Raw genomic sequence first — 576,716 nt, forward strand, 5'->3', positions numbered from 1 at the left:
CCGATCTTGACTAGTGCTTGCCTACCTGAGGGCAAAAGGAGCGTCTGAGGTTCCGTGTGAGACGGAACGACACTTTTTGAGTGGTGACGAATATGGATGAGTTTGGTGTCTACGAACCGCAAATGACGAGTATAGTGGGTGTACGCAGTTTCGCTACGCAACCACGTATGGTTCGTCTCATTTTTGGGTTTGTTCATCCGAACCCTCGGGTTCCATTTTTAGATACGACATCCATTTTGTTTCTTGCCCTCAAGTAGCCAGCGAACGGACGTTGCCCGCTTCGTGACCCTGGGACTCCCAAGCTTACATGAGGGACATGTGTTTCTTTGAGGGTGACTTTTACGATAAGGGAAATGACACGGCGAAAGCAGATGGCCCCGCTCGGGACTCATCTTGCCGTGCTAGCCTATTGTTTCAGTCATGCATGCATTGGACACGAGGTCTTTGATCCTGTCATCAAGTTTCTTTTATTACTCCCGACACTCTTCTTTAACCTGTTGTGCATCCTTGTCCTTTCTTTGCATCTGTTCTTGTTCTCTCTCCTAATGTGTTTACGGTCAGAATGGAATGTGTTTTATTACGGGGTAGATATGTTTTTACAGTTGGGAACCGGCAATGCTGCTGTAATTATGTTCCGGCCTCCTGAAACATGAACACGACTCTTTTGAAGTTTATTGTGGGAACTGAGTTGTAACCTTTTGTTCGCCATACTGTGCAATGGCAAAAACGTGTATAAAAGGAGCGATCCACTTTTGCAATTTGAAGCAGTCTCCGAGAACCTACACGTTGTGTACTTGTTGTGATCTCTGTATCCCTGCAGTAAATAAACGCTGATCTCTGACGTCGCTGGAAGTGTCCCGTGTCTCTGTGTTTTGTACGCCAGAACAGGTAACCCACGAAGGTTTCAGGTGTTGTCCCCTGGCACCGCTGGGTCTTAGAATAACCCAGTCCTTCAGCGCTTAGTCAGTTTCAAGTCCTAGCACGGGATTTCAGGGTTCCATTAGCCCCAGAAAAAACAGCTGGGCCCAGCTGCAGTCTGACTTTCCTAGGTATTGAGTTGGGTTCGGTCGTTTGGATGGCCCGGCTACCTGAGTAGAAGGTGGCGGACATGCAGGCTTTCCTGCTGCACGTTATCGGGGAGAAAAGATTGATCTGCGGTCGGTACAACGACTCCTGGGGTTTCTAAATTTTGCGTGCCGGGTGGTGCGGGCCAGGAGGACTTTCTGCAGACGTCTCGGCATGGTCATGTCTGGGGCGGTGCTCGCTCATCAGAGTCTGGATCTCGATGGGGGTCAGGGCAGACCTTCAGGTGTGGCTGAGGTTCCTGTTTTACTTCAATGGTGTGTCGCTGGATTTTGTGGATGACAAGATGGTTTGGCATGTGCAACTTTCTCTGCTGCTGCAGGGGCTTCCGGTTTTGGGGTCTTCTGGGACGGGAGGTGGTGTGTGGAACAGTGGCCAGAACATTGGTTGAAACAAGGCAGGAGCATTGCGTTCTTAGAATTCTCCCCACTGCTGGTGGCTCTGGAGGTGTGGGGCCTGAGGTTCCAGAACACGTCAGTATTGTTCAATGTAGAGAATAGGACAGTGGTGGACTTGGTGAACAATCAGGAAGCAAGAGACCTGCATGTGCTGCGCTTGTTGCGAAGTTTAATGTCGCAATGCCTGCGTTTAAATGTGCTGTTTCGCACACAACATGTCCCAGGTGCAAGAAATGACATTGCGGATGCATTGTCTTGTTCGCAGTGGCAGCGTTTCAGAAGTCTGGCGCCGGGAGCGGAGGCTTGCAAGACCAAGGTGCCGGACGGCAGTTGGGCCTGGGGGGAGTGAGAATAGTGGGCCTGATTGAAAAATCCATAGCTGACTCTACGAGGCGCTCTTACAGGTTGGCGTGGTCTGAACTTGGCGCATTTCTGGGATGGACCAGTGAGACATGGCACATGTCCAGACAAGGATGTGAACAGGAAGTCATTCGTTTTGTTTTGGACTGCATTGATAAAGGGTTGTCTCAGACTACGATTGCAGAAAAGTTGGTGGGGATTTCTTTTTATAGCGCGTTGTACATGGGTTTTGATCCTGCAAAAAGCGAGTTATTGAGTAGAATGTTGAAAGGTTGGGGGCATGAACGGGGTGAGGGAGGAGGGGAGGTGCCTAGGGAGGCGATTACTTTTGACTTGTTGCAAGGCCTGTTGGCAGAGTTATCGCGTTGTTGTTCTGAAGAGTATGAGGTGGCAGTGTTTCGTTTGTGTATGATTTGTATGTTTTTTGGGGCTTTTCGGGATTCCGAACTGGTGGGGGCAAGGGCAAAGCTGGTAGAGTGCGTGAGGAGGTGTGCCTAGCTGGGTCGTGTCTGGGTATTTGGTTGGGGCATTCTAAGACGGACCAGGTGGGGAGGGGCAAGTGGGTGTGGCTGGGCGAAAGCGGATGCGTGGAGGCATGCCCGGTGCGGGAGTGGCGAGAGTTTGGTTGCAGGATGCAGAAGGTAGCTGGGGAAATTTTTTGTCATGCTTCTCAGAAGCGGGTGATGGCTTTTCAGTTACTGGCGTTGTTGCGAATGGCATTGAAGCGCCTGGGCAAGGACCCTGCTAGGTACGGGACGCATTCATTTTGCATTGGCGCAGCGACGGCAGCAGCACGCTTGGGTTGGTCCTGGGACAGGATCAAACGAATTGGGCGATTGAGGTCACACTGCTGCTAACGCTATGTGCCCAAATGAGTCAGGGTAGACCTTGGGGTTGGCTGTTGGGGTGCCGGAAGGGTCATTGTGGGTTGGTTCAGTTGTATTAATACTTGTTTCTCTTCGTAGGTTGCGTTGGGGGTCTGGGAGCCTGGATTGTCGGACACTCGTTTGTGCATTGGGCATCAAAATACGTGGACAGGCAGGTGCACTGCAGTAGCCTGGCCCTGCGGAGCAACCACCATGAGGTACAGTGGTGGGGTAAGAGTGGGATGCGCTGGGGAGCATTGCTGCCCTGGCTGATGAAAAAGGTGGCTCACAGAGGCTGCCCGGACATGCTGGTTATCCACCGGGGGGGAAATTACTTAATCAAGCAATCTGGCATGTCCTTGCTACATTTGATGCAACGGGATCTGGAGGTCATGAGGAGCAATCTGCCAGGCGCCTGTGTTGTATGGACTGAGTTTGTACCAAGACGGATTTGGCGGGGGCTCTGAAGCCCGCTGCAGTTCAGAAAGCGCGGTGGAAATTGAATCGCGAAATTAGAGTCTTTTGTGGGAACAACGGTATTAAAGTGATTGCTCATGGGGGATTGCGGCTTGAAGAGCCACTGCTTTTTCGTGATGATGGAGTGCACCTCTCGCACATGGGTAATGCATACTACATGATGGAAATGAGGGATGTCATCAGTAAGTTGTGGAACGAGTATATTTGGTGCCGACGGATTTGAGGGCGAAAGGTGCACTTGAGCTGTGTGGGGCAGGTAAGCGCCCTCCGGGGATTTCCTGGTTGGCAGTACTTGGAGGGGGTGGGGGGAGTCCATGACGGGCATACTCACCCTTCCGGGGAGGGGGATACAGGTGCAAGGTGGGGGTGCGGCATGCAGGAGTGCGATGGATGGAGATGCTGGAGGAGGGTGAAAGATAAGTGAGGAAGCGAATGGTATAAGGGAAGAGGTCGCTGAGTGAATCGGGAGAGAGTCACTGGAGTGTGGAAATGGATGATGGAGGAAAGACCTAAGGTTGGGGATTGATGTTTATTGATGTTCTGTTTTGAATATGGTTGTCAACCCTGTCCTAATAAATGGCCTTTTACGCTAACACACAGCGTGGAGTTGTTATTGCGCGATGCAGCCCCCGGGGGAAGTGAGGTCGGCAGACCAGTCTTCCCCTGGGGTGTTCGCGCGATGGTTAGGATAGGGTGTTGAGGTAGAGGTTAAGGTGTGGGCTTAGGGGTGGGGTCAAGGTAGGATTTATAGGGGGCAGGAAAGGAAGTTCATCCTCAGCGCCATTAGGGAAGGGTCAAGAAAGTTTGACCACCCTCCCACCCTACATGTTCTTGGGAGTGGGAAAAGGGTACTTGCCCTGAATAAGCGTGCCAGTTTAGGACATGTTAAGAGTGGTGCTAGCAGTACTTTGGAGGGGGTGGGGAGTCTATGACCGGCATACTCACCTTTCCGGGGAGGGGGATACAGGTGCGTGATGGGGGTGCAGCATGCAGGAGTGCGATGGCTCTAGATGCTGGAGGGGGTTGAAGGATAAGTGAGGAAGCGAATGGTATAAGGGAAGAGTTCGCTGAGTGGATCGGGAGAGAGTCACTGGAGTGTGGAAATGGATGATGGAGGAAAGACCTGGGGTTGGAGATTGATGTTTATTGATGTTCTGTTTTGAATATGGTTGTCAACCCAGTCCTAATAAATGGCCTTTTACGCTAACATACAGCGTGGAGTTGTTATTGCGCGAACATTCCCGAGGATGCGGAGGCGGTGGCGAGTGAAAGGGGAGGGGTCTGTTCCTATGTCAAGTCCATCACATGAGGAAAATAATGGCTACTCTTCGTGCAGCTAAGTGGGGGCACCTCACAGACACTTAAAAGGCTACCGATTCACTCTTCCTGCAATCAACAGAAAGCGACATTCTAAAACAAAATCCTCGGTGGTCACGTACCTAACACATTGTTGGTAAAGTGCACCGTAGCGCTCTCCTGAAGCCCCAGGCGATGGGGTTTTATGTTGCACGCTTTAGACATCGACTCCCATTCTGGTTTCCTTTACTGTTTTTAGGTCTTTCTTCAAATAGCTTTAGGTATTTATGTATGGGCTCTTCTGATAACAATACTTTAACAAGCATTTGCAATGCAATCGGTCTCGCATTTACGCAAGTTTAAGCTATTGGCATTATAAATGACAATGTGTTTTATTTCTGCTTCAAAAACCCAAACATAAATAAAAGGCATTGTTATTTGCAATGTCAATAGCTCAAACTCGCGCAAAAGCGAGACCTGTTGCATCACAAATGCTTGTTCTGCATATCTGTCTCTGTTAGAGTGGCTGTCTCTGTGAGAGTGTCTGTCTCTGTGAGAGTGGTTGACCTGAGGTGGGTATTCCATCCGCGGGGTCTCCTTCGCAGTAGATTTTCAGGGTGTTCAGAGGGGACGAGCCCCACCCAGGGAGGTGTCCTCCGGTTCTGTATAATATCTGTCTCTGTGAGAGTGGCTGTCTCTGTGAGAGTGGTTCACCTGAGGTGCACATTCCATCCTCGGGGTCTCCTTCGCAGTAGATTTTCAGGGTGTTCAGAGGAGACGAGCCCCACCCAGGGAGGTGTCCTCCGGTTCTGTATAATATCTGTCTCTGTTAGAGTGTCTGTCTCTGTGAGAGTGTCTGTCTCTGTTAGAGTGTCTGTCTCTGTGAGAGTGGCTGTCTCTGTGAGAGTGTCTGTCTCTGTGAGAGTGGTTGAGCTGAGGTGAACATTCCATTCTCGGGGTCTCCTTCGCAGTAGATTTTCAGGGTGTTCAGAGGGGGAGAGCCCCACCCAGGGAGGTGTCCTTGGTTCTGTATAATATCTGTCTCTGTTAGAGTGTCTGTCTCTGTGAGAGCGTCTGTCTCTGTGAGAGTGTCTGTCTCTGTTAGAGTGGCTGTCTCTGTGAGAGTGTCTGTCTCTGTGAGAGTGGTTGACCTGAGGTGAACATTCCATCCTCGGGGTCTCCTTCGCATTAGATTTTCAGGGTGTTCAGAGGGGGAGAGCCCCACCCAGGGAGGTGTCCTCGGTTCTTTATAATATCTCTCTCTGTTAGAGTGTCTGTCTCTGTGAGAGTGTCTGTCTCTGTGAGAGTGTCTGTCTCTGTGAGAGTGGTTGACCTGAGGTGAACATTCCATCCGCAGGGTCTCCTTCGCAGTAGATTTTCAGGGTGTTCAGAGGGGGAGAGCCCCACCCAGGGAGGTGTCCTTGGTTCTGTATAATATCTGTCTCTGTGAGAGTGGCTGTCTCTGTGAGAGTGGTTGACCTGAGGTGAACATTCCATCCTCGGGGTCTCCTTCGCAGTAGATTTTCAGGGTGTTCAGAGGGGACGAGCCCCACCCAGGGAGGTGTCCTTGGTTCTGTATAATATCTGTCTCTGTTAGAGTGTCTGTCTCTGTTAGAGTGTCTGTCTCTGTGAGAGTGTCTGTCTCTGTGAGAGTGGCTGTCTCTGTGAGAGTGGTTGACCTGAGGTGAACATTCCATCCGCAGGGTCTCCTTCACAGTAGATTTTCAGGGTGTTCAGAGGGGGAGAGCCCCACCCAGGGAGGTGTCCTCGGTTCTGTAAGGGTAGCTCAGCGGGTTTGTTCTGATGCAAGAGAGCGCGGCCAGTTCTGACCTCTCTGTAACTCTACGCGGCCTCGCAGTCTTCCAGAAGAGCCAGTGCCCTGACACTCCCTCGTCTGTGGACTGTCAGGGAAGCGGGAAGCACTTCAGAGTCCACACTCGGGCCCAGCTCTGCTCCATGGCACGCAGACCCCACCCCGCCCCAGATACAGACACTCCCTCTTGTTCACCTTCTGGACTGTCAGGGAAGCTGGAAGCACTTCAAAGTCCAGCTTCAGCGCCGGAGGAGGCCCACACCCGTCGCTCGCTCTGGTCATGGCGGCAGCTGCGAGGCTCCAGAGCGTCCGAGACGAGGTCTGTTGCTCCATCTGCCTGGAGCTGTACACGGACCCGGTGTCCATCGAGTGTGGACACAGCTTCTGCCGCTCCTGCATCACTCAGTGCTGGGAGGGGCCGGTCTCGGACCGCTCCTGCCCCCTGTGCAAGACGGTATCCCGAGAGGCTGCCCTGCGGCCGAACAGGGAGCTGAGAAACATCGTGGAAATGTCCGGACTGAATTCACCACCCGAGAAACCCGAAGACGAGCATCTGTGCCCCAAACACCAGCAGAGGCTGCAGCTGCTCTGCGAAGAGGATGACACCCTCCTGTGTGTGGTCTGCCGAGAGTCCAGAGAGCACCGGGCTCATGCAGTGTGTCCCATAGAGGAGGCTGCCGAGGAGCACAAGGTGAGTGTGTCATAACTACAGTCCATATGCCGCACAGGCCGCTCACATTATTTCAAGTATTTCTTGTCACTTGCATCAAATAGGTGCAGAGGACGCAGTGAGAGCAGAGTGAGTCTTTCCAGCCTCCAAGTTAGGGAAGAGTTGAAGATGCACCTGACCTCCTCTTCATCTCACTAGGCCCATTCCTTACTAACCTCTCTGAGTAATCTGGCAGCATTATTGGCCCGTTCACCTACCAGCAGCCTTCATTATCCTATGTCTGTATTCTCACAGTCATACCTATGAGGATCCCACCTCACTCACAGGAGCAAACCCAGGCCATGGGAGTGGACATGGCATCAGCCCACCCTCCAAGAGCCGTCTAAGTCACGACCAGGCCCACGCCTCTTCCTGAGGTTCAAGGTTGTCTTCTGAGGCTGGCAGCCCCCGGGAGCGAGGGCCTTCCACACCTCTTCTGAGCTCCAAGGTTGTCTTCTGAGGCCAGCAGCCCTGGGAACGAGAGCCTTCCACACCCCACCCTGAGCTCCAAGGTTGTCTTCTGAGGCCAGCAGCCCCGGGAGCGAGGGCCTTCCACACCTCTTCTGAGCTCCAAGGTTATCTTCTGAGGCCAGCAGCCCCGGGAGCGAGGGCCTTCCACACCCCACCCTGAGCTCCAAGGTTATCTTCTGGGGCCAGCAGCCCCCGGGAGCGAGGGCCTTCCACACCCCACCCTGAGCTCCAAGGTTGTCTTCTGAGGCCAGCAGCCCCGGGAGCGAGGGCCTTCCACACCTCTTCTGAGCTCCAAGGTTGTCTTCTGGGGCCAGCAGCCCCCGGGAGCGAGGGCCTTCCACACCTCATCCTGAGCTCCAAGGTTGCCTTCTGAGGCCAGCAGCCCCGGGAGCGAGGGCCTTCCACACCCCACCCTGAGCTCCAAGGTTGTCTTCTGAGGCCAGCAGCCCCGGGAGCGAGGGCCTTCCACACCTCATCCTGAGCTCCAAGGTTGCCTTCTGAGGCCAGCAGCCCCGGGAGCGAGGGCCTTCCACACCCCACCCTGAGCTCCAAGGTTGTCTTCTGGGGCCAGCAGCCCCGGGAGCGAGGGCCTTCCACACCTCATCCTGAACTCCAAGGTTGTCTTCTGGGGCCAGCAGCCCCCGGGAGCGAGGGCCTTCCACACCTCATCCTGAGCTCCAAGGTTGTCTTGTGAGGCCAGCCGCCCCGGGAGCGAGGGCCTTCCACACCTCATCCTGAGCTCCAAGGTTGTCTTCTGGGGCCAGCTGCCCCCGGGAGCGAGGGCCTTCCACACCTCTTCTGAGCTCCAAGGTTATCTTCTGAGGCCAGCAGCCCCCGGGAGCGAGGGCCTTCTACACTGACTGTGATGTAAGTAACCGGGGCATTATCACCAAGTCCTAACGTCCTCATCCCAGTCATTTACTTATGAGGACCCCCAACGATGAACCACACAAGCCACTATTACTGCCATAAACTCAACTATTAATAGTGAAAAACAAGGTAATAGTGAATCCTACTCTAAGAATGCAAGCTGCAAAACCTTCTGACCAAACTTATGCTCCCCCAGCCCCACTCCCTGAAGTTTGTAATGTTTCTGCAAGCTGTTAGGAGGGGCCCAGGTACCTGCTTGACAGATCTCTGACAAAGAAACCCCTTTAAGGTCAGCCGTGGAGGCCGCTACACCTCTTGGGTCTGCCCTTGATATTCAAGGATGGAGTAACATCGGAAGCCTCATAAACTGTTGAAATCGTTCTCTCTCCACCTGTCGGTAGTGATGCCAGCAGCTTCACATCCCTGGGTGACACTTCTGAAGGTGAATATCAGTCCATCCGTTTTCCTGAAGCTCTTGGTACAACTTAAGTATATCACGACCACCCTCCTTATTTCATCATGAGAAGAGGGATTAGGAAAAAAGAAGGCAGGAGAATTCCTAGTGCCGATGGCCCAAAGAGGACACCTCTGTTAGGAGACCCGGGTCAGTTCTCGAAATGATGCCATCTTTTAAAACCCTCAAACCTGGAGGTTTACACCACAACGCACCTCATTCACCATTCCTCCTGTGTAATGATAAGGGGATCAAAAATACAACCTCTAGTGTGAGCCATAGATAAAGGCTCCAAAGGTGAACTTTGAATGACTTTAAAGACCAAAGGTAAATCCCAGGAGGAACAAGTGGGAGAATCACATTTCTAGAGATGGAGAAACTTCTCCGCAGCTAAAGAACTAAAGTCCTGATTGAGAGTTTGCACAACAGGAATTTGCTCTGCTGGGGCGACGGAATAAAGGACACCCTGAGGGTGTACCTGCATGCCAAATTTTGAGATGTCTGCCATCCCAGCAAACATTTCTTTCACTTACAAGAAACGCAGTGGTGTCAATAAATGCTTTGAAAGTTTGGCAGACGGTCATGTCAGCATGGTGGAGTTGTACCTCAAACTTTCAATTTTATTTTGGTTTTCGAATAGAGCAGGACTCAACATGCCCTCTGACAAACTTAGTATAATCATCAAACACAAACTAAATATTGTGCCAATCTCACAATCAATTTGGAGAGCTTTGTTTTTTTTTAAACAGCAGTTTTAGAAATTCTTCCATTGCATATAACATGATGACTGTTAGAAATGGAGGCCTCTAGTTGGCAATGGCTAGCCACTGTCCAAGTAGGGACCCTTCTTCCTAAGTCAGAGTAAGCAGCCTACACCCTTTGATAACCCCTGCTCAACCCTGTGGTAACGTAGCACGAGCAGACAGGCCTATCTCAGAGGCAGTGTGTGAAGCATTTATGACCCTACACAACAACGCAGTGGAGACACTACAAAGGGACACCACAAGCAGTTATAGAAAAATAGTTATGTTTATATAGACTGAACACGAGGCTTAAAAGCGCTCAAGGAGCCACAATCCAAATAATTACAGATTCCCTTCAAAAGCAATAGAGGCACTCAGAAAGCGTGTGGAACGAACTTAGTTCGAGGCCAGGGTCCACACGACCCGGTGGTGCACAATGTACCTGAGATTTAAAGGGGCACGGCACGCAGCCTCACAAGGAAGACGCGTTGATGACAGGAGGACTCGCAGCGGCCACAGTTCCCAGCTGTAGCGGTCCGCGGCGTGCACTCATGATAATCCTGGGACGGGGCTTAAAGGCGGGCACCCAGCGGCACATGCAGGTCCTAACAAGATCCTCAAAGTGGGGACTAGTGCAGGCACTTAGCGGCACAGCTCCTCAGCTGCAGCGGCCCGCAATAGCGATTGCGATGACTCTCGTAGGACAGCAAATGCGGGCACTCACCGGCACAGCTTCTCAGCTGCAGCGGCCCACAGTAGCGATAGCGATAGCGATGATTCTCGCAGGACGGCAAATGCGGGCATTCAGCGGCACAGCTCCTCAGCTGCAGCTGACCACAATAGCAATAGCGATGATTCTCGTAGGACGGCAAATGCAGGCACTCAGCGGCACAGCTCCTCAGCTGGAGCGGGCCACAATAGCAATAGCGATGATTCTCGTAGGACGGCAAATGCGGGCACTCAGCGGCACAGCTCCTCAGCTGCAGCGGGCCACGATAGCGAGGGAAACATCGTTTACCCCGCGAGGATTACATCGCGATGCCATTACATCGCGGTTTTTACAACGCAAGTCGTTACAACGACTTGTGCTAGATGGCGCTCTAGGACAAGGAATAGTATAATTTACTATCCAACACCTTCCCTACTGTACGTAGACTGGAGTTGGAATAGTAAATTATACTACTCCTAAGTCCAGCGCCCTCCAACGCAAGTCGTTGTAATGACTTGCGTTGTCAAAACCGCGATGTAATGTACCGCGATGTAAATGTATGCGTTGTAACGTCATACATCCCGATAGCGATGACTTTGGTAACACAGGCAAATGCGGGCTCTCAGCGGCAACAGCTCCTCAGCTGCGGCGGCCCACAATAGCTATAACGATGACTTTGGTAACACAGGCAAATGCGGGCTCTCAGCGGCAACAGCTCCTCAGCTGCGGCGGCCCACAATAGCGATGCGATGACTTTGGTAACACAGGCAAATGCGTTCTCTCAGCGGCAACAGCTCCTCAGCTGCGGTGGCCCACAATAGCGATACGATGACTTTGGTAACACAGGCAAATGCAGGTTCTCAGTGGCAACAGCTCCTCAGCTGCGTCTGCCCGCTAGCGATGTGATGACTTCCAGCCCGGGTTCCCCGCAGTAGAAACAGAGGCTCTGGAATTCTCAACAGAGGCCTCACCTGCGAGTAGAATCCCTCTCAAATAGGAATCCAGACGGCTGATGGGTGAAGTCTAATGTCCCTGAGACTTCAGCAGGAGGCAAGTTCAAATCAGGCCCTTGGGTAGTCGCTTCAGCAAGATGGATGAAAGTTTCAAAGTCCTTTCCCTCTAGTTACACGGACAGAGTTTTGTCTTGACATCCAGAAGTAACACACCATGTAGGGGTTTTAGCACAGATCTTTATACCCCAAAAGTCTTTGTTCTCAAAAAGTCACAAATCACTGAACCCAGCCAGAACCAGCTTGGTGTCGTCCTGGAGCACTTTGTTTACAAGGCTGCATCCTGCCTTTCAGGAAGAGGGGGTCTGCCATCAGAGGCACAGTGGGAGGTGGAGCCAGCATTCACCTTGCCAGGCATAACCCTGCCCAGATCAAAGGGTCACACCTCCCCATACTCCACTGCAGATCTCTCTATTCAATCCAGGTCGGGCTCAGCCTGCCCTGACCCTCCAAAACCAGACAGCCAATACACATAACAGCAGAGCACACTGGAAGGTTTAGGCAAGAAAATATCTGCTTCCTAAAAATGGTATTTTTAATCCTAGAATATACAAATAATCGTCACTAAAAGATGCACTTTAATATTCGGAGCTCAGGCATACTACATTCGACTTTCCTATCATGTTCCTTGGGTGAATTAGGATTATACCTATTCATACAGTCAATTTACAATAAGGAGCATTCACGCTGTGGCACTGAATGGCAGTGGCACAACGCCCAGAGCATCTAACACCAGCAAACACAGAGGAGACAAAAGCGAAAAATGGAAGGGAGACCCACGCCAATGGTGCCAGGTCTAACAGTGACAATGTGGAAGGCGGTCTAGACTCTTGGATTACTGAGAGTAGATGATAGGGAGCTCCTCTCCTCTTCATCACCACAGATTTCATTCTCCAAATCAATAGAGATAAGTGAGCTTGTAGAAGGGATTCCTGGTTCACTAGAAAAGAAGGAGAAAATGAAACTCTCCAATGAGGACCTAGAGATATCGAGAGAAGCAGAGAGAGCGAGGACCACCTTGGCCAGAATGGGACCACCAACACCACTTCTGCCTTTTGTCTTTGAAATCTCAGGAACAACTTGTGAATGTGGGAAGAAAGGCATAAAGGAGTTGGCAGGGCCAATATGTTAGAATATCCCCCCCATGCACCCGTAGTTGGAATCGGAATGAAAAATGTTGTTGAGAGGATGCAAAAAGCTCCTAGAATGGTTCCACAAATCTTCAATATATCTCCTTGAATATCTCTCTGAAAGGCACAGGTCCTGGTAGGATGCAAACTGTTGACCATTGTCTCCCCCCTTGATATATCTGACTGTCAGGGATAGAAGACATTACTATGTCCAAATCCGGTATTGCACCACTACCAGATTAAAGGAGGATGGATTTGACCCACCTGTCTGTTCATGTACCACATGGCCACTCAAATGTCTGTTGTTAGAACCAGTAGCTGGTTTCGGTTGAAAATGCTGTGGAAGGTTTTCAAGGCTTCCTAGGTTGTTGAAAATTCTCTCCAATTTGAGGAATGTTGCTTCTGTTCCCGAGCCCATCTTTCTTGCACTTTGCGAGCTCCCAGTGTGGCTCTCCAAACTGCCAGACTGGCATCTGTCATTAGAATGAGAGGGGATTTGGGTTCAATTGAAACCCTTTGTTCAAAGAGATCTGCCCCCATCACATGAGCTACAACAAGACTTGTCTCTCAACAGAAATCCTTGTCTCGAAGTTCAATGATGCTGGTCTCCAGAATTTGAGCAGATGTGGCAGTAGAGGTATTCTATTCTCGGCCAAGGAATTAGGAAGACATATGAGGTCGTCTAACCTCGCTGAGGCTTCGTTCTATTTTGCGTAAGGTCTGTCTCAACCTCTACTCTCTGTCCTGAAGGTGATGGACATACCATCAAGAGTATTGTTTAAAGTTGGCACTTTGCATAATTGAGGATGAGGCCATGTGATTTTAGACAGCCCTCCATGAGCTCGGCTTCCTCTACAGTTTTTTGTTCTATTCTGGCCACCAGCAGCCAATCATCCAGATACGGAAAATGAGCGGATTTTGCAGATGGATCCATAATTTTTCTTGCAGGGGAGCCATCATTTTAGCGAATACTCTCAGGGCAGATTTGATCCCCAGGGCAACACCTGGAACTGATAGTGGATGTTAAAAACACAGCACCTTAAAAACGTTTAGTGTTTGACTGCTATGGGAATGTGGAAATATGCGCCCACTCAGTCTGTAGTTACCATGTTACGTTTTGAGGGAACCATAGGCGTTATCATCTGAACTGTTTCAATTTTGAAGTGTGCATTCTTTATCCATCTGTTTACTTTCTTGGGATCTATCACTAGGCAATAGCCCCCCTCACTTTTGGAACCAGAAGTATCCTCAAATTGGTCTCTTTCTCTTGCTGATGATCAGGAACCTGAATTATGGTTTTCTTCTTGAATAAAGTTTGAATTGATGTTTTTAGTGATTCCAACTTTTCCGTATTCAATGGATTTCAAGTATGAATGTTGTCCCTGTTTGGTGGCGTGGAAATGAATTCTCGCCTGTAACATTTCTTCACTATTCGGAGGACCCAAGAGTCTGGTATTGATTGTTTCCTTGCTTTAGGAAATAAGGCCACTATGCAAACTAGGCCACTTTCACCATAGTCAGTACCTGGGCCTCTTATTTCCTTAAGGTGGCCTGCCCTTGTTATCAATTTGAGGTTTAAGGGATTTATTTCCCTTTATGTCTATGTGAACTCTGATTATATAGATACCATGAAGGTTGTCTAAGAAATTTATTCGATTTGAAACCAGTACCTGAAGATAGAGACTGGCTGAATGAAATTGCAGTTTCTCGTCCAACTCAGGACCAAACAGTTTAATACCCTCAAACCTAATGGCATCCTATCATAGAATCATATTATCCTCTGCCATTGACTTGTGCCAAACGAAATTGTTCAACAAGGAATCAGCTGACACTGATTGAGGAAACCTTTTATCTATATAAACAAGAAAATGGGGGGGGGGGACCAGGAGCTAGTTATGGTCCAGTGTCTGTGCTCCGTATGTCGTCTGTATCAATCAAAAAAGGAGACACTGTTCCAAAAAACAAGGGAAGGAAATGAAAGAAGACTCAAAAAAGGTTGAGAAGAGAGGGTCCTAGGGTTAATAAGACCCAAATATTGGAGGGGGAAGCAGAGCTTCATTTCTCTTGTTGCACTCACACACCCCGAGAGGTGTCATGCTTCTTCATCATCGGGCGTTTTGCTCCTCGTCGGGCCGGTGCTGCAATGCCCCACGGGTCCCCCGAAGGGTCACTTTAGCGGAGATCTTTTTAAGAGAAAATGCCGTTAGGTGCATGCGGGTGTGTGGTTTGGGTCCTAAAAATAGGGGGGGGGCAGTGGTGCAGATGTGTTTGTGATGTGATAAATTAAAAATGTCTAAGGGTTGCTTGAAAATGTTGTTTAATAAAGACAAGGAATAGCACCCTTGACATACTAAAAAACCCGTAGGTTAGGTGTTACCCTAATGGGGTTAATGTCCCACGAGATTACTAAAATGTGGTCAATGTGGTCGACATGTTTCGCGCCCCTGCGGTCCAACCGGATCCGTGGCGTTTCCTCAGGACCAAATATGAAGTGCAATAAGTGATCTGGGGGATAATACCCACAGTATATATCCGGGCGTCCAGGGACTCCATGGCCCTGCTATCTGTTGTGTCAGATTGAAAGTCACTCCTGGATATGAGCCTAGGGGAACAAAAACGACAAGAGAAATGAGAAGGGAAAAACAATATGACAAAGTTTTCCACATCTGTCCATAAATTGGACGCAAAGAGAAAAAGACTGAGTACATGGTTACGATGTTAAAGGGAACACAAAAAACCCACTCATGAGTGATCGGAAAGCAATGGGGTCTCGACGATAAGTAAAAGTATGGCCAGACCCAGGATATATATCCTGGTATGTGGGGGGCCTCCCATCACCGATCGGAGTCACCCAATGGTTCCATACACCTACCGTGGAGGGTCTGGTGAACTACAGCGTTAATGTGCAAGTAATTATTCAGTGCGGGGTCGTAACAGCTCATCCACCGGAAGTGTCTGAGCCAGTGAGTAGACACCCCTACATTATATCACACAACATTCACCTAAATATGAGGAGAAGGGTGCTCCATAGACTAGGGGACGAGCGTTCACACCTTCTTGTGCTAAAAAGAAACACAGAGGATCTCCCAGTAAGTAATGGCATGTAAATACGTATTGACCCTGTGGTCAAAATCGGGGTAAAGTCTGCCACTAGTACCCCAGGTGCGCCCTAGGTGTTTACTTACAATTTAGCTCCGGTGTGGCCTCTTACGAACCTACCCCAACCGTCCTCCTGTCTGGAAAGGACCGCCACACAATGAGGGTTCCATTTGTAGTCCTGGCAAGTTTCGTTGAGGCGGTGCCTGCATCCGGTCACAAGTTGTAACAGGTGTGTGTTGGGGTGTCTGTAAGTTCATGCGCGTGCGTGAAGACCAGACATGCGGTCCTTGCGCATGCGTGGTAGATATAATAATCCTGTGGCAGGAAAACCGCTGAGTAGGTCATTCCTCAGTAGTCACACTCCTAGGGGTAATTATATTCAGAAGGAAGATCTTTAGTACATAAGTACACATTACATTACATATTTATCCTCAAATCTCCATTTACCTGTCGAGGATGATTAGCCTGGTACCAGCTCTGGCTGATTAAGAGAGTTTCACAGACCACTTATTCACAGAATTCCTATCATACCTGCGGTTATGAACCTTTTAAAAGGAGAGTGGAGGACCCTGATAGGGTCTCGGTACCAAGATTCATGGGGAGATTCTACACCTACACTGAACTTCCGCAGGCTTTGACTGTTGATCCTCTAATGTCTGGTATCACAGGGAAGCCAAGCCGTCTCTTCTTTCTAAGGAGGTGTCATTACCAGACCCTGATAAGAAGGTAGAAAGTTCCATAAAGAGATATGTTGGTCTTAGTTTAGCAATATGACACAGATGTTCTATTCTACATATATTTTCTACTATTCTTGAAGGGCAAAATTTCTCACAGCTGTCCAGCAGAATGGAAATTCAAGCCAGATAATTATCAGACTTGATATTCAACACATAATTGCTTTGAGCAATGGCTTCTGCCGGATAGGACACTTTACCCCGCACACTTTTACTCCGCTTGCCATTGCCCCGCAGTTTTTACTCCGTAAAACCTTTTACAATGCAGCGCTTTACACCGCAAACTATTACAATGCATTCCCCTTTACAACGCAATTTACTATTCTAACTCCACCGTGGGGTAAATCTGGGGACTGTGTTGTAATAGTTTGCGGTGTAAATCCCTGCGTTGTAAAAGCTTTTGCAGAGTAAAAACTGCAGTGTAATGGCACTGCGGAGTAATGCATGCAGGGTAAAGGACGTTTCCCCTTCGGCTAGTGCAGTGGCTGCTAGATGACACCTCCATCTCTAAAGTTGGAAGGCCGAAATTGCTCAAAAGGCCTATTTGTTGAGAATGCCCTATTCTGGCAATAGAATATTTGTTGAGGAGTTAGAAGATGTGCTTCATAAATATTTTAAATCTCAAATACGCTCTCAAACCTTCCGCTCAAAGCAAAAGTCTTCTAAATGTGGGAAGAGATGATATGACAAAGGAAGAGGGGATCTGATTTGAACCAGAACAATTCAAAGTTTCAGCAATGAGGTGTCCACTCTAACTCTTCTTCATGTCAATCTGGAGGAAGGGATTTACAAAAATAATAAGGTTCCTGACTAGTCCCAGGAATAAGTCATCCCGTTTGGGTGTCGACTCCTTTATTTCTAGGGAGGGACTGAATTTCAGACAGTTGGGTCCTTCGGATCATTTCACAGGGATATTCTATCGAAGTTTCCCCACTCTTTCTGGATCCTTATTTACTATACACAGCATGGCCCTCAGAGACGGACTTAAAGTAGTTTCTGTGTGAGAGTATTTCCACTTTTTTCACGAAGTAGGGCATTATACTCGCTTCCAATTCTCAGAGATGGGAAAGATGGTACTCTAATATATTTCTGGAGAAGAAGCCCTCTGGGAATTACAGAATGATCATGGAACTCCGATTCCTCAAAATCTTCATTGCCAGAATGTAATTCGAAATTCACAAATTACAAGTGATTCCTTTACTCTGGGGAATTTCCAACTAAAAAAGATCTCCAGGACACTCTCTTAAAGTTATTCCAGTTACTTCTTTCCAGAGGTATCACATATTTGCCGTGGGTCTTCAGCTCTAGCAGTTTCAGGTCCTGCCCTTCAGCCCCAATATCTCTCCAAGGTGTTTACAAAGGACCTGGCTATTGTTTCTGAGGATACTACATTCTCAGGGGTTCATAGTCCATCCTTACTTAGATGATCTGCTGATTCAAGCCTCATCCTGGGAACAGGCTCTGAAGGACACTCAAACAACAGTTCAGAATTTTGGATCTATCATCAATTGGGGAAAGTCCCACCTAATCCTGTGTCAGAACCTGTAGTATGTAGGAGCAGTCTTCAACACCACCAGAGTCCATGAAGAGTCCATGTTCATCTAACAGAGCTGTTGACCAGAGTGGGGATGCCAGCAAGACAATGGTTGCAAGATACAGACAGACATGGTAAATGTAATCTTTTTCTCTGACACTGCTCCACAGGGTTCATAGTATGTCTACACTTCCAAGATTAAAGTACATTTTTCAATTTGTTCTTTACTTTAGGCAGCAAGCTGTTGTTCCTTGGTCACACCTACATCTAAGGGACTTTGTTCTCAACCTCCTGACTCATTGGGTCCCCCAAGAGGACAGCTACCTGCACATGATTCCAGTGATGAACAGAATTTGAAATCTGGCAGCTTGGTGGATGGATCCGATGTCCTCAAATAGGGAAACAATGTTCGCTTATCCCAGTCCCATTGTTATCACAGCTGATTCAAGCACTATGGACCAGGGGCAGTCTTACACAGCCTTCCCACACAGGGGTGCCAATTCCGATCCGGTAAAAAAATTCCCCGTCCGACTCGTATCCGGATTTTTTTCCGTCCGAATCGTCAAAGTAGCGTACAAACTGCCAAGTACGATTCGAACGGAAAAAAGTCCATACGAATCGCATTGGGAAGATTTCCCCACACGTCCTCGGGTCGGGAAAAGTCACCGACACGTCCCCGGGCGAGAAACCCACCGTGCGGAAAAATAAAGTCCGACTGCGCAAGTACGATCCCTCCCGTCCTCCCCATTTCACAACCGTACGCAAAAAACACCGTCCGAACCGAACTCCCATAGCAACCATGGAGACATGTGCCCGCATACGCGCCGAACACCCCACCACCCCCCGCCCGCGTATGTACGCCCCGAACCCCCACCCGTGTATGTACGCACCAAACACCCACCCGTGTATGTACGCCCCCGAACCCCCCCCAGCCGTGTATGTACGCACCGAACCACCAGCCGTGTATGTACGCCCCCGAACCCCCCCCAGCCGTGTATGTACGCACCGAACCACCAGCCGTGTATGTACGCACCTAACACCCACCCCAGCCGTGTATGTACGCACCGAACCACCAGCCGTGTATGTACGGACTGTACACGCGCTTGTACGGTCCGTACTACTGTGGCGTACGCATACGCCAGCGCCCATATTGTGATCCGGACCGTACAAGCGCGTGTACAGTCCGTACATACACGGGTGGTGGTTCGGTGCGTACATACACGGCTGGGGGGGGGTTCGGGGGCGTACATACACGGGTGGTGGTTTGGTGCGTACATACACGGCTGGGGTGGGGGTTCGGTCCGTACATACACGGCTGGGGTGGGGGTTCGGTCCGTACATACACGGGTGGGGGTTCGGGGCGTACATACCAGGGTGGGGTGGGGGTTCGGGGCGTACATACACGGGTGGGGGTTCGGGGCGTACATACCAGGGTGGGGTGGGGGTTCGGGGCGTACATACACGGGTGGCGCTTGGGTGCGTACATACACGAGTGGGGGTTCGGGGCGTACATGCACGGGTGGGGGTACGGGCCGTACTTCCACGGGTGGGGGTACGGTCCGTACATACCCCTGCCCACGCTCTGCGTGCCTGGGTACGGGCCGTACCCATGCCTTTGGTGTGTGGGTACGGTGCGTCCCACCATTGTTGCGGGCCGTGGGGTCCGCACCGTACACAGGCCTTGGGGGCGTGGCTACGGGTCGTACCACGCGTACCCCTACATGACCCCAGCAATGCTGGTACGAGCTGTACCAAGGCCTTTCTGACGTGGGTACGGGCCGTACCGCTATTGTTGGAGTGACGTAGGGGGACGCGTGGTACGTTCCGTACCCACGCTCTTGCGGCCTGGGTAGGGTACGTACCGGTTCGCGTGACCATCCACTTCCGTTGTGGCGGACGCTTGCGTTGCTGGCCTTGCCCCCACCCCCTGGAAGTGACCAGGCCCTGATGGTCAGGTATGTCCAGGCCATGTGTGATTTGGTACCATGTGTTGGTGTTGTGTGTCCTGCCCCTGCCCCCCCCTTTGCCCCTGGTTGTTGTGCTGACCTTCTGCGGCGTCTGCGTCGGTTCCTGTACGCCAGGTGGACTGCTAGGAGGGCAGGGATGGCACGTAGGTTCGGGTCCATGTCTGTTCGTCGCGTCCAGCTGCTCCTTGCGTGTGTCGTCCTGATTTCCCGGCAGTTTTTGGCAGCCGGTAAATATTTTCCGTGCGGGATGACGTCGGTTCGAATCGTACTTCCTGGTTCGTGAAACGTAGGCTGGATGCGTACCGACGTCACGTCGGCTCCTTTCAGGATCGGAATTGTGTTTAGTTTCTGTTCGGTCGGTGTTTTGTTCGAATCGTACGGAAATGGTGTTTCCGTATGATTCGTACTTGCATTTTCGGATGGATTTCGCACCGGGTACGAGTCGGACGGAGAAAAGGCTCCGTCCGACGGTTCGTACCCGGTTTTTACCGGATCGGAATTGGCACCAGAGTGTGTGGGGAATTAGGAAAAGAAAATGATCGTTCAACTGGAGGGAGTTAATGGTGATCTGTATGGCATTTCAGACATTCTCTCATCTCTTTCTAGACACATCTGTACTCATTGGAACAGACAACAGGGTAGCCATGTCTTATTTAAAAACACCAAATTGGGAATGGTTCCCACTCTCTCAGTCATATGACCAGAAAGATCTGATAATGGGATAAGCATGATATATTGAGCTTGAGAACTGTATATGTCAATGGAGTTCTGTTTTGACAGGCCTAAGCAGAGTTTTCCATTTCCCCAGGGATTTGTGTTAAATCCTGTCATGTTCCACAGGTCAGTTGCCCTGCAGATGGATCTCTTTATGAGCCTGAACAACACTCATCTTCCAAGATACCTGTCAAGGTTTCGGGATCTTCTGGCCTATTGAGTCAATGACCGACAGGCCTTCTCTATTCATTCCCTCCAGTCCCTCTGATTCCAAGGCCCTTGCAAGGCTTGTGAGGGAGAGGGTACAATTGGTGTTTGTCATTCCATGCTAGACAAGGAGACCTTGGTTCAGGGGCGTAACAAACGCCCCCGCAGCCCCCGCGGTGCGGGGGGGGCCCCCAGTCTTCGGTTAGGTGAAGGGGGCCCCCTCAGCTCTTCGGTAAAGAGCTTGGGAGAGAAATGCTTGCTCTAGAAAGCAGGTGCACTCTGCAGCCTGCTCAGAGCTCCTCCCGCTGACCCAGGGCAGGACTGAAGAGAAACAAAGTAACAAGTTACATTGTTTCTCTTCAGTCAGAGCCCGGCCGGAAAAGGGAGGGGGCCCCGCACTCTTCAGAAACACCGGGGCTTTCAGGGAGAGAGGTTAGACTTGTAAAGAGCAGGACAGATAACATTCTGCAGCGTTGTCGGTAAGTCTAGCAGTTTAAATTGTGAGTTTTCATTGTGAGCTCCTTCAAAAAACATGCTATGTTGTGGGTTGATAACAAATGCCTGATATGTTTTAAAATGCAGCATTTACATTTCTACAGATAGGTTATCTGGGACTTTAATTAGTCCCAGCTGTAAATATCCTCCTGTCCCTGACCCTTTTCTTTGTCTCACACCACTAACAAGTGCAGGATATGTTACCTCCTGCCAGGCCCGGTTCTAGAGGGTGGGGTGGGCCGGGTGGGCCAGGCCCACCCAAACATGAGCCTGGCCCACCCAAACATGAGCCATGGCCCTCCCAGTGAATCTGCCACCGATGTACAACTACAATAAAAACTGTGCAGATAACTGGTGATTTACGATCCTGCTGCAGAGTAACCATTTGTCTGTTGGTAGCTTTTAAGTGCTGATAAACTGAATTTTATGGGAATAGCTCAGTGGGTTACTACCTCTGTCACAGATATCCTTGTGTTACTTGCAGTTCAGAAGTTACTATCCTAACATAGGACAGTGACCTATGAACTGTCTTTAAAGAGCTGCATACAAACTTCGCTTTTTTGTATTGTGATATAGTTAGAACTTCTCCATTCCTTCATTATTCTAATGTTGTCAAAAAGAGTTTGTTTGGGCAGTTATACATTGTAATCAGTAAAGCTGACCCCCAACCACTGGAGTACTCTTTAAATCCTGAGTTTGTGCTTCTCCAGTCCAAACCCCCGTAAAATATATTGCCCACCAGTATGGATGACGTGATTTCTACACCTTGTAATCCTCATTGGCTTATGTGACATTCCCCATAGACTGATCTATTGTCTCTGTATAATGCGTGCTGTTATGTAAAGTACTGTGACACCCTACACTCATATGAGTAGCGCTGTACAACAAATGGAATGGATATGAGAGAGGGGCAACGGAGAGATGAGGGGCACTAGTGGAGGGTGGCATTGAGGGAAAACGAGGAAGAGGTCATGGGGTGGGGAGCTACGGAGAGATGAGGGGCGCTGGTGGAGGGTGGCAGTGAGGGAATCAGAGGAGGAGGTCAACGGAGTGGGTGGAACTACAGAGAGATGAGGGGCACTAGTGGAGAGTGGCAGTGAGGGAAGCCGAGGAGGAGGTCCTGGAGTGGGGGTGGAGCTGCGGAAAGATGAGGGGCACTAGTGGAGGGTGGCATTGAGGGAAAACGAGGAAGAGGTAATGGGGTAGGGAGCTACAGTGAGATGAGGAGCACTGGTGGAGGGTGGCAGTGAGGGAGTCAGAGGAGGTGGTCACGGGGTGGGGGGAACAGCAGAGAGATGAGGGGCACTAGTGGAGGGTGGCAGTGAGGGAATCCGAGGAGGAGGTCACAGGGTGGAGGGGAACTACAGAGAGATGAGGGGTACTGGTGGAGGGCGGCAGTGAAGAAATCTGAGGAGGAGGTCATGGGGTGGGGGGGCTATGTAGAAATGAGGGGCACTAGTGGAGGTTGGCAGTGAGGGAAGCGGAGGAGGAGGTCATGAGGTGGGGGAACTACAGAGAGCTGAGGGGCACTAGTGGGGGGTGGCAGTGAAGGAATCCAAAGAGGTCACGGGTGGGGGGATCTACGGAGAGATGAGGGTTGCTGGTGGAGGGTGGCAGTGAAGGAATCTGAGGAGGAGGTTATGGGGGTGGGGGGAATTATGGAGAAATGAGGGGCACTGGTGGAGGGTGGCAGTGAGGGAATCTGAGAAGGAGGTCAGGGGTGGGGGGGAACTACAGAGAGATGAGGGGCACTGGTGGAGGGTGGCAGTGAGGTAATGCGAGGAGGAGGTCATGGGGCTCGGGGGGAATTACAGAGAGATGAGGGGCGCTGGTTGAGGGAGCAGTGAGGGAATCTGAGGAGGAGGTCATGGGGTGGGGGGGCTACAGAGAAATGAGAGGCACTAGTGAAGGATGGCAGTGAGGGAAGCCAAGGAGGAGGTCACGGGGTGGGGGAACTATAGAGAGATGAGGGGCACTAGTGGAGGGTGGCAGTGAAGGAATCTGATGAGGGGGTCATGGGGGGGGGGAACTACAGAGAGATGAGGGGCACTGGTGGAGGGTGGCAGGGAATCCGAGGAGGAGGTCATGGAGTGGGGGGAAATACGAAGCTATGAGGGGCGCTGGTGGAGGGTGGCAGTGAGGGAATCTGAGGAGGAGGTCATGGGGTGTGGGGGAGCTACAGAAAGATGGGGGACACTGGTGGAGGGTGGTAGTTAGGCTATCTACAGAGAAAAAGGTCAAAAAAGAGGTCAAAAAGACGTTTGCACCAGCAATAAAGCCGCCCTGTCATGGCCTTTCTGTTTTCATTTATTTAATTAACAGTCAGGTGATTAGGACAACTGTGGAGCATACTTTATCATGCATGCTAATTATTTTTACTGCTATATTCAATGTTTCAAGTTTGAAGGTGATTTTACTATTGTTTTTTACTGGGAATAGTGAAAGTGGAACTGAATGGTGGCTGATATGGGGCTAGGGCCCAAGGTCAGGTGTGAGATAAGGTGTGATGGAGAAGGGTGGTAGAAAAGTGGATAATCAAGCCTGTAAGAGAGTGCGCTGCAGAGTCAGAGGTCAGGTGGAGGTAGTAATGAAGAGGGTTTCTCCCTGAAGGCTCGCACAGAGGAAGCCCGGGTAGTGTCACTTGCTTGATACTCCCACCTTAGAAACTTCCTCTTCCCATCAAAGGGACATTGCATGGAAGAAAAGCACTTTTTGAGAGTGATAACATTTAGAAAGAGACTTTGAAAAGAGTGCGTTTTACTGTGCCTTGTAAGAGTAAGGAGAGATAAAGGAGGGCCCAGAAGCAGGCCTGGCTAGATATATAAGCGATAAATTGGGCCAGCAGTGGCCCACCCGAATGTACCCTTGGCCCACCCAAATAAAAATTCCTGGAGCCGGGCCTGCCTCCTGCCCCCAATTTTACCATTCCCCGTCCCACCCTTCGTGTTAGTTGGCACTAGCTTGGTTTTATTTTACCTTTGCCAATGCTTGATTACTTGCTTCACAAGCATTGGCTGCCGCTGCATGGCTCCCACGTGCTGGCCTCACACTTCGGAGCTGAGGAGACCCGTCCCCTGTTGCTGTAGACGCCTCGGTGCTGTTGCTCCACCCTGGTGTAGGCTGCCAGCTCCTCACCCTGCTCCTAAACCTCTTACTCATCAGCTCACAGCCTCACATCTACCGGGGCACATGAGCTGAGCTACCGGGAGCCGTTTGTGTTGGTCTTGGCGCTGTTCTGTGGTATTGCTTGCTGTGCTGGAAGGAGAGAGGGCTCCTTCCTGTCCACCTCTAAACAGGTGCCGGGGACTACAGAGAAAGGGGGCCGGGATTGACAACCCTTGTTGCATGTGACAATAAATGACCTAGTATTACATTCTCTCTATAATGGTGAGTTCAAATCAGAACATGCCAAATGTGGCCCTCGGGGTAAACGCACTGCTACTGGGCGCCAGAGACACACAAAAATCACTATTCGGCTCCCGGGCATCGGCTAAGCTTTATCCAAACAGTTCTGAAGTGCTGCTCACGTGGTATTAAGAAGTCTTTTCTTGCACTTTTTCGTCGAACAGCACTTCACAGAGACCGGTCTGTGTGCAACCCATTAATAAAACAAATTGCACCTCTGCCAGTGGCATAGTGTTAACTTTTGTTGAAATAGTGCCAAGAAACACGCTTATGCTGTTTGTGAGCGCTATAAAACACATAAATTGTACCTATTTCAGCTGCACGCAAGTTACCAACTGAAGCGTGTTACAATAACGCTTAATGGAAGGTCCTTGCTCTTCATCTGATGTGTACATAAAATGAAAAGCATGTCATGCTTTGTTAGCACTGGAGTCATAGAAGAATATGGAAGGATTTGCTGTCTTCGTCTTTCTTTTCTCATCTTGGTCTCTTTCAATCTTACTTTCATTAATCCTGCACTTAATTTACTAACTTTTCCTACTTATGCCTACTGCTGATTTTTGTTTCTACTCATATGTTGCATACTTCCTCTTACTGTGCTACGTAACCTCTTAATTTTACCTTTCTCTTACACCTCATATTTGTTCCCACTCTTACGTTTTATTATTCCAACATACTCTTGCTTCCACTTACAATTTATTACGCCTATTTCCTCCTGCTCTTACTCATTTCTCCTCTTACTCCTATCACGTCTTCTAACTGCTATTCTTACTTTTGCTACCGTATTTACCAATGCCCTTATTACCATTAACTTAGTCCTACCTACTCCTACTTGCACTCTTACTCCTGCATACTCCTACTTTAACCTACCTTCCACTACTTTTACATCTAAATACTTCAGCTCTTCTGCTTAGCCCTTCTTACGCCTATTCTTACTCATACTTGGGAGAGGAGTTGGCCTAACGGATAGGGCGGTCGACCTCGAATCTGGGGAACTGGGTTCGAGTTTCAACAATGACGCTGAACATCCTGTGATTCTGGGCAAATCACTTAATCTACCTGTGCCTAACAAATATGAATGTGTCCTCATGTAACGCAACTGGTGCTCATGTGAAGCGCTATGATACCCGATACGGGTCAAGTTCGAGCTATATAAAACTCCATAAAATAAATAAAAATAAAAAAAATGAACAGGATCTGCTCGGTCACATTGGAAGGTAAACAAGCATTTGCAATGCAATTGGTCTTGCATTTGTGAGAGTTAGAGCTATTGACATTGTAAAGGACAGTGTATTTTACCTATGTGTTTTCTGATTGGAGTGGAGTGAATGTGTGTGGTGTCAAGTGGACATATGTGGTTTGGATTGGAATTGTTAGTTGTGGAATTGTATTGTGTGGATTGGATCTGTGTAGCGAAATAATGTAATTATGTGGATAGTAATTGTGTGGTATTGAGTGTACTGGAATTATGTGGAGTGGGATTGTGTGTCATGGAGTGGGATTGTGCGTCTTGGAATGAGATTATCTGGAATGGTATTTTGCGTTGTGGAGTAGTATGTAGTGGAGTTTACTTATGTGGTGTGCTGTTAAATATTATAGCATGATGTGGAATTTTGTGGTGTAGATTGGATGTATGTGGTGTGTTATGTAATTCTGTTGTTGGTTTGAATTATGTAGTTTGTTGTTGAATTATGTGGTGTGGAATGGAAATGTGTAGAGTTGAAATGTGTGACGTGGAAGTGTTCGCTGCTGGGTGAAAATTATGTTGAGTGGTATTATGAGGCATGGTGTGAAGTGTAGTTATGTGGAATGTTGCTACGTGACAGACTGGATTTATGTGGAGTGTATTTATGCAATATGGATGAGAGCATAATTATGTGGAGGTTAATTATGTGGTGCTGAGTGGTATTATGTGGAGTAATTATGTGTGATGAATTGTGTGGGGATGAATTGTGGAATTGACGTGTGGAATTATGTGGCATGGTGTGGTGTATAATTGTGCGGAGTGGAATTATGTAGCATTTTGCAGAGTTGTATTTTGTGGAGGGTAATTCTGTGTTTTGGAGTTGCGTGTAAATATGTTGTGTGACGTATAATTATATAGGTTGAAGTGGAATTATGTGTACTTGAATTGTGTAGTGTGGAGTGTAATTATGTGGTTTGGAGTGCTATTAAGTTGTGTGGAATGTTATTATGTGATGTGGAATTATGAGGTATGGAGTGAAGTAGAAATATATGTTTTTTCATATTTAGGATTGTAATTATGTGGTATGGAATGTAGGGTTAAATTATTTATAGTTGAATAGTGTGGCATGGAATTATGAGAGGTTCAAATGTGCTGAGTTTGGTAGAATTAGGTAGCGTGGATTTGAGCAAGCTGTGCACGCTAAGGCTTTTATGTCATGGGGTATAAAGTTGACGATTGTCTATTTTTCTTTGTAAAAATAATTTGGGCTGTTTCTTTACCTTCCGGTACATTTCTGAACAATTTGTTAAGCTAAATTGTGATGTTTCTTTTTGTGCGTATGCAGGAAAGAACGAGTGTATGTGGAATGTTGCTACGTGGCATAGACTAGATTTATGTGGAGTGTATTTATGCAATATGGATGAGAGCATAATTATGTGAAGGTTAATTATGTGGTGCTGAGTGGTATTATGTGGAGTAATTATGTGTGATGAATTGTGTGGGGATGAATTGTGGAATTGTGAGACATGTGGAATTATGTGGCTTGGTGTGGTGTATAATTGTGCGGAGTGGAATTATGTAGCATGTTGCAGAGTTGTATTTTGTGGAGGGTAATTCTGTGTTTTAAAGTTGAGTGTAAATATGTTGTGTGACGTATAATTATATAGGTTGAAGTGGAATTATGTATACTTAAATTTTGTTGTGTGGAGTGCAATTATGTGGTTTGGAGTGCTATTAAGTTGTGTGGAATGTTATTATGTGATGTGGACTTATGTGGTATGGAGTGAAGTAGAAATATATGTTTTTTCATTTTTAGGATTGTAATTATGTGGTATGGAATGTAGGGTTAAATTATTTATAGTTGAATTGTGTGGCATGGAATTATGAGATGTTCAAATGTGCTGAGTTTGGTAGAATTAGGTAGCGTGGATTTGAGCAAGCTGTGCACGCTAAGGCTTTTATGTCATGGGGTATAAAGTTGACGATTGTCTATTTTTCTTTGTAAACATTATTTGGGCTGTTTCTTTACCTTCCGGTACATTTCTGAACAATTTGTTTAGCTAAATTGTAATGTTGCTTTGTGTGCGCATGCAGGGAAGAACGAGTGTATGCAAAAAATCATCCTATGTCTCAGTATTAACTTCCACACCTCTAAACAATAATCCCAATCCTAGAATGAGTTATCCGTTTGCTTTACAACAGTTAGTAAAACAAGGAAGTGCTTTGCGAGTCTGTAAGTAGCAAAGGTTTTAAAGGGACTGGTTTTTGTGCAAAGTATTGCTTTTCCCAGTTCAAGGAAGGGATAAAAAAATATCTTCAGATAATAATAGGGGTGACAGGATGGTGCGATAGCAGAATATTGATTTGGGTGGATCTGGCGAGGACTGTGGGCAGCAAGTTCTTGATACGCTATTTGCATAAGAAAATACTATATTTTTTTTTCGTTATCCTCCATTAGTTATTAGTAAGGAAGGGGGAAGAGAAGCGTTCACCGACAGCATTCGGTTAGTCTTAGGGACACAAAGAATGCTGTGGTCTGTGGTAGATGGCGCCCAGAAGGCATACGTATATGTATCAGGAGCTGCCAAAGAAAGGAAGTGGAAATGCGCTTTAGACGTTGCTGGTATTGATGGCTACTGTGCGGTTGCAGACTTTGCTGGGCTGACAGTTGGTGGGGAAATGCTACGTTGTCATTGTAGGTTTAATTCATGAATCGCTCATTCTCTCTGGTGTTTGTCCTTGGGGTACTTGTTGACTGGTGCTACATATGGGATCTGGTTTGCCTTTGACAGCAGGTATGGTTTAGTGGGGTACATAGTGTAAATTGATGTTGGCGTGAGGAAACAAAAATCTGACCCTTTGTACATTTGATATTATTGTGTGCATCATGCAGAGGATGAAAAGTAGCAGGAACGGCTTTGATGCCGTATAGGCTAGCAGGAAGAAATGTTTTGAGGTGGTCAGTTGCAGAGATTGTTCAACATTTTTAAAACTTCCATAGTGGCATTGGGGAGGCCAGCAGCTGAAAGGCTCTGTCTTTACTGGTAGGCAGTGGTTAGATGGTGACCGGTCATCAGTCTTTCTGTGGGTGATGGACAGGGGAGCAGTAGGCGGCGGTCACAGGTTTGCAGTGACATCCGAGGGGTGGTTTTAAAGGCGGGCAGAAAAGCATAATTGCGGGTTTCATAGGGGTGAGGGTAGAGTGTAATGGATGAGTTAGTGGCAGGCACGACGGAAGTGATCTGAGTTTGGAGGTGGTTAACTGAGAGGGCTTCGCTTGAAGGTGGCTCATCAAGTAGGAGGATGTGTTTGGTGGGCTGGCTGGAGGCAGTGTTATGTAACTTTGCTGGAGGGCGCAGCAGCATTTACTGATGTATGTAAATCGCTCGATGAGAGGGCGGATGTGACCAATAGAGGAACCAGAATCCTTTTTTTATGGCTGGGGTGAGCCCCTGCAGTATGGCGGGTCGCTGGCCTGAGGGCTCTTGACTGGCGAGGAGAATGGGGTGCCCCCTCCATGTACTTTGCAGGGGGGCCCCCTCAAGTTTCGTTACGCCACTGCCTCGGTTTCCCTTACCACATCAGTTGGCAACAGAACAGCGATGAGTACCGCCATTAGCTCCCTCTCCCCTTAGCCATTATCCCTTTTCAATGGAGACTTTCTCCAGTTTTCGTCTCTCGGTATGGAGATTGAAAGGGACCATTTTCTCAAAAGGTATATTTCATGCACAGACACTGTGCCATGCAAGCCTCGGGGAGAAGTTCTACTAAAAAGCCCTATAATCACCCGTAGGAAGCTGTCTCTGTACATGATATTGCCAATAGAAGGTAATACCGTGGAAGGAGTACAGCGGTTCCCCAAACGCTTCCGTCTATTTGTGAGTTGAAAAAGTCACACAAATAGCGACCTCCGCTAAAAATCACTTTTTGCATACGCAAATTACGTGTGCTGCAGAAACAGGCCACAATTGCACTCGCACATTGCAAGTTTGAAAAAATGCATGGATAACACTTCCTGATTGAGCTGAAGGACCCCAAAACAGGGAATGGTGTCCAAGGATACTCCTGAGCAAAATCCTAAGCTCATGTTCAGATGCAGCAGTACAGTGAAACACTGCTGTGTGAGCATGACTGACAGCATGAGCAGCAAGGCCAGCAAGAAGGGTGCCGAAGAGATGCTGAGGAAGCTGAAGTTTGCAGAAAAGGAGCTAGACATCCTAACTGAGGAATACTGCAACCACCATGATGAGATATTTGGGAGTGCCTCACACCGTGTGCCAGAGTCAGACAACTGAAAAACCGTGTCGTATGCAGCAGCGCATCAATGCCCTTGGAGTGGCACACAGGTCCATTGATGACAGTAAGAAGTGCTGGCACGATCTGCTCTCCATGGCCAAGGAGAGGGTGGCAGCACGTCTGCGGGAGGCACAAGGGACCGGAGGTGGGCCATACACTGCATCAGAACCTTCATCTGCTGAGGCCATGGTGGAAAGTACCCTAGAGAGGGTGGCTGTTGTAGGCATAGGGAGCCTTGACAGATCACAGCCAGCAACAAATCCTGGTAAGTGAGAAATGTGTTTGTGAAGTGTGAATACCCACTGAAGCCTGTTCTGCGTATGCATACTAATCATCCACAACCAAACATTCATTTCCACCTAAGAAGCAACACTGCCTTGGGTGGCACAGATAGTGAGGTGTCAAGCCGCAGTAGCGTCTCTGCTACGGAAACACCTGTGATGCTCTGTAGCAGCAGCCAGTACCTTGGATAGGGAAGTGGCAGCTCTGGCCAGGCTTGGCAGAGGGGCAAAAAATTATCTTTGTAGGGTTACTGCACAATGTTTTGGCCACATATCCTTTCTATGTTGTGGTGACGTAACCACAATGGAGTTACTTTGTAGTTCCATCCTACATTTTCTGATGAACAGCTTGTCCTTAGTTTGTTTGTAGATGCTTGCACAATAAAGCACCATTTGATAGTCAAAATTTGTTCTGGCTTATGTACAGGTGAGTGGGTAAATAATGTGTACGTACCTTTAAAATTAGTTGGCAATCTGGTCCCTGTGCCTTCTCCCCTCTGCTGCAGCGCTAGCATGCCTTTGATGTAGGGCAGGTGGTCCTGGGTCCTCATCCTCTGAATCTATGTCAGACACATCCATGGGCAATCCACCCCTGCATGCCATGTTGTGCAGCATTTTACAGACTGTCTCTGGTGCATACTGCAGAACTCCGCCACTCTTGTGTAGGCACCTGAAGCGCGATTTCATGATCCCAAAAGTGCGCTCAATCACAGTCCTGGTGCGCCTGTGTGCCCTGTTGTACCGCCTTTCATGTATATTGTTGGGAGAAAGGTATAGCGTGAGGATCCATGGCCAAAGGGCATGCGCAATGTCACCTGTTGTGAGATATATAATGGTGAGATGACATGCTTACAGACATACAAGTGCAAAAACATTTTTCTGGTGACTGGTGATATCATTACCTAGGTGGTATCATTCATCAAAGTCAACTCTTTCTAACCTTTGGTATATTCCACTGTGTCTGAAAATGTATGCATCATGGGTGCTTCCCTAAAAATGTTGCTACCAGGTCTGTGATGATGTTTTTGGCATCACAGACAACGTGGATGTTGAGGGAATGAGTGCTTTTCCTATTACGGAAGATGTATTCTATGCGGGATGGGGGACATATGGGCACGTGGGTCCTATCTATGCACCCTATGACCTGTGGGAACCTTGCTAATCTGTAAAAATCAAGTTTTGTTTGATCTAGTTCCTCATCATCCCTGGGCATGTATATGTGTTGATGGATGTGGTATAGCATGGCCTCAAGGAAATTATGGGAAAACATGAAAGCGCACTCTGAGACACACCACCAGTCACTGCAATGACATCCTGGTAGCTACCAGTGGCCAAGAGGTGGCGGGAGCACAAGACCTGCACATGTGTGGGCATTGCATTGCTGTGCAGGGTTCTGCTCTCAAGTTGAGGCTTCAAGGTGTCTATGAGGTCTAGAATGACAGTGCTACTAAGCCTGTACTGGTAATAAATCTCGTCCTCTGTCTTATCCATCAATGTTAGCCTGACTCTGAATATCCTTCCCTGTCTCCTCCTCCTCTGCTGGGCAGCCATTATCCGTCTCCTCCTCGCTATCAAGTACAGGGCAGCCATTGTGGAAAGGTTTCTGATGTATTCTGGTGCTGTTTTTATAGGTTGGGCCTGGTTACCACCCGTTTCAGGTTAGTGGTAAATTGCATGCACAAATGGGCCTATTTGTGCATAGTCGCAATTTGCGACTGCTCCACACATTTAATTTTGTGAGTCGCAATTTGCGAATCACTATTGTGGGAACGCAAAAAGCGATTGCTTTTTTTGCATGTCGGTATTCTATCGCAGTGCAAATTTGTCGTTTGCGAGTGGCTTTCAAACATTGCATACAGCCATTTTTGCATGTGCAACTCATTTTGCGACCGATTTTGCGCATGCAAAATGGTCATACATCTGGACCAAAGTGCTCTAGTTGTGGCAGTGTGGTCAAACAGCATTAGGCCTAACACAGAGGACTGTAAGATATTTATTGCCCAACAGTGATCAATAATGGACATACGACTCAAGAAGGAGAATCAGACCAATTTGAGATAATTATACTTATATTTTATTCTTAAGACCAAGTCTTCACATTACAGTAAGTACGGTTCTCATTTAGAATACTTTTCATGTTTCAGAAGTTTGACAGAGCAAATTTCATAGCAGTTTAATATTCACGCGTGGAGGAAAACAATTGTGTGGTGTTGCTCCAGCGTGGAATGCAAAATCCCTCCCTCCGTCACAGACCAAAGATCTCATAAGCACACACATTCAATACTTTCACTGGTGGGGCCCATAACACCAACATTCACTCACCATTGATCTGTATTTTTCCGGGAGATGATTATCTTCCAAACGCTGATATGAAAGGAAATGCCTCTTTGCCCTAATGAGAAACACATCTACAGTACCTTCCGTAACTCATTAGGCCCTTAATTCCACCTTTAGCTTTCCTCTCATAATTTTGGCGGTGGATCTGCTAGTTGCTGGTTTAAATGTATTTCTAATTCTTAATCATTTCAATATAATACATTTTCTACAAATAAACAACCCAACTCCTTTGGTGATTAATCAATTCAATCTTTATCTAATTAATGTAAGTTAGACCATTCATTTATTCAAATCACCAATCGTCATATTTACCTAATCTGGCTAATTGTCGTCTTCTAAGTCAAAATTTTGGTCATTAGTTCAGTCTGTCAAAGATTCAGGGAAACAGCTGTCCTGCAGTGTCACCGTCCTCTCCGTCAGCATAACGTCAGGAAATGGAAAACGAAGATAGAAGAGCGATGATTCAACCTCTCTATTCTAGCATAATTTATAGTGAAATCAATGTAACAAGTATCAAAGTTTGGCATCCAAGTTCGCTGATTTGACAATCAGGGTTCATCCTTTTAGTTTCTCACGAAAGTGTCTTCTGGGTTATGACCTTTGTCAGTTCCGGTTCACATAACAGTCTTTGTTCGAATATGTGGCTGATTGCCCAGACTGTCCTTGAAGGGTACATGTTCTTCTGGGGTCAGGTCCAGGCCACAATTGCTAGCGGTGACACATGCGCACTTCACCCAAAGCCTCTTGTAATGGAGTTGTTTTCGTCAGATACAGAAGTCAGCCATTTTGTGGCTACTCCAAATGGTCAACTTAAGCAAAGAAACACAAAAACGTAATTAATACATAGAAATGGCTATTTTAATGTTATTCCCTCACTAATACCCATATGTGTGTGTATTTATCTAGCAAAAGCAACACTCAATGCGGTTTATACTTACTAAATAAAGCACAAATCACAATTACACCACTTAAAGCAACATATAACATGCAATATTCTAATTGTCTATCATTAATTAGTTCACGTATAAATTAAGCCATGCAAATGCAATTCCCGCGTGTAATTCTCTGTTAATATAGTTGATGAGTTATCACTTCAAACAAATTAGTACTATTACAATTAATTTATTATTCTGATTAATATAAACATGCAGAATGAGGGGGTATACAACATTTTTTGCATTTCCCGCTCCAGCATTCCCCCCTTGGTGATTTTATCACCATAAAACCGAAATTTTTGTCATTTCTTTTACGGAATTTCAAATGTTTTCTTGCTCTTATTCATTATTCAGTATCACCTTCATCTTCTCTTTTTGCTGATTCATACATACTCTCCTTCGTTTCTTCCAATTCTATCACCCCAAATTCTCTTTCTTGTTTCTTGTCTTTTCTTCTTAACCTTTCTCTTTTTAGTCTTTTCTTGTTTTTATTATATCTACAACAAATACATCCTAATCTTATTACTAATATTAAGAAAATCACACATGTTAATGGAAACAATATTTTACCTATAAATGTACTACCTATTTTAACTAAGAAATTTTTAATAGCAGCTATTTTCTTACCAATCTTTTCCCAAACACCTTCAACCTCCAATGGTACAATTTCGTCATGCAATTCTGTAATATTCTTAATATAAATTTTCAGATCTTTACTTTCGTCAGGAATGTAAGTACAACAATGTTGAACTTTCAGCATTCCACAGACTCCACCCTCTTTTGCCAATAATATATCAAGGGCAAGTCGATTTTGCATTACCATAGCACGCATGGCAACCATTTCAGTATCTACTAATAAAAATCCTCCAGCGGTGCTTGTTGACAAGCAATCCACTACTGTTGATAATTTTCTAATTTTATTTGCATTCAAAGATATTCACACTGCTGGTATCAATGCTCCAAAAATATCACCTATAATCTCTGTCCAGGATTCTCTTTTACTACGTACTAAATGATTACTTAAACTATATACACCATCTTCACCTCTACCCATATGAAAGATTTTTGGAAAGACCAGGCCAACATAACATGTGCCATACCAATGGTCTGGCAAACGATAACATGCCCTGTTCCCACAAATAAAATATAATCCAGGAAAGACTGGATCTTTTCCGCCTTTAAATCCCCATCCACCCATGATTCGGTATGTATCATGGCACTCACTGTTACCTACAAAATAACTATCATACACAGTTTGATTCCTTCTAATGCATAATTTTCCTTTCTGAGGCAAATCTAAAGCTATACTTGGACTAGCTTCGCCTTTCAAATGTTTTTCCCTTTCTATATCCCAGACTGTTTTCTCCACTTTTCCTTCTGCTACCTTTCTTAGCATTTTCAGTCTCCTTTCTTCAACCATGTCTAAGAATGTCTTTTCTTCTTTCTTTAAACTGCAAGTCAAATTGTTTCTAAAAATATATTCTAATTTTAGTTCTTTAGTTTCTAAGAAAAATTCACCTAATATCTTAGCAGGCTTTACCTTGTTTAGCTTGTTAATGGAAGGCACTTCTGCAAAAATATTATCTACATCTGAAAAATAATACTCTAATTTACCTGTCTGATAAAATAAGCTAGCTATTACACAACATGTTATTCCATAAGTTGCTGGAAGGTGATGATGAGTCACTCCTTCTGAAACAGAGGCAGGTAACTGCATGCATACGTAGCAGTCCCTTACATCCATTGTCTTTACATATTCATACAATAACTTCGAAAACACAGTATTAGAAAAATCATTAATAGACCTATCTTTATGTAAATGATTGTCATCTATTCTAGTCGGAACTACCTTTTGAGTTTTCCCTATATTAGTCATGTTTTCAGTATGTCCTTCTAGTGTATCTATAGTAACCTTAAAAGAAATCAGAAGAGCAAGTATGCTCCCCAGAAGCATTAATAATCCTGTACAACAACAACACATTTTACACCAGCTTTTCATGAATGTATATCTACTTTTACTACTATCTGTGTTAGCCATCTTGTTAAAATTGGACCGTGTCTTTTGACTTAGCCTCTTCCACTTCACAACTAGTCTTCTAACCTTAAGGCTCTAAGCACCTACATGGTTCTACCAGTATCTATCTTTTGACTTAATTTTTATTCCTTCATCAATGGCTTCTAAATTCTCTCAGTTTGGCATCTCATTGTTTTTCACTTTCTTCTGGTCATCCAAATACAGAACTTCCTGAACTTCCGTTTCTTCTTCTCCGATGTCGGACAAGATAACTCTCAGGATTTCTGATTCTTCTTCTTCTTCAACCACTTTCAGTACAGTCTCCTCTGGATTTCCTTGACTATCTGCCTCTTCTCCGTTTTCAGGCAGAGCCACGTACGTCCATTCCGGTGACTTATACTTCTGGTTAGGTTTCCTTGTTCTTTTTCTTTCTTTGGTCTCGCTTGTTTCTTCTTCTTTTGATTTTTCTTGACTTGTCACTTCCTTCACCTGTTCAGCCCTTGGTTAATTCACTCGTGTCAGTCGATATCTTAATTTCTTTATTTTATTTGGCCAAACTTCGTCTTTTGCAGTTCTCTTTAGTTTACCTCCTTTGTCGTTCTTCTCATTTCTCCAAGCTCTCTTTCTCAGAACTCGACCTTCAGGTATTTCATTTTCGCTTCCTTCAGACTCTGTCTCAACTTGCTTTTTCTCTTTAACAGTTTCTTTTTCAACCACCTGTTTTGTTTTCCCTACTTCTGTCCCTCCTCGGGTCTCCGACACGCAATCTTCCTGCTGGCTACTTGTCCCTTCACCTAACTGGATGTTGCAGTTCCCTACACCTCCTCGGGGGTCTTCCGCAGAAATCTGTCCCTCTCTCTCTGTACCTGTCCCTTGTTCACTTAAATTTGTTGTTTCAGGTGGAATTTCTCGCAGTCTTTCATCTGATACTTCTTTTTCACTAGTTTCTTTTATTGTTTCTTTATTATCTTTTTCTCTTTCTTTTCTGTGTTCTTTTCTGGAACCCTGTGTCTCTTGTTCGTTTCCAGAATCACTAGATTCCGAAATCTGCAATCTTCTTCTCAGAGAAATACTTCAGGGGACTAATGTTAATTTTGGTTCTGTTTCCCCCCTTTAAGAGTTTTCTTGTGTTTTTGGCTCTTCGTCATCTGACTCAGTACTTGATTCTGACTCATCATAATATTCCTTTTCCGTGCTGTCCACTGGATTTGGAATCCTCAATGTGTGACTTGCATGGACCCAGCTTTTCAGTCCTGCACACTTCACAGCTGTTGTTGTAGTCAGAATGACTTGTCTTGATTTTCCCCACCTTGGAACCAAACAATTTCTTCTTCTGTGGACCTTTATCCTCACCCAGTCCCCTGGGCTCAGATCATGGACTGGCTTCTTTTCAAGAGTGGTGGCATCCGCTCCAACCTGATGAAACACAGAATGAACTGCGTCAGCCAGGCCTTTACAGTATTCCAATACCATGTCATCAGTTATAGTCATCAACTTGTTGGCTGGTATAAATACGTGTCTCATGGCCCGTCCCATGATTATTTTGTGTGGACTCAACCCTGTAGTTCTGTCTGGAATTGATCTAATAGTCATGAGTACTAGAGGCAAGACATCAGGCCATTTCATACCTGTGGCCAAACACATTTTCCCTATTCTGTTTTTGATAGTACCATTCATTTGTTCAACCACACCAGAAGCCTCTGGTCGGTAGGCACAATGTAGTTTCTGTTGTACATTCAATGCTTCACAAATCAGTTTTATGATCTCATTATGAAAATGTCCTCCTCGGTCTGATTCAATTGTCACTGGGAACCCAAACCTAGGAATGAACTCTCTCAACAATAGCTTTGCTACCGTCATCCCATCATTTCTTCTTGTTGGAAATGATTCCACCCATCTTGAGAATAGGCAGACCATAACCAAAACATACCTCAGTCTGTTACAGGGAGGCATCTCAATGAAATCTACTTGCATTCTGGTAAAAGGCCCTCCTTCTCGGCCTATTGTTCCTAGACTCACTACTGTCTTTTTCCCAGGATCGTATTGCTGACATATTAGGCATCTTTGTCAAAGACTTTCTGCTACAAGTCTGAACTTTGCATTGTACGAGGTTTGCTTAAATGACCTGATCATGGCATCTCTGCCTACATGTCCCTGGCCATGATACATCCGTGCCATGGTAGACATCATGCTATCAGGCATAACTGGTCTTCCATCTCGATAGACCCATACATGATCCTTCTCTCTTGGTGCACATCCTGCTTTTACACATTGTTTTATTTCTTCATCTCCTGCCCCTTCTTGCAACTGTCTCACTTCCTCCCATGTTCCCACAATGTTAGTAAACATCAATGAGCTAGAAGACATTTCTCTTTCCTTAGCCCAATTGACCGAATTCTGATTTCGTGCACAATACTGTGCCATGTCGTTAGCGTATCGATTTCCTGTGGCGATGTAATCACCACCTTGACTATGAGCAGTACATTTTACAACAGCCAATTGTCTAGGCAGCTGTATCGCCTCAAGCAATTTTCCAACCACTTCAGCATTCTTTATTGGAGTTCCACTTGAGGTTAGGAAACCTCTTTGTAGCCATAGTTGGCCAAAGTCATGGACAACTCCGAAGCCATACTGGCTGTCAGTTATCACAGTCACTCTCACACTTTTCCCAATTTTGCATGCTCTAGTCAAAGCCACCAGTTCTGCTACTTGGGCGGATTTTACTCCTTTCAGATAGGATGCGTCCAATACTGCTGCGACTGTACACACTGCGTATGCTGCACTCAGCACTCCTTCATCTGTTCTCAAACATGACCCATCAACAAACATCACATAATCACTTTCTGGCAAAGGTAGATCTTTTATATCTGGTCTTGGCTTGGTACAAAAATCAAGTACATCCAAACGATCATGATCTGCTTCATCTCTTACTTCCACATTTTCAGCATCAGGCAACAATGTTGCAGGATTCACATTCAGACATCTTGCAAGACTCACATTAGTTGCACCCAAAATGACCTTTTCATACTTAGTCAGCCGAGTGTGGGTCATATACTGAGTATGACTCCTTGTTAAAAGGCTCGCCACATCATGAGGTACAAACACTTTTAATGGGTATCCCATCACAATTCCTTCACTCTGCTCCAAACTTTGGCATGTTGCAGCTACCGCTTTCAAACATCCAGGTAAAGCTACAGCTACAGGATCAAGCATTGATGAAAAATAGGCAATTGGTCTCCTCAGTTTTCCATGCTTCTGTATTAACACAGAAAGTGCACATCCATTTCTTTCACTGCAATACAACTCAAACTCTTTCTCATAGTCAGGCATACCTAATGCAGGTGCTTCACACAAACCATCTTTCAATCGCTTGAATGCTGCTAATTCTTCCTTGTTCAACTCAAGGGGATCTTTCACATCACTTCTCGTCAGTCGTACCAAAGGTTTTGCAATCAGGGAAAAGTTACTTATCCACTGACGACAGTATCCAACCATTCCCAAAAACATTCTCACCTCTCTTTGAGTCATGGGATCTCTCATTCCTTTTATGATTCTGATTCTGTCAATCGTTATTTTCCTTAGTCCTTTCTCAATGTTATGCCCTAAATACTGTACTTCTTTCTTACAAAATTGTAATTTCGCTGGTGAGACCTTAAGTCCTCCATTTGCCAAATGATTCAGTAAGGCTATTGTGTCTACCTCACAAGCTTCGCGTGTTTTTGACGCTACCAGTAGGTCATCGATGTATTGGACTAATACAGAACTTTCGGGCATTACTAGACTCTCCAATTACTTTTTCAATAGCTGATGAAATATTGAGGGGCTTTCTGTATACCCCTGTGGGATTCGGCACCATGCCAAAATACGCTTGCCGAAACGAAACGCAAAAATTTGCTGACTATCGTGGTGCAATGGAATAGAAAAGAAAGCATGGCATAGATCGATCACTGTATACCATGCTGCATCATGAGGAATCTGATACAAAATCACTGATGGATTTTGTACAATGGGACAACATGATACCACAATTTTGTTCACCTTTCTCAAATCTTGCACTATTCTGAATTTTCCATTAGGCTTTTTCAGTCCCATTATTGGTGAATTACATGGACTACTCATTATTTCTCTCGAGATTCCTTGCTTGATCATTTTCTCTATTACAGGAGTTACTCCTTCAATTATTTCTGGGTTCAATTTATACTGTGGGATGTTTGGATAGGTTACTCCTTCTTTTACAGTTATTTTTACTGGATCTATATTTCTCATTAATCCTACATCTTCTCCAGTGAAATCCCAAACTTCCGCTTTTACAGACTGTTTCAATTCCTTAGGTAATTCATCAGGGTTAAATACAGCATATGTCTCTGTAACCTCATTTTATCTGTTAGCTATGGTCATTTTATATAGTACATCATCGTCTGGTGTTTCAAATGCTATTCCATCTGGAGTACAGAATATAGTGCAATTCATTTTGCACAACAGGTCCCTACCTAATAAATTCACAGGACTGGTGTCGCACACAACAAAGCGGTGCATCTCTGAAAATTTCCCTATGCTAACTTTCACTGGTTCTGTAAGGTAAGTTTTAATCTGTCTGTTGGATACACCAACTACTTGGATCGTTTCATCCGAGAGAGGAAGATTCTTAACATCAGCTGACCTAACAGTTGATCGAGTAGCTCCAGTGTCGACTAAGAAAGTAATATTTTCATTATTAACCTTCCCATCCACAAATGGTCCTGTCTGGTCTACTTCTAGAGTTGAGCCACCGTCAATAGCTTTCTTCTCAGTCACTCTCATCGCGTTGCAGCCAATACTGAGAAACAGCGCTTGCGCGTGGCAGCTTATTTACCTGTTCTTAATTGTAGAATCCAGATTCATTACTATACTTCTGTGTGTTTCTGCTCTGTGGAAAAGGCAGTTTGGGCACCTGATTCTGTGGGGTAACAACCTGCTGCTGTTGCTGCAGTTGACCACTCACCTCATGCTGCACCTGTTGGTTCAATGATGGATTTTCATTGTTAGTACTTGGAGGAAATTTACACTCGGATTTCCAATGCCCTATCCTACCGCAATTGTGGCATGGGAACTTCTTTTTAGCTTCTTCTATATTACCCTTTCCTTTCCCAGGCCCAAATCTTTGTCTTGTCCCTGTGTTATTCGCTTGTTCCACTAATTGAGCTTCTTGTCTTTCTGCTACCTTTACCTGTGCCCACTTAGCCTTTTCTTTCAATTTTAGCTGTTTTGCCTCAATCTCATCACTAAAGTATTTAGCATGTCTCAGAACTTCATCTATTTTCTTGTTTTGCCAATCAACAGTGTGCTGTTTAATCATATCACCAATTTCTGGACGTAAACCATATACAAATCTGTATACAAAATGACTCAAATCCTTTTCACTCAGATTCTCATCTCCGCTAAACTGCTTAAAAGCTATTATTAGCCTCTCGTAATAGGCATGTACTGACTCTTTACCTTCTTGATGTGTTCGGTCAATTTTTACCCAATCTGTCTCTTTAGGGGGTACCTTATTTTTCAAGAATACCATAACTTGTTCATATTTCTTCATTACCTCAGGGTCTGGTGCTCCTGTTTTAGGATCCCTAGGGTATTCTTGAGTTGGCCAGTTTATCATGACTTTGCACTCTGTCCATAAATCTGCTGGTACTATCATGTCAAATAAGCTATTCAAGTCAATCCATAATACTTTAGACAATTTTACAAATCTATCTACTTGCCTGTACCACTCGACGGGCTTCTCCCGTAGTCGAGGGAAATCATTAGTGAAAGACCAAATGTCCTGTCTCGTCCATGGGACATGTACGTATCCTCCTCCAGGAATCTCTCTCATAGGGCATTCTGTCACTACCTTTTCCTTTTCTCTTACAGGAAACGCTGTAACTGTCTTGTCTGAGGCATCATCTCGTTTTCGATACCACCTACTTCTCCATTTATCCACGTCTCCCCATTTTCTCAATAAAATGATTATGTCCTTAATCTGACCTATCCGTTCTGTGGTATTCATGTTTTCAATATCTTTTTCGATGAAATCTACTCGATAGGGTTTCTGTAAGGCTTTTACCTTGTCAATATTTATACCCATCTCATTTGCCACTTCTTCTAACCTCTCATGTAGGTTTTTCGCTCTCCATGTCACACTTTTGCACAAAAATAGTAATTCCTCATCCTGATAATTTTTCAATTTCTCTATGGGGATAGTCCCTACGATTAATTCTTCCAATACCATCCGTAACTTGGCTACATCAATTGATTGGGGTTCTCTATCTTCTTTCTGCAAGCTTCTTAACCATTCACTTAATTCTTCCACAGAAGGTCCAACTGATTTCTCTACATTACCTTGTTCGGGTAATTTTTGTGGTTCTAATAATGATTCCACTGTCATTCTACTCCTTTCAGGAGAATTCTGACTTATGAATGGGTTATTTGAAACACTTGGTTCGATCATGCTTATCGTCTGTCTCCATGGATTCTCATCTTGTCTCAATTGTGGCTGTTCAACCTGTCTATAATTCGTATAAGGAACCGTTAAACAATGTTCGCTTTCTTTTTGTCTTTGGAAAATGGGCATTACTGGACCTATTGTCACTGGAACTGTTACAGCTTCAAAATTTTTAGCCAATTCCCTTATTTTCTCTGTTAATTCTAATGTGGTTTAGGCCAAATCTACTGAATTTTCACTATTTATTTTATTTTCTGATTTCCTTTCTACTTCTCTAATGGAATTACTTTTCTCTAACTCTTGCGACATTTGTTCTGTCTTTATAATTTGTCATGTTTCTCTCATTGGGGCACTTGGTGTTAATGTTTCAGGTTCTGATCAATACGGTGGTGGATTTTTATAAAACATGTCATCGAGAACATCATCTTCCGATTCATTCACTCCGTAGCCTCTCGATTCCACATTATGTCTTTTTTCTACACACTTTCTGCCTTCATTCTCTCCTGTAGTTCTTACAGGGAACAGACCCTCAGTCATACTCACTTCCCGCCATCTTCTCATTCGATCATTATGATTTTCTTGACCATACTGTCGACCAAACATTTACCTATATCTTCCGTCACTTCTCTGTCTCTCACGTTCATGCATTTCATCTTCCCATTCTGTCAATGCCTCAAACTGCGTCGGTCTAGGTCGTGGTTCTAAATTCATCATTTTCTCTCTCAGGTTTCTCAAAATTGCCAAATTAAATGAACCATGTTCTGGAAAAGCTAGGACTCCATCGTCCTTCGTATATTTTATCCAATTATCTAACCAAATACAAGTATGATATCCATATTTTGCCACCATGAAGGATGCGGGCGTTTTTTCGATGGAGGAAGTAACTGTCCTTCCCTTGTCACAATTGGTTTGTCTTTCTTGAACCATCCTTTAATTTTAATAAATAAGGAGTTTTTCTTCTTTTCTGTTGAATGGTAATACATTTTCTTGTCTTCTGTGTATCGCTAATCTCTCTTACAATGGTACTGTTATTCTGTCCAATTGCAGCGTGACTCACACTAACGCACCAATCCGGAGCGCCTTACGTCACCCTGTATTTTCTCCAATCCTAGCGCGGCATACACTAACGCACCAATCCGGAGCGTTTTACAGTTCTGACCGTCTGTCCAATCTCAGCGCGGTCGTTCTGACGTCAGCAGCCGCTGCGGCCGCTCCTGCTCCTGTCTACCCCTCCTTCACAAAACCACTCGGTAGGTTGTTGTTTCAATTTCTACAGTTCTGTTAGTAACAACATAGAAACATCTCCATTGTCCGCTGTGCTAACCAAAGAATAGCAATAGACCTTTCTCACGAGAATTCCGTCTTTCCCGAGAGCGGCGCTTACCTCTGCCATACTACGGAATCGTTACTTCCGTTGATAAAGTAGCAAATCCCTCTACTTCACCCTTCTAACAAGCATCAACTAACCGCTTATCTAGAATTAAGACACCTGGTTGGAGACCCAATGCCCCTGAGAAATAAAACCAGAGTTTCACAATTAATCGAAATGCCTTATCATACACACACTGTCATACAGAAAAATTTAGTACATTCACACAGAATCCTGTCTTTCCCGAGGACAGCGAACAGTCCGTCCTGCTACAGAATTATAACACTCGTTAACAAAGCAGCGCCTACCTCTCCTTTGTCCTTCTAACAAGCTCAGAGAGTACCTATTACCTTTCCAGTGATGAGCGTTATCAGAATGCCAGTTGGATCCCTGGTACCTAAGACCAGAATTTCACAGGTAACCTTCGCTATCATGCACACTTCTTTTAAACAGAAAATTTCTCTAATGGCAACACACGACGATGCTACCGAATCGAACCCAAACAATGCGCTGTGCAACTTCAATTGTTACACGTTTCCCCTGTGTACCTACAGGGCAACAACAATTCCGTCTTTCCCGAGAGCAGCGCTTACCTCTGCTCTACTATGGAACCGTTACAAACTTCCGACTTCCTACATCCCAGAAGCCGTGCCAACAACATTAAACTCAACACAACTCAACATAGAGTGTTAGTACATAAACCAATACAAATCAATAATCAATAAGCTACATACAAGCAATATTCATCAAACCAAAACAATAGCAAACCATCATTCTGCTACCAGAAAAACTGCTCCAGCGTGGAATGCAAAATCCCTCCATCCGTCACAGACCAAGGATCTCATAAGCACACACATTCAATACTTCGCTGGTGGGGCCCATAACACCAACATTCACTCACCATTGATCTGTATTTTTCCGGGAGATGATTATCTTCCAAACGCTGATATGAAAGGAAATGCCTCTTGGCCTAATGAGAAACACATCTACAGTACCTTCCGTAACTCATTAGGCCCTTAATTCCACCTTTAGCATTCCTCTCATAATTTTGGCGGTGGATCTGCTAGTTGCTGGTTTAAATGTATTTCTAATTCTTAATCATTTCAATATAATACATTTTCTACAAATAAACAACCCAACTCCTTTGGTGATTAATCAATTCAATCTTTATCTAATTAATGTAAGTTAGACCATTCATTTATTCAAATCACCAATCGTCATATTTACCTAGTCTGGCTAATTGTCGTCTTCTAAGTCAAAATTTTGGTCATCAGTTCAGTCTGTCAAAGATTCAGGGAAACAGCTGTCCTGCAGTGTCACCGTCCTTTCCGTCAGCATAATGTCAGGAAATGGAAAACGAAGATAGAAGAGCGATGATTCATCCTCTCTATTCTAGCATAATTTATAGTAAAATCAATGTTACAAGTATCAAAGTTTGGGCATCCGAGTTCGCTGATTGGACAATCAGGGTTCATCCTTTTAGTTTCTCACGAAAGTGTCTTTTGGGTTATGACCTTTGTCAGTTCCGGTTCACATAACAGTCTTTGTTCGATTATGTGGCTGATTGCCCAGACTGTCCTTGAAGGGTACATGTTCTTCTGGGGTCAGGTCCAGGCCACAGCTGCTAGCGGTGACGCATGCGCACTTCACCCAAAGCCTCTTGTAATGGAGTCGTTTTCGTCAGATACAGAAGTCAGCCATTTTGTGGCTACTCCAAATGGTCAACTTAAGCAAAGAAGCAAAAAAAACGTAATTAATACATAGAAATGGCTATTTTAATGTTATTCCCTCACTAATACCCATATGTGTGTGTATTTATCTAGCAAAAGCAACACTCATTGCGGTTTATACTTACTAAATAAAGCACAAATCACAATTACACCACTTAAAGCAACATATAACATGCAATATTCTAATTGTCTATCATTAATATACGTATAGAGTTTAGTTCACGTATAAATTAGGCCATGCAAATGCAATTCCCGCATGTTATTCTCTGTTAATATAGTTGATGAGTTATCACTTCAAACAAATTAGTACTATTACAATTAATTGATTATTCTGATTAATATAAACATGCAGAATGAGGGGGTATACAAAAATGTTTGCATTTCCCGCTCCAGCAGTGTCACAGGTACGTATAACACTTACAGTTCCAGTACAGTCTTCCGGGGTCTCAGGCCAACACTGCGGGCAGTACCATTTGTGAGAGACTGGGGGTCTTCCAAAGGTGCGATATCCAGTATCTGCACCAAGGCGGTGTATACCGGCGATGATATTTACCCTCGTGGTCCGCAGAGAGTAATGTAGTGGGTTGTTTTTTTAGAAGAGCGCCAACACGGTTACCATTGAGGTCGCCGGCGGCAGGTTGCTGTAGCTCGGATGGATGAGTTCTGCCATTGTCGGACCATCACGGGGAGGTTGCGGTTGGGCGGCAGTGCCAGAGGGGCAGGAAGAGGCTGACAGAGACACTTGCAGGAGGGTATGGGATCTCGGGCAAAGGGCTGGGCACACCTCAGGTCACGGGCCGAGAGGATTCCTCGAGGTCATGGAGGCTATCCGGCTGTGAGATGTTCTTCTGGCCGGGTAGAATTGCGTCGATACAAGTGCCCGTTCTCTACCACTGCGGTCATGGAGTTCTTTGGTAGCAGTGAGTTGCGCCGACACAAGGGTCGGCCCTCACCACTGGTTCTAATAGCGGCAGGTGCTGGGGACTAGAGACTCTAGTCTGAAGGGAGGTTCTTGGTTCTTTGGTGAAGGTTGGAAGGTCTGCAGGGTTTCCTGGAGGCTTTGCAGAGTTTCTGGATGAACAGCAGGTCCAGTGGTCGAACTGGTTGTAGGTGGCGGGGATTTGCCGGGGTTTGTCTGCAGCGGTTCAGTTCCTGGTCCAGCAGCGGTCGTCTGACATCTTCTTCTTTGGTCTGTCGAATCTGAAGGTCAGGTCTGGAGGAGCCACCGAAATACTAAATTTAGGAGGCATTTTAGGGCAGTAGCAGCTAGGGCCAATGGGCACATTACCTGGGGTGACTACACTCTCAATTTTGCCACCCTCCTGTGGGAGGGGGCATAGACCTAGTTTACTTATTGAAGGGGTCCCGCTATCTTCAAGATGGCGAGGACTGAAAGTTGTGCTTCACCTCGCTTTCCCCATCTTAGGGGTGGAGGTGGCAGAGTTTGACACACCTCCTATCTTTTTGAATTTTCCTGCAGGTTGTCCTGCAGGAATTTTCCTGCAGGTGTGCTCAAATAGAGCACTTTGGTCCTGCACTTTTTCCTGCAGGGGTGTAAACCAAGGGCTGCCATCTGCTACTAGTAGCAGAGGCTAGGTGTTGCATCACAAAGGCCGAAGGCCTTTGATGCTCCCCTCTTATCTACTGGCTCATCCTGGGGGGAAGGCATGACACCCCTACCCAGCATTTACATTGTTTCTAGCCTCAGAGAGCAGGGGCTCTCTACCGAGGGGTTCAGAAACATGTCTGGTGGTGGCTTGCTGCCTACAGCTGGTCAGAGACCAAATCAGGGTTGTCAGGGATTCAGGGGACACCTCTGACGTGCCCTCTGGGTACATGGTACAATAAATCCTACACTGGCATCACATTATATGTAATATAAATTCATATATGTGAGGAGAAGACTTATGTAAAATAAAAAATTTCCAAGCATAACAGACAATTTCGGCAGAAGACTAAGGGCCTAATTATGACTTTCGCGCTTTTGGAGCGGGCTGCCACACCTGCGCCCTGCTACAATACCACGAAAGCCCTCCACCAACCGACCCGCCGCCGGATTGCAAGTTGTAATCCTGGCAGTCGATCCTCTGCGGTGGTCCCACGGCGGTGCCATCAAAGGCTCCTATGTGAGCCTTTGAAAGGCAGCACCATGGGACTGCCACAGCACGTTCCAGCACGGTATGGACTCTGAAGTTCATGCCGTGCTGTAACTGGGGGTGCATGCAAACAGTGGGCACACCATGTGCCCCCCCCACATGCATTCCCTGGCCTTGAGGCAGCAGGAGGCCACATAGGAGCCCCCTTAGTTTCCTCACTACCACAGTTTTCATGGTGGGTTTACCGCCATGAAAACCAAGGCGGTGAGATAACTCTTAATAGGCTTGGCGGTGTTGCAGCGGCACCGACAAGCATCGTGCGGGTGTCAGACTGTTGCACCACCACCCAGGATCAAGGATCCCGAGTGGTTTCAGTGACCCTATGGTGATCTGACCGCCAAACTCCGAATATTGCGGTCGGACAGCCGGTGAGGCCACCAAACTCATAATTAGGCCCTAAGCGATTTACAAATCATGGCATGCTTAGTTAATATCCTAGGACAGATGAAAAAAGTCTATTTTATGACCACTAAAAAGAGAGAGACTCTGACAGGATTGGCATCGCTTCCTCAGACTGGTAATAACATCATGCTCCTTCCTTGGGTTTTTTTCTATCAACATTTCTTTGTCAAGATCCGGAGATACCCTCTACCTGACCATATGGCCAGTAGCCTGTTATCCACCTGTTATTCCATTGGCTAATAGGTACCAATGTTTGGGCACCCTGCAGGAGAACAATTGACTGTGTATTACCAATGATGCTTTTATTGCTAATAACGTGGGTTGCGGGTTTAACGTAGTTGATATTCTGCATACAGGGCTTCCAAACATTGGTATTAGGTGCTTATCTAATCCTGTGGTCCTTATTTCTATTCAATACCATAAATCAATCACGTCTATTAGTTTAGAAGTTTTAATCACTGTGGCTCATCAGTGGTACCAAACGGTTATGAAAACAGGGGGGAGCATCACTTTGCTACCCAGAATGTGTGTGGGCTTAAGCTAGCTGATTTCCCAAGATTGGCACTGTATTACTTTAGAATCTGACGTGATCTGTACAGAGGAGAACTAGTGCATGGAACCAATACATTTTGAAGGGTTTACATCTTTCTTCTTGGGAACTACTCTGTCCCCTGTAGGGCAGGATAAAGGGGGTTTGCAGATTCTGGTATCTAATTTGCTATTTGATAACCAGGAGGGTGGTAACTGTTTCATCTTATGCAAAACTCCTCTGGTTATCATCGAGAGGTGGGTCTGATTTGGTTGTGATACATTTTTACAATAATGTTTTAGACTCATCCTGTAGCTCCGTTGTGCATGCACTTGATGCAGGACTGGAGGAGTTCTTGCAGATTCCTTCCGAGTACTTCATTCTTTTGTTAGGTGATTTCAATATTCAGAAATGCCCCCTACTGGCATAATTAACGCAGAGGCGGCTTGAGTCACTCACTTTTACCATAATGACTATGGGAAAGCTTTGAATTCTTTGATTTTTAAGTATGGTTTTATACTTTTAGGAAGAAGCTGTGCAGATACTAGCAATCTGATTCCCTCATTTATTGGTAGAGATGCACACACTGTCATTGATCAGCCCCTGATCTCTACTACAGCTAGGGATATGGTTTGTTCTCTTAATATCACCCAACAGTGGTGAGTGACCACAATGCTATAATTATCTCACTGACAAAACAGGTGCATGATACCTCAAGCAACGCATATATTACGAATGTTACCTCAGTTAGGCCCAATGGCATCCAGATTGAATTTGCAGGGATTGATCCAAGAACCATATTACAAGGACTACTAATTCTGAACCAAGAAAAATGTAGTTGTTGTCTAGAGAGGGATATGGACCACAATGGGATACTGATTGCCTTTGCACAGATTACCGGATCACTTTGCTCGCTACTTACAAGACCTTTAAACCGGGTAGTTCAGGAAAACAGGGGTGGTTTGATCATTCAGGCATCAAAACTCTCAAAGGAGACCCATCATGGGTCTCCTAGGGATTTATCCGCTATCAAGTATCTGCGCAAAAATTACAAGCAGGCACTTGCAGCCAGGAAGAGGGTATTACGAGAGGAGACCTGGTCAAATTTGGCTCAGACATGAGACAGAGGATTCTGCTCTATTTTAGCATACTGCGAATGCCCCTTTTTTTGTTTCATCATTTTTTATTGAAACATTTAAAGATATATAAATACATAAATACACAAATAAATAAATACATACATAAATATATAAACAAGCAAATAAACTACAAGCATTGTGGGTTCATAAAAGATTACCATCAATAAAAATGTCACTTTGTCAAACGGGGGAAAGAATTATATAGAGTAAACAAAAATATGAGTAAAGAAATTGGTCACGTAAAGGAGATCAAATAGATAATGGAGGAGAGAGGAATAATATATGGTATTTATGTTAATTCATAACTCCTTTGAGATATACATAATCATAGAAGAATTGTAACAGAATGGAATGTAAATTTGAATATAAATATTGAGAGAGGAGTATAATTTTGTCTATAAAGCATTGAAAGTATAAGTAAGCATTGATGATGATGATGATGGATCCTATTAAGAGGTCATAAATTTAGGAATATACAAAATTACATAGAAGATAAGCAGAAAAAAGTAGATAAATAAATACATATATATTACCTACTGGTGGTCGCTAGTAGGTAGTTATAGTTAGAACCGAGTTTCCATAGGAAAAGCATTTTTTGATTTGCTAATAACTTTGTCGTCGTTTGATGAATCTTCCTGAAATTCTCCCCCAAAAAAGTCTATCCAGGTCAGCTCCTATCCTGAAAGATTGGGGGTGATTTGTCAAGCGGGGGCTGAGAAAAAAGGGGGGTCCTAAAATGCGTTTTCTCCATGTTAATTTCCATAGTAAAGGTTCCGAGGAGCTACAACCCGAACTGCTGAACAGAATTTCCTCAAATTTGGCAAAACGGTAGAGCTTGGTTCTGAAAGCGACCTTTTTTTTAAATGGTGTAAATCCGTTCAGTAGTTTTTGATAAATTCAAAAAATAAGAGTCAAAAAAATAAATTTCCTATAGGAAACTTTGTGAAAGGCTACAGCCGAAATTACTGAACGAATTACCCCAAATTTGGCAGAAAGGTAGTGCTTGGATCAGAAAGCAAAAAGAACTATTGATGGACAGAATGCAGAACAATTCCATACATTCACCCCGGTACAGAGATCTGGGCCTACATCCATCGTTTTTTTGCTCACCATGCCATTCCAGTTTGGACCCAGCCATATGCAAATCAGTCTTGACCCTGTGCCTAATGGGAACAGTCCAGCCCGAACTGCCAGGCCAGGTCCTCCCTGGACTGGAAACAAGCATCCTGGGACCGGTTTCGGGGTTTCACCCCTCTTCAGCCAGCATAGCTTGATTCCAGTGGCATGGAGAGCACGGGACTCACGTCTGAGCATACCCGTCCCACTCGGGGTGACAAATGCAAAAAGAACTATTGATGGACAGAATGCAGAACAATGTCATACATTCACCCCAGTACAGAGATCTGGGCCTACATCCATCGTTTTTTTGCTCACCATGCCATTCCAGTTTGGACCCAGCCATATGCAAATCAGTCTTGACCCTGTGCCTAATGGGAACAGTCCAGCCCGAACTGCCAGGCCAGGTCCTCCCTGGACTGGAAACAAGCATCCTGGGACCGGTTTCGGGGTTTCACCCCTCTTCAGCCAGCATAGCTTGATTCCAGTGGCATGGAGAGCACGGGACTCACGTCTGAGCATACCCGTCCCACTCGGGGTGACAAATGCAAAAAGAACTATTGATGGACAGAATGCAGAACAATGTCATACATTCACCCCAGTACAGAGATCTGGGCCTAAATCCATCGTTTTTTTGCTCACCATGCCATTCCAGTTTGGACCCAGCCATATGCAAATCAGTCTTGACCTTGTGCCCAATGGGAACAGTCCAGCCCGAACTGCCAGGTCCTCCCTGGACTGGAAACAAGCATCCTAGGACCGGTTTCAGGGTTTCATCCCTCTTCAGCCAGGATAGCTTACTTCCAGTGGCATGGAGAGCACGGGACTCATGTCTGAGCATACCCGTTCCACTCGGGGTGACAAATGCAAAAAGAACTATTGATGGACAGAATGCAGAACAATGTCATACATTCAACCCAGTACAGAGATCTGGGCCTAAATCCATAGTTTTTTTGCTCACCATGCCATTCCAGTTTGGACCCAGTCATATGCAAATCAGTCTTGACCCTGTGCCCAATGTGAACAGTCCAGCCTGAAATGCCAGGCCAGGTCCTCCCTTGACTGGAAACAAGCCGGTTCCTTGCTCTCTTGACTCCCAGGTGAACCCCTCCGTTTGCTTCCATGGCCGTCGACACTTCTGTTTCCAATTCAGTGGTTGTTCCTAATCAAGGGCTCTCTGTAAAAAGCCTCCTAGCCCTCTCATTGTGAAGAATGTGATTTCGCTGGGGAATCATCTGACACACATCATGACCTCAGTCGATCAAGTTACACTAAAAAATACACCTTTTAATCGAGAAATCTTTTAAAACGTGAGTCACCTGGTCCCGTAGGTGTTAAAACTGTTAACATGAGAAGGTGCAAACTAATCAGATTGGAACTTAGTCAAGACAAATAACATCTTGACATCTGCCGTTGACTGCCTGGCTTGATACCCACTAAATACAGGGAGCAATTCCTGCCAAACCTGCCTCCTTCCTCAGATCTATGCCACAAGTTGGTTAGGAACACTGACCCACACCCTTCACCAGAGGCTCAAATAGACCCAACTTGCCAGGGTGGGGTGAAATGTAACACTTCGAACACTGAAGGCCGAGAAAGATTAGAACCGCTGGTTTACTGCTGCATTAAAAACCGATAAACAACAATGTCGGGCCGCAGAACGCCAATGGAGGAAATCCAAAACCGACGAACACCGCAGGAAATATACAAACCTCCACTCAATCTATATGAACAATATCAAATCTGCAAAAAGGGTCTACCTTACCCAGCGCATTACTAATGCAGCTCACTCGAGTAAAGAGCTGTATAAAATACTGAAGGAATTTACTGCTCCCCAGGTCGAGCAATCTTCTTTTGCGCCCACCCAAGAATGGGTTGACTCCATTGCTCTGTTCTTTGACAATAAAATCAAAACAATATATGCCTCATTCCCCTCTCAGGCAGATGATCATGGCTGTCATAATACTAACGTGAGTGAATTCAGTCCTCCGTTAGAATTAAATAATGCCCCCTTATTAACAGTGTTTGACCCTATAACAAAAACTGAAGTCAGCGAAAGTTTAGGAAGGATCAAGTCTGGCTCCCCAGCCGATCCCTTTCCCCCACGTTCCTGTGCCAAAATTTTACCACTATTTGTGGATATCCTAACCACTGTTTTTAATTTGTCATTTAATCAAGCCACGTTCCCGCGAAGGTGGATATCAGCACAGGTTAAGCCTATCCTTAAAAAGCCCCTTGCCGACCCCAGCGTGCCTGCAAATTACCGCCCTGTTTCTTTGCTTCCCTATTTTGGGAAGGTATTGGAGTTTTTAGTCAACAAACGTCTCACGGCCCACCTTGAAACCCATAAGCTCCTCGATCCCTCCCAATCCGGCTTTCGTGCGGCCCATAGCACGGAGACCGCAGTCATTGAAGTAATGGACAACATCAGGCTAGCCCTGGACCGTCGAGAATCTGCAATCCTGGACCTTTTGGATCTGTCTGCAGCATTTGACACCATCTCCCACAGTATTCTCAAACATCGTCTGTGGGAGATTGGTGTCAGAGGGAGGGCCCTGGACTGGTTCGAGAGTTATCTGGCAGACCGTTTCACTACGGTTTCCGTGGACGGGATCGTCTCCTGCTCATACCCAGTAACAGTGGGGGTCCCGCAGGGCTCTATTCTCAGCCCTATGCTGTTTAACGTTTATTTAACACCTCTAGCCGATATCATCAGGTCCTATGGTTTTGACACACTATCGTATGCCGATGATACCCAGCTGCTAGTGACCTGTGACCCTGACCAGTCTGACGTTCAAACTCGTTTTAAGAGCTGCCTGATTCGTATCAATGACTGGATGAATCTAAATAGGCTTCAATTGAACGGTGGGAAGACGGAGGTTATTCTGTTTGGGAAAGCCGAACAGCTCTGGACCTGTGCCTGGTGGCCATCAGAGCTGGGCACCTGTCCCTCTCCCAAGCTAGCAGTCCGCAATCTGGGACTCTTTGTCCTTGAAGACCCATATAAATCAAGTGCTTGGGACTTGTTTTGGGATTATGCGTATGCTACGTAAGATCTTTAAATGGCTACCCATAGAAGCAAGGAAACCCTTGGTCCAGGGTCTTATTATTAGTCGCCTGGACTATGGTAATGCCCTGTTCACTGCACTCAACCAGGATTTACTCTCCAAACTTCAAATCCTCCAGAATACGGCCGCCAGACTTGTTCTGAATCTCCCCTCCCGCTCTCCTTCTGCCCCCACCCTAAAATCCTTGCACTGGCTTTCGATTCGCCAAAAAGGGCGTTTTAAAATCTTAAGTCTCACGCATAAGATAATGCATGGCACTGGTCCATTATACCTGGCTAAAAAACTTCAATGGTATGTTCCTGGACACTTTTTGCGGTCCAGCTCCAGACTCTTTCTTGTCCAACCTCGCATTCGGACAGCCCGTAATGGAGGTCGATCCTTTTCATACTTAGCTCCTTTGCTATGGAATAAACTTCCATTGGATCTGCTCTCTATAACGGACCATCTACTCTTTCGTAGAAAGTTGAAGACCTGGCTTTTTTCTTAATAAATGTTGATACATGAGCATTTTCAGTCACTCCCCGGTTTCTTTGTCTTGGTTGCTAGCGCCCTGAGACCTTTGGTGATTTGTGCGCTTTACAAAAATTTTTGACATTGACATTGTTGTAGTACAGTGCATGATCCGAGGAGTCCTTCTCTGAGCAATATGTGGTCAAAGATGCATTTTAAAGCATGACAGACTACTAACATGTTTGTTAGTTAAAGCAACTTTTACAAGATATTTAGGAATCTTCTCGAAATGAATGTTTCTAAAAATCAGTAGCACATGGTGCAGATTAAGTTTATTTATTAATGTATTATTTTGTTAAAATTGCATTTTCCCGCACACACTACTTGCACAACGTTTGCAGGGTAGAAAGTTAGTACAGGAGACTATTATCTTGCTGTTAGGAGGAAAAATCCTTCATGCCCATCCATGCTCCATTACACGTAGAAGTTAAAGCTGTTCTCTATGGCACGACCCGAAAAACCCTGACTTCAATGTCCCATCATATATTCGTAACCTGAAATTGTGACAGAGTAATTATTTAAGACTTCTTGAGGGCAGAGAGAGAATGCTTAGTAGTAACATAATAAACTATTTCCAGAAAGATTGGTACATACATTAGACTGGCTTCTAACAGGAGTCACGGGGCTACAATAGAAACATTTAATGTTTTTTTGCTAAATTGGTGTATTTATAGGTGTGAAAAAGGCTGAGTTGCTGACTTACTAGTGCATTCTGAGTTGCAGCAAACAGGAAATTGATTTCATCAATGGGTCTTGCAAATGTAATCCCACCGCTGTTTGATTTTCAGATGTAGAGTACTGTATTTACTAACCTGGAAGCGGTTACTTCAAGACAGCAAACACCTCTACTTAGAATTGTCTGTATCAAGCCCTGCCTCTCATGCTAACCTAACTCTTTCCCCCTAAACTGCCATTAAAATTCTGACATCCGTAACCCTGTTGGTGTTGGTCCTCTCAGAAGCCATGCTCTCTCTTCAATCCTGCCCATTTGGCGCTGAGCACACAGCTAAATATAATTGCTGTAGGAAGGCTCCTGAAAGGCCTGACTTGAGTCCTTCTGCAGTGGCCTGGTGATCTACCTCCATGGAGCTCTCTCTAACCTGCCTGAGTAGGTCTTGAGCCATGATTTGTACTCTCTCTCAACCCATGATTCTTTTCAGTGTCATCTCAATCATGACAACAGCTTTCTTTCCAAAGCCATGAGAATTGCCCCTCATTTCTCTTTCCTTCCCTCTCTACCTTTTGGTTAGATGCCTAAAGCTAGTTACATATAAAGCAGTGTTCTTCTTCCCAGTGAGATACTAATATCTTAGATCATACCCACTCTCTGGAACTGCTCCTTCCTTATTTCCTCTGCCTTGTGTCCTGCACTCTTTGTTACATCTTCCTCTTTTCTATTTCCTACTCCTTCAGCATTTTCATATGTTCTTAAGAGGGCTTAGAGAGCTATCTGAATATGCAACATGACGTCCTACTCTGATGACATGCAATTTAATCTTCAGATGAATTGATCAAGAAAAAGTATAAACATCATATCCCGGACACTTGCTGGAGGGGATGTGGGATGGTGGGTACGCTTTCGCATATCCTGTGGGACTGCCCTCTCCTGGGCACCTATTGGAAGGAGGTGATAGACGACATAGATTCCCATTTTGATATTGAGCTGCCGCGCCTGCCGGTCTATATTTTGCTAGGCCTCCCGAACAAGCTGATGTATCCCTTAAAATCCCGCAGAGGGAGACAGATAGCCATTGCATTGGGGTCAGCTATCCAGAATATCCTGGTACACTGGCGCACCGCCACACCTCCAATGGTTACGGGCTGGCTCCATATATTGTGGCATGTACTGGGAATGGAGAAGATGTCGTTGGCAGTGGCGGGCGAGATGGAACGGTTCACGGACATATGGCAGCCGTTCCAGGCTTTACTGGTCACGGAATTCAGAGAACTGACCTGCCCACGATATCTTCGACTTCTGCGGCTTACCGTGCAGGGGGAGGAAGCCTCTTGACCGCATTTGCCACGCAACACCTGAAAGGGACTATTAGAGATTCCTAGGAATGTTAGACGACACGCACCGGATGACGAGGAGGGGGGGTTTGGGGGTAGGGGGAATTTAGGGGTTGGGGTTACTGGAGGGGGGGGAGTTTTTGGGGATAGATTGAGTTTTCCTTTTTCTTTGTTTTCTTGAAGTATCGAGGCGGGTGACGCCCTAACGGGTAGATCATGGACGCAGAGCCTTATGCCTAGAACGGAGTCTTAGCCTCTATAGGGGAGCTCCCCTCCCTGGCATGCACCTTGCGGATTTGCTCCTCTTTGGTCCGGTTCTGCCGGGCTGCATGTAGTGGAGAATGGTCAGCACTGCCCTTCAGAGAACCCGGGGGTCCTCCTGTTCCCTTCCGTTTAAGACGCGGCCGGCCCCACGGGGTTGTAGGCGACATGCTGTGTTTAAGGGGGATCCAATCACGGGGAGCTAGTTGAGGCCTTGATGGACTGACCTACAAGCGCAGTGATCCGCCAGCCCGCAGGGTTGTAGGCGACAGCTGCTGATGCCGTTCCGATACTTTGTTTTCTCTAATAAAAAACAGATTTAAACCTAAACATCATATCCCTGCAAGATTTCTGTCTGGCGAGGAAATAGTGCACTGAATTTGAACACAGGCAAAATAGAGGTTATTCTTTTGGGTTCCCTAGGTGCTTATATCTGTACTCGCTCTGAAAATGCCAACTATATTAGGAGATCCCATCTAACTTAAAGACAGCATCAAAAACATATGTTTTGTTTGGAACTTGTACTGAATCTGATCCCTGTGCCAACAGTAGATTTTTCACGTTCACCCTAAGAGCATGGGGTGCATGTATGATAGTGCCTAGTATTGGTTACAGTAATGTCCTTTATAGAGGTCTCAAATACAATAACTATAACCTATTCAAAACTCTGTTGCTTGACTGAGTTTTGCACTGAAAGAGGGGGAAATCTCAATGGATTAAAGCAAAGGAGGTCAATCAGGAGACTAGATGGTACACAGTAAAAGTGCTAAAGACAGTCATGGCCCAGAAGCATCAGGATTCAGAGGGCGCAAAAAGACTGGAGAAGAAAAACTCAATGTCGAAATCTGAGCACAGAGGAGGGTTCACAAACCCTCCCGAGCACCAGCTTCATTCTAATTGGTTGTCAACACTCCAAACCACCTCAGGACACAAGTGAGCTTCATCGTCTGACCAACAGTGCGCCAGAAGCTGTGTTTGCAGCGTGGTGTAAAAAGGGGCGAGACCTCGGAACACCTCTCTGCAACGTAGCTCTGTTGCGCTTACTGGAGGTACCTGGTGGGCTAGTTGGCCCCCAGGGACCCTCAGGATTCAAGGGGACTTGATCTCCCAATTTACAACAGATCAGGGGGTGCGCTTGCACAGTGATGCAGGGAGGAGGCGGGCCTGATATAAGAAGTTAGTAATCTTTCTGTGTGGGACTTACTGGAGGTCATAAAAGGGGTAGTTGGCCCCCAAGGTGGACGTTGGGGGCTAACTACCCCTCCTGTTACCTCCAGTAAATCCCACACAGTGGGATTGCTCAAAGGTGTTTGGAGGCCACGCTCACCTTTCTCCACCACTCTGAAAACGCGACTGCAATGTTATAGTTAGAAATTAGCATTTTAAAAATCTTTGAAATTCACTGAAAAAACCATAGGTTTCAGGGATGTTATAGTTAGAAATTAGCATTTAAAAAACCTTTGAAATTCACTGAAAAAAACATAGGTTTCAGGTACTTTATAGTTAGAAATTAGCATTTAAAAAACCTTAGAAATTCACTGAAAAAACCAAAGTTTTCAGGGACGTTAGAGTTAGTTGGACATTTCACTTGTACAAAATCAGAGAAATTTGTCCGTTATAGTGAGTTCAGCATGACTGACTAGGTGTGTAAGTAGACATACACTCTGAGGTTTACACACACACGCACGCACACACACAATAAATAATGAGGCTTGAAACACGTACATCACACACAAACACATGCGCCCCCACACACACAAACACACAGAATGAATATTGAGGTTTGTAACACACACACACATACACATCACACAAAAACACACAGGCACCCACACACACAAACATACAGACAACGCAAGGTTGCACAGAAACACCCCATTAGGTAAGTGACATTTCGAGGAAAGCAGAAACATATTAGTTTCACAAAATATTTACCAAGATATATTTTAAAAAATCGAAATTTGAAGTGCAGTGTAATAATGAACACGGGCCACTGTTTCACAGGACCAACCCAAACAGAAGCTATTGGCATTGTAAATGACAATGCCTTTTATTTATGTTTTAAAAACCAACACGTAAATAAAAGACATTGGCATTTAAAATGCCAATAGCTCAAACTCTCACAACTGCGAGACCTATTGCATTGCAAATGCTTGTTGTAGAAAGGGCCTCTAGACAAACCAAATCAAGACACACCCTCCTCCGATAAAGAAGGCTTTAAAGGAGAGCGCAATTTGTCTCTGTCTGCGCTATATCTCCCAGGGAGCGGATAATTCCATCTTGATTTCGTCCTCTGCTTTGAGACCGACCAGGGTTACGTCGGGGGTCAACTGAGGGTAATATAGAGTTCACAGATTGTATTTGGGTTCCAGGTTCTGGTAAAGATGTAATACATTCCATATTTTGAGGAGAAAGGCTGTCCAAGAAATGTCATAGGTCTTCCGGATGAAAGAATTCTTTAGACATCCCATCTTTGGTGATTCGCAAACGTGCAGGTTCAAAAAGGCCATATTTGATATCAAGCTGCTGTAGCCAAGGTCTCAAGGAGAGGAAAGCTTTATGACGTTCATTGGTTTCTTTAAAAAAATCCGCAAACATTCTAATTTCTTGGCCTTCAACAGCATACAGGCCATGCGTCCGGGCCGCAGTAATCAATTGACGGGCCTGTTCATAACGAAGGAAGCAGACAATGAGTGGTCGCGGCCTTGCATTCTTCCCTGTGTTGGGTGGTCCTATACGATGAGCTCTCTGCATCTCCAATGGTGGGACAAATGTAAGACCAGTGAGCTTTGGGAGAGTTTCTATAAGAAAGGATTTGGCGTCTAAACCTTCTATCTTTTCAGGAAAGCCAAAGAGATGGGCGTTGTCTCGGCAACTTCTATCTTCCAAATACACAATCTTACACCTAAGAAAGAGAAGCTCTTGGTCTCGGTCTTGTATATCATCAAGACGGTTCTCTACGGCAATCATTTGTGTTGTTCGACCATCAATCTGGTTCTGAAATGCAGCAATATCTGTACGAATAGATTTAGTCTCCAACGCGAGGGTAGATATAGAAGACCACATACCCTCTAATCTTCGGCCCACAGCAGAGATTTCCTGAAGGATCCTTTTCATGGCAGTGTCCGACGAGGTGGCCATCGTAAAAATGGACGACTCCTGAGTCAGAGAAACAGTTCTCCTTGTGTCTGCAGTAGGACAGCCCTGGCTCCAAGCCTCTGAAAAGAGAAGTTGTCTAGCAGGTTTACCAGACGCTTTGCCAGAAGACATCACCAGATCCTTCACACAGTTCTTAAATGTGCAAGTGTGGTTGCAGAAGGTGGAATATATGGCAAGAAATGGACATTGATACGTGTAAATATAGGGTACCTCAGTATAAATAAGTTGATACTTCAGATAATGGACTAATGGCATTTTTAAAATGAAATAGTTATCACCTATAAAGCATTGTTAAAGGTAAATTCTAACAAGAGGATCTCTTTTAAGCCTCCTGGTAAATGTAGAGGTTGATATTTATTAAAAAATAGGTAATTTTCGGTATTACTAGATCCTGTTTTTGATACAGTCTAGATTGACAGTATATTTGAAATTGATATGGCTATACGAGTACAGACTTTCCCTTCAAAAGAGATTTTTCTTTGACAACTAAAACCTTACTTTGCGTATCTTTTACTGTCAATGAAGCCTTTGAACAAAAGACTCCTAAAATAAATTAGGTAAGATTTAAGTATTGGTTCGGACCTGTAAAGGAAGAATAGGTTAGTAAGCTGTATTTGAAATGTGCTAGCAGTTTGTTTACTCTAAACAAACAATAATCTAATTCTAGAAGTTTAAATTCTGTCCGGGACCTGCAAAGAAATAGTAGGTCAGCATAAACAGGAAATCAAATGTACTAGGTTTTAAACCTATAACGATCAATTCCAGTAGATGGTGCTGTGTAACAAAAAATGTTGAGGTGACTGCAAAAATATTCTCTTTGGAATTCACATCTGGGAGCCTATCGGAGCTTCTTCGATGGGAATTGGCGGAGGAAAAAACGTACCAAACAACTGACAACCTACACACTTGTCAGAAAGAGAACTTTTCTCTCCATATATCTTCAAAAGTGAGTTTCCATCCATGAGGCCGCTCACTTCCCTCCCATTAGGGAATGAACGGAAGGGCGCTCTCGAAATGCCTGCACTTTCCCATTCAAGAACTGTACCGAGCCATGTCGCAGAAAGACAGTTCCTCTCACTATTATATCACTGGACTAGGGTGACCAAACGCCCGTAAATGTCACGGACTGCCCGTAATTTGAGCCTCTTGTCCGCAAGGGTTTCTTCCACGGACGTCTTTTGTCCGTAATTTCAGGCATTGGCACGAGCGGGCCCCTGCAAGCGGCCTGAGAGTTCTGTAACTCTCACTGAAGGAGCCAGCTCGGCTCCTGCTGTGATCAATGGCCTGCAGCAGCCCCTCCCCGACATGGCACAGACTGCTATCAGACCCATTATCATCTGGACATTGGAGCGAGCTGGCCCTGCAAGCAGCCTGAGAGTTCTGTAACTCTCACTGCAGGGGCCAGCTCGGCTCCTGCTGCGATCAATGGCCTGCAGCAGCCCCTCCCCGACATGGCATAGGCTGCTATCAGACCCATTATCATCTGGACATTGGAGCGAGCTGGCCCCTGCAAGCAGCCTGAGAGTTCTGTAACTCTCACTGCAGGGGCCAGCTCGGCTCCTGCTGTGATCAATGGCCTGCAGCAGCCCCTCCCCGACATGGCACGGGCTGCTGTCAGACCCATTATCATCTGGACATTGGAGCGAGCTGGCCCCTGCAAGCGGCCTGAGAGTTCTGTAACTCTCACTGCAGGGGCCAGCTCGGCTCCTGCTGTGATCAATTGCCTGCAGCAGCCCCTCCCCGACATGGCACAGACTGCTATCAGACCCATTATCATCTGGACATTGGAGCGAGCTGGCCCTGCAAGCAGCCTGAGAGTTCTGTAACTCTCACTGCAGGGGCCAGCTCGGCTCCTGCTGCGATCAATGGCCTGCAGCAGCCCCTCCCCGACATGGCACGGGCTGCTGTCAGACCCATTATCATCTGGACATTGGAGCGAGCTGGCCCCTGCAAGCAGCCTGAGAGTTCTGTAACTCTCACTGCAGGGGCCAGCTCGGCTCCTGCTGTGATCAATGGCCTGCAGCAGCCCCTTCCCGACATGGCACAGGCTGCTATCAGACCCATTATCATCTGGACATTGGAGCGAGCTGGCCCTGCAAGCAGCCTGAGAGTTCTGTAACTCTCACTGAAGGGGCCAGCTCGGCTCCTGCTGCGATCAATGGCCTGCAGCAGCCCCTCCCCGACATGGCACGGGCTGCTGTCAGACCCATTATCATCTGGACATTGGAGCGAGCTGGCCCCTGCAAGCAGCCTGAGAGTTCTGTAACTCTCACTGCAGGGGCCAGCTCGGCTCCTGCTGTGATCAATGGCCTGCAGCAGCCCCTCCCCGACATGGCACAGACTGCTATCAGACCCATTATCATCTGGACATTGGAGCGAGCTGGCCCCTGCAAGCAGCCTGAGAGTTCTGTAACTCTCACTGAAGGAGCCAGCTCGGCTCCTGCTGTGATCAATGGCCTGCAGCAGCCCCTCCCCGACATGGCACAGGCTGCTATCAGACCCATTATCATCTGGACATTGGAGCGAGCTGGCCCCTGCAAGCAGCCTGAGAGTTCTGTAACTCTCACTGCAGGGGCCAGCTCGGCTCCTGCTGCGATCAATGGCCTGCAGCAGCCCCTCCCCGACATGGCACGGGCTGCTGTCAGACCCATTATCATCTGGACATTGGCACGAGCTGGCCCCTGCAAGCAGCCTGAGAGTTCTGTAACTCTCACTGAGGGGGCCAGCTCGGCTCCTGCTGCGATCAATGGCCTGCAGCAGCCCCTCCCCGACATGGCACAGGCTGCTATCAGACCCATTATCATCTGGACATTGGAGCGAGCGGGCCCTGCAAGCAGCCTGAGAGTTCTGTAACTCTCACTGCAGGGGCCAGCTCATCTCCTGCTGTGATCAATGGCCTGCAGCAGCCCCTCCCCGAAATGGTGCAGGCTGCTATCAGACCCATTATCATCTGGACATTGGAGCGAGCTGGCCCCTGCAAGCAGCCTGAGAGTTCTGTAACTCTCACTGCAGGGGCCAGCTCGGCTCCTGCTGTGATCAATGGCCTGCAGCAGCCCCTCCCCGACATGGCATAGGCTGCTATCAGACCCATTATCATCTGGATATTGGAGCGAGCTGGCCCCTGCAAGCAGCCTGAGAGTTCTGTAACTCTCACTGCAGGGGCCAGCTCGGCTCCTGCTGCGATCAATGGCCTGCAGCAGCCCCTCCCCGACATGGCATAGGCTGCTATCAGGCCCATTATCATCTGGACATTGGAGCGAGCTGCCCCTGCAAGCAGCCTGAGAGTTCTGTAACTCTCACTGCAGGGGCCAGCTCGGCTCCTGCTGTGATCAATGGCCTGCAGCAGCCCCTCCCCGACATGGCACGGGCTGCTATCGACCCATTATCATCTGGACATTGGAGCGAGCTGGCCCTGCAAGCAGCCTGAGAGTTCTGTAACTCTCACTGCAGGGGCCAGCTCGGCTCCTGCTGCGATCAATGGCCTGCAGCAGCCCCTCCCCGACATGGCACGGGCTGCTGTCAGACCCATTATCATCTGGACATTGGCACGAGCTGGCCCCTGCAAGCAGCCTGAGAGTTCTGTAACTCTCACTGAAGGGGCCAGCTCGGCTCCTGCTGCGATCAATGGCCTGCAGCAGCCCCTCCCCGACATGGTGCAGGCTGCTATCAGACCCATTATCATCTGGACATTGGAGCGAGCTGGCCCCTGCAAGCAGCCTGAGAGTTCTGTAACTCTCACTGCAGGGGCCAGCTCGGCTCCTGCTGTGATCAATGGCCTGCAGCAGCCCCTCCCCGACATGGCATAGGCTGCTATCAGACCCATTATCATCTGGATATTGGAGCGAGCTGGCCCCTGCAAGCAGCCTGAGAGTTCTGTAACTCTCACTGCAGGGGCCAGCTCGGCTCCTGCTGCGATCAATGGCCTGCAGCAGCCCCTCCCCGACATGGCACAGGCTGCTATCAGACCCATTATCATCTGGACATTGGAGCGAGCTGGCCCTGCAAGCAGCCTGAGAGTTCTGTAACTCTCACTGCAGGGGCCAGCTCGGCTCCTGCTGTGATCAATGGCCTGCAGCAGCCCCTCCCTGACATGGCATAGGCTGCTATCAGGCTCATTATCATCTGGATATTGGAGCGAGCTGGCCCCTGCAAGCAGCCTGAGAGTTCTGTAACTCTCACTGAAGGGGCCAGCTCAGCTCCTGCTGTGATCAATGGCCTGCAGCAGCCCCTCCCCGACATGGCATAGGCTGCTATCAGGCCCATTATCATCTGGATATTGGAGCGAGCTGGCCCCTGCAAGCAGCCTGAGAGTTCTGTAACTCTCACTGAAGGGGCCAGCTCGGCTCCTGCTGTGGTCAATGGCCTGCAGCAGCCCCTCCCCGACATGGCACAGGCTGCTATCAGGCCCATTATCATCTGGACATTGGAGCGAGCTGGCCCCTGAAAGCAGCCTGAGAGTTCTGTAACTCTCACTGCAGGGGCCAGCTCGGCTCCTGCTGTGATCAATGGCCTGCAGCAGCCCCTCCCCAACATGGCATAGGCTGCTATCAGGCCCATTATCATCTGGACATTGGAGCGAGCTGGCCCCTGCAAGCAGCCTAAGAGTTCTGTAACTCTCACTGAAGGAGCCAGCTCGGCTCCTGCTGTGATCAATGGCCTGCAGCAGCCCCTCCCCGACATGGCACGGGCTGCTATCGACCCATTATCATCTGGACATTGGAGCGAGCGGGCCCTGCAAGCAGCCTGAGAGTTCTGTAACTCTCACTGCAGGGGCCAGCTCGGCTCCTGCTGTGATCAATGGCCTGCAGCAGCCCCTCCCCGACATGGTGCAGGCTGCTATCAGACCCATTATCATCTGGACATTGGAGCGAGCTGCCCCTGCAAGCAGCCTGAGAGTTCTGTAACTCTCACTGCAGGGGCCAGCTCGGCTCCTGCTGTGATCAATGGCCTGCAGCAGCCCCTCCCCGACATGGCACGGGCTGCTATCAGACCCATTATCATCTGGACATTGGAGCGAGCTGGCCCTGCAAGCAGCCTGAGAGTTCTGTAGCTCTCACTGAAGGGGCCAGCTCAGCTCCTGCTGTGATCAATGGCCTGCAGCAGCCCCTCCCCGACATGGCATAGGCTGCTATCAGACCCATTATCATCTGGACATTGGAGCGAGCTGGCCCCTGCAAGCAGCCTGAGAGTTCTGTAACTCTCACTGCAGGGGCCAGCTCGGCTCCTGCTGCGATCAATGGCCTGCAGCAGCCCCTCCCCGACATGGCACAGGCTGCTATCAGACCCATTATCATCTGGACATTGGAGCGAGCTGGCCCTGCAAGCAGCCTGAGAGTTCTGTAACTCTCACTGCAGGGGCCAGCTCGGCTCCTGCTGTGATCAATGGCCTGCAGCAGCCCCTCCCTGACATGGCATAGGCTGCTATCAGGCTCATTATCATCTGGATATTGGAGCGAGCTGGCCCCTGCAAGCAGCCTGAGAGTTCTGTAACTCTCACTGAAGGGGCCAGCTCAGCTCCTGCTGTGATCAATGGCCTGCAGCAGCCCCTCCCCGACATGGCATAGGCTGCTATCAGGCCCATTATCATCTGGATATTGGAGCGAGCTGGCCCCTGCAAGCAGCCTGAGAGTTCTCTAACTCTCACTGAAGGGGCCAGCTCGGCTCCTGCTGTGGTCAATGGCCTGCAGCAGCCCCTCCCCGACATGGCACAGGCTGCTATCAGGCCCATTATCATCTGGACATTGGAGCGAGCTGGCCCCTGCAAGCAGCCTGAGAGTTCTGTAACTCTCACTGCAGGGGCCAGCTCGGCTCCTGCTGTGATCAATGGCCTGCAGCAGCCCCTCCCCAACATGGCATAGGCTGCTATCAGGCCCATTATCATCTGGACATTGGAGCGAGCTGGCCCCTGCAAGCAGCCTAAGAGTTCTGTAACTCTCACTGAAGGAGCCAGCTCGGCTCCTGCTGTGATCAATGGCCTGCAGCAGCCCCTCCCCAACATGGCACGGGCTGCTATCGACCCATTATCATCTGGACATTGGAGCGAGCGGGCCCTGCAAGCAGCCTGAGAGTTCTGTAACTCTCACTGCAGGGGCCAGCTCGGCTCCTGCTGTGATCAATGGCCTGCAGCAGCCCCTCCCCGACATGGTGCAGGCTGCTATCAGACCCATTATCATCTGGACATTGGAGCGAGCTGCCCCTGCAAGCAGCCTGAGAGTTCTGTAACTCTCACTGCAGGGGCCAGCTCGGCTCCTGCTGTGATCAATGGCCTGCAGCAGCCCCTCCCCGACATGGCATAGGCTGCTATCAGGCCCATTATCATCTGGACATTGGAGCGAGCTGCCCCTGCAAGCAGCCTGAGAGTTCTGTAACTCTCACTGCAGGGGCCAGCTCGGCTCCTGCTGTGATCAATGGCCTGCAGCAGCCCCTCCCCGACATGGCACGGGCTGCTATCGACCCATTATCATCTGGACATTGGAGCGAGCTGCCCCTGCAAGCAGCCTGAGAGTTCTGTAACTCTCACTGCAGGGGCCAGCTCGGCTCCTGCTGCGATCAATGGCCTGCAGCAGCCCCTCCCCGACATGGCACGGGCTGCTGTCAGACCCATTATCATCTGGACATTGGCACGAGCTGGCCCCTGCAAGCAGCCTGAGAGTTCTGTAACTCTCACTGAAGGGGCCAGCTCGGCTCCTGCTGCGATCAATGGCCTGCAGCAGCCCCTCCCCGACATGGTGCAGGCTGCTATCAGACCCATTATCATCTGGACATTGGAGCGAGCTGGCCCTTGCAAGCAGCCTGAGAGTTCTGTAACCCTCACTGCAGGGGCCAGCTCGGCTCCTGCTGTGATCAATGGCCTGCAGCAGCCCCTCCCCGACATGGCATAGGCTGCTATCAGACCCATTATCATCTGGATATTGGAGCGAGCTGGCCCCTGCAAGCAGCCTGAGAGTTCTGTAACTCTCACTGCAGGGGCCAGCTCGGCTCCTGCTGCGATCAATGGCCTGCAGCAGCCCCTCCCCGACATGGCACAGGCTGCTATCAGACCCATTATCATCTGGACATTGGAGCGAGCTGGCCCTGCAAGCAGCCTGAGAGTTCTGTAACTCTCACTGCAGGGGCCAGCTCGGCTCCTGCTGTGATCAATGGCCTGCAGCAGCCCCTCCCCGACATGGCATAGGCTGCTATCAGGCCCATTATCATCTGGATATTGGAGCGAGCTGGCCCCTGCAAGCAGCCTGAGAGTTTTGTAACTCTCACTGAAGGGGCCAGCTCAGCTCCTGCTGTGATCAATGGCCTGCAGCAGCCCCTCCCCGACATGGCATAGGCTGCTATCAGGCCCATTATCATCTGGATATTGGAGCGAGCTGGCCCCTGCAAGCAGCCTGAGAGTTCTGTAACTCTCACTGAAGGGGCCAGCTCGGCTCCTGCTGTGGTCAATGTCCTGCAGCAGCCCCTCCCCGACATGGCACAGGCTGCTATCAGGCCCATTATCATCTGGACATCGGAGCGAGCTGGCCCCTGCAAGCAGCCTGAGAGTTCTGTAACTCTCACTGCAGGGGCCAGCTCGGCTCCTGCTGTGATCAATGGCCTGCAGCAGCCCCTCCCCGACATGGCATAGGCTGCTATCAGGCCCATTATCATCTGGACATTGGAGCGAGCTGCCCCTGCAAGCAGCCTGAGAGTTCTGTAACTCTCACTGCAGGGGCCAGCTCGGCTCCTGCTGTGATCAATGGCCTGCAGCAGCCCCTCCCCGACATGGCATAGGCTGCTATCAGGCCCATTATCATCTGGTCATTGGAGCGAGCTGGCCCCTGCAAGCAGCCTGAGAGTTCTGTAACTCTCACTGAAGGGGCCAGCTCAGCTCCTGCTGTGATCAATGGCCTGCAGCAGCCCCTTCCCGACATGGCATAGGCTGCTATCAGGCCCATTATCATCTGGACATTGGAGCGAGCTGCCCCTGCAAGCAGCCTGAGAGTTCTGTAACTCTCACTGCAGAGGCCAGCTCGGCTCCTGCTGTGATCAATGGCCTGCAGCAGCCCCTCCCCGACATGGCATAGGCTGCTATCAGACCCATTATCATTCTGTATGTCGGCCTAATTATCACACACAGAATGACAATGGGCCTCCACACATAGACAGTATTTGCTGGGCCTGCTCCTGCCAGAGCCCAGGGCATGGCAAACTGCTTTTTAGGTCTCGCCTACGCAGCACGCATGCGTTGCATAGGAGGGCCTTTAGCTGTCGCTCTTCACTTTGTCGAGCACTGCACTCGTGTTTGTGGCAGCATACACCTTGCGGGAGCGCGCAGCGACGCGCCACAATCACGAGTGCAGTGCTTGAAAAAGTGAAGCCTGCTCTCCCAAGCGTGCGCGTGCGTGCCTACTGCTGCAGCCTGCGCACCTTTTTAAAAAAAAACTTTCGGCGCGAGGCGCGCGCTTGTTAATTAGTGTGGCCGTGTGCGCTTGTTGACATTTCTTGTTGACATTAGCCTGCTCGAGCTCGCTTTCACTTTACTGCCGGTTCTTCACTTGTCTTCCGCTATTCTTTTCCTTTACCCTACAATATGCAGATGATGTAATGTTTCTTAATCAGACCGGCGTCTGCAGAGAATTTTTAAACATTTTAAACAAATATTGTAAAGAGAATCATATGTTAGTAAACTTTGATAAAAAAAACATTTTCATTTTTGGCTAAATGTTGGACAACAAAGGAGCCTGGCAGCTGCGAGACGCCAATCAAAAGGCACAAGAGTTACAAGTACCAAGGTGTGTGGCTGCAGGATCGCGGCTTGCATCTCTTACAAATGAATCCATTGAAAAAAACCTAATCTGTGCTTTCTGAGTGCTTAATCCTAAATTATCTAGCCCGTCACTAATTCCTGTACTGCGGGTTGTCAAGGCAAAACTAATCCCAACACAATCTGTTTGTTCCTTAGCATTTATTGACAAACTAGGGGCCTTTTTAAAAATTTCTCCAGAGCAAAGTTTATCGCCTTTATTTCACCTTCTGAATAATGCAGCACAAGCCCAGGTTAGGCTGGAGTTTGGGCTTATCAACCAACAGCTGGACCCGAAGGTGTCCTTATTCAGGTATTTATTTTCACTGAGATATGCGGATGTGGGCACATTCAAAGCATACATTTGGAAGGAGATGCAGATGGGTGCAAACCAGAACCATGGAGCCCAGCTCTGATTTCTGCCTTTAGAGTTCTTCAGGCGAAAAGCTAATGGGAGCAAAATCTCTCAAACAATAGTTTAAAATCAGTGCTGAATCAGCGAGTGAAAGTGGCTCTCTTTCATGGGAGACAAAGAAAAAATCAGTAAACCAGGCCACATCTAGATGCTGATCAACTCTTGCAAGTGGCTGCAGTACCAAGGCAATGTGACTGAATGCTATAGTACACGCTACTTTAAATTAAGGCTCTTGCAACTGCGCTATGGAACATGCTCCTTGTGAGATTTACTCCCAAAAATGGTGGTCTCAGTACCTCATAGCACGTGCAGGCGGTGCCTGCTTCATCAAGAGACACTACCCACCTTCTCTGCATTTGTCCGAGGCCTCTACCTGAACGCAGATACTGGTTATGAACGTTATTGATTCAATTCGGCATCAGAGCTTGCAGCCAAGCAGTTGTTTTTTGCTTGAGGGGTGACTTCCCTATGGTGACAGTCCGCTTCATTAAATTCATGGACATGAGAGGGCGTCCTTTCTGGCAGCAAACCATTATTGGCAGTATAGGAGATTCAGCTGGGTGAGCTTTTTAACCCCTGAATACACTATAGAATTGCTGGGCTCTGCCTAAATGTTATAATATATTTTAGTCTGTTTCATAGATTAACTTCAAAGCCTCTGTCTGCACTAAGCTCTTTAGTAAACTAGCTCTTAAATGGCTGTGACAAGCTTTAAAGGAGAGGTAACCTTGGCATGGAACGCATTATATAATGGCTGCAGCACTACTCATTGCCTTATCTGCACTTCTATCTTATTAATGTTTTATTCCACTAGTTTAGAGGATTAATCTAAAAAAAGTTCAAAAGATTTGATAGATTTCTTCACATGTAGGTTTTTAATCGCACTAGCACTTTAGACTCATGTGCATTAAATAAGTCACTTCAAATGCATGTTATTGGCACGTTGCACCTCAACGATCCATAAGGTGACATAAATGCTTATAACACTTGTTAGAAATGAGGGGGCTCCGGTTGACGCAGGTGTGAACCCACAACAAGCAGGGACCCCTTACTTCTTGTCAGGGCGAAGGATGACTCCCCAGAATAACCCCTGCTCACCCTCTAGGTGCGTGGCGCGAGCAGTCTAGGCTAAGTCTCAGGCGTACACGGTTAAGCAAATGCAATTACACATACAGTAAACCCCTTGCATGCACCACAAACGGACACCAATCATGAAGTATATAAAAATAAGCTTTTATGTAGATTCAGCAGATTCAAATACAAGGCCCAGTAACGTTGAACTGATGGGGCCACAATTCTTGAAAATACGGTCAAGTTCTCTTTGTTTTACGGAAAGTTCTTTAGGCGGGCACAAGGTCACTGTAGGCCTCAGCGCACTTCGTGCTGAGGCAGCGCCCAGGGAGCACACAGCAGATGACAGGGAAATAAGAAGGTTGCGGACCCTGGATCCGATGCGAGCTCGCAGTCGAGTTCGTAGTTACAGTACCTTGTTTCTTGACGCAAAGGCGGCTGCGGGATTTCAGCGACTCTTCGACAGAAGAGCGAGGCGGCGTCCGGGGCTCCCACACTTCACGAGGGTGTCTGATCTTCAGGCTCACGACAAGAGCGGGGTGTTGCAGGTGGCATGTGAACAAAGCGGGGCAGCCGGGCACGCAGATACGTCCGGGCCGTCGAGGCTTGGAGATGCTCACAAACGCCGATTCCGGCGGGAGGGTGAAGGTGCACAGCGAGCCTCCAACGAGCGAGGTGACGGGGCAGCCCAGCACAGCGTAGGGGGAGCGGCTCCGATCGAGCGAGGCTCTTCCCAAGGCGGGGGCGGCTAAGCAGTCCTGGTCACGGCTCAAGGAGGGACTGGGGCACGAGGGTCACAGCTCCGGCGAGGGAAAGGACACCACAGTCCAGCAGCAGGCGAGTGAAGATCAGGTAGAGCCCAATGGTCCTGGGGCTCAGTTCAGGGGGCAAGCTCAGTTCCAAGCCCTTGGAGATCGTTTTGGCAAAAGCACAAGTCTTGAAAGTAAAAGTAAAGTAAAGTCTTCAGCAACAGGTTCTCTTCTCCCCTTTGGCAGCAAGGTCACCACTGCAGGCCAATCCCCCAGGATAGGGACAGTCTTCCTCCTACAGCTTTCCCGTGCCTCCTCCTCAGGCAGAGATTCTTCTTGGTCAAAAGCGGATCTAGTTTCTCAGGAGCAGGGCTCCTCCATTTATACAGCAAATCTTTTGTTCTCCCAGGCCAGGGGGGCCCTTGCCTAGTTCAGTCCGGTTTCTGAGCACTTTGTTTGCGTGATGCAGGCTTCTTCTTTCAGAGTGCAGGGCAGAGTCATCAGACGCTCCACAGGGGGTGGAGCCGGCATTGAGGTAGCGGAGCACTGTCCTATTCAGAGCCTAGGAGCACTCCTCCCACCCATCTACCTGTCGATCGTCCTATTCATACCAGGCTACCTAGCCCTGCCCATCTGGGTTCCCCCAGCCCTGTCACTCACACCAGCCAGACATCAGATACACATCATGCAGAGGCGGCTGAAATGTTTAGGCAAGCAAAGGCCAGCTTTCTAAAAGTGACATTTGCAAACCCGGAATATTAAAACAAACCTTGCGAAAAGATGTACCTTATTATTCCGAGTTCAGGCATACTAAACTCGATCTCCTACCATGTTCCCTGGGTCGGTTAGGATCATAGGGTGTAATAATCCAGGCCGCCCATACTGGCCTATGAGAACAGGGTAGCCTTGCAGTAGTGAACAACAAGATGGCGGTAATTCACTACTAGGACATGCCACGCATCCGGGCTTGTCCTACCTTAGGCTTACAACGCACCCTGCCCGTGAGCCTACCAGAGGGGTGACTAACATGCAGCTAAGGGAAGGTTTTAGGGACTGGCAAGTGTGGGCACTTGTCGGTCGGCGTGTCAGTACCAGACTGCACGCAGGTTCTGCGATGGCAGACCTTAGACGTATTTTACCGGCCGCTTCTGTGGGTGGCACAACCCGTGCTGCAAGCCCACCAGCGGTGTTCGTATTTACATGCCCTGGCGCCCCTGGCGCACTTTACTGGGGTCTGATAGTAAACCAAGCAATCCAATCATGGAATCCAACCAACATATACAATTTACATAGGGAGCACTCGCACCGCGACACTGGTTGGCAGTGGCACAGCGCGCTGAGCGGCCAACACCATAAAAACACATGAGGCACAGTGACAAAAAGAGGGAGGGAGACTCACGCCAAGGTGCCAGGTCTAACACGTGTCCCCTCCAGCTGAAAAGTGGGGAGAACTACCCTACCCCAGGGAGTTCCTCATCACTAAGGCGGAAAAATCTGGACAGACCGTCAGCATTGGCGTGATCTGTACCAGGGCGATGTTCCACCGTGAAATCCATACCCTGTAGGGAAATGGACCACCTCAACAGCTTTGGATTCTCACCCCTCATATGCATCAACCATCTGAGGGGCCTGTGGTCCGTCTGAACCCGGAAGTGAGACCCAAACAAGTAGGGTCTTAGCTTCTTCAGCGCCCAGACCACAGCAAATGCCTCACGCTCAATAGCACTCCACCTTTGTTCCCGTGGAAGTAACCTCCTGCTAAGAAAGGCTACGGGTTGATCTAGGCCCTCCTCATTAATCTGTGAAAGAACAGCCCCCACACCATGCTCTGAAGCGTCTGTCTGAACGATAAACTCTTTGGAGAAGTTGGGAGCCAAGAGCACGGGCGCCGTGCACATAGCAGTTTTCAAGGCCTCAAAAGCTTTCTGACAGGTGTCAGTCCAGATCACTTTCCTGGGCTGCTTCTTCGAAGTCAGCGCTGTCAAGGGGGCAACCATGTTGCCATACCCCTTGACAAACCTCCTGTAGTACCCGGTGAGACCTAGGAAGGCTCTCACCTCCGTCTGGGTTTTGGGCGCCTCCCAATTCAGGATGGTTTCTATCTTGGGCTGAAGGGGTGCCACCTGGCCACTCCCAACTTGGTGTCCCAAGTACACCACGGAACCCTGCCCGATCTGGCACTTACTCGCCTTGATCGTGAGGCCTGCCTTGCGCAGCGCCATCAACACTTCCCAGAGGTGACGCAAGTGTTCCTCCCAAGTGGAGCTGAACACTGCGATGTCATCCAGGTAGGCTGCACTGAACGAATCCAGCCCAGCCAACACCTGGTTGACCAATCTCTGGAAGGTGGCAGGGGCATTCTTCATCCCAAATGGCATAACCCGGAACTGGTAGTGCCCATCTGGGGTGGAAAATGCTGACCTCTCTTTGGCCCCCTCGGTCAAGGCGATCTGCCAATACCCAGATGTTAAATCAAACGTGCTGAGATAGTTGGCAGCCCCTAGCCGATCGATGAGCTCATCAGCTCTGGGGATGGGGTGTGCGTCGGTCCTAGTGACCGAATTGAGTCCTCTGTAGTCCACACAGAACCGGAGTTCGGGTGTGGCTCCCGGCGCTGCAGCCTTTGGGACCAAGACCACGGGGCTGGCCCAAGGACTGCTAGAAGACTCAATTACCCCGAGTGCAAACATCTTAGAGACCTCCTCCTTGATGCATGTCCTCACCCTGTCAGTCACCCTGTAGGCCTTGTGCCGCACAGGTGGACTATCCCCAGTGTCCACATCATGGACGCACCAATCAGTGACACCAGGGACCAGGGAAAACAGGTCAGAAAACTGTCCCAGCAACTGGCGACAGTCATTCTGTTGCTCAGGGGTCAGGGTGGAAGAGAGGATGACACCATCCACTGACCCATCTTGCTCCTTGGCTGACAGGAGGTCAGGAAGAGGTTCTGTCTCCTCTTCCATTCCAGCATCTGTTGCCAAGAGCATGCCCACTTGGGACCTCTCCAAGTGGGGCTTGAGGCGGTTGACATGTAGGACCCTTAAGGGGTTCCTAGGAGACTTCAGGTCCACCACGTAGGTAACAGGACTCTTGCGCTCCACCACCTCAAAGGGACCGGTCCACTTATCCTGGAGCGCACACGGCTCCACGGGGGCCAAGACCCATACTTTCTGTCCAGGCTGAAGCTCTACCAGAGTGGCATTCTGGTCGTACCACCGCTTCATCTCCTCCTGGCTGGCTTCCAGATTTGCCTCAGCAAGTTGCCTGAATCGCCTAGTCTGATTCCTGAAGGCCAGCATGTAACTATATACATTCTGGGGAGGCTTCCTGGGAGATTGCTCCCAGCCTTCTTTGACCAGACTTAGAGGTCCTCTGACTGGGTGACTGTTAGACCTGGCACCTTGGCGTGAGTCTCCCTTCCTCTTTTTGTCGCTGTGCCTCATGTGTTTTTATGGTGTTGGCCGCTCAGCGCGCTGTGCCACTGCCAACCAGTGTCACGGTGCGAGTGCTCCCTATGTAAATTGTATATGTTGGTTGGATTCCATGATTGGATTGTTTGATTTACTGTCAGACCCCAGTAAAGTGCGCCGGGGGCGCCAGGGCATGTAAATGCGAACCCCGCTGGTGGGCTTGCAGCACTGGTTGTGCCACCCACAGAAGCGGCCGGTAAAATATATCTAAGGTCTGCCATCGCAGAACCTGCGTGCAGTCTGGTACTGACACGCCGACCGACAAGTGCCCACACTTGCCGGTCCCTGAAACCTTCCCTTAGCTGCATGTTAGTCACCCCTCTGGTAGGCCCACGGGCAGGGTGCATTGTACGCCTAAGGTAGGACACGCCTGGATGCGTGGCATGTCCTAGTAGTGAATTACCGCCATCTTGTTGTTCACTACTGCAAGGCTACCCCGTTCTCATAGGCCAGTATGGGCGGCCTGGATTATTACACCTTATGATCCTAACCGACCCAGGGAACATGGTAGGAGATCGAGTTTAGTATGCCTGAACTCGGAATAATAAGGTACATCTTTTCGCAAGGTTTATTTTAATATTCCGGGTTTGCAAATGCCGCTTTTAGAAAGTTGGCCTTTGCTTGCCTAAACCTTTCAGCCGCCTCTGCGTGTTGTGTATCTGATGTCTGGCTGGTGTGAGTGACAGGGCTGGGGGAACCCAGATGGGCAGGGCTAGGCAGCCTGGTATGAATAGGACGATCGACAGGTAGATGGGTGGGAGGAGTGCTCCTAGGTTCTGAATAGGACAGTGCTCCGCTACCTCGATGCCGGCTCCACCCCCTGTGGAGCGTCTGATGACTCTGCCCTGCACTCTGAAAGGAGAAGCCTGCATCACGTAAACAAAGTGCTCAGAAACCGGACTGAACTAGGCAAGGGCCCCCCTGGCCTGGGAGAACAAAAGATTTGTGGTATAAATGGAGGAGCCCTGCTCCTAAGAAACTAGATCCGCTTTTGACCATGAAGAATCTCTGCCTGAGGAGGAGGCACCGGGAAAGCTGTAGGAGGAAGACTGTCCCTATCCTGGGGGATTGGCCTGCAGTGGTGACCTTGCTGCCAAAGGAGAGAAGAGAAACTGTTGCTGAAGACTTTTACTTTACTTTTACTTTCAAGACTTGTGCTTTTCCAAAAACGATCTCCAAGGGCTTGGAACTGAGCTTGCCCCCTGAACTGAGCCCCAGGACCATTGGGCTCTACCTGATCTTCACTCGCCTGCTGCTGGACTGTGGTGTCCTTTCCCTCGCCGGAGCTGTGACCCTCGTGCCCAGTCCCTCCCTGAGCCGTGACCAGGACTGCTTAGCCGCCCCCGCCTTGGGAAGAGCCTCGCTCGATCGGAGCCGCTCCCCCTACGCTGTGCTGGGCTGCCCCGTCACCTCGCTCGTGGAGGCTCGCTGCGCACCTTCACCCTCCCGCCGGAATCGGCGTTTGTGAGCATCTCCAAGCCTCGGACGGCCCGGACGCATCGGCGTGCCCGGCTGCCCCGCTTTGTTCACCCGCCACCTGCAACACCCCGCTCCTGTCGTGAGCCTGAAGATCAGACCCCCCCATCGTGAAGTGTGGGAGCCCCGGACGCCGCCTCGCTCTTCTGTCGAAGAGCCGCTGAAATCCCGCACCCGCCTTTGCATCAAGAAACAAGGTACTGTACTTACGAACTCGACCGCGAGCTCGCATCGGATCCAGGGTCCGCAACGTTCTTATTTCCCTGTCATCTGCTGTGTGCTCCCCGGGCGCTGCCTCAGCACGAAGTGCGCTGAGGCCTACAGTTACCTTGTGCCCGCCTAAAGAACTTTCCGTAAAACCAAGAGAACTTGACCGTATTTCCAAGAATTGTGGCCCCATCAGTTCAACGTTACTGGGCCTTGTATTTGAATCTGCTGAAACTACATAAAAGCTTATTTTTATATACCTCCTGATTGGTGTCCGTTTGTGGTGCATGCAAGGGGTTTACTGTACGTGTAATTGCATTTGCTTAACTGTGTACGCCTGAGACTTAGCCTAGACTGCTCGCGCCACGCACCTAGAGGGTGAGCAGGGGTTATTCTGGGGAGTCATCCTTCGCCCTGACAAGAAGTAAAGGGTCCCTGCTTGTTGTGGGTTCACACCTGCGTCAACCAGAGCCCCCTCATTTCTAACAGTGACCATACAGAAGCTCAAAGGGACTGAACCCCAGAGACTTCTGTGGCACCTCACGGTAAGCGAAGAGAAGGCATGGTAAGAGGACGTCCCACTTACGCCTCATGGCTCCTTCTAGGCCCATTATCATGCCTTTGAGGGTTCGGTTGAATCTCTCAACCAACCCGTTTCCTTGGGGGTGGTAAGGGGTGGTGAACTTGTAGGTTACACCACACTCTTGCCAAAGAGATTTCATGTACTTGGACATGAAATTGGTACCTCGGTCAGACACCATTTCTAGAGGGAATCCCACTCGGGAGAAAATTCCCATCAGTGCCCGTCCCACCACGGGGGCCGTCACTGTCCTTAGAGGAATGGCTTCCGGGTACCGGGTGGCATGGTCCACCAGGACCAGGATGAACCTATTGCCCATCGCTGTCCTGGGGTCCAGTGGCCCTACAATGTCAATCCCCACTCGCTGGAATGGGGTTCCGACCACAGGGAATGGCTGGAGTGGAGCCTTCTGCTTCCTTCCACTCTTTCCACTTGCCTGGCAAGTCTGGCATGTCCTGCAGTGAGTATCTGAACTCCTGCGCATTTGAGGCCAATAAAAGTGGGTGACAAGCCTTTCAAAGGTCTTGTCCTGCCCCAAATGCCCTGCCAATGGCACATCGTGAGCCAGCCCCAGTAGGAAGGCTCTGAAGTCCTGGGGTACCACCAGCGCACGGGCTGACCCAGGCTCAGCAACCTTAGGCTCTGTATATAGGAGGTCGTTCTCCCAGTAAACGAAATGCGATCCTGACTGATCACCTGCGGCCTGGTCTGCAGCCTGCTGCCGCATACCCACGAGAGAAGGGCACTCCTTCTGGGCCTTGCAAAAGTCCTCCCTGGTGGGACCCCCTTCCTGCTGCCAATGGGTCAGCTCCGGCAGGTCTCCCAGTTCAGCTATCTGCTCCCCTGTAGGCTCCAGGGCATCCCCCTCAAGGTCTGCTTCCTCCTGGACCGTGGGAACTTCAGGGGCCGGCTTCCCGCGCCCCTTGCTCCTTCTCTCTGAGGCCGGTTCCTGGGCCTCCCTCTCAGGCTCCAGGACCTCTTGAGTACCTCTACTGACTGCCATGGACCGTGTGGTGACACACGCCCAATCCGGCATACCCAACATCTCCAGGTGAGCACTCCGCTCCACCTTAGCCCAAGGTGAGCTCTCCAAATCGTTCCCTAACAAACAGTCTACAGGCATGGCGGGCCTCACAGCTACCTGAAGAGTACCAGAGACCCCCCCCCCACTCAAAGGGAACCTGAGCCACCTTGCAGTGTCTCTCTGTGTCGTCAGCGGCAACAACGGGATAGAATGCATTGGGGACCACCTGCTCCTGAGACACCAGGTGACACCTGACAGCTGTCACACTGGCTCCTGTATCTCTAAGAGCTTCCACTCTATGGCCATTTATGGTCACCCACTGCCTGTACTTCTTAGTGTTCTCAGGCAGCTGGGTTGGAGGGACCACTTCACGGTCTCCTAGCGAGACCAGGGACATCTCTGCGGGACCCCACCCACCTTGGACATCCCTCTCCTCCCCCAAGGCTACACTAGTCACCTGCCGGGATGGAGCACCAGTGGGTGCTGGTTTACCAAACAATGGACACTTTACATCAGAGGCAAAATGCCCCAAATTGTTACACCTGTAACATCTTACGGGCCCCTTTTGAACAGGAGGACCTGTCGGGGCCCCGGTGGGTTTCTGGGGTGGGGGAGGCTGAGAACCCTTCCCTTGGTTCCCTTGGGGACTATTTTGGGGCCCTTTTTGGAACTGCTTCTGTTTACCCCTGTCCCCCCCACTCTTCTGCTGGGGACCCTGCCCACCTTTGGCGGAATCTCCCACGGTACCCTTGTGGACCCTGGTACTGACCCAGCGGTCCGCCTCCTCAGCAAGCTTCCTAGGGTTAGTCAGCCTACTATCGATCAGGTGCTGGCGTAGCTCAGGAAAACAATTACTGGACAAGTGCTCCCATGCCATTAAATCAAGAAGCCCTTGATAATCATTTACCTTACTACCCTTTACCCAACCATCCAGCGCTCTGCAAAAGAAAGTCACATACTCCACATACGTACTATTGGGAATCTTAGTGCAACCCCTAAACCTCTGTCTATATAACTCAGGGGTCAACCCATACCTAGCCATCAATGCTTCCTTCATATGGGCATAAGAATTATGAACATCAGCAGGTAAATCTAACAGTGTGTCCCGCCCTTCACTCAGGAACCGTCCCCACAACCACGCTCCCCAATCTTTCTCAGGGACCCGGTGGGAAGACATGGCTACCTCGTAGGCTCTGAACCACTGCCCGATGTCGTCATTCTTGAAGAACTCCTTCACTACATCTTTGGGAATATAAACTCTTGGTTCCGCCGGTACTGGCGGTGTGCTGCCACCAGAGGGATTAAGCTCCAAACTTTTTGCTTTCAGCTCCAGCTCCCTCAGCTTCATGTCATGCTCTAATTGCAGTTTCTTTTCTTCCATGGCTAATCTTTGTTTTTCCATATCCATCTGCCCATGAAGTTTTGCCATCTCCACCTCGTGTGCCCGGGTTGCTGCCCTGTCCGCCAACTCTTCTGGCGACAGGCATCTGCCAAACTCATGGACACTTTCTGGTGGAACCACTTCCACCTGATTCTCTGGTGCCTTTGACTCATACCAGGCCCACAGCGCCTTCACAAATTGTTCCTTCTTTTTCAATCCAGTTTGGGCAATCCTGAACTTGGAGCAAAGACCTTTCAAGTCTTCATTGGTACGATTCTGAAGTGCGTCTTCGTCCCAATCTACGTCTTCAAATCCAGAGATTATGGAAGCCGCCCTTCCGGCGGAAAGTGAACCAGGCATGGCTCTAACAATGGAGATTCTTGGCAAAACAAAAACAAATGCTAGCCTTGTGGCTGTGTTACTGGTCTGCTCTCACTACGTGGTGATCAGTGATTCACTATACGCAAACCACAAATGCAAATCCGTAAATCCTCACCGCTGCCACCAATGTTAGAAATGAGGGGGCTCCGGTTGACGCAGGTGTGAACCCACAACAAGCAGGGACCCCTTACTTCTTGTCAGGGCGAAGGATGACTCCCCAGAATAACCCCTGCTCACCCTCTAGGTGCGTGGCGCGAGCAGTCTAGGCTAAGTCTCAGGCGTACACGGTTAAGCAAATGCAATTACACATACAGTAAACCCCTTGCATGCACCACAAACGGACACCAATCAGGAAGTATATAAAAATAAGCTTTTATGTAGATTCAGCAGATTCAAATACAAGGCCCAGTAACGTTGAACTGATGGGGCCACAATTCTTGAAAATATGGTCAAGTTCTCTTTGTTTTACGGAAAGTTCTTTAGGCGGGCACAAGGTCACTGTAGGCCTCAGCGCACTTCGTGCTGAGGCAGCGCCCAGGAAGCACACAGCAGATGACAGGGAAATAAGAACGTTGCGGACCCTGGATCCGATGCGAGCTCGCAGTCGAGTTCGTAGTTACAGTACCTTGTTTCTTGACGCAAAGGCGGGTGCGGGATTTCAGCGACTCTTCGACAGAAGAGCGAGGCGGCGTCCGGGGCTCCCACACTTCACGAGGGTGTCTGATCTTCAGGCTCACGACAAGAGCGGGGTGTTGCAGGTGGCATGTGAACAAAGCGGGGCAGCCGGGCACGCAGATACGTCCGGGCCGTCCGAGGCTTGGAGATGCTCACAAACGCCGATTCCGGCGGGAGGGTGAAGGTGCACAGCGAGCCTCCAACGAGCGAGGTGACGGGGCAGCCCAGCACAGCGTAGGGGGAGCGGCTCCGATCGAGCGAGGCTCTTCCCAAGGCGGGGGCGGCTAAGCAGTCCTGGTCACGGCTCAAGGAGGGACTGGGGCACGAGGGTCACAGCTCCGGCGAGGGAAAGGACACCACAGTCCAGCAGCAGGCGAGTGAAGATCAGGTAGAGCCCAATGGTCCTGGGGCTCAGTTCAGGGGGCAAGCTCAGTTCCAAGCCCTTGGAGATCGTTTTGGCAAAAGCACAAGTCTTGAAAGTAAAAGTAAAGTAAAGTCTTCAGCAACAGGTTCTCTTCTCCCCTTTGGCAGCAAGGTCACCACTGCAGACCAATCCCACAGGAGAGGGACAGTCTTCCTCCTACAGCTTTCCCGGTGCCTCCTCCTCAGGCAGAGATTCTTCTTGGTCAAAAGCGGATCTAGTTTCTCAGGAGCAGGGCTCCTCCATTTATACAGCAAATCTTTTGTTCTCCCAGGCCAGGGGGGCCCTTGCCTAGTTCAGTCCGGTTTCTGAGCACTTTGTTTGCATGATGCAGGCTTCTTCTTTCAGAGTGCAGGGCAGAGTCATCAGACGCTCCACAGGGGGTGGAGCCGGCATCGAGGTAGCAGAGCACTGTCCTATTCAGAGCCTAGGAGCACTCCTCCCACCCATCTACCTGTCGATCGTCCTATTCATACCAGGCTACCTAGCCCTGCCCATCTGGGTTCCCCCAGCCCTGTCACTCACACCAGCCAGACATCAGATACACATCATGCAGAGGCGGCTGAAATGTTTAGGCAAGCAAAGGCCGACTTTCTAAAAGTGACATTTGCAAACCCGGAATATTAAAACAAACCTTGCGAAAAGATGTACCTTATTATTCCGAGTTCAGGCATACTAAACTCGATCTCCTACCATGTTCCCTGGGTCGGTTAGGATCATAGGGTGTAATAATCCAGGCCGCCCATACTGGCCTATGAGAACAGGGTAGCCTTGCAGTAGTGAACAACAAGATGGCGGTAATTCACTACTAGGACATGCCACGCATCCGGGCTTGTCCTACCTTAGGCTTACAACGCACCCTGCCCGTGGGCCTACCAGAGGGGTGACTAACATGCAGCTAAGGGAAGGTTTTAGGGACTGGCAAGTGTGGGCACTTGTCGGTCGGCGTGTCAGTACCAGACTGCACGCAGGTTCTGCGATGGCAGACCTTAGACGTATTTTACCGGCCGCTTCTGTGGGTGGCACAACCCGTGCTGCAAGCCCACCAGCGGTGTTCGTATTTACATGCCCTGGCGCCCCTGGCGCACTTTACTGGGGTCTGATAGTAAACCAAGCAATCCAATCATGGAATCCAACCAACATATACAATTTACATAGGGAGCACTCGCACCGCGACACTGGTTGGCAGTGGCACAGCGCGCTGAGCGGCCAACACCATAAAAACACATGAGGCACAGTGACAAAAAGAGGGAGGGAGACTCACGCCAAGGTGCCAGGTCTAACAACACTTTATTATAACTTTTCAACATGCTACGCAGAAGCCGTACTGCTCCCCAACATAGCTTAAAGTCATTGGTAAAGCCAATAGCTCTGGCAAAACACTTAGAAAGTCCCAAAGGCGAGACCTATTGGCTATGCCAATGCTTGTTGTTTATGACCCCTTAGCGTTTACTAATCACATCCCCTTGGGATGATTGATCAGATAAGGTGTTTTTTTCAGTGGGGGAGAGGGGGAATGTAAGATCTGAGCCTACAACTCTCCCTAACATACCATCATCACAGATTTTTGACTCGGATGCCCTGGGGCCCCTTTTTAGGTCTCGCCTATGCAGCGCACATGCGTTGCATAGGAGAGACCTCTTGGAACTGATTCTCTTTTTAGGCCAAAAACAAGCACGCATTGCATTGCTTTCAATGGCAACGAGTGCACGTTTGACGATTGCCTTGCAGGAGCGAGCTTTGAAACCCTCTGTTTGTAATTAACTTTCAAACAGATGGTTTCAAAGTTCGCTCCCGCAAAGGAAACAGGTGCAGGCCTGCTCCTCTCTTCCCTCCCCCTGCTGCCTCCTCCTCTCCTCATCTCGTTAAGTTGGTTTCTGTCCGTCTTATTTTTAAAGTGGTTATTATAACACACCACCATGCACAGCTATTTTTGAGTTATACTTTTTATTTGATTTTGAAACCAAAAACAAGAATCACTACAAAAACTTTTGACTAAATATACATTGAAACAATCAACGCTGGAGGAAACCATCTCACCTTGCAATGCCTGCCGTCTCCTTGTGCCGACGTCATAGAAGACCCGCCTATTCAGAGTCTACGTTTCACACCGATGCGTGTTATGAAAGTTCATCCCTGACTTTGCTGGACTAAACCACTGTCTGCAAACCAAGCATATCTACGCGTGCATATCTCCGGGAATGTGCATTCTGTAGAGGGTACAGCGAGGCTGGCGACTCTGGTTTGTTTGCCACTATCGCCTCTCTCTCTGCCCTGCATGAAGTGGACTCGACGGGTCTTGTGAGTTGGGCACTTGCGCGACCGCGTGCAGTCAGAGTGGACGTTGGGAGGAGGACGAGCATTTGGAGAGGGAAATATGGTGTCTACCGGTAAGTAAGGGAAGGGCTCCCTTGGCCTGTTTTTGTGCTTTCTAACGTGCACCTATGCACCACTCCCTCGGTTGTGCTTCTGCCGGCTTGAGCCGCTCCAAAAGTATCATTCTCTGTACTATTATCCAGGCGTGTTTCCCCAGAAGATGGTGCTCTACCAATCTGCTTTTTAGGCCCCAGTGGCTGATTTCTGGCAGTGGGTACAGGCGTGTTTCCGCCGTACAAGGGATTGGGGTGACATCCCCTTGCCTGTCGATTTTGGTATGATGATTAGTAAATCCGTGTCATCACCCCTGCGATATCCAGCAGGAACTCCTTCCCTCACCACCTCGATGGAATATACATATAGTTTCCAACTCCCAGACACCTACGTATTAAAATAGTTTTGAAGGTTGGCGGTGCTGCTTACATCAACATCACAAATACAATATCCTAGTATTGTTGTGGATCGGTGACGCGTAACTCAATTGTGTGTCTTTTGTGTAACTCAATGTAGCATTTTCTTAAGGGGTGTAATCAGGTTAGGTGCTACCTCCTTCTCTTGAGCAGTGAACAAGGAAGTAACTGAAAAACCAACAAGAAACATGTTTCTTAGAGGCTAAATTTACAGCAGAAGAGAAATTATTTTAAACTCGTCCAACACTAACAGCACGTTTTTGGCGACGTGGTGTGATTGACCCGCTGGCCTTCAGCTTACGATTCACTCGAGTCCTCACAAATCAAGCCTGGGTCAGATTTTACGACAGTCTTTACCTCTCATTTTCCAGCAGTGTGGCAGTTTATGACATTCGTCCGACTCTGCCTGTCTTCCGGCAGCGTGACAGTCCTAGCAGGCTCAGCTGACGCACTGTTGGTTTCTGTGTCTCGTGGCCTTAAACCATACCTTTTTCAGTTCCCGAGGGATCCTGATTTCACCATGAATGTGTATGACCTGTTTAGGGGCTTCTTCGGAGTCCCGGGAAGGAGGTAAGAGGCAATACACCCCCCCCCACCATACAACACTACTAATGGCGAATGACGCGCACTTGTCCAGTGCTCCTGCTTTTAACGTTCACACCTGACCTTCCCACGTACAAAGCTGTGTGCTTAACTTGTAACCGACTAGAGACTTTGGAAGGAGCAGTGCTTGCCACACCAGAGCCACATGTAAGGGGTTCCACCCCCAAACACACCAATAGAGGCAGTAACAGCTGACGCAGAGTCTCTCGCACAGACTGCATCGTCTCAAAGGTTTGAACTGGCAAAGAATGACTTCTGAAGTGAGAGGGAACTGCTCCACATGAGGGTGGGAGAAGCCATTGTTCACCCACCTACAATAGCTAGAACGACCTCCTCTTCTCGCACAGAGGGAGTCGTTAACTGCCACTCTACGAGTTGTTGTGCTGGGGGCGGTGGTAACTGATAAAAGGTCTGACTTGTGTATTTCAAGGGCCTCTCCTGTGTGGTAATGAAGAACAAGCATTGGCACAGCCAATAGGCCTCGCCTTTGGGACCTTATAAGTGTTTGGTTATCCAGCACAATATCCTTGGTGCAACAACATCAACTGTTGCATGGCTTAACACTTATAAGGTCCCAAAGGTGAGACCTATTGGCTATGCCAATGCTTGTTTGGTTCGAATTTGTGAACCTTTCTAAAGGCTTGTTACTGTGCGGCTGAGGGCTCCTACACAGGCCCGGTTCTAGAGGGTGGGCCGGGCAGGCCAGGCCCACCCAAGTGAGCCCCTGGCCCTCCCAAGGTCTGTACTCAAGCAAATAGTGTCCATTTTTTTTCCCGAGTGTATGTGTGCCCTTACACTTTGTTTAATCACCTCACTTGTATGATGTTTGTTGGACCCGGCCCTTCTGGCAGGTTCACCCCGAAACTTTTTGCTTTTTATTTGGTGACCTGGTGTGGTGATTTTTGGTTTCTGCGCACTTTACCGCTGTGTCCCAGGGTAAAGTGCGTGCGTGTTGTGAGGTTGGCCTGCCCTCCCATAGGAATGCATGGGGTAATGTATGTGTCCTGGTAGTTCCTGATGCGTGGGGTGTGCAGGCCCGAGTTTGGTATGTGCGGACTCGTGTGGTTGAATGCTGCGCGATGATGTGTGCAGCGTGCATGTACCTAGTGTGGAAGTGCCACTTCTAGAAGTGGGCACTTCAGTGTGCAGTATGAAATGTGTGGCTTGTCTGGCGATTGGCTGGTGGAGGTCATGTGACGGACTAGGGAAATCCCCAGAGTCAGGAGGAGTCACCCAGTGGTGAATGGGAGTTAGCATACTGATGGCTGGGGAGGAGTATACCTGGGTCCTGAATAGGACAGGGCTTCCCCCACACAATGCTGGCGCCGGCCCCTGTGGTGCGTCTGATGACCCTAGCCCTGCCAGTGAATAGGGAGAGGGGCTGAGCAAAACAAAGTGCTCAGGAACCAGATGTAACTGGTTCGCCCCTTCAGACAAAGACTTTTACTGTATAAAAAGGGGCTGTGTCCCCTTACATTTGTTGTTCTCTTGCAGGATCAGCTTGAGGGGGGCCTGCTGCTGCTGGGCGCCAGGAGAGACCGCCAGTGGGGACTGCCTCCCTGCTGGAGGGCCCTGTGAGCTGGCTCTGGGCCCAGTCTTTGCCCCCCTGCTCTTGGAGGACTTTTTACTGGACTTGCTATTTCTAAGCGCCTAGGGAGCGCTTTTATGGGCTTTATAGCGCTGTGAGCGCTGTCTGACTTTATAGCGCTAGGAGCGCTGTGATTCTGATAGCGGGTGCCCACCCCGCGATTCTGCCGTGTGTTGACAAGTTCGGCGGGTGCCCACCCCGCCGGTGTGCTCGTTACGAGGGAGCCTACCCCTCATTGCCGCCGGATTGAAGTCACTGCCGCGGCCGGGCGGAACAGGAAGCCAGGCAGCTGTAGAGAAGACGTGGGCGGGACTTAGAAGCAGGAAGCGATGGGAGCCTACCCCGCGCTCCTGCACTGGCCGCAAGGAGTCCGCGTCAGGATCGAGCGAAGACCCAGGCGGGAGCCTACCCCGCGCTGGGCCGGACCGGAAGAGAAGAGCCCCGTGTCACCTGCGGTGTCTGACCCGACGGAGTCCGGAGGTGAGTGGGGGCCGCAGGAGGGCGATCCTGGTCTGTGAGCCCCGTGGGGCTCCAAGTGCTCTACGGAGTTGCTCAGAGCGCTCAGAGCGCTCCAACGTCGGGGGCATTTCTTTTGCACCCAGAGCGGCCCCGGAAGGCAGCGGGCCGCTCCCACGACTGGGGGCATTTCGATAGAGCCTGTGAGGCTCCAACACGTGGGCACATTGTTTGCGTGAGCCTGCGAGGCTCACGAGTCCCCCGCGTGGGACTCCAACGAAGGGGAGCATTATTGTTAGAGCCCCGTGAGGCTCCAATGTAGAGGGGCATCCTGGGCTGTGATAATCAGAGAGGCCCTGGAAGGCAGCGGGCCGCTCCAACGTTGCGGGGGCAGTGCTCACGAGCCCCGTAAGGGTCTAGGGGGCATTTTGTATGGACAGAGCCCGAGAGAGGGCTCCAGAGGCACGCCGGTGCCTGAGTTCATTCCACAGCTGCCCAGCACTTAGTGGGCAGCTGCCACGTTTAGGTTGGGGATATTTACGTTTTGGCCTGCGCAGCTGGCGCAGCTTGACTGGGACAGGCTGTCCTAGCCCCGACAAGGCCAGTTGGCCTAGGGACTGCCACAGGTGGTGGCTCACGAGAGTTTCTCGCTAATGTTCTTTCCTAGCACCTCTGAACGTTTTATGCATCATGTGTTTTCTTTTATGACACCGCTGAATGAAGTTTCTGCATCAGTGGCGCTAGGTGGCGCTGGACCGTCATGGCCGCGCTTTCGTGAGGCTCTCGCCAGCCGGGCGTCCATAAACCCTGCAAAGACATCCTACAGGCCAGTAACCCGCACTTAATCGACGCCGATGGACAGCTGAAGGTCCCCGGTCCACTCGGCGCAAGTTTCGAGCCGGTGGGTGCACTGACGGCGACGATACTGCCCAGCATTGACGAGACGGCGAGTGGGGCGGTCCCTCGGAGCGGAGGCGTCTCACAACGCGAGACCGGGGATTAATCGGGCCCTGCGGGCCGCGAGGAACTTCTGCACTCAGGCTGGCACAAACGACACTCTACCAGACTACCGCAGGGTGCCAGGAGTCCACTTCGCTTCCTCACGATTGCCGATGCTCATCTGCGGTACCGGACGTGTTCCTGCTGCATCGAGGCTACTGCTCCCACGTATGCAGGTACTCTGCTTATACTACCGTACCGCGCTGCAGCGGAGGAGCGCGATCCTTGCCCTGTGTGCTGTGGAGGTGTCGTGGCAGGAGGCATTGAGTGGGGGGTCGCCGTCGGCGCACCTCCACTGGAGTTGAGGAGCAGCATCGGCCCGTGTCCCTCGGACGTCTCTCATCGTCTGCCCGCGGGGCGGAGGCACGCGACCCTATACCTGCGTGGGATTGCGGGGGTGCTGTGGCGGCACGAAGCGCCTTGAATCCAGTCTGACCTGCGAGTCCCCGACATCTGGAGGGGTCCGCTCCTCTGGCGAGCTGGTGCTGGCGCTGCGGAGTGTGGTGGGCGCCTCGACTCGGAGCTCCTGGGAGCGCCTACTATATAAGACCTACCTGGCGGCCTGTCTATCCTGATCCTCGTTCGCCGCGGCCATGGGCAAAGCGGACGCAAAACAGGCGACTCTACAATTTAACCCCCCCAAAAAGAAAACGCGTGCCCTGCCTGCGGAGAGTGGCGAGTTGGGGCCCAGCGAGGAGGAGGAGGTGGATTGGAAGGCTATCCTTCTCGGCCTGCAGACGAGCCTAACGACCATTGACACCAAAATTGACAATATGAACGCCCGTCTGGAAGCCGTGGTACATCGACTGGACCAACATGGGGAGCGCCTGAAGGAGGCGGAGGGGCGAATATCGGAGTTGGAGGATGGCGCGGTGGCTGGTGCTGCCAAGCTGACGCAGATGGACAGGCTACTCAAGGTCATTGCCGACAAAAATGAGGATTTGGAGGCCCGCTCCCGCCGAAACATCGTTCGCCTGATTGGCCTTGCGGAATCCAGCGGTGGGGGTCGCATGGAAGACTTCATTGAGCGGCTGCTGATCGATAAATTTGGACGGGAATCCTTCTCGCCACAGCTGGTGGTGGAGCGTGCCCACCGCTCCTTGGGGCCTCGCCCAGTTCCTGGGGCCCCGCCACGTCCGGTTATCATCAAATTTCTAAATTACAGAGACCGTGACACCGTACTGCGTCTAGCCAGGGAGAAACAACCGATCCTACATGAAAACGTCACCATCTCATTCTACCCGGATTTTACGCAAGCAGTGCAAGATGCCCGTCGGAAATTTACAGGAGTAAAAAAGAAACTAAAGAAAAGAGACATTCCTTATTCCATGCAATATCCAGCCAAGCTCAAGGTCACACATCATGGCAAGCCCTTCTTCTTTGGTAATCCGCAACAGGTGGAGGACTTTTTGAAGGAACAATCTTCGGCGGCCCCTCGACGACGCGGTTCCGGAACGGGATCGGGATCCAGCTCTCCGACGACTGCTCCTGACTGATGAGTACCGCTGGTATGATTCATGTTTACTCTCTTTACCCCTTCGTGTCTCTCTCCTTCTTCATTGGCGTTGGCTGCTCCCACATTGCTCTTGACTCCACTCTTTAAGTAACCAGTACTCTGACTCTGGACTTTGGGAGGATTATGCTTCTTGGGAGGGACCGTGTCCATCGCCCATTGTGGGACTACATTAGCCCTTCGCCTCCTCGATAAAATGTACGGGATGAACAATCATTCCGGTTTGGGGCCCTGTATATGCTGTCGCCTATTGTTTACAAGGTACTGGTCTGGCCTTTGGCTACTGGATTTCGCCCTGGCACTCCCTCCCTGTCCCACCCGAACTCCTCCCCCTATGGGGTGATGGTATGGTGGGTGAAATAAAGGGTTGGGACGGACAGGTCCGGCGCACTGGCGAGTCCCCTATAGGGCATACCCCATTTTTTTGCAGTTATGTTTGTTGCAGGGATTGGGAGGGGGTCTACATTCCGGCAGGATTGGGCTGCAGTGGTGGGAGGGGGTGGGATGGGGCTTGGGGATGATCGACATAATTGGGATGTTGAAGTTGGTAAGGGGGGGGGGGTTCTGGGGACTGTTTTAAGATTGTTGTTTGTTTTCAGCATGAACACTCTGCATACATTTGTGGAAATAGCACACTGTGCCACCCTTTTTCGGCCATTACACTTGTGGCCCTGCTGCCAGTTGCACTTCTTCACCTATGAGTCCTCTCTCGACACGTATGACCCGCAACACGTGCACTGAGTTAGGAGGGGAGGCCCTGCTCACTGCTGTCACCTGGAATGTTCGGGGCCTGGGGGATCCCAGGAAACGCAGGCAAATCCTGGGTGCCTTAGACAGATTACATGCTCAAGTGGTATTCCTTCAGGAGACTCACATGGACCCTCTTCGCAATGCCACCTTTGCTGCCAGATGGGCTACACATTCTCTTCATGCCCCTTACTCGTCATATGCACGAGGTGTTACTATCCTGATTAAGAGGGGAGTTCCCTACGTTCCCATAGGCACCGCCACTGATCGCGAGGGTCGTTACTGCATAACATGGGGTAGGATAGGGGTCGAGACAATCACCCTTGCATGCTCTTACGGCCCCAACTGCGATAATCCGAGCAGTTTCATTGCCCTCTGGAACAAGGTCAGGGAGGTGGGATCCACCCACCTTATATGGGGGGGAGATTTTAATGCTGTCTTAAACCCCGCGATGGATAGATCCAACCCCTCCATGCACCACTACACTACCACACACAGATATCTGAGGGACATATGCGACACCCATGGGATCGTGGATACCTGGCGACACTTACACCCGACTTCTATGGAAGGCACACACTGGAATCATGCACATGCGACTTGGGCCAGGCTAGATTACATTATGGTTGATCAGACCCTAGCCCCCTCCTTGGTGGGGGTGCGACATTTGAGTCGCACATACTCCGATCACTCTCCAGTTTTGGCCGAGTTCCGGCTACCTGACATCATGGGCAGACCTCAGACTTGGAGACTACAACCCACCATCTTACTAGACGAACTGTTTAGAATAGAACTGGGTCAAGAATTAGAAGACTTCCTATCCCGTAACAAGGGGACGGTGGATCGGGTGGCCACTCTCTGGGAGGCGCTAAAGGTAACGATACGGGGCTTCTGCATTTCAAAGAGCTCCGGGGTACTCCGGACCTTGAGAGGTACACTACGCAAATTAGAAACTACACTCCACACTCTAGAACATAGCCCGGACTATACCACCAATGCGGATGCGCAGGCAAAGTACCGCGAAACACTATCGGACTACATGTCCACTGCCGAACGGGAGGTGAAATTCCGAGGCCAATACTTCGAAGCTCGCACGTACGGGGAGGGGGAACGACCCGGTAAATCTTTAGCGGGAGCGATCCGACCACCACGGGGCTCTAACTTTGTGCTGGAGCTGGAGGGGGAGGAGGGGACTCCTTTGCGGGACACGCGCTCGATTCTGGCGGCCTTTACTACTCATTACTCAACATTATACTCCACAACCAGGGTCGGTGCGCTGGACATTGACGACTACCTTCGGGAGCTCACACTGGGATGGCTCTCTGACCGTCACCGGGAGTTCCTGGCGGAGCCAGTGGGCCTGGAGGAGGTTACAGATGCGATCAAACAGATGGCTCCGGGAAAGGCCCCCGGCCTGGACGGGCTACCTATGGACTTCTACAAGGCGTATATGGACACCCTTGCTCCAGTGCTTCGTGAGGTGTTCATGGAGGCTCATGAGTCTGGCGCACTTCCTCCGTCAATGCAAGAGGCACTGATTACCTCCTTGTTGAAACCTGGGAAGCCGCCTCAATACTGCGACTCGTATCGCCCGCTCTCGCTCATTAACTGTGACGCAAAAATCCTGACAAAAATACTGGCTAACCGTCTGCAGTTGTTACTGGGAGGCCTGGTGTTATCTGACCAGGCGGGCTTCGTCCCGGGTAGGGCCACCTCCAATAATCTCCGGACGCTCTTCTCCATCATGCATAATGTAGCTCCGGATTTGCCTTTGGTGGCTGTCTTTCTAGACGCCACCAAAGCCTTCGACTCCCTGGAGTGGGACTATCTCCACTGTATCCTGCGCAATATGGGCATGCCGTTGGGGTTCACGCGCTGGATCGAGCTTTTGTATGACCGACCGGTCGCTAGGGTGGGGCTGAATGGGCGCACTTCGGACGCCTTTGCGGTGTCGCGCGGTACCCGACAGGGTTGCCCACTGTCTCCGCTGCTGTTCGCGATAGCGATGGAACCTCTGGCGGCTCGGCTCCGCCAACATCACCGGGACAAGGCTCTGCGCTGTCTTCAGCGAGAGGTCCTCATCTCCCTCTACGCGGATGACATCACACTCTACATACGTGACCCCGCTGCCAACCTCAACCCTGTTCTCCGAGAGTTTATTCGCTTTGCGGGGCTATCTGGTGTCCATATCAATTGGGGGAAGTCCACTATATTTCCACTGACTGCGTCCGCCCAGCCCTTTCCTCTGGACTACCCTCTACGGTGGGAAATGGAGGAAGTCCGTTACCTGGGCATACTCCTCTCCCATGACCGAGAAGAGCTAATGCGGATGAACTATGGCCGCACGTTTGAGTGTATCCAGGCATATGTGTCTAGATGGATCACACTGCCCCTCTCCTTTGCGGGCCGCGCCTCCTTAATCAAAATGGTTATTCTTCCAAAACTCCTGTACTTGTTCATGAACATCCCATATTACCCTGGCAAGTCCTTCTTCCGTCTTTTGAGGTCTGAACTCATTCGATTGGTCTGGGGGGGGAGGAAGCCGCGTCTTCGCTGGGAGGTGTTGACTCGTCCATTTGTGCACGGAGGGCTAGACCTACCGGACTTCGAGCTGTATTATCACAGCGCGCAGGCCCACTACATTCATCACTGGATTCGCCCCACGCCCTTCCTGCCGCAGACGGCTGTAGAACACTGGCTGGCTGCGCCTATTCCACTTGAGGGGGCGATACTCAGTACACCAGAGACACGTACAGCGTACCGCACCACGATCTCGAGCTCCATTCTAGCGTGGCGCTACCTTGCTAAGGTGGCAGGCGCACCGCTCATCTATTCTCCACTGCTTCCTCTGGCATACCATCCCCGATTGCCCCTTTTACAGGAACAACTGTTTAAAAAGTTTATGGCCAAATTCCACATTACAACATGGGGGGACCTCTATCATGATGGACAATTCCGCTCCCAATCTCAGATGTTCACTCACTCTACACCCACTTTCATGGACACTTTCCTCTACACCAGGCTTCGTAGTGGTATTCGTGCACTGACGGGGGACTTTCCTTGTGAGCCACCCATGCTAGAACCCCTACAACGCTTACTTAAGGCTACCACTCCGGCTCATGCTGTTTCTACTCTATACCATTCGCTACGCACCACTCTAAACTTCTCGCCCTGCACGGCACGTACAAAGTGGGAGGAAGACCTAGGACTGCCCATAGATGACGACCTCTGGAGCTACTGTTGTTTACAAACCGAACAGATCTCCTCCAGTAGTAGGTTTAGGGTGATTCATTACCGGTTCTTACATAGGCTCTACTGTACTCCAGCACACATGCATAGGATAGGCCTTCGAGAAGATGATCTATGCTGGCGCTGTCGCGCTCCGGGGGCAGACTTCCTGCACCTGGCGTGGGGCTGCCGGGAGATTGTCGAATATTGGCAACAAGTTTTTTCTGGCCTTTCCGAAATGATCGATGTCTCACTAACACCCTCTCCAATACAGGCACTCCTGGGCTACACCAGTACTATACGAAAACCTGTCCGTAGATTCGCCACTATCGCCTTTCTCATGGCGAAACGCCTGATAGCCTGTAGGTGGGGGCGGGGCAGAACTCCCAGGTTTAAGGACTGGATCGCTGATATGGTACACTGCCAGGATACTTTACTCCGCTATGCTGAACTCCTGCCTTCCGCTTCGAGGCCGGCTGACATCTGGGGTCCCCTGCAGGCATATCTGTTATCACACCCACAGACATAGTGGACCTTCTTCCCGCTCTCCCCTCAACCTTCCTAGACACCGCTCCGGCGAGGGTGGCTCGGCTCCTGCCCCTTAGCCACGCGGCAACCGAGGATCGGAGTTGAGACGATCACGGGTCGCAGTGGACAGGCGCCTTTATACCACCACAACACGTTAATATGGGTCGACGATTTCCATGTCACAGTTTTTGGGGGAGATGATTCCTCGCACTGGCACGTTATTTATCTTGCTTCTTATGCCGCGGCCGGCCCCTGGAGGGTTGTAGGCAGACCGCTGTGTTTACTCTTCTCTCTCCTTCTTGTACCACGCTGCCGGCCACATGTTGGTTGTAGGCATGGGGCTGTGTATTTCTTGTTCATGCTGAATAAAGGTTTTGGAAAATTTAAAAAAAAAAAAAAAAAAAAAAAAAAAGTTTCTGCATCATGTGTTTTCTTTCAGAACACCGCTGAATGTTTTATGCATCATGTGTTTACCTGCCCGGCACCTCTGAATGAGTTTATGCGTCATGTGCCATGTTCTGCACCTCTGAATGTTTTATGCATCATGTGTAATGTGTGTTTTCCCCTACAGGTATTGTGATACTTAGGTGGTTGTGTTCCCCTGGTACCGGTGGTACTAGGGAGGTTCTGAGTCCCTGCGTGATAGTCTCCTAAGGTGGTTAGGGTTGCGTAGGTGGTACTTTCTTGTTAACAGTAGTTACTGGTTGTGTGCTATATATGTTATTTTTGTGCTACAGTAATTTTATATTTGGTGCTAAGTGCTAAATATCTAAAAGTGCCAATTCCTGACAGTGGTCCATGTGGCCCTGTCCCCTGTACATATAATCCCTTGTAAATTCTGCCCGTGCCTGTTGGCACCTTGTAAAGTGTGTGTTTTTATCTGATGTGTTTTATTATAATACAAAGGCTATTTTTATAGAATACCTTGTGTGGAGTTTCCTTTGTGGTGGGCCTTGGGTGTTGTTGCTGGGTGCGCGCGCAAACGCTTTACACATCGCCTCAGAGATAAGCCTGACTGCTCGTGACAAGCTACCCAGGGGGTGAGCAGGGGTTATCTTTGGCGTGTAACTTCCTTGCCCTGACTAGAGTGGTGGTTTCTGCCTGGCTTTGGCGCAAGCCTTAGCCAACCAGAAATCGCCAGTTCTAACATTGGTGATCAGCGGTGGGATTTGGACGTGCGTTTGCGCTGTACCGCAGCAGCGACTGGCTACACCACAAAACTCTGCATTAGATAATCACATTTTAGGGATTATTGTTTTTGAGTTCCATTATTTCCTCTCCTAAAGGTGTCCTTTGTGAATTATGTACTCCTGTGTTAGCTCAGACACTCAGGTTCCTTGTGTTAAACTCTTCTCGAGAACGTCCGCCAAAATGGAGCCTGCTTTTAATTTCTGTGGTCTGTTTAGATACAGTAGGTTGGAGTTGGTAAGGTTCTGTGAGGAGAGGGACATAGAGGTGGGTGAGTCAGATACCCAGTCCAAACTGAGGGACAACCTGATCCTATGGCAAAAGGATGAGTGGGAGCGAGAGCGCAGCGAGGAAGATAGGGCCCGGGCCGCACGCCGAGAGGGTAGTGGGTCTGTGGGGAGCCCTGAAGATTCTGAGGAGGAGGAAGATTACCTGACAGGGACGCCAGTAGACAGTGAAGACCCCATAGATAGGGAGTCCCTTGCTGGGTCCAGTGTCAGGAGCAGCACCCCATCCCTTTCCCTGTCCCCAGAGGAGTGGAGAGATAGGAGGGAAGAGAGGGAGCATCAGCTGGCCATGGAGAAGCTCAGGTTAGAGCATGCCAAGGCGATGGCGCAGCTGGGGGTGGAGAAGAAAAAGTGTGAGACCGAGAGGGTCTTAGCGGAGGAGAGGATGGCGGAGGCTGAGAGGGCTTTCGCCAGGGAGAGATTAGCTCTGGAGAGTAAGTTGTCCCCAGAGCACAGTTGTGGTTTTCTGGATTCACCAGTGAGGGTAGATTCCAGTGGTGGCAGCGATAGAGCCCAGTGCAGAGAGTCCCATTCCCCATTCCCAGAGTATGGTACCTGTTTTCCAAGAGGAGGAATGTAGGTTGAAGTTCAGGGGCAGTAAGAAACTGCCTCACCAGTCTTGGGGAACGTTTGTGGGTGAATGTGAGGATGCACTGGATGATTGGTTAAGGGTACACACGGAACGGGCTTTTGACGGACTGTATGCTCTGGTTATCAAGGAGCAGCTGCTTGGTAGTTGTTATCCCGGGTTGCGCCAACACCTGTTGGGGTATGGTTCTTTTTGCCCATGGGAGCTTGCAGAGGAAGCAGACCGTTGGGAGGGTGCCCAAGGTTCTGATGAGGTATGGGAGAGTGCTTCCAATAGCAGTGGCTCAGGGATCTTCCCGTCTTGGATGGGGGTAGAGGTTCAGAGTAGCCCAGCTAGGTCCCAGAGTAGTGGGAGAGGTGTAGGGGCTCACGGCCTATCTCAGTGGAGTAGGAGTGAGCGGGTGACTTTGAGTCCCCAGAGGCCCGAAACCCAGTCTCAGAACCTGGATGGTTTCTTCAGGGAACACCAGGTTGGGGGCCTAGGCTGTCCTGTTAGGCCACTTGAGGAGGATCGCCCAGAGTATGGAGAACCTGGAGTCTCTGTAAGTAGAGCTCCAGTGGTTCTGGTGTCAGGCAGTACCCCTCCAGTAGGGAGGGTACAGAAGTCCAGTGAGAGGAGTGGCATGGGGCTGTGTTCCCCGGTGGAGGAGCCAGTGGGTCAGGGACCAGCCGGTAGGGCTGAGTCTCCTAGAAGTGACCATAGCGACCACACGTCTGTCCTGGGGGATCTTCGCGCACTGTCAGGTGGACAGGGGACGGGAGATCTGCACCAGGCAGACTGTCATGCAACATATGAGGCATATGTTACTCTTGGGGGGATACTGTGTGAGTCCCCAGAAGTCCTGGAGTGCCAGGCAAGTATTCCACCAAAGGTTCTAGACCAGAGGTTGGGAGACCAGTTCTCAGGGAGAGGTCCTGAGCTGGTGGGAAAGTTGATTTCTGAGGGTGCCTCTCAGAGGAGGAGAGGACGGAACCCTAGAAGGAGAGGTAGGGGGAGGAGAGCCTCGCCCGTGACTGTTGGTCAGCTTGAGGGTTCGGACCCTGGGCTGGAAGATCAGTGGATGTTTAGAACCGCCCTGATGAGAGGAAGAGTGGAAAACGGTCACTACGTGCCAGGGGTTACTACCCCCCACTCTGGTTAGGCAAGGACCAGTGGCGCCTAGATGGCCTAGGGCCTGGTCCTGGCCGCGGACAGCTGAGGAGTACCAGTGGGGTAGCCCAGTTGGTCCGCCGAGTTCTTTTAGAAGGAATTCCATGGGTTTAGAGTGGCGTAAAACCGGAGAGTGTCCCTGCCGTTGCGGGCCTGCGTCCGTGTTTTGTCGCCCAAAGCAGGGAAGACCTTCACGGTGGTGATTGGTCTACCCTGCGTTTTGGCTGGAAGGGGGTTGTGTTGCACCCGGCCCTTCTGGCAGGTTCACCCCGAAACTTTTTGCTTTTTTTTTGGTGACCTGGTGTGGTGATTTTTGGTTTCTGCCCACTTTACCGCTGTGTCCCAGGGTAAAGTGCGTGCGTGTTGTGAGGTTGGCCTGCCCTCCCATAGGAATGCATGGGGGAATGTATGTGTCCTGGTAGTTCCTGATGCGTGGGGTGTGCAGGCCCGAGTTTGGTATGTGCGGACTCGTGTGGTTGAATGCTGCGCGATGATGTGTGCGGCGTGCATGTACCTAGTGTGGAAGTGCCACTTCTAGAAGTGGGCACTTCAGTGTGCAGTATGAAATGTGTGGCTTGTCTGGCGATTGGCTGGTGGAGGTCATATGACGGACTAGGGAAATCCCCAGAGTCAGGAGGAGTCACCCAGTGGTGAATGGGGAGTTAGCATACTGATGGCTGGGGAGGAGTATACCTGGGTCCTGAATAGGACAGGGCTTCCCCCACACAATGCTGGCGCCGGCCCCTGTGGTGCGTCTGATGACCCTAGCCCTGCCAGTGAATAGGGAGAGGGGCTGAGCAAAACAAAGTGCTCAGGAACCAGATGTAACTGGTTCGCCCCTTCCCTGCACCTTCAGACAAAGACTTTTACTGTATAAAAAGGGGCTGTGTCCCCTTACATTTGTTGTTCTCTTGCAGGATCAGCTTGAGGGGGGCCTGCTGCTGCTGGGCGCCAGGAGAGACCGCCACTGGGGACTGCCTCCCTGCTGGAGGGCCCTGTGAGCTGGCTCTGGGCCCAGTCTTTGCCCCCCTGCTCTTGGAGGACTTTTTACTGGACTTGCTATTTCTAAGCGCCTAGGGAGCGCTTTTATGGGCTTTATAGCGCTGTCTGACTTTATAGCGCTAGGAGCGCTGTGATTCTGATAGCGGGTGCCCACCCCGCGATTCTGCCGTGTGTTGACAAGTTCGGCGGGTGCCCACCCCGCCGGTGTGCTCGTTACGAGGGAGCCTACCCCTCATTGCCGCCGGATTGAAGTCACCGCCGCGGCCGGGCGGAACAGGAAGCCAGGCAGCTGTAGAGAAGACGTGGGCGGGACTTAGAAGCAGGAAGCGACGGGAGCCTACCCCGCGCTCCTGCACTGGCCGCAAGGAGTCCGCGTCAGGATCGAGCGAAGACCCAGGCGGGAGCCTACCCCGCGCTGGGCCGGACCGGAAGAGAAGAGCCCCGTGTCACCTGCGGTGTCTGACCCGACGGAGTCCGGAGGTGAGTGGGGGCCGCAGGAGGGCGATCCAGGTCTGTGAGCCCCGTGGGGCTCCAAGTGCTCTACGGAGTTGCTCAGAGCGCTCGGAGCGCTCCAACGTCGGGGGCATTTCTTTTGCACCCAGAGCGGCCCCGGAAGGCAGCGGGCCGCTCCCACGACCGGGGGCATTTCGATAGAGCCTGTGAGGCTCCAACACGTGGGCACATTGTTTGCGTGAGCCTGCGAGGCTCACGAGTCCCCCGCGTGGGACTCCAACGAAGGGGAGCATTATTGTTAGAGCCCCGTGAGGCTCCAATGTAGAGGGGCATCCTGGGCTGTGATAATCAGAGCGGCCCCGGAAGGCAGCGGGCCGCTCCAACGTTGCGGGGGCAGTGCTCACGAGCCCCGTAAGGCTCTAGGGGGCATTTTGTATGGACAGAGCCCGAGAGAGGGCTCCAGAGGCACGCCGGTGCCTGAGTTCATTCCACAGCTGCCCAGCACTTAGTGGGCAGCTGCCACGTTTAGGTTGGGGATATTTACGTTTTGGCCTGCGCAGCTGGCGCAGCTTGACTGGGACAGGGTGTCCTAGCCCCGACAAGGCCAGTTGGCCTAGGGACTGCCACAGGTGGTGGCTCACGGGAGTTTCTCGCTAATGTTCTTTCCTAGCACCTCTGAATGTTTTATGCATCATGTGTTTTCTTTTATGACACCGCTGAATGTAGTTTCTGCATCATGTGTTTTCTTTCAGAACACCGCTGAATGTTTTATGCATCATGTGTTTACCTGCCCGGCACCTCTGAATGAGTTTATGCGTCATGTGCCATGTTCTGCACCTCTGAATGTTTTATGCATCATGTGTAATGTGTGTTTTCCCCTACAGGTATTGTGATACTTAGGTGGTTGTGTTTCCCTGGTACCGGTGGTACTAGGGAGGTTTTGAGTCCCTGCGTGATAGTCTCCTAAGTAGGTGGTACTTTCTTGTTACCAGTAGTTACTGGTTGTATGCTATATATGTTATTTTTGTGCTACAGTAATTTTATATTTGGTGCTAAGTGCTAAATATCTAAAAGTGCCAATTCCTGACAGTGGTCCAGGTGGCCCTGTCCCCTGTACATATAATCCCTTGTAAATTCTGCCCGTGCCTGTTGGCACCTTGTAAAGTGTGTGTTTTTATCTGATGTGTTTTATTATAATACAAAGGCTATTTTTATAGAATACCTTGTGTGGAGTTTCCTTTGTGGTGGGCCTTGGGTGTTGTTGCTGGGTACGCGCGCAAACGCTTTACACATCGCCTCAGAGATAAGCCTGACTGCTCGTGCCAAGCTACCCAGGGGGTGAGCAGGGGTTATCTTTGGCGTGTAACTTCCTTGCCCTGACTAGAGTGGTGGTTTCTGCCTGGCTTTGGCGCAAGCCTTAGCCAACCAGAAATCGCCAGTTCTAACAATGTTGAGTTAGGCTCCTAAAAGTATCTGCATGTGTAGGTGTGAAAGTCAGCAGGCATGGATGTTGATGTCTCCCACACACAAAAGAACACCAGGGTGTCTGACACTCCCACTGCAGCAACATACAGTGATTGCAAGCGCCCATACCCTCTCTCTCAGGGAGAACACTTAGAGAATATATATTTTAGTAGTGGTTTGTTTTCTTTTCTTTCTACAGTAGGGCCTTTCCTAAATGAGAAAAATGTTGCGTTGTGACAGTTACTAAAAGAACATTTTATGGACCATTCCGCTTAGTTCACATAATATGCGTGTGAATTTAGATACTTATAAGTGCAGTTTTGTGTACTAAATCACATGACTGAAGATTTTTTTTTTAAAACATCGTAGTATTAACACCTACTGTAACTATTTGTGAATATTGCAGGAAGTCTTGTCTTATTGATGAGTAATTCTGTATATCACTGTGTGTTTTTTTGTCAAGATACAATTTATGTATGCCAATTCCTTTGAGGTGCATTTTTGTGTTGCAGCCTGCACATATTTCACCCTGAACTCCCGTTAAAAACTATGTATTCGATTATCTCAGTGACCAAGGCCCTTGTAAGGAGTTGACCGTGAACACTGTGCCTGATCTTGGTAATCCGAGTAGGATGGTAATACCGCAGTCCAGCCTGAACAATACAGTTCCTTACTTTCGCCTTTGAAAAACAGAATTGGGCAGTCATTTTTAGGTCGAGCCTAGACAGCGCATGCGCTGTCGCAAGACCTATAGTAAATACAATATTGAGGGTAATTTCTCCTGCCGCTTGCCATTGGTTAAATATGGCATTGCTTTTCTTATCTCGCTTATGGTTGGCTGGCGATCCTATATGTCACTTCCGTTTTTGGAGGAATCAGCACCGACCAACTACAGTATAGTTAGGCTGTAGGTCGGTATCTCTTTCTTTTTGGGACTACTTAATTTCCTCAGTGTCACCGGCCTCGTAAACAAATTCATGCAGTGTCCGAGAGAAAACATCCTTCGGTTTCTTTGTTCCCGAGGGACACTCAGGCTGAAGCAGCACCAGAGGGAGTACACGGCAGTCAGTTTCACCTCTCCAAAGCATCTGACAGAACCTGTGGGCTCACAGGGGGCTGGCATCCTCACCCCACGGGTCACCTCGCCAGCCTGGGGCCCAGTGATTTGCCTTACTTAGCGGGCGGGCGAGTGTTTAGAAGTTACATTTGGTAACGCCTGCAATTGGCAAATGACTTGACTAGAATGAATTGAGCGACATACACTTTATGCACAGCACACCCTTTTTTTTTGGCACCATTTATATTTGAAATCCTACTTATTAAACTCAGCCAAGAACACAGTGGTTGTTTGTTTCAATTCTTTCACGGTCTCACAGGCCGGAAGTGTGACTAGGCCGGGTTCATTTCGCAACAGTCTCGTGATTCACGGGTGATTAACTCATCGGCGTATCTGATTGCCTTGCTCTCTTCCGCACAGGTCAGCAGCGGGGCCAACGTGGTGTAGGCACAGAACAAGGATTTATGGAAAGTCTGCTAACGTCAAACAACGATGATTGGTGATGGACAGATGAGACGCCACCTGTTAGCCACAATTTATTTCTGTGCGTTTTGTGACCGCGCATATATTTGTACCTTGTATAATTGTGCATTTGTAAAGCGCATGTGCAGTCACTGGGCATCTTGGCGCCGAATAACTGATGAACCCAACTCGGTAGTACTCACTTTATCGACCTTAGAATGATGAAAGGCAGACTGCCAAACCCACATTTAGGAATGGATCGATTGGTTTCAAGCCACAAAACCCAAGTGGGATTGGTTGCAGCATTTTGTTATAACATTTGTATCTTGCACATTTTACCTTTGCGCTAAAAATCTTTTAAGTGGTCTTGGAAATACCGGTCACCCCGAACAGCTGCTATTAACCACTGAGGATAATTATAATAAATTATCAGAAAGACGTATTGACTAATTGCCGAACATGCTAAAAAAAATGTTTGAACACAAACATTAACAGTGTTCTCTTCTACACCGGGTCTTATTATCGACCCGGAATTCCGTGCAGTGTTCAAACCTCTGAAATACATTTGTATATGTGTCGTTATGCCTGGGAACAATATGTTTATTAATTACTATGCAATCAGATCTGAACCTCGGCGGCAGACACACGCAGAAATTAAATGTGCTTTGCTGAAAGGCGCCATGGAGACCTCTGTGGAGATGCTAGAATTAACAGGCCTGCCAAGTATCACGCAACGGACGTGACTCTAACGCATTTCAGTGTGGTGTTCCGCATCACCGCACTGAAATGCCTCATGTCCTCATGTGGAGGGAAGTGAGGTTGGATTGGTAGGACATAAGCGGGGACTCGACTGGAGATTGGATTGCCACGCGCCGGGGGCAGACGGAGTCACTGTCCTGTCCGCGTCCCGGCGCATGAATGAACTCACTCAGTGTGCGGTGCTGCGCATATTTTACCGGTGTTGGACGCGGGCTGCATCACTCAGCAGCATGACGTTACCCGTCCGCAGGCGCGGAGCTGCATCTCGTGCAGGTGTATGAATCCATGCGTGAACTCTTTTCTCCTCTCTCCCGGCTGTGAGCGTCTCTCAGCTCTCCAGTTTCAGGACGCTCAGTCTCTGTCCTTCCTTGGGTTTATTTTGCATTTATCGAACTTCAGGAGACTTTTGAAGAAATAAAGGTAAATACGGATAAAAACACAAATTCGAGTATTGTGATGCAGTATCTCTGACTGAAACACTATACTGTCATGGATGTATATTCACCAGAATGCCAGGAGTACGTCACTCACACCCGATGACATCACAAGGTTGACCCTTTGTGTCACCTTTCGCCTGCAATGGCTCTTTGGTTGGGGGCTCTGTCTCACACTGCCCTGGGGTTCATTCTGCGGCCTGGCACACTATGCTTGCGCTGTGCTCTTGCTGCTTAGGAGGGGTGGAGACAGGCGTTAGGGGATCATTGTGGTACTGCAGAGCCTGGGGTGGAGAGTGCTGATTGTTTAGAAATTAAATAATAGCTTTAAAAGCACCTGCTGCAGAGTTCGACATCTTTGTTGCTCAAATGCGGTTAATTTCGGTATTTGTCAATTTCCATTGACTCCATTCCATGATTTTGGTCGCAAGAAACAGCCACTCTATGTGTTAAATGTTTAGTCGTTGCCTGACTCTCTTAAATCCACTGAATCTATGAAAATGTCACACATAATCAATCTGAAACATTAGCAGCTATACTCAAATGGCTGTACTTTCCGTTATTTTCTGGATTCCCTCGTCTTCATTGCTTGAGTTTGCTAGCGAGAAAGTGTCACTCATAGTCGTTGAAATGTCACTCATAATTACAGTGAAATTATGAAAATGTCACACATAGCAATCTGAAACCTTGGCAGCTATGAATTAGATATAAATGGCATGGGAACTTTTATGAGGTCACTGCATGGGGGCCCTATTTGTGGCTGTCCTGAGACAAGGCAAGGAGAGGGGGCTGCTCTCCATGAGATCAAAGTGGCAGCGCGCAAAGGACCTGTAGCTAAAAGGGCCATTCATCATCCGTGTCAGGGGGGCCTCAAATTATACGCAGCCTCTGTGACTGGTCCAGTAAGGGGCTGTAAATAGTTCTGCTGTGAATAACAAACATTCTTTAACGCAACCTCGGCTTGTTTATAAAAGTCGCTCTTCGTTGGATTTGCTGGTTGTGTAAGTCAGTCGCATGCAACTGATTACCGTCTGAGCTAAATCAGCAAGTCATGCCCGCCCACAGAGACAAATCATTTGTGATTAGTACCAGGGGCACAACGCCCATTGGGGTCAAAGGGCTTCAGGCCCCCCCACACCCACCCTCCATCGTGTCTGTGTGCCCGGGCTGAGGCAGCTTCCCGGGCACACACACAGCCACACCTGAGTACTTCACAAGTCTTTAAAAGACCATTTACTTCCTAACAAGGCTCTGTTGTTTTTCCACCCCTTCTTAGAGCCCCTGCATCTCCACTCTGACTATTGCTGGAAGAATTAGCCCCCTCCAAAATATGGCTCTAGTTGCGCTTCTGTTTAGTAATAAATATATGGAACATATGTGTGTAGGAATGTTCAGCATTGGCAGTGCTTAACCTGATCAATGAATACTGGGAACATGTGAGTAAACAAACTACTTACTCCATGCTACATCTGCTATTATGAAATTAGGAAGGATTGTGACCGGTTTACCGGCCTGTCTGTGGCCCTTACAGGCTAGCCAGTCTGTGTGTGAGGCTTCTGTTGACATCTCATACACACCCCTCCTGTATGGAGGAGCTGGTGATAATTGTCTGACAATCAATCTGCACCAGAGCCTTGTTGGGCATTTCAACGGGACAACAAATCACACACCACCACTCAGACTGACCCCTTCTGGCAAGAACCAGAAACACAAAACATGCAGGCTGAAGGTGATGGTAGCGCTGGCTGTGCTCGAGCTAATCTGTGAATACTATGAGAAATGTCAGTAAACAGACAGTTTCACACATGATGGACTAGGCAAGAGAAAGATTGCAGCAGGGTTGCCGCTCAGTGTGTGACGCTTGTGTTGACATCTAATATAACAAGCATTTGCAATGCAATAGGTCTCGCATTTGCAAGAGTTTGAGCTATTGGCATTGTAAATGACAATGCCTTTCATTTATATGTTTGTTTTTCAAGCATAAAAGACCCATTGCAAATGCTTGTTATCCTTGCTAATAGCATGAGGTACAGGCTTGGAATTATCCCTGTTGACAGTATCAGCTGCTAAATCTTAAATCCTGATTGCCTGAGTCAAATCAATGTATAATCAATCCCAATAGTACGGCTGATAATGAACCAGGCAGAGGTTTCCAGCTGGACGAGAGGAATGCTATCAGAGGAGGTGGAGAGGTGTGGCTCACTAGTTAGAGGCGGCAGACCCGTAAGCAGAGAATCGGCCAGGGACCAGGGTTCAATTCCCAACGCAGCAGGGTTGTGAACCAGGGTCAAAACGGACTTGATAATTCTCGCCTCGTTACCTACTCTAACCAGGAACACACTCGGCAACTCTGGGCATTAAGCTTGCCTCATCTCTACAACGGCCCCCCACAGACGCCGGGGATGCCTGGTTTCACCTTGGAGATACCCAGAAAGGGACCATCTCACAGGGATAGCCAGGACGGGTTCCCCAGCAGTCTACAGCGCCGGGACACCCCGTTGCTGGGGCAGCTGTGCGCTTTACAAGTCTACAACAACATTCCATTCCAGTAGAGTTCTCTATAGTAATTCACTCCATCGAGGGGGTGGAGCCTCCTGTGCAAATGCACTGTTTTCACCTTTATAACTGTGAGGAGAGAATGTTTCTCATTGAGAAAGCTATTCCTCAACACCCATGACAAATCTGGGGGTGATCTGTTTCCTATCTTTTCCTGGAAGTAGAGTTGCTCCCAATATCTCCAGAGTGGAAAGGCTACCATGAAGAATTTGAGGGTGCCCACAAATGTATATGCTTGTGGCTGTACCTAAAAAGTACTAAGGTGACTCACACCTTCCGACACTCAATTCTCACACCTTAAGTGGGATTTACTACAGGGAATTTATCTGCACTCTGGGTGGAGAAATAATCCACGGTAATCAATGCATAGCCACCTGTCAGGAGTTCCTTTATGAATTCCTTGCAGGTGTAACAAAGGTACCTTTAGTCATAAACATATGTTTATGACAGAATTTATTTTTTGAGAAGACGGCCCTATAAGTTTATATACAGAGGATAAATACTCGACAGTGAGGTATTATGGTTCCATAAAGGGATCCATAGAGTTGGAAATCTCAGTCCTTTGCATATATGTTTTTTAAACCTCTCGAGATGTGTGATGTATGAAGCTGACAAAGCATTTCAAAATGATCCCTTCGTTGTACGGGGCGGTAATCCCATCATTAGGCGACCCTATCCAACTGGTTCTGATGAGAGGCTTACTTGCCTTTCTCCAGTACTGGTGGCCCAGGGCAGGCCTCGCCGTGCAGTGGGAGTCAAGGCGAGAGATGCTATTCACCTCCCTGCTGGCTCTCAGCTCTTAATGGCCACAGGAAGTGCTGTGTCGCGATGTACATTTACCTTTTTGGACCTGGCTGCGTCCAGTCCCCGCCTCCGCTTGGAACGTTCGGGTCTGAGTGTTCTGCGAGCGTCAGTTGGTGTCTGGCTGGCGCGAATACACGACGCTCGCTCGTTGTTCTAACGGTTTTGTTTATCTTGCAATAAACGGCGGGTACTGACTAAAGGTACAGTGTCCGGTGTCTTCACTACAGTTTCCGGCGACGAGCGCCAGCCGGCTGTAGTGACACGGGAGCAACGGGAGCGCGCTGAAGGAATCCTCTGAGAGGAGGTGTCGAGTGACGGGGAACTGTCAGCGGAGAACTCGGCGCGAAGTGATTGAGGTGAGCAATGGAAAGGAATGTCAGCTGGTGAGGAGGTGGCAATCCGGAGGGGGAGAGTGTTAACGGCCTCGTTACAAGTAAGCTGCGAATGACAGAGACGTTTGACCGCCTGTTAAAAGAAACATAACGTGATTACTGACGTAAAGGAGCATTATATAAACCGACAGTACTTCAAAAGTAGAAGTGTGATTCACGTGGAGGTACTGCCAGGACAGAGCGAGGTCGAGTATGACAGCTCTTATGTAGTCTGCCGCCTGCCTGGTGATGATGATGCATTAAGAGCGCTGTGAGGAGGATTCAAAAGAAGAAACGCGTGTCGACTTTACCGCGTGTGAGGTGACAGCTTTGAAGAGAGGCGCCTCACAGGCAGCACGGAGACCCGGATTCAAGCGGCCATCCCTTCTCGCGGCCAGACCACGCCCCCAAATGCCCCTTTTTTAAAAGATGAGAAATGGCGTGCACTTTGGTCTCATGCGATGCATTGGTGACCGATTTCATGTGTATGTTTGACTCTTATGGTAGAAAAACCATTAGCAATGGCTAAGGGAGCCCCAGACTCCACTCTACATTGCTCTAGAGAAGGCCCTTGCTATAAACACGAGTGCAAGAGGGAAGATGCCAGGCCCAGATGGGATATTGGTGGATGAGATGAAGCTGTGGGGGAACTATGGGGCCCCATTTTGACTAAGGTACTGAATGCAGCTGTTGCGGGTTCGTTCGCTTTCCTCATGAGCCATTTTGATCATAGTCCCCATCTTTTAAAAAGGGAATAAGTCGGATCCGAAATGTTATCGCCCTATTTCTCTCCTAGAGTCCTCAGCCAAACTGATTGAAACGGTTCTTCTACAGAGAATGGAGGATTGAGCTGAGAGTAATTCCACCGTATCAGAGGTACAATTCGTGTTTAGGAGATGTCGGGAACTGTAGAGCAGAGTGTAAAGCTTGAACTGCTTATAGGGACATACACCAGGGCTAAGACTGGGTCTCTTTGCCTATGTTTCCGACCTAAGTAGAGCCTTTGACTTGTTCGACCATTCGATACTCTGATCTACCTTGGCTTCCCAGGGCGCCCGAGGAATATAATTAGCTTTCTAGCACGCCTATATGAAAACCTGTTGGCCAAGGTGCAGTACGGCCCTAATGGGGAATGTTCCCCTCCATTTAGGATCAAGAGGGGAGTCAGACAAGGATGTGTATTGGCAGCATTCCTGTTCTCAGTCTTCATTAATTGGGTGAATGGTACGCTCCAGACTTTTCGGGCTGATACACCTATCTTTGATGGCTGCCTGGCCCCAATGCCATCGTAGGCCGATGATTCTGTCCTGTTATCAAGGACACCAGTCAGCCTACAAAAGTTAATGGCTATCTTTTTGGAAATGTATGGCATCCAAAAAAGAGAGAATCAACAAAGCAAAAACATTTACGATAGTCTGTTGGAAAAGCTGCAGAAGTGAGGGTTCACCGATTGCTAGTGTTAACACTTTTTGCTACCTAGGGATTTTATTTTCTAACAACGGATCCTGGGCACAAGAAGTTTCAAATACTCAGGGTCAGGAGGGGTGATGGTGGATGCTTCCCGCACGTGTCGCCGTTGGTGCACTCACCCTTGGCCACGCCCCGGAAGTTGCTGGCTTGCAGCCGTCCAAGGACCCAGTGTTCTGGATGGTTTCCTCACTTCAGGTGGAGTAATAGAACAGTGTTTTGTGGTTGCATACTGAGCTGCTGAAGGTCTCGCGGGGCAGCTGAGTCTTGAGCTGCTGGGAGAAGCAGCGGGCTGACGGATGGGTATCTCTGGAAATCCAGGCCGCGAAATAGAATCTGGGTGGTGAGACGGGGGCTTCACGAGGTGCAGGTGAGAACCTGCATATACAGGGGGCTGTGCTGAGTTGGATCTTACCACCTCTACTGGCCCCTCAAAATTTCACAATAAGAGAGAATATTCATGTTTTTCAGATAAATATAAAACAACCGCAAGATTAGATTATTTTCTTACTTCACGTAATCTAAAATTAATGAATTGCACATATATTAAAAATTGATTTTCCGATTGCGCGCTGGTAAAGTTAGAAGTAGCAGGGCTTAGGGCACGTAAGCTATCATCAAAATGGTCCTTTGGCAAAGTTCATCTGGTGGATGAAGACTGGTGCACTGAAATCCAGAATGAAATAAAAAGCTTCTTTCAATTGAATACAAGTACAGCTAGGGTAGAAAATGTTTGAGAGGCTTTTAAAGCTACTATTCGAGGATTTATAACTACTAAAGATATCGCAGGTAGACATCTCCGAAACACACATAGAGCACAAATAGAATTAGAAATCAGACAAGCAAATTAACAATATGTAAGGGATAAAAACATTACAAATAAATCAACATTAGTGCAAGCATGAAAAACTATGCAAGATTATTATTACACCAAAGGGTATTTGGCTAATTCTCCAAACAAACTGTAGGAGGAGAGTGAGTTCTCTGGTAAATTTGTAGATTGGCAAACAAGAGTGAGACAGGTATACAATATAATTACTGCTCTGGTAGACAAGGATAACATAATTCATATTACAAATGAAGTACAGATACAGGAGAAGTTCTTAACACATTATGAAACAATCTACTTGTTAGGCAAGAGGTTGATATGTAAAAACTGAAGGATTTTCCTAGCAAACTCTCCATTCCAAAACTACAGGCAAGTCAAACTGGCAATATGTTGGCAGATGTTACATTAAAAGAAATAGAAGATGTAGGCCAATCTCTGGCTAACAGAAAAGCATGTGGTGGAGATGAGTTGCCTGCGGAACTAAATAAAATATGCAATTCAACATTAAGGTGCCGATTCCGATCCGTTAAAAATTTTCCCCGTACGAATCGTATCCGGATTTTTTTCCGTACGAATCGTACAAGTCCCGTACAAACTGGCAAGTACGATTCGTATGTGAAAAAGCCCATACGAATCGCATTGGGTAAATTCCCCGACACGTCCTCGAGTCGGGAAAAGTGTCCGACACGTCCCCAGACAGTTTTTACGTACGAATCGGAAAACTGAAGTCCGACCACGCAAGTCCGATCCGTCCCGTCCGTCCGAATGTACAACCGTATGGAAAAAAGACCGTCCGGAGTGAACGTCAATGGCAACCATGGAGACGTCCAAACATGTGCCCGCATACGCGCCGAACACCCCTCCAGCCCCCACCCCTGTATATACGTGCCGTACCCCCAGCCCCCCCACAGATGGACGTGCCGTACCCCGAGCCCCCCACGGATGGACACGCCGTACCCCAGCCCCCCCACGGATGGACGCGCCATATCCCCAGCCCCCCACGGATGGACATGCCATACCCCCACCCGTGTATGTACGGAGCGTACCCCCACCCATGTATGTATGGAGCGTACCCCCACCCGTGTATGTACGGAGCGTACCCCCACCCGTGTATGTACGGTGCGGACCCCCACCCGTGTATGTACGGAGCATACCCACATACACGGGTGGGGGTACGTTCCGTACATACAAGGGTGGGGGTACGCTCCATACATACACGGGTGGGGGTACGCTCCGTACATACACAGGTGGGGGTACGCTCCGTACATACACGGGTGGGGCTATGCTCCATACATACACGGGTGGGGGTACGCTCCATACACACACGGGTGGGGGTACGCTCCGTACATACACGGGTGGGGGTACGCTGTATACATACACGGGTGGGGGTACGCTCCGTACATACACGGGTGGGGGTACGCTCCGTACATACACGGGTGGGGGTATGCTCCATACATACACGGGTGGGGGTACGCTCCATACATACACGGGTGGGGGTATGCTCCATACATACATGGATGGGGGTATGCTCCGTACATACACGGGTGGGGGTACGCTCCGTACATACACGGGTGGGGGTATGCTCCATACATACACGGGTGGGGGTACGCTCCGTACATACACGGGTGGGGGTACGCTCCGTACATACACGGGTGGGGGTACACTCCATACATACACGGGTGGGGGTATGCTCCGTACATACACGGGTGGGGGTACGCTCCATACATACACGGGTGGGGGTACGCTCCGTACATACACGGGTGGGGGTACGCTCCCTACATACATGGGTGGGGGTACGCTCCCTACATACACGGGTGGGGGTACACTCCGTACATACACGGGTGGGGGTACGCTCCGTACATACATGGGTGGGGGTCCGCACCGTACATACACGGGTGGGGGTACGCTCCGTACATACACGGGTGGGGGTACGCTCCGTACATACACGGGTGGGGGTACGCTCCGTACATACACGGGTGGGGGTACGCTCCGTACATACACGGGTGGGGGTACGCTCCGTACATACACGGGTGGGGGTACGCTCCATACATACATGGGTGGGGGTACGCTCCGTACATACACGGGTGGGGGTACGCTCCATACATACACGGGTAGGGCTACGCTCCGTACATACATGGGTGGGGGTACGCCCCGTACATACACGGGTGGGGGTACGCTCCATACATAAACGGGTGGGGGTACGCTCCATACATACACGGGTGGGTGTACGCTCCGTACATACACGGGTGGGGGTACGCTCCATACATACACGGGTGGGGGTACGCTCCATACATACATGGGTGGGGGTATGCTCCGTACATACACCGGTGGGGGTACGCTCCATACATACACGGGTGGGGGTACGCTCCATACATACATGGGTGGGGGTACGCTCCATACATACACGGGTGGGGGTACGGCACGTCCATCCGTGGGGGGGCTGGGGGTACGGCGCGTACATACGAGGCTGGGGGGTTGTTCGGCGCGTACCGGGCCCCCTTTTCCTCACGCTTCGCGGCGTCCTTAGCTTTTCCGGCACTTTTTGGGTGCCGTAAAAATATTGTCGTCCGGAGTGCTGTCGGTACGAATCGTACTTGCTGGTACGTAAAAAGCTGCCTAACTCCGTACGAATGTCGCGTATGCGCTGTCCTGGATCACATTCGTATGTATTTTTCAGTCGGTCGGTGTTTTTTCCGATTCGTCCGGAAATGGTGTTTCCGTACGAATCGTACTTGCATGTTTGTACGGTCTTTTTCCCGGGTACGAGTCGGACGGAGAAAACGCTCCGTCCGACGATTCGTACAGGGTTTTTCCAGGATCGGAATCGGCACCTAAATCCTGAATTAGTTACGCTAGCCAATTATAATCTGAAGGGAAGCGAGATACCATCTTCTTTCTGTATGGCAGTAGTAGTTAGTTTTCTAAAAAAGAACGAAGGATGACGTTGATTCTTAAATTACCGGCAAACAAAATTAATAAATGCATGGGGTCAGTTATATATTTAGACCAGTGCGGATTTGTGTCAGGGAGATAATTATCTTTTAATACCAATTTTTTAGTTGAAGATATAGATTATTTTAGTCAAAAATGGCACAGATTATGTTATTAGATGCCGAGAAGGCTTTTGATTTTGTCTGCTGGGAGGTCCTTTTTTATATCTTAACTGAGTTTAGATTTCCTGATGCATTTATTAATATGATATCTGAGTACTATAAAGGGGCTTCAGCACAAATAATTATTAATTCTGGCAAGACTGCCGTTTGTAAAGTTAACAGAGGGACAAGACAAGGGTGTCCTCTGCCACCACTACTTTTTGCTCTTTTCATAGAGCCGTTAGCCATAGCCATTCAGTCAAATAGCAATTCCATATCTCTGATTCTGGGAATGACAATCATAAAGCTCTATGCTGATGATATAGCTTTGTTTCTTAGACCAGATTTAGAAGGATAAAATATATATTTTGAATCTTCCTGGAATACCAGCTAATTGGAGGGCATAAAGTAAATTCATTAAAGACGGAGATTCTGCTTTGCAATACGGCACCTGACACTTTATTACCAGAACTTTGGTTTACTGGTCAATACTAGACCTAAGAGGTACCTTGGTATATACGTCTCCGAAAATGTAAAAGACCTGAATGTTTTAAACTATGTCCCTTTACCTAATAAGATAAAAGGGGTGTTTTCAAACTGGAATAATGTGTCTCTTTCAATATTGGGTCGGGTTGCACTGATCCTTACGTCGATTCTACCTTTAAGCAACGTTTTATTCTTAGCCATCTCTAAGGCAATACAAATGGCATTTTTTAAAGAAGTGCAAGATATGTTTCTACTTTTTTATGGGCAAACAAATCACCTAGATTAGCTTTGGATGCACTTTATAGACCAGTAAACGAAGGAGCTTTAGGCCTCCCTAATTTGAAAGAATATTATTTTGCAAACTTTGCACACACCACATATAGATCATCCAAGTCTTTAAATATTAATAGATATGATAATTTTTTTTAGATCTAATTTATATAGACTATGATATTTCACATTGCATCCTTGCTGGACCAAGCTGGAAACACATGCAGGATGCTTTTCCAAATCTTAAAGGACTTCACCAATCCGAAAGCTTGTGAGACCGGTGACATTTCTTCTCAAACCTTATGTGAAAATATTTCTTCTTTCTTTACTCAGAAAGTTGAAAATATCTACCAGAAAATCATTTCAGCAAATTCGCCTCTTTCCTTTCCTATCGTAGATCAATCTAACTACACAAATGTACATTCTCAATTACTTATCTTCCCTACTGTTGCTGTTACATAAGTCCTATCCCTTTTGAAATGTACCAAATCTGGTTCTCCTCTCGATATTATTCCTGCCAAAGTCTCATCCAAATTCTCGGCTCAACTTGCATTACCTATTTGTACCATTATCAACAGCTCCCTGAGCTCTGGGAGTCTTCCGTCAGAATGGAAACATGCCCAAATTATTCCCATTTGTAAAAATTTAAAAATCCACCCTTCTGAGTTGACCAACTATCGCCCTATTTCTCTGCTTCCCTTGCAGTGTAAGCGTATAGAAAAGCATATTAATAAACATCTATCGGCGTTTGTCGAGTCAACCCATTCCCTCGATGCTTCTCGATCGGGCTTTCGGGCTAAACATAGCACGGAGACTGCCCTAGTAGAGGTGACTGACAATATCAGGATGGCTCTGGATAATGGTCAGGCAGCACTTCTGGTGCTGCTTGACCTTTCAGCAGCATTCAATACTGTCTCTCACCAGATTCTATTGATGAGACTACAGGGGCTCAGAATTAAGGGACTTGCTTTGAAATGGTTGACGGATTTTTTTAACGAACAGAACACAGGCAGTCACCCTGGGCTCCTTTAAATCTGCCCCTTCCCGGGTTACCAAGGGGTCCCTCGGGGCTCTTGTTTGAGCCCAACTCTTTTCAACATCTATGTCACCCCTTTGGCGAAACTCATGAGAAGTCTGGGTTTCAACCCCATTTCTTACGCAGATGATACCCAACTCCTCCTTACCTTTGATAAAAATAGATCAGATATTCAACATATCTTCTCCCAGGGTATGATGGCTGTTGCCTCTTGGATGCAAAGTAATTTCCTCCAATTAAACTCTGAAAAATCTGAGATTATGTTGTTTGGAGGTGCCGCCATCTGTTGGTCTCCCACTTGGTGGCCTGAGGAGTTGGGCAAAGCCCCTATTCCTAAAGAAGAGATAAAAAATCTTGGCATCGAGATCAATCAAAAGCTCACATTAGATGCTCATGTCAATTCAACGATTGGCACTTGTTACCATGTTCTGGGCCTACTCAGAAGAATTTTTCCCTTGCTTCCTCCTGTGACCAGGAAAACATTGATACTGGCCCTGATTATGAGCAGAATCGATTATTGAAACGCTTTGCTTTTTTCGACCCATGAAGCCTCCCTAGATAAACTGCAGGTTGTACAGAACACGGCGACCCGTCTAGTGATGGGAGTTCCGCCCAGGACTCCCTCCATGCCCCTGTTAGCTAAGCTCCACTGGCTCCCAGTGAGAAAAAGAGGGAAATTCAAGATAGGATGCATGGTCTTTAAGGCCTTAAACAGTCTTAGTCCGTCCTATCTTGCTAGTAAATTAACTATCTACACCCCTCTACGCTCTCTTCGATCTGGATCTAAAAGTCTACTTTCTACTCCCAGAATTAAGAAGTTGCGTACTGGTGGCAAAGCCTTTTCTTACCTGACCCCGATCTTCTGGAATGAACTTCCATAATATCTCCGTGCCGATATGACCATCTCTCAGTTTAGAAAACTTCTCAAAACCCATCTCTTTTAATGAGCTTGCCGAGGCAGTAGGATTGTTACAAGCGCAGAGATACCCCTCGGGGTGAATCAGCGCTATATAAAATAAAATAAATAAATAAATAAATATTATTGATTTTATCAATAATAACAAAAAACCCCTAAAAGTCAGATATAAGACGCTACAGTGGAACTTCACACATAAGCAACAACTGTTTCGGCACTATGAGATTTCCATAGTTAATGGAGTAACAGTGCTATCAGATATATACATAGGGGAGGATCCCTTGACAGATAGGAATGCAATGTCTAAATGGAAAAGCAATGACTATGGAAAAATAGGGGACTTTTTATAGGGTATTGGAAAAACTGGAACAAAATAGAGCCCAGTATTAGATACTGTAAATAAATGATGCAATGGTCCTATATTAAAATTAGGTATTTTTATGTGAATTAAATCCCTTACACACAATTGCAACTATGAAACTTGTTGAGGGGCTGATAGAATCTAAAACCCGCAAGACAATTAGTAGCTGGGCTTTTGCTCCTACGCAGCCAGGGGGCTGATAAACTCCATGGGAAAGTCCAAAGACATGGCAGTTAAAAAAAGGCCTCCAGATATCTATCGCAATTTGGGATCAGATTAACGAGTTTAATTTCTCCGTACTGAAAGGGGCCAAACTACGATGCATGTAATTTTATACTGTATGGTTCATATATAGAACCCCTGACTTTCTCCGTAAAATAAATCTGCAGATTTCCGCAAATTGTTTTCGCTGTAATATGGAAGGTGGAGGGGATTGAACACATACTATATGGGGCTACCCAAGGTTGAGTAAATTTTGGGATGAAATTAACTGGTATTGCACTAATAAATTGAAAATTCAACCAACGTTGGATGCGCAGTCATCAGTCTTTGGATACTCACCTGACTTAAAAGCTGACCTGCTGCAAAAAAACGATTATACATTTTGGTCTTATTAGCTAGGTTCTTAATACTACAAAGGTGGGCATCCGATGATATTGTGACTTTTCAACACCCACAGTGTACACTTAACAGGAATAAGGAGATGGAAAAAAAATACACATTAAGATCTGGGTCGTATAGGAATTTTTTTAATTTATGGGAGATTCTGGGCTTAGCGGCTTCTCTTTATGTGACATCATAAAAATAAATTATACAAAAGTTTTTTTAAATATATTTGGTGGATTGTTTTATAACAATCATATGTTTCCAATGTTTTTCTATGCTCTTATGTAAGTATGTATTTATGGATATGATGAACTATTCCAATAAAAAAATAAATTCAAATACTCAGCTGAAATTGAGCGGAACATGTGAGGGACCATTTAGGTTCTCCCACAAAATTAGCAGTCAACCGGTTAAGGAACTGGTTGGAATATAAAAAGCAAGAAGTTTATCGACTGCTACTTTTGAGAGAGGTTTATGGGGTTATACGCTAACCCTGGGCGTAGTTCGCGAAGTAGCGCATCGCGTAGGTACGCAAAGTGCACTTCGCACTAAGCGAGCTACGCGTAGCGCTTCGCGAACTGCGTAGTACCCTGTTCGCACTGTGCAAGATGTCGTTTTCAATGATTGCACAGTACGGACAAGCAACCGGCACTGTGCAATCATTGAAAACGGCATCTTGCACAGTGCGAGCTGTAGTTTTCTGCTGCTCGAGTAGATTTTTACTCGAGCGGCAGCTTTCTCAGCGCGAACTGGTAGTTTCTCATCGCAAGCGGTCGCGATCATACGCGACCACTCGCAATGAGAAACCTGACCTCCTCGCGTTGGGAATCTCGCCGGGAGGTTTATTTTCCATGCTCGCGATCGCCAACTTGATGTTGCAGATCGCGAACAAGGAAAAAGTCTCGCCGGGATGTCATTTTGCTTGCTCGTGGTCGCCAACTTGACGTTGAGGACCGCGAGCAAGCAAAAATGACCGCTGCACTACGCAACACTACGCTACACGTGTTTGCACTGTGCTACGTGCAATTCGCGTAGTGCGAAGTAGCGCAAACTTCGCAAACTACGCGAGAGTAGCATAGTGCTTTGCCCAGGCTTATTATACATCCAGTAAACCCTTCCAGGCAGAGGAGACCTGCTTCCTCAAATGTCTGTTGTGTGTTCCGGGATCTAAATCATCTTTTATAGTCCATAAGGAAACTGGACTGCACTTTCTGGAGGACACATTAGCTCTAAAACCCTTACTGCATTGGCAGGCTATTTTTATTTAAAACAAACGTTTCTTGCACAAACTATCAGGGGCTACAAAGCTGCTTCTTGCTATATATTTAGACTTGAAAAATATCCTTTTGTATGTTTTAATACTGCCCTCTATAGATGAAGTGGCATACATTTTAGGAAAAGCATTGTATTGTAGTGTAATCCAACAGAGGGTGACATAATTGTTTTTTATCCTTTTATTGCAGTTGTTTTTAAGGTTTTATATTTATTGATGATGTGTTTTATAAACTTTTAAGGCCATTGTAACGACGCCAAATAAAGATTTTGATGACTGAATGACTGGATTACTTATCAGTAATCTTCATTAATCTGAATCTTTCTCGCTGGTCTCGGTACTTACAACCTCCCCTCCTCCCTACTTCCTCATCATCCTGATGCTGTTACATTTCTCAGATAAATAAGGGATGGGACACTTGAGAAAGAATTAAAGTCATCAAAATTGGCAGTAAATAATCCGACCACTATATCCCAATGCATGAACAGTCAATTAATCAATCAATCAATCAATCACTCAAGCTTTATTCGGTTCATAAAAGCAAACCATAAAACCACATACATATTAGATACCATAAAAGAAATTGTACATGTAATATAAATTCGAATTTGTGAAGAAAAACTCATGGAAGATACAAATGTTTCAAGTATAACAGACAATTTCAGCAGCAGACTAAGCGATTAACAAATCATGGCATGCTTAGGTAATATCCCTTTTAAAACAGAACAAGCAGTGCAGGTAAAGGTTCCTTTCAGAAAGCAAAGAGGAAAGAATGGAGAACGGTGAAGGGGGAATTATAAGGATCATTTCTTGATGCCCTCACACATCCCTGGGGATGTCATGCTTCATTATTGGATGTGCTCCTCACAGGGCCAGCACTAACCCTGGGCGTAATTTACAAAGTGGAGCTACGCTACGCGATGTGCACTTCGTTCGCAGTTCGCAAGCTTCGCATAGCTACGGGAAATTGCTGTTCCCAATGATTGCACAGTGCCGGATGCTTGTCCGCACTGTGCAATCATTGCAAACGGCATTTTGCGCAGTGCAAGCAGTCGTTTTCTGCCGCTTGAGTAGATTTGTACTCGAGCGGCAGCTTTGTCAACGCGGACCGGTAGTTTCTCATCGCAAGCGGTTGCGAGCATACGCGACCACTTGCAATGAGAAACCTGACCTCCCCGCTTTGAGAATCTCGGAGGAGGTTTTTTATCCACTCTCGCGATCGGCAACTATATGTTGCCAATCGTGAACAAGGAAAAAGTCTCGCCAGGATGTTGATTTTGCTCGCTCGCCAACTTGAAGCTGAAGACTGCGAGCAAGCAAAAAATGCCCTCTACGCTACGCGTTTTTGCACTGTCCTACGTGCAATTCACATAGTGCGAAGTAGCCCAAACTACGCACACTTCGCAAGCATAGCGTAGTACTACGCCCAGGCCTAGCCGGCACTGCAATGCCCTACGGCCCCCACAAAGGATTGCTTTAGTGGAGATTATTCGTTTTTTTGCCATTTGATGAGAGGTCTCCGTGGGACCTTTAAATAAGTTGAGACACTACTCTGAAACCATATTGGACATTGGAGACAATATGATTGCCAGTAACCTATGACATGATTGTGTTGAAGATGGCCCTGCCAAAAACTTTCACAGAGGAGTCGAGTATGGAGATAGACCTATAAATACAGGGAGATGCCCTGTTACCTTTTTAAAAAAAGTGAACAATGGTGGCTGAATGCCACGACTCAGGCAGGCCAGTCTTACTGGCTGTACTTGTATAAATTCATGGGTACCCCATCGGGCTCCAAGCTTTTATGCATGAGCCTTTAGCAGACAGCTTCAGCTACTTCTTCCACACTAAACTCGATATCCAACAGAAAAGCAGGCATACTAGAACAGGATTGCTCACTGACTATGTCGGACGAATGGTACACTTGTCTAAAGTGTTCCACCCAGGCATCTGCACTAATATTAGCACAAATCAAGTTTGCATCAGTGTTTGAAGAGTCTGTTGTTATTGACAGTGTGCCAAAATAAACCAGTATTTCTAAATTTACAAGAGGTAACTAGAGTGGTCCATACTTGCTCCCTAAGTTCCGCCTTCTTTCTGCTGATGGCCAATTTATATGGCCTTCTTTAGGAAGTGACAGCCAACACATCCCTTGGAGTAGCCCTTAAGTTGCCATGCAAGGTTGTTGACCTCTCTGCTTGACTGATCAAACAAGGAGTGGGCGGTCATCTTAGTGCTTACTGGGGGCTTCAACAGCTATGTTTTAATTTTATGATGTAGGGAAACCAAAATATCCACACTACATGTAGAATCATTAATCAGACTGAGACAGGCTTAGAGAATATTCAGATGATCTGCACAAAGCTGGTATAGGACATCATTCAAGTTGGCAGTCTTCCAAACTATCGTAGGTCCATCACTCCTCGGAATGACATTCACGCCCCCCACTGAAGTGTAACGGAAGCGAAGCTTCGGGCATGCCAGAGTAATAGAGAGAGAGAATGGTTGTGGTCACTATAGGAGCTAGGAATAACTTCACCATGCACAATATGTTCACGAAAGTTCCTACTGGCAATATTACTGTAGATTATGTATGTTCCTTACCTCCGAAGAAAGTGGAGGTCGAAAAGTACTGTGGCTCTACCATAGAGATCAAATTTAACCAAGTGGGAGAAGAACATCGACCCTCTAAAATCCCTGGAACCAGCGGGGATTACCAATGAAAAGGTTTTGAAAATGTTAGACCTTCCACTTCAAAGCCAAGTATCACATTGAAGTCCCCAACAAGGACAATATTCACCCCATAGTCTGGGTGGGTAAAACTATCTTCCAGGTCTTCAGTAAAATCAAACAGAGAAGCAACATTTGGGGTGTGATTGGTGATAAAATGATCATTATGGAATTTGTTGAGGACAATTGACTTGGAACACCTGGATTCACCTACTATTGGTTGGGATGGTAGTGATGATGTAATCAAGGCTGTGGTTTTAAACTAAACGGCCAAGCCAGGAAGGGCCCTTCTCATCCCAGAGGATGTAGCAGAAATAGAAAAACAGATAAATCCATCACAGAATAAGTCCAGAGGGGCAAACGTCTCCTGTAAGATGACAATGTCAAATGATAAAGTAAAATACTTTCTTTATTTGGAGTTTGGTGCAAAGCCCAACTATGTTCCAACTCAACAGATGAACCCTTTTACTGGGGTGATATAATACCAACGGGACTTGATGGTGGAACTATTGATATCTTCAATGATCAAGTCAGTAGCCAGCAGCGTGGTGGACACTCCATCGTTAACCTCAATGTTACAAACGGAATTACGCAGCGGTGAAGGGCCTTTCAATCAGTCTAGGCTACATTCCCCAAATAGAACAGAAAATCGATTATTTGTGGGCACAGAATAGAGTATGCTCAGTGGCAACTAGGGAACATTCTTTTCCCTAAGGACACCACCTCTCAGTACCAGGTCTCTGTAGAAATACCCCGAAGGCAAGACCTTTCCATCACTTTGCCGAACAAACCCTGGTAGGATGAACAAATTGATTCTCCTGATACAGATAGATTGGCAAAATGACAATGATACAATCCCCCTCAAATTCCTTAACCAGGGAGCCCACCCAAGCCACAGGCAAACAGAGAAACTGGAAACAAGCTGACTTTACAAAGAAGATGAGAATGTAGCCAAATAAGGGGCTTTGTTTTTTAACTGTTTGGTGCTGCCATTCTACTGTGCTTTGATTCTTGGTATGTTGGCTAAGACCATAATGTAGGGCAGGCAGCAAGGGATTGGTGAAACACCAGTGAGCTGCCCCTGAGAATGACTGAGGCTAGCAAAGTATGGCAGGCAGCCAAAGAAACCAGATGTTGGAGGGACTCTGGAGGTGGTGAGTTGAAGGTGCCTCAGAGGGAGGTTCAAATAGTGTTTGGTGAGAAGAGATACGGGAATGGGATTGGATCTTATTTGTGCCTGTATGGACTGCAGATTGTGTAGGCACAGTTTAAGAGGTGGAGTTGGATTTCTCCCTACAGCGTGCTCCATCTCCAGACCATGACCCCAGACAGCAACATTTTGATGGCATACAAGCAAGCAGGCATTGGTGAAAGGCTGGAGGACAAAATCAATTTGAAGGAGTAGACAATGGGGTAAAGAGATCATTAATGTCAAGGTCCATTGGAAGAGCAAGAAGAGTCACAAGAATGCAAAATCAGTGCCTCAGCCATGATGACTCTTCATCTATGTTGTTTACCTCGCTTCTTTTGCTTTGCAGTGGGTGAGCTGGCAGCAAGAGGCAATATCATCATCAGTGATGGAAAGGGGGCTTGGGGAGTTTGGCTGTTAGTTATAAAGCCTCCTAAACCACAGCTTTGGGCCCTTCCATTAAGAACAGGTGGTTCCGTCTGGGTACTAAGTGAGGGCAAGTCAAGACTGTCAGCCGCTGCTCTGTACGATAATTTCTTTATCAATGACTCCCATCGCCCGCTCAATTAACCCATCCAGAGTGGAGTTTTTAGTTTTAACAGGATTAGGTACCCCCAGCTTGCGTTTACCCATGTTGCACTTCAGATCACTTTTCCACAATGGACCAGAAAAAAAACATAATGTGCAAACCCAAGTAGGTTATCGCAACGCTTGACCGAGATAAATCAAACGAAACAGTCAATGGGCCTTGAAATATAAGTCCCACTAGGAAGCAAATCTCACCTTATACCTACACCTCGCACAGTGAAAGAGCAACCTGACTCAGGCTTAAGGTTGGGTAACAAAACCACTAGGTGGGGCCCAGCCCGGGCTCTGACGAGCATAGATGGGCCTACTTTTGGCGCGGACTTAGCAAAGGCATGCATGTCTCGCAAACATGTAAGAGCATTTTGAATTGTTACAACCCCTTTTCCTGGACTCAATGGTATTTGCTGGGATGTGGACTCACCCACCAGCAGCAGGGGAAGCGTGGTCAGGGTGCCACGGTTCTCCCAAGTACTTAATAGCACGTTAAATCATTGGAGCCCCTCCTCCACGGCTCAAGGGTGGCAGCTGGAGGATACAGTCTCTCACCAGCAGCAGCGGGAGCATGGTTAGGGTGCTGCGGGTCTCCCAAGCACTTAAGAGCACGTTGACTCATGGGAGACCCTCCTCTTTGACTCAGTGGTGGCTGCTGGGGAATGGAGTCCCTCACCAGCAGCAGTGGGAGCATGGGCCACATGAGTAGTCCACAAACCACCTACCTCTCTTACCTCTTGTTGACTTTATGCCTCTCTTGGACCCTGTACAGCGCTCTTCTGGCTTTTGGCTTTTCGCACTATAAGTAATACATAAATACATTGCTTGTGTCTTCTGTTATGTTATGTTAGATAGTTTTTTCAAAAGCACACGTTCACCAACAGGTCTCTTGGCGCTATGATTTGAGTAGAGAGGATTCAAGCCGTAAGCAATCTAGTTATGGGCTAAAGTAAACAGCCAGGTCTTAAGCTGTATTTTCAACCGCACATAATCTTCTTCACGTCTCAAAGAAGGCGGCAGAGAATTCCAGAATTTCGGGCCCAATATAGAGAACCGAGCACCCCCAGTGCATTTGCGTCTGAATCTTGGCACTACCAATAGATTCAGATGCATAGATCTCAGGGTGTGCTGGGGGGAGTACTTTCTAATTTTTGAAGAGATGAAGCTGGGACCTTTTCCCCAAATAGCTCTGAAAAGAATGCAACCAGTTTTGAACATAGCTCGCTGGTCCACCGGGAGCCAGTGGAGATCTTTCAGTAGCGGACTAATGTGGCATCGTCTATCTTTTTTATAGATAATTCCGGTTGCTTGAGTCTGAATCATCTGAAGACGATGCTTCTAATTTTGTGGGAGGCCAAGATATAGTGCATTTCCATAGTCAATTTTGGAAAGGATCAAGGCGATAATAATTTGAATGCTGGCCTCTCTGCCAAAGAATCTTCTGATGTTACGCAGCTTTCGGAGTTGAACGAAACAGGCAGAGATAACCGAGCCAATCTGAGACCTCATAGAGAGTTCTGAGGCAATTTGTATGACCAAACTCTTAGTCACCGGCTTAGGGAGTGGTGCCGCACCCAGCTACAGAGGCCAATGTGTGGGTGTCCAATGCATACGTTTGTTTTTGGGTGCAATTATTTCAGGTTTTTGATGAACAACATGGAATTCCTAACAAATTCCTCAGAGTTGGTTGAGTCTTCAATGGTAAATATTAGCTGTATGTCATCAGCATATTTGTATATCGTAATCTCCATCTGCCGTAGACTGGAAATGATCGAGCGTATATACACATTAAAAAGAACCAGTGAAAGAGAGGAACCTTGCAGGACTCCACATCTCATATCTACAGTGTTGGATTTGTAAGGAGAGAGCCACACTGATTGCTTGCGGCCCTCTAGAAAAGATCTGAAGCAATCCAAGGCTGAGGCCCCAAGACCCGCTGTGGCAATGCGATCCAACAGTTTTTCGTGGTTCACGGTATCAACTACCGCAGAACGGTCTAGGAGAATCAGTCCACATCCGCCTGACCTTTAAGGTCATCTATAACAGATAGAATAACGGATTCAGTGGAGTGCGATGGATGAAAACCTGCCTGATGGGTATCCAAGAAGTTGGTGGCTTCTAAAAAAGAGCTAAGATAGCTGGCTATGTGAGTCTCCAATAATTTAGTTGGAAAGGAATGAGAGATATTGGTCTGTAGTTCTCCAGCTTGTCAGGGTCCAAGCCTTGTTTTTTTGCAGTGGAATAACCACTGCTTCCTTAAAGACTGGGGGCACTGTACCTTATGAAAGAGAGAGATTTAAGAGCTCAAGAATAGTATCTGGAAAAGCCACATAGATGGCTTTTAGTATGTGAGGAGGACAAACCTCTTTAGGGGAGCCTGATTTTACCTTCTTTATAAGATCAGAGGGGAGTTTCCAGTCTAGACAAGGGAGAATAGTCAGAGAGGAAGTGTTGGGAGGAACCAAAGGTTCATCTGAGCTACTATGACTGGAATCGATTGAATCTTGAATTTGTAAAACGATTTCCACAAAGAAGGAGTTCAAATCGTTGCAAAGATTCTGGGTAGCAGTGATGGGAGGAGTCACATGACTAGGATTAGATAACTCATTCACAATCATAAAAATGTCTTTTGACCTATTGTCAGAATTGAGTACCGTGTTAGTGAAGAAGACTCTCTTAGCCTCCAGAATGGCACTTTTGTAAGTAATTAAGCTTACAGTATATTGCTTTTTATCCTCTACTCAATAAGTTTTACGTCATTTCCTTTCAGGTTGACGTACTTTGAGTTTTAGAATTTTTTTCTGCTTCACAGTTGCACCCTTTTTGGCTACCTTGCAGTTCCTGAGAAAATGGGTGGTACCTCAGTGCTCCAGGCATTTGCGCCTGGTTTAGGCAGAAACTGGGACACTACACCCTTCCATCATAAATAAAAAGATGGATACAAAAGAACTGATGGAAGAGGCACCTAAATCAATGCAGTCCAGAATGCAGTTCTCAGTTGGTGTCATAGATTGATTCATGTATTAAATCCTAAATTCTGTGGAAAACCAATACATGTTTTATGATGCATTGTCGTAGAGCAGGAGCTCGTATTGCCATTGTAATGTAATGTGATCATAATAACATATAAGTTGAACTAACCATGTTGCCAATCCAAAATTCATAGAACATTTATACAAAATGAGCAAAATAAAGGTGACAATACAAAAATACAATGAAAAGTAAGAATAATGATACAGTCAGAGACATACATGCCAACATTTTTAAATAAGGAATTGGGAGATTATGAAAAATACAAGGGCCTTCATTTAACGTATTGACATACAATGAAGAAAAGGCAATTTTAAGTGGAAGACAGCTAAAATAAGGCCATTCTAGACTTAAAAATTCAGGAGTTTCCTGCCTGAATCAATATATTGGCATGTATGCAATAATACCAACAGAATTGTTATATGAAAAACTGAAGGTGGAGAGAAGTCATGTGACAATTATTTAAATTGAATTCCAACAAGAAAATATAACAACAAGAAAATGTAATGGTAAGTGAAAAATTCTCTAAGAACTGATGTGTAAGAGGGAATTCTTCAGGCGGTATGAGACTTGCATCCCAGTGCAATAAAGGAATCGAACACTGGGCACATGTGAAAGGCACACATTGAGCAACAGGGTGCTGTGCTCATATTTTGTGGAAGAGGCCATTGCAACGTGAAAGGGAAAATGCAGAATGCAAGTGTAATCTGGGGCATAGAAACACAGTCGGTCAGCTTAGATAACTACAATAGCTACAAAAAGAAGGAAGGGCTGCTAGTGTCATAAAGTCTATCTATAGACTTGCTCCTCACTGCATCATAAAGTAGATCTTGGTTGAGGAGGACAAAATTAAAGGTGCATTCATATTAGGTAAAGTTCACCTAGAGATTTTTTAGAGAATTGTTAGAAATTGGGTTGACTGGGATTTGAACCAGGGTCAAACAGCAACCACAATCCTAGTCAGAGTCAGGCAAACCCTAAATTAACTTAAGCTTGGCACAGAGCAGTCAAGCTTAACTTAGAGGCAGTGTGCAAAGTATTTGCGCAAAAGTACAAACAGTAAAACAGTGTGTTAGAAATTGGGTCTCTATTTGACAGTGATATACACCCTGTCAAAGTAGGGACCCTCTCTCTAATCAGGGTAAGTTACACAGCTAAGAACCCCTGCTAACGCCCTTGGTAATGTGGCTCAAGCAGTCAGGCTTATCTCAGAGGCAAAGTGCAAAGTACTTGTGTACACACACACACAGACACACATGCACTCTCACACAGTAATACAGTGAACACACTGCAAAAAGACTCCACAAGTTAGTAAATATAGCCAATGTTTATCTAAATAAAACAAAACCATAACGACAAAAATCCAACATACACAAGTCAAGATACCACTTTTAAAAGATTAAGCCACTTTAGTCCATATAAATTAATGGATGCGTTTGTTTAGTAAAAAGTACAGTAGATGCATCAAAAATCAAAGATGAGAACAGGCGCAGACAAGGTGAGTGGCCGGTCAAGAATACGATGCGTTGGTTCCGTAGTGGCAGTGATGCCTGAGTTCCTTACCGGCAGGGTAGGTAATACACCGGTTTGCAGACACACGGCCTCAGTTCCTTACTGCGGTGCAGTGTTGATGAATAATTTGGTGCCCAGAGATAAAGCGTCACAATTCCAGATGTGCTACGTCGATTCACAGGGGCGAAGCAGGCGCTGCGTCGGTTCTAGAGCAGTGATGCTGGGACTGCGTCAAATCTTTACAGCAATGTGTTGATCTACACTGGCGAAAACTGTGCTGTATTGATTCAACTGCAGCGAAGCAGGCCCTGTGTCGGATCTTTCCAGTGATGCGTCGATTGGGACAGATGCTGGGATTCAATTTTCTCCTTTAGATTACCAGGATTCACTTTCTAGGGCCTAGGAACTGGGTTTGGCACCACTTGGCAAGTCAGAACTCTCAGAAAGAGAGCCCAGGTGCTAGCTCATCTTTGACAGCCCTGATACTTCCTAACAGGAGGCAAGCTCAACTCAAGCCCTTGGAGAACCTCTGAAGCAGGATGTACAAAGCAAGTCCTTTCCCTCCTAGGACAGAAGCAGCAAGCAGCAGACCAACATAGCCAAGCAAATAGCAAGGCAGAAGTTCATCCTGACAGCTTATCCAGCTCTTTTTCCAGAAAGAATGTCCTCAACCCAAATGTGTTCTGAGGGGATCACTGACAAAATATCGAGAAGGAGAATATCGACCTACAAAAATATAGAGGAAAAAATATAGAATGCCAAAATATCGAAGCCCTATCTCCAAACAGGTAAGTACAAAAATATAAAATCCAAAATATCGTTGTAAAAAATATAGTTAGTCAAAATATCGAATTTTTTAAATGTCTTAAAATTAATGTAAAATTTATGAAATAATACATATAATTAACATACTTAAAAATACTTAAATACCTTTAAAATTAATAAATAATTAATGTAAGTAAAAAAAAATAATTAATACATATATATTAACGTAATATTAATAAAATATATTCAATATTTTTTGAGTAGGATAGCGGGCGGGTAAAAATGACTATTCCCACTCCAGTAAGTGCAACAGTAGGGAAAGCGTTGGATAGCGGGAGGGTAAAATTTACTATTCCCTCTCCAGTGAGTGCAACAGTAGGGAAAATGTTGGATAGCGTAGGGGTAAAAATTACTATTCCCACTCCAAAGACTGCAACAGTAGGGAAAGCATTGGATAGGGTAGGGCTAAAAATTACTATTCCCACTCCAGAGAGTGCAACAGTAGGGAAAGCGTTGGATAGCGTAGGGGTAAAAAATACTATTCCCACTCCAGAGAGTGCAACAGTAGGGAAAGCGTTGGATAGCGTAGGGGTAAAAATTACTATTCCCACTCCAGAGAGTGCAACAGTAGGGAAAGCGTTGGATAGCGGGAGGGCAAAATTTACTATTCCCACTCCAGTGAGTGCAACAGTAGGGAAAACGTCAGATGGCGTAGGGGTAAAAATTACTATTCCCACTCCAAAGAGTGCAACAGTAGGGAAAGCGTTGGATAGCGTAGGGGTAAAAATTACTATTCCCACTCCAGAGAGTGCAACAGTAGGGAAAGCGTTGGATAGCGGGAGGGTAAAATTTACTATTCCCACTCCAGTGAGTGCAACTGTAGGGAAAGCGTTGGATAGCATAGGGGTAAAGATTAATATTCCCACTCCAAAGAGTGCAACAGTAGGGAAAGCGTTGGATAGCGTAGGGGTAAAAATTATTATTGCCACTCCAGTGAGTGCAATAGTAGGGAAAGCGTTGGATAGCGTAGGGGTCAAAATTACTATTCCCACTCCAGTGAGTGCAATAGTAGTGAAAATAATAATTTAATATTTTAATAAAAATAAATAAATTAGGGGGCGTGGCCTGCAGCCGACATTAATGGCCACAGCCTAGGAGAGCTCCGTGTGCAGCCCGTAAATCCTGGCATAAATCCGCTACCACGGGCAAAAAGAAATATAGAGCCTGTCATCGGAAAGTCTTGGCTGCCATCGATAATCGTCTGGGGGCCATCACAGCCTCGGAGGGGATCGCGTCGGCGGGACCGGTGAAGCGGCCTACTTCCAAGGGCCGAGACCGGGGACTCAAGTAGCTCCGCGGCGCGGGCGGAAGAGATCGTATGAAGGGAACATTACAGCGGTAGCGCCTGAAAGACGAAAACGGCCGGGCTCCGGCCCAGTGACGCGAGGCAGGCGACCCCCCCCCTTCCGGGCGCCGCCTAAGAGAACTACATCTGGACCTCGATGCGACGTGATCGCCCTGGAAGACACCAGGCAGTGGAACAAGGTACAAAGGGTGAAAGAAGAAGGGAACGACTGATTCGGACGTGTTGGGCTGCAGAAATAAATTGGAGAATAAGGAGCATACAAGCTTAGAACCCCTTGGGACGCTGGGGACGGTGTGCTCGTGGGGGGGGCAGGCCCTGTGGACCGGACCTTGGAACAGTCACACGGGATCCCTGCTTGCCCCGGGGCTCGGGCCTGTCCGGCGCAGACTGAGACACCGGTGGTGTCTTGATGCCGCCCTGTAACACCCCGACAAATACAACATCAGCAGAATAGCGTGGCGGAGCAAAGAGAACGGTCGGAGGTGACGCATACCGAGGGGTGGCATAGGGGCTGCAGAAGCGGGCTGGTTTTCATGCGGAGCCCCCCCCCCCTGACGACCTATCTGTACATAGAGGGAAATAGACCACGGGGTCACACCGCAGTAGTTCTGGATTGCCTAGGTGCTACGCAATACGGAAATAAGACACTGGATCTGGTGGGGGCATACCGTGGACAGAACACCCGGCACGGAGGGCGGCGGTGGGAGGAGGGAAAACCGAAAGGCCGAGCGCGGAAACTCCCTGCGCAGTCTGGCAGCTGCGACTACCGAACTCCCTACCGTTTACCCAATACAGTGACCGGCGGGACGGGCCGCCATGGGGGGAAGAGGCCAACGTGGAACACAAGCAGCTAAATTAGAAAAATATGCCTACCGTGGAGATAGACCTCGGACCCCGGAGACCCACAGGAAAAGTGACGATGAGGCGCGCTCAGGCCAGCCCAAAGAAATAACTCTGCACGATGTAATGCGCACATTGACGCAAATGCAAACATCGATAGGAACCATATCCACGGACATCACACTGCTACGGGCAGATGTGTCTAAAACCAACGACAGGTTGAAAGAGGTGGAGGACACGACGACGGCATTAACCACGAGACAAAGACACTGCAGAATAGAGTAAGATCTCTGGAAAGACAACAGCAACAATTAGAGGCGAAGCTCGAGGACCAAGAAGGGCGCTCACTACGCAATAATATACGCCTAGTGGGAGTGCCGGAGACTGTACGCGGCCCGGCGCTAGACTTATTTTATGGAAAACCTCGTCAAAAACAAGCTCCAACCTCGAGGATTGTCCAGTTTTTTCTTGGTGGCACGTGCGCACAGAGTGCCGGGCGGGATGCCCAAACCGGGAGCCCTGCCGAGGCCTATATTGGCACGTATCTTTAACTTCCGCGATCGAGATGCGATCCTGCAAACGGCGCATGTTGCTCCCCCACTCCAAGTTGAGAATAGTAAAGTAGAAATATATCCGGACTACACAGCCCATGAGACAGATGGGAGAGAAGTCTACAGCCGTGGACATAACGTATTTCTGAGGGGGAGACTAGGACTGGTCACCAATGGCATCTCCCCCACTTGCACCAAGTACAAAGTTATGGGCATTAAGCACTCTGCTCAGTTGGGGTGGTGGGTAGTTTTGAATCCGCCGGGCAGGGACGCAGGGAGGTGGGTGGGGGATGAGGGGTGTTTACAGGGGTTGTTGTTTCAATTGGTTCAACTGCATACAACACAGCAAGTAATTACTTATACCGACCTAACTCATTACATTCACCGTGCAGCCTCCATGCAAGACAGTCATGCAACTCAGGCCAAGTGTATAACAGTCACTAATGGCAGCTGATAACCCCCATAACATAGAAGATACTAATAACACCAAGCACCTTACGGTGCTGTCTTGGAATGTAAACGGACTGGGGGACAAGATAAAGAGGGGGCTAGTGCTACAATACATTAAAAGGAAAGGACCAGCGGTGACATTGATACAGGAATCGCACTTGGTGGGTTCCGCGTGTAAAGCACTGGACAGATGGGGCTATAAAATGGCAGTCCATTCAGATTTTACCGCTGGATCTAGGGGGGTGGGAGTCTTGATCCAGAAGCAATGCCCACTGATCGTGCAAAATACCTGGTCAGACAACCACGGCAGGTTTGCAGCGGTAACATGCAAATGGGAAGGGAGGCGATATAACTTGGTCTCGGTGTATATTCCGCCTGCTCTACATAGTTCCGCACTCCCAGACCTTGGCACGTTCCTGCTTTCGCTCCTGCAAGGAGCAACGATTATAGGGGGTGATTTCAATGCGGTCATCGATGCATCCATAGACAGGCGACCCCCTAGAGGACCCAGCAGCTCAAGTGTATACTATTGGGCCTCCCACCTGGCGGTTATAAATCAATGGCTTCACGCTGATCAGCTAGATCCGGCATATAGAATGGACAGATATCTGCTGGGAACAGATGGTATCATGGGAGAGCTCTACAACAGGAATAAAACTAAAAACCTTACAGGCCCTACAGCGCATACAATTAAGGTCTGGCATGAAGTGCAGAGGGACATGAGATGGGAGGAAGTCCTGACGCAGGCAATACCACTCTGGGATACAAAAAAACTAGGTAAGCTACGAAACTCGAAGGGATTCAGACAATGGGATAACATAGGCATCTCGAAGGTGGGAGACCTATGGAAAAAGGGGAAGATGGTCCCATTTACGCAACTGCAACAAAGCTTTGGTTTGGCAGATACAGAGACATACAGATACCTGCAAATTAGGCATGCACTGACGGCACTAATCCCGCAAGGTACGAAGTTACCAGAATCTTCACCCCTAGAGGACAGAATACTCACGGATCATATGATGGAAAAAGCCATCTCACTTACCTACAAAAAAAAATCATGACAGGCAAGCCCCGACACTACGAAAATGGTGTAATGGTATGGACGAATTAATGGTAACGGAAAAATCAGTATATGTACACAGGAGATGCCCCAAGAAATGGTCTCGGATTTTGGGGAAGTGGAACGAATACCGGGGTAATATTTGCGATCCCCCACAGGAAATAACGCTGTCAGGCAACCCCGATTATAGACAAGATGTACACAGATGAACCTAAGAATCAGTAGTTTCATGTGGGTAAAGTGTTGATCACGACATGTACAGACATTTGTGCACATATTTTTGATGTATGGGAAAATAGCTTGGACCTTGACGATGTGATATATGTAATGAAGGAATTATATGGTACTGCAGAATTTGTTGAAATTTGAAAATGTTAGTAAAAAAGATTTAAAAAATAAATAAATAAATTTTTAAAAAAAATTATATTAATACCAAAAAACAGTCTTAAAATTAATTACCAATCACACAATATTTAATAATGAATTAAATATAAATACCAATATTGTAATTTTATTAATGACCTATTAATAAATAATTAACACACAATTTATTTTCAATACCAAAAATTAATAAATCAAATTAATACCAATGAATAATTAATTAATAATAAATTAATTAGCAATATACAAAAATTATTTCAATAATTAATTATTTACAAATAAATTAATTCCCACTATATTCCCCTATAAACCCACAACCCGCTACAAATAATAAATTAATACAATTAACATAACTATCAATTAAACAATTAATACAAATTAATTACCAATTAATACAAATTATTTACCAATTAATAATTAATCAACAACCAATTAATTTTCAATACCAATTAATAATTACCTAATAACAATTAAATTACTTCCCACCCTATCCCCCTATAAACCCACAACCCTCTACAGAAGTAAAACGCAAAATTACATAAAAAATAATTAATAATTCCAACAAAATATTATTTAGGTGCCGATTCCGATCCTGTAAAACCCGGGTACAAATGGTCATACGGAGCGTTTTCTCTGTACGACTCGTACCCGGGAATTCCACCGTACAAACCAGCAAGTACGATTCGTACAGAAATACCATTTCCGTACGAACCGTAAACAACACCGTACGGCTAAAAAATACATACAATTCGGATCCTGGACAGCGCGTACGCGATGTCCGCACGGAATCAGGCAGCCTTTTACGGACCAGCAAGTACGATTCGTACCCACAGCACTCCGCACGCCAATATTTTTACGGGAGCCAAAAAGTGCCAGAAAAGCGAAGTATGCTGCGATGCATGAGGAAAAGGGGGTCCGCTACGCGACGTACACGCCATCACCCACATCGTACGTGTCATCATGTACGGTGCGTACCCCAACATAGCATATGTATGGCGCGTACCCCCACCCGAGTATGTATGGCGCGTACCCCCCACCCGTACCCCCACCTGCATATGTACGGCGTGTACCCCCACCCGCGTATGTACGGCACGTACCCCCCACCCGTACCCCCACCTGCGTATGTATGGCACGTACCCCCACCCATACCCCCCACTCGTGTATGTACAGTACGTACCCCCCACCCGCATATGTACGCACCGTACCCCAGGCGTACCCCAATCCTCGCGATTGTATGCACCGTACCCCAGGCGTACCCCAATCCTCGCGTATGTACGGACCGTACATACGCGAGGATTGGGGTACGCCTGGGGTACGGTGCGTACATACGCGGGTGGGGGTACGGGTGGGGGTATGTGGCATACATACGCGGGTGGGGGGTACGGGTGGGGGGTACGTGCCGTACTTAGGTGGGTGGGGGTACGGGTGGGGGGTACGTGCCGTACATACGCGGCTGGGGGGTACGCGCCGTTCGTACGCGGGTGGGGGTACGCGCTGTACATACGCGGGTGGGGGGTACGTGCCATACATACGCGGGTGGGGGGTATGCGCCGTACATACGTGGGAGGGGTGGGAGGCTGGGAGGGGGCCGTACAACTCGTACCGGGCACATGTGTACTCGGGGTAGGGCTCGTACAAAGTTCGCTCCGTACGGAGCATTTTCCATGCGCTTGTGTTTTCGGACGGGCGGTACGGATCGTACTTGCGTGCTCGGACTTCAGTCTTACGATTTGTAAGTAAAACTGTCCGGGGACGTCTCGTAGACTTTTCCCGAGGTGATTCGTATGTATTTTCCACGTACGAATCATACTTTGCCATTTGTACGGGACTTGTACAATTCATACGGAAAAAAATACGGATACGAGTCGTACAGGAAAAAAATTACCAGGATCGGAATCGACCCCTTAATGTACTATAATTAAATTACTTCCCACCCTAATCCCCTATAAACCCACAACCCGCTACGGAATTAAATTACACAAAAATTAAATAATATAAAATTCATTACTTTAAAAATATTCAAACATACATTCCAAAATTAATACATACTTTTAACACATATACTAACACTTAAAACACTATAAAAAAATCGATATTTTTAACAACTATATTATGACTGTCGATATTACTTACTTCTATATTATTTAACTCGATATTTCTTACCTGATTTTCAATATTCTTCACCACTATATTTTGGCAATTTGATATTCTGTCCATTCTATATTAAAAACTCGATATTATGTCCTGTCAATATTTTTTATTCGCTATTATGTCTGTTTACCGTTCTGAGCATATGGTATCAGATGTCCAGTACTTATACCAATTTCAGCCTTTGAAGTAGGCAAACTTCAAAGGAAAGTATTTTTAGTGCACAAGACCCTGCTTTTCCCTGCCCTGGTTCCAAAGAAACTACAGAAGGGGTGGAGACAGCTTTGTGTAAGGACAGGCACAGTCTTATTCAGGTGTCAGTGTCAACTCCTACCACCACTCTAGCTGAGAAAGGCCCATTAGCTTGGTGATGGGCCATCAGGATATGCAGGTCACACCTCAGCTCCCTTTGTATAACTGACTAGAGTGAATGCACAAATAGCCCAACTGTAATCCTGACCCAGACGTGTATTCAACAGACAGGAAGAGGCACCGAATAGTTAGGCAAGACTATGACCGCTTTCTAAAAGTGGCATTTTCAGACAAGCAATTTAAAAACCAACTTTACCAAATGATGTATTCCAGAGACCCTAAACTCCAAATCTCTATCTGCTCCCAATGGAAAATTACACTTAAAATATATTCCAAGGCAATCCCCATGTTAACCTATGGGAAAGATAGTCCTTGCTGTAGTGAAACATGAAATTAGAAGTATTTCACTACCAGGGCATGTAAAACACAACTGTACACACCCTACCATGCCTTTTAAATACACTGCACCTTGCCCAGTAGGCTACCTATGCTTGCATTAGGGGTGCCTTACGTGTAATAAAATGGAAGATTTGGGCCTGGCCAGTGGGTGCCCTTGCTAGGTCAAAATAGCAGTTTAAACGTTTCACACAGATACTGCATTGGCTGGTCTGAGACATGTTTGAAGGACTACTCAGGTGGGTGGCACAATCAGTGCTGCAGGCCCACTGATAGCATTTGATTTACAGGCCCTGGGCACACAGAGTGCACTTTAATCGGGACTTACTAGTAAATCAAATATGCCAATCGTGGATAAACCTATCAGCAGTGCATTTGAGGCAGAGAGAAATTGAGGCTGGTTAGCAGTGCTAAAGTACCCAGAGTCCTAAAACCTGCAAAAACTAAATCAAAACATAGGAGGAAGAAGGCAAAAAGAGTGAGGAGAACCCTGCAAAAAGGGCCAGGAAACCACCACACAAAAAATACCACACCAGGTTAGAAACATAGCCCTTAATTTAATAAATAAAGCAAGAACAAATGACAAAAATCCAATAAGTAGAAGTTGATATATCAATTTTTAAAGAATAAACTGTAAAATAGCACGTAGAAACAATAAGGGCTTACTTGGGAGATCTGGTCGAGCTGGACCAGGGCAACGTCAAAAGTTCAGGTCAACAGCGATGAAGCAGGGGCTGGATACAGGAACCCAGTGAGGCCCGCTGAACAAAAGTACCTCGATCCTGGCTGCATTGAGTTCGAGGACAAGGGGTGCAGCCTGAGGGATGCATCAGTGCTAATCCAGGCAGCAGTAGTGATGAGCCGATCCTGATCTGCACAGCACCAGCAATGCGTCAGCTCCCATGAGCGCTGTGATGTGAAAACTCATTGTTGAGGATGCCAACGATGGAGATGCTAAGACCTTGCACCGAGAAGAGCGTCTTGCAGTGGTGTTTCCGAAGGCGATGCATCGGGCCGATCCACACAGTAGAAGCGATGTTCCAGTTATGCGACAGGAGCGATGTGTCGGTTCCAATCCATGCAATAGGAGGGGTGCACCAGTTTGATAAGGATGCATGGGTTTTGCTTGAGAAAGCACCCGAGGTCCACTTCCAAGGGCCCATGACTGGGGTGCTACCACTTGGCAGGGCCGACTCCAGATAGCAGAGTCTAGGTGCATAAGCTGGTAGGTTGCAAGTCTTTTATGACCCTGAACATCAGATCAGGAGTCCAGCCAGCTAGCCGTTGGAGTTAATCTGGGTTCAAGTATTGCAGGCTCAGTTCTTCACACACATGGAGGGGTACAGCAGGCAGCATATCAGCAGCAGGGCAGAAGTCCAGCTAAGAAGTAGTCCAGCAGAGTGGCCGTCATTCATCAGCACAGTATTCCTTCTTCCTGGCAGAGTCCAGAAGTGTACTGAAGTGGTCGTGTCAGAGGTCCAGTGCTTATGCTCAGCTATGCATTTGAAGTGGGGGAGACTTCATAGACGTGCCATCGAAGTGCATAGAGCCCCTGCCCTTCCTTCCCGGGCTCCAGACTCACTACAGGGGGCTATGCATCACTTTGTGCGTGGACAGGATACAACCTATTCATGTGAAATTGAGAATGGCCGAGCTCCTCCCTCCCATCCTCCCAGGATGGCCCATCAACTCACACCTAAGCTCCCATTGTGTGTGGCTGTCTAGGAGGAGTACACAAAGCCCAACTGTCACACACCCCAGACATGTGATCAGAGACAGGCAGGAGGCATCGAATGACTAAAGTATAAAAATACCAACTTTCTAAAAGTTGCATTTTCATAATTGCAATTTAAAATCCGACTTCACCATAAGTTGTGATTTTAATTGTGATTCTAGAGCAGATGTCTTCAAACTTTTGTAGGTTGAGCCCCCCCAGCTGAATTTTTTTAGATGTCGGGCCCCCCCACCACGTGACAGAAATTTTTGGAATCTGGTACACTACATAATCGACCGCCACCCGCATATCCCAGGCCATATCCGGCAAATAATGTTCAACACAATAAGAGTGTTTAGTACACTGCAGGTTTGTGAGTGGGTGTGGTTAAATGACAAGAGCTTTTTACACAGCTCAAAAATAATAAAGATAAAATGTGCACAAATTATTTTTACTAGGATGCTTTATTTTACACAAGTCATAGATTGATAATAACACCACCAACATTAATGTGACAGGTGTGCCTATTTTTCGCCACAGAGATAGCCAATCTGTGGATGGATTTTGCTACTGCCATCCTCAGGCTGTGCTCCACATCCACTGATTTGACAGCGTAAAATATCTGTGAAATGCTCTAATTTCTCACATGTATGGGCCCGTTTTGATCTAAAAAATCGTTATGGTTGTTGCATGAAACAAATGCATTTCTCTGCAAATAGTAATAGACTTTCCCACATCAACCACATTCAAAAGAAATGAAAAAAAACGGTATTCACAAGAATCTGTTTAGGAATTATTCCAGGCCATCAGGGCAAAAACAGAGCTGTCTCTATCAAGGGCCCCCCTGAAAGGCTGGATTGCAGTGCATGTAAATGTGTACTTTTGTACTTTAGGACGAAAACGTGATGGGGCATGACATGCTCATACTTATTTACAGGGGCGCAACTAGACCCGGACTTCGGGGGATGGGGGGGCTAACACTCCCAGCCAGGGCTGGCCAAAGCACTGGTCGCACACAGTGCAACAGTATTTTTGGCTCCCCCCTCCCCCATTTCCTCCTTCTCCATGAATTCCCTCACTAGCACCTTTCTGACAAACATTTCATTTTTTTATAGCACTACTCATAGTTTACTCACACTCAGTTCTTTGATCCGCATGGAACACGTTCTTTGTAGCAGGCACATTATCCCTCTGCGGTGTGTGGGTAGCTGGAGTGCCCATGTGAGTGCACAGTGAGCGATGCATCAGTGTGAGAGTGAGGTGAGAGGAGTGACCAGGTGAGCGCACAGTGAGCGATGCATCAGTGTGAGAGTGAGGTGAGAGGAGTGACAAGGTGAGTGAGGTGACCATATGAATTTGGGTGTGGATGTAAGTGCAGAGTGGGACGGATGAATGTATGGTTAGTGATGGGCTTATTTGAGTGAGATTGCAGATTGAGCAGTGAGGGGGACAGGTGAGCGAAGTGTCACATGAGTGCAGGTTGAGCAGTGTGCTCGTGTGACTTCAGGGTGAGGTACAGGGCGAACAGCGCAAGTGTATTGTGAGTGCAGAGCGATCACTGTGAGTGCAGGTTGAGCTGGTGAATGCTGTGAGTGCATGGGGATCAGTGTGAGGGCACTGTGATCTCTGTGAGTGCAGGGTGAGCATGAAAGTGAAGGGCGAGAATGAGGAGAGTTGTCTGAATGCAGGGTGCATTCCCAGACACTCGAGGTAACTCAGCATGTTATTGATAGCGGCGTGGGGTTTCAGATATGTTAAACTATTGCTATTATGGCATTAACCAGGGATTGAGGGGGAGGAAATACATAATGTGCTGGTCTTGCAACAAACTTCCAGCTTTATTATTAGGGTTGGCAGCTCATTATTTTGATGTCCCATGCGGTACACAAATAAGCAGTCACCTAAAGCTGTATTCTCAGTACTTATCTGTGCGTACTTTGAACAGCAAATTTTGTTCTAGGGCTGCCTGAATGATCCTTGACTGATATCTAAAGGGAACAACGACAGAAAAGTCACATTACAAATGAATACAAACTTCTTTATTTATAACCTGTATTTAGTGTCAAGACAATCAATTTGCAGGCTCTTTAAACCACACTTGGCTGGCATTTTCTTTTGGCAATTTGAAGCCATTTTAGCCATGTGGACGTTGTGCACCTGCCTGTGTAATTTTAAAAGAAACGTGGTCTCCTTTCTGGGATGAGGAGGGGGTTCAATTCCTACGGCTGAAATTATTCAGTTGCAGTGGGAGGCAAGGAGTCTCCTCTGCTATGAAACCAAACGCAAAGGAACAGACAGTCCACAGTGGACTGTCTGTTTGTTTGCTTTTGGTTTTAGCAGAGGAGACTCCTTGCCTCCCACTGCAGCTAAAGTATTTCAACTGTAGGAATTAACCAGCTGATTGGAAAAGAGATTGTTAGGGCAGTTTTAGCAAGGGCTCTGTTCTTGAAGTTCATTTCTCCTTCTGTGACTTTGATACTTTTATCAGAACCAAGGTTTACTGTGCTTAGAGAACAACAGAGGCACCTCCTGCGATTGTCTTTTTTTATGAATTTGTAAAATTGTTCTGCTGTGCTCAGCCAGTGATAAGTTGTTGCTGCTTTTATATATTCTCCAGACAAAAACATCTCTAAAGCTTGTGTCTCATTGCAGATTAATATGCAGAGGCAATATACAGGACTGTATATCAGTTACACATATCTGGTGTTTGAAATTACTTATGGGTGTACATTCAGTGCCATGATTGCATTTGTGGTGCCCCCATGTTTTGAAGTTTTACAACGTTACTTTGTTAGTCTGAGTGATAAGATCTGAAACGGTTAGCTCGTGAAATCAAAAAGAATGAGCACGTCGTGCCCCATCGATTTCCCCTCCCTCCCCCTCCCTCCAACCTTCTGTTTCTGCCGAACACCGGCCAATTCCTCCCCAACCCGCCCCCCACCCCCTTCGAAAAAGCTCTCTTACCTTTTGTAGTTTTCATTTCAGCAAAGTCCTTCATAACCAGGCGACGGGAAAACCCAGGAAACAAAGAAGAAAGGGCAGCAAGCAGTGGAATGCTGGAAATTTATGCACGCAAATTTCGCGGCACTTCCTGCAATCTCTGCTGCTGTCCCATCATTGGAGGAATGTCAGTGGTGACGTTCCTACCTGCTGATTAGCTGCTGCTGCTCCGGAGTTCTCCTATCAAAAATCCCCATTTTAAATGGTTGACAACTTGCGATCCGATCGTAGCACAGTACAAGTTAAACAAAGGAAAGCTTTTGCAGTGCGCGCCCCCCCTGGGATGGTGGAGCGCCCCCCCTGGGGGGCGCGCCCCACAGATTGAAGAACTCTGTTCTAGAGATACCAGACTTGAAGATCTCATCTCTTCCCAATTGGAAATTACACTTATAAAATGTAATAAGGTAATTCCAATGTTATCCTATGGGAGAGATAGACTTGCTGTACTGAAAGGGTACTATGAGAGATTTTCACTACCAGGACAAGTAAAACTTAAAAGTAATTGTCCTGACTTTTAAATACATTGGGCCCGATTCACAGAACTAACTTAAGAAAAAATCCTAAACTTACTACCATTTTGGTATTCACAGAAGGCACTTACTCATTTCGGTATTCACAGAAGTTAGGAGTCCTAACTTTAGGTTGTGTGAGACGTTTGGTGGCAAACGTTTGGTAGCAAATATGCCTGGTGGTCCTTCATGTGCCAGGATGACCTCATGCCTCTGTAGATATTGGGGGTAACTATATGGGTGCACCTCAGAATTAGTTTAGTGAGTTTCTTGTTATTTATGGACATATCTAAAAACCTTGAGCTCTGATGATTTAACTTTGACTGTAAAGCTTGTGGATCTGTTCCAGGTTTCTACATCTGTGTGTTTCTATAAGGCTTGAGACTGCTTGTAATGATGCATCATCTCTGTGTGCTTGTTTGGTTATCTTCTTTTTGATTGAATATGGATATGTCTGCTTATCAACATTTCGCTGCATTCTTCTGCAGCAAATGGTGTGGCATCACACAAGTCAAACGGAAATCCGAACACAAAAACAGTAGAGTTCTTGTTCTTGTGCTTACCCAGACTGTGGACAATGTTAAACTATTAAACTTGTAGATGGAGGCGCCGATCCTTCGAGGCATCATTATTTTTGGGTTAAAAAATGGAAATTAGGCTTGATGATCAGTGATGGGGGTTAAATGCCTATCGTAAACAAATAGATGGAAGTGCTTGTAGTACCACATGACTTGCATCATTCAGTGGATTTCTTTGTTTATAATGTCCTGAATGCATGGTGCCATGTGTATATCTCATTGAATTTCAAGATTCTGGTGGTGCCTGTTGAAACAGATTCAGATTTTTCTCCCTCCATTTTGTTTAGGGATAGGCATAAGGACACCCCAAGTTCCACGGTGTCCTGCTTTTGCAGGTTTTCAAGTTCTTATTCAACTTGTTTTTGGAACCTGAATGGTATTCATCTGAAGTACTAAGCCACGTACGGCAGTATTTCATCTATGTGTAGATGAAAATATCCCATTAATTCATCCATGTGTAGATGCAAATATCCATCTATGGTTCTTCCAGTACCCTGAAAGTCCTCAGGGAACATTCAGCCGACATCTGTGTCTGACACCTTGACAACCAATTAACGTATGACCTAATGAAGGTATATTCTGACTGCATATCTAAGGCTGAGAGGCATCTAATACCAGCAAGAGCCTCTACTTCATAGATATCTGTTTCAATGTAGTGAGAAGTATGGGAGAGTTTTGTATGCAGCTGGCCTAGATATGTGAGGGGTTTGCATGTGCCGTCAAATTAAAATACCTTTACGGAGGGTTTGGAGCATATCCATCAAGAATATGTTGGGAAATTAATAGATAACAGTGTGTTTTAAACATTTTAGGGCTGCAACACAGGTGAACACCAAATAGAAACTAAATGTCATTTTACTGGGAAAGTTGGGAAGGTCCCACAATTACTTTTACTATAAGGTTACATTTGAACTAAAGCACCAGCCAACACTGCATGAACATAAAACAGGTGCTGACAGTGGCATACACCCCATATAGTTACATGTAGGTTGTGCAAAATGTGTTGTGGAAAAGGAGATCTTCATTAGACATTACCAAGCAACCTTCTTAGAACAAAACCCTGAAATCTTGTTTCTGGACCCCTCCTTCAACACTAAGAATGGCGCTATAATCAATAACCTAATATTCTTCACAAGAAGAATAGCCAAATGGCAGTCTGCCTTCTCTAAGCTACTTACCATCCATGTCCATAAAAATATCCTCTACGGAACGAGGATAACAACAACACCCGCACCAAACCTCAGAGCCACCCTGAACATAACATCCTACAAAAATGGCACTGTTCTTCTTCAAGCAGCTAACAAGGACCTAGAACTATTCAATATATACTTTCTCGCCCTAAAAACCCACACCATCTCCCCACCCAACACACCACAGGACCTATCCACACCCTCCATCCCCTCATCTTATGAAAATTAGAGTCCCCCACCCCTACCCAGAACCTATGAAAGAGGCAACAACTACTCCCCTCCTTTAGAACTTGTATCACCTACACCCTCAAATGGAATCATCTTTAAAACCAACAACAATGCCCCTCCTGTTATGTCCAATCTCTGACCTTCACATCTCCACCCTCTGCCACCTCCCCTATCCCCACTACTCTCACTCTCCTCCTCAACCCTCTACCGACCGCTGATGACACCCATCATGACACGGGCACTCTATTGAGTCAGATTAAAGCCCACAGCCAGCACATACCCCTATTATTACCTACCACCCTGCTCCCACTCCCAGCTACATACCCACCACACTGACAACACAGACGTCAAACCCCTCAGCAACACTCCTCCCAGCCCTCCCTGCCCGCCGATCCTGTCTCCTCCTCCCAATGACCCTTCTGAACAAGACCCACTCATAGCCCAGTCCTACCTCACATCTAGGAAACTACAAAACGTTATATTAGATATAAAAAGCATCCTACTACTTGCTGAAAACTCTCTTTCCAAACTTACCCATCATCAACACTCTCTAGCGGCAGTCAACAATGTGATAAAAACTATCCCCCTGCCTCTGACTAATCGACACCTACGCACTTGCAAACTCCCCAACTACCTAACAGACCTGGAAATCCATACCCTTTTACTACTATACAAAACTCCTACGAGCCCCATCACACCTGAAGCAGATCTCAACTACCTAACGGACCTGGAAATCCAAACCCTTCTACTGTCATACGAATCCTCCGCTTTCCACATCACTAATGAGGAAGAATTCTCTATTCTCCCAGTCCCCATCAACCCAAACAGAACATCCCATCCAAAACAACAGAAACCTCCAATCCATAACCCCCAACCCCGAAATTCACAAACCGAACGTAAAGAATTCCTCAAAACCGATCTCCTGCCTTCTCCTAAACTGCAGTTCAGCCTTAAAACGCGCCTCGGACATCGCCAACCTCACCCTGAACATGAAAACGGGCATAACCATCCTCACGGAAACTTGACTCAATGAATCATCCTCCCCATGCCTAGACCTTCTAGTCCCCCCAGACTACAACATTATTAGACTAGACAGGGCTCTCAAAAAGGGCGGAGGACTAGCCTGCATTAATCGATCCAACATTACCATCTCTAATTTTCACTCCGAACCCATGGACCCCTGTGAATACCTTGGGATCTCTGTCAAATCAGATAACCACTCCCACAAACTACATATCTTCTACCATCCCCCAGGTAAGAATGTCACCTATCCAGGACAACAAGTGTCACTGTTGTAAAGATCTGATTGAGGATATTTGTCATCTGCTGTTCGTATGTCCTCTGTACACTAGCTCCCGACGTAAGTGGTTAAAACCAGTGTGCACAAATATGGGGACACGTAGTTGTAAAGAGGCCTTAAGAATACTCGAATCAGACTGTACACCTTGTATGGCAATTGCTGTCGCAAAATGTTTAGGGTGGGCCTGGATTATACGCTATCGCACTTTAAAGCCTTCAGAACCTATCAATGAACCTCTGACACCTATTAATGTATAATGATACATTTTAAGAATCATGTTTATATCTGAAATGTTCTAATTTATTGTTGTTGATAGTTTTAACTTTGTAATCGACAGCATCATGGTTTAATGAGTTTTTAACAATAATGATTTTTATCTAGTAGTATTTATGGCATGGGTTAGGATGTTTACATGCTTTTATGACTTGCTGTCGAATAAAGCTTTGAAATTTGAATTTGAATGTAGTATTTACAGACCAACTTATGGAAATCATTACTACAAACTCTACCCCTCTTTCCAACGACATATTCCTCTGCGACTTCAATCTCCACTGGGAAAACCCCCTTGACAAACAGGTCAATGTGTAGGAGAGTAGGATCTGCTTCACATGGGTACCCCCACTTTTTGCTGGTGTTTCACTGTTTTTCAACCTTAGTCTGGCTGTGGCCCTGCTAATCAGGACCCCAGCCTAGCTGCTTCCTCTCTAAAATGGTTTCCATGTACATTAGGTACATTAACAATTGGATTCTGGAGTGCCTTATAAGCCCCTAGTATATGGTATACTATGTACCTATGGCATAGGTACCTCAGAGGCCTACCAGGGGCTGCAGCATATATTATGCCACCCCTGGGAAGCACTCCAAACTGGCACCACAGGTCTGCGACTGCAGCCTGGGTAAGGGTGTGCTTGCACCCCTTACTGTGGTATAGGCTACCTATATTACTACCCTATACAGACACATATAAACCTATAAGCCACTCCTATGGCAGGCCTTGACAATCCTGAAGGCAGAGTGCTTGGTCTTATGTGAGAGGGTGCCCAAGCATGAGCTGAGCCCCTCTGCAGCTTTCAGAAATACTTCCTTATGGCTGTTCTGTGATACAGCCATACCATATACTCTTAAGTGCATTATAACCTCGTGGTAAGTGCTACCTTTGGGATGGCTGCATCAAAACATGTTGTGTTTGGTGTCAAACACTTTGCAATACTACCCCCCCGCCAGTTCTGGCGGCGGGCGTAACATTCCACCCTTCTAGAGGGAGAGACGTGTTCACACTGGCTAAACCCGATAGGACTTTCCTGAGCCCTGGCATCACAAAATGGATGCCTCTGCCACAGACAAGGGTCTGGCCTCCTGCTGCTGACTGAAACTCCGGCAGGGGAGGCCTGGACAATAGGTTTCCTGTCGAGGGGAGGTGTCCCCACCTCCCCAGACAGGCTGATGTGTATTGGGGCTGGGCGGGAGCACTCTCTGGTGCTTTGAAGCCCTGCACTGGGGGCACACTTGGTGTCCCTGTGCATACTCCAGTTCAAACTGGTTGCAGGGGCTACCTGCCCCTGCTCTGGTGTGAAACTGGACAAAGGAAATGGGTGTAACCACCCCTCTTTCCTGGCCCACCCATAGGTGGGGCCTTAGAGTTAGTCCATCCCCTAAATTTACTATAAGTATAGGAATCCAGTCCCTAGGACTTTAGATTGCCCTGGATGAAACTCTGCAACATACATACCGGACCTTCGACGTTCTATCCTGACTAGAAGGCTGAAGAGATCTCCCTTGGGATCAAGGAGTGACTCCCCTGCTTGGCAGGCACCAAAGAAGCAACTGACCGGTCTGCAATTCTGAAGCTCCCACCGGACGCCGATGTCTCTGCATCCCCAGAGGTGAATTTCCAGACTTCCCTGAGGCTACCCTGAGTCCACAGCAAAGCTGAGGCCCGTGGCTATCGTGGGTGACGTGGAATCTTGACCCCTGGACACCGTGAACTTTTGCATCAACACTATCTTCCTGGTCCTCCTCGAAGTTGTGCTTTGGGCTCCGAGTAGCCCCAGCCTTGAGCACCTCCTGCACTGAAGATTGTTGGCCTCCATTCCGCGAGTGACCCGTGGGCCAGCTTCAAGTGCGACCGCTCAAGGCTCCTTTGGATCACTAGCCCATTGGCTAGCAGGTCTCCACGAAGGCGACTCCTTTTCTGATTGGGCTTACCTGGTTGCTCCATATGTGCCCCGACTTACCCTTGCTGGGTGAGTCCCTCAGACCTTGCTGGTCTGCACCGCAGTCCTTTCTCTGAATTCCAGTGACTTGCAGTTGCCAAGGCTTGTTGGGTCCATTCTGGTCGCCGACACCGCAGCACTCGACAGACTTTGTGGAACAGCTCGAATCCGGCTCATGGACTTCATCGAAGCCTCCTCGACCTCGTGGCTGAAGAGTCAAAACACCCATCAACTCACCTGAAGCACCCGACATCTGTGGGCATTGGTCTTCCTGCCCTAGGTCACTGGCAAGTGACCCAGACTCTGTCCCCTCTGCTTTCAGGTTCCTAACATGCTAGATCCAGGCTTGGATCTCTCCAGACACTTCTCCTCTTCACGGCAGCAGCAGTTCTTTGCAGGCTTCCATTGAAATTGACGACGCGACCCGACACCAAAAGACACCTATGCACCCGGCTTCCCTGGGTGAGGTAACTCGAATACTCCGGTGCTCTCGTGGGTGCTAGCCCTAAGTCCAAAAGGGTTTGGTCCTGACTCGATTAGAAGTGTCCCTAATCTTTAAAATTCCAACCGCGACATTGCCCATAGAAGATAATAGGAACCCGCAGTTGTGTTTACACACTGCATACAGTCCCCGTGGGGCCCCTGTGTCACTACCTTGGGTGGTTCCTTGGGGTCCCAGCGTTTCTAGAGGCAGTAGGTCTAGTGCCTATTCCAGTTGTGGTTCTTATACCACTTGTTTGGTATATGGTTTGGTACGCCCCTAGGGCCCAAACGTGTATTTGTGCTTTCACTGATGCTTGCTCACTTGTAAACTAAGTACTTCGAACTCCAGTCTCATAAAGAGACTAGAGGGGTGTGTTCTATCTTAGATACATATATTTTGAATATATACCTGGTGTGGTTGTCTTTTCATTTGATCATTCAAGAGATTATAGACTGGTAAAACAAGCTGCTTTACATTCCTTCAAGACTTAGCACCAAGGCTGCTCTCCATAGCTACCACTAGGATAGCTTTCATATAAGGTTGTCTTTAACTATTCACCATAAGGGATTGTTTGGACTGATACAAGGTGCCCACTAGAACTAGTGGACAGCATATATCAGGCCACCTTCTCACACAATGCCCTAAAAAACCTTCCTAGCAGACCATTCCTTGATCCAAGCTATCTCAAAGCCCACTTACTCATAGGGTGCTACTCTTGACTGGCTCATCTCTAAACAAAATACGATTGAATCTATCTTGATCACCCCTTCACATCATCACCATCCATATTTCCTCCGCTACCAAGAAAACTTTCCTGCAACAAAACAAGCCCAAACAATGGATAAGAAACACAAATAACCTTGTCTGGCACAACCTAGCCTCCCACTATGAGAAAGTCCTCATCCCCCCCAACAACATGTCTGACATCAGTGACCTCACCGATCACTATAACTCCCCAATGACCAAGGTCTTTGAACAAGCTGCTCCACCTAAACTCAAACGAATTCCAGTCAAAGACAAAAACCCATGGTTTAATGGAGCCCTGAATACAGTAGGACGTAAACCTAGATCATCAGAACGGAAATGGAGACAACATCCCTCCCCTCTCCATCTTAAACTACTTCAGAAAGCTAGAAACGTCTGTAACAAAAGTATTCTACTATCTAAAAAAGACTTCTTTAGATCAGAACTAGACAATGCCAAGAACAGACCAAAGAAACTCTTTGAAATTCTAAAACAACAATCTAATAAATTGGCCAAATCCTCTCTCCTGACCTTGAAATCACAGCTTAGCAGCGAAGAATTTTCTTCATTCTTCACAGCAAAAACGAACTCTCTCCAACTCGAGCTTAACACAGCAGCAACTAACTCAACCACCCCAAAGAACCTTCAAGCTGAAAACCCTGAACAACCCGAGTCATTTTTGCCAAAAAATAACTCTCACTGGCCCGCTTTCCAACTTTACTATCCTAATGACTACACCAAAACTTTAGCAACCATTAAACTTAACAACCCCTTCAAATTGCCTTCCCCACATCTACCAAGTCAACTCCCCTCTCTGGACCAAAATCATCAACGCCTCGCTAGCACAAGGGCACATACCGGACTGCCTAAAAACGGGCCAAGTCACCTCTATACTAAAGAAACAGACAGCAAACCCCTCCGACCCCAACAATTTCTGACCCATAACCAACATTCCCATGCTAGCCAAGGTCCTGGAAAGATGTGGTCAACAGCAACTGAACCAACACATCATGGACTTCAACCTTCTGAACATCCACCAATCGGGTTTCAGAACAGGCCATAGCACAGAAACAGCCATTCTGCATATAGTGGACGACGCCCTTCTTGCTCTTGACCGCAATGAAACCTGTCTATTAGTCCTGCTCGACCTCTCCTCAGCCTTCGACACGGTCAATCACGAAAAAATTCTAAGAACACTAGAAAATAGGATGGGTTTATCTGGCACAGTCCTTCAATGTTTCAAAACCTTTCTGGAAAACAGAACGCAATTGTTCATAGTGAATAAAAATCTTTCTCCCTCCTCACTGAACCCTCTAGGAGTGCCACAAGGCTCTACTCTATCTCCCACCCTATTCAACCTATATGTCGAACCTCTAACCGAACTAGTGCAGCAGGCAAACATAGCCTACCACATGTACGCGGATGACACTCAATTTAACATCAAGATCGCCTCCATTGAAGACATAAAGACGATGAACTTGGCACTCGAAAAGACCATCCTTTGGCTAACGACCAACTTCCTCAAGCTAAACTTGCAAAAAACAGAATTTCTTCTTATTTCCCCCCTAATAACTCCCAGTAGACAAAGGAATGGACCAAGTTGATCACTGCACTGAACTGCACGCCAACTCTTGTGGACTTCACTAATTCAGTTGGAATTACAATAGATAAGAACCTTAATATGCAAACACACATCAACCAGTTAGCTAAAAACGCACACTTTCACCTCAGCTATCTTAGGAAAATGAAACCTTTCATTGAGAACCTGGACCTCAAAACTGCAGTTCAGTCGTTAGTCATCTCAAGGCTGGAGTACGGATGCACCACCCTCGCAGGGCTTCCCAAAATCTCAACCGCCCCTTTAAATCTCAACACCGCGGCATGACTCCTAACAGGATCTAGGAAAGTTGACCACATATCGCCACACCTGCGAGCACTCAACTGGCTACCTTATGAAGCTCGAATCCACCTAAAAATGGTATGCATCACTTACAAAGCGCTTCACCACAATACTCTCCAGTACCTATCCCAAAAACGTACCTTATCTAGAGGAATCAGACATTCTAGGAGCGTTGATAACTTACTCCCGAAACCATCTCGTTTCAACAAGAAAAAAACCTGACAGAGCATTCTCCGGAGCAGCACCAAGAATATGGAATTCTCTTCCTCCCTACATCAGAAAAATCTCCTCTACTCCTCTGTTAAAAAAAGAAGCAAAATCATTCCTTATGTGCAAATTCCTCCCATAAACTATCACACGGACCATTCCTGGTCTACACCCTTAAACTTGCCTCTTCTATCCCTCTAAGGACACCCTCGCTGCTCATGACCTATTGCTCAGAAATACTCTCACGCCTACGACCCTCCGAACTTTGTAAAATTTGCTGATCTTATGTATGCTATATCTTGCTAATTGTTTTATTCGAACTGTGCCCTCATTGTAAAGCGCTCTGATACCCTTCCCTGGGTCTGGTCCGTGCTGTAGAAAACTCTAAAAAATAAAAAATAAAAATAAAAGACAGGCTTGGTGAAGGATAGGTGATTGTATGAGCCCGGGATGTGTCCATGTGAGGCCTGTGGCCTGGCTGAGGACACCAGTTCCACCTTCAGTTAGAGGTGTCGTAGATGAGCAGACAGCAGCAGAGCCTCTAAAGCTCTGACTGGTGGTTTCACAATTTGCATCTAGGATACTGGTCTGATGCAGTCTCAGGGTCTGACATTAGGATGTTGATCAGCTGTCACCCCTGTCTTGGAGATGCCAAATTTAGTGTTTCAGTTCCTGTTGTTTCCAAAGTAATCCCCGACCATTATGCTAGTGCCAACTGGTGCGAGGTCTAGTGCAATATATTTCCTTTATTTCCTTGGTCAAAGGCGATACCAAATAGGTTGAGCCACCTATATCTAATGTTGTTCTCGCCCAATTGGTCTGTGACTGTTATGAATTTTTGCCATTTTAGAAGTGTTGCTCAGGCAAAATCCTGGAAAAGCGTGCAGGAATAGCCCTTGTGCTGGATTTCATTCATGGACCAGTCTGCTTCCAGGACATGTACTTTCCTCTTGAATTTATGAAATTTGGCAAACACATCCCATGGTTTCTAGTCGATCCATCCTACCAATGTGGGCCCACACAATGCACTCTGTCTAGTATAATCAAGGTGGGATCAGTACTTTTCAACTGTGAAAAAACTTCCTGAAAAAGCGCTGAAGATCTGAACCCTCCACCCCTTCTCAAAACCACCTAATGCATATGTTCTCTCTCCTAGATCAATTTTTGAGGTGTTCCACCTTTCTTGTGAGGGCCTCATTTTGAGTATGAAGAGATGTGCAAGTGCCCAGAGCTTGAGGCTCTTATTCTTCAATGCCTCTTGGTCACTTTCTGCCTTTAATAATCCTAGTTCCTACCATCTCCACATCTGACCGCAGCATGGCGATCTTTTCACCAAGTTTGGAACGGAGATGGTTGAGCTCGTCTGTGATGTCCACCACAGGCTCATTCCGCAGCTCCACCTTAAAGCGCCATACTAATCTCCCTTCGAGCAGTACTCTCCTCTCTGGGCTCAGCTACTACTTTCCCTTAGCAAGTGCTTGAACCCACAAATTGGGTAACTTTCCTCTGTGTTTGTTTTTTGGGAGGCATAGGTGGAATTAGGTGGTGGGGGATTCATGCACTGAGATTCCAGGCACATCCTCTAATAGAGTGTGTGTAGGGGCCCCAATGGATATTCTAGAGGATGTGAATCTGTTGTAATGTAGGTACATACTGGCGATCTTGTCCCACCAAATGTTACTACAGGGACCATTATCTTGTCAATCCTATCTACCAAAGTTATAAAAGCCTGTTCAGCATTTATTGCATTATTGCTCCACAAAAGCTGGGATCTCAAGGCAGTTTGCACATTCCCCTGTTGCTGCATGGTCATTGATGTGGGAGGACTATAATCAATAACGTCTCTTGCTCAGGCGGAGATTATGGCCCAGAGGGTGGGGCCAGCCCACAGGTCCGCTAAGCAGCTACAGTCTTCTGGGCCTAACCAACGTTGCCCTCTCTATCCGCCCCGGCCCTCTCAGCTGCCCCCACCAGGCTCAGCGGCGGGTCCTACATGGGCTGAGTCCAGAAGTCCAGCTTTAATTAGGGTGCTTCCCTTGGATTCCCTGCACTCCCTGAGACCCCACACTCACCCACAGCCAGGGAGACTCTGCTGCCAGGTGCCCAATATGTCACTAGGTCGTCCCACACAGGCTCACTGACCCACGCATTGCTTTCACGCAGATCTGCCCAGATCCTATGGGCGACTGCTCTGACTGCGCCTCCAAGGCCTTCTAGCCGTACCCGTTCTCAGGTTCCATTGTGCAGGGCGGCCCGTGGTCCCTTAAGCAGTTGTCGTTGTTCTGCCGCTCCTCCACTGCCATTCCTACAGCCATGAAGTAACCAACCAAGAATCGACCTCCTGTGACCACCTCACAAGATCGCCACCTCTGTAAATTTCAGGAGCGAGGGTTACAAGCCAAATGTGGTATCTATGATCATGGAACACGATCAAGGAGCAGCCATCGTAATCCATGCTGAAGCTCCACCTCCACTACTGTAGTACTGCTTTATTGACACCATCTTATTTTGTGGTATTCTATCTGGTATGGGTGGGGAAGGTTATGATTATGGGGGCCATTAACTACAAGGGGTCAAATGTCATTTCAGAATGTCACCAAATGTATTTCCACCTACCTGATGTACATATTTCTAATTTAATGTGTAGTATCCATCATTAGTGTGTGTAATAAATGTATTTTTCCTTTTTCAATGAGTTATTGAGTATTATAATTGCATGCCAGTGATTACCAGCCCACACCACTTGCCCTGAGTAGGCCTTGGACTGCTCTCCTACCCTGATAAACACAATAGCTGTAATGGGGCGCTTGGTTCCCAGTAAGGAAACACTTGTGGACCTATTACTTGCACAGAATTCACATCCTGCACAACTGATAATAACCCAATCTCTATATAGATAGATAGACAGTCTCCTTGCTCAAGTGAATAAATCCCTTTTAATGCTGGTACATTGTGGACATCGCCCTACAAACCCCTGCTCATCTGTTTTCTTCATTGTTGATTTATTTTAGAAAACATTCAGCATGCACAAGAATAAACTGAGTGAGGGAATGGAAGAACTGCAGTTGTGGACAGCTGAGGAAAGCAGTAAAGCATCAGCGCTGAAGGTGAGAGTAATTTCAGATCCGGTATATGCGAAGGGTATTGGGGCAGATCGAAGAGAGCTATGAAGGTTTCAAAAAGTACAGTTAGAATTAATGTGACTGGTGCTGTGATATTTGCAGACAATCAGAATAGAGAGGTGAGAGACTTTGGCTATCCCTGAGAATCAAATATAGCATAGTTAGAGGTTAGACACATTAGATACTTCTGAGAATCATAGGAAGCAACAACGGTTGCAAGACACAAGTTGATCAGTGGAGAGTTACACAAAGGGAAGAGTAGGTTACACTTATGAGGCATCCCTCAGTGTTATAAAATGAAGAGATGAGTTAAGAATTAGAACTGGGAAGAACAAGTAATCCCATAAGCGTCACACTACGGAGAGACATACAGCAGACACAAGTATGATTCAGTGAAATTTAGAACGAGGTATGTCATAGCCAGAGACACATGAAAGCCCTGAGAGTTACAAGAAGCAGAGATCAAATTCAGAAAAATGAGTCTCCCAGGAGTTTCACGGGAAGCAAATCTGGAGGTCATAGACATGGAAGATGCCCTGTGAGCCATGTGAAGCAGAGTTGGGGGACAGAGACTTGAAGGGTGACAAGAGAGACTCAGGAATCTGTGCTGAGGGTTACAGAAATGGAAGCACCTCTTGCCCAGTCACCACAATATCTGAGGGTCAGAGAAATATACAAAGTAGAACAGAAGCTGAAGAAGCAGGAATCAGAGGAATTGATTTGAGTTTGCAAAGTAACATTCTTGATTTAGTGGGCAAATATTTTTGTGTCTTCCCCCCATGTGAAGCTGTTTCATGAGCCGCGGCTTCCATTACATTGTCACACTAGGTCAAGGTCCCTAAAAGGTCAGAGCACTTCTACCTTTTGAGGCCCCTATCATACTACATAATGACTTTCAGGCTGAAAGTTAACAAGTATCATATTGTTTGCCCCATTTGAGCTTGAATCCCTGGTTTATACCCCTCCAGCTCTCCCCTTGGATCACTGGCGCAATATTGAACACAGCATGTGGAGATACAGAAATATTGTGTCAAAAATATCAATTACAAAACTATTGTTTCCCTATGCTTATAATGGTACAAAACTATCGAAAAAAATATTGTTTCACACTATAAATAAAATACAACGATATTGTATATTATTTATATATACATATAATATGGATGTATGATGATAAAACGTGATCATTTATATCGCAGTACATTACATCACTGTTTTTACAATGTAAGTCGTTACAACGACTTGCGCTGGAGGGCGCTGTACTTTAGAATAGTATGATTTGCTATTCCAACTCCAGCCTACGTAACAGTAGGGAAGGTGTTGGAATAGTAAATGACACTATTCCTTAGTCTAGAGCGCCATCCAGCGCAGGCCTTGTAACGACTTGCGTTGTAAAAGCAGCGATGTAAATGTATTGCGGTTTTTTGACCGAGTTGTAAAGGTCGTTTTTAATATTGTTGTATTTTTTTCCATGATTTTAAAAACATGAAAAACAAGGATTGTATGACTACTATATAGGACCAGTACCGTACATTATAATAATACTATCCTATATATTCTTAAATAAGTATGTGATTTGTTTGCGGAACAGTGTGCTACCTCTGAGCACTACGACAGAATGTTCCTCAATTCTACAGAATACAAATTTGAAAAATGATGATGCATACATTTGTATCCAATATGAAGTAATTTCTGTTTAACAGTTTTTTACTTGTTCTTCTGACCTCAGATAATGTAGTGCGGGAGTGTTTGTTGTAGCACTTCTATTCTACTTTATCTACAAGTAACTGATGTCCTCTTATATTATCAAGAATATGGGCCAACACTTTTACAAACTATTGCAGAAAAAAGGAGGGTGTGGCCACGCTTAACTGATATTTTATGAAATTCCATTTTTATTTGTCACCTCTTTGATATATACATCGTCAGTTTCCGAAGAAAGTTCATTTGTAATTGCTAAATAAAATCAGTTTGAAACCTAGACTGAAATTTTTGCTACGCAAGCATACCTCCCCGTCAGAAAGGTAAACACCACATTATAAGTAAATAGTGCTCCTGGGAAGTATCCCACCCGCAAACTTGACAAAAAGAAGACCGCAAGACACTCTTATTTTTCCACCATGATTTGCACACCGCACAGCATTTATATAAATGGTCCTTAAAATATATAAAAAACTATTTTTACCTTCACAATCCCTGTCCACCACCTTGTGACCACTGTACAGAGTTAATAGTGTTCCTACCCTCCCCTCTACTACTTTGTTTTCCCGTACTCCTTTAGAAATGCATCACAAAATGGCTGACAACAGTGAACCGTTCCCACCCAATAAGGAGCAATCTTGTACTCTAAACACTTTAGCCAATAAAATGTCCATGTTGTTCCGCAGAGGAGAAGGGAATGGCTGCCAACACTTCTACTTTTAATGCTTCACAGCCAATGAACATTAATCTTGGGAAAGTCCTCCTTGGAACACGTCAGCCAATCAGATGTCCCTCCTACTCCGCGGAGGGGAAGTGAATGGCTGGCAACACTTCTACTTTCAATAGTTCGCAACCAACCAACATGAATCTCTGGAAGCTCCTCCTTAGAACACGTTAGCCAATCAGATGTCCCTCCTACTCTGCGGAGGAGAAGGGAATACCTAGCAACACTTCTACTTTCAATAGTTCGCAACCAATCAACATTAAGCCATGGGAGGTCCTCCTTACAACATGTGAGCCAATTAGATGTCCTTGCTACTCTGTGGAGGGGAAGTAAATTGCAGGAAACACTTCTACGTTCGACGGTTCGCAGCCAATAAACATTAAGCTTGTTGTTGGAACACCTCAGCCAATTAAACGTTAATTTTGTTCCGCGCACACATACAGAACACGCCCTCCCACATATTAATTCATTTCCTGTAACAAAGTGACTCTATCCGTGATAAGAGTGAACACTGCATAATAAGTAAACATTATTCTGCATTATATTAAAGGAAGGCCGCAATACGGCGCATTGTTGATTTCCCGATATAATTTCCACAGCCTACTGCACCCTCCTCCGAACATGAGTAAAGCCCCGGGGCTGCGGGGGCCCCAGCAGGCCCCCGCTATTATTTTTTAAGAAATGCCCCCGGGATAGAGAACACTCCCTACCACATATTACTACATTTCCTATACCAAAGTGACTCTATCCGTGATGACAGTGAACACTGCATAATAAGTAAACATTATTCCGCATTATATGAAAGGAAGGCCGCAATATAGCGCATTGTTGTTTTCCTGATATCATTTTCACAGCCTACTGAACCCTCCTCCCAACATAAGTGAAGCCCCGGGACTGCGGGGGCCCCAGCCAGCCCCTGTTATTATTTTTTTAAGAAATACCCCCGGTACCTAGACCACCAAGGGGCCTCATTAAAATAAAACACGGGAACCCGCGACCCCATCGCCAATTGCGATGATTAAAAAAAAAAAGTCTTTTTTGGGCCCTGGGGGTCCTTCTGGGACCCCCTTAGCAGGCCTAGGGGTCAGGGTGTTTCTTTGTTTTTCAGTTTTCTGGTGACTCGCTTCTAACGAGTCACAAGATGGCTGCCAACTCTTCCTGGTTTGGAGTGTTTGCAGCCAATCACAGTGAAGCTCGTGCACGGGACTTAGGCTCCGCCCAGATATCAAAACTTTTATTTTTCAATTTTCTCAGCAAATACTGAACGGATTTACACCATTTTAAAAAAAGGTCGCTTTCTGAACCAAGCTCTACATTTTTACCACATTTGAGGTAATTCTGTTCAGCAGTTTGGGCTGTAGCTTGTTGCAAAATTTCCTATGGAAATTAACAGGGAGAAAACGCATTTTGGGACCCCCCTTTTTTCTCAGCCCCCACTTTATGAATCACCCCTAAACTTTCAGGATAGGAGCTGACCTGGATACACTTTTTTTGGGAGAATTTCAGGAAGATTCGTCAAATGACGCCAAAGTTATTAGCAAATCAAAAAATGCTTTACCTATGGAAACTAGGTTCTAACTATAACTACCTACTGGCGACTGCCAGTAGGTAATATATATATATATATATATATATTCACTGAAAAAACCATAGGTTTCACACACGTTATAGTTAGGAATTAGCATTTAAAAAACCTTGCAAATTCACTTAAAAAACCATAGGTTTCACACAAGTTATAGTTAGCTGTACATTTCACTCGTAAAAAAACAATGAAATTCCACGTTATAGTTAGATCAGGTAACTATAACTTGCGCGCCCACAATAAACTGCTGATGACGTCACATATTACATCACTTATGACATGGTCAGTGACATCACTCATGACATCAATGATGACATCTGAAATGACACATTGTGCATTGCGGTCGCGCAAGTTATAGTTACCTGATCTAACTATAACGTGGAATTTCATTGGTTTTTTACGAGTGAAATGTACAGCTAACTATAACTTGTGTGAAACCTATGGTTTTTTAAGTGAATTTGCAAGGTTTTTTAAATGCTAATTCCTAACTATAACGTGTGTGAAACCTATGGTTTTTTCAGTGAATTTGTATGGTTTTTAAAATGCTAAGTTATGTATTTATTTTTAATTTTTGCGCGCACGGTGCGGTTCGCGCTCCGTGCGCGCGCTGTGGGCACTCTGTGCGCTTCGCGCACCGAGCGCCCACATTGCGCATTTCGTACCGTGCACGCCTCGCCATTTTTTACAAAATATCAATTGTTTTTTTCTCCCTTGGGGGTCCTTAGATTTATATATTAAATGTGATTGTTAATTCATTTTTTTTTTTTTTTTTTTTTTACCGTACGCGTACGGTAAGCTTACCGTACGCGCACTCCGCGATTTTTTTTTAAAATTATTAAATTTATTTTTCATACTTTTTGGTCCTTCGTGAACCCCCTGACGAACGCTAGGGGGTCTGCAACTCTCTTCGTTGCCCCCTTTTCATGTTATCAACCTTTGTTTTTCAGTGCGAGAGACAGAAAATGGCGGCCGATACTTTCTGTTTTTGACCGATTGGAATGTTTGAAGTCATGTAACCACCAATCAGAATTGAGCTCGCGCACGGCACCGTACGCGTACGGTAAGCTTACCGTAAGCGCACGGAGCGCGCTTACCGATATATATATTGATTTAAATGCTATTTTCTCAGGACCTACTAAACAGATTTACACCAGACCTGCAAAAGGCACATCCCTGACCTGAGGACTACCTCTCTGCCCAATTTCAAGTAATTCTGTTCAGCCGTTCGGGCTGTAGCTCGGACTAAAGGTCCTATGGGAAAATGCATGGGGAAAACGCGTTTTGGGACCCCCCTTTTTTCTCAGCCCCCGCTTGACGAATCCCCCCGAGACTTTCAGGGTAGGAGCGGAGCGTAGCGCCCCATTAGTTTTGAAACATTCGCGAGGATTCGTCAACCGGCGCCAAAGTTATTCCAAATAGAATGTTGCGGATTTCCTATGGAAACACGGTCCTAACTATAACTATCTACTGGCGACCGCCAGTAGATAATATTCACTGAAAAAACCATAGGTTTCACACACGTTATAGTTAGGAATTAGCATTTAAAAAACCTTGCAAATTCACTTAAAAAACCATAGGTTTCACACATGTTATAGTTAGCTGTACATTTCACTCGTAAAAAATCAATGAAATTCCACGTTATAGTTAGATCAGGTAACTATAACTTGCGCGCCCACAATAAACTGCTGATGACGTCACATATTACATCACTCATGACATGGTCAGTGACATCACTCATCACATCAATGATGACATCTGAAATGACACATTGTGGATTGCGGTCGCGCAAGTTATAGTTACCTGATCTAACTATAACGTGGAATTTCATTGGTTTTTTACGAGTGAAATGTACAGCTAACTATAACATGTGTGAAACCTATGGTTTTTTAAGTGAATTTGCAAGGTTTTTTAAATGCTAATTCCTAACTATAACGTGTGTGAAACCTATGGTTTTTTCAGTGAATTTGTACGGTTTTTTAAATGCTAAGTTATGTATTTATTTTTTATTGCCATGTCGAGACTGCAGGAATACTCCTTACGTTTACGAACATCGGACGCGGACCTCAAGTAGGTGCAAATTTAAGTTATTTTATTTTGAAGTAAACAGCCACACATACACATATATATATGTATATACACACACACATATATATATATATGTGTATATATATATATATATATATATCTCCAAAACATAGGTCCACCAGCCGTTGCACCTCAACGCCACGGGTGCTTGCTCAGCGCACGGGGAATTGCGCATTTAAATTCCACAAAACAGGTTCTCTAATGCATAGAGCCTTTTCAACAGAGCGCACTCATGAGCCATCTGCATTTACCAAGCAAAATCCAATTTATTTTGGTCCTTTACTGCATCAAAGTTAACAAACGCGTTTCGGCGTTACCGCCTTCGTCAGGACATTGTAGTAGTAGATGGTGATAAATTAATCTGCTCACGACCTTTCTCTAGGGTGATGGCTCAGTTTAGTAGACATTAACAACTGACTAACCTCTCTGCTCACTCATTTTTCCAGGATGAAGAATAATTCTACTGGTGGTGTGTGACACAGTGGTCTGTCCGTTGAGACTTTTCTACTGGTTGTATGCTGTAGTAGTTTGTGTATATCTGACATTTGCACTAAAAATTCTTGCAGGTCCACCAATGGTGGTTTGCAATAAACAGACCCACATTGCTATACTGTTCACCAACTGGGCCGTCCCCTGTTCAGACTCTATCTGTGTTGGGTGTTCCCATTCATTTATGATCTCCTTCTATAGGTTGGCTATGGGGCGTCTGCATACTCCAGGGGCCTCTTCCCTTGCAAGTTCATACACATGAGCCTTCAAATGTGTGTTGGCAGTGGTCTTCAGCAAGGGTGCTACCAGGGCCCTCCTTGTCGAGTCTGGAAGCCTCCCCAACTTGCACGCCTCCTTAGAGGACATCTAGGTTTGTAGCCCCTATCTTAATGTAGGCCACATAGATCTCAAGAGGGAGGCCATCAGGCCCTTTGTCATGCCTGCCGCCCTCTGTATGGTTGACCGATCTCGGTGGGGGTGAAGCCTGCTGCATATATCTGCGACATTGACGAGCAGGAGGCTGCTTGTCATTCTAGTTGTTAGGGAACTGCAGCCTCCTTGCCCTTGCATGACTTGCCTTCCTGTTTCCAGGAGCTCCATGCCGTTTGTGGCGTCCTCCATGGGCTCCTCTCGTCACGCGGGTTCTCGTCTGAGTTCGTCGGGGATCTCCGTCTTCTGGATTGCTGAAGTTTCTACACCACTCCTGAAAAGAGAAAATAAGAAACAAAGCATCAGCACAAACAAGCCTTTAGGACCTTATATGTATTTAGCTATGTAGCACCAAACTGCATGACATGCCAGGTATGGGAACACATGCGGAGAAATATTGCCTTTCAGCGGTAAATTGTATAGTACAAAGCTCTGTTTTTAATATAAAAGCAGGGCCTTCGGTGGTCATATCACTGAAAATACAAGATTTGAAACAAATATTATTCTCTACAGGTGCTTGTGGAAGACAATTTCTATGGACTGGACACTAGAGAATGCTAAAGTGATTCTGGTGTTTTACTGGCCTCTGTTGGTCATTTTCTATCAAGAAAGTTAAATAGAGGCAGTTGCCAGACAAATAAAAAAAAGAAAGTCCCTCAGCAGAAAGCAATTCTGATAATTTACTGACCTCTGCTGATCGTTTTCTATCAAGACAGTTAAATAGAGGCAGTTGAACAGAAAAAAGTCCCTAAGCGGAAGCAGACAAGTCCTAGGGCTGATCTCCAGAGCCCACAAAGTACACACACATATAAATATATACTAAAGTATATATAATAAAGTATACACAAGAGGTCTCGAATGCTCAACCTAAAAACTGACCCGCTAGCGCACTGATTATGAACTTGTTTTCTGCTGCATAAATAGGAGACACTTATGTGACTTGGTAGCATTCTGGTTCTGCCTTTGATGCCCCTGGAACTTCCTTGCTTTTTTCTCCTAAAAGAGAAAAGAAGAAACAAACGTTGTAATGCTTTTGACAAACTGCACATATACCACTGTGAAGACACTTTCTCTAGCACACTTGATTTTTGCTTAAAGTCTTATTTTTGTTTCATTGTTTTGTTCTGGGTAATATGGGTGACATATAGGTTGCATGAAGTCATGCACTATATACATGTTAAGTTATGTTGTTCCTTTTTTTGCATTTCCCAGACTTACCAAAAAAGCCTACTTTAGAGTGCTTGTTACACGCTTGAGGTATGATGAGTGACTGTGCGTGGGATAGGTCTGAATGCGCCAATAGTAATGTCTAAACTCCTACACACATCTTTCTCTCTCTTTCTTATTAGATAAGTGGTATTGCCTGTTGACCTCATTATCACTATCTTAGATAGAAGAGGGGATACATACTGCACAGTCCGAAGTCCCTGCAGCCCCGGAAGTGGATTTCCTGACTTATCGACAGCCATTGTGAGTCCCCAGCAGAGCTGAGGCAAGTGGACCCCACGAATAACAAGGAACAGCAATACCCGGGTACCGTGCACTATTGTCGAGTGCAACCCCTTCACGACGTTCTACAAACTTGTGCTTTGGATCACTTGTGGCCCAAGCCTCCAGCAGGTTTTGCAGCAAAAATCAGAGGCCTACCCCGTCCCTTGCCTACACCTTTGTGATCCCTTGCCTGTTGGCTTGTGGGTCTCCCAAAGACTTTCTTATTGACTAAAAGGGCTCGCCTGGCTGCTCCAGGCCTGCCCTCACTTACCCTCGCTGGGTGAGTCCCTCAGACCTTGCTGGTCTGCACCATTGACTAAATTTACTTTCCATGAGAATTGCGGTTGCCATGGCTTGTTGGCTCCAATCCGGTTGCTAACACCGTCATCAGCTGCAGACGTTGTGGGACACTCTGAATCCAGCTGCTGGTCATCGTCGATCTCTCCTGGACCTCGTGAGCAAAGAGTCAAAACACCCTTGATCACCTGAAATCACCCGACATCCGTGGGCATCCATCTTCCTTGGCCCGGGTCACTGGCAAGTGACTGTGAACACTGTCCCTTCAATTTTCAGGTCTTCTACATCTTGAATCCAGCCTCGGATTCCACCGGACACTTCTTCAGTCTTCGCAAGCAGCAAATCTTCTTTGGTCTCCATAGAAAACAGCGACGCGATCCGACACCAAAAGACACCTATGCACCCGGCTTCCCTGGGTGAGGTAACTCGTGCACTCTGGTGCCCTAGTGTGTGCTGGCCCTCGAATTACTTACCTTGTAAGTGGCTTGTTTGTAGACTTCCCCAAAGTACCCTAAAACTTTAAAAATCAAACCGCGACTTGCTCCATTGTAATCAATAGGGAACCCGCGGCTGTGTTCACACACTTCATGCGTCTCCCGTGGGTCTATTACTTACCTGCTTTCACTGCAGTAGTGAAGACCCAGCGATTCTACAGGCCCTAGGCCTTGTCATTCTGCAAGTCGACTTTCCTAAACCTCTTTTTTAGTATACGGTCTGGTACGCCCCTAGGGCCCCAGTCATAGTTGTGCTTAACTTATTGTGAAACGTTGATATTTGAATGTGTTCCTGGCTTCTAATCTCATAAAGAGATTAGTAGAGTGTGTCTAGAAATAAATGCATATATATTTGATATATATACCTGTGTGGTGTCCTTTCATTTGGTAATTCAAGAGATTATAAGGTAAAACAAGCTGCTTTACATTCCTCTGAGACTTAGCCTGAAGGCTTGCTCTCCACAGCTACCACTAGGATAGCTTTCTTTAAAAGGTTGTCTTAAACTTATCTACCATAAGAGTCGAATTGGACTGGTGCAAGGTGGCCACTATAACTAGTGACCAGCATATGCCAGGCCAACTTCTCACATTGGTGGGCAGCGTGTGGGATTCCAGCTTGCCATTGTTTTACCAGAAAATCTCTATTTGAATTACTAACTGAAAACCACTTAAGGTACTCAAGGTACATATAAAGTCAAGCTTAGTATCAATAAGTTGTACTGAACTTAAAGTTGTTTGTGAATGGATAGCACACCCTTGCTACAGCTCAAGCTGGGATCAGTAGGCCACAAACTAGTGTAGATAGTACAACACTGCATAACACTAGAATGTCCTCATGGGATGGACCCAGTGGATCCACCCAACCTCAGTATAAGGACATGACCTTCTTTGACCTGAAGGCCATGTGTGTTGCAAGACACCTGGGGTTAGGACATAGTCCCTCCACACAACACCTGATGAATCTACTTATAGCAGATGATCTTAGGCTGGCTCTAGGAGCTGGTGGATCTGGATCAGGGGGTGGGTCAGCCATAGTCTGGGTCTGATGATGAAAATCAAGATGACCTGTAGTCTGTGATTGAAGGACCAGACCCAGAAAGGTCTGAACAGGACAGAGGAATGCTCCCTAAGAGAGTTGACAGAGTGGAAGAGAGGCCTACATCCCTTTCAAGGGAATCTAACCACTCATATCACTCTGACAACAATTCTGTCCATCAGAGGAACTCCTATTTCCATAGGGAGACCTCCTCTGAAAGAAGGTACAAGATGCTCCAGTATGAGGAAGCTAGGCTTGCCCTTAGAACCAAGCAATTGGCCTTAGATAGAAAAGCCTTTGAACTCCCGAGAGATTCTAGAAAAGAGGGGTTATATACCCCTGCTGGCATCAACAGTGTCCCTAGAGGCAGAGATTACATTCCAGACCATAGGAACCTGTCCAAGGTTGTTCCTCCCTACCAGAGTGGGGATGATATCCACAAATGGATAACTGCTATGGAGAGGGCCTGTAAAGTTCCCAGAAACAGTGGGCAGAAATCTTGTGGCTCTCCTTTTCTGATAAAGGTAGAGACAAGCCCCTCACAGTTAGAGAAGAGGATGCTAATGACTATGAAGCCCTGAAGAGTGCTTTGATAGATGGGTTTGGCTTAACCACTGAACAATACAGGTTGATGTTCAGAGATACCCAGAAAGCACAGCCTCAGGATTGGACTGACTTTGTTGATTGTGCAACCAAGGCTCTAGAAGGTTGGCTGGTTGGTAGTAGAGTTACTGATTTTAAGGGATTGTACAATCTTATCATGAGAGAACAGATCCTTAATAATTGCCAAAACCAGCTGTTGCATCAGTACCTGGTGGACTCTGATCTGACCTCTCCCCAAGAATTGGGAAAGAAGGCAGACAAATGGGTCAGAACCACGGTGAGGCAGAACACCCAGGACCAAGGTGGTGACTCTAAGAAGCAAGATCCTAAAAGCTCAGATAAAGGGGATAAGGCAAAAGACCAGAAGTCTTTACAAGGGCCCCAAAAATCTGCATCTGGTGGGGATTCACAGTCTACAAAGGGAAAAGGCCCAAAGAAGCCCTGGTGCAAATTCTGTAAACAGAAAGAGCACTTGGCTTCTGATTGTACCAAGTCCAAAGACCAAACCACCACCACTCCAGCCCCTAAGGCAGCTGTTTCCCCTAGTGCAGTTATTGGTGGAGGTGGTAACCAGAATAAGGGTGTAGTAGGGTTGACCCTGGGTTCTGATGTGGACTCTGGCCTAGTCAGAGTACCAACACAGGCATTGCTAGTTTGTGAGGGAGACCTTGATATGTCCTTCCTAGTGAGCCCCAGTAATCTGGGCAAGTACAAACAGCAGCCTATAATAAATGCCAAACAGGCTTTGGCATTCCGGGGCCCAGGTGCTAGTGTCACCATGGTGGCAGAGGATCTAGTGGACCCTGCACAGATCATCCTGGGTGAAATGTACCAGGTAACCAATGCAAGCAATGTCAGGACCAACCATAGACTGGCAGTTGTGAATTTTTCCTGGGGAGGGGTAACTGGCCTTAAGAAAGTAGTAGTCAGTGCAGACCTCCCTGTCGAATGTTTGTTGGGCAATGATCTGGAGACTTCGGCCTGGTCTGAAGTGGAGTTATGGACTCATGCTGAGATGTTGGGCATACCTGCAGAGGTGTTTGCTGTGACCAGGTCACAGGCCAAAATGCATAAAGCTGAACCAGCTCTGGATCCTGAAACTATGGACCAGATGCTACCCAAAAGGAGGAGCAGTAGGGTTAAGACAGTGCCTTCCCCTCTGTCTCAGATCTCAGATTCCCCTCCTGAGGGAGGCGAAGCAGATCCTGAAGAAGGAACTGCCCCAGAGAGACTTGAGCCTGATCAGGTTGAGTTCTTGGGGGCAGGGGGACCTTCCAGGGAAGATCTGAGTAAGGAGCAACAGTGCTGCCCCTCTCTTGAACCCCTCAGACAGCAAGCTGCTGCTGAGGCTGCTGGGAGTGCTAGTGGGTCCCATAACGCTTATTGGGATGACGGACTCCTATATTCTGAGGCTAGAGATGCTACCCCTGGAGCCACCAGGAGGTTGGTAATACCTCAGAAGTTTAGGGGGTTCCTCTTGACCCTAGCACATGATATCCCATTGGCAGAATACTTGGGCCAGAACAAAACCTGGGATAGGCTTGTTCCACATTTTCATTGGCCACACATGTCAGAGGACACAAAGGAGTTTTGTCGCTCCTGTGTCACTTGCCAAGCCAGTGACAAGTCAGGTGGTACAACAAAGGCCCCCCTGATACCACTACCTGTGGTGGGGGTTCCCTTTGAAAGGGTAGGGATTGACATTGTTGGTCCCCTTGACCCTCCAACTGCATCTGGGCACAGGTTTATCCTGGTGGTAGTGGATCATGCCACCAGGTACCCAGAAGCAATTCCCCTCAGGACCACCACAGCCCCTGTGGTGGCAAGAGCCCTCATTGGAGTTTTCTCCAGAGTGGGTTTCCCTAAGGCGGTTATATCTGACAGAGAGATACAAACTTCATGTGAGGGTATCTAAAAGCAATGTGGAAGTAGTGTGGTGTAAACTACAAGTTCACTACTCCATATCACCCACAATGCAAAGGGTTAGTTGAAAGGTTCAACAAAACCCTAAAGGGAATGATTAAAGGCCTCCCAGAAAAGCTAAGGCGAAAATGGGACCTTTTACTTCCCTGCCTTCTGTTTGCATACAGGGAGGTCCCACAAAAGGGGGTTGGCTACAGCCCTTTTGAACTTCTGTTTGGGCACCCTGTCAGAGGCCCATTATGTTTGGTGAAGGAGGGCTGGGAGTTACCTCTCAAACCTCCCAAACAGGATGTGATGGACTATGTACTTGGTCTCCGCTCCCGGATGGCAGAGTACATGAAGAAGGCAACCAAAAACCTTGAGGCTAGCCAAGAATATCAAAAAGCTTGGCATGGCCAAAAGGCTGTCCTGACTGTTTATTAGACAGGCCAGAAAGTGTGGGTGTTGGAGCCTGTGGCCCCAGCAGCTCTCCAAGAAAAATGGAGTGGCCCCCATACAATTGTTGAGAAAAAGGAAGGAGTCACCTACTTGGTGGATCTTGGAACTCCCAGGAGCCCCCTTAGGGTGCTGCATGTCAACAGATTAAAGCCATATGTGGACAGGGCTGACATGGGCTTGCTCATGGCAACTGATGAGGACCAGGAGGAGGAGAGTGACCCTCTCCCTGACCTGCTCTCACAGAACCCTGATGATGGGTCAGTTGATGGTGTTGCTTTGGCAAGCAGCCTCACTGACCATCAGCAAACTGAATGCAGACAAGTTCTGCAGCAGTTCAGACATATGTTTATCCTGACCCCTAGTCAGACTTCCTGGTGCACCCATGAGGTGGACACTGGAGACAGTCTGCCTGTCAAGAGTAAAATCTACAGGCAACCTGACCATGTTAGGGACTGTATCAGGACTGAAGTCCAGAAAATGTTGGAATTAGGTGTGATTGTGACTTCAGATAGCCCTTGGGCTAGTCCAGTAGTCCTTGTGCCTAAACCTCATACCCAGGGTGGTAAAAAAGAAATGAGGTTTTGTTTTGACTACTGAGGCCTCAATGCAGTCACCAGGACTGATGCCTATCCAATCCCCAGGGCACATGAACTGATAGATACTTTGGCCTCAGCCAAGTACCTCAGTACATTTGACCTAACAGCTGGCTACTGGCAAATCAAGTTAGCTGATGATGCCAAGGCCAAAACAGCATTTTCAACCCCTGGTGGGCACTATCACTTTGTGGTGATGCCCTTTGGTTTGAAAAATGCACCTGCCACTTTTCAGAGGTTGGTGAATAAAGTTCTGACTGGTATGGAAACTTATTGCTCAGCTTATCTAGATGAGATTGCTGTCTTTAGTTCCACCTGGCAGGATCACCTGGTCCACCTCAGAAATGTATTGGAGGCCCTGCAAAAAGCAGGCCTCACTATCAAGGCCACTAAGTGCCAGATAGGGCAGAGTCAGGTTGTGTACCTGGGCCACCTTGTAGGTGGAGTCCAGGTTCAACCATTGCAGAGCAAAATCCAGACCATAATGGAATGGGTAGCTCTAACCACCCAGACACAGGTTAGAGCCTTTTTAGGCCTGACTGGGTACTATAGGAGGTTTGTTAAGGGATATGGATCTATAGTGACCCCCTTAAATGATCTTACCTCTAAGAAAATGCCCAAAAAGTTTCAGTGGACAGCTAGCTGTCAAAAGGCATTTGAGGACTTAAAGCAGGCAATGTGCACTGCCCCCATCTTGCAGAGTCCAGACTACAAAAAAGAAGTTCATTGTCCAAACAGATGCTTCAGAGTTGGGTGTGGGAGCTGTACTGTCTCAACTAAATGATGAAGGTCAAGACCAGCCAGTAGCTTCTATAAGCAGAAGGCTGACCCCTAGAGAGAAACGTTGGTCAGCTATAGAGAGGGAGGCCTTTGCTGTGGTGTGGGCCCTGAAGAAGCTGAGGCCATACTTGTTTGGCACTCACTTTATAGTTCAGACTGACCACAAGCCCCTCCTATGGCTCAAACAGATGAAAGCTTAAAGTCCTACACTGCTCAGGTGGTCCATTTCCCTACAGGGGATGGACTAAACAGTGGAACATAGACCTGGGACCCAACATGCCAATGCAGATGGACTTTCAAGGTATTTCCACTTAGAACATGAAGACTCAACTGGTCAAGGTTAGTTTAATGTCCCTGCGTTTGGGTGGGGGGGGGGGGGTTGTGTAGGAGAGTAGGATCTGCACTTATGTTGCCCCCACTTTTTTTCTGATGTATACACTGGTTTCTGGCTATAGTCTGGCTGGGTCCCTGCTAATCAGGGCCCCAGTCTCTCTGTTCTCTCTAAACAACTTTGAGTGCATACGAGATGCACTAGTGATTGGATACTGGGGTACCTTATGAGCCCCTAGTATATGGTACCCTAGGTACCAAGGGCATAGGCACTTCACAGGCCTACCAGGGGCTGAAGCATGTATTATGCCACCCCTGGGAAGCAGACTAAATCTGACACCACAGGCCTGCTACTTTCGCCTGGGTGAGGTAGAGTTAGCACTCCTCACAGAGGTATAGGTTCCTGTATCTCACCATACACACACATATAAACCTATCAGTCACCCCTAATGCAGGCCCTATCAATCCTGAGGGCATGGTGCTTGGTTTACAATGTGAGGGGGTGCCTCTGCCTGAGCAGTGCCCCTCTGCAGCTGGCAGGGTCTATTCCCTGTGGCTGTTTGTGGATGCGGTTAAACCAGATACTCTTAAGTGCATTATACCCGCCCGGTTAATGCTAACTTTGCAATTACTGCATCAAAACATGTCGTGTTTGGTGTCAAACAACTTGGAATCATACCCCCACACCAGTAACTGGTGTGGGAGTATGATCCCACCCTTCTAGAGGGGACGACATGTACCTACTGTGGTAACACGGTAGAAATCTGAAAGAGCCCTGGCATCCCAAAATGGATGCCACCAGCACAGACACTGGGCTGCCCTCCTGCTGCTGACTGAAACTCGCAGTGGAGGAGGCCCAACAATAGGCATCCTGTCACAGGGAGGTATCACCACCTTCCAGACAGGATTTAGTGTATTGGAGCTGGGTGGGTGCACTCCTAGAGTGCTTTGAAGTCCTGCACTGGGGGAGCAGTAGACTCCTCTGTGCATATGCCAGGTCAAACCGGTACAGGGGCTACCTGTCCCTGCTCTGGCGTGAAACTGGACAAAGGGAAGTGGGTGTAACCACCCCTTACCCTGACCCTCCCAGAGGAGTGGTCATAGAGCTGGTCCCTCCCCTATCTTCAGTATAAGATAGGATACCTTGCCATTGCAAAGTAGATAACCCCTGGACGACGCTTTACAAGAAGAATCCTGCCCCTTCGACGTTCCACTACCTTTGGAAGACAGAAGAATCTCCCTTGGAGTCAAGGAGTGACTCCCCTGCTTGGCAGGCACCAAAAACTTGAATCAACGGTCGCAAAATTTCCCGCTCCCGCCGGAGTCCGAAGTCCCTGCAGCCCCGGAAGTGGATTTCCTGACTTCTTGACGGCCATTATGAGTCCCCAGCAGAGCTGAGGCGAGTGAACCCCACGAGTGACAAGCAACAGTAATACCCGGGTACCGTGCACTATTGTCAAGTGCAACCCCTTAACGACGTTCTACGAACTTGTGCTTTAGACCACTTGTGGCCCAAGCCTCCAGCAGGTTTTGCAGCAAAAATCAGAAGCCTACCCCGTCCCGAGTGACCGTGGGCTCCTGTGAAGCATTTCCTCAAGAGGCGCCTTCGCGATCCCTTGCCCGTTGGCTTGTGGGTCCCCCGAAGACTTTCTTATCAACTAAAAGGGCTCCCCTGGTTGCTCCAGGCCTGCCCTCACTCACCCTTGCTGGGTGAGTCCCTCAGACCTTGCTTGTTTGCACCATTGACTAAATTCACTTTCCATGAGAATTGCGGTTGCCAAGGCTTGTTGGCTCCAATCCGGTTGCTGACACCGCCATCAGCTGCAGACGTTGTGGGACACTCTGAATCCAGCTGCTGGTCATCATCGATCTCTCCTGAACCTCGTGAGCGAAGAGTCAAAACATCCTTGATCACCTGAAATCACCCGACATACGTGGGCATCCATCTTCCTGCCCCGGGTCACTGGCAAGTGACTGTGAACACTATCCCTTCAATTTTCAGGTCTTCTACATCTTGAATCCAGCCTCGGATTCCACCGGACACTTCTTCAGTCTTCGCAAGCAGCAAATCTTCTTTGGTCTCCATAGAAAACAGCGACACGACCCGACACCAAAAGACACCTATGCACCCGGCTTCCCTGGGTGAGGTAACTCGTGCACTCCGGTGCCCTAGTGTGTAGGCCCTCTAATTACTTACTTTGTAAGTGGCTTGCTTGTAGACTTCCCCGAAGTACCCTAAAACTTTAAAAATCAAACCGCGACTTGCTCCATTTTAATCAATAGGGAACCCGCAGCTGTGTTCACACACTGCATGCGTCTCCCGTGGGTCTGTTACTTTCCTGCTTTCACTGCAGTAGTGAAGCCCCAGCGATTCTACAGGCCCTAGGCCTTATCATTCTGCAAGTCGACTTTCCTAAATCGCTCTTTTAGTATATGGTCTGGTACTCCCCTCGGGCCCCAGCCATATTTGTGCTTAACTTATTGTGAAACGTTGATATTTGAATGGCTTCTAATCTCGTAAAGAGATTAGTAGAGTGTGTCTAGAAATAAATACATATATATTTGATATATATACCTGTGTGGTGTCCTTTCATTTGGTAATTCAAGAGATTTTAAGGTAAAACAAGCTGCTTTACATTCCTCTGAGACTTAGCCTGAAGGCCTTAAACCTATCTACCACAACAGTCGAAATGGACTGGTGCAAGGTGGCCACTATAACTAGTGACCAGCATATGCCAGGACAACTTTTCACAGTCTCCTAAGATACATGGGCCCGATATATATAGGGCACCATGAGCAATAGTAAGAGCCTTAAACAGAACACGCTGACCCTCCGGGAGCCAGTGCAGATCCCTAAGAAGTTGCTTGGTGCTAGTCCTCCCAAAAATGCCTAAAAGTGCTCTGGTGGTCGCATTCTGGATGGTCTGAAGCTTTTTAAGCTGGTAGTCGGGGAGACCAATGCATAATCGAGACACAAAAGAATGAGAGCACGGGTCACCATTTCCTTAGTAGCCTTAGGCAGCAATGGTAGAAATTTCTTGAGTTGTTTTAGTGTGCCAAAGCACACTCCAGCCAATTTTTTTATCTGAGGTAGGAAGCCGAGGTCCTCGCTGAACCAAATCCCCAAGTTTTTTACAGGACACCCCATTGACTTGGGCAAGGGGTAACCCCCGGGCCAAATTGCATCCCTAAAATGTGACGGGAAAGACCCATAGAGAAAAACCTCGGACTTATCCGCGTTGCATTTTAGTTGCGCCTGCGCTACCCATTTAAAGACTTCAGCAAGACAATTTTTAGCTAGATCAGGAGATAGGTCGTTTTTCTTCCACGTAAAGAGAAGCTGGGTATCATCAGCATACGCGATGATCTTAGCACCCAGCTCCTCTGCCCGATAGATAAGCGGCGTCACATAAACATTAAAAAGAAGAGGGCTCAGGGTGGAGCCCTGAGGGACTCCCGGGTTATACTTCTCGGTGTGGAAGAGAAGGAAGGCAGCCACACTTGTTGTGTACTGTTCTCCAAGAAAGATTTAATCCAATCCCACACCAGGCCGGTGATTCCGATATTAGACAAGCGGGCCAAAAGTTGGCGATGTGGTACCGAATCAAACACGGCAGAGAGGTCCAGTAAAATCAGGACCGCTCTGCTGCCGGAATCTAGGCACTCTCTGATAGCCTCCGCCATATCAACCAGAGCCGTCTCTGTACTATAAGAGGCCCTGAAGCCCGACTGGGCTGGGTATAAAGCACCAGAAGTCTCAACAAACTCGGATAGCTTTTTGTGGGCTGCTTTCTCGCACACCTTCGACACAGCCAGGAGAAGTGAGATCGGTCGATAGCTAGCCGGAGTGGCAGGGTTTAATGAGGGTTTTTTTAGCAGGGGTAGAAGTTTGGCCTTTTTCCACTCAGATGGAACCATGGCGGTTAGAAGCGAGAGATTGATAATTGTATTCACTTCAGGGTTAACTACCTCTGCCGCTGCCGCCAGCTGCCTTGCTAGACAGGGATCAGCTGGGGAGCCTGTTTTAAGGGATTTAAGAATAGCCAAGGTATTCGACAGAGGAATGGGAGTAAACGCTGACAGAACGGTGCGGGCAGGGTCAGGAATTACAGCCAGCCGACGCGAAGGTTCCACCTGCACCTGAGGAGCAGGCCCGAAACTATCCTGGATTATTTGGATTTTTTCTATAAAAAAGTAAGTTAACTGCTCACACCAGGAATTAGAGGCGGGAAGGGCCATACATTCTGCGCGTGGCTTCAGGAGACCCTGGACAATTGCGAAAATGTCCTCGGATTTATTTTTAGATTGAGCGATGCGCTCCACATAAAAGAGGCCTTTGGCTACAGTAGTAGCTATTCTGAGACTTCCTGAGTGCTATTTTGGCCAACGGGCAGTACGCCTGTCTCCAACTACGTTCAAGTTTTTTGCATGATTTTTTTAGCTCTAAGTTCATTGGAAAACCAGGGTTTAGACGGAGTATTTCTAGCTCTCTTGTGTGCCGGGGGTGCAGAGAAATGATCCACTGCTCTTAAAATCCAGTTATTAAAACCCCCTACAGTCTCCAACAGAACTTCAGATACAACCGGGCGAGTCTTGAAACATTATTTAAAGTTGCACAGGAGACACACATAGTACTGATAATCATAACCATTTTAACTCTCCATTCTTAATCTTCTTTTTCAGAATTTTCTTCTCATTGCCACTCTCTTAATTATTTAAACATTTTATCAATTCACGTAAGATTTATTTTTGAATATCATATTTATGGAATCGTGAAAACAAAATTGAAGAGCAGCCCTCTATGTTCCGCACTTCATTTGATTGAATGATCTTTGGAGCACTGAAAAAGTGCAGGAAAAAGAATGAGAGAACCACAACACTATTATATATTTGTTTAACATACAAAACCTCTGAGTAGATTACATCCATCCTTGGTTACGTTGCTTTATCTAGTATGTGTAAATAAAATGCTTCTAAAATGGTTTAAAAAAAATGTTAGGATACGTACAGTACCTGTTTAACTATCTCACACAGACATACCTGGCAATCCCGACTTGTCCTACTGCGACCTTATGTATTTGGTGAGGGACAGTGCAGGTTAGTAAAATGATTCTTTGGGGAGAAAGTTTCATGTAGAATACACTACATGTATTATTTACTATATGATGTGTTTGAGAGGGAAGCATTCTCTTAAGACAGACCTTTCCTTAAGCAAAAAACTGCATTGTTTGCTTGAGAGCATTTTGGATTACGAGCACCCAGATCGGATGATTCTTCACTGTTGTTACAATAAGCCTGATAGAATCACAGGGGTTGAACTTGAAATCCACAAAGGAGACATTGGCACAGTTGATGGTACTCTTTCTGCAACTGTCTTTATTAATTCCAACATATGTCAAAGACAGCCTTTGCAATGGTCACCTCAGTTTTGTCCATATATTGAGAAATGTAGGACACATGTCAATAAAACAGTTTCAGCAAAACATTTAAGTTATTTTTATAAAGTATTTTGTTTCTCATGCATGTCTGCAGGAGTGTTAACGTATGTGTGTGCCTCGGTGTGTGAGCCTGTGGGGGGTTGTATGGTTCTGTGTGTGTGACTGTGTTAGATAGTATATTGTGTGTTTGAGTGTGTTACTGTGTGTTTGTGTTGTGAGGATAAGTCTCTGTGTGTAGGGGTGGTTGTGTGGATGAATATGTGTATATATGGAATTGTGTACATGTAGCTGTCTGTCTGTCAATATGTGGGGTTATGTGTGTGTGTGACTGTATATCATATGGGATTTTGAGGGTGGGTATGAATGTGTGATAGATGATAGTGTGCTTTTGGAGTGGTAGTGAGTATGAGTGTGCAATTTTGTTCTGTGGGTGTGGCATTGTGTGGTTGTATGTGTGTGTGCGTGTTCTGTGTTATTCTGCCTGTGAGTGTCTGTGAGTGTTGTTTAGCTATCTCTGTGTGTGTCTGTTAGACCTGTCAGCCCTTTGGGTGGTCCCTCCTCATCATTATTTATTTTGTCCCACTTTTGCCTCAAGCCCTGTTAGTATTTTTCCTTTTTGGGAACCACCAGACTTTTTAGTATTGATGCAGATTCAGGGAGCCATTTTATCTACCCCTGGAACTTCTGTCTGAGGGCCTGGAGCACAAAATGGTGGCCACCTGTTACATCATCAGAACCCACTGGAACCTACTAGAACCTTCTGCAACATTCTGGAGCCCTGTGACAGTTGGAGGCGGTTTAGAATGTTGGGAAGCTAAGACAGAGAGTTGGCAGTTGGAGCTGGCAGTTGGCACCTGACTGGTGAAGGGAGAGCAGCAGAAACCTGAAGGAGGAAGGAGTGAGGCAGCAGGGGTGGAAACTTGTGCCTGGAGTGGGGTCCATAAACCCACCCTTGATACTAGTCCCTACTGACTGAGCCCAGCCTGGAGCCCTGTGTGGGAAGAAGCAAGAAAAACCATCTTAAGGACCTGGACAGCAGGAACAGGCCTTAGAAGCAAAGAACAGCAAAGTCCTGACCTGATTATTGGTTTTCCTGGAGACCGACGTCGAGGAGCCTAGAGACCCGGAGCCCGAGGTGGAGAAGCGGCGCTGACTGGAAAAGCAGACGTCGTACCCGGAGCCGCCAGAGGTCGAGAGAGGGCGCCGACGGAGGTCGTAGAGAGTACCAGAGGTCGAGGAGGAAGTCACCCGAGGTCGAGTGAGCGGCGTCGACGGGGGAGTGAAGTCCGCCCTCCGGAGTCGCCGGAGACCGAGGTGAAGCGTGCCGGAAGTCGGGAGTGGAGATCGCACTCCGGAGTCGCCGGAACCTGAGGAGAGGAGCACCGGAGGTCGGGAGTGGAGGTCGCACTCCGTAGTCGCCGGAACCTGAGGAGAGGAGCACCGGAGGTCGGGAGTGGGGATCGCACTCCGGAGCCGCCGGAAGTCGACATCGAGCCAAGGCCGGCCGACGTCATCGAACCTGAGGTCACCATCGGACCGGAGCCGCCCGAAGTCGACATCGAGCCAAGACTGCCCGACGTCATCGAACCGGAGGTCGACATCGAGCCGAGGCCGCCGACATCGAACCGGAACCGCCTACCGGCGTAGTCAAGAACTGACATTGTGCCGAGGCCGCCGACATCGAACCGGAACCGCCTCACGGCGTCGACACGACTCCAGCGGCGTCGGAGCTTCAGAAAAAGGGCAGTAAGTGGAATAGAGGGCGCCTAAGGCCCTGTGGAATCCTAAGAGACTACTCTAGGGGCTAGAGAGGTGCTGGAACCAGCTTGATTGTGCCAGGGGTGAGCTGAGACTAATTCAGAGGGGTTGTGTAGAGTGAGGGAGCCAGGTCTCTAGTATTCCCCCCTTGATCTACCTCAGTTTAGGCCTCAGCCTTGTCCAAGCCAGGGAGTAGACACCCTCAAGCCATCCATCTAACCACAAGCTGTGCCTGGGCCAAATCAGCCCATAGTAATCTCAAATGTGATCTGATTCTATAAGTGTCACTGTCAGCTTTTAATTATTTATTGAGAGCACGGTATTTATTGTATTTAACCTATTTATTGCTTCACTGTATTTATTGTTCCACAGTATTTATTGTCGCACAATATTTATTGGTTTGCAGTATTTATTGCCTCAGAATATTTAATTGCCTGTATGTAATGCACTTATATTTATGCCTTTATTATTTATGATCACCCCTATTTATTGAATCCTTAAGCCAGTATTTATTTGACCTGCACTATTTAAAAAGCCTTGTATATTGTGATTGTGTTATTATTTATTTAATCAGCAACTAAGAGAAAAAGAAGATAAACAGAGATATTTTCATAATTTTTACGGTGTAGAGTCGTTTTTGGAACGGATGCACGCATGGTTATTGTATGGGTATGACGTATGCTTAGCACGGTGCCTGATTCCTGACCACTCGAGCCAAGCTACCACTGTGTATGTCTGGAGAGACCCCGTTACCACCACCCTTTCCGGTGTGGGAGTGGAGTATTTCCAACATAATTGGTGTTCAGCGGTGGGATAGAGCTGTGCCTACGTATACTCAACAATAACTGTGGGTAGTCCATAGGCCTACACCGGGAGTTTTCTCAAAGCGGCCTTCCTAATTGTGAGTTTTTGTTTTTCCAAATTTACTCTGGTGGTGGGAGGAGGTATTATATAAGGTACTCCCCTGCATAGTGACTGCAAATAACTGTCCTCTGACCTGAGTGGGCAAGATGGAGTTTGTACTGGAGAATTTAGAAACGTACACTGTGGCCCAACTCAGGGAGTTTTGTCAGCGGGAGGGGGTGTATTGTCCCCCAGGAGCAAAGAAGGGTGCACTCCAAACCAGCTTAAGGGCTTGGGGGGAGGCACGCCGAGAAAGCAAGGCTGAGGAGGAGGACAGGGATAGAGAGCCCGACAGTGAGGGAGCTGGTTTGTACCAACCTGAGGTGGGGAACCTGTTAGCGGGGCCCAGGACACTTTCCAGGAAGGGCAGCAGTGCCTCTAGCGGTGGCTTGTCTGAAGTGGAGTTAACAGACCGGAGGGAGAAAAGACAGCTCACATGGGACTTAGCAAGGCTGGAGAAAGAGAAGGAGGAACAGAGGATGGCTCATGAGATAAGGCTGAAAGAGATAGATCTTCAGATCCTGAGAATCGGGGCACACCCTGTACCTAACGGTGGCAGCGAAGAACGAGAGTACACCAGGGAACCCAAACCCTACCTGCCAAAGGACATAGTAGCTAGCTATGGGGCGGGTGACGATATCGCCAAGTGGCTAGCGGCCTATGAGGTCTCGTTAAGGGCCCATGGGGTTCCAGAGAAGTACTGGGGAGCGGGATTGTACAAGTACATGCCTCCAGCTGGTAGGGATGCTTTATTGGCCTTAGAGGAGGATGAGCAGACCCACTACCCCACAATGAAACTGGCGCTCATAAGAAAGTTTGGACTAACACCCGAAAAGTACAGACAGAAGTTCAGGGGTAGTCACAAACTGGGCACACAGAATTGGGTGGACTTCCTGGACTATGCAAAGAAGGCACTGGAGGGTTGGATTCAGGGCAGTGAAGTGAGGAACTGCGAGGGGTTGTTTGATCTAGTACTGAAGGAACACCTGCTCGAAAAATGTTTCCCTGAACTGCGTCAACACCTGGTGGATAGCAAGCTGACCAGTCCCCGGAAGCTTGCTGAGGAGGCGGACATTTGGGCTAGTACCCGGGTGTCCACAAGGGGGACTGGAGGGGATACTCAAAAGGCCGGACAGGGCGCCCCCCAGAAGAAAGAGGGAGGGGAAAAGAAAAAGGAGTTCTCCAAAGGCCCCCAAAATAACTTCCAAGGGAAGGGAACAGGATTCACCCCTAGGGCTAACCCACCCAGAAACCCTAATCCTGGCCAGAGTCAGCAGCCAAGGGTTGTCCATTGCTACGAGTGCGGTGGCGTTGGACACTACAAGGGAGACGCGAAGTGCCCGAAACGACCACCCCCTCCCATGGGAGGAAAGACCCCCGGAGTAGCTAGTGCAGTGCTCGGGGAGGAGATGCCCTTAACTAAGGGAAGGGAGTGGGCGGGTGTCACTTTAGTGTCCCTGGGAGAACGGGAGATGGTTCCTAAGATCCAGGTGCCCGCAAATACCGTAAAGTATGGGCAGTGGGTCACCATCAACGGCCAAAGAGGGGAGGCTCTGAGAGACACAGGAGCCAGTATGACTATGGTGCGTAGCCAACTGGTGTCTCCAGAGCAGGTAATTCCCGATGTACTCCACCCAGCCGCGATGGCTGACGGCAGAACAGGCCACTATCCAGTGGCCGAGGTTCCCTTTGAATGGGAGGGGGTTGCAGGTTCACTTCGAGTTGCCGTAAGCCCTGCCGTGCCAGTTGATTGTCTGCTGGGGAATGACATGGAGCACAATGCTCGGAAGGAGGTGGAATACCGGACTCATACTGAGATGCTGGGTACACCTGACTGGGCCTGTGTGAGCACAAGGTCCGCGACTACCCGGAGAGGGAGTTCGTTTCGGCTGGAGCCTGGAACAAAGGCCCAGCCAGCTGCCAGTCAAGGGAAGAACCGAGGACAGGAGGATCCTGCCTCGGCGTCCACACCCCGTAGGACGGATAGGCCACCGGAGGTGGTGGACCAGGAGTCTGCGGTGGGGGACGTTACCAAACTGGAGGACCTACCCATCCCGGCCGAGTGGCACGTGGAGGGAGGCCCGTCCAGGGAGGAATTCTGCCAGGGCCAGAGGGAGTGCCCTACCCTTGAGGGGCTAAGGCGTCAGGCCCAAGCCCAGGCAGCAGGGAACGTTGAAGGGAACTACAGTGTTTACTGGGAGGATGGCCTCCTCTACAGTGAACCCAAGGCACCCCTACACGGATCGTCACGAGCCTTGGTAGTCCCTCAACGTTATCGAGCCTTCCTTCTGGAGTTGGCTCACGAGATCCCATTGGCAGGACACCTGGGGCAAGACAAGACCTTCGCCCGTCTTGTCCCACACTTTTATTGGCCTCAGATGAAAGTGTCGTCCGATACCTACTGCCGGACATGTGTGTCTTGCCAAGCCAGTGGGAAAACAGGGGTGAAGCTGAAAGCTCCCCTGGAACCACTTCCTGTCGTTAGCACCCCCTTTGAAAGGGTGGGCATCGACATTGTGGGTCCGTTAGATCCACCTACTACAGCTGGTCACAGGTTTATCCTGGTTCTGGTGGATCATGCCACACGGTACCCAGAGGCGATACCTCTGAGGACCATAACGGCACCTGTTGTGGCTAGGGCCCTGATGGGAATCTTTACCCGAGTGGGTTTTCCCAAGGAAGTTGTGTCCGACAGGGGGACCAACTTCATGTCAGCGTACATGCGGGCGATGTGGAAGGAGTGTGGAGTGACATACCGGTTCACCACTCCTTACCACCCCCAGACCAATGGTCTGGTGGAGAGGTTTAACAAAACCTTGAAAGGCATGATCAGAAGTCTGCCTGAAAGCCTGCGGAGGAAATGGGACGTCCTCCTACCCTGTTTATTGTTCTCTTACAGGGAAGTGCCACAGAAGGGAGTGGGCTTCAGCCCCTTCGAGCTTTTGTATGGGCACCCTGTACGTGGACCTCTCAACCTGGTGAGAGACGGATGGGAAAGAACTCCCAGAAAGCTTCCCCAGGATGTGGTGAGCTACATGCTGGCCTTCCGGAGCCAAATGGCTAAGTTGTGGAAGCAAGCTTCTGACAACTTGGAAGCCAGCCAAGCAGTAATGAAGGCGTGGTATGACCACAACGCTCACCCGGTGGAGTTGGAGCCTGGCCAGAAGGTGTGGGTGATCGAACCAGGAGAGCTTAGCGCCCTCCAGGATCGCTGGTCAGGACCCTTTGAGGTGTTGGAGAAGAAGGGTAAGGCTACCTACTTGGTGGACCTTAAAACCCCTCGTCAGCCCCTACGGGTGCTGCATGCCAACCGCCTCAAACCCCACCACGAGAGGCCCGAAGTCATCTTGATGATGGTGACTGACGGAGCAGAGGACGTGGAAAGCGAGCCTCTCCCCGATTTGTTTGCGTCTCAAGAAAAGGATGGGTCGGTGGAGGGAGTGATTCTCTCCCCATCTCTAACTCCTGAACAGCAGGAGGACTGCCGCCAGGTCCTGGGGCAGTACTCTTCGTTGTTCTCCCTTGTGCCGGGTAGGACTCACCTGTGCGTCCATGACGTGGACACAGGAGACAGCCCACCTGTGAAGTCCAAGATCTACCGGATGTCAGACAAGGTGAAGGCCAGCATTAACAGTGAAGTCACTAAGATGCTGGAGCTAGGAGTGATCGAACCTTCTAGCAGCCCCTGGTCCAGTCCGGTGGTGTTAGTACCAAAAGCTGCACCACCGGGTGCCCAACCGGAACTGAGGTTCTGTGTGGACTACCGGGGACTGAATTCAGTAACCAAAACTGATGCTCATCCGATCCCTAGGGCGGATGAATTGATTGACCGGCTGGGAGCTGCCCAATATCTGAGTACCTTTGACCTTACTTCTGGGTACTGGCAGATCTCTTTGACTGATGGAGCAAGGGAAAGGTCAGCCTTCTCCACGCCCAATGACCACTACCAGTTCTGTGTGATGCCCTTTGGGCTCAAGAACGCACCTGCCACGTTTCAGCGCCTGGTAAACCAGATCCTCACCGGAATGGAGAGTTTCTCTGCTGCTTATCTGGATGACATAGCCGTCTTCAGTAACAGCTGGGAGGATCACTTGCGTCACCTGCAAGCTGTTCTCCAGGCCCTGAGACAAGCTGGATTGACGATCAAGGCCAGCAAATGCCAGATCGGGCAGGGGTCGGTAGTGTACCTTGGACACTTGGTGGGTAGGGGAGCGGTGCAACCCCTCCAGGCGAAGATCGAGGCCATCATGGCCTGGGAACCCCCCAAGACACAGACTGAGGTCCGAGCTTTTCTGGGCCTCACGGGATATTACCGCCGCTTCGTGAAGGGGTACGGTACCATTGTAGCCCCCCTCACGGAGCTCACGTCCAAGAAACAACCTCGACGGGTAGTCTGGACGGAGGCTTGTCAGCAGGCCTTTGTGAGACTGAAGAAAGCCATGTGCGAGGCCCCGGTCTTAAGGGCCCCAGACTTTTCCAAGGAGTTCATTGTCCAGACGGATGCATCAGAACATGGCATTGGGGCAGTGTTATCGCAACTCAATGAAGAGGGTCTGGATCAACCCGTGGTCTTCCTATCCCGGAGACTACTTCCCAGGGAACAGAAGTGGAGTGCAATAGAGCGTGAAGCCTTTGCAGTGGTATGGGCTCTGAAGAAGTTGCGGCCATACCTGTTTGGCTCGCACTTCCTGGTTCAGACCGACCACAGACCCCTTCGTTGGCTGATGCAGATGAAGGGGGAGAATCCCAAGTTGTTGAGGTGGTCTATTTCCCTACAGGGAATGGACTTTCAGGTGGAACATCGGCCTGGAGTGGACCACGCCAATGCAGACGGTCTCTCAAGGTATTTCCGCCTTAGTGATGAGAACTCCCAAGGGGTTGGGTAGCTCTCCCCACTTTCAGCTGGGGGGGACGCGTGTTAGACCTGTCAGCCCTTTGGGTGGTCCCTCCTCATCATTATTTATTTTGTCCCACTTTTGCCTCAAGCCCTGTTAGTATTTTTCCTTTTTGGGAACCACCAGACTTTTTAGTATTGATGCAGATTCAGGGAGCCATTTTATCTACCCCTGGAACTTCTGTCTGAGGGCCTGGAGCACAAAATGGTGGCCACCTGTGACATCATCAGAACCCACTGGAACCTACTAGAACCTTCTGCAACATTCTGGAGCCCTGTGACAGTTGGAGGCGGTTTAGAATGTTGGGAAGCTAAGACAGAGAGTTGGCAGTTGGAGCTGGCAGTTGGCACCTGACTGGTGAAGGGAGAACAGCAGAAACCTGAAGGAGGAAGGAGTGAGGCAGCAGGGGTGGAAACTTGTGCCTGGAGTGGGGTCCATAAACCCACCCTTGATACTAGTCCCTACTGACTGAGCCCAGCCTGGAGCCCTGTGTGGGAAGAAGCAAGAAAAACCATCTTAAGGACCTGGACAGCAGGAACATGCCTTAGAAGCAAAGAACAGCAAAGTCCTGACCTGATTATTGGTTTTCCTGGAGACCGACGTCGAGGAGCCTAGAGACCCGGAGCCCTAGGTGGAGAAGCGGCGCTGACTGGAAAAGCAGACGTCGTACCCGGAGCCGCCAGAGGTCGAGAGAGGGCGCCGACGGAGATCGTAGAGAGTACCAGAGGTCGAGGAGGAAGTCACCCGAGGTCGAGTGAGCGGCGTCGACGGGGGAGTGAAGTCCGCCCTCCGGAGTCGCCGGAGACCGAGGTGAAGCGTGCCGGAAGTCGGGAGTGGAGATCGCACTCCGGAGTCGCCGGAACCTGAGGAGAGGAGCACCGGAGGTCGGGAGTGGAGGTCGCACTCCGGAGTCGCCGGAACCTGAGGAGAGGAGCACCGGAGGTCGGGAGTGGGGATCGCACTCCGGAGCCGCCGGAAGTCGACATCGAGCCAAGGCCGGCCGACGTCATCGAACCTGAGGTCGCCATCTGACCGGAGCCGCCCGAAGTCGACATCGAGCCAAGACTGCCCGACGTCATCGAACTGGAGGTCGACATCGAGCCGAGGCCGCCGACATCGAACCGGAATCGCCTACCGGCGTCGTCAAGAACTGACATTGTGCCGAGGCCGCCGACATCGAACCGGAACCGCCTCACGGCGTCGACACGACTCCAACGGCGTCGGAGCTTCAGAAAAAGGGCAGTAAGTGGAATAGAGGGCGCCTAAGGCCCTGTGGAATCCTAAGAGACTACTCTAGGGGCTAGAGAGGTGCTGGAACCAGCTTGATTGTGCCAGGGGTGAGCTGAGACTAATTCAGAGGGGTTGTGTAGAGTGAGGGAGCCAGGTCTCTAGTATTCCCCCCTTGATCTACCTCAGTTTAGGCCTCAGCCTTGTCCAAGCCAGGGAGTAGACACCCTCAAGCCATCCATCTAACCACAAGCTGTGCCTGGGCCAAATCAGCCCATAGTAATCTCAAATGTGATCTGATTCTATAAGTGTCACTGTCAGCTTTTAATTATTTATTGAGAGCACGGTATTTATTGTATTTAACCTATTTATTGCTTCACTGTATTTATTGTTCCACAGTATTTATTGTCGCACAATATTTATTGGTTTGCAGTATTTATTGCCTCAGAATATTTAATTGCCTGTATGTAATGCACTTATATTTATGCCTTTATTATTTATGATCACCCCTATTTATTGAATCCTTAAGCCAGTATTTATTTGACCTGCACTATTTAAAAAGCCTTGTATATTGTGATTGTGTTATTATTTATTTAATCAGCAACTAAGAGAAAAAGAAGATAAACAGAGATATTTTCATAATTTTTACGGTGTAGAGGTGTTTTTGGAACGGATGCACGCATGGTTATTGTATGGGTATGACGTATGCGTAGCACGGTGCCTGATTCCTGACCACTCGAGCCAAGCTACCACTGTGTATGTCTGGAGAGACCCCGTTACCACCACCCTTTCCGGTGTGGGAGTGGAGTATTTCCAACAGTGTCATTGTGTGGATGTGTGGGTGAGTTTGTGTGAGGATTGCGTGAGTATGTATGTTTGTGTGACTATATTTTGGATTGTGTGGATGTGTGACTGTCTGTGTGTGTATCATTTTTAAAAAAATGGGCCAACATGTGTGTGTGTGTGTGTGTTTGATAGAGGAAGAGTGTGTGTGTGTACTTGTGTCTGTGTGTATGTGAGTGTATGAGGTTGTGAGGGTATAAGTGTGACTCTGTATTAGATTGTGAGGGTGGTTGCATCTCTGTGTGTGGGGGTTTGCGTATCTGAGTGTATGGGGGTTTTATATATGTGGGTGTGAGATTGTGAGGGTGTATGGGTTTGTATGGTTGTGAGGGATTGTCTCTGTGAGTATCTGGGGGGTGGTAATCAATCAGTCAATCAATCAGGGGAACTTGTAAAGCGTGCTACTTACCCATGAGGGTCTCAAGGCGCTGGGGGTAGGGGGGGTTCCGCTACTGCTCGAAGAGCCAGGTCTTGTGGAGTCTTCTGAAGGCGAGTAGGTCTTGGGTCTGTCGTAGGTGGGTTGGGAGGGTGTTCCAGATTTTGGCGGCGAGGTAGGAGAAGGATCTGCCGCCGGCGGTCGTTCGTTGGATGCGGGGGACGTCTGCGAGGGCGAGACTGGCGGAGCGGAGCTGGCGGGTGGGGGTGTAGAAGCTGAGTCTGCTGTTCAGGTAGGCTGGTCCGGCGTTGTGGAGTGCTTTGTGTGCGTGGGTGAGGAGCTTGAAGGTGATCCTCTTGACGATGGGGAGCCAGTGCAGGTCTCTCAGGAGGGGGGTGATGTGGCTGCGGCGGGGGGGCGTTGATGATCAGTCGCGCGTAGGCGTTTTGGATGCGTTGTAGCCGCCGTTGGTGTTTGGCTGGGATACCTGCGTAGAGTGCGTTGCCGTAGTCCAGTCTGCTGCTGACGAGGGCCTGTGTCACTGTTCTTCTTGTTTCGGTCGGGATCCATTTGTAGATCCGGCGGAGCATGCATAGGGTGTTGTAGCAGGAGGAGGAGATGGCGTTGACTTGCTTGGACATGGAGAGGGAGGGGTTGAGGATGAAACCTAGGTTGCGTGCGTGGTCGGTTGGTGTCGGTGCTGTCCCCAGAGCGGTCGGCCACCAGGAGTCGTCCCAGGCTGAGGGTGTGGGTCCGAGGATGAGGACCTCCGTCTTGTCCGCGTTCAGTTTCAGGCGGCTGCTCCTCATCCAGTCGGCGATGGCCTTCATGCCCTCGTGAATGTTGGTTTTGGCGGTGTGAGGGTCCTTGGTGAGGGAGAGGATGAGCTGGGTGTCGTCGGCGTAGGAGATGATGTTGAGGTTGTGGTGGCGGGCCACTTGTGCAAGGGGGGCCATGTAGATGTTGAACAGTGTCGGGCTGAGGGATGAGCCCTGGGGGACTCCGCAGATGATGTCGGTGGCTTCTGACCGGAAAGGTGGGAGGCGGACGCTCTGGGTTCTGCCAGAGAGGAAGGACGTGGTCCAGTCAAGGGCCTTCTCTTGGATTCCGGCTTCTTGGAGGCATGTCTTTAGGGTGCGGTGGCAGACTGTGTCGAATGCGGTTGACAGGTCCAGGAGGATGAGGGCTGATGTCTTGCCGTTGTCCAGTTGGCGTCTGATGTCATCTGTGGCGGCGATGAGGGCTGTCTCGGTGCTGTGGTTTCGTCTGAATCCGGATTGGGACGGGTCCAGGATGTTGTTGTCTTCGAGGTGGCGGGTCAGTTGAATGTTGACGATTTTCTCGATGACCTTTGCCGGGAACGGGAGCAGGGAGATGGGTCGGAAGTTCTTGAGGTTCTTGGGGTCCGCCTTGGGCTTTTTGAGGAGGGCGTTGATTTCGGCGTGCTTCCAGCTTTCCGGAAATGTCGCTTTTTCGAAGGAGATGTTGATGACCTTCCGTAGTTGGGGTGCGATGGCCGCGTCTGCTTTGTTGAATACGTGGTGTGGGCATGGGGCTGACAGAGATCCTGAGTGGATGGAGTTCATGATCTTGCATGTCTCGTCGTCATTGGTGTTGGCCCAGGAGGTCAGGCGGTTGGCGCTGTTGGTGATCGCGGAGTGGGTGGAGTCGTGCATCATTGGTGTGGTCGTGGAGTTGAAGCTGTCGTGGATGTCAGCGATCTTGCGGTGGAAGAAGATGGCCAGTGAGTCGCACAGTTCTTGTGAGGGCGGGTAAAGGTATCTGTGTATGTCATTGTTTGGATGAATGTGTGTATATGTATGTGTGTGAGGATGTGTGGTTGATTATGTGTATGAGGGCTTGTATACATGTCTTTCTGTGTGTGTGACTACATTAACTATAACTCCTGCCTTTTCTATGCACTGTTTATACCCTTGCATATTAGATCACTTACAGCATGTGAAATCATAGCATTCATGACAACACATAACTTCTCTTCCAGGGGATCCTCATCAATAGTCATAAGCACTGAATATTCCCGCCCATGTGCGGGGACCCCGGAAATAATAAAATTATATATGTAAAAAACACATATATACAGCTCTGTATATGTATAAACATATATCATTTTTTCCAAGCAAATGCAGCTCCCATAAAAAGGCTAGGCAATGTAAATGTACACATCCAATAACACATATATACTTATATATATATATATAAAGGTATAACAATACACCTAAATCTCTTTTTTTTTTTTTTTTTTTTTAATGAGGTAAACACTCATGAGAAAGCAAAAAATAAAGAGAATAAACTGTGGAAAAACACAGATGTACAACACATTGCCAGCCTGCAGGCTGCATTGCAATATAATACCATAGAGACTAAAAAGCCCTGTACAGGTAAAAACTGGCACCGTGCCTTTAAGGCAGCCCTGACTTCTATATCCCATCATGCCTCAGGGGTGACAGTTAGGTCAGTTGTTCTTTCCGGCTCCTTCAGTCAGGACCCTGGAATTCAGCTCTCTTCTTTTTTGACTCTTTAGTCAAGAATTATTACAACTTTAAGATTTTTTTTGGACTTCTTCTTACAACATCTGTGAGGAAGTTAGTATCCTGTGTTTTTCTGACTTTTTTGCTGTTTTGTCAGAAAAATGCCTTCTTTATTTGTTCCATGTCCATCTTGTGGAAAAAAGAAGGCTGCTTCAGACACACATGAGGTGTGTATTATCTGTCTGCCGGACTCTCACTCTCCAGCAACATGCCATCATTGTGAAGACCTTTCCAAAAGGACTTTAAAGGAGAGGGAGAGGATTAGGCTGTATGGCCTAGCAGAACGGTCGACGTCGAAGCAGTTGGTCCCTGTTTGCTCCCCATCGACGTCGGGCTCGGCGTCGAAGACTCCAGCGGCGGGATCGTCGCTGAGAGGTGAGGAGTCAAGGGGAAGTCATGCTGCAAAGAGAAAATCGTCGTCGACTTTAGATTCAGCGTCGAAGCGGATGCGTTCGACGTCGACGGCGTCTAAAAGCTCGGCGTCGAGGACTCGGCGCCACAGTTCAACGTCGAAGAAGCATCTGTCGACGTCAAGAGAAGATCGATCGACGTCTGCACAGAGATATCGTTCGTCGTCGAAAGAAAGACATCGTTCGACGTCGAGGTCGGCGAGACATCATTCGACGTCGCAAGAGGTACGTAGGCGATCTCCACAGTCGACGTCGACGTCGAGACCAAGATCGCCGTCAAGATCAAGATCGCCGTCGAGGAAACATCGTTCGACGGCGAAGAGGCTTTCGACGTCGTCGGAGCATTCGACGTCGAGACAGAAGTCTCCGTCAGGAGTGACGTCGAGGCAGACGCCTCCGTCAGGGCCGACGTCGAGGCAGGAGCCTCCGTCGGAGTCGACGTCGAGGCAGAGGCCTCCGTCGGAGTCGACGTCGAGGCAAAGGCCTCCGTCGGAGTCGACGTCGAGGCAGGTGCCTCCGTCGGAGTCGACGTCGAGGCAGGTGCCTCCGTCCTCACAGGTCTCCAAAGCTTTGGTGAGGTACATGAAGCCTCCGTCGAAGATAATCTCGACGTCGAGACAAGAAGCTCGGAGCCTCGAAGATTCGAGTCAAAGATCTCCGGTGATAGGCCTATCACCGTCGAGGCAGCCCTCTGTTGAGGGTACGCAGGAGGTGTCGCATGTTCGCCTCACGATTCGACCAGTCTCAAGGCGAAAATCTCCTCATAGACTGATATATACAACTCCTGAGTCACCGCGTCTCATATCTATCTCGCCTTCAGGATCAGAAGGCTCAGGTTCAAGATCAGAATCACCAGAGCTTGTGCATCAATCTCCAGTACCTGCAAGAGAAAGTTCGCAGGAGGAGGACAATGCGGTACCTCAAAGTCCCGTAAGGGAGATGCCTCAGGACCATGCTGTGCCAGACGCGATAAAGGCAACGCTAACAAGAATAAGGGGCGTGGTATTCCCAGCGACACCTATCAGACCAAGATCTCGAGAAAGAGAATCCCGAAGTCACTCTCGAGCACCAAGAAGGCGATCCAGGTCTTCTTCCCGCAGAAGGGAGTCGACCAGATCGGAGAGAAGGCGCCGTAGAACCCCTTCTACCTCCCCCTCTTCCAGGTCATCCAAAAGGGATTATTCACCGACACTCTCGGAGACGCCACCCTCTCGGGTATCTCCGGTAGATGATATTTCTACGTTTCAAGAAGTGTTGTGTAGAGGAGCTACAAAGTTAAATATCCCTATGCCGGTTCAGGAGACCACTTCATCCATAATTTTTGAAACGCTTCATGAACGCACAGTGTCACGCCCGTTATTGCCGTTAGTCCCCGGTTTGCTACAACCGGTAATGGATGTTTTTCTCACACCAGCAACCACCAAAACGGCGCCGGCGAGAATTCTAAAAAAGTACCGTCCAGCACCGGAGGATCCTCTATTCCTTAAATCAGATCCTCCACCGGACTCTGTCATCACCGCCGCTGCCAGGAAGACACATGCAGTAGCTGGATCTTCAACGGTACCACCAGATAAGGACAGTAAGACACAAGACTCCTGGGGGAGGAAAGTTTGCGGCTCAGCATCCTCAAGCTTAAAGGTGGCGAGTGCCTCGGCGCTTCTGGGGCGCTATGATAGGTCATTATGGGACTCTCTGCAGAGGTTCATTGGCAAAGTTCCACAAGAGGACAGACGGGACTTTGAAGAGATTTTGCATGAGGGGAGTCTGGTTTCTAACCAGATCATAAGTGCAGCGGCGGATGGGGCAACACTGGCAGCGCATGAATATGCACATGGAGTCACAGCCAGAAGATCATCCTGGCTTAGATTGACGGCCTTGAAACCGGAAGCGCAGGCAAGAATTTTAAATCTGCCTTTCTCCGGTACTTCTCTTTTTGGGTCCCATGCAGACGAAGAAATGGCCCGTATGAAAGCAGAGCTGGAGACCATGAAAGCTGTCGGGCTTGAAAAGAGAAAAGAGTTTCGACGCCGCAAGGGAAATGACAGGCGCAGTTACCAACAGAGGGTTCAAACCCCTCATTGGCAAAAGAACCAGGACCAGCAAGGTCAAAAGAAACAACAATACCAGTCCCGCAAGCCATCCAGGGGACGAGGTAACAACAGGCAGTCTAATGCTGGAAACAAAGCTCCGGGGAAGCAATGAGAAACCGCTTCCTCCGATGCTGTCCACCGCTCCGGTGGGAGGAAGTGTTGCACATCATCTTCCAGAGTGGCAGTCCATCACAAAGGACAAGTGGGTACTGAATATACTGCGTCATGGGTACTCGCTTCGTTTCAGAAGTCACCCCCCATCGATTCCTCCTGTCAATTCATCCCAGCATCTAAGGCAGCTCAGAGAAGAGGTAGCGACGCTTCTACTCAAATCTGCAATAGAGAAAGTGCCCATAAACCAAAGAGGAAAGGGAGTTTACTCCAGATACTTTCTCATCCAAAAGAGGAGTGTGAAGGTAGAGTTCAGACCCATTTTAGACCTACGGATACTGAACAAACACATAAGAAAGGAAAAATTTTGCATGCTGGCGCTCCACCAAATATATCCTCTTCTCCGGATGGGCGATTGGATGTGTTCACTGGACCTTCAGGATGCATATTTCCATATTCCCATCCTAAGGAATCATCGAAAATTTCTCAGGTTTGTGGTAGGCAACTCTCACTATCAGTTCAAAGTCCTCCCATTTGGCCTGAAGTCAGCTCCTCGAGTATTCACAAAATGCGTGGCAGTAGTAGCGGCTGCTCTGAGGCGCGCAGGAGTCTTCGTCTATCCCTACCTAGACGACTGGCTAATAAAGGGCTCATCGCCACAGAATGTGCGGTCACAGCTGTCGCTATGCCTGAACTTATGTCGCAAGTTGGGTCTCAGAGTGAATGTCAAAAAGTCAAATTTTTCACCAACGCAGAGGATCCACTACCTGGGTGCAACTATAGACTCCGTAGTAGGAAAAGTGTTTCCTTCGGAGGAAAGACAGTCATCCATTATGCTAAAAGGCAGACAGATTATAACCAGCGATCTGTCGTCGGCAAGGCAAATCTCATCTCTGCTAGGGGCCATGGCATCCTGCATCTTCCTAGTGCCCAATGCCAGGCTAAGGATGCGTCCTCTCCAGCAAGATCTCGAGGACAAATGGGATCAAAGGAACTCCCTGTGGGAAGAAAAGGTTTGCCTCTCCTCTGCAGCCAAACAGTCAGTCAAGTGGTGGCTGAAGCCAAGGAATCTACAAGTGGGGATCCCCTTCCATCAAGAGCCCCCAACTCAGACCTTAATCACCGACGCATCCCTTCAGGGATGGGGTGCGCATTTTGGGACTCTGCAAACTCAGGGACAGTGGTCCAGCAGCGAGCAGTTGTACCACATCAACATGCTGGAGCTCAGGGCAGTCCACCTAGCCCTCAAAGCGTTCCTGCCTGCGATCACGACGAGTACCATTCTAGTGCAGACGGACAATACCACCACAATGTACTACCTGAACAAGCAGGGGGGTACTCGATCCAGAACGCTCTCGCTGGAAGCTCAGTCCCTGTGGCACTGGATCCTAGCAAGGAACATCTCATTGAAAGCGGTGCACCTACCAGGAGAGCTCAACGTGCAAGCGGACTTGCTCAGTCGGCATTTTCAAGAGCCAGAGGACTGGGTAATCAACGACGAGGTGTTAGAAGACATCTTCGGGGAAGGGGGGCGTCCGCAAGTGGACCTCTTCGCGGACGAGCAAAACACAAAATGCCGAGGCTTCGCCTCAAGATACCATCGACCAGGATCCCTAGGGAATGCCCTTTTGATCAATTGGTCAATGACATTTGTGTACGCTTTTCCGCCTCTCCCACTAATTCCCAAGGTGGTGACCAAGCTACAGAATTCATCTGCCAAGATGATCCTCATAGCACCGGACTGGCCGAGGCAGTGGTGGTACACGGATCTCCTGCACATGTCGATCCGACCCCACAAGCGGCTGCCATGCAGGCCGGACTTGTTATCCAAGATGCAGGGGAAGATTTACCATCCCAGCCTTCCCTCGCTGAGCTTAACAGCATGGCTCCTGAAGTCCTCCAGTATGGCCATCTGAACCTCCCTCAAGAGTGTATGTCCATACTGAAGGAAGCCAGGAGGCCTTCGACAAGACACTCCTACTTCTGTAAGTGGAAAAGATTTTATATATGGTGTGCTCAGCATCATTATGATCCCACTAAATGCCAGGAGGATGTAATTTTGCCCTATCTTCTACATTTAGCAAGGGCAGGGTTGAAATTTTCATCCATAAAGGTTCACCTAGCAGCCATAACAGCATACAGGCGTTCGCCTTCACAGCAGTCATTTTTTAAAGTGCAGGTAGTGAAGGATTTCTTGCAAGGACTCAAGAAAGTCTATCCCCCTGTTAGACCTCCCTCTCCTTCCTGGGAGCTAAACTTGGTTCTGTCGAAGCTCATGGGTGCGCCTTTTGAGCCTATTCATAAGGCTACCCTACAGCACCTCACATGGAAGACAGCATTTTTAATAGCCATCACTTCAGCACGGAGGGTCAGTGAGATACAGGCCCTCTGTTCTAAAGAACCCTACACTATTTTTCATCTAAATAGGGTGGTGATGAGAACTCATCCTTCGTTCCTACCCAAGGTGGTATCGGATTTTCATGTAAACCAAGCCATATCCTTACCAACCTTTTTTCCCAACCCCTCCTCTCCAGCAGAGAGGGCGTTGCATTCTCTAGATATCAAGAGGGTCCTAAAATTCTACCTAGATAGGACTAAGAATGTCAGGAAATCTGATCAATTGTTTGTGAACTATGGGGTTGTACGTATGGGTTTTGCTGCATCCAAACGTTCCATTGCTAGGTGGATTGTTTCAAGTATTACATTGGCCTACCAACTGGCTCAGAAACCATTGGGGGCGCGCCCTAAAGCGCATTCGACAAGAGGAAAAGCGGCTACCGCGGCTTTTCTCAATAATGTCCCACTCTCCGAGATCTGCAAGGCAGCCACTTGGAGATCTGTCCACACTTTTACCAGGCATTATTGTCTGGATTCGGACACCAGAGCAGACACTCAAGTAGGACAAGCCTCCTTGAGGAATCTGTTCCATGCATAATCATTTTCATGATTCGCTTTCTCCATGGGTGATACAACCTTAGTTTCATTTGCCTGCTGGTGGAAGGGGAGCTTGCTACTCTATTCAGTGCTTATGACTATTGATGAGGATCCCCTGGAAGAGAAGGGTAAGTTACTTACCTGTAATCCTAGTTCTCTTCCAGGGGTATCCTCATCAAAGTCATAAGCAACCCACCCACCTCCCCAGGCAAATGAGAAGAAGTGTATTATTCATTATGGAAAGGATATATCTTTGTGTTTAGGACTACGGTCCCGCAAAGAACAACTGACCTAACTGTCACCCCTGAGGCATGATGGGATATGGAAGTCAGGGCTGCCTTAAAGGCACGGTGCCAGTTTTTACCTGTACAGGGCTTTTTAGTCTCTATGGTATTATATTGCAATGCAGCCTGCAGGCTGGCAATGTGTTGTACATCTGTGTTTTTCCACAGTTTATTCTCTTTATTTTTTGCTTTCTCATGAGTGTTTACCTCATTAAAAAAAAAAAAAAAAAAAAAAGAGATTTAGGTGTATTGTTATACCTTTATATATATATATATAAGTATATATGTGTTATTGGATGTGTACATTTACATTGCCTAGCCTTTTTATGGGAGCTGCATTTGCTTGGAAAAAATGATATATGTTTATACATATACAGAGCTGTATATATGTGTTTTTTACATATATAATTTTATTATTTCCGGGGTCCCCGCACATGGGCGGGAATATTCAGTGCTTATGACTTTGATGAGGATACCCCTGGAAGAGAACTAGGATTACAGGTAAGTAACTTACCCTTCTCAAACTACATTATTTCTCTCAAATCAGTGCTTGGTAGACTGGCAAGTTATAGTTAGTGTTGTGTGGTTGTTGAGTTGAAAAGAATGTGTAAGAAGGTCAGCGACTTACAATTATTTAAAGGTGGTGGATAAATTGTAAATGAACGTTATAACTATAACTTCAGAATGTTTCAAGTTTGTGTCGTTTAAACTTGGTTTGTATAGGAAAAATACATTTTCCTAACTATAACTAAGCTTTAACCTTTGGTTTTGCTATTGAATTTCAATGTTAAAAAAAAAGTGTTTTAAATCATAGAGTCCAGTGTCAAAAGTGGAGAGTTGTCATCTGGAGTGTCTCACAGTATAGTGAAGGAGAGTGTTGTAAATGCTTCTGTTATAGACCGGAGTATTGCAGATTGGAATCAAGTGGAGTCGAGTGTTGTGGCATACCGTACAGTGTAATAAAGTTGTATGTAGTGTAGTGGCATGGTGTCTCATTTAGTGGAGTCAAGTATTGTAGACTGGAGCACTAATTTAACATGTCACTCATTACATCTTTCAAAAGGTCTATAATTTTGGGTATAGATCAGCGTTACATGCTAAATATGGGAAATATAATCGAATGTTGCTGTAGGATAATAATAATATGTAAATATATGTCCTTTGTTTAATTGTTAAAATTGTTTCAATCAAGGAAAACTACAAGAACCAGACAGAGAAGATCATTAGTACATTTGAGCTGCTGAAGGAGTTTCTGGACAAAGAGATGCAACAACTTCTCAACAAACTGGAAAAGGAACATGAGGAGAATATGAAGAAGACGCATGAGAAACTGACTGAACTGGAGGAATCACAATCTACCCACGAGAGCCTCATCGCAGAGTTAGAGGAGAAGTGTCAGCAGCAAGATGTGGACATGCTGAAGGTAAGAGCCGGTGTCTGATGCCTGTGAATGTTCAAAGCAAGTTTGCTCGCAGTGATGAACAGACCTTTTTTTTTTATATATATTTTTATTGAGAGTTCATAGACACAGAAAGAACATTTCAAGGCTCATCAGCCGTAAGGTTTAACATCAAAAATTAGGAATGCGATGGATATGCATACGTACATTATAAGCAATTCATTGTAGCATAGAAAACTATATAAATACGACATAAGCAATACATTAAACATTAGCAGCCATTTTAGTGAATAAAGTGCATAGTGAGATAAGTGAATAGAGAAACACAGATAACATTTTTAGAGAATGTATAGAGAAACACAAATATTCTAAAAAAATAAATAAAAAAAAAAGGATTCTGCTGTGGGTTTCACCTCTTATAAAACCTGTCTGAACATATGGTATGCAAAATGCCATTCTCATAACAGAAAATGTCAATCCATCTAGCTATCGAACACGCTCCAATGCTTATGGTAATTCCTAAGGGCTCCTGCTCTTAATGCATATTTTCTTTCTCTACCCTGGATCCGAAGTAGTTTTGCCTTCCATGCTTGAAAAGTTGGAGCTTTCTCTGATTTCCAAAATTGTAGGATTAGAGATCTAGCTATTAAAGATGCTTTAAACAAGGCCTCATCGTATGGAGTAGGGCTCGGAGAGCAGCCTAACACTGCTATTGATGTATCAATCAGGATATTGGCTTTGATCGTAATACAGAGATAGTTTCCTATTTCTTCCCAAAATTCCGTTATTTTTGGACATTCCCAAATGATGTGACTCCAGGTACCCTTCTCTACGCATCGGAAGCACTTATCTTCAACCAGGGGATAGTCATTGTGGAGAAATGAGGGAGTTCTATAAATAAGCCATTTACTATAAAATTGCATACATTGAAGATTTTTTTATTAAATTTATTAATTTTATGCCATGTCGGTTTGCTAATTTCAATGTCTTCCCTCTTTTTTCCACCTATCTCTGGCCTTAGTAAATGCCTCGATTGCATTATCCTCTTTTAATAATTTAATCCACATACTAATTTTCTTTAATAAGGGCTTGTTTAATGCTGTTGATACATCTCTTTTGTAAAATAAATTAGCTATATCGCATTGTCTAAGCTCTGCATGTAGCATACAAAAAGACCATTGCAAGATTGTGCTAGAGTGATGGATTTGTCTAAAAACTTCTTCCCACGTTTTCCATCTATTTCCCACAAGAAAGTCCTCTATTATCTCGAAGCCATTCTCACTCCAAAGTCTCGCTGTGTTAATATCCAAGCAGCCCCCATCGCCGAAACTAAAATTAGTTAACACAGTTGAGCTGCTTAAGTTAAAAATACCATAAAATGTCAGGAGCTGGGTTTTAATTTTAAATAGCCATTGGGGCAACTAATAGCGGACTTTCTTTGGATATTTCGTAATTCTGACAGGGTGCGTTATTTTAGATTCCAGCAGCATCCTCTTCATAAAAAAATTATCTGCCACATAGTCATTTAGAAAAAAAAATCTGAAGCTGCGGAATGCAAAAGTAGCAAAATAATAATCTCTAATATTTGGGAGGGACAGTCCTCCTTGCATTGTTGGAAGATATAAAGTGCTAAGCGCTAATCTTGGAATTTTTTTAGTCTAAAGAAAAGAGGAAAACAAAGCATCTGCTTTTTTAAAAAAAGAAACCTGGATTGGGCAAGGGGCAGCGCTAAAAAGAAAATTAAAAAGAGGTAAAATTGACATACGTATTAAAGCAACCCGGCCCATTATGGAAAGTGGCAGTAGATTCCAACGATCAAGGTGGGACCCAACCTTTTTTAACAGAGGTATATAATTTAATGAATATAGATCTTCCAAGTTATCCGAGATAAGTATTCCCAGGTATCTCTTTGGGCATAAGTTATAATTCTGCCTAAATTCCGGCAATAAAGTGTCTACAGTGCAATTAACTAAAATTATTTCCGTCTTATTAACATTTATCTTATAACCTCCCAATTTTTGAAAATCAGAAAAGATTTTAAAACTTTTCACTTGACTTGCAGGCTTTGAATCTAAAAAAAGGGCAATGTCATCGGCATAAAGTTTAATATTTGTCATTCCGACTACTGGTACTGTATCGGACATTATGCCCCTAATTGCAATGGCTAGAGGTTCAATAAAAAGAGCAAATAAAATTGGCGACAGAGGACACCCTTGCCGTGTACCTCTGCTAACATGACATGTCCCGACATTGCAATTATTGATAATGATATGTGCCCTAGAATTAATATAGAGTTGTTTTAAGAGAAAGATAAAAGCCTGCGGAAAATCGAAACTGTGCAAAATAGCAAAATGACAGTCCCAAGACACCAGGTTGAAAGCTTTTTCAGCATCAAGGAACCAAATTTGTGCTTTCACCTTATTAATGTTTAAATAATCCAGTGCCTCAAGTAAAAATCTTGTATTTGTATGGAGGTGTCTTCCTGTTATAAAACCACACTGATCCGGGCCTATAAGAGGCCCTATTATTTTATTCAGCCGGTTCATTAAAAGTTTTGTAAACATTTTATAATCTGTATTTAAAAGACTTATGGGCCTATACGAATTTGAATTTTCCTTGTCCTTTCCTTTTTTTAAAATACTGACCACCACCGCTGAATGAAAACTTTCTGTGGGGGACCCCCCTTGTATTAAATAATTAGCCAAAAGGAGGAGTTCTTTACGCAAAGTCCCCTCAAATCTTTTTAAAAATCGGCGGGGAGTCCATCATCCCCATTTGCCTTACCATTGGGTAGGGAAGAAATTACCTCATCTAGTTCTGACATTGTAAAGTCCTTGATCAAAATTTTGTTATCCTCGTGGGCTAACTTAGGTATTGCGAGTGACTCTAAAAACGCAGAAATAGTTTAGCGTGCAGCCGGTTCAGTAGCTTGATACACTTCCTTATAGTGGTTTAAAAAAATCTCACCAATGGAAGCTGTGGTTTTTACCGAACATTAGTGGCAGGGCTCCTTAATCTCTCAATCCTATTGCGTACTTGATTTTCTTTGGCTTGCCAGGCTAAAAGTTTACCTGTATATTCGCTCTCCTCATATATCTTCTGGGCATGAAGATTGCTGTTAACATTACCCAGGTCGTAATAATAATCTTTCATTTTATTCTTTGCCTCAAGGAGTTTTTGCCCAGAGTGTAAGGATCTTGCCCTATAATGTTCTTGAGTTGCCTGCATCAGATTTACTTGTAGGTTTAACTTAACCTCCCTTCTTGCCTTCTGCTTTGGGATTTCTTTAGATGTAATTATTCCACGCAAGGTGGCCTTAAAGGCATCCCAGGTCGCGTTAAGTGGAGCTGTACCTCTATTCCTTACAAAAAACTCACAGATCTCTTCCTCAATATCTGCACACCATTGTGTATCCAATAAGTTATGCTTATTAAAATACCATCTCATAAGTGGTTTAAATTCTTGTCTTCCTACATTTAACTCCATGAAAATTGCTGCATGGTCGGAGAATGCGTTTATTAAATGAGCATATTTGTGTACCTCTAACCCGTGTGATGTTAAAAAAAAGTCTAACCTGGACGCCTAATTATATTTTGCCGAGTAACAAGAATAATCACGTCCAAGCGTATTACATGATCGCCAGTAGTCAACAACATCAAGATCTAACTTACAACTCTGTAAAGCGATGGCCACTTGGGGTCTATTCTGGCACCTATCTTTTTTTGAGGAATCAACTAAAGGGTTCTGTAAAAAATTGAAATCCCCACCCCATATTATTTGCCCAGGTAGTCCTGTTAGTGCTTGCTTCAATTGTAAAATTGGAAGAGGGTCGTCTATAACTGGAGCATAAATTGTAGCTAAGATTATATTTACATGGTTAAATTTACCATGTAGAAGTGCCCATCTGCCACTAGGGTCGGAAAGTGTACCTTCCAAAATTAAGCTTACATGCCTTCCTATTAGAATACAAACCCCTCTCTGCGCCAGTCCAGCCACAGAGGAGATTTTATGGCCAGCCCAGCCCTTAAAAATGTTATCAAATTCAGTCTGGGTTCTATGATGAGTTTCTTGTAAGAAAATTACATCTGGGTTCAGGCTCTTTAGCCAACACTCAATAGCGATTTTTTTACGGGGGTTATTCAGACCGTTTGCATTAAAAGAGACAAACTTCAATGTATTACTCATCCCTCAATAATTGTGCAAATACGCGAAAAACAGTACTTCAATAATTCAATAATATCAATTAATTTAGGAAAAAACATCAGTTCTCCAGTATTTGGGGTGTCTTTCATAGATTCACATGCTTGAATATTCCCCGTCGTCGAAGTGGGAGTCCCACGGTATATATAAAAAGCAATAAGTATCATGTATATATATATATACACATACATAACCACATAAGAGTATATACATACCCAAATAAACTTATATATATATAGTTCAAATAACATATCAAGTTAAAATACCATAGGATAGCATTGAGACATAGGAAAGCATTGAGAAAAAGAATCACTTTACTGACATATCACTGTCATTTTATAGTCCAAACTCCAGCCAATCAGGCGCTAGCACCCTCTAGAACCTTCTCCTCAGAGGCTCAGACCCTCATATTTTCTACCGCACGTCGTGTGAAGGGAGTCTCCCTGAGCTCTGCTCAGTTCTTGATCTGGTTTGAGGTTTTTTGTCTCTCATCATGTCTGCAAGTAAGAAATCTCTTTTCCGTCCTTGTTCATCTTGCAGAAAGTCAAGACTTTTCTCTGAGGATCCCCATGAGAAATGTATTTATTGTCTGTATCCTGATCATAAGGTGGCCAACTGTAAGATCTGCAGAACTTTCTCTCACAAAACTTTGAAAGATAGAGAAGGTCGCCTTTTAATATGGCTTCAAAAACTAAAGGATACAGATAACCCCCTTTCTGAGGTGGAAAGTGTAGCCTCTGTCAAAACAGGAGTTTCTTCAAAGCGTGGAAGTGTCCAGGACTTGCCATCTCCTTTTCTAAAAAAGAAGAGACTTCACCTTGAGGAAGTGTCTACAGGCAAAGTCTCTGTTACCACGTCGGCGCCCCCGAGACGTAGCTCTCAGGCGTCTCTGACTCCGTCAGTACATGTTTCCAGTCAGAAACATTCAAAACCGTCGACGGGCCCGTCGACGGCTCCTCCGTCGACGAGATCGGCTACTTCATCAGCCTCGTCGACGACGGTATCGAGCAGGTATCCTTCGTCGACGACACTGACTTCGTCGACGTCTTCTCCGTCGACGGTAGTATGTGTGTCTCTTAGAACTATCTCGTCGACGATACCACTCACCTCTTCGTCGACGACTGGGAAGCTGGCGCTTCCGTCGACGTCTGCAACTCCGTCGACGATGGATAAAAAGAAGAAGAGGAAATCTTCATCGTCGACGACAGCCCCGTTGACGACAGCCTCGTCGACGACAGCCTCGTCGACGGCAGCCACACCGTCGACGGCAGCCACCTCGTCGACGGCAGCCACCCCGTCGACGGCAGCCACCCCGTCGACGGCAGCCTCCTCGTCGACGGCAGCCTCCTCGTCGACGGCAGCTCCGTCGTCGACTACTTCGTCGACGGTCGCCTCGACGACAGTGGGGTCAAATTTTGCGACAATGCCATTGGTGCCAATGTCAACGCCAGCACCGGGGTCTGTGGACAGCTCCTTAATGCTACGTCGTAAGGCCATACTAGACCCAGTTATGTTACCACCTGGACCACGGCCACCTCGTCAACTATTTCCCTCAGGGGATGAGGACGATTCGGATGAGGACGATCAGTCTCCTTTTCGGGATGCTCATAGTCCTTCTGAGCTCCATATAAAGTGCCAAGACTTTGAGGAGGATGAATACTACGAACAGGAAGAGCAAAATTCCGCTGCTCCGGTTCCTATGGTGCAGCTTCCTGTGCGGCTTATTTCCAACCTCCAATATATGTTGGAAGATTATAATCGTCGCTTTCCAGCATCCTCTCAAAATTCTCCACGTGAAGCGCCATCTGAGGTTCCACCTCATCCTATATTGCCAACGATACCTACGCCCTCAACACCTGCACTGCCTTCCAATGCAGAGGATGATAATATGGGTAATCTGGATACGGAAGAGGGTGAGCTTCCGGAGGACGACTCTATGGCGGACTGGGATGACTACCAAATTAATTCGCCCGCATCACCGCCAAGGTCACCAGTCAACTTGCCACCTGTAAACATATCAGGGTTCCATCAGCTGATGGAGAGAGCAGCGCAACGCTTTCACCTTCCCATGGTGGTTAGGGAAGAGGACTGTTTCTTGTACGATTTCAAGTCCCAGCCTCAGAAACAAGTACGAGCTGTGCCAATTATAGACTTCATATGGAATGAAGGCATAAAGTTAATGAAGACACCTAATTCTATTCCGGCGGTGCTCCCACGCCTGGAGAAAAAATACAAAGCTCCGGATTCTTCCCCAGCCTGCTTGGTGTCTCACCGTAAGCCGGACTCAGTGATCACACAAGCGGCACAGCGCCGCTCCAAGAATCCATCATCTCCAATGTCGGCACCTCCGGATCGCGACGGCCGTCGCCTGGATGCCATAGGCAAGAAGTTTTCAACCATGGCGTCCACAACGGTCCGGGCTGCGAATTCTTTGGCAATCCTCGGCCGTTACGATAGACAGATGTGGTCGGACATGGCTGCACTGGTCAAGCTTATACCGGAGGATTCTAGAGCGGAAGCTCAAAAGATCCTGCAAGAGGGTGAGAGGGCGTCATCCGAGATCATTGACTGCTCTGTTGACATCGCATCCACCGGTTTCCGTCAATTGGCGGGAGCAGCCGTCCTCAGAAGACAGGGCTGGCTTCGATCAACCTCATTTCGGCAAGAGGTCCAGGCTAAGATTTTGGACATGCCATATGACGGAGAGTCATTATTCGGCCAGCATGTGGAGGATGCCTTGCAAACCATAAAAAAAGGACACGGATACGGCTCGTTCCCTCGGCACTCTACAATTTAGGAAGCAGCCCTTTCGAGGTGCGCGCGGCCGCGGCACCTCCTCATCATCATCCTTTCGTGGGTCCTCTTCCCAATACCGCTCGTACAACCAAGGGCAACAACGGTACTTTTCACAACCGCAGCAGTCCTACAGACAGCAAGCTAGCAAGTCATATAGAGGGAAGTCGAATTACAGAGGGAATTCAACCAAAAAACAGTGACTGTGTACGGAAAAAACTTCCTTTTCCCAGTTGTCCTCTAGTTCCTGTTGGAGGAAAAATCTCCCAGTACTTTTCAACTTGGTCCTCAATCACTTCGGACCGCTGGGTTCTGGATATTATTTCAAGGGGCCACGCCCTAGAGTTTGTGAAGGTTCCTCCACGCACCCCTCCATCCGGACCTCCTCCCGCCCATCTCAAAGAACTTTTCAATCAGATCCAAATAATGTTAAACAAGGGTGCCATCGAAGTGGTTCCGAAATATCAAAGAGGGTTGGGATTCTATTCCCGTTTTTTCCTCATACTAAAGAAATCAGGGGAATGGCGTTCCATCCTCGATCTAAGATTGCTCAACAAATTTCTCAAGACTCAGTCCTTTCGGATGCTCACATTGAAGGACATCCTCCAATTCTTTTCTCAGGAGGATTACATGACAACGATCGATCTGCAGGACGCATATTTCCATGTGCCCATTCTGCCACGCCACAGGAAATACCTACGATTTCGAGTGGGCCACAAGGATTACCAATTCAAAGTCCTACCCTTCGGACTCTGCTCAGCCCCGCGGGTCTTTACAAAATTCCTGGCCCCGGTGGTGGCTCACTTACGACAAGAGGGTATTCAGATATACCCCTACCTGGACGATTGCCTCATCAAATCTCAATCCTCCCACCAGGCGGCCCTCGATACCCAGCGCTGTCTCGATCTGTTCCAGTCCCTGGGTTTGTCGATCAATGTGCAAAAATCTCAACTCACGCCGACTACGTGCAAGACCTTTCTCGGCGCTTGTATCAATACGAGCACAGCCATGGCTTTCGCTTCAGCAGAGCGCCAAGAACGGATTCAACAGCTTGCGAGCTCCATCGCAGCAAAGCAGTCAGTTTCAGTCCGCATATTGAAATCCTTTCTGGGAATGGCGTCCTCATGCATCGCTTTGATCCCTCTCTGCAGACTAAAGAGTCGTATCATCCAAGAGGAGTTAGACAAGCAGTGGCGCCAGGTTTCCGGTTCCTTCAACGATCAGATCGTGGTGTCACCCCGCATGGCTCAAGCGCTGCATTGGTGGACCCGTCCTGCCAACATCGCAGCAGGAACATCTTTTCTGTCGACAACCCCAGAACTCGTCCTTACCACGGACGCATCCATGGAGGGTTGGGGCGCACATTTTCAAGATCTATCCGTCAAGGGCCAATGGTCAGCGGCTCAGCGTTGCTGGCACATCAACAGACTGGAACTGATGGCCATTTTCTTGGCGTTGAAATCCTTCCGCCTGCAGTTCCAAGGGAAGTCAGTCCTCATTCAGACGGACAACACCACGTGCATGCACTACCTGAACAAACAGGGCGGGACAAGATCTCCACTGCTCTCCCGTCTGGCGCAGAGGATTTGGAGTTGGGCCATACTCCATCAGATGACGTTACAAGCAATTCATCTGCCCGGCATTTCCAATACTCTGGCGGATGCACTCAGTCGGTCAGCATCATCAACCCACGAGTGGGAGTTACATCAACCGACTCTGGAATTTGTCTTCAACCTTTGGGGTCACCCGACAATCGACCTCTTCGCAACCCCGCAGAATACAAAATGCCGGTCCTACGCAAGCTGGTTTCCCCACCAAGGGTCGTGCGGAAATGCCCTTTCGATCAATTGGTACGGGATATTTGCATACGCTTTTCCGCCGATTCCTCTGATTCCGCGAGTGTTGCGGAAGATGAGACCACAACCGTGCCATGTACTCCTAATAGCTCCACGGTGGCCTCGGCAAGCATGGTTTTCGGAGTTGCTTCTCCTATCCCAACGCGAGCCCATCCTTCTTCCCCTGAAGCCGGATCTGCTGACAATGAACGATGGTCGGATATGCCATCCGAATCCCAGCTCTCTCAGCTTGTCGGCTTGGAACCTGAGCACCTTGAATTTGCTCATTTGAACATTCCTCCAGCCTGCAGGGAGGTGTTAGCTAAGGCAAGAGCTCCATCCACAGTGAAAACGTATAAGCTTAAATGGAAGCGATTTTGTCTTTGGTGTGCTTCCGCCCACATTCATCCTGTGCACGCTCCTCCAGAACACATTCTGCCGTTCTTCCTACAACTAGCGCAGTCTGGATTATCGCACTCTACCTTAAAGGTCTTTCTAGCGGCAATATCTCGCTTCCGACAAGATGGCTCGTCCTCTCTCTATTCATCCAGAGTCATACAACAATTTTTCAAGGGTCTCTTCCGCATGTTCCCGCCCATTCGGCGTCCTCCACCCACGTGGCGCCTGAACATCGTGCTGGCTCAGCTTATGAAGGCGCCCTTCGAACCTATCCACTCAGCGGATGTCAAATTTTTAACTTGGAAAGTGGCCCTCCTCCTTGCTCTGACCTCTTCCCGCAGAGTCAGTGACATTCACGCTTTTACAATAAAGCCTCCGTTCCTTCAATTCAGATCGGACTGTGTCATCCTCCGCACTAATCCGGTTTTTATACCTAAAGTACCATCCGATTTCCATCTTAACGAACCGGTGCTTTTAAAGACTTTTTCCCGCATCCACAAACCCCGGCGGAGCAAAGCTTACACTCTCTGGACTTGAAGAGATGTCTTAAATTCTACATTAGCAGAACTCAATCCTTTCGCAAATCTGACCAGTTGTTTGTGGCCTACGGGCGTACTTGCAAAGGACAATCGGTCACCAAACCTACGATTGCCCGTTGGGTTTCATCAGCAATCTCTTTTTGCCATCAAAAGGCTGGTAAGCCTCTGTCTTCGGGAGTGAGAGCCCATTCAACGAGGGCTATGTCATCCTCCACTGCCCTGTTCGCTGGTGTGCCCATCCATCAGATATGCCGGGCAGCTACGTGGTCCAGCAGGCACACGTTTACGAAGCACTACTGTCTGGAATCCATTAACGAAGCAGACACGGCTGTGGGACAGGCAGTTCTACGAAATCTGTTTAAATAAGGTGAGCCTCTGCTACTTCCCTCCTCCTGGGGTATTATTAATTGCGTTTTAAATACATTGTCATTGTATTACATGCAATATCAATACGGCTTGGTCAGCCGAATACTGTTTACTGCTTACTATTCTATTCAAGCATGTGAATCTATGAAAGACACCCCAAATACTGGAGAAGAACAAATGTTACTTACCTGTAAACTGTGGTTCTCCAGTATTGGTGTCTTTCATAGATTCACATGCGACCCACCCTCCTCCCCTCAGAGGCTCTCTTCTCCTCTTTCGGCTCTATGGTCACTCTCGTGCTCGAAAATCTGAGGGTCTGAGCCTCTGAGGAGAAGGTTCTAGAGGGTGCTAGCGCCTGATTGGCTGGAGTTTGGACTATAAAATGACAGTGATATGTCAGTAAAGTGATTCTTTTTCTCAATGCTTTCCTATGTCTCAATGCTATCCTATGGTATTTTAACTTGATATGTTATTTGAACTATATATATATAAGTTTATTTGGGTATGTATATACTCTTATGTGGTTATGTATGTGTATATATATATATACATGATACTTATTGCTTTTTATATATACCGTGGGACTCCCACTTCGACGACGGGGAATATTCAAGCATGTGAATCTATGAAAGACACCAATACTGGAGAACCACAGTTTACAGGTAAGTAACATTTGTTCTTAATCTGTTAAACATAGCAGTTAAAATAAAGATGAAAAACAGACTTAAATGTATTACTCATCCTTCATTAGTTGTACAAATATGCAAAAAACAGTACTTCGAAAATTCAAGTAGCAGCAAATAGTCAGTTAATCCGAGCAATTGTGCAAACATAGCAGTTAGAATAAAGAGGAAAGAACACCTTATGTGCAAACACGCAATTTTCATAGTTCGTTAGACTTAGTACTATAATATTAAAGTGAAAATTTTGCCAAAGCATAAAGAGAAAAAAAGAAAAAAAAAACACCACCTGGCAGACCACTACTGCTAACTATTCCTAGATGCTCCATTCCATTCTGTAACACTAATTGGTCAAACAATTCCCTAATATATGAACTCTCTTTTTCTCCCCTGCAACACCACCGTGTGCCCCCCCAACCCCCCTCTCCCCCCCTAAAGAGGATGGTAACCCCCCTTGGCCCACTTCCGTCCCTCTTTGTGTCTTATCCTTCTGTGTGGATGCCATCTTGTTGCATCCTTGTGTGCTTCCTGTCCCTACTATAGCCCGAAAAGAAGAGAGAAGAAAAAAAACAATTTTGCTTACTTCTCATTCTCGCCACCTCTCCCCCCTCCCTCTTTTGTTTGCCTAGAGATTATCTACCAAGACCCTCGAGGAACAACTGGGCTTCTTGTAAATCCACAAAGATAAAGACTCTCCCCTTAGCGAACACCTTCAATTTAGACTGGTGCACAATCATAGCCTGAGCTCCTTTGGCTTTAAAAGAATCAATCATCTTAACAAAGTCCTTGCGCCTGTGAGCAGACGCCGCTGACATATCCGAGAAAATATTGTGCGAGGGAATTTCAGATTATTAGGTTTATATGCAGGGACTCTGTGCGCCCTGGTGATTGTTAAATCGCCCTGAAGATCGGGTATAGCCTTTTTGAAGAGAGACTCTGACCATTTTACCACATCTCTGTCTTCCAGACCCTCAGAAATACCTACTAAGCGTAAAAGTGATGAACAGACCTTGTTGGGTTGGGATGGAAAGCCCTTTGTAGCTCTGGACTGCATGTTCCCCTGCCCTAAGTCATTTCTCCAGGGGTGCTCACTGCAGACCTTGACTGTTACATGGGTTGGATTGGGAGACTAGAGTGGTGTTGTGGAAGTGGGCACACTAAGAGACCCCTCTTTAGGAAAGTGGATAATAGGGTGTCTACACAGGCTTTGTGGGGCTGGCAATAGTGGCAGCTTTACCTGTCTTAAACACTTTGCCAGTCGATTTTTTTATTTTCATCTGTGTGGTTCATAGGTGAGAAGGATATTATTTCTATCTGCATTGTTGATGTGAGTGGGAATGTGAGGATCAGTGTGCATGGCTGACAGGTGTGTCCAGCAGCCTTTGATGTTGGACAATTTTTGGCTTTTGTGGAAAGCCCCCCAGACCTTTGTTAACTGGAAAACCTGCATCTTTGACATTCCTTCCCTTTCCCTAGTGTCCTTTTATTGACAGAGTGTTCAGTGATAATATTTTGTTTTCCTCCAGAGCCCCAGAACAATCCTAGCTCTGTCCCATCTTCTTTCCTCATCTGTTTCACAAATTATTTGACCTGGATTTTAGGGACGAATAAACATCTATACCAGAGCTTACAGAAACAAGCTCAGGAAAGGCACCTGAGATCAAACAGCATTTGGAGAACACTCCTCATTTTCAAACTGTATAGAAGAGCTGATTGTTGGGCTCTGGGGATAAAAGCTGACCAGCCAGAACATACCTTGCTCCAGGATCATTTAAGCTCAAGGGCAGGGGCAGGGCTGTAACCCAGTACCATCGAGCAATGCCTTTGACCCAGCACCTGAATCTGCTGATTTCTGACCTCTATTTAGCAGGCTGGAGATGAGGGACCTAGAGGGTAATTCTGAGTTTAGTGGACCATACATTGGTGGTCCTCCCACATCATACGTTGTGGTAACCCGTCTCTTTTTACAGCAAGGGGAAGTGCTTGATTAATACTGCAGAACCGTGACTGCCTCTATTGGAATACCCCTTCAACCGGCTGCCCTCTCTGCCACAGGACTGCCAGGTCATACTGCGCGATGCAGCTTTATTAGGCGCTCCCACAACATTTGCCTGTATGCGACCCCTGTGAGTCATAGCAATCGCGGACAGGAACATTGCTCCTTTGTCCCCTTATGAGGAGAAAAAAAATTCCCTGCATTTAGGCATCATAGAGTTTTTGTTTTTTGAGAAGAACTCCTGCTTTGGGAATGTATACCTGAAAAACATTCTGCAGAGTGGGCACATCAAGCACAGCTCCCATAAAGTTACTCTGTTTTCACAGCAACCACTGCAGCATCTAAATATCTGTGCAGTCTTCTGCAAAGGGAGCAGAGGCCATACCCTTCTCTGGCTTTCAGACTGGTGGCCTGCCACCATACTCTTAATCTGACCCTTGGTTAGGGTTCCTTCTGAATGCTGTGCTGGACTGTCTGGAGAAAAGACATGCCCTGCCTACTGGGCAGAGGATTGCTGGATTCCGTCCTACAGAGAACAGCCTTCCATGGAAGAAGTTCATCAGCTCAACTCCTGGAGATCATTGCGGTTGCGCCTCCGCTGTGCAGGAACGGTTGCTGACTGCAGAGTGCTGGTGTCTGCCTTTAGCTGTCCTCACAAGAGTGCAAGGACCACATCGGTGTCTTCTCCGGGAGTGGCGGTAGTAAGAGTGGTAGCTAGGTGAGGCCATGCTGCTCTTTTCACTGCAATCCACGTGTAGATCCATTGTCCGGTTGTGGAGTTGTGTCCAGGACTCATGGCCAGCCAAGCATCGATATATTTTAACTGTGAAGTGCCGTGGGCAGCTTTTGAGATTTTAAAGGTATCTGATTTCAGCAGGAAGCTCTGAAACATTTAATGCCCTAAGATCATGGTTTTAATTTGATTATCCATGAGGCCGGGATTTGTCTTCCTGGTTGCTCTCTTTGTGTGGATGGACTCATTAGTGTTACTAATTCTGAGTGGGTTCAATCTAGGGTTCTTCAATTTGGTTGGTTGTCTTTGTTTTGGGTCTGGCGGTTTCTGTGTGCAAGTGCAGAAAACTTGCTGTGTTTGTCGTGCTGCACATCGGCCTGCTCCATAATATACACCGATATATCACTCCTTTCAAGCATACTGACTGAAGAGTGTGACGCTGAACTGTATCTAGTGGTAACTGAGTTTAAGTGGTGGCCTCACTGATGGAATTGTTGTTTGCTGAGTTATGAGTCTAGCCCACACCACTTGCTTGGGTAAGTCTGGGACTGCTTGGTCTTCCTAGTCTGTGATAGTCAGGTGCTAAAGAGAAGTACTTGCAATCCAGCTTGGGATTTGGTTGTATGGTGCCCCCTGGACACCAATGCTAAATGGCTACATGTGTCTCTATTGGAGCATGGTAAACCCTGATTGCCATGAAACCTCCCACACTAGATCTAACATTATATTTAATAATGAAGACATTGTTTAAATTCCATGTTCAGCATCTAGAAGAAATAACATGAACACACATTTAATAAAATGGAAAGGTACTGTTAAGTATATCCTATGATTTCAAGTGACTGCTGCTGTTAGGTCATTGCAGATGATTACAGTCGATATAGGTAGGCATTGGAGTAAATTATTTTAAGTGTATCTCACTTCTGGAAATTCAGTAGCATATCACATCTAGGCAGTGTATCATTTGTAAAAAAAATTAAAATAAAAAGTAAGTATTAGGGCTCTACTCAAGAGGCCGGTGCAATGCACCACCTATTTTTCCTACCAGCTCTGTCAGTACCAGCACAACTACTAATGTTCACACAAGTGTGACAATTCTAACTATTTTACCTCAAAACTATCAGAATGACCCGGATGGGAGGTATTATTAATTTTTATGTATATTCAATCATTAAACACATTTGCTGTGTTCACCTCAAATTTAGACAAACAGTGACCCCATGTGGTGGAATGTCCTTTGTGCTGGTGTTGAGAATTAAGTGGCAGTGCAGAGTGCCTGCTCAAATTAAGCAGTGCATCTAGGTCAGATGTAGGACACAACTTTACCACTAAAAAACTTAGTAAATGGGAACTTTGTATCTGCTTTTGTCAAACCTCACTCCTGTACCAAATACTTTGATGTGCTTGTTTTTTATGCTAATTCGTCCTCCACTCTGTCTGATCTGTTTAGCTCTTTCCTATTCTAATTGTAGAACCTAGGAACACATAGAAAAAGTGGAAAAAAACACTTTAATTAACCCATATTGCTTTATTTTTCAGACTGAGGGAAAGGTGTCGCAAAGTGTCTGAATACAATATTGCAACTCTATTGTGAGTAAAGAGAGAGCAGCAGCACCCCTTCATCATAGCTAAGGTCCACCCGCTGTCCCTTCATGGACCACAGTACCTTCATGTATCGATTTTATATTCAACCCCTACAGATTTTAAGCCCATTTATGAATGTGCGACCTCCCCTGCAATCCAGTGGGAACTCGAGAATTTTGACATCAGCAGAGGGTGAAATTCTGCTCCAAATTGGCAGAAGCAGTCAGAAGAAGAAAGCGAGACTGACTTCCTCCATGAAGAGTCAGTTCTTCTATGAGAACTTCTGGAGCATTTTAATGCATAATCTCTACATAAATTGGTAAAAAAACATCGAGAGGTTGTGAAGTGTTATTAATGAAATACAATACGTGTAGGGCATGCCATTTAAGGTTTAGTCTCCTCGGGGGGTGCGGGGGGGGGGGGGCGGTGTTGATGGTCCGCCGTCAACATAAAACCTGTAAAACAATTGTGGCAAGCCTGGGCATTATCCAGCACAACTTCTAGGCCTGTAGAAAATTGCAGAATTCGTTTTGTGACATTTCACAAAAGAATATTCAAAATCAGGTGAAAATGTCTGATACATAATTTAGCAATATCTCACCTGAAAATTCAATATGAAGGCATAGCATGCGTTCAAAAGCAATGCGAGATTCCAGGAAGAGAACTCATTCAAGGAGAAAATGTCTTCTGCAATAGATTTTCTGCTTGAATCATTCTGCTTCTGTTGAAGAAATTTTGCAAACTTTCACTTAATGGGGAATTCATGGAAACTTGACTTAATGGGGAATTCATGGAAATGTATGTTTGAGACTTTTGCAAAGTTCGAGACCACAATTAAAATTTCACAAAGGCCTAGGAGTGGCCTTAAAAATGTCAACCGAATTCTGGGAGTTAGAGATAGTTCTAATAGTGCATTGTCCTATAATAGGACTCCGGTCAATGATAGCCGGGATGTGGTGTCAGATGGGGATGTATTCATCAAATTCTCCTCCTGATATGCAAGGCAGGATCCGTAACACATACCCAAAGAATGTATACCAAAAACTGCCCAGCTTCACCATTGATTTAGTGAAATATTCTGAATGCTATGTGGCTGTCCTAGAGAATCAGTGATGATTAATTCATATATTAGGGCTGGAAAATGAGCAGACAGTTTATATTAAGTGGCACTTGCAGAATTTAGGGGTGCGTACTTGTGAGGAGGCTGTCGTTTTTATAAAGGAGGGGAGGCCAAGCAGATTACAGGAGGAACTGTCAAATATAGGTCTGTAGAATTAGCACTATTGCCGTCTGTAAGATAATAATAATGTTGTTGGGATTAACCTTAGGGTGGTTTCGAACTGTGGATTTTTATTTTCCTTATTTTGTATTGCTTCATTGATCACTGTCAACACACACACGGTCTCACACACACACACACACACACACTTCTGTGTGTGGTCCTGTGTGTTTTTGTGTATACATAAAGCACTTTTGCCCTTCTACTGCCAGAAGAGTGATCGGTCTGGTCATCTGCTCTCTCGCGCCTTTCTTTTCCCTACCACTAGTGCAGGTGTGGTGCCATCCTAAACACCTGGCGGGTTGTTCACCTTTGATCCACTTCATTCCGTCTGCCTCGGTCTTCCATCCTGTCCAATGGATGTCCTGTGACACCTCATCGTGTTTGGTGTGGCCGCCTTGTTCTCCTCTCCATTCTGTCTCCGCGATGCACTCCTACAGTCTATTGTGAGTGCCCTTGCCTGACATTGATTCATTCTGTCTGCCTCGGTCTTCCGTCCTGTCCATTGGATGTACTGTGACACCTCATCGTGTTTGGTGTGGCCGCCTTGTTCTCCTCTCCATTCTGTCTCCGCGATGCACTCATACAGTCTATTGTGAGTGCCCTTGCCTGACATTGATTCATTCTGTCTGGCTCGGTCTTCCATCCTGTCCATTGGATGCACTGTGACACCTCATCGTGTTTGGTGTGGCCGCCTTGTTCTCCACTTCATTTTGTCTCCGCGATGCACTGACAGTCTATTGTGAGTGCCCTTGCCTGACATTGATTCATTCTGTCTGCTTCGGTCTTCCATCTAGTCCTTTGGATGTACTGTGACACCTCATCGTGTTTGGTGTGGCCGCCTTGTTCTCCTCTCCATTCTGTCTCCGCGATGCACTGACAGTTTATTGTGAGTGCCCTTGCCTGACATTGATTCATTCTGTCTGCCTCGGTCTTCCATCCTGTCCATTGGATGCACTGTGACACCTCATCGTGTTTGGTGTGGCCCCCTTGTTCTCCTCTCCATTCTGTCTCCGCGATGCACTCATAGTCTATTGTGAGTGCCCTTGCCTGACATTGATTCATTCCGTCTGCCTCGGTCTTCCATCCTGTCCATTGGATGCACTGTGACACCTCTTTGTGTTTGGTGTGGCCGCCTTGTTCTCCTCTCCATTCTGTCTCCGTGATGCACTGACAGTCTATTGTGAGTGCCCTTGCCTGACATTGATTCATTCTGTCTGCCTCGGTCTTCCATCCTGTCCATTGGATGTACTGTGACACCTCATCGTGTTTGGTGTGGCCGCCTTGTTCTCCTCTCCATTCTGTCTCTGCGATGCACTCGTAGTCTATTGTGAGTGCCCTTGCCTGACATTGATTCATTCCGTCTGCCTCGGTCTTCCATCCTGTCCATTGGATGTACTGTGACACCTCATCGTGTTTGGTGTGGCCGCCTTGTTCTCCTCTCCATTCTGTCTCTGCGATGCACTGACAGTCTATTGTGAGTGCCCTTGCCTGACATTGATTAATTCCGTCTGCCTCGGTCTTCCATCCTGTCCATTGGATGTACTGTGACACCTCTTCGTGTTTGGTGTGGCCGCCTTGTTCTCCTCTCCATTCTGTCTCAGCGATGCACTCATACAGTCTATTGTGAGTGCCCTTGCCTGACATTGATTCATTCTGTCTGCCTCGGTCTTCCATCATGTCCAGTGGATGCACTGTGACACCTCTTCGTGTTTGGTGTGGCCGCCTTGTTCTCCTCTCCATTCTGTCTCCGCGATGCACTGACAGTCTATTGTGAGTGCCCTTGCCTGACATTGATTCATTCCGTCTGCCTCGGTCTTCCATCCTGTCCATTGGATGTACTGTGACACCTCTTCGTGTTTGGTGTGGCCGCCTTGTTCTCTCCATTCTGTCTCCGCAATGCACTCATACAGTCTATTGTGAGTGCCCTTCACTGACATTGATTCATTCCTCTGCCTCGGTCTTCCATCCTGTCCATTGGATGTACTGTGACACCTCATCGTGTTTGGTGTGGCCGCCTTGTTCTCCTCTCCATTCTGTCTCTGCAATGCACTGACAGTCTATTGTGAGTGCCCTTGCCTGACATTGATTCATTCCGTCTGCCTCGGTCTTCCATCCTGTCCATTGGATGCACTGTGACACCTCATCGTGTTTGGTGTGGCCGCCTTGTTCTCCTCTCCATTCTGTCTCCGTGATGCACTCATACAGTTTATTGTGAGTGCCCTTGCCTGACATTGATTCATACTGTCTGCCTCGGTCTTCCATCCTGTCTGTCAGGAACTCGATTGCTTGCACACTTACCCCTCTGCTCCTAGAAAGACTATGGTGGTTCGGCACGTTAAGCTTAGAAGGCTGCATCCCCATCTGTGGTATCTGTTTAACAAATTGCTCCTGTTGATTGCGCAAACCAGCTTGAATCCCATCCAAGATGGCGGCTGCCATTCATTCAATATGACTCGCTCTAGTCTTCAGGAGAAAGGCTCGAGCTCAAGCCAATCTGCCGCGCGAGCGCCCAGTGAGCCGCGCACTTCAACTGAGGAATCCGGCGTCGACAGCTGTGTCTCTCAGCTGTTCCTGTGAAAAGACTTAATTCTAGTCAGAGTTCCCCCTCCTAATTTTTTCCGTTAGAATATATAGGGTGTGCACACCGGGAACTTGTTCCCCAGGATAGAGTTCACTAGTTTTTGTGTTTCCTTACGCTCTAGTGAGGCATTCGTCTAAAAGTTTCCGTCAGAGTTCCAGAGAGAGAATTTCAAGTAACGAGTCTTCGTCGAGTTCAGAAGGCAGTTTTTCCGTTTCCAGTCAGAGTTCATGGCCGTGAGTCCAGAGAGCATTCAAGCACACAGCGAGACCAAGTAAGGCAGAGACATCTTGTATTGGTACAGGAGCCTGAAGAGATATATGTATATAAATGACTTTTCAGAAGGCAAGTGCTTCACCTATCTTGTGACTATATTGAAGCACAGAAGACTTTTAGAAGAGCGCAGCAGTTCTTTAACATTCCCAGAGAGTTAGGCCTAGTACAGCAACTCAGGTATAGGAACCAGTATCCTTTGGGAGGGAGAGTTGGGTTAAGGTTTAGATAAGGCTTAGTTCAATGACATAATTATTCCCTTCTCGCTCTAGGTGTAAACATAAGTCGCAACACTTCAGGAACACCATTTACACTACAGACAAGAAAGAGGCAAGACTGTGACAACTTCAGGTAGATTATGTTCGAACATGGAGAGATAGAGGAATCCCAGGTAATAGGGAGGATAGAATTATAAGGTTTTTCTTCTCCCCCTCTCTGCAGATTCGCCAGATCTGTCCAGAATCTAGAAGGAACAAGGAGAAAATTAATATAGAAGATTCTGAATAGAGAAGGCGGCAGCTCCTGAGATCACAGGCAGTCTCTCTTTCTTTTCCCATTCCCCTTTCCCCCCTGTGGGTGTCGAGATAGAGTTATTCTGTCTCGGCAACAGCGCTGGGGATTTGGGACTTGTCATCTGCTTCTGTGGAAGAAATTCTGGCACCAAGGTAAGAATCCTGACAGATTGAAGTGCCATTTATTTCCACCCAAGCAGGATGGCAGAAGGGCTTGATCTTAACGCCTTAGCAATCCTAGTTCAAAACATGCAGGGCCAACTAACGCTTGCTATGGAGGAGAATAAAGAATTAAAAGAGAGTATGAAAAGATCCCGAGTAGAGAACCAACAACTAATACAGAAATGAAACGCCCTGACCTCGAGTCCCTCCTTCCAGGCAAGAGGACCAGAAAGAAAGGAATTCCCTAGTTCAAATTCAGAAATAACTACACAGGTAGTACACTATATTTCCCCAGTAATTCCTTTAGCACATCCTGAACGCTTCAATGGGGACCCTCAAAAGGCGCATATAATTCTGACCCAATGTTCGTTGCATTTTCTTTGTAGGCCGGTTATCTTTGCCGATGACCAGTCTAAAACAGCGTTTGTATTGTCTTACTTGAGTGGTGATGCAGCATCCTAGTCATTGCCTATTGTCTCTCGCAATGACCCAGTGTTATATAACTTTGAGGATTTTAAAAAAGAATTTCTCCATATTTTTGACCGTCGAGCTATTTCACAAGCCACGGATAATGAGCTGCTAGACTTGAAACAGGGAAATCGAGATTTAATTTCTTACCTGGCCCAATTCAATAAGCTAATAGTTGAAACGGAGTGGCCGGAAGAAAAAAAAGCTGCAATCTTCTACAGGGGTCTAAGACACTAATTGAAGGACGCACTAGCGCAAATTCCCGATAGACCTACAGAAGTTTCAAGGTTGATCGATTAAGTATTGCAAATAGACCAAAGGTTTTACGAGAGAAAATCAGAACGGAGGCGAGAGTTCAAACCATTTCCTCCCCGGTTCGATCGGAGTAAATCAGAAACCACCAAGAACCTAGATGTGCGAACTGCAGAAGAACCTATGCAAATAGGTAGTGTACGAGGGCCTCTTTCCAAGGAGGAAAAGAGAAAAGAAGATCAGGGAATTTATGTTTGTATTGTGGACAATCTGGGCATTTTGTAAGGGAATGTCCTAAAAAACCCAAGACAAATTATCCGTTAAAAGAGAAGTCCCATCAGTGAAGGGAGTTGCCCTGATGGTAGACCCACCCAAGTCGACTCTTGAACCCCTACTTTTGGCGAATACCTTACAGTCCGCATCCCCACATCTTACAGTATCATTTAACCTAAAATTTGGAATAAAGGAGTTTAAGGATGTACTGGGGATGATCAATTCTGAAGCGACCGGAAATTCCTGTGACATACAATATGCCAAAAGATTAGGAATACGTTTTGTTCGAAAGAAGTTTGCAGAACCAGTCCGTGCTGTTGATGGTACTAATTTGACCTCCGGACCAATCACAGATGAAACCGAAATTGTAGAGTTAGAACATGGTCAAGGACATCTCGAACATATCTCTTTCAACCTCAATTCCAGCTAATCTTAGGCTTACCATGGCTCACGGAACACAACCCAGAGATAAATTGGGAATTTAGGACTGTTAAACTTAATTCTAATTACTGTCAAAGACACTGTTACGACTCTTCGACTGAGCGTGGTGGCAAAGTCTTTAGCCGATAAACCAGTTGTAATTGGAGCAATAGAAACAGTGTCCTTTCCTCAGGAGTATGAAGATTTGAAGGCAGTATTCGATAAGGCTAAGGCAGAAGAACTTCCTCCACACAGGCCTTACGATTGTAAGATAGAACTGGAGCCGGGAGCAAATCTGCCCTGTAGCAGGATCTACGCGCTTACAGAAAAGGAAAATCAGTTCTTGAAGGAATACCTGGACCAATATTTGGCCAATGGATTCATCCGTCCTTCCCAATCACCAGTTTCTTCTCCTTTGTTCTTCGTCCCTAAGAAGAAGAAGGAGGAGTTAAGAACGTGTATAGACTATAGGGCATTGAATCAGCTCACGGTCAAGAATAGGTACCCCCTCCCACTCATTTCTGTGCTTCTTGATCAAGTGAAGGAGGCCAGGATTTTCACTAAATTGGATCTTCGTGGAGCGTACCACTTGATTCGAGTTGCAGAGGGAGATGAGTGGAAGACTGCCTTCCGGACCAGATTTGGATTATTCGAATACCAAGTGATGCCGTACGGCTTATGCAATGCACCAGCCGCGTTTCAACACTTTGTTAATGACGTGTTAAGGGAATTCCTTGATCACACTGCTGTGGTCTACATCGATGACATCTTAATCTTCTCCAAGAATCCTCAAGAACATGTGCAACATGTAAAAGGAATTTTTCAACGACTCTTGGAAAATAACTTATACGTGAAACTTGAGAAATGCGCCTTCCATGTAAACAAGGTTGAATTCTTAGGATTTGTTCTGTCAGAAGAAGGAATTTCCATGGACACCGCTAAGATTCAAGCAATTTTGGACTGGCCATCCCCTAAGAATGTAAAGGAAGTACAAAGCTTCCTTGGCTTTGCCAACTTTTATCGACGCTTCATCAAAGAATTCTCTAAACAAGTGACCCCCATTACCAAACTTTTGAAAAAAGGGGTGATCGTCCAATGGTCCAGTGAAGCTGAGGCAGCCTTCAAATTTCTTAAGGATTCCTTTACTTCTGCACCCATTCTTCTTCACCCTGATACTGGAGAACCTTTCTATGTCGAAGCAGACGCCTCGGAAATGGCCATAGGAGGCATATTATCTCAAAGACACAACTTCACCCAGTGGCGTTTAGATCTAGAAAGTTGACACCTCCTGAAATAAATTGTTCCATCACAGTTAAGGAGCTGCTTGCTGTGAGGGATGCCTTTTTGGAATGGCGGCATTATCTGCTGGGAGCTCGTCACGTGGTCACCGTGTTCACTGACCATAAAAACCTACAATTTCTTAAGTCAGCCAAGACCCTAACAGCCAGACAATTGAGATGGTCACTCTTTTTCGCTGATTATAATTTCATGATCACATATCGTCCTGGATCGGCGAATGGGAAGGCAGATGCATTGTCTAGATTGGGAACAATTCCAAAACTCAAGGAGCCCAAGGATGAAGCGATAATACCAGCAGAAAAATTCATATGTGCCTTGCAATTCTCGGAAATCAAAGAAAAGATTCGGAAATCGATGTCTAAGGAAGAAATGCAGAGGTGGGCTCTGGAAGATGATGAGAGAGCAGTTATTGATGATCTCCCTTATGTCAAGGAAACCTTATATCTACCCACTGAGGAAATGCGAGAGTCAGCACTACAAGCCTGCCATGACGATCTTTTAGCGGGGCACAAAGGAGTCTTGAAAACTACAGAATTGTTGAAGAGATATTTTTGGTGGCCAGCTATGGCCCCTCAAGTGAGACAATACATCCGCTCTTGTGAGAAATGCATTAGGGGGAAAAGCAATAGACAGGCCCCAGAGGGAGAACTACAGCCCCTCCCCACGGCACCATATCCATGGCACACAGTCACCATGGACCTAATTGTGGAGTTGCCAAGCAGTCAAGGTTTTGATACCATTTTGGTTTTCGTGGATACGTTTTCCAAAATGAGTCACTTTATTCCATTAAAAAGAATCCCCACGGCCCAATAAATGGCACAGTTGTTCACTCAACACATAGTTAGAGCTCATGGGATCCCAGTAGTTGTGATTTCCGATCGAGATCCTCAGTTTCTTTCTCGGTTTTGGAGAGCCTTTTTGCAGCGGTTGGGAACCGATTCACGACTCTCCACAGGCTATCACCCAGAAACAGATGGCCAGACGGAAAGGGTAAATCAAGAAATTGAACAATTCCTCCGTCTGTACCTTCTAGATCAAGATGGGGAATGGCCAGAACTTATCTGGGCAGCGAAATTTGCATACAACAATGCGGTTCATGCTTCCACAGGTTTTTCTCCATTCTACTTGAATGCAGGCAGGCATCCAAACATAATTTTAGGACGATCTAATGACAAGGTACCAGCCGTGAAAGATTTCAGTGAGAGAATACTAGCGACATACCAGTCAGCCAGAAAACACTTGGCACAAGCTAAAGATTCTTATAAAAAGTACGCAGATCTAAAGAGAAGGTCAAACCCAAAATATTCAAGAGGAGTTTTAGTCTGGCTCTCCACTAAACACTTACGTTTTAAAGGAAACAAAAAATTTCAACCTAGATTTCTGGGCCCCTTCAAAGTAAATAAAATTGTTAATCCTGTAACTGTGAAACTCTCCCTTCCCTCCCAAATGAAGATCCATCCTGTTTTCCATGTGTCATTGCTAAAAAAGGGGCCAGCAAATGTAAGAGTAACCTCTCCACCGAATCCAGTTACCATAGATTCTCAGTCCGAATATGAAGTCAAAAGAATTCTGGACTCGAAGATCAAGAGAGGGAAACTATGTTATTTAATTGACTGGAAGGGTTATGGCCCAGAAGAAAGATCTTGGGAGCCCTCTGGAAATGTGCACGCTTCCAGATTAGTGAACCAATTTCATGACACCTTTCCTAACAAACCAAAACTGGTAGGGCGATCCTTGGAGGGAGGTACTGTCAGGAACTCGATTGCTTGCACACTTACCCCTTCTGCTCCCAGAAAGACTATGATGTTTCGGCACGTTAAGCTTAGAAGGCTTGAACCCCATCCAAGATGGCGGCTGCCATTCATTCAATATGATTCGCTCTAGTCTTCAGGAGAAAGGCTCGAGCTCAAGCCAATCTGCCGCGCGAGCGCCCAGTGAACCGCGCACTTCAACTGAGGAATCCGGCGTCGACAACTGTGTCTCTCAGCTTTTCCTGTGAAAAGACTTAATTCTAGTCAGAGTTCCCCCTCCTAATTTTTTCCGTTAGAATTGAGGTTCTGTAATTCTCGAGACTGACTCCATTTTATTGTGCCACCATTTTGTGTTGCCCTCACGTAGGCCTGTGAAGGTAGCCTGGTGAACAAAGTGGCCTGGCCTTCTTAGTCCATGTATACATTAACTAGGTTTCTTTCTGACTGTGGAATGAACTGTAAGAAACTGACCTCTTCATCTGAAACTGACCTCGCAAAGCCAATTTCCCTGATCAATCTTTGTCTGAGATTTACAATCAAGATACTGTCCATGTAATCAGCGTTTCTCCCATACTCTGTACTGTAACATGTAAAACAACCTTTTTTCTGTCTCTCTGAGCAAGTACACTCTAAGACCCGGCTTGAAGCAACTAATTCCCGAGATAACCATCTATTGACCCTTGGTGACCGTTCTCGGCCCCTACAGCTGTTTTACGAATCACCCTCTTCAACACACAAACGCGCCCTGTTGTAAATTAATTTGACCAAGGAATGGCTATGCCACCTGACCTATAGGGTCGGGTAGAGAACACGACCTTAGGGAAGGAATTTCTATTAGTCATTATCCGGTATCTTGTACAAAGAATGTGTTCTTGTGGATGATTTGTATTTTTATTGCACATGAAGGGGGTTGTTGCTTTAGGGGATTCCAGCGCTACAAAAGACTGTGAGCCACGGATTTAAGTGGCAGTCTCCTGAGAACCTACTTACGATGTACTTCTGGGACAACTGTACCTAGCTGCAGCTAAATAAATTGAAGTTTCCATGCTAACAGAGTGTCCGTGTCTCTGTAATTTGGAAGGCGAACTCAGAAGATTTCAGGCGTACCCTGCGCCGCCGGGCCTGACAAAGCCTGGTTCTTCAAATGGTGCCCTCTGTGAGGCGGCTTCAGAGGACGTGGTTCCAGCCCGAGGATCGTGAGGAGCCCCGCCAGGAAAATCCGGAGGACGCGCACCACGTGATCGACCCCTGCATGTCGTAAGTGGACCGAAGTTTTTTACAGCGTGGCTTCTCCCTTCTAACGGCTGCGAAGACCTGCTGCCCTGACTGCCGCCACGCTTTGGCCCTCTTGGTTTTGGTATGGCGAGACATTAGAACGGACCTCTGTTGGCGTGGGACTCATCTGGTTAAGTTAAGTATAGTGGCCACTCCGTTGTCTTTGTTTTGTTTTGTTCGACTTTTGCAAAAGCCGAAACCGAGGGGTGAGTGCAGTTTGTGTACCATAAAGTGACTAATTAATCCCCTTGAAGTTTGTAAAGAAAGAAACTAACAATGCCTGGTTTCAATAAGTTTGGTAATTGGTTTGGTTTGGTTTGGTTTTGATAGGGAGCTCCGGCTGGAGGACTCTTGTCCAATTCCTACGGTTGGAACTATGTGAATTAAATTAGCCGGCTCCCCTAGAGGGAATACCTAAATAGGTTTAGGTATAAAAATATATTTCTTCCTTGGTGATTCTGTATCCCCAGGGAATTAAAATATGGACATAATACATACAAGGATCCTTTGTTCTGCGCAATCTTATGAATGGAGATATGCAGAGCGATTTTTGGTGTTCTGCCAGCCAAAGTTAGTGAATTGAGTGTATCTTGGCTTCTTGGAAATAAAGGTCTGTGGGGCTGTTTTTGCAGTATTTTGGAACACTATTGAGAAGCGCTTCTTGTAAATATGACTTACTACTAGTATTTACAAATGGTTTGGTTTAAGTACAGTGTGTGGGCTGTCCTTTGTTTCTGTCTTGAGTATTGATCTGTGGGTTAAATTGTGTGTTTAAATGTCTATGTGGGTTTCCCATTAGTGCAACTTCTGTAAGTAAATAGCGATGGCGCTATTTATGAAATAAATGACTAAAGCTCGCTGTATTGTGTGTCCTGAGTGTTTGACCCCTTTCTGTTTATGTCTGAAATGAGCTCAATGTGTGTTTGTGGTTTTTCTTGATGTTTTTCAGTCTGTTAAGCAAAATATCAGTTAATTAATTAAGTAGAAATTAAATAAAAATCCGGAAATGAACCATGTGATATGCTACAACAGCTATATATTGCTATTTAATTTATAGAGTAAGCAGTTATGCATATGTATAAACTGTTAAATGCTTAAAAGATAAAATTAAAATTCACATTCACTAGGAATAAAAAGGCATCAAAAACGAAATTGTGTGTTTTGACAGGCAAAAACTTCAGCTGAAGTAAACTTCGCCCTCAGTTAAACACGGGTGGAACTTTGCATTTCAGGCTGTTGTTTTAAAAAAAAGAGGTTCCAAAACTACGGTTCATTACTTTGTATTACAAGAAGACATTTCAATTAAGGGTTTCCTCTCTTTAAGCATTTTTATAAGCATATTCTTGGTTCTAATGTTAGAATAATTGTTCTTAAAAAAAAAAAAAAAAAAGTGGCGCAAGAATTTGTCATGTTTCAAGTTAAGCCTCTGTGTTTGGGCTTATAAATAAATGCGTGTAATCAGGGAGGGGGGACACGAGAGCTGGATATTTAAAGAGGTCCTGTTCTAATGCTCCCAGGAGTCTACGTAGGGAAAGACAGATAAGAGCAGTTCCTCTAATTGGCCAATTTGGAAAAAATAGTAGTAATTACTATGATCTGAGAAGGGAAAGTTCAAATTCAGATCTTGTTGCCCTCACACACCTGTTAGGGTGTCATGCTTCATCATTGGGCGTGCTCCTCGTCGGACCGGCGCTGCAATGTCCGACGGGCCTGGTGGCATCTTTATCGGAGATCTTTTGATCTGAGTACGCCGTTTTGTATGAAGACCATGTGAATGATTGTGGAGGGTAATAGCTCCTAAGAATGTGGGGAATCAAGAAAAATTAAAATAGGCCCTGGCCCCTCGATAGTTTTAATAAGGTTAGGTAGGGCTGGGACTAAGTAAAACCAGGGAGGCTACTTATGTGATGCAAGGTATCAGGGTAGCCTATAGTTGACAGGGGTCAACATGTTTCGTGTCGCAGTGCTCAAGGTCGAGCGACACTTCTTCAGGACCGTGGGACCTGTAATGAATTCGTATACCTCAGTTTCTTATAACGGGGTATTGCAGGTCAACCACATAACCTCTGGACCTAAGTATGGTACAGAATAAAAGGCTCCGCCTAAACAGAAGGAGACAAAAAATATATATAGAGGACAAGCATAAGCCACTCATTCGTAGCTAAATCAAAAGTGAAGGGTCCAGAAGTCATAATGAGGTGTCTCTCAACTCCTTCAAGGGACCATCATTTCTACTCAACAGTAACGAACTCGTTAGAGAGAGGACAATAAAAGAAGTTGTGACTAGTACATAAAAAAACACAACCAAGTGAACTCAAGCAGTGATACAAAACTCTATTCTCCTTAGAATTTACCAATATAATGGAACAACCAATATTCGGAATATAAATCTTACCTCAGAATGAGGGGTTCAAAGCTTCATAGGTAAAGGAGTAGCAACCGGACCACTGGAACGGTCCCACTAAGGTAAAGATATAAGCATCGCAAAATATCATGCTATACAACATGTAAGTGAAATACTCTATTTCTATCAAGAGCGTGAGATGTGTTTGCTCAAGGTGGTCGGTAAGCTACTTTGTGTCAATAGGCTCTCTCCTCATAAAGGGCTGTCATGTGAAGTGCTGTGGGTTGGTACGTCTAGTACACTGTGATAGCGGTTGGTGACCAGAGATGGCGGTGATAGGCATGGAAATCCATGGCTGTGAAATAGCACCATGTGGCAAGGACTGCCGCGGTGGGATGGTCCATACTTGAGCAGAGTTTTTTTAAAAGTTAATATATACTCAAGATCGCAACTCAATCTGATATCTCTCGTGTAATCCTAACGCAATGCACGATGTTGATAGGAGGCGTGTTTAATGTTGTGGTACGTCTCCGTCTATTAGTGCATAATAATATACTCCGTCTATTAGTGCGTAATAATATATTACATAGTGAATAGTTGTTCCTTAAGGGTAGCGTGTAGTAGACAAGTCGACCCCTAAGGCGAGTTCGTAGTGCTCGTATCACCCGCTGTTAGAGTTCTAGTAAAGACTCAGTGGTCAAACTGACCTAAACGTCGAGTGCATGGTGCTCATATCACCCACCGTTAGAGTTCCGGTGAGGAATCAGTGGCGAACAAGTTGCAAGCAGATAGCGTAATCAATCACTTACCCAAACGTTGGCGGGGGGGCAGGCCAAAACAGGACGTGTCTGCTCCTCACCTGGATATTACCGGTGTTGGATTCACTTCCTGTATATACCCTCAAGTCGATGGCGTGATCTCGCGAGGTTGCGGAGGGCGCCATTTTGTCACAAGAGGGTTGCCTGACCTTGGATATCGAACGCTATAACAAGCTGATCGATGTGGGACACGGGAGATACATATGTTGAAAGACAACGTTATGTATTGGTAGACTATTAAAACAGGAAGCAAGCAATCGATGCACGTGGATCTAGATATTCAGACTGGTATATAATACCGCTAGGAAAATAGGTTACTAGATGTTATTAGTAACTATATAGTCAGCAGTGAGCCCAGATGGAGCTAGAGACTGGTATATTAAACCTTATAGGGAAATGGGTTTTTTTGGTAACTGTATAATCAACAGTAAACCCGCATGGATCGTGTATAATCAGGAGATGTTACATAACAATCCAGAGCGGGAAATGTAAATAGTTTAAAACATAATTTATGTGTAATTAACACAAGATGTGGTGTTGTGATGACAATCAGGGCGTATGAACATATTGGTGTATATGTTAGTTCAATAAACATATAGAGACATGGGTGGTGTGGTACCAATGGAGTCCATGCATCATAGTCTTGGTAGTGGAGGTGTGGTGCTTGCAGAACCCTGTAGGTGGAAATATTATCACATAAGTTCTGTCCATGGAATTTCGTCGTTAAGACCCCTTTCCTGTGTTGATAAGCGAAAAATCCATCTCTGTTCAGTTTCAAAGAGTTTTTCCTGAGACCATGAGGGATTACTTTCAATCACGGTCCAGTATAGATCATTGTGTCCGTGCGGATGAGTGAGATAGTGTGTACTCAATTTTGTCGTGGATCTCCCACACCGTATATTGCCGCGGTGTTCCATAATTCTTGTCTTTACTGGGCGTGTTGTCATGCCGACGTATCTTAGTTTACAAGGGCAAGTAATTAAATAGACGCAATTATGGGAATTGCAGTTAGTATGATTTTTCTGAGTCCAGACTTTGCCTGTCTCAAGAGTGAGTTCTTTAGTTGTCTTTGTAAGATTACACACTCCACACTGTCCGCAGGGGAAGTGTCCACGTACGGGATCCATGTCCCACAAGGTCCTCTGTTTAGTTTGTCTTCCTATCTTAGGACGAGTGTGCACTATGATGTCACGTAGGTTACTAGTGCGTTTGTTCGCAAATCTTGGAGGGGTTATAGCCACTTTTCCCGTAGTTAGGATCTTCCAGTTCTTTTTTATAATCTTCTGGATCGTGTTAGATTCTGGTGTGAACGTAGTCACGCATATCAGTGACTCGTCGGTTGATTTGATTCTAGGTTCCAACAGAGATTCTCGGTTATTGTTTAGTGCTCGCTTGTTTGATCTTTTTACAATAGATGTAGGGTAATCGCGAGTCTTAAGTTGGTGACCGAGAACAGCTGCTTCCTTTTTGTACTCGCTGGTTTTTTCGCAGTTTCTGCGGAGACGGAGGAACTGTCCAAAGGGAAGGTTATCCCTTAAGGCTTTTGGATGATAGCTTCCATATAATAGTAAGCTATTACGATCTGTTGGTTTTTTAAAAGTCTTAGTTGACAACCCACCATCTTGTAAGGTTATGGTCAGGTCTAGGAAGTGGATCTCTGTGGGTGAAACAGACCGAGTGAACTTTAAATATGGGTCCAAGGAATTCACCCATGTGAAGAATCTGTCACACGTCTCACTATCGCCTTTCCATAGGATCAGGATGTCGTCTATGTAGCGTCTCCACAATACTATGTTGTCACAGAAGATGTTATCTGTCATGTGAAGATGTTCGAAATTGGCTACATAGAGACAGGCCAGACTTGGAGCAAAGGTGCTGCCCATACAAGTACCTTGGGTTTGGTGGAAGAACTGGTCTTTGAATTGGAAGTAGTTTTCACACATAGCTATTGTTGCGCACTCCATAATGAACGACACTGGTGTAGTAGAGGTCCAGTCTTCATTAAGAAGCAGGTCTTCAATCACTCTAAGGGTTTCAGTTTGAGGGATATTAGTATAGAGTGCCTCTACGTCCAATGTCATTAGAAGATCCACTTGATTGTTAGTATTGAACTCGGATATTAGATTCAGAACATCCCTGGTGTCCTGTAGGTACGATGGTATACGCTTCACCAGCGGACGAAGAAAATGATCACAAAATTTGCTGAGAGGTTCTAATACTGAGCCGATCCCTGATACTATAGGTCGTCCAGGGGGTGGGTTCTGGCCTTTGTGAATCTTGGGAAGCGTGTAGAACGCTGGTATGCGTTGTTGTGAGTTCACAAGGAAGGCTGCCTCGTTTTTAGAAATCCAGCCTTGAGTCTCTGCAGATTCCACGATAGATTTTATCCTCGTCATCAGTTTCTCTGTTGGGTCCGCCGTTATTCTCTTGTAGTATTTCTCTTGTGAGAGTTGGCGTAGGCACTCGTTGTCGTAATCTATGGTGTTCATTAAGACAATCGCACCACCTTTGTCTGCTGGTTTTATTGTAATGGTGAGGTCTTCATTGAGGGTCTTCATGGCCTCTCTCTCGGCTTTAGGGAAGTTGTCATAGTGTGACCTTGTGGGAATGTTATTCATCTCCTTCAACACTGCTTGTTCAAAGGTTAACACCTCAGGTGGAACCATCCCATCATGTGGTGTAAAAGTTGATGGTGGACGCAGGCCTGAATCCATGGATTCCTGGGGGTTCTTGTCTTGAAAGAAGGCCCTTAGGCGTATCTTCCTAAAGAAGTTGTGGAGTTCTTTGTGTTGGAGAAAGTGGTCCACACGCGGAGTGGGTACAAACCCTAGCCCCCTGTTAAGAACTTTCACTTCAGTAGGTGTTAGGTTTTTGTCTGATAAATTGACCACTAGGTTTTGTTGTTCTTCCTGCTCCTCAACTCCATTCGTTCTTGTTGTTGGGGAACGGGTTGGTCCTGCCATTGGACTTGTTTCGATTGACCGTCTCGTCTTCTGCCTCTTCCCCTGCCCCGGCCTCTTCCTAAAAAAGGCTGTTGGTTCTGATTGAAGTGATACATGGGTGCAGGCATGTGGTACATAGGGTTCCATGGTGGTTGTTGACCATAGAAGGGATTCATTGGGTATCCATACATCGGTGGTGGTGGTTGTCCCCAGTTCTTCTTCAAGCTGGAACGGCTTTCATTGCTTGATGTACTGCTATTAGAGTTGTAGCGTGGTCTGCTCTCTACTGAACTGCCATCAGAGGAGTCTTCGCCAGTGGGCGCTTGGTAATCTTCCTTTATATAGGGGTACACTTTCTCCTTGTCGAATCTCTTTATATCTTTCTGCAGTTTTGTGATTTTCTGTCTCATCAGGTGATTCTTGTGATCATCTATTTCAGCATTAATTTCTGATAGTCTACTCTTGTAAGCGGTGATGTTAATGGAAGCTTTTAAGTTGTTTTCCGCGATGGTGATTTCAATAAGTAGTTTGTCAGCTAGACGTTTTGCAGTGTTAATAATCAGGATCAACCAGTCCCTGGTGCACTTCCAAGCCACCAGGGACCATTCTTTCCTGAACCCAATGTCTTCCAGAAAGATCCTAGGGGCGTTGGTGACCAGTAGGCCATTCGGGGCGATGTTTGCCCTTAGGTATTCTGTCATCATTGCACCGTGAAGTGCAATCTTGGTCTGTAATTTCTTCTGATTTGTGATTGAATTCCAATCTTCGGTAGTGCTGCAGGAAGGCGTGCTGCTGTCAGTTTGTAGTAGGGAGGGAGCCCGTAGGATTTCCGACACCATATCGTCAGAAAAGCTTAGCCCATGGTTATCCATGGTAAGGTGTTGGAGGATTAGCAACGTTGGGAATCAGGAGTATGTATATACTTGAGACTTAGAGTGAATGATAGTACAGAGTCAAATGTGGGAATAATTCAATAGTATGAATAATTATGTCCCTCGGCAATGAAGCCGTGCATACGCGTGTAATCAGGGAGGGGGGACACGAGAGCTGGATATTTAAAGAGGTCCTGTTCTAATGCTCCCAGGAGTCTACGTAGGGAAAGACAGATAAGAGCAGTTCCTCTAATTGGCCAATTTGGACAAAATAGTAGTAATTACTATGATCTGAGAAGGGAAAGTTCAAATTCAGATCTTGTTGCCCTCACACACCTGTTAGGGTGTCATGCTTCATCATTGGGCGTGCTCCTCGTCGGACCGGCGCTGCAATGTCCGACGGGCCTGGTGGCATCTTTATCGGAGATCTTTTGATCTGAGTACGCCGTTTTGTATGAAGACCATGTGAATGATTGTGGAGGGTAATAGCTCCTAAGAATGTGGGGATTCAAGAAAAATTAAAATAGGCCCTGGCCCCTCGATAGTTTTAATAAGGTTAGGTAGGGCTGGGACTAAGTAAAACCAGGGAGGCTACTTATGTGATGCAAGGTATCAGGGTAGCCTATAGTTGACAGGGGTCAACATGTTTCGTGTCACAGTGCTCAAGGTCGAGCGACACTTCTTCAGGACCGTGGGACCTGTAATGAATTCGTATACCTCAGTTTCTTATAACGGGGTATTGCAGGTCAACCACATAACCTCTGGACCTAAGTATGGTACAGAATAAAAGGCTCCGCCTAAACAGAAGGAGACAAAAAATATATATAGAGGACAAGCATAAGCCACTCATTCGTAGCTAAATCAAAAGTGAAGGGTCCAGAAGTCATAATGAGGTGTCTCTCAACTCCTTCAAGGGACCATCATTTCTACTCAAAAGTAACAAACTCGTTAGAGAGAGGACAATAAAAGAAGTTGTGACTAGTACATAAAAAAACACAACCAAGTGAACTCAAGCAGTGATACAAAACTCTATTCTCCTTAGAATTTACCAATATAATGGAACAACCAATATTCGGAATATAAATCTTACCTCAGAATGAGGGGTTCAAAGCTTCATAGGTAAAGGAGTAGCAACCGGACCACTGGAACGGTCCCACTAAGGTAAAGATATAAGCATCGCAAAATATCATGCTATACAACATGTAAGTGAAATACTCTATTTCTATCAAGAGCGTGAGATGTGTTTGCTCAAGGTGGTCGGTAAGCTACTTTGTGTCAATAGGCTCTCTCCTCATAAAGGGCTGTCATGTGAAGTGCTGTGGGTTGGTACGTCTAGTACACTGTGATAGCGGTTGGTGACCAGAGATGGCGGTGATAGGCATGGAAATCCATGGCTGTGAAATAGCACCATGTGGCAAGGACTGCCGCGGTGGGATGGTCCATACTTGAGCAGAGTTTTTTTAAAAGTTAATATATACTCAAGATCGCAACTCAATCTGATATCTCTCGTGTAATCCTAACGCAATGCACGATGTTGATAGGAGGCGTGTTTAATGTTGTGGTACGTCTCCGTCTATTAGTGCATAATAATATACTCCGTCTATTAGTGCGTAATAATATATTACATAGTGAATAGTTGTTCCTTAAGGGTAGCGTGTAGTAGACAAGTCGACCCCTAAGGCGAGTTCGTAGTGCTCGTATCACCCGCTGTTAGAGTTCTAGTAAAGACTCAGTGGTCAAACTGACCTAAACGTCGAGTGCATGGTGCTCATATCACCCACCGTTAGAGTTCCGGTGAGGAATCAGTGGCGAACAAGTTGCAAGCAGATAGCGTAATCAATCACTTACCCAAACGTTGGCGGGGGGGCAGGCCAAAACAGGACGTGTCTGCTCCTCACCTGGATATTACCGGTGTTGGATTCACTTCCTGTATATACCCTCAAGTCGATGGCGTGATCTCGCGAGGTTGCGGAGGGCGCCATTTTGTCACAAGAGGGTTGCCTGACCTTGGATATCGAACGCTATAACAAGCTGATCGATGTGGGACACGGGAGATACATATGTTGAAAGACAACGTTATGTATTGGTAGACTATTAAAACGGGAAGCAAGCAATCGATGCAATCGATCTTGTGACAAAATGGCGCCCTCCGCAACCTCGCGAGATCACGCCATCGACTTGAGGGTATATACAGGAAGTGAACGGCTTCATTGCCGAGGGACATAATTATTCATACTATTGAATTATTCCCACATTTGACTCTGTACTATCATTCACTCTAAGTCTCAAGTATATACATACTCCTGATTCCCAACGTTGCTAATCCTCCAACACCTTACCATGGATAACCATGGGCTAAGCTTTTCTGACGATATGGTGTCGGAAATCCTACGGGCTCCCTCCCTACTACAAACTGACAGCAGCACGCCTTCCTGCAGCACTACCGAAGATTGGAATTCAATCACAAATCAGAAGAAATTACAGACCAAGATTGCACTTCACGGTGCAATGATGACAGAATACCTAAGGGCAAACATCGCCCTGAATGGCCTACTGGTCACCAACGCCCCTAGGATCTTTCTGGAAGACATTGGGTTCAGGAAAGAATGGTCCCTGGTGGCTTGATCCTGATTATTAACACTGCAAAACGTCTAGCTGACAAACTACTTATTGAAATCACCATCGCGGAAAACAACTTAAAAGCTTCCATTAACATCACCGCTTACAAGAGTAGACTATCAGAAATTAATGCTGAAATAGATGATCACAAGAATCACCTGATGAGACAGAAAATCACAAAACTGCAGAAAGATATAAAGAGATTCGACAAGGAGAAAGTGTACCCCTATATAAAGGAAGATTACCAAGCGCCCACTGGCGAAGACTCCTCTGATGGCAGTTCAGTAGAGAGCAGACCACGCTACAACTCTAATAGCAGTACATCAAGCAATGAAAGCCGTTCCAGCTTGAAGAAGAACTGGGGACAACCACCACCACCGATGTATGGATACCCAATGAATCCCTTCTATGGTCAACAACCACCATGGAACCCTATGTACCACATGCCTGCACCCATGTATCACTTCAATCAGAACCAACAGCCTTTTTTAGGAAGAGGCCGGGGCAGGGGAAGAGGCAGAAGACGAGACGGTCAATCGAAACAAGTCCAATGGCAGGACCAACCCGTTCCCCAACAACAAGAACGAATGGAGTTGAGGAGCAGGAAGAACAACAAAACCTAGTGGTCAATTTATCAGACAAAAACCTAACACCTACTGAAGTGAAAGTTCTTAACAGGGGGCTAGGGTTTGTACCCACTCCGCGTGTGGACCACTTTCTCCAACACAAAGAACTCCACAACTTCTTTAGGAAGATACGCCTAAGGGCCTTCTTTCAAGACAAGAACCCCCAGGAATCCATGGATTCAGGCCTGCGTCCACCATCAACTTTTACACCACATGATGGGATGGTTCCACCTGAGGTGTTAACCTTTGAACAAGCAGTGTTGAAGGAGATGAATAACATTCCCACAAGGTCACACTATGACAACTTCCCTAAAGCCGAGAGAGAGGCCATGAAGACCCTCAATGAAGACCTCACCATTACAATAAAACCAGCAGACAAAGGTGGTGCGATTGTCTTAATGAACACCATAGATTACGACAACGAGTGCCTATGCCAACTCTCACAAGAGAAATACTACAAGAGAATAACGGCGGACCCAACAGAGAAACTGATGACGAGGATAAAATCTATCGTGGAATCTGCAGAGACTCAAGGCTGGATTTCTAAAAACGAGGCAGCCTTCCTTGTGAACTCACAACAACGCATACCAGCGTTCTACACGCTTCCCAAGATTCACAAAGGCCAGAACCCACCCCCTGGACGACCTATAGTATCAGGGATCGGCTCAGTATTAGAACCTCTCAGCAAATTTTGTGATCATTTTCTTCGTCCGCTGGTGAAGCGTATACCATCGTACCTACAGGACACCAGGGATGTTCTGAATCTAATATCCGAGTTCAATACTAACAATCAAGTGGATCTTCTAATGACATTGGACGTAGAGGCACTCTATACTAATATCCCTCAAACTGAAACCCTTAGAGTGATTGAAGACCTGCTTCTTAATGAAGACTGGACCTCTACTACACCAGTGTCGTTCATTATGGAGTGCGCAACAATAGCTATGTGTGAAAACTACTTCCAATTCAAAGACCAGTTCTTCCACCAAACCCAAGGTACTTGTATGGGCAGCACCTTTGCTCCAAGTCTGGCCTGTCTCTATGTAGCCAATTTCGAACATCTTCACATGACAGATAACATCTTCTGTGACAACATAGTATTGTGGAGACACTACATAGACGACATCCTGATCCTATGGAAAGGCGATAGTGAGACGTGTGACAGATTCTTCACATGGGTGAATTCCTTGGACCCATATTTAAAGTTCACTCGGTCTGTTTCACCCACAGAGATCCACTTCCTAGACCTGACCATAACCTTACAAGATGGTGGGTTGTCAACTAAGACTTTTAAAAAACCAACAGATCGTAATAGCTTACTATTATATGGAAGCTATCATCCAAAAGCCTTAAGGGATAACCTTCCCTTTGGACAGTTCCTCCGTCTCCGCAGAAACTGCGAAAAAACCAGCGAGTACAAAAAGGAAGCAGCTGTTCTCGGTCACCAACTTAAGACTCGCGATTACCCTACATCTATTGTAAAAAGATCAAACAAGCGAGCACTAAACAATAACCGAGAATCTCTGTTGGAACCTAGAATCAAATCAACCGACGAGTCACTGATATGCGTGACTACGTTCACACCAGAATCTAACACGATCCAGAAGATTATAAAAAAGAACTGGAAGATCCTAACTACGGGAAAAGTGGCTATAACCCCTCCAAGATTTGCGAACAAACGCACTAGTAACCTACGTGACATCATAGTGCACACTCGTCCTAAGATAGGAAGACAAACTAAACAGAGGACCTTGTGGGACATGGATCCCGTACGTGGACACTTCCCCTGCGGACAGTGTGGAGTGTGTAATCTTACAAAGACAACTAAAGAACTCACTCTTGAGACAGGCAAAGTCTGGACTCAGAAAAATCATACTAACTGCAATTCCCATAATTGCGTCTATTTAATTACTTGCCCTTGTAAACTAAGATACGTCGGCATGACAACACGCCCAGTAAAGACAAGAATTATGGAACACCGCAGCAATATACGGTGTGGGAGATCCACGACAAAATTGAGTACACACTATCTCACTCATCCGCACGGACACAATGATCTATACTGGACCGTGATTGAAAGTAATCCCTCATGGTCTCAGGAAAAACTCTTTGAAACTGAACAGAGATGGATTTTTCGCTTATCAACACAGGAAAGGGGTCTTAACGACGAAATTCCATGGACAGAACTTATGTGATAATATTTCCACCTACAGGGTTCTGCAAGCACCACACCTCCACTACCAAGACTATGATGCATGGACTCCATTGGTACCACACCACCCATGTCTCTATATGTTTATTGAACTAACATATACACCAATATGTTCATACGCCCTGATTGTCATCACAACACCACATCTTGTGTTAATTACACATAAATTATGTTTTAAACTATTTACATTTCCCGCTCTGGATTGTTATGTAACATCTCCTGATTATACACGATCCATGCGGGTTTACTGTTGATTATACAGTTACCAAAAAAACCCATTTCCCTATAAGGTTTAATATACCAGTCTCTAGCTCCATCTGGGCTCACTGCTGACTATATAGTTACTAATAACATCTAGTAACCTATTTTCCTAGCGGTATTATATACCAGTCTGAATATCTAGATCCACGTGCATCGATTGCTTGCTTCCCGTTTTAATAGTCTACCAATACATAACGTTGTCTTTCAACATATGTATCTCCCGTGTCCCACATCGATCAGCTTGTTATAGCGTTCGATATCCAAGGTCAGGCAACCCTCTTGTGACAAAATGGCGCCCTCCGCAACCTCGCGAGATCACGCCATCGACTTGAGGGTATATACAGGAAGTGAATCCAACACCGGTAATATCCAGGTGAGGAGCAGACACGTCCTGTTTTGGCCTGCCCCCCCGCCAACGTTTGGGTAAGTGATTGATTACGCTATCTGCTTGCAACTTGTTCGCCACTGATTCCTCACCGGAACTCTAACGGTGGGTGATATGAGCACCATGCACTCGACGTTTAGGTCAGTTTGACCACTGAGTCTTTACTAGAACTCTAACAGCGGGTGATACGAGCACTACGAACTCGCCTTAGGGGTCGACTTGTCTACTACACGCTACCCTTAAGGAACAACTATTCACTATGTAATATATTATTACGCACGAATAGACGGAGTATATTATTATGCACTAATAGACGGAGACGTACCACAACATTAAACACGCCTCCTATCAACATCGTGCATTGCGTTAGGATTACACGAGAGATATCAGATTGAGTTGCGATCTTGAGTATATATTAACTTTTAAAAAAACTCTGCTCAAGTATGGACCATCCCACCGCGGCAGTCCTTGCCACATGGTGCTATTTCACAGCCATGGATTTCCATGCCTATCACCGCCATCTCTGGTCACCAACCGCTATCACAGTGTACTAGACGTACCAACCCACAGCACTTCACATGACAGCCCTTTATGAGGAGAGAGCCTATTGACACAAAGTAGCTTACAGACCACCTTGAGCAAACACATCTCACGCTCTTGATAGAAATAGAGTATTTCACTTACATGTTGTATAGCATGATATTTTGCGATGCTTATATCTTTACCTTAGTGGGACCGTTCCAGTGGTCCGGTTGCTACTCCTTTACCTATGAAGCTTTGAACCCCTCATTCTGAGGTAAGATTTATATTCCGAATATTGGTTGTTCCATTATATTGGTAAATTCTAAGGAGAATAGAGTTTTGTATCACTGCTTGAGTTCACTTGGTTGTGTTTTTTTATGTACTAGTCACAACTTCTTTTATTGTCCTCTCTCTAACGAGTTCGTTACTGTTGAGTAGAAATGATGGTCCCTTGAAGGAGTTAAGAGACACCTCATTATGACTTCTGGACCCTTCACTTTTGATTTAGCTACGAATGAGTGGCTTATGCTTGTCCTCTATATATATTTTTTGTCTCCTTCTGTTTAGGCGGAGCCTTTTATTCTGTACCATACTTAGGTCCAGAGGTTATGTGGTTGACCTGCAATACCCCGTTATAAGAAACTGAGGTATACGAATTCATTACAGGTCCCACGGTCCTGAAGAAGTGTCGCTCGACCTTGAGCACTGTGACACGAAACATGTTGACCCCGGTCAACTATAGGCTACCCTGATACCTTGCATCACATAAGTAGCCTCCCTGGTTTTACTTAGTCCCAGCCCTACCTAACCTTATTAAAACTATCGAGGGGCCAGGGCCTATTTTAATTTTTCTTGAATCCCCACATTCTTAGGAGCTATTACCCTCCACAATCATTCACATGGTCTTCATACAAAACGGCGTACTCAGATCAAAAGATCTCCGATAAAGATGCCACCAGGCCCGTCGGACATTGCAGCGCCGGTCCGACGAGGAGCACGCCCAATGATGAAGCATGACACCCTAACAGGTGTGTGAGGGCAACAAGATCTGAATTTGAACTTTCCCTTCTCAGATCATAGTAATTACTACTATTTTTTCCAAATTGGCCAATTAGAGGAACTGCTCTTATTTATAAATAAATGCGTCTAAAATGATAGGCTAGGGATGCAGCTTGCTTTTATATATGGACCTATCAAAAATGATTGAGTTTATTAAAAATAATTATTAATTATGAAAAAGAATTATTAAAAATAAGTGCTTCTAAATTCGTTTTTTAATATTTATAAAGCTTAATACTCATACTGTGACCTCCTAGCATTAAAATTTAATTTAAGTTGTGTTGAACCGCAAAAATGAGAACATTTGCATATGGAATTTCACTTGGCGCAGGCGTAAAAAACTCATTTTTCTAAGGATTTACATGAGATATGTCTAATGTCCAATCTCTGCAATTTGTAAAGAACATTCTGAGGATGATTAATATGTAGCACAATTATAGGATATTTATTTTTAAGTGCCCCAGGTGTCAAAGTCAAAATTGGGTCAGGGCACTATTTAGGCAGCATTTTTCTTCATTTAGAGTAGCTTTTAAAGTGCCTTAGGCTCCAGTAAATGCATACATTTAGGTATAATACAAATTTGCAGGTTGTTCTCATTTGGGGTTGTTTTTAATGGCTCAGTGAGCCAATGTGCCCTGTGCAGAGGTTTGAATTTAATATCAGGGTTGAAGGTTTTAACTCTAGCTGGACCTACTGAGATGTTCATCCATTTAAGGTCGATGAAATGAGTACCATTGCATAGGGTGGTAACAAACTTCTCCAGTATTGGGGTGTCTTTCATAGATTCACATGCTTGAATATTCCCCGTCGTCGGAGTGGGAGTCCCACGGTAAATAATATAGCAATATATACAGCCATAATATATATATATATATACATAAGTAATCATATAAAACAGAGATATAAGTAAGTAATAACATCAAGAATGTCCCTATATGAAATTTCCATAGAGATACATGGAAAGAGAAAAAAAGACATTCGTAGTCTATCTCTGTCATTATGTTAGTCCGAACTCCGGCCAATCAGGCGCCAGCTCCTCTCTAGAACCTTCTCCTCAGAGCTCCTCACCTCAGATTTTCTACCGCACGTCGTGTGAAAGGGAGTCTCCCTGAGCTCTGCTCAGTTTTTTCTCTTCAGGATGACTTCAAGTAAGAAGTCTTTGTTTAGACCTTGTTCTTTTGTGGAAAGCTACGTTATTCTCAGAAGATCCACACAGTAAGTGTATTTACTGTCTTTACCCTACCATGAAGTGGGTGAATATAAATTCTGTAGAATTTTTTCTACAAAAACTCTGAAAGACAGGGAAGGCCGTCTCTTGTTGTGGCTCCAGAGACTTAAGGATAAATATGAAGTAATTTTCTGAGGTAGAAAACTTTACTTCTGGCCGTTCCCACACAGCCTCAAAACGCAGTAGTGTACAGGAGTTACCTACTCCTTCCTTAAAAGAAGAAAATGTCTCTGACTATGACATCTGCCACTTCTTCTTCTTTGAATACTGCTGTGTCGCCCACGAGACATAGTTCTCAGGCTAGTGAGGTTTTCAACTTTCCAGTTTTTTCAAAGATGGCTTCATCGTCTACGATGGCTCCGTCTACGATGGCTCCGTCTACGATGGCTCCGTCTACGATGGCTCCGTCTACGAGGGCTCCGTCTACGAGGGCTCCGTCTACGAGGGCTCCGTCTACGATGGCTCCGTCTACGAGGGCTCCGTCTACGAGGGCTCCGTCTACGAGGGCTCCGTCTACGAGGGCTCCGTCTACGAGGGCTCCGTCTACGAGGGCTCCGTCTACGAGGGCTCCGTCGACGGGGGCTCCGTCGACGGGGGCTCCGTCTACGAGGGCTCCGTCGACGGTGGTTCCGTCTACGGTGGTTCCGTCGACGATGGCTCCGTCGACGATGGCTCCGTCGACGATGGCTCCGTCGACGATGGCTCCGTCGACGATGGCTCCGTCGACGATGGCTCCGTCGACGATGGCTCCGTCGACGGTGGCTCCGTCTACGATGATTCCGTCTACGATGATTCCGTCTACGGTGATTCCGTCTACGGTGATTCCGTCTACGGTGGTTCCGTCTACGGTGGTTCCGTCTACGGTGGTTCCGTCTACGGTGGTTCCGTCTACGGTGGTTCCGTCTACGGTGATTCCGTCTACGGTGATTCCGTCGACGATGGTTCCGTCGACTATGGTTCCATCGGCAATGAATCTTTCGATGGTGGTTTCCGTCGACGATGGTTCCGTAGACGATTCCGTCTACAAAGATCTCTTCAATAGCCTTCTATGCCTCAGAGCCCGTTGACTGCAGTCTCATCGGTAAAAATAAGGGTTTAAAAAAGACGACTTCTGCACAGAGGTCATTAAAAATCCAAATCTCTTCGACATATACAGCGACTACTTCGTCCTTTGCTGCTGTTCCTTTATTACCATTACCACCGAGTACTTGACAAAGGTCGGGTGAAGTTATATCGGTGGAGGATTCCCGCCTTCCTTAACCATTGTTTTACCACTGACTCAGATCAAGATTCAGAAGAAGGTTTAGCTGAATCGGTTGTGACAACTATAATCGGCGGTTTTTTCCTTTATCACCACAAGTGTCTGTGGTTCCGCTTACTCCAGTGGTGCCAACAACTATATCGGAACCGGTACCGGCTCCAATACTTTCTGTGGTAATACCTACAGTACCGCTGAGACATTCTTCAACTCGGACAGTACCTCCTCATGATACTGAAGAAGAAGAAGAAATTCCTCAGGACAGGGAGGATGGTGAGATTCTCGATGATGGTGGCGATGCTGATGATGATGATGATGGTATGGCGGAGTGGGATAACTATCATGCCCAAACACCATCTCCCTCTCCGGTGCTACCTGGTGACTCACCACCTGTTGATATGCAAGTTCCACCAGTTAAGGGATAGGACAGCACTAACGTTCAAATTAACGAAGGATTATTTCCTGTACGATTTCAAAGATCAGCCTGTTAAACAAACACATACAATCCCTATAATCGAATTTATTGGGGAGGAAGGCAAAAAGATTATGGAGGCCTCATAGTCTTCCAGCACGGGTGCCTTGATTGGAGAAAAAGGTACAAATCACCATTAGGAGCACCAGCGTGCCTCACTGGTCAAGCGAAGCCAGATTCTGTAGTCACACAGGCAGAGCAACGCCGGGCTAGAAACCCTGCATCTACGATCACTGCACCACCTGATCGTGGTCGACGTCGTTTGGATGCCATAGGGTGAAAATTCTCTTCGATGGCTTCCACCATGGTGAGAGCGGCTAATGCTTTGGCCATCCTGGGTCGTTAGGACCGTCAAGTATGGGCGGATATGTCAACACTAGTTGAGCAACTGCCGGAACCGTCAAAGACCATGGCATATGACGAAGAAGAGGTTTTATTCGGAGATCAGGTGGATGAAGCTCTCCAATCGATAAAGAAAGATACAGATACTGCTCGCTCTCTGGGCACATTGCAATTTTGATAACAACCCTTTCGGGGTGCACGCGGACGCGGCACCTCTATTTTCGAAGAGGAATCAATCAATATCGACCTTATAACCAGGGTTCAAACCGATATTCCTCTAACCAACAGCAAACTTCTCGACAGCAGTCTTCCAAGACTTACAGAGGAAAATCCTCTTACAAGGGTTACACTCCTAAGAGACATGACTTCCATCAGTCCCAGAAAATTGGAGATCGAATCTATCGGTACTATTTTCAATGGTCCTCCATACAAGGAACCGTTGGGTTTTGGAAATTATAGCAAGAGGTCACACTTTGGAGTTCATCGAATTCCCTCCACCCACACCACCTACCGGACTGCCACCGGCTCATATCAAAGAACTGTTACAAGTTCAATTTCTATAACACAAGGGAGCCATAGGAGTAGTACCAAGATTTCAAAAGAGGGAAAGGATTTATTCCCGATTCTTCCTTATCACCAAAAGGAAGGGGGAATGGAAGCCCATTCTAGATCGGAGGGCTCTCAGCAGGTATCTAAAGAAACATTCTTTTCGTAGGCGAACGCATGTAGAGATCTTGCGATTATTTTCACAAGGAGATTTCATGGAAACAATCAACCTCCAAGATGCATATTTACATATCTCCATACTACGACAACATCGGAAATTTCTTCGTTTTCGAGTGGGTCGAGGGGATTTTCCAGTTCAAAGTTTACCATTCGGACTGCGCTCGGCCCCTCGAGGGTTTACAAGGGTGCTAGCCCCTGTGGTAGCGTCCTACGTTCCAGGGTGTTCAGATCTTTCCATTTCTGGACGACTATCTCCTAAAATCACAATCGAAAGTTCAACTTCTACAACACACACATCTTTGACAGGCGGTGGTTTCGCGCCTTAGGGCTCTCCATAAATACCACAAAGTCCCATCTACTGCCTTCTCATCGCACGGATTTTCTGGGAGCAACTTTAGACACAGTGTCAGCAAGGGCACTTCTCTCCCAAGACCGTCTTCAAAAAATTCTCCGACTGGTAACCCTTATCAGATCAAAAAGACCCGTTTCTGTAAGAATATTGAAGTCCTTTCTGAAAATGGCGTCATCATGCATTGCATTGATCCCTCATTACAGATTACAGACACGCCCCATCCAAGGAGTACTGGATGTCCAAGAACGCCAGGTTACAGGTTCTTTGAACGATGTTGTAAACGTCACAGATCGGATGAAGTTGGCGCAAAGGTGGTGGACGCAACTGTTAAATCTAACGGAAGGCATTTCTCTTCTGACAATGGTACCAGACATGACAATAACAGACGCCTCTCTGGAAGGATGGGGTGCTCATTTGGAGGTTTTTATCAATAAAAGGAAAATGGTCAATATGTCAAAAAAAAAAAAAAAAAAAAAAACCTGGCACTTCTACAGGTTGGATCTCATGGCTATATATTGCTGGCTCTCAAAGCTTTTCATCCTTTAATCCAAGGAGAATCAGTCCTGATACAGACAGACTATACAACCTGCATGCACTATATAAACAAGCAGGGCAGGATAAAATCTCCGAAACTGTCTCGACTAGCTCAGTCGATTTGGGATTGGTCTATCAACCATCGCATCACGATATGCAGCAGTTAATCGACCGGGGGTATCCAATATCCTGGCGGATTCCCTGAGCGGGTCCTCCTCATCGACCCATGAATGGGAGTTGCATCAACCAACTCTAGAGAGGATATTTCAACGATGGGGTCGCCCACAGCTGGATCTCTTTGCCACACTAGAGAACCGGAAATGCCGTGATTACGCAAGCTGGCTTCCCCACAAAAGATCTCTGGGCAATGCCTTTTGATGGACTGGTACGATCTGTTTGACTACGTTTTTTCTTTCCCCAATCCCACTCGTACCTCGAGTTTCTGTGGTAGATGCGGAGGCAACCTTGCCATCTACTTCTATAGCCCCCCGTTGGCCTCGGCAGGCATGGTTCTCAGAACTACTCCTATTGTCTCAATCCGAACCAATCATTCTACAGCCTCGTGCAGATCTACTCACGATGGACAAGGGGAAAATTGGTCATCCGAATCCCTCCTCACTGAGCTTATCAGCTTGGAACCTGAGCACTGTGAATTTGCCCATTTGGATACTCCACAGGACTGTAGAGACATTTTAGCTCAGGCGAGGGCTCCTTCTACGGTGAAAACGTACAAATTAAAGTGGAAAAGTGTTCCCCACTGGTGTGCATCTAATGGGGTGCACCCGTTTTCACTCCACACCAGAACAATTTTTACCGTTCTTCTTGCATTTAGCTAACTCCGGGTTTCTCTCATGCAACCTTTAGGGGTTTTTTCTGGCGGCAATTTTCCGTTTCCGTCAGGATGGTTCAACTTCCCTTTTGTTTCTTCAAGGATTATCCATCAATTCGTCTAGGGGTTATTTTGTAAATCTCCTCCATTGTGGCATCTGAACATCGTATTGGCTCAACTAATGAGACCACCGTACGAACCGATTCACAAGGTCGAGTTGTAGTATCTAACATGGAAGGTGGCTTTTCTTCGGGCGCTAACGTCTTCACGTCGCGTCCGTGACATTCATGCATTTACAATAAATCCACCTTTTTCCTACAGTTCAAACCAGATTCTGTAGTAGTGCGTACAGATCCAAATTTCTTGCTGAAGGTGCCTTCAGACGTTCATATTAACGAACCAGTGATTTTAAGAACTTTCTTTGCTATCCGCAAACTCCTACGGAGCAGAGATTACATTCCCTGGATGTGAAACTAGGTTTAACATTCTACATCAGCAGAACGGCTGCTTTACGAAGGATTGATCAACTATTCATAGTTTATGGACGCTTTCACAAAGGTCGTCCAGTGACGAAACCAACTATTGCACGTTAAGTTTCAGCTGCCATCGTCTTCTGCCATCAAAAGGCAAACAAGCCATTGCAGTCACCAGTGAGGGCTCACTCCACCAGAGCAATGTCTTCCTCAACTGCTTTATTTGCTGGAGTGCCTTTGCATCAGAGCTGCAGAGCAGCTACGTGGTCGAGCAGACACACGTTTACAAGACACTATTGCTTGACAACTTTAAACGAGGAGGATGCTGCAGTTGGGCAGGCAGTGCTTCGCAATCTTTTTAAATAAGATGAGCCTCTTCCTTCCCTCCTCCATATTGTTTCCATTTATAATTGACATAATGATGCATTTATACTGTTACAGTTATTCAGTACTGTCATATGCATAAGAAGATTGATTGTCATTACAATTTCGAAGCTGTGTGATCATGGAAACAATGATATTGTTACTGCTAGCTATTCTATATTCAAGCATGTGAATCTATGAAAGACACCCCAATACTGGAGAAGAACAATTGTTACTTACCTGTAAACAGGTGGTTCTCCAGTATTGGTGTCTTTCATAGATTCACATGCGACCCTCCCTCCTCCCTTCAGAGGCTCTCTTCTCCTCATACACTCTGAGTCACTATGGTGCTACGAAAATCTGAGGTGAGGAGCTCTGAGGAGAAGGTTCTAGAGAGGAGCTGGCGCCTGATTGGCCGGAGTTCGGACTAACATAATGACAGAGATAGACTACGAATGTCTTTTTTTCTCTTTCCATGTATCTCTATGGAAATTTCATATAGGGACATTCTTGATGTTATTACTTACTTATATCTCTGTTTTATATGATTACTTATGTATATATATATATATATTATGGCTGTATATATTGCTATATTATTTACCGTGGGACTCCCACTCCGACGACGGGGAATATTCAAGCATGTGAATCTATGAAAGACACCAATACTGGAGAACCACCTGTTTACAGGTAAGTAACAATTGTTCATTTGTTCTAAAGCTGGTATGTTGTGTTGTTGTGTTCTGTGAATTATTCACAGTAGATGTTTTTGAGTCTGGGTATATCAGTGGATTGTGGCCCTTACAGGGAGTAATATATACATGATATGTGGTTTTGGATAGGGTTGGTTATTGCAAGTTAGAAAGAGTTAGGAAGGTTTTTTGTCTTTGACAGCGTCAGGGTGAAGAGAGAGAGGGCTGAGGAGAGGCAGATTTTGACCTAGAGGTCAGTAAGGTGGGAGTTAGAAGTGAGTGTAAACAGATGGAGAAACCATTGCTTGGAAAAGCTTCTCTGACAAGAAGACATTTATGCTTGCACACTATAGGAACCTTGAAAAGTGGTGGGGGCCAGGAGTGGTCGCAGTGGCTGGTTCTGCGCTGAGGTGCTATTTTTAGCTTTTCTGATAAGATAGGACTGCCGAGAATCGTTATGGAGCCCTGTCTGTTCCCATATTGTTCAAGAACAAATGTGGCATTAGCCTCAGAAAAAAAGTAAGATGAAGCTTTGTTAGAATTCTGTGGGCTACATGCCTAGGTAAAAACGATCAGTAAATTAAGATTCATTTTTCACAGGAGGAATTGTGGCGCAAGGGAACACAGAGTGTCTGTGAAAATGTTTTCCTTTTAGACAGTTAAAATTAAGGTGGCTTAACGTGCTTACATGTTTTAGTCATTGCAAAGTTGACAAGATGGTTACAGTTAAGTACCACTAGGTTTGTATTTTTTGTCAGTTGTGAAGGAAAAATGGTGAAATGAGCGCCCTGAATGGCTATAGGCAGGAAATCAGGGTGAGAGAAGACTAGAAAGGACTGAGAATGTTACAGTAGGTGAAGAGGGGTAGTGAAAAAGCAGGGGTTAACAGCCAACGAAACAGCGATGGTCCATATCATGAGGTGGTGGAACGAGCGTTCCATATGTCCCTGTGGGACCTAATCAATGTGCAAATTGCAAAAAGGAGGGTGCTGTCAGCTGTGTGTTGAAACAGATGTGTTGATTCATAACTTCTTTGGAAAGAAATGTTTGTGTTTATTTTTGTGCATTTTGTCATTCTATGAATTGTTCTTGCTGGTCCTGTGTGTCAGAAGCGACACAGTAAGTTGTATTTGACAGCTGATCACCACTAACTGGTGACCAGTTGTCAAAAGGAGGGTGAGGAAAGTAAAAGAAAGTGTACTTTTAATTTTAAAGCCTGACAAATTAAGCAGGCCCGAATATTGGGTTTTGGGCTGCATGAAGTGCGTGCGTCACCCCTCATTTACATGTGCTATTGTAATTTGTCTATGCTTTTTGATGGCTTTGGTATACAGCAAGTATACCTGATGGCTTGGCATGTGTGTTTTTATTTTATGCACGTTTTTTTAATTTTTGCGTTGTGTTTACGCTTTCGCTTTAAATACTGTTACAAGCTCCCCTGTGTTGTGAGGGGATGGTCATGACGATGCCCATCGCTACGCAACAGTTGGTTGGACTTGTTTTGGTTACTAAATTTCACAGATATGATATTTCATGCTGTGAATATGACAGACAACACTTCACCAGTGCATGTCTATTTGGCTATAATGGTATTGAAAAAAAAAAAAATATATATATATATATATATATATATATATATATATATATATATATATATATATATATATATATATATATATATATATATATATATATAAAAACAAAAGAGATATACAGGATTAAAAGTGTGTCACCTGCAGTTAGTCATGTTACTGCTCCTTCCTTTAAGGGACGAGCAGCCTAGATTGATGTTCCCTGATTAGACCCTGAGGATGAACTATAAATCTGTGGCTCTTGCTAAAGGTGACCTAACTTTCCTTGTGATATTGCACTTCTACATGTAGTGATAAGAGAAACCAAGAGTTTCTTATTTGCTGTCCTGAGTAGCAGGATTGTGATTTTAAGTGGGTATAGTGCCCCCTCCGGACAGGTGGGAAAGGAAAAATTGTAGATCAGACACCAGAGACCTAAGAATTATTAGACTAGGGTGACAGGTATTCTCAGTGATCATGAGGAGATGTTGTGTAGCCTGTGTATTGCATGGTGCACTTGCTGCACAAATTATTAAAGGGAGGTATCTGCATGCCCCTGATAATTTGTATCATGCGTTTCCCCTTTTGAGGTGTTCTAGATAAGGAATGTAGGAACACACAGATGTAGTAATTTAAGAGATGTTTATCCCATTAGAAAATGATGAAATGAATATTTGTAAATCCATAAGGGACTGGCCTATCTGTAAAACTGGTGCCACTATGAACCACGTCCAGTTTTACTAATGATACCAGAATGTTTAATTGATTGGTTATTGAATTTGCCTTTTGGATTCCCCTCCTTTATATCTGTCCTACCTCATGAGCACTTTCCTTTTTCACACTCCCCTTGGAGCAACCTCTTTCTCCATTAGGAGCATTTAATATGGTGATCTGTTCTAAAAGTCTCTTAGTTTTCTCTGGTCTGTATCATTATCTGTCCTCCTCAGGTTTTGAGCTGATCATGCATCTAAACTGACACATTTTCACTCCGACTCCTGCAGTACCACATTTTGGTGGGTCAGCACTGATTACAGCTCAGGCCACTGCTGCCATACCTTTTTGATGGTGCGCTGTTCACACACATGTTGTGACTGATAAAGGAGAGACTGCAACATGGTCAATCTCCTTATGGCTTAATTATATTGAGATTGGATACAGACTGTCATGTAGCTGATCCTATAGGCTGGCACACTGTGTGTTTGAGTATTAGTATGAGTTACTGTGATACGTTTGGCTGGCTGTCACTCTTAGGGTCTTGAGATGATCAGTGCTGCCTTCTTTAATAGGCACCTACTCTGAAATTGATTCTGGGCTTAACTTCACCTCAGAGAGCTACTTTGAAGGTACTGGCAAGCTACCAGTGGCTCCCGAGTTACTCGTTGGAGACCCCTGGACTAGAAGTACTGCCTTTGACTTTGCATCTTATGAGAGTGACAGTGCATTCTAAACCAGAGTTGTCCCATGGCTTCTGGCCACTCCCTTGAAGATTGAAGGCCACCTGCCAGCAGTACTATTGTTAGATACAATGATCTATTTTTTATGCTAAACTGAAGGAAACTAACAACTGTGTCACATTTCCTACGTCACTAGATTCTGCGGGAATTAAGTAATAATAACCTGCAGAACATTGATTTAAGCCAAATTCCCATCAGTGACAGCTACAGATGAAAGGCGGACGTCTTGGCCCTACAGTCTCAGCACCCAGAAAGTAGCAAGGCTGGACAGCGATCGCCAGCGTGCCATCAATGGTATCTCCAAAGCATCGTACTTGCTCCATCAGACGGCGTTGGACATCACAAAACCAGAGTTTCAGTGTAAAAGAGCGAAAGAGAAGGATCCCTGTTGTTGACGGCAGGGCTGGTTTGAGGCTTCAGTTTTTTTTTACCTGTCATGTGCTGGTAACCTCTGAGAGTGTGCAGTCCCTTGAGCCCCTTGGCCTGAGTTTTGGCCACCACCCCTCTCTTTTCTTTGCTCCAACGGAAGGGCGGTGCACCGGAGGATCTAAGGCACTACATGATGAAAGGAAAATTAAATGAAAGAGCAGCCCAATCATCCTCTGACACTGAATAGCGAGTGTTGGAGCCTGAAAGTGTTGCTGAGCGTGAAAGTATGTTGCTCTTTCCGATTAATAGTACTTGGGTCTGCACGAGATGATCTGTGCCCATGACCAACGAAGAGCACAATATCTGTGGTGCCTGCCGCAGAGGAAATATATTGGTGCACTGCTTTGAGACTTTCGAGTGAGCTGTGAGTGTTTGCCAGGAGGGCACTCCAACGGATACTGAGAAGCACTATTTTCATGGAAGGCCTGAACGAAGAGGCCCAATGCGGAAGAAAACAACAGAAGCTGATTTGATGGATGATAGAAGCCTACCAGAGAGGTTTAGAACGGACTTTGGCATAGTTATGGTTGCACAAGCGGTTCCCGTGCAATTGCATAGAATGGGTGTTAGGAGACTGATTCTTATTGTTTTGCTGGCATTGTTTTAGAGTAGTATTCTGTTTAGTAAAAGCAGAATGAAGTCTATCCTCTGTTGAAGAGTATCTCCATTTCACCTGAGAGCATTGATAAGGATCGCCACTGTTTCACCTGAGTATACAAATAGTCACTGAAACGCATAGGAGCCCTGAAAAGGTTAGCTAAATAATTTTAGGATTTGCTTTTGCCAAGGGTTGTGAAAAAATAATAATCCTGTTTGTAATAATGGTCATTACTTTCTTCTGCTATCTGAATGTTAATTATGACTCGATGCTTTGTTCTCTTTGTATCCCTGTTGATTGGCTTACATATACCTGCTTAAATGAAATGTGTAGAATGGAAGATGCTCACCTAGCAATAAATTAGGTTATTGCCTACGTAATGGCAAAAGGAGGGTCTGAGGTTCTGTAATTCTCAAGACTGACTCCATTTTATTTTGCCACCATTTTGTGTTGCCCTCACGTAGGCCTGTGAAGGTAGCCTGGCGAACAAAGTGGCCTGGCCTTCTTAGTCCATGTATACATTAACTAGGTTTCTTTCTGACTGTGGAATGAACTGTAAGAAACTGACCTCTTCATCTGAAACTGACCTCGCAAAGCCAATTTCCCTGATCAATCTTTGTCTGAGATTGCCAATCAAGATACTGTACATGTAATCAGCGTTTCTCCCATACTCTGTACTGTAACATGTAAAACAACCTTTTTTCTGTCTCTCTGAGCAAGTACACTCTGAGACCCGGCTCGAAGCAACTAATTCCAGAGATAACCATCTATTGACCCTTGGTGACCGTTCTCTGCCCCTACAGCTGTTTTACGAATCACCCTCTTCAACACACAAACGCGCCCTGTTGTAAATTAATTTGACCAAGGAATGGCTATGCCACCTGACCTATAGGGTCGGGTAGAGAACACGACCTTAGGGAAGGAATTTCTATTAGTCATTATCCGGTATCTTGTACAAAGAATGCACTTCTGGGACAACTGTACCTAGCTGCAGCTAAATAAATTGAAGTTTCCATGCTAACAGAGTGCCCGTGTCTCTGTAATTTGGAAGGCGAACTCAGAAGATTTCAGGCGTACCCTGCATCACCGGGCCTGACAAAGCCTGGTTCTTCAAATATATAGGGTGTGCACACCGGGAACTCGTTCCCCAGGATAGACTTCACTAGTTTTTGTGTTTCCTTACGCTCTAGTGAGGCATTCGTCTAAAAGTTTCCGTCAGAGTTCCAGAGAGAGAATTTCAAGTAACGAGTCTTCGTCGAGTTCAGAAGGCAGTTTTTCCGTTTCCAGTCAGAGTTCATGGCCGTGAGTCCAGAGAGCATTCAAGCACACAGCGAGACCAAGTAAGGCAGAGACATCTTGTATTGGTACAGGAGACTGAAGAGATATATGTATATAAATGACTTTTCAGAAGGCAAGTGCTTCACCTATCTTGTGACTATATTGAAGCACAGAAGACTTTTAGAAGAGCGCAGCAGTTCTTCAACATTCCCAGAGAGTTAGGCCTAGTACAGCAACTCAGGTATAGGAACCAGTATCCTTTGGGAGAGAGAGTTGGGTTAAGGCTTAGATAAGGCTTAGTTCAATGACATAATTATTCCCTTCTCGCTCTAGGTGTAAACATAAGTTGCAACACTTCAGGAACACCATTTACACTACCGACAAGAGAGAGGCAAGACTGTGACAACTTCAGGTAGATTACGTTCGAACATGGAGAGAGAGAGGTATCCCAGGTAATAGGGAGGATAGAATTGTAAGGTTGTTCTTCTCCCCTCTTCTGCAGGTTCGCCAGATCTGTCCAGAATCTAGAAGGAACAAGGAGAAAATTAATATAGAAGATTCTGAATAGAGAAGGTGGCAGCTCCTGGGATCACAGGCAGTCTCTCTTTCTTTTCCCATTCCCCTTTCCCCCCCCGTGGGTGTCGAGATAGAGTTATGTTATGTTATGTTATGTTATGTTAAAGTTTGGTAGAGCGCAAATCAGCTGCCCCAGCAAAGGGGCGTCCCGGCGCTAAAGAACCACAGAACCTTCACAAGAGACAGAAAAACCAGAAGTCAAAAGCCTAAAAGGGGGGAAATAGATGAGTTTTAACAGCTCTCCGGAAAGCGGACAGACTCTCCATTGAGCGGATATTCACCGGCAGATTGTTCCAAAGTTTAGCTCCTAGTACTCTAAAGGAGCGCCCACCTATGCGAGCTAACTTTGTATGGGGAACTGTCAATAAATGTTGTCCAAGAGAGCGCAGATTACGCTGTGGCACGTAAGGTATAAGGAGAGGGCGGAGAATTTGTGGGCGACCAATTTTGAGAATTTTAAAGATCATAACGAGAGCTTTAAACTGGATACGGGACTCAATCGGCAGCCAGTGCAGTTTTCGTATAGTGGCTCTAGCCGAGCACCTACGAGGAAGTCCGACCAAGGTTCTTGCTGCGGTGTTCTGTACCCGCTGTAGATGCGCAATCTCAGCTTTGTTAGCGCCCAAAAGTAGGACGTTAGCGTGGTCTAGGCGGGACAGAATTGTGGCTTGTATAATCGTTTGGCGAACCTTGGAGTCAAAGAAGCCAAGTATGGGATTAAGGCTTCTCATCAGGCCCACACAAGTGGCCGCTACTCTTTTCGTATGGGACTGGAAATTGAGTGCTAAGTCCATCCAAACGCCCAAGTTTTTGACCAGGGACTTAGGGGGAGGGATGGTGCCTAATGACGGAGGCCACCAGTGTTGGTTCCAGTAACTGGTGTTCTTTCCAAGAAGCAGTACCTCCGTCTTGCCTGCATTGAGCTGCAGGCAATTATCCGTCATCCATTGGGCTACGGCAGCCAGCCCATCCCTGAACCTCGCTGCAGACATGGAGGGACCCTCAGTAAGAGTGATAGCTAGCTGCGTGTCATCAGCGTATGACACCAGCGAGAGGTCCCATTCTCTAGCTACAGTCGCAAGCGGCTGTACATATAGGTTAAAAAGGGATGGGCTGAGTGCGGAGCCCTGAGGTACTCCCTGTCCGATGGAGTGGGACTGGGAGAGGAATGGAGGGGCTGACACCCGAAAGGACCTAGCCTCCAAAAAAGAACGGAACCAGTCCAATGCACGGTCCGAAATACCTGCCATGTTCAGACGATCCAGTAGAAAGTTATGTGATACTGTATCAAAGGCCGCGCTGAGATCTAATAAAATCAGCGCAGCACTTTGGCCGGCATCAAGTATCGTCCGAAGATGATCAGACGTGGCTAGGAGGGCAGACTCAGTGCTATGGTGTGGCCTAAACCCATTTTGGGATGGATCTAAGATGTTGTGTAGATCCATGTGTTTGGTCAGGATGATGTTGACGTGAGCTTCTGCGAGTTTGGAAATCCATGGAAGCAACGAAATAGGTCTATAGTTCTCCAGTTTGGAGGGATCGAGGGTCGATTTTTTAATGATGGGAGAGACCCAAGCTTGCTTCCAAACAGTCGGGACAGTGGCCGAGGAGAAGGACAAATTTAATATGAATGCTAAAGAGGGTAAAAAGAAGTCCAAGGATTCTACGAAGTGGGCCGGTCTCATGGGGTCTGCAGGGGAACCGGATTTAACCTTCCTGCAAAGTACAGCTAGGTCTTCACAGGAGATTTCAGGTATAAACTCCATCTTAGTACATTTAATAATGGGATGAGGAGAGCTAGGGGTTATAGCAGAGTGGCGTGGAAAGGATTTGTAGATGTTTTGTACTTTGTTCACAAAGAAAGAGGCAAGATCCTCACATTGTTGTGCAGACATAGCATTGGAGGAAGGAGATCTATTTTGCTGCAGCTCATCTACTAGTTTAAATATAATTTTGGAAGGATTGGTACTGGAGGTAATTTCTTCCGCATAGAAAGTAGCCCTAGCAGAACAGATAGCTTTATGATAAAGCTTTTGTTTAAGACGATAGGCAGATTTCTCTTTGATACTGTATTCTCGTCTCCATATTCTTTCGGCTGTCTTGCAGTCCTTACGCATGGCTTTCAAGGTATTGTTATACCAAGGGTGAGAGGGAGAGCTGCGTCCTTTAATCCATTTAAGAGGTACAAGAGTATCCAGTCCCTGATTAATCCAATCATAGAAAGCAGCATATGTGGTGTTTATGTTTGTATGTGCTTCTTGATGGAATTCTCCTAAGGTGGTATGTAGGTCGTTAGCTGAGAGTTTGTGCCATGCTCTTTTGAGATGACGGATAGGTTCCGCTTTATTAAACACTTCCTTAATCAGAATCGTAAATTTGACTAAGTAGTGATCCGACCAATCTATAGGTTTGGGCGTCTCAATTATAGTCTCCTGAAGGTTAGTAAAAACAGGGTCAAGGATATGACCAGCCGAGTGGGTGGCGTCCTGAATCAGGGGGCAAAGTTGTAGGGCTGATAGGTCGGCTAGGAGGTTTTTAATAGTGGGATCTTGAGTTCTATCAAAATGGAGATTCAAGTCTCCCAGTATCGTAAAATTGGCCGAGTTCACCACCAGAGAATTCGCCGTTTCAAGGAGGGCTTCTATAAATTTAGATGAAGGACCGGGAGGCCGATAAATATAGAGGCCAGATAAAGAGAAATGGGGGCCCGCTATGATCTTGAAGCGAGCACTTTCACAGTTCGAAATAGATTCTTTAGTGAAGGAGCACAGAAATTGCTTTCTATAAATGACAGCAATGCCACCTCCTCTGGTATTTCTATTTATCGACTTCATGTGATAGCTTTCTGGCAGCGCAAGATTGGTAATACTGGTCATATCATCATATAGCCAGGTTTCACAAATAAAAAGGATATCAGGGTTTTCTTCAAAGAGAAGGGTGTTGATCTCTTGAAGGTTTTTTGTCTTTGACAGCGTCAGGGTGAAGAGAGAGAGGGCTGAGGAGAGGCAGATTTTGACCTAGAGGTCAGTAAGGTGGGAGTTAGAAGTGAGTGTAAACAGATGGAGAAACCATTGCTTGGAAAAGCTTCTCTGACAAGAAGACATTTATGCTTGCACACTATAGGAACCTTGAAAAGTGGTGGGGGCCAGGAGTGGTCGCAGTGGCTGGTTCTGGGCTGAGGTGCTATTTTTAGCTTTTCTGATAAGATAGGACTGCCGAGAATCGTTATGGAGCCCTGTCTGTTCCCATATTGTTCAAGAACAAATGTGGCATTAGCCTCAGAAAAAAAGTAAGATGAAGCTTTGTTAGAATTCTGTGGGCTACATGCCTAGGTAAAAACGATCAGTAAATTAAGATTCATTTTTCACAGGAGGAATTGTGGCGCAAGGGAACACAGAGTGTCTGTGAAAATGTTTTCCTTTTAGACAGTTAAAATTAAGGTGGCTTAACGTGCTTACATGTTTTAGTCATTGCAAAGTTGACAAGATGGTTACAGTTAAGTACCACTAGGTTTGTATTTTTTGTCAGTTGTGAAGGAAAAATGGTGAAATGAGCGCCCTGAATGGCTATAGGCAGGAAATCAGGGTGAGAGAAGACTAGAAAGGACTGAGAATGTTACAGTAGGTGAAGAGGGGTAGTGAAAAAGCAGGGGTTAACAGCCAACGAAACAGCGATGGTCCATATCATGAGGTGGTGGAACGAGCGTTCCATGACGGAACGGTTCCGTCATGAGCCACGGTTGAGCTGTGCTCATGACGAAACCGTTCCGTCATGACCACGCCCGCGCAAGAAACCGTCAGCACAGCGGCGGAATTTGCGCAGCATGGAAGGGGTTAAATACTGTTACAAGCTCCCCTGTGTTGTGAGGGGATGGTCATGACGATGCCCATCGCTACGCAACAGTTGGTTGGACTTGTTTTGGTTACTAAATTTCACAGATATGATATTTCATGCTGTGAATATGACAGACAACACTTCACCAGTGCATGTCTATTTGGCTATAATGGTATTGAAAAAAAAAATATATATATATATATATAAAAACAAAAGAGATATACAGGATTAAAAGTGTGTCACCTGCAGTTAGTCATGTTACTGCTCCTTCCTTTAAGGGACGAGCAGCCTAGATTGATGTTCCCTGATTGGACCCTGAGGATGAACTATAAATCTGTGGCTCTTGCTAAAGGTGACCTAACTTTCCTTGTGATATTGCACTTCTACATGTAGTGATAAGAGAAACCAAGAGTTTCTTATTTGCTGTCCTGAGTAGCAGGATTGTGATTTTAAGTGGGTATAGTGCCCCCTCCGGACAGGTGGGAAAGGAAAAATTGTAGATCAGACACCAGAGACCTAAGATTCTCCAGTATTTGGGGTGTCTTTCATAGATTCACATGCTTGAATATTCCCCGTCGTCGAAGTGGGAGTCCCACGGTATATATAAAAAGCAATAAGTATCATGTATATATACATATACACATACATAATCACATAAGAGTATATACATACCCAAATAAACATATATATATAGTTCAAATAACATATCAAGTTAAAAATACCATAGGATAGCATTGAGACATAGGAAAGCATTGAGAAAAAGAATCACTTTGCTAACATATCACTGTCACTTTATAGTCCAAACTCCAGCCAATCAGGCGCTAGCACCCTCTAGAACCTTCTCCTCAGAGGCTCAGGCCCTCAGATTTTCTACCGCACGTCGTGTGAAGGGAGTCTCCCTGAGCTCTGCTCAGTTCTTTATCTGGTTTGAGGTTTTTTATCTCTCATCATGTCTGCAAGTAAGAAATCTCTTTTCCGTCCTTGTTCATCTTGCGGAAAGTCAAGACTTTTCTCTGAGGATCCCCATGAGAAATGTATTTATTGTCTGTATCCTGATCATAAGGTGGCTAATTGTAAGATCTGCAGAACTTTCTCTCACAAAACTTTGAAGGATAGAGAAGGTCGCCTTTTAATATGGCTTCAAAAACTAAAGGACACAGACAACCCACTTTCTGAGGTGGAAAGTGTAGCCTCTGTCAAAACAGGAGTCTCCTCAAAGCATGGAAGTGTCCAGGACTTGCTATCTCCTTTTCTGAAAAAGAAGAGACTTCACCTTGAGGAAGTGTCTACAGGCAAAGTCTCTGTCTCCACGTCTGCGCCCCCGAGACGTAGCTCTCAGGCGTCTGTGACTCCGTCAGCACATGTTTCCAGTCAGAAACTTTCAAAACCGTCGACGGGCCCGTCGACGGCCCCTCCGTCGACGAGATCGGCTACTTCATCAGCCTCGTCGACGACGGTGACGACGGTATCGAGTAGATATCCTTCGTCGACGACACTGACTTCGTCGACGTCTTCTCCGTCGACGATAGTATGTGTGTCTCTTAGAACTGTCTCGTCGACGATACCACTCACTTCTTCGTCGACGTCCACAACTCCGTCGACGATGGGTAAAAAGAAGAAGAGGAAATCTTCCTCGTCGACGACAGCCTCGTCGACGACAGCCTCGTCGACGACAGCCACACCGTCGACGACAGCCACACCGTCGACGACAGCCACACCGTCGACGACAGCCACACCGTCGACGACAGCCACCCCGTCGACGACAGTCCCGTCGACGGCAGCAACCTCGTCGACGGCAGCTCCGTCGACGATTGCTTCGTCGACGGTCGCCTCGACGACGGTAGGGTCAAATTTTGCGACAATGCCATTGGTGCCAATGTCAACACCAGCACCGGGGTCTGTGGACAGCTCCTTAATGCTTCGTCGTAAGGCCGTGCTAGACCCAGTTATGTTACCACCTGGACCACGGCCACCTCGTCAACTATTTCCCTCAGGGGATGAGGACGATTCGGATGAAGGCGATCAGTCTCTTTTTCGGGATGCTCATAGTCCTTCGGAGCTCCATATAAAATGCCAAGAGTCTGAGGAGGATGAATTTTATGAACAGGAAGAAGAGCAAAATACCTCTGCTCCGGTTCCTATGATGCAGCTTCCTGTGCAGCTTGTTTCCAACCTCCAATATATGTTGGAAGACTATAATCGTCGTTTTCCAGCATCCCCTCAAAATACTCCACGTGAAGCGCCATCTGAGGTTCCACCTCCTATATTGCCAACGAATGGCGTCCGATCCTCGATCTCAGATTGCTCAACAAATTTCTCAAGACTCAGTCCTTTCGGATGCTCACATTGAAGGACATCCTCCAATTCTTTTCTCAGGAGGATTACATGACAACGATCGATCTGCAGGACGCATATTTCCATGTGCCCATTCTACCACGCCACAGGAAATACCTACGGTTTCGAGTGGGCCACAGGGACTACCAATTCAAAGTCCTACCCTTCGGACTTTGCTCAGCCCCGCGGGTCTTTACAAAATTCCTAGCCCCGGTGGTGGCTCACTTACGACAAGAGGGTATTCAGATATACCCCTACCTGGACGATTGCCTCATCAAAGCTCAATCCTCCCACCGGGCGGCCCTCGATACCCAGCGCTGTCTCGATCTGTTTCAGTCCCTGGGGTTGTCGATCAATGTACAAAAATCTCAACTCACGCCGACTACGTGCAAGACTTTTCTCGGCGCTTGTATCAATACGAGCACAACCATGGCCTTCGCTTCAGCAGAGCGTCAGGAACGGATTCAACAGCTTGCGAGCTCCATCGCAGCAAAGCAGTCAGTTTCAGTCCGCATATTAAAATCCTTTCTGGGAATGGCGTCCTCATGCATCGCTTTGATCCCTCTCTGCAGACTAAAAAGTCGCATCATCCAAGAGGAGTTAGACAAGCAGTGGCGCCAGGTTTCCGGTTCCTTCAACGATCAGGTCGTGGTGTCACCCCGCATGGCTCAAGCGCTGCATTGGTGGACTTGTCCTGCCAACATCGCAGCAGGAACATCCTTTCTGTCGTCCACCCCAGAACTCGTCCTTACCACGGACGCATCCATGGAGGGTTGGGGCGCACATTTTCAAGATCTATCCGTCAAGGGCCTATGGTCAGCGGCTCAGCGTTGCTGGCACATCAACAGACTGGAACTGATGGCCATTTTCTTGGCGTTGAAATCCTTCCGCCTGCAGTTCCAAGGGAAGTCAGTCCTCATTCAGACGGACAACACCACGTGCATGCACTACCTGAACAAACAGGGCGGGACAAGATCTCCACTGCTCTCCCGTCTGGCGCAGAGGATTTGGAGTTGGGCCATACTCCATCAGATGACGTTACAAGCAATTCATCTGCCCGGCATTTCCAATACTCTGGCGGATGCACTCAGTCGGTCAGCATCATCAACCCACGAGTGGGAGTTACATCAACCGACGCTGGAATTCGTCTTCAACCTTTGGGGTCACCCGACAATCGACCTCTTCGCAACCCCGCAGAATGCAAAATGCCAGTCCTACGCAAGCTGGTTTCCCCACGAAGGGTCGTGCGGAAATGCCCTTTCGATCAATTGGTACTGGATATTTGCGTACGCTTTTCCGCCGATTCCGTTGATTCCACGAGTGCTGCGGAAGATGAGACAACAACCGTGCCATGTACTTCTAATAGCTCCACGGTGGCCTCGGCAGGCATGGTTTTCGGAGTTGCTTCTCCTATCCCAACGCGAGCCCATCCTTCTCCACCTGAAGCCGGATCTGCTCACAATGAACGATGGTCGGATATGCCATCCGAATCCCATATCTCTCAGCTTGTCGGCTTGGAACCTGAGCACCTTGAATTTGCTCATTTGAACATTCCTCCAGCCTGCAGGGAGGTGTTAGCTAAGGCAAGAGCTCCATCCACAGTGAAAACGTATAAGCTCAAATGGAAGCGATTTTGTCATTGGTGTGCTTCTGCCCACATTCATCCTGTGCACGCTCCTCCAGAACACATTCTGCCGTTCTTCCTACAACTAGCGCAGTCTGGATTATCGCACTCTACCTTAAAGGTCTTTCTAGCGGCAATATCTCGCTTCCGACAAGATGGCTCGTCCTCTCTCTATTCTTCTAGAGTCATACAACAATTTTTCAAGGGTCTCTTCCGCATGTTCCCGCCCATTCGGCGTCCTCCACCCACGTGGCGCCTGAACATCGTGCTGGCTCAGCTTATGAAGGCGCCCTTCGAACCTATCCACTCAGCGGATGTCAAATTTTTAACTTGGAAAGTGGCCCTCCTCCTTGCTCTGACCTCTTCCCGCAGAGTCAGTGACATTCACGCTTTTACAATAAAGCCTCCGTTCCTTCAATTCAGATCGGATTGTGTCATCCTCCGCACTAATCCGGTTTTTATACCTAAAGTGCCATCCGATTTCCATCTTAACGAACCAGTGCTCTTAAAGACTTTTTTCCCGCATCCACAAACCCCGGCGGAGCAAAGCTTACACTCTCTGGACTTGAAGAGATGTCTAAAATTCTACATTAGCAGGACTCAATCCTTTCGCAAATCTGACCAGTTGTTTGTGGCCTACGGGCGTGCTTGCAAAGGACAATCTGTCACCAAACCTACTATTGCCCGTTGGGTTTCATCAGCAATCTCTTTTTGCCATCAAAAGGCTGGTAAGCCTCTGTCTTCGGGAGTGAGAGCCCATTCAACGAGGGCTATGTCATCTTCCACTGCCCTGTTCGCTGGTGTGCCCATCCATCAAATATGCCGGGCAGCTACGTGGTCCAGCAGGCACACGTTTACGAAGCACTACTGTCTGGAATCCATTAACGAAGCAGACACGGCTGTGGGACAGGCAGTTCTACGAAATCTGTTTAAATAAGGTGAGCCTCTGCTACTTCCCTCCTCCTGGGGTATTATTATTATTATTGCGCTTTAAATACATTGTTTGTATTACATGCAATATCAATACGGCTTGGTCAGCCGAATACTGTTTACTGCTTACTATTCTATTCAAGCATGTGAATCTATGAAAGACACCCCAAGTACTGGAGAAGAACAAATGTTACTTACCTGTAAACTGTGGTTCTCCAGTATTGGTGTCTTTCATAGATTCACATGCGACCCACCCTCCTCCCCTCAGAGGCTCTCTTCTCCTCTTTCGGCTCTATGGTCACTCTCGTGCTCGAAAATCTGAGGGCCTGAGCCTCTGAGGAGAAGGTTCTAGAGGGTGCTAGCGCCTGATTGGCTGGAGTTTGGACTATAAAGTGACAGTGATATGTTAGCAAAGTGATTCTTTTTCTCAATGCTTTCCTATGTCTCAATGCTATCCTATGGTATTTTTAACTTGATATGTTATTTGAACTATATATATATGTTTATTTGGGTATGTATATACTCTTATGTGATTATGTATGTGTATATGTATATATACATGATACTTATTGCTTTTTATATATACCGTGGGACTCCCACTTCGACGACGGGGAATATTCAAGCATGTGAATCTATGAAAGACACCAATACTGGAGAACCACAGTTTACAGGTAAGTAACATTTGTTCATTATTAGACTAGGGTGACAGGTATTCTCAGTGATCATGAGGAGATGTTGTTTAGCCTGTGTATTGCATGGTGCACTTGCTGCACAAATTATTAATGTGAGGTATCTGCATGCCCCTGATAATTTGTATCATGCGTTTCCCCTTTTGAGGTGTTCTAGATAAGGAATGTAGGAACACACAGATGTAGTAATTTAAGAGATGTTTATCCCATTAGAAAATGATGAAATGAATATTTGTAAATCCATAAGGGACTGGCCTATCTGTAAAACTGGTGCCACTATGAACCACGTCCAGTTTTACTAATGATACCAGAATGTTTAATTGATTGGTTATTGAATTTGCCTTTTGGATTCCCCTCCTTTATATCTGTCCTACCTCATGAGCACTTTCCTTTTTCACACTCCCCTTGGAGCAACCTCTTTCTCCATTAGGAGCATTTAATATGGTGATCTGTTCTAAAAGTCTCTTAGTTTTCTCTGGTCTGTATCATTATCTGTCCTCCTCAGGTTTTGAGCTGATCATGCATCTAAACTGACACATTTTCACTCCGACTCCTGCAGTACCACATTTTGGTGGGTCAGCACTGATTACAGCTCAGGCCACTGCTGCCATACCTTTTTGATGGTGCACTGTTCACACACATGTTGTGACTGATAAAGGAGAGACTGCAACATGGTCAATCTCCTTATGGCTTAATTATATTGAGATTGGATACAGACTGTCATGTAGCTGATCCTATAGGCTGGCACACTGTGTGTTTGAGTATTAGTATGAGTTACTGTGATACGTTTGGCTGGCTGTCACTCTTAGGGTCTTGAGATGATCAGTGCTGCCTTCTTTAATAGGCACCTACTCTGAAATTGATTCTGGGCTTAACTTCACCTCAGAGAGCTACTTTGAAGGTACTGGCAAGCTACCAGTGGCTCCCGAGTTACTCGTTGGAGACCCCTGGACTAGAAGTACTGCCTTTGACTTTGCATCTTATGAGAGTGACAGTGCATTCTAAACCAGAGTTGTCCCATGGCTTCTGGCCACTCCCTTGAAGATTGAAGGCCACCTGCCAGCAGTACTATTGTTAGATACAATGATCTATTTTTTATGCTAAACTGAAGGAAACTAACAACTGTGTCACATTTCCTACGTCACTAGATTCTGCGGGAATTAAGTAATAATAACCTGCAGAACATTGATTTAAGCCAAATTCCCATCAGTGACAGCTACAGATGAAAGGCGGACGTCTTGGCCCTACAGTCTCAGCACCCAGAAAGTAGCAAGGCTGGACAGCGATCGCCAGCGTGCCATCAATGGTATCTCCAAAGCATCGTACTTGCTCCATCAGACGGCGTTGGACATCACAAAACCAGAGTTTCAGTGTAAAAGAGCGAAAGAGAAGGATCCCTGTTGTTGACGGCAGGGCTGGTTTGAGGCTTCAGTTTTTTTTTACCTGTCATGTGCTGGTAACCTCTGAGAGTGTGCAGTCCCTTGAGCCCCTTGGCCTGAGTTTTGGCCACCACCCCTCTCTTTTCTTTGCTCCAACGGAAGGGCAGTGCACCGGAGGATCTAAGGCACTACATGATGAAAGGAAAATTAAATGAAAGAGCAGCCCAATCATCCTCTGACACTGAATAGCGAGTGTTGGAGCCTGAAAGTGTTGCTGAGCGTGAAAGTATGTTGCTCTTTCCGATTAATAGTACTTGGGTCTGCACGAGATGATCTGTGCCCATGACCAACGAAGAGCACAATATCTGTGGTGCCTGCCGCAGAGGAAATATATTGGTGCACTGCTTTGAGACTTTCGAGTGAGCTGTGAGTGTTTGCCAGGAGGGCACTCCAACGGATACTGAGAAGCACTATTTTCATGGAAGGCCTGAACGAAGAGGCCCAATGCGGAAGAAAACAACAGAAGCTGATTTGATGGATGATAGAAGCCTACCAGAGAGGTTTAGAACGGACTTTGGCATAGTTATGGTTGCACAAGCGGTTCCCGTGCAATTGCATAGAATGGGTGTTAGGAGACTGATTCTTATTGTTTTGCTGGCATTGTTTTAGAGTAGTATTCTGTTTAGTAAAAGCAGAATGAAGTCTATCCTCTGTTGAAGAGTATCTCCATTTCACCTGAGAGCATTGATAAGGATCGCCACTGTTTCACCTGAGTATACAAATAGTCACTGAAACGCATAGGAGCCCTGAAAAGGTTAGCTAAATAATTTTAGGATTTGCTTTTGCCAAGGGTTGTGAAAAAATAATAATCCTGTTTGTAATAATGGTCATTACTTTCTTCTGCTATCTGAATGTTAATTATGACTCGATGCTTTGTTCTCTTTGTATCCCTGTTGATTGGCTTACATATACCTGCTTAAATGAAATGTGTAGAATGGAAGATGCTCACCTAGCAATAAATTAGGTTATTGCCTACGTAATGGCAACAGGAGGGTCTGAGGTTCTGTAATTCTCAAGACTGACTCCATTTTATTTTGCCACCATTTTGTGTTGCCCTCACGTAGGCCTGTGAAGGTAGCCTGGCGAACAAAGTGGCCTGGCCTTCTTAGTCCATGTATACATTAACTAGGTTTCTTTCTGACTGTGGAATGAACTGTAAGAAACTGACCTCTTCATCTGAAACTGACCTCGCAAAGCCAATTTCCCTGATCAATCTTTGTCTGAGATTGCCAATCAAGATACTGTACATGTAATCAGCGTTTCTCCCATACTCTGTACTGTAACATGTAAAACAACCTTTTTTCTGTCTCTCTGAGCAAGTACACTCTGAGACCCGGCTCGAAGCAACTAATTCCAGAGATAACCATCTATTGACCCTTGGTGACCGTTCTCTGCCCCTACAGCTGTTTTACGAATCACCCTCTTCAACACACAAACGCGCCCTGTTGTAAATTAATTTGACCAAGGAATGGCTATGCCACCTGACCTATAGGGTCGGGTAGAGAACACGACCTTAGGGAAGGAATTTCTATTAGTCATTATCCGGTATCTTGTACAAAGAATGCACTTCTGGGACAACTGTACCTAGCTGCAGCTAAATAAATTGAAGTTTCCATGCTAACAGAGTGCCCGTGTCTCTGTAATTTGGAAGGCGAACTCAGAAGATTTCAGGCGTACCCTGCATCACCGGGCCTGACAAAGCCTGGTTCTTCAAATATATAGGGTGTGCACACCGGGAACTCGTTCCCCAGGATAGACTTCACTAGTTTTTGTGTTTCCTTACGCTCTAGTGAGGCATTCGTCTAAAAGTTTCCGTCAGAGTTCCAGAGAGAGAATTTCAAGTAACGAGTCTTCGTCGAGTTCAGAAGGCAGTTTTTCCGTTTCCAGTCAGAGTTCATGGCCGTGAGTCCAGAGAGCATTCAAGCACACAGCGAGACCAAGTAAGGCAGAGACATCTTGTATTGGTACAGGAGACTGAAGAGATATATGTATATAAATGACTTTTCAGAAGGCAAGTGCTTCACCTATCTTGTGACTATATTGAAGCACAGAAGACTTTTAGAAGAGCGCAGCAGTTCTTCAACATTCCCAGAGAGTTAGGCCTAGTACAGCAACTCAGGTATAGGAACCAGTATCCTTTGGGAGAGAGAGTTGGGTTAAGGCTTAGATAAGGCTTAGTTCAATGACATAATTATTCCCTTCTCGCTCTAGGTGTAAACATAAGTTGCAACACTTCAGGAACACCATTTACACTACCGACAAGAGAGAGGCAAGACTGTGACAACTTCAGGTAGATTACGTTCGAACATGGCGAGAGAGAGGTATCCCAGGTAATAGGGAGGATAGAATTGTAAGGTTGTTCTTCTCCCCTCTTCTGCAGGTTCGCCAGATCTGTCCAGAATCTAGAAGGAACAAGGAGAAAATTAATATAGAAGATTCTGAATAGAGAAGGTGGCAGCTCCTGGGATCACAGGCAGTCTCTCTTTCTTTTCCCATTCCCCTTTCCCCCCCCGTGGGTGTCGAGATAGAGTTATGTTATGTTATGTTATGTTATGTTAAAGTTTGGTAGAGCGCAAATCAGCTGCCCCAGCAAAGGGGCGTCCCGGCGCTAAAGAACCACAGAACCTTCACAAGAGACAGAAAAACCAGAAGTCAAAAGCCTAAAAGGGGGGAAATAGATGAGTTTTAACAGCTCTCCGGAAAGCGGACAGACTCTCCATTGAGCGGATATTCACCGGCAGATTGTTCCAAAGTTTAGCTCCTAGTACTCTAAAGGAGCGCCCACCTATGCGAGCTAACTTTGTATGGGGAACTGTCAATAAATGTTGTCCAAGAGAGCGCAGATTACGCTGTGGCACGTAAGGTATAAGGAGAGGGCGGAGAATTTGTGGGCGACCAATTTTGAGAATTTTAAAGATCATAACGAGAGCTTTAAACTGGATACGGGACTCAATCGGCAGCCAGTGCAGTTTTCGTATAGTGGCTCTAGCCGAGCACCTACGAGGAAGTCCGACCAAGGTTCTTGCTGCGGTGTTCTGTACCCGCTGTAGATGCGCAATCTCAGCTTTGTTAGCGCCCAAAAGTAGGACGTTAGCGTGGTCTAGGCGGGACAGAATTGTGGCTTGTATAATCGTTTGGCGAACCTTGGAGTCAAAGAAGCCAAGTATGGGATTAAGGCTTCTCATCAGGCCCACACAAGTGGCCGCTACTCTTTTCGTGTGGGACTGGAAATTGAGTGCTAAGTCCATCCAAACGCCCAAGTTTTTGACCAGGGACTTAGGGGGAGGGATGGTGCCTAATGACGGAGGCCACCAGTGTTGGTTCCAGTAACTGGTGTTCTTTCCAAGAAGCAGTACCTCCGTCTTGCCTGCATTGAGCTGCAGGCAATTATCCGTCATCCATTGGGCTACGGCAGCCAGCCCATCCCTGAACCTCGCTGCAGACATGGAGGGACCCTCAGTAAGAGTGATAGCTAGCTGCGTGTCATCAGCGTATGACACCAGCGAGAGGTCCCATTCTCTAGCTACAGTCGCAAGCGGCTGTACATATAGGTTAAAAAGGGATGGGCTGAGTGCGGAGCCCTGAGGTACTCCCTGTCCGATGGAGTGGGACTGGGAGAGGAATGGAGGGGCTGACACCCGAAAGGACCTAGCCTCCAAAAAAGAACGGAACCAGTCCAATGCACGGTCCGAAATACCTGCCATGTTCAGACGATCCAGTAGAAAGTTATGTGATACTGTATCAAAGGCCGCGCTGAGATCTAGTAAAATCAGCGCAGCACTTTGGCCGGCATCAAGTATCGTCCGAAGATGATCAGACGTGGCTAGGAGGGCAGACTCAGTGCTATGGTGTGGCCTAAACCCATTTTGGGATGGATCTAAGATGTTGTGTAGATCCATGTGTTTGGTCAGGATGATGTTGACGTGAGCTTCTGCGAGTTTGGAAATCCATGGAAGCAACGAAATAGGTCTATAGTTCTCCAGTTTGGAGGGATCGAGGGTCGATTTTTTAATGATGGGAGAGACCCAAGCTTGCTTCCAAACAGTCGGGACAGTGGCCGAGGAGAAGGACAAATTTAATATGAATGCTAAAGAGGGTAAAAAGAAGTCCAAGGATTCTACGAAGTGGGCCGGTCTCATGGGGTCTGCAGGGGAACCGGATTTAACCTTCCTGCAAAGTACAGCTAGGTCTTCACAGGAGATTTCAGGTATAAACTCCATCTTAGTACATTTAATAATGGGATGAGGAGAGCTAGGGGTTATAGCAGAGTGGCGTGGAAAGGATTTGTAGATGTTTTGTACTTTGTTCACAAAGAAAGAGGCAAGATCCTCACATTGTTGTGCAGACATAGCATTGGAGGAAGGAGATCTATTTTTCTGCAGCTCATCTACTAGTTTAAATATAATTTTGGAAGGATTGGTACTGGAGGTAATTTCTTCCGCATAGAAAGTAGCCCTAGCAGAACAGATAGCTTTATGATAAAGCTTTTGTTTAAGACGATAGGCAGATTTCTCTTTGATACTGTATTCTCGTCTCCATATTCTTTCGGCTGTCTTGCAGTCCTTACGCATGGCTTTCAAGGTATTGTTATACCAAGGGTGAGAGGGAGAGCTGCGTCCTTTAATCCATTTAAGAGGTACAAGAGTATCCAGTCCCTGATTAATCCAATCATAGAAAGCAGCATATGTGGTGTTTATGTTTGTATGTGCTTCTTGATGGAATTCTCCTAAGGTGGTATGTAGGTCGTTAGCTGAGAGTTTGTGCCATGCTCTTTTGAGATGACGGATAGGTTCCGCTTTATTAAACACTTCCTTAATCAGAATCGTAAATTTGACTAAGTAGTGATCCGACCAATCTATAGGTTTGGGCGTCTCAATTATAGTCTCCTGAAGGTTAGTAAAAACAGGGTCAAGGATATGACCAGCCGAGTGGGTGGCGTCCTGAATCAGGGGGCAAAGTTGTAGGGCTGATAGGTCGGCTAGGAGGTTTTTAATAGTGGGATCTTGAGTTCTATCAAAATGGAGATTCAAGTCTCCCAGTATCGTAAAATTGGCCGAGTTCACCACCAGAGAATTCGCCGTTTCAAGGAGGGCTTCTATAAATTTAGATGAAGGACCGGGAGGCCGATAAATATAGAGGCCAGATAAAGAGAAATGGGGGCCCGCTATAATCTTGAAGCGAGCACTTTCACAGTTCGAAATAGATTCTTTAGTGAAGGAGCACAGAAATTGCTTTCTATAAATGACAGCAATGCCACCTCCTCTGGTATTTCTATTTATCGACTTCATGTGATAGCTTTCTGGCAGCGCAAGATTGGTAATACTGGTCATATCATCATATAGCCAGGTTTCACAAATAAAAAGGATATCAGGGTTTTCTTCAAAGAGAAGGGTGTTGATCTCTTGATGGTGCTTACATAGTGATCTCACATTAAGTTGTAAAATGGTGAGAGGGGTGAGAGGGGTAAGTTTATACGCAGCTGAGAGGCGCTTTGAAGAGCAAGGGTTAGGTGTAGAGAAGTGGCACGACTTACAGTATAGGTATGTCTGTCCAACATTTCCCGATATCTTCTCACAGTTTTTTCCCGGATTTAAAGCGAGAAGGCAGTCTCTATCATAGCGATGAGCTTCCCGGGTGGCTTGACCAGGGGGACAGGCGAGAGGCGATGTCTTGGCGATGACGGGCGCAGACGGGCTTGCCTTAGGCGCGCCTTCGGCGCGCAAACGGCGCGCCCGCTGCGCCCGTCCGCTGCGCGTACGGTGAAAGCACATAATGATTAAGGAGTGGGGAGGCGGTGGGCGTGGCCTCAGAGTGGGCGTGGCCTAGCAGCTCGCCAGCGATGGCGGCGGGAAAGTTTGTTGGTTTGAGGGCGCTACCAGCCTTCACTCGGCTGTGCGAGATGCACGAGAGACAGGTCCTAGGGTCCCAAAGAGCAAGTAAGACTTTTTAAAACAGCAAATTACAGTGACAACAAAATTTAAAAATAACAACAAATAACTCCCGGCTTCCGCCTCAGGAGGATACGTGCTTCTAAGTTACGGCACTATTGATCAGCGCTTTTAAGTGGGGAGGCGGTGGGCGTGGCCTCAGAGTGGGCGTGGCCTAGCGGCTTGCCAGCGATGGCGGCGGGAAATGTTTGTTGGTTTGAGGGCGCTACCAGCCTTCACTCGGCTGTGCGAGATGCACGAGAGACAGGTCCTAGGGTCCCAAAGAGCAAGTAAGACTTTTTAAAACAGCAAATTACAGTGACAACAAAATTTAAAAATAACAACAAATAACTCCCGGCTTCCGCCTCAGGAGGATACGTGTTTCTAAGTTACGGCACTATTGATCAGCGCTTTTAAGTGGGGAGGCGGTGGGCGTGGCCTATCTCGGCAACAGCGCTGGGGATTTGGGACTTGTCATCTGGTTCTGTGGAAGAAATTCTGGCACCAAGGTAAGAATCCTGACACTGGCCATTGGATATACTGTGACACCTGATCGTGTTTGGTGTGGCCGCCTTGTTCTCCTCTCCATTCTGTTTCCATGATGCACTCATACAGACTATTGTGAGTGCCCTTGCCTGACATTGATTAATTCCGTCTGCCTCGGTCTTCCATCCTGTCCATTGGATGTACTGTGACACCTCAACGTGTTTGGTGTGGTCGCCTTGTTCTCCTCTTCATTCTGTCTCCGCGATGCACTCATACAGTCTATTGTGAGTGCCCTTGCCTGACATTGATTCATTCTGCCTGCCTCGGTCTTCCATCCTGTCCATTGGATGCACTGTGACACCTCATCGTGTTTGGTGTGGCCGCCTTGTTCTCCTCTCCATTCTGTCTCCGCAATGCACTCATACAGTCTATTGTGAGTGCCCTTGCCTGACATTGATTCATTCTGTCTGCCTCGGTCTTCCATCCTGTCCATTGGATGCACTGTGACACATCATAGTGTTTGGTGTGGCCGCCTTGTTCTCTTCTCCATTCTGTCTCTGCGATGCACTCATACAGTCTATTGTGAGTGCCCTTGCCTGACATTGATTCATTCTGTCTGCCTCGGTCTTCCATCCTGTCCATTGGATGCACTGTGACACATCATAGTGTTTGGTGTGGCCGCCTTGTTCTCCTCTCCATTCTGTCTGCGCGATGCACTCATACAGTCTATTGTGAGTGCCCTTGCCTGACATTGATTAATTCTGTCTGCCTCGGTCTTCCATCCTGTCCATTGGATGCACTGAGACACATCATCGTGTTTGGTGTGGCCGCCTTGTTCTCCTCTCCATTCTGTCTCTGCGATGCATTCATACAGTCTATAGTGAGTGCCCTTGCCTGACATTGATTCATTCTGTCTGCCTCGGTGTTAGAAAACCCCGGGCAACCGGGTTAGCAGTCACCCGGTTTTTCCCAACACAAGGGGTAGCTTGGCTCGAGCGGTCGGGGGTCAGGCACCATGTTAAGCGTACGTCACACCCTCACAATAACCATGCGTTCATCCGTTCCAAAAACGACTCTACACCGTAAAAATTTATGAAAGAATCTCTTTGTGTTTATCTTAATTTTTCTCTTAGTTGCAGGGTTATGACAAAAATACAATACAAAAGGATTTTCTTCAGAAATAGCAGGTCAATTAAATAATAACACTTTGCAGGTGCAATAAATAGGATTAGGTCATAAATACACAAGGAATAAATAGAGGTGCGATAAATACATAGGGCAAATAAATACTGTCAGACAATAAATACAAGGCAGGAATAAATACAGTCAGACAATAAATAACACACCTTCCATAAATAATATAAGCAATCAAACAATTGCAAATCAGATCACATTTATGAGGTAGATTGATTTTACTATGCCCAAGTACAGCTTGTGGTCACTGGGGTGGCCTGGGGATGTCCCACTTAGAGTGGTCAAGGCTGGGGCCTAAGCTGAGGTAGAATGAGGGTACCCTAAGGTTCTGGCTCTTCCAACTACACAGTCCCTCACACAGGTCCCTGCACCAGTCTCAGTTCACCCCCTAACACTCTCAGGTTGGTCCTAACACCCCTCTAGCCCCTAGAATGGTCTTTTAGGGCTCCACAGGGCCTCAGATGCCCTTTCTACCACTTACTGCCCTTTTCACGAAGATCGGCTCCACTCGGCGCCGGGTCGACGTCGCTGGGCGGCTCCGGTTCGATGTCGCGTCGATCGGTTCCACTTGACGCCGTGTCGATGCCGTCGGGCGGTTCCGATTCGATGTCGCTGGCCGGCCTCGGTTCGATGTTGCGTCGATCTGCTTTACCTGACGCCGGGACGATGCCGTGAGGCAGCTCCGGATGGATGTCGCTGGGCGGCCTCGGCTCGATGTTGTGTTCCGGCGTCACAGGGTCACGGTTCCCCCGCTTCCGGGCGACTCCGGAGTGCGACCTCCACTCCCGACCTCCGTCGGCTCCACTTCGGGTTCCGGCGACTCCGGAGTGCGATCTCCACTCCCGACCTCCTGCGCGCTTCGCCTCGACCTCAGGCGACTCCGGAGTGCGACCTCCACTCCCGACCTCCTGCGCGCTTTACTTCAGCTTCCGGCGACTCCGGAGGGCGGACTTCACTCCCCCGTCGACGCCTCACCTCGACCTCAGGTGACCTCTACTCGACCTCCGGTGTCTCTCCACGACCGCCGTCGGCGCCCTCACTCGACCTCTAGCGGCTCCGGGTACGACGTCTGCCTTCTGTCAGCGCCGCTTCTCCACCTCGGGTTCCAGGTCTCCAGGCTTCTCGACGTTGGGTCTCCAGGAGGATTCTACCAAACAGGTCAGGAACTGCTATTCTTCTCCTTTAAGGCCTGTTCCGGCTGTTCAGGTCCTTAAGATGATTTTCTTGTCTTTATCCCACACAGGGCTTTAGGCTGGGCTTGGTCAGTAGGGACTAGTATCAAGGGTGGGTTTCTGGACCCCACTCCTAGCACTGGTTTCCACCCCTGCTGCCTCACTCCTTCCTCCTTCTGTTTCTCTGTCCTCTCTCCTCTCCAGTCAGGTGCCAACTGCCTACTCCAACTGCCAACTCTGAGCTGGCTTCCCAACATTCTAAACCTGCCTCACACTGTCACAGGATTCTAGAATGTTCTGGAAGGTACTAGTAGGTTCCAGCTATGTCTCAGGTGACAATGGGTGGCCACCATTTTGTGTTTCAGGCCCTCAGACAGAAGTTCCAGGGGTAGGGAAAATGGCTCCCTGACCCTGCATCAACACTAAAAAGTCTGGTGGTTCCCAAAAAGGAAAAATACTAACAGGGTTTGAGGCAAAAGTGGGACAAAATAAATAATGATGAGGAGGGACCACCCAAAGGGCTGACAGGTCTAACACGCGTCCCCCCCAGCTGAAAGTGGGGAGAGCTACCCAACCCCTTGGGAGTTCTCATCACTAAGGCGGAAATACCTTGAGAGACCGTCTGCATTGGCGTGGTCCAATCCAGGCCGATGTTCCACCTGAAAGTCCATTCCCTGTAGGGAGATAGACCACCTCAACAACTTGGGATTCTCCCCCTTCATCTGCATCAGCCAACGAAGGGGTCTGTGCTCGGTCTGAACCAGGAAGTGCGAGCCAAACAGGTATGGCCGCAACTTCTTCAGAGCCCATACCACTGCAAAGGCTTCACGCTCTATTGCACTCCACTTCTGTTCCCTGGGAAGTAGTCTCCGGGATAGGAAGACCACGGGTTGATCCAGACCCTCTTCATTGAGTTGCGATAACACTGCCCCAATGCCATGTTCCGATGCATCCGTCTGGACAATGAACTCCTTGGAAAAGTCTGGGGCCCGTAGGACCGGGGCCTCGCACATGGCTTGCTTCAGTTTTACAAAGGCCTGCTGGCAAGCCTCCGTCCAGACTACCCGTCGAGGTTGTTTCTTGGACGTAAGCTCCGTGAGGGGGGTCACAATGGTCCCATACCCCTTCACGAAGCAGCGGTAATATCCTTCGAGGCCCAGAAAAGCTCGGACCTCAGTCTGAGTCTTGGGGGGTTCCCAGGCCATGATGGCCTCGATCTTCGCCTGGAGGGGTTGCACCGCTCCCCTACCCACCAAGTGTCCAAGGTACACTACCGACCCCTGTCCGATCTGGCACTTGCTGGCCTTGATCGTTAAACCAGCTTGTCTCAGGGCCTGGAGAACAGCTTGCAGGTGACGCAAGTGATCCTCCCAGCTGTTACTGAAGACGGCTATGTCATCCAGATAAGCAGCAGAGAAACTCTCCATTCCAGTGAGGATCTGGTTCACCAGACGCTGAAACGTGGCAGGTGCGTTCTTGAGCCCAAAGGGCATCACACAGAACTGGTAGTGGCCTTTGGGCGTGGAGAAGGCTGACCTTTCCCTAGCTCCGTCAGTCAGAGAGATCTGCCAGTACCCAGAAGTAAGGTCAAAGGTACTTAGATATTGGGCAGCTCCCAGCCGGTCAATCAGTTCATCCGCCCTCGGGATCGGATGAGCATCAGTCTTGGTTACTGAATTCAGTCCCCAGTAGTCCACACAGAACCTCAGTTCCGGCTGGGCCCCCGGTGGTGCAGCTTTTGGTACTAACACCACCGGACTGGACCAGGGGCTGCTGGAAGGTTCGATCACTCCTAGCTCCAGCATCTTAATGACTTCACTGTGAATGCTGGCCTTCACCTTGTCTGACATCCGGTAGATCTTGGACTTCACAGGTGGGCTGTCTCCTGTGTCCACATCATGGACGCACAGGTGAGTCCTACCCGGAACAAGGGAGAACAACGAAGAGTACTGTCCCAGGACCTGGCGGCAGTCCTCCTGCTGTTCAGGAGTTAGAGATGGGGAGAGAATCACTCCCTCCACCGACCCATCCTTCTCTTGAGACGCAAACAAATCGGGGAGAGGCTCGCTTTCCACGTCCTCTGCTCCGTCAGTCACCATCATCAAAATGACTTCGGGCCTCTCGTGGTGGGGTTTGAGGCGGTTGGCATGCAGCACCCGTAGTGGCTGGCGAGGGGTCTTAAGATCCACCAAGTAGGTAGCCTTACCCTTCTTCTCCAATACCTCAAAGGGTCCTGACCAGCGATCCTGGAGGGCGCTAAGCTCTCCTGGTTCGATCACCCACACCTTCTGGCCAAGCTCCAATTCCACCGGGTGAGCGTTGTGGTCATACCACGCCTTCATTACTGCTTGGCTGGCCTCCAAGTTGTCAGAAGCTTGCTTCCACAACTTAGCCATTTGGCTTCGGAAGGCCAGCATGTAGCTCACCACGTCCTGGGGAAGCTTTCTGGGAGTTCTTTCCCATCCGTCTCTCACCAGGCTGAGAGGTCCACGTACAGGGTGCCCATACAAAAGCTCGAAGGGGCTGAAGCCCACTCCCTTCTGTGGCAGTTCCCTGTAGGAAAACAATAGACAGGGTAGGAGGACGTCCCATTTCCTCCGCAGGCTTTCAGGCAGACTTCTGATCATGCCTTTCAAGGTTTTGTTAAACCTCTCCACCAGACCATTGGTCTGGGGGTGGTAAGGAGTTGTGAACCGGTAGGTCACTCCACAGTCCTTCCACATGGCCCGCATGTATGCTGACATGAAGTTGGTCCCCCTGTCGGACACAACTTCCTTGGGAAACCCCACTCGGGTAAAGATTCCCATCAGGGCCCTAGCCACAACAGGTGCTGTAATGGTCCTTAAAGGTATAGCCTCTGGGTACCGTGTGGCATGATCCACCAGAACCAGGATAAACCTGTGACCAGCTGTAGTAGGCGGATCTAATGGACCCACAATGTCGATGCCCACCCTTTCAAAGGGGGTGCTAACGACAGGAAGTGGTTCCAGGGGAGCTTTCACCTTCACCCCTGTTTTCCCACTGGCTTGGCAAGACACACATGTCCGGCAGTAGGTGTCGGACGACACTTTCATTTGAGGCCAATAAAAGTGTGGGACAAGACGGGCTAAAAAGTCTTGTCTTGCCCCAGGTGTCCTGCCAAGGGGATCTCGTGAGCCAATTCCAGTAGGAAGGCTCGGTAACGTTGAGGGACTACTAAGGCTCGTGACGATCCATGTAGGGGTGCCTTGGGTTCACTGTAGAGGAGGCCATCCTCCCAGTAAAGGTTGTTGTTCCCCTCAACGTTCCCTGCTGCCTGGGCTTCGGCCTGTCGCCTCAGTCCCTCAAGGGTAGGGCACTCCCTCTGGCCCTTGCAGAATTCCTCCCTGGTCGGCCCTCCCTCCACGTGCCACTCAGCCGGGATGGGTAGGTCCTCCAGTTTGGTAACATCCCCCACCGCGGACTCCTGGTCCACCACCTCCGGTGGCCTATCCGTCACACGGGGCGCGGATGCCGAGGCAGGCTCCTCCTGTCCTCGGTTCTTCCCTTGGTCGGCAGCCGGCTGTGCCTTTGTACCAGGCTCCAGTCGAAACAAACTCCCTCTCCGGGTAGTCGCGGACCCTGTGCTAACACAGGCCCAGTCAGGTGTACCCAGCATCTCAGCATGAGTCCGGTATTCCACCTCCTTCCAAGCGTTGTGCTCCATATCATTCCCCAGCAGACAATCGACTGGCACGGCAGGGCTTACGGCAACTCGAAGTGAACCTGCAACCCCTTCCCATTCAAATGGAACCTCGGCCACCGGATAGTGGCCGGTTCTGCCGTCAGCCATCGCGGCTGGGTGGAGTACATCGGGAATTACCTGCTCTGGAGACACCAGTTGGCTACGTACCATAGTCATACTGGCTCCTGTGTCTCTCAGAGCCTCCCCTCTTTGGCCATTGATGGTGACCCACTGCCCATACTTTATAGTATTTGCGGGCACCTGGATCTTAGGAACCATCTCCCGTTCTCCCAGGGACACTAAAGTGACACCCGCCCACTCCCTTCCCTTAGTTAAGGACATCTCCTCCCCGAGCACTACACTAGCTACTCCGGGGGCCTTTCTTCCAATGGGAGGGGGTGGTCTTTTCGGGCACTTCGCATCTCCCTTATAGTGTCCGACGCCACCGCACTCGAAGCAATGGACAACCCTTGGCTGCTGACTCTGGCCAGGATTAGGGTTTCTGGGTGGGTTAGCCCTAGGGGTGAATCCTGTTCCCTTTCCTTGGAAATTATTTTGGGGGCCTTTAGAGAACTCCTTTTTATTTTCCCCTCCCTCTTTCTTCTGGGGGGCGCCCTGTCCGGCCTTTTGAGTATCCCCTCCAGTCCCCCTTGTGGACACCCGGGTACTAGCCCAAATGTCCGCCTCCTCAGCAAGCTTCCGGGGATTGGTCAGCTTGCTATCCACCAGGTGTTGACGCAGTTCAGGGAAACATTTTTCGAGCAGGTGTTCCTTCAACATTAAATCAAACAACCCCTCGTAGTCCCTCACCTCACTGCCCTGAATCCAACCCTCTAATGCCTTCTTTGCATAGTCCAGGAAATCCACCCAATTCTGTGTGCCCAGTTTGTGGCTACCCCGGAACTTCTGTCTGTACTTCTCGGGTGTTAGTCCAAACTTTCTTACGAGCGCCACTTTCATGGTGGGGTAGTGGGTCTGCTCATCCTGCTCTAGGGCCAATAATGCATCCCTACCAGCTGGAGGCATGTATTTGTACAATCCCCCTCCCCAGTACTTCTCTGGCACCCCATGGGCCCTTAAAGAGACCTCATAGGCCGCTAGCCACTTGGCAATATCATCCCCTGCACTATAGCTAGCTACTATGTCTTTTGGCAGATAGGGTTTGGGTTCCCATGTGATTTCTTTGTCTTTGCTGCCACCATTAGGAACAGTGTGTGCCCCGACTTGTAGGATCTGGAGATCTATTTCCCTCAGCCTCAACTCGTGAGCCATCCTCTGTCCCTCCTTCTCTTTCTCCAGCTTTGCCAACTCCCATGTGAGCTGTCTTTTCTCCCTCCGGTCCGTTAACTCTGCTTCAGATAAGCCACCGCTAGAGACAGTGCTGCCCTTCCTGGAAAGTGTTCTGGGCCCCGCTAACAGGTTCCCCACCTCAGGTTGGTACAACCCAGCCCCCTCGCTACCAGGCTCTCCATCCCTGTCCTCCTGCTCAGCCTTACTTTCCCGTCGTGCCTCCCCCCAAGCCCTCAAGCTGGTCTGGAGTTCAGCCTTCTTGGCACCTGGGGGACAATACACCCCCTCTCGCTGACAAAACTCTCTGAGTTGGGCCACAGTGTAAGTTTCCAAATCTTCCAACACAAACTCCATTTTGCCCACTCAGAATAGAAGACAGGTGTTTACAGAAGCTATGCAGGGGGGTACCTTTTGTAATACCTCCTCCCACCACCAGAGTAAATTTGGAAAAAACAAAACTCAGAATTAGGAAGTCCGCTTTGAGAAAACTCCCGGTGTAGGCCTATGGACTACCCACAGTAATTGTCGAGTGGACGCAAGCACAGCTCTATCCCACCGCTGAACACCAATTATGTTAGAAAACCCCGGGCAACCGGGTTAGCAGTCACCCGGTTTTTCCCAACACAAGGGGTAGCTTGGCTCGAGCGGTCGGGGGTCAGGCACCGTGTTAAGCGTACATCACACCCTCACAATAACCATGCGTTCATCCGTTCCAAAAACGACTCTATACCGTAAAAATTTATGAAAGAATCTCTTTGTGTTTATCTTAATTTTTCTCTTAGTTGCAGGGTTATGACACAAATACAATACAAAAGGATTTTCTTCAGAAATAGCAGGTCAATTAAATAATAACACTTTGCAGGTGCAATAAATAGGATTAGGTCATAAATACACAAGGAATAAATAGAGGTGCGATAAATACATAGGGCAAATAAATACTGTCAGACAATAAATACAAGGCAGGAATAAATACAGTCAGACAATAAATAACACACCTTCCATAAATAATATAAGCAATCAAACAATTGCAAATCAGATCACATTTATGAGGTAGATTGATTTTACTATGCCCAAGTACAGCTTGTGGTCACTGGGGTGGCCTGGGGATGTCCCACTTAGAGTGGTCAAGGCTGGGGCCTAAGCTGAGGTAGAATGAGGGTACCCTAAAGTTCTGGCTCTTCCAACTACACAGTCCCTCACACAGGTCCCTGCACCAGTCTCAGTTCACCCCCTAACACTCTCAGGTTGGTCCTAACACCCCTCTAGCCCCTAGAATGGTCTTTTAGGGCTCCACAGGGCCTCAGATGCCCTTTCTACCACTTACTGCCCTTTTCACGAAGATCGGCTCCACTCGGCGCCGGGTCGACGTCGCTGGGCGGCTCCGGTTCGATGTCGCGTCGATCGGTTCCACTTGACGCCGTGTCGATGCTGTCGGGCGGTTCCGATTCGATGTCGCTGGCCGGCCTCGGTTCGATGTTGCGTCGATCTGCTTTACCTGACGCCGGGACGATGCCGTGAGGCAGCTCCGGATGGATGTCGCTGGGCGGCCTCGGCTCGATGTTGTTTTCCGGCGTCACAGGGTCACGGTTCCCCCGCTTCCGGGCGACTCCGGAGTGCGACCTCCACTCCCGACCTCCGTCGGCTCCACTTCGGGTTCCGGCGACTCCGGAGTGCGATCTCCACTCCCGACCTCCTGCGCGCTTCGCCTCGACCTCAGGCGACTCCGGAGTGCGACCTCCACTCCCGACCTCCTGCGCGCTTTACTTCAGCTTCCGGCGACTCCGGAGGGCGGACTTCACTCCCCCGTCGACGCCTCACCTCGACCTCAGGTGACCTCTACTCGACCTCCGGTGTCTCTCCACGACCGCCGTCGGCGCCCTCACTCGACCTCTAGCGGCTCCGGGTACGACGTCTGCCTTCTGTCAGCGCCGCTTCTCCACCTCGGGCTCCAGGTCTCCAGGCTTCTCGACGTTGGGTCTCCAGGAGGATTCTACCAAACAGGTCAGGAACTGCTATTCTTCTCCTTTAAGGCCTGTTCCGGCTGTTCAGGTCCTTAAGATGATTTTCTTGTCTTTATCCCACACAGGGCTTTAGGCTGGGCTTGGTCAGTAGGGACTAGTATCAAGGGTGGGTTTCTGGACCCCACTCCTAGCACTGGTTTCCATCCCTGCTGCCTCACTCCTTCCTCCTTCTGTTTCTCTGTCCTCTCTCCTCTCCAGTCAGGTGCCAACTGCCTACTCCAACAGCCAACTCTGAGCTGGCTTCCCAACATTCTAAACCTGCCTCACACTGTCACAGGATTCTAGAATGTTCTGGAAGGTACTAGTAGGTTCCAGCTATGTCTCAGGTGACAATGGGTGGCCACCATTTTGTGTTTCAGGCCCTCAGACAGAAGTTCCAGGGGTAGGGAAAATGGCTCCCTGACCCTGCATCAACACTAAAAAGTCTGGTGGTTCCCAAAAAGGAAAAATACTAACAGGGTTTGAGGCAAAAGTGGGACAAAATAAATAATGATGAGGAGGGACCACCCAAAGGGCTGACAGGTCTAACACTCGGTATTCCATCCTGTCCATTAGATGCACTGTGACACATCTTCGTGTTTGGTGTGGCCGCCTTGTTCTCCTCTCCATTCTGTTTCCGCGATTCACTAATACAGTCTTTTGTGAGTGCCCTTGCCTGACATTGATTCATTCCGTCTGCCTCGGTCTTTCATCCTGTCCATTGGATGCACTATGACACCTCTTCGTGTTTGGTGTGGCCGCCTTGTTCTCCTCTCCATTCTGTCTCCGCGATGCACTCATACAGTCTATTGTGAGTGCCCTTGCCTGACATTGATTCATTCTGTCTGCCTTGGTCTTCCATCCTGTTCATTGGATGTACTGTGACACCTCATCGTGTTTGGTGTGGCCGCCTTGTTCTCCTCTCCATTCTGTCTCCGCGATGCACTCATACAGTCTATTGTGAGTGCCCTTGCCTGACAATGATTCATTCTGTCTGCCTCGGTCTTCCATCCTGTCCATTGGATGTACTGTGACACATCATCGTGTTTGGTGTGGCCGCCTTGTTCTCCTCTCCATTCTGTCTCCGCGATGCACTCATACAGTCTATTATGAGTGCCCTTGCCTGAGACATTGATTCATTCCGTCTGCCTTGGTCTTCCATCCTGTCCATTGGATGCACTCTGACACCTCTTCGTGTTTGGTGTGGCCACCTTGTTCTCCTCTCCATTCTGTCTCCGCGATGCACTCATACAGTCTATTGTGAGTGCCCTTGCCTGAGACATTGATTCATTCCGTCTGCCTCGGTCTTCCATCCTGTCCATTGGATGCACTCTGACACATCATCGTGTTTGGTGTGGCCGCCTTGTTTTCCTCTCCATTCTGTCTCACCGCGATGCACTCATACAGTCTATTGTGAGTGCCCTTGCCTGACATTGATTCATTCCGTCTGCCATGGTGACACCTCATTGTGTTTGGTGTGGCTGCCTTGTTCTCCTCTCCATTCTGTCTCCGCGATGCACTCACACAGTCTATTGTGAGTGCCCCTGCCTGACATTGATTCATTCCGTCTGCCTCTGTCTTCCATCCGGTCCATTGGATGTACTGTGACACATCATTGTGTTTGGTGTGGCCGCCTTGTTCTCCTCTCCATTCTGTCTCCGGGATGCACTCATACAGTCTATTGTGAGTGCCCTTGCCTGAGACATTGATTCATTCCGTCTGCCTCGGTCTTGCATCCTGTCCATTGGATGCACTGTGACACCTCTTCGTGTTTGGTGTGGCCGCCTTGTTCTCCTCTCCATTCTGTCTCCGCAATGCACTCATAGTCTATTGTGAGTGCCCTTGCCTGACATTGATTCATTCCGTCTGCCTCGGTCTTCCATCCTGTCCATTGGATGCACTGTGACACCTCATCATGTTTGGTGTGGCCGCCTTGTTCTCCTCTCCATTCTGTCTCCGCGATGCACTCATACAGTCTATTGTGAGTGCCCTTGCCTGACATTGATTCATTCTGTCTGCCTCGGTCTTCCATCCTGTCCATTGGATGCACTGTGACACCTCTTCGTGTTTGGTTTGGCCGCCTTGTTCTCCTCTCCATTCTGTCTCCGCAATGCACTCCTACAGTCTATTGTGAGTGCCCTTGCCTGATATTGATTCATTCGGTCTGCCTCGGTCTTCCATCCTGTCCATTGGACGCACTGTGACACATCAAAGTGTTTAGTGTGGCCGCATTGTTCTCCTAACCATTCTGTCTGCGCGATCCACTCATACAGTCTATTGTGAGTTCACTTGCCTGACATTGATTAATTCTGTCTGCCTCGGTCTTCCATCCTGTCCATTGGATGCACTGTGACACATCATCGCGTTTGGTCTGGCCGCCTTGTTCTCCTCTCCAGTCTGTCTCCGCGATGCACTCATACAGTCTATTGTGAGTGCCCTTGCCTGACATTGATTCATTCCGTCTGCCTCAGTCTTCCATCCTGTCCATTGGATGCACTCTGACACCTCTTTGTTTTTGGTGTGGCCACCTTCTTATCCTCTCCATTCTGTCTCCGCGATGCATTCATACAGTCTAGTGTGAGTGCCCTTGCCTGACATTGATTCATTCTGTCTGCCTCAGTCTTCCATCCTGTCCATTGGATGCAGTGTGACACATCTTCGTGTTTGGTGTGGCCGCCTTGTTCTCCTCTCCATTCTGTCTCCGCGATGCAATCATACAGTCTATTGTGAGTCCCCTTGCCTGACATTGATTAATTCTGTCTGCCTCGGTCTTCCATCCTGTCCATTGGATACACTGTGACACCTCTTCGTGTTTGGTGTGGCCGCCTTGTTCTCCTCTCGATTCTGTCTCCACAATGCACTCATACAGTCTATTGTGAGTGCCCTTGCCTGACATTGATTCATTCTGTCTGCCTCAGTCTTCCATCCTGTCCATTGGATACACTGTGACACCTCTTCGTGTTTGGTGTGGCCGCCTTGTTCTCCTCTCCATTCTGTCTCCGTGATGCACTCATACAGTCTATTGTGAGTGCCCTTGCCTGACATTCATTCATTGTGTCTGCCTCGGTCTTTCATCCTGTCCATTGGATGCACTGTGACACCTCTTCGTGTTTGGTGTGACCGCCTTGTTCTCCTCTCCATTCTGTCTCCGCGATGCACTCATAGAGTCTATTGTGAGTGCCTTTGCCTGACATTGATTCATTCCGTCTGCCTCGGTCTTCCATCCTGTCCATTGGATGCACTCTGACACCTCTTCGTGTTTGGTGTGGCCACCTTGTTCTCCTCTCCATTCTTTCTCCGCGATGCATTCATACAGTCTATTGTGAGTGCCCTTGCCTGACATTGATTCATTCCGTCTGCCTCGGTCTTCCATCCTGTCCATTGGATGTACTGTGACACATCATCGTTTTTGGTGTGGCCAACTTGTTCTCCTCTCCATTCTGTCTCCGCGATACACTCATACAGTCTATTTTGAGTGCCCTTGCCTGACATTGATTCATTCCATCTGCCTCGGTCTTCCATCCTGTCCATTAGATGCACTCTGACACCTCTTCGTGTTTCGTGTGGCCGCCTTGTTCTCCTCTCCATTCTGTCTCCGCGATGCACTCATACAGTCTATTGTGAGTGCCCTTGCCTGACATTGATTCATTCTGTCTGCCTCGATCTTCCATCCTGTCCTTTGGATGTACTGTGACACATCATCGTGTTTTGATTGGCCGCCTTGTTCTCCTCTCCATTCTGTCTCTGCGATGCACTCATACAGTCTATTGTGAGTGCCCTTGCCTGACAATGATTCATTCTGTCTTCCTCGGTCTTCCATCCTGTCCATTGGATGCACTGTGACACCTCTTCATGTTTAGTGTGGCCGCCTTGTTCTCCTCTCCATTCTGTCTCCGTGATGCACTCATACAGTCTATTGTGAGTGCCCTTGCCTGACATTCATTCATTGTGTCTTCCTCGGTCTTCCATCCTGTCCATTGTATTCACTCTGACACCTCTTCGTGTTTGGTGTGGCCGCCTTGTTCTCCTCTCCATTCTGTCTCCGCGATGCACTCATACAGTCTATTGTGAGTGCCCTTGCCTGAGACAGTGATTCATTCCGTCTGCCTCGGTCTTCAATCCTGTCCATTGGATGCACTCTGACACCTCTTCGTGTTTGGTGTGGCCGCCTTGTTCTCCTCTCCATTCTGTCTCCGCGATGCACTCATACAGTCTTTTGTGAGTGCCCTTGCCTGACATTGATTCATTCTGTCTGCCTCAGTCTTCCATCCTGTCCACTGGATGCACTGTGACACATCATCGTGTTTGGTGTGGCCGCCTTGTTCTCCTCTCCATTCTGTCTCCACGATGCACTGACAGTCTATTGTGAGTGCCCTTGCCTGACATTGATTCATTCTGTCTGCCTCGGTCTTCCACCCTGTCCATTGGATGTCCTGTGACACCTCATCGTGTTTGGTGTGGCCGTCTTGTTCTCCTCTTCGTTCTGTCTCCGCGATGCACTGACAGTCTATTGTGAGTGCCCTTGCCTGACATTGATTCTCTCTGGATGCCTAGGTCTTCCATCCTGTCCATTGGATGTCCTGTGACACCTCATCGTGTTTGGTGTGGCCGCCTTGTTCTCCTCTCCATTCTGTCTCCGCGATGCACTGACAGTCTATTGTGAGTGCCCTTGCCTGACATTGATTCATTCTGTCTGCCTCGGTCTTCCCTCCTGTCCATTAGATGTCCTGTGACACCTCATTGTGTTTGGTGTGGCCGCCTTGTTCTCCTCTCCATTCTGTCTCCGCGATGCATTCATACAGTCTATTGTGAGTGCCCTTGCCTGACATTGATTAATTCTGTCTGCGTCGGTCTTCCATCCTGTCCATTGGATGTACTGTGACACATCATCGTGTTTGGAGTGGCCGCCTTGTTCTCCTCTCCATTCTGTCTCTGCGATGCACTCATACAGTCTATTGTGAGTGCCCTTGCCTGATAATGATTCATTCTGTCTGCCTCGGTCTTTCATCCTGTCCATTGGATGCACTGTGACACCTCTTCGTGTTTGGTGTGGCCGCCTTGTTCTCCTCTCCATTCTGTCTCCGTGATGCACTCATACAGTCTATTGTGAGTGCCCTTGCCTGACATTCATTCATTGTGTCTTCCTCGGTCTTCCATCCTGTCCATTGGATGCACTCTGACACCTCTTCGTGTTTGGCGTGGCCGCCTTGTTCTCCTCTCCATTCTGTCTCTGCGATGCACTCATACAGTCTATTGTGAGTGCCCTTGCTGACATTGATTCATTCTGTCTACCTCGGTCTTCCATCCTGTCCATTGGATGCACTATGACACCTCTTCGTGTTTGGTGTGGCCGCCTTGTTCTCCTCTCCATTCTGTCTCCGCGATGCACTCATATAGTCTTTTGTGAGTGCCCTTGCCTGACATTGATTCATTCCGTCTGCCTCGGTCTTCCATCCTGTCCATTGGATGCACTGTGACACATCATCGTGTTTGGTGTGGCCGCCTTGTTCTCCTCTCCATTCTGTCTCCGCGATGCACTGACAGTCTATTGTGAGTGCCCTTGCCTGACATTGATTCATTCTGTCTGCCTCGGTCTTCCACCCTGTCCATTGGATGTCCTGTGACACCTCATCGTGTTTGGTGTGGCCGTCTTGTTCTCCTCTTCGTTCTGTCTCCGCGATGCACTGACAGTCTATTGTGAGTGCCCTTGCCTGACATTGATTCTCTCTGGATGCCTAGGTCTTCCATCCTGTCCATTAGATGTCCTGTGACACCTCATCGTGTTTGGTGTGGCCGCCTTGTTCTCCTCTCCATTCTGTCTCCGTGATGCACTGACAGTCTATTGTGAGTGCCCTTGCCTGACATTGATTCATTCTGTCTGCCTCGGTCTTCCCTCCTGTCCATTAGATGTCCTGTGACACCTCATCGTGTTTGGTGTGGCCGCCTTGTTCTCCTCTCCATTCTGTCTCCGCGATGCATTCATACAGTCTATTGTGAGTGCCCTTGCCTGACATTGATTAATTCTGTCTGCGTCGGTCTTCCATCCTGTCCATTGGATGTACTGTGACACATCATCGTGTTTGGAGTGGCCGCCTTGTTCTCCTCTCCATTCTGTCTCTGCGATGCACTCATACAGTCTATTGTGAGTGCCCTTGCCTGACAATGATTCATTCTGTCTGCCTCGGTCTTCCATCCTGTCCATTGGATGCACTGTGACACCTCTTCGTGTTTGGTGTGGCCGCCTTGTTCTCCTCTCCATTCTGTCTCCGTGATGCACTCATACAGTCTATTGTGAGTGCCCTTGCCTGACATTCATTCATTGTGTCTTCCTCGGTCTTCCATCCTGTCCATTGGATGCACTCTGACACCTCTTCATGTTTGGCGTGGCCGCCTTGTTCTCCTCTCCATTCTGTCTCTGCGATGCACTCATACAGTCTATTGTAAGTGCCCTTGCCTGACATTGATTCATTCTGTCTACCTCGGTCTTCCATCCTGTCCATTGGATGCACTATGACACCTCTTCGTGTTTGGTGTGGCCGCCTTGTTCTCCTCTCCATTCTGTCTCTGCGATGCACTCATATAGTCTATTGTGAGTGCCCTTGCCTGAGACAGTGATTCATTCCGTCTGCCTCGGTCTTCCATCCTGTCCATTGGATGCACTCTGACACCTCTTCGTGTTTGGTGTGGCCGCCTTGTTCTCCTCTCCATTCTGTCTCCACGATGCACTCATACAGTCTTTTGTGAGTGCCCTTGCCTGACATTGATTCATTCCGTCTGCCTCGGTCTTCCATCCTGTCCATTGGATGCACTGTGACACATCATCGTGTTTGGTGTGGCCGCCTTGTTCTCCTCTCCATTCTGTCTCCGCGATGCAGTGACAGTCTATTGTGAGTGCCCTTGCCTGACATTGATTCATTCTGTCTGCCTCGGTCTTCCATCCTGTCCATTGGATGTCCTGTGACACCTCATCGTGTTTGGTGTGGCCGCCTTGTTCTCCTCTTCGTTCTGTCTCCGCGATGCACTGACAGTCTATTGTGAGTGCCCTTGCCTGACATTCATTCTCTCTGGATGCCTCGGTCTTCCATCCTGTCCATTGGATGTACTGTGACACATCATCGTGTTTGGTGTAGCCAACTTGTTCTCCTCTCCATTCTGTCTCCGCGATGCACTCATACAGTCTATTTTGAGTGCCCTTGCCTGACATTGATTCATTCCATCTGCCTCGGTCTTCCATCCTGTCCATTGGATGCACTCTGACACCTCTTCGTGTTTCGTGTGGCCACCTTGTTCTCCTCTCCATTCTTTCTCCGCGATGCATTCATACAGTCTATTGTGAGTGCCCTTGCCTGACATTGATTCATTCTGTCTGCCTCGATCTTCCATCCTGTCCTTTGGATGTACTGTGACACATCATCGTGTTTGGATTGGCCGCCTTGTTCTCCTCTCCATTCTGTCTCTGCGATGCACTCATACAGTCTATTGTGAGTGCCCTTGCCTGACATTCATTCATTGTGTCTTCCTCGGTCTTCCATCCTGTCCATTGGATTCACTCTGACACCTCTTCGTGTTTGGTGTGGCCACCTTGTTCTCCTCTCCATTCTGTCTCCGCGATGCACTCATACAGTCTATTGTGAGTGCCCTTGCCTGACATTGATTCATTCTGTCTGCCTCGGTCTTCCATCCTGTCCATTGGATGCACTATGACACATCTTCGTGTTTGGTGTGGCCGCCTTGTTCTCCTCTCCATTCTGTCTCCGCGATGCACTCATACAGTCTATTGTGAGTGCCCTTGCCTGAGACAGTGATTCATTCCGTCTGCCTCGGTCTTCAATCCTGTCCATAGGATGCACACTGACACCTCTTCGTGTTTGGTGTGGCCGCCTTGTTCTCCTCTCCATTCTGTCTCCGCGATGCACTCATACAGTCTTTTGTGAGTGCCCTTGCCTGACATTGATTCATTCCGTCTGCCTCGGTCTTCCATCCTGTCCATTGGATGCACTGTGACACATCATCGAGTTTGGTGTGGCCGCCTTGTTCTCCTCTCCATTCTGTCTCCGCTATGCACTGACAGTCTATTGTGAGTGCCCTTGCCTGACATTGATTCATTCTGTCTGCCTCGGTCTTCCATCCTGTCCATTGGATGTCCTGTGACACCTCATCGTGTTTGGTGTGGCCGTCTTGTTCTCCTCTTCGTTCTGTCTCCGCGATGCACTGACAGTCTATTGTGAGTGCCCTTGCCTGACATTGATTCTCTCTGGATGCCTAGGTCTTCCATCCTGTCCATTGGATGTCCTGTGACACCTCATCGTGTTTGGTGTAGCCGCCTTGTTCTCCTCTCCATTCTGTCTCCGCGATGCACTGACAGTATATTGTGAGTGCCCTTGCCTGACATTGATTCATTCTGTCTGCCTCGATCTTCCCTCCTGTCCTTTAGATGTCCTGTGACACTTCATCGTGTTTGGTGTGGCCGCCTTGTTCTCCTCTCCATTCTGTCTCCGCGATGCATTCATACAGTTTATTGTGAGCGCCCTTGCCTGACATTGATTCATTCTGTCTGCCTCGGTCTTCCATCCTGTCCATTGGATGTACTGTGACACATCATCGTGTTTGGAGTGGCCGCCTTGTTCATCACTCCATTCTGTCTCTGCGATGCACTCATACAGTCTATTGTGAGTGCCCTTGCCTGACAATGATTGATTCTGTCTGCCTCGGTCTTCCATCCTGTCCATTGGATGCACTGTGACACCTCTTCGTGTTTGGTGTGGCCGCCTTGTTCTCCTCTCCATTCTGTCTCCGTGATGCACTCATACAGTCTATTGTGAGTGCCCTTGCCTGACATTCATTCATTGTGTCTTCCTCGGTCTTCCATCCTGTCCATTGGATGCACTCTGACACCTCTTCGTGTTTGGCGTGGCCGCCTTGTTCTCCTCTCCATTCTGTCTCTGCGATGCACTCATACAGTCTATTTTGAGTGCCCTTGCCTGACATTGATTCATTCTGTCTACCTCGGTCTTCCATCCTGTCCATTGGATGCACTATGACACCTCTTCGTGTTTGGTGTGGCCGCCTTGTTCTCATCCAGGGGATACTCATCAATACAAAATGGTATCAGTTCCTATGATTGGCAGTACCAGAGTGGTGAGCTGCCTGAGGGGTTGGGAAGATAGTGGTGGTAGGTAAGGTTCGTGGTGATGTCTCTGGTGTAGGCCAGGTACTCCTAGGTGGTTTTCCAAGTGCCCTCACACACCCTTGCGGGTGCAAAGCATCATCATCGGGCGTTGCTCCTCGTGGGGGTGGCGCTGCAGTCCCTCACGGGCCCTTCAAGAGGGCTCTCTTTCGGAGATCTTTTGATTGGAGTAGCCGTAGTTGTGCGTGCGGGTGTGTGGGGATGGTGGGTGATGTGGTGAGGCTAAAAAGACCTATAGGAACCCCAAGTAGTTTATTAATGAGTCCTATGGGTCTGGTTAAAATCTAACGGGGAGTGATGCCTGAATAGTACTCAGGAAAAGTAGGGGGAAAGGTAGGTAGTTCTGTTACTCTCGACCCGTATATAGTGAAGTTAGAGTGAGAGTGAGAACGTGTGGTGGGTGGTCAACATGTTTCGCGCTTCCCAACGGTCCCTAACGGATCCGTAGCGCTTCGTCAGGACCAAAAGAAAAATGATAACAAAAATAATAGATATAGGTCAATACGTATCCTATGTATCCATAGTTAGGGGGTCCCGTTGTATTCGAGTCCCTAAGCGCGAACCCAAAGGAATTAGGGTCCAGGCTATACCGGATAAAGATCAACTGGGGCGCGGGGCGCCAGTTAAGCCCCGGGAATTCTTCTCTGAACACCTACGTGCCTCCAGACCGGCGATCCTGGAGGCACGTAGGTGTTCAGAGAAGCGCCCACGGAGAGGTCCCCAGGAGAACAGTCATCCTCTCCGGGACTGCACATCGTGCAAATATCTCCGGAAGGATCACCCAAGGCTCCAGAGCGGTTCGGACTGTCACCGCGCTGGTTACGAGATGGGGGCGCTGGCGCATGTCGGAGTCCGGGATCGGACTACTCCCGCATGTATTCCCCACCGCGCAGGAGTAAGTCTCCTCCGAGGGATCCAAGGCCAATTTCACCACGCCGGTCTCGGTCCAGAGACCGTCGCTCCGCGCCAAGACGTCGAAGATCTCCGTCCAAGCGCAGATCAAGGTCAAGGGCTCACCATAGTGAACGCTCCCACAAGAGGCGACGCACCAGGTCGTCCACTGGGACTTCATCAACAAGGTCCTCAGTCCGGGACTACTCTCCTACCTTTTCCTCAACAACTCCATCGCGAGTGTCCCCGGTGGATGACATTGCAACTTTCTCGGACGTTCTGGGTAGAGGGGCGCAGAAGTTGAACATCGCGCTGCACACTCCTCAGGCGCCCACTTCTGTGATCTTTGACACGTTGCATCATCGGTCGGCTCCCAGACCTCTGCTTCCTTTGGTGCCAGGATTGTTAGAACCAGCTATGGCCACGTTCCTCACTCCGGCTACAGCGGGCTCTGTGCCGTCGAAAATAGCAAAGAAATATAAGGCTCCGACCGAGGATCCTTTATTCTTGAGGGCGGACCCGCCAGCAGACTCAGTAATCGTGGCGGCGGCCATGAAATCCCACTCGGCCTCAGTATCTTCTTCTGTCCCCCCTGAAAAGGACAGCAAACTGATGGACTCCTACAGCAGGAAAATGTGCAACACTTCTGCCTCGCACATGAAGGTGGCTAGCGCTTCAGCCCTGCTGGGGAGGTATGATCGCTCCCTCTGGGACTCCCTTGCCAGATTCGTGGAGAAACTGCCTAGAGACGACAGGCAGGACTTCACAGAGATCCTACAAGAAGGCGGCCTGGTGGCCAACCAAATCATCAGCGCAGCGGCTGATGCCTCGGACCTAGCCGCGCATGGCTACTCCCATGGCATCTGCTCCCGGCGTTCGGCCTGGCTCAGGCTAACGGGCCTCAAGCCGGACGCGCAGAAAAGAATTCTCAATCTGCCCTTTAATGGATCATCACTGTTTGGGGCTCATGCTGATGACCAGATGAGCAAGATGAAGGCGGAGTTGGACACCGTAAAGGCTGTGGGGCTGGAAAAGCGCAAAGAATTCCGGAAGCGCTTTCGCCAGGGCGACAAACGTGCCTTTCACCAGCGCGTTCAAACACCCCAGTGGTCCTCTCAGAACCAACAGAGGTCCCAGTTTCAGCAAAGGGGTTGGGGCAGAGGAAGAGGAAATACAAAACAACAGCAGTCCTCTAACAAGCAGCCCTCCAAACAGTGAAACCTTACTTCCTCCGCTCTCGTTCGCCACTCCGGTAGGAGGAAGTATCACTGTTCACCTGGAAGAGTGGAAAGCCATTACAAGCGACAGATGGGTGCTGAGTATTGTAGAGCGTGGCTACTTGCTGAGGTTCAAATCTCCCCCTCCGCAAATACCCCCACGGAGACAGCCGCTCCCTCCCATCCAAAACAAACTTTTAAAGGACGAAGTTACCACTCTCCTCTCCAAGAACGCCATAGAGGAAGTTCCGACCAGGCAGAGAAATCAAGGAGTGTACTCCCGGTATTTTCTTGTTCAAAAAAGAGGAGCGGTCAGAGAGTACAGACCCATCCTCGATCTCCGCCTACTCAACGGATTTGTCAAAAGAGAAAAGTTCAGGATGCTGGCACGGCACCAGATCTTCCCACATCTCCACCAGGGGGACTGGATGTGTGCCATCGACTTACAGGATGCATACTTCCACATTCCAGTGAAACATCGAAAGTTTCTCAGATTTCAGATCTTTCGCCAGCATTATCAATACAAGGTCCTGCCATTCGGCCTCAAGTCCGCGCCACGAACGTTCTCAAAGTGCATGGCGGTGGTGGCTGCTTTTCTCCGCAAACGGAAGATATTCGTCTACCCCTATCTAGACGACTGGCTCTTGAAAAGCTCAACTCCGGCTCGACTCCAGAGTCATCTTTCGTTTTGCCTCAACCTTCTACACTCGCTGGGCCTTCAGGTCAACTACTGGAAGTCGGTCCTCAATCCCACTCAGCGGATCCACTACCTGGGCGCCTCTTTAGACTCCTCAAGCGCAAGCGTGTGTCCTTCGGAGGAGAGGTTATCCTCCATGCTTCAGAAAGGCCGCACGCTTCTCAGCACCGAATGTCCCACAGCCAGACAAGTGTTGTCTCTCCTGGGGTCGATGGCTTCGTGCATTTACATTGTGCCCAATGCACGTCTGCACATGCGTCCTCTGCAACAGGATCTAGAGGATCAGTGGTCACAGAGGTCCGGCCGCTGGGAGGATCGCATTACCCTTCATCAAGCCGCCAAAGATTCCATCCGGTGGTGGATGAAGCGCTCCCATCTGCTTCACGGCGTCCCTTTCCATCAGGCGCCCCCGACACAGACAGTGGTCACCGATGCCTCCATGCAGGGCTGGGGTGCTCATATGGGCCAGCTTCAAGTACAAGGTCTCTGGTCCGCTATCGAGCAGAGCTACCACATCAACTTCTTGGAGCTACGAGCAGTCCACCTGGCTCTCAAGTCCTTGTATCCATCCCTGCAAACCAACTATGTTCAGGTTCAGACAGATAACACCACAACTATGTTCTATCTGAACAAGCAAGGAGGGACCAGATCTCGGGTCCTGTCTCTGGAGGCCCAGTCAATCTGGAGATGGCTTCTGGCGAGAAACCTGGCGATCGTCGCTGTTCACCTACCAGGGACCCTGAACGTGCAGGCAGACGGCCTCAGCAGAGACTTCGTCGAAGCGCACGACTGGGTGCTCAACGAAGACGTCGCTCAAGACATCTTCCGCTTGTGGGGCACACCGGACATCGATCTGTTCGCAGACGCGGACAACAAAAAATGCCCCGTCTTCGCCTCCAGGTTCCCTCAACGGGGATCGCAGGGGAACGCGCTTTTGATCAGCTGGTCGAGGACATTGCTTTACGCTTTTCCTCCTCTCCCTCTCATCCCGGCTGTGATACAGAAGTTCTACAGAGCCAGAACTCGGATGATCCTAATAGCCCCGGAGTGGCCCCGTCAGTGGTGGTACCCGGATCTACTCCAGCTGTCGGAAGTAACACACAGGAGGTTGCCGTGCCTACCGAACTTGCTGACCAAGGACAAGGGGAGAGTGTTCCATCCCAATCTTCCCTCCCTCCGCTTGACGGCATGGCTCCTGAATTCATCCAATAAGGACATCTAGATCTGCCTCCGGACTGTATGAACATTCTTCGGGAGGCAAAGAGGCCCTCCACGAGGAAGTCGTACGACTTTAAATGGAAAAGATTCTGCTTCTGGTGTAGAGATAACGCCCTTGATCCGATCCGGGGTCAAGAACAAGTTATTCTCCCCTACTTACTGTACTTGGCGAAGTCTGGGTTAAAATACTCTTCCATCAGAGTACACTTAGCTGCTATTACAGCCTATAGGAAGTCTCCTACCCAGACCCCATTCTTCCAGATGCCAGTGGTAAAGGATTTCTTAGAAGGGCTTAAGAAAGTTTTTCCCACCAGTGAGGTCTCCTTCCCCTTCCTGGGAACTTAACATCGTTCTCTCTAAGCTGATGGGAGCTCCTTTTGAGCCGATTCATAAGGCCTCCTTGCAACATCTGACCTGGAAGGCTGCCTTCTTAGTAGCCATCACTTCGGCCCGTAGGGTTAGTGAAATTCAGGCCCTCTGCTGCAAGGAACCTTACACTGTGTTTCATGCTAATAGGGTGGTGCTCCGTACTCATCCGAGCTTCCTGCCCAAGGTGGTTTCGGACTTCCATATTAATCAGGTGATCACGTTGCCCTCCTTCTTTCCTCAGCCGGCCACTCCCCCGGAGAGAGCTCTACACTCGCTTGACCTCCGGAAGGTTTTGAAATTCTATCTAGCTAAGACCCTTACTCTTAGAAAGTCAGACAGGCTCTTTGTTAACTATGGGCCCACTAATACCGGGCTGGCTGCGTCCAAGAGGTCTATCTCAAGATGGATTGTCTCTTGTATAGCTTTGGCTTACCAACTGTCCCACAAGGTTCTGCAGGGTAAACCTAGAGCACACTCTACTCGAGGGAAGGCTTCTACTGTAGCACTCCTTCGCAACGTTCCCATGTCTGAGATCTGTAAAGCGGCTACGTGGCGCTCAGTCCATACTTTCACGCGCCATTATTGCCTAGATTCAGACGCGCAGGCCGACGCCCAGGTGGGGCAGGCCTCTTTGAGGAACCTATTTGCATAACTGTAATGCAAGATGTCTTTTAATGTACGTTTTAACTGCTTTGTTGCTCGCCCGCGAGACTTTGGGTATGGGCTTGCTACTCTATTCATAGATTATGACTATTGATGAGTATCCCCTGGATGAGAAGGATTAGTTATTTACCTGTAATCCTAGTTCTCATCCAGGGGTATACTCATCAAAGTCATAAGCGACCCACCCACCTCCCCGGACGAGCATTGTTTTCTCTTTAAATAAGTGATGTATGGAAGGCAGATCTACTCAGGTGCGGAGGCACCGCCAAAAAAGAACTGGCCCAACTGCCACCTGTAATGCATCATGGGAGCAGGGGGTCTCAGGCAGGCCTTAAAGGCACGGTCCCCCTACTCTAATGCCTTAAAGGCAGGGTGTCAGTTTTCTTGGTTTCTTGATACTCTGCTGCAGCCTACTGGCGAATGCCTACAATTACATGTTGCTTTATGGCAATAAAGCAGTGTTGTGTTATAATTTGCCTGATGCTTCCTTTTTTCCTTACGGGTTACGGGGGCACTACTATGCAAATATATGTAATTTACAGCATTGCCATGTTTTGAACATTGTTAGGCTGCATGCTATATGTTTTCACATATGTATATATATATTTATATATATGTATTTTCTATATGCTCCGGGATCCCGCACATGGACGGGTATTATTTATAGATTATGACTTTGATGAGTATACCCCTGGATGAGAACTAGGATTACAGGTAAGTAACTAATCCTTCTCCTCTCCATTCTGTCTCCGCGATGCGCTCATATAGTCTATTGTGAGTGCCCTTGCCTGAGACAGTGATTCATTCCGTCTGCCTCGGTCTTCCATTCTGTCCATTGGATGCACTCTGACACCTCTTCGTGTTTGGTGTGGCCGCCTTGTTCTCCTCTCCATTCTGTCTCCGCGATGCACTCATACAGTCTTTTGTGAGTGCCCTTGCCTGACATTGATTCATTCCGTCTGCCTCAGTCATCCATCCTGTCCATTGGATGCACTGTGACACATCATCGTGTTTGGTGTGGCCGCCTTGTTCTCCTCTCCATTCTGTCTCCGCGATGCACTGACAGTCTATTGAGAGTGCCCTTGCCTGACATTGATTCATTCTGTCTGCCTCGGTCTTCCATCCTGTCCATTGGATGTACTGTGACACATCATCGTGTTTGGTGTGGCCGCCTTGTTCTCCTCTCCATTCTGTCTCCGCGATGCACTCATATAGACTATTGTGAGTACCCTTGCCTGACATTGATTCATTCTGTCTGCCTCGGTCTTCCATCCTGTCCATTCGATGTCCTGTGACACCTCATCGTGTTTGGTCTGGCCGCCTTGTTCTCCTCTCCATTCTGTCTCCGCGATGCACTCATACAGTCTATTGTGAGTGCCCTTGCCTGACATTGATTCATTCTGTCTGCCTCCGTCTTCCATCCTGTCCATTGGATGTCCTGTGACACCTCATCGTGTTTGGTGTGGACTCCTTGTTCTCATCTCCATTCTGTCTCTGCGATGCACTGACAGTCTATTGTGAGTGCCCTTGCCTGACATTGATTCATTCCGTCTGCCTCGGTCTTCCATCCTGTCCATTGGATGTACTGTGACACCTCATCGTGTTTGGTGTGGCCGCCTTGTTCTCCTCTCCATTCTGTCTCCGCGATGCACTGACAGTCTATTGTGAGTGCCCTTGCCTGACATTGATTCTCTCTGGATGCCTCGGTCTTCCATCCTGTCCATTGGATGCACTGTGACACCTCTTCGTGTTTGGTGTGGCCGCCTTGTTCTCCTCTCCATTCTGTCTCCGCGATGCACTCATACAGTCAATTGTGAGTGCACTTGCCTGACATTGATTCATTCCGTCTGCCTCGGTCTTCCATCCTGTCCATTGGATGTCCTGTGACACCTCATCGTGTTTGGTGTGTCCGCCTTGTTCTCCTCTCCATTGTGTCTTCGCGATGCACTGACATTCTATTGTGAGTACCCTTGCCTGACATTGATTAATTCTGTCTGCCTCGGTCTTCCATCCTGTCCATTGGATGCACTGTGACACCTCATCGTGTTTGGTGTGGCCGCCTTGTTCTCCTCTCCATTCTGTCTCCGCAATGCACTGAAGGATTCGTCATGCATTGCTGGTTCTTGTGTTTGAACCTACGGGTTCCATTTCGTGCACGACGTCCATTTTGTATCATTGCCCTCACATAGTCAGTGAATGGGCGATGTCCGAACGATGACCCTGATCAGGTAACCTCGAGGGCACGTAGTCCCTAGTGCGCGTTCTGTCGAATTCTGTATGACTTGGCGAAAGCTGACCCTGTCGCCTGAGGCGGACCCTGCCGCACTGGTTTTCTGTCTTGTCCTGCCTGAGCAAGATCACTGACCCTGATACAATAGACCACGCTTCTTTTATTTGCCTACGAATATGTCTTATCTGACTCTTCTATTTTCTGCATCTGTTCCTGCATTTCCCTTTAGCCTTTTATGATGAGGAGGTGACCAATTTTATTATGGGGCTGTCCAGCCTTTCAATAGAGGGATGTCAGAAATGTGTGATTGAAGGCCGGACACCTGGAGATGGGAATGTCATATTGTGAGATCTTATTGTCTGGAATACAGAAATGGGAATTATTGTAAATTTGCAGGAATGTTTGCCCGAAGCAGAATATTCAGTATTTAAGGAGCGACCTGCTTTGTACAAATCGAGCAGTCTCCTTAGAATCTGTCTCGTATGATACTTCTGTGACTTCTGTTCCTGACTGCAGTCATTAAAGACGATCTTTTGACGCCAGAGGAAGAGTCCCTTGTCTCTGTTTGTTTAGTACGCCAAAACAGGTGAACCCCGAAGGTTTCAGGTGTTGTCCCCTGGCACCGCTGGGTCTTAGAAATTGCCCAGTCCTTCACATCTCATTCCATAGGGATGGGGTGTCTACGGAAGGTCTTGCCAAGGGCACCCACTTCCCAAGAGTTAAGTCCCTCGCAGTGAGTGATGTTGGCTAGTGTGGTCAAAACCGCTCACCAATAGTGTGCTTTGCATGAACAGGACCACAGGACATGCTGGGGGACTGCATTATCAGCTGCATGCCTGGAAAGATCTGGCTTACTTTGGTAGAGGAGAGGTCTGTTCTGTGTAGTATAGAAAACTGGATGTTGAACTGGGCATTTCTGGATTCCTGGTGAGGGTACACTAATGCTCACCCTCATTGCGCTCTCGCAGAGTCCTGGAGCCCCCTTCCAAATTACGTTTGCCACAAAGTATATTTTTGTAGCCAGGTAGCTAAAAGTCAACATTCACTCATTACAAACATTTTCTGTATAACTGTGTGAGTTTGTGGCTACTCATGAGTGATTCCCATAGCATACAGGTCTGTCGAAGCTGCCTGTGCATTAGAATCTGCCCCTATGAATAGTGTGCTGTGCTATGTGTTGTTCAAAAGAGAGCAAGTAACCATCTAAGGAAAGGTCTCCAGAATGTTTATGCTTTTTTGAGTAAATTTCTGGATGCGAGGAATCCCGGCTGTGCCGGCAAACCCTGAGCGGTATCTCAGGGGCATATGGAATAATGTGCTGTGTGAGTTGGAAAACTTGTCTGACACATTTTCTGACTACTATATCCACATAGAAGGATATTGCATGTGCCATGCCTTCTAGAAGGATTGCCCATGTTGTGTCTTCTGCATTGACATAAACTACTAGAAGCCCTATAACAATTGTAAAAAGCAAAGTGGAAAGAGGGCATCCCTGTATGTTTCCCCTATGGAAGAAAAGGAGGCCAGTATCATTTTTCCCATTAGAACATGGGAAGAGGGAGTAGTGTACAATAGTCGAATAAGGGGTAGCAAGCACCTACATACCCCTAGCCTAGGTAGAACCTGGTAAAGATAACCTCAGTCATGTATATAGGGCCTTCTCCACATCCAGCACTAGAGAGGCAGATTGAGGTCATTGGAAAGAAACTCTGGGGCATTTTAACAAAACGGTGATATGAAATTAATGCTGCTTTTGCGTCCGTTTTCGGGCGAAAAGTGGCGATAATTTCATCGCCTTATCAGCAAAGACACACTATTGCGTGTTTTGCTGACTTAGCGCCCGTTTCCAGCACGCCTATCTTTGCATCGCTAATGAGATGCAAAGTAGGCGTGGCTGTGGAACCAACCAGGGAAAATATCGCGAAGGCAGATTCGCAATATTAACAAGGAAGGGTAGCGATTTTTTTAATCGCGTTAAGTATGCCTTAACGTAGGAATTTAACGTCTGTTAAATTCCTGACTAAGGCATACTTAACATGGGGGGTGGATTCTGTGGCTAAGACCACAGGCCCTATCATCTAGGATATCGCCGTTTTCCACCATGGAAAACAGCGATAGCCACACTATCTCTGGAAGTTTTATCGCCTCGGCGATGCGCGTTGTTGATAAAGAGCTAACCGGGCGATAAATCCCAGAGATAGCCGGCGATAAATATGCAAGCGCTAAGCGCGCTTTGCGATATTTATCGCCGGCCCTTGTTAATGTGCCCCTCTGTCCATGATGTGGAGAAACCTGTGGATGTTTAGGGAGGTACTGCACCCAGTTACAAGCCATTTTGATCTGAGTGGATAAGCTCAGGGAGTATTTGTAAGTAACTGTGTGCTAGAATCTTGCTTAATATTTTGTAGTCAGTAACCAAGATAAGCAGTGGCATGAAAGAAGGCAATTGAGCAGGGGAGGCTCCTCCACAATGGTGGAGGACCATAGCCCCACAGGCTCAGAGCTAGCAGGTGAAAAATAAAACCATATTCTATCATTGTTTTATTTTACACCTTCTGGCTCAGCCAGCGTGTCCAAGGAGGGGTGGAGCCAGGGCCATGGAGAGGGGGAGGAGGAGTGGCTCCTGCACTTCTGAACATGCATGCGTGTTTGGCAGGCCGACACACATGCACGCATAGGTTTCTCCAACCCAGATATGTTGAACTGCCGGGTTAAAGAAAGAGCACAGATTCCCACTCCTGAGCGGAGCGTCAAACCAGTCCGCTCAGGCCAATCCCTGTACTGCACTCAGGTGATTGCACAGGGAGTCTTTGATACTGTCCCAGGGGCTGCTGGGACTAGGAAGATGAGGCGCGGGCAGCTTCAGGTACGTCTTCCTTTAAAAAAATATTATTACTAAACTCCCCTGTGTGCCTTCTCCACCTGCCCCGCTTCTTTTTGTTTGTGACGACTGCCACTGCAATTCAGTTAGATCTCCATCACGTTTGGTTATTGATACTAGGAGGAATAAACGGGGTACAGGGGAGAATGCCTGTCTTGACGGATTCTGTGTATATTGCAGCTAAGCGGGTAACCAGGTGAGTTGCAAACATTATATAATATCTTAGAGGGAACCGATCCAGGGGTTTTTCTGATGCTAAATTGTGTACTACTAATTTGATTACAACTTCTGTAGTCAGGCCAACAAGCTCTTACCAGTGATCTCCAGGTATGCGAGGAAATGTGAGTGGGGTAAGAACTGGGTGGCAGCCACTGCGGCAGGTCTGTGGGTGTCGTCTTATAGCTTTGAGTATTATTTGTGAAAGCGTCCAGTTTGTCACATTGAGCGTAAAGCACCATGACAAGCTGGAGCTGGATGTATACAATTGTGGTTGTTTGAATTTCCTGCCATATGAGCCACATTACCAATCTGCCAACCATATCACCCTCTGCATGTGTCTTAAAGTATAGGCAGCGTAGTTTAAATAACACAGGCATTCCATTAAAGTAGTTGTCAGTGCAGCAACCCTGCTCTGTCTCACTTCTTGTCCTGTCTGCATGCCTCTGCCAGACTTAGTGCAGCCCACACTCAGAAAGGTAGCCGTCTCTACTTCTACATCAAAATGCTCATGAACAATGCTCATAATGCTCTTAAAATTTAAATGTGCATGATAGCCTGATGGTCACAAATGATTTAAGGGAAACCTGAGTGAACTCCCATTGTGCATACAGCCACCTCTGGTATTTATTGCAAGTTTGCCTGAACTGATACTGTCAGGTTGTTCTACGACTAAACGACTATCAGTCAGAAAAATAAAAATGTTAAATGCTGAAAATATGTTGTTTCTATTGTATTCTCTGATATATAGGTGGTACCTTTCCTTTAATCACAGATCAGGGCCCATTTACAATAAAAATGAATGCTTCAGTGTATGCCTGCTTGGATATTTACCTTGTCCTCTTTCTTCATTTCTCTCTAGGATGTGAAAAACATTTTGAGGAGGTAAGTTCACTTCCGTTTGTAAATTTTTTCTTCCAATACTCTTTTTAAGTTGAAATAATTATACTATACAGAAGTTAATTAATATGTTATTTCTTATTTATTACGATTACATGGTGCGGCCTCAGACCAGCTCTCAGGAATCCCGCTGTGTAGGACTTACAGGAGGTACCAGGAGGGCTTCTTGCCCCCAAAACCCCTCACAAGTAAAGTGAACTTCATCCCTTAACCAGTAGTGCGCCAGGAGACTCATTTGCAGAGTGTTGGAGAAAGGGGGGTGGCCTACGAAGACATCTTAGCAATCCGGCTGTGTGGGACTTACTGGAAGTGACAGGAGGGGTAGTTGGTTTCCAAGGATGTCCTTAGGGGCCAACTACCTCTCCTGTTGCCCTGGGTGGGATAGAGCACCCACACTAGAGGGTGTGCCCCAGGGGATTGGGTCCCGGAGTCCGAAATCATCCAGAGATGGGTGGCCGTTGGCCCCCCTCCTTTTAAATGTATAAATTTTTTCTTTTTTTTTTTAAAGGTCAGGTCCCGGGGGATGGGTTCCCTGGGGCAAAAATTGGCCCGGGGAGAGGGGCCGCACAGCCCCCCCATTTAAAAAAGACATGGCACAGGGGGATGTGGTCCATGCTGTCTAAATTGAGCCTGGAAAGGAGGACTATGCAGCCCCCCTCCCCTAAAAATGTTTTAAATTTTTTTTAAAAAGGATCGGCAAGTCACAGGAGGTCCGCCTCCTTCCTCCACCACTCTGCAAATGCCCTTCCTGGCACACTGCTGGTTGGGGATTGAAGTCACTTTGGCTGCAGAGGGTCATTGGGGGCAACAAGCTCTCCTGTTGCCTCCAGTAAGTCCCACACAGCAGGATTTCTGAGAGATCTTTGGAGGCCACTCCCCCTTCTCTACCACTCTGCAAACACGCCTGCTGGCACACTGCTGGTGGGGGAAGGAAGTCCCCTTGGCTCCAGAGGATCCTTAGAGGGCAACTACCCTCCTGCTACCTCCAGTAAGTTCCACACTGTGGGATTCCTAAGAGGTCTTTGGAGGTCATGACCCCTTTCTCTACAAGTCTGCAAACATGCCTCCTGGCACACTGCTGGTGGGGGTAGTGAAGTCCCCTTGGCTGCTGAGGGTCCTTGGGGTCCAACTACCCCTCCTCTTCCCTCCAGTAAGTCCCACACAGCGGAATTGCTGACAGAACTTTGGAGGCCACACCCCCTTTTTCCACCACTAAGCAAATGCACCTCCGTGCACAATACTGGTTGGCGAATTAAGTCCTCTTGGATGCTGAGAAAGAGGTGTGGCTCAGTGGCCAGAGCGGCTGACTCCAGAGCACTGGGCTCATGGCTGAATACCCGGCAGCAGCTCCGCTCAGCACAAAATGCAATAGCTCACTTAATCTCCCCAAAGTCCCCCAGCACCTTGGGTGAAATGTTTGCGCTTTATAAATATTTAATATTGTTATTATTATTAATATGTTGAGGGTCCTTGGGGGCCAAGAAGCCCTCCTGTTACCTCCAGTAAGTCCCTTACAGCGGGATTCCTGAGAGCTAGTCAGAGGCCCGCACCCTTTCTCCATCTCTGCAAACGTGACTACCAGTTAAAAGAACATAGAAATTCACTTAAAAAAACAAAGGTTAAAGGGACGTTATAGTTATGAAATATATTTTGAAAAATCTTAGAAATTCACTTAAAAAACAAAGGTTACACAGCCGTTATAATTAGGCTCAGAGTTCCCTTGTACAAAAGCAGTTAAATTCAGCAGTTATAGTTACCTAAGCTAACTATGAATTACGCTCCCGCAATGAACTGCTTATGACCTCACATATTACATCACTCATGACATAGTCAGTGACATCACTGATGACATCTCAAATGAAAAAATAATTTAAAGGATCACATCATAATACCCTTGGGTTTGTATGACATACATATTTTCGGGCTAGTTTTGTGCCACCAGAAGAGTCTAAGGCACCATCAAACATTCTTTATGTTGTAGGAGTCTGCATTAACAAACAATAAGTCTCCTGGGCCATGGAGAGTTTACCGTGTTTTTTAAAAGCACTCCAAACTAAGGCTGTTTGGTCTTCAACTGGAGTTTTGGAGCCTCTTGTGGCTCGTTGTATGGTTGGACTTTTCACCATGAAAAATGTTAAAAGAAAAACGCAAAGACATGTTAATGTCATTTGATAAATGGTTTTAAAGAAAATATTTTATTACAATCACTTTTATTAATCATTACAATGTTTCAATTTGTGAAATATACATTTGATTATAGTTATTGGTGACTTTTTGGCAAAGACAGTGGGGCCGATTCACAGAACTAACTTAAGACAAAATCCTAAACTTACTACTTTTGGTATTCACAGAAGTTAGGATTTTGTCTTAAGTTTGTCTTAAGACAAACTTAAGGCAGACTTAAGACAGTCTTAAGACAGACTTAAGACAGACTTAAGACAGACTTAAGACAAACTTAAGACAAACTTAAAACAGACTTAAGACAGACTTAAGACAAACTTAAGACAAAATCCTAACTTAAGTCTGTCTTAAGTCTGTCTTAAGTCTGTCTTAAGTCTGTCTTAAGTTTGTCTTAAGTCTGTCTTAAGTCTGTCTTAAGTTTGTCTTAAGTCTGTCTTAAGTCTGTCTTAAGTTTGTCTTAAGACAAACTTAAGACAAAATCCTAACTTCTGTGAATACCAAAAGTAGTAAGTTTAAGATTTTGTCTTAAGTTAGTTCTGTGAATTGGGCCCAGTATGTCTGCCTTACTGAAAGTAACATCCTTTGTTTTGTTACAAACAGTCAGCTCTGCGTGCCTACGTGGGGCTGGGCGTAGGATCTAACTGCAGGCCAGCCCTTTCACCCAAGCATATGCCGCCCAGCCTCAGGCCACAACCTACACCCATACCCACTTTGTGCATGCCGCAGCCTATGCGCAGTGAGGGGATGGGTGCCTGTGGGAGGTTGGGCGCATGGCTTGGCCACAGGCAAGGCACTGTGCTCAACCACAACCTTGCACAGCCGAAGGCCATTCTCAGTGGGGAGTTGGGATCCTCCAGGGAGAAGACCACAGCCCCTGGTCACAGGCCAATGCTCTGCTTCCAACCCCATGCCATCATAGCAATGGTCATCTTACTTTATATTAAAGTGAGGTTATCATTGTTGAGAATGTCAGTTAAAATATATCATTTTAAAGAAAGAAAACCACTGAAATTTATCAGTTATAATTATCTCAAATAACTATAACTTGCACCCTAAAGTCACTATAACTTGAGCCATTGCCACGCACTGTTAATTACCTCACATATTATATCACTCAGACATGTGTTGTGACATTATTGAGATTATCACTGCAACTGACATCATTGATGTCAACACTGTGCATGGCAGCGGTGGGAGTTACAGTTACTTGGTTAAAAGTTAGAGATATTTGGACCGTTAATCCGTAGAAACTCCTTGAATCTTTGTTCATAGACTATCCACGTAACCCCATTGGACCAGTGAACTTTTTACTCCCACTGTCCAATTCATGTTTGCGGTTCACTAACCCCAAAGCTCTGATTGGTAGAAAATGTCTGTTGCAAGCGCCATTCTAGGACTCAGTGCTTTGTCCACAAGTCCTGGTAAAAAGGGAGCATGAACCAATGGGGGACAGGTAGATCATCCTCTGATACACTAGATCATGCTGGTATGTCCCACAGGGACCACATTTGTTTATCAAATAACTTAAAGCAAGGAATTATGGACCCTTTTTCACCCTACCACTCATGTCCAGGTGTGTGAACCCTGCCTGAATGCAGCAATACCATCAAGGGTCCACACGCCCCTAGGGTTTACGAACCCTCAGAACAATAACAATAAATATTGAAACCTAAATAAATACAAAAAATATTAAAAATTATATAATAAAAAATAAAAGGGCTACCCCATTCTTGGCCACTTACTGTAAGTTGTGCTGCTAGTGGTAGGTGTTGCCATATATATTTTGTTTTTGTGTTTGCTGTACAATACATAGTTGCAGGGTTGATATACACTCCACTGGATGCAGAACTGTGGATACTGTTGATAGTCAGCCCAACTTCAGAGCCTGACACATGGCACTTGTGGGTTTGCACAACACAGACGCTTGTAAATGTCAGGTTCTGTTAGTGAAAAGTAATGGTCTGAGCCCAGATCATCTCTTCCTCTAAGCTTCACTTCTCCTTGCAGTACATACAAGACATCCCATCCTTGCTGCATAAGTGTTCCTTCAAGTCGCCCCTCAATAACCTTACGTAATTAATAAACCCCCAGCAAGAGCAGTAGATGTACAAGCCCAGCCTCTGCTTTCAGCTGTGACAGCCAACTCTACGTCCTCGTAGAAAACTCTCATATCTTCATATTACACTGATACAGAGAAATGCTCACCAAGCAAAAGATACTACACAGCCTCCTGCTCCATTCATTGTTGCACCTTAGAAGGTATAAATTCATCTCATTAGCCACCCCCATTGGTCTTCTTCAATTTGTGTCTTTAGACAAGATTCGCGCTTACCACCTGGTATGCTTCAGATACCCCTAAGGTATCTCATGGTAGAGACATCTGTTCTCACATTTCTCTTCTTTTTCACTTAATTATCTCATGGCTTATAAACACTAAACCCTTACCCCCAAACCCTACTCAGGTGTAAAGTTTGAATGGCATCTACAGTGTTGTTCTCTGATTTTCAGGTGTGATGAGGTGAAGATTTTGAAGCCTAAGAAAGATGAAATTGTGGAGAAGACTTTGCAGAGCATGGGAGAAGATACCTCACTGCAGGAGAAGCTCTTGGAACTAAAAGGTACTTAACTTTGGACATTTATGGGAGACATGTATGTGGTAGCTATTTCTATTTCAGAGAGAAAGTTAAAAATGATCTTGAAGAACTGGACATATTTGAAAATGGTATAGTACCAACATTATGCCTGTCACAAATGGTAGTACGAAGCTGCCTAGGTTCATAGTATGAGGCTGGCTTAGTATATGGTACACACACATTCAAGTGAAGCACCTTGCACTAATCCAGACAACCCTTATGGTGATTTTAGTGGTCTTAGACAACTATAGAAAGCTCTGTAAGTGGTAGCAGTGGAGAGTAGCCTACAGGCTTAACCCATAAGGAGTGTTAAACAGCTTGTTTCACAAGACCTAATCATGTAGTGTAGGTTAAATTAAAAAGAACCACACAGTATAGGAACAAAAATATGTCTATTGATTACACAACACTCACTAATACATTGGTATATCTCCTTCCAGGAGATGTCAACAAAAAATACACAATAATACTTCAATTGTAAGAGGTAGGTAAGCACAATACATTATGGTCTCCAGGGGGAGACCAAACCATATACTAAGAAAGGGGAATGCGAACTGCGACAAAGTCGGGACTTGGACCAGGAGACTCAGAAGAGCTGGGTACACATGGAACTGACCAAGGTAAGTACCCAGGAATTCCAAAAGACTGTGTGCAGAGTGGAAATACAGGTGTGTACACAGTAGGAGTCAAAGGGAAAGTCACAGTTGTAGTTTGGAAGAAGAAGGACCCTTCGCAGTGGACCCTGAACAAGCCCAGTGAAAGATAGAAGGTTGGAGAGTCACCCCACCCGTGGATACCCCAGGAACCAGAATACCTACACCAGGGAAGCCAGGTGCATAGGTGTGAAGTGACGTTGGAAAACGCCGAAGACCACAATGGAGGACTTCAGTAAAGATGCCGCTGGCAAAGACTGCAAGAGTCTGGTGGAATTCCAGGGTGGATTTTTGAAGATAAGAACCTGCAAGCAGAGGAGACAGATTCTCCAGTATTGGGGTGTCTTTCATAGATTCACATGCTTGAATATTCCCCGTCGTCGGAGTGGGAGTCCCACGGTAAATAAAATAGCAATATATATATAGTCATAATATACATAAAAAATATATATAATAATACCATAAATAGAGCTAAGTAGGTGTAGAAACACCAAGAAGCACTTATATGAAAACTCCATAGGGATACATGGAGAGAGAAAAAAGAAAACATTTGTAGTCTATCTCTGTCATTATGTTAGTCCTAACTCCGGCCAATCAGGCGTCAGCACCTCTCCAGAACCTTCTCCTCAGAGCTCCTCACCTCAGATTTTCTACCGCACGTCGTGTGACAGGGAGTCTCCCTGAGCTCTGCTCAGTTTTTGTCAGTCAGAATGTCTTCAAGTAAGAAATCTTTGTTTAGACCTTGTTCTTCGTGTGGAAAGCTGCGTTTAATTTCTGAGGACCCACACAGTAAGTGTATTTACTGTTTGTACCCAAATCATGAAGTGGCAAAATGTAAATTTTGTAGAACCTTTTCTACAAAGACTTTGAAAGACAGAGAAGACCGTCTCTTAATATGGCTACAGAGACTGAAGGATAAAGAAGACCCAGTTTCTGATATGGAAAGTCTTCTTTCTGGCCGCTCTCAGACAGCCTCTAAGCGCAGTAGTGTGCAGGAGTTACCATCTCCTTTCCTGAAGAAAAAGAAACTGTCTTTGACTCTGACAGCTGTCACATCTGCTGTGTCACCTACTGTTTTGTCGCCTTCGGGACATAGTTCTCAGGCTGTTGAGGCGTCTACTTCCCAGTCCTCAGGAAAAAGACTGGCCGCCTCGTCGACGATTCTACCGACGACGAGATCTGCAGTGTCCGGGTCGTCGACGGTGACTCTGACGACGACATCAGCTGCGTCTTCGTCGACGAGTGTTCTGTCGACGTTATCCTCGTCGACGGTAACCATCAGTACCTCAAGGTCGGTAACTTCTATATTGCCCATTACATCGTCGTCGACGAAGAAGGCAAAGGTCCCGTCGACGATAACTGTGTCGTCGACGAAGAGTGTGAAATCGACTCCGTCGTCGATCTCGTCGGCGTCCACTCCGTCGACGAAGAAGAAGAAGATTCCGTCGACGGTGGCTCCGTCGACGGTGGCGGCCTCGTCGACGAAGGCTTCGTTGACGGCGGCTCCGTCGACGACAGCTCCGTCGAGTTCGTTGGCAAAAATTTCGTCGACGACTGTTCCGTCGACCATCGTTCCATCGATGATAGCTCCGTCGACGAGGCCCTCCCCGAAGACGTCCGCAGTGCATACCATGCAGCAGTCGACGGCAGGTTCATGCATAAAGATAAGGGTGAACAGAATATCATCTGCCCAGAGGTCAATGAGGGAGCAAATACCTCCCGCAACTTCAACGCCGGTTTCATCTTTCACTGGGGTTCCCTTGATGCCATTGCCACCTAGTACTAGCCTAGATAGGCAAGAAGAGATTATTCCTGTAGAGGATGCGCAGCTTCCATCACCATTATTTGCAACGGATTCGGATCAGGAGTCTGAAGGTTTACCGGAGTCCTTTGGAACGGCGCAAAGCCCATCCGACTTAATAATTAAATGCCAAGACGACAGTAGTGAGGATGAGGATCCAAATTACGTTCAGCAGGTCCCTGCGAGGCATACAACGGCGACTCTGCCATTGTCGCTCATAACTAATCTCCAACGCATGTTGGACGATTATAACCAACGTTTTCCTCTATCTCCACAACGGTCTGAGGTACCGTTAACTCCTGTGGTTCCGACTAATATACCGCCGTTACCAATTGGAAATCCTTTAATTGTGATACCGTCTGCACCACCAAGACAGGTTCCAGAGAGATTGTTACCTCACTCGGAGCCTGTGGAGGAAGCCCCTCGAGAAACGGAAGAGGGTGAAATCCCAGATGATGATGGGGATGTTGATAACGACGATGATGATATGGCGGAGTGGGACGATTACCAGGCACAGACACCATCCCCTTCTCAGATAGTATCTGGTGATTCACCTCCAGTGGACATAGCGAATTTTCACCAACTAATGGAAAGGGCGGCACACCGTTTTAAACTCACAACGGAGCGCAGAGAGGAAGATTGTTTCCTTTATGATTTCAAGAGTCAACCTTTTAAACAGACTCATACTATTCCCATTGTGGAATTTATTTGGGAAGAAGGCAAGAAGTTGATGATGACACCAAATACCTTGCCAGCACAGGTGTCTCGACTAGAAAAGAAGTATAAGGCACCACTAGGAACCCCAGCATGCCTCACGGGTCAGGCTAGACCTGAGTCAGTCGTTACGCAGGCAGCGCAACGTAGGGCGAAAAATCCTGCGTCTACTATCACCGCGCCACCAGATCGTGACGGACGTCGAATGGATGCCATAGGGCGTAAGTTTTCTTCAATGGCTTCTACTGTGGTTAGAGCGGCTAATGCCTTGGCCATCTTGGGTCGCTATGACCGACAAGTGTGGGCTGACATTTCAGATTTGGTTCAAGAATTGCCAGAGCCATCTAAGGTTGAAGCAATGAAGTTGCTCCAAGAGGGAGAAGCAACATCTGCGGAAATAATTGATTGTGCAGTGGACATCGCATGCACGGGTTTCCGTCAGCTTGCCGGAGCGGCTGTTCTGCGCAGGCAAGGATGGTTAAAATCAACATCCTTTCGTCAGGAGGTACAGTCCATGATCCTAAACATGGCTCATGACGGAGAGGCGTTATTTGGTAGTCACGTCGATGAAGCACTCCAGTCCATAAAGAAGGATACTGAGACTGCTAGATCCTTAGGAAATCTACAATTTCAAAGACAAAATTTTCGTGGTGCACGCGGACGTGACACCTCCTCAAATTTTCGAAGGGGTAATAATCAGTACAGACCCTATAATCAAGGATCCAACCGATATTCGTATGGCCAGCACCAGCAGTCATCACGACAGCAGGCCTCCAAGTCGTATAGAGGGAAATCCTCATACAGAGGAAACGGGTCAAAGAGACAGTGACTCTTACCGGACAGACAAGGTTGGAGGCCGAATCTCTCTGTTCTTTTCTCAATGGTCCTCCATCACAAAGGACCGTTGGGTTTTGGACATTGTGAAAAAAGGACACGCTTTAGAATTCACCAAATTCCCTCCGCCCACACCACCTTCCGGACCACCACCAGCTCACATCAAAGAACTTTTACATCAAGTTCGACTTCTAAAGCAAAAAGGAGCTATAGAATCAGTGCCAGTATCTCAAAGGGGAAAAGGATTTTATTCCCGGTTCTTCCTGATCACAAAGAAGAACGGAGAGTGGAGGCCCATCCTCGATCTGAGGGCACTAAACAAATATCTAAAGAGCCAGTCCTTTCGTATGATGACGCTAGTAGAGATCTTGCGTTTACTCTCGCAGGAAGATTTCATGGCAACGATAGATCTCCAGGATGCCTATTTTCATATCCCTATATTACAGCGGCATCGGAAGTTCCTGCGTTTTCGAGTGGGTCAACACGATTTCCAATTCAAAGTGTTACCGTTTGGTCTGCGCTCGGCCCCTCGAGTGTTCACGAAGGTACTAGCCCCAGTGATAGCGTTTCTGCGCCTCCAGGGAGTGCAAATATTTCCATATCTCGACGATTTTCTCCTGAAATCCCAGTCAAGCACTCACCTGCGACAACACACGCTTCTATGCCAGGACGTGTTTCGCTCATTAGGTCTTTCCGTAAATGCAGCGAAATCCCAAATTCACCCTTCACAAAAAAGGGATTTTCTGGGAGCAACTCTGGAGACGGTATCAGCGAAAGCGTTTCTCTCCCAGGAGCGTCTACAGAAGATACTGCGACTGGTCACTGTGATCAGGTCAAAATAGTCAGTTTCTGTGAGACTGTTAAAATCGTTTCTGGGGATGGCGTCATCGTCCATTGCCTTGATTCCTCATTGCAGGCTGAGAACACGTCCTATTCAGGAAGCACTGGATGCTCAGTGGCGTCAAGTAACGGGATCCTTTCACGACATGGTATGTGTCACAGATCAAATGAGGTCTGCTCTCGCATGGTGGACGATTCCAGCCAACTTGACAGAAGGCACATCATTTCTGTCGGTGACGCCGGACAGGACAATCACGACAGACGCCTCATTAGAGGGATGGGGCGCGCATTTGGAAGATCTCTCGGTAAAAGGAAGGTGGTCCACACATCAAAGAGCTTGGCACATCAACAGGTTGGAGCTGATGGCCATTTTTCTGGCTCTAAAATCATTTCTGCCTTTGATCCAAGGAGAATCAGTGCTAATACAGACAGACAACACAACCTGTATGCACTATGTAAACAAACAGGGCGGAACGAAATCTCCAAGTCTGTCCAGGTTAGCTCAATCAATTTGGGACTGGTCGCTCAATCACCAAATCATGATTACAGCAGTTCATCTACCAGGAGTATCCAATGTCTTAGCGGATTCCCTGAGCAGGTCCTCTTCTTCGACCCACGAGTGGGAGTTACACCAACCAACTCTACAGAAGATATTCCACCAATGGGGTCGTCCGCGGCTGGATCTCTTTGCTACTCCGGAGAACCGGAAATGCCGCAATTACGCAAGCTGGCATCCCCACAAAGAATCGCAGGGAAATGCCCTTTTGATGAACTGGTGCAATCTATTTGCGTACGCTTTTCCTCCAATTCCCCTCATACCTCGGGTACTTTGGAAGATGAAGAGACAACCTTGCCACCTGATTCTAATAGCCCCACGCTGGCCCTGACAGGCGTGGTTCTCAGAACTGCTCCTGCTGTCCCAGTGCCAACCAATCCTCCTGCAACATCGGGCAGATCTGCTCACGATGAGCGAAGGGAGAATCTGTCATCCGATTCCCTCCTCACTGAGCTTATCGGCCTGGAACCTGAACACCATGAGTTCGCCCATTTAGACATCCCACAGGATTGTAGGGATATTTTGGCCCAAGCAAGAGCACCCTCTACGGTCAGGACGTACAAGTTTAAATGGAAAAGGTTCTGCCACTGGTGTGCTTCTAATGGAGTCCACCCGATACATTCCACGGCGCACCAATTACTACCATTCTTCTTGCACCTAGCTAGTTCTGGACTGTCTCACGCAACCTTACGGGTTTTCCTAGCGGCAATTTCCCGTTTCCGACAGGATGGATCAAATTCCCTTTGTTCCTCAAGAATAATCCGTCAATTCTTTGAAGGCTTGTTTCGAAAATGTCCGCCAATTCGGCGCCCTCCTCCGTTGTGGCATCTTAACATTGTGTTGGCGCAATTGATGAGACCACCGTTCGAGCCCATTCACAAGGCTGACTTAAAATATCTATCTTGGAAGGTGGCCCTACTTCTGGCACTAACGTCTGCACGTCGTGTCAGTGACATTCATGCTTTTACCATCAAACCTCCGTTCCTGCAGTTCAAACCGGATGCTGTAGTGTTGCGTACCAATCCATCATTCCTACCCAAGGTGCCTACTGATTTTCATATTAACGAGCCAGTGATATTAAAGACTTTCTTTGCTAATCCTCAGACACCTGCAGAGCAAAGATTGCATTCTTTGGACGTGAAGCGATGTTTAAAGTTCTACATCAGTAAGACAGCTTCGTTTCGAAAATCTGATCAACTCTTTATAGTGTATGGACGCTGTCATAAAGGACGTCAGGTTACTAAGCCGACGATTGCACGCTGGATTTCGGCAGCTATTGTTTTCTGCCACCAAAAGGCAAACAAACCTCTGCAGTCTTCAGTGAGAGCACACTCGACTAGGGCAGTATCATCATCTACCGCCTTATTTGCTGGAGTACCTGTGCAACACATCTGCAGAGCAGCTACGTGGTCGACCAGACACACGTTTACTAAGCACTACTGCTTGGCAACTTTAAGCGAGGAGGACGCTGCAGTGGGACAGGCAGTGCTACGCAATCTTTTTAAATAAGGTGAGCCTCTTCCTCCCGCCTCCATATTGTTTCCATTGACTGTTTTCGATACAATTCATTACAATTATACGCATGCTGTATGTCAACAGGTATATGTAGATGTATATATATATATATATATATATATATATATATATATATATATATATATTCAGTGAAAAAACCATAGGTTTCACACACGTTATAGTTAGGAATTAGCATTTAAAAAACCTTAGAAATTCAGTGAAAAAAACCATAGGTTTCACACATGTTATAGTTAGCTGGACATTTTACTCGTAAAAAACCATTGAAATTGCCCCGTTATAGTTAGTTCAGCTAACTATAACTCGCGCGCCCGCAATGCACTGCTGATGACGTCACATATTACATCACTCATGACATGGTCAGTGACATCACTCATGACATCACTGATGACATCTCCAATGACATCTCAAATGACATCACTGATGACACCATCCAGTGAATGTGTGTTTTTCTGAAAATTAAATATGTTTTATATATGTATATCTCAAGGTCGATGAAAGAATAAATGGGTATATTACTGTCTAAATGGATGATTTCTTATTGAAAAATTGATTGTGTAACTGACTGATTAAGTGTATCATAGTGAATACATGGCTTAGTGAGTAATGTTTAAATATATAAATATCTGTATCAGTCTCTCACTTTGTGTATAAGTGGCTGCATGGGTTGGTGAGTATCTACATGGGTGTCTATATAGGATATTAGTTGGTTTTTTGAGTATCAGTCTGAGTGTCTGCATGGTTCGGTGGGGGGTATTACGTAGTGCATAGGTGCATGAATGAGTGACTCACTGTTTGTATGTGTTGATCAGAGCATGTGTGCAGGACTGCATGGGTGGATGAGTGTGTGTATGGGTGTGTTAGTGAGTGAATGACTGTCTCAATAGTGTCTTTATGAGTAACTACATATGTTTTAAACTAGTATATGTGACTATTGGTGTAAATAAGTGAGTATATGTGAGAGTGAGACATTGGAAGAGTTCCTGTATGAATAAGTATGTGTTTCTATAAGTGATTGTTTAAAAGACTAAGTATGTGTAAGTTTCCGTAGAAGTAAGTGTGGTGGTGTGTGAATAACTGTATATGCAAGTAAATGTATGTTTTATTCTTTATTAGCATGGGTGACTATGTGTGTGAGTAGCTCTATGGATAAGTGGCATTGTGTTACAGGATGTATAGGTGTATGAGTACATATGATAAGTGAGTACATGTATGAGTGACTGTATTGAACTGTTGGTGAATGAATGGATGTGTATTTGGATCTTAGAATTACTGAAGAGGTTGTTGTAACTGTTATTGGTATGTCCATTCTTTTGTAAATTTTAGTCTCTATTTTTGTATGTGTGTATCAAAGGTTATATTAGGGTGAGAGGAGGTCTGCCACTCTATCACAAGGATGATGTCATCAGTGATGTCATTTGAGATGTCATCAGTGATGTCATGAGTGATGTCACTGACCATGTCATGAGTGATGTAATATGTGACGTCATCAGCAGTGCATTGCGGGCGCGCGAGTTATAGTTAGCTGAACTAACTATAACGGGGCAATTTCAATGGTTTTTTACGAGTAAAATGTCCAGCTAACTATAACATGTGTGAAACCTATGGTTTTTTTCACTGAATTTCTAAGGTTTTTTAAATGCTAATTCCTAACTATAACGTGTGTGAAACCTATGGTTTTTTCACTGAATTTCTAAGGTTTTTTAAATGCTAAGTCCTAACTATAACGTGTGTGAAACCCATGGTTTTTTCAGTGAATTTGCAAGGTTTTTTAAATGCTATTTTTTTTTTTTTCTTCTATTTTTTCTAACATATTTTTATTTTAATTTTCTTACCTTTTATAAAGACTATGATAAATTTTTAAAATTCTTTAATATGTTTTTTTTAATATATTTTTTAAAATAAACATGTAAAATTTATTAGCAGTACTTTTTTTCTATTTTTTTTATTATTTTTTTAGTACGCGTACCGTAAGCTCACGGTAAGCGTACGGTTTACGCAACGCCCGTAATTTTTTTACGCTGCTTGCGTATAGTTACGCAATTTGCGTAGCCGCGCGTACTCCGCGTGGGACGCGTACGCGTGTACGCTACACGCGCACGTTACGCGGAAGTGTCGGGGAGTGACTGTTATGCGCATGCGCGCAAGCGCGTGTCTTTTTTACGCGCATGCGCACTTTTGCCGTAAGCGTACCGTAAGCGTACCGTAAGCGTACGGTAGGTCATGTGATCATGAAACACAACTTTTGATTGGTTGAAACTACTTTCAGTTCTAGAACTCTCCTACACCACACCCATTCCCCTCATTTCTGCTTGTGATCCCTTAGGAGAAGGAGCTGGGTTGTCTTTGTGATACGATGGCAGAACACCTTTGCACAACTGTTTTCACTTTTCCCTAAAACTGCCTTTGTGTTTTCTAACATATGCCAAAGGCAAAAATGGAACTGGTCCAATCATTTCTGTCCGCAGATTGACAAAGCAAGAAAGCACGTCAACAAATCTGTTTCTGCTTTCCTCCGTGACTATGGTATGGGTGCCATTTACCACAACAACTTGCGTTATGACATGCAAGACATTTATAGAGGAGATGGTGTGCACTTCAATGATGAAGGGAACAGAGTCTTCCTCTTGAACCTTAGACTCTGCATCGGTACTTACTTGTAGGTACCACTAAAAAAATGACTTCATAAACACAACAGCTCTTTTTAGAGCTCCCTAATATCTAAACTCTTAATTCTGCATTTCATTTATTTATTTTTATTTTTTTTTACCGTACGCTTACTGTACGCGTACCCCGTGATTTTTTTAAAAATCAATAAATGTTTTTTTTGTACTTTTCTGTCCTTCTTTGACCCCCTTACAAATGTTAGGGGGTCTGTAACTCTCCTCATTGCCCCCTTTTCTTGTTTTCACTCTTTTTTTTCAGAGTGAAATACACAAAATGGCGGCCGCCGCTTCCTGGTTTCGGCCGATTCGAATGTTTACTAAGATCTAAGTGCCAATCAGAATCTCGCTTGCGCACGCCATTTTTCTTCCGTACGCTTACCGTAAGCTCACCGTACGCGTACCCCGTGATTTTTTAAAAAAACAATAAATGTTTTTTTGTACTTTACAGTCCTTCTTTGACCCCCTCACAAATGTAAGGGGGTCTGTAACTCTCCTCTTTGCCCCCTTTTCTTGTTTTCACTCTTTTTTTCAGAGTGAAATACACAAAATGGCGGCCGCCGCTTCCTGGTTTCGGCCGATTCGAATGTTTACTAAGATCTAAGAGCCAATCAGAATCGCGCTCGCGCACGCCACCGTACGCGTACGGTAAGCGTACCGTAAGCGTACCGTAAGCGGGCTCAGATATATATATTGATTTAAAGGCTATTTTCTCAGAATCTACTGAACAGATTTACACCAAACCTACAAAAGGCACTTCCTTGACCTAGGGACTACCTCTCTGCCAAATTTCGAGTAATTCTGTTCAGCCGTTCGGGCTGTAGCTCGTTCTAAAGGTCCTATGGAAAAATGCATGGGAAAAACGCGTTATCTCAGCCCCCGCTTGACGGATCCCCCCGAGACTTTCAGGGTAGGAGCGGAGCGTAGCGCCCCACCTATTTTGAGAAATTCGCGAGGATTCGTCGACCGGCGCCAAAGTTATTCAAAATAGAATGTTGCGGATTTCCTATGGAAAAGGGGTCCTAACTATAACTACCTACTGGCGACCACCAGTAGGTAATATATATATATATATATATATATATATATATAAACATAGGGATATAGAGGTGAATATACGAGATGTTTTTTCTTAAAAGAAAGTTTATGCTCACTGCAATCTCACGTTGATGTTATTATGGAAACAATTTTAGCGTTACTGCTTTCTATTCATATTCAAGCATGTGAATCTATGAAAGACACCCCAATACTGGAGAAGAACAATTGTTACTTACCTGTAAACAGGTGGTTCCCCAGTATTGGTGTCTTTCATAGATTCACATGCGACCCTCCCTCCTCCCTTAAGAGGCTCTCTCTTTTCTCCTCATACACTCTAAGTCACTCTGGTGCTACGAAAATCTGAGGTGAGGAGCTCTGAGGAGAAGGTTCTGGAGAGGTGCTGACGCCTGATTGGCCGGAGTTAGGACTAACATAATGACAGAGATAGACTACAAATGTTTTCTTTTTTCTCTCTCCATGTATCCCTATGGAGTTTTCATATAAGTGCTTCTTGGTGTTTCTACACCTACTTAGCTCTATTTATGGTATTATTATATATATTATTTATGTATATTATGACTATATATATATTGCTGTTTTATTTACCGTGGGACTCCCACTCCGACGACGGGGAATATTCAAGCATGTGAATCTATGAAAGACACCAATACTGGAGAACCACCTGTTTACAGGTAAGTAACAATTGTTCGTCTATGCCACTTGGAGGTGACCTGGAGGCACGGAAGAGGAATGACCACCGATGACGGAAGATTCAGAAATAATGAGAGTGACCTTGTCTCTGCAGCTGTGAGGACCAGGTGACACTGAGGAACACCAGGAGCAATTCATGAGCTCTCCAATGTCAAAAGTCAAGAACGAGGGAGTCGGTGTCCGGCGGGAGCACCAACAACCTTGGCAGCAAAAACAGACATGGAAAACAATGAAGGAGCAATGTTGGGACCAGCAAGGTCCAAGGAAGTCACAAAGTGCAGGAGAATCAGAGTAGGCCCTGAGCAAGCAGGGGAACCCACTGATGCAAGAGAAGACCACGGTGCAGAGCATGCTGTGAGGACAGAGATCCTGGCAGGAAGAGGTGCTGCAAGCTGGAGCTTTTTGTGTCTCTGGAGTGCAGAGCCAACAAGCCTGGGCAATACCAAGTCAACGCGGTGCACAGGGGTTTGGTCCCAGCAGTATTGACGAGGGATACTGGCCTCAAACTTGCTGAGAGGACAGGTCAGACCTCGAGGAGTGGCAGAACCACTACCTGTGTTTCGGAGCCTTTCAAAGTAAGTAGGACGTCAGGAGCAGCAGACCGGCCAGCTTCATTGCGGTGCCTGCAGAGGCAGGGGAGTGAATCCAAGAAAGATTACATTACATCTTCAAAGCACATCTTTGTAAATATTTAATACGGTTGTGTCAAGGTGAGAACAGTCGACGATGTTTCGATCCCTTAAAGCAGAATACTGGGATCACCTTGGCACAATCGCATAGAATATATACCATGATGTGCTATGGTGATGTAATGAAATCTTTCTTGGCACATTGTGGATTTGTGTTTCTGGCCAAGCTACTATAAATGCATGCGTTTTTAGTTCCTTTATGGTATATAAGACCCCACTTTTAATGTTTTTGTTTTAAATAATTCATATTAAAGGATTTTTGTCCAGATGGACAGCAAGATATAGATATCATTGTATCTCTATATGTACTTTCCTTAAAACCATTCTTGTTGTGAGGGACTGCTGTTTCTACAATATAATGTACACCCAAAGGTCCCTGACTACTTTAATTGGGTTCCCCAGTCTTTGTACAATATGCTAATTCACTAGCCATCCTCCTGGAGGAGATGTGACCACCCTCCACCGGAGCAGGCATTGAATCTGCCCCTGAGAGCTGGGGCTCTAACTTACGTGGGTCAGTAACTCAGTAACCTCTAAGGTGCCCGCTGGGTGCATTTTATAATACATCTAGTAATGGCATCTGTAGAGATTTATTAAGACAAGCTGTTTGATACCAAACACGATTAGTTTCAGTGAAGCCATCATCTAGCTGGGTAACTCGTAATGAACAGTGGTGCCCAGTACATGTCTCTAAGATGGCTGCCTGATCACTTGCCATATCAAGCAATGGAACTAGACAGCACAGGTGCAGATGTGCCCTCACATATAATATAACGCCCTATGCCTGAGGCCTGATTGACTGACAAAGTATATGCAGTGTACCTTGGCATGGCACACAGTGAGTGTGCCATGTTGTGTTTTCAGAATGGTGTGCCCTCTTTCACGCAGCCTGCAGTGGCAGTCTGCATTCCATTTGGGTCTGGATCCCTTAATGTAGCATAATACATGCTGCAGCCCTTCGAGGACCCTATTTAATACTCCTGTCTTGAGTGCCTGGGGTACCATTTACTATGGACGTACATTGGTGCTAAAGTCCTTGTCAGTTGGGTTACAATAGGACATTTACCTTGTTTCAAGGGAAAGAGCACTGGCACTGGGGGCCTTGTTAGCAGGGACCCAGTGCACTTTCAGTCAATTCAATTCAGAGTACTTTATTTCCAAGAAATATATTCTTATAGAAATATTACACACACTTTCATAAAAGAAAGAAAAGGCATAAAAAGTACTCAGTTATAATAATCTAAAACACAGTGCATGATTATGTACTTTTACGTGACTACTTCTAGATTATTCCACTTCAGCTAAATAATCCTTAAAAATGTTGCCTTCCCTAACCCAATACAATCTACAATCCAAGTCTCGTATATATGTGTAACCTTTCACTAAAAATAGTAAAAAAGAAAATGGTCAACATAAGAACGATACATTCTGCCGCAATAACATTTTCAAATGTAATGTATTTAACCGGCATGAAATCGTGCATTTTCCCCAAACAGGATTCTAACGTGCAATAGCTTTTCACCACCTTCCTATTTAGGGATCTGATTTACTTAACATCAGCTGGCTGAATGGTATTACATCCATAGAGACCTAGATCTTCAACCCTATGGGAAGATAGTGTCAGTTCTGTCGTTATGAGTTTACACAAGTATTGACCGACAGTGACAGCTACATCTCGAAATCTAAGACTATAAATCAGCTCTAGCCCCGCATCTCCGGTTTGTATCCCGTACTTTTTAAACACAGGCCGAAGAAACTTTTCCTTTTCTCCATGAAGAATAAACAATCCAGCAATAAATGGCTCACTGAGTATTTCTCTTCCAGGGGATCCTCATCAATAGTCATAAGCACTGAATATTCCCGCCCATGTGCGGGGACCCCGGAAATAATAAAATTATATATGTAAAAAACATACATATATACAGCTCTGTATATGTATAAAGATATATCATTTTTTCCAAGCAAATGCAGCCCCCATAAAAGGCTAGGCAATGTAAATATACACATCCAATAACACATATATATATATATAGGTATAATAATACACCTAAATCTCTTTTTTTTTTCTTTTTTTTTTTTAATGAGGTAAACACTCATGAGAAAGCAAAAAAGAGAAAAACTGTGGAAACACAGATCTACAACACATTGCTAGCCTGCAGGCTGCATTGCAATACAATACCATAGAGACTGAAAAGCCCTGTACAGGCAAAAACTGGCACCGTGCCTTTAAGGCAGCCCTGACTTCCATATCCCATCATGCCTCAGGGGTGACAGTTAGGTCAGTTGTTCTTTCCGGCTCCTTCAGTCAGGACCCTGGAATTCAGCTCTCTTCTTTTTTGACTTTTAGTCAAGAATTATTTGCTTTATAGTAATTTTTTGGACTTCCTTTTATTAATATCTGGGAGGAAGTCAGTATCCTGTATTTTTCTGACTGATTTCTACAATTTTTTCTGTCAGAAATATGCCTTCTTTATTTATGCCATGTCCATCTTGTGGCAGAAAGAAGGCCTCTTCAGACACACATGAGGTGTGTATTGTCTGCCTGCCGGATTCTCACTCTCCAGCCACATGTCATCACTGTAAAGACCTTTCCAAAAGGACTTTGAAGGAGAGAGAGAGGATTAGACTCTACGGCTTATCAGAACGGTCGACGTCGAAGCTGCTGGTCCCTGTTTGCTCCCCATCGGCGTCGGGCTCGGCGCCGAAGACTCCAGCGGCGGGATCGTCGCTGAGAGGTGAGGAGTCCAGGGGTAGTCATGCTACAAAAAGAAAATCGTCGTCGAATATTGATACAGCGACGAAGCGGATGCATTTGTCGTCGGCGACTTCGAAGTCTAAGAGATCGGCGTCGAGGGATCGGCGTCATAGTTCGACGTCAAAAAGACATCTTTCGACGTCAAGAGAGGATCGTTCGACGTCAAGTCAGAGGTATCGTTCGACGTCGAAGGACAGACATCGTTCGACGTCGGGGACTACAAGAGCTCAGTCGACGTCGCAAGAGGTTCATAGGCGTTCGACTCCAAAGGCTACGTCGACGTCGAGACCAAGATCGCCGTCGAGACCAAGATCGCCGTTGAGAAAAGATCGATCGTCGGCGAAGAGACTGGCGACGTCAAGGCATTCGTCGTCAGAGCATTCGACGTCGAGCCAGGAGCCTCCGTCGGAGTCGACGTCGAGGCAGGTGCCTCCGTCATCACAGGTCTCCAAGGCTTTGGAGAAGTACACAACGTCGAGGCGAGATTCCCCGTCGGGGTCTAGACCTCTGTTGAGACTAAGTCCTCCGTCGACGACGAGGCTTTCGACGTCGAGGCAAGAAATATCTCCACTGATCCTCGAGGAGTCAAGCCCCAGGTCTCCGGTGATAGGCCTATCACCGTCGAGACGGCCCTCGGCAGAAGGTTATCAGGAGATGTCGCATGTTCGCCTTACGATCAGGCCAGTATCAAGGCGCAAATCCCCTCATAGACTGGTGTATACACCTCCTGAACATGAGTCACCAGGCCCTATCTCTATCTCGCCTTCAGGATCAGAGGGCTCGAGTTCAAGATCCGAGTCACCGGAAATTTTGCATCAATCTCCAGTGCCTGCAAGAGAAAATACTCCACAGGAAGAGGGCGATGCTATACCTCAAAGTCCTGCGAGAGAGATGCCTCAGGACTCGGCTATGTCTTATGCAGTTAAGGCCTCCCTAACAAGGTTAAGAGGCATGGACTTCCCCGCGAGACCGGTCAGATCACGTTCTTGGGGAAGAGAATTTCGACGTCGCTCTCGAACACCAAGGAGACGATCCAGATCCTCCTCTCACAGGAGGGAGTCGAACAGATCGGGGAGAAGGCGCCGTAGGACCCCTTCCTCCTCCCCGTCATCTCGGTCATCCAGAAGGGATTATTCGCCGACGCTCTCGGACACACCACCCTCTAGGGTATCTCCGGTGGATGATATCTCTACTTTTCAGGAGGTGTTGTGTAGAGGAGCTACGAAATTAAATATCCCAATGCCGATTCAGGAGACCACCTCCTCCATAATCTTTGAAACTCTTCATGAGCGAGCAGTGTCACGCCCGCTGTTGCCATTAGTCCCTGGTTTGCTACAACCAGTAATGGATATTTTTCTCACGCCAGCGACCACCAAATCTGCGCCGGCGCGGATTCTGAAAATGTATCGTCCGGCCCGGAAGATCCTCTGTTTCTAAAATCAGATCCTCCACCGGACTCTGTCATCACCGCTGCTGCCAGGAAGACGCATGCAGTAGCTGGGTCTTCAACGGTGCCCCCAGATAAGGACAGTAAGACGCAAGACTCGTGGGGGAGAAGAGTTTGCGGTTCGGCATCTTCTAGCTTAAAGGTGGCCAGCGCCTCAGCGCTTCTGGGGCGCTATGATAGATCATTATGGGACTCCCTCCAGAGGCTCATTGAAAAAGTTCCATCAGAGGATAGACGGGACTTTGAGGAAATTTTGCATGAGGGAAGTCTGGTTTCTAACCAGGTGATAAGTGCAGCGGCCGATGGAGCAACCCTAGCTGCGCATTCCTATGCCCATGGAATCACGGCCAGAAGATCATCTTGGCTCAGATTGATGGCTTTGAAGCCGGAAGCCCAGGCGAGGATACTAAATCTGCCTTTCTCGGGTAGTTCACTCTTTGGGTCGCATGCGGACGAAGAAATGGCCCGTATGAAGGTGGAGCTGGAGACCATGAAGGCCGTGGGGCTTGAAAAGAGAAAGGAGTTTCGACGCCGCAGGGGGAACGATAGGCGTAACTACCAGCAGAGGGTTCAAACCCCTCAGTGGCAGAAGAACCAGGACCAGCAAGGTCAAAAGAAACAGCAATACCAGTCCCGCAGACCATCCAGGGGACGTGGTAACAACAGGCAGTCAAACGCTGGAAACAAGGCTCCAGGGAAGCAATGAGGAACCGCTTCCTCTGATGCTGTCCACCGCTCCGGTGGGAGGAAGTGTTGCGCATCATCTTCCAGAGTGGCAATCCATCACAAAGGACAAGTGGGTTCTGAATATACTGCGTCATGGGTACTCGCTTCGTTTCCGAAGCCACCCTCCATCGATTCCTCCTGTTCATTCATCCCAGCATCTAAAGCAGCTAAGAGAAGAGGTGGCGACTCTTCTGCTCAAATCTGCAATAGAAAAAGTACCCAAGAACCAAAGAGGAAAGGGAGTTTACTCCAGATACTTTCTGATTCAAAAAAGGAGTGTGAAAGTAGAGTTCAGACCCATTTTGGATTTACGGATACTGAACAAACACATCAGAAAGGAAAAATTTTGCATGCTGGCGCTCCACCAAATATATCCTCTTCTCCGGTTGGGCGATTGGATGTGTTCGCTGGACCTTCAGGACGCATATTTCCATATTCCCATCCTACGGAAACATCGAAGATTTCTCAGGTTTGTGGTAGGGAACTCTCACTATCAGTTCAAGGTTCTACCATTTGGCCTGAAGTCAGCTCCTCGAGTATTCACAAAATGCGTGACAGTAGTAGCAGCTGCACTGAGGCGCGCAGGAGTCTTCGTCTATCCCTGTCTAGACGACTGGCTAATAAAGGGTCCATCGCCTCAGAGTGTCGCTTTGCCTGAACTTATGTCGCAAGCTGGGTCTCAGAGTGAATGCCAAAAAGTCCAGTTTTTCACCAACACAAAGGATCCACTACCTGGGTGCAACTATAGACTCCGTAGTAGGAAAAGTGTTTCCTTCGGAGGAGAGACAGTCATCCATTATCCTCAAAGGCAGACAGATTCTATCCAACAATCTGTCTACGGCAAGACAAATCTCATCTCTGCTAGGGGCCATGGCATCCTGCATTTTCCTAGTGCCCAATGCCAGGTTAAGGATGCGTCCTCTTCAACAAGATCTCGAGGACAAATGGGATCAAAGGAACTCCCTGTGGGAAGAAAAAGTTTGCCTTTCCTCAGCGACCAGGCAGTTAGTCAAGTGGTGGTTGAAGCCACTAAATCTACAGGTGGGGATCCCCTTCCATCAAGAACCCCCAACTCAGACATTAATCACCGACGCATCCCTTCAAGGCTGGGGTGCGCATTTCAGCTCTCTACAAACTCAGGGGCAGTGGTCCAGCAGCGAGCAGTTGTACCACATCAACATGCTGGAACTCAGGGCAGTCCACCTAGCCCTCAAAGCGTTCCTGCCTGCGATCAAGACGAGTACCATTCTAGTACAGACGGACAATACCACCACAATGTACTACCTGAACAAGCAGGGGGGTACTCGGTCCAGGACACTATCGCTGGAAGCTCAGTCCTTATGGTACTGGATCCTAGCAAGGAACATTTCAATAAAGGCGGTGCACCTGCCAGGGGAACTCAATGTTCAAGCGGACTTGCTCAGTCGTCACTTCCAAGAACCAGAGGACTGGGTACTCAACGACGAGGTGTTAGAAGACGTCTTTAAAGAGTGGGGGCGTCCGCAAGTAGACCTCTTCGAGGACGAGCACAACGCAAAATGCCGAGGCTTCGCCTCAAGATACCGTCGGCCAGGATCCCTAGGGAATGCCCTTTTGATCAATTGGTCAATGACATTTGTGTACGCTTTTCCGCCTCTCCCACTAATCCCCAAGGTGGTGACCAAACTGCAAAATTCATCTGCCAAGATGATCCTCATAGCACCGGACTGGCCGAGGCAGTGGTGGTACACGGATCTCCTGCACATGTCGATCCGCCCCCACAAACGACTGCCTTGCAGGCCGGACTTGTTATCCAAGATGCAGGGGAAGATTTACCATCCCAGCCTTCCCTCGCTGAGCTTAACAGCATGGCTCCTGAAGTCCTCCAGTATGGCCATCTGAACCTCCCTCAAGAGTGTATGTCCATACTGAAGGAAGCCAGGAGGCCTTCGACAAGACACTCCTACTTCTGTAAGTGGAAAAGATTTTACATATGGTGTGGTCAGAATCAGTATGATCCAACAAAATGCCAGGAGGATGTAATCTTGCCCTATCTTCTACATTTAGCAAGGGCAGGGTTGAAATTGTCATCCATAAAAGTGCACCTAGCAGCCATTACAGCATATAGGCGTTCTCCTTCGCAGCAGTCATTCTTTAAGTTGCAGGTGGTGAAGGATTTCTTGCAAGGTCTCAAGAAAGTCTATCCCCCTGTTAGACCTCCCACTCCTTCCTGGGAGCTAAACTTGGTTCTGTCAAGGCTCATGAGTTCTCCTTTTGAGCCTATACATAAGGCTACCTTACAGCACCTCACATGGAAGACAGCCTTCTTAATAGCCATCACTTCAGCACGGAGGGTCAGTGAGATACAGGCCCTCTGTTCTAAAGAGCCCTACACTACGTTTCATCTTAATAGGGTAGTGATGAGGACTCATCCTTCATTCTTACCTAAGGTGGTATCGGACTTTCATGTAAATCAAGCCATATCCTTACCAACCTTTTTTCCTAACCCCTCCTCTCCGGCAGAGAGGGCGTTGCATTCTTTAGATGTCAAAAGGGTCCTAAAATTCTATCTAGATAGGACTAAGAATGTCAGGAAATCTGATCAATTGTTTGTGAACTATGGTGTTGTCCGCATGGGCTTTGCTGCATCCAAACGTTCCATTGCTAGGTGGATTGTTTCAAGTATTAAATTGGCCTACCAACTGGCTCAGAAACCGTTGGTGGCACGCCCTAAAGCGCATTCTACAAGAGGAAAAGCGGCTACCGCTGCTTTTCTCAATCATGTCCCACTCTCCGAGATCTGCAAGGCAGCCACTCGGAGATCTGTCCATACCTTTACCAGACACTATTGTCTGGATTCGGACACCAGAGCAGACACTCAAGTAGGACAAGCCTCCTTGAGGAATCTGTTCAATAAATGATCATTTTCATGATTTTTCTTAATTCATGTGTGGTACACTCTTTCATTCGCCTGCAGGTGGAAGGTGGGCTTGCTATTCTATTCAGTGCTTATGACTATTGATGAGGATCCCCTGGAAGAGAAGGATAAGTTACTTACCTGTAATCCTAGTTCTCTTCCAGGGGTATCCTCATCAAAGTCATAAGCAACCCACCCGCCTCCCCAGGCAAATGAGAGAAGTGTATTATTCATTATGGAAAAGATATATCTTTGTGTTTAGGACTACGGTCCCGCAAAGAACAACTGACCTAACTGTCACCCCTGAGGCATGATGGGATATGGAAGTCAGGGCTGCCTTAAAGGCACGGTGCCAGTTTTTGCCTGTACAGGGCTTTTCAGTCTCTATGGTATTGTATTGCAATGCAGCCTGCAGGCTAGCAATGTGTTGTAGATCTGTGTTTCCACAGTTTTTCTCTTTTTTGCTTTCTCATGAGTGTTTACCTCATTAAAAAAAAAAAAAAAAAAGAGATTTAGGTGTATTATTATACCTATATATATATATATGTGTTATTGGATGTGTATATTTACATTGCCTAGCCTTTTATGGGGGCTGCATTTGCTTGGAAAAAATGATATATGTTTATACATATACAGAGCTGTATATATGTATGTTTTTTACATATATAATTTTATTATTTCCGGGGTCCCCGCACATGGGCGGGAATATTCAGTGCTTATGACTTTGATGAGGATACCCCTGGAAGAGAACTAGGATTACAGGTAAGTAACATCCTTCTTCCCTCTCTTAAAGGGGCACTGGTTATTGTGCTTAACCACCTCTGATTTAAATCCTTTAATACACCACCCATGGTCAATTCCTACCCTAGAGCACAAAACTTAATTCCGCACGCTGATATCTGGGATACTATATAGGTATGGTAACAAATATGGGCTCTCCTGTGAAGCTAAGAAAGGAATAGCTGAGCTCTTAGTTTTAAGATGGCACAGATCCTCTTTTCAACTGGTTTCTATGGCACTTAGCCTGAGTGAGCTCTTTATCTAATTAATCAAACCCCCTTCCCATCTTCTATACACCTCTCTGAAACATTGACACTCTTTTGCATTATTGTCGCAGGATTCCTTTTCCCAGAGAAAGATGTCATCCTCTCCAGTAAAATATGCTCAGCCAGTTTGCCACATGGGGGCCAAGTTTTAAGAGCAGCAAAAAAGTGCAAGGCTCTGGCATCAGCCAGCACACTGCAGGCTACAGTTCTCAGCTCTCTCCTTACAGCTTGAATCATAGAACTTTTGGGGAGACCAAGAAGCAATTTTAGAGAAGTTCCTTCTAACCTTTCCCATATGACTCGCCTGTCCAAAGCCAACACCTCTGCTCCATATAAGGCTTGTGAAATAAGCTAACCCTGGATAACTCTGCTTAGTGGCTCCAAGGTATGACTGCCAAATTTATGGTCAAAACTTTTCACCCCATTCACAACTGTGGGCAATGCAAGCCTCCGAGCAGCCATTTGTTTATTCCACCTCAAATCATCCGAGAAGGTTATGCCTAGATATTTATTCTCTCTCACCTGCTCTAATCTTACATTACTGAGAAACAAATGCAAATATCCTTTTTCTCTTTGCAAAAAACAATGTTTTAGTCTTATCAACAGTTATTGTTAGCTTGTTTTCAAAGCAATAGGCAGTTAGGGCGTTTAGTTTCCGTTGCAACCCAATAGGTGTAAGATCCATGATGAAGCGTGTTACCAACCAGGTTGGCGAGTGAGGGTTCTTTTACTCACAAGAGTGTTTCTCTTTCTCCCCCCCCCGCCTTTGTCTAGGTGTTATTCAACGAATAAATAGGTTATGCACTCTTTCATTGTTTATACTTAGCTTGATGAGGGGAATAAGAGTGTCAAATCTCCTTTCATTTCTCTCTTGTTGTTATAACAGATCCATAACCACCAGATCGTCTGCATACATGAGGCAACGAATGTGCCTACCTCCAACCTTTGATGAAAAACTGTGTGTAGTATGTAGCTCCACTGGAGTTTTCCTAGTCAGATTCCAGACGCAACAGGGCCCCTGGTATCTTCCACTGCTGCAATTTGCGCAAAGCGTATCTCTATCCACCTTGTCAAAACCGCTCCGAATTCAACTAAGCAGCAACAAAGTCCACCTACCGACTCCATTGACTTTCTTGCGACTCCCTTCTATGTGAAACAGTGATCCATTGTAGAGTGCTTCGCCCTAAACCCTCCTTGCTCCATTGGAAACCAGTATCAAAGGCCTAGGCCACTATGTGCTTCAAGACAATTTGGGCGGACAATTTGGACAGGATATCTAAAAGCGAGATCAGACGATAGTTAGCTGGAGGATCCATTTAACCCTTTTTATGAATGGGCTTCACTATAGCCCCCTCCCAAGACTCTGGGAGGGAGCGCACTAGCAAAAAATAAACTACTCAGGATGGATCCCCATTTCATTGGATCTTTTTTAAATACCACCGATGGGAGACCATCCTGCCCTAGAGGCTTTCATAGTACAGGTTATATCTGACAAAATTACCGACGTCTGAGCATTGGCCATCATCTCAATGTCCTCTTCGGAGCTACCTTGAATCACTAATCTATTCTCTGTACTTCCTCCCCTGTATAAAGCAGAGATAAACATAGCCAGTCTTCTTCACTTATTTGAGCCTTTAGCAAAGAAGGTGAAGAGAGGGTTACAGAGTTCACTAGCCACCAGAACTGGTTACTGTTCTTATCAGTCGGTGTCGCTAACCTTGCCTTCCAGTTTAAACTACAGTGCTCCCTCTTTTTATACATACACTGGTTCCTGTGGGGTGCTTTGAGGCAATCATTTCCGTTCTTGAATTACCATCATTTGGGTTTAGCAACCAGTGGCAGCGGCTCCTGTTTACCACCCTACTACTCCCCCGACATTCATCATCGAACCAAGAGTTCCTCTAATCTCATGGACTGCTACCTAGGCCCAAAGCCCCTTTTGCCTTCTTAAATTGAGCTAGTAATTTCTTCGTTAGCCTACAGTGCCAATCCATTGCATCTTGGCCTACTTCTAAGGGGAAGGGCTCAAAATCCACTGTAGAAGGGGCTTGCACTGCATCCTCCGTCATCTGGACTCTCATTCTATTTTGGAAAACCACCTCCAGACAGGTTGCAACATATGGGCGTTGTTAGAAAAACCCCACTCCCACACCGGAAAGGGTGGTGGTAACGGGGTCTCTCCAGACATACACAGTGGTAGCTTGGCTCGAGTGGTCAGGGGTCAGGCACCGTGTTAAGCATACGCAATACCCATACAATAACCATGCGTGCATCCGTTCCAAAAACGACACTAGACCTTAAAAATTATGAAAATATCTCTGTGTTTATCTTCTTTTCTCTTAGTTGCTGATTGAATAAATAATAATACAATCACAGTACACAAGCTTCTCCTTAAAAAGTGCAGGTCAAATAAATAGTAATACTTTACAGGTGCAACAAATAGGATCAGGTCAAATAAATACTATGAGGGAATAAATACTGTACAGAAATAAGTTAGCTCAGGACAATAAATACATTACAGGAATAACTTAGATAAATACAATAAATACAGTACCCTCAATAAATAATATCAGCCAACCATGACATTTGTAAAATCAGATCACATTTAAAATACTATGGGCTGATTTGGCCCAGTCACAGCTTGTGGTTAGGTGGATGGCCTGAGGGTGTCTCACCTAGCTTGGGTAAGGCTGAGGCTAAAACTGAGGTAGATCAAGGGTAATCTAGGAATCTGGCTCTCCCAAACTACACCACCCCTCACACAGGTCACTGTATCAGTCCACCCCTGGCACTTCCAGGCTGGTTCTAACACCTCTTTATCCCTTAGGATGGTCTTTTAGAGCTCCACAGGGCCTTAGGCGCCCTCTATTCCACTTACTGCCCTTTCTATGAAGCTCCGACGCCGCTGGAGTCGTGTCGACGCCGTGAGGCGGTTCTGGTTCGATGTCGGCGGCCTCGGCACAATGTCAGTTCTTGACGACGCCGGTAGGCGGTTCCGGTTCGATGTCGGCGGCCTCGGCTCGATGTCGATCTCCGATTTGATGACGTCGGGCTGTCTTGGCTCGATGTCGACTTTGGGCAGCTCCGGTTCGATGTCGGCGGCCTCGGCTCGATGTCGACCTCCGATTCGATGACGTCGGGCTGTCTTGGCTCGATGTCGACTTCCGACGGCTCCGGAGTGCGACCTCCACTCCCGACCTCAGGCACGATTCTCTTCAGGTTCCGGCGACTCCGGAGTGCGGCCTCCACTCCCGACCTCCGGCACGATTCTCTTCAGGTTCCGGCGACTCCGGAGTGCGATCTCCACTCCCGACCTCCGGCACGCTTCACCTCGGTCTCCGGCGACTCCGGAGGGCGGACTTCACTCCCCCGTCGACGCCGCACACTCGACCTCAGGTGACTTCCTCCTCGACCTCTGGTACTCCTCACGACCTCCGTCGGCGCCCTCTCTCGACCTCTGGCGGCTCCGGGTACGACGTCTGCTTTCCAGTCAGCGCCGCTTCTCCACCTCGGGCTCCAGGTCTCAGGCTTCTCGACGTCGGACTCCAGGGAAACCAATAAACAGGTCAGATTCTTGCTTTTCTTTACTTCTAAGGCCTGTTCCTGCTGTCCAGGTCCTTAAGATGGTTTTTCTTGCTTTCTCCCACACAGGGCTCCAGGCTGGGCTCAGTCAGTAGGGACTAGTATCAAGGGTGGGTTTATGGACCCCACTCCAGGCACAAGTTTCCACCCCTGCTGCCTCACTCCTTCCTCCTTCAGGTTTCTGCTCCTCTCTCTTCACCAGTCAGGTGCCAACTGCCAGCTCCAACTGTCAACTCTGGCTTAGCTTCCCAACATTCCAAACCGCCTCCAACTGTCACAGGGTTCCAGAATGTTGCAGAAGGTTCTAGTAGGTTCCAGTGGGTTCTGATGATGTCACAGGTGGCCACCATTTTGTGCTCCAGGCCCTCAGACATAAGTTCCAGGGGTAGCTAAAATGGCTCCCTGAATCTGCATCAATACGAAAAAGTCTGGTGGTTCCCAAAATGGAAAAAATACTAACAGGGTTTGAGGCAAAAGTGGGACAAAATAAATAATGATGAGGAGGGACCACCCAAAGGGCTGACAGGTCTAACAGGCGTGGAGCGGGCACCTCTGTAAACTCCAGGTTGAGGGCACGATGGCCGCATAACTACAACGTTTTAACGTTTTTCACCTGATGGAACTGGTGAACTGGGATCATCACATAGTCAATGGGCAGTTTGCTTTAGCCATACTTGATTTATCTCCTAGCCGGAATATCACCTTGACACCTACCATTTACATTCATGAAAATCAATTCCACCCGAGAATGCAAAACCTTTGCATCTCCTTCCCTGGGGATTTCAGAAAAGATACACTCTGGGATATTTAGCGCTAAGCGCAATTCTATCGTAGCCTCACCAAGCTCAGAACTTACTTGCCCGTACCCGACTGTTTTCAATATTTCTATTTTGCGCAGTTCTCTCCGCACCTGACTGTTTTCAATATTTCTATTTGCGCAGTTCTCTAAACACCTGACTGTTTTCAACATTTCTATTTTGCGCAGTTCTCTCCGCACCTGACTGTTTTCAACATTTCTATTTTGCGCAGTTCTCTCCGCACCTGACTGTTTTCAACATTTCTATTTTGCGCAGTTCTCTCCTCACCTGACTGTTTTCAATATTTCTATTTTGCGCAGTTCTCTCCTCACCTGACTGTTTTCAATATTTCTATTTTGCACAGTTCTCTCCGCACCTGACTGTTTTCAATATTTCTATTTTGCGCAGTTCTCTCCTCACCTGACTGTTTTCAACATTTCTATTTTGCGCAGTTCTCTCCTCACCTGAATGTGCTCTTCAATTTTGGACTATGACATCTCTCTTTGACTTATGCCTAATTGCATACATTTGATCAGGATAATGACGCTCTAAATGTTATATATTGTTGGGTCTCGGGATTACATATGCCTATTCCTGCACACGAATTAACCATGATGATGACACGTAATTGGTTTACACTTTTAGCTCTCGTGACTACGTGATTAAATGTAACATGTAACATGACTAATTATTTGCGATTTCTCTCTTCCCTTTTTGTTTCTTACTTTTTTTACCTCCCCCTCTCCTCTGCTGTGCTCTATCTCCTACCCTTTAAACTCCTCTCCCTAAATTTTTTCCCTTACCCTTCCTCATGTCTTCCTCACTTTACAACCACTTAAATTACGACATATCCTCACAGTTTCCCCATATGCAAATTGATCTCTCACATTCTGAACTGTCCTTGCGCCCAACTTTTTCTCAACCTTTCCTCTTATGATATCTCTGCACCCACTCAGCCTTAAAAAAGCCCTCGGCTGATGGGCCATTCGGGCGAAACACGTGTCGGTTGTTTTTTTTTTCCTGTGCATGAATATGAATCAAAACAACACACTTGAAACCTATCAATAAACTATTGGAAATTTTTCCGCCTAATAAACACAAATTAAGAAGGCACAATCCTGCGCCCACTACCTAGGCGTCAATATTATGCTTACAGGTAACTAAGATCAAATTATCAAATTACAGTAATTAAATAGACTATTATGCCATTAATTTTCCTAAGCCATTTGTACAAATATGTAGATATGTAGGCTACTTTCTCACATCAGATATTTTGATTGTTTCTGGACCCCAGCCTATCTCTCCAAATGTTTCTCTCCAAATTCTCATCACATCAATGCCTCCATCCATTGCAGATCCTTACGATTTTTACAGAGCTCTAATACATCTCTCCCAAATAATGCCTTACTATACTCCAACCTTTTTCTTCAAAAGCTCCTCACTAGCCTTGTATCTTATTTATTTCACCTTCTGGAAAACAAAGTCACCGATTTCCCCTCCCACCTTTTGCATAGATGCCTTTTCTCCATACAACAGTGGTGAGTGCAACACCTACTCAACGGCCTGCACCCTTGTTACTCTAAAACCGCCCAACATACTGCAGCTCTACTTAACCACAGAGGTGATAAAACAGATCTTTTCCCAAACTACAATGGCCGCCCTTACCAGCCCTCATCAGATTCATAATCTGCTTCAAAACCAATAAAGCCATTAATGTTAGCAGCTCTTTCGTCTCTTCAACAAACTGTCTCTGGAGACCCACCAGGACCATCCTACACTCTACTTGGACATCACCAAAAAGAAGACATCTGACACATTTAGCCAAGCCTTTTCCTGCACAGCCTGGCTTTGGAAATGTTATTGAGTCACTTGACAAAGGCCTCTTGTTAGAGATGTTGTGATGGCCCAGCAAAGATTGTGACTTACCACAAATGTTAATTGAACAATCCGAAATAAGAGGAGTGGAACAAATAGAAAACGAAAAGGTATTTGTAGAAAACAATGAGAAATAAAATGTTATGCACAGATGACTGCTGTCTTCAGTTGCAGACACAATGATCTAATTCTCAATGTGAAAATATGGACAGAAATGAAATCATTTTGTAATAGTGTCATCTTCTAGAGCTCATCTTCTTGTCCTTGCAGACTCAGAAGAAGGGTGCGAGTATGGCGGTGAGGAGAATTGCTCTGCCCTTGTGACAACTGCTTCCATTTTATCATTCTGTGAAAGATGTTATGTTTTCTGGTGCAGGAGACCGATGCCAAGACTCTCCTGACATTAAGAATACTGTGTTCCTACATATTTAAAGTGTGTTTATAAAATATGTAACAGTTTTTCTCTCCAACAGATTGCTACAATCTATTCTGTACTAGTGATACACATTAAGTGGTAGCATTTCATAGCAAGCGTGCTACAGTGAGGCTATAAAGCACAGTACTGAACATATGACCGTAATGATCATCAGTATCTTAAATATCTTTCACTAGTAAAACAATAGCACAGTGTGGACACTTTGCGCCTGATTCACATTAGGTCTCTGCACTCGTGACGGAGGCCCCGCAGTCGCGAGGCAGCCTCCGCACTCTGGCAGAATCTCCCCAATGAGAATTCTCGTTGTGGAAATTCCACCATGACTGCAGGGGCTCCACCACAAGTGTGCAGATTCCACCATGACTGCAGGGGCTCCACCTCGAGTACGGAGATTCCACCATGACTGCAGGGGCACCGCCACAAGTGTGGAGATATCCCCACGATTGCAGGGGCTCTGCTACGAGTCTGGGGATTCCCCCATGACTGCAGTGGCTCCGCCACGAGTGTGGAGATTCCCCCATGACTGCAGAGACTCCGCCACGAGTGTGGAGATTCCCCCATGACTGCAGGGGCTCCACCATGAGTGTGGAGATTCCCCCATGACGCCAGGGGCTCCGCCACACGTGTGGAGATTCCACCATGATGGCAGGGGCTTTGCCACAAGTGTGGAGATTCCCCCATGACTGCAGAGACTCCGACACGAGTGTGGAGATTTCACCACGACTGCAGGGGCTCCGCCACAAATGTGGAGATTCCACTAGAACTGCAGGGGCTCTGCCACAATTGCGGAGATTCCACCATAACTGCAGGGGCTCTGCCACGAGTGTGAAGATTCCACCATGACTGCAGGGGCTCCACCTCGAGTGTGGAGATTCCACCATGACTGGAGGGGCTCCGCATCGAGTGTGGAGATTCCCTCACGACTGCAGGGGCTCCGCTACGAGTGTGGCGATTCCCCCACGATTGCAATGGCTAGACCAGGAGTGTGGAGATTCCACCATGACAGCTGGGGCTCAGCCACGAGTGTGGAGATTCCACCATGATGGCAGGGGCTCCACTGCAAGTGTGGAAATTCCCCTATGACTGCAGTGGCTCTGCCATGAGTGTGGAGATTCCACCATGATGGCAGGGGCTCCGCCACGAGTTTGGAGATTCCCTCACGACTACAGGGCCTCCGCCACGAGTGTGGAGATTCCACCACGACTGCGGGGGCTCCGCCACGAGTGTGGAGATTCCCCACGACTGCAGGGGCTCTGCCACGAGTGTGGAGATTCCACCATGACTGCAGGGGCTCCGCCATGAGTGTGGAGATTCCCCCATGACTGCAGGGGCTCCGCCACAAGTGTGGAGATTCCCCCATGACTGCAGATGCTCTGCCACAAGTGTGGAGATATCAGCTTGACTGGAGGGGCTCCACCACGAGTGTGGAGATTCCACCACGACGGCTGGGGCTCTGCCACGAGTGTGGAGATCCCCCATGACTGCAAGGACTCTGCCACGAGTGTGGAGATTCCACCATGATGGCAGGGGCTCCTCCACGAGTGTGGGGATTCCCCCACGACTGCAGGGGCTCCGCCACGAGTGTGGAGATTCCCCCACGACTACAGGGGCTCTGCCACGAGTGTGGAGATTCCACCATGACTGCAGGGGCTCCGCCACGAGTGCGGAGATTCCACCATGACTGCAGGGGCTCCGCCACGAGTGTGGAGATTCCCCCACAACTGCAGGGACTCTGCCACGAGTGTGGAGATTCCCCCACGACTGCAGGGGCTCCGCCACAAGTGTGGAGATTCCCCCATGATTGCGGGGGCTCCACCATGAGTGTGGAGATTCCACCATGATGGCAGGAGCTCCGCCATGAGTGTGGACATTGCCCCACGACTGCTGGGGATCCGCCACAAGTGTGGAGATTCCACCATGACTGCAGGGGCTCCACCACGAGTGTGGAGATTCCACCACGCACATTTTCACTTTATTCAAAAATCTGTAATTTCGATGAAACATAAAATACATCTCTAAATGTATATACATATATATTCACAGTAACACATAACAGTTCATAACTGTTATGTGCCCTGGCTAAGCCCATGTAGTAAAGCTGCTCATTTCCTATATTGTCCTATTTTTTACATTTAGATGCAGCGAAAATAAGAACACTATACAAAGATTTAGTAAAACTTTATCAAAACCTTACACAGTACGTTCTGCGAACACTGTTAGAAATGGGATTGTGTAGTTGGCAGGTTTTTACCCTGTCCAAGTAGGGATAAGGGACTTACACTTCTAAAATAACCCCTCCTCACCCCCTTGGCAGCTTGGCACGAGCAGTCAGGCTTATCTCAGAGGCAGTGTGTTAAAGCATTTGCACAAATTAGCTGTAATACTGTAAAAACACTACAAAAGGACACCACACCAGTTTTAGAAAAAAAATATCCAATATTATATCTGTTCAAGACAAGGCCAAAATGATATAAATCCACCATATAGTTCTTATAATTATCAATGAGCAAAAATAGACTTAAAATACAGTTCCTTGAAGTTGATAACAAATCCAAGCATTTCTGGCGGACTGCGGCGTTGTAGGCAGGCTACAGTGTCGGTAATACCTGCAAGCAGAAATGGAGGGTGTCGGTGACCTTGCACTGAGCCTTGAAAAGCAGCGTCGCCTGGCCTCGGTTCCGGAGGTCAGTGCAGGAGTCGTAGGGCCCTTGAAGATTGCAGATTGAACTCTGTGCGGTTGAAGTCAGGAGCGCAGGCGTCTGGGCTGCGGTGCGAAGTGCAGCGAGCTGTGCCCTCAGGTCGCGGTGCAAGCAGCGGCTTGGTGATATTCGCCAGCGGCGTCGGTGAGACCAGGGCTGCAGTGCGAAGTGGTGCGGTGCTAGCAGGTCACAGTGCAGGCAGCGGCATCATCGTTGCTGAAGCACTATTGTTGGCTGACAAATTAAAGTTGATGGCGCCAGTGTTGGTAGGCAAAGGCTGCAGTGTGGTTCGTGTAATTTAAGAGCGGTGCCCTTAAACTATGGTGCAAGCAGCGGCGTCAATGTCGGTGTGGTGCGGTGTCATTGGGGATACCAGGGCTGTGCTGTGAAGTGAAGTGGTACGAAGTGCGGTGCCTACAGGTCACGGTGCAAGCAGCAGCTCAGCTGCATGGTCCTCGTCGGTGAGATCAGTGTTGCAATGTGAAGTGTGGCGTAGCCTCTGAGGTTCCTTGAGGACACAAAGAGTCAGCAGCAACGTCATTAATGGCGTTGGGTTGCTTTTTCTTTTGCTGCAGCACAAAACACACAGTTGCCAGTGCTTGTATCAGATGAACTTGAAGTATTTGCTGTTCCTAAAAGTTCTTGAACAGGGGGCAAGCTCTACTTCAAGCCCTTGGAGAAACTCAAACAAAGAAGTTGCAGAAAGTTCAGTCCAGTGCTTTCTCTGCTCAAGACAGAAGCAGCCACTGCAGGCCAACACAACAAAGCACACAGCAAAGTGGTAGGTCCTCCTCACAGCTTCTCCAGCTCTTCTTCTAGGTAGGTTCCTTGATCCAAAAGAATTCTAAAGTCCTGGGGTCAGGGACAACATTTTTATACTGCATTTTCTGTTTGTTGTCTTTGTGGCAGGGGTCTCTGAGCCCAGTCCAAATCAGTTCTGCCCTCTCTGGCCCAGCTTCGCTACAGGAGGTGGAGACAGCATTGTGCAGAGTAAAACTTGGCTATTCAGGTGCTAGAGAAAGCTCCTTCCACCACTCTAAATGAAGACTGGGTCTATTCAGCCCAACTATGAGTCACCCAGGAAAGGCAGGACACACCTCCACGCCCCTTGTGGCTATCTACAGTGAATGCACAACCTCAGCGCCTGTCACTCCAAAACCAGAAAGCAAATCAGTACATAAACAAGCGGAGGCATACCGATTAAACAAATAAATGCCTACTTTTTAAAAGTGCAATTTTCAAACACACAATTTAAAAACCATATCCCTAAAAAAATGTGTTAATAAATTCTGAGTTCAGAGAGCCTAAACTCCATTTCTCTATCTTGTGCCAATGGAAATTTATACTTGTAAGATGTTACAAAGCAACTTCCATGTTATCCTATTGGACAGATAGCTTTTCAATAGTGAAAACGAAATTGGAAGTATTTCACTATCAGCACATGTCACACAAACCAGGGCATGTCCTACCTTTCATATATACTGCACCCTGCCCATGGGGGTACCTTGGGCCTACCTGAGGGGTTACTTGCATGTCAAAAAAGGGAAGGTTAGGGCCTTGTGTGGGGCACATGCCAGATCAAAATGGCAGTAAAAACTGCTCATGGACACTACAGTGGCAGGTCTGAGACACCTTTGAAAGACTGCGTGTGTGGATGGCACAATCAGTGCTGCAGGCCCTCTAGCAGCATGTGCTGTACAGGCCCTGGGCACACACAGTACACTGAACTAGGGACTTAGTAGTAAATCAAATAAGCCAAAGATGTAAACAATCCATAAACACAATTTACATCAGGAGCACTTGCACTTTAACACTGAACAGCAGTGAAAAAGTGCACAGAGGCACTAAACCAGCATAATGAAGTTCAACGTACCATTAAAAACAGGAGGCCAGAAAGCAAAAAGACAGGGGAAACACGCCAAAAGATGCCAGATCTGACACCTGTTCCCTCCAGCTGAAAGTAGGGAGAACTACCCAACCACCTGTGAGTTCACTTCACTAAGGTGTAAGAACCTGGACAGACCATCAGAGATGGCATGTTCTGTGCCAGGGCGGTGCTCCCAAGTCAGAATGCTTTAGATTTTAGGCTATAGGGGCACTACCTGGTGCCCTAAGTACTCCACATACCACTGCCTGAACTGGCATTTGCTGACCTTGATCAAGAGGCCTGCCCTCTGCAGAACCTTCAACACTTCCCAGAGGTGGTACAAGTGATCTTCCCAGCTGGAACTGAACACTTCAATGTCATCCAGGTAGGTGGTACTGAAGTCCTCCAGTCCGGCCAACACCTGGGTAACCAACCTCTGAAAGGTGGCAAGGGTATTCTTCAACACAAAGGGCATTACCCAGAACTGGTAGTGCCCCTCTGGTGTTGGGAATGCAGACCTCTCCTGGGCTCCATCAGTTATGGCAATCTGCCAGTAACCAGGTGTTAAATCAAACGTGGTGAGGAATTTGGCAGCTCCCCACCGATCTATAAGCTCATCAGCTCTGGGGATGGATTGTGTGTCAGTCCGTGTGACGGCATTGAGCCCACAGTAGTCCACGCTGAACCGAAGTTCAGTAGTGGCACCAGGTGCAGCCGCCTTTGGGACCAAGACCACTGGGCTGGCCCATGGACTATTGGATTGCTCTGTCACCCTAAACACCAACATCATAGAAACCTTGTCTTTGATGCTGGCTCTGACCCTATCAGTCAGCCTGTAAATTTAGTGTTTCACAGGAGGAAAGTCCCCAGTGTCCATTTCATAGGTACACCAATGCGTGACACTTGGGGTCAGGAAGAACAGAGTGGCAAACTGCCACAATACCTGGCGACAGTCACTCTGCTGCTCTGAGGTTAGTGTAGGGGAGAGGTTCACACCTTCCACTGACCCATCGTGCTCCTTGGTAAACAGGAAGTCAGGAAGAGCTTCACTCTCCTCTTCCACCCAATCACCGGTCGCCAAGAGTATGCTTACTTCAGACATCTCAAATTGAGATTTGAGGCACATCACATGGAGAACCCTTAAACGGTTCCTGGGAGTCTGCAAATTCAGCATATAGGTGACATCACTTTTGCGCTCCACCACCTCAAAAGGTCCAGTTCACTGAAGAGCGCAAGGCTCTACTGGGGCTATGACCTACACTTTCTGGCCGGCTGAAACTATACCATAGTATCATTCTGGCCGTACCAGTGTTTCATTTCCTCCTGGCTGGCTTCTAGGTTTGCCTGAGCGAGATTCCTGAAGCGCGAAGTTTGGTTCCTTAAGGCCAGTATGTAGCTCAATACATCCTGGGAGCTGTCTCCCAGCCTTCCTTCAGCAAATTGGGAGGTACTCACATGGTGCCCATGCAGTAGGTCAAAGGGACTAAATCATAAGGACTTCTGTGGTACTTCCCTAAAAGCAGAGAGAAGGCGTGGAAAGAGAATGTTCCACTTATGCCTCATAGGTTCAGTTGGACCCTTGATCATGCCTTTCAAGATTTGGTGAAATCTCTCCACCAAACCCTTACCTTGGGGGTGGTAAGGAGTGGTGAACTTGTAGGTAACACCACACTCCTCCCATAGGGGTGTCATATACTTGGATATGAAATTGGTACCCCGGTCAGATACCACCTCTCTGGGGAACCCCACGCGGGAAAAGATCCCCATTAATGCCAGGCCCACCACTGGTGCCATTGTTGTCCTGGGAGAGATAGCCTCCTGGTACCGGCTGGCTTGACCCACAAGGAGCAGGATGTACCTGTTGCCCATGGATGTCTTGGGGTCCAGGAGCCCTGCAATGTCTAACCCCACCCTCTCAAAAGGGGTGCCAACAACCAGAAAAGGTTGAAGAGGAACTTTACACTTCCTCCCACTCTTATCACTTGCCTGGCTAGTTTGGCAAGACCTACAATGCACATCAGACTGCCTTCACATTTGGAACCAAAACAAGTGGGTGACAATCCTGTCAAAAGTCTTGTCCTGCCCCAAATGTCCTGCCGAAGGCACGCCATGATCCATACCCAGTAGGATGGTCCCGAAGTGCTGGGTTACAACCAGCACACAGGGGACCCAGTCTCAGTGGCCTTAGGCTCACTGTACAGGAGACCATTCTCCAGTGTAATCCAGACTGATCACCAGCTGCCTGGTTTTCAGCCTGCTGCCTCAAACCCTTTAGAGAAGGTCATTCTTTCTGCTCCCTGCAGAATACTTTCCTGGTGGGACCCCCTTCTTGCTACCAATGGGTCAGTTCAGATAGGTCCCCCAGTTCAGCCAATTGCTCCCCTGTAGGTGCCGAGGAGTCCCCCTCAATGTCAGCCTCCTCCCGGACCATGGGAACTTTAGAGGTGGGTTTTCCGCACCCCTTACCCTTTCTCTTGGCAGGCACCTGAGCCACTGTTTTAGGCTCTAGGTCCTTCTGATCACCAACTGGCTGCCATGGACCGAATGGTCACACATGCAGACATGGCAGAGTCTGCTCCCGCCTTGCCTGCTGCAGGTCCTTGCTTTCCTTTGATATTCAGAAACACTCTAAGGTCATTTTAAATTGTCTTATTTGCACATTGGAACAGAATCAGGTCATTTTAAATTGTTTTATTCTCTCATTTTAATATGGTCTGATTATTGCACGCTATCTCTCTTACCTGCAACTTCCTCTGCCTCCTGCTTTGGTCCGTTGTGGCGTTAGTACTGCTTGAGCGGAGAGCAGAAGGCACGTTTCCCCACTTCCGGTCCAGGCACCTCCGGGCCAGCAGGCAGCATTCTAACTGTTTCCCTGCCTATATGAACCCATGCTCGTGCGGGCACGCAGCGGACACGCGCAGCAAAGGCAAGCCCATCTGCCCCTGTCCGCTCCTGGATGCTGCCAGACATGCTGCCGGTTCGACACCCCCCCCCCCCCCTTAAAGTGTCATACTCACGGAACAGCCTAGTTGCTAGTAGAACTGCTATTTGTCAATGTGCACCTCAGCCGTGTGTCCCTTTAGAGGGTCCCTTTGTTTGCACACACTGTGGTTTCAACTCACTGACTGTCGATATTCCTATACCCTCTTCCCCGCCCACCATCAAGCTTCTCAGTCTTAACTGCCGCTCACTCGTTTAACACTTTGCTGAACTGTTTGACTTAATTCAGGATGAGGCCCCTGATATCCTCTTCCTGACTGAGACATGGCTTACTGTTAATACGAAGGCAGAGTCTAGTTTGGCCCTCCCCCAGGGATATGCTATTAAGACACTGAACAGAGGGGGCCGGGGTGGTGGTATTGCAATAGTTTTAAAAACTGGCTTTACCTGCACCCTGACCAAGGAGGTCATTGTGGACTGTGAATGTGCACTTTTCAAAATCTCTATCAGCGCTAACCTTTCTATGTCTGGCCTCCTGATTTACTGTCCCCCAGGGCCCTCCAAAGACTTTAGGAAAGCCCTAATCAATGTGTCCGGCCTATTAGATACCAGGTCAGCCAATTTCAACATTATTTGGGACCTCAATCTGCATTTACAAGCAAGTCAAGGCAGTGAGATTAGCAATTTGTTAGCGGGCCTTGCTGCCTTCCAACTTAAGCAACACATCCCAAATAGTACACACTCAGCGGGCCATTTGTTGGACCCTATCTTATCCAATCTATCTGCCCTCACAGTTAACCCACCCCTCCCTATGAGCTGGTCCGACCACTATCTGGTATCCGTGACACTACAGGGAGTAGGTCCTCCTCAGGATGTCCAACGGAAACCCGTTCTAAAGCGCCCTTGGCATAAATTGGATGCTGCTCATTTTCGTGACCTTCTTCTTAGTCAAGCATCTAGTCTTTCAGACAACCCGGATAGGACAGATAGTATCCTGTCTGACTGGCTCACGCATTCTCTTGACACTCTTATCCCTGCCAAGCTATCCCACAGCCGCAGAACCCAGTCGAGCCCATGATTCAATAATAATCTGTGTCAGGCCAGGAAAATGTGCAAAGCCCTGGAATGGGCCTGGAGACGAAAATATGATCCATTCAGAAAGAAAGAGCTTATTGTTTTGCAGATAAAATTAAAAATAGCTGTAACCCTGCAAAATGTATCTTCTCCCTACTTAAGGACCTTAAATCCTCAGGGCAACCCAACACATCCCCTCTCTCCTCCAACCAGTAATGCCAGGCACAGGCTGCTTTTTCTTATCAAACAGGTTGAGGACATATATAAAACCTTTCTCCACACTGCGATCAAAATAGGCCCTCCATCTCAGCCTAGCACCACCCCCTCACTCTCCACTTTTCCTATGCTCTCACAGGAAGTCATGTGCAATATTTGCAATAAACTGAAATCTGGATCCCCAGCTGATCCCCTCAAATCAGTTTCATAAATTCCTACCTCAGCTCCTCCCCCTGTTCTGTGATCTTATAAATCTGTCTATGCCCTCTGCTATAGTTCCTGTCACCTGGAAAAATGCTAAGGTGATTCCATTTCTCGAAAAACCCACTCCAGACGACCCCAAGCCGGAAATGTTTAGTCCTATCTCTCTCCTTCCTCCTCTGATATCTAAGGTCACAGAGGCTTACATCCATTCAATCCTCACCACCTTCATTGAAACCAATAATCTGCTAGACCCTTCTCAAAATGGCTTTCGTCCATGACACAGCACTGAAACTGCCCTTCTGGCCATCAAGGAACATCTGCGGAGCTCACTGGATGCAGGACGAGACTCTGCCTTGATCCTACTGGACCTTGTAAGAAACTGGCTCTATATATACTGCACCAAAGTGAGATATAGTGTGTATAGAGTCCGAGGGCCCGATTCACAGAACAAACTTGAGACAAAATCCTAAACTTAGTACCATTTTGGTATTCACAGAATGCACTTACTACTTCTGGTATTCACAGAATGAACTTACTACTTTTGCGATTCACAGAATAAACTTACTACTTTTGCTATTCACAGAATGGATTTGCGACTACTAACTTTACGTCCGCACTCGGGCCGGGGATTCCGGCCCGGAGGCGGAGCTTCCGTCCCGGAGGTGGCGATTCCGGCCAGTGGCGGAGATTTAGCCATGGCCAGAATTTCCGGCCCGAGTGCGGACGTAAAGTTAGTAGTCGTAAATCCATTCTGTGAATAGCAAAAGTAGTAAATTTATTCTGTGAATCGCAAAAGTAGTAAGTTCATTCTGTGAATACCAGAAGTAGTAAGTACATTCTGTGAATACCAAAATGGTACTAAGTTTAGGATTTTGTCTTAAGTTTGTTCTGTGAATCGGGCCCCCTGAGTCTCCAGAGGTTTGGCAGAGGTTAAAGTTAGATAGAACCTTACTGTCTAAAGTGGTAGCTTGGTCGAGCAGTAAGGCAGTATGAGAGGACAGTGTAAAGCATTTGATGTTCACACTCAGCAAATGAATTCACACACTCAAGAACTGAACTCTAGGCCAATTGTTTTTGTATAAAAATATAGGGCCCGATTCACAGAATTAACTTAAGACTAAATCCTAAACTTACTACTTTGTGGTATTCACAGAATGCACTTACTACTTTTGGTATTCACAGACTGCACTTACTACTTTTGGTATTCACAGAATGGATTTACGACTACTAACTTTACGTCCGCACTCGGGCTGGAAATTCCGGCCCGGAGGCGGAGTTTCCGGCCCGGAGGCGGAGTTTCTGGCCCGGAGGCGGAGTTTCCTGCCCGGAGGCGGAGCATCCGGCCCGGAGGTGGGGATTCCGGCCAGTGGCGGAGATTTAGCCATGGCCGAAATCTCCACCTCCGGGCCGGAAGCTCCGCCTCTGGCCCGGAAGCCCCGCCTCCGGGCCGGAAGCTCTGCCTCCGGGCCGGAAGCTCCGCCTCCAGGCCGGAAGCTCCGCCTCCAGGCCGGAATTTCCGGCCCGAGTGCGGACGTAAAGTTAGTAGTCGTAAATCCATTCTGTGAATGCCAAAAGTAGTAAGTGCAGTCTGTGAATACCAAAAGTAGTAAGTGCATTCTGTGAATACCACAAAGTAGTAAGTTTAGGATTTAGTCTTAAGTTAATTCTGTGAATCGGGCCCATACTGTTTTATTTCTAGAACCAAGCAAGCCTAGTACAGGTAAGCATACAAATATTTTCAGATATAAGATGCTGTTGAATACTTTCCAAATACAGTAGGACTTTGTACCAATTCGAGTTTACAGGGGTTGCAATGTAATGCACAAACTTAGTAGACTCAGTACATGGGAATCAATAGGCTTTTTCAGTAAAATGGAATTAAATTACTTTTCGGATTACTTTTTCTAACACAGTGCTGGATCGTAGATTCAGCACTAGGACATTTCCTGATAACAGTTGAGAGAATGCGTTTTTAGTTAGATGTACGATTTTTAAAGAATATTCTTGTATTTCAAAAGTTGACACACAAAACTTTTTCGCAAACAACCTCCAATGTTATCCTATGGAAGGAAATTCAATTCAAAGGTAAGTTACTTCTAAGTTACTTTTCTTACTCAGTGCTGGATACCTAGGTTCAGCACTGGGACCTTTCCTGCAAACAGTTGAGAAAATTCGGTTAGGTTATTTGTGCGATTTTTAATGAATATTCTTAGTTTTCAAAAGTCGACACTTAAAAACATTTTGAGAAGAAGTGTCAATGTTATCCTATGAGGAAAATCAGGTTATCGGTTTCGAGGTAAGTGTTCGGTCTTTGGAGTTAGGGTTCTGGGGTTAGACTCAGTGGTCCCCGAGGGTCAGTGATGCACTGTTGTTGCACGCCCAGTGGCACTAGGGCAGCCGGGTGCAGAGTGTTGAGGCCCAATGTTATCCTATGGAGGATAGGGGGACTCCGGTTGGTGGCTGCTGGCGAGCAGGCCACGGGGTTGTGGGAGCAAAGCTCCTAAGGTTTAGCTTAGGGCAAGTTGGGGACCAAAGTGGCACCAAAGCATCCTCAGTGGCACTAGGGCGGCCGGGTGCAGGGTGCTGTTTTGAGGTCGGGTGCCCTGTTGATTTCAATGGAGATTCTCCAGGACAAAGAAACACTGCAGGCTCTGGGATGAGGATCTTCCAGGAGCGACCACCACTTTGAGGGGTAAGTTGGGATGTTGAGGGTTGGTTAAGCACCGCTGGGTTGGGCACACAAGGCCATGGGGTGTCGGGTGCAGGGGTGCCTTTGGACGTCGGATTTTCTTACCGACTCTGGTCGCGGTAAGGGGGGGTCCTCTGGATTGAGGCTGCAGGCGTCGTCAGGAGGCTTAAGGCAGGTTAGGGGTCGCCGGATCTCGGGTCAGGATCTCTGGGGGACCTCCTCATGGTATTTGTCCACTCGAGCTTTGGCCGGATTCGGCAGGTGCAGAGTGGGCTGGATTCACGGTTCCTGGCTGGCACCAGAAGCTGCAGTTTAAACACGTCCGGTGTTCTCGGGAGAAACAGCCTGGAAAGTGAAGGCAGGCAGGTCCTCCGGGGTTTGTGAGGTTGTTGGCTGCTGGACAAGCCAGGGTTTCGCAGGAGCAGGTTTGAGGGCCTGAAGGGCTGGGGCCAAGTCAGTGGGCGTTGTCCTCTTGTTAGCTCTGCACAGCTCTTCGTCCTTCTTCTTATCTTCTTTTCTTGTTGTTGGCGGATCCGAGGAAGTAAGGTTCTCATCCAGGGGATACTCATCAATAGTCATAATCTATGAATAATCCCCGCCCATGTGCGGGATCCCGGAGCATATAGAAAATACATATATATAAATATATATATATATATACATATGTGAAAACATATAAATGCAGCCTAATAATGTTCAAAACATGGCAATGCTGTAAATTACATATTTTTGCATAGTAGTGCCCCCGTAACCCGTAAGGAAAAAAGGAAGCATCAGGCAAATTATAACACAGCACTGCTTTATTGCCATAAAGCAACATGTAATTGTAGGCATTCGCCAGTAGGCTGCAGTAGAGTATCAAGAATCCAAGAAAACTGACACCTTGCCTTTAAGGCATTAGAGTAGGGGGACCGTGCCTTTAAGGCCTGCCCGTGACCCCCTGCTCCCATGATGCACTACAGGTGACAGTTGGGCCAGTTCTTTTTTCCGGCTCCTTCTGTGAGGATCCTGGAGCTTGAGCTCTTCAGTTTTTTGACTGAAATTTTGAATTACAGCTTTTTCTAGCTTTTTTCGACGTTTTCTGGCTTATAAGGGCTAATTCTGCTGGTTCCAGTGAATTTTCCAATTTTTTTCCAGTCAGAATGTCTCCTTTATTTAGGAAATGCCCTTCTTGTGGTAATAAAATGGCACTGGTGGATCCACACTCGGTGTGTATTGTGTGTTTACCATCAAAACACGATCCTGACCAGTGTCCCCACTGCCAGAAGTTCTCAAAGCGCACTCTGAGGGACAGAGAGCGCATTAAACTGCATGCAAGACTGGAGAAGGAACGAAGCCGTCGTGAAGGCGAGCATTCCTCATCAAGACCACCTTCTTCAGCTACGCAAGTACAGAAACGGCGACATACCAGCTCCCCGGGCTCCAAGAAGACCAGGAGTCCAAGAGGTTCGCCGTCGACGTCGAGGATGCCGGCGAAGAGGCAGAGAACTTCGGCGTCAAGGGATTCATCCCACCATCAAGAGTCTCCGCCGCGCAAAAGTAAGTCGGCGTCGAGAGGCGGCCCTTCGGGCTCGAAGGCTGCTAGTCTGGTGACATCTGAACTGTCTCCGTCGACGTCGAGGCTTCCGTCGACGTCGAGACACTCTCCGCCACCCTCGAGGGGGTCGACGTCGAGAGATGCGGCGACGTACATTCCGCCGCGAGTGGGCCGGTCGCCGTCGATGGTTACCCCCACTCGGCGACATAGAAGGTCGACGTCGAGAGGAAGATCGACGTCAAGAAGTCGACGTCGAGAGAGGTCGCCGTCAAGATCACCACGTCGACGTCGAGAGAGGTCGACGTCGAAGTCGCCCAGTCGACGTCGAGAGAGGTCGACGTCGAAGTCGCCCAGTCGACGTCGAGAGAGGTCGACGTCGAAGTCGCCCAGTCGACGTCGAGAGAGGTCGACGTCGAAGTCGCCCAGTCGACGGCGAGAGAGGTCGACGTCGAAGACACGGCCGACGTCGAGGTCATCTAGCCGACGTCAGGTGCCAGAGAAGAGGAGATCGACATCGAGGTCTCCACGACCGGCGTCGAGACCAGAACGGCATACCTCATACTTGCCTATGGTGACGCAGACGTCGTCGACGTCAAGGGATTCGACGTCGAGGGCGAAGACTGGACCGCCCGCGGAGAGGTCCCCAGGAGAACAGTCATCATCTCCGGGACTGCACATCGTGCAAATATCTCCAGAAAGATCACCCGAGGCTCCAGAGCGGTTTGGACTGTCACCGCGCTGGTTACGAGATGTGGGCGCTGCCGCATGTCGGAGTCCGGGATCGGACTACTCCCGCATGTATTCCCCACCGCGCAGGAGTAAATCGCCTCCGAGGGATCCACGGCCAATTTCACCACGCCGGTCTCGTTCCAGGGACCGTCGCACCGCGCCAAAACGTCCAAGATCTCCGTCCAAGCGCAGATCAGGATCAAGGGCTCACCAAAGCGAACGCTCCCACAAGAGGCGACGCACCAGGTCGTCCACTGGGACTGCATCCACAAGATCCTCAGTCCGGGACTACTCCCCTACTTTTTCATCCACGCCTCCATCGCGAGTGTCCCCGGTGGATGACATTATAACTTTCTCGGACGTCCTGGGTAGAGGGGCGCAAAAGTTGAACATCGCACTGCACGCCCCTCAGGCACCCACTTCTGTGATCTTTGACACTTTACACCATCGGTCAGCTCCCAGACCTCTGCTCCCGTTGGTGCCAGGATTGTTAGAACCAGCGATGGCCACGTTCCTTACACCGGCTACAGCGGGCTCGGTCCCCTCGAGAATAGCAAAGAAGTACAAGGCTCCGGCCGAGGACCCTTTATTCTTGAGGGCGGACCCGCCAGCGGATTCGGTGATAGTGGCGGCGGCCATGAAGTCTCACTCAGCCTCAATATCTGCTTCTGTCCCCCCTGAGAAGGACAGCAAGCTGATGGACTCCTACGGCAGGAGAATGTGCAACACATCTGCCGCGCACATGAAGGTCGCTAGCGCTTCAGCCCTGCTAGGGAGGTATGATCGTTCCCTATGGGATTCCCTGGCCAGATTCGTGGAGAAATTGCCTAGGGAGGACAGGCAGGACTTCACGGAGATCCTACATGAAGGCGGACTGGTGGCCAACCAAGTAATAAGCGCAGCGGCGGATGCATCAGACCTAGCCGCGCATGGCTACTCCCATGGCATCTGCTCCCGCCGTTCGGCCTGGCTCAGATTAACAGCCCTCAAACCAGATGCGCAGAAAAGGATTCTTAACCTGCCGTTTAATGGATCATCGCTATTTGGAGCTCATGCGGACGACCAAATGAGCAAGATGAAAACGGAATTGGACACTGTAAAGGCTGTGGGACTGGAAAAACGCAAAGAGTTCCGCAAGCGCTTTCGCCAGGGCGACAAACGTGCCTTTCACCAGCGCGTTCAAACGCCCCAATGGTCCTCTCAAAACCAACAGAGGTCCCAGTTTCAGCAAAGGGGCCGGGGCAGAGGAAGAGGAAATGCTAAACAGCAGCAGTCCTCTAACAAGCAACCTCCCAAGCAGTGAAAACTTACTTCCTCCGCACTCGTTCGCCACTCCGGTGGGAGGAAGTGTCACCGCTCACCTGGCAGAGTGGAATACAATTACAAACGACAAATGGGTGCTGAGTATTGTAGAGCGTGGCTACTTGCTGAGGTTCAAATCTCCCCCTCCGCAGGTACCCCCACGGAAACAGCCACTCCCTCTCAGCCAAAACAAGCTTTTAAAGGACGAAGTTGCCACTCTCCTCTCCAAAAACGCCATAGAGGAAGTTCCAAACAGGCAGAGAAATCGGGGAGTGTACTCCCGGTATTTTCTTGTTCAGAAAAGAGGAGCGATCGGAGACTACAGACCCATCCTCGATCTCCGCCTACTCAACAGATTTCTCAGAAGGGAAAAATTCAGGATGCTAGCACTGCACCAGATCTTCCCACATCTACACCAAGGGGACTGGATGTGTGCCATCGATTTACAGGATGCATACTTCCACATTCCTGTCTCAGCGAAACATCGGAAGTTTCTCAGATTTCGCATCTTTCACCAACATTATCAATACAAGGTCCTGCCATTCGGCCTCAAGTCCGCGCCACGAACGTTCTCAAAGTGCATGGCGGTGGTGGCTGCATTTCTCCGCAAACGGAAGATATTCGTCTACCCATATCTAGACGACTGGCTCTTAAAAAGTTCCACCCCGGTTCAACTCCAGAGTCATCTCTCGTTCTGCCTAAACCTTCTACACTCGTTGGGCCTTCAGGTCAACTACCGGAAGTCGATCCTCAATCCAACTCAGCGGATCCACTACCTGGGCGCCTCTCTAGACTCCTCAAGCGCAAGCGTGTGTCCTTCGGAGGAGAGGTTATCCTCCATGCTGCAAAAAAGCTGCACGCTTCTCAGCACGGAATATCCCACAGCCAGACAAGTGTCATCTCTCCTGGGATCCATGGCCTCGTGCATCTACATCGTGCCCAACGCACGTCTGCACATGCGTCCTCTGCAACAAGACCTAGAGGATCAGTGGTCGCAGAGGACCGGCCGCTGGGAAGATCACATTACCCTTCATCAAGCCGCCAAAGATTCCATCCGGTGGTGGATGAAGCGCTCCCATCTGCTTCACGGCGTCCCATTCCATCAGGCGCCTCCGACACAGACGGTGGTCACAGACGCCTCCATGCAGGGCTGGGGGGCTCATATGGGCCGGCTTCAAGTACAAGGTCTCTGGTCCGCTACCGAGCAGAGCTATCACATCAACTTCTTGGAGCTACGAGCAGTCCATCTCGCTCTCAAGTCCCTGTACCCATCCCTGCAGACCGACTATGTTCAGGTTCAGACGGACAACACCACAACTATGTTCTATCTGAACAAGCAAGGAGGGACCAGATCACGGGTCCTGTCTCTGGAGGCCCAGTCAATCTGGAAATGGCTTCTGGCGAGAAACCTGACGATCGTCGCTGTTCACCTGCCAGGGACCCTGAACGTGCAGGCGGACGGCCTCAGCAGAGACTTCGTCGAAGCGCACGACTGGGTGCTCAACGAAGGCGTCGCTCAAGACATCTTCCGCTTGTGGGGCATACCAGACATCGATCTGTTCGCAGACGCGGACAACAAAAAATGCCCCGTCTTCGCCTCCAGGTTCCCTCAACGGGGGTCGCAGGGGAACGCGCTTTTGATCAGCTGGTCGAGGACATTGCTTTACGCTTTTCCTCCTCTCCCTCTCATCCCGGCTGTGATTCAGAAGTTCTACAGGGCCAGAACTCGGATGATCCTAATAGCACCGGAGTGGCCCCGGCAGTGGTGGTACCCGGATCTACTCCAGCTGTCGGAGGTACCACAGAGGAGGTTGCCATGCCTGCCGAACTTGCTGACCAAGGACAAGGGGAGAGTGTTCCACCCCAATCTCCCCTCCCTCCGCTTGACGGCATGGCTCCTGAATTCATCCAGTACGGACATCTAGATCTTCCACCGGACTGTATGAGCATTCTTCGGGAGGCAAAGAGGCCCTCCACGAGGAAGTCGTATGGCTTTAAATGGAAAAGATTCTGCTTCTGGTGTAGAGATAACACCCTTGATCCGATCCGGGGTCAAGAACAGGTTATTCTCCCCTACTTACTGTACTTGGCGAAGTCTGGGTTAAAGTACTCTTCCATCAGAGTACACTTAGCTGCTATTACAGCCTATAGGAAGTCTCCTACCCAGACCTCATTCTTTCAGATGCCAGTGGTAAAGGATTTCTTAGAAGGGCTTAAGAAAGTTTACCCACCTGTGAGGTCTCCTTCCCCTTCCTAGGAACTGAACATCGTTCTCTCTAAACTGATGGGAGGTCCTTTTGAGCCGATTCATAAGGCCTCCTTGCAACATCTGACCTGGAAGGCTGCCTTCTTAGTAGCCATCACTTCGGCCCGTAGGGTTAGTGAAATTCAGGCCCTCTGCTGCAAGGAACCTTACACGGTGTTTCATGCTAATAGGGTGGTGCTCCGTACTCATCCGAGCTTCCTGCCCAAGGTGGTTTCGGACTTCCATATTAATCAGGTGATCACGTTGCCCACCTTCTTTCCTCAGCCGACCACACCCCCGGAGAGAGCTCTACACTCTCTTGACCTCCGGAGGGTTTTGAAATTCTATCTAGCTAAGACCCTTACTCTTAGAAAGTCAGACAGGCTCTTTGTTAACTATGGACCCACTAATACCGGGCTGGCTGCGGCCAAGAGATCTATCTCTAGATGGATTGTCTCTTGTATAGCTTTGGCTTACCAACTGTCCCACAAAGTTCTGCAGGGTAAACCTAGAGCACACTCTACTCGGGGGAAGGCTTCTACGGTAGCACTCCTTCGCAACGTTCCCATGTCTGAGATCTGTAAAGCGGCTACATGGCGCTCAGTCCATACTTTCACGCGCCATTATTGCCTAGATTCAGACGCACAGGCCGACGCCCAGGTGGGGCAGGCCTCTTTGAGGAACCTATTTGCATAACTGTAATACAAGATGTGTCTTTTAATGTATGTTTTAACTGCTTTGTTGCTCGTCCGCGAGACTTTGGGTATGGGCTTGCTACTCTATTCATAGATTATGACTATTGATGAGTATCCCCTGGATGAGAAGGATTAGTTACTTACCTGTAATCCTAGTTCTCATCCAGGGGTATACTCATCAAAGTCATAAGCGACCCACCCACCTCCCCGGACGAGCAATGTTTTCTCTTTAAATAAGTGATGTATGGAAGGCAGATCTACTCAGGTGCGGAGGCACCGCCAAAAAGAACTGGCCCAACTGTCACCTGTAGTGCATCATGGGAGCAGGGGGTCACGGGCAGGCCTTAAAGGCACGGTCCCCCTACTCTAATGCCTTAAAGGCAAGGTGTCAGTTTTCTTGGATTCTTGATACTCTACTGCAGCCTACTGGCGAATGCCTACAATTACATGTTGCTTTATGGCAATAAAGCAGTGCTGTGTTATAATTTGCCTGATGCTTCCTTTTTTCCTTACGGGTTACGGGGGCACTACTATGCAAAAATATGTAATTTACAGCATTGCCATGTTTTGAACATTATTAGGCTGCATTTATATGTTTTCACATATGTATATATATATATATATTTATATATATGTATTTTCTATATGCTCCGGGATCCCGCACATGGGCGGGGATTATTCATAGATTATGACTTTGATGAGTATACCCCTGGATGAGAACTAGGATTACAGGTAAGTAACTAATCCTTCAGGGTGCCCCTAAATACTACATTTAGGGGTGTTACAGCTAGGTAAAGGGCAGGGACCAATTGGTCCCTTTCCTGGGGTGGGTACACCCCCTATTCTGCCACTCTCCAGTGGGAGGGGGGCAGGAGCCTGTCCCTGGTTGGCTGGGTCCCCCATCCTCAAGATGGCGGGGACTCAAGGTTGTTCTTTACCTCACCTCCCCCACCTTAGGGGTGGAGTTGGCAGAGGTGGGCACACCTCTCTTCCTCACTTGTTTTTCCTGCCGGTTCTCCTGCCCAAAGTGGGGGGTAGAACCAGTGGGGACCAGGTGCTGAAAGCAGCAAATGGCCTGGAGAGGCTCACAAAGGCAGCATGCCTTTGAAGCTTCTCCTTCGTGAACCCTGCTCAATCTGGGGGAGGAGGCTTGGCACCTCGTCCCAGGATGTGCATTGCTTCAGGCCCCCGTGAGCAGCAGGCTCTCGACCCAGGGGTCCAGAAACATGTCTGGTGGTGGCAGCCTGCGCAGCCACTCAGTCACGTCACTAGAAGTTGGTTGAGTTTCAGGGGGCATCTCTAAGATGCCCTCTGTTGTGCATTTTACATTAAATCCCACACTGGCATCAGTGTGGGTTTAATGTGCTGAGAAGGTTGATACCAAACTTCCCAGTCTTCAGTGTAGCCATTATGGTGCTGTGGAGTTCGTAATGACAAGCTCCCAGCACCATATACTCTTAATAGCAGCACTGTACTTACAGTGCCCAGGAATGGACTTGGGCACTGTAGAGGTGTAACCTCACCACTGGCACAGGGCACCGAGCTAGAGGGGTGACTGATGTATGCCATGGCAGTGGTTTGTGGGCATGGCACACAGGGATGTGTGCCATGTCGTCTCTTCACTTTGCTCTGCACCAAGACACGCAGCCTGCAAAGGCAGTATGTGAGTGTCAGGGTACAGGACCTCTAAGGGTGGCACAACAAGTGCTGCAGCCTGTAGAGGCCTTCTCTGGTCACAGTGCCCTTGGTACCTGCGGTACCATTTACCAGGGGCTGACATGTGGCCAGAGATGCCAATTGGGTTTATTTTGGGGAAAGAAAACAGGCCCGGGGAACCTGAATGGCAGGGACCCAGGGCATACCAACAAAAAATTGCATCAGTAGCCAGGCAAAAAGTGGGGGAGGGGTGGCTACTGCAACAGAAACCCACTTTCCTACAGACCTGAGCGCTGCATTTGATACTGTGTCCCATCAGATTCTCTTGCAGTGCCTGGAGGATATTTGCAACAACAACAATGTGTCCCTCCCTCCTCTTAGAAATGAGGCCACAATCCTACTCTCCAATTCTTTTCAGGAACCCAATTCATGTGAATATATACCTCATAGTCCTGAAACCACCTTTGTATATCATCACCATTCTTGTACTCCTTCCCTACATTCTTAGCAATATGTACTATTCTGTCTGAGTGCATTGACGAATTGCTGCCACAATCTGAGCTGGATTTACTCTGTAGCTCCAGCTCCTTAAGACCATATGGTCTAAAACCATCTTCTGTGATTCCATCTTGAGCTTCTCAAGCTATATTTGATGCCTTCTAGTTTCCCTCCTGTGCTCTTGCGTCTTTGGGGACAAACCACTTCTGTCTGGCCTGAAAAGTCCCTCCCCCCAAAAGCACATCGACCCTAGGAATAGGTTCCTCCACCTCCACACTAAGGTCTCCAGACTGCCCACTGGCATGTCTGGCTGTTACCCTGGCCCTCAGCACCTTTTGTAGCTCCTCTTTCCTGGTGAGGCCTTTGATTTGGACTCTAAGGTTTTGCAAATAGCCTATAACACATCAAGGTATTGGGAAATCCCAATGACTTAAGGGGTAAGAGAGGCAGGATTATGTAGAGTATATCCTCCCATACAAACTATATGCACAAAAAATACTCTAACAGATCTGAGAAGAGATCTAACAAGAAAAAAGGAGAGGGGGAGAAATGAAAATCCCTGAAATAAGGTTGTGCCTAATACAACCGTGGTCGTGGGGAAAATAAGTATTTCTTTAAGTTACCCTCACACACCCTAGTGGTGTCATGCTTCATCATCGGGTCACCCAGACCCCTAGAAGTCCGGGTGGGCTCGACCACAGTGTTGGGAGTGCTTTTAATATGTTTACGACAGAGGGAGTTAACTAGATAAAATACCGCAGGCAGATCCCCAGTATCCCTTTATTCTTGGGTCTGTCTGGGTAATTAAAATAAAAAAAATGGGTCTTATAGGAGTGTTATGGTCCTAGGACCCTAGTGCCGACATGTTTCAGTCCAAAAGGGGCCAAGAAATGGTCCAGGACTTTCTTCAGGGCAAAAAAAGTAACTCCCCTATGTGAGTGAAATTACTCGTGATGGGGTGTCCCTATCCTGTCAGTATGGTGAGGGCAGAGTAGCTGCTCCACGTGATATGATTAAGAGTGGATGTATGTCAACTGCCAGGCTCCATCTGAAAAGGAAATATAGAGACAAACAACATATAAAAAAATATCAGCGGTAGAATTGCCGCCTAGTTCATTTCTCCTTTAGCGGTATAGTGATTACCGCAAGTGGACATGCGTGTGTCTACGTGCGCATGCTTTCGTTGGGAGGAGTGTCCTCCTATCGTGCCACTCAAAATCACTGTAACATATCGTTGTATGTGTGACAGGCATACTGTGCGAGTGGCGAGATGATTCGCATCCTAGCGATAACAGCGTGATGTCTGCATTTGAAAGTAGCGTGCACACAGTGTCTCCAGAAACTAGTGCACATAAAAAACGTATTCGTACCTGGTGATTCCAAGATCTATCTACGAGTGTGTTTAAAATTCTTAGATGAAATAAAATAAAAAATATATATAATAATACACAGGCATACAACACATTCATTCGTGCTAAGTTTACACTTATACATTACCCAAATCGGGGAGGTTGACTGAATCTCACAGGACCAGATAGCCAGAATGGGCGGTCCTGGGGGAACCGTGAAGAAAGAGTGTGTCACCGAGCAGACTAAGTGGATCTGCCAGCATGTCGATCCAAATGGGTAGGGCAAAAAAAGCGAGTTCTGTCACGTAGGGAAATTGAGACATCGCGCTTGTCAAATTACTTACTTATTTAAGATCGGTCGCCCTGCCTGCTACCTGTTTGGTTCTGGTCCCCGGCTTTCGCAAGTAAGTTGAGCCAGAGTCGCGCATAAATAACATGGAAAAGCGTGCCGGAACATCGGGCTGATTGGGACCACGCCCCTCGGTTACAGGAAGTGACGAGAGACGTCACGGCGTGTAGTGGGACTAGGGTGAAGGGAATTGTAGTTTATGTATAGGTAATGCGGGATATTCCTGACGGGCTGGTGATGACTAAACCCGGGGAATATCAAAGTTCTACGGGTGCACATATAAGTGCTCGTGTGTAGTAACAGCGATGTTGTGGATGTGAAAGGGATAATAAACAATATTTAACAAGCACCGCAGTTAAAAGGTGGATAGCCTGCTGTGCCAAGGTGTATAGTACATGTTTTATATAGTATTGGATAGAGGTCCATAGACGCGGGGACAGTCTACAAATTGCTGTTCATTAATATGTTTACAAACGCCGGGGTGGGGAGGCTGGGACTGTATGGTGTTGGTTCATTTGTGAACACGCGCAAACATAATAATGAAAATCGGTTTGCTTGGGTGTAAGGGTACAACTGTGATAGTATCTGTTGTCGCACTGGTAGTGCTCATTTCCAATCCAGCATATCAGTGACGGGTTGCTAGAGCTGTAGAATATCAGTAGGAGTCTTTAGACATGGTGTCTGTAACTCGGTGTTTTGGTGTAAAGGGATTAAAACAGGGGGCGATTTATTTGTTAAGCTGACTCCACGGTATAGAGTCATTGAGTCCCTTTTCATGTGTTCTCAGACGATACACCCAACGTTGTTCCCTCTCTAGGAGTCTTTTCTGTAGATTTCTGGTACCATTGATCTTCTCAATGATTGTCCATCGTATGTCTGTGTCTTTATGTTGTTTCTCCACGAAATGCGTTGTTAGTCTGGTAGCTGTGATCATACGTCTGATAGTGCTTCTATGTTCGCTTATCCAAACTTTTATTTTACGGCTGGTCATGCCTATGTAGGTCAAATCACATGGACATTTGATGAGGTAGATAACTGCTTCAGAATTGCAGTTTGTATGTGATCGTTGTTCCCAGGGAGTGTTTAGGCCAAGTTCTAGAGTTTTGCTGGGTCTGGTGAATTCACAGGCTACACAGGACCCACAAGGATAATGTCCGGTCACTGGTGGTGTATTCCATAATGTTGTTTGGACGTCACCCACATTACCATAAGTGTCTGTATGGATCAGGGTATCTCTCAGACTACGGTTCTTTTTAAAAGAGAACATGGGTTTGTCATATGAGAGTTTGTTGGAGGTGAGGATGGACCACCTTTTATTTATAATCTTCTTTACATCATTTGAGGACGAATTGAATGTGGTAACACAGATCATATTCTGGGGTTGTTGTCTTTCTTGGGTTTCAAGCAGGGCCTCTCTAGGAGTGTTCCGTGCTCTTTTTTTGGCTTGTTCAATTATTTTGATTGGATAGCTTCTTTCTTTAAGCTTGTCTGTGAGTATTTCTGCCTCTTTTCTGTAATCTCGGAGTTCGGAACAATTTCTACGTATACGTAGGAATTGTCCTACAGGGAGATTTTCCCTGAGAGATCGTGGATGGGCGCTGTCGAATCTCAACAGACTGTTTCTGTCAGTCGGTTTAGTGTATAGCGAGCTGCTCAATGTGCCATTCTTTGCAATGATGTTGATGTCTAAAAAAGGAATGGTTTCTCTGTCTTTATTGATGGTAAAGCGTAAGTGAGGATTAAGATCGTTAATCCATAGAGTGAAGTTTGAAAGGCTCTGAGTGTCGCCTCGCCATACCATAAAGATATCATCGATATAGCGATACCATTTATAGATGTTATTAGTGTATGGGTTAGCATTCCAAATATGTTGGTTCTCAAAGTGGCTCATGTATAGGCATGCTATACTGGGAGCGAAGGTGCTCCCCATAGAAGTTCCATGGATTTGCCAATATAACTGGGATTCAAATTTGAAGAAGTTTTCCGTTAATGCCAGTCTCATTAACGTAATAATCCATTCCTTTGGCTTGTGTTCAATGATCTCTTTATTGACTTCTTCAAGCTTCTTTTTATAGAGTGATAGTTTAATTTCTGTGATTAGATGGTCTTCGCTGGTTTTGATTTTGATTAGTATGGCATCTGATAAGCGCTTGGCAGTATTAATTATCAGGATAAGCCAGTCTCTCGAACAGCGCCATGCAATGAGTGACCACTCTTTCTTAAAAAGAGGGTCATCCAGGAAGATCCTGGGTGCATTTGTGACCAACAAGCCTGTTGGTGCTATGTTCCCACGGAGATATTCTGTCATGATGGCTCCGTGCAGGAGGGTTCTCATCTGACAGCGCTTGAGTTCTTTTAATTCATCCCAATTCTGTGCTTGGGAGAGACTCTGACCAATATTGGTATCTGGAAGTAATGATGGTCCTGCTAAGATAGCAGACGCCATCTCGTCTGTATAACCAATCCCTAGTTGTTCAGCCATGGCAGGTATGTGGTGTGTGTATGCTTGCTTTAAATGTGAGTATTAAAGTGATAATATAAAAACTAGTAGAGGAGACAAAGGTACTGTGCTATTTTCTTTTTCAAATTTCTGAGAGACCGTTTGAGATCTCAGGAAAATGGATTTTGAACCCACAGCTGTACGCTGCTCAATTATCTATAACACATCAAGGTATTGGGAAATCCCAATGACTTAAGGGGTAAGAGAGGCAGGATTATGTAGAGTATATCCTCCCATACAAACTATATGCACAAAAAATACTCTAACAGATCTGAGAAGAGATCTAACAAGAAAAAAGGAGAGGGGGAGAAATGAAAATCCCTGAAATAAGGTTGTGCCTAATACAACCGTGGTCGTGGGGAAAATAAGTATTTCTTTAAGTTACCCTCACACACCCTAGTGGTGTCATGCTTCATCATCGGGTCACCCAGACCCCTAGAAGTCCGGGTGGGCTCGACCACAGTGTTGGGAGTGCTTTTAATATGTTTACGACAGAGGGAGTTAACTAGATAAAATACCGCAGGCAGATCCCCAGTATCCCTTTATTCTTGGGTCTGTCTGGGTAATTAAAATAAATAAAATGGGTCTTATAGGAGTGTTATGGTCCTAGGACCCTAGTGCCGACATGTTTCAGTCCAAAAGGGGCCAAGAAATGGTCCAGGACTTTCTTCAGGGCAAAAAAAGTAACTCCCCTATGTGAGTGAAATTACTCGTGATGGGGTGTCCCTATCCTGTCAGTATGGTGAGGGCAGAGTAGCTGCTCCACGTGATATGATTAAGAGTGGATGTATGTCAACTGCCAGGCTCCATCTGAAAAGGAAATATAGAGACAAACAACATATAAAAAAATATCAGCGGTAGAATTGCCGCCTAGTTCATTTCTCCTTTAGCGGTATAGTGATTACCGCAAGTGGACATGCGTGTGTCTACGTGCGCATGCTTTCGTTGGGAGGAGTGTCCTCCTATCGTGCCACTCAAAATCACTGTAACATATCGTTGTATGTGTGACAGGCATACTGTGCGAGTGGCGAGATGATTCGCATCCTAGCGATAACAGCGTGATGTCTGCATTTGAAAGTAGCGTGCACACAGTGTCTCCAGAAACTAGTGCACATAAAAAACGTATTCGTACCTGGTGATTCCAAGATCTATCTACGAGTGTGTTTAAAATTCTTAGATGAAATAAAATAAAAAATATATATAATAATACACAGGCATACAACACATTCATTCGTGCTAAGTTTACACTTATACATTACCCAAATCGGGGAGGTTGACTGAATCTCACAGGACCAGATAGCCAGAATGGGCGGTCCTGGGGGAACCGTGAAGAAAGAGTGTGTCACCGAGCAGACTAAGTGGATCTGCCAGCATGTCGATCCAAATGGGTAGGGCAAAAAAAGCGAGTGCTGTCAAGTAGGGAAATTGAGACATCGCGCTTGTCAAATTACTTACTTATTTAAGATCGGTCGCCCTGCCTGCTACCTGTTTGGTTCTGGTCCCCGGCTTTCGCAAGTAAGTTGAGCCAGAGTCGCGCATAAATAACATGGAAAAGCGCGCCGGAACATCGGGCTGATTGGGACCACGCCCCTCGGTTACAGGAAGTGACGAGAGACGTCACGGCGTGTAGTGGGACGAGGGTGAAGGGAATTGTAGTTTATGTATAGGTAATGCGGGATATTCCTGACGGGCTGGTGATGACTAAACCCGGGGAATATCAAAGTTCTACGGGTGCACATATAAGTGCTCGTGTGTAGTAACAGCGATGTTGTGGATGTGAAAGGGATAATAAACAATATTTAACAAGCACCGCAGTTAAAAGGTGGATAGCCTGCTGTGCCAAGGTGTATAGTACATGTTTTATATAGTATTGGATAGAGGTCCATAGACGCGGGGACAGTCTACAAATTGCTGTTCATTAATATGTTTACAAACGCCGGGGTGGGGAGGCTGGGACTGTATGGTGTTGGTTCATTTGTGAACACGCGCAAACATAATAATGAAAATCGGTTTGCTTGGGTGTAAGGGTACAACTGTGATAGTATCTGTTGTCGCACTGGTAGTGCTCATTTCCAATCCAGCATATCAGTGACGGGTTGCTAGAGCTGTAGAATATCAGTAGGAGTCTTTAGACATGGTGTCTGTAACTCGGTGTTTTGGTGTAAAGGGATTAAAACAGGGGGCGATTTATTTGTTAAGCTGACTCCACGGTATAGAGTCATTGAGTCCCTTTTCATGTGTTCTCAGACGATACACCCAACGTTGTTCCCTCTCTAGGAGTCTTTTCTGTAGATTTCTGGTACCATTGATCTTCTCAATGATTGTCCATCGTATGTCTGTGTCTTTATGTTGTTTCTCCACGAAATGTGTTGTTAGTCTGGTAGCTGTGATCATGCGTCTGATAGTGCTTCTATGTTCGCTTATCCGAATTTTTATTTTACGGCTGGTCATGCCTATGTAGGTCAAATCACATGGACATTTGATGAGGTAGATAACTGCTTCAGAATTGCAGTTTGTATGTGATCGTTGTTCCCAGGGAGTGTTTAGGCCAAGTTCTAGAGTTTTGCTGGGTTTGGTGAATTCACAGGCTACACAGGACCCACAAGGATAATGTCCGGTCACTGGTGGTGTATTCCATAATGTTGTTTGGACGTCACCCACATTACCATAAGTGTCTGTATGGATCAGGGTATCTCTCAGACTACGGTTCTTTTTAAAAGAGAACATGGGTTTGTCATATGAGAGTTTGTTGGAGGTGAGGATGGACCACCTTTTATTTATAATCTTCTTTACATCATTTGAGGACGAATTGAATGTGGTAACACAGATCATATTCTGGGGTTGTTGTCTTTCTTGGGTTTCAAGCAGGGCCTCTCTAGGAGTGTTCCGTGCTCTTTTTTTGGCTTGTTCAATTATTTTGATTGGATAGCTTCTTTCTTTAAGCTTGTCTGTGAGTATTTCTGCCTCTTTTCTGTAATCTCGGAGTTCGGAACAATTTCTACGTATACGTAGGAATTGTCCTACAGGGAGATTTTCCCTGAGAGATCGTGGATGGGCGCTGTCGAATCTCAACAGACTGTTTCTGTCAGTCGGTTTAGTGTATAGCGAGCTGCTCAATGTGCCATTCTTTGCAATGATGTTGATGTCTAAAAAAGGAATGGTTTCTCTGCCTTCAAGTCCTTGACGTTGTAGGATTCCAACCTTTCCTACTCAAAGTCTGCTTCTAAGGATGCAACTGATGATGCTGCTGATTCAGGCATGATGCAGTAGGAAGTTTAAGTTCAAAAAGATGGGACCACAAAAATAAACCAAAAAGAAAACAGCATGTGTTACGTAGTGGTCTGTGATATGGTAGTAGTGCACACCAATCACTGTAGATCAAGTGCAAATGCAAGTCCTATCCTCACCGTTGACAACCAATGTTAGAAAATAGGGTCTCTAGTTGGCAGGGTGTTGCACTGTCCCAGTAGGGACCCTTCTTCCTAATCAGTATAAGGAAGTTACACTTCTAGAATAGCCCCTGCGCTCCCCCTTGGTAGATTGACAGGCAATGTGTAAAGCATTTCCACATAACCAGCAGTAATACAGTGAAAACACTACAATTGGACACCACACCAGTTTTAGAAAAAAAATCCAATATTTTATCTGTTCAATACAAGACCCAAATTTGAAGTCACACGAGTTGCAGATCGAAGTCCATGGGGTTGAAGTCAGAAGTGCTGGTGTCAGTAGGTGTAGGGGCTGCAGTGCGAAGTGTAGAGTTGCTGCGTGCGGTGCCCTCAGGTTGCGGTGCAGGCAGCAGTTCGATGATGGTCGTCCAGCAGGATCAGTGAGACCAGGGCTGAAGTGTGAAGTGGTGCAGTGCTCATTGTAGTGCTAGCAGGTCATGGTGCAGACAGCATCATCCTCGTTGCTGAAGCGCTGTCGTCAGCTGACGAACTGGAGTCCATGGTGCCAGCATAGGTAGGCCAAGGTTGCGGTGTGGAATGGGGCGGTGCGTCGTGTAACTTATGAGCAGTGGCCTCAAACCACGGTGCAAGCAGCAACGTCGATGTCAGTGTAGAGCGGCAGCATAGAGGATACCAGGGTGGTGGTGTGAAGCAAGGTGGTGCGAAGTGCGGTGCCCACAGGGTATAGTGCGAGCAGCGGCTCAGTGGCGTCGTCTGGTCGCAGCATTGGTGAGACCAGAGTTTGTGGTGCGAAGTACGGCGGTGCCCTCTGTGGTGCCTTCAGGACACGGACCTGGCAGCGGCGTCGTTGATGGCATCATTTGCTTTTTTTTTTGCTGCAACACAAAACACACAGTTCCCAGTGCTGGTAGCAGATGAACTTGAAGTCTTTGCTGTTCCTGAAACTTCTACAGGGGGTAAGCTCTACTTCTAGCCCTTGGAGAAACTCAAACAAAGAAGGTGCAGAAAGTTCAGTCGAGCCCTTTCTCTGCCCAAGACAGAAGCAGTCACTGCAGGCCAACACAGCAAAACACACAGTAAAGTGGTCAGCCCTCCTCGCAGCTTCGCCAGATCTTCTTCTTGGCAGGTTCCTTGATCCAAAAGAGTTCTAAAGTCCTGGGGTCTGAGCCCCAATATTTATACCTCATTTTCTCTTTGTTCTCCTTGTGGCAAGGGTCTGTGAGCCCAGTCCAAACTAGTTCTGCCCTCTCTGGCCAAGCTTCACTACAGAAGTTGGAGACAGCATTGTGCAGAGGAGACACTGCCTATTCAGGTGCTAGTGAAAACTCCTCACAACATTATAAATGCAGGACAGACCTATTCATCAATACTATGAGTCACCCAGAAAAGGCCGGACACACTTCAACCCCCCTTGTGGCTGTCTACATTGAATGCACATCCCCAGCCCCTGACACAGTACACTGTACTAGGGACTTAGACTTAGTAGTGAATCAAATAAGCCAAACATGAAAACACCAATCCATAAACACAATTTACAGCCGGAGCACTTGCACCTTAACACTGAACAACAGAGAGAAAGTGTGCAGAGGCACTAAACCAGCTAAACGAAATCCAACGTACCATTAAAAATAGGAGGCCAGAAAACAAAAAGACTGGGGAAACACGCCAAAAGATGCCAGGTCTAACAAACACATTGACAGCTAATTATGAGCGGACGGCTCAGGCTTCAGAACAACTGGCTGCTACAAGTATCAGCCCTCAAACGCTGAATGCTGTTATGAGACAGGTTTCCACCAGTCTGGAGCAAATTCCGTTCTGGGTAGCACAGAAAAAAAGCCTAAAAGATGAAGGTAGCTGGAATTAAAATAAGTAATGCCCAGACTGCTGTGGCCCCTGCTTCTGAACGAGGAGTGGACATTGATGATGCTGGACAGCGCAGCAGAAGTCACAATAGCTCGCCAAAACTTGACGGATTATATGGTGGTAGTAGCGCTGAATGCTCATATCATGGTCGAAACACCTGATACAAGGGTCAGTGTCCTGCATCGTTTATACAAAATAACACTCCAAATGGAGGGGGACATACCGAGGAACATCAAGGCTCTCTTTTGGGAGAACCTGAAATTCGGTTACGACATTCTTTTGGCTGAAAAGGATTGGCTACCTGAGTTCATAATGGAATGCCCTCTGGGAGAAGCTGTAATTTTACCTGCTTTCTCTGACCTCGTTCTGAAATCAGATAAACATTCATATACGCAGGAGTGCGCATTAGCACTAGCACCAGCACTATACCGCAGTCATGTTGGGTAGGATGATGAGTCACCTCATCACAAGATCCCATTAAAATCAATTTGTCAACTCCTGAAACAGTACCCAAGAAAACATTGAGCTAAAAAACAAGTCAGGGAAATTCTAGAACAACTTGAATACCAGGTTGTAATTGAAAATGTCACCTCGTCCATGAATAATCCCTTGTTTCCTGTGATGAAATTGGTCAATTCATAACGTTTAGTGTTAGACTAAAGACACCTGAACACTTCCACATGCACATATGCCGTACAAAATTCATATAGTGCTGCAATGATGAATAACATTGTACGGAAGAAATACAAAGCAACATTAGACATCTCAAATGGATTTTTCTGCCTGAATATAGCACCTGGAAGCATATATTTGACCGCATTCCAGCGCTAGGTTCACATCATCAATTTTGCAGTTTACCTCAAGGGTATAAGAATGGCCCGGGGCTGTTCTCAGCCAGGGTAACAGAGTTACTCCAAAATTTTGATGAGGAGACATTGTTATATGTAGATGACATCTATCTGAGGACGATGAATTAATGGAACACTTGGCCAGGGTGAGCCACATCATTCTGGTGTTTGCTCTCCTGGATTGCAAATTTAATATAAAAATCAATTTTAGGATTTTTTAATTTTGGCAGAACGTACATTTTTAATTGTGCAGAACGAGTAAAGCCACTCTACGATTTAATCAGACCTGTTTTTTCAATCAAACATTGGACACAGTAACACACAAACATTCAGTGGTGGCCGGCATAGGTAAGCGCAGTAGGGCGGGACAGTGCATGGGGGTTAAGCAGACAGAGGATGGAATAGGCTTATTTATTTATTAAATTATGCCTATTTTGTCGTCTTTCGACTCCCCCTACTCCAACCCACCCTGCTCCCACCAAGCTCCACCGCATTTACCAGTGCCGGCCACCGCTGGAAACATTTTACATTCTGTACAAGCTGATATGATAGCTTCAAAACATTTGAACACATGTCTAAACACAACTAACTTGGTGATCCACGTAATCGCTAGACCCACCTCGTACACCTAGATCGCTTTCAATGAAGGTGATACAGTACCTATTGCATACAAATCATATTTGTACACCAGCGCTGAAGTGCATTTTGCACCTACTGAGAAAATTCTCACGGTGGTACAGACTGCTGTAGTGAGAGAGAGAGCACTGGCTAGGGGTAAGCGAATAATTGTCATTGCCCCAGTATCGACCTTCGAGGCTGTTACTAAGCAAGCATTCCAAATGCCAAAGCATTACATCCAAGATGGATTCAATAGGCTAACTCTCTCACTGCAACAGGTGTACATTACAAATTTGATTAAACACTACAAACATAAGCACTCCTGCAGTGCGAACAAGAATACCCTCTGCCTAATGATATAGTGCCTCTCGATCAATATGAATACATCATTTATACCGATGGATCTGCTCAACCTGCCGTAGGGATACAACACCAGTATTCCGCAACAAGCACAATTGTAAAGAGGTGTATGCATGATTGAAAGTTCCCTCCTGAAAAAACACACACACAGACCCTAGGGGACTGTACAGTGGATCTGGCAGAGCTTAAAGCCCTGATAATGGCACTACAAAGTATGGATCCTGTATTCCCCACACTAATACTGTGTGATTCATACTGCTGTGTTCAGTCCTATAATTAATATCTTTACTATTGGGGCCAGAATGAATTTCAATATTCCAAGGGTTGCACAATCAAGCACAAGCTGCTTTGGTAACAAGTGGAATAGCAGAAATAATGCTTGCCAGCGGCTCATGTCATCAGCGTGTTGGTGTTCACATTGAAGGAAATTCCGTGGACAGTGAGGCTGCTAAGGCAGCAGTCCGCACTGCTGCTGCAATCACTCATTCAAGTACGAGAATAGACAAGAGACATCATGGTGGCCGTCATTGCTGCTCGCAACGACACCCACCTGCCCAAAGGCTTTCCACTCAAGTACTCCTACAAGTTAGATGCACACAATATTCTGTACGCTCAGATTCCAGGAGTGGGGGATAGAGTAATACCAAACACTGATCGCAGTTTGGGTTTAATAATAGCTGCACATGAGGGTCTTGGTCAGCACACACAGAGGTCACTGCTAGAGTTTCATTATTGAAGCATTGCTATTGGTGGCCTGGTCTTACAAAACAGACCAAGGACTTTGTCCTCAAACCTGACATCTGCCAGCAGATGAAGGGTTCAACTATAGCACATCCCCCACAGACACCTCTATTGATCTCAGACAAGCCTCTAGCTGTTGTTTACTTGGATCACTGCGGCCCCTTACACTTAGATGTGGCTTACAAGTACATCTTGCAGTGGATTAATGTTCCAGATTCCTGTGGGTATGGCCACAGCGCTCGGCTGACGCTTGAACTGTTAAAAAGGATTTGTGAATCTTCATCGGGACATACGCAATTGGCACACTACATTCTGGCCAGGGCACGGGGTTTAGCTCTTGGGCTTACAAAGAAGCCATGGGAAGTTTGGGTGTGGCCTTGCGGTACTCCTCCCACTACTATCCTGAGGGAAATTCAGTAGTTGAGAGAAAAAAACGGGAGTTAAAGCAGTCCTTAACAGCAAGGGTATTAGGCTTAGATGGCAGTTTGGTCAGTCAACTATATGGGGTCCAGAGGGCACTCAATAACATGCCAATAAAATCCCTGGGGGTCGTACACCTTATGAACTCGTGTTTGGTGTGAGAATGTGAGTAACAGTCATCGACAAAGTCAGCACAGTGGTGGCAGAAACACCCTTTGAGATCAATGAACGTTTGGATGTTTTACAGGAACTCAATAAATTCTGGGGCGCACAAAGCAATGTCCAAGTAAAACGCATTGCCACCTAAGAAGTGAAGGCAATACCAGCCTGGGGCCCGAAGTTTGGGGACCTAGTCAGTGACAAATATGTGGACAATAAATAATTTGGGCCACCTTACATAGCACGTGTACCTGTCCTGGCTGTCGAAGGTACTAGAACTCTACTTCCGCCCCTTGCCATTTGCAGAGACAAAAGGTCTGTCTCCATTGATCTGATCAAACCACACTTTGTGGCCAATTCTCAACTCTAGGCCATGTCGGTTCCTGGGTAGTCAGCACACTCCTCTTGCTACCTTTCAGGAAGTTCAGATGGAAGCTTTTATAACTACAAAAGATTCCTCTCTGCAAAGAGTAATGGTAAACAACAACGAAGTGATACTTCTTTCTTTTGAAACAACTATAACTGTGTAGTCAAGAAGTACAGAAATCTTAATTCGAAAAATGTACCACTTCTATGTGAATATGCCACAGATCGAGTCATCTCCAGTTCTACAAAACCTGCTGAGGTGCCAAAAATAGACCGGGCGGCGAATGGGTACTTTGTGTATTATGATGACTTCCCATCAGATTCAAGTGAACCTGAGCTGCCACCACTTCCTCTTCCTGTTAGGCTACAAATGTATACTCTCTATCTTTGGCTGAAAAAGACATACTTTGTTGCTCCTTGGATACATCTCTGGCTTACAATTGAATTACTTTTCTTGGTTCTCTGGATTGGTTTTTTAACTGTCTTTTTTCTACTCCTGAATGGACACTATCTCCCAGGACCCTCTGCAGCACAACTTGGCACTGAAACCACATGCATCATCGCACTGTGAACAAGGGACCTGTCCCTGGTGAACGTTACAGCAGTTCCAGTTCCAGAAGGAATAGTATGGGATAGGGTGTCTTATGATGTAAATGGTCCTACTGAACTTTTGCAAATTCTAAATGTGTTTAAAATTTCCTTAAATTATAGCATCACTTCTTGTACTTTCTCTGATGATTGGGCTATTGAAACAGTGCATAATTTGCTTGCAGAGTTCGAGCAATCATCTGCATTTTCAAATGATGAATTGTATGATGGTACATAAAGTTTTGGTGACATGTTCCATTATCAAGATTATGGTCACCATTTTCTACACAAAGCTAGTATCCCACATGCTGTTTACAATTACATTCAATGGGATACTGCCCAACACCACCAAAAGGTAGTTCAAAAACATTTGCACAAAAGTTTGCATATTTTTCTGGTTTTGACACATCAGACCACACTCTTAGTATTATAGTCTTGCACCTTCACCTGCAAAGAAAAATATGTTAACAAACAACAAGCTGGTATACTTTCCTTCCTTTATTTCATGACTGTCTGTACAGGGTTTCGATTTTTAGAAAGGCACTATAGACACAAAGGGCCCGATTCACAGAACTACATTAAGACAAAATCCTAAACTTACTACTTTTGGTATTCACAGAAGTTAGGATTTTGTCTTACGTTTGTCTTAAGACAAACTTAAGACAGACTTAAGACAGTCTTAAGACAGACTTAAGACAGTCTTAAGACAGACTTAAGACAAACTTAAGACAGACTTAAGACAGACTTAAGACAGACTTAAGACAGACTTAAGACAGACTTAAGACAGACTTAAGTTAGGATTTTGACTTAAGTTTGTCTTAAGTTTGTCTTAAGTCTGTCTTAAGTCTGTCTTAAGTCTGTCTGAAGTCTGTCTTAAGACTGTCTTAAGTCTGTCTTAAGACTGTCTTAAGTCTGTCTTAAGTTTGTCTTAAGACAAACTTAAGACAAAATCCTAACTTTTGTGAATACCAAAAGTAGTAAGTTTAGGATTTTGTCTTAAATTAGTTCTGTGAATCGGCCCCAACATCTGTCTGGGGGATAAAGGTTTGGCAGGTTCAGGGAACTGTTCAGAGCATGCCTCATACCACATCAAATAATTTTCTTGAACAAGACAGTGCAACAGACGTCATGTCTTGGAATAATCAAGAGAAAGGATTTGAATACATCTCGCATTCCCGTGTTCTCATGCTTAGAGATCTGGTAGCACTTTACACACTATAGTGAGGATACTCTAGATACCATGGTATGAAACAGTTCTTTGAATTCGTCAGACGCCAATTGGAAGGGATGGTTTGTGTGGCCCAATTGGAAGGGATGGTTTGACACAAATGGGTGTCTATCTAGATTCCTCGACAATATCGAAGAGTTTAGGATCAACTGACCTGATAAGCGATATGTACAAACAGAACACTAGGAGGTGGTGACATCATATAGGGCCACATTTATAAACCAATTTTGCGCCTGCAAATGGTCCGTTTTGCAGAATCTCCCATTTGCGTGCGCAAAAAAGATTTTTTACATGTATCAAACCCCATGTTGCGATTCAGTAACCTGTTACCAAATCACAAAATCCAAATAGCAAATCCTAATGGTCACGGTCACAAAACATTCATATATACCATTAATATGAATGTAGGTGGTAACCCATTCGCAAATTTAGGGACCCCTTCCCCTTTGCAAAGGGTTGTAAAAACGTTTTATAAGAGCAGGCAGTGGTCCATGGACCACTGCCTGCTCTTATAAAAAGGAAAAGAAAACTTAAAATGTTTTATTTTTTAAATGCAACTTGTTTTCCTTTAAGAAAAATGAGCTGTATTTAAAAAGACGAGGCTTAATTAAAAGCAATCACGCACATGGTGGTCTGCTGACCCCAGCAGGCCACCTTACCCGTGAATTTAGCGATTCCTATGGGGTCGCAAATTGCGATCTACCTCATAAATATTAATGAGGTAGGTTGATTTGCGATCCACTAGGAATCTGTATATGGTACTCATGAAGTGTTATACATTGGAAATATCGATTACCTAATTGCGATTCTCAAAAGATCGCAGTTAGGTCATCGCAATTCCCAATTTTCATACATGTGGCCCCTAGAGTTGGGAGGTTCTGCCTTGAGTGGCTGAAACCTCAACACTTCCTAATAGGTCCCCGGAACCCACATCAAAAGCGCTTCTTTTACGGAATATAGAACGAGATGTGGAAAATTTCTCAGCAGCAAGCTGCTGAGAGATTGCGCGAGAACGACAGGGTTAATTTGGAAAAGGCTTTGGCTGTGGTTGACAAAGATATGACCACATTATCATCCAGAATTTATACACTGGACAACATATTGTCTTCTGCAATTGACATTATACAGCAAGACATGTCCGTTTTACAGCATGGACAGTCACAATTGCGGTCCATTGTAATACTGAGCTGGATGTTCTAAACACTACGTTCTGGCCATGTGCCATGGTGTTACATCAATAGTACACGTCTGTTTTTGTCATACATCTAAAGGAAAGACAGATAGTAATGGCACACAGAAATACAAGATATACTAAGTTGCACATTGGAAAATGAGACCAATTACTTTTCACCGTGGCTGAGACACCATCCACAGACTGGTTAATCCATGGTTACATCACCTGCCTGTTACAACTTTCCAGTTCCAATATTGTCTCCAATACCAGCAGGTAGGCAGATACAAAGCACTAGGAGAAGGTTATGTGCATTAGTTCTGGAAGTTACTATTCAGGTTTAAATGCAGGAAGTGGTTCTGACTGTGAGGATGCATTAAGTGGGTCCCTAATTTGCAAGGACATTTCTCTTCATAGGGCATGCAATGCTTCAATGGAAAATTTGACCTGTTATCTGAAGGGTTCCCCGGCTACCGTGATTCAGACGGTTTTTAAGCTGCTCTGTAGTGGGAGCTATTTGATGCTGAATGATCAAGGTTGCTGTGGAATGGCCTGGGGATCGCTTATCTGGTCTGGGGTTCCTTACACAATCGATATGTTGGGAGTATGATTATGCAAATGAGACTAAATCAATACCTGCAATTATGCAAAATAGTTCTTTGGCCCTAGGGTCGGAAAATACATAAACATTTAGCTTTTCCATGTGGTGGGAACACTTTGGTCTGGTTTTGAAACAAGATTAATCAAAACACCTTTTGCTTTATTTTTCTAGGGTCCATGGCTTTCTGAGTGCTTGGGATTTCAAATAGTATAGTGACGCTTTAAGGCTTTATATGAATATTTGAAAGGGAATCTTGCTTTTAGATGGTTTTAAAAGTGATTTTAGTCCTTTTAGCTCAATTTCATTGTGGCCTGTTGGCTTTTAGATAGCTTTTATATATTGACCCGTAATATGAGGAGTGGCTATTATGTGCCTGGGCTAGGCCCATGTAGGGAAGCTGTTCATTTCTTATCTTGTCCTATTTTTCACATTAACATTTCTGCTGTGACCTTTTGCACATATTTGTGTGCCCCACAATGTTCGATTAGTTTTCCTGAAACTACTTTGTTTACACATCTAGCTTCGCACAACATTATCACGATGCCTCAAACATCAAGTACGAGGCTCTTCTATGCATTATGTACAAATGTTATTTCTATCTTCATCCACGGAGTGATGGGGCTATCTACATATCCATAACACCGCTAATCTATATGCACAACGCAAGTCTGCTTTCTATTATAAATAAAGAGCATCCTATAAGATTAGAAGAGGCTCTCTGCATTTTGAGACTTCACCACGCAGCAGACTGACATTTCCTTAGGGGTGTCCAGTTCATGACCAAGACGGGGTCTTTCATTCTCTCCTGACAGGTAATAGGGTTGGATCCTCCCTTGGGGAGATTTTTAGCCTCTCCACACACACTCTAGGTATATTTAGAGTAGGCTTTGCATAGTAAGAGTACGCCGGATTACTGCCCTGTTTATATGCCTGCATATATACTGTATTAGCACTATGTTAGAGCTGTACCTACTGTTTACTCTTTTGGTGCTTATAATCACTTTCATCAGCTTCTGTCTACTGATTATCACAGCACATGTATTCTATACAAGAATAATTTTAGTTCAATAAATATACTGAAAACTTCCCACTGTTTATTCTGTATATTTCTCTGAGTACAAATAAGCACTAGTAACTGAGTGAAATGTTTTGATCTGTTTACATGATGTCTGAGTGGTCAAGGTTGTCTGTTCAGTGGTTACAAGAAGCTATTTGGTCAATGATAGGGTTGGGGGCGTATGGTGGCACTGTTAGCTAGCTGGTCTCTAGGCCAACATATCCTGTGGGCGTGCCTGGAAACAGTCTAGGCACCTCACCCAAAGTTTATGTTGTCTAACAAACGGTCAGGTCCTACAGATTAGTGGGAACTACACAACATAACAGAACAATCATGCAAGCCAAAACAAGCACCAACAGTGCTCATGACCTCACCTTTAATGTGACAGATATTTATTTTATATATGTTAGAATGAGGTGAGCATCGTATTTGGTGTGTAAGTTGAAAATAGAGGCTTTTTTCAAATCAACGTTAATTGTTATAACCAATCATAGCCATAAATTAGTAAAGTAAAAGTAGAGGTAAAGTTTATTGATGTTCAATTATTTAAAATCATTACATCTCAGCCGAGATAGAGAGAGGGTGGAGGGGATAAAAGCAGAATAAAAAAAAAACATACTATAGCAGAGCGTGATACAAAAACACTACAATGCAATTGAGGAATGTCCATACCGTTAAAGTGCGGTCCAATGAGTGCAGTCAATTAAAATCCAAGGGTGCTTCGTGCTTTCAATAATCAAACATGATTTGTGCCTCAAGCAAACCTGTAGTTGATGGAGAGACAGTGAGCTGTTTTAATAATGTGCACTGCTTCATATTTCCTTACTGGTGGGAAGCGACTCTAAGGGGTATGGTCCAGATAGGTCTGGCATGGATGCCCAAAATATCTAGGGCATTTTTTAATTGTCTATTGCCGCTTTCCTTCCTTTATGTGAACAAAGGCAATTATCTATATTTCTATATTCCTAGACTACACAAGCCATCTTGAGAATTTTTTACATTCCTGTTACTGATTTCATAAACTTTATGAAATGCCCATATAGCTGATATGATTTTCCTTGCAGACAGGTTAGAAAAGCGACCCCCCCATGTCGAAGTATTGGTCAAAGCCAATAGCGCCTCAAAGATTCCAGCACTTCATATGTGCAGATTAAGTGTGTAGTGCCACACAATCTGCATCTTGCATGGCCTTCCCCCTCATTACAGCCATACCAGTAGCCTCTTATGGAGATTAGGCCAAAGCGCATTCTCATAAGGGCATACTTTGTGTGATGAGGGTAGTAGGTAGGGAGCCAGGAAAGTAGAGTTTCGCAGCCCAGTTGCCATGATGTTTGGATGTTATATTGCTTAAGTCCTGCACCCATGAGATTATCTTTGATTGTTTTGTTAGCAAGTTTGTTATGGTTCTCGGTGGTAAACTGTTTTAGTAGATCTTCAGCACTTAAGGCCTTAAATGAAGTTGCCAGAAGCAAACCTCATGTTGAACCAGGGTACTGGAATTTCTCCCACAGCAGATGTTTCATTGTGCCTGTTGGGGCCATTTGCAATGTTTGGCAATAGTTTATGAATGTTGCCCTTAGGAGCAAATCCTGCTTTGGTAGTTTGAATTCTAGTCTTATTTGTGACTGGCTAGTACAATCTGGAAGGGCGAAGATGCGCTGGTAGTAGATACATTGCTGTTTGTCTAACCGCTCACAGAAGTTGTCCTTAAACACCATTGCACTATATGTCAATGCAGGCATCACCTTAGCTACCACCACCATTAGAAAGGCCTCTGTTTTTAGCATGCAACGCTTTTTTTAAGTTGGCCCATCTTGCATGTCAGTTGTTTTTCAGTCATTTTCAAAGAGCTGGGCTGGGCGGCCATGAGCTGATAATGGTCATAGCCATAACTTAACCTTTACTGTAGTTTTCTGGGTGTATTTTTGCAGAAATATTTTTGATACAAACTATTGATCTGAGTTCAGTCTTTGAGTGTGTGACGTCATGTCTTGCTTGAGTGTATACAATAAATGCTTAACACTACCCTCTGATAAAGCCTTACTGTTCACCCACACTACCACAAATAGAGAGTGAGGTATTATCTACTTCTACCTCTGGAAGCCTTTGGGGATCCACTGGACTATACCTTACATTGTTACAGTATATACAGAGCCAGCTTCCTATACCACTCCTCACTCTATGCCACTCAACTCCACTCCACTCCACTTTGCTCCACTCCACATTACTTCACTCTACACCACTCCACTCTATGTCCCTCCACTCTGACATTCTGCTCTACAACCCTCCACTCAACAGCACTCTACTCTACTCAACTTCACTCCACTCCACTCTATGCCCCTCCACTCTATACTCTTCCACTCTGACATTCTACTAAATGACCTACCACCCCACTCTACGACAAACCACTCAATGATACTCTTCTCCAAAAAACTCCATGCCCCTCTACTTTACGACACTCCACTCTACATCACTCTACTCCACTCTATGTAATTGCCTCTATGCCACTCCATGCCACTTTACTCCACACTATGACACACCAATCTACAACATTCTATACCACTCTGTGCCCATTTCACTCTACGATATTCTACTTCACTCTACTCCACGCTACTCCACTATACGGCACAATATTCCAATCTGTGCCACTCTACAGCCTTCTACGCCTTACACTGTATACAACTTTACTGTACTTTGCGCCATTCCACTCCACTCGACGACATTCCACTTCACAACACACTGACATTCCATTGTATAACACTCCACTCCACTCTACTCTATGAGTACTCCGCTCTATGACCCTCCACTAGTTTACTCCACTCTGTCCATTCATGCCACTCCATTCTATGCCATGCCATTCCAATTTAAGCCACTCCACTCTACTCCATGACATTTTACTCCTCTTAACGCTACTCCACTGTACTCCAAAACACTCCTCCTAAAGCTACTTCACTCTGTGCCACTCCACTCTACGACACTCCAATCTACAACACTCTACTCCACTCTATGCCACTCCACTCTACTCCACTCCACACAGCTTCCTCTATGCAACTCTACTCTTTTTTGCACCATTCCACTCTACTACAGTCTGACGCACTACTATACTCTTAACCACTCCACTCTACTTCACTCTACTCCACTCTACGCCCCTTCATTTTACGTCATACTATTCCACTCCAATCTACACCACTCTACTCCACTATACTGCACTCTACTCTACTCTACTTCACTCTACTCCACTCCATTCCATGACATCCTCTCAACTCTACGACACTGTACCCCTCTCTTCACGACTCAACTCCATGACACTCCATTCCTTGTCACTCTCCTCAATGCTCTAAATTTTACCCACGCTGAACAAATAGCTCTTTGTCCCCACACAACCTACAAGAATTTGCTACTTAGTGAGTCAAGGCCCAATGAACAGGTACTTGGCAATAGGAGAGAAGCAAGACAATGCATTAGTATCTGTTCTTCAGATATACATGTCCCGGAGAACTTGGCTGACAAGTGTTTTGGGGGAGAAGGGGTCAAGAGGAAGTAATGGGTAGTGACTGACCTTAGAGTCATTTGAAATCTAATCTATTATTTCTTTTTTTTTTAAACAGCAACATTTCATGCAGAACTGGGTACGTTTTATGTGTTGTAAGATGTGTTTTAAACGATTTGCCATTTCTATTTCTATTTCCTAAACCCTCACTGTTCCTCTTATTTTCAGAGTGGAAATTTGTCAAAGGATTTGGATGTAAGTACAACGGATTTAGCCTGATATTCTAAGACTCTGAACCCTCTCTTGAAACAGAGTTCACGACTAGGACAACCTAGAGTTATAATGAACTATAGGGAAGGCCTATGACAAACTGGGATTCATAAAGGAAGGGGCTAGAGTAATCTGGGGTCGTAAAGCCACACAAAGAGGCTATGAGAATCTGGAAATAGTGGCATGAGTTAACTAGAGCCAATTTATGGGAGGTTACCTTACTCACCTGTGCTCACAAACAGCCATAGGGATACACATAGCTCATCTGGGTATCAAATGGCTTACTTGGAGTTGCATTGTAGCAAATATGGATTAAAGCAAAATATGAGGAATTGTGAAAAGATATAGTGAGCATTATGAATTGGGATTCATGCTTGTCGTTTGGTTATTTAAGATATTAATGGTACTCACTTGAGAATCATTAATGCTCAGTGTGGCCACAGCACTTTGTTATTATTTTGATTATGATTAATGTGATGATTACTATTAATAATATTGTGTTTATTTGGAAATAAACATACATTAAATATACTATATAATTCACTTTAAAAAAGCAGTTATGCTACAATTGTGGTTATGAAGTAAAAATCAGTTATAATGCACTAGTTATAGCTAACTCCACTACCATAACTTGCAAAAGTACCATACGAACCACAGCTTACACATGAAATGCAGTGCTCATGACCTCACCCTTGATGTGATAGATATAAGTTATAATATATATAAAGAGAAATGGCAATAACCATATGAATATAGCAATGACAAAGCAAAGGAGGAATGTCTCCCTGTCCTTCCTCACCTTGTCATTGGCAAAAAGATGTTTGGGAAGATTCCCTTCTTTACTTGCTCATTACATAAAAAAACAGCTTCCTACATAAAGGTATTTCATTTGTTACACAGGTTTATACATAAAATATCAAAGAGCGATTTTTAGGATATACCAATGGGTTACGAAGTACTTGAGGGGAAGGAGATCTCTACTCTAATAAAAAATGAACCTAGCCTAGCTCTCCTGTGCTGCAGCACTGCCATGCTTCCATTTTTCTGAGGGCTTTCTCCTGCTTTTACCTCAATTTTTACTTCTTTCACCTTCCTTTCCCCAATTTTTCTGAGTGTTTTTCCTGCTTTTGCCTCAAATTCTACTGCTTTCTCTGTTCTTTTTCCCCCATTTGTCTGAATGCTTTTCCTGCTTTTGCCTCATTTTCTACTGCTTTCGCCTTCCTCACCCTCTTTTTTGAGTGCTTATTGCTGCTTTTGCCTTGATTTTTTACTGCTTACTCCTTTTCCCCCTTTTTCTGAGTGCTTTCTCCTGCTTTTTCCTCATATGTATCTGCCTTCTCCTTCCTTTCTCCATTTTCCTGAGTGCTTTCTCCTTCTTTTGCTTCATTATTACGGCTTTCTCTGTGAAGCAGGTAGGAACTCCAGCACTTCAAGACCCTCACAAGTGATTTACAGTGCTTTATAAGTCCTGATTGATTGATTAAACCTTTGGGCCACACCAGTGATTCACTGGGGAACCATCTGTTTTGCCACCTTCTCTTGTGATATGATCGGCGCCTGCCCTGGAGTCAGGGGTTCACTTTAATGGGTTTCAGACTCCTTTTCCTTCTGAAAGCTCAGACTGATTACCCTTCGATCCATGAAGGGGTTAGTCATAATCTGTTAGTCATGGCTTCAAGTGTTCCTGGACGGTAGTATAATGCCACTCTGAGGAGTATTCTGCCTGGCAGACCCTACCCCATGTAAGTTCACCACCAGAGTCTCAGCAAAGTAGTCTGTCAGCTCCTTTCTTCAAGGCAAACACAAAGCATCTCCTGGCAGGATCTCAACCATCCCCAGCTTCTGGTCTGAAACCCCATTGTCACATTCATGCCCGGAACAAAGATCTGGGCTTACCCAAGTCCAATTAGTTTTCAAAAAACTAAAGTCACCAGGGTACTGCTGCTTTCCATACCATGTTAGAGGCCAGCCCTTTTGATCGACATAGTCACTAAAGCATATCTACATCTGTGGAGACCCATAGGGGCCTTAGGCAGGCAGCATATGATGGTGGCAGTCCTCTGGAATATTGCATGGAATTTGGAAGCTCAAACTTCACTTCTTCTTCGGCATGTAATCATGGATGCCAAGAGTTCCCATCCCATTTGCTTTATAAAGTGTCTGATTCAGGATGACGGTCACACCTTTGGAAGCTTTGGAAACTTCCCAATCCTAGATGCACGAGAGTCTCGTCCTCGGATCCTGTGAGATCAGATCCTGTGTCAGACACATAAAAGACAATGTTAGGAAGGACAAGATAAACTCTAGCGCATTTCTTCCCTCATTTTTTGTCGCACTTTTAATCCATTTTTGTCCTTCCTTTTCTTTTCATCTGTTGCTTGCTTGTCTTTAATTGTTATTTTTCTATCAAGTAGGTTTGGATCAACTTGTCTGTGGATTATCAGCGCATGTACCTGTATCTTTCTTGGCTCTTTCTTCTTTCTGATGATAGGGAGTTTGGTGCTTGATGATTTTCAACAATGCATTTTACATCCTCAATCAAGATCAACACAGATTGCCAGGTGAGGATTTTCACCTTGTGTGTTTCCTCCTGAATGTTGCCCCCTAATGGAGACAGATGTCACCTTTTACATACAATAGTCTGTGCAGAGTGGCTCTAAGCCTGCTGGTGGAAGTCACACTTTCCTTGGGCAGTCTCAAAAAGCCTTCAACAGACCTACAACGGGTGCGGTCCTTGACACTGACAACAAGAGGTAATGATGGTTACCCCAACTCTGGAAACCAAAAAGCTTCTCAGTTGCTGCTGCTCCGACAACCACTCACCTGACATGGAACACCTATACTTCCAGATCCAGACCAACCCGAACATCACCCTCCGCGGCACTCTCATTTACAGACCTCCCGGACCCTGCCCCCCCTTCAGCAAAGCCATTGCTGACTTCATCACTCACCACGATTTTGCCTCAATGGACTACATCCTCCTTGGCGACCTCAATTTCCACCTGGATGACCTGTCAACACAACACCGCATACCTACTGGAGAACCTCGCCACTATCGGACTCAAGCAACTGGTCACCTCTCCAACCCACTCAGCAGGACACACACTCGATCCCATCTTCTCCGCAAGCAACAACATCTCCGTCAGCCACACCGCCGAGCTACACTGGACTGACCACCACTGCGTCTGCTTCTCCTTCACCAAACCCACCGTACACCACCATGCCCACCACCATCCTCGCAGAAGCTAGAACAAGTCCCCGAAGAACAGTTTACCACCTCCCTCAGCAAAAGCCCACCACTGATATTCACAGACGCTAATGCCTCAGCATGCAACCTCCACCTTTGGATATCCAACTGCGCCAACACATTGGCCCCCCTCAGGAAACTCTCAGGCAAGCAGTCCTCTAAGAAAGCCAGCTCTCTCCCACTCTTCAAGAGTCCAGGCGCACCTGCAGACTAGTCTAGAAAAAATGGAGGAGCAGCAAGATCTTGTTAGACCACGCAGACTTCAAAGCCCGCTGTCACCATACACCACCTCCTCATTAGAACAACAAAGAAAACAGCTATACAGGAACGCATCAACACAAATGTACACAACAGCAAAGAATTGTTCACAGTGGTCAAAGAATTTGCCAAACCCAGCACAGGGACAGTAGACATTCCCCCCTCTCAAGACCTCTGTGTCACCCTCACCACCTTTTTCCACCGCAAGATCAAGGAGATCTATAACAACTTCACAACCTAAGACACATCGACTGCCCCCAATGGCTCCAGACCCCAGCAGACCCTGCCCCACTGGACCACCCTCACCTCTGACGACACCCTAAGGATCATGAAGAGCATCCACTTTGGAGCCCGCTCGGATCCCTGCTCTCTCCACATCTTCAACAGAGCTGGCACCTCCCTTGCCTTACAAACTCTGCCGCACAATTAACTGCTATATAAGGAATGAGCAGTTCCTAGGAATAACTGACTAGGAAGGGGGGAAGAACAGGTCTGTCTTCAAAATGCCCTCACACACCCCAAGGGATGTCATGCTTCATCATTTGGGCATTTGCCCCTCGTCAAGCCGGCACTGCAATGCCTGACGGGCTCCCGAAACCGGGGCTCTTTATCGGGGATCTTTTGAAGAAGCCGTATGGGTGCGTGTAGGTGTGAGGGCTGGGTAGTGCACAAAAGTGTGGGGTGAGTAAAATAGGTATAGAGCCGTCCTACTTAATTCAAGTTTTAATTATTGAGGTAGCTCCAGCCTAATTTAAAAATATGTAGAAGCCCTATATAGGAGTAATGTTCCATAAGGGCTAATCAAAGATGGACGTGGTCAACATGTTTCGTGCCCCAGCTGCCCCAGAAGGGGTCAATTGCACGTCGTCAGGACCAATGTGAAAGTGTGAGGTGAGTGCACTGCCATCTAGCACTAGTTGCTGGAAACGGTAGGGGGTATTACTAAGGAACTGGTACTGGGGTATAGAAAGACCCCTCGTGACCTAGTCCCGGCTGACGGGGATAAGACCAGAGCACCTTGGTTGCTCCGGTATAAAGGTAGACGAGCAACTTGCTGGTGTCCTACCCTCGCTCTGGGCCCAGAGTAGGACGGCTCTATACCTATTTTACTCACCCCACACGTTTGTGCACTACGAGGGGCAAATGCCCAAATGATGAAGCATGACATCCCTTGGGGTGTGTGAGGGCATTTTGAAGAAAGAACTGTTCTTCCCCCCTTCTTAGTCAGTTATTCCTAGGAACTGCTCATTCCTTATATAGTACTTTCCTTGGCGCCTACGAGCAGGACCTCATAAACTTGGCTCCTTGTCCCTCCTTGTTTAAAAAAAGCACAATTAACTGCCCCATTGTGTCTGCCACCTTCCCCGAAGACTGGAAACACGCAGAGATCAATTCCCTGATGACGTAACCCTCTGCTGACCCGATGGACCTCAAGAACTATTGACCCATTTCTCTGCTCCCTTTCCCAGCCAAAGTCATCAAGAAAGCCATCAGCGTCATGAGTTCATCGAAACAAATCACATCCTGGACCTCTTCCACTTGGGCTTGAAAAGCAACCACAGCACTGAGTCCATGCTCCTCACCTCTACAGACAATATCTGCACCCTCCTCAACTGAGGCAAAACTGAAGCCCTCATCCTCCTAGACCTCTGGGCCACCTTTGACACTGTCTTCCATTACACCTTCTGCACAAGACTCCATGATGCTGGCATCTGCAACAAAGCCCTCGAATGGGACCGTTCTTTCCTCACTGGGCGGACGCAGAGAGTCAGACTTACACCATTCTACTCAGAACCCAGAGAGATCAGCTGCAGAGTGCCCCAGGGATCCTCCCTGAGCCCCACACTCTTCAACATCTACATGGCCCTGCTTGCAGCCACCGTCAGAAGCCACTGACTCAACATTGTCTCTTACGCCGACGACACCCAGCTGATTCTCTCCCTCAGAGACAAACTCACAGCCGCGAAGAACAACGTCCACAATGAGATGAAGGCAGCTGTCACCTGGATTAAGGACAGCCTCCTCAATCTCTACTAAGACAAGGCCGAAATCTTCATCCTGTGCTCCACCCCGCCGCATTGGACAACTCCTGGTGGCCCGGCAATGCTCGAAAGCCCCCCACTACCACGTACCATGCAAGAAACCTCTGCATCATCCTGGACTCCTGACTCTCTATGTCCTCCTGCTTCCACACTCTCTGCCTACTTTGGAAGATTTTCAAGTGGATCCCAACCGAGTCCAGGAAGACAGTCACCCATGTGATCGTCAGCAGCAGACTGGATCACGCCAATGCACTATATGCTGGCACCACCCAAAAACTCCTAATGAAACTGTAGAACATCCAGAATGCTTCCACCAGATTCATTCTGAACATCCCCCGACGCAGCCACATCACCGGACACCTCAGAGACCTCCACTGGCTCCAAATCAACAAAATAATTACTTTCAAGCTCCTCACGCACGCCTACAAAGCCCTCCACAATGGTGGACCTGCATACCTCAACCATCTCTTCTCCTTCCACACCCCCACGAGCCATCTCCACTCCGCCCACGGATCTGCAAGCCCACGTCTGGAGGAAGATCCGCCTCCTACCTCTCTGCAAAGACCTAGAACTCTCTGCCTCTTCATCTCAGGCAATCACAGTCTCTACCTCAATTCAAGAAGGACTTCACTACATGTCTCTTCGACTGAACCGCAGACCCCTCCCTACTCATCTCCTTGAGACCCTAACAGGTGAGTAGTCGCACTTTACAAGAACCCTGATTGATTGAACCCTGAATTGGGACCGTGGCTTCTGGTAGAAAAATCTTGGCAACCAGGCTATGAGTTTCTACTTCATCAATTATAACATATTTGCATACAGAACTAAGACTGGTTCAAAAATGTTCTGGTCTTTTACCTAATCCACTCAGACATATTCAGCCATGGTTTTTGTAGTTAGGTGCTAGCAAGATGGTGGAGTGGGACATGTAGTCTTCCGTCAGTGTAGACCAAAAACAAGGGTACAAAAGAAAATGAGTCTGTGCCACTTAGCTACCTGTTAACTTGGAAATTCTATAAGCTGCAGAGGAGTTCTCTGTCTTGAAAAATCTCTGGAATGTAATAAATGCAATTCAAAATTCTCTCCACCCTCCATCTTTGGTAGCGCTTAGATGTGGGAAAACAAAATGGATTTCCGTGTATCTACAGCCACATGTAAAATACAAACTGCACACACATCCTACACACACACAAGAACTACATACACACATCATCTATTTCTCACCCGAGAGGAGCAAAGTACATGGTGCCTGGTACCTGGTGCATCAGAGTGGCAGACCAGGAGAGGCCAGTAAGTGATCTTCCCTGTCAGAGACAGGTACTAAGGCCTTTTCTGCTACTTCTGTGTTATCACTGCTACCACTGCCTCCCTCCCCAGACCACAGAGCCCTGTTCTGGGTTGCATTACGTGTAAGAGCACACACATGATAGTCATGTATGGTAAGGTAGGGAACAAATAAATATGCTGCCTGTATGAGGATGAACTTGAGGCAGAGGACCTTTACCATTCCAACACTGACCATTAGTACCCCTTAGCTAGTCGAAATAGCATATTTTCCATTCGGAGACAGGAGATAAAATGGCTATCAATTGTACCTCCTTAGGTAATATATTCATTAGAGAGAGACATATAGCAGAAGTCTATGTCCAACAGACTCTTCAGGACCAGTAGACAAGGTTATCTGAATATCTATGCTGCTTTTACAGCCATATTTCAGTTAAGAGATTAACCTAGTACAAAGAATCACGCCCATCAGCAGTGGTCGCTCTTCAACATGGGCATTCAGATGCTACCCCATCACCAATGAGCTTCCAAAACTGTAGAATAAATGTATTGCTTTTATCATTACTGCAGGACAGATGGAGCCTCTCTTTAATTCCATTCAGTTGCTAGGCGCTGAGCTGCAGGATTTTTGTGTGTGTATATTTTCATTGAGAAGTGCATGTTAATATATTTTATATTATGCTATGTTGGCATCATTTGGTATTACACAGTGAATTATCCTCGAAGAAATACATGACTCGTGCAAACTAAATAAGACAACCATGTTTTAGGAGGGTTTTTAACTTTCATAGCTCTATACACAAACTAATTGGTAAGGGAAGTTTATTTCAGTAGAAAGGGGCCAAGTAGGAAAAATACCCCTCTCCAAATCTGGAGGTGAGAATGAGTGGAATTTGAAATAGGGCTTTGTCTGTAGACCAGTATGTAGATCTTATGAGAGATTAACTTCTCAAGTTTCTAAATACAAAAAAACATATTGCATAACTCAATAGATACAATATCGGAGATATTATTCATAACTCATCCGACTGTGAAGTAGATCTTAGAAAGAAGACCTATAAAATAATATCTGGAAGGAAAGAAGGGGGGGCTGGACAAAGGGGGGGTGATGTAGATACTATGCAATATGTATTAAACCATATATTATATGTAGTTAGAAGATAATAGAGATAATATCATACACAAATATAGCATTTCAAATAGAGATATTCCTGCTAATTCAATAATGTCCAATAGGGGGGCGTGGCCAACTGCGCAGGGAAATGGCCGCACTGTAACTTCGCTCTGTCGCGCCACTCTACATAAATCCGTTATACTTCCACTTGCCTCGGCCACAATTGCCTGCTACGGAGCTCGTTTAACCCTGATGCCGTTCTCCTTCACTGCACCGAAAAGGGGCCTGATTGGCGGCGCCTCAGTGGCCGTGGGAGGCAGGAGCTGTGCTGCGGGGCTCATAGATGATGGGTGCACCGAGCTCCACATCGGCTGTGCATGCCTAATCGACACCGCGGCTTAGATCCGAGGTCTAACCGGAGGCCTGGGGACCGGACGGCGATCGCTGCTACCAGTGATCCCCCTGGTGAGTGCGTTGCCCCCCGCCTGCCCCGTGCACTCTGGCCTCCTCGTTGATGTGCCCCACGGGCCCCCGGAGGCCCCCACCAGCCAGCATATCCTGAAACGCAGACTCGCGCCTCCTGTGCGAGCTGTACAGACGTCTGGTGCGCCTTCCTGCTCTACACGTTGGCTTGGTACCATCTCTGAATCAGGGCACAGCAGAAGACCTGGGTGACCCAAACTGCAGCAGCCGCCCCTGCTCATCCGCCCCCCCTGGGCCCTGCTGGTGAGGCACTATGCACCACGAATGTTGGGTACTGAGTGCGCCCCCTTCACTGGGGCCAGGGCCATCGATCCACCTGGTCCCTGCCTATAGAATTTGAGGCCATCACTGGGGACTCCGGTCCTGGGGTGCAACATCACAGTGGCGTGGGGCGGGCTGTGGCAAGCACCGCATTAACATCCGGAGCTAAAGCAGCCTAGAGAGCCCGCGCCACAGGACATAGCAGACGGCAGGAGCGGCGACCGTGGCGGGCCCTGACTGGCCTCAAGGATCTGGCTGTTTGAGCTATGGACGTACTCATCATGGGACCAAACCCAGATGCCTGGAATGACACCTGGTGGCCCCCCGCCCTCGAAAGCCCATCTACCCCCACGGACCATGCACTCAACCTGGGATTCATCCTGGACTCAGAGCTCAAAATGGACCGCCAGATCAACTCCGTCTAGTCCTCCTGCTTCCACACCCTCCTATGTAAGACTTTAAAATGGATCCCCCTCGAACACAGAAAGACTGTCACTCACGCCCTGGTCACCAGCAGGCTCGACTACGGCAATGCACTCTATGCCGGAATAAACAAAAACCTCACCCGCAAGCTACAGAACATCCAAAACGCCGCCGCAAGACTGGTCCTCAACCTGCCAAGACACTGGCACATCTCCCAGCACCTGCGCACACTCCACTGGCTCCCCATCAAAGCTAGAGTCACCTTCAAGATGCTAACCCATGCTCACAAGGCCCTCCACGACACCGGACCAGCATACCTGAACAGCCGACTCAAATTCCACGCACCCCAAAGGACCCTAAGAACAGCCCAGCTCTCCTACGCAGTGGTCCCACGCACCAGAAAGACCAGGTCGGGAGGCCGCTCATTCTCCTTCCGTGCGGCCAGAGCCTGAAACGACCTTCCGCTCCACCTCAGACAGATAACATCGCTCCCCATCTTCGCAAGAAACCTCAAAACCTGGTTCTTCGACAGACACCCTCCTTGATGGACTGGAACCTGCGAACCCAGCCACACCCCCAGCGCATTGAGACCCTTACGGGTGAGTAGTCGCGCTTGACAAACACCTGATTTGATTTGACGCACTACCTTATCTCGCGTGGAGGGGAAGTGGACAGCATTAATCCAATACTGGGCCCACCACTCATTGGCCAGTTCAGTGTGGACACAGCGTCAAGTGCTTGACCGGCTGGTGTGGCCCCTACTGAGTTAGTCACACTCTCCCCCCCTTCATTGCCGGTATGGATATTCCTTGGACCTGCGGCACCCTAGGGTCTGGGACTGACTGGTGGAAACCGACAGGCCATTGTGGGCTGGTCTTTTTAAGCAGGCGGCGGTAAGTAGCCGGTTTAGCCCTGGGCCCCATCTTTGACCCACCGCGCCCTACTGCGCCATCATGGCAAGCGGCCGCAACGGACGTGAAGCGCTCCAGGCCATACTTGGAAAATACGCATGGCAGAAGGGCCAAGATGAGAAGCAACCTGGGCCCGCATCTAGCGGAAAGCAACCAGACCCCACGCTGGAGGACATCCTTGCCGCCATCACGTCGGTGCGCACCTCCCTGGAAAGCCGCATAGACACCATCACGTCGGAGGTCTCACTGATTAGAGCGGACATGAAGAAGATGGCGGAACGTGTACGTGAAGTGGGAAATGCGACCAAAGACCTGTCAACAGACATTAACCTCCTCAAACGCCAGGTGGCCGACCTCCAGGCTACACAGGAAGCCATGGCACTGCAACTCGATGACTATGAAGGCCTCATGCGGCGCAATAACATCCGTATTTTGGAAGTGCCGGAGCAGGTCAAAGGGTCTGCAGCAGATCTCTTTCTCGAAGACCTAATCCTCAAATGTCTGCAGCCGAAGGGACTTTCCAAACACTTCTTTATTGAACGCGCTCACCGAGTGCCGGGTGGAAGAGCCATGCCTGGCACACCGCCCCGACCGCTTTTGGCAAGAGTCTTCAACTTCCACAATGGAGATGTTATCCTACAAACGGCACAAACGGCTCCACCACTGTCCACAGACAATAGCAGCATCACCATCTTTCCAGATTTAACTCTAGGGGTCCAGAAACAACGTCGCAGTTTCCTAGACATGAAGCGTGCGCTGCGGGACCAAAGCATCAAATACGCCATGCTCTTCCCTGCCAAGCTGTGTGTGGAGTCGGAGGGGAAGGTGTGGTTCTTCACTAGGCCTGAGGACGCTTGGGACTGGCTTGAGGGTTGGAGAACAGTTGAGAAACGCCATTGTAAGCCAGCTGGTGACAGATGCAGCGGCGACTGGTCGAGCCCACGGTCCGGGTCCCGCTGGGCGGTACTTCAGCAACGCAGACCCAACAGGGTAAGGTTTGGTGGTTTGGCATTGGCATGGCTGGCCTTTGATCACGGAGATCTGCTGAGTTGAGTCTCGGCAGACACACTGCGCATTGTTGACAATCCACCATGTTTTATCTCTCCAGCGCTGTACAAGATTTCACATAGTTCAATTTTGCATTTCTGCTGGCCTCCAAGGGGGGGTAATATACTTGCATTTGTCTTCTGGAGACACACCTTTCTCCTTTTAGTCCCACGGATGAGCTTGATGGTTTGAGGGTGTAATGAGCTGTTCCTTAGTCAAAAAAACTTTTTGAACAATGACCTGAGGGGAACAGACTGGTCTGGCACCGACAACCCTCCACTTGACCTCTAGCAGAATGCAAATCCTACATGTCCAGCTTGATGCTAATGTTTGTTCCAGTGGTGCTGGCATTGTTTTTTATAATATTTCTTGGCCACAGTTTACCATATCTTGTGGGGCCGTATGCTGGGGATGCACATGCTTTCACAAGTTGATGCTCCAGGGAGTGGGGTTGGATCACGTCCCTAATACTGTTGAGAGTGGGCGGCAGGCACTCTGCAAGTTCGGGGTGGCGGGTGGTTTTATGCCCGCTATGCAGGGAGGCAGGGTAGTGGGTGGGGGTTGGGAGATCAGGGGGTATGTTTCACCTGCTTTGACTTTTGTTCCTTTATGATGTTTTTTTTTTTGTTTTCCTATTTTTTGTTGGGTCTTGTTTATTGCAGCAATTTTCGGTATATACTGTACTGTACGTCCACATTCAGGTTCCTATCACGCCACCATGGAGAGCACAGGAAGTCCGCAGGGCTGCAAGCACTAGATCACCCGCATAATTTATGAGCACATGGTCTACCATACGGCCACACAACGGGCCCTCTGACGTGTCCCACCCTCAATGCATGTACACTGACATGTCCTCTATATCTCGGCTCTACACTGTTCATCCCTCTGTCCATACATGGGTCCGCACTTAGCACTCAAAATCCTAACATGGAACGTTAATGGCTTGGGAGATAAAATCAAGAGGGGCGTAGCCCTCCAATACCTAAAATGGCAGGCCCCAGACATTGTTCTTCCCCAGGAGACACACTTAATCGGTAACTCCTGCGGTGCACTGAATAGATGGGGATACTGCCTGGCCACCCATTCGGGGTTTACGTCAGGTTCTCTCGAGACTGGGGTGCTCCTACGCAAGGGATGTCCATATCTAATAAACAGGGTCTGGTCGGATGAGCAGGGTCGCTACATGTTATATCGGCGTATACCCCACCTGGGCTGCAGCGTCCTACACTGCGAGACCTTGGGACGCTCTTGCTTGACTTACCCCTGGGGCTGCTGGTGCTAGGGGGGGACTTTAACCTGGCCATAGATGGCGCCATTGATCGCCTCCCGCCCCGTAAGGACACCCTGGGGTGGTCTCTCTTGGCAGAGTTCTTGTCATCCGTTGGCCTGGTTTATATCTGGCACCGGGCTGTTTACATTTCACTCTGGTGGCCATAACAGTCAGTCGCGCATCGACCACATGTTTACTCACGCTCAGGATATACATGTGCTTACTGTATCCAGGTGCCTAGCACGCGGAGTCTCTGATCATTCCCCCATCCTCACAACACTTACGCTCGACCTGCCCAGGCGATGCGCCACCCTTACTATAAATCCATGGGCGCTCAAGGTACCCCACATTAAGGAAGGAGACAATACTCAAAGAAGCAGACTGCTATTTTAAAGAAAACATGGGGTCAGTCACCTCAGCCCGCGTACTATGGGGTGCGTTCGGTGCTGTCATGAAAGGCAGAGCCTTATCGTTGATGGTTGGCCAGAAAAAAGAACTCACCAAGTGCCTCACAGAACTTGAGGAGGATATCCTATCCAGGGAAAAAGCCGTGGCACTCACCCCTGATTCTGAGATGCAACACTCCCTTGCGATGGTGCGTCTCGACTACCAACAGCTTCTGACAGAAGCGGCCAAAGCATGGTATACCTCTACACGCCACAAGATATATGAACATGGGGAACGGACAGGTAAACTCCTTTCTTGGTTGGAGAAAAAAGAACAACTGTCAAGGTGGGTTCACTCAGTGCACGGGGCCAATGGGGATACAATCACCGATCCCGAAAAGATCGCCGATACGTTCGCTTTTTACTTCTCGTCGGTGTACGCGTCCTTTGAAACGTCCCAATCATACGTGGCTGCGGACCTTCTTTTGACCATTAAAGTTGCATGTCTGTCCCCACAGGACCGAGACTCCCTGGAGGGTGCGATCACGGATGCTGAAATCCAGAAAGCGATACAAGACGTCTGCTCGGGTAAAGCCATGGGACCCAACGGGCTCCCGATCGAATTCCTGAAGCCACTGACTTCCAAACGTTCCCCTCACTTGCTCCAAATGTACACTGAAAGTTTTGATGAAGGTGCACTACCTGCTGATTTTCGGTCGGCCTCTATCGTGGTCATTCACAAACAGGGCAAGCCGCCAGATGACTGTAGGGCCTATCGCCCAATCTCACTTCTGACAGTTGAGGCGAAAAGTTTTGCTAAACTGTTAGCCAGACTTCTCCCCTGCATAACAGAGCTTGTGCACCCTGACCAATCCGGGTTTATGCCAGGGATAAATACAGCTTTAAACCTGAGGCGACGACACGGAGTCCTGGGTAGACGTAATACGATCAGGGAGGATGCAGCGTTACTATCATCGGATGCATCCATGGCGTTTGATACTATCTAGTGGGACTTTCTCTTTGCAGTCTTAGATAAGATGGGTTTTGCCCCAAACTTTATAAAATTGATCCAATTGCTCTATGCCCACCCAACCGCACATGTGACAGTCAACAACCACGTCTCAAGACAATTCCCACTGGGGAGGGGTACTAGACAGGGGTGTCCTCTGTCACCCTTGTTATTTGCCCTAGTGTTGGAGCCGCTTGCGGTCTGGATCAGGGGAGACCCAGAGATTAGGAGACTGAAGTGGACGGAGGACCACGAATACCGTATCTCCCTCAATGCGGATGATATCCTCCTATATTTGGCCTCGCCCTCACGGTCTCTCCGTCGGGTTCTCCATATATTCCATATTTTTGGTGCCCATTTGGGCTATACTATCAAATGGACTAAGTCCAATTTGTACATGCTGTGGGGTGCAACAGAGGGCTTCAAGTATCTTGGTATCTATATTACACTGGACCCAACACTATTTTATGAGTCCAACCTGCTTGCACCCCTAACTCGCCTTCGGTCCGACGCTAAACATTGGTGATCCCTGCCCCTTACTCTCATGGGGTATGCAGTCCTCTTTAAGATGCCAGCACTGCCGTGGTTTCTCTATATATTACAAAACACCCCTAACACGATTCCTGACAACTATTTTGCTGGTATCGAAGGCGTTGTGTGCGGGCTATTGTGGGATGGACGGGCCCCACGAATAGCTATAAAAAGTTTGACAATGCGGTGGTATGATGGGGGTATCGCACTACCCGACATGAGGCTTTATTATCAAGCGTCCCAGCTAGTTCCAATCAACAAATGGGTACATGGGGAATATGATGATCCGAATTTTATACAGACCGATGGCTCCTGGGACGGGGGGGTTCTGCTAGAGCCCTCTACACAAACCTTCGCAAGCTCAACCTCACAGGACCCACGGCACGCATAGTGGAGGTCTGGCACGGCGTGAATAGAAAATGGGGGTGGCATAACATACTCAGAAAGGCCACACCACTTTGAGAACCAGATTTGTTGGGGCAGTTTAGCAAATGCCCTGGCTTTGACAAGTGGGATATGATAGGTATCTCGACAGTGGGTGACATGCGGATGGGGGGTAAATTAGCCGCAGTTGCAGATCTACAGACCAAATACCAACTAGTACAGACCAAGACCTACCGTGATCTGCAAATCCGTCACGCAGTCAAAGCCAAGGATGCTCCTCTACCCGAGGTCTCTCATTTGGAGGACCGACTGATACTTGACTCCATGCACAAAATGGCCATATCTCTCACATATGAAAAGCTAGGAAACAATCGCCCAGACCCCTTTGGGCGCCTGCAACAACTCTGGGAGGCAGATCTGGGAGAGTTAGAAGATGAGGATTGGCGTGACGCTCTAAACATTTGATAGCAGCATACTGTCATGTCTTGTCTTGTCATTCCCCATTTCTGATGGATACATCTGCCAGTGGATTCCTCACCTTGTGAATATCCCCTGCGCCAGCATTCCACGGAACTTTTCTTCCCCAGCATTCCACGTCGACGTGGGTGACGTCATAATACACCGGCTCCGCACGCGACTCCGATCGACGTCACCGGAGCCATAAGAAGCCCACGCCGGCGTGATGACGTCAGTTCCCTTTTTTCCGCGCCTTCGACGCGCAACGGTTTTTCTCCAGTGCTACTTTGTAGTTTGGTCGTGTATCTCTCTTTTCTTCGACAATGTCTTCGACTAGGAAGTCGGGCTTTAAGCCCTGTAGGGAGTGTGGAGGCCTGATGTCGATTACGGATCCTCACCAGAATTGTTTATGGTGCCTTTCCTCGGAGCATGATATGGAGGAGTGCGGATGCTGTAAAAGCATGAACCCGAAGGCACTCAAGGAAAGGAAGACCAAGCTCTTCATGAAGAAGATTGGTGAGGAAAAGAGAGGGAGGAAGAAGGAGAGATCGAAGAGGGAGTCATCGACTTCGAGGTCGTCGAGGTCGAAGAAACACCATAAAAAAAGTAAACATTCTAGACGTCGATCTTCGAAGTCCAAGAAATCGAAGTCGAGGTCGAGGTCGGCTTCGTCTCATCGACGTCGGAGCAAAGGTTTGTCTCCTTCTCCTTCGCCTTCAAGGTCTCCGGAAGGTTCTCCTTCGAGGAAGCAGACTCCGATTCAGTCTCCGTCGAGGTCTTCGGCTCCGTCTAAGACGTCGACTCCGGCCCGTGTGGAGTCGGATGCTTCTATGCATGAGGAGCAGGAAGAGTCGGTTCCAGTACCTGAAGAATCTGAGGCTCCAGTGGAGGATTCTGCGGAGCCAGTGCCGGAGGCCCCACAAGAGGTTCCTTTTCCTCAGTTCCCGGCCCCGGGTACGGATTCGGCTAATTTCCTGAATGCTATGTATGGCATTTTTAATAGGGCGGCCTACCCATCCGGAGCACCAGCTGGTCCCGTGGGTCCGATGGCCTTTACAATGGGGGTGCCACAGCAGTATGCTCAGGCCCCCTTTATGCCCTTTATGCCGATGGCGCCTTCTTGGCAGTTTCCGGCGCCGCCTGTGGATTCGAATCGACCTCGGAAGGTTCGGCAGGCTTTGGATCCTCCTTCGACGCCGAGACTGGCTCCATCGACGCCGATGCCGACTCCATCGACGTCGAGGCTGACGCCGTGTCTGGCGCCGTCGACGCCGGTTCCTCTGGTTCCTCCGACGCCGCGTACGACGTCGCCGACGTCGGTTCCAAAATCCGGTCGAGGAGGGAAGCCCAGAGGGTGTTGGAGGAAAGAAGATATCGAGAGGTGGAAGAAGGTGAGGTGGATTCTACTTATCCGGACGAATTTGAGGGCATTGAGGTTGCCAGTGGACTGGATACGACCCCAGAGTGGGAACATGCATCTACCAGTTCTTCTCCTCCTCATGAGTTGGCTCCCTATCATGTAGTGATAAAGAAAGCAGCGGAGCTACTGGATTTACAGCTGCCTTCTGTTGAGTATAAATCCAACCTGCTCACAGAAGTGTTACATTCTCCATCTTCGACATCGGAGCCCTTGTTGCCTTTCAATGAGGCCATATTGGAGCCGGTATTAGAGGTATGGAAGAAGCCCCTTTCATCTCCTGCAGTGTCTAGGCACGTGGCAAGACGGTACAAGGTTGCACCTGGGGATCCTGACTTTTTATCCACTCATCCGTCCCCGGACAGTTTAGTTGTGCAGGCCTCATGCTCTAAGCACGCTTCTGGTGCCTTTCCTCAGACGCCTGCTGACAGGGAGTCCAAAAAGGCTGATCAGGCAGCCAAAAAGACCTTTTCGACAGGAAGCATGGCATTAAAATCGACTAATGCTACATGCCTGCTGGGGCGTTACGTTCACGCTCTAATGGATTCCATTAAATCCTTGGCTCCTAAGTTGCCTGAAGGGGATAAGTCATCCTTCATGGAGGTTGTAGCGGACACTCAGGCGGCTGCCAGGCAAGTTATCCAGTCAGGGTTGGATACAGCGGACTCCGTGGCAAGGATCATGGGGTCTTCAGTTGCTGTGAGAAGGCAGGCTTGGCTCCGTAACTCTGGTTTCTCAGCGGATGTTCAAGCTACGCTGGTCGATCTTCCGTTTGATGGTCAGAAGCTGTTTGGGGAGAAAGCGGACTCTGCCCTTCAGCGTTTTAAGGACAGCCGATTGACTGCGAAATCCTTGGGCCTGCAAGTACCGGCGAAGGGTTCGACCTTTCGAAAATTTAGGGGCTTTGGGCGATCGTCTTTTCGCTCTTACCGGCAGCCCCAGCAGCAGCAGCAGCAGCAGCAGCAGCTGCAGAATCCCCTCTATAAGTCTTATAGAGGGAGGCAAAGGGGTCGGAGAGGTTCTGGACGCAACCCCTCTTCTTCCTCCTCCTCTGCTCCCAACGAGGCTTCAGGGAAGCAGGCCTAGATCCCCCATCCCGGATCATGTAAGGCCTGTGGGGGGTCGGGTGTCCTACTTTCTACGGGGTTGGAAATCGGTTACAACAGACCTTTGGGTTTTGAACCTCGTGGAGACTGGGTACGCCCTTCCCTTTCGGGAGTTTCCTCCCCCTTACCCTCCTTGCCAAGGTTATCGCTCGGAAGACCATCTACTTCTCCTGCAGAAAGAAGTTCTAGCCTTGCTTCAAAAGGGTGCGATAGAGGTGGTTCCGGTAGCAGGAAAGGGGTCAGGGATGCTACTCCCGGTATTTTCTGATCCCCAAAAAGGACGGCAGATTGCGTCCGATTCTGGACCTCAGAATCTTGAACTTTTACCTGAAACAGGAGAAGTTCAAGATGCTGACCCTTGCGCAGGTCCTTCAAGCGTTGCAGCAAGGAGACTGGATGGTGTCGCTCGACTTTCAGGATGCGTACTTTCATGTCCCAATCCTGAAGTCGCACAGGAAGTATCTCCGTTTTACGGTTGGGTCGCAACATTACCAGTTTGCGGTCCTCCCGTTTGGTCTTACTACCGTACCTCGAGTCTTCACAAAGGTGATGGCAGTGGTGGCTGCTCATCTCAGGAGGTCGGGGATTCCAGTTTTTCCCTACCTGGACGACTGGCTTCTGAAGGCAGAGTCCCCAGAGATGGTGCAGCGTCATCTGCAGGTGACAACTCAGCTGTTGTTCGACTTGGGTTTTTCGATCAATGTGCCCAAATCTCACCTGGTGCCCTCTCAACGCAACCTGTTTATAGGGGCAGTACTGGATACTACTGTGTGTCGAGCATTCCCTCCTCCTCAAAGGATTCTCGACATTCAGGAGTTGGTCCCTTTATTCCACAGTGGAGCGGTTGTTCCAGTTCTGAAGGTCCTTCGCCTGCTCGGTCTGTTCGCTTCCTGCATTCTGTTGGTCAACCATGCACGCTGGCACATGAGGGCGCTCCAGTGGTGCCTCCGCAGGCAGTGGTTTCAGCACAACGGAGATCTCAGGGAGTCAATCAAGATCTCCAGAGAAGCTGCAGCGGATCTTTCATGGTGGGGCGTAGAGGGCAATCTGTCGCAAGGAAAGCCCTTCCATCTGACTCCATCGGTGGCCACGGTGATAACGGATGCCTCCACCTTAGGGTGGGGTGCTCATCTGGGGGATCTGGAGATCAAGGGTCTTTGGTCTCCAGAGGAAAGGTTGCTTCACATCAACCTTCTGGAATTGCGGGCGATTCGTTTGGCGCTCAAGGCCTTCCTCCCTTCCCTTCGCGGTCAGTCGATTCAAGTCCTGACAGACATCACGACCGCGATGTGGTATGTCAACAAACAGGGGGGAGTAGGGTCTCTTTGTCTTTGCAGAGAGGCCTTACGTCTATGGTCCTGGGTTCAGGGCCATCAGATTTGTCTGATGGCAAATCATCTGGCCGGGGTGCTGAACGTGCGTGCGGACAGTCTCAGTCGGCAGTTCTCCGCCGACCACGAGTGGAGGCTCCATCCGGAGGTAGTTCGTTACGTCTTTCGGACGTGGGGGACTCCTCGGGTGGACCTGTTCGCCACCCGCGAGAACGCGCACTGCCCGTCATTCTGCAGTCTCTAGTTTCCGATGCAGGGGGCATTGGGGGACGCGTTTCAGTTGAGTTGGGGCTCGCGACTCCTTTACGCGTTTCCTCCCATACCCTTGATTCCTCGGGTTCTGAGGAAGATTCGCCAAGACCGGGCCCAAGTTATTTTGGTCGCCCCGGATTGGCCAAGAAGGGTGTGGTACACAGATCTTCTCCACCTCTCCTAGTGCCCTCCGCTCCGTCTCCCTCTGAGGGCAGACCTCCTCTCGCAGTCGGAGGGGCAGGTTCTACACCCCCACCTCCAGAGCTTACACCTTCATGCCTGGAGATTGAACGGGGCAACCTGAGTTCTTTCTCTCTCCCACCTGATGTGGTGGACGTTATTTTATCGGCCAGGCGACACTCCACCAAGTCCATTTACTCCTACAGGTGGTCTAAGTTTGCAAAGTGGTGTGGAGAGAGATCCATTGACCCTTTAAAGTCTCATCTTTCTGATGTGCTTCAGTTTGCTCTTTCCTTGGCTCAGCAGGGCTGTGCTGTGGCCACGGTCAAGGGCTACCTTTCGGCCTTATCGGCATTTCTGTGCCTCCCAGATCAACCTTCGCTATTTAAATCTCCGGTTGTTCTGAGGTTCATCAAGGGCCTTACAAACGTGTTCCCTCCCACTCCATTTGTAATGCCTCAGTGGGACCTTAATCTTGTTTTAACCTTTCTAATGGGGTCCCCTTTTGAGCCTCTTCATACTTGTCCATTGAGGCTGTTATCTTTTAAGGTGGTTTTTCTTGTGGCCATAGCCTCGGCAAGGAGGGTGAGTGAGCTTCAAGCTCTTAGTTCTAAACCCCCGTTTTTATCATTACATGCTGAAAGGATGGTTCTTAGGACCAGGGCTGCCTTCCTGCCAAAAGTTGTTACTCCTTTCCATTTGGGGCAGTCTATTACCCTCCCTGTTTTCTATCCACCCCCTCACTCTTCCAAAGAAGAGGAAAGACTCCATCGCCTTGACCCGAAGAGGGCTATGAGTTTTTATTTGGACAGGACCAAGGACTTTCGTATTGATGACCAGCTCTTTATTGGCTACATTGGTCGTTCTAAAGGGAAGGCGGTGCACAAGCGCACGCTGTCAAGATGGATTATACTGACCATCAAGATCTGCTACGCCCTGGCTGGTAAGACTCCTCCTGAGGGTATTCGTGCTCACTCTACTAGAGCTAAGTCTTCAACATCTGCTCTGGCCCGGGGTGTTCCTGTGGCAGATATTTGTAAAGCCGCGACTTGGGCCTCCCTCCATACTTTCGCAAAGCATTATTGCTTGGACTCTGAGATGAGGAGGGAGGGCCACCTCGCGCGCTCGGTGTTACAGGACTTTCTGGTGTAGAAAGGTGGACACCCTCCTCCGGGAGTGGGGACTGCTGTGGGAATTTATTCACAAGGTGAGGAATCCACTGGCAGATGTATCCATCAGAAGAACAAGTTACTTACCTTCGGTAACGCTTTTTCTGGTGGATACAGTATCTGCCTGTGGATTCCTCACTGGCCCACCCGCCTCCCCGTTGTCCATCTTTCTATACCTAATGTCCTGTTAATAATGTTTCAATCCATTAATCTAATGTTGATATTTCAAGATGTATTAATACTGTCTGAGGCATTATGTCTTTCTTTTGCCTGTTTCTTTATTCTCCACACTGGGTGTGTTGCTTTGCATATTGTGTACTGTGTATACTGTGTATGTATATTGCTGTCAGTCCGTCCATGTGCCTCGTAGGCACGGAAAAAAGGGGCGGAACTGACGTCATCACGCCGACGTGGGCTTCTTATGGCTCCGGTGACGTCGATCGGAGTCGCGTGCGGAGCCGGTGTATTATGACGTCGCCCACGTCGACGTGGAATGCTGGGGAAGAAAAGTTCCGTGGAATGCTGGCGCAGGGGATATTCACAAGGTGAGGAATCCACAGGCAGATACTGTATCCACCAGAAAAAGCGTTACCGAAGGTAAGTAACTTGTTCTTCAGGGCATCCAACTGGAAATATTATCCATATTTGAGTATAGACCAGGGAAGGAGAGCAAAAACCTCAACTAAGGGTCCTCTAAGCACTCCTGACTCATTATGTATTATTTCTTTCTTTCACTGTATTTCAATCACATATATACAGATATACAATAAGACCATATATTATGTATATAAAACAATAAACTCGTTAAAAAAAAATCGAAGTTAATATAAGGAGAGAAAGTGCAAGTGAAAAGATCAAATCGTCATCACGATAAACATTGTACACATTGGAATTCCCTCCTCTATCCTATGGTTGAAGATCTCCCATTTGTTAGTGAAAACCATAAAAAGGATGCCAAACGATGACACACCAGGGGATCAGCCTGCTTTTGCGAAAAGTATAGTGCTGGTCGGCATTGCCTGAATTAATTTTTGTGCATGAGGGGGAGAATAAATCTTTTCCTCTTAGCCGTAAAAAAATTTGCAAAAGAAAACAATGCGCATCTCTGTTTGGGCTGATGGTCCATCATATGGGCAATCCGGCAAGGCTTCAACTACAATAAATTCCTGTGGGGTGGCCCATCATAACCGGTATATGGTTTATTTGGAACCTGACTAGGATAAATCGATGTCAAGCGTTCGTCACAAAGGTTAAGTAAGAGTTAACCTCAATGGTAATTATAGGGGACGTCAAATATAATCTTACCATAAATTTATTTCAATTAGTTTCCAGTCTCTCTCTCGCCATCTTTGTTAGGAGTAATTCTCGTTTTACAAATTTTCAGGCAATTAGAAGGGTTCTCAAACAGTGTCTCCAAACCTATAGAGCTCAGGGTACTTTTTACATATTGCAGCCCAATAAACGTTAAGGCTTAAACAACCCCTCATAATGCTCTGGGTCAGGTTTACCGTCTCCCTTCTTCACACTGAGTGCCATAGTATTATAGGAGCTAATCGCAGAGAGCCTGTTATATATGGCACGTCCAACTCAGTGTGACAATTTAAATTTGAGCACCTTCTAGGGAGGGCTACCAGTTTCTTAAAGAAGTTGTCCTCAATACGTTGGAGGGCAACTACATCTGCCATGCCCCACACACCAGGCCCATAATTGGCTACGGAAATAGCTTTGGCATATAGATCTTTTTTATTGCCTCAAGCGGTTTGAACCCCAGCTTTTTGATGAATGTAAATATCGCCATAATGCTTTTTTCCAATAAAATACTAACCACAGAAGGTTTGGCCCTCAATCAGTAAGGTCGAGCCACATACTTAAAAACAACACAAGAAATGCCAATGCTGATACACAATCACTCATACCTTCATTCAAAGATCACATAAACTAATTACTATGTTCTGAAAAACATGATTACATTTCTTAATTTAGATTTTTTGTTTTGTTTAGATGCAAGTCCTTTTTTTGTTTTTGAACATAAGAATTTTTAATTTTTTTTTAACATACACTGAAATCACAACAAATAATAATAGACATATATGTTTTATAACCCAATATATTTTCAATACACATACAAATCACATTTGAAAGAGTGACATACAATGCGTGTATAGCTCAGGTTCTGTATAAAATTGCAACCACAATATCATCAAAATACCTCTGGCTAGTGTCTCTCTCGGTTATGTTTCTAAATCATTTCAGAGATAGTGGCCGAATAGTGACCCTAGTACGCTCACTCTGATCATTTTATAAAAAGAAAGAATTGGTTTGTGAGCGAAAGTGGTAGCACATCAACATGAACACCTATTTGGCCAATGGAAAAACTGTCGATGCTTTTCGAACCCAAATAAGTTTCTTGAAGGGTTCTCCTCAGGACACACAACACTTGGAGAGCTCCGTCTTTAGTGGATACTTCAATATTCTTGCTTCCGATATCCACAGTTCACAGTTAAATAACAATTGCCACAAATGACACCTATTTTTGTGGGAAGATTCAATCACTTCACTCGCATCACTTCTGTTTTGGAAAATTAGCGATTTAATAAGGTTTGGCAAACTTGCTGCAGTCCATCAAGGCGGGGCATCCATGTTGCCCAAATTACAAGTCATGTATGTCACTTTATCCAATGTGATTTATATGTGTATTGAACATTTATTGTGTTATGTAATATGTATGTCTATTATTATATGTTGTGATTTCAGTGTATGTTCAGTTATTTCAAAACGTTTCTTATGTACTAAAAAGTTCTAAAGGACTTGCATCTAAACAAAACAAAAAATCAAAATTAAGAAATGAAATCATGTTTTCAGATCATAGTAATACGTTTAAGTGATCTTTGAAGGAAAGTATGAGTGATTGTTTATCAGTATTGACCTTTCTTGTGTTGTTTTTTGTTTTTGTTTTTTCCAATAAAAGGCCTCTATTGGCTACCATGTTGGACCAAGTACTAATTCTATCAAATAGGAACCCTAAAGAGGAAAAGGTTTCCACCACTTCCAGCTTATGCCCAGCTATATGAAAGGTTGGGATTTTCTTTGATCGCCGTCCTGTCACTAGTATATAGGAGTTCACTTCTTTGGCCTGAAGGTCTACATTTTTCATGAATTTCTCATACTTCTCCATGAGTTTCTGCAGTTCTAACCCAGTCCAGGCTATTAGCACTGCATCATCCGCATAGAGGAGTATTGGGACTCGGGCAGTGTTCACTAGGGGAACATCTAGAGAGGACCCTAATATAGTTGCTTCCACCCCATTTGTATAAATTGAAAACAGGAAGGACGCGAGAACACACCCTTGACTGACTCCCCTCCTAATGTGAAACTGCCTAGTACATTCCCCATGACTTCCATACCGGGCACATGCTGTGGCTTGAGAGTACAACTGTCTAATTAATGTTGTTATTGTATCATCTATCCCCATCTCTTCCATAATTCTCCACAGCTCGGAGTGGGAGAAGCAGTCAAAGGCTGCTGATGCATCCATAAAAGCCATATAGACTTTGCCTTTCTCTTCCAGGGGATCCTCATCAATATTCCCGCCCATGTGCGGGGACCCCGGAAATAATAAAATTATATATGTAAAAAACATACATATATACAGCTCTGTATATGTATAAACATATATCATTTTTTCCAAGCAAATGCAGCTCCCATAAAAGGCTAGGCAATGTAAATATACACATCCAATAACACATATATATATATGTATATATAAAGGTATAACAATACACCTAAATCTCTTTTTTTTTTTTTTTTTTTAATGAGTTAAACACTCATGAGAAAGCAAAAAATAAAGAGAACAAACTGTGGAAAAACACAGATGCACAACACATTGCCAGCCTGCAGGCTGCATTGCAATATAATACCATAGAGACTAAAAAGCCCTGTACAGGTAAAAACTGGCACCGTGCCTTTAAGGCAGCCCTGACTTCCATATCCCATCATGCCTCAGGGGTGACAGTTAGGTCAGTTGTTCTTTCCGGCTCCTTCAGTCAGGACCCTGGAATTCAGCTCTCTTCATTTTTGACTCTTTAGTCAAGAATTATTACAACTTTAAGATTTTTTGGACTTCTTCTTATAACATCTGAGAGGAAGTTAGTATCCTGTGTTTTTCTGACTGATTTTTTTGCTATTTTGTCAGAAAATGCCTTCTTTATTTGTTCCATGTCCATCTTGTGGAAAAAAGAAGGCTGCTTCAGACACACATGAGGTGTGTATTATCTGTCTGCCGGACTCTCACTCTCCAGCAACATGCCAACATTGTGAAGACCTTTCCAAAAGGACTTTGAAGGAGAGAGAGAGGATTAGGCTGTACGGCCTAGCAGAACGGTCGACGTCGAAGCAGTTGGTCCCTGTTTGCTCCCCATCGACGTCGGGCTCGGCGTCGAAGACTCCAGCGGCGGGATCGTCGCTGAGAGGTGAGGAGTCAAGGGGAAGTCATGCTGCAAAGAGAAAATCATCGTCGACTTTAGATTCAGCGTCGAAGCGGATGCGTTCGACGTCGACGGCGTCTAAAGGCTCGGCGTAGAGGACTCGGCGCCACAGTTCAACGTCGATAAAGCATTTGTCGACGTCAAGAGAAGATCGATCGACGTCTGCACAGAGATATCGTTCGTCGTCGAAGGAAAGACATCGTTCGACGTCGAGGTCGGCGAGACATCAGTCGACGTCGCAAGAAGTACGTAGGCGATCTCCACCACAGTCGACGTCGAGACCAAGATCGCCGTCAAGATCAAGATCGCCGTCGAGGAAACATCGTTCGTCGGCGAAGAGGCTTTCGACGTCGTCGGAGCATTCGACGTCGAGACAGAAGTCTCCGTCAAGAACGACGTCGAGGCAGACGCCTCCGTCAAGGCCGACGTCGAGGCAGGAGTCTCCGTCGGAGTCGACGTCGAGGCAAGCGCCTCCGTCAAGACCGACGTCGAGGCAGAGGCCTCCGTCGGAGTCGACGTAGAGGCAGGTGCCTCCGTCGGAGTCGACGTCGAGGCAGGTGCCTCCGTCCTCACAGGTCTCCAAGGCTTTGGAGAGGTACATAAAGCCTCCGTCGAAGATAATCTCGACGTCGAGACAAGAAGCTCTGAGCCTCGAGGATTCGAGTCAAAGATCTCCGGTGATAGGCCTATCACCGTCGAGGCAGACCTCTGCTGAGGGTACGCAGGAGGTGTCACTTGTTCGCCTCACGATTCGACCAGTCTCAAGGCGAAAATCTCCTCATAGACTGATATATACAACTCCTGAGTCACCGCGTCTCATATCGATCTCGCCTTCAGGATCAGAGGGCTCAGGTTCAAGATCCGAATTTCTATTAACATGCTTAGATTTAGGCATTGAACCAGTGTCCCTTTCTCCTTCCTAAAGCCATACTGTACAGATATTAGGATATTCCTCTCCAAGGCCCACTGTTCAGTAGAAAACACCCCATCAGTTTAGCTGTTCTGTGGTAAATAAAATAAATATTACCTGACTGAATTTCGTACGGAGTCTTAAAATAAAATAAAATAGCTCAAAATAACAAGAGGCAGAATCCGTGGTATAAGAGGTTTTCTAATGGGCTTTATTCCATTCAAAATGGCCGACTCGAGTGGCGGCCTTCAGGTTCCGTCACCACGAAGGTTCAGGAAGTGAAGTACAATATTTTGTTGATAGACATACATTTTTATAATAAGTGCATTACAATGAAACGAATGTAGAAGGCGTAACATTTGATAAGAAAAATGACGTGACAGTGACATAATCAAAACTAGGCGTAATAAGGAATAAAAGAAACATGATTGGCTTGCATTATCAGACATAGGTGGATCTATAAGATAATACTTGGCATAGATGCGCGCGCAGCAGCATGACGTGTAATTGACGTGTAACTAGGGGGTGAAGGGGACTTGACATTTAGCTCTACATGTGGAGACGAAAAGTCTGGGGTCAAGTCATCCTAATCCCAAATCATATCTAACATCCTATGTTTAAAGAACTATGTTATCCACAAGGAAGAGACTCTCGGACAGAATCTATTCTATACTGACTGTGTGCGTGTACAAGCGTCTAAGTGTCTATATGAGATGCGAGGGGCAGAAAACTTTCCATGGCAGCAGGGCTATGAATCACTTGCAGGAGGACAGAGAAACCGGGCCTTTTGCTTGGTAACTGGAGGAATGTTTACTTAAACTACTAGGCAAGAATGCATCGGCTGAAGAGCAAAATAGATAATTCGAAGGTGAAATACAACTTCTTGGCAGACAGGCGAAAACTGGCCGAGGCAGGCACCGTTAGCTGCACAGGGAGTAGGACAAAGTTCATGGATACAGATGCGAGCTCAAACTGAAGCTGTCAGAGACAGAGAGCAGGGAAAGGCTTTGAGGACAGAATCGGGCCTACTCGCCTGAACTGTAAAAATGGAGTAACTTAGCCATATAAAGTCGGTGGCCTTTCATACTTAGGAATCGAATATCCAGCCCATTGATGGCGGATCTGACAGAGAACATGTTGACGGTAGACACACATATGTTTGCGTCTTAGAAACTGGGACTGGAGGGAACATACATGTACTTGTAACATGCGTATAGAACCGTTGGGGTCCAAGATAGGGGACATAACTGACCAGGAAAATCCACATTTCCACATTCCCTCCTTGTCCCCTTCTTGCCCTTCACGAGACATCAATCTTCATCATTCCATCGATTTGCTCATGGAGCATCATTTCTTCTTCTTTCTTCTTCCGGGATCTTGAGCCAAAACCTTGATGTGGAATACACGATGTGGCACACAGACCACAAATCGCTGGTCCACATTGCAGGCATAGACAACAACTGAAAAGCATAAGAAGGCCAATACCTAGGAGGGATAGAACTCTCCATCCCCAGGCTGATATCACACTCCAAAACCACCCGGACCACGTCCAAGTGCCTGGATTCTCGTGTATCTGGCTTACAATCTTATGAAGGCGTGTTATAGCTTTATATACAGATGGCGAATTTTCTGGTATGAAAATGCAGCAGCTGGATCCGATGACCCGGCAAGCTCCGCCCCTATCGGCCAGGATGACGTCAAGGACAAGACGATTCTGGAGAACAACAATTCTCATCACTGATTGTTCCTCTGTCAGATTGCCTAGGGCGGCTATAGTCTCGTTTACTACAGCTTCAAGAGTCTTGGTGAGTCTGCGTATCAGCTTACTATTTGATATTGTACCTATATAGGGAAAGATACCTTTATTGAAATCTACATACTTGTCCCATGCCGTCTCAGTATAATCGACAACTGGGAGATCTCTTCGCTCTCTAGTGTGTACTAAATGAACATTTCGATAATAATCAGGGGGAGCTAGGAAAACAGGTGGCAGAAGGAATGCTATATAACAGGTACCATCCCAATCTAGAGGCAGACGCATATATGCCGTCTGACCACATATAAAGTAAGAATGGCGAGAAGCTCTAAATGAAGATTTGCCTTGATCACTATATTCTACTGTAGTAACACATTGGCTATGGCCCATATGTATGGAACCAACTTTTCTTACACATAATTCACCCTTTACTGGAAATACTGACATAGTGGGCAGAATTAGTTCAACTTCGGATTTGACATTCAAAATCATAAGATTAGGCGTAAAATTACCTAATTTATACACTTCATTTTCTAAATCAGTTCCTGTTCTACTGGGGTAACCCTCCTTATTAGGGTGACAGACTTTGAATAAAACTAGATTCAGATTTCCCCATATCCAATGTTGTTGATAAACTGCTGTGTCTGGGTCTATGGAATTTAATAAACTAAACCATGCTCCACAGGAGCCATTGTGTGTGAACGGATGTGGAAAGAATGGCAGAACTCCTTTGTTATTCTGATAGGGAGGAAGTCTGCCACACACCCAACAATTGGTCGCATTACTAGTCTGATGGGAATGATGTAACATACTAATGAATGTGTTATTGCGCAGCGCAAGTCTATAGGACAACTCATGTGGCGGTAGGTCACTAAAAGAATGTTCATCAGTTATATTGAGAACACGTTTAGAAACAGGATAATACATATGCAACAATATACTTGCAATAACTATTAAAAAACTCAAGGAAAACAAAATTAATAAAGTCACAATACAGTGGTTACGCAGTAATTTACAATAAGTATGTCGTTTCATTATGATTCTGGACTCTACATCATTCAGACCTAAGGGATACATGTCGGGACAGATTCAACCGCTTCACCTTGGAGAGGACTTAAACAATCAAATCGTCCGACAGTTTAGATCTGGACCTGAGTTTCTGTTTATAGCACTGAGAGTCATTCAGTTCAACAAAAGGAAGTTTTGAATCAGTCTGTGAGGGAGTGCAGGGCACAGTGTCTATATCTGAAGGTAGTCCATGAAATTTTTTTATATGGGTGGAATGCACCCATCCTTTCCGTCCTTCGATCTTCACAGCTGTTCTGGTCGTCAGCAGGACCTGCTTAGGCAACTTCCACCTAGGATCCAATTGGCTTTTCCTATCAAAATTCCGAACCAGGACAAAGTCCCCGGGGACCACGTCATGGGGTTTCACCTCAGTGTTGTCAGGAAAAGCTGCGACCACCTGTGAACGAGAAGATTGTAGTGCAGACATCAAGGAAGCCAGGTAATCTGTCAGCATATTACAGTCAACATCAGTTATTTTACGGGGTATAGGCGTCCCCCACATATTCGGTGGTCTACCAAAGATCACCTCATACGGGGATAGCCCTGTTCGAGAGTGTGCTACCATTCTCATGTAGAATAGCGCAACTGGTAAGGCTACTATCCAGTCCACACCTTTTTCCTGACATATTTTAGACAATCTGATTTTTAAAAGTTGATTATGTCGTTCCACGAGACCTGCTGCCTCGGGGTGTCGGACACAGTGGAATTTCCACTGATATCCCAACAAAAGTGAGACATGTTTCATTAATTCGGATGAGAAAGGCTGGCCGTTATCTGAATATACAACACGTGGTAAACCGTACCGTGGGAAGAATTCTCGAACTAGCTGCTTGGCAGTAGTCGGGGCAGTGTAATCTGATACGGGATACGCCTCTGTCCAACGGGAGAGAGCGCAGACAACTACGAGGACATATTTGAATCCTCGACAACGTTCCATCTGAATATAATCCATCTGGAGGACTTCAAAAGGATGGTCAGGAGGCTGAAATCCACCCTGTTCTACGGGAACACTCTTTCCTGGATTAAACTGACAACATATCATACAGGTACGAACTTTTTGTTTAGCTGCTGCTCGTAAATGTTTGTTGAACCAAATGTGCTGAATGCTGTCTAGCATAGCCTTCTCTCCTAAATGTGCTGGACTGTGAACTGTAGCTATAATGGCTTGAACCATGGAATCAGGGAGAAACCATACAGATTTCTCCTTCGTCATCCATCCTTGATCTGTCTGGATCCCTCCTAGTTCAGTCCACTTCTTTATTTCTTCTGCTGTGGCATGTGTCTGTATGTCAATTACGTCAAGTGTGGGATCCTTAATTGTCATACACTGTGTTGGTGTCTGAACTATTGGCTTTGTCATGTCTAATGTGCGATTCTGAGCAGTCTGTTTAGCTGTTCTGTCAGCTAAGTCATTGCCTTGAGAAATGGTATCAGTAACCTTCGTGTGTGCTTTACATTTCATAATTGATATAGCAGTGGGTAGATGTATTGCGTCTAACAAGGCATGAATGAGGGGTCCGTGCTGAATGTGGGCACCATGGGAAGTTAAATAACCTCTCTCTCGCCACAGCACGCCGAAGTCGTGTACAACTCCGAATGCATAACGTGAATCAGTGTATACATTAACTTTCTTATTTGTGGCTTGAATACAGGCTTTTGTTAGAGCAATAAGTTCTGCTGCTTGGGCTGACAGAGTATCTATACAATTTGTCTCAATAACTTCAGTGTCTGTTGTGACTGCATACGCGGCCACTAAATCTCCTGTACTTGTTCTCATGCACGATCCGTCTACATACAACGTCAGGTCTGGATCTAACAATGGAACGTCTGTCAAATCTTGTCTAGGTTTCGTCTTTATTTCAATGATTTCAACACAATCATGAGCTAGTGGGTCTGTTCCAATTACAGGTAATAGTGTAGCAGGATTCAATGTATTACACCGTCGGATCTCTATGTGTGGTTGAAACAATGTCAGTTCATAACCAGTAAGTCTTGCTATGGTCAAGTGTTGTGTTTGTGTTCGGTTCACAAGAATCTCTACTGCATGTGGTACTTGTACTGTCAATGGGTGTCCTAATACTATGGCATCGCTTTGTCTGATTGCTAAAGCTGTCGCTGCCACTGATTTCAGGCATGCAGGCAAAGCCTGAGCTACGGGATCTAATGTACTGGAAAAATAAGCACATGGCTTGCGTGATCCTGCTTGATCCTGAGTGAGTACTGACAAGGCAGTACCTTCGCGTTCTGTAACAAAGAGTGTAAAATGTTTGCAATAACATGGTGTTGCTAAAACAGGTGCTTGACATAAAGCTTCCTTTAGGCTTTCAAAAGCTTGTGTATGTTCCTGAGTCCAAGGGAGAACAGTCGATGTGGCTGCCTCCTGTGTGGTTAACTGAATGAGTGGTTTTGCTAGAAATGCGTACTGAGGGATCCACTGCCTACAATATGAAGTGAGGCCTATGAAAGCCCGCACCTCCTTTTGTGTCTGGGGTATTGACATGTTAGCAATTAACTGGATGCGATCTGGTGTAAGCTGCCTTCCCTCCTTGGACAGCGAGTGACCAAGATAAATAACTCGCTGAACACAGAATTGCAGCTTAGAAGGGGACACCTTGTGCCCCTTGTCGGCTAGGAAATGTAAAACTGTCAGAGAAGCTTTTTCACATTCTGGCTCGCTTCTCGCGGTGATCAGCAGATCATCGACATATTGAAGCAGTGCTGTATTGACTGGCATGTGGATACTGTCAAGTTCTCGTTTCAGTGCTTGGCTGTAGATGCTGGGGCTTTCTGTAAATCCTTGGGGAGCGCGTGAGAATTTAAAACTGCGCCCATTTAAACTGAATCCGAACAAGTATTGGCTTTCCGGATCTATTGGGACGCTGAAAAAGGCATTCTTGAGATCAATTACAGTAAAGAATGTTGCTTCGGAATCAATTGCTGTCAATAATGATGATATATCAGGGACCACAGGGAATTGTGGTACAATACACTTGTTTAGTTCACGCAAATCAATAACCAATCGGTACACTGGTGGAGCAGTAGGATCAGTTCGTTTAAGAATCGGAATTATCGGTGAATTACATACATTGGAGTCTGTTTCTACAACTACTCCCTGGGCAATCAGCTCATCAATGATTTTCAGCAAAGCCACTACAGCATCATGCGGTAACTTGTATTGTCGCATTCGTGGCAGTACCACTCCTGCTTTCAGTGTGACTCGATAGGGTGTAATGTTCATGCAGCCAACATCCGTAGGGCCTTGTGCCCATAGATGTACTGGTAAAGTCTGTAGTCGGGGATCCATGTCTCTAGACACATAGTGACCTTTAAAATCACGTAAAAACAACCTTACTCCTTCCGGAGAACAACATATTATGGCTCCTAGTGCTTTCAGAGTTTTAATTCCTAACAGATTTTCTGGGCATGATTTAGTAAGCAACAAATCTGTAGTTCGTGTCAAAGGTCCTATCGTAAGTGGTAGAGGCTTTGATACTTCATTAACAATAGGTTTTCCTGAAAAACCAAGGGAAACATTTTGAGAGCCTGAGAGGGGTGCCCCTGGAACTTCGCTACGTTTTATAGTTGTTCGACTTGCCCCTGTATCGAGTAAGAATTTTCTATCTTGACCTAATAATTCACTATGTACATAAGGTCCTTCTTGATCTACAGGAATCTCGATAAGTGGTAAGTCAATTTCCCTCTCTAGGCTGGTTCATGCGTAACGCTGGTATTCAGGGTATTCATACTGTGCAGTCTGATACAGTTGTCGTGTTGCGGTTTGTGTGGCAGTAGCAGGCAACGGTGGTGCAGCTGGCACAAACTGTATGGGTTGCTGTGAGGCTGGCATGGACTGTCCATGCTGCATAGCTCCTTGTTCATTCTGATCTTGTCTAACTAATCGTGGTCTCTCCTTTGTAATGCCTGTAGCTATATTACGTTTCAGGACTGGACAATCGTGTACATGATGGCCCAGTTGTTTACAGTAATTGCAGGTTCCTTTTACAGGAACTGCAGAATCACCAGAATGTGTCACACCCTTTTTGTGACCATCTGCTGGTACTGTCTGAGAAACTAGCATTTTCATTTTTGTATCCTTCATGCGTCTATGCTCGTGTTCTTGTTCATCCCTAATTCTATTGTGATGATACTGTAACATTTGTAGCATTTGCGACGGAGTGTTACTTTGCCAGGTACTCTCGAATTTCAATATTCTATTCTTTACTGGAGGTAATGCATTTTCCACTAATTTTGTCACAAATAAATGTGGATATGAGTCACTACTTGCTTTTATACCACTATTTATACCAAAACATTTTTCAAATCGAGCATAATAATCGCTTGTGTCTTCATCTTGCTTTTGTTTGCAGGCTGTGATTGCACCCCAATCTTCCTTTTTTGTAGTTAATAAACGTGGCAGTACCTGTACTAGTAAACCTGGTAACAGTTTAACTTTATCCCCGAGCCCCGAACCTGCAGTTCGGCCCCTTTCTTCCTCTGCTAATGCTGTCCAGTCTATCTTTTGGTCTCCCACTTCCCACTCTTTTTCTTTCAGTTTTTCATAAATGCCAGCAGGCAAAAGCACCTTTAATATCGTCATAATATCAGGAAAGGTGTACTCTCCCATCAGTAACATGTCTTTAATTTCTCGGTGGAAACCCGCTGGGTCTTTATCATGGCTAGGTACTACTTTCTTCATTTCTAATAATTCCATTTTTGATATAGGTGTGTAAACAAATACACGGTGAAACTCATTGTCTTCGCCTTTTATTGGGTGCACTTCTCGTAAAGGATTTTGTCTATCCATATAGTACGGCGTTCTTTCTCTATGGGGCAGCGAGAGAGAATCCGGACTTACAAAAAGGACATACTGTTTACGTGACACTAATATCTCTTTAATTAACTTGTTACTAGAACCTCTCCATCTGTTCGTGAGTAGTTCCATTAATATATCAGGTAAAGGACCAGGATCAGCATGTTGGCTCTTATATAATATGAGGAGTTGCTGAATCATATAGATTCCAGCTAAACGTTGTTCATCTGTACTGAGATTGAGAAACGTTTGTGCTACGGTCTCATCACCATATTTTTCAGGACTAACGATCCAGTGAACGGCTGATCTGGCTAATTCTTGCTCATCCATGGAATCGAGGAGGTGGTAACCCCTTCGTTCTCGTAGTATTTTATCTGCGGCTTGAAACGAATGTTCAGGAGACTTCAGATTTATTACAGGCGTTGGATACGTTCTGCTATTATTTGGACATACAGAATGTATGGGATCAGAAAAACATCTAGTATTTTCACAGGATCTTCCTCTGCCTACATAGGCTATGGTTTCTGACTGTCTTGCGGAATTCTCTGATTCGGACACTTCATCTTGCTCAAACTCGTCTGTTCCCAATCTCTCTTCATGAATACGTTCTATTTCTTTACGGATTTTTCGGCACATGGCGATTATACAATTTTGCTTATCGTGTCTCCCTTCTGATATATTCTGACTCCATCTTGTAAGAGTAAGCATTACGTTCATGTCTACCCCCGGACGATCTTGATTTCTGATCACACAGTTTATGAGGAAACGTAACAGTTCCCCCTGTATCTCTACTTTCTGGAATTCCATAGCTCTGTTAATACATCCTGGATCTCGTCCTGTTTGAACAAAATGATATATGTTATCCAGATGCGTAATCATCCCTGGTAACCTTGCTAAATACTCTGCGGCTCGCCTAATTCGCAATGATGCCAGAACCATTTCATCCTCTTTACCAACCACCGGGTCATATCTACAATTTACAAGGAGTTCCTTAAGCGCACGTTCACTTACGAACTTAGGTGTACGTGAATGTGCTGACTCTTGAAAGACAAGTTTATTTATTCTAGGTGGTGTAAAAGTACTGCTAGCACCTCCCGTGGCCCCATCTGGGGCGTCGGGTGTGAATGGGTTCGTTGAACGTGATACAGCAACTATGGGTGTTGTTACCCCTGTAGAGTCGACTGCGGAGACAGATGCGGAAACAGATGTGCTTGCCAAAGCTTGCGTCGGGACTTGCTGTTGCACGGGGACAGATACTTGAACCTGACGTTGAACCCCTCCGCCAGACGGTCTATGTGGTGTGGCGTTAGCATACTCGGGGGCTGCATCGTCTAGATATGAGGAAAGGAAAACATCTTCTGCGGTTCTGGGATGCCCCTTTGGATGTACCTTAATTGGAAATAACGGGGGTGGCAAGTCTTTTGGCACCTCCGTAACAGCCTTAGGTAGTCCTTCGGCTAGAAGGGGATACATACCATTCATAAGAGCATTTCTTTGTCTATTTACTTGTTCTGATTTCACTCGGATACCTTCCTCAATTAATAGATTTTCTTGAACTTTATTTGAACTTTCTTTACTCCTCTCTTCTTGTCTACGTGCTTTTTCTGTTCGTCTATGAGATTCTTTACGCCATAACTCAACAGCGTCTTTCTGTGACTGTCTGACCTTTCTTTTCCATAACTCTTCCTCCACTTTCATGATGCACTCTGCATCCCAGGTTCCCGTTGCGGGCCACCTTTGACTTTCCGGTAATCCCTTGGTATAATCTACCCATAGATCAAGAAACAATATGGCATCTAAGCCATGTTTATGGTACATGAAATGTCCTGGAGTGTCTCTAGGAGGAATAGGAACTGCTTCTTCAAGCACCCCTTTTCTGGTGGTAATCTGTCTTAACTTCGAGAAGAGCGGCATATTAACAACTGATCTGATACTTACTCTTGAACTTACTTAATACGAGAAACACAATAATGAACAGTGAACAATGAACAGTCATTCATACCACAATATGCAAGACATTTTCTGAATACTTTAAACATTAAACATTAAACATTATAACAATGATCGACAATGATGACAGTCTGCTTAACTAATCACCACGCTGAATTCTTGACAATAACTGAATACTTCGGAATACTTGATATACTGCTAAACAGTACATATACACTGCTAAACAGTGCAGACCGGATTTGTATACCCAAATCCGTCTTGACCGGCACAACCTATGTGCACGTCAACATGCCTCCCCGGCGATGGTACTCACCGAGTAGCTCCTTGAAACGGAAGGCCTCAGAGAATGGACAGGACTCGACGACTGTGGACATCGGACCCTCTGCACATCGGGATTTCGGAAAACCTGGTGGGCCTCTGTATACCTCGGATCTTGCTCTCTCAGCTAGGCTCTGGTCGGGATACTTCGCACTTCTCACCGCCTCGTCTGGGTTGGTCGCAGCCTCAGTCGCCCCCGCTTGACCGGAGGGAGCTTACAGGAAATCCTGCTGGTACGCGTTTATGGTCCGTCCAGCTGTGGCAGGAGACCGGGCCTGCAACGCACCGCCGGCGCGTGAGATGAGAAAGTGTCCCTGTTCGGGCGCCATTTTGTGGTAAATAAAATAAATATTACCTGACTGAATTTCGTACGGAGTCTTAAAATAAAATAAAATAGCTCAAAATAACAAGAGGCAGAATCCGTGGTATAAGAGGTTTTCTAATGGGCTTTATTCCATTCAAAATGGCCGACTCGAGTGGCGGCCTTCAGGTTCCGTCACCACGAAGGTTCAGGAAGTGAAGTACAATATTTTGTTGATAGACATACATTTTTATAATAAGTGCATTACAATGAAACGAATGTAGAAGGCGTAACATTTGATAAGAAAAATGACGTGACAGTGACATAATCAAAACTAGGCGTAATAAGGAATAAAAGAAACATGATTGGCTTGCATTATCAGACATAGGTGGATCTATAAGATAATACTTGGCATAGATGCGCGCGCAGCAGCATGACGTGTAATTGACGTGTAACTAGGGGGTGAAGGGGACTTGACATTTAGCTCTACATGTGGAGACGAAAAGTCTGGGGTCAAGTCATCCTAATCCCAAATCATATCTAACATCCTATGTTTAAAGAACTATGTTATCCACAAGGAAGAGACTCTCGGACAGAATCTATTCTATACTGACTGTGTGCGTGTACAAGCGTCTAAGTGTCTATATGAGATGCGAGGGGCAGAAAACTTTCCATGGCAGCAGGGCTATGAATCACTTGCAGGAGGACAGAGAAACCGGGCCTTTTGCTTGGTAACTGGAGGAATGTTTACTTAAACTACTAGGCAAGAATGCATCGGCTGAAGAGCAAAATAGATAATTCGAAGGTGAAATACAACTTCTTGGCAGACAGGCGAAAACTGGCCGAGGCAGGCACCGTTAGCTGCACAGGGAGTAGGACAAAGTTCATGGATACAGATGCGAGCTCAAACTGAAGCTGTCAGAGACAGAGAGCAGGGAAAGGCTTTGAGGACAGAATCGGGCCTACTCGCCTGAACTGTAAAAATGGAGTAACTTAGCCATATAAAGTCGGTGGCCTTTCATACTTAGGAATCGAATATCCAGCCCATTGATGGCGGATCTGACAGAGAACATGTTGACGGTAGACACACATATGTTTGCGTCTTAGAAACTGGGACTGGAGGGAACATACATGTACTTGTAACATGCGTATAGAACCGTTGGGGTCCAAGATAGGGGACATAACTGACCAGGAAAATCCACATTTCCACAGTTCCATCTAGAATTGATATGGGTCCTTAATTTTTTGGTATCGACCTGTCCACTTTTTTTTGTAAATGGGTATTATGATTGTCATTTTCCGTGATTCTGCTATCCTCACCTTGGCAATAGCTTTGAAAACATTGGTCAATATTGGTACCAAAAAGTAGGAGATTTAAAAAAAGAAATCCATGGGGGCCCGCCATGGCCCGGGTCCTTATCTGAGCTGCACTGCGCCAGACCATAACTGACTTCTCCCATATCAAAGGTATTATTAACTTTTTTATCTAAGATTGTTTCATACAATGACATTCTCTACCCTCAGCTAAAGACCCAAAGATTTTACGATAATGGACCACCCATGTGTCACCTACATGAATATCTAAGTTGGGAACAGCTTTGTCTTTCATGAACGGGCGTTGATTACAGACCAAAATTCCTTACTATTTTATTAAATCACTGCCAGGCGCAGGTTATCCCATGCCTCCTCCTTTAGGGCCTTAAGTCTAGCCTTCTATGCTTGTTTATATTGGTATTGTAAATTCCTGAATAAGGGGGTCATTATGATGGTGGTGAGACTGACACAGACAGGGTGGGAGCAACTTCCCCGCCCGCCATATTACAATGATTGGTGGTCCAATGGCCTCCTTGAGCCAACAGATGCGGCGAAGGGGCTTCCAATCCCTGCATTGGTGGTGGTGCCTACCAGGTACCGCCGTAAGGATTAGGAATTCCCTCCCTGCTAGCCTTTCCATGGTGGTTCACCCGCCGTGAAAAGGCTAGCGGGGACGGACATTGGGAACCGCTATGTGCCCTCCTTGCCCCCTGGCTGTTTTCTTTGGGTGTTGGTGGGCACCTATGGTGCCAACATTCATATCCCGGAACCAAGTGACAGGCACTGCATGGTGCCTGTCACTTAGGAGATATGTAAAACATCCCTGTTTTACATTATGTCGGGTGCTGCAGCCAGCTGCACCCGCCACAATGTGAAAGGTGGCCAATGCGACCGCCACAGTGGAGGTTGCATAACAATCTGGCCTGTGGGATTGCCAACACTATGTCGGGCAGTCCTCATGCCTGTTAGGGTGTCCGCCTGCCATCCTAATCGGGCCCTAAATCCTTGTTCCTCAGATTGGTCCTAAGGGCTGCATGTAGATTTTTTTGTGTCTTTGTAAACGCTGTGTCAAACCAGTGCTCTGTTATGATTCTATTAAGGGACTCTGTTCGTATCAAGTTGCTTTTTACTTCGCTCAATATATTCTCAAAAGCTGTCACTATACTGCTGGAATCTATGTGAGGGTCTAAACAGGACATTACCTCTTTCTGCTTATTGGCTACAATCAAAGGAGATAAGTTTCTCTTTATTAATCTTACCCCATATAAGCGCAATTCCATTCATCCTTGCAGTGCATGGTATTAATACACTAGTCGTCAGGAGCTTTTGCCTTCCTTCCCACTTCAACTGGCAGGAGATGGCTGCGTGATCACTGAAAGCTAAAAATGTTGCTTCAGATATTAATGAAATGGGCTCTTGGGGCTGCAGATACAACTATGTAATCAATGGTAAAACCCTGGGTACTATAGCCAAATGTTTTCTCTTAAGAGACCTGTGTGGACATATACTGCATTAATGATCTCTATGTTTCTTATTATCAGATGTCTATTGAGGGCATTACCATAATCATGGTGCACAAAGGGTGGGGTTACTTTACCCTCCATATCAGTCAGGCCACATACTGGTTTGATCATCTTATCACAACTATGGACATTAAAATCTCCCATCCATAGAATAATACAACTATTGTGGTGTGCTGTGGTAATGGACTCAATATCTTTCTACAGTGAATCTCCCACCCATGGCATCACAACGCCAAATTTGTTAATATAATAGTTAATTAAAATCAGATCACTCACTCCATATCTTCATAGACCAATATATGACACTATGGGGACTCATTACAAAAACCAGTGATTTTAAGACTTACTTTGTTTCTAATTAAAGTCAAGATAACCCCTCTTGCTCTTCCTGCTATAGAGGGAATCACTGCTGTATGTAAGGAACGAAAACTATCTATATGAATTGCACCTGTTTCCCATAATAATCCACATTTGTAAAGCGCGAACAATCACCCGTAAGGGTCTCTAGGCGCTGGGGGCCGTCGGGAAGATTAAACAAGCTATTGCCCAGAGTCACATGGTGCTGGGCTAATCTGCCGCCGGTGCCAGGGATCAAACTGTGATTCCCAAATTCCGGAGTCAGTCACACTGGCCGCAACGCCACACCTCTTCCACCTGTAGGCATATTAGCTCAGTGGTAACTACAAACCTAACCCATGCCGGGTCAGCCACCTTTAACATTAGGCCCGCTGTATTCCAAGTAATTATTTTTAGGAAATCAGCATCCTTCTCACTTGAAATTGGGGTCTTTGGTGACTTAATGGCAAGGCTCTTACATAACAATGGGGCCTCGTGATCTTCCTCCATACCTCAAGGTCTTCAAGTGGAACAATTGGTTACTTGTATGTATTGGAGGTCTGGCTAATTCATTATTAGATTGACAGGAGATGGGATAGGTAGTGAAACTGCCAAAGACCCGTTCTATTGAATTATGCCTGAAAGGTTTATACAAAAAGCCTAGTGGGAGTGCATCAATCTGTGTATTGGATAAAAGATAGTTGGGAAATATGGTCAACAGGTCCCTCATAAGATGATGGTTGTTAGAATTGACCACTACGCAGTCCCCTCTTGCTGTTTTGGGGGCATGACCCACCCATGCCACTCTCCTAGCCATGGTATTGTGTCTAGAAGGGTCATGGCCCCCTTTATTGTCCTTGGTCATCCAGTGTAAAGCTTTGTACATTAATTGCTCTGTGGACTCTGTCTGAGAACTGCACAACTCCAGAATATTTGCTAAAATAGCAAAATAGGGACAGATTGCTGAGGTAGATCTAACCTCATGTGGGTCAAGTGATCCAACATTAGAATACCTGTTCTCTCCCCTATATCCTAGTAAATAGTCTGTTGCCCTATTCTAATATCAACTTTATGCCATATGGGAGCCTTTATATGTACTCGGGTTACTCTTAAGATGTTTGTGGGTGTGTATCCAAATCTTAAGTATAGATTGAATAATAGGGTTGTAAGTTTGTAAAGCAGGCGATTTATGCGTATAAAACATTTGTAAACCTGATGTTGCCTGTACAGATTGTCATTCAATAAGAATCCATAGTGGTGGGGTCATCCAGTCCAGATCAAAGGAAAACCAAAGATAAACCAATTGAGATAGTGGAGGGTTGTATAGTAATGCTCAGTGCATGGTAAACTGAGGCCACCATATTGCCTGTGAGCAATCAATTTAGAGATTTTAAGTCTAGGTCTTGGAGATCCTCAAATATAGGTTTCAATACCTGTGTCAATGTCTCACAATATTGCTATTTTAACTGTCAAATGCAACATACCTAAAACATAAGTGAAACAAGGCACTACAATCCTTTTCACTGACTGTACTCTGCCCCAAAAGGACAGGTTACAATGGGACCATTTTTCGTACTCAGGCTTTGTTTGGCAATAAGCGGATCTAAGTTATCATGAATCATACGTTTTAAACTTGTGTTGATACAAATACCTAGTTATACAGTATTGGGGTATCTTTCATAGATTCACATGCCTGAATCATTCCCCGTCGCCGAGGCGGGAGTCCCCGGTAAATAAAAAAGTAGTGCCAAAATGTTAGTAGTAGGCCCAAAGAAAAGGCCAAAAGCCTATATCTTAGCAGCCTATCTACCTCCTTATGCAAAAGGAACCAAGAATTTGGTAACAACCAATCAGACACCAGCACCCTTCTAGAACCCTCTCAGCAGAGCCAGTTCTCCTCAGATTTTCACCGCACGTCGTGTGGAAGGGAGTCTCCCTGAGTGCCTCTCAGTTTTGTTTCAACTGGCTTCAGCATGTCAGACAAGAAGGCCTTCTTTAAGTCCTGCAGGACCTGCGCCAAGAAGAGAGTCCATGTTGATGATCAACATGTGGACTGCATCTACTGCCTCTACCCTAAACATGAGGCAAAAGATTGCAAGATTTGCCGCACCTTCCCTACAAAAACTCTTAGGGATAGGGAGGCGAGAGTGCTTTTGTGGCTTAAATCCTCTTCGGCTGAGGAGGATGACAGAGCCTCTACTTCTAGCAAGAGAGCTAGATCGCAGGACAGCTCTTCCAGTGAAGGGAAGAAACGTCAGAAATCGCATCATTCTACTTCTGAAGCGCACTCTCCTCAGGATTCTACAGTCAAGGCTAGCGCACAAACTGTGAGTAAAAGCCTTTCAAAAACTTTGGCTTTCTCTCAATCTTCGGTTTCTGTCACCTCGTCTGCTTCTTCATTGACGCAAACCATCACGACGACGGCAATTACCTCTCCTATTGTGTCTACGAGGATTACTATCCTCACAAAGAAGCCCGCCGTCGAGGGGTCGTCGACGAAGTCCTCGTCGACGAAGTCAGCTGTACCGCCGTCGACGATTTCGCCACTGAAAAGCCTGTCGACGTCGAGCTCGTCGACGAAGAGCTCGTCGACGAAGATCCCATCGTCGAAGAAGATCCCATCCTCGACGAAGATCCCATCATCGACGAAGATCGTCGATGAGCTCGTCGACGAAGATTCCATCGACGAAGATCCCGTCGACGAAGATCCCGTCGACGTCGAGCCCGTCGACGACGGCTCCGTCGACGTCGAGCCCGTCGACGACGGCTCCGTCGACGACGAAGATATCGTCGACGATGAAGACACCGTCGACAATCCCGTCTACCTAATTACATCTAAGGAAATGGCGCCCGCTCATTCCACTCCAGTTTCCACCAGGACTTTTCAATTAAAGTCTTTTCAAAGGCAGGAAATATCACCGCTTACTCCCTCGCATCTCCTGGAAACGTATGTGCAGTGTGATGATGATGATTATGAGGACGACGAGGACGAAGGGCCCTTTGGGATTGCTCGCCATCCTTCGGAACTGCACATCAAATGTCAGGAGGACGATGATGATGAGGAAGAAGACCGTTATCAGGGGCATTAGTATCAGGAAGACATAGTCGTTCCGCATCATAGACCCTGCTACACACAAACTCGTAGGAACGAGATGTCACATCTGCCTCCTACTTTAATTCAAGACCTGCAAGCCATGCTTGCAGATTATAAGCAGCGTTTTCCACCGCAGCCAAACGTTCCACAGGTTCCACAGACTGCGCCGCAGCCGGACCCATTGCCTCTGCCTGAGGATCCAGCCCCAATGCCTCAGCTGCCGGATCCTCCACAGGACCCGCGTCAAGGTCAAGATTCAACCTCGGAGGAGGAATTCGAAGAGGGCGAGCTGCCAGACCCAGCAGACCCTTGGGATTCGTATATAATCCCTATGCCTTCGCCACCTACCCCTCTACCATCTGATTCGCCCCCAGAAGATATAGGGGGGTTCCATAACCTTATGCAGCGAGCTGCGACCAGGTTCAACTTGCCGGTCACCATTGAGCAGTCGGACTGTTTTCTGCATGACTTTAAAGAAGAGTCAAGAAAGGTTACGAGGGCTATCCCTATCATTGACTATATTTGGAAAGGAGTTAAAATCATGAAAAACCCGGTATCAGTGCCAGCGGTGCTTCCACGGATTGACAAAAAATACCGTGCTCCAGCCAACAGTCCCTCTTGTCTCATTGGCCAACCGCGTCCAGACTCGGTTATATCTCAGGCAGCCCAACAAAAATCTAAGAATCCGGCAGCACCGGTCACTACACCACCGGATAGGGAAGGACGCCGACTGGATCTAATTGGGAAAACATTTTCAACTATGGCAGCTGCTTCCATCAGGGCAGCCAACTCCCTGGCGATAATAGGGCGTTATGACCGCCAGATGTGGTCAGAAATGGCAAGCTTTATCGACCTCATCCCAGAGGAGAACAGGCAAGATGCTCGAAAGATCTTTTTGGAGGGTGAGCGTGCAGCCTCAGAGACTATCGACTGCGCTCTGGATATTGTGAATACTAACTTTCGCCAGTTGGCTGGGGCTGCGGTTCTTAGGCGCCAGGGTTGGCTTAAAGCTACCACGTTCAGACCAGAAGTCCAGACAAAAATATTGGACATGGCCTATGATGGCGTATCATTGTTTGGAAAACACATAGATGACGCACTCCAAGCAATTAAAACGGATACTGATACTGCAAGATCATTGGGCTCCTTGCAATACAAAAGAGGTACCTTCAGAGGAGCAAGAGGCCGTGGATTTTCATCCAGAGGAAGTTATCATACCCAACAAAATAGGTACCAGCCTCAATATCGGCAATCATATCAGTCTTCCTACAGACAGACCAATACGTCTGGTTTCTCTCGTCAAGGCGGACGAAAAAGATCGCAGAATCAGGGAAGAGATACCTCACGAAAGCAATGATTTCTGCAGGGCGCCTTCCACTTCTTTTCCCCTCCCTGTGGGTGCAAAAATTTCAACTTTTGTGACCAAGTGGCAAGAAATTACGTCGGACCAGTGGGTTCTGGACCTGGTTCACAACGGTCATACCTTAGAATTTGTCACCAAACCACCCAACAAACCACCCAAGGGACCCCCTCCCCCTCGTCTTCACTTACTATTCAAGGAAGCTTTAACGATGCTCCTCAAGAACGCAATCGAGAAGGTTCCTGCGCTTCAAAAGGGGACAGGTTTCTATTCCCGCTTTTTTCTCATCAAGAAGAAATCAGGGGAGTGGCGCCCAATCTTAGACCTTCGCAATCTGAACAGATTCCTCAAGAAGCAGGGATTTCGCATGGTCACTCTGGCAGAAATTCTAGGTTGCCTCAACGAGGGAGATTTTCTAGCTTCCTTAGATATGGAAGACGCTTACTTTCACATCCCAATACATCCGAACCATCGCAAGTATCTTCGCTTCACAGTGGCTGGCGCCCATTACCAGTTCAAGGTGCTCCCGTTTGGGTTAAAATCTGCCCCAAGGATCTTTACGAAGTGCCTAGCTCCAGTGGCAGCAGTGTTACGCTCCCAAGGAATCCAAGTCTTCCCGTATTTAGACGACTGGTTAATAAAGGGTCCTTCGGAAAGATCAGTCAAGACTGCCGTGACAACATCTCTTCGTCTGTTCCGATCTCTGGGGCTTACGATCAACAGGAGCAAGTCTCAATTACAACCAAAGCAGATCCTTCCTTTTCTGGGCGCTCTGTTAGATACCGTCCGCTGCAAGGCATTCTTATCTCACGAACGGCAGGTTCGTCTTCAAAACTTAGCAATCCGAATTTCCAAAAGAAGGTCAGTTTCTGTCCGGATGTTCGCGTCGCTCCTAGGGATGTGCTCCTCTGCAATACACCTCGTTCCTCTGGCGCGGCTCCGCATGCGACCCTTGCAGGAGTAGTTACACCTTCAGTGGCAGCAAATGATGGGCTCCTTCGACGACATCATCAGAGTCACTTCAGGCATGAAGAGCGCTCTACGTTGGTGGTCCCATATTCCCAACTTATCAGAAGGGCTTACTTTCATTCAGAAGATTCCAGACTTTGTCCTCACTACCGATGCTTCCATGGAAGGATGGGGAGGTCATCTCCAAGATTTACAGATACAGGGCAAGTGGTCTCCAGAGTACAAAAACAAACACATCAACAGTCTGGAATTGCGAGCAATTTTCCTGTCTCTGCAAGCTTTCCTTCCAAGGATTGCAGGTTCTTCGGTTCTAGTTCGGACCGACAATACCACCAGCATGTTCTACGTGAACAAACAAGGAGGAACAAGATCAGCAACTCTGTCCACGGAAGCTCAGGAGTTGTGGGAATGGGTCACACTCCACAACATAACCCTCAGAGCAGAACATGTCAGAGGTCTCTGCAATACATTAGCGGACACGCTCAGCAGATCCCAATCAGATTGCCACGAGTGGGAGCTAGAGCAGGCTCAAGTGCTCAGAATATTCAGAGCTTGGGGAACACCACCGCTGGATTTGTTCGCCACAAAGGAGAACAAGAAATGCCGCTTCTATGCCAGCAGATACCCTCAACAGGGCTCAAGGGGGAATGCCCTGTCCATGCGATGGTCAGGGATTTGTGCTTACGCTTTTCCCCCGATACCCCTGATACCGAGGGTCATACGCAAGATGAAGTTGGAGGGCTGTCGTCTCATCTTGATTGCACCCAGATGGCCACGCCAATACTGGTTTCAGGAGCTCCTATTGCTATCACAGGACCAGCCGATCCGTCTTCTCCCGACGCCCACATTGCTGTCAAGGAACAGAGGTCAGGTTCTCCACCCGGACCCTCAGTCCCTACATTTACACGCATGGCTCCTGACTTCTTAGAGTTTAAGGACCTGGATATCCCTCAAGACTGTAGGGATATATTAACAAAATCACGAGCCCACAGCACGATAAAAACTTACCGTCTAAAATGGAAACGGTTTTGCTGCTGGTGTGAAGCAAACCAGGTGCACCCGGTGGACGATCCTGCAGAAAAGATCCTTCCTTATTTGTTACACCTGGCAAGATCTGGACTTTCTTTCCCTTCAGTCAAAGTCCACTTAGCTGCACTTTCCAGATTCAGAAGGGGTGCTCATGGCCCTTCTCTTTGTTCATCCTCTTTAATTAAACAGTTTATGAAAGGGCTATTCCGAGAGTTTCCTCCGGTCAGACTTCCGCCACCGGAATGGGAACTCAACACAGTCTTATTGCAATTAATGAAGCATTCATTCGAGCCCATCCACAAGGCTGACCTAAAATTCCTTACCTGGAAGGTTGCTTTACTTCTGGCTTTAACATCAGCTCGACGAGTGAGTGAAATTCAGGCGTTTACTGTAAAGGAACCTTTTCTACACTTCACTCAAGACTACGTGCACCTCCGAACTAATCCAACGTTTATCCCTAAGGTGCCTTCACAGTTTCATCTCAATGAACCAGTGACGTTAAAAACTTTCTTTCCTAATCCATCTACTCCAGTGGAACGAGCTTTACATTCTCTCGATATCAAGAGATGTCTTAAATTCTATCTTCTGAAAACAAAGAACCTTAGAAAGTCCGATCAATTATTCGTGGCTTATGGCCAAACTACGCTGGGAAAGGCGGTTACAAAATCCACCATTGCCAGATGGATAGTGTTAGACCTGGCACCTTGGCGTGAGCTTCCCTTCCACTTTTTGATGGTGTGCCTCGATTGTTTTGCTGGTGTTGTCCGCTCAGGGCACTGCGCCACGGCTAATCCGTGCCGCAGTGCAAGTGCTCCCTAAGTAAAGTGTACCTGTAATTGATGTCCACGATTGGTTTATTGGATTCACTGTCAGTCCCCAGTAAAGTGCACCAGGGGTGCCAGGGCTCGTGAATGCCAATGCTGCTGGTGGGCTTGCAGCGCTGGTTGCGCCACCCACGGAAGCGGCCTTGTAAAGTGTGTCTAGGGCCTGCCACCGCAGACCCTGTGCGCGGTCCGGGACCGTCGCGCTGACTGCGCAAGTGCCCCCACTTGCCAGTCCCTAAACCTTCCCTTACCTACATATCAGCCACCCCTCTGGTAGGCCCAAGGGCAGGGTGCATTGAAGGCATAAGGTAGGACATGCCCTGATGTGGGTGGCATGTCTTAGTAGTGAATTACAGCCCTTGTCGTTTTTCACTATTGAAGGCTACCTGCTCTCCATAGGCCAGAATGGGCTGCCGGGATCACGCCAACGCTGTGACCCCAGTGGACTCAGAGAGCATGGTAGAAGTGTCAAGTTTAGTATGCCTGAACTCAGGATGATAAAATACTTCTTGTAGTCAAGTTTATTTTAATATCCTGGGTTTGTAAATACTACTTTTAGAAAGTTAGTATTTACTGACCTGACCATCTCAGTCCGCCTCTGCTGTGTGTATGTGTTCTGCCTGGCAACAGTAAGGAGCAGGGTTGGGGAATCCCCAGAGACAGGTTGGCTGCCAGGTGGTGGGTAGAGAGATTACACCTGGATGGGTGGGAGGAGTACACCTTGACTCTTGAATAGACCTGTGCTCTGCCACCACAAAGCCGGCGCCACCCCCTGTGGGGCGGCTGATGTCTCTGCCCTGCTGCTGAAAGGAGAGAGCAGAGTCACCATAACAAAGTGCTCCAGAACTGGACTGAGCCAGGCCTAGGCCCCCTGGCGCTAAAGAACAAAAGAATCATGGTATAAAAGTAGGAGCCTGGCTCCTAAGAAATCAGAATCCTGTTTACCACAAAGGACCTCTGCCCGACTAGAAGGAGAAGAAGACGCCGGAGGAGCTGGCCTGCTGCTTGCCTTGCTGAGAGAGGAGAGGAAGAGACTTACTGAAAAGACTTTGCTACTTTGTGCTTGAACATTCTCCAAGGGCTTGATCTGAGCTTGCCCCCTGAACTGAACCCCAGGAACAGTGGGTTCTTTGTGCTTCTTGCTCGTCCTCCAATTCGAGCCGTGTGTGCATCCCGCTGGAAAAGAGACTGCGCCCCTCATCGCCCCTCCTAGGGCCGTGACACCCAGAAGCTCGCCTGCCTCAAACCCGTGAGAGCCCCGCTCCGTCCGGAGCCGCTCTCTGTTCCCGGGCCAGGCCGCCTGCATCCCTGTCACCGCCTGCCATTGGAGTGCGCTGAACGCGCTATCACCCCTCCTGCCGGAAGCCGTCCGACGACTGTGGTCTACGCCGGGTCATCCAGCTGCACTGACCGTGCCCTGCGACCCCGCTTCGCTATCCCCGGACATCTCAGGCCGCGCCGCCCCCGCTGTGGAGACCCTCCTGCACCGCCGTGCTAAAGGGTCGCTGGCCGCGCCTGCCTACGTGCCCACACCTGCTGATTGAGGACCCAAGAACACTTCCCAAGCTGAGAGTCGCACCGACCTGTGCCGACTCTCCTAATCACGAAAGGAGTCCAGTATCGGGCTCGGGGCCCGCAACGCCTTATTTCCCCGTTCGCCGGAACCGATCTCTGTGAGTACTGGAACTACGAGTAAGGAAACTACGAACCAAGAACATTGGCCTGCTGTATAACCTGGTGGCCTAGCGAAAACGTTATTGGTCTTGTGATAAGTCTGCTGAGATATATATACCTTATTTTTACATAAAGGATCGTATTTTTATATATATCCAAGTCTGGTGTCCGTTTCTGGGGGGATTGATGTATTTACTGTGTGTACGATTGTAAGTGCTTAACCAACAACGCCTGAGGAATCGCCTTGGCTGCTCACGCCACGCACCTAGAGGGTGAGCAAGGGTCATTCGCGAGGGGTTATCCTGCGCCCTGACGTGGAGGAGAGGGTCCCTGCTTGACACAAGGGCAACCTTGCGCCAACCAGAGATCTCCGACTCTAACATTGTTGGCAGCGGTTGGGATTTTTGGATTTGCACTTGTAATTTACATACAGTGAATTATTAATCACCAGATAGTGAGAGCAGACCAAATAACGCAGCCACAGGTTTTGAGCTGTTGAACTTTGTTGAGACATCTGCCATTACTGCAACCATGCCTGGCTCACACTCCGCTGGGAGAGCACTCTCTGTGATTTCTGGAATAGATGAGGTGGATTGGGAGAGACTGGAAGGCTACACGATGGAGCAATTGAAAGGCTACAGTGTAAAATTCAGAGTCCCCCATGCTGGATTCAAGAGGAAGAACCAGTACACGAAGGCGCTGAGAGCCTGGAAGGAGTCACGAGACCCACGGAATGCGGGGGACATCGTTCCGCCCGACAACCTTGAGGAGCCCAGCAGAGTCCGGTCGCCAGAGGAGCTGGCAGACAGGGCAGCAGACAGGGCGCATGCAATGGAGATGGCAAAGTTGGCAGGACAAATGGAAATGGAAAAGCAGAAGTTGGCCCTGGAGGCACAACAACGCCAAATGGATCATGATATCAGATTGAAGGAGTTGGAGCTGAAGGCGAAAAGTTTGGACACCGCTCCTTCTGGTGGCAGCACTCCACCAGTGCAGGTAGAGTCCAAGGTGTACATCCCCAAAGATGTAGTAAAGGAGTATTTTAGAAAGGATGACATAGGGCAGTGGTTTAGAGCCTACGAGGTGGCCATGTCCTCCCACCGGGTCCCTGAGAAAGACTGGGGAGCGGGGTTGTGGGGAAGGTTCCTTGCTGAAGGGCGTGACACCCTGTTAGATTTACCCTTAGATCTCCAAACCTCATACCCCCATATGAAGGAAGCTTTAATGACCAGGTATGGGTTAACTCCGGAGCTATATAGACAGCGGTTCAGGGAGACGAAGAAGATCCCTGAGAGTACGTATGTGGAGTATGTGACCTTTTTCTGCAGAGCGCTGGATGGTTGGGTGAAGGGTAGCAAAGTGAATGATTATCAAGGGCTGCTTGACTTAATTGCATGGGAGCACTTGTCCAGTCAATGTTTTCCTGAGCTACGCCAGCACCTGATTGATAGCAAGCTGTCCAACCCGAGGAAGCTTGCTGAGGAGGCGGACCGCTGGCTCAGCACCAGGGTCCACAAGGGTCAAGTGGGAGACTCCGCCAAAGGTGGGCAGGGTCCCCAGCAGAAGAGTGGGGGGGACAAGGGTAAACAGAAGGGGTTCCAAAAAGGCCCCCAAAGTAACTCCCAAGGGAACCAGCAGAAGGGTTCTCAGCCTCCCCCACCCCCGCAGCAGAACGGGGCCCCGACAGGTAGACCTGTTCCAAAGGGGCCCTTCAATTGTTATAAGTGTGGTGACCCGGGTCACATTGCCTCTGATCCTAAGTGTCGCCTGTTTGGTAAGACCGCACCCACTGGTGCTCCCCCCCGGCAAGTAGCTAGTGTTAACTTTGGGGAGGAAGTAGCAGTCCAGGAGGGTGGGGGTCCCGGGCAGATGACCCTAGTCTCGCTAGGAGACAGTGAGATGGTCCCTGTAACCTACCTGCCCTCTAACACTAAGAAATATGGGCAGGTGGTGACCATCAATGGAAGGAAGGTGGAGGCTCTTAGAGATACAGGAGCCAGCGTGACCTCGGTGAGGCAACACCTGGTGTCTCAAGAGCAGATTGTACCCAATGCCTACTGTAGGGTTGTCAATGCTGACAACGTAGAGAGTCGTTGTCCAATGGCTCAAGTTCCCTTTGAGTGGGGGGAGGTCTCTGGTACTCTACAAGTCGCTGTGAGAACTGACATGCCTGTAGATTGTCTGCTAGGGAACGACCTGGAGAGCTCCCCTTGGGAAAAGGTGGAGAAGACCACGCATCTGAGGATGGTGGGTCTACCCGACTGGGCGTGCGTGACCACCCGGTCCATGGCAGCCAGTAGGGGTGTTGAGAGGGTCCTGGAGCCTGAGGGAGAGGTCCAGGAACCGGCCTTAGGGAGAAGGCGCAGGAGGCGCGGGAAACCGGCCCCCGAAGTTCCCACGGCCCAGGAGGAAGTAGACCCTGAGGGGGATGCTCTGGAGCCTACCGGGGAACAGATTGCCGAACTGGGAGACTTGCCTGAGCTGACCCATTGGCAGCAAGAAGGAGGTCCCTCCAGGGAGGAATTCTGCAGGGAGCAGAAAGAATGCCCTTCTCTCATGGGTATGCGGCAACAGGCTGCAGACCAGGCCAATGGTGTTCAGGCCAAAACACACTACGTGTACTGGGAGAGTGACCTCCTGTATTCCGAGCCTAAGGCTGCTGAACCTGGGTCAGCCCGTGTGCTGGTGGTACCCCAGAAGTTCAGAACCTTCCTACTGGGGCTGGCTCATGATGTGCCTTTAGCAGGACATTTGGGGATGGACAAGACCTATGACAGGCTTGTCACCCACTTTTACTGGCCCCAAATGCACAAGAATTCAGATTCCTACTGCAGAACCTGTCAGACTTGCCAGGCAAGTGGTAAGAGCGGAGGGAAGCACAAGGCTCCTCTGCAACCTTTCCCTGTGGTCGGTACGCCATTCCAACGAGTGGGTATTGACATTGTGGGGCCTCTGGACCCCAAGACAGCCCTGGGCAACAGGTTCATCCTGGTCTTGGTGGACCATGCCACCCGGTACCCTGAAGCCATCCCTCTGAGGACAGTGACGGCCCCCGTGGTGGGACGGGCACTGATGGGAATTTTCTCCCGAGTGGGATTCCCTCTAGAGGTGGTGAGCGACAGGGGGACCAATTTCATATCCACATATATGAAATCCCTGTGGAAGGAGTGTGGGGTAACTTACAAGTTCACCACTCCTTACCACCCCCAAGGAAATGGGTTGGTTGAGAGATTCAACCGAACCCTCAAAGGCATGATCATGGGCCTGGACGGTCCAATGAGGCGTAAGTGGGACGTCCTCTTGCCATGCCTGCTCTTCGCTTACCGAGAGGTGCCGCAGAAGTCTCTAGGGTTCAGCCCCTTTGAGCTTCTGTATGGTCACCCGGTAAGAGGACCTCTGAGTTTGGTAAAGGAAGGCTGGGAGCAATCTCCCAGGAAACCTCCCCAGAATGTATATAGATACATGCTGGCCTTCCGAAACCAGACTCGGCGTTTCAGGCAACTTGCTGAGGCAAATCTGGAAGCCAGCCAGGAGGAGATGAAGCGGTGGTACGACCGGAATGCCACTCTGGTAGAGCTTCAACCTGGACAAAAGGTGTGGGTCTTGGCCCCAGTGGAGCCGTGTGCACTTCAGGATAAGTGGACCGGTCCATTTGAGGTTGTGGAGCGCAAAAGTCCTATCACCTACTTGGTGGACATGCAGACTCCCAGGAACCCTTTGAGGGTCCTACATGTTAACCGCCTTAAGCCCCACTTAGAGAGGACCGAAGTGGGCATGCTGCTGGCCACTGATGATGGAATGGAAGAGGAGACCGAGCCTCTTCCTGACCTCTTAGTGGCCTCTGAGAAAGATGGGTCAGTGGATGGAGTTAACCTCTCACCCACCCTGACGCCCGAACAACAGGAAGACTGCCGCCACTTGCTGGGACAGTTTTCCGACCGATTCTCCCTGGTTCCTGGTGTCACAGATTGGTGCGTCCATGATGTGGACACAGGAGACAGCTTACCTGTGAAGCACAAGGCTTACAGGGTAACTGACAGGGTCAGAGCTTGCATTAAGGAGGAGGTCTCCAAAATGCTTGCGCTAGGGGTGGTTGAGTCCTCCAGCAGTCCTTGGTCCAGCCCCGTGGTCTTGGTCCCCAAAGCTGCTGCGCCGGGAGCCACACCTGAACTCCGGTTCTGTGTGGACTACAGAGGACTCAATTCAGTCACGAAGACTGACGCGCACCCCATCCCCAGAGCGGATGAGCTCATTGATCGGCTGGGGGCTGCCCGGTTCCTCAGTACGTTTGATTTAACGTCTGGGTACTGGCAGATCGCCTTGACCGATGGGGCCAAAGAGAGGTCAGCATTCTCTACACCAGATGGGCACTTCCAGTTCCGAGTCATGCCATTTGGGATGAAGAATGCCCCTGCCACCTTTCAGAGGTTGGTCAACCAGGTACTGGTTGGGCTGGATGCGTTCAGTGCCGCCTACCTGGATGACATCGCAGTGTTCAGTGCCACCTGGCCTGAACACCTGCGCCACCTCTGGGAAGTGTTGATGGCGCTGCGCCGAGCAGGCCTCACGATCAAGGCAAGCAAGTGCCAGATCGGGCAGGGTTCCGTGGTGTACTTGGGACACCAAGTGGGGAGTGGCAAGGTGGCACCCTTGCAACCCAAAATTGAGACCATCCTGGCTTGGGAACCCCCCAAGACGCAGACCGCAGTGAGGGCCTTCCTGGGGCTCACTGGGTACTACAGGAGGTTTGTCAAGGGCTATGGAACGAGCGTTGCCCCCTTGACAGAGCTGACTTCTAAGAAGCAGCCCAGGAACGTGATTTGGACTGACACCTGTCAGAAAGCTTTCGACACCCTGAAGACTGCCATGTGCACGGCGCCCGTGCTCTTGGCCCCTGACTTCTCCAAGGAATTCCTAGTGCAGACAGACGCTTCAGAGCATGGTGTAGGGGCTGTTCTCTCACAGATGACTGAGGAGGGCTGGGACCAACCCGTAGCCTTCATCAGTAGGAGGTTACTTCCACGGGAAAGTAGGTGGAGTGCAATTGAGCGAGAAGCATTTGCTGTGGTCTGGGCGCTGAAGAAGCTAAGACCCTACTTGTTTGGGTCTCACTTCCGGGTTCAGACGGACCACAGGCCCCTCAGATGGTTGATGCAAATGAGGGGTGAAAACCCGAAGCTGTTGAGGTGGTCCATCTCCCTACAGGGTATGGACTTTACGGTGGAACACCGTCCTGGTACAGATCACGCCAACGCTGACGGTCTGTCCAGGTATTTCCGCCTTAGTGACGAGGAACCCCCTGGGCAAGGGTAGTTCTCCCCACATTTCAGCTGGAGGGGACACGTGTTAGACCTGGCACCTTGGCGTGAGCTTCCCTTCCACTTTTTGATGGTGTGCCTCGATTGTTTTGCTGGTGTTGTCCGCTCAGGGCACTGCGCCACGGCTAATCCGTGCCGCAGTGCAAGTGCTCCCTAAGTAAAGTGTACCTGTAATTGATGTCCACGATTGGTTTATTGGATTCACTGTCAGTCCCCAGTAAAGTGCACCAGGGGTGCCAGGGCTCGTGAATGCCAATGCTGCTGGTGGGCTTGCAGCGCTGGTTGCGCCACCCACGGAAGCGGCCTTGTAAAGTGTGTCTAGGGCCTGCCACCGCAGACCCTGTGCGCGGTCCGGGACCGTCGCGCTGACTGCGCAAGTGCCCCCACTTGCCAGTCCCTAAACCTTCCCTTACCTACATATCAGCCACCCCTCTGGTAGGCCCAAGGGCAGGGTGCATTGAAGGCATAAGGTAGGACATGCCCTGATGTGGGTGGCATGTCTTAGTAGTGAATTACAGCCCTTGTCGTTTTTCACTATTGAAGGCTACCTGCTCTCCATAGGCCAGAATGGGCTGCCGGGATCACGCCAACGCTGTGACCCCAGTGGACTCAGAGAGCATGGTAGAAGTGTCAAGTTTAGTATGCCTGAACTCAGGATGATAAAATACTTCTTGTAGTCAAGTTTATTTTAATATCCTGGGTTTGTAAATACTACTTTTAGAAAGTTAGTATTTACTGACCTGACCATCTCAGTCCGCCTCTGCTGTGTGTATGTGTTCTGCCTGGCAACAGTAAGGAGCAGGGTTGGGGAATCCCCAGAGACAGGTTGGCTGCCAGGTGGTGGGTAGAGAGATTACACCTGGATGGGTGGGAGGAGTACACCTTGACTCTTGAATAGACCTGTGCTCTGCCACCACAAAGCCGGCGCCACCCCCTGTGGGGCGGCTGATGTCTCTGCCCTGCTGCTGAAAGGAGAGAGCAGAGTCACCATAACAAAGTGCTCCAGAACTGGACTGAGCCAGGCCTAGGCCCCCTGGCGCTAAAGAACAAAAGAATCATGGTATAAAAGTAGGAGCCTGGCTCCTAAGAAATCAGAATCCTGTTTACCACAAAGGACCTCTGCCCGACTAGAAGGAGAAGAAGACGCCGGAGGAGCTGGCCTGCTGCTTGCCTTGCTGAGAGAGGAGAGGAAGAGACTTACTGAAAAGACTTTGCTACTTTGTGCTTGAACATTCTCCAAGGGCTTGATCTGAGCTTGCCCCCTGAACTGAACCCCAGGAACAGTGGGTTCTTTGTGCTTCTTGCTCGTCCTCCAATTCGAGCCGTGTGTGCATCCCGCTGGAAAAGAGACTGCGCCCCTCATCGCCCCTCCTAGGGCCGTGACACCCAGAAGCTCGCCTGCCTCAAACCCGTGAGAGCCCCGCTCCGTCCGGAGCCGCTCTCTGTTCCCGGGCCAGGCCGCCTGCATCCCTGTCACCGCCTGCCATTGGAGTGCGCTGAACGCGCTATCACCCCTCCTGCCGGAAGCCGTCCGACGACTGTGGTCTACGCCGGGTCATCCAGCTGCACTGACCGTGCCCTGCGACCCCGCTTCGCTATCCCCGGACATCTCAGGCCGCGCCGCCCCCGCTGTGGAGACCCTCCTGCACCGCCGTGCTAAAGGGTCGCTGGCCGCGCCTGCCTACGTGCCCACACCTGCTGATTGAGGACCCAAGAACACTTCCCAAGCTGAGAGTCGCACCGACCTGTGCCGACTCTCCTAATCACGAAAGGAGTCCAGTATCGGGCTCGGGGCCCGCAACGCCTTATTTCCCCGTTCGCCGGAACCGATCTCTGTGAGTACTGGAACTACGAGTAAGGAAACTACGAACCAAGAACATTGGCCTGCTGTATAACCTGGTGGCCTAGCGAAAACGTTATTGGTCTTGTGATAAGTCTGCTGAGATATATATACCTTATTTTTACATAAAGGATCGTATTTTTATATATATCCAAGTCTGGTGTCCGTTTCTGGGGGGATTGATGTATTTACTGTGTGTACGATTGTAAGTGCTTAACCAACAACGCCTGAGGAATCGCCTTGGCTGCTCACGCCACGCACCTAGAGGGTGAGCAAGGGTCATTCGCGAGGGGTTATCCTGCGCCCTGACGTGGAGGAGAGGGTCCCTGCTTGACACAAGGGCAACCTTGCGCCAACCAGAGATCTCCGACTCTAACAGATAGCATCTACAATACTGTTCTGCCATGACAAGGCTCACAGGCCTTTGTTGAGGAAACCCAAGGCCCATTCCACGAGGACAGTAGCAGCGTCTACAGCATTGTTTGCTGGTGTGACTTTAGAAAATATCTGCCGTGCTGCGACATGGAAAAATTTCCACACTTTTACAAGACATTACTGCCTCCAATCTACGCATCATGATGATGCAGCAGTTGGGCAAGCTGTACTACGACATCTGTTTCTTTGAGATACCTTCAGGTACCCTTTTCATATTTTAATATGTAAGATGTTGATATCTTTGGTATGACAATGCAATGTGTTACAATAATGATTTGCTTTCATTTTCAATGTTATTGCATTACATGCTGTTTCCTCTTTATGGCTTGCATGTTTCGAATTTGAAGATTCTTTCTTATACCTCTTATTAATAAGCTGTGGATGCAACTTGGGAGTATCAGCACTAGTCTCCCACCATCCGCAAACGACTGTATACTTGGTATACTGCTCGCTATTCTGATTCAGGCATGTGAATCTATGAAAGATACCCCAATACTGGATAAGAAAACAAGTTACTTACCTGTAACTACAGTTATCCAGTATTGGTATCTTTCATAGATTCACATGCACCCACCCTCCTCCCCGTAGAGTCAGTTCTATATAATTTGGGACGTTCACTTCCCACTTGTGCTACGAAAATCTGAGGAGAACTGGCTCTGCTGAGAGGGTTCTAGAAGGGTGCTGGTGTCTGATTGGTTGTTACCAAATTCTTGGTTCCTTTTGCATAAGGAGGTAGATAGGCTGCTAAGATATAGGCTTTTGGCCTTTTCTTTGGGCCTACTACTACTACTAACATTTTGGCACTACTTTTTTATTTACCGGGGACTCCCGCCTCGGCGACGGGGAATGATTCAGGCATGTGAATCTATGAAAGATACCAATACTGGATAACTGTAGTTACAGGTAAGTAACTTGTTTTCATACTTCAGGTCTCCATTAAAAATTGTAGCCTAAGATAGCTGCTTTTGTTGTACACTGGGATAACGGGAGAGCTTCACTCTTATACCAATTGACGTGGCATCCAGAAATGCTCGAAAAGTGAGAAATGGCAGACATCACTGCCGAGAGTGAAGGAGGTAGATCAGAAAGTGTGAGTAGTATGTCATCCGATAGACCGAACTCCTGAGGCGGAAAGCCGGGAGCAACGAACGAGCACGCAGAAATCTGTATTTTATGGTGTATTATTTGTGTACTTTTAAAAATTAAACCTCTGGCAACACTCTCGCTACTTCCCCTCCCCCGCACAGCCGATCTGAACGCTGTTGCGGGCCGCCACTCACTGCCACGTCATTCTGGGGAAGCCTGGTCAGGCCACGCCCCATTCATCACGGGCCACGCCCCTTCCTGCTCTTCACTTACATAAACCATGTGCCTCCCACGGCCGCGCAGCAGACGGGTGCAGCGGGCGCGCCGGCGGCGCGTCGAAGGTGCGCCAAAGGCAAGCCCGTCTGCGCCCGTCCGCGCCAGGACGGGCCTGAGGGCATGCCATCCCGCTTTGCCTATTACATATTCCCCCCAAGCACTCAGGGACTTTCAGCACACTGCAATTTTACCACCTCCTATGGCTTTACATCGCATTATGTCGGCGGGCCTCATGCGCCCCAACCAACCCCTCCTCAAAGGCTGCACACCCCGAGCATTGGCACCAGCGAGCACCACATTCCTCAAGGTATCTTACCTTAACACCCGCTCACTGGTGAAGCACTCTGAGGATATTTTTATCCTGTTAACTAGCTCGAACCCCGATATACTTTTACTCACAGAAACATGGCTCACATCAGAGTCCATGCCGGACATCCTGGCAGCCCTCCCCCCCGATTACTACATCCTCCGCGCAGACCGCCCTGGCGACCGGCCTGGGGGTGGGGTGGCGGCCATTATTTCTAAGCGCCTTAAATCCATATCTTCATACTCCCTTCCTCTACCTGAGGTGGAGAACCTAATTATTAACGTGCAGACGGATGTTGATCCCCTCACTCTTCTTTTACTATATCGGCCCCCATATCCCATGCCATCTTTTTCCGCCACTCTTAGTGAACAACTATCCTCCCTTCTTATATCGCATTCCCATCTCGCCATTTTCGGCGACCTGAATTACTGGTTCGGCGACAGCCACGCCGGCTTCCATGCTACTGAGCTTTTTGAGACGCTTAAAAGCCTGAACCTTGTCCAACACGTCTCCCAACCTACTCATATCAAGGGACACGTCTTGGACCAGATCTGGACCTGCAACCTGGAGCTGTCCCCACCAGACATACGTCCGTGTGCCTGGTCCGACCATCATTTGGTAGACACTATCATCACGGTTGCTGCTCAGACCCCCGCTCCCTTGATGGCCGGCGGCCATGCCCGTAAATGGAGCTCATATGACTCCCAGGGATTTCTAACTGCCCTGGCTGACTCCTCCCCGGTGATTTCTGACTCCACCGACATGGACGGGCTGGAACAAAAAGTGGCCACCTGGCTCGAGTCGGCCAGCGATTTGTTTGCCCCTCTGGTCAAATTTCCCTGTACCAAACACAGGAACTCTCACAGGTGGTTCTCCGTCGACCTCAAAGCCCGGAAACTTAAAACACGCCAGCTAGAACGCATCTGGAGACACGATTACTCTGACCTAGCCAAACAATCTTATCTGACCGCTCGCAAAGAATTTAAAACAGCTATTCGTTCAGCTAAAACCGAACACTTCGCCAGTAGGATATCTCAGGCAGCTAATAAATCTAAGGAGGTGTTCATAGTTATGAACGAGTTAACCACAGATGATAGGACCCTACCAGCCCAGACTCCCACGCAGGAGGCCTGTGATACCTTGAACTCGTACTTTCTAGAAAAAACTTCTACTATCAAAAAATCCATTTCCTCACTCCACCAACTGCCACTACTGGATAACTCCCTCAATAATCCCCTGTCCTTCACTTCTTTCCCGGTTCTAGACTCCTCTTCTTTGGCGGAACTAGCCACTCGCGTAAAATCTGGCTCCCCAAATGACTGCTGCCCGCCGTCCGTTCTGCGGAACATATGTCTTAATCTACCTGACAGTATTCTACATCTACTTAATAGCTCCCTCAGCAGCGGCATTTGCCCCACTTCCCTCAAGGAAGCTATCCTTGTACCCTTACTAAAAAAACCTGCCGCCGACATGACGGAGCCATCGAACTACCGCCCCATCTCTCTTCTCCCCTATTTTTCTAAACTCATGGAGGCCCATGTCACTCGCTGCCTGTCCGGGTTTATTGAATCCTCCGGCTATCTTGTACCTACCCAGGCCGGCTTCAGACCCGCCCATTCTACAGAAGCTGTTATTCTGGCAGTCCTTGACACACTCAGAGGCAACGCGGACGCGGGTAACCCCCAAGCCCTCGTCTTACTGGACCTGTCGGCCGCGTTCGACACGGTGGACCATGACATCCTTCTCCACCGTGTCGGACAGGCGGGCATCCAGGGCGTTGCTCTCGAGTGGGTCAGGTCTTTCCTCACAGGGAGAACACAGGCGGTCCGCCTTGGTCCTTACACTGCAAAAAAAACTCTCACATCCTGTGGTGTCCCCCAAGGCTCTTCCCTCTCCCCGCTCCTCTTTAATCTTTACCTCCGGCCACTCATTCAATCGCTTCTGAAATGGGACATCGTCACCAATAACTATGCTGACGATCTCCAAATCATCTTCCCCCTCAACTCACCTAATGCCATCACAACTTTTCATGGAGCCATGACCCATATCCAACTCTGGATGAACCAGAACCAATTAAAGTTGAACCCCGGAAAAACTGAGCTCCTACTTCCCGGACTCAGTTCCACCTACTGGGGTCCACAGTTCTGGCCTCCAGAGTTTGCCCCCTCCCCCCCCCCCATCCCAGCAAAATCAGTAAAAAGTCTGGGTGTCATTATCGACACCGAGCTTTCTCTTAGTGCTCAGGTGGGAGCGGTGGTTTCCTCCTGTATGTTCCAACTTCGGAGGATCCGCAAAATCCGCCACCTTCTCCCCCCGGCAGCACTCACCCAAACTGTCATTTCGCTGGTACTCTCCCGTTTGGATTTTTCCAATGCCATCTACCACGGTTTGCCACAATACCTGACTCAACGCCTTCAAATCGTTCAGAACCAGGCTGCCCGCCTGATCCATGGAACACCCAGATGGCAATCAGCTAAACCTTTGCTTATGAACCTGCATTGGCTCCCGGTTGAGCGAAGGGCTGCCTTTAAGGTGGCTTGTCTCACCTTCAAGGCACTTCATTGCCCTTCCCCTGCTTTCCTAAAATCTACCATCCGCCCTTACTGCCCCACACGTAATCTTCGATCCGCCCACCGCGACTTGCTGATCACCCCCAGGAGCAAAACTAAGAGATTCGGCGGACGCCGGTTCTCTCACCTAGCCCCCGGGCTCTGGAACCTCCTCCCTTCCTCTATTAAATCCTGCTCCTCTTTTCTCAAATTTAGGAAAATGCTAAAAACGTACTTCTTTCCCACCCCCACGTAGACTCTGTTCCTCTACCTCCCCCTCACTTTGTTCTGTCTACCAGCGCCAGGAAGCTTCGGTGTCAGTGCGCTCTATAAGCAACACTTAACATAACATAACATCCGCATATAAAAGTAGTTTTAAGATGCCTGCAGTGTAGGAATGCCTACTATTTGTGAACACTGCCTTATTGGTTCATCCAGCAGTTCAAATGCAAGAAGTAATAAGAGGGGCGATAAAGGACATCCCAGGCTGGTTCTTCTTTGCACTAAAAAAGATTTTGAACAGAAACCCCCAAAATTCACTTGTGCGGATGGTGTCTTGTATAACTATTTGACTGTAGAGATATATTCTTTACCTTATTCCAACCTAAACAATGAATGGAAAATATAACTCCATTCAATGCTGTCAAAGGCCTTCTTGTAATGTAAGGATAACGCTACTCTGCCTTCTCCAGCAGCCTTTAGAATGCATGTGAACCAAAGTGTGGAGATGGCTACGAGAGTTCTGCATGGCATGAATCCAATTTGAGAAATATGTATGAGTTTAGAGATGACGTGTTTGAGTCTTCTGGCGAGAATGTTGGCTAATGTTTTACAATCTGTACTCAGAAGAGTAATTGGACGATAGTTACTGCAGTATAATGGATCTTTCTCGGGTATGGGAAGGAGCGTATGATAGCTTTATTTGAGAGTGAGGAGAAATTACCATTTGCCTTCTTTTTTATTGGCCTCAAAAGGGACATCTATTGCTTCTGGTTTTGCCCAACTGTAAAATTCCCCAGGAAAACCATCTTCTCCCTTTATTGTATGGGAGATTGGAGATTGCTTGTGCAATTTCATCCTAAGTTATTTAACCCACCAGCATGAGCCAGTCCTGTCCATTGAGGCAGGGGAGTTTTATTTTATCAAATAATTCCTGTTGTTTGAGGTGGTCACCATTAACTTCTGAGCTATATAACTTGGTATAATAATCTGCAGATGTGTTAGCTATTGCCTGAGGTCTCAGTTACTAGCTTACCTTCTGAGTTATAGATAGCTGGTATAGCTGTCATAGCTTCTCTCCTTGGGGCCGATTCACAGAACTAATCTGAGGCAAAATCCTAAATTTACCACTTTTGCTATTCACAGAAGGCATTTAGTAGTAGTAAAGTTAGGATTCCTAACTTTACTACTACTAAATGCCTTTTGTGAATACTGAAAGTCGTAAAGTTAGGATTTTGTCTCAGTTTAGTAGTAGTAAAGTTAGGAATCCTAACTTTACTACTACTAAATGCCTTCTGTGAATACCAAAAGTAGTAAGTTTAGGATTTTGTCTCTGATTACTTTTGTGAATCGGGCCCCTTGTACTTAATTGTCAGCCTTAAGTTTATAAAACATATATTTTGCTTTTGAAGTATATTATGCTCCATTTAAGCCTTTTCCAATCTACATTGGAAGGTTTTAGTTATATTGGTAAAATAAGCATGTGTCAGGGTTTTAGTATCATTTTCTAAAATGGGCTGTTGTTCTTTTCGACGTTTATTGGCTATGGCGGAATCTCTCATTTGCCCCTAACGCTGGCTTTTGCAGCTTCCCATAGAATTTGTGGAGAAGAAACAGAGCCATATTATCTTCCATATGAGTAGTCACATGTGATTGTAATTGTGAATGTTCTGCCGGTAGATTTGTATTGAGAAATGTTTAAATGCCATGGTTTCCCACAAGTGTGTTCCAGACCCCAATCTCAAGCTGGAGACTGATAGGAGCATGAACTGAGAGTGCAATTTCTAAAATGTTACAATCTAGTACCGTGAAATAAGGAAATAATCTATTCTAGAATGGGTATCATGTAGTGCTGAGAGATATGTAAACCCCTAATCTGATGGATGTAATAAACATCAGATGTCTAACAAACCATAATACTCTCGGGTGTCCCCCAGTATTTCTCTTTCTCTGCGTGTGCCGCATCTAGGGGCCTTGTTCTGTCTAATATCACATCCTGGGCGATGTTCCAATCGCCCCCGCCAATACTATTGTGGAAAGTCCCATTTCCGTCAGAATTCTGTTTAGATGAAGGAAAGAAGGTGCTTTGGTCACTTGGGGGCATAAATGGATCCCACTCCTAATATATTATCATCGTCTTTAAGCATGGCTAAAACAAACCTACCATCCTCATTTGACCATGACTGTAGTATTTCACATTGCAATGTTTTCTGTATTAGCATGGCTACATCACTTTTTCTAGTAGTAGTATGGGATATAGGATCTCTTGTTGTGTGAGAAGAGGGTTCACAGCTTTAAATAATCTAGCATACCCAATCTTGTTTTAATATTTCTGATTCTATATCCATTCCAATAGATGTGTCTCCTGAACAAGAGCAATATTTTTATGTTTAGAGGATAAATATGAAAGAAGGTTCTTCCTTTTAATGTAATTAGTAATGCCATTGACAATGATATAGACAGTTTGCATAGGACTTATCATGATGCTGACTGGAAATGTTAGAGTATATTTGCACCAAGAATGGGTCAAAATGGTAAAAAGGAAAGAGGAGGTAGTTAATTTTATCGGAATCTGATAATGGAAAATTACTGGAGGAATAACTATCCGGAGGATAATAAACCTGAAACTAATATGTGAAAATATAATCACACAATATTGTAATACTAAACTCTAAATGGTGTGGGTACACCGTTCTAAATGCCAGAATAGAAAAGAAGACTACAGATCAAAGAATGTGTATCTTTTGTCGGTGGGGCTAAATCTCATTTCGAGGCCCAGACTCCAAGGGGGAGAAAAGAAAACCACTCATGGTAAATAGATTATGAGAAACAGCCACACCATGGAGTTATAAAGCCCATCAGGAGAAAGTCTGCATATGCATATACAGCATGGAATATACATGGTTATTGAACAACAATGTATGAGAAAAGGAAATGAATCATATCCATTAAAGCTAATAACTGCAGTGAAACAGTAATACAATTATATTAATACATTGCATGTACATATATACTAAACTGGCTGGAAATGGAATGTTTATCATGAGTTATTTTATCAAAAGACATGGATGACTTTAGAGGTGATCTTGATATGTCTCTGGAATTTTCCTGTGTGAGTACCTCTACACAGAAGACTACTTTATCACTCTCAGACTGTTTTTTGAAGGCACAGACGTGTATTCTACCAGTATGGTGGCGTTGTGGATCATTCTGTAATTGAAGTGGACGCTTTATAGTTGTTTTGTCCAGGGGTGGTGATGGTGGTGTTGAGTCCATGTGATGGTCATCTAAGCTGTCCAGGAAGCGTTCCAGATCCTCTGGCTTTATGTAATTCCTTGATTTCCCATCCTTTGTGATCCACATTGTGGCAGGTTCTAAAAGACCATATTTGAAATCCCATTTAAAATGTCTTGGCCTAAGTTGCAGGAATGCTTTTCATTTGGCATTGGTTTCAGAGCATCTATTAGTATTTGACGGACCTGGTTATGATGTAGGAGACATGCAATAGTCTGTCTAGGTCTAGATTCAAGGGTTGAAGTTCCTGACCGAATCCCGTGAGCTCTCTGCAACTCTAGGAGATGCTCAAAAGATATGTTCAGTAGCTGCGGTATTAATGGAAAAGCCGGGCTCTCGTTTCTACCCAATTACCTACAAGAACCCACTCAGGTCGCCAGGATCTTTTTACTTGCTTAATAGCGTAGAGGGAAGAAACACAATTATCAGAATATATTTCCCGCAATCCGACATTCTTCATAAAGGATGACTCAAAGTCTAGGAAGTTGACCTTTTATTATCAGCAAAAACATCTGAATGTAAAGGCACCTCAATACAAGGCACAAAATATAAATGGGAACTAACACAAAGGCTACTCTACGAAGTATCCGCATTCGACTAAATATAAAAAGGATTACAGCTTCTAAAAGCATCAGATACAAAATGGCTATCGTGATGTCAAATTTCAAAGTCATTAATCAAAGCATTTCTGTCCCTACTCTATTCTAAAGTGACATCCCTACATAACATTCCCTTTCAGGTGAGAAAAGCATAAAAGGTGTCAGCAGTGAAACTTCCTAAGAAGTCTTCACTAAAATGAGAGCTCGATCTATGGTGCTCCTTCTAGCCTCCCTCCTAAGTCTCGTCTGCTCAACCCACGGGGCACTGTCCCTAATACAAAACCCCAAAATCTTTACACACGCCCTTTGGCACACCCCTTCAGACAGGTCTTCTTTCTGTAAATTTCCAGTCAAACTTTTTCATCTTCCTTTGTTCATTAATTCGACCTTGGGTCTCAGGCTCCTTCCGTTCCAGGAGTTGCGACTTCACATTCCAATTCACTCCCCTCCGGTCTGCTCCTCGTGTCTCAACTCCTACTACAAAGACCTCTTTTAACTAACGAGCTAAATGTCCTTGCACCTGCAACAAAACATGGGAACGGAAAAACCCCTCGCATCTTGTGATTTTACATTTCTTCTGCAATTTATGCTTCACTGAAAAGCCCTGTCAGCCTAATGAACATAGCTAAAATAAGGAACGACTAGGCCTTCTCCTTTACATGGACGATTAGGCCTTGCGAACTAAACACATTATAATCATTATTTCAGCATACTTATACGTGAGCAACCTACATTCTAATTCTTTAACATGATCTACAATTGCTTAATACATCGCATCATTGCAGAGCTTTAAACATTAACCGTTATACAAATACATTTCATAGTAATTGATGGCCACTATTTCTTTCAAGGCCTGATTACATTTCTACATCTCTATATCGACTAATATATTTCTATGATAATTCTAAACACTCTTGGATTATACACGGGTGCTGACTAACAGTGAATATGGGGCACCCCTACAAATCTTAACACCTGTGACGCTCTCTCAGTTCCCCCCTTTGATGACAACTGTCATCACATCATCTCAATCTAATCTCATCCTGCAGAAATCCATCTAAACAGAAGTGGTAGCCATCCTGCTCTTTCGGAAGCCCTCCATTCTTTTAAGGTCCTGATATTGACTATCCTGTATATGCGCCATTCGTTTCTCATGCGTTCTGAGAGTCCTCTCAGCCCTATTTCCTCTGTACCAATTAAAAGCGCTTACAAGTCCCCACAGACAAATCACGCAAACCACCACAATGATTATTGGCTTCAGCACATATCCAAGAACTCCCTTTCCCAAGTCTGCAAACCAATTCCCTACCTGACCAAAACCTTTTCCAATCTTTTCCCACACATTCTCTTCCGTTAGATCTACAATCTCTTGGTGAATCGTAGTAATGTTGACTATATATTTCCTCAACTCCTTGCTATTGTCTGGAATATACGTGCAACATTCCTGAACTTTCAACAATTTACAGACTCCGCCCTCCTTTGCCAATAACACGTCTAAGGCAAGACGATTTTGCAAAACCATCGTCCTTATCGATAACATCTCCCCATCCACCAACAGCAATGATTTCGCTGTGTTCATTGACAACTCATCAACCACAGTCGCTAACTTTCGTATTTTCTCATCATTCAAGACCACGCCCAGACTGGGTATCATTGCTCCAAAGATATCACCAATCACTGCTCCTGCACTTGCAGCTCTCCGCACTCTCGTATGATGTCCAGTCTCCAACAGATTCAAATCCTCTGCATGATATATCTTCGGGAAAATAACAGCCAAATAACACGTACCATACCACTACGCCGGCAATCTCACGTATGCATTCTTTCCGCATACATAATACACTGTTGGAATCACTTGTACCGGACCTTGCAAAAAATTTCTAGCTGAGTCTTCCATCGTAAAGGTATGATCACACGTACTATATCCAACCCAGGTTTTATCCTTGTCAGACTGAGGACGAGCAACACACAAATTCCCCTTCTGTACATGGTCTAAAGCTATGGGTCCATAACTTCCCTTAGACTTATGTAGTTTTTCCTCATCAGTCCAGTCTACTGACTTCTTTCCTCCATCCTCGTTCTGAGTTAATTTTCTGTACCTGTCTTCAACTTGACCAATACATTTCTTTTCAGTGTCTGATAACAAACACGTCAGATTATGTCTATGCGCATAAGCTGTATCTAAACTTCTAGTCGGTATGAAATAAGTCCGAAGTCTTTCTTCTGACTTATAATAATCATACTTATTCAAATGCTTAAATGCCGGTACATCTGGAAGCACTGTGTCATAATTAGAAAAGTAATACTCAAACTGTTTCCTTTAATAAAACAGGCAGCTGCATACACACATAGCAATCCTTCGCATCCATCGCATCAACAAACTCATACAACAGCTTTGCATAAGCGTTAAGTTTGAAATCGCCTCTAGACAGATCTATATGAAACATACGACTTTCTTCTAGCATCGAAGCTCTTCTGTCTCCTATGATATCCCCCTTATTACTGGAAATGGTAGGTGTAGGTGTCCCCTGAACCTCCCCCTCCTGCTTGTGTGCCACTACATAAGATGCTATAACTACTGCAAATATAGCAACTATCACTACCCCTAAAAGGGTACCTATCACTAATTTAGCTCTACGATGTGAATTTCCAGCTTCTGCCATCTCCATACAGTTCTCAAGATCCAATTCAACAGCAGCAAGTAAAAGTCTTTTCCTCATCCGAGTATTGCTTGTCGAGTCAGTTCAATCACCACCTTGAAGCTGGAAAACCCCTAGCAATTTCAGTTCCTTATTTACACAGTCCAGAAAAGACTTCCCTAACCCTTTTCGATATCTCCAACGGAAAGGTCCCTAAATTTATTCTTCTTCCACTCGGGTCCAGCTTATCTTCTTTACAAGCTTATACTCGACAAAGTTCATCATTAGTCCAAAATAACTGCCGGTCCCAACAGCTCTAGGACCCCCCTGTAAGATTTCAAGTTTGAGATTTATCAGTTCTTGGGGAGCGGGAATAACAGCAAAGGTCGGGAAAGCTAACGTATCAGACCACGGACGTTACTCAGAAGCGGCGGATCCGTAATATTGAGGGTCAGTAGTCCCTAGATTTCCAGCCCTGGAATCTTCAGCAACACTTCCACTCTCGGAGTCGGATGACTGGTGACTAGCGTGATCGATCTCAGTCTCCCCGTGCTCAGCAACTCTGGCATCTGTCACTGCGTATGCCCACTCTGGCGAGGCGTACCTTTGACACGGCACTCTTGCTCTCCTCGATCTTCTCAAAGCCTCTGGGGCTTGATCTTCGTCGCTCTGCTCTGTTTCAGACGCTTCAGAAAGTGGTGCAAGATCTCTTCTTGGTGCCAATCGCGAATTTACCCGTTTCTGACTTACGGGCCAAACTCTTCCTGCTTCTGTAGCACCACTGCTCTCCCTTCCGGTACCCTGTGCACTGTTCCCTTCTTCGGCAGAATTCGACTCAGTACTGCCCACTGCAACTTCTCCTTCTTCTGAATCTGATTCAGGGTTACTTTCACGTCCCCCTTCGGCTCGGTCCAGTGCACAACCAGCTGCGTCAGCAACCCCTACAGCTTGACTTGCCCTCTCAGATGGCTCTGCCACCCCAGCTGGGTTTTCATTCACGAGAGGGGCTGTATCTTCCAAGGGTGCTGGGACTCTACGGGTATGGGAGGCATGCACCCAGCTCGGCAATCCCCCACACTTCACTGCCGTGTTCGTGACCAGGATGACTTGGTATGGCCCACGCCAACGAACATCCAAGCAACTCTTCCTCACGTGTTTGCGCACCAATACCCAGTCACCAGGGCACAAGTCGTGGCACAGGTCACTTGCGGCTGGAACAGCTATTGCCTGCACCTGCTGGGACACAGAACGGACCACATCAGCCAGGCCTTTACAGTAGTCGAGAATTACATCATCAGTGATATTTATCAAAGAAGAGGCAGGTATTGCTGGCACACGCATCGCTCTCCCCATGAGGATCTCATGGGGTGACAATCCAGTTCTTCTATCAGGCACACTCCGGAGACTCATAAGAACCAAAGGCAATGCATCTGGCCACTTCAAAGAAGTCGAAGAGCACACTTTTGCCATCCGGGCCTTCAATGTCCCATTAACTTGTTCCACAATCCCAGAAGCTTCAGGTCGTTAACTGCAGTGCAACCTTTGGTCTACATTTAAGGCAGCACAAAGCAATTTCATGATTTCGCTGTGGAAATGCGTTCCTCTGTCCGATTCAAGAGAGGTCGGGAGACCGAACCTCGGAATAAGCTCCCTCAGCAGTAACTTAGCTACAGTTAGTGTGTCACATCTACGTGTTGGGTAAGCCTCCACCCATCTAGAAAAGACACATACTATGACTAATATGTACCTCAACCCATTACACCTTGGCATCTCAATGAAATCCAACTGCATCCTGTTGAAAGGCCCACCTGACCTCCCTATATGACTCATCGTCACCGCTGTTCTTTTCCCTACGTTCATTTGTTGACAAATGACACACCTCTGGCACACAGCTTCGGCCACTGCCCGAAACTTCCCATTATACCATGTTTGGCGAAACACTCATACCATCGCATCTCTACCAAGATGTACAGCACCATGTATTAATCTTGCCATTGGGTTCAGCAAACATTTTGGTAACACAGCTCTCCCATCATTGGAAACCCAAACATCCACGTCTCCTTTCTCACATCCAGCTCGCACCCAGCTATCCCGTTCCTGATCAGTCACTTCGTCCTGCAGCTGTTTTAGCTCTTCCCATGTATCAGCCATGGCTAACATCACACTGAAGTCAGTTCTCTCTTGGCTTCCCTCTATATGTCTTTCCGTGAAATTACATCCCTGTTCTGCACAAAATCGAGCAACTTCATCCGCATAATTATTGCCTAATGACACAAAATCATTTCCCTTCGTGTGAGCAGAACATTTTACAACCGCAATTTCATCTGGACCTTGCAACGCTTCCAACAATTGTCTCACGTAATCCCCATTTCTGATGGGTGACGCAGATGATGTCATGAACCCTCTCTGGGACCATAACTGTCCGAAGTCGTGAACGACACCAAACCCATACTGGCTATCCGTATAAATCGTTATACGGATCTTGTCAGCGGCCAAACAGGCACGAGTCAAGGCAATAAGCTCAGCCACCTGCGCGGAGTATACCCCTTCTAAGAAGGTAGCTTCAACCACTCCTGTGATGGTACATACAGCAAATACTGCTCTTAACTGACCAGCACTGTCTCTCAAACATGAACCGTCCACAAAGAAGATTTCGTCTGACTCTGGAAGTGGTTCATCGACAATATCAGGTCTAGGTTTGGTGCACAATTCAGTCACATCGAGACAATCATGATCCTCACAATCTTCATCATCTACATTTGGGGTAGGCAACAATGTGGCAGGATTTAAAACAGAACACCTCTTCAAAGTCACATTCTCTGCCGCAAGGATGACTTGTTCATAGCGAGTCAACCTATTGTTCGTGAGGTGCTCTGTTTTAGTCCTGGTCATCAGTAGTTCAACAGAATGTGGCACATGCACAGTAAGCGGGTGACCCATTACAATGCTCTCACATCTTTCGATACTGACACCTGTTGCAGCAACGGATCTGAGACATCCGGCCAACGCAGAGGCTACTGGATCTAAAGTAGCTGAAAAATGGGCAACTGGTCTACGGACATTCCCATGAACTTGAGTTAACACTGCCAATGCGCAACCTTCCTTTTCGCAACAGAATAGTGCAAACGCCTTTGTTATAGTCTGGCATCCCCAAGGCTGGGGCGCAACACAAGGCCTCTCTTAGTCTCAAAAATGATCTTAAACAGTCTTCATCCCATGGTACCGGATCACTCACATCCTTGCGCGTCAGCCGCTGTAAGGGCTTCGCATCAAAGGAGAAGTTTGGGATCCATTGGCGACAATAACCAACCATTCCCAAAAACATCCGAACTGCCCTCTGGGTAGTTGGAACAGGCATTTTCAAAATGGCCTCAATACGATCTGGTGACACCTTCCTTTTACCTTTTTCGATCCGGTGACCCAGATACTGTACTTCACTCAGACAGTACTGTAGTTTATTCGGAGACACCTTATGCCCATTCTGTGCCAGGTAGTTCAACAGCACTACCGTATCAATCCTGCAAACGTCTTCAGTTTTTGACGCCACAAGCAAATCATCAATGTACTGCACAAGGGCAGACTCCTGTGGAAGCACCAGACCTTCAAGGTTCCTTTTCAATATCTGATTGAAAATAGACGGGCTCTCAGTATATCCCTGTGGGATACGACACCATGTTAACACACGATTTTCCAGCCTAAACGCAAAAAGAAATTGGCTCTCATCATGCTGAGGAATCAAGAAAAAGGCTTGACACAGATCAACCACTGTGAACCATTCCGCTTCACATGGGATTTGGAACAGGATCACAGATGGATTCGGTACCACAGGACAACATGGGACAACTATCTAGTTGATTTTTCGCAAATCTTGCACTATCCTGAATTTTCCGCTCGGTTTCTGTAGTCCCATAATGGGCGAGTTACATGGGCTACCCATGATCTCTCTCAGAATTCCCTGCTTGATCATAGATTCAATTACGGGTCTAATTCCCTCAATGGTTTCCGGTGATAACTTATACCTGGGTGTTCTCGGGTACTCTACATTTGGTTTAACCTGGATTTTCACGGGATCTACGCCTTTTACTAATCCAATCTCTTCGCCACTGAGTTCCCATACATAAACTGATACTGAGTCTCTCAGGTCGAAGGGAAGTTCTTCCACTGTTAGTGCTGGATACATTTCCACACACCAACGCTGGTTCGCAACCTTAAAGGTCGCATCATCGTCCCTCGCCTGCACTTCCACTCCCTTCGGGGTGCAATAGATAGTGCAGTTAAGCTTGCACAATAGATCTCTTCCTAACAAGCAGACAGGACTAGAATCGCACACCACGAACTGGTGTCGGTCCCTGAAATTCCCTATCCTAATGGGTATGAGTTCCGTCAGTGGGCTAGTCAATTTCTTATTCGCCACACCGATGACTTGGATCATTTGTCCAGAAAGAGGTAGGTCAGGAACCACGGCAGACCTTAAAGTCGATCTTGTAGCCCCCGTATCAACCAAAAAGGTCGTAGGGTGACCATCGATCTCAGCTTCTACAAAGGGCCCCCTCTGATCTACCTCTAGGACAGCTCTGAGCGTACAATCATTTTCTCCCCTCAGACAGGGTCGTGCCACTGAATCTGAATCATCTTCCCCATTCACTTTGAACAGGGGCATCTGCACATAAGTCCGAGCTCCCTGCTGCATATTCGGTATCCTAGGCGGTTGGGGAACTTGGACCTGCGGAGCACCCGTCCCCCCCTTGGGCATCCTAGGTCGGGTCACTGTAGGGACTGTGTCCGCTACAGGAACCTGAGCTATCTCCCCTTCTTGCTGCATTTGGTTCAACGGGTTCAAAGGACACTCGCGTCTCCAGTGTCCAATCTGATGACAAAGATGACAAGCTGTGGTCTTTTTCAATACCGCCACATCTATTCTCGTCCTAGGGTCTATTCCCCTTGGCCTTCCCTGCCCCTGGACATTCTGCGCTCCTCCTTGATAATTTCCCTGCCTCCTTCCCAAGGTTCCTCCGTTAGGCTGTCCCTGGGCTGTCTGCATCTGTACCAACAGCAAATTGTCTTTCAATTTACTGTGCTTGGATTCTATCTCATCACTACAGTATCTAGCATACCGTAGAATCTCATCCACAGGCTTGTTCTGCCAACAAATCAAATGCTGCTGTATCATGAGGCTAACCTCTGGCCTCAATCCCAACACAATTTTAGAAACAAACTGTCCCATATCTTTGGTATCCAACGCATACAAGCCACTGTACTGTTTAAAAGCTTGCAAAAGCCTCTTGTAAAACTCATGTACTGTTTCCTTGGGCTCTTGCACTGTCCTATCGATCTTCACCCAATCAATGTCTTGAGGTGAGATTTTCGACTTCAACCATGTGATTACCTGTTCGAACTTTTTCATCACTATCAACGACGGACCAATTATTAATCGGGTTCCTGTCGGGCTCCGAGGTCGGCCACTCAACTGCAATTTTACATGCCGACCACAAGTCACCCGGAACCACTATGTCAAACAACGTGTTCAAATCAATCCACAGTACTTTCGAAATTTTGACAAAGCGATCAACTTGCTTGTACCACTCCACGGGCTTTTCCCTTAAATGGGGAAAATCATTTGTAAAGGCAGCCAAATCACCCCTACTCCAAGGTACATGAACGTACCCTCCATTCTGTACCTCCCGTAAAGGGAAGTTCCCTATCTCCGTCATACCTCCACCCGGAGGTGGCGTCTCTCCCACTACTCCCCTGGAGCTTTTCTTCTTTGACCACATTTCTTCCCATTTATCAAGCATGATCCATGCCCTCATTGCTATGATTAGATCTTTGACATGGGTTCTCAATCCCATGACTCTTTTCTCTTCTAGTTCTTGTTCACTGTATTGCAACCTGTGATTCCCTTGCAATGCTTAGTCTTTGACAAATCTACCCCATATCTCTTTGCCAGCTCTGACAATTTCTCATGTGCTGTCCGCGCTTTGCGAGTCACATCCTTCGCTACAAAGAGTAATTCATCCTGTTTGTACGTTAACATTCTCTCAAGGGGTAAATTTCCACATATTATCTCGTCCAATTCAGCTTTTAGTCTTACGACATCCAGCATCCACCCTCTCAGGGCTCCTCTCAGGACTTCTCGACACCCTGCACCATCTCTTTCATCGTACCCACATTCTCGTTCCTGTGGCCTACTCTCTTCTGACATACCCATAGGAACAGAACGATTTACAATCGTCTCTCGTTCCCTCTCTGTTTGCAACACGCCCTGACTTTGGGTTCTCACTGGTAGCGTCCACATTCTTAAGTCTGATCTTGACTCAGCTAAAGACCTTGATCTACCAGGACTCGGCTCCCCTTGCTCTCCCGAGGAGTCGGCTGTAGCTGGCAGCGGCGTACTCCATTCTACAGGTTTCGGAGTCTGCTCCATTCTCCTCACTGACCCCCTTTCTTCGACCACACTCCTCACCCCTACCTCTGACTGCTCTGAGCTTTCCACCTTCTCTGGCTCTAGTTCATACATCGGCTCAACGGGTCCGATAATAACCGGTATTTTCAAAGCATCCGGTAACCTCACACCTCTTTCAACCTCTAAGCTAGTCACAGACTTATTTCTCGTATTCTCGGTTCCTAACGAGATCTTTCCTTCCACCCTTACTTCTGAACGGGTTAATGCTCCCCTACTTCCTTTGTCTCATTTCCCTCTGAGGCCTCCGGGTTATACGGAGGTGGTCTCTCGGATAACAACCTTTCCAATAAGCTGTCATCCGTATCACTGTCCTCTTCCTCCTCCTTCAACTTTTCTTTTGTGTTGTCAGGTTGTACTATCAAGGGGTACAGTCTATGTCCCTCTATTGCCTGTACTCTCCATCATTTCTCTGCTGCATCCCATCTGGCATCCTGAAAAGCCCTGATCGACTTTTTCATCCTTTCCTGGTGTCTATCTCTCGTCTTATCATGCGCTGCTCTAATCCATGCATGCAGTGCTTAAAATTGTGTCGGCCTTGGCAAAGGTCGTAAAGCCGCCATCACAGACTTCAACTGATACAACACTGCTAACCTGAATGAGCCATACCTCGGGAAAGCTAACTCTCCTTCACTTTGGGTCAATTTGTGCCAATTCTCGAGCCAAATTATGGTACGCAACCCCACATTTCTTGCCATGTAGTGTGCTGGCGTATCCTCGGGAGGGGCTTCTTCTCCCTCACGAGTAACCACATGTTCATCACCTCTGCACAATTCTCGAAAAACTTTAAAACATTTCATAATGGCCAAATTCTGAACGCGTACAATTTTCTGTTTACTTCCTGGTAACTGTCCACCAATAACAACGTCTCGCACACCAACCAACCTATCACAGCGCGACACCCCTTGACGTCACGTCTCTCTCCACTCGCAGCAGTTCCCTTGTTCCCAACTCACTTCGTCTTCTTACATTTGTCCCATTCGTACACTGAAATAACCGTTTGTCCCAAACAAGTTTCTTCTCTGGCTGTCCATCCACAGTTTCTGACTGTCCGTCCACAGTCTCTCGAAATTGTCGACCTCGGTTGGCAACTGTCTGTCCCCGTCCCAAACAAGTTCCGTGCAGACAGATCGCCTCTGATAGGTTACAAGTACTCAGATCCACATACAGCAACCCGCGACCAGCGTCGGGTTGTCATACACTCACACATTTGTTCCCCCTATCTCGGTCCAGGTGATCGATGGTACCTCACGATCCCCTTCAAGTGGTCAACAAAATCTACCACGGGTGTATTCTACACCCAATCGCTTAGACTTCTCAGCGCCTAAGACTTTCCCGGGCTGCGCGCGCTCACAGCCTGATCTCACAATCACTCAACATTCACACCAACTCCGCAAGACATCACACAACAATCCAACACCGCAATCTACAACATCTCACCCTGTTCATACTCACTCCTCGAACCGCTGCTTTCTGCCGCACTGCTACTCGCCATCAATGTCCGTCCGCCAGGTCGTCTGCTGCCCACCTTCTGATGATTCACCGTCGCTTAGCATTTATAGGCCTCGAGGATCACTTATCCTACTCTAAATCTTCCCTCGCTACCAGAAATAAACCATCCGTTTCTGCTACCAACTGGAAAAGCCGGGCTCTCGTTTCAACCCAATCACCTACAAGAACTCACTCAGGTCGCCAGGATCTTTTTACTTGCTTAATAGCGTAGAGGGAAGAAACACAATTATCAAAATATATTTCCCGCAATTCGACATTCTTCATAAAGGATGACTCAAAGTCTAGGAAGTTGACCTTTTATTATCAGCAAAAACATCTGAATGTAAAGGCACCTCAATACAAGGCACAAAAGATAAATGGGAACTAACACAAAGGCTACTCTACGAAGTATCCGCATTCAACTAAATATAAAAAGGATTACAGCTTCTAAAAGCATCAGATACAAAATGGCTATCGTGATGTCAAATTTCAAAGTCATTAATCAAAGCATTTCTGTCCCTACTCTATTCTAAAGTGACATCCCTACATAACATTCCCTTTCAGGTGAGAAAAGCATAAAAGGTGTCAGAAGTGAAACTTCCTAAGAAGTCTTCACTAAAATGAGAGCTCGATCTATGGTGCTCCTTCTAGCCTCCCTCCTAAGTCTCGTCTGCTCAACCAATGGGGCACTGTCCCTAATACAAAACCCCAAAATCTTTACACACGCCCTTTGGCACACCCCTTCAGGCAGGTCTTCTTTCTGTAAATTTCCAGTCAGACTTTTTCATCTTCCTTTGTTCATTAATTCGACCTTGGGTCTCAGGCTCCTTCCGTACCAGGAGTTGCGACTTCACATTCCAATTCACTCCCCTCCGGTCTGCTCCTCGTGTCTCAACTCCTACTACAAAGACCTCTTTTAACTAACGAGCTAAATGTCCTTGCACCTGTAACAAAACATGGAAACGGAAAAACCCCTCGCATCTTGTGATTTTACATTTCTTCTGCAATTTATGCTTCACTGAAAAGCCCTGTCAGCCTAATAAACATAGCTAAAATAAGGAACGACTAGGCCTTCTCCTTTACATGGACGATTAGGCCTTGCGAACTAAACACATTATAATCATTATTTCAGCATACTTATACGTGAGCAACCTACATTCTAATTCTTTAACATGATCTACAATTGCTTAATACATCGCATCATTGCAGAGCTTTAAACATTAACCGTAATACAAATACATTTCATAGTAATTGATGGCCACTATTTCTTTCAAGGCCTGATTACATTTCTACATCTCTATATCGACTAATATATTTCTATGATAATTCTAAACACTCTTGGATTATACACGGGTGCTGACTAACAGTGAATATGGGGCACCCCTACAAATCTTAACACCTGTGACGCTCTCTCATTAAAGTTAGCAGCACACTCCTGGCATCATTATTCACTTTTTTTGTAGAATTCCATAAAAGAATGTGTAGAATTCCATAAAAGAATGTTGTTTCTTCAGGCCCTGTCTTCCAAATCTATTACTTTTTGTTTTAAATGCCACACTTCATTTTATCTCATCTTTTTTCCCAAAGGGTGGTTCATTTATCTTGAGTTTCCATTTGGTATGAAAAGAGTTGATGTCCATCCGTATTGTCTTCATTTCTGTCGCGATATCCGAACTTTTGATTAGAGATCCATAGATCCCATTCATTGCCCCACAGCAGAGTTATCTTTTAAAATAAGGTCAATAGAAGCAGTGTCTTGTGGGATAGTAGTAGAAGTGACTGAAGGTAGTGTTCCCTATTTCCCCTGCTTGTGTAAGCAAAGGCTTTCTACTAGATTTGCCACTGGCCGTACTGTTATACTTCAATGTTAGAGAAGACAATAAATGAGTACAGCTTAGTAATCAAATATGATATCCAATCGTCTCACAAAGTAGGTAGATAGTGACACTGTCAACTCAAATACATATTTAGATGTTGGCAGACATCAGGGATTCTAAAGATTATGGCTGCATATTTTCAAACAGGTGTCGCTGAAAAACAGTGTGAAATGTCGCACAGTTGTCGCGTGCTTATCCAAATTCACTCTACACCCTCCGCTGTTAGAACTTCCTGTGTTCTTAATTGTGTAGCAGAGTCTAAGCTGTCAAATGAAAAGAAATACCTCAGAATTTAAATTTCATATGTGACTCATAGAGCAGTCTTCAACTTCAAGAAAGGGAATTTCTCTTATCTATTCAGAAGCTGGCTGTGTTTCCTGACAGCATGAGTAATTTTTCACAGACTCAGCTGCAGATATTGGGGTGCATCACTCGCTTGCCTAACTGAATTAGCTCCACACACACTGTTGACAGGAAATTCCTGCACTCACATAATTATTCTAAACTGTTATTGAAGAGAAATATCACAGAGTTGAAAGTTCTCATATACTTCTCCTACAGCAGACTTTCGATTTCAAAAAAGGGAATTTCGCTTATCTCTTCAGCAGCTGGTTGTGTTTCCTAACATAAGAAATAATTTTTCACAGACTTCTAGGATTCTAAAGATTATGACTGAATGTTTTCAGACAGCCGTCGCTAAAAACAGTGGGGCAGATTTACAAGCCCCGTGCGCCATTTTTGCGCCGCCGTTGCATCACTCTTGTGACGCAGCGGCGGCGCAAAGCTAGCGCCATGCTGCGACAGATTTACAACGTGACGCATCTAGGGAGATGCATCACGTTGTAAAGCCCTGCGCCACATTAAACCCGCGTCAGGTTTAATGTATGCAGGGTGGGCGTTACGTCGGAAAAAGCCCCGGAAAAGTGACGCAGTCACTTTTCCGACGCTGGTGCGTTAAATCCTTACGCCTGCTTCAAGCAGGCGTAAGGCGTGATGCACCATGTTGGGGATAGGGCAGGTTGGAACAGTGCTGGAGTCGCGTTGCGCTTGCGACACAACTTCAGCACTGCGCCAACCTTACGCCGGCAGATGCGTCACGCATCTGCTTGTCCTTGCGCCACGATGCACCGCATTGTAAATGTGGCGCATCTGTGGTGGCGCAAGGGCAAACTTGCGTGACGCATCTTCCCTGGCGCATCCCTGCTGATTTGCAGGGATGCGCCAGGAAACGTAAATCTGCCCCAAAGTATCAGAAATGTTGCACAGCTTTGGCCTGTCGATCTAAATTCACTCTACACACTCTGGTGATAAAAACATGGTGATAAAAAAATTCCTGTGTTTACTTAATTGCTTAGCAGAGTGTAAGCTGTCAAACGGAGAGAAATACCTCAGAAGCTGTCAGTGTTTCCTGACCGAATGAGTCATTTTTCACAGTCTCTCTCAGCTGCAGAAACGGTGTGCAGGATTCACTGGCCGAACTGCACACTCTAACACCACACACACTGCTGAGAAGAAATTCCTGCGCTCACATAACCACATAATGGAGTCTGAACCAGTGGCGGCTGTTGACATTTGAAAGCAGTGGGGCGTAAAATCATTCTCATACTGCACCGTAGTGAGCGAGCGTAGTGAGCCGGAACAACCTAAGGGGGTTTTGGGGGGATTCCACCCCAAGAAAATTTTGAAAAAAAGAGTGGACAAATGGTGTATTTTCAAGCAAATTTGAGAAAGCCGGGAGGTCAAATAAAGCAATTGTGAAAGTGCAGTTATTACATTAATAAAGAGATGTCATATAACATAGGTATCTGCTTATTCAGTATAACCACAGAGCTTCATAACAGACTTCGAGATACAATGCATTTCTGAGTACAGACACAGACATAGCAGCAACTGCACCAGACTCTGGGCCCCCAGACCAAACTACCATGCAGCCGAGAATGCATTTATTTCAGTTTATATTTAGATACTATCTAGATACTAAGCTGAGCCGTCCAAAAGAGACTACAAAACTTACAAATTACTAATTTAATTATACCCTGTCAAGTTTTGTAGTCTCTTTTCTCACTCCATCACCATGTTTGTCCATGAACCCTCAGACATTCAAATTTCGGGGGGCACACATAGAATATTGCAAAGGAGAACTGTGCTGATGAAAACTGATGAAAGCTTATTGCTGGTCTATAAGGAATCTTCCTCAAATAGAGCGCAATGGCACGCTGTTGGTTACAGACAACGTGGTGGTGTTAGCGTGGTTTCCATGCGATGGAGGGCTCGCGTGCTAAGTGCCAGAGTCAGAGCAGACGAAACTTTTGTGAGGGAAGTCATTTAATTCCTTCTAATTTCCTGAAGACGTGCAACACAGAAATATTGGGTCTCTCGCACGACCACAAAGAGATTGTCATATTACCAGGTAAGTTTAAAGAAACGTTTACAAACTCTGAAGTTATAGCTTCAATACCACAAGCCATAGAGCACAACAGAGGTTGTCTTGCATTGGTGTGGCGTTTCCTTGTACAGTTATCACCAGGCATTATTTTGATACATTTCTGCTTTAGAAAAAGTTTTGTACTTTCGCTTTTCTTGTAAATCCCGATTCAAGTGCAAGCACCTGTTGGCGCCTAATAAAGGATTTTCGAGCCCAATAAAATATTGGCCTATGAGTCGAGATAACTTTCAAATGGAGCTACATGTGTCAGTGTCTCCCATACAATCCGCTGACATTCTAATATACCAACACCTTTCAGAAAGTGCTTGAATTGAAGTAGAAGCAGATAGAAGCGGAGACGCCTAGTAAAGGCAGTTTCCCACTCATCGGAGGTTTGGTGGATATGGCGGACAGATATGATCAAGGCATGACAGTGCTAAGCTGCACAGTTTGAGAGAAGCCATCAGTGCTGTGTTTGTGATGACCGACTGAGCATATTGGTAGTGCTGCGTTATATGAAAGAGCGGGCAGTATGTGGATGTGCTGCTACAAGTCGTAGGTCTTCAGCTCTGACTGAACCCGACCGCACTGTCAAGGCAGCCATAACAAGAAGACCGAACACAGTTACATGATGACCGGAAATTCCGGAACATCACTCAGGGTCAGGGATGCGAGCCTTCATTATTAATATTCACTCATTACCGCGGCGCTGACCTTTCCGCCCGCACTCGTTCGTGGCTGTTCCTCACATCTCTCTGGGGTCAGTCACTCAGATCTCTGACTCTGAGATAATAATGCATCGCCCGGCGCCTTATGCAAAGCCGTCTCGTCTCCATGCATGAGTTGAATGAATGGTTGTTGTTTTTTTGCAGCCACGTTATCTTATCAGCTTGTTATACTCAGTCTTGTTTTCATCTCGAACATGTCATAGTGAATCGTTCCTCTCAATTATTAAAGCGTTTGAATGCTATATTTGGCGCGGTGTGTTTTTACGGTTCTCACGATTTCACCAATCTAGGCTCGCAACATGTGCAGGGGGGTAGCGTGAGGCAGGGGGGGTCGCGGGGGGAGGGTGGGGTTAAAAATATAGTTAATAAAAAAAACGGGGACACTTACCAGACCGCCGGGTCCGCGCCGCATCTGCTATGTGTTCCTTCCTGTGCAGGGGTCCGCCGCCGCTTTGGCGCCTTCGCGAGTGGCTGGTGCCCGTGGCCATAGGGTGACTCTGTATCAACGTCAGCCAGTCAGGGGAGGAGGCGGGATCTTAGAACTAGAAGAATGTTCTCTGAGCTGAGCTACGTGACTACGTCAGATCAGGGCGAGCCGAAAATCCGACCGAAGTCCTGGAAAACCAGCTGCTTCAGGTAGCGCCTGCTTGCCCTCACCACTGCCTCACAGACACACTCTGCACATGCGTGACTTGGGCGATATTTAAGTCAAACGAACATCCACCACACGTCATGCGCAGGGTGTGTGTGTGTTTGTACAACAAGGCTGGACTGCACTGCAGTGCTAACACTGTTTCAAGGTGTCTGTCTTAGTGTCTTGTCTTCCTCCACTCCGACCCTGACCCTCGTCCGTACGGAGGCTGGTGGGGCAACGCCCCATTCGCCCATATGCACCAGCCGCCCCTTGTCTGAACTGCTAAGGGAAGAGAAACACCTCAGAGTTCTCTAGTGCTTCCCCTTTACCATGTGAAGAGTTCCACAGTAATGTAATCCCCCTGAGGCAGCCTCCCCGCTTGAAGAGGATGAATGTCACACATCTCTTCAGCAGCTGACTGTGCTTCCTGACACAAAGAGGAGTTCTTTTAAGATGCTCTCAGCTGGAGGAATGAGGTCCTAGTGATTTGTCACTGGGCTTCAATTTATTTTTGACAGGTGTTTGGTTAATCTTTCTACCCTCAAGTCTCAGAGCTCTACGTTGCGGCAGCCATATCAGTCGGCAGCCAGACTCCGCCCCCTGAGCTGCAGGGTTGTTTGAGAGGTGGTCCTCTTATGCACTATTTAAAGTGCTTTGACCAAGGATTTCAAGTCAGCCTGCCTGTCATGCACTTTAAAGCCTGTGCTTCACGATGCAACCTGTGCTGTGTCAGAGACCTGGGGAGGAGCCTGAGCAGCATCTAGAGCTCTAATGGAGCTCTGGGTTTTCTCACCGGGACACAGCCAGCCAACTCAATGCTGATCTTCAGAGCAAAGAGCAGCAGCAAGATGGGCTGAGCTCAAACTAAGCCTCCCTTGCACAGGCCTCACCAATGGTGTGAACTGTGAATGACAACACAGCAGAGGCAAGGCAAGCAACAATAGACAGACCACTCTGCTGCATCTTTTTAAAGCTGCAGAGTTATTGACCATGATTGTGACACTTTAATCCTTTGAGTGGCACTTTATATTGAGTCGCATAAAGTAGTTGGGCTCATGTGATGAAATGAGTACCTGAAATTACCACTTTCACCGGTATTCTATGGAAGCTTGAAGACTACCTTAATGGTCTAGAAACTGCCATAGTAAATCTGGAACCCTCCTGAAGTGCACGTGCCAAGTGACTAACCAGCTTCTTTTTAACACGCACGCGTCCAATAGCAGCTATTGTATCAAAATGTTCTTCCGGCTGTGTACCGGGGTGCTAGGTAAAGGTTTCGTACCAGGATGGCGAATGACATTCACTTACTGTTCAAAATAAGCGTTCACACCCACAGCGAATGACTGACTGCTGTAATGGACCCTGGCATTTGAAGCTCTGCCCCAGTCTCCATCCACTCTCAGTGGCTCAGTGTCCCTGTGTTAGGAGTGCCACAGGCTTTCAATGAGATCCCGTGACAGTGAATGGGCCTTGTTTTACATCTCATTTGGGATTGGGCCCATGGCCTGATTTAGAACTGAACCACAAAAGAAAAGGAAACTCCTGCTCCTGGAACAAGTACTAACACCAGAGGACAATCCACCCTTGCAAACTATCCCCATCGTACAATCTCCTAGGTGAAAGGAATTAAACTGGTACCCCTCAATCTCCTAGACTAAGCATCTTCACGAGGTCCTAGAGCATCCACCAATACCACACAGTTTCAAAGCAGACTTCAGGTTGCTTCTGTAAGAGAATTTAGGAAGCTCTTTGAAGTGACTAAGGTAGTAACTCAAGGTTAGATAAATCTCTGCAAAAAGGTATTGACAATATTGTGCATATGAGGCCTTATTCTACTCTCCCTTGTTGTTAGAGACCAGGTAACGACTGACAACATCTTTCCATCATTTCATTTCTGTTCTCCTTCATTTATACTCCTCCCCATTTTCATTTCCCCTTTTCCTCCGTTTACTCTTGTTCTCCCTTTCCCTCTGTCACTTCTCCTCACTCATCTCATATTCATGTTTCTAGCTACCAGTCTTTTCACTCTTCTCTTTTCCTAACTTTCCCTATTTTCTTCACTTACTTCCTCTCCATCTCTCTGCTTCTCTAGATCTCTTCTCCCTTTTTTAGCTTCCTCTTTTTCCTTTATTTTCTTCCTTGATTCCTCTTACCGTATTTTTGTTGCCCCCCTTTTTCTCTTTCATTTATTCCGTTGGACTCCTCTCTATCTTTTTATATTTATTTTCTGTTCCCTCTTATCCCCCTCCTCCTTTTGTATTTTTTGTATTTTTCGCTCACTTTTTTTCTCTCTTCATACTTCTAACTCACCCTGCCTTCCTCCCTTTTTCTCTCCCGTCCAAACCCCTTTTTTCTCCCTTTCTCCTCTCATTCCAGTCCTCTCCTTTTACGGACACTCCCCTTTCTTTTTTCTGCCTTGATATTTCTTATCAACTAACCTCTATTTTCTGTTTGTCTCCCTGCTCTCTTCTCCACCTATTTTATCTCCCCCATTGCCTCTTTTTTCTATCCAATTCCTCTTTCTTTTTTCTCGCCCCTCTTTCATGACCCTCCACCCTTTGTCCTGCTTTCTAATCTCCTTTCTCCCTCCTCTGTTGACAGTTAACATCGCATGACAATAGTAAACTTAGTTTGGACAGGGCGTTATTCATTTGCGCTATTTAATTTGGGCTCATTTAGTCAAAAAATATAATTTGTTTTGTCACAATAATATTAATTTGTGAAAATAATATTTGGTAAAGTAATGTTTGGTTCTCTTCCAGGGGATCCTCATCAATAGTCATAAGCATTAGAATATTCCCGCCCATGTGCGGGATCCCGGAAACAGTATATTATATGTGCCCCACATATATATATCCATACATATATACCTATATGTATACACAAGCAATTGCAGCCCCTAAACCCTAGAGCTGAACCATGCTGTAAGTAATTTCCACTACACATAAGAAAATAGCATTATAAACATGAGAAACAACATTATAACTTGTTTGGAAACTGTTTTAATGCTTAGAAAACAGCAGAAATTCTTAGAAAACACTGAAAGCATAGGAAGCTCCCAGGCTGCATTGCAAATACCCAGTCTAAAAAGACTGAAAAGCTAACTCATAGCTGCATAGCAAAAAACTGACACCGTGCCTTTAAGGCACACCTGACCCCCACCTTCCCATCATGCCTCAGGGGTGGCAGTTAGGTCAGTTGTTCTTTCCGGCTCCTTCTGGAAGGATCCTGGCAACAGAGCTCCACTTTTTTCTGAGTTTGTCAGAAAATTTTGTCTGTTTTTCAACTGTTTTTTCCCTTACTTCGACGTTTTACATCTAAGTCAGTAAGAGGCTGCCTTTTTTAGGCATTTTTGGGCATTTTTTCCATCTTAAAATGCCTTCTCTTTTCGATCCTTGCCCTGCCTGTGGCAAGAAGAAGGCCAGGACTGACTCTCATAGGGTCTGTATCCTGTGTCTACCGGAGGATCATGATTCCAAGACATGTAATCACTGCCAGAGCCTGTCCAAAAGAACTTTGAAGGACAGAGAGCGAATTCGCGTTTATGGCCTGGCACAACCATCCAGAGGCCGATCTCCGGTGAGGAAGGGCTCCAAGAGGCATAGAGATTCATCTAGAAGCAAGTCCTCTCGTCCTTCCGCCTCAGCGTCGGGCTCGGCGCTGAGAAAAGATGTTCCGGTAGGTCGTGTTTCGAAAAAGAGGCTTTCGACAGCGGGCTCGCCGTCGAGAGCAGGTACGTCGTCGACGTCGAAGTCCAGACCACCATCGTCAACTCGGCGACGATCGGCGTCGAGATCCAGAGCCTCTCCGCCGTCGTCAACCCGGCGACGTTCGGCGTCGAGAGACACCACCCCTCCGCCGTCGTCAACCCGGCGACGATCGGCGTCGAGGAGCAGGGAACCTCCGCCGTTGTCAACCAGGCGACGATCGGCGTCGAGGAGCAGAGAGCCTCCGCCGTCGCCAACCCAGCGGCGTTCGGCGTCGAGGAGCAGGGACCCTCCGCCGTCGACATCTCGACGTCGATTGGCGTCGAGGAGCATGGACCCTCCGCCGTCGTCAACCAGGCGACGACCGGCGTCGAGGAGTGTCACCCCTCCGTCGTCGAGGGCACCATCCCCTCCGTCGTCGAGGCTCCATCGGCGTTCGACGTCGAGACAACAGGATCCTCCGCCGTCGTCCTCCAAGCGGCGTTCGGCGTCGAGGTTGGCATCCATGTCGACGTCGAGAGTGGCAGCATCTCCGCCGGCGTCCCCGCGGCGTTCGGCGTCGAGGGAGAGAGGGCCTCCGTCGTCGGCTTCACATCGCCGTTCGACGTCGAGGCGGCATGCTTCGCCCACTGAACATGGCCGCCGGTCCACATCGAGGCGTCGTTCGACGTCGAGAGAGTCCCGGCGAGAAAGGAGACGACACCACGGATCGACGTCAAGACCGCGCTCGACGTCGAGACAGGCCTCGGACAGGTCGGTGGTCCTGGTGACAGAGTCGGCGTCTCGCCATTCCTCCTCCCACTCAGGGGCCTCTCCACGACCGGCAAATCCACGAGAACCTGCAGTTCAACCCCGTAGGTCTTCTCCTCAGACTCAGACAATTAATCTGTCGCCCAGATGGCTGCTGCCAGTTCATCATTGGCAGGACTCAGGGCCTACAAGGAGGCTGCGGGAATACATCAGTCCAGTGCATGATTCTCCGCTGCAACGGCTGGTGGCGGCTGTGGACAGAGCTAGTCCCCCCAGGCCAGCGCGTCAGAGATCGCCGGACGACAGGCGACGCAGATCGCGCTCCCCCAGACGGGAGGAGCGTTCACCTGGGTCACGGGCTCGTGATCATCGCCGGAAGCGGAGAAGGACTCCATCATCGTCCTCTTCCTCGTCCTCCAGGTCCTCCATCAGGGACTATTCACCCACGCTCTCGGGCAGCCCAGTGTCCAGGGTCTCGCCCATAGACGACATCAACACCTACCAGGAGGTGTTGCAGCGGGGAGCACAGAAGCTGGGGATTGAGATGTCAGTCCCCCAAGTCACCACGTCGGTGATTTTTGAAACACTTCACCAAAAGTCTGCCTCTCGTCCGCTGCTGCCTTTGGTCCCAGGAATCATGGAACCAGTCATGGACACCTTTCTCACCCCGGCGACCGTCAAAGCCGTTCTGGCTCGTATCCTGAAAAAATACAAGCCAGCTACCTCTGACCCCGTCTTTGTGAAGATAGACCCGCCTGCGGACTCTGTCATAGTGGCAGCTGCAAGAAAGGGTCAGACGGCGTCGGCCTCCTCTTCCGTCCCTCCAGATAAGGAGAGCAGAACCCAGGACTCATGGGGACGCAGGGCCTGCTCTTCTGCGGCGGCGGCCCTCAAAATCTCCAGCGCGGCGGCGCTTCTGGGCAGGTACGACAGGGCTCTCTGGGACTCGATGGAGCGTTTCAAGTCCAAGCTCCCCAAGGAGGACCAAAAGGACTTTGAGGAGATTGTTACTGAAGGGGCTCTGGTGGCTAATCAGTCGATTAGCACAGCGGCGGATGGTGCGCTAATCTCAGCCCACTCTTACACACACGGCGTCTGCGCCAGGAGGTCGTCCTGGTTGCGACTGACAGGGCTCAAGCCAGACGCACAGCAACGGATTTTAAACCTCCCGTTCTCTGGCAACTCCCTCTTCGGCACTCACACGGATGAGGAGATGGGGCACATGAAAACTGAGCTGGACACCCTCAAAGCCGTGGGCTTGGAGAAGAAAAAGGAATTCAAGCGCCGTTTTCGACCCACCCAACGCAAGGGGCCTCAACAGAGGGTTCAAACCCCTCAGTGGTCTCAGTGCAAGCCCCAAGGGAAAACCCAGTTTCGAGGCGGAAAGTCTGGCAGGGGCAGAGGTGGACACCAGCAACAGTCCTCCACTACCACAAGAGGAGGAAAGTCATGAGCTGTGGCTTCCTCTACGGCCGTTGCCCACTCCAGTGGGAGGAAGTGCGTCACAACATCTAGCAGAGTGGGACAGCATCACAAAAGATTGCTGGGTGCTGAATATACTGCGTCATGGATATGCGCTACGTTTTCGAGCGCGTCCCAGAGACATCCCGCCAAAGAGGTCCCGTCCTCACCACCTGAAGCTGCTCGAGCAGGAGGTGAGGGCCCTTCTGCAAAAACAGGCCATAGAAAGGGTTCCTCCTTCGCAGGTCGGAAAAGGAGTGTACTCCCGGTACTTCCTGGTGCCCAAGAAAGATCAAGAGCACAAGTTTCGGCCGATTCTGGACCTTCGTCTCCTAAACAAAGTCATCGTCAAGGAGAAGTTCCGTATGTTGGCGCTTCACCAAATATGTCCACATCTACAAGTCGGAGATTGGATGTGTTCGGTGGACCTCCAAGATGCATACTTTCACATTGCAATAGCGAAACATCACCGCAGGTACCTGCGGTTTGTGGTTGGAAGCAAGCACTACCAGTACAAAGTCCTCCCATTCGGACTCAAGTCGGCTCCGCGAGTCTTCACCAAATGTATGGCAGTGGTGGCGGCCTGCCTACACAAGCAGGGTCTCTTCGTCTACCCGTACCTAGACGACTGGTTGCTGAAGGCTCCATCCCAGCAGCAGGTGAAGAAAGACTTCCAAATCTGTCTGAGACAGTTGCACGCTCTCGGCCTTCACGTCAACATGGCAAAGTCCGTGCAGCAGCCCACTCAGTCCATCCACTACCTTGGCTCCGTTCTGGACACAAGCGTGGGAAGAGCGTATCCTTCGGAGGAGAGACTGTCTTCAATGAAGAGGAAATGCAGGCTTATGCAGCAGATGCGGAGGCCGTCAGCTCGGCAGGTAGCATCTCTGCTGGGTTCCATGGCGTCCTGCATTTTTCTAATTCCCCACGCCAGACTGCGAATGAGACCTTTGCAGCAGGCTCTGGAGGACCAATGGGATCAGTCCACAGGCCGTTGGGGAGATCGAATCTCTCTCTCCCAGGTAGCGAAATCTTCCCTAGCATGGTGGACTCGTCAGGACAATCTGTTGGTGGGAGTCCCGTTTCACCAGCCACTTCCGGTGCAATCGGTGGTGACAGACGCATCGCTACAAGGATGGGGGGCCCACATGGGGTGCCTCCAAATACAAGGTCAGTGGTCTGCAAAAGAACAGGGCTACCACATAAATATGCTAGAGCTTCGAGCAGTCCACCTTGCTCTAAAGGCGTTCCTCCCAGCAATCGAGACCGACTCAGTCCTGGTGCAGACCGACAACACCACGACCATGTTTTACCTGAACAAACAGGGCGGGACTCGGTCACGCCCCCTCTCCCTGGAGGCGCAGGCGATCTGGCACTGGCTGCTCGCCCGGAACCTCTCGGTGGTGGCAGTACACCTTCCAGGGGAGTTGAATATCAAGGCAGACGCACTCAGCAGGCACTTCGAAGATCAGCCCGACTGGGTGCTGCACGACGACGTGGTGGCGGACCTGTTCCGTTGGTGGGGTCGTCCAGACATCGATCTGTTTGCAGACGACGAAAATTCAAAATGCCACGCCTTCGCGTCCAGATTCCACCGTCCAGGGACCAGGGGGAATGCTCTTTTGATGGACTGGTCAGGGACATTTGCCTACGCCTTTCCGCCCCTGCCTCTGATTCCGAAGGTGGTATCCAAGCTGCTCAGATCCGACATGAAGATGATCCTCATAGCTCCGGACTGGCCGCGCCAGTGGTGGTACCCGGACCTTCTTCATCTCTCAGTTCGACCTCACAGGCGGCTGCCTTGCAGGCCGGACTTGCTGTCCAAGATGGGCGGGAGGATTCTGCATCCCAACCTTCCCTCACTGAACTTAACAGCATGGCTCCTGAGGTCCTGCAATACGGACATTTAGGTCTACCGCCTGACTTCATGCATATTCTCAAGGAAGCGAAGCGACCCTCCACAAGAGCGTCTTATGCGTTTAAGTGGAAGAGGTTCTTCATTTGGTGTAGGGAGAATCACCATGATCCTACAAAGGGGCAGGAGGACGTCATCCTTCCGTACCTCCTTCACTTAGCTAGATCAGGCTTGAAGTATGCATCCATCAGGGTCCATTTGTCTGCCATTACAGCTTACAGGAGGTCTCCAAGTCAACCTTCTTTTTTCCAGATGCAGGTGGTCAAGGACTTCTTGCAGGGGTTGAAAAAAGTTTACCCCCCTGTTCGAAACCCTTCGCCTCCGTAGGAGTTGAACTTAGTGTTATCCAAGTTGATGGGCCCACCTTTTGAGCCGATCCACAAATCTTCTTTACAGCATCTGTCATGGAAGGTCGCTTTTCTGGTAGCCATTACATCGGCACGCAGAGTAAGCGAAATCCAGGCTCTGTGTACTAAGGAACCGTACACAGTTTTTCACCAGCACAAAGTGGTCTTAAGGGCACATCCATCCTTTCTCCCTAAGGTAGTGTCTGATTTTCATATTAATCAGTCCATTTCTCTGCCATCCTTCTTCCCGAATCCAGCGACCCCGGCTGAGCGGTCGCTCCACTCCTTAGACCTCAAGAGGGTACTTAAATTCTATCTGGCAAGTACCAGAAGCATTAGGAAGACGGATCAGCTGTTTGTCAACTATGGCGCCATGAGAACAGGCTTCCCAGCGGCTAAACGATCCATTTCCAGATGGATAGTTTCCTGCATTACCCTAGCCTACCAGCTGGCGAAAAGGCCCTTACCTTTGGCCCCTAAGGCTCATTCTACTAGGGGGAAAGCGGCCACAGTAGCTTTCTTGCATGACGTTCCAATGGCAGAAATCTGCAAGGCGGCCACTTGGAAATCGGTCCACACCTTTACCAGGCACTACTGCCTCGAATCCGATTCCATGGCGGATGCCCAAGTAGGCCAAGCCTCCTTGAGGAACCTGTTTGGGTAGCTGAGCTATCTGAGCATACTGTTCCTTCTCTGTTTTTTCTTTCCTTTGCCCGCAGGGGGATGAGGTGAGGCTCGCTATTCTATTCTAATGCTTATGACTATTGATGAGGATCCCCTGGAAGAGAAGGATTAGTTACTTACCTGTAATCCTAGTTCTCTTCCAGGGGTATCCTCATCAAAGTCATAAGCAACCCTCCCGCCTCCCCGGGCAAAGGTGTGTTAGTTTTCAGAGGTTATTATTTTTCTTTGTGCCATGACTTTTCAGTCTCCGCAAAGAACAACTGACCTAACTGCCACCCCTGAGGCATGATGGGAAGGTGGGGGTCAGGTGTGCCTTAAAGGCACGGTGTCAGTTTTTTGCTATGCAGCTATGAGTTAGCTTTTCAGTCTTTTTAGACTGGGTATTTGCAATGCAGCCTGGGAGCTTCCTATGCTTTCAGTGTTTTCTAAGAATTTCTGCTGTTTTCTAAGCATTAAAACAGTTTCCAAACAAGTTATAATGTTGTTTCTCATGTTTATAATGCTATTTTCTTATGTGTAGTGGAAATTACTTACAGCATGGTTCAGCTCTAGGGTTTAGGGGCTGCAATTGCTTGTGTATACATATAGGTATATATGTATGGATATATATATGTGGGGCACATATAATATACTGTTTCCGGGATCCCGCACATGGGCGGGAATATTCTAATGCTTATGACTTTGATGAGGATACCCCTGGAAGAGAACTAGGATTACAGGTAAGTAACTAATCCTGTCTTTCCTGTCACTCTCATCTGTCTGGTTTCCCTCCCATTTAAAATGGCCTCTTTACAGTGGCTTTGATTGGCTAGCATGTCTGCTCCCACTATTTTTTTTCCAAGCACTTCTTTCTTAGGTTTGCCTGCACAGACCTTATGTTGAGCTTGCAAAATATCTTATTAACAAAAACAAAAAAAGCTTAAAATGAGCAAAGAGCTTGCCTATTGCTTACCATTGGTTGGCTTCCATGTCACTCTTGTTTCCTAGCTTCTCATTGATCAGAGCCTCCTCCTCACCTGGGCTTCCCCCTGGTGCTTTGTATGTGTCAATGCTATGAAGCATGGACCAAGTATAGCTTCCTGTCTTCAGCCAGTGTCCTTCCACTGGCTACAGACTCCTGCAGGTACTATTTTTTCACTTTTTATCTGCGCTGTCTGCCATTTCTTTGTGCACCCTGCCCTCCTCCTGCTGTCTGCCATTTCTTTACCCAACCTGCTCTCCTCCCACTGTCCCTCATTTCTTTAATCACCCCGCCTTCTTCTATCTATCCTTTGTTTCTTTACCCACCCATGCCCTCCTTCTGCTGTCCCTTGTTTCTTAACCCACCCCTAGCCTCCTCCTGCTATCCTTCAACATGTCTAGAAAAACATTGGCAAAGACAATAGATCTTGCATACTTGTTTTTTAGTGTTAAGCACTCTGTGAGACGTGTGTCTTTTTGATCTCTCCCTGTTGTACTTCTCTCCCCATGCCTTCTGTGTTGCTGTCCCACAACCCTTTTACTTCCCGTCCCTCCACGTTTCTTTCATCTGTTACTGGCATTGGGATATTACAACTTCTTACAGCTCCATGATTTCCACAGTTAAGTATGTTACAGTTGTGCCCTCATGTTGGAGCAGCCTGCGGTGCACAGATCTCCCAGAGTTTCAAGCGCATCACCTGTTTACTTGTGTTCTTTTCATATCTGAGTGTACTGTCAAACACTAGCAGATCATAGCTTCCAATCCATGAAAAGTATCTCAGGGTGTTAATGCGCGTGCTTTAACATCTTGCAATTGAATGATGTTCCTCTACAGATACCCTCACAAACCATGTATGTTAAAGGCTCCTATCTCAGGATGTTCTGCTCATCCTTAAATCCATCTGAGAAAAAAAGAGCCATCCGTCTGTCTGCTTGGCAAGTCTAACACCTGTGACATCAGGGTTCATTCAGGTGTGCTCTTTAAATGATCTTATCCCTTCTCCTTGGACTGGGATTGTGGCCTATCCTGGCACATGACATTCAATCCAACTTCTTGCCCCAGCTTCTCACCACTGAGGTGCCAGCTCTAATACAGCCGCTAGGTTTCTCCAATGTCAGGGAATTTATTTCTGTCCATGATCCCACTCAACTCCAGGCTGGCAATTAATCTCCCATTCCCAGATTATCCTGCCATGATGGCCTATGCAATTTCACCACCTATGTGGAGCCTCCGCATTCAGGGCAGCTGAATAGCACACAGTCCAACAGACATGCGCTTCTGCTGCTCAGTGGGTGTAAATCGGCCTTTACACCTATTAGTACAAGATCTTTGCAAACATCTTATGAGGGGTCTAGGGACCTACCAGTTTATTTCCAGGAAACATCAGATCACAGTTGCTGCATGTGCTGGTGTTTGAAGGCATTTTGAGATCCAGCAGAACAGACAGCACAGCTGTCTGGTTTCAAAAGATATATTATGGGCTTACCAAGTGCATTCAGCAGCTTGCAACCCGCCAATTGCTTATCATTATGTCTGTCTCTGCTCTGGAGCATTGTAAGTTTAGTTGTGCCATTCCACTACTTACTTTTAGGGAACTAATTGTATCCTTTTTCTTAAGCACTACCAGAGAATGCTTTTGTTTTTCAGCTGTCTCTCTAGATTGCATCTCTTCCACTGTGCTCTGTGTTGCTGTCTCACTCTTGTACTTCTCCTTTACCCCTTCCATGATTCTGTGTCCCTCGTGTTTTTCTTGTCCCTGTGTTGCTTTCTTGCCTCCGTGCTTCTCACCCCTATTCCGTGTTGCTCTCTCTCTCTCTCTCTCTCTCTCTCTCTCGCTCTCATTTGTATTTCTCCCCACTTTCGACATTGCACTCTCTCACCCATTTGCTTTTCTACTCTCATCTAAGGCTCTCATGTTGCTTTCCTACATCTGCACCCCTTTGTTGCTTCTGCTTCCTACCATGGTCCTGTGTTGCTTCCACAACACCAGTCATACACCGTGTTGTTTCTGCGCCCCCCTTTTGTCGCATTGCGTGGGGATCCTGTGCAGCACTGATAAAACCAGTGACAAAATCAGTGGGTCCCAAAGGTGAGACTTATTTTATTTTTGGGCAGAATTTCGGTGATGCTATTCATGTCACTACTCCTACAACCAGGCAGGGGTCAAGGTTTCTCATGCGAATAATAAATATACAAGAGCACTCAGTGTTATCCTTCAGCAGAGAAGGCATATAGGTTTAACTCTTTAACAGCTTTTTTTTTTCTTTTTTTTTTGTGTCCTCATTCAGCCAAATTACTTGTTGGCAATACTCCCTTCCCTTTGCCGGAGACCGGCCAGGGATAGAGTCATTCCACTCAAAAAATCAAGCTGCTTCCACTTCCACCCTTCTCTGGTATGTCGTACAAATGAAGGGAAACAGGACCGACAGCTATTTATTGGCTTAATCATTGGCCCCCAGATTTTTGACTCTAATCGACCAACATAGTCCATATCTTTTCCCTACTACTAGAGTCGCATGCCATGTCCTGTTGACTTATAGATATAATGTTCTTTTTACATTCCTGAAAAAGGGGTGGAACACCTGATTTCCATGGTCTGCAGATCTCCCGTCTCCCCAATAAAATCACATAAAAGATAAATCTTACGCCATTCTTGTTAGTAACGGGGATACTACCTTGGCAACTTCCAAAGAATACAAGTAAAGGACTTACCCTGACCTGTACGCCTGTAACTTCCAACAAAAATGTACAGAGTTCAGTCCAAAATTTGGTAATCTCTGGGCATGTTAAAAACATATGGAGGTCGTCCGCTGAGGGATCTCGACATCTTGGGCAAACATACTGTATTTCTGAAAATGTTGCTAATTATGCTGGGGACGAATTGACCCTGTAAAGAGTGAAAAGATGATTGCGTTTAAGAAAGGCAGGTTTAACTATCTCCTGGAGCAATGCAAATGAAGCCATCCAGGCCTCAGTCAGATTCACATTTGCTAAGTCGTCACCCCAGAGCATTTGAATGTCCTTCTCTCGGTCATCTTCTGCTTCTACCAACATTCGATACCACAAAGCATCCTCCTTCTTAATGGTACCAGGTTTTATTGCTTGATTTAACCAGGAATCGTCCTTTTGCTCCTCCCAGTCTTGACTCGCCCACCACGCGGAAAGTTGATAAAATTTTAATCTGGTTAGTTGACCCTGTGTACAGAAGCTCACAGTTTCCCAACCAATCAAATCAGTTCCCAACATCAGATCCCACCCAACAGGAAATTCCCGCATGCTTCAATTGTAGGCTGAGCAGATCTTGTAAACACTCCGGGATTCCTGGTGAGCCCCATATCGGGGCGTTGGCAGAATAGTACGCTACTCCTAGATTTTTCCAAATAAGGAACCAAATTTTCAATCCCTCCAACAAAATCTTCAGTCTTACTTTCTTAAAAAACTTTGGGTCCCCAATTTTAAAAAGAAATTGCTCTTGGGCATCCCTCAACACACTGAGCATTGCTCCATAGAGAATACCAATTGCAGAATCATCAGATTTATTTAACAGCATCCGACAATTCTTGAAGTGAAAGGCATAACCATATATCAACAGGTCAGGAAGTGCCAATCCCCCCTTCTCCTCAATCATTTCCAAGATATACAGGGGCCCTTCAAGGCCCAAATAAAACTGCCAATCTTTCCCTGTAGTTTTGCAACTCTTTAACAGCTTGGCCTTTCCCCTCACCCAGTACTGAGCCCTTTGTTTAGCTATTTGGGGTAGTTTGTGCTTAGGGCTTCATAACTTTTTTTCTACATAAGGTATCCACACCAAATTTGTGTCCTTTTTTTCCAACTTCCTGGGGATTCTAAAGGTACCCAGGGTTTGTGGATTCCTCTGGAGGAGACCGAGAAAGTAGCCAACATACAGCTGCATTTTGGTTTTTTAATGGAAAAATGGGTAAAAGTGCTGAAGAAGAAAGCATCTATTTTTTTCGGCAAATAGTATCAACAAAGGGTTTGTGGTGCTAAAAATCACCATCTTTTAGGGGCCATCAACAGGGAGGGTCATGTATGATACCGAATGTCTCCACTTACTATCGAACGGGGAGAGCTATGAAATTCTTCCCACTGACCCCACACCAAGACTTGCTAATAAGATCAAATCCTTGGTAGAGGAAACACTAATCCAGGATTGGATTACCAAACACAAAGCAGAGTTCTTGATTGCTGAAAAACCGCAAACCCCAAGATTTTATACCCTTCCAAAAATCCACAAACATAGGTTGCCGCCCGAGGCATACCAATAGTCTCAGGGATTGGTTCACTCCTAGAATCTTTATCGCAATTTTGTGACTAGCTTCTAAGACCAATAGTACAAACATCCACTTCATATTTACAAACTACTAAGGATGTCCTGTGTTTACTCCAAGATATGGAGATTACTACCCCTGACGACATGTTTATAACAATGGACATCAAATTATTGTATACGAGCATCCCCCAGAGATGAACCTTCGAAGCGGTTGAACACATTTAACAGGAAAAGAGTGGAACTGTATGACCCCAAGACACTTTGTTATGAAATCTGCGGAACTGGCACTCAGTGAGAATTTCTTAGAATTCGAGGGGGTGATATACCATCAAGTGCGTGGAACTTATATGGGGAGTACCTATGCCCCAAGTATGACCTGCCTATATGTACATCCATTTGAGTTGGACCATAAATTCACCAAGGAAAATCCATACAAAGACCACATCAAACTGTGCCGCAGATACATCGATGATGTATTATGAACAACTAGCCATTGAGTTTGCAGAGTGGGTCAATACTAGAGACAGACACCTGAAATTTACACACACTGTGTGGAAGAAAGAAGCAGTGTCTTGGACCTAGTTATCACCATTGATAAGGGAGGAATCAGCGCTAAGGTTCACAATAAGACAACAGACCAGAACAGCCTACTCTTGCATGAGAGTTTCCACCCAAGATAATTATGCCAGAATTTACCTGTGGGTCAATTTCTGAGAACCTGACGAAATTGCTCCTCATTGGAGACATTTGAGTCACAGGTTAGTACATTGGAACAAAAACTGGTGGCCCTTCCCTACCCAAAACAGCTGTGAAAAAGGCAAAGAAGATAGCAAGAAACAACAACAGGGGAGCGATGTTGGAAAGTGATAGAATCGTGCGTGTGACCACATATACATCTATCTCAAACAATGTCCAGAACTTTATTAAAAAACTGGAAGATCTAAACGGAGGAACCAAACAATGGTCTCCCCCACTCTTTGCATTCAAGAGGAATACCAATCTCCGCGACGAGCTGGTGCACACTAAGACACCACCTTCACACGGACCTCTGCTGACAACACTGTGGGACAGCCAACCACCTGTGGGCCACTACCCTTGTGGCAATTGTGTATCGTGCCAGCTCACCAAAGTAACTAAAGAGGTGGAAATGTAAACAGGGAGACCGTGGGTCCTAAAACAATTGACCAATGGCAAGAGTGAAAAGTTTCTATATCTGATTACCTGCCCATGTGGCCTAATTTATGTTGGAATGACCAAACTGAAAAGAAAAGTGCGTCTTAACAAACACAAAAGCACCATACGCTGCAAACGGAACAATACTAATCTAATGCGCCACTACCTCGACCAGAATCACAGTGAAAACATAACATGGGTGGTCCTAGAGAAAGTAAGCATCAACTCCCCAGACCCCGAGAAGAAACTTCTGATTCACGAGCAAAGATGGGTATGCTGCTTGACATCATGGGAAAGGGAATGAATGATGAGATCCTGTGGTTACAACTCACATGAGTTTATATGACCAATACAAATATATTTAAACAATTTCAACTATAAAATACACATGGACCCGAGTATATGTAGGTTTAATTTGCCAAGTATAACAAAGGTGACAATAAATAGATTAGTCTAAACGAAAATGCTATTTCATCAGCTACCTAGTAGATTGAAACCTGTACTCCTCGAAAGCTGCTTGATATTGGGCACCATGATTCAATTAAATAAGATCCTATTGGATAGTAAAGTGAATACCACTGGAACACAATCTCGGATAATGTGTAAGAACACACTTGTAGACATACATTTTTGATGTGCAATCTCGAGCTACGCGCATCGAGATCCTGCACATGACGCCGACATCAAGAACCTATAACCCCCATGAGCCTTCCTCCTGGAAGCACTCGGCGACTGACTTTGCGGAATGACATATAGACCAGACCAGCTCCTGAGGGAAGACGCACTGTTTCTAGAACGCCGGGCTCCTCCCACTAAGGTACAGGTAAATACCTGTTCCTGCGGGACAACGTTAGCTTATAAACGTGTCCTCCGCTCCATTCCACACATATCGGGAGGAAGGAGCAGACGCATCTAGGCTGATCGTAAGGGATGCACCTTGAAGAAGTAGGAGGTGGAACCAGCTGAGGGATACGATATTCCAGAATGTGTGTGATTGTGAATGGGTGTGCATGCTTTCTTCAAATTTATTATGCTTTAGAGTGTGACTACAGGGGTCCCTGTGCCTGTCCTCCATGGGGAGTAGAAGACCCATCATTGGGTTAAGACTGTGAGCTTGTCTCACAACTGAAGTGTGAAGTGCCACAAAACCATGAAGCATGTGAATTGTGCATGCTTACAATCATACATGCATTGTAATGTTTCCCCTATCTACAGAGTATGGACTGTTAAGAGTACTCTAGCTAATCCACAGGTATTTAAGAGCCAAAATAGTTAAGGGGTAGACACAGGACACTCTTTCTTAGAGGCAATGCTGAATGCATGGTTGCCTCACTAGGATCCTGAATGGCCTTCCTAAGGAAAGCCACGGACTCACCTGAGACACAAGGCAGAAACATTTTGACGGTAACAGTGGTGATGGGGTACTAAATCCCCTTATCCCCACAATTGATTTTAACACCAAGTGTGATGTCTAGCGAATAAATTGTTTTGAGGATGCCACATTGGTTTTTAACACACTTCAATCACGGGTCCATTCTTAGTTAGAATTGCCTCTCTGACTCCAGGTAAAGGCTCGCCCACCATCAAACCGGGTTTTTGGAAAGCGTGTGTTGTCCTAAGATGAAGCATGATACCTGGTGGTGTGTGAGGGCAATCTGTTACATTTTTGTGTATGTCCAATATTTATACTGAGCAGTGTTGGGAGGGATACATTATGAATATTTAAAAAAATCTTGGGTAGCTCATTTAGTGTGCATGTAAAATCACCATCTTTCCAGCTTTTAGGAAAAAACAGACTTGTGTCAGAAAACCAACATTTTGGGCATTTTAGCGGGAGAGAGTGTTTATCCTATTTTATGTGCTTTCAACCTCCTTCAAGTTAGGATGTGATGGAAGCTGATACCGCACTCATGACATTCACTTTAACCAGCACAATATAAGGATTTCGGGGTTTAAAACACTGGAAACACTGAGATGTTTCCACGAGATGTTCCACGAGATGTTTGAATTCTGCGCATTTCTTTTTATCCTGTGGGATCCGTTTCTGCGGAATGGCAATCATGATTTGGAAATTTACAAAACAGACACTGGGATTGTCAAAAACTCTTTATTTTAAAATACAGAAATGTAGCTCAGGGGCCTGTTCTGAATACACAAATGTTATGTACCAGTGACATCTGCTGCAAGGAAATATGAGGGTCACATAAGGAGTCTGACCCCTGTGGGGAGCCCAGCACAGGCGAGAATAACTTAAGGCAAAGACCCGAAAGGCTGGGAGCCCCCACTGCCCCCCAGAATAAACTAGAAGCCATAAAAAAACTGATCTCTTCTTCTCTGTCTCCTGCAGCTGCGGTGACCCTGAATCCGGACACTGCGAGTCCCTGGCTCGTCCTGTCCGAGGCCGAAAGGAGCGTGAGAGACGGAGACAATCAGCAGGATGTGACCGACTCGCCCCAGAGATTCAGTCCTGTCGTCGCTGTCCTGGGGAGAGAGAGGCTGAGCTCCCGGAGGCATTACTGGGAAGTGGAGGTGGGGGGCAAGACGCGCTGGACCCTGGGGGTGTGTGACGAGGCTGTGAACAGGGAGGGGAAGATCACAGCATCACCTGAGGATGGATTCTGGACAGTGACTCTTAGAGATGGTGAATATGAAGCTCTCACCTCCCCTCCCACCCTCCTGACCCCCCGTGTGCCCCCCAGGGCTGTGGGTCTCTTCCTGGACTATGAGGCGGGCAGGCTCTCAGTGTACAATGTGGATGACCGGTCTCTGCTCTTCACCTTCTCCGGGGCCCCCTTCCCCCCCACCCTGCGGCCCTTATTCAGTCCATCCCTCAAGGTGGGAGGGAGGAATGCGGGGGCGCTGCGGGTCCTGCCGGGGGGGAGTGAAGAGACCGTCAGCAGCATCGGGTGAGAGAGGTGCGGGGATGACATGTAACGTCACTGACGCTGGTTAAAGCAGCCCTCTATAATGTCATTTGACATGAGATGTTAAAGATATTATGTAAAATAAACAATACTTTACTGTCACCAGGTAGACGTCTTGTAAAAAAAGGACATTCCTCATTATCCAGCGGCCCCAGGCAGTTTTCTTCCATCTCTCTTCCTTTATTTCTAGAGGGTGAGGGGAGGCAGGCCCGGCTCCAGGATTCGAGATCTGGGAGGGTCAGAAAGAAGCACGGATGTCCCATAAAGATGACCAAGGTTGCCCTGCATCTCCCGGGGCCTGAGAGCCGGGTCTGGACATGCAGAGTAGACGAGGAGCAGCATTCTCAACTCACTGTCTGGGTGGTACCCACTCGTTTCACTCTGTATTTCTGCGTGTTTGTCCCTATGTGTTTTATCATTTCTGCTTTCTCCGCTGCACCACCCTTTCACTCTCTGACTCACACTTCGTGCTCTCGGCTTCACGCCGCCCTCATGCCCGCCTCACCCTCTGCTTCCTCACCCTCTTCCCTCTCTACCATCACCCTCTCCTTTCTCTGCTTCGCCCTCTCCTTTCTCTGCTTCACCCTCTCCTTCCTCTGCTTCACCTTCTCCTTCCTCTGCTTTACCTTCTCCTTTTTCTGCTTCACTCTCTCCTTTCTCTGCTTCACCTTCTCCTTTCTCTGCTTCACCTACTCCTTTCTCTGATTAACCTTCTTTCTCCGCTTTACCTTCTCCCTTACCTGCTTCACCTTTTCCTTTCTCTGCTTCACCTTCTCCTTTCTCTGCTTCACCTTCTCCTTTCTCTGCTTCACCTTCTTTCTCTGCTTCACCTTCTCCCTTTCCTGCTTCACCTTTTCCTTTTTCTACTTCACCTTCTCCTTTCTCTGCTTCACCTTCTTTCTCTGCTTCACCTTCTTTCTCTGCTTCACCTTCTCCTTTCTCCGCTTGACCTTCTTCTTTCTCTGTGTCACCTTCTTTCTCTGCTTCACCCTCTCCTTTCTCTGCTCCACCTTTTCCGCTTCACCTTCTTTCTCTGCTTCATCTTCTTTCTCTGCTTCACCTTCTCCTTTCTCTGCTTCACCTTCTTTCTCTGCTTGACCTTTTTTCTCTGATTTATCTTCTTTCTCTGCTTCACCTTCTACTTTATCTGCTTGACCTTCTTTCTCTATGTCACCTTCTTTCTCTGCTTCACCCTCTCCTTTCTCTGCTTCAACTTCTCCTTTCTCTGCTTCACCTTCTCCTTTCCCTGCTTCATCTTCTTTCTCTGCTTCAATTTCTCCTTTCTCTACTTGACCTTCTTGCTCTGTGTCACCTTCTTTCTCTGCTTCACCCTCTCCTTTCTCTGCTTCACCCTCTCCTTTCTCTGCTTCACCTTCTCCTTCCTCTGTTTCACCTTCTCCTTCCTCTGCTTCATCTTCTCCTTTCGCTGCTTGACCTTCTCCTTTCTCTGCTTCGCCTTCTCCTTTCTCTGCTTCGCCCTCTCCTTTCTCTGCTTCACCTTCTCCTTTCTCTGCTTCACGGTCACCTTCTCCTTTCTCTGCTTCGCCCTCTCCTTTCTCTACCTCACCTTCACCTCCCCCTTTCTCTACTTCGCCTTCTCCTTTCTCTGCTTCACCTTCTCCTTTCGCTGCTTCACCTTCTCCTTTCTCTGCTTCACCTTCTCCTTTCTTTGGTTCGCCCTCTCCTTTCTCTGCTTCACCTTCACCTTCTCCTTTCTCTGCTTCGCCCTCTCCTTTCTCTGCTTCACCTTCACCTTCTCCTTTCTCTGCTTTACCTTCTCCTTTCTCTGCTTCGTCCTCTCCTTTCTCTGCTTCACCTTCTCCTTTCTCTGCTTCACCTTCTTTCTCCGCTTCACCTTCTCCCTTTCCTGCTTCACCTTTTCCTTCCTCTGCTTCACCTTCTCCTTCCTCTGCTTTACCTTCTCCTTTTTCTGCTTCACTCCTTTCTCTGCTTCACCTTCTCCTTTCTCTGCTTCACCTACTCCTTTCTCTGCTTCATCTTCTTTCTCCGCTTTACCTTCTCCCTTACCTGCTTCACCTTTTCCTTTCTCTGCTTCACCTTCTCCTTTCTCTGCTTCACCTTCTCCTTTCTCTGCTTCACCTTCTTTCTCTGCTTCACCTTCTCCCTTTCCTGCTTCACCTTTTCCTTTCTCTGCTTCACCTTCTTTCTCTGCTTCACCTTCTTTCTCTGCTTCACCTTCTCCTTTCTCTGCTTCACCTTCTCCTTTCTCTGTGTCACCTTCTTTCTCTGCTTCACCCTCTCCTTTCTCTGCTTCACCTTCTCCTTTCTCTGCTTCATCTTCTTTCTCTGCTTCAATTTCTCCTTTCTCTACTTGACCTTCTTGCTCTGTGTCACCTTCTTTCTCTGCTTCACCCTCTCCTTTCTCTGCTTCACCTTCTCCTTCCTCTGCTTCACCTTCTCCTTCCTCTGCTTCATCTTCTCCTTTCTCTGCTTCACCTTCTCCTTTCTTTGGTTCGCCTTCTCCTTTCTCTGCTTCGCCCTCACCTTTCTCTGCTTCACCTTCTCCTTTCTCTGCTTCACGGTCACCTTCTCCTTTCTCTGCTTCGCCCTCTCCTTTCTCTGCTTCACCGTCACCTCCCCCTTTCTCTACTTCGCCTTCTCCTTTCTCTGCTTCACCTTCTCCTTTCTCTGCTTCCCCTTCTCCCTTTTCTGCTTCGCCTTCTCCTTTCTCTGCTTCACCTTCTCCTTTCTTTGGTTCGCCCTCTCCTTTCTCTGCTTCACCTTCACCTTCTCCTTTCTCTGATTCGCCCTCTCCTTTCTCTGCTTCACCTTCACCTTCTCCTTTCTCTGCTTTACCTGACCCTTTCTCTGCTTCGTCCTCTCCTTTCTCTGTTTCACCTTCTCCTTTCTCTGCTTCACCTTCTTTCTCCGCTTCACCTTCTCCCTTTCCTGCTTCACCTTTTCCTTTCTCTGCTTCACCTTCTCCTTTCTCTACTTCACCTTCTTTCTCTGCTTCACCTTCTCCTTTCTCTGCTTGACCTTCTTCTTTCTCTGTGTCACCTTCTTTCTCTGCTTCACCCTCTCTTTTCTCTGCTTCAACTTCTCCGCTTCACCTTCTTTCTCTGCTTCACCTTCTTTCTCTGCTTCACCTTCTCCTTTCTCTGCTTCACCTTCTTTCTCTGCTTGACATTCTTTCTCTGATTTATCTTCTTTCTCTGCTTCACCTTATACTTTATCTGCTTGTCCTTCTTCTTTCTCTATGTCACCTTCTTTCTCTGCTTCACCCTCTCCTTTCTCTGCTTCACCTTCTCCTTTCTCTGCTTCACCTTCTCCTTTCTCTGCTTCATCTTCTTTCTCTGCTTCAATTTCTCCTTTCTCTACTTGACCTTCTTGCTCTGTGTCACCTTCTTTCTCTGCTTCACCCTCTCCTTTCTCTGCTTCACCTTCTCCTTCCTCTGCTTCACCTTCTCCTTCCTCTGCTTCATCTTCTCCTTTCTCTGCTTCACCCTCTCATTTCACTGCTTCACTCTCTCCTTTCTCTGCTTCACTCTCTCCTTTCTCAGCTTCACCTTCTCCTTTCCCTGCTTCGCCTTCTCTTTTCTCAAGTTCACCTTGTGCTATCTCTGCTTCATCTTCTCATTTCTCTGCTTTGCCTTCTCCTTTCTCTGCTTCACATTCTCCTTTCTCTGCTTCACTTTCTCCTTCCTCTGCTTCACTTTCTCTGCTTTACTTTCTCCTGTCTCTGCTTCACGTTCTCCTTTTTCTGCTTCACTTTCTCTTTCTCTGCTTCACCTTCCTTCTCTGTATCCCCTACTCCTTTTTCAAGTTCGCCCTCTCCTTTCTCTGCTTCACCCTCTCCTTTCACTGCTTCACCTTCTCCTTTCTCTGCTTCACCTTCTCCTTCCTCTGCTTTACCTTCTCCTTTTTCTGCTTCACTCTCTCCTTTCTCTGCTTCACCTTCTCCTTTCTCTGCTTCACCTACTCCTTTCTCTGCTTCACCTTCTTTCTCCGCTTTACCTTCTCCCATACCTGCTTCACCTTTTCCTTTCTCTGCTTCACCTTCTCCTTTCTCTGCTTCACCTTCTCCTTTCTCTGCTTCACCTTCTTTCTCCGCTTCACCTTCTCCCTTTCCTGCTTCACCTTTTCCTTTCTCTACTTCACCTTCTCTGGTTGACCTTCTTCTTTCTCTGTGTCACCTTCTTTCTTTGCTTCACCCTCTCCTTTCTCCGCTCCACCTTTTCCGCTTCACCTTCTTTCTCTGCTTCACCTTCTTTCTCTGCTTCACCTTCTCCTTTCTCTGCTTCACCTTCTTTCTCTGCTTGACCTTTTTTCTCTGATTTATCTTCTTTCTCTGCTTCACCTTCTACTTTATCTGCTTGACCTTCTTTCTCTATGTCACCTTCTTTCTCTGCTTCACCCTCTCCTTTCTCTGCTACACCTTCTCCTTTCTCTGCTTCACCTTCTCCTTTCTCTGCTTCATCTTCTTTCTCTGCTTCAATTTCTCCTTTCTCTACTTGACCTTCTTGCTCTGTGTCACCTTCTTTCTCTGCTTCGCCCTCTCCTTTCTCTGCTTCACCTTCTCCTTTCTCTGCTACACGGTCACCTTCTCCTTTCTCTGCTTCGCCCTCTCCTTTCTCTGCCTCACCTTCACCTCCCCCTTTCTCTACTTCGCCTTCTCCTTTCTCTGCTTCACCTTCTCCTTTCGCTGCTTCACCTTCTCCCTTTTCTGCTTCGCCTTCTCCTTTCTCTGCTTCACCTTCTCCTTTCTTTGGTTCGCCCTCTCTGTTCTCTGCTTCACCTTCACCTTCTCCTTTCTCTGCTTCGCCCTCTCCTTTCTCTGCTTCACCTTCACCTTCTCCTTTCTCTGCTTTACCTTCTCCTTTCTCTGCTTCATCCTCTCCTTTCTCTGCTTCACCTTCTCCTTTCTCTGCTTCACCTTCTTTCTCCGCTTCACCTTCTCCCTTTCCTGCTTCACCTTTTCCTTCCTCTGCTTCACCTTCTCCTTCCTCTGCTTTACCTTCTCCTTTTTCTACTTCACTCTCTCCTTTCTCTGCTTCACCTTCTCCTTTCTCTGCTTCACCTACTCCTTTCTCTGCTTCACCTCCTTTCTCCGCTTTACCTTCTCCCTTACCTGCTTCACCTTTTCCTTTCTCTGCTTCACCTTCTCCTTTCTCTGCTTCACCTTCTCCTTTCTCTGCTTCACCTGCTTTCTCCGCTTCACCTTCTCCCTTTCCTGCTTCACCTTTTCCTTTCTCTACTTCACCTTCTCCTTTCTCTGCTTCACCTTCTTTCTCTGCTTTACCTTCTTTCTCTGCTTCACCTTCTCCTTTCTCTGCTTGACCTTCTTCTTTCTCTGTGTCACCTTCTTTCTCTGCTTCACCCTCTCCTTTCTCTGCTCCACCTTTTCCGCTTCACCTTCTTTCTCTGCGTCACCTTCTTTCTCCGCTTCACCTTCTCCTTTCTCTGCTTCACCTTCTTTCTCTGCTTGACCTTTTTCTCTGATTTATCTTCTTTCTCTGCTTCACCTTCTACTTTATCTGCTTGACCTTCTTCTTTCTCTATGTCCCCTTCTTTCTCTGCTTCACCCTCTCCTTTCTCTGCTTCACCTTCTCCTTTCTCTGCTTCACCTTCTCCTTTCTCTGCTTCACCTTCTCCTTTCTCTTCTTCATCTTCTTTCTCTCCTTCAATTTTTCCTTTCTCTACTTGACCTTCTTGCTCTGTGTCACCTTCTTTCTCTGCTTCACCCTCTCCTTTCTCTGCTTCACCTTCTCCTTCCTCTGCTTCAGCTTCTCCTTCCTCTGCTTCATCTTCTTTCTCTGCTTCACCTTCTCCTTTCTCTGCTTCGCCTTCTCCTTTCTCTGCTTCGCCCTCACCTTTCTCTGCTTCACCTTCTCCTTTCTCTGCTTCACGGTCACCTTCTCCTTTCTCTGATTTGCCCTCTCCTTTCTCTGCTTCACCTTCACCTCCCCCTTTCTCTACTTCGCCTTCTCCTTTCTCTGCTTCACCTTCTCCTTTCTCTGCTTCACCTTCTCCCTTTTCTGCTTCGCCTTCTCCTTTCTCTGCTTCACCTTCTCCTTTCTTTGGTTCGCCCTCCTTTCTCTGCTTCACCTTCTCCTTTCTCTGATTCGCCCCCTCCTTTCTCTGCTTCACCTTCACCTTCTCCTCTCTCTGCTTTACCTTCTCCTTTCTCTGCTTCGTCCTCTCCTTTCTCTGCTTCACCTTCTCCTTTCTCTGCTTCACCTTCTTTCTCCGCTTCACCTTCTCCCTTTCCTGCTTCACCTTTTCCTTTCTCTGCTTCACGTTCTCCTTTCTCTGCTTCACCTTCTTTCTCTGCTTCACCTTCTCCTTTCTCTGCTTGACCTTCTTCTTTCTCTGTGTCACCTTCTTTCTCTTCTTCACCCTGTCCTTTCTCTGCTTCACCTTCTCCACTTCACCTTCTTTCTCTGCTTCACCTTCTTTCTCTGCTTCACCTTTTCCTTTCTCTGCTTCACCTTCTTTCTCTGCTTGACATTCTTTCTCTGATTTGTCTTCTTTCTCTGCTTAACCTTCTACGTTATCTGCTTGACCTTCTTTTTTCTCTATGTCACCTTCTTTCTCTGCTTCACCCTCTCTTTTCTCTGCTTCACCTTCTCCTTTCTCTGCTTCACCTTCTCCTTTCTCTGCTTCATCTTCTTTCTCTACTTCAATTTCTCCTTTCTCTACTTGACCTTCTTGCTCTGTGTCACCTTCTTTCTCTGCTTCACCCTCTCCTTTCTCTGCTTCACTCTCTCCTTTCTCAGCTTCACCTTCTCCTTTCCCTGCTTCGCCTTCTCTTTTCTCAAGTTCACCTTGTCCTATCTCTGCTTCATCTTCTCATTTCTCTGCTTCGCCTTCTCCTTTCTCTGCTTCACATTCTCCTTTCTCTGCTTCACTTTCTCCTTCCTCTGCTTCACTTTCTCTGCTTTACTTTCTCCTGTCTCTGCTTCACGTTCTCCTTTTTCTGCTTCACTTTCTCCTTTCTCTGCTTCACCTTTTTTCTCTGTATCCCCTACTCCTTTTTCAAGTTTGCCATTTCCTTTCTCGGCTTCACCCTTTTCCTTTCTCTGCTTCACTTTCTCCTTTCTCTGCTTCACTTTCTCCTTTCTCTACTTCACCCTCTCCTTTCTCTGCTTCACCTTTTCCTTTCTCTGCTTCACCTTCTCCTTTCTCTGCTTCACCTTCTCCTTTCTCTGCTTCACCTTCTCCTTTCTCTGCTTTGCCCTCTCCTTTCTCTGCTTTGCCCTCTCCTTTCTCTGCTTCACCTTCTCCTTTCTCTGCTTCACCGTCACCTTCTCCTTTCTCTGCTTCGCCCTCTCCTTTCTCTGCTTCACCTTCACCTCCCCCTTTCTCTACTTCGCCTTCTCCTTTCTCTGCTTCACCTTCTCCTTTCTCTGTTTCACCGTCTCCCTTTTCTCCTTCGCCTTCTCCTTTCTCTGCTTCACCTTCTCATTTCTTTGGTTCGCCCTCTCCTTTCTCTGCTTCACCTTCACCTTCTCCTTTCTCTGCTTCGCCCTCTCCTTTCTCTGCTTCACCTTCACCTTCTCCTTTCTCTGCTTTACCTTCTCCTTTCTCTGCTTCGTCCTCTCCTTTCTCTGCTTCGTCCTCTCCTTTCTCTGCTTCACCGTCACCTTCTCCTTTCTCTGCTTCGCCCTCTCCTTTCTCTGCTTCACCTTCACCTCCCTTTTTCTCTACTTCGCCTTCTCCTTTCTCTGCTTCTCCTTTCCCTTTCTCTGCCTCACCTTCTCCCTTTTCTGCTTCGCCTTCTCCTTTTTTCTGATTCACCTTTTCCTTTCTTTGCTTCGCCCTCTCCTTTCTATGCTTCACCTTCTCCTTTCTCTCATTCGCCCTCTCCTTTCTCTGCTTTACCTTCACCTTCTCCTTTCTCTGCTTTGCCTTCTCCTGTCTCTGCTTTGCCTTCTCCTGTCTCTGCTTCACGTTCTCCTTTCTCTGCTTCACCTTCATTCTCTGCTTCACCTTCTCCTTTCTCTACTTGACCTTCTTTTTTCTCTGTGTCACCTTCTTTCTCTGCTCCACCCTCTCCTTTCTCAGCAGCTTCACCTTCTCCTATTCACCTTCTTTCTCTGCTTCACCTTCTTTCTCTGCTTCACCTTCTCCTTTCTCTGCTTCACATTCTTTCTCTGCTTCACCTTCTTTCTCTATGTCACCTTCTTTCTCTGCTTCACCTTCTCCTTTCTCTGCTTCACCTTCTCCTTTCTCTGCTTCACCTTCTCCTTTCTCTGCTTCAATTTCTCCTTTCTCTACTTGACCTTCTTTCTCTGTGTCACCTTCTTTCTCTGCTTCACCCTCTCCTTTCTCTGCTTCAACTTCTCCTTCCTCTGCTTCACCTTCTCCTTCCGCTGCTTCATCTTCTCCTTTCTCTGCTTCACCCTCTCATTTTTCTGCTTCCCCTTTTCCTTTCTCTGCTTCACCTTCTCCTTTCTCTGCTTCACCTTCTCCTTTCTCTGCTTCACTCTCTCCTTTCTCTGCTTCACTTTCTCCTTTCTCAGCTTCACCTTCTCCTTTCCCTGCTTTGCCTTCTCTTTTCTCAAGTTCACCTTGTCCTATCTCTGCTTCATCTTTTCATTTCTCTGCTTTGCCTTCTCCTTTCTCTGCTTCACATTCTCCTTTCTCTGCTTCACTTTCTCCTTCCTCTCCTTCACTTTCTCTGCTTTACCCTCTCCTGTCTCTGCTTCACGTTCTCCTTTTTCTGCTTCACCTTCTCCTTTCTCTGCTTCACCTTCTTTCTCTGTATCCCCTACTCCTTTTTCAAGTTTGCCATTTCCTTTCTCGGCTTCACCCTTTTCCTTTCTTTGCTTCACTTTCTCCTTTCTCTGCTTCACTTTCTCCTTTCTGTGCTTCACCCTCTCCTTTCTCTGCTTCACCTTTTCCTTTCTCTGCTTCACCTTTTCCTTTCTCTGCTTCACCTTCTCCTTTCTCTGCTTCACCTTCTCCTTTCTCTGCTTCACCTTCTCCTTTCTTTGGTTCGCCCTCTCCTTTCTCTGCTTCACCTTCACCTTCTCCTTTCTCTTCTTCGCCCTCTCCTTTCTCTGCTTCACCTTCACCTTTTCCTTTCTCTGCTTGACCTTCTTCTTTCTCTATGTCACCTTCTTTCTCTGCTTCACCCTCTCCTTTCTCTGCTTCACCTTCTCCTTTCTCTGCTTCACCTTCTCCTTTCTCTGCTTCATCTTCTTTCTCTGCTTCAATTTCTCCTTTCTCTACTTGACCTTCTTGCTCTGTGTCACCTTCTTCCTCTGCTTCACCCTCTCCTTTCTCTGCTTCACCTTCTCCTTCCTCTGCTTCACCTTCTCCTTCCTCTGCTTCATCTTCTCCTTTCTCTGCTTCACCCTCTCATTTCTCTGCTTCACTCTCATTTCTCTGCTTCACTCTCTCCTTTCTCAGCTTCACCTTCTTCTTTCCCTGCTTCGCCTTCTCTTTTCTCAAGTTCACCTTGTCCTATCTCTGCTTCATCTTCTCATTTCTCTGTTTTGCCTTCTCCTTTCTCTGCTTCACATTCTCCTTTCTCTGCTTCACTTTCTCCTTCCTCTGCTTCACTTTCTCTGCTTTACTTTCTCCTGTCTCTGCTTCACCTACTCCTTTCTCTGCTTCACCTTCTTTCTCCGCTTTACCTTCTTTCTTACCTGCTTCACCTTTTCCTTTCTCTGCTTCACCTTCTCCTTTCTCTGCTTCACCTTCTCCTTTATCTGCTTCACCTGCTTTCTCCGCTTCACCTTCTCTCTTTCCTGCTTCACCTTTTCCTTTCTCTACTTTACCTTCTCCTTTCTCTGCTTCACCTTCTTTCTCTGCTTCACTTTCTTTCTCTGCTTCACCTTCTCCTTTCTCTGCTTGACCTTCTTCTTTCTCTGTGTCACCTTCTTTCTCTGCTTCACCCTCTCCTTTCTCTGCTCCACCTTCTCTGCTTCACCTTCTTTCTCTGCGTCACCTTCTTTCTCTGCTTCACCATCTCCTTTCTCTGCTTCACCTTCTTTCTCTGCTTGACCTTTTTTCTCTGATTTATCTTCTTTCTCTGCTTCACCTTCTACTTTATCTGCTTGACCTTCTTCTTTCTCTATGTCACCTTCTTTCTCTGCTTCGCCCTCTCCTTTCTCTGCTTCACCTTCTCCTTTCTCTGCTGCACGGTCACCTTCTCCTTTCTCTGCTTCGCCCTCTCCTTTCTCTGCCTCACCTTCACCTCCCCCTTTCTCTACTTCGCCTTCTCCTTTCTCTGCTTCACCTTCTCCTTTCGCTGCTTCACCTTCTTTCTCCGCTTCACCTTCTCCCTTTCCTGCTTCATCTTCTCCTTTCTCTGCTTCACCTTCTCCTTTCTTTGGTTCGCCCTCTCCTTTCTCTGCTTCACCTTCTCCTTTCTCTGCTTCGCCCTCTCCTTTCTCTGCTTCACCTTCTCCTTTCTCTGCTTTACCTTCTCCTTTCACTGCTTCGTCCTCTCCTTTCTCTGCTTCACCTTCTCCTTTCTCTGCTTCACCTTCTTTCTCCGCTTCACCTTCTCCCTTTCCTGATTCATCTTTTCCTGCTCTGCTTCACCTTCTCCTTCCTCTGCTTTACCTTCTCCTTTTTCTGCTTCACTCTCTCCTTTCTCTGCTTCACCTTCTCCTTTTTCTGCTTCACCTACTCCTTTCTCTGCTTCACCTTCTTTCTCCGCTTTGCCTTCTCCCTTACCTGCTTCACCTTTTCTTTTCTCTGCTTCACCTTCTCCTTTCTCTGCTTCACCTTCTCCTTTCTCTGCTTCACCTGCTTTCTCCGCTTCACCTTCTCCCTTTCCTGCTTCACCTTTTCCTTTCTCTACTTCACCTTCTCCTTTCTCTGCTTCACCTTCTTTCTCTGCTTCACCTTCTTTCTCTGCTTCACCTTCTCCTTTCTCTGCTTGACCTTCTTCTTTCTCTGTGTCACCTTCTTTCTCTGCTTCACCCTCTCCTTTCTCTGCTCCACCTTCTCCGCTTCACCTTCTTTCTCTGCGTCACCTTCTTTCTCTGCTTCACCTTCTCCTTTCTCTGCTTCACCTTCTTTCTCTGCTTGACCTTTTTTCTCTGATTTATCTTCTTTCTCTGCTTCACCTTCTACTTTATCTGCTTGACCTTCTTCTTTCTCGATGTCACCTTCTTTCTCTGCTTCACCCTCTCCTTTCTCTGCTTCACCTTCTCCTTTCTCTGCTTCACCTTCTCCTTTCTCTGCTTCACCTTCTCCTTTCTCTGCTTCATCTTCTTTCTCTGCTTCAATTTCTCCTTTCTCTACTTGACCTTCTTGCTCTGTGTCACCTTCTTTCTCTGCTTCACCCTCTCCTTTCTCTGCTTCATCTTTTCCTTCTTCTGCTTCACCTTCTCCTTCCTCTGCTTCATCTTCTCCTTTCTCTGCTTCACCTTCTCCTTTCTCTGCTTCGCCTTCTCCTTTCTCTGCTTCGCCCTCACCTTTCTCTGCTTCACCTTCTCCTTTCTCTGCTTCACGGTCACCTTCTCCTTTCTCTGCTTTGCCCTCTCCTTTCTCTGCTTCACCTTCACCTCCCCCTTTCTCTATTTTGCCTTCTCCTTTCTCTGCTTCACCTTCTTCTTTCTCTGCTTCACCTTCTCCCTTTCCTGCTTCACCTTTTCCTTGCTCTGCTTCACCTTCTCCTTCCTCTGCTTTACCTTCTCCTTTTTCTGCTTCACTCTCTCCTTTCTCTGCTTCACCTTCTCCTTTCTCTGCTTCACCTACTCCTTTCTCTGCTTCACCTTCTTTCTCCGCTTTACCTTCTCCCTTACCTGCTTCACCTTCTCTTTTCTCTGCTTCACCTTCTCCTTTCTCTGCTTCACCTTCTCCTTTCTCTGCTTCACCTGCTTTCTCCGCTTCACCTTTTCCCTTTCCTGCTTCACCTTTTCCTTTCTCTACTTATTATTATTATTATGGAGTTTTGTAGAGCGCATGGTTACGCACCCCGGCGTGTCCCCGCGCTAAGAGGAGAAGCAAAAAGGCGAGCCGTGCAAGAGATCATACCAGTGCGGTGCGGAACAGATGTGTTTTTAGTGCTTTACGAAAACTGATTTCTGAGGATTCAAGGCGCAGCTCCAACGGGAGTAGGTTCCATTTTTTTGCCGCCAGAAATCTGAAGGATCTTCCTCCCATTCTAGCCTTTCGAACTTTGGGGATGGTGACCAGTCCAGTGCCCGAGGATCTGAGCGACCGCTCAGGTCTGTAGGGAGTAATGAGATTACAGAGAGGAGTGGGTGCCTTACACGTAATGATGCGGTGGCATAGGCATAGTGCCTTAAAGATAATCCGTTCCCTGACGGGTAGCCAGTGGAGGGATTTTAAGGCCACTTTAGATGATGTTCTTCTTGGAAGCCTCAATACCAAACGGGCAGTAGCGTTCTGAAGAACCTGGAGACGGTTGAGGCATTTTGCTGTCACACCCAGATACAAAAGATTTGAATAATCGAGTCTGGATGTGACCAAGGCATGAACAAGAGTCTGCCTAGCACTAACTGGGAGTAAGTCGAGAGTCTTCCTAAGACTCTTAAGCATGCCGAAGCAGATTCCGACCACCCGATTAATCTGGGCCGTGAAGGAAAGTTTGCTGTCAAACACCACTCCCAGATTTTTTGCCTGCTGACAAGGTATAGGGGTAAGTCCTAGGCAGTCCGGCCACCATGCCGATGACCACACATTTGGTGCACCTCCTATCACGAGCACTTCAGTTTTTGACCCATTCAACTTCAGGCAGTTGTTAGACATCCAGGATGCAAGCTCCTGCATGCAGGCACTGAAGCTGGATGCAGCGGCGTCAGGAGCTCGTGACAGTGAGATGACCAGCTGTGTGTCATCGGCATATGACACTAGTTGGAGATCGTGTCTTTCCACAATAGTGGCAACAGGGGAAACATAAAGGTTAAACAGGGTGGGGCTAAGGGCCGAGCCCTGAGGAACCCCTTGGTTGAGAGAGAACATGCGAGAGTAATGTTCTCCCTGTCTAACCTGAAAACTCCTGTCAGTAAGAAAAGACTGAATCCACATAAGTGCCGAACCAGTGATACCTCCTTTGTTAAGACACTGTAGCAAGGTGAAGTGTGCTACAGTGTCAAAGGCCGCACTAAGGTCAAGTAGTATAAGGGCCATAGTGTGCCCCTCATCAACCCCTTTCCTAATGGTCTCAGTGGCCAAAAGTAACGCAGACTCAGTAGAGTGACGGGCCCGAAAGCCGAACTGAGTAGCGTGAAGCAGGTTGGCTTTGTCCACAAAAGCCATAAGTTGGAGATTGGCCACCTTTTCAGCCACTTTAGCCATATAGGGTAGGAGTGAAATGGGTCGGAGATTATCCAGCCTGTCCCAACTAAGGTTGGGTTTCTTTTGGATCGGAAGTACCACAGCCTGTTTCCAGCTTTGAGGTACGCTGCCGAGGCCAAAAGAAAGGTCCAAAACCTGTCGGATGTAAGGTTCAAGGATCTCAATACTCCCTGCCAGAAGCTTAGGAGATGCCGGGTCGCGTGGGGATCCTGACGTAATTGATCGACATAACCGCTGAAGCTCTTTCGAGGAAGGAACAAGAAAGTTAGTCAAGCTGTTTGTTCCTACATCGACTGCTTTACTCTCCCTGAAAGCTGTTCCATTTGTTTTTCCTCCCGAGAAGGTGGAATAGATAGTGGCCACTTTGTCCGAAAAGAAGGCAGCAATGCGATTGCATGAATCTTCCGAGACCAGTAACGGGTCAGTCGAAGAGCCACAAACGGCAATCTCTTTATAAATTTTAAAAAGCTCTTTAGTGGAGTTATTGGCATCAGCTATTCTGCCAGAGAAATAGTTGGTTTTGGCACGCCTAATTTGGGTGTGGTATTCTCTACGTTTAGCGATATATTTCTGTTTTGCTTGATCCAAATAAGCCAGTCTCCACTGTCTTTCCAGTTGTTTACAATCAGCTTTCATCAGACGTAGTTCTTTAGTATACCATGGGGCGGATTTCTGACATCTGCTAAGCGGATTCTTATAGCATAGCGGGGCAATATCATCTAGGGCCTTGATTATACGAGCTTCTAGTTTCTGTGATGCAGATGTAGCATCCACACCTCCTGGATTCCCATCCTTGGTAAGAGCAATGTCAAACTTGGCTTTAGAAAAAGCAGTCCATTTGCGACTCATATATTTAGAGTTAGTGCTCTTATAGTTATGGCTAGGAGGGATGCTTAGTGTAAAGGGCACCAGAAAGTGGTCAGACCAAGAGAGTGGAACGGGGGGGTGAATTTCAATTTCTTTCCAGTTCATAAAAATCGGATCCAATAAATGTCCTTTTTGATGGGTAGGGGTTTCAGATTTAATCTCTAATTGAAGAGATTGTAGTTGCTGACTGAGATCAGTAGCTCCTTTGTCCAGTGGGTCCTCCCAGTGGATATTAAGATCGCCTAGGAGCATAAATTTGTCTCTGCGTAGAGCTGTCTCAGTCAGACTCTCAATAAGGCTATTAGAGAAATGAGTGAAAGGGCCTGGAGGACGATAAATCAAAAGGCCCTTCAATACGTTTCCATCATTAACCTTAATGGAAAAAGCACCCGCTTCACTGTCGGCAATGTTCAGTAGTTCAAGCTGGCAGTATAGCGGATTTTTATAAACTATGGCTATTCCGCCGCCTCTGCCCACAGTTCTATCTAAGCGTGACATGGCGTAGCCAATAGGTAGAGACGCCACTATGTCAGGCTCAGAATCAGAATCAAGCCAGGTTTCAGTAAGGAATAATAAATCCAACTTATGGTCTATGAGTAGCTCATAGATGTCAATACTATGTTTTCGCAATGACCTAGTGTTCAGTAATCCGCATAGGAGCCTTCTATTCATAATCTTACACGCAGGGTCGATGCGCCAGTTGTATTGACACTTATTGCATATGGAAGTACCTTCTGCCTTAAGACTGTGAAGACAAGCTTTATCGACAGGCCGGCAGAGGGCATGGAGTTGCTGGGCGCTCCAGCAGATAGCAGGGCTTTTTTGGACAGGGGTTATGGCCCCTGTCCCCGGCCGGCCGCGGACGGGCGCAGACGGGCTTGCCTTTGGCGCGCCTTCGGCACGCCAGCGGCGCGCCCGCTGCGCGGTCGCGGGGGCATCGTCCTAAATAGGATCTCGCTAGAAAGCCTAGAGCGCTACCCTCGCTGCTCCCAAGATGGCGGCTCTGTGTGAGCAACCGGGACTCACGAACTGTGCAAGAATGCTCCGAGCAGCCCAAAAGTGCAAAATAGCAAAGAAGAGTCTGTAGCAACAGGTAGGGTAACAATTTAATTTTAAAAACAGTAAATTGTAAAAACAATGCTAAATAGCCTCACAGCGTCGCGCAATCACACTAAACACCCGGCTCAAGCCTCAGGTGTCCTCTAGCGCGGTCGCGAGAGCAGCGACCTAAATAGGATCTCGCTAGAAAGCCTAGAGCGCTACCCTCGCTGCTCCCAAGATGGCGGCTCTGTGTGAGCAACCGGGACTCACGAACTGTGCAAGAATGCTCCGAGCAGCCCAAAAGTGCAAAATAGCAAAGAGGAGTCTGTAGCAACAGGTAGGGTAACAATTTAATTTTAAAAACAGTAAATTGTAAAAACAATGCTAAATAGCCTCACAGCGTCGCGCAATCACACTAAACACCCGGCTCAAGCCTCAGGTGTCCTCTAGCGCGGTCGCGAGAGCAGCGACCTAAATAGGATCTCGCTAGAAAGCCTAGAGCGCTACCCTCCTTCACCTTCTCCTTTCTCTGCTTCACCTTCTTTCTCTGCTTCACCTTCTTTCTCTGCTTGACCTTCTTCTTTCTCTGTGTCACCTTCTTTCTCTGCTTCACCCTCTCCTTTCTCTGCTCCACCTTCTCCGCTTCACCTTCTTTCTCTGCGTCACCTTCTTTCTCTGCTTCACCTTCTCCTTTCTCTGCTTCACCTTCTTTCTCTGCTTGACCTTTTTTCTCTGATTTATCTTCTTTCTCTGCTTCACCTTCTACTTTATCTGCTTGACCTTCTTCTTTCTCTATGTCACCTTCTTTCTCTGCTTCACCCTCTCCTTTCTCTGCTTCACCTTCTCCTTTCTCTGCTTCACCTTCTCCTTTCTCTGCTTCACCTTCTCCTTTCTCTGCTTCATCTTCTTTCTCTGCTTCAATTTCTCCTTTCTCTACTTGACCTTCTTGCTCTGTGTCACCTTCTTACTCTGCTTCACCCTCTCCTTTCTCTGCCCCATCTTCTCCTTCCTCTGCTTCACCTTCTCCTTCCTCTGCTTCATCTTCTCCTTTCTCTGCTTCACCTTCTCCTTTCTCTGCTTCGCCTTCTCCTTTCTCTGCTTCGCCCTCACCTTTCTCTGCTTCACCTTCTCCTTTCTCTGCTTCACGGTCACCTTCTCCTTTCTCTGCTTTGCCCTCTCCTTTCTCTGCTTCACCTTCACCTCCCCCTTTCTCTACTTCGCCTTCTCCTTTCTCTGCTTCACCTTCTTCTTTCTCTGCTTCACCTTCTCCCTTTCCTGCTTCACCTTTTCCTTGCTCTGCTTCACCTTCTCCTTCCTCTGCTTTACCTTCTCCTTTTTCTGCTTCACTCTCTCCTTTCTCTGCTTCACCTACTCCTTTCTCTGCTTCACCTTCTTTCTCCGCTTTACCTTCTCCCTTACCTGCTTCACCTTTTCTTTTCTCTGCTTCACCTTTTCCTTTCTCTGCTTCACCTTCTCCTTTCTCTGCTTCACCTGCTTTCTCCGCTTCACCTTCTCCCTTTCCTGCTTCACCTTCTCCTTTCTCTACTTCACCTTCTCCTTTCTCTGCTTCACCTTCTTTCTCTGCTTCACCTTCTCCTTTCTCGGCTTGACCTTCTTCTTTCTCTGTGTCACCTTCTTTCTCTGCTTCACCCTCTCCTTTCTCTGCTCCACCTTCTCCGCTTCACCTTCTTTCTCTGCGTCACCTTCTTTCTCTGCTTCACCTTCTCCTTTCTCTGCTTCACCTTCTTTCTCTGCTTGACCTTTTTTCTCTGATTTATCTTCTTTCTCTGCTTCACCTTCTACTTTATCTGCTTGACTGTTAGAGTCGGAGATCTCTGGTTGGCGCAAGGTTGCCCTTGTGTCAAGCAGGGACCCTCTCCTCCACGTCAGGGCGCAGGATAACCCCTCGCGAATGACCCTTGCTCACCCTCTAGGTGCGTGGCGTGAGCAGCCAAGGCGATTCCTCAGGCGTTGTTGGTTAAGCACTTACAATCGTACACACAGTAAATACATCAATCCCCCCAGAAACGGACACCAGACTTGGATATATATAAAAATACGATCCTTTATGTAAAAATAAGGTATATATATCTCAGCAGACTTATCACAAGACCAATAACGTTTTCGCTAGGCCACCAGGTTATACAGCAGGCCAATGTTCTTGGTTCGTAGTTTCCTTACTCGTAGTTCCAGCACTCACAGAGATCGGTTCCGGCGAACGGGGAAATAAGGCGTTGCGGGCCCCGAGCCCGATACTGGACTCCTTTCGTGATTAGGAGAGTCGGCACAGGTCGGTGCGACTCTCAGCTTGGGAAGTGTTCTTGGGTCCTCAATCAGCAGGTGTGGGCACGTAGGCAGGCGCGGCCAGCGACCCTTTAGCACGGCGGTGCAGGAGGGTCTCCACAGCGGGGGCGGCGCGGCCTGAGATGTCCGGGGATAGCGAAGCGGGGTCGCAGGGCACGGTCAGTGCAGCTGGATGACCCGGCGTAGATCACAGTCGTCGGACGGCTTCCGGCAGGAGGGGTGATAGCGCGTTCAGCGCACTCCAATGGCAGGCGGTGACAGGGATGCAGGCGGCCTGGCCCGGGAACAGAGAGCGGCTCCGGACGGAGCGGGGCTCTCACGGGTTTGAGGCAGGCGAGCTTCTGGGTGTCACGGCCCTAGGAGGGGCGATGAGGGGCGCAGTCTCTTTTCCCGCGGGATGCACACACGGCTCGAATTGGAGGACGAGCAAGAAGCACAAAGAACCCACTGTTCCTGGGGTTCAGTTCAGGGGGCAAGCTCAGACCAAGCCCTTGGAGAATGTTCAAGCACAAAGTAGCAAAGTCTTTTCAGTAAGTCTCTTCCTCTCCTCTCTCAGCAAGGCAAGCAGCAGGCCAGCTCCTCCGGCGTCTTCTTCTCCTTCTAGTCGGGCAGAGGTCCTTTGTGGTAAACAGGATTCTGATTTCTTAGGAGCCAGGCTCCTACTTTTATACCATGATTCTTTTGTTCTTTAGCGCCAGGGGGCCTAGGCCTGGCTCAGTCCAGTTCTGGAGCACTTTGTTATGGTGACTCTGCTCTCTCCTTTCAGCAGCAGGGCAGAGACATCAGCCGCCCCACAGGGGGTGGCGCCGGCTTTGTGGTGGCAGAGCACAGGTCTATTCAAGAGTCAAGGTGTACTCCTCCCACCCATCCAGGTGTAATCTCTCTACCCACCACCTGGCAGCCAACCTGTCTCTGGGGATTCCCCAACCCTGCTCCTTACTGTTGCCAGGCAGAACACATACACACAGCAGAGGCGGACTGAGATGGTCAGGTCAGTAAATACTAACTTTCTAAAAGTAGTATTTACAAACCCAGGATATTAAAATAAACTTGACTACAAGAAGTATTTTATCATCCTGAGTTCAGGCATACTAAACTTGACACTTCTACCATGCTCTCTGAGTCCACTGGGGTCACAGCGTTGGCGTGATCCCGGCAGCCCATTCTGGCCTATGGAGAGCAGGTAGCCTTCAATAGTGAAAAACGACAAGGGCTGTAATTCACTACTAAGACATGCCACCCACATCAGGGCATGTCCTACCTTATGCCTTCAATGCACCCTGCCCTTGGGCCTACCAGAGGGGTGGCTGATATGTAGGTAAGGGAAGGTTTAGGGACTGGCAAGTGGGGGCACTTGCGCAGTCAGTGCGACGGTCCCGGACCGCGCACAGGGTCTGCGGTGGCAGGCCCTAGACACACTTTACAAGGCCGCTTCCGTGGGTGGCGCAACCAGCGCTGCAAGCCCACCAGCAGCATTGGCATTCACGAGCCCTGGCACCCCTGGTGCACTTTACTGGGGACTGACAGTGAATCCAATAAACCAATCGTGGACATCAATTACAGGTACACTTTACTTAGGGAGCACTTGCACTGCGGCACGGATTAGCCGTGGCGCAGTGCCCTGAGCGGACAACACCAGCAAAACAGTCGAGGCACACCATCAAAAAGTGGAAGGGAAACTCACGCCAAGGTGCCAGGTCTAACACGTGTCCCCTCCAGCTGAAATGTGGGGAGAACTACCCTTGCCCAGGGGGTTCCTCGTCACTAAGGCGGAAATACCTGGACAGACCGTCAGCGTTGGCGTGATCTGTACCAGGACGGTGTTCCACCGTAAAGTCCATACCCTGTAGGGAGATGGACCACCTCAACAGCTTCGGGTTTTCACCCCTCATTTGCATCAACCATCCGAGGGGCCTGTGGTCCGTCTGAACCCGGAAGTGAGACCCAAACAAGTAGGGTCTTAGCTTCTTCAGCGCCCAGACCACAGCAAATGCTTCTCGCTCAATTGCACTCCACCTACTTTCCCGTGGAAGTAACCTCCTACTGATGAAGGCTACGGGTTGGTCCCAGCCCTCCTCAGTCATCTGTGAGAGAACAGCCCCTACACCATGCTCTGAAGCGTCTGTCTGCACTAGGAATTCCTTGGAGAAGTCAGGGGCCAAGAGCACGGGCGCCGTGCACATGGCAGTCTTCAGGGTGTCGAAAGCTTTCTGACAGGTGTCAGTCCAAATCACGTTCCTGGGCTGCTTCTTCGAAGTCAGCTCTGTCAAGGGGGCAACGATCGTTCCATAGCCCTTGACAAACCTCCTGTAGTACCCAGTGAGCCCCAGGAAGGCCCTCACTGCGGTCTGCGTCTTGGGGGGTTCCCAAGCCAGGATGGTCTCAATTTTGGGTTGCAAGGGTGCCACCTTGCCACTCCCCACTTGGTGTCCCAAGTACACCACGGAACCCTGCCCGATCTGGCACTTGCTTGCCTTGATCGTGAGGCCTGCTCGGCGCAGCGCCATCAACACTTCCCAGAGGTGGCGCAGGTGTTCAGGCCAGGTGGCACTGAATACTGCGATGTCATCCAGGTAGGCGGCACTGAACGCATCCAGCCCAACCAGTACCCGGTTGACCAACCTCTGAAAGGTGGCAGGGGCATTCTTCATCCCAAATGGCATGACTCGGAACTGGAAGTGCCCATCTGGTGTAGAGAATGCTGACCTCTCTTTGGCCCCATCGGTCAAGGCGATCTGCCAGTACCCAGACGTTAAATCAAACGTACTGAGGAACCGGGCAGCCCCCAGCCGATCAATGAGCTCATCCGCTCTGGGGATGGGGTGCGCGTCAGTCTTCGTGACTGAATTGAGTCCTCTGTAGTCCACACAGAACCGGAGTTCAGGTGTGGCTCCCGGCGCAGCAGCTTTGGGGACCAAGACCACGGGGCTGGACCAAGGACTGCTGGAGGACTCAACCACCCCGAGCGCAAGCATTTTGGAGACCTCCTCCTTGATGCAAGCTCTGACCCTGTCAGTTACCCTGTAAGCCTTGTGCTTCACAGGTAAGCTGTCTCCTGTGTCCACATCATGGACGCACCAATCTGTGACACCAGGAACCAGGGAGAATCGGTCGGAAAATTGTCCCAGCAAGTGGCGGCAGTCTTCCTGTTGTTCGGGCGTCAGGGTGGGTGAGAGGTTAACTCCATCCACTGACCCATCTTTCTCAGAGGCCACTAAGAGGTCAGGAAGAGGCTCGGTCTCCTCTTCCATTCCATCATCAGTGGCCAGCAGCATGCCCACTTCGGTCCTCTCTAAGTGGGGCTTAAGGCGGTTAACATGTAGGACCCTCAAAGGGTTCCTGGGAGTCTGCATGTCCACCAAGTAGGTGATAGGACTTTTGCGCTCCACAACCTCAAATGGACCGGCCCACTTATCCTGAAGTGCACACGGCTCCACTGGGGCCAAGACCCACACCTTTTGTCCAGGTTGAAGCTCTACCAGAGTGGCATTCCGGTCGTACCACCGCTTCATCTCCTCCTGGCTGGCTTCCAGATTTGCCTCAGCAAGTTGCCTGAAACGCCGAGTCTGGTTTCGGAAGGCCAGCATGTAACTATATACATTCTGGGGAGGTTTCCTGGGAGATTGCTCCCAGCCTTCCTTTACCAAACTCAGAGGTCCTCTTACCGGGTGACCATACAGAAGCTCAAAGGGGCTGAACCCTAGAGACTTCTGCGGCACCTCTCGGTAAGCGAAGAGCAGGCATGGCAAGAGGACGTCCCACTTACGCCTCATTGGACCGTCCAGGCCCATGATCATGCCTTTGAGGGTTCGGTTGAATCTCTCAACCAACCCATTTCCTTGGGGGTGGTAAGGAGTGGTGAACTTGTAAGTTACCCCACACTCCTTCCACAGGGATTTCATATATGTGGATATGAAATTGGTCCCCCTGTCGCTCACCACCTCTAGAGGGAATCCCACTCGGGAGAAAATTCCCATCAGTGCCCGTCCCACCACGGGGGCCGTCACTGTCCTCAGAGGGATGGCTTCAGGGTACCGGGTGGCATGGTCCACCAAGACCAGGATGAACCTGTTGCCCAGGGCTGTCTTGGGGTCCAGAGGCCCCACAATGTCAATACCCACTCGTTGGAATGGCGTACCGACCACAGGGAAAGGTTGCAGAGGAGCCTTGTGCTTCCCTCCGCTCTTACCACTTGCCTGGCAAGTCTGACAGGTTCTGCAGTAGGAATCTGAATTCTTGTGCATTTGGGGCCAGTAAAAGTGGGTGACAAGCCTGTCATAGGTCTTGTCCATCCCCAAATGTCCTGCTAAAGGCACATCATGAGCCAGCCCCAGTAGGAAGGTTCTGAACTTCTGGGGTACCACCAGCACACGGGCTGACCCAGGTTCAGCAGCCTTAGGCTCGGAATACAGGAGGTCACTCTCCCAGTACACGTAGTGTGTTTTGGCCTGAACACCATTGGCCTGGTCTGCAGCCTGTTGCCGCATACCCATGAGAGAAGGGCATTCTTTCTGCTCCCTGCAGAATTCCTCCCTGGAGGGACCTCCTTCTTGCTGCCAATGGGTCAGCTCAGGCAAGTCTCCCAGTTCGGCAATCTGTTCCCCGGTAGGCTCCAGAGCATCCCCCTCAGGGTCTACTTCCTCCTGGGCCGTGGGAACTTCGGGGGCCGGTTTCCCGCGCCTCCTGCGCCTTCTCCCTAAGGCCGGTTCCTGGACCTCTCCCTCAGGCTCCAGGACCCTCTCAACACCCCTACTGGCTGCCATGGACCGGGTGGTCACGCACGCCCAGTCGGGTAGACCCACCATCCTCAGATGCGTGGTCTTCTCCACCTTTTCCCAAGGGGAGCTCTCCAGGTCGTTCCCTAGCAGACAATCTACAGGCATGTCAGTTCTCACAGCGACTTGTAGAGTACCAGAGACCTCCCCCCACTCAAAGGGAACTTGAGCCATTGGACAACGACTCTCTACGTTGTCAGCATTGACAACCCTACAGTAGGCATTGGGTACAATCTGCTCTTGAGACACCAGGTGTTGCCTCACCGAGGTCACGCTGGCTCCTGTATCTCTAAGAGCCTCCACCTTCCTTCCATTGATGGTCACCACCTGCCCATATTTCTTAGTGTTAGAGGGCAGGTAGGTTACAGGGACCATCTCACTGTCTCCTAGCGAGACTAGGGTCATCTGCCCGGGACCCCCACCCTCCTGGACTGCTACTTCCTCCCCAAAGTTAACACTAGCTACTTGCCGGGGGGGAGCACCAGTGGGTGCGGTCTTACCAAACAGGCGACACTTAGGATCAGAGGCAATGTGACCCGGGTCACCACACTTATAACAATTGAAGGGCCCCTTTGGAACAGGTCTACCTGTCGGGGCCCCGTTCTGCTGCGGGGGTGGGGGAGGCTGAGAACCCTTCTGCTGGTTCCCTTGGGAGTTACTTTGGGGGCCTTTTTGGAACCCCTTCTGTTTACCCTTGTCCCCCCCACTCTTCTGCTGGGGACCCTGCCCACCTTTGGCGGAGTCTCCCACTTGACCCTTGTGGACCCTGGTGCTGAGCCAGCGGTCCGCCTCCTCAGCAAGCTTCCTCGGGTTGGACAGCTTGCTATCAATCAGGTGCTGGCGTAGCTCAGGAAAACATTGACTGGACAAGTGCTCCCATGCAATTAAGTCAAGCAGCCCTTGATAATCATTCACTTTGCTACCCTTCACCCAACCATCCAGCGCTCTGCAGAAAAAGGTCACATACTCCACATACGTACTCTCAGGGATCTTCTTCGTCTCCCTGAACCGCTGTCTATATAGCTCCGGAGTTAACCCATACCTGGTCATTAAAGCTTCCTTCATATGGGGGTATGAGGTTTGGAGATCTAAGGGTAAATCTAACAGGGTGTCACGCCCTTCAGCAAGGAACCTTCCCCACAACCCCGCTCCCCAGTCTTTCTCAGGGACCCGGTGGGAGGACATGGCCACCTCGTAGGCTCTAAACCACTGCCCTATGTCATCCTTTCTAAAATACTCCTTTACTACATCTTTGGGGATGTACACCTTGGACTCTACCTGCACTGGTGGAGTGCTGCCACCAGAAGGAGCGGTGTCCAAACTTTTCGCCTTCAGCTCCAACTCCTTCAATCTGATATCATGATCCATTTGGCGTTGTTGTGCCTCCAGGGCCAACTTCTGCTTTTCCATTTCCATTTGTCCTGCCAACTTTGCCATCTCCATTGCATGCGCCCTGTCTGCTGCCCTGTCTGCCAGCTCCTCTGGCGACCGGACTCTGCTGGGCTCCTCAAGGTTGTCGGGCGGAACGATGTCCCCCGCATTCCGTGGGTCTCGTGACTCCTTCCAGGCTCTCAGCGCCTTCGTGTACTGGTTCTTCCTCTTGAATCCAGCATGGGGGACTCTGAATTTTACACTGTAGCCTTTCAATTGCTCCATCGTGTAGCCTTCCAGTCTCTCCCAATCCACCTCATCTATTCCAGAAATCACAGAGAGTGCTCTCCCAGCGGAGTGTGAGCCAGGCATGGTTGCAGTAATGGCAGATGTCTCAACAAAGTTCAGAAAATGAAAACCTGTGGCTGCGTTACTTGGTCTGCTCTCACTATCTGGTGATTAATAATTCACTGTATGTAAATTACAAGTGCAAATCCAAAAATCCCAACCGCTGCCAACAATGTTAGAGTCGGAGATCTCTGGTTGGCGCAAGGTTGCCCTTGTGTCAAGCAGGGACCCTCTCCTCCACGTCAGGGCGCAGGATAACCCCTCGCGAATGACCCTTGCTCACCCTCTAGGTGCGTGGCGTGAGCAGCCAAGGCGATTCCTCAGGCGTTGTTGGTTAAGCACTTACAATCGTACACACAGTAAATACATCAATCCCCCCAGAAACGGACACCAGACTTGGATATATATAAAAATACGATCCTTTATGTAAAAATAAGGTATATATATCTCAGCAGACTTATCACAAGACCAATAACGTTTTCGCTAGGCCACCAGGTTATACAGCAGGCCAATGTTCTTGGTTCGTAGTTTCCTTACTCGTAGTTCCAGCACTCACAGAGATCGGTTCCGGCGAACGGGGAAATAAGACGTTGCGGGCCCCGAGCCCGATACTGGACTCCTTTCGTGATTAGGAGAGTCGGCACAGGTCGGTGCGACTCTCAGCTTGGGAAGTGTTCTTGGGTCCTCAATCAGCAGGTGTGGGCACGTAGGCAGGCGCGGCCAGCGACCCTTTAGCACGGCGGTGCAGGAGGGTCTCCACAGCGGGGGCGGCGCGGCCTGAGATGTCCGGGGATAGCGAAGCGGGGTCGCAGGGCACGGTCAGTGCAGCTGGATGACCCGGCGTAGATCACAGTCGTCGGACGGCTTCCGGCAGGAGGGGTGATAGCGCGTTCAGCGCACTCCAATGGCAGGCGGTGACAGGGATGCAGGCGGCCTGGCCCGGGAACAGAGAGCGGCTCCGGACGGAGCGGGGCTCTCACGGGTTTGAGGCAGGCGAGCTTCTGGGTGTCACGGCCCTAGGAGGGGCGATGAGGGGCGCAGTCTCTTTTCCCGCGGGATGCACACACGGCTCGAATTGGAGGACGAGCAAGAAGCACAAAGAACCCACTGTTCCTGGGGTTCAGTTCAGGGGGCAAGCTCAGACCAAGCCCTTGGAGAATGTTCAAGCACAAAGTAGCAAAGTCTTTTCAGTAAGTCTCTTCCTCTCCTCTCTCAGCAAGGCAAGCAGCAGGCCAGCTCCTCCGGCGTCTTCTTCTCCTTCTAGTCGGGCAGAGGTCCTTTGTGGTAAACAGGATTCTGATTTCTTAGGAGCCAGGCTCCTACTTTTATACCATGATTCTTTTGTTCTTTAGCGCCAGGGGGCCTAGGCCTGGCTCAGTCCAGTTCTGGAGCACTTTGTTATGGTGACTCTGCTCTCTCCTTTCAGCAGCAGGGCAGAGACATCAGCCGCCCCACAGGGGGTGGCGCCGGCTTTGTGGTGGCAGAGCACAGGTCTATTCAAGAGTCAAGGTGTACTCCTCCCACCCATCCAGGTGTAATCTCTCTACCCACCACCTGGCAGCCAACCTGTCTCTGGGGATTCCCCAACCCTGCTCCTTACTGTTGCCAGGCAGAACACATACACACAGCAGAGGCGGACTGAGATGGTCAGGTCAGTAAATACTAACTTTCTAAAAGTAGTATTTACAAACCCAGGATATTAAAATAAACTTGACTACAAGAAGTATTTTATCATCCTGAGTTCAGGCATACTAAACTTGACACTTCTACCATGCTCTCTGAGTCCACTGGGGTCACAGCGTTGGCGTGATCCCGGCAGCCCATTCTGGCCTATGGAGAGCAGGTAGCCTTCAATAGTGAAAAACGACAAGGGCTGTAATTCACTACTAAGACATGCCACCCACATCAGGGCATGTCCTACCTTATGCCTTCAATGCACCCTGCCCTTGGGCCTACCAGAGGGGTGGCTGATATGTAGGTAAGGGAAGGTTTAGGGACTGGCAAGTGGGGGCACTTGCGCAGTCAGTGCGACGGTCCCGGACCGCGCACAGGGTCTGCGGTGGCAGGCCCTAGACACACTTTACAAGGCCGCTTCCGTGGGTGGCGCAACCAGCGCTGCAAGCCCACCAGCAGCATTGGCATTCACGAGCCCTGGCACCCCTGGTGCACTTTACTGGGGACTGACAGTGAATCCAATAAACCAATCGTGGACATCAATTACAGGTACACTTTACTTAGGGAGCACTTGCACTGCGGCACGGATTAGCCGTGGCGCAGTGCCCTGAGCGGACAACACCAGCAAAACAGTCGAGGCACACCATCAAAAAGTGGAAGGGAAACTCACGCCAAGGTGCCAGGTCTAACATTGACCTTCTTCTTTCTCTATGTCACCTTCTTTCTCTGCTTCACCCTCTCCTTTCTCTGCTTCACCTTCTCCTTTCTCTGCTTCACCTTCTCCTTTCTCTGCTTCACCTTCTCCTTTCTCTGCTTCATCTTCTTTCTCTGCTTCAGTTTCTCCTTTCTCTACTTGACCTTCTTGCTCTGTGTCACCTTCTTTCTCTGCTTCACCCTCTCCTTTCTCTGCTTCATCTTCTCCTTCCTCTGCTTCTCCTTCCTCTGCTTCATCTTCTCCTTTCTCTGCTTCACCTTCTCCTTTCTCTGCTTCGCCTTCTCCTTTCTCTGCTTCGCCCTCACCTTTCTCTGCTTCACCTTCTCCTTTCTCTGCTTCACGGTCACCTTCTCCTTTCTCTGCTTTGCCCTCTCCTTTCCGTGCTTCGCCTTCTCTTTTCTCAAGTTCACATTGTCCTATCTCTGCTTCATCTTCTCATTTCTCAGTTTTGCCTTCTCCTTTCTCTGCTTCACATTCTCCTTTCTCTGCTTCACTTTCTCCTTCCTCTGCTTCACTTTCTCTGCTTTACTTTCTCCTGTCTCTGCTTCACCTACTCCTTTCTCTGCTTCACCTTCTTTCTCCGCTTTACCTTCTTTCTTACCTACTTCACCTTTTCCTTTCTCTGCTTCACCTTCTCCTTTCTCTGCTTCACCTTCTCCTTTATCTGCTTCACCTGCTTTCTCCGCTTCACCTTCTCCCTTTCCTGCTTCACCTTTTCCTTTCTCTACTTCACCTTCTCCTTTCTCTGCTTCACCTTCTTTCTCTGCTTCACCTTCTTTCTCTGCTTCACCTTCTCCTTTCTCTGCTTGACCTTCTTCTTTCTCTGTGTCACCTTCTTTCTCTGCTTCACCCTCTCCTTTCTCTGCTCCACCTTCTCTGCTTCACCTTCTTTCTCTGCGTCACCTTCTTTCTCTGCTTCACCATCTCCTTTCTCTGCTTCACCTTCTTTCTCTGCTTGACCTTTTTTCTCTGGTTTATCTTCTTTCTCTGATTCACCTTCTACTTTATCTGCTTGACCTTCTTCTTTCTCTATGTCACCTTCTTTCTCTGCTTCACCCTCTCCTTTCTCTGCTTCACCTTCTCCTTCCTCTGCTTCACCTTCTCCTTCCTCTGCTTCATCTTCTCCTTTCTCTGCTTCACCTTCTCCTTTCTCTGCTTCGCCTTCTTCTTTCTCTGCTTCGCCCTCACCTTTCTCTGCTTCACGGTCACCTTCTCCTTTCTCTGCTTTGCCCTCTCCTTTCTCTGCTTCACCTTCACCTCCCCCTTTCTCTACTTCGCCTTCTCCTTTTTCTGCTTCACCTTCTCCTTTCTCTGCTTCACCTTCTCCCTTTTCTGCTTCGCCTTCTCCTTTCTCTGCTTCACCTTCTCCTTTCTTTGGTTCGCCCTCTCCTTTCTCTGCTTCACCTTCTCCTTTCTCTGATTCGCCCTCTCCTTTCTCTGCTTCACCTTCACCTTCTCCTTTCTCTGCTTTACCTTGTCCTTTCTCTGCTTCGTCCTCTCCTTTCTCTGCTTCACCTTCTCCTTTCTCTGCTTCACCTTCTTTCTCCGCGTCACCTTCTCCCTTTCCTGCTTCACCTTTTCCTTTCTCTGCTTCACGTTCTCCTTTCTCTGCTTCACCTTCTTTCTCTGCTTCACCTTCTCCTTTCTCTGCTTGACCTTCTTCTTTCTCTGTGTCACCTTCTTTCTCTGCTTCGCACTCTCCTTTCTCTGCTTCACCTTCTCCTTTCTCTGCTGCACGGTCACCTTCTCCTTTCTCTGCTTCGCCCTCTCCTTTCTCTGCCTCACCTTCACCTCCCCCTTTCTCTACTTCGCCTTCTCCTTTCTCTGCTTCACCTTCTCCTTTCGCTGCTTCACCTTCTTTCTCCGCTTCACCTTCTCCCTTTCCTGCTTCATCTTCTCCTTTCTCTGCTTCACCTTCTCCTTTCTTTGGTTCGCCCTCTCCTTTCTCTGCTTCACCTTCACCTTCTCCTTTCTCTGCTTCGCCCTCTCCTTTCTCTGCTTCACCTTCTCCTTTCTCTGCTTTACCTTCTCCTTTCACTGCTTCGTCCTCTCCTTTCTCTGCTTCACCTTCTCCTTTCTCTGCTTCACCTTCTTTCTCCGCTTCACCTTCTCCCTTTCCTGCTTCATCTTTTCCTTGCTCTGCTTCACCTTCTCCTTCCTCTGCTTTACCTTCTCCTTTTTCTGCTTCACTCTCTCCTTTCTCTGCTTCACCTTCTCCTTTCTCTGCTTCACCTACTCCTTTCTCTGCTTCACCTTCTTTCTCCGCTTTGCCTTCTCCCTTACCTGCTTCACCTTTTCTTTTCTCTGCTTCACCTTCTCCTTTCTCTGCTTCACCTTCTCCTTTCTCTGCTTCACCTGCTTTCTCCGCTTCACCTTCTCCCTTTCCTGCTTCACCTTTTCCTTTCTCTACTTCACCTTCTCCTTTCTCTGCTTCACCTTCTTTCTCTGCTTCACCTTCTTTCTCTGCTTCACCTTCTCCTTTCTCTGCTTCACCTTCTTCTTTCTCTGTGTCACCTTCTTTCTCTGCTTCACCCTCTCCTTTCTCTGCTCCACCTTCTCCGCTTCACCTTCTTTCTCTGCGTCACCTTCTTTCTCTGCTTCACCTTCTCCTTTCTCTGCTTCACCTTCTTTCTCTACTTGACCTTTTTTCTCTGATTTATCTTCTTTCTCTGCTTCACCTTCTACTTTATCTGCTTGACCTTCTTCTTTCTCTATGTCACCTTCTTTCTCTGCTTCACCCTCTCCTTTCTCTGCTTCACCTTCTCCTTTCTCTGCTTCACCTTCTCCTTTCTCTGCTTCACCTTCTCCTTTCTCTGCTTCATCTTCTTTCTCTGCTTCAATTTCTCCTTTCTCTACTTGACCTTCTTGCTCTGTGTCACCTTCTTTCTCTGCTTCACCCTCTCCTTTCTCTGCTTCATCTTCTCCTTCCTCTGCTTCACCTTCTCCTTCCTCTGCTTCATCTTCTCCTTTCTCTGCTTCACCTTTTCCTTTCTCTGCTTCGCCTTCTCCTTTCTCTGCTTCGCCCTCACCTTTCTCTGCTTCACCTTCTCCTTTCTCTGCTTCACGGTCACCTTCTCCTTTCTCTGCTTTGCCCTCTCCTTTCTCTGCTTCACCTTCACCTCCCCCTTTCTCTACTTCGCCTTCTCCTTTCTCTGCTTCACCTTCTTCTTTCTCTGCTTCACCTTCTCCCTTTCCTGCTTCACCTTTTCCTTGCTCTGCTTCACCTTCTCCTTCCTCTGCTTTACCTTCTCCTTTTTCTGCTTCACTCTCTCCTTTCTCTGCTTCACCTTCTCCTTTCTCTGCTTCACCTACTCCTTTCTCTGCTTCACCTTCTTTCTCCGCTTTACCTTCTCCCTTACCTGCTTCACCTTCTCTTTTCTCTGCTTCACCTTCTCCTTTCTCTGCTTCACCTGCTTTCTCCGCTTCACCTTCTCCCTTTCCTGCTTCACCTTTTCCTTTCTCTACTTCACCTTCTCCTTTCTCTGCTTCACCTTCTTTCTCTGCTTCACCTTCTTTCTCTGCTTGACCTTCTTCTTTCTCTGTGTCACCTTCTTTCTCTGCTTCACCCTCTCCTTTCTCTGCTCCACCTTCTCCGCTTCACCTTCTTTCTCTGCGTCACCTTCTTTCTCTGCTTCACCTTCTCCTTTCTCTGCTTCACCTTCTTTCTCTGCTTGACCTTTTTTCTCTGATTTATCTTCTTTCTCTGCTTCACCTTCTACTTTATCTGCTTGACCTTCTTCTTTCTCTATGTCACCTTCTTTCTCTGCTTCACCCTCTCCTTTCTCTGCTTCACCTTCTCCTTTCTCTGCTTCACCTTCTCCTTTCTCTGCTTCATCTTCTTTCTCTGCTTCAATTTCTCCTTTCTCTACTTGACCTTCTTGCTCTGTGTCACCTTCTTTCTCTGCTTCACCCTCTCCTTTCTCTGCTTCATCTTCCCCTTCCTCTGCTTCACCTTCTCCTTCCTCTGCTTCATCTTCTCCTTTCTCTGCTTCACCTTCTCCTTTCTCTGCTTCGCCTTCTCCTTTCTCTGCTTCGCCCTCACCTTTCTCTGCTTCACCTTCTCCTTTCTCTGCTTCACGGTCACCTTCTCCTTTCTCTGCTTTGCCCTCTCCTTTCTCTGCTTCACCTTCTTCTTTCTCTGCTTCACCTTCTCCCTTTCCTGCTTCACCTTTTCCTTGCTCTGTTTCACCTTCTCCTTCCTCTGCTTTACCTTCTCCTTTTTCTGCTTCACTCTCTCCTTTCTCTGCTTCACCTTCTCCTTTCTCTGCTTCACCTACTCCTTTCTCTGCTTCACCTTCTTTCTCCGCTTTACCTTCTCCCTTACCTGCTTCACCTTCTCTTTTCTCTGCTTCACCTTCTCCTTTCTCTGCTTCACCTTCTCCTTTCTCTGCTTCACCTGCTTTCTCCGCTTCACCTTCTCTCTTTCCTGATTCACCTTTTCCTTTCTCTACTTCACCTTCTCCTTTCTCTGCTTCACCTTCTTTCTCTGCTTCACCTTCTTTCTCTGCTTGACCTTCTTCTTTCTCTGTGTCACCTTCTTTCTCTGCTTCACCCTCTCCTTTCTCTGCTCTACCTTCTCCGCTTCACCTTCTTTCTCTGCGTCACCTTCTTTCTCTGCTTCACCTTCTCCTTTCTCTGCTTCACCTTCTTTCTCTGCTTGACCTTTTTTCTCTGATTTATCTTCTTTCTCTGCTTCACCTTCTACTTTATCTGCTTGACCTTCTTCTTTCTCTATGTCACCTTCTTTCTCTGCTTCACCCTCTCCTTTCTCTGCTTCACCTTCTCCTTTCTCTGCTTCACCTTCTCCTTTCTCTGCTTCACCTTCTCCTTTCTCTGCTTCATCTTCTTTCTCTGCTTCAATTTCTCCTTTCTCTACTTGACCTTCTTGCTCTGTGTCACCTTCTTTCTCTGCTTCACCCTCTCCTTTCTCTGCTTCATCTTCTCCTTCCTCTGCTTCACCTTCTCCTTCCTCTGCTTCATCTTCTCCTTTCTCTGCTTCACCTTCTCCTTTCTCTGCTTCGCCTTCTCCTTTCTCTGCTTCGCCCTCACCTTTCTCTGCTTCACCTTCTCCTTTCTCTGCTTCACGGTCACCTTCTCCTTTCTCTGCTTTGCCCTCTCCTTTCTCTGCTTCACCTTCACCTCCCCCTTTCTCTACTTCGCCTTCTCCTTTCTCTGCTTCACCTTCTTCTTTCTCTGCTTCACCTTCTCCCTTTCCTGCTTCACCTTTTCCTTGCTCTGCTTCACCTTCTCCTTCCTCTGCTTTACCTTCTCCTTTTTCTGCTTCACTCTCTCCTTTCTCTGCTTCACCTTCTCCTTTCTCTGCTTCACCTACTCCTTTCTCTGCTTCACCTTCTTTCTCCGCTTTACCTTCTCCCTTACCTGCTTCACCTTTTCTTTTCTCTGCTTCACCTTCTCCTTTCTCTGCTTCACCTTCTCCTTTCTCTGCTTCACCTGCTTTCTCCGCTTCACCTTCTCCCTTTCCTGCTTCACCTTCTCCTTTTTCTACTTCACCTTCTCCTTTCTCTGCTTCACCTTCTTTCTCTGCTTCACCTTCTTTCTCTGCTTCACCTTCTCCTTTCTCTGCTTGACCTTCTTCTTTCTCTGTGTCACCTTCTTTCTCTGCTTCACCCTCTCCTTTCTCTGCTCCACCTTCTCCGCTTCACCTTCTTTCTCTGCGTCACCTTCTTTCTCTGCTTCACCTTCTACTTTCTCTGCTTCACCTTCTTTCTCTGCTTGACCTTTTTTCTCTGATTTATCTTCTTTCTCTGCTTCACCTTCTACTTTATCTGCTTGACCTTCTTCTTTCTCTATGTCACCTTCTTTCTCTGCTTCACCCTCTCCTTTCTCTGCTTCACCTTCTCCTTTCTCTGCTTCACCTTCTCCTTTCTCTGCTTCACCTTCTCCTTTCTCTGCTTCATCTTCTTTCTCTGCTTCAATTTCTCCTTTCTCTACTTGACCTTCTTGCTCTGTGTCACCTTCTTTCTCTGCTTCACCCTCTCCTTTCTCTGCTTCATCTTCTCCTTCCTCTGCTTCTCCTTCCTCTGCTTCATCTTCTCCCTTCTCTGCTTCACCTTCTCCTTTCTCTGCTTCGCCTTCTCCTTTCTCTGCTTCGCCCTCACCTTTCTCTGCTTCACAACTCCTTTCTCTGCTTTACCTTCTCCCTTTTCTGCTTCGCCTTCTCCTTTCTCTGCTTCACCTTCTCCTTTCTTTGGTTCGCCCTCTCCTTTCTCTGCTTCACCTTCACCTCCCCCTTTCTCTACTTCGCCTTCTCCTTTCTCTGCTTCGCCTTCTCCTTTCTCTGCTTCACCTTCTCCTTTCTCTGCTTCACCTTCTCCCTTTTCTGCTTCGCCTTCTCCTTTCTCTGCTTCACCTTCTCCTTTCTTTGGTTCGCCCTCTCCTTTCTCTGCTTCACCTTCTCCTTTCTCTGATTCGCCCTCTCCTTTCTCTGCTTCACCTTCACCTTCTCCTTTCTCTGCTTTACCTTCTCCTTTCTCTGCTTCGTCCTCTCCTTTCTCTGCTTCACCTTCTCCTTTCTCTGCTTCACCTTCTTTCTCCGCTTCACCTTCTCCCTTTCCTGCTTCACCTTTTCCTTTCTCTGCTTCACGTTCTCCTTTCTCTGCTTCACCTTCTTTCTCTGCGTCACCTTCTCCTTTCTCCGCTTGACCTTCTTCTTTCTCTGTGTCACCTTCTTTCTCTGCTTCACCCTCTCCTTTCTCTGCGTCACCTTCTCAGCTTCACCTTCTTTCTCTGCTTCACCTTCTTTCTCTGCTTCGCCCTCTCCTTTCTCTGCTTCACCTTCTCCTTTCTCAGCTTCACCTTCTCCTTTCTCTGCTTCGCCCTCTCCTTTCTCTGCTTCACCGCCACCTTTTCCTTTCTCTGCTTCGTCCTCTCCTTTCTCTGCTTCACCTTCTCCTTTTTCTACTTCGCCTTCTCCTTTCTCTGTTTCACCTTCTCCTTTCTCTGCTTCACCTTCTCCCTTTTCTGCTTCGCCTTCTCCTTTCTCTGCTTCACCTTCTCCTATCTTTGCTTTGCCCTCTCCTTTCTCTGCTTCGCCTTCACCATGCCCTTTCTCTGCTTCGCCCTCTCCTTTCGCTGCTTCACCTTCACCTTCTCCTTTCTCTGCCTTGCCTTCTCCTTTCTCTGCTTCGCCTTCTCCTTTCTCTGCTTCACCTTCTCCTTTCTCTACTTTACATTCTCCTTTCTCTACTTTGCCTTTTCCTTTCTTTGCTTCACCTTCTCATTTCTCTGCTTCACCTTCTCCTTTCTCTGCTTCACCTTCTCCTTTCTCTACTTCGCCTTCTCCTTTCTCCTTCATGTAACTTCACTGACGCTGGTTAAAGCAGCCCTCTATAATGTCATTTGACATGAGATGTTAAAGATATTAGGTAAAATAAATTATACTTTACTGTCACTGCTTCACTTTCTCCTTTCTGTGCTTCACCCTCTCCTTTCTCTGCTTCACCTTTTCCTTTCTCTGCTTCACCTTTTCCTTTCTCTGCTTCACCTTCTCCTTTCTCTGCTTCACCTTCTCCTTTCTCTGCTTCACCTTCTCCTTTCTTTGGTTCGCCCTCTCCTTTCTCTGCTTCACCTTCACCTTCTCCTTTCTCTTCTTCGCCCTCTCCTTTCTCTGCTTCACCTTCACCTTTTCCTTTCTCTGCTTGACCTTCTTCTTTCTCTATGTCACCTTCTTTCTCTGCTTCACCCTCTCCTTTCTCTGCTTCACCTTCTCCTTTCTCTGCTTCACCTTCTCCTTTCTCTGCTTCATCTTCTTTCTCTGCTTCAATTTCTCCTTTCTCTACTTGACCTTCTTGCTCTGTGTCACCTTCTTCCTCTGCTTCACCCTCTCCTTTCTCTGCTTCACCTTCTCCTTCCTCTGCTTCACCTTCTCCTTCCTCTGCTTCATCTTCTCCTTTCTCTGCTTCACCCTCGCATTTCTCTGCTTCACTCTCTCCTTTCTCTGCTTCATCTTCTCCTTCCTCTGCTTCACCTTCTTCTTTCTCTGCTTCACCTTCTCCCTTTCCTGCTTCACCTTTTCCTTGCTCTGCTTCACCTTCTCCTTCCTCTGCTTTACCTTCTCCTTTTTCTGCTTCACTCTCTCCTTTCTCTGCTTCACCTTCTCCTTTCTCTGCTTCACCTACTCCTTTCTCTGCTTCACCTTCTTTCTCCGCTTTACCTTCTCCCTTACCTGCTTCACCTTTTCTTTTCTCTGCTTCACCTTCTCCTTTCTCTGCTTCACCTTCTCCTTTCTCTGCTTCACCTGCTTTCTCCGCTTCACCTTCTCCCTTTCCTGCTTCACCTTCTCCTTTCTCTACTTCACCTTCTCCTTTCTCTGCTTCACCTTCTTTCTCTGCTTCACCTTCTTTCTCTGCTTCACCTTCTTTCTCTGCTTGACCTTCTTCTTTCTCTGTGTCACCTTCTTTCTCTGCTTCACCCTCTCCTTTCTCTGCTCCACCTTCTCCGCTTCACCTTCTTTCTCTGCGTCACCTTCTTTCTCTGCTTCACCTTCTCCTTTCTCTGCTTCACCTTCTTTCTCTGCTTGACCTTTTTTCTCTGATTTATCTTCTTTCTCTGCTTCACCTTCTACTTTATCTGCTTGACCTTCTTCTTTCTCTATGTCACCTTCTTTCTCTGCTTCACCCTCTCCTTTCTCTGCTTCACCTTCGTCTTTCTCTGCTTCATCTTCTCCTTTCTCTGCTTCACCTTCTCCTTTCTCTGCTTCATCTTCTTTCTCTGCTTCAATTTCTCCTTTCTCTACTTGACCTTCTTGCTCTGTGTCACCTTCTTTCTCTGCTTCGCCCTCTCCTTTCTCTGCTTCATCTTCTCCTTCCTCTGCTTCACCTTCTCCTTCCTCTGCTTCATCTTCTCCTTTCTCTGCTTCACCTTCTCCTTTCTCTGCTTCGCCTTCTCCTTTCTCTGCTTCGCCCTCACCTTTCTCTGCTTCACCTTCTCCTTTCTCTGCTTCACGGTCACCTTCTCCTTTCTCTGCTTTGCCCTCTCCTTTCTCTGCTTCATCTTCACCTCCCCCTTTCTCTACTTCGCCTTCTCCTTTCTCTGCTTCACCTTCTTCTTTCTCTGCTTCACCTTCTCCCTTTCCTGCTTCACCTTTTCCTTGCTCTGCTTCACCTTCTCCTTCCTCTGCTTTACCTTCTCCTTTTTCTGCTTTACTCTCTCCTTTCTCTGCTTCACCTACTCCTTTCTCTGCTTCACCTTCTTTCTCCGCTTTACCTTCTCCCTTACCTACTTCACCTTTTCTTTTCTCTGCTTCACCTTTTCCTTTCTCTGCTTCACCTTCTCCTTTCTCTGCTTCACCTGCTTTCTCCGCTTCACCTTCTCCCTTTCCTGCTTCACCTTCTCCTTTCTCTACTTCACCTTCTCCTTTCTCTGCTTCACCTTCTTTCTCTGCTTCACCTTCTCCTTTCTCTGCTTGACCTTCTTCTTTCTCTGTGTCACCTTCTTTCTCTGCTTCACCCTCTCCTTTCTCTGCTCCACCTTCTCCGCTTCACCTTCTTTCTCTGCGTCACCTTCTTTCTCTGCTTCACCTTCTCCTTTCTCTGCTTCACCTTCTTTCTCTGCTTGACCTTTTTTCTCTGATTTATCTTCTTTCTCTGCTTCACCTTCTACTTTATCTGCTTGACCTTCTTCTTTCTCTATGTCACCTTCTTTCTCTGCTTCACCCTCTCCTTTCTCTGCTTCACCTTCTCCTTTCTCTGCTTCACCTTCTCCTTTCTCTGCTTCACCTTCTCCTTTCTCTGCTTCATCTTCTTTCTCTGCTTCAATTTCTCCTTTCTCTACTTGACCTTCTTGCTCTGTGTCACCTTCTTTCTCTGCTTCACCCTCTCCTTTCTCTGCTTCATCTTCTCCTTCCTCTGCTTCTCCTTCCTCTGCTTCATCTTCTCCTTTCTCTGCTTCACCTTCTCCTTTCTCTGCTTCGCCTTCTCCTTTCTCTGCTTCGCCCTCACCTTTCTCTGCTTCACCTTCTCCTTTCTCTGCTTCACGGTCACCTTCTCCTTTCTCTGCTTTGCCCTCTCCTTTCCCTGCTTCGCCTTCTCTTTTCTCAAGTTCACCTTGTCCTATCTCTGCTTCATCTTCTCATTTCTCTGTTTTGCCTTCTCCTTTCTCTGCTTCACATTCTCCTTTCTCTGCTTCACTTTCTCCTTCCTCTGCTTCACTTTCTCTGCTTTACTTTCTCCTGTCTCTGCTTCACCTACTCCTTTCTCTGCTTCACCTTCTTTCTCCGCTTTACCTTCTTTCTTACCTACTTCACCTTTTCCTTTCTCTGCTTCACCTTCTCCTTTCTCTGCTTCACCTTCTCCTTTATCTGCTTCACCTGCTTTCTCCGCTTCACCTTCTCCCTTTCCTGCTTCACCTTTTCCTTTCTCTACTTCACCTTCTCCTTTCTCTGCTTCACCTTCTTTCTCTGCTTCACCTTCTTTCTCTGCTTCACCTTCTCCTTTCTCTGCTTGACCTTCTTCTTTCTCTGTGTCACCTTCTTTCTCTGCTTCACCCTCTCCTTTCTCTGCTCCACCTTCTCTGCTTCACCTTCTTTCTCTGCGTCACCTTCTTTCTCTGCTTCACCATCTCCTTTCTCTGCTTCACCTTCTTTCTCTGCTTGACCTTTTTTCTCTGGTTTATCTTCTTTCTCTGATTCACCTTCTACTTTATCTGCTTGACCTTCTTCTTTCTCTATGTCACCTTCTTTCTCTGCTTCACCCTCTCCTTTCTCTGCTTCACCTTCTCCTTCCTCTGCTTCACCTTCTCCTTCCTCTGCTTCATCTTCTCCTTTCTCTGCTTCACCTTCTCCTTTCTCTGCTTCGCCTTCTTCTTTCTCTGCTTCGCCCTCACCTTTCTCTGCTTCACGGTCACCTTCTCCTTTCTCTGCTTTGCCCTCTCCTTTCTCTGCTTCACCTTCACCTCCCCCTTTCTCTACTTCGCCTTCTCCTTTTTCTGCTTCACCTTCTCCTTTCTCTGCTTCACCTTCTCCCTTTTCTGCTTCGCCTTCTCCTTTCTCTGCTTCACCTTCTCCTTTCTTTGGTTCGCCCTCTCCTTTCTCTGCTTCACCTTCTCCTTTCTCTGATTCGCCCTCTCCTTTCTCTGCTTCACCTTCTCCCTTTCCTGCTTCACCTTTTCCTTTCTCTGCTTCACGTTCTCCTTTCTCTGCTTCACCTTCTTTCTCTGCTTCACCTTCTCCTTTCTCTGCTTGACCTTCTTCTTTCTCTGTGTCACCTTCTTTCTCTGCTTCGCACTCTCCTTTCTCTGCTTCACCTTCTCCTTTCTCTGCTGCACGGTCACCTTCTCCTTTCTCTGCTTCGCCCTCTCCTTTCTCTGCCTCACCTTCACCTCCCCCTTTCTCTACTTCGCCTTCTCCTTTCTCTGCTTCACCTTCTCCTTTCGCTGCTTCACCTTCTTTCTCCGCTTCACCTTCTCCCTTTCCTGCTTCATCTTCTCCTTTCTCTGCTTCACCTTCTCCTTTCTTTGGTTCGCCCTCTCCTTTCTCTGCTTCACCTTCACCTTCTCCTTTCTCTGCTTCGCCCTCTCCTTTCTCTGCTTCACCTTCTCCTTTCTCTGCTTTACCTTCTCCTTTCACTGCTTCGTCCTCTCTTTTCTCTGCTTCACCTTCTCCTTTCTCTGCTTCACCTTCTTTCTCCGCTTCACCTTCTCCCTTTCCTGCTTCATCTTTTCCTTGCTCTGCTTCACCTTCTCCTTCCTCTGCTTTACCTTCTCCTTTTTCTGCTTCACTCTCTCCTTTCTCTGCTTCACCTTCTCCTTTCTCTGCTTCACCTACTCCTTTCTCTGCTTCACCTTCTTTCTCCGCTTTGCCTTCTCCCTTACCTGCTTCACCTTTTCTTTTCTCTGCTTCACCTTCTCCTTTCTCTGCTTCACCTTCTCCTTTCTCTGCTTCACCTGCTTTCTCCGCTTCACCTTCTCCCTTTCCTGCTTCACCTTTTCCTTTCTCTACTTCACCTTCTCCTTTCTCTGCTTCACCTTCTTTCTCTGCTTCACCTTCTTTCTCTGCTTCACCTTCTCCTTTCTCTGCTTGACCTTCTTCTTTCTCTGTGTCACCTTCTTTCTCTGCTTCACCCTCTCCTTTCTCTGCTCCACCTTCTCCGCTTCACCTTCTTTCTCTGCGTCACCTTCTTTCTCTGCTTCACCTTCTCCTTTCTCTGCTTCACCTTCTTTCTCTGATTTATCTTCTTTCTCTGCTTCACCTTCTACTTTATCTGCTTGACCTTCTTCTTTCTCTATGTCACCTTCTTTCTCTGCTTCACCCTCTCCTTTCTCTGCTTCACCTTCTCCTTTCTCTGCTTCACCTTCTCCTTTCTCTGCTTCACCTTCTCCTTTCTCTGCTTCATCTTCTTTCTCTGCTTCAATTTCTCCTTTCTCTACTTGACCTTCTTGCTCTGTGTCACCTTCTTTCTCTGCTTCACCCTCTCCTTTCTCTGCTTCATCTTCTCCTTCCTCTGCTTCACCTTCTCTTTCCTCTGCTTCATCTTCTCCTTTCTCTGCTTCACCTTTTCCTTTCTCTGCTTCGCCTTCTCCTTTCTCTGCTTCGCCCTCACCTTTCTCTGCTTCACCTTCTCCTTTCTCTGCTTCACGGTCACCTTCTCCTTTCTCTGCTTTGCCCTCTCCTTTCTCTGCTTCACCTTCACCTCCCCCTTTCTCTACTTCGCCTTCTCCTTTCTCTGCTTCACCTTCTTCTTTCTCTGCTTCACCTTCTCCCTTTCCTGCTTCACCTTTTCCTTGCTCTGCTTCACCTTCTCCTTCCTCTGCTTTACCTTCTCCTTTTTCTGCTTCACTCTCTCCTTTCTCTGCTTCACCTTCTCCTTTCTCTGCTTCACCTACTCCTTTCTCTGCTTCACCTTCTTTCTCCGCTTTACCTTCTCCCTTACCTGCTTCACCTTCTCTTTTCTCTGCTTCACCTTCTCCTTTCTCTGCTTCACCTTCTCCTTTCTCTGCTTCACCTGCTTTCTCCGCTTCACCTTCTCCCTTTCCTGCTTCACCTTTTCCTTTCTCTACTTCACCTTCTCCTTTCTCTGCTTCACCTTCTTTCTCTGCTTCACTTTCTTTCTCTGCTTGACCCTCTCCTTTCTCTGCTCCACCTTCTCCGCTTCACCTTCTTTCTCTGCGTCACCTTCTTTCTCTGCTTCACCTTCTCCTTTCTCTGCTTCACCTTCTTTCTCTGCTTGACCTTTTTTCTCTGATTTATCTTCTTTCTCTGCTTCACCTTCTACTTTATCTGCTTGACCTTCTTCTTTCTCTATGTCACCTTCTTTCTCTGCTTCACCCTCTCCTTTCTCTGCTTCACCTTCTCCTTTCTCTGCTTCACCTTCTCCTTTCTCTGCTTCATCTTCTTTCTCTGCTTCAATTTCTCCTTTCTCTACTTGACCTTCTTGCTCTGTGTCACCTTCTTTCTCTGCTTCACCCTCTCCTTTCTCTGCTTCATCTTCCTCTGCTTCACCTTCTCCTTCCTCTGCTTCATCTTCTCCTTTCTCTGCTTCACCTTCTCCTTTCTCTGCTTCGCCTTCTCCTTTCTCTGCTTCGCCCTCACCTTTCTCTGCTTCACCTTCTCCTTTCTCTGCTTCACGGTCACCTTCTCCTTTCTCTGCTTTGCCCTCTCCTTTCTCTGCTTCACCTTCTTCTTTCTCTGCTTCACCTTCTCCCTTTCCTGCTTCACCTTTTCCTTGCTCTGTTTCACCTTCTCCTTCCTCTGCTTTACCTTCTCCTTTTTCTGCTTCACTCTCTCCTTTCTCTGCTTCACCTTCTCCTTTCTCTGCTTCACCTACTCCTTTCTCTGCTTCACCTTCTTTCTCCGCTTTACCTTCTCCCTTACCTGCTTCACCTTTTCTTTTCTCTGCTTCACCTTCTCCTTTCTCTGCTTCACCTTCTCCTTTCTCTGCTTCACCTGCTTTCTCCGCTTCACCTTCTCCCTTTCCTGCTTCACCTTCTCCTTTCTCTACTTCACCTTCTCCTTTCTCTGCTTCACCTTCTTTCTCTGCTTCACCTTCTTTCTCTGCTTCACCTTCTTTCTCTGCTTCACCTTCTTCTTTCTCTGTGTCACCTTCTTTCTCTGCTTCACCCTCTCCTTTCTCTGCTCCACCTTCTCCGCTTCACCTTCTTTCTCTGCGTCACCTTCTTTCTCTGCTTCACCTTCTCCTTTCTCTGCTTCACCTTCTTTCTCTGCTTGACCTTTTTTCTCTGATTTATCTTCTTTCTCTGCTTCACCTTCTACTTTATCTGCTTGACCTTCTTCTTTCTCTATGTCACCTTCTTACTCTGCTTCACCCTCTCCTTTCTCTGCTTCACCTTCGTCTTTCTCTGCTTCACCTTCTCCTTTCTCTGCTTCACCTTCTCCTTTCTCTGCTTCATCTTCTTTCTCTGCTTCAATTTCTCCTTTCTCTACTTGACCTTCTTGCTCTGTGTCACCTTCTTTCTCTGCTTCGCCCTCTCCTTTCTCTGCTTCATCTTCTCCTTCCTCTGCTTCACCTTCTCCTTCCTCTGCTTTATCTTCTCCTTTCTCTGCTTCACCTTCTCCTTTCTCTGCTTCGCCTTCTCCTTTCTCTGCTTCGCCCTCACCTTTCTCTGCTTCACCTTCTCCTTTCTCTGCTTCACGGTCACCTTCTCCTTTCTCTGCTTTGCCCTCTCCTTTCTCTGCTTCATCTTCACCTCCCCCTTTCTCTACTTCGCCTTCTCCTTTCTCTGCTTCACCTTCTTCTTTCTCTGCTTCACCTTCTCCCTTTCCTGCTTCACCTTTTCCTTGCTCTGCTTCACCTTCTCCTTCCTCTGCTTTACCTTCTCCTTTTTCTGCTTCACTCTCTCCTTTCTCTGCTTCACCTACTCCTTTCTCTGCTTCACCTTCTTTCTCCGCTTTACCTTCTCCCTTACCTACTTCACCTTTTCTTTTCTCTGCTTCACCTTTTCCTTTCTCTGCTTCACCTTCTCCTTTCTCTGCTTCACCTGCTTTCTCCGCTTCACCTTCTCCCTTTCCTGCTTCACCTTCTCCTTTCTCTACTTCACCTTCTCCTTTCTCTGCTTCACCTTATTTCTCTGCTTCACCTTCTCCTTTCTCTGCTTGACCTTCTTCTTTCTCTGTGTCACCTTCTTTCTCTGCTTCACCCTCTCCTTTCTCTGCTCCACCTTCTCCGCTTCACCTTCTTTCTCTGCGTCACCTTCTTTCTCTGCTTCACCTTCTCCTTTCTCTGCTTCACCTTCTTTCTCTGCTTGACCTTTTTTCTCTGATTTATCTTCTTTCTCTGCTTCACCTTCTACTTTATCTGCTTGACCTTCTTCTTTCTCTATGTCACCTTCTTTCTCTGCTTCACCCTCTCCTTTCTCTGCTTCACCTTCTCCTTTCTCTGCTTCACCTTCTCCTTTCTCTGCTTCATCTTCTTTCTCTGCTTCAATTTCTCCTTTCTCTACTTGACCTTCTTGCTCTGTGTCACCTTCTTTCTCTGCTTCACCCTCTCCTTTCTCTGCTTCATCTTCTCCTTCCTCTGCTTCTCCTTCCTCTGCTTCATCTTCTCCTTTCTCTGCTTCACCTTCTCCTTTCTCTGCTTCGCCTTCTCCTTTCTCTGCTTCGCCCTCACCTTTCTCTGCTTCACCTTCTCCTTTCTCTGCTTCACGGTCACCTTCTCCTTTCTCTGCTTTGCCCTCTCCTTTCCCTGCTTCGCCTTCTCTTTTCTCAAGTTCACCTTGTCCTATCTCTGCTTCATCTTCTCATTTCTCTGTTTTGCCTTCTCCTTTCTCTGCTTCACATTCTCCTTTCTCTGCTTCACTTTCTCCTTCCTCTGCTTCACTTTCTCTGCTTTACTTTCTCCTGTCTCTGCTTCACCTACTCCTTTCTCTGCTTCACCTTCTTTCTCCGCTTTACCTTCTTTCTTACCTACTTCACCTTTTCCTTTCTCTGCTTCACCTTCTCCTTTCTCTGCTTCACCTTCTCCTTTATCTGCTTCACCTGCTTTCTCCGCTTCACCTTCTCCCTTTCCTGCTTCACCTTTTCCTTTCTCTACTTCACCTTCTCCTTTCTCTGCTTCACCTTCTTTCTCTGCTTCACCTTCTTTCTCTGCTTCACCTTCTCCTTTCTCTGCTTGACCTTCTTCTTTCTCTGTGTCACCTTCTTTCTCTGCTTCACCCTCTCCTTTCTCTGCTCCACCTTCTCTGCTTCACCTTCTTTCTCTGCGTCACCTTCTTTCTCTGCTTCACCATCTCCTTTCTCTGCTTCACCTTCTTTCTCTGCTTGACCTTTTTTCTCTGGTTTATCTTCTTTCTCTGATTCACCTTCTACTTTATCTGCTTGACCTTCTTCTTTCTCTATGTCACCTTCTTTCTCTGCTTCACCCTCTCCTTTCTCTGCTTCACCTTCTCCTTCCTCTGCTTCACCTTCTCCTTCCTCTGCTTCATCTTCTCCTTTCTCTGCTTCACCTTCTCCTTTCTCTGCTTCGCCTTCTTCTTTCTCTGCTTCGCCCTCACCTTTCTCTGCTTCACGGTCACCTTCTCCTTTCTCTGCTTTGCCCTCTCCTTTCTCTGCTTCACCTTCACCTCCCCCTTTCTCTACTTCGCCTTCTCCTTTTTCTGCTTCACCTTCTCCTTTCTCTGCTTCACCTTCTCCCTTTTCTGCTTCGCCTTCTCCTTTCTCTGCTTCACCTTCTCCTTTCTTTGGTTCGCCCTCTCCTTTCTCTGCTTCACCTTCTCCTTTCTCTGATTCGCCCTCTCCTTTCTCTGCTTCACCTTCTCCCTTTCCTGCTTCACCTTTTCCTTTCTCTGCTTCACGTTCTCCTTTCTCTGCTTCACCTTCTTTCTCTGCTTCACCTTCTCCTTTCTCTGCTTGACCTTCTTCTTTCTCTGTGTCACCTTCTTTCTCTGCTTCGCACTCTCCTTTCTCTGCTTCACCTTCTCCTTTCTCTGCTGCACGGTCACCTTCTCCTTTCTCTGCTTCGCCCTCTCCTTTCTCTGCCTCACCTTCACCTCCCCCTTTCTCTACTTCGCCTTCTCCTTTCTCTGCTTCACCTTCTCCTTTCGCTGCTTCACCTTCTTTCTCCGCTTCACCTTCTCCCTTTCCTGCTTCATCTTCTCCTTTCTCTGCTTCACCTTCTCCTTTCTTTGGTTCGCCCTCTCCTTTCTCTGCTTCACCTTCACCTTCTCCTTTCTCTGCTTCGCCCTCTCCTTTCTCTGCTTCACCTTCTCCTTTCTCTGCTTTACCTTCTCCTTTCACTGCTTCGTCCTCTCCTTTCTCTGCTTCACCTTCTCCTTTCTCTGCTTCACCTTCTTTCTCCGCTTCACCTTCTCCCTTTCCTGCTTCATCTTTTCCTTGCTCTGCTTCACCTTCTCCTTCCTCTGCTTTACCTTCTCCTTTTTCTGCTTCACTCTCTCCTTTCTCTGCTTCACCTTCTCCTTTCTCTGCTTCACCTACTCCTTTCTCTGCTTCACCTTCTTTTTCCGCTTTGCCTTCTCCCTTACCTGCTTCACCTTTTCTTTTCTCTGCTTCACCTTCTCCTTTCTCTGCTTCACCTTCTCCTTTCTCTGCTTCACCTGCTTTCTCCGCTTCACCTTCTCCCTTTCCTGCTTCACCTTTTCCTTTCTCTACTTCACCTTCTCCTTTCTCTGCTTCACCTTCTTTCTCTGCTTCACCTTCTTTCTCTGCTTCACCTTCTCCTTTCTCTGCTTGACCTTCTTCTTTCTCTGTGTCACCTTCTTTCTCTGCTTCACCCTCTCCTTTCTCTGCTCCACCTTCTCCGCTTCACCTTCTTTCTCTGCGTCACCTTCTTTCTCTGCTTCACCTTCTCCTTTCTCTGCTTCACCTTCTTTCTCTACTTGACCTTTTTTCTCTGATTTATCTTCTTTCTCTGCTTCACCTTCTACTTTATCTGCTTGACCTTCTTCTTTCTCTATGTCACCTTCTTTCTCTGCTTCACCCTCTCCTTTCTCTGCTTCACCTTCTCCTTTCTCTGCTTCACCTTCTCCTTTCTCTGCTTCACCTTCTCCTTTCTCTGCTTCACCTTCTCCTTTCTCTGCTTCATCTTCTTTCTCTGCTTCAATTTCTCCTTTCTCTACTTGACCTTCTTGCTCTGTGTCACCTTCTTTCTCTGCTTCACCCTCTCCTTTCTCTGCTTCATCTTCTCCTTCCTCTGCTTCACCTTCTCCTTCCTCTGCTTCATCTTCTCCTTTCTCTGCTTCACCTTTTCCTTTCTCTGCTTCGCCTTCTCCTTTCTCTGCTTCGCCCTCACCTTTCTCTGCTTCACCTTCTCCTTTCTCTGCTTCACGGTCACCTTCTCCTTTCTCTGCTTTGCCCTCTCCTTTCTCTGCTTCACCTTCACCTCCCCCTTTCTCTACTTCGCCTTCTCCTTTCTCTGCTTCACCTTCTTCTTTCTCTGCTTCACCTTCTCCCTTTCCTGCTTCACCTTTTCCTTGCTCTGCTTCACCTTCTCCTTCCTCTGCTTTACCTTCTCCTTTTTCTGCTTCACTCTCTCCTTTCTCTGCTTCACCTTCTCCTTTCTCTGCTTCACCTACTCCTTTCTCTGCTTCACCTTCTTTCTCCGCTTTACCTTCTCCCTTACCTGCTTCACCTTCTCTTTTCTCTGCTTCACCTTCTCCTTTCTCTGCTTCACCTTCTCCTTTCTCTGCTTCACCTGCTTTCTCCGCTTCACCTTCTCCCTTTCCTGCTTCACCTTTTCCTTTCTCTACTTCACCTTCTCCTTTCTCTGCTTCACCTTCTTTCTCTGCTTCACTTTCTTTCTCTGCTTGACCTTCTTCTTTCTCTGTGTCACCTTCTTTCTCTGCTTCACCCTCTCCTTTCTCTGCTCCACCTTCTCCGCTTCACCTTCTTTCTCTGCGTCACCTTCTTTCTCTGCTTCACCTTCTCCTTTCTCTGCTTCACCTTCTTTCTCTGCTTGACCTTTTTTCTCTGATTTATCTTCTTTCTCTGCTTCACTTTCTACTTTATCTGCTTGACCTTCTTCTTTCTCTATGTCACCTTCTTTCTCTGCTTCACCCTCTCCTTTCTCTGCTTCACCTTCTCCTTTCTCTGCTTCACCTTCTCCTTTCTCTGCTTCATCTTCTTTCTCTGCTTCAATTTCTCCTTTCTCTACTTGACCTTCTTGCTCTGTGTCACCTTCTTTCTCTGCTTCACCCTCTCCTTTCTCTGCTTCATCTTCCCCTTCCTCTGCTTCACCTTCTCCTTCCTCTGCTTCATCTTCTCCTTTCTCTGCTTCACCTTCTCCTTTCTCTGCTTCGCCTTCTCCTTTCTCTGCTTCGCCCTCACCTTTCTCTGCTTCACCTTCTCCTTTCTCTGCTTCACGGTCACCTTCTCCTTTCTCTGCTTTGCCCTCTCCTTTCTCTGCTTCACCTTCTTCTTTCTCTGCTTCACCTTCTCCCTTTCCTGCTTCACCTTTTCCTTGCTCTGTTTCACCTTCTCCTTCCTCTGCTTTACCTTCTCCTTTTTCTGCTTCACTCTCTCCTTTCTCTGCTTCACCTTCTCCTTTCTCTGCTTCACCTACTCCTTTCTCTGCTTCACCTTCTTTCTCCGCTTTACCTTCTCCCTTACCTGCTTCACCTTCTCTTTTCTCTGCTTCACCTTCTCCTTTCTCTGCTTCACCTTCTCCTTTCTCTGCTTCACCTGCTTTCTCCGCTTCACCTTCTCCCTTTCCTGATTCACCTTTTCCTTTCTCTACTTCACCTTCTCCTTTCTCTGCTTCACCTTCTTTCTCTGCTTCACCTTCTTTCTTTGCTTGACCTTCTTCTTTCTCTGTGTCACCTTCTTTCTCTGCTTCACCCTCTCCTTTCTCTGCTCTACCTTCTCCGCTTCACCTTCTTTCTCTGCGTCACCTTCTTTCTCTGCTTCACCTTCTCCTTTCTCTGCTTCACCTTCTTTCTCTGCTTGACCTTTTTTCTCTGATTTATCTTCTTTCTCTGCTTCACCTTCTACTTTATCTGCTTGACCTTCTTCTTTCTCTATGTTACCTTCTTTCTCTGCTTCACCCTCTCCTTTCTCTGCTTCACCTTCTCCTTTCTCTGCTTCACCTTCTCCTTTCTCTGCTTCACCTTCTCCTTTCTCTGCTTCATCTTCTTTCTCTGCTTCAATTTCTCCTTTCTCTACTTGACCTTCTTGCTCTGTGTCACCTTCTTTCTCTGCTTCACCCTCTCCTTTCTCTGCTTCATCTTCTCCTTCCTCTGCTTCACCTTCTCCTTCCTCTGCTTCATCTTCTCCTTTCTCTGCTTCACCTTCTCCTTTCTCTGCTTAGCCTTCTCCTTTCTCTGCTTCGCCCTCACCTTTCTCTGCTTCACCTTCTCCTTTCTCTGCTTCACGGTCACCTTCTCCTTTCTCTGCTTTGCCCTCTCCTTTCTCTGCTTCACCTTCACCTCCCCCTTTCTCTACTTCGCCTTCTCCTTTCTCTGCTTCACCTTCTTCTTTCTCTGCTTCACCTTCTCCCTTTCCTGCTTCACCTTTTCCTTGCTCTGCTTCACCTTCTCCTTCCTCTGCTTTACCTTCTCCTTTTTCTGCTTCACTCTCTCCTTTCTCTGCTTCACCTTCTCCTTTCTCTGCTTCACCTACTCCTTTCTCTGCTTCACCTTCTTTCTCCGCTTTACCTTCTCCCTTACCTGCTTCACCTTTTCTTTTCTCTGCTTCACCTTCTCCTTTCTCTGCTTCACCTTCTCCTTTCTCTGCTTCACCTGCTTTCTCCGCTTCACCTTCTTCCTTTCCTGCTTCACCTTCTCCTTTCTCTACTTCACCTTCTCCTTTCTCTGCTTCACCTTCTTTCTCTGCTTCACCTTCTTTCTCTGCTTCACCTTCTCCTTTTTCTGCTTGACCTTCTTCTTTCTCTGTGTCACCTTCTTTCTCTGCTTCACCCTCTCCTTTCTCTGCTCCACCTTCTCCGCTTCACCTTCTTTCTCTGCGTCACCTTCTTTCTCTGCTTCACCTTCTCCTTTCTCTGCTTCACCTTCTTTCTCTGCTTGACCTTTTTTCTCTGATTTATCTTCTTTCTCTGCTTCACCTTCTACTTTATCTGCTTGACCTTCTTCTTTCTCTATGTCACCTTCTTTCTCTGCTTCACCCTCTCCTTTCTCTGCTTCACCTTCTCCTTTCTCTGCTTCACCTTCTCCTTTCTCTGCTTCACCTTCTCCTTTCTCTGCTTCATCTTCTTTCTCTGCTTCAATTTCTCCTTTCTCTACTTGACCTTCTTGCTCTGTGTCACCTTCTTTCTCTGCTTCACCCTCTCCTTTCTCTGCTTCATCTTCTCCTTCCTCTGCTTCTCCTTCCTCTGCTTCATCTTCTCCTTTCTCTGCTTCACCTTCTCCTTTCTCTGCTTCGCCTTCTCCTTTCTCTGCTTCGCCCTCACCTTTCTCTGCTTCACAACTCCTTTCTCTGCTTCACCTTCTCCCTTTTCTGCTTCGCCTTCTCCTTTCTCTGCTTCACCTTCTCCTTTCTTTGGTTCGCCCTCTCCTTTCTCTGCTTCACCTTCACCTCCCCCTTTCTCTACTTCGCCTTCTCCTTTCTCTGCTTCGCCTTCTCCTTTCTCTGCTTCACCTTCTCCTTTCTCTGCTTCACCTTCTCCCTTTTCTGCTTCGCCTTCTCCTTTCTCTGCTTCACCTTCTCCTTTCTTTGGTTCGCCCTCTCCTTTCTCTGCTTCACCTTCTCCTTTCTCTGATTCGCCCTCTCCTTTCTCTGCGTTACCTTCACCTTCTCCTTTCTCTGCTTTACCTTCTCCTTTCTCTGCTTCGTCCTCTCCTTTCTCTGCTTCACCTTCTCCTTTCTCTGCTTCACCTTCTTTCTCCGCTTCACCTTCTCCCTTTCCTGCTTCATCTTTTCCTTGCTCTGCTTCACCTTCTCCTTCCTCTGCTTTACCTTCTCCTTTTTCTGCTTCACTCTCTCCTTTCTCTGCTTCACCTTCTCCTTTCTCTGCTTCACCTACTCCTTTCTCTGCTTCACCTTCTTTCTCCGCTTTGCCTTCTCCCTTACCTGCTTCACCTTTTCTTTTCTCTGCTTCACCTTCTCCTTTCTCTGCTTCACCTTCTCCTTTCTCTGCTTCACCTGCTTTCTCCGCTTCACCTTCTCCCTTTCCTGCTTCACCTTTTCCTTTCTCTACTTCACCTTCTCCTTTCTCTGCTTCACCTTCTTTCTCTGCTTCACCTTCTTTCTCTGCTTCACCTTCTCCTTTCTCTGCTTGACCTTCTTCTTTCTCTGTGTCACCTTCTTTCTCTGCTTCACCCTCTCCTTTCTCTGCTCCACCTTCTCCGCTTCACCTTCTTTCTCTGCGTCACCTTCTTTCTCTGCTTCACCTTCTCCTTTCTCTGCTTCACCTTCTTTCTCTGATTTATCTTCTTTCTCTGCTTCACCTTCTACTTTATCTGCTTGACCTTCTTCTTTCTCTATGTCACCTTCTTTCTCTGCTTCACCCTCTCCTTTCTCTGCTTCACCTTCTCCTTTCTCTGCTTCACCTTCTCCTTTCTCTGCTTCACCTTCTCCTTTCTCTGCTTCATCTTCTTTCTCTGCTTCAATTTCTCCTTTCTCTACTTGACCTTCTTGCTCTGTGTCACCTTCTTTCTCTGCTTCACCCTCTCCTTTCTCTGCTTCATCTTCTCCTTCCTCTGCTTCACCTTCTCCTTCCTCTGCTTCATCTTCTCCTTTCTCTGCTTCACCTTTTCCTTTCTCTGCTTCGCCTTCTCCTTTCTCTGCTTCGCCCTCACCTTTCTCTGCTTCACCTTCTCCTTTCTCTGCTTCACGGTCACCTTCTCCTTTCTCTGCTTTGCCCTCTCCTTTCTCTGCTTCACCTTCACCTCCCCCTTTCTCTACTTCGCCTTCTCCTTTCTCTGCTTCACCTTCTTCTTTCTCTGCTTCACCTTCTCCCTTTCCTGCTTCACCTTTTCCTTGCTCTGCTTCACCTTCTCCTTCCTCTGCTTTACCTTCTCCTTTTTCTGCTTCACTCTCTCCTTTCTCTGCTTCACCTTCTCCTTTCTCTGCTTCACCTACTCCTTTCTCTGCTTCACCTTCTTTCTCCGCTTTACCTTCTCCCTTACCTGCTTCACCTTCTCTTTTCTCTGCTTCACCTTCTCCTTTCTCTGCTTCACCTTCTCCTTTCTCTGCTTCACCTGCTTTCTCCGCTTCACCTTCTCCCTTTCCTGCTTCACCTTTTCCTTTCTCTACTTCACCTTCTCCTTTCTCTGCTTCACCTTCTTTCTCTGCTTCACTTTCTTTCTCTGCTTGACCTTCTTCTTTCTCTGTGTCACCTTCTTTCTCTGCTTCACCCTCTCCTTTCTCTGCTCCACCTTCTCCGCTTCACCTTCTTTCTCTGCGTCACCTTCTTTCTCTGCTTCACCTTCTCCTTTCTCTGCTTCACCTTCTTTCTCTGCTTGACCTTTTTTCTCTGATTTATCTTCTTTCTCTGCTTCACCTTCTACTTTATCTGCTTGACCTTCTTCTTTCTCTATGTCACCTTCTTTCTCTGCTTCACCCTCTCCTTTCTCTGCTTCACCTTCTCCTTTCTCTGCTTCACCTTCTCCTTTCTCTGCTTCATCTTCTTTCTCTGCTTCAATTTCTCCTTTCTCTACTTGACCTTCTTGCTCTGTGTCACCTTCTTTCTCTGCTTCACCCTCTCCTTTCTCTGCTTCATCTTCCCCTTCCTCTGCTTCACCTTCTCCTTCCTCTGCTTCCTCTTCTCCTTTCTCTGCTTCACCTTCTCCTTTCTCTGCTTCGCCTTCTCCTTTCTCTGCTTCGCCCTCACCTTTCTCTGCTTCACCTTCTCCTTTCTCTGCTTCACGGTCACCTTCTCCTTTCTCTGCTTTGCCCTCTCCTTTCTCTGCTTCACCTTCTTCTTTCTCTGCTTCACCTTCTCCCTTTCCTGCTTCACCTTTTCCTTGCTCTGTTTCACCTTCTCCTTCCTCTGCTTTACCTTCTCCTTTTTCTGCTTCACTCTCTCCTTTCTCTGCTTCACCTTCTCCTTTCTCTGCTTCACCTACTCCTTTCTCTGCTTCACCTTCTTTCTCCGCTTTACCTTCTCCCTTACCTGCTTCACCTTTTCTTTTCTCTGCTTCACCTTCTCCTTTCTCTGCTTCACCTTCTCCTTTCTCTGCTTCACCTGCTTTCTCCGCTTCACCTTCTCCCTTTCCTGCTTCACCTTCTCCTTTCTCTACTTCACCTTCTCCTTTCTCTGCTTCACCTTCTTTCTCTGCTTCACCTTCTTTCTCTGCTTCACCTTCTTTCTCTGCTTGACCTTCTTCTTTCTCTGTGTCACCTTCTTTCTCTGCTTCACCCTCTCCTTTCTCTGCTCCACCTTCTCCGCTTCACCTTCTTTCTCTGCGTCACCTTCTTTCTCTGCTTCACCTTCTCCTTTCTCTGCTTCACCTTCTTTCTCTGCTTGACCTTTTTTCTCTGATTTATCTTCTTTCTCTGCTTCACCTTCTACTTTATCTGCTTGACCTTCTTCTTTCTCTATGTCACCTTCTTTCTCTGCTTCACCCTCTCCTTTCTCTGCTTCACCTTCGTCTTTCTCTGCTTCACCTTCTCCTTTCTCTGCTTCACCTTCTCCTTTCTCTGCTTCATCTTCTTTCTCTGCTTCAATTTCTCCTTTCTCTACTTGACCTTCTTGCTCTGTGTCACCTTCTTTCTCTGCTTCGCCCTCTCCTTTCTCTGCTTCATCTTCTCCTTCCTCTGCTTCACCTTCTCCTTCCTCTGCTTTATCTTCTCCTTTCTCTGCTTCACCTTCTCCTTTCTCTGCTTCGCCTTCTCCTTTCTCTGCTTCGCCCTCACCTTTCTCTGCTTCACCTTCTCCTTTCTCTGCTTCACGGTCACCTTCTCCTTTCTCTGCTTTGCCCTCTCCTTTCTCTGCTTCATCTTCACCTCCCCCTTTCTCTACTTCGCCTTCTCCTTTCTCTGCTTCACCTTCTTCTTTCTCTGCTTCACCTTCTCCCTTTCCTGCTTCACCTTTTCCTTGCTCTGCTTCACCTTCTCCTTCCTCTGCTTTACCTTCTCCTTTTTCTGCTTCACTCTCTCCTTTCTCTGCTTCACCTACTCCTTTCTCTGCTTCACCTTCTTTCTCCGCTTTACCTTCTCCCTTACCTACTTCACCTTTTCTTTTCTCTGCTTCACCTTTTCCTTTCTCTGCTTCACCTTCTCCTTTCTCTGCTTCACCTGCTTTCTCCGCTTCACCTTCTCCCTTTCCTGCTTCACCTTCTCCTTTCTCTACTTCACCTTCTCCTTTCTCTGCTTCACCTTCTTTCTCTGCTTCACCTTCTCCTTTCTCTGCTTGACCTTCTTCTTTCTCTGTGTCACCTTCTTTCTCTGCTTCACCCTCTCCTTTCTCTGCTCCACCTTCTCCGCTTCACCTTCTTTCTCTGCGTCACCTTCTTTCTCTGCTTCACCTTCTCCTTTCTCTGCTTCACCTTCTTTCTCTGCTTGACCTTTTTTCTCTGATTTATCTTCTTTCTCTGCTTCACCTTCTACTTTATCTGCTTGACCTTCTTCTTTCTCTATGTCACCTTCTTTCTCTGCTTCACCCTCTCCTTTCTCTGCTTCACCTTCTCCTTTCTCTGCTTCACCTTCTCCTTTCTCTGCTTCATCTTCTTTCTCTGCTTCAATTTCTCCTTTCTCTACTTGACCTTCTTGCTCTGTGTCACCTTCTTTCTCTGCTTCACCCTCTCCTTTCTCTGCTTCATCTTCTCCTTCCTCTGCTTCTCCTTCCTCTGCTTCATCTTCTCCTTTCTCTGCTTCACCTTCTCCTTTCTCTGCTTCGCCTTCTCCTTTCTCTGCTTCGCCCTCACCTTTCTCTGCTTCACCTTCTCCTTTCTCTGCTTCACGGTCACCTTCTCCTTTCTCTGCTTTGCCCTCTCCTTTCCCTGCTTCGCCTTCTCTTTTCTCAAGTTCACCTTGTCCTATCTCTGCTTCATCTTCTCATTTCTCTGTTTTGCCTTCTCCTTTCTCTGCTTCACATTCTCCTTTCTCTGCTTCACTTTCTCCTTCCTCTGCTTCACTTTCTCTGCTTTACTTTCTCCTGTCTCTGCTTCACCTACTCCTTTCTCTGCTTCACCTTCTTTCTCCGCTTTACCTTCTTTCTTACCTACTTCACCTTTTCCTTTCTCTGCTTCACCTTCTCCTTTCTCTGCTTCACCTTCTCCTTTATCTGCTTCACCTGCTTTCTCCGCTTCACCTTCTCCCTTTCCTGCTTCACCTTTTCCTTTCTCTACTTCACCTTCTCCTTTCTCTGCTTCACCTTCTTTCTCTGCTTCACCTTCTTTCTCTGCTTCACCTTCTCCTTTCTCTGCTTGACCTTCTTCTTTCTCTGTGTCACCTTCTTTCTCTGCTTCACCCTCTCCTTTCTCTGCTCCACCTTCTCTGCTTCACCTTCTTTCTCTGCGTCACCTTCTTTCTCTGCTTCACCATCTCCTTTCTCTGCTTCACCTTCTTTCTCTGCTTGACCTTTTTTCTCTGGTTTATCTTCTTTCTCTGATTCACCTTCTACTTTATCTGCTTGACCTTCTTCTTTCTCTATGTCACCTTCTTTCTCTGCTTCACCCTCTCCTTTCTCTGCTTCACCTTCTCCTTCCTCTGCTTCACCTTCTCCTTCCTCTGCTTCATCTTCTCCTTTCTCTGCTTTACCTTCTCCTTTCTCTGCTTCGCCTTCTTCTTTCTCTGCTTCGCCCTCACCTTTCTCTGCTTCACGGTCACCTTCTCCTTTCTCTGCTTTGCCCTCTCCTTTCTCTGCTTCACCTTCACCTCCCCCTTTCTCTACTTCGCCTTCTCCTTTTTCTGCTTCACCTTCTCCTTTCTCTGCTTCACCTTCTCCCTTTTCTGCTTCGCCTTCTCCTTTCTCTGCTTCACCTTCTCCTTTCTTTGGTTCGCCCTCTCCTTTCTCTGCTTCACCTTCTCCTTTCTCTGATTCGCCCTCTCCTTTCTCTGCTTCACCTTCTCCCTTTCCTGCTTCACCTTTTCCTTTCTCTGCTTCACGTTCTCATTTCTCTGCTTCACCTTCTTTCTCTGCTTCACCTTCTCCTTTCTCTGCTTGACCTTCTTCTTTCTCTGTGTCACCTTCTTTCTCTGCTTCGCACTCTCCTTTCTCTGCTTCACCTTCTCCTTTCTCTGCTGCACGGTCACCTTCTCCTTTCTCTGCTTCGCCCTCTCCTTTCTCTGCCTCACCTTCACCTCCCCCTTTCTCTACTTCGCCTTCTCCTTTCTCTGCTTCACCTTCTCCTTTCGCTGCTTCACCTTCTTTCTCCGCTTCACCTTCTCCCTTTCCTGCTTCATCTTCTCCTTTCTCTGCTTCACCTTCTCCTTTCTTTGGTTCGCCCTCTCCTTTCTCTGCTTCACCTTCACCTTCTCCTTTCTCTGCTTCGCCCTCTCCTTTCTCTGCTTCACCTTCTCCTTTCTCTGCTTTACCTTCTCCTTTCACTGCTTCGTCCTCTCCTTTCTCTGCTTCACCTTCTCCTTTCTCTGCTTCACCTTCTTTCTCCGCTTCACCTTCTCCCTTTCCTGCTTCATCTTTTCCTTGCTCTGCTTCACCTTCTCCTTCCTCTGCTTTACCTTCTCCTTTTTCTGCTTCACTCTCTCCTTTCTCTGCTTCACCTTCTCCTTTCTCTGCTTCACCTACTCCTTTCTCTGCTTCACCTTCTTTCTCCGCTTTGCCTTCTCCCTTACCTGCTTCACCTTTTCTTTTCTCTGCTTCACCTTCTCCTTTCTCTGCTTCACCTTCTCCTTTCTCTGCTTCACCTGCTTTCTCCGCTTCACCTTCTCCCTTTCCTGCTTCACCTTTTCCTTTCTCTACTTCACCTTCTCCTTTCTCTGCTTCACCTTCTTTCTCTGCTTCACCTTCTTTCTCTGCTTCACCTTCTCCTTTCTCTGCTTGACCTTCTTCTTTCTCTGTGTCACCTTCTTTCTCTGCTTCACCCTCTCCTTTCTCTGCTCCACCTTCTCCGCTTCACCTTCTTTCTCTGCGTCACCTTCTTTCTCTGCTTCACCTTCTCCTTTCTCTGCTTCACCTTCTTTCTCTACTTGACCTTTTTTCTCTGATTTATCTTCTTTCTCTGCTTCACCTTCTACTTTATCTGCTTGACCTTCTTCTTTCTCTATGTCACCTTCTTTCTCTGCTTCACCCTCTCCTTTCTCTGCTTCACCTTCTCCTTTCTCTGCTTCACCTTCTCCTTTCTCTGCTTCACCTTCTCCTTTCTCTGCTTCACCTTCTCCTTTCTCTGCTTCATCTTCTTTCTCTGCTTCAATTTCTCCTTTCTCTACTTGACCTTCTTGCTCTGTGTCACCTTCTTTCTCTGCTTCACCCTCTCCTTTCTCTGCTTCATCTTCTCCTTCCTCTGCTTCACCTTCTCCTTCCTCTGCTTCATCTTCTCCTTTCTCTGCTTCACCTTTTCCTTTCTCTGCTTCGCCTTCTCCTTTCTCTGCTTCGCCCTCACCTTTCTCTGCTTCACCTTCTCCTTTCTCTGCTTCACGGTCACCTTCTCCTTTCTCTGCTTTGCCCTCTCCTTTCTCTGCTTCACCTTCACCTCCCCCTTTCTCTACTTCGCCTTCTCCTTTCTCTGCTTCACCTTCTTCTTTCTCTGCTTCACCTTCTCCCTTTCCTGCTTCACCTTTTCCTTGCTCTGCTTCACCTTCTCCTTCCTCTGCTTTACCTTCTCCTTTTTCTGCTTCACTCTCTCCTTTCTCTGCTTCACCTTCTCCTTTCTCTGCTTCACCTACTCCTTTCTCTGCTTCACCTTCTTTCTCCGCTTTACCTTCTCCCTTACCTGCTTCACCTTCTCTTTTCTCTGCTTCACCTTCTCCTTTCTCTGCTTCACCTTCTCCTTTCTCTGCTTCACCTGCTTTCTCCGCTTCACCTTCTCCCTTTCCTGCTTCACCTTTTCCTTTCTCTACTTCACCTTCTCCTTTCTCTGCTTCACCTTCTTTCTCTGCTTCACTTTCTTTCTCTGCTTGACCTTCTTCTTTCTCTGTGTCACCTTCTTTCTCTGCTTCACCCTCTCCTTTCTCTGCTCCACCTTCTCCGCTTCACCTTCTTTCTCTGCGTCACCTTCTTTCTCTGCTTCACCTTCTCCTTTCTCTGCTTCACCTTCTTTCTCTGCTTGACCTTTTTTCTCTGATTTATCTTCTTTCTCTGCTTCACCTTCTACTTTATCTGCTTGACCTTCTTCTTTCTCTATGTCACCTTCTTTCTCTGCTTCACCCTCTCCTTTCTCTGCTTCACCTTCTCCTTTCTCTGCTTCACCTTCTCCTTTCTCTGCTTCATCTTCTTTCTCTGCTTCAATTTCTCCTTTCTCTACTTGACCTTCTTGCTCTGTGTCACCTTCTTTCTCTGCTTCACCCTCTCCTTTCTCTGCTTCATCTTCCCCTTCCTCTGCTTCACCTTCTCCTTCCTCTGCTTCATCTTCTCCTTTCTCTGCTTCACCTTCTCCTTTCTCTGCTTCGCCTTCTCCTTTCTCTGCTTCGCCCTCACCTTTCTCTGCTTCACCTTCTCCTTTCTCTGCTTCACGGTCACCTTCTCCTTTCTCTGCTTTGCCCTCTCCTTTCTCTGCTTCACCTTCTTCTTTCTCTGCTTCACCTTCTCCCTTTCCTGCTTCACCTTTTCCTTGCTCTGTTTCACCTTCTCCTTCCTCTGCTTTACCTTCTCCTTTTTCTGCTTCACTCTCTCCTTTCTCTGCTTCACCTTCTCCTTTCTCTGCTTCACCTACTCCTTTCTCTGCTTCACCTTCTTTCTCCGCTTTACCTTCTCCCTTACCTGCTTCACCTTCTCTTTTCTCTGCTTCACCTTCTCCTTTCTCTGCTTCACCTTCTCCTTTCTCTGCTTCACCTGCTTTCTCCGCTTCACCTTCTCCCTTTCCTGATTCACCTTTTCCTTTCTCTACTTCACCTTCTCCTTTCTCTGCTTCACCTTCTTTCTCTGCTTCACCTTCTTTCTCTGCTTGACCTTCTTCTTTCTCTGTGTCACCTTCTTTCTCTGCTTCACCCTCTCCTTTCTCTGCTCTACCTTCTCCGCTTCACCTTCTTTTTCTGCGTCACCTTCTTTCTCTGCTTCACCTTCTCCTTTCTCTGCTTCACCTTCTTTCTCTGCTTGACCTTTTTTCTCTGATTTATCTTCTTTCTCTGCTTCACCTTCTACTTTATCTGCTTGACCTTCTTCTTTCTCTATGTTACCTTCTTTCTCTGCTTCACCCTCTCCTTTCTCTGCTTCACCTTCTCCTTTCTCTGCTTCACCTTCTCCTTTCTCTGCTTCACCTTCTCCTTTCTCTGCTTCATCTTCTTTCTCTGCTTCAATTTCTCCTTTCTCTACTTGACCTTCTTGCTCTGTGTCACCTTCTTTCTCTGCTTCACCCTCTCCTTTCTCTGCTTCATCTTCTCCTTCCTCTGCTTCACCTTCTCCTTCCTCTGCTTCATCTTCTCCTTTCTCTGCTTCACCTTCTCCTTTCTCTGCTTAGCCTTCTCCTTTCTCTGCTTCGCCCTCACCTTTCTCTGCTTCACCTTCTCCTTTCTCTGCTTCACGGTCACCTTCTCCTTTCTCTGCTTTGCCCTCTCCTTTCTCTGCTTCACCTTCACCTCCCCCTTTCTCTACTTCGCCTTCTCCTTTCTCTGCTTCACCTTCTTCTTTCTCTGCTTCACCTTCTCCATTTCCTGCTTCACCTTTTCCTTGCTCTGCTTCACCTTCTCCTTCCTCTGCTTTACCTTCTCCTTTTTCTGCTTCACTCTCTCCTTTCTCTGCTTCACCTTCTCCTTTCTCTGCTTCACCTACTCCTTTCTCTGCTTCACCTTCTTTCTCCGCTTTACCTTCTCCCTTACCTGCTTCACCTTTTCTTTTCTCTGCTTCACCTTCTCCTTTCTCTGCTTCACCTTCTCCTTTCTCTGCTTCACCTGCTTTCTCCGCTTCACCTTCTTCCTTTCCTGCTTCACCTTCTCCTTTCTCTACTTCACCTTCTCCTTTCTCTGCTTCACCTTCTTTCTCTGCTTCACCTTCTTTCTCTGCTTCACCTTCTCCTTTCTCTGCTTGACCTTCTTCTTTCTCTGTGTCACCTTCTTTCTCTGCTTCACCCTCTCCTTTCTCTGCTCCACCTTCTCCGCTTCACCTTCTTTCTCTGCGTCACCTTCTTTCTCTGCTTCACCTTCTCCTTTCTCTGCTTCACCTTCTTTCTCTGCTTGACCTTTTTTCTCTGATTTATCTTCTTTCTCTGCTTCACCTTCTACTTTATCTGCTTGACCTTCTTCTTTCTCTATGTCACCTTCTTTCTCTGCTTCACCCTCTCCTTTCTCTGCTTCACCTTCTCCTTTCTCTGCTTCACCTTCTCCTTTCTCTGCTTCACCTTCTCCTTTCTCTGCTTCATCTTCTTTCTCTGCTTCAATTTCTCCTTTCTCTACTTGACCTTCTTGCTCTGTGTCACCTTCTTTCTCTGCTTCACCCTCTCCTTTCTCTGCTTCATCTTCTCCTTCCTCTGCTTCTCCTTCCTCTGCTTCATCTTCTCCTTTCTCTGCTTCACCTTCTCCTTTCTCTGCTTCGCCTTCTCCTTTCTCTGCTTCGCCCTCACCTTTCTCTGCTTCACAACTCCTTTCTCTGCTTCACCTTCTCCCTTTTCTGCTTCGCCTTCTCCTTTCTCTGCTTCACCTTCTCCTTTCTTTGGTTCGCCCTCTCCTTTCTCTGCTTCACCTTCACCTCCCCCTTTCTCTACTTCGCCTTCTCCTTTCTCTGCTTCGCCTTCTCCTTTCTCTGCTTCACCTTCTCCTTTCTCTGCTTCACCTTCTCCCTTTTCTGCTTCGCCTTCTCCTTTCTCTGCTTCACCTTCTCCTTTCTTTGGTTCGCCCTCTCCTTTCTCTGCTTCACCTTCTCCTTTCTCTGATTCGCCCTCTCCTTTCTCTGCTTCACCTTCACCTTCTCCTTTCTCTGCTTTACCTTCTCCTTTCTCTGCTTCGTCCTCTCCTTTCTCTGCTTCACCTTCTCCTTTCTCTGCTTCACCTTCTTTCTCCGCTTCACCTTCTCCCTTTCCTGCTTCACCTTTTCCTTTCTCTGCTTCACGTTCTCCTTTCTCTGCTTCACCTTCTTTCTCTGCGTCACCTTCTCCTTTCTCCGCTTGACCTTCTTCTTTCTCTGTGTCACCTTCTTTCTCTGCTTCACCCTCTCCTTTCTCTGCGTCACCTTCTCCGCTTCACCTTCTTTCTCTGCTTCACCTTCTTTCTCTGCTTCGCCCTCTCCTTTCTCTGCTTCACCTTCTCCTTTCTCAGCTTTACCTTCTCCTTTCTCTGCTTCGCCCTCTCCTTTCTCTGCTTCACCGTCACCTTCTCCTTTCTCTGCTTCGTCCTCTCCTTTCTCTGCTTCACCTTCTCCTTTTTCTACTTCGCCTTCTCCTTTCTCTGTTTCACCTTCTCCTTTCTCTGCTTCACCTTCTCCCTTTTCTGCTTCGCCTTCTCCTTTCTCTGCTTCACCTTCTCCTATCTTTGCTTTGCCCTCTCCTTTCTCTGCTTCACCTTCTCCTTTCTCTGCTTCACCTTCTTTCTCTGCTTGACCTTTTTTCTCTGATTTATCTTCTTTCTCTGCTTCACCTTCTACTTTATCTGCTTGACCTTCTTCTTTCTCTATGTTACCTTCTTTCTCTGCTTCACCCTCTCCTTTCTCTGCTTCACCTTCTCCTTTCTCTGCTTCACCTTCTCCTTTCTCTGCTTCACCTTCTCCTTTCTCTGCTTCATCTTCTTTCTCTGCTTCAATTTCTCCTTTCTCTACTTGACCTTCTTGCTCTGTGTCACCTTCTTTCTCTGCTTCACCCTCTCCTTTCTCTGCTTCATCTTCTCCTTCCTCTGCTTCACCTTCTCCTTCCTCTGCTTCATCTTCTCCTTTCTCTGCTTCACCTTCTCCTTTCTCTGCTTAGCCTTCTCCTTTCTCTGCTTCGCCCTCACCTTTCTCTGCTTCACCTTCTCCTTTCTCTGCTTCACGGTCACCTTCTCCTTTCTCTGCTTTGCCCTCTCCTTTCTCTGCTTCACCTTCACCTCCCCCTTTCTCTACTTCGCCTTCTCCTTTCTCTGCTTCACCTTCTTCTTTCTCTGCTTCACCTTCTCCATTTCCTGCTTCACCTTTTCCTTGCTCTGCTTCACCTTCTCCTTCCTCTGCTTTACCTTCTCCTTTTTCTGCTTCACTCTCTCCTTTCTCTGCTTCACCTTCTCCTTTCTCTGCTTCACCTACTCCTTTCTCTGCTTCACCTTCTTTCTCCGCTTTACCTTCTCCCTTACCTGCTTCACCTTTTCTTTTCTCTGCTTCACCTTCTCCTTTCTCTGCTTCACCTTCTCCTTTCTCTGCTTCACCTGCTTTCTCCGCTTCACCTTCTTCCTTTCCTGCTTCACCTTCTCCTTTCTCTACTTCACCTTCTCCTTTCTCTGCTTCACCTTCTTTCTCTGCTTCACCTTCTTTCTCTGCTTCACCTTCTCCTTTCTCTGCTTGACCTTCTTCTTTCTCTGTGTCACCTTCTTTCTCTGCTTCACCCTCTCCTTTCTCTGCTCCACCTTCTCCGCTTCACCTTCTTTCTCTGCGTCACCTTCTTTCTCTGCTTCACCTTCTCCTTTCTCTGCTTCACCTTCTTTCTCTGCTTGACCTTTTTTCTCTGATTTATCTTCTTTCTCTGCTTCACCTTCTACTTTATCTGCTTGACCTTCTTCTTTCTCTATGTCACCTTCTTTCTCTGCTTCACCCTCTCCTTTCTCTGCTTCACCTTCTCCTTTCTCTGCTTCACCTTCTCCTTTCTCTGCTTCACCTTCTCCTTTCTCTGCTTCATCTTCTTTCTCTGCTTCAATTTCTCCTTTCTCTACTTGACCTTCTTGCTCTGTGTCACCTTCTTTCTCTGCTTCACCCTCTCCTTTCTCTGCTTCATCTTCTCCTTCCTCTGCTTCTCCTTCCTCTGCTTCATCTTCTCCTTTCTCTGCTTCACCTTCTCCTTTCTCTGCTTCGCCTTCTCCTTTCTCTGCTTCGCCCTCACCTTTCTCTGCTTCACAACTCCTTTCTCTGCTTCACCTTCTCCCTTTTCTGCTTCGCCTTCTCCTTTCTCTGCTTCACCTTCTCCTTTCTTTGGTTCGCCCTCTCCTTTCTCTGCTTCACCTTCACCTCCCCCTTTCTCTACTTCGCCTTCTCCTTTCTCTGCTTCGCCTTCTCCTTTCTCTGCTTCACCTTCTCCTTTCTCTGCTTCACCTTCTCCCTTTTCTGCTTCGCCTTCTCCTTTCTCTGCTTCACCTTCTCCTTTCTTTGGTTCGCCCTCTCCTTTCTCTGCTTCACCTTCTCCTTTCTCTGATTCGCCCTCTCCTTTCTCTGCTTCACCTTCACCTTCTCCTTTCTCTGCTTTACCTTCTCCTTTCTCTGCTTCGTCCTCTCCTTTCTCTGCTTCACCTTCTCCTTTCTCTGCTTCACCTTCTTTCTCCGCTTCACCTTCTCCCTTTCCTGCTTCACCTTTTCCTTTCTCTGCTTCACGTTCTCCTTTCTCTGCTTCACCTTCTTTCTCTGCGTCACCTTCTCCTTTCTCCGCTTGACCTTCTTCTTTCTCTGTGTCACCTTCTTTCTCTGCTTCACCCTCTCCTTTCTCTGCGTCACCTTCTCCGCTTCACCTTCTTTCTCTGCTTCACCTTCTTTCTCTGCTTCGCCCTCTCCTTTCTCTGCTTCACCTTCTCCTTTCTCAGCTTTACCTTCTCCTTTCTCTGCTTCGCCCTCTCCTTTCTCTGCTTCACCGTCACCTTCTCCTTTCTCTGCTTCGTCCTCTCCTTTCTCTGCTTCACCTTCTCCTTTTTCTACTTCGCCTTCTCCTTTCTCTGTTTCACCTTCTCCTTTCTCTGCTTCACCTTCTCCCTTTTCTGCTTCGCCTTCTCCTTTCTCTGCTTCACCTTCTCCTATCTTTGCTTTGCCCTCTCCTTTCTCTGCTTCGCCTTCACCATGCCCTTTCTCTGCTTCGCCCTCTCCTTTCGCTGCTTCACCTTCACCTTCTCCTTTCTCTGCCTTGCCTTCTCCTTTCTCTGCTTCGCCTTCTCCTTTCTCTGCTTCACCTTCTCCTTTCTCTACTTTACATTCTCCTTTCTCTACTTTGCCTTTTCCTTTCTTTGCTTCACCTTCTCATTTCTCTGCTTCACCTTCTCCTTTCTCTACTTCGCCTTCTCCTTTCTCCTTCATGTAACTTCACTGACGCTGGTTAAAGCAGCCCTCTATAATGTCATTTGACATGAGATGTTAAAGATATTAGGTAAAATAAATTATACTTTACTGTCACTGCTTCACTTTCTCCTTTCTCTGCTTCACTTTCTCCTTTCTGTGCTTCACCCTCTCCTTTCTCTGCTTCACCTTTTCCTTTCTCTGCTTCACCTTTTCCTTTCTCTGCTTCACCTTCTCCTTTCTCTGCTTCACCTTCTCCTTTCTCTGCTTCACCTTCTCCTTTCTTTGGTTCGCCCTCTCCTTTCTCTGCTTCACCTTCACCTTCTTTCTCTTCTTCGCCCTCTCCTTTCTCTGCTTCACCTTCACCTTTTCCTTTCTCTGCTTGACCTTCTTCTTTCTCTATGTCACCTTCTTTCTCTGCTTCACCCTCTCCTTTCTCTGCTTCACCTTCTCCTTTCTCTGCTTCACCTTCTCCTTTCTCTGCTTCATCTTCTTTCTCTGCTTCAATTTCTCCTTTCTCTACTTGACCTTCTTGCTCTGTGTCACCTTCTTCCTCTGCTTCACGCTCTCCTTTCTCTGCTTCACCTTCTCCTTCCTCTGCTTCACCTTCTCCTTCCTCTGCTTCATCTTCTCCTTTCTCTGCTTCACCCTCGCATTTCTCTGCTTCACTCTCTCCTTTCTCTGCTTCATCTTCTCCTTCCTCTGCTTCACCTTCTTCTTTCTCTGCTTCACCTTCTCCCTTTCCTGCTTCACCTTTTCCTTGCTCTGCTTCACCTTCTCCTTCCTCTGCTTTACCTTCTCCTTTTTCTGCTTCACTCTCTCCTTTCTCTGCTTCACCTTCTCCTTTCTCTGCTTCACCTACTCCTTTCTCTGCTTCACCTTCTTTCTCCGCTTTACCTTCTCCCTTACCTGCTTCACCTTTTCTTTTCTCTGCTTCACCTTCTCCTTTCTCTGCTTCACCTTCTCCTTTCTCTGCTTCACCTGCTTTCTCCGCTTCACCTTCTCCCTTTCCTGCTTCACCTTCTCCTTTCTCTACTTCACCTTCTCCTTTCTCTGCTTCACCTTCTTTCTCTGCTTCACCTTCTTTCTCTGCTTCACCTTCTTTCTCTGCTTGACCTTCTTCTTTCTCTGTGTCACCTTCTTTCTCTGCTTCACCCTCTCCTTTCTCTGCTCCACCTTCTCCGCTTCACCTTCTTTCTCTGCGTCACCTTCTTTCTCTGCTTCACCTTCTCCTTTCTCTGCTTCACCTTCTTTCTCTGCTTGACCTTTTTTCTCTGATTTATCTTCTTTCTCTGCTTCACCTTCTACTTTATCTGCTTGACCTTCTTCTTTCTCTATGTCACCTTCTTTCTCTGCTTCACCCTCTCCTTTCTCTGCTTCACCTTCTCCTTTCTCTGCTTCACCTTCTCCTTTCTCTGCTTCACCTTCTCCTTTCTCTGCTTCATCTTCTTTCTCTGCTTCAATTTCTCCTTTCTCTACTTGACCTTCTTGCTCTGTGTCACCTTCTTTCTCTGCTTCACCCTCTCCTTTCTCTGCTTCATCTTCTCCTTCCTCTGCTTCACCTTCTCCTTCCTCTGCTTCATCTTCTCCTTTCTCTGCTTCACCTTCTCCTTTCTCTGCTTCGCCTTCTCCTTTCTCTGCTTCGCCCTCACCTTTCTCTGCTTCACCTTCTCCTTTCTCTGCTTCACGGTCACCTTCTCCTTTCTCTGCTTTGCCCTCTCCTTTCTCTGCTTCACCTTCACCTCCCCCTTTCTCTACTTCGCCTTCTCCTTTCTCTGCTTCACCTTCTTCTTTCTCTGCTTCACCTTCTCCCTTTCCTGCTTCACCTTTTCCTTGCTCTGCTTCACCTTCTCCTTCCTCTGCTTTACCTTCTCCTTTTTCTGCTTCACTCTCTCCTTTCTCTGCTTCACCTACTCCTTTCTCTGCTTCACCTTCTTTCTCCGCTTTACCTTCTCCCTTACCTACTTCACCTTTTCTTTTCTCTGCTTCACCTTTTCCTTTCTCTGCTTCACCTTCTCCTTTCTCTGCTTCACCTGCTTTCTCCGCTTCACCTTCTCCCTTTCCTGCTTCACCTTCTCCTTTCTCTACTTCACCTTCTCCTTTCTCTGCTTCACCTTCTTTCTCTGCTTCACCTTCTCCTTTCTCTGCTTGACCTTCTTCTTTCTCTGTGTCACCTTCTTTCTCTGCTTCACCCTCTCCTTTCTCTGCTCCACCTTCTCCGCTTCACCTTCTTTCTCTGCGTCACCTTCTTTCTCTGCTTCACCTTCTCCTTTCTCTGCTTCACCTTCTTTCTCTGCTTGACCTTTTTTCTCTGATTTATCTTCTTTCTCTGCTTCACCTTCTACTTTATCTGCTTGACCTTCTTCTTTCTCTATGTCACCTTCTTTCTCTGCTTCACCCTCTCCTTTCTCTGCTTCACCTTCTCCTTTCTCTGCTTCACCTTCTCCTTTCTCTGCTTCACCTTCTCCTTTCTCTGCTTCATCTTCTTTCTCTGCTTCAATTTCTCCTTTCTCTACTTGACCTTCTTGCTCTGTGTCACCTTCTTTCTCTGCTTCACCCTCTCCTTTCTCTGCTTCATCTTCTCCTTCCTCTGCTTCTCCTTCCTCTGCTTCATCTTCTCCTTTCTCTGCTTCACCTTCTCCTTTCTCTGCTTCGCCTTCTCCTTTCTCTGCTTCGCCCTCACCTTTCTCTGCTTCACCTTCTCCTTTCTCTGCTTCACGGTCACCTTCTCCTTTCTCTGCTTTGCCCTCTCCTTTCCCTGCTTCGCCTTCTCTTTTCTCAAGTTCACCTTGTCCTATCTCTGCTTCATCTTCTCATTTCTCTGTTTTGCCTTCTCCTTTCTCTGCTTCACATTCTCCTTTCTCTGCTTCACTTTCTCCTTCCTCTGCTTCACTTTCTCTGCTTTACTTTCTCCTGTCTCTGCTTCACCTACTCCTTTCTCTGCTTCACCTTCTTTCTCCGCTTTACCTTCTTTCTTACCTGCTTCACCTTTTCCTTTCTCTGCTTCACCTTCTCCTTTCTCTGCTTCACCTTCTCCTTTATCTGCTTCACCTGCTTTCTCCGCTTCACCTTCTCCCTTTCCTGCTTCACCTTTTCCTTTCTCTACTTCACCTTCTCCTTTCTCTGCTTCACCTTCTTTCTCTGCTTCACCTTCTTTCTCTGCTTCACCTTCTCCTTTCTCTGCTTGACCTTCTTCTTTCTCTGTGTCACCTTCTTTCTCTGCTTCACCCTCTCCTTTCTCTGCTCCACCTTCTCTGCTTCACCTTCTTTCTCTGCGTCACCTTCTTTCTCTGCTTCACCATCTCCTTTCTCTGCTTCACCTTCTTTCTCTGCTTGACCTTTTTTCTCTGGTTTATCTTCTTTCTCTGATTCACCTTCTACTTTATCTGCTTGACCTTCTTCTTTCTCTATGTCACCTTCTTTCTCTGCTTCACCCTCTCCTTTCTCTGCTTCACCTTCTCCTTCCTCTGCTTCACCTTCTCCTTCCTCTGCTTCATCTTCTCCTTTCTCTGCTTCACCTTCTCCTTTCTCTGCTTCGCCTTCTTCTTTCTCTGCTTCGCCCTCACCTTTCTCTGCTTCACGGTCACCTTCTCCTTTCTCTGCTTTGCCCTCTCCTTTCTCTGCTTCACCTTCACCTCCCCCTTTCTCTACTTCGCCTTCTCCTTTTTCTGCTTCACCTTCTCCTTTCTCTGCTTCACCTTCTCCCTTTTCTGCTTCGCCTTCTCCTTTCTCTGCTTCACCTTCTCCTTTCTTTGGTTCGCCCTCTCCTTTCTCTGCTTCACCTTCTCCTTTCTCTGATTCGCCCTCTCCTTTCTCTGCTTCACCTTCACCTTCTCCTTTTTCTGCTTTACCTTGTCCTTTCTCTGCTTCGTCCTCTCCTTTCTCTGCTTCACCTTCTCCTTTCTCTGCTTCACCTTCTTTCTCCGCATCACCTTCTCCCTTTCCTGCTTCACCTTTTCCTTTCTCTGCTTCACGTTCTCCTTTCTCTGCTTCACCTTCTTTCTCTGCTTCACCTTCTCCTTTCTCTGCTTGACCTTCTTCTTTCTCTGTGTCACCTTCTTTCTCTGCTTCGCACTCTCCTTTCTCTGCTTCACCTTCTCCTTTCTCTGCTGCACGGTCACCTTCTCCTTTCTCTGCTTCGCCCTCTCCTTTCTCTGCCTCACCTTCACCTCCCCCTTTCTCTACTTCGCCTTCTCCTTTCTCTGCTTCACCTTCTCCTTTCGCTGCTTCACCTTCTTTCTCCGCTTCACCTTCTCCCTTTCCTGCTTCATCTTCTCCTTTCTCTGCTTCACCTTCTCCTTTCTTTGGTTCGCCCTCTCCTTTCTCTGCTTCACCTTCACCTTCTCCTTTCTCTGCTTCGCCCTCTCCTTTCTCTGCTTCACCTTCTCCTTTCTCTGCTTTACCTTCTCCTTTCACTGCTTCGTCCTCTCCTTTCTCTGCTTCACCTTCTCCTTTCTCTGCTTCACCTTCTTTCTCCGCTTCACCTTCTCCCTTTCCTGCTTCATCTTTTCCTTGCTCTGCTTCACCTTCTCCTTCCTCTGCTTTACCTTCTCCTTTTTCTGCTTCACTCTCTCCTTTCTCTGCTTCACCTTCTCCTTTCTCTGCTTCACCTACTCCTTTCTCTGCTTCACCTTCTTTCTCCGCTTTGCCTTCTCCCTTACCTGCTTCACCTTTTCTTTTCTCTGCTTCACCTTCTCCTTTCTCTGCTTCACCTTCTCCTTTCTCTGCTTCACCTGCTTTCTCCGCTTCACCTTCTCCCTTTCCTGCTTCACCTTTTCCTTTCTCTACTTCACCTTCTCCTTTCTCTGCTTCACCTTCTTTCTCTGCTTCACCTTCTTTCTCTGCTTCACCTTCTCCTTTCTCTGCTTGACCTTCTTCTTTCTCTGTGTCACCTTCTTTCTCTGCTTCACCCTCTCCTTTCTCTGCTCCACCTTCTCCGCTTCACCTTCTTTCTCTGCGTCACCTTCTTTCTCTGCTTCACCTTCTCCTTTCTCTGCTTCACCTTCTTTCTCTGCTTGACCTTTTTTCTCTGATTTATCTTCTTTCTCTGCTTCACCTTCTACTTTATCTGCTTGACCTTCTTCTTTCTCTATGTCACCTTCTTTCTCTGCTTCACCCTCTCCTTTCTCTGCTTCACCTTCTCCTTTCTCTGCTTCACCTTCTCCTTTCTCTGCTTCATCTTCTTTCTCTGCTTCAATTTCTCCTTTCTCTACTTGACCTTCTTGCTCTGTGTCACCTTCTTTCTCTGCTTCACCCTCTCCTTTCTCTGCTTCATCTTCTCCTTCCTCTGCTTCACCTTCTCCTTCCTCTGCTTCATCTTCTCCTTTCTCTGCTTCACCTTCTCCTTTCTCTGCTTCGCCTTCTCCTTTCTCTGCTTCGCCCTCACCTTTCTCTGCTTCACCTTCTCCTTTCTCTGCTTCACGGTCACCTTCTCCTTTCTCTGCTTTGCCCTCTCCTTTCTCTGCTTCACCTTCACCTCCCCCTTTCTCTACTTCGCCTTCTCCTTTCTCTGCTTCACCTTCTTCTTTCTCTGCTTCACCTTCTCCCTTTCCTGCTTCACCTTTTCCTTGCTCTGCTTCACCTTCTCCTTCCTCTGCTTTACCTTCTCCTTTTTCTGCTTCACTCTCTCCTTTCTCTGCTTCACCTTCTCCTTTCTCTGCTTCACCTACTCCTTTCTCTGCTTCACCTTCTTTCTCCGCTTTACCTTCTCCCTTACCTGCTTCACCTTCTCTTTTCTCTGCTTCACCTTCTCCTTTCTCTGCTTCACCTTCTCCTTTCTCTGCTTCACCTGCTTTCTCCGCTTCACCTTCTCCCTTTCCTGCTTCACCTTTTCCTTTCTCTACTTCACCTTCTCCTTTCTCTGCTTCACCTTCTTTCTCTGCTTCACCTTCTTTCTCTGCTTGACCTTCTTCTTTCTCTGTGTCACCTTCTTTCTCTGCTTCACCCTCTCCTTTCTCTGCTCCACATTCTCCGCTTCACCTTCTTTCTCTGCGTCACCTTCTTTCTCTGCTTCACCTTCTCCTTTCTCTGCTTCACCTTCTTTCTCTGCTTGACCTTTTTTCTCTGATTTATCTTCTTTCTCTGCTTCACCTTCTACTTTATCTGCTTGACCTTCTTTCTCTATGTCACCTTCTTTCTCTGCTTCACCCTCTCCTTTCTCTGCTTCACCTTCTCCTTTCTCTGCTTCACCTTCTCCTTTCTCTGCTTCATCTTCTTTCTCTGCTTCAATTTCTCCTTTCTCTACTTGACCTTCTTGCTCTGTGTCACCTTCTTTCTCTGCTTCACCCTCTCCTTTCTCTGCTTCATCTTCCCCTTCCTCTGCTTCACCTTCTCCTTCCTCTGCTTCATCTTCTCCTTTCTCTGCTTCACCTTCTCCTTTCTCTGCTTCGCCTTCTCCTTTCTCTGCTTCGCCCTCACCTTTCTCTGCTTCACCTTCTCCTTTCTCTGCTTCACGGTCACCTTCTCCTTTCTCTGCTTTGCCCTCTCCTTTCTCTGCTTCACCTTCACCCCCCCTTTCTCTACTTCGCCTTCTCCTTTCTCTGCTTCACCTTCTTCTTTCTCTGCTTCACCTTCTCCCTTTCCTGCTTCACCTTTTCCTTGCTCTGTTTCACCTTCTCCTTCCTCTGCTTTACCTTCTCCTTTTTCTGCTTCACGCTCTCCTTTCTCTGCTTCACCTTCTCCTTTCTCTGCTTCACCTACTCCTTTCTCTGCTTCACCTTCTTTCTCCGCTTTACCTTCTCCCTTACCTGCTTCACCTTCTCTTTTCTCTGCTTCACCTTCTCCTTTCTCTGCTTCACCTTCTCCTTTCTCTGCTTCACCTGCTTTCTCCGCTTCACCTTCTCCCTTTCCTGATTCACCTTTTCCTTTCTCTACTTCACCTTCTCCTTTCTCTGCTTCACCTTCTTTCTCTGCTTCACCTTCTTTCTCTGCTTGACCTTCTTCTTTCTCTGTGTCACCTTCTTTCTCTGCTTCACCCTCTCCTTTCTCTGCTCTACCTTCTCCGCTTCACCTTCTTTCTCTGCGTCACCTTCTTTCTCTGCTTCACCTTCTCCTTTCTCTGCTTCACCTTCTTTCTCTGCTTGACCTTTTATCTCTGATGTATCTTCTTTCTCTGCTTCACCTTCTACTTTATCTGCTTGACCTTCTTCTTTCTCTATGTCACCTTCTTTCTCTGCTTCACCCTCTCCTTTCTCTGCTTCACCTTCTCCTTTCTCTGCTTCACCTTCTCCTTTCTCTGCTTCACCTTCTCCTTTCTCTGCTTCATCTTCTTTCTCTGCTTCAATTTCTCCTTTCTCTACTTGACCTTCTTGCTCTGTGTCACCTTCTTTCTCTGCTTCACCCTCTCCTTTCTCTGCTTCATCTTCTCCTTCCTCTGCTTCACCTTCTCCTTCCTCTGCTTCATCTTCTCCTTTCTCTGCTTCACCTTCTCCTTTCTCTGCTTCGCCTTCTCCTTTCTCTGCTTCGCCCTCACCTTTCTCTGCTTCACCTTCTCCTTTCTCTGCTTCACGGTCACCTTCTCCTTTCTCTGCTTTGCCCTCTCCTTTCTCTGCTTCACCTTCACCTCCCCCTTTCTCTACTTCGCCTTCTCCTTTCTCTGCTTCACCTTCTTCTTTCTCTGCTTCACCTTCTCCCTTTCCTGCTTCACCTTTTCCTTGCTCTGCTTCACCTTCTCCTTCCTCTGCTTTACCTTCTCCTTTTTCTGCTTCACTCTCTCCTTTCTCTGCTTCACCTTCTCCTTTCTCTGCTTCAACTACTCCTTTCTCTGCTTCACCTTCTTTCTCCGCTTTACCTTCTCCCTTACCTGCTTCACCTTTTCTTTTCTCTGCTTCACCTTCTCCTTTCTCTGCTTCACCTTCTCCTTTCTCTGCTTCACCTGCTTTCTCCGCTTCACCTTCTCCCTTTCCTGCTTCACCTTCTCCTTTCTCTACTTCACCTTCTCCTTTCTCTGCTTCACCTTCTTTCTCTGCTTCACCTTCTTTCTCTGCTTCACCTTCTCCTTTCTCTGCTTGACCTTCTTTCTCTGTGTCACCTTCTTTCTCTGCTTCACCCTCTCCTTTCTCTGCTCCACCTTCTCCGCTTCACCTTCTTTCTCTGCGTCACCTTCTTTCTCTGCTTCACCTTCTCCTTTCTCTGCTTCACCTTCTTTCTCTGCTTGACCTTTTTTCTCTGATTTATCTTCTTTCTCTGCTTCACCTTCTACTTTATCTGCTTGACCTTCTTCTTTCTCTATGTCACCTTCTTTCTCTGCTTCACCCTCTCCTTTCTCTGCTTCACCTTCTCCTTTCTCTGCTTCACCTTCTCCTTTCTCTGCTTCACCTTCTCCTTTCTCTGCTTCATCTTCTTTCTCTGCTTCAATTTCTCCTTTCTCTACTTGACCTTCTTGCTCTGTGTCACCTTCTTTCTCTGCTTCACCCTCTCCTTTCTCTGCTTCATCTTCTCCTTCCTCTGCTTCTCCTTCCTCTGCTTCATCTTCTCCTTTCTCTGCTTCACCTTCTCCTTTCTCTGCTTCGCCTTCTCCTTTCTCTGCTTCGCCCTCACCTTTCTCTGCTTCACAACTCCTTTCTCTGCTTCACCTTCTCCCTTTTCTGCTTCGCCTTCTCCTTTCTCTGCTTCACCTTCTCCTTTCTTTGGTTCGCCCTCTCCTTTCTCTGCTTCACCTTCACCTCCCCCTTTCTCTACTTCGCCTTCTCCTTTCTCTGCTTCGCCTTCTCCTTTCTCTGCTTCACCTTCTCCTTTCTCTGCTTCACCTTCTCCCTTTTCTGCTTCGCCTTCTCCTTTCTCTGCTTCACCTTCTCCTTTCTTTGGTTCGCCCTCTCCTTTCTCTGCTTCACCTTCTCCTTTCTCTGATTCGCCCTCTCCTTTCTCTGCTTCACCTTCACCTTCTCCTTTCTCTGCTTTACCTTCTCCTTTCTCTGCTTCGTCCTCTCCTTTCTCTGCTTCACCTTCTCCTTTCTCTGCTTCACCTTCTTTCTCCGCTTCACCTTCTCCCTTTCCTGCTTCACCTTTTCCTTTCTCTGCTTCACGTTCTCCTTTCTCTGCTTCACCTTCTTTCTCTGCTTCACCTTCTCCTTTCTCTGATTGACCTTCTTCTTTCTCTGTGTCACCTTCTTTCTCTGCTTCACCCTCTCCTTTCTCTGCGTCACCTTCTCCGCTTCACCTTCTTTCTCTGCTTCACCTTCTTTCTCTGCTTCGCCCTCTCCTTTCTCTGCTTCACCTTCTCCTTTCTCAGCTTCACCTTCTCCTTTCTCTGCTTCGCCCTCTCCTTTCTCTGCTTCACCGTCACCTTCTCCTTTCTCTGCTTCGTCCTCTCCTTTCTCTGCTTCACCTTCTCCTTTTTCTACTTCGCCTTCTCCTTTCTCTGTTTCACCTTCTCCTTTCTCTGCTTCACCTTCTCCCTTTTCTGCTTCGCCTTCTCCTTTCTCTGCTTCACCTTCTCCTATCTTTGCTTTGCCCTCTCCTTTCTCTGCTTCGCCTTCACCATGCCCTTTCTCTGCTTCGCCCTCTCCTTTCTCTGCTTCACCTTCACCTTCTCCTTTCTCTGCCTTGCCTTCTCCTTTCTCTGCTTCGCCTTCTCCTTTCTCTGCTTCACCTTCTCCTTTCTCTACTTTACATTCTCCTTTCTCTACTTTGCCTTTTCCTTTCTTTGCTTCACCTTCTCATTTCTCTGCTTCACCTTCTCCTTTCTCTGCTTCACCTTCTCCTTTCTCTACTTCGCCTTCTCCTTTCTCCTTCATGTAACTTCACTGACGCTGGTTAAAGCAGCCCTCTATAATGTCATTTGACATGAGATGTTAAAGATATTAGGTAAAATAAATTATACTTTACTGTCACTGCTTCACTTTCTCCTTTCTCTGCTTCACTTTCTCCTTTCTGTGCTTCACCCTCTCCTTTCTCTGCTTCACCTTTTCCTTTCTCTGCTTCACCTTTTCCTTTCTCTGCTTCACCTTCTCCTTTCTCTGCTTCACCTTCTCCTTTCTCTGCTTCACCTTCTCCTTTCTTTGGTTCGCCCTCTCCTTTCTCTGCTTCACCTTCACCTTCTCCTTTCTCTTCTTCGCCCTCTCCTTTCTCTGCTTCACCTTCACCTTTTCCTTTCTCTGCTTGACCTTCTTCTTTCTCTATGTCACCTTCTTTCTCTGCTTCACCCTCTCCTTTCTCTGCTTCACCTTCTCCTTTCTCTGCTTCACCTTCTCCTTTCTCTGCTTCATCTTCTTTCTCTGCTTCAATTTCTCCCTTCTCTACTTGACCTTCTTGCTCTGTGTCACCTTCTTCCTCTGCTTCACCCTCTCCTTTCTCTGCTTCACCTTCTCCTTCCTCTGCTTCACCTTCTCCTTCCTCTGCTTCATCTTCTCCTTTCTCTGCTTCACCCTCGCATTTCTCTGCTTCACTCTCTCCTTTCTCTGCTTCATCTTCTCCTTCCTCTGCTTCACCTTCTTCTTTCTCTGCTTCACCTTCTCCCTTTCCTGCTTCACCTTTTCCTTGCTCTGCTTCACCTTCTCCTTCCTCTGCTTTACCTTCTCCTTTTTCTGCTTCACTCTCTCCTTTCTCTGCTTCACCTTCTCCTTTCTCTGCTTCACCTACTGCTTTCTCTGCTTCACCTTCTTTCTCCGCTTTACCTTCTCCCTTACCTGCTTCACCTTTTCTTTTCTCTGCTTCACCTTCTCCTTTCTCTGCTTCACCTTCTCCTTTCTCTGCTTCACCTGCTTTCTCCGCTTCACCTTCTCCCTTTCCTGCTTCACCTTCTCCTTTCTCTACTTCACCTTCTCCTTTCTCTGCTTCACCTTCTTTCTCTGCTTCACCTTCTTTCTCTGCTTCACCTTCTCCTTTCTCTGCTTGACCTTCTTCTTTCTCTGTGTCACCTTCTTTCTCTGCTTCACCCTCTCCTTTCTCTGCTCCACCTTCTCCGCTTCACCTTCTTTCTCTGCGTCACCTTCTTTCTCTGCTTCACCTTCTCCTTTCTCTGCTTCACCTTCTTTCTCTGCTTGACCTTTTTTCTCTGATTTATCTTCTTTCTCTGCTTCACCTTATACTTTATCTGCTTGACCTTCTTCTTTCTCTATGTCACCTTCTTTCTCTGCTTCAACCTCTCCTTTCTCTGCTTCACCTTCTCCTTTCTCTGCTTCACCTTCTCCTTTCTCTGCTTCACCTTCTCCTTTCTCTGCTTCATCTTCTTTCTCTGCTTCAATTTCTCCTTTCTCTACTTGACCTTCTTGCTCTGTGTCACCTTCTTTCTCTGCTTCACCCTCTCCTTTCTCTGCTTCATCTTCTCCTTCCTCTGCTTCTCCTTCCTCTGCTTCATCTTCTCCTTTCTCTGCTTCACCTTCTCCTTTCTCTGCTTCGCCTTCTCCTTTCTCTGCTTCGCCCTCACCTTTCTCTGCTTCACCTTCTCCTTTCTCTGCTTCACGGTCACCTTCTCCTTTCTCTGCTTTGCCCTCTCCTTTCTCTGCTTCACCTTCACCTCCCTCTTTCTCTACTTCGCCTTCTCCTTTCTCTGCTTCGCCTTCTCCTTTCTCTGCTTCACCTTCTCCTTTCTCTGCTTCACCTTCTCCCTTTTCTGCTTCGCCTTCTCCTTTCTCTGCTTCACCTTCTCCTTTCTCTGATTCGCCCTCTCCTTTCTCTGCTTCACCTTCACCTTCTCCTTTCTCTGCTTTACCTTCTCCTTTCTCTGCTTCGTCCTCTCCTTTCTCTGCTTCACCTTCTCCTTTCTCTGCTTCACCTTCTTTCTCCGCTTCACCTTCTCCCTTTCCTGCTTCACCTTTTCCTTTCTCTGCTTCACGTTCTCCTTTCTCTGCTTCACCTTCTTTCTCTGCTTCACCTTCTCCTTTCTCTGCTTGACCTTCTTCTTTCTCTGTGTCACCTTCTTTCTCTGCTTCACCCTCTCCTTTCTCTGCTTCACCTTCTCCGCTTCACCTTCTTTCTCTGCTTCACCTTCTTTCTCTGCTTCGCCCTCTCCTTTCTCTGCTTCACCTTCTCCTTTCTCAGCTTCACCTTCTCCTTTCTCTGCTTCGCCCTCTCCTTTCTCTGCTTCACCGTCACCTTCTCCTTTCTCTGCTTCGTCCTCTCCTTTCTCTGCTTCACCTTCTCCTTTCTCTACTTCGCCTTCTCCTTTCTCTGTTTCACCTTCTCCTTTCTCTGCTTCACCTTCTCCCTTTTCTGCTTCGCCTTCTCCTTTCTCTGCTTCACCTTCTCCTATCTTTGCTTTGCCCTCTCCTTTCTCTGCTTCGCCTTCACCATGCCCTTTCTCTGCTTCGCCCTCTCCTTTCTCTGCTTCACCTTCACCTTCTCCTTTCTCTGCCTTGCCTTCTCCTTTCTCTGCTTCGCCTTCTCCTTTCTCTGCTTCACCTTCTCCTTTTTCTACTTTACATTCTCCTTTCTCTACTTTGCCTTTTCCTTTCTTTGCTTCACCTTCTCATTTCTCTGCTTCACCTTCTCCTTTCTCTGCTTCACCTTCTCCTTTCTCTACTTCGCCTTCTCCTTTCTCCTTCATGTAACTTCACTGACGCTGGTTAAAGCAGCCCTCTATAATGTCATTTGACATGAGATGTTAAAGATATTAGGTAAAATAAATTATACTTTACTGTCACTGCTTCACTTTCTCCTTTCTCCGCTTCACTTTCTCCTTTCTGTGCTTCACCCTCTCCTTTCTCTGCTTCACCTTTTCCTTTCTCTGCTTTACCTTTTCCTTTCTCTGCTTCACCTTCTCCTTTCTCTGCTTCACCTTCTCCTTTCTCTGCTTCACCTTCTCCTTTCTTTGGTTCGCCCTCTCCTTTCTCTGCTTCACCTTCACCTTCTCCTTTCTCTTCTTCGCCCTCTCCTTTTTCTGCTTCACCTTCACCTTTTCCTTTCTCTGCTTGACCTTCTTCTTTCTCTATGTCACCTTCTTTCTCTGCTTCACCCTCTCCTTTCTCTGCTTCACCTTCTCCTTTCTCTGCTTCACCTTCTCCTTTCTCTGCTTCATCTTCTTTCTCTGCTTCAATTTCTCCTTTCTCTACTTGACCTTCTTGCTCTGTGTCACCTTCTTCCTCTGCTTCACCCTCTCCTTTCTCTGCTTCACCTTCTCCTTCCTCTGCTTCACCTTCTCCTTCCTCTGCTTCATCTTCTCCTTTCTCTGCTTCACCCTCTCATTTCTCTGCTTCACTCTCTCCTTTCTCTGCTTCACTCTCTCCTTTCTCAGCTTCACTTTCTCCTTTCCCTGCTTCGCCTTCTCTTTTCTCAAGTTCACCTTGTCCTATCTCTGCTTGATCTTCTCATTTCTCTGTTTTGCCTTCTCCTTTCTCTGCTTCACATTCTCCTTTCTCTGCTTCACTTTCTCCTTCCTCTGCTTCACTTTCTCTGCTTTACTTTCTCCTGTCTCTGCTTCACCTACTCCTTTCTCTGCTTCACCTTCTTTCTCCGCTTTACCTTCTTTCTTACCTGCTTCACCTTTTCCTTTCTCTGCTTCACCTTCTCCTTTCTCTGCTTCACCTTCTACTTTATCTGCTTGACCTTCTTCTTTCTCTATGTCACCTTCTTTCTCTGCTTCACCCTCTCCTTCCTCTGCTTCATCTTCTCCTTTCTCTGCTTCACCTTCTCCTTTCTCTGCTTCGCCTTCTCCTTTCTCTGCTTCGCCCTCACCTTTCTCTGCTTCACCTTCTCCTTTCTCTGCTTCACGGTCACCTTCTCCTTTCTCTGCTTTGCCCTCTCCTTTCTCTGCTTCACCTTCACCTCCCCCTTTCTCTACTTTGCCTTCTCCTTTCTCTGCTTCGCCTTCTCCTTTCTCTGCTTCACCTTCTCCTTTCTCTGCTTCACCTTCTCCCTTTGCTGCTTCGCCTTCTCCTTTCTCTGCTTCACCTTCTCCTTTCTTTGGTTCGCCCTCTCCTTTCTCTGCTTCACCTTCTCCTTTCTCTGATTCGCCCTCTCCTTTCTCTGCTTCACCTTCACCTTCTCCTTTCTCTGCTTTACCTTCTCCTTTCTCTGCTTCGTCCTCTCCTTTCTCTGCTTCACCTTCTCCTTTCTCTGCTTCACCTTCTTTCTCCGCTTCACCTTCTCCCTTTCCTGCTTCACCTTTTCCTTTCTCTGCTTCACGTTCTCCTTTCTCTGCTTCACCTTCTTTCTCTGCTTCACCTTCTCCTTTCTCTGCTTGACCTTCTTCTTTCTCTGTGTCACCTTCTTTCTCTGCTTCACCCTCTCCTTTCTCTGCTTCACCTTCTCCGCTTCACCTTCTTTCTCTGCTTCACCTTCTTTCTCTGCTTCGCCCTCTCCTTTCTCTGCTTCACCTTCTCCTTTCTCAGCTTCACCTTCTCCTTTCTCTGCTTCGCCCTCTCCTTTCTCTGCTTCACCGTCACCTTCTCCTTTCTCTGCTTCGTCCTCTCCTTTCTCTGCTTCACCTTCTCCTTTCTCTACTTCGCCTTCTCCTTTCTCTGTTTCACCTTCTCCTTTCTCTGCTTCACCTTCTCCCTTTTCTGCTTCGCCTTCTCCTTTCTCTGCTTCACCTTCTCCTATCTTTGCTTTGCCCTCTCCTTTCTCTGCTTCGCCTTCACCATGCCCTTTCTCTGCTTCGCCCTCTCCTTTCTCTGCTTCACCTTCACCTTCTCCTTTCTCTGCCTTGCCTTCTCCTTTCTCTGCTTCGCCTTCTCCTTTCTCTGCTTCACCTTCTCCTTTTTCTACTTTACATTCTCCTTTCTCTACTTTGCCTTTTCCTTTCTTTGCTTCACCTTCTCATTTCTCTGCTTCACCTTCTCCTTTCTCTGCTTCACCTTCTCCTTTCTCTACTTCGCCTTCTCCTTTCTCCTTCATGTAACTTCACTGACGCTGGTTAAAGCAGCCCTCTATAATGTCATTTGACATGAGATGTTAAAGATATTAGGTAAAATAAATTATACTTTACTGTCACTGCTTCACTTTCTCCTTTCTCTGCTTCACTTTCTCCTTTCTGTGCTTCACCCTCTCCTTTCTCTGCTTCACCTTTTCCTTTCTCTGCTTCACCTTTTCCTTTCTCTGCTTCACCTTCTCCTTTCTCTGCTTCACCTTCTCCTTTCTCTGCTTCACCTTCTCCTTTATTTGGTTCGCCCTCTCCTTTCTCTGCTTCACCTTCACCTTCTCCTTTCTCTTCTTCGCCCTCTCCTTTCTCTGCTTCACCTTCACCTTTTCCTTTCTCTGCTTGACCTTCTTCTTTCTCTATGTCACCTTCTTTCTCTGCTTCACCCTCTCCTTTCTCTGCTTCACCTTCTCCTTTCTCTGCTTCACCTTCTCCTTTCTCTGCTTCATCTTCTTTCTCTGCTTCAATTTCTCCTTTCTCTACTTGACCTTCTTGCTCTGTGTCACCTTCTTCCTCTGCTTCACCCTCTCCTTTCTCTGCTTCACCTGCTCCTTCCTCTGCTTCACCTTCTCCTTCCTCTGCTTCATCTTCTCCTTTCTCTGCTTCACCCTCTCATTTCTCTGCTTCACTCTCTCCTTTCTCTGCTTCACTCTCTCCTTTCTCAGCTTCACCTTCTCCTTTCCCTGCTTCGCCTTATCTTTTCTCAAGTTCACCTTGTCCTATCTCTGCTTCATCTTCTCATTTCTCTGTTTTGCCTTCTCCTTTCTCTGCTTCACATTCTCCTTTCTCTGCTTCACTTTCTCCTTCCTCTGCTTCACTTTCTCTGCTTTACTTTCTCCTGTCTCTGCTTCACCTACTCCTTTCTCTGCTTCACCTTCTTTCTCCGCTTTACCTTCTTTCTTACCTGCTTCACCTTTTCCTTTCTCTGCTTCACCTTCTCCTTTCTCTGCTTCACCTTCTCCTTTATCTGCTTTACCTGCTTTCTCCGCTTCACCTTCTCCCTTTCCTGCTTCACCTTTTCCTTTCTCTACTTCACCTTCTCCTTTTTCTGCTTTACCTTCTTTTTCTGCTTCACCTTCTTTCTCTGCTTCACCTTCTCCTTTCTCTGCTTGACCTTCTTCTTTCTCTGTGTCACCTTCTTTCTCTGCTTCACCCTCTCCTTTCTCTGCTCCACCTTCTCTGCTTCACCTTCTTTCTCTGCGTCACCTTCTTTCTCTGCTTCACCATCTCCTTTCTCTGCTTCACCTTCTTTCTCTGCTTGACCTTTTTTCTCTGATTTATCTTCTTTCTCTGATTCACCTTCTACTTTATCTGCTTGACCTTCTTCTTTCTCTATGTCACCTTCTTTCTCTGCTTCACCCTCTCCTTTCTCTGCTTCACCTTCTCCTTCCTCTGCTTCACCTTCTCCTTCCTCTGCTTCATCTTCTCCTTTCTCTGCTTCACCTTCTCCTTTCTCTGCTTCGCCTTCTTCTTTCTCTGCTTCGCCCTCACCTTTCTCTGCTTCACCTTCTCCTTTCTCTGCTTCACGGTCACCTTCTCCTTTCTCTGCTTTGCCCTCTCCTTTCTCTGCTTCACCTTCACCTCCCCCTTTCTCTACTTCGCCTTCTCCTTTTTCTGCTTCACCCTCTCCTTTCTCTGCTTCACCTTCTCCTTCCTCTGCTTCACCTTCTCCTTCCTCTGCTTCATCTTCTCCTTTCTCTGCTTCACCTTCTCCTTTCTCTGCTTCGCCTTCTTCTTTCTCTGCTTCGCCCTCACCTTTCTCTGCTTCACCTTCTCCTTTCTCTGCTTCACGGTCACCTTCTCCTTTCTCTGCTTTGCCCTCTCCTTTCTCTGCTTCACCTTCACCTCCCCCTTTCTCTTCCAGGGGATCCTCATCAATAGTCATAAGCATTAGAATATTCCCGCCCATGTGCGGGATCCCGGAAACAGTATATTATATGTGCCCCACATATACATATCCATACATATATACCTATATGTATATACAAGCAAATGCAGCCCCTAACACCCTAGAGCTGGATCATGCTGTAAGGAATTTCCACTACACATTAGAAAAATAGCATTATAAACATGAGAAACAACATAATAACTTATTTGGAAACTGTTTTAATGCTTAGAAAAAACAGCAGAAATTCTTAGAAAACACTGAAAGCATAGGAAGCTCCCAGGCTGCATTGCAAATACCCAGTCTAAAAAGACTGAAAAGCTAACTCATAGCTGTATAGTAAAAACTGACACCGTGCCTTTAAGGCACACCTGACCCCCACCTTCCCATCATGCCTCAGGGGTGACAGTTAGGTCAGTTGTTCTTTCCGGCTCCTTCTGGAAGGATCCTGGCAACAGAGCTCCACTTTTTTCTGAGTTTGTCAGAAAATATTGTCTATTTTTTCAATTCTTTTTCCCTTACTTCGACGTTTCACAGCTAAGTCAGTAAGAGGCTGCCTTTTATTAGGCTTTTTTGGGCATTTTTTCCACTTAAAATGCCTTCTCTTTTCGATCCTTGCCCTGCCTGTGGCAAGAAAAAGGCCGCGACTGACTCTCACAGGGTCTGTATCCTGTGTCTGCCGGAGGACCATGATTCCAGCACATGTCCTCACTGCCAGGGCCTGTCCAAAAGAACTTTGAAGGACAGAGAGCGAAGTCGCGCTTATGGCCTGGCACAACCATCTAGAGGCCGATCTCCGGTGAGGAAGGGCTCCAAGAGGCATAAAAAATCATCTAGAAGCAAGTCCTCTCGTCCTTCCGCCTCAGCGTCGGGCTCGGCGCTGGGAAAAGATGTTCCGGTAGGTCATATTTCGAAAAAGAAGTTCTCGACAGCGGGCTCGCCGTCGAGAGCAGGTACGACGTCGACGTCGAAGTCCAGACCGCCATCGTCAACTCGGCGACGATCGGCGTCGAGATCCAGAGCGGCGTCGAGATCCAGATCCTCTCTGCCGTCGTCAACCCGGCGACGTTCGGCGTCGAGAGACACCCCCCCTCCGCCGTCGTCAACCCGGCGACGATCGGCGTCGAGAAGCAGGGAACCTCCGCCGTCGTCAACCAGGCGACGATCGGCGTCGAGGAGCAGAGAGCCTCCGCCGTCGTCAACCCGGCGACGATCGGCGTCAAGGAGCAGAGAGCCTCCGCCGTCGCCAACCCAGCGGCGTTCGGCGTCGAGGAGCAGGGACCCTCCGCCGTCGACATCTCGACGTCGATCGGCGTCGAGGAGCAGGGACCCTCCGCCGTCGTCAACCAGGCGACGACCGGCGTCGAGGAGTGTCACCCCTCCGTCGTCGAGGGCACCATCCCCACCGTCGTCGAGGCTTCATCGACGTTCGACGTCGAAGCAGCAGGATCCTCCGCCGTCGTCCTCCAAGCGGCGTTCGGCGTCGAGGTTGGCATCGGTATCGACGTCGAGAGTGGCAGCATCTCCGCCGGCATCCCCGCGGCGTCCGGCGTCGAGGGAGAGAGAGCCTCCGTCGTCGGCTTCACATCGCCGCTCGACGTCGAGGCGGCAGGCTTCGCCCACGGAACATGGCCGCCGGTCCACGTCGAGACGGCGTTCGACGTCGAGAGAGTCCCAGCGAGACAGGAGAGGACACCACGGATCGTCGTCAAGACCGCGCTCGACGTCGAGACAGGCCTCAGACAAGTCGGTGGTCCTGGTTACAGAGTCGGCTTCTCGCCACTCCTCCTCCCACTCAGAGGCCTCTCCACGACCAGCAAACCCACGAGAACCTGCAGCTCAACCCCGTAGGTCTTCTCCTCAGGCTCAGACCGTTACTCTGTCGCCCAGATGGCTACTACCAGCACATCATTGGCTAGACTCAGGGCCTACAAGGAGGATGCGGGAATACATCAGCCCAGTGCATGATTCTCCGCTGCAACGCCTGGCGGCGGCTGTGGACAGATCTAGTCCCCCCAGGCCAGCACGTCCGAGATCTCCGGACTACAGGCGACGCAGATCGCGCTCCCCCAGACGGGAGGAGCGTTCACCTGGGTCAAGGGCGCGTGATCATCACCGGAAGCGCAAAAGGACTCCATCATCGTCCTCTTCCTCGTCCTCCAAGTCCTCCATCAGAAACTATTCTCCCACGCTCACGGACAGCCCAGTGTCCAGGGTCTCTCCCGTAGACGACATCAACACCTACCAGGAAGTGTTGCAGCGGGGAGCACTGAAGCTGGGGATTGAGATGTCAGTCCCCCAAGTCACAACCTCGGTGATTTTTGAAACACTTCACCAAAAGTCTGCCTCTCGTCCGCTGCTGCCTTTGGTCCCAGGAATCATGGAACCAGTCATGGACACTTTTCTCACCCCGGCGACTGTCAAAGCCGTTCCGGCTCGTATCCTAAAAAAATACAAGCCAGCTACCTCTGACCCCGTCTTTGTAAAGACAGACCCACCTGCGGACTCCGTCATAGTGGCAGCTGCCAGGAAGGGTCAGACGGCTTCGGCCTCCTCCTCCGTCCCTCCAGACAAGGAGAGCAGAACCCAGGACTCATGGGGACGCAGGACCTGCTCTTCGGCGGCGGCAGCCCTCAAGATCTCCAGCGCGGCAGCGCTTCTGGGCAGGTACGATAGGGCCCTCTGGGATTCGATGGAACGTTTCAAATCCAAGCTGCCCAAGGAGGACCAAAAGGACTTTGAGGAGATTGTTACTGAAGGGGCACTGGTGGCTAATCAGTCGATTAGCACAGCGGCGGATGGTGCGCTAATCTCAGCCCACTCTTATACACACGGCGTCTGCGCCAGGAGGTCGTCCTGGTTGCGTCTGACAGGGCTCAAGCCAGACGCACAGCAACGGATTTTAAACCTCCCGTTCTCTGGCAACTCCCTCTTCGGCACTCACACGGATGAGGAGATGGGGCGCATGAAAACTGAGCTGGACACTCTCAAAGCCGTGGGCTTGGAGAAGAAAAAGGAGTTCAAGCGCCGTTTTCGACCCACCCAACGCAAGGGGCCTCAACAGAGGGTTCAAACCCCTCAGTGGTCTCAGAGCAAACCCCAAGGGAAAACCCAGTTTCGAGGCGGAAAGTCTGGCAGAGGCAGAGGTGGACACCAACAACAGTCCTCCACTGCCACAAGAGGAGGAAAGTCATGAGCTGTGGCTTCCTCTACGACCGTTGCCCACTCCAGTGGGAGGAAGTGCGTCGCAACATCTAGCAGAGTGGGTCAGCATCACAAAAGATCGCTGGGTGCTGAATATACTGCGTCATGGATATGCGCTACGTTTTCGAGCGCTTCCCAGAGACATCCCGCCAAAGAGGTCCCGTCCTCACCACCTAAACCTACTCAAGCAGGAAGTGAGGTCCCTTCTGCAAAAGCATGCCATAGAAAGGGTTCCTCCTTCACAGGTCGGAAAAGGAGTGTACTCCCGGTACTTCCTGGTGCCCAAGAAAGATCAAGAGCACAAGTTTCGGCCGATTCTGGACCTTCGTCTCCTAAACAAAGTCATCGTCAAGGAGAAGTTCCGTATGTTGGCGCTTCACCAAATATGTCCACATCTACAAGTCGGAGATTGGATGTGTTCGGTGGACCTCCAAGATGCGTATTTTCACATTCCAATAGCAAAGCATCACCGCAGGTACCTGCGGTTTGTGGTTGGAGACAAGCACTACCAGTACAAAGTGCTTCCATTCGGACTCAAGTCGGCCCCGCGAGTTTTCACCAAATGTATGGCAGTGGTGGCGGCCTGCCTACACAAGCAGGGTCTCTTCGTCTACCCGTACCTGGACGACTGGTTACTGAAGGCTCCAACCCAGCAACAGGTCAAGAAAGACTTCCAAATCTGTCTAAGGCAGTTGCACGCTCTCGGCCTTCACGTCAACATGGCGAAGTCCGTGCAGCGGCCTACTCAGTCCATCCACTACCTTGGCTCCGTTCTGGACACAAGCGTGGGAAGAGCGTATCCTTCGGAGGAGAGACTGTCTTCAATGAAGAAAAAATGCAGGCTTATGCAGCAGATGCGGAGGCCGTCAGTTCGGCAGGTAGCATCTCTGCTGGGTTCCATGGCGTCCTGCATTTTTCTGATTCCCCACGCCAGGCTGCGGATGAGACCTTTGCAGCAAGCTCTGGAGGATCAATGGGATCAGTCCACAGGTCGTTGGGGAGATCGGATCTCTCTCCCCCAGGTAGCGAAATCTTCCCTAACATGGTGGACTCGTCAGAACAATCTGTTGGTGGGAGTCCCGTTTCACCAGCCACTTCCGGTGCAATCAGTGGTGACAGACGCGTCGCTACAAGGATGGGGAGCCCACATGGGGTGCCTCCAGATACAAGGTCAGTGGTCTGCAAAAGAACAGGGCTACCACATAAATATGCTAGAGCTTCGAGCAGTCCACCTTGCTCTAAAAGCGTTCCTCCCAGCAATCGAGACCAGCTCAATCCTGGTGCAGACCGACAACACCACGACCATGTTTTACCTGAACAAACAGGGCGGGACTCGGTCACGGCCCCTCTCCCTGGAGGCGCAGGCGATCTGGCACTGGCTGCTTGCCCGGAACCTCTCGGTGGTGGCAGTACACCTTCCAGGGGAATTGAATATCAAGGCAGACGCACTCAGCAGGCATTTCGAAGATCAGCCCGACTGGGTGCTGCACGACGACGTGGTGGCGGACCTGTTCCGTTGGTGGGGTCGTCCAGACATCGATCTGTTTGCAGACGACGAAAATTCAAAATGCCACGCCTTCGCGTCCAGATTCCACCGTCCAGGGACCAGGGGGAATGCTCTTTTGATGGACTGGTCAGGGACATTTGCCTACGCCTTTCCGCCCCTGCCTCTGATTCCGAAGGTGGTATCCAAGCTGCTCAGATCCGACATGAAGATGATCCTCATAGCTCCGGACTGGCCGCGCCAGTGGTGGTACCCGGACCTTCTTCATCTCTCGGTTCGACCTCACAGGCGGCTGCCTTGCAGGCCGGACTTGCTGTCCAAGATGGGCGGGAGGATTCTGCATCCCAACCTTCCCTCACTGAACTTAACGGCATGGCTCCTGAGGTCCTGCAATACGGACATTTAGGTCTACCTCCTGACTGCATGCATATTCTCAAGGAAGCGAAGCGACCCTCCACAAGAGCGTCTTATGCGTTTAAGTGGAAGAGGTTCTTCATTTGGTGTAGGGAGAATCACCATGATCCTACAAAGGGGCAGGAGGACGTCATCCTTCCGTACCTCCTTCACTTAGCTAGATCAGGCTTGAAGTATGCATCCATCAGGGTCCATTTGTCTGCCATTACAGCTTACAGGAGGTCTCCCAGTCAACCTTCTTTTTTCCAGATGCAGGTGGTCAAGGACTTCTTGCAGGGGTTGAAAAAAGTTTACCCCCCTGTTCGAAACCCTTCACCTCCGTGGGAGTTGAACTTAGTGTTATCCAAGTTGATGGGCCCACCTTTTGAGCCGATCCACAAAGCTTCTTTACAGCATCTGTCGTGGAAGGCGGCTTTTCTGGTAGCCATTACATCGGCACGCAGAGTAAGCGAAATCCAGGCTCTGTGTACTAAAGAGCCGTACACAGTTTTTCACCAGCACAAAGTGGTCTTAAGGGCACATCCATCCTTTCTCCCCAAGGTAGTGTCTGATTTTCATATTAATCAGTCCATTTCTCTGCCATCCTTCTTCCCGAATCCAGCGACCCCGGCTGAGCGGTCGCTCCACTCCTTAGACCTCAAAAGGGTACTTAAATTCTACCTGGCAAGTACCAGAGGCATTAGGAAGACGGACCAGCTGTTTGTCAACTATGGCGCCATGAGAACAGGCTTCCCAGCGGCTAAGCGATCCATTTCCAGATGGATTGTTTCTTGCATTACCCTAGCCTACCAGCTGGCGAAAAGGCCCTTACCTTTGGCCCCTAAGGCCCATTCTACTAGGGGGAAAGCGGCCACAGTAGCTTTCCTGCATGACGTTCCTATGGCAGAGATCTGCAAGGCGGCCACTTGGAAATCGGTCCATACTTTTACCAGGCACTACTGCCTCGAATCCGATTCCAGGGCGGATGCCCAAGTAGGCCAAGCCTCCTTGAGGAACCTGTTTGGGTAGCTGAGCTATCTGAGCATACTGTCCCTTCTCTGTTTTTTCTTTCCTTTGCCCGCAGGGAGATGAGGTGAGGCTCGCTATTCTATTCTAATGCTTATGACTATTGATGAGGATCCCCTGGAAGAGAAGGATTAGTTACTTACCTGTAATCCTAGTTCTCTTCCAGGGGTATCCTCATCAAAGTCATAAGCAACCCTCCCGCCTCCCCGGGCAAAGGTGTGATAGTTTTCAGAGGTTATTATTTTCTTTGTGCCATGACTTTTCAGTCTCCGCAAAGAACAACTGACCTAACTGTCACCCCTGAGGCATGATGGGAAGGTGGGGGTCAGGTGTGCCTTAAAGGCACGGTGTCAGTTTTAACTATACAGCTATGAGTTAGCTTTTCAGTCTTTTTAGACTGGGTATTTGCAATGCAGCCTGGGAGCTTCCTATGCTTTCAGTGTTTTCTAAGAATTTCTGCTGTTTTTTCTAAGCATTAAAACAGTTTCCAAATAAGTTATTATGTTGTTTCTCATGTTTATAATGCTATTTTTCTAATGTGTAGTGGAAATTCCTTACAGCATGATCCAGCTCTAGGGTGTTAGGGGCTGCATTTGCTTGTATATACATATAGGTATATATGTATGGATATGTATATGTGGGGCACATATAATATACTGTTTCCGGGATCCCGCACATGGGCGGGAATATTCTAATGCTTATGACTTTGATGAGGATACCCCTGGAAGAGAACTAGGATTACAGGTAAGTAACTAATCCTTCTCTACTTCGCCTTCTCCTTTTTCTGCTTCACCTTCTCCTTTCTCTGCTTCACCTTCTCCTTTCTTTGGTTCGCCCTCTCCTTTCTCTGCTTCACCTTCTCCTTTCTCTGATTCGCCCTCTCCTTTCTCTGCTTCACCTTCACCTTCTCCTTTCTCTGCTTTACCTTGTCCTTTCTCTGCTTCGTCCTCTCCTTTCTCTGCTTCACCTTCTCCTTTCTCTGCTTCACCTTCTTTCTCCGCGTCACCTTCTCCCTTTCCTGCTTCACCTTTTCCTTTCTCTGCTTCACGTTCTCCTTTCTCTGCTTCACCTTCTTTCTCTGCTTCACCTTCTCCTTTCTCTGCTTCACCTTCTTCTTTCTCTGTGTCACCTTCTTTCTCTGCTTCGCACTCTCCTTTCTCTGCTTCACCTTCTCCTTTCTCTGCTGCACGGTCACCTTCTCCTTTCTCTGCTTCGCCCTCTCCTTTCTCTGCCTCACCTTCACCTCCCCCTTTCTCTACTTCGCCTTCTCCTTTCTCTGCTTCACCTTCTCCTTTCGCTGCTTCACCTTCTTTCTCCGCTTCACCTTCTCCCTTTCCTGCTTCATCTTCTCCTTTCTCTGCTTCACCTTCTCCTTTCTTTGGTTCGCCCTCTCCTTTCTCTGCTTCACCTTCACCTTCTCCTTTCTCTGCTTCGCCCTCTCCTTTCTCTGCTTCACCTTCTCCTTTCTCTGCTTTACCTTCTCCTTTCACTGCTTCGTCCTCTCCTTTCTTTGCTTCACCTTCTCCTTTCTCTGCTTCACCTTCTTTCTCCGCTTCACCTTCTCCCTTTCCTGCTTCATCTTTTCCTTGCTCTGCTTCACCTTCTCCTTCCTCTGCTTTACCTTCTCCTTTTTCTGCTTCACTCTCTCCTTTCTCTGCTTCACCTTCTCCTTTCTCTGCTTCACCTACTCCTTTCTCTGCTTCACCTTCTTTCTCCGCTTTGCCTTCTCCCTTACCTGCTTCACCTTTTCTTTTCTCTGCTTCACCTTCTCCTTTCTCTGCTTCACCTTCTCCTTTCTCTGCTTCACCTGCTTTCTCCGCTTCACCTTCTCCCTTTCCTGCTTCACCTTTTCCTTTCTCTACTTCACCTTCTCCTTTCTCTGCTTCACCTTCTTTCTCTGCTTCACCTTCTTTCTCTGCTTCACCTTCTCCTTTCTCTGCTTGACCTTCTTCTTTCTCTGTGTCACCTTCTTTCTCTGCTTCACCCTCTCCTTTTTCTGCTCCACCTTCTCCGCTTCACCTTCTTTCTCTGCGTCACCTTCTTTCTCTGCTTCACCTTCTCCTTTCTCTGCTTCACCTTCTTTCTCTGCTTGACCTTTTTTCTCTGATTTATCTTCTTTCTCTGCTTCACCTTCTACTTTATCTGCTTGACCTTCTTCTTTCTCTATGTCACCTTCTTTCTCTGCTTCACCCTCTCCTTTCTCTGCTTCACCTTCTCCTTTCTCTGCTTCACCTTCTCCTTTCTCTGCTTCACCTTCTCCTTTCTCTGCTTCATCTTCTTTCTCTGCTTCAATTTCTCCTTTCTCTACTTGACCTTCTTGCTCTGTGTCACCTTCTTTCTCTGCTTCACCCTCTCCTTTCTCTGCTTCATCTTCTCCTTCCTCTGCTTCACCTTCTCCTTCCTCTGCTTCATCTTCTCCTTTCTCTGCTTCACCTTCTCCTTTCTCTGCTTCGCCTTCTCCTTTCTCTGCTTCGCCCTCACCTTTCTCTGCTTCACCTTCTCCTTTCTCTGCTTCACGGTCACCTTCTCCTTTCTCTGCTTTGCCCTCTCCTTTCTCTGCTTCACCTTCACCTCCCCCTTTCTCTACTTCGCCTTCTCCTTTCTCTGTTTCACCTTCTTCTTTCTCTGCTTCACCTTCTCCCTTTCCTGCTTCACCTTTTCCTTGCTCTGCTTCACCTTCTCCTTCCTCTGCTTTACCTTCTCCTTTTTCTGCTTCACTCTCTCCTTTCTCTGCTTCACCTTCTCCTTTCTCTGCTTCACCTACTCCTTTCTCTGCTTCACCTTCTTTCTCCGCTTTACCTTCTCCCTTACCTGCTTCACCTTCTCTTTTCTCTGCTTCACCTTCTCCTTTCTCTGCTTCACCTTCTCCTTTCTCTGCTTCACCTGCTTTCTCCGCTTCACCTTCTCCCTTTCCTGCTTCACCTTTTCCTTTCTCTACTTCACCTTCTCCTTTCTCTGCTTCACCTTCTTTCTCTGCTTCACCTTCTTTCTCTGCTTGACCTTCTTTTTCTGTGTCACCTTCTTTCTCTGCTTCACCCTCTCCTTTCTCTGCTCCACCTTCTCCGCTTCACCTTCTTTCTCTGCGTCACCTTCTTTCTCTGCTTCACCTTCTCCTTTCTCTGCTTCACCTTCTTTCTCTGCTTGACCTTTTTTCTCTGATTTATCTTCTTTCTCTGCTTCACCTTCTACTTTATCTGCTTGACCTTCTTCTTTCTCTATGTCACCTTCTTTCTCTGCTTCACCCTCTCCTTTCTCTGCTTCACCTTCTCCTTTCTCTGCTTCACCTTCTCCTTTCTCTGCTTCACCTTCTCCTTTCTCTGCTTCATCTTCTTTCTCTGCTTCAATTTCTCCTTTCTCTACTTGACCTTCTTGCTCTGTGTCACCTTCTTTCTCTGCTTCACCCTCTCCTTTCTCTGCTTCATCTTCTCCTTCCTCTGCTTCACCTTCTCCTTCCTCTGCTTCATCTTCTCCTTTCTCTGCTTCACCTTCTCCTTTCTCTGCTTCGCCTTCTCCTTTCTCTGCTTCGCCCTCACCTTTCTCTGCTTCACCTTCTCCTTTCTCTGCTTCACGGTCACCTTCTCCTTTCTCTGCTTTGCCCTCTCCTTTCTCTGCTTCACCTTCACCTCCCCCTTTCTCTACTTCGCCTTCTCCTTTCTCTGCTTCACCTTCTTCTTTCTCTGCTTCACCTTCTCCCTTTCCTGCTTCACCTTTTCCTTGCTCTGCTTCACCTTCTCCTTCCTCTGCTTTACCTTCTCCTTTTTCTGCTTCACTCTCCCCTTTCTCTGCTTCACCTTCTCCTTTCTCTGCTTCACCTACTCCTTTCTCTGCTTCACCTTCTTTCTCCGCTTTACCTTTTCCCTTACCTGCTTCACCTTCTCTTTTCTCTGCTTCACCTTCTCCTTTCTCTGCTTCACCTTCTCCTTTCTCTGCTTCACCTGCTTTCTCCGCTTCACCTTCTCCCTTTCCTGATTCACCTTTTCCTTTCTCTACTTCACCTTCTCCTTTCTCTGCTTCACCTTCTTTCTCTGCTTCACCTTCTTTCTCTGCTTGACCTTCTTCTTTCTCTGTGTCACCTTCTTTCTCTGCTTCACCCTCTCCTTTCTCTGCTCTACCTTCTCCGCTTCACCTTCTTTCTCTGCGTCACCTTCTTTCTCTGCTTCACCTTCTCCTTTCTCTGCTTCACCTTCTTTCTCTGCTTGACCTTTTTTCTCTGATTTATCTTCTTTCTCTGCTTCACCTTCTACTTTATCTGCTTGACCTTCTTCTTTCTCTATGTCACCTTCTTTCTCTGCTTCACCCTCTCCTTTCTCTGCTTCACCTTCTCCTTTCTCTGCTTCACCTTCTCCTTTCTCTGCTTCACCTTCTCCTTTCTCTGCTTCATCTTCTTTCTCTGCTTCAATTTCTCCTTTCTCTACTTGACCTTGCTCTGTGTCACCTTCTTTCTCTGCTTCACCCTCTCCTTTCTCTGCTTCATCTTCTCCTTCCTCTGCTTCACCTTCTCCTTCCTCTGCTTCATCTTCTCCTTTCTCTGCTTCACCTTCTCCTTTCTCTGCTTCGCCTTCTCCTTTCTCTGCTTCGCCCTCACCTTTCTCTGCTTCACCTTCTCCTTTCTCTGCTTCACGGTCACCTTCTCCTTTCTCTGCTTTGCCCTCTCCTTTCTCTGGTTCACCTTCACCTCCCCCTTTCTCTACTTCGCCTTCTCCTTTCTCTGCTTCACCTTTTTCTTTCTCTGCTTCACCTTCTCCCTTTCCTGCTTCACCTTTTCCTTGCTCTGCTTCACCTTCTCCTTCCTCTGCTTTACCTTCTCCTTTTTCTGCTTCACCTTCTCCTTCCTCTGCTTCACCTTCTCATTCCTCTGCTTCATCTTCTCCTTTCTCTGCTTCACCCTCTCATTTCTCTGCTTCACTCTCTCCTTTCTCTGCTTCACTCTCTCCTTTCTCAGCTTCACCTTCTCCTTTCCCTGCTTCGCCTTCTCTTTTCTCAAGTTCACCTTGTCCTATCTCTGCTTCATCTTCTCATTTCTCTGTTTTGCCTTCTCATTTCTCTGCTTCACATTCTCCTTTCTCTGCTTCACTTTCTCCTTCCTCTGCTTCACTTTCTCTGCTTTACTTTCTCCTGTCTCTGCTTCACCTACTCCTTTCTCTGCTTCACCTTCTTTCTCCGCTTTACCTTCTTTCTTACCTGCTTCACCTTTTCCTTTCTCTGCTTCACCTTCTCCTTTCTCTGCTTCACCTTCTACTTTATCTGCTTGACCTTCTTCTTTCTCTATGTCACCTTCTTTCTCTGCTTCACCCTCTCCTTTCTCTGCTTCACCTTCTCCTTTCTCTGCTTCACCTTCTCCTTTCTCTGCTTCACCTTCTCCTTTCTCTGCTTCATCTTCTTTCTCTGCTTCAATTTCTCCTTTCTCTACTTGACCTTCTTGCTCTGTGTCACCTTCTTTCTCTGCTTCACCCTCTCCTTTCTCTGCTTCATCTTCTCCTTCCTCTGCTTCTCCTTCCTCTGCTTCATCTTCTCCTTTCTCTGCTTCACCTTCTCCTTTCTCTGCTTCGCCTTCTCCTTTCTCTGCTTCGCCCTCACCTTTCTCTGCTTCACCTTCTCCTTTCTCTGCTTCACGGTCACCTTCTCCTTTCTCTGCTTTGCCCTCTCCTTTCTCTGCTTCACCTTCACCTCCCCCTTTCTCTACTTTGCCTTCTCCTTTCTCTGCTTCGCCTTCTCCTTTCTCTGCTTCACCTTCTCCTTTCTCTGCTTCACCTTCTCCCTTTTCTGCTTCGCCTTCTCCTTTCTCTGCTTCACCTTCTCCTTTCTTTGGTTCGCCCTCTCCTTTCTCTGCTTCACCTTCTCCTTTCTCTGATTCGCCCTCTCCTTTCTCTGCTTCACCTTCACCTTCTCCTTTCTCTGCTTTACCTTCTCCTTTCTCTGCTTCGTCCTCTCCTTTCTCTGCTTCACCTTCTCCTTTCTCTGCTTCACCTTCTTTCTCCGCTTCACCTTCTCCCTTTCCTGCTTCACCTTTTCCTTTCTCTGCTTCACGTTCTCCTTTCTCTGCTTCACCTTCTTTCTCTGCTTCACCTTCTCCTTTCTCTGCTTGACCTTCTTCTTTCTCTGTGTCACCTTCTTTCTCTGCTTCACCCTCTCCTTTCTCTGCTTCACCTTCTCCGCTTCACCTTCTTTCTCTGCTTCACCTTCTTTCTCTGCTTCGCCCTCTCCTTTCTCTGCTTCACCTTCTCCTTTCTCAGCTTCACCTTCTCCTTTCTCTGCTTCGCCCTCTCCTTTCTCTGCTTCACCGTCACCTTCTCCTTTCTCTGCTTCGTCCTCTCCTTTCTCTGCTTCACCTTCTTCTTTCTCTACTTCACCTTCTCCTTTCTCTGCTTCACCTTCTCCTTTCTCTGCTTCACATTCTCCTTTCTCTGCTTCATCTTCTTTCTCTGTCTCCTTTCTCTACTTGACCTTCTTGCTCTGTGTCACCTTCTTCCTCTGCTTCACCCTCTCCTTTCTCTGCTTCACCTTCTCCTTCCTCTGCTTCACCTTCTCCTTCCTCTGCTTCATCTTCTCCTTTCTCTGCTTCACCCTCTCATTTCTCTGCTTCACTCTCTCCTTTCTCTGCTTCACTCTCTCCTTTCTCAGCTTCACTTTCTCCTTTCCCTGCTTCGCCTTCTCTTTTCTCAAGTTCACCTTGTCCTATCTCTGCTTCATCTTCTCATTTCTCTGTTTTGCCTTCTCCTTTCTCTGCTTCACATTCTCCTTTCTCTGCTTCACTTTCTCCTTCCTCTGCTTCACTTTCTCTGCTTTACTTTCTCCTGTCTCTGCTTCACCTACTCCTTTCTCTGCTTCACCTTCTTTCTCCGCTTTACCTTCTTTCTTACCTGCTTCACCTTTTCCTTTCTCTGCTTCACCTTCTCCTTTCTCTGCTTCACCTTCTACTTTATCTGCTTGACCTTCTTCTTTCTCTATGTCACCTTCTTTCTCTGCTTCACCCTCTCCTTTCTCTGCTTCACCTTCTCCTTTCTCTGCTTCACCTTCTCCTTTCTCTGCTTCACCTTCTCCTTTCTCTGCTTCATCTTCTTTCTCTGCTTCAATTTCTCCTTTTTCTACTTGACCTTGCTCTGTGTCACCTTCTTTCTCTGCTTCACCCTCTCCTTTCTCTGCTTCATCTTCTCCTTCCTCTGCTTCTCCTTCCTCTGCTTCATCTTCTCCTTTCTCTGCTTCACCTTCTCCTTTCTCTGCTTCGCCTTCTCCTTTCTCTGCTTCGCCCTCACCTTTCTCTGCTTCACCTTCTCCTTTCTCTGCTTCACGGTCACCTTCTCCTTTCTCTGCTTTGCCCTCTCCTTTCTCTGCTTCACCTTCACCTCCCCCTTTCTCTACTTTGCCTTCTCCTTTCTCTGCTTCGCCTTCTCCTTTTTCTGCTTCACCTTCTCCTTTCTCTGCTTCACCTTCTCCCTTTTCTGCTTCGCCTTCTCCTTTCTCTGCTTCACCTTCTCCTTTCTTTGGTTCGCCCTCTCCTTTCTCTGCTTCACCTTCTCCTTTCTCTGATTCGCCCTCTCCTTTCTCTGCTTCACCTTCACCTTCTCCTTTCTCTGCTTTACCTTCTCCTTTCTCTGCTTCGTCCTCTCCTTTCTCTGCTTCACCTTCTCCTTTCTCTGCTTCACCTTCTTTCTCCGCTTCACCTTCTCCCTTTCCTGCTTCACCTTTTCCTTTCTCTGCTTCACGTTCTCCTTTCTCTGCTTCACCTTCTTTCTCTGCTTCACCTTCTCCTTTCTCTGCTTGACCTTCTTCTTTCTCTGTGTCACCTTCTTTCTCTGCTTCACCCTCTCCTTTCTCTGCTTCACCTTCTCCGCTTCACCTTCTTTCTCTGCTTCACCTTCTTTCTCTGCTTCGCCCTCTCCTTTCTCTGCTTCACCTTCTCCTTTCTCAGCTTCACCTTCTCCTTTCTCTGCTTCGCCCTCTCCTTTCTCTGCTTCACCGTCACCTTCTCCTTTCTCTGCTTCGTCCTCTCCTTTCTCTGCTTCAACTTCTCCTTTCTCTACTTCGCCTTCTCCTTTCTCTGTTTCACCTTCTCCTTTCTCTGCTTCACCTTCTCCCTTTTCTGCTTCGCCTTCTCCTTTCTCTGCTTCACCTTCTCCTATCTTTGCTTTGCCCTCTCCTTTCTCTGCTTCGCCTTCACCATGCCCTTTCTCTGCTTCGCCCTCTCCTTTCTCTGCTTCACCTTCACCTTCTCCTTTCTCTGCCTTGCCTTCTCCTTTCTCTGCTTCGCCTTCTCCTTTCTCTGCTTCACCTTCTCCTTTTTCTACTTTACATTCTCCTTTCTCTACTTTGCCTTTTCCTTTCTTTGCTTCACCTTCTCATTTCTCTGCTTCACCTTCTCCTTTCTCTGCTTCACCTTCTGCTTTCTCTACTTCGCCTTCTCCTTTCTCCTTCATGTAACTTCACTGACGCTGGTTAAAGCAGCCCTCTATAATGTCATTTGACATGAGATGTTAAAGATATTAGGTAAAATAAATTATACTTTACTGTCACTGCTTCACTTTCTCCTTTCTCTGCTTCACTTTCTCCTTTCTGTGCTTCACCCTCTTCTTTCTCTGCTTCACCTTTTCCTTTCTCTGCTTCACCTTTTCCTTTCTCTGCTTCACCTTCTCCTTTCTCTGCTTCACCTTCTCCTTTCTCTGCTTCACCTTCTCCTTTCTTTGGTTCGCCCTCTCCTTTCTCTGCTTCACCTTCACCTTCTCCTTTCTCTTCTTCGCCCTCTCCTTTCTCTGCTTCACCTTCACCTTTTCCTTTCTCTGCTTGACCTTCTTCTTTCTCTATGTCACCTTCTTTCTCTGCTTCACCCTCTCCTTTCTCTGCTTCACCTTCTCCTTTCTCTGCTTCACCTTCTCCTTTCTCTGCTTCATCTTCTTTCTCTGCTTCAATTTCTCCTTTCTCTACTTGACCTTCTTGCTCTGTGTCACCTTCTTCCTCTGCTTCACCCTCTCCTTTCTCTGCTTCACCTGCTCCTTCCTCTGCTTCACCTTCTCCTTCCTCTGCTTCATCTTCTCCTTTCTCTGCTTCACCCTCTCATTTCTCTGCTTCACTCTCTCCTTTCTCTGCTTCACTCTCTCCTTTCTCAGCTTCACCTTCTCCTTTCCCTGCTTCGCCTTCTCTTTTCTCAAGTTCACCTTGTCCTATCTCTGCTTCATCTTCTCATTTCTCTGTTTTGCCTTCTCCTTTCTCTGCTTCACATTCTCCTTTCTCTGCTTCACTTTCTCCTTCCTCTGCTTCACTTTCTCTGCTTTACTTTCTCCTGTCTCTGCTTCACCTACTCCTTTCTCTGCTTCACCTTCTTTCTCCGCTTTACCTTCTTTCTTACCTGCTTCACCTTTTCCTTTCTCTGCTTCACCTTCTCCTTTCTCTGCTTCACCTTCTCCTTTATCTGTTTTACCTGCTTTCTCCGCTTCACCTTCTCCCTTTCCTGCTTCACCTCCCCCTTTCTCTACTTCGCCTTCTCCTTTCTCTGTTTCACCTTCTTCTTTCTCTGCTTCACCTTCTCCCTTTCCTGCTTCACCTTTTCCTTGCTCTGCTTCACCTTCTCCTTCCTCTGCTTTACCTTCTCCTTTTTCTGCTTCACTCTCTCCTTTCTCTGCTTCACCTTCTCCTTTCTCTGCTTCACCTACTCCTTTCTCTGCTTCACCTTCTTTCTCCGCTTTACCTTCTCCCTTACCTGCTTCACCTTCTCTTTTCTCTGCTTCACCTTCTCCTTTCTCTGCTTCACCTTCTCCTTTCTCTGCTTCACCTGCTTTCTCCGCTTCACCTTCTCCCTTTCCTGCTTCACCTTTTCCTTTCTCTACTTCACCTTCTCCTTTCTCTGCTTCACCTTCTTTCTCTGCTTCACCTTCTTTCTCTGCTTGACCTTCTTCTTTTTCTGTGTCACCTTCTTTCTCTGCTTCACCCTCTCCTTTCTCTGCTCCACCTTCTCCGCTTCACCTTCTTTCTCTGCGTCACCTTCTTTCTCTGCTTCACCTTCTCCTTTCTCTGCTTCACCTTCTTTCTCTGCTTGACCTTTTTTCTCTGATTTATCTTCTTTCTCTGCTTCACCTTCTACTTTATCTGCTTGACCTTCTTTCTCTATGTCACCTTCTTTCTCTGCTTCACCCTCTCCTTTCTCTGCTTCACCTTCTCCTTTCTCTGCTTCACCTTCTCCTTTCTCTGCTTCACCTTCTCCTTTCTCTGCTTCATCTTCTTTCTCTGCTTCAATTTCTCCTTTCTCTACTTGACCTTCTTGCTCTGTGTCACCTTCTTTCTCTGCTTCACCCTCTCCTTTCTCTGCTTCATCTTCTCCTTCCTCTGCTTCACCTTCTCCTTCCTCTGCTTCATCTTCTCCTTTCTCTGCTTCACCTTCTCCTTTCTCTGCTTCGCCTTCTCCTTTCTCTGCTTCGCCCTCACCTTTCTCTGCTTCACCTTCTCCTTTCTCTGCTTCACGGTCACCTTCTCCTTTCTCTGCTTTGCCCTCTCCTTTCTCTGCTTCACCTTCACCTCCCCCTTTCTCTACTTCGCCTTCTCCTTTCTCTGTTTCACCTTCTTCTTTCTCTGCTTCACCTTCTCCCTTTCCTGCTTCACCTTTTCCTTGCTCTGCTTCACCTTCTCCTTCCTCTGCTTTTCCTTCTCCTTTTTCTGCTTCACTCTCTCCTTTCTCTGCTTCACCTTCTCCTTTCTCTGCTTCACCTACTCCTTTCTCTGCTTCACCTTCTTTCTCCGCTTTACCTTCTCCCTTACCTGCTTCACCTTCTCTTTTCTCTGCTTCACCTTCTCCTTTCTCTGCTTCACCTTCTCCTTTCTCTGCTTCACCTGCTTTCTCCGCTTCACCTTCTCCCTTTCCTGATTCACCTTTTCCTTTCTCTACTTCACCTTCTCCTTTCTCTGCTTCACCTTCTTTCTCTGCTTCACCTTCTTTCTCTGCTTGACCTTCTTCTTTCTCTGTGTCACCTTCTTTCTCTGCTTCACCCTCTCCTTTCTCTGCTCTACCTTCTCCGCTTCACCTTCTTTCTCTGCGTCACCTTCTTTCTCTGCTTCACCTTCTCCTTTCTCTGCTTCACCTTCTTTCTCTGCTTGACCTTTTTTCTCTGATTTATCTTCTTTCTCTGCTTCACCTTCTACTTTATCTGCTTGACCTTCTTCTTTCTCTATGTCACCTTCTTTCTCTGCTTCACCCTCTCCTTTCTCTGCTTCACCTTCTCCTTTCTCTGCTTCACCTTCTCCTTTCTCTGCTTCACCTTCTCCTTTCTCTGCTTCATCTTCTTTCTCTGCTTCAATTTCTCCTTTCTCTACTTGACCTTCTTGCTCTGTGTCACCTTCTTTCTCTGCTTCACCCTCTCCTTTCTCTGCTTCATCTTCTCCTTCCTCTGCTTCACCTTCTCCTTCCTCTGCTTCATCTTCTCCTTTCTCTGCTTCACCTTCTCCTTTCTCTGCTTCGCCTTCTCCTTTCTCTGCTTCGCCCTCACCTTTCTCTGCTTCACCTTCTCCTTTCTCTGCTTCACGGTCACCTTCTCCTTTCTCTGCTTTGCCCTCTCCTTTCTCTGCTTCACCTTCACCTCCCCCTTTCTCTACTTCGCCTTCTCCTTTCTCTGCTTCACCTTTTTCTTTCTCTGCTTCACTTTCTCCCTTTCCTGCTTCACCTTTTCCTTGCTCTGCTTCACCTTCTCCTTCCTCTGCTTTACCTTCTCCTTTTTCTGCTTCACCTTCTCCTTCCTCTGCTTCACCTTCTCCTTCCTCTGCTTCATCTTCTCCTTTCTCTGCTTCACCCTCTCATTTCTCTGCTTCACTCTCTCCTTTCTCTGCTTCACTCTCTCCTTTCTCAGCTTCACCTTCTCCTTTCCCTGCTTCGCCTTCTCTTTTCTCAAGTTCACCTTGTCCTATCTCTGCTTCATCTTCTCATTTCTCTGTTTTGCCCTCTCCTTTCTCTGCTTCACATTCTCCTTTCTCTGCTTCACTTTCTCCTTCCTCTGCTTCACTTTCTCTGCTTTACTTTCTCCTGTCTCTGCTTCACCTACTCCTTTCTCTGCTTCACCTTCTTTCTCCGCTTTACCTTCTTTCTTACCTGCTTCACCTTTTCCTTTCTCTGCTTCACCTTCTCCTTTCTCTGCTTCACCTTCTACTTTATCTGCTTGACCTTCTTCTTTCTCTATGTCACCTTCTTTCTCTGCTTCACCCTCTCCTTTCTCTGCTTCACCTTCTCCTTTCTCTGCTTCACCTTCTCCTTTCTCTGCTTCACCTTCTCCTTTCTCTGCTTCATCTTCTTTCTCTGCTTCAATTTCTCCTTTCTCTACTTGACCTTCTTGCTCTGTGTCACCTTCTTCTCTGCTTCACCCTCTCCTTTCTCTGCTTCATCTTCTCCTTCCTCTGCTTCTCCTTCCTCTGCTTCATCTTCTCCTTTCTCTGCTTCACCTTCTCCTTTCTCTGCTTCGCCTTCTCCTTTCTCTGCTTCGCCCTCACCTTTCTCTGCTTCACCTTCTCCTTTCTCTGCTTCACGGTCACCTTCTCCTTTCTCTGCTTTGCCCTCTCCTTTCTCTGCTTCACCTTCACCTCCCCCTTTCTCTACTTTGCCTTCTCCTTTCTCTGCTTCGCCTTCTCCTTTCTCTGCTTCACCTTCTCCTTTCTCTGCTTCACCTTCTCCCTTTTCTGCTTCACCTTCTCCTTTCTCTGCTTCACCTTCTCCTTTCTTTGGTTCGCCCTCTCCTTTCTCTGCTTCACCTTCTCCTTTCTCTGATTCGCCCTCTCCTTTCTCTGCTTCACCTTCACCTTCTCCTTTCTCTGCTTTACCTTCTCCTTTCTCTGCTTCGTCCTCTCCTTTCTCTGCTTCACCTTCTCCTTTCTCTGCTTCACCTTCTTTCTCCGCTTCACCTTCTCCCTTTCCTGCTTCACCTTTTCCTTTCTCTGCTTCACCTTTTCCTTTCTCTGCTTGACCTTCTTCTTTCTCTGTGTCACCTTCTTTCTCTGCTTCACCCTCTCCTTTCTCTGCTTCACCTTCTCCGCTTCACCTTCTTTCTCTGCTTCACCTTCTTTCTCTGCTTCGCCCTCTCCTTTCTCTGCTTCACCTTCTCCTTTCTCAGCTTCACCTTCTCCTTTCTCTGCTTCGCCCTCTCCTTTCTCTGCTTCACCGTCACCTTCTCCTTTCTCTGCTTCGTCCTCTCCTTTCTCTGCTTCACCTTCTCCTTTCTCTACTTCGCCTTCTCCTTTCTCTGTTTCACCTTCTCCTTTCTCTGCTTCACCTTCTCCCTTTTCTGCTTCGCCTTCTCCTTTCTCTGCTTCACCTTCTCCTATCTTTGCTTTGCCCTCTCCTTTCTCTGCTTCGCCTTCACCATGCCCTTTCTCTGCTTCGCCCTCTCCTTTCTCTGCTTCACCTTCACCTTCTCCTTTCTCTGCCTTGCCTTCTCCTTTCTCTGCTTCGCCTTCTCCTTTCTCTGCTTCACCTTCTCCTTTTTCTACTTTACATTCTCCTTTCTCTACTTTGCCTTTTCCTTTCTTTGCTTCACCTTCTCATTTCTCTGCTTCACCTTCTCCTTTCTCTGCTTCACCTTCTCCTTTCTCTACTTCGCCTTCTCCTTTCTCCTTCATGTAACTTCACTGACGCTGGTTAAAGCAGCCCTCTATAATGTCATTTGACATGAGATGTTAAAGATATTAGGTAAAATAAATTATACTTTACTGTCACTGCTTCACTTTCTCCTTTCTCCGCTTCACTTTCTCCTTTCTGTGCTTCACCCTCTCCTTTCTCTGCTTCACCTTTTCCTTTCTCTGCTTCACCTTTTCCTTTCTCTGCTTCACCTTCTCCTTTCTCTGCTTCACCTTCTCCTTTCTCTGCTTCACCTTCTCCTTTCTTTGGTTCGCCCTCTCCTTTCTCTGCTTCACCTTCACCTTCTCCTTTCTCTTCTTCGCCCTCTCCTTTCTCTGCTTCACCTTCACCTTTTCCTTTCTCTGCTTGACCTTCTTCTTTCTCTATGTCACCTTCTTTCTCTGCTTCACCCTCTCCTTTCTCTGCTTCACCTTCTCCTTTCTCTGCTTCACCTTCTCCTTTCTCTGCTTCATCTTCTTTCTCTGCTTCAATTTCTCCTTTCTCTACTTGACCTTCTTGCTCTGTGTCACCTTCTTCCTCTGCTTCACCCTCTCCTTTCTCTGCTTCACCTTCTCCTTCCTCTGCTTCACCTTCTCCTTCCTCTGCTTCATCTTCTCCTTTCTCTGCTTCACCCTCTCATTTCTCTGCTTCACTCTCTCCTTTCTCTGCTTCACTCTCTCCTTTCTCAGCTTCATTTTCTCCTTTCCCTGCTTCGCCTTCTCTTTTCTCAAGTTCACCTTGTCCTATCTCTGCTTCATCTTCTCATTTCTCTGTTTTGCCTTCTCCTTTCTCTGCTTCACATTCTCCTTTCTCTGCTTCACTTTCTCCTTCCTCTGCTTCACTTTCTCTGCTTTACTTTCTCCTGTCTCTGCTTCACCTACTCCTTTCTCTGCTTCACCTTCTTTCTCCGCTTTACCTTCTTTCTTACCTGCTTCACCTTTTCCTTTCTCTGCTTCACCTTCTCTCTGCTTCACCTTCTACTTTATCTGCTTGACCTTCTTCTTTCTCTATGTCACCTTCTTTCTCTGCTTCACCCTCTCCTTTCTCTGCTTCACCTTCTCCTTTCTCTGCTTCACCTTCTCCTTTCTCTGCTTCACCTTCTCCTTTCTCTGCTTCATCTTCTTTCTCTGCTTCAATTTCTCCTTTCTCTACTTGACCTTCTTGCTCGGTGTCACTTTCTTTCTCTGCTTCACCCTCTCCTTTCTCTGCTTCATCTTCTCCTTCCTCTGCTTCTCCTTCCTCTGCTTCATCTTCTCCTTTCTCTGCTTCACCTTCTCCTTTCTCTGCTTCGCCTTCTCCTTTCTCTGCTTCGCCCTCACCTTTCTCTGCTTCACCTTCTCCTTTCTCTGCTTCACGGTCACCTTCTCCTTTCTCTGCTTTGCCCTCTCCTTTCTCTGCTTCACCTTCACCTCCCCCTTTCTCTACTTTGCCTTCTCCTTTCTCTGCTTCGCCTTCTCCTTTCTCTGCTTCACCTTCTCCCTTTTCTGCTTCGCCTTCTCCTTTCTCTGCTTCACCTTCTCCTTTCTTTGGTTCGCCCTCTCCTTTCTCTGCTTCACCTTCTCCTTTCTCTGATTCGCCCTCTCCTTTCTCTGCTTCACCTTCACCTTCTCCTTTCTCTGCTTTACCTTCTCCTTTCTCTGCTTCGTCCTCTCCTTTCTCTGCTTCACCTTCTCCTTTCTCTGCTTCACCTTCTTTCTCCGCTTCACCTTCTCCCTTTCCTGCTTCACCTTTTCCTTTCTCTGCTTCACGTTCTCCTTTCTCTGCTTCACCTTCTTTCTCTGCTTCACCTTCTCCTTTCTCTGCTTGACCTTCTTCTTTCTCTGTGTCACCTTCTTTCTCTGCTTCACCCTCTCCTTTCTCTGCTTCACCTTCTCCGCTTCACCTTCTTTCTCTGCTTCACCTTCTTTCTCTGCTTCGCCCTCTCCTTTCTCTGCTTCACCTTCTCCTTTCTCAGCTTCACCTTCTCCTTTCTCTGCTTCGCCCTCTCCTTTCTCTGCTTCACCGTCACCTTCTCCTTTCTCTGCTTTGTCCTCTCCTTTCTCTGCTTCACCTTCTCCTTTCTCTACTTCGCCTTCTCCTTTCTCTGTTTCACCTTCTCCTTTCTCTGCTTCACCTTCTCCCTTTTCTGCTTCGCCTTCTCCTTTCTCTGCTTCACCTTCTCCTATCTTTGCTTTGCCCTCTCCTTTCTCTGCTTCGCCTTCACCATGCCCTTTCTCTGCTTCGCCCTCTCCTTTCTCTGCTTCACCTTCACCTTCTCCTTTCTCTGCCTTGCCTTCTCCTTTCTCTGCTTCGCCTTCTCCTTTCTCTGCTTCACCTTCTCCTTTTTCTACTTTACATTCTCCTTTCTCTACTTTGCCTTTTCCTTTCTTTGCTTCACCTTCTCATTTCTCTGCTTCACCTTCTCCTTTCTCTGCTTCACCTTCTCCTTTCTCTACTTCGCCTTCTCCTTTCTCCTTCATGTAACTTCACTGACGCTGGTTAAAGCAGCCCTCTATAATGTCATTTGACATGAGATGTTAAAGATATTAGGTAAAATAAATTATACTTTACTGTCACTGCTTCACTTTCTCCTTTCTCTGCTTCACTTTCTCCTTTCTGTGCTTCACCCTCTCCTTTCTCTGCTTCACCTTTTCCTTTCTCTGCTTCACCTTTTCCTTTCTCTGCTTCACCTTCTCCTTTCTCTGCTTCACCTTCTCCTTTCTCTGCTTCACCTTCTCCTTTCTTTGGTTCGCCCTCTCCTTTCTCTGCTTCACCTTCACCTTCTCCTTTCTCTTCTTCGCCCTCTCCTTTCTCTGCTTCACCTTCACCTTTTCCTTTCTCTGCTTGACCTTCTTCTTTCTCTATGTCACCTTCTTTCTCTGCTTCACCCTCTCCTTTCTCTGCTTCACCTTCTCCTTTCTCTGCTTCACCTTCTCCTTTCTCTGCTTCATCTTCTTTCTCTGCTTCAATTTCTCCTTTCTCTACTTGACCTTCTTGCTCTGTGTCACCTTCTTCCTCTGCTTCACCCTCTCCTTTCTCTGCTTCACCTGCTCCTTCCTCTGCTTCACCTTCTCCTTCCTCTGCTTCATCTTCTCCTTTCTCTGCTTCACCCTCTCATTTCTCTGCTTCACTCTCTCCTTTCTCTGCTTCACTCTCTCCTTTCTCAGCTTCACCTTCTCCTTTCCCTGCTTCGCCTTCTCTTTTCTCAAGTTCACCTTGTCCTATCTCTGCTTCATCTTCTCATTCCTCTGTTTTGCCTTCTCCTTTCTCTGCTTCACATTCTCCTTTCTCTGCTTCACTTTCTCATTCCTCTGCTTCACTTTCTCTGCTTTACTTTCTCCTGTCTCTGCTTCACCTACTCCTTTCTCTGCTTCACCTTCTTTCTCCGCTTTACCTTCTTTCTTACCTGCTTCACCTTTTCCTTTCTCTGCTTCACCTTCTCCTTTCTCTGCTTCACCTTCTCCTTTATCTGCTTTACCTGCTTTCTCCGCTTCACCTTCTCCCTTTCCTGCTTCACCTTTTCCTTTCTCTACTTCACCTTCTCCTTTCTCTGCTTTACCTTCTTTTTCTGCTTCACCTTCTTTCTCTGCTTCACCTTCTCCTTTCTCTGCTTGACCTTCTTCTTTCTCTGTGTCACCTTCTTTCTCTGCTTCACCCTCTCCTTTCTCTGCTCCACCTTCTCTGCTTCACCTTCTTTCTCTGCGTCACCTTCTTTCTCTGCTTCACCATCTCCTTTCTCTGCTTCACCTTCTTTCTCTGCTTGACCTTTTTTCTCTGATTTATCTTCTTTCTCTGATTCACCTTCTACTTTATCTGCTTGACCTTCTTCTTTCTCTATGTCACCTTCTTTCTCTGCTTCACCCTCTCCTTTCTCTGCTTCACCTTCTCCTTCCTCTGCTTCACCTTCTCCTTCCTCTGCTTCATCTTCTCCTTTCTCTGCTTCACCTTCTCCTTTCTCTGCTTCGCCTTCTTCTTTCTCTGCTTCGCCCTCACCTTTCTCTGCTTCACCTTCTCCTTTCTCTGCTTCACGGTCACCTTCTCCTTTCTCTGCTTTGCCCTCTCCTTTCTCTGCTTCACCTTCACCTCCCCCTTTCTCTACTTCGCCTTCTCCTTTTTCTGCTTCACCTTCTCCTTTCTCTGCTTCGTCCTCTCCTTTCTCTGCTTCACCTTCTCCTTTCTCTGCTTCACCTTCTTTCTCCGCTTCACCTTCTCCCTTTCCTGCTTCACCTTTTCCTTTCTCTGCTTCACGTTCTCCTTTCTCTGCTTCACCTTCTTTCTCTGCTTCACCTTCTCCTTTCTCTGCTTGACCTTCTTCTTTCTCTGTGTCACCTTCTTTCTCTGCTTCACCCTCTCCTTTCTCTGCTTCACCTTCTCCGCTTCACCTTCTTTCTCTGCTTCACCTTCTTTCTCTGCTTCGCCCTCTCCTTTCTCTGCTTCACCTTCTCCTTTCTCAGCTTCACCTTCTCCTTTCTCTGCTTCGCCCTCTCCTTTCTCTGCTTCACCGTCACCTTCTCCTTTCTCTGCTTCGTCCTCTCCTTTCTCTGCTTCACCTTCTCCTTTCTCTACTTCGCCTTCTCCTTTCTCTGTTTCACCTTCTCCTTTCTCTGCTTCACCTTCTCCCTTTTCTGCTTCGCCTTCTCCTTTCTCTGCTTCACCTTCTCCTATCTTTGCTTTGCCCTCTCCTTTCTCTGCTTCGCCTTCACCATGCCCTTTCTCTGCTTCGCCCTCTCCTTTCTCTGCTTCACCTTCACCTTCTCCTTTCTCTGCCTTGCCTTCTCCTTTCTCTGCTTCGCCTTCTCCTTTCTCTGCTTCACCTTCTCCTTTTTCTACTTTACATTCTCCTTTCTCTACTTTGCCTTTTCCTTTCTTTGCTTCACCTTCTCATTTCTCTGCTTCACCTTCTCCTTTCTCTGCTTCACCTTCTCCTTTCTCTACTTCGCCTTCTCCTTTCTCCTTCATGTAACTTCACTGACGCTGGTTAAAGCAGCCCTCTATAATGTCATTTGACATGAGATGTTAAAGATATTAGGTAAAATAAATTATACTTTACTGTCACTGCTTCACTTTCTCCTTTCTCTGCTTCACTTTCTCCTTTCTGTGCTTCACCCTCTCCTTTCTCTGCTTCACCTTTTCCTTTCTCTGCTTCACCTTTTCCTTTCTCTGCTTCACCTTCTCCTTTCTCTGCTTCACCTTCTCCTTTCTCTGCTTCACCTTCTCCTTTATTTGGTTCGCCCTCTCCTTTCTCTGCTTCACCTTCACCTTCTCCTTTCTCTTCTTCGCCCTCTCCTTTCTCTGCTTCACCTTCACCTTTTCCTTTCTCTGCTTGACCTTCTTCTTTCTCTATGTCACCTTCTTTCTCTGCTTCACCCTCTCCTTTCTCTGCTTCACCTTCTCCTTTCTCTGCTTCACCTTCTCCTTTCTCTGCTTCATCTTCTTTCTCTGCTTCAATTTCTCCTTTCTCTACTTGACCTTCTTGCTCTGTGTCACCTTCTTCCTCTGCTTCACCCTCTCCTTTCTCTGCTTCACCTGCTCCTTCCTCTGCTTCACCTTCTCCTTCCTCTGCTTCATCTTCTCCTTTCTCTGCTTCACCCTCTCATTTCTCTGCTTCACTCTCTCCTTTCTCTGCTTCACTCTCTCCTTTCTCAGCTTCACCTTCTCCTTTCCCTGCTTCGCCTTATCTTTTCTCAAGTTCACCTTGTCCTATCTCTGCTTCATCTTCTCATTTCTCTGTTTTGCCTTCTCCTTTCTCTGCTTCACATTCTCCTTTCTCTGCTTCACTTTCTCCTTCCTCTGCTTCACTTTCTCTGCTTTACTTTTTCCTGTTTCTGCTTCACCTACTCCTTTCTCTGCTTCACCTTCTTTCTCCGCTTTACCTTCTTTCTTACCTGCTTCACCTTTTCCTTTCTCTGCTTCACCTTCTCCTTTCTCTGCTTCACCTTCTCCTTTATCTGCTTTACCTGCTTTCTCCGCTTCACCTTCTCCCTTTCCTGCTTCACCTTTTCCTTTCTCTACTTCACCTTCTCCTTTTTCTGCTTTACCTTCTTTTTCTGCTTCACCTTCTTTCTCTGCTTCACCTTCTCCTTTCTCTGCTTGACCTTCTTCTTTCTCTGTGTCACCTTCTTTCTCTGCTTCACCCTCTCCTTTCTCTGCTCCACCTTCTCTGCTTCACCTTCTTTCTCTGCGTCACCTTCTTTCTCTGCTTCACCATCTCCTTTCTCTGCTTCACCTTCTTTCTCTGCTTGACCTTTTTTCTCTGATTTATCTTCTTTCTCTGATTCACCTTCTACTTTATCTGCTTGACCTTCTTCTTTCTCTATGTCACCTTCTTTCTCTGCTTCACCCTCTCCTTTCTCTGCTTCACCTTCTCCTTCCTCTGCTTCACCTTCTCCTTCCTCTGCTTCATCTTCTCCTTTCTCTGCTTCACCTTCTCCTTTCTCTGCTTCGCCTTCTTCTTTCTCTGCTTCGCCCTCACCTTTCTCTGCTTCACCTTCTCCTTTCTCTGCTTCACGGTCACCTTCTCCTTTCTCTGCTTTGCCCTCTCCTTTCTCTGCTTCACCTTCACCTCCCCCTTTCTCTACTTCGCCTTCTCCTTTTTCTGCTTCACCCTCTCCTTTCTCTGCTTCACCTTCTCCTTCCTCTGCTTCACCTTCTCCTTCCTCTGCTTCATCTTCTCCTTTCTCTGCTTCACCTTCTCCTTTCTCTGCTTCGCCTTCTTCTTTCTCTGCTTCGCCCTCACCTTTCTCTGCTTCACCTTCTCCTTTCTCTGCTTCACGGTCACCTTCTCCTTTCTCTGCTTTGCCCTCTCCTTTCTCTGCTTCACCTTCACCTCCCCCTTTCTCTTCCAGGGGATCCTCATCAATAGTCATAAGCATTAGAATATTCCCGCCCATGTGCGGGATCCCGGAAACAGTATATTATATGTGCCCCACATATACATATCCATACATATATACCTATATGTATATACAAGCAAATGCAGCCCCTAACACCCTAGAGCTGGATCATGCTGTAAGGAATTTCCACTACACATTAGAAAAATAGCATTATAAACATGAGAAACAACATAATAACTTATTTGGAAACTGTTTTAATGCTTAGAAAAAACAGCAGAAATTCTTAGAAAACACTGAAAGCATAGGAAGCTCCCAGGCTGCATTGCAAATACCCAGTCTAAAAAGACTGAAAAGCTAACTCATAGCTGTATAGTAAAAACTGACACCGTGCCTTTAAGGCACACCTGACCCCCACCTTCCCATCATGCCTCAGGGGTGACAGTTAGGTCAGTTGTTCTTTCCGGCTCCTTCTGGAAGGATCCTGGCAACAGAGCTCCACTTTTTTCTGAGTTTGTCAGAAAATATTGTCTATTTTTTCAATTCTTTTTCCCTTACTTCGACGTTTCACAGCTAAGTCAGTAAGAGGCTGCCTTTTTTTAGGCTTTTTTGGGCATTTTTTCCACTTAAAATGCCTTCTCTTTTCGATCCTTGCCCTGCCTGTGGCAAGAAAAAGGCCGCGACTGACTCTCACAGGGTCTGTATCCTGTGTCTGCCGGAGGACCATGATTCCAGCACATGTCCTCACTGCCAGGGCCTGTCCAAAAGAACTTTGAAGGACAGAGAGCGAAGTCGCGCTTATGGCCTGGCACAACCATCTAGAGGCCGATCTCCGGTGAGGAAGGGCTCCAAGAGGCATAAAAAATCATCTAGAAGCAAGTCCTCTCGTCCTTCCGCCTCAGCGTCGGGCTCGGCGCTGGGAAAAGATGTTCCGGTAGGTCATATTTCGAAAAAGAAGTTCTCGACAGCGGGCTCGCCGTCGAGAGCAGGTACGACGTCGACGTCGAAGTCCAGACCGCCATCGTCAACTCGGCGACGATCGGCGTCGAGATCCAGAGCGGCGTCGAGATCCAGATCCTCTCTGCCGTCGTCAACCCGGCGACGTTCGGCGTCGAGAGACACCCCCCCTCCGCCGTCGTCAACCCGGCGACGATCGGCGTCGAGAAGCAGGGAACCTCCGCCGTCGTCAACCAGGCGACGATCGGCGTCGAGGAGCAGAGAGCCTCCGCCGTCGTCAACCCGGCGACGATCGGCGTCAAGGAGCAGAGAGCCTCCGCCGTCGCCAACCCAGCGGCGTTCGGCGTCGAGGAGCAGGGACCCTCCGCCGTCGACATCTCGACGTCGATCGGCGTCGAGGAGCAGGGACCCTCCGCCGTCGTCAACCAGGCGACGACCGGCGTCGAGGAGTGTCACCCCTCCGTCGTCGAGGGCACCATCCCCACCGTCGTCGAGGCTTCATCGACGTTCGACGTCGAAGCAGCAGGATCCTCCGCCGTCGTCCTCCAAGCGGCGTTCGGCGTCGAGGTTGGCATCGGTATCGACGTCGAGAGTGGCAGCATCTCCGCCGGCATCCCTGCGGCGTCCGGCGTCGAGGGAGAGAGAGCCTCCGTCGTCGGCTTCACATCGCCGCTCGACGTCGAGGCGGCAGGCTTCGCCCACGGAACATGGCCGCCGGTCCACGTCGAGACGGCGTTCGACGTCGAGAGAGTCCCAGCGAGACAGGAGAGGACACCACGGATCGTCGTCAAGACCGCGCTCGACGTCGAGACAGGCCTCAGACAAGTCGGTGGTCCTGGTTACAGAGTCGGCTTCTCGCCACTCCTCCTCCCACTCAGAGGCCTCTCCACGACCAGCAAACCCACGAGAACCTGCAGCTCAACCCCGTAGGTCTTCTCCTCAGGCTCAGACCGTTACTCTGTCGCCCAGATGGCTACTACCAGCACATCATTGGCTAGACTCAGGGCCTACAAGGAGGATGCGGGAATACATCAGCCCAGTGCATGATTCTCCGCTGCAACGCCTGGCGGCGGCTGTGGACAGATCTAGTCCCCCCAGGCCAGCACGTCCGAGATCTCCGGACTACAGGCGACGCAGATCGCGCTCCCCCAGACGGGAGGAGCGTTCACCTGGGTCAAGGGCGCGTGATCATCACCGGAAGCGCAAAAGGACTCCATCATCGTCCTCTTCCTCGTCCTCCAAGTCCTCCATCAGAAACTATTCTCCCACGCTCACGGACAGCCCAGTGTCCAGGGTCTCTCCCGTAGACGACATCAACACCTACCAGGAAGTGTTGCAGCGGGGAGCACTGAAGCTGGGGATTGAGATGTCAGTCCCCCAAGTCACAACCTCGGTGATTTTTGAAACACTTCACCAAAAGTCTGCCTCTCGTCCGCTGCTGCCTTTGGTCCCAGGAATCATGGAACCAGTCATGGACACTTTTCTCACCCCGGCGACTGTCAAAGCCGTTCCGGCTCGTATCCTAAAAAAATACAAGCCAGCTACCTCTGACCCCGTCTTTGTAAAGACAGACCCACCTGCGGACTCCGTCATAGTGGCAGCTGCCAGGAAGGGTCAGACGGCTTCGGCCTCCTCCTCCGTCCCTCCAGACAAGGAGAGCAGAACCCAGGACTCATGGGGACGCAGGACCTGCTCTTCGGCGGCGGCAGCCCTCAAGATCTCCAGCGCGGCAGCGCTTCTGGGCAGGTACGATAGGGCCCTCTGGGATTCGATGGAACGTTTCAAATCCAAGCTGCCCAAGGAGGACCAAAAGGACTTTGAGGAGATTGTTACTGAAGGGGCACTGGTGGCTAATCAGTCGATTAGCACAGCGGCGGATGGTGCGCTAATCTCAGCCCACTCTTATACACACGGCGTCTGCGCCAGGAGGTCGTCCTGGTTGCGTCTGACAGGGCTCAAGCCAGACGCACAGCAACGGATTTTAAACCTCCCGTTCTCTGGCAACTCCCTCTTCGGCACTCACACGGATGAGGAGATGGGGCGCATGAAAACTGAGCTGGACACTCTCAAAGCCGTGGGCTTGGAGAAGAAAAAGGAGTTCAAGCGCCGTTTTCGACCCACCCAACGCAAGGGGCCTCAACAGAGGGTTCAAACCCCTCAGTGGTCTCAGAGCAAACCCCAAGGGAAAACCCAGTTTCGAGGCGGAAAGTCTGGCAGAGGCAGAGGTGGACACCAACAACAGTCCTCCACTGCCACAAGAGGAGGAAAGTCATGAGCTGTGGCTTCCTCTACGACCGTTGCCCACTCCAGTGGGAGGAAGTGCGTCGCAACATCTAGCAGAGTGGGTCAGCATCACAAAAGATCGCTGGGTGCTGAATATACTGCGTCATGGATATGCGCTACGTTTTCGAGCGCTTCCCAGAGACATCCCGCCAAAGAGGTCCCGTCCTCACCACCTAAACCTACTCAAGCAGGAAGTGAGGTCCCTTCTGCAAAAGCATGCCATAGAAAGGGTTCCTCCTTCACAGGTCGGAAAAGGAGTGTACTCCCGGTACTTCCTGGTGCCCAAGAAAGATCAAGAGCACAAGTTTCGGCCGATTCTGGACCTTCGTCTCCTAAACAAAGTCATCGTCAAGGAGAAGTTCCGTATGTTGGCGCTTCACCAAATATGTCCACATCTACAAGTCGGAGATTGGATGTGTTCGGTGGACCTCCAAGATGCGTATTTTCACATTCCAATAGCAAAGCATCACCGCAGGTACCTGCGGTTTGTGGTTGGAGACAAGCACTACCAGTACAAAGTGCTTCCATTCGGACTCAAGTCGGCCCCGCGAGTTTTCACCAAATGTATGGCAGTGGTGGCGGCCTGCCTACACAAGCAGGGTCTCTTCGTCTACCCGTACCTGGACGACTGGTTACTGAAGGCTCCAACCCAGCAACAGGTCAAGAAAGACTTCCAAATCTGTCTAAGGCAGTTGCACGCTCTCGGCCTTCACGTCAACATGGCGAAGTCCGTGCAGCGGCCTACTCAGTCCATCCACTACCTTGGCTCCGTTCTGGACACAAGCGTGGGAAGAGCGTATCCTTCGGAGGAGAGACTGTCTTCAATGAAGAAAAAATGCAGGCTTATGCAGCAGATGCGGAGGCCGTCAGTTCGGCAGGTAGCATCTCTGCTGGGTTCCATGGCGTCCTGCATTTTTCTGATTCCCCACGCCAGGCTGCGGATGAGACCTTTGCAGCAAGCTCTGGAGGATCAATGGGATCAGTCCACAGGTCGTTGGGGAGATCGGATCTCTCTCCCCCAGGTAGCGAAATCTTCCCTAACATGGTGGACTCGTCAGAACAATCTGTTGGTGGGAGTCCCGTTTCACCAGCCACTTCCGGTGCAATCAGTGGTGACAGACGCGTCGCTACAAGGATGGGGAGCCCACATGGGGTGCCTCCAGATACAAGGTCAGTGGTCTGCAAAAGAACAGGGCTACCACATAAATATGCTAGAGCTTCGAGCAGTCCACCTTGCTCTAAAAGCGTTCCTCCCAGCAATCGAGACCAGCTCAATCCTGGTGCAGACCGACAACACCACGACCATGTTTTACCTGAACAAACAGGGCGGGACTCGGTCACGGCCCCTCTCCCTGGAGGCGCAGGCGATCTGGCACTGGCTGCTTGCCCGGAACCTCTCGGTGGTGGCAGTACACCTTCCAGGGGAATTGAATATCAAGGCAGACGCACTCAGCAGGCATTTCGAAGATCAGCCCGACTGGGTGCTGCACGACGACGTGGTGGCGGACCTGTTCCGTTGGTGGGGTCGTCCAGACATCGATCTGTTTGCAGACGACGAAAATTCAAAATGCCACGCCTTCGCGTCCAGATTCCACCGTCCAGGGACCAGGGGGAATGCTCTTTTGATGGACTGGTCAGGGACATTTGCCTACGCCTTTCCGCCCCTGCCTCTGATTCCGAAGGTGGTATCCAAGCTGCTCAGATCCGACATGAAGATGATCCTCATAGCTCCGGACTGGCCGCGCCAGTGGTGGTACCCGGACCTTCTTCATCTCTCGGTTCGACCTCACAGGCGGCTGCCTTGCAGGCCGGACTTGCTGTCCAAGATGGGCGGGAGGATTCTGCATCCCAACCTTCCCTCACTGAACTTAACGGCATGGCTCCTGAGGTCCTGCAATACGGACATTTAGGTCTACCTCCTGACTGCATGCATATTCTCAAGGAAGCGAAGCGACCCTCCACAAGAGCGTCTTATGCGTTTAAGTGGAAGAGGTTCTTCATTTGGTGTAGGGAGAATCACCATGATCCTACAAAGGGGCAGGAGGACGTCATCCTTCCGTACCTCCTTCACTTAGCTAGATCAGGCTTGAAGTATGCATCCATCAGGGTCCATTTGTCTGCCATTACAGCTTACAGGAGGTCTCCCAGTCAACCTTCTTTTTTCCAGATGCAGGTGGTCAAGGACTTCTTGCAGGGGTTGAAAAAAGTTTACCCCCCTGTTCGAAACCCTTCACCTCCGTGGGAGTTGAACTTAGTGTTATCCAAGTTGATGGGCCCACCTTTTGAGCCGATCCACAAAGCTTCTTTACAGCATCTGTCGTGGAAGGCGGCTTTTCTGGTAGCCATTACATCGGCACGCAGAGTAAGCGAAATCCAGGCTCTGTGTACTAAAGAGCCGTACACAGTTTTTCACCAGCACAAAGTGGTCTTAAGGGCACATCCATCCTTTCTCCCCAAGGTAGTGTCTGATTTTCATATTAATCAGTCCATTTCTCTGCCATCCTTCTTCCCGAATCCAGCGACCCCGGCTGAGCGGTCGCTCCACTCCTTAGACCTCAAAAGGGTACTTAAATTCTACCTGGCAAGTACCAGAGGCATTAGGAAGACGGACCAGCTGTTTGTCAACTATGGCGCCATGAGAACAGGCTTCCCAGCGGCTAAGCGATCCATTTCCAGATGGATTGTTTCTTGCATTACCCTAGCCTACCAGCTGGCGAAAAGGCCCTTACCTTTGGCCCCTAAGGCCCATTCTACTAGGGGGAAAGCGGCCACAGTAGCTTTCCTGCATGACGTTCCTATGGCAGAGATCTGCAAGGCGGCCACTTGGAAATCGGTCCATACTTTTACCAGGCACTACTGCCTCGAATCCGATTCCAGGGCGGATGCCCAAGTAGGCCAAGCCTCCTTGAGGAACCTGTTTGGGTAGCTGAGCTATCTGAGCATACTGTCCCTTCTCTGTTTTTTCTTTCCTTTGCCCGCAGGGAGATGAGGTGAGGCTCGCTATTCTATTCTAATGCTTATGACTATTGATGAGGATCCCCTGGAAGAGAAGGATTAGTTACTTACCTGTAATCCTAGTTCTCTTCCAGGGGTATCCTCATCAAAGTCATAAGCAACCCTCCCGCCTCCCCGGGCAAAGGTGTGATAGTTTTCAGAGGTTATTATTTTCTTTGTGCCATGACTTTTCAGTCTCCGCAAAGAACAACTGACCTAACTGTCACCCCTGAGGCATGATGGGAAGGTGGGGGTCAGGTGTGCCTTAAAGGCACGGTGTCAGTTTTAACTATACAGCTATGAGTTAGCTTTTCAGTCTTTTTAGACTGGGTATTTGCAATGCAGCCTGGGAGCTTCCTATGCTTTCAGTGTTTTCTAAGAATTTCTGCTGTTTTTTCTAAGCATTAAAACAGTTTCCAAATAAGTTATTATGTTGTTTCTCATGTTTATAATGCTATTTTTCTAATGTGTAGTGGAAATTCCTTACAGCATGATCCAGCTCTAGGGTGTTAGGGGCTGCATTTGCTTGTATATACATATAGGTATATATGTATGGATATGTATATGTGGGGCACATATAATATACTGTTTCCGGGATCCCGCACATGGGCGGGAATATTCTAATGCTTATGACTTTGATGAGGATACCCCTGGAAGAGAACTAGGATTACAGGTAAGTAACTAATCCTTCTCTACTTCGCCTTCTCCTTTTTCTGCTTCACCTTCTCCTTTCTCTGCTTCACCTTCTCCTTTCTTTGGTTCGCCCTCTCCTTTCTCTGCTTCACCTTCTCCTTTCTCTGATTCGCCCTCTCCTTTCTCTGCTTCACCTTCACCTTCTCCTTTCTCTGCTTTACCTTGTCCTTTCTCTGCTTCGTCCTCTCCTTTCTCTGCTTCACCTTCTCCTTTCTCTGCTTCACCTTCTTTCTCCGCGTCACCTTCTCCCTTTCCTGCTTCACCTTTTCCTTTCTCTGCTTCACGTTCTCCTTTCTCTGCTTCACCTTCTTTCTCTGCTTCACCTTCTCCTTTCTCTGCTTCACCTTCTTCTTTCTCTGTGTCACCTTCTTTCTCTGCTTCGCACTCTCCTTTCTCTGCTTCACCTTCTCCTTTCTCTGCTGCACGGTCACCTTCTCCTTTCTCTGCTTCGCCCTCTCCTTTCTCTGCCTCACCTTCACCTCCCCCTTTCTCTACTTCGCCTTCTCCTTTCTCTGCTTCACCTTCTCCTTTCGCTGCTTCACCTTCTTTCTCCGCTTCACCTTCTCCCTTTCCTGCTTCATCTTCTCCTTTCTCTGCTTCACCTTCTCCTTTCTTTGGTTCGCCCTCTCCTTTCTCTGCTTCACCTTCACCTTCTCCTTTCTCTGCTTCGCCCTCTCCTTTCTCTGCTTCACCTTCTCCTTTCTCTGCTTTACCTTCTCCTTTCACTGCTTCGTCCTCTCCTTTCTCTGCTTCACCTTCTCCTTTCTCTGCTTCACCTTCTTTCTCCGCTTCACCTTCTCCCTTTCCTGCTTCATCTTTTCCTTGCTCTGCTTCACCTTCTCCTTCCTCTGCTTTACCTTCTCCTTTTTCTGCTTCACTCTCTCCTTTCTCTGCTTCACCTTCTCCTTTCTCTGCTTCACCTACTCCTTTCTCTGCTTCACCTTCTTTCTCCGCTTTGCCTTCTCCCTTACCTGCTTCACCTTTTCTTTTCTCTGCTTCACCTTCTCCTTTCTCTGCTTCACCTTCTCCTTTCTCTGCTTCACCTGCTTTCTCCGCTTCACCTTCTCCCTTTCCTGCTTCACCTTTTCCTTTCTCTACTTCACCTTCTCCTTTCTCTGCTTCACCTTCTTTCTCTGCTTCACCTTCTTTCTCTGCTTCACCTTCTCCTTTCTCTGCTTGACCTTCTTCTTTCTCTGTGTCACCTTCTTTCTCTGCTTCACCCTCTCCTTTTTCTGCTCCACCTTCTCCGCTTCACCTTCTTTCTCTGCGTCACCTTCTTTCTCTGCTTCACCTTCTCCTTTCTCTGCTTCACCTTCTTTCTCTGCTTGACCTTTTTTCTCTGATTTATCTTCTTTCTCTGCTTCACCTTCTACTTTATCTGCTTGACCTTCTTCTTTCTCTATGTCACCTTCTTTCTCTGCTTCACCCTCTCCTTTCTCTGCTTCACCTTCTCCTTTCTCTGCTTCACCTTCTCCTTTCTCTGCTTCACCTTCTCCTTTCTCTGCTTCATCTTCTTTCTCTGCTTCAATTTCTCCTTTCTCTACTTGACCTTCTTGCTCTGTGTC

The 576,716-nt window shown here is 47.4% G+C and overlaps 1 protein-coding gene across 3 annotated transcripts; it reads left to right on the forward strand.

Moving 5' to 3' along the window:
- The first annotated feature begins 6,524 nt into the window (after positions 1-6,524).
- Positions 6,525-463,716, forward strand: LOC146813676 (E3 ubiquitin-protein ligase TRIM39-like). 3 transcript variants are annotated; one of them, XM_085610175.1, is made up of 8 exons: positions 6,525-6,984; positions 149,875-149,970; positions 189,991-190,221; positions 290,756-290,778; positions 295,483-295,592; positions 364,787-364,807; positions 364,897-364,923; positions 463,033-463,716. In XM_085610175.1, exons 1-8 carry the CDS (start codon positions 6,574-6,576, stop codon positions 463,593-463,595), a joined length of 1,482 nt encoding a protein of 493 aa, XP_085466301.1. In that variant the 5' UTR covers positions 6,525-6,573; the 3' UTR covers positions 463,596-463,716. The 3 variants fall into 3 exon arrangements, with proteins under 3 accessions (XP_085466301.1, XP_085466302.1, XP_085466303.1); XM_085610176.1 differs by lacking the exon at positions 364,787-364,807; XM_085610177.1 differs by lacking the exons at positions 364,787-364,807; positions 364,897-364,923.
- Positions 463,717-576,716: the final 113,000 nt, after the last annotated feature.

The sequence above is a fragment of the Triturus cristatus genome, chromosome 6, assembly GCF_964204655.1.
Source record: "Triturus cristatus chromosome 6, aTriCri1.1, whole genome shotgun sequence".
NCBI classification, from domain to species: domain Eukaryota; kingdom Metazoa; phylum Chordata; class Amphibia; order Caudata; family Salamandridae; genus Triturus; species Triturus cristatus.

Coding starts and splice junctions, on each gene's coding strand:
- LOC146813676 (XM_085610175.1), top strand. CDS start 6,574: ATGGCGGCAGCTGCGAGGCTCCAGAGCGTCCGAGACGAGGTCTGTTGC. Junction 190,222..290,755: donor AAGATGTGGACATGCTGAAG/GTAAGAGCCGGT, acceptor ATTTCTCTCTAG/GATGTGAAAAACATTTTGAG. Junction 364,924..463,032: donor ATTTGTCAAAGGATTTGGAT/GTAAGTACAACG, acceptor TGTCTCCTGCAG/CTGCGGTGACCCTGAATCCG.